At 48.8% G+C, this 576,716-nt stretch overlaps 2 protein-coding genes across 7 annotated transcripts; both read left to right on the forward strand.

Moving 5' to 3' along the window:
• The first annotated feature begins 14,430 nt into the window (after positions 1–14,430).
• On the forward strand, positions 14,431–25,663 carry LOC138657318 (RING finger protein 145-like). 6 transcript variants are annotated; one of them, XM_069745032.1, is made up of 11 exons: positions 14,431–14,551; positions 16,292–18,182; positions 18,263–18,371; positions 18,450–18,535; positions 21,963–22,198; positions 22,288–22,463; positions 22,627–22,767; positions 22,832–23,014; positions 23,093–23,240; positions 23,912–24,268; positions 24,390–25,663. In XM_069745032.1, the coding sequence occupies exons 2-11, from the start codon at positions 18,026–18,028 to the stop codon at positions 24,720–24,722; spliced, it is 1,926 nt and encodes a 641-aa protein (XP_069601133.1). In that variant the 5' UTR covers positions 14,431–14,551; positions 16,292–18,025; the 3' UTR covers positions 24,723–25,663. The 6 variants fall into 6 exon arrangements, with proteins under 6 accessions (XP_069601133.1, XP_069601135.1, XP_069601132.1 ...); XM_069745034.1 differs by having other exon boundaries at positions 22,627–22,731; XM_069745031.1 differs by having other exon boundaries at positions 14,442–14,586.
• A 147,063-nt stretch (positions 25,664–172,726) lies between these two features.
• Positions 172,727–439,158, forward strand: EBF4 (EBF family member 4). The gene is made up of 16 exons (XM_069745037.1): positions 172,727–172,980; positions 227,361–227,517; positions 227,728–227,791; positions 228,257–228,312; positions 242,675–242,748; positions 273,227–273,295; positions 343,370–343,451; positions 367,841–367,958; positions 368,176–368,309; positions 370,102–370,228; positions 398,608–398,696; positions 422,144–422,209; positions 425,607–425,784; positions 436,635–436,820; positions 437,023–437,226; positions 437,411–439,158. Exons 1-16 carry the CDS (start codon positions 172,847–172,849, stop codon positions 437,440–437,442), a joined length of 1,770 nt encoding a protein of 589 aa, XP_069601138.1. The 5' UTR covers positions 172,727–172,846; the 3' UTR covers positions 437,443–439,158.
• Positions 439,159–576,716: the final 137,558 nt, after the last annotated feature.

Genomic DNA, 576,716 nt, shown 5'->3' on the forward strand with positions numbered 1-576,716 from the left:
CGGATCCGCCGGAAATAAAGGGAACAGCTCACTACAGACAAAATACGGATCCGCCGGGAATAAAGGGAACAGCTCAATACAGGCAGAATACGGATCCGCCGGGAATAAAGAGAACAGCTCACTACAGGCAGAATACGGATCCGCCGGGAATAAAGGGAACAGCTCACTACAGACAGAATACGGATCCGCCGGGAATAAAGGGAACAGCTCACTACAGACAGAATACGGATCCGCCGGGAATAAAGGGGACAGCTCACTACAGACAGAATACGGATCCGCCGGGAATAAAGGGAACAGCTCACTACAGACAGAATACGGATCCGCCGGGAATAAAGGGAACAGCTCACTACAGGCAGAATACGGATCCGCCGGGAATAAAGGGAACAGCTCACTACAGACAGAATACGGATCCGCCTGGAATAAAGGGAACAGCTCACTACAGACAGAATACGGATCCGCCGGGAATAAAGGGAACAGCTCACTACAGACAGAATACGGATCCGCCGGGAATAAAGGGAACAGCTCACTACAGGCAGAATACCGATCCGCCGGGAATAAAGGGGACAGCTCACTACAGACAGAATACGGATCCGCCGGGAATAAAGGGAACAGCTCACTACAGACAAAATACGGATCCGCCGGGAATAAAGGGAACAGCTCACTACAGGCAGAATACGGATCTGTTTTCCCGGGAATAAAGGGAACAGCTCACTACAGGCAGAATACGGATCCGCCGGGAATAAAGGGAACAGCTCACTACAGACAGAATACGGATCCGCCGGGAATAAAGGGAACAGCTCACTACAGGCAGAATACGGATCCGCCGGGAATAAAGGGAACAGCTCACTACAGACAGAATACGGATCCGCCTGGAATAAAGGGAACAGCTCACTACAGACAGAATACGGATCCGCCGGGAATAAAGGGAACAGCTCACTACAGACAGAATACGGATCCGCCGGGAATAAAGGGAACAGCTCACTACAGGCAGAATACGGATCCGCCGGGAATAAAGGGGACAGCTCACTACAGACAGAATACGGATCCGCCGGGAATAAAGGGAACAGCTCACTACAGACAAAATACGGATCCGCCGGGAATAAAGGGAACAGCTCACTACAGGCAGAATACGGATCTGTTTTCCCGGGAATAAAGGGAACAGCTCACTACAGGCAGAATACGGATCCGCCGGGAATAAAGGGAACAGCTCACTACAGGCAGAATACGGATCCGCCGGGAATAAAGGGAACAGCTCACTACAGGCAGAATACGGATCCGCCGGGAATAAAGGGAACAGCTCACTACAGACAGAAAACGGATCCACCGGGAATAAAGGGAACAGCTCACTACAGGCAGAATACGGATCCGCCGGGAATAAAGGGAACAGCTCAGTACAGACAGAATACAGATCCGCCGGGAATAAAGGGAACAGCTCACTACAGGCAGAATACGGATCCGCCGGGAATAAAGGCAACAGCTCACTACAGGCAGAATACGGATCCGCCGGGAATAAAGGGAACAGCTCACTACAGGCAGAATACGGATCCGCCGGGAATAAAGGGAACAGCTCACTACAGGCAGAATACGGATCCGCCGGGAATAAAGGGAACAGCTCACTACAGGCAGAATACGGATCCGCCGGGAATAAAGGGAACAGCTCACTACAGACAAAATACGGATCCGCCGGGAATAAAGGGAACAGCTCACTACAGACAGAATACGGATCCGCAGGGAATAAAGGGAACAGCTCACTACAGGCAGAGTACGGATCCACCGGGAATAAAGGGAACAGCTCACTACAGACAGAATACGGATCCGCAGGGAATAAAGGGAGCAGCTCACTACAGGCAGAATACGGATCCGCCGGGAATAAAGGGAACAGCTCACTACAGGCAGAATACGGATCCGCCTGGAATAAAGGGAACAGCTCGCTACAGACAGAAAACGGATCTGCCGGGAATAAAGAGAACAGCTCACTACAGGCAGAATATGGATCCGCCGGGAATAAAGGGAACAGCTCACTACAGGCAGAATACGGATCCGCCGGGAATAAAGGGAACAGCTCACTACAGGCAGAATACGGATCCGCCTGGAATAAAGGGAACAGCTCGCTACAGACAGAAAACGGATCTGCCGGGAATAAAGAGAACAGCTCACTACAGGCAGAATATGGATCCGCCGGGAATAAAGGGAACAGCTCACTACAGACAGAATACGGATCCGCCGGGAATAAAGGGAACAGCTCACTACAGGCAGAATACGGATCCGCCTGGAATAAAGGGAACAGCTCACTACAGACAGAATATGGATCCGCCGGGAATAAAGGGAACAGCTCACTACAGACAGAATACGGATCCGCCGGGAATAAAGGGAACAGCTCACTACAGACAGAATACGGATCCACCGGGAATAAAGGGAACAGCTCACTACAGGCAGAATACGGATCCGCCGGGAATAAAGGGAACAGCTCACTACAGACAGAATACGGATCCGCCGGGAATGAAGGGAACAGCTCACTACAGGCAGAATACGGATCCGCCTGGAATAAAGGGAACAGCTCACTACAGACAGAATACGGATCCGCCTGGAATACAGGAAACAGCTCACTACAGGCAGAATACGGATCCGCCTGGAATAAAGGGAACAGCTCACTACAGACAAAATACGGATCCGCAGGGAATAAAGGGAACAGCTCACTACAGGCAGAATACGGATCCGCCGGGAATAAAGGGAACAGCTCACTACAGACAGAATACGGATCCGCCGGGAATAAAGGGAACAGCTCACTACAGGCAGAGTACGGATCCGCCAGGAATAAAGGCAACAGCTCACTACAGGCAGAATACGGATCCGCCGGGAATAAAGGGAACAGCTCGCTACAGGCAGAATACGGATCCGCCTGGAATAAAGGGAACAGCTCACTACAGGCAGAATACGGATCCGCCGGGAATAAAGGGAACAGCTCACTACAGGCAGAATACGGATCCGCCGGGAATAAAGGGAACAGCTCACTACAGACAGAATACGGATCCGCCGGGAATAAAGGGAACAGCTCACTACAGGCAGAATACGGATCCGCCGGGAATAAAGGGAACAGCTCACTACAGACAGAATACGGATCCGCCGTGAATAAAGGGAACAGCTCACTACAGACAGAATACGGATCCGCCGGGAATAAAGGGAACAGCTAACTACAGACAAAATACGGATCCGCCGGGAATAAAGGGAACAGCTCACTACAAGCAGAATACGGATCCGCCGGGAATAAAGGGGACAGCTCACTACAGACAGAATACGGATCCGCCGGGAATAAAGGGAACAGCTCACTACAGACAGAATACGGATCCGCCGGGAATAAAGGGAACAGCTCACTACAGGCAGAATACGGATCCGCCGGGAATAAAGGGAACAGCTCACTACAGACAGAATACGGATCCGCCGGGAATAAAGGGAACAGCTCACTACAGGCAGAATACGGATCCGCCGGGAATAAAGGGAACAGCTCACTACAGACAGAATACGGATCCGCCTGGAATAAAGGGAACAGCTCACTACAGACAGAATACGGATCCGCCGGGAATAAAGGGAACAGCTCACTACAGACAGAATACGGATCCGCCGGGAATAAAGGGAACAGGTCACTACAGGCAGAATACGGATCCGCCGGGAATAAAGGGGACAGCTCACTACAGACAGAATACGGATCCGCCGGGAATAAAGGGAACAGCTCACTACAGGCAGAATACGGATCCGCCGGGAATAAAGGGAACAGCTCACTACAGACAGAATACGGATCCGCCGGGAATAAAGGGGACAGCTCACTACAGACAGAATACGGATCCGCCGGGAATAAAGGGAACAGCTCACTACAGACAGAATACGGATCCGCCGGGAATAAAGGGAACAGCTCACTACAGGCAGAATACGGATCCGCCGGGAATAAAGGGAACAGCTCACTACAGACAGAATACGGATCCGCCGGGAATAAAGGGAACAGCTCACTACAGGCAGAATACGGATCCGCCGGGAATAAAGGGAACAGCTCACTACAGACAGAATACGGATCCGCCTGGAATAAAGGGAACAGCTCACTACAGACAGAATACGGATCCGCCGGGAATAAAGGGAACAGCTCACTACAGACAGAATACGGATCCACCGGGAATAAAGGGAACAGCTCACTACAGGCAGAATACGGATCCGCCGGGAATAAAGGGAACAGCTCAGTACAGACAGAATACGGATCCGCCGGGAATAAAGGGAACAGCTCACTACAGGCAGAATACGGATCCGCCGGGAATAAAGGGAACAGCTCACTACAGGCAGAATACGGATCCGCCGGGAATAAAGGGAACAGCTCACTACAGACAGAATACGGATCCGCCGGGAATAAAGGGAACAGCTCACTACAGGCAGAATACGGATCCGCCGGGAATAAAGGGAACAGCTCACTACAGGCAGAATACGGATCCGCCGGGAATAAAGGGAACAGCTCACTACAGACAAAATACGGATCCGCCGGGAATAAAGGGAACAGCTCACTACAGACAGAATACGGATCCGCAGGGAATAAAGGGAACAGCTCACTACAGGCAGAGTACGGATCCACCGGGAATAAAGGGAACAGCTCACTACAGACAGAATACGGATCCGCAGGGAATAAAGGGAACAGCTCACTACAGGCAGAATACGGATCCGCCGGGAATAAAGGGAACAGCTCACTACAGACAGAATACGGATCCGCCTGGAATAAAGGGAACAGCTCACTACAGACAGAATACGGATCCGCCGGGAATAAAGGGAACAGCTCACTACAGACAGAATACGGATCCGCCGGGAATAAAGGGAACAGCTCACTACAGGCAGAATACGGATCCGCCGGGAATAAAGGGGACAGCTCACTACAGACAGAATACAGATCCGCCGGGAATAAAGGGAACAGCTCACTACAGACAAAATACGGATCCGCCGGGAATAAAGGGAACAGCTCACTACAGGCAGAATACGGATCTGTTTTCCCGGGAATAAAGGGAACAGCTCACTACAGGCAGAATACGGATCCGCCGGGAATAAAGGGAACAGCTCACTACAGGCAGAATATGGATCCGCCGGTAATAAAGGGAACAGCTCACTACAGGCAGAATATGGATCCGCCGGGAATAAAGGGAACAGCTCACTACAGACAGAATACGGATCCACCGGGAATAAAGGGAACAGCTCACTACAGGCAGAATACGGATCCGCCGGGAATAAAGGGAAAAGCTCAGTACAGACAGAATACGGATCCGCCGGGAATAAAGGGAACAGCTCACTACAGGCAGAATACGGATCCGCCGGGAATAAAGGGAACAGCTCACTACAGGCAGAATACGGATCCGCCGGGAATAAAGGGAACAGCTCACTACAGACAGAATACGGATCCGCCGGGAATAAAGGGAACAGCTCACTACAGGCAGAATACGGATCCGCCGGGAATAAAGGGAACAGCTCACTACAGGCAGAATACGGATCCGCCGGGAATAAAGGGAACAGCTCACTACAGACAAAATACGGATCCGCCGGGAATAAAGGGAACAGCTCACTACAGACAGAATACGGATCCGCAGGGAATAAAGGGAACAGCTCACTACAGGCAGAGTACGGATCCACCGGGAATAAAGGGAACAGCTCACTACAGACAGAATACGGATCCGCAGGGAATAAAGGGAACAGCTCACTACAGGCAGAATACGGATCCGCCGGGAATAAAGGGAACAACTCACTATAGACAGAATACGGATCCGCCGGGAATAAAGGGAACAGCTCACTACAGACAGAATACGGATCCGCCGGGAATAAAGGGAACAACTCACTACAGACAGAATACGGATCCGCCGGGAATAAAGGGAACAGCTCACTACAGGCAGAATACGGATCCGCCAGGAATAAAGGGAACAGCTCACTACAGACAGAATACGGATCCGCCGGGAATAAAGGGAATAGCTCACTACAGGCAGAATACGGATCCGCCGGGAATAAAGGGAACAGCTCACTACAGACAGAATACGGATCCGCCGGGAATAAAGGGAACAGCTCACTACAGGCAGAATACGGATCCGCCGGGAATAAAGGGAACAGCTCACTACAGGCAGAATACGGATCTGCCGGGAATAAAGGGAACAGCTCACTACAGACAGAATATGGATCCGCCGGGAATAAAGGGAACAGCTCACTACAGACAAAATACGGATCCGCCGGGAATAAAGGGAACAGCTCACTACAGACAGAATACGGATCCGCCGGGAATAAAGGGAACAGCTCACTACAGACAGAATACGGATCCGCCGGGAATAAAGGGAACAGCTCACTACAGACAGAATACGGATCGCCGGGAATAAAGGGAACAGCTCACTACAGACAGAATACGGATCCGCCGGGAATAAAGGGAACAGCTCACTACAGGCAGAATACGGATCCGCCGGGAATAAAGGGAACAGCTCACTACAGGCAGAATACGGATCCACCGGGAATAAAGGGAACAGCTCGCTACAGACAGAATACGGATCGCCGGGAATAAAGGGAACAGCTCACTACAGACAGAATACGGATCCGCCGGGAATAAAGGGAACAGCTCGCTACAGGCAGAATACGGATCCACCGGGAATAAAGGGAACAGCTCGCTACAGACAGAATACGGATCCGCCGGGAATAAAGGGAACAGCTCACTACAGGCAGAATACGGATCCGCCGGGAATAAAGGGAACAGCTCACTACAGACAGAATACGGATCCGCCGGGAATAAAGGGAACAGCTCACTACAGGCAGAATACGGATCCGCCGGGAATAAAGGGAACAGCTCACTACAGACAGAATACGGATCCGCCGGGAATAAAGAGAACAGCTCACTACAGACAGAATACGGATCCGCCGGGAATAAAGGGAACAACTCACTACAGACAGAATACGGATCCGCCGGAAATAAAGGGAACAGCTCACTACAGACAGAATACGGATCCGCCGGGAATAAAGGGAACAGCTCACTACAGACAGAATACGGATCCGCCGGGAATAAAGGGAACAGCTCACTACAGGCAGAATACGGATCCGCCGGGAATAAAGGGAACAGCTCACTACAGACAGAATACGGATCCGCCGGGAATAAAGGGAACAGCTCACTACAGACAGAATACGGATCCGCCGGGAATAAAGGGAACAGCTCACTACAGACAGAATACGGATCCGCCGGGAATAAAGGGAACAGCTCACTACAGGCAGAATACGGATCCGCCGGGAATAAACGGAACAGCTCCCTACAGACAGAATACGGATCCGCCGGGAATAAAGGGAACAGGTCACTACAGACAGAATACGGATCCGCCGGGAATAAAGGGAACAGCTCACTACAGACAGAATACGGATCCGCCGGGAATAAAGGGAACAGCTCACTACAGACAGAATACGGATCCGCCTGGAATAAAGGGAACAGCTCACTACAGGCAGAATACGGATCCGCCGGGAATAAAGGGAACAGCTCACTACAGGCAGAATACGGATCCGCCGGGAATAAAGGGAACAGCTCACTACAGACAGAATACGGATCCGCCTGGAATAAAGGGAATAGCTCACTACAGGCAGAATACGGATCCGCCTGGAATAAAGGGAATAGCTCACTACAGGCAGAATACGGATCCGCCGGGAATAAAGGGAACAGCTCACTACAGGCAGAATACGGATCCGCCGGGAATAAAGGGAATAGCTCACTACAGGCAGAATACGGATCCGCCGGGAATAAAGGGAACAGCTCACTACAGGCAGAATACGGATCCGCCGGGAATAAAGGGAACAGCTCACTACAGGCAGAATACGGATCCGCCGGGAATAAAGGGAACAGCTCGCTACAGACAGAATACGGATCCGCCGGGAATAAAGGGAACAGCTCGCTACAGACAAAATACGGATCCGCCGGGAATAAAGGGAACAGCTCACTACAGACAGAATACGGATCCGCCTGGAATAAAGGGAACAGCTCACTACAGACAGAATACGGATCCGCCGGGAATAAAGGGAACAGCTCACTACAGACAGAATACGGATCCGCCTGGAATAAAGGGAACAGCTCACTACAGACAGAATACGGATCCGCCGGGAATAAAGGGAACAGCTCACTACAGACAGAATACGGATCCGCCGGGAATAAAGGGAACAGCTCACTACAGGCAGAATACGGATCCGCCTGGAATAAAGGGAACAGCTCACTACAGGCAGAATACGGATCCGCCGGGAATAAAGGGAACAGCTCACTACAGACAGAATACGGATCCGCCGGGAATAAAGGGAACAGCTCACTACAGACAGAATACGGATACGGCGGGAATAAAGGGAATAGCTCACTACAGGCAGAATACGGATCCGCCAGGAATAAAGGGAATAGCTCACTACAGGCAGAATACGGATCTGCCGGGAATAAAGGGAACAGCTCACTACAGGCAGAATACGGATCCGCCGGGAATAAAGGGAACAGCTCACTACAGACAGAATACGGATCCGCCGGGAATAAAGGGAATAGCTCACTACAGGCAGAATACGGATCCGCCAGGAATAAAGGGAACAGCTCACTACAGGCAGAATACGGATCCGCCGGGAATAAAGGGAACAGCTCACTACAGGCAGAATACGGATCCGCCGGGAATAAAGGGAACAGCTCACTACAGACAGAATACGGATCCGCCGGGAATAAAGGGAACAGCTCGCTACAGACAAAATACGGATCCGCCGGGAATAAAGGGAACAGCTCACTACAGACAGAATACGGATCCGCCTGGAATAAAGGGAACAGCTCACTACAGACAGAATACGGATCCGCCGGGAATAAAGGGAACAGCTCACTACAGACAGAATACGGATCCGCCGGGAATAAAGGGAACAGCTCACTACAGGCAGAATACGGATCCACCTGGAATAAAGGGAACAGCTCACTACAGGCAGAATACGGATCCGCCGGGAATAAAGGGAACAGCTCACTACAGACAGAATACGGATCCGCCGGGAATAAAGGGAACAGCTCACTACAGACAGAATACGGATCCGCCGGGAATAAAGGGAACAGCTCACTACAGGCAGAATACGGATCCGCCGGGAATAAAGGGAACAGCTCACAACAGACAGAATACGGATCCGCCGGGAATAAAGGGAACAGCTCACTACAGACAGAATACGGATCCGCCGGGAATAAAGGGAACAGCTCACTACAGACAGAATACGGATCCGCCGGGAATAAAGGGAACAGCTCACTACAGGCAGAATACGGATCCGCCTGGAATAAAGGGAACAGCTCACTACAGGCAGAATACGGATCCGCCGGGAATAAAGGGAACAGCTCACTACAGGCAGAATACGGATCCGCCGGGAATAAAGGGAACAGCTCACTACAGACAGAATACGGATCCGCCGGGAATAAAGGGAACAGCTCACTACAGGCACAATACGGATCCGCCGGGAATAAAGGGAACAGCTCAGTACAGACAGAATACGGATCCGCCGGGAATAAAGGGAACAGCTCACTACAGACAGAATACGGATCCGCCGGGAATAAAGGGAACAGCTCACTACAGACAGAATACGGATCCGCCGGGAATAAAGGGAACAGCTCACTACAGGCAGAATACGGATCCGCCTGGAATAAAGGGAACAGCTCACTACAGACAGAATACGGATCCGCCGGGAATAAAGGGAACAGCTCAGTACAGACAGAATACGGATCCGTCAGGAATAAAGGGAACAGCTCACTACAGACAGAATACGGATCCGCCGGGAATAAAGGGAACAGCTCACTACAGGCAGAATACGGATCCGCCGGGAATAAAGGGAACAGCTCACTACAGGCAGAATACGGATCCGCCGGGAATAAAGGGAACAGCTCACTACAGGCACAATACGGATCCACCGGGAATAAAGGGAACAGCTCACTACAGGCAGAATACGGATCCACCGGGAATAAAGGGAACAGCTCACTACAGGCAGAATACGGATCCGCCGGGAATAAAGGGAACAGCTCACTACAGGCACAATACGGATCCGCCGGGAATAAAGGGAACAGCTCAGTACAGACAGAATACGGATCCGCCGGGAATAAAGGGAACAGCTCACTACAGACAGAATACGGATCCGCCGGGAATAAAGGGAACAGCTCACTACAGGCAGAATACGGATCCGCCTGGAATAAAGGGAACAGCTCACTACAGACAGAATACGGATCCGCCGGGAATAAAGGGAACAGCTCACTACAGGCAGAATACGGATCCGCCAGGAATAAAGGGAACAGCTCACTACAGACAGAATACGGATCCGCCGGGAATAAAGGGAACAGCTCACTACAGGCAGAATACGGATCCGCCTGGAATAAAGGGAACAGCTCACTACAGACAGAATACGGATCCGCCAGGAATAAAGAGAACAGCTCACTACAGACAGAATACGGATCCGCCGGGAATAAAGGGAACAGCTCACTACAGACAGAATACGGATCCGCCGGGAATAAAGGGAACAGCTCACTACAGACAGAATACGGATCCGCCGGGAATAAAGGGAACAGCTCACTACAGGCAGAATACGGATCCGCCGGGAATAAAGGGAACAGCTCACTACAGGCAGAATACGGATCCGCCTGGAATAAAGGGAACAGCTCACTACAGGCAGAATACGGATCCGCCGGGAATAAAGGGAACAGCTCACTACAGGCAGAATACGGATCCGCCGGGAATAAAGGGAACAGCTCACTACAGGCAGAATACGGATCCGCCGGGAATAAAGGGAACAGCTCACTACAGGCACAATACGGATCCGCCGGGAATAAAGGGAACAGCTCACTACAGACAGAATACGGATCCGCCGGGAATAAAGGGAACAGCTCACTACAGACAGAATACGGATCCGCCGGGAATAAAGGGAACAGCTCACTACAGACAGAATACGGATCCGCCGGGAATAAAGGGAACAGCTCACTACAGACAGAATACGGATCCGCCGGGAATAAAGGGAACAGCTCACTACAGACAGAATACGGATCCGCCGGGAACAAAGGGAACAGCTCACTACAGACAGAATACGGATCCGCCGGGAATAAAGGGAACAGCTCACTACAGACAGAATACGGATCCGCCGGGAATAAAGGGAACAGCTCACTACAGGCAGAATACGGATCCGCAGGGAATAAAGGGAACAGCTCACTACAGACAGAATACGGATCCGCAGGGAATAAAGGGAACAGCTCACTACAGACAGAATACGGATCCGCCGGGAATAAAGGGAACAGCTCACTACAGACAGAATACGGATCCGCCTGGAATAAAGGGAACAGCTCACTACAGGCAGAATACGGATCTGCCGGGAATAAAGGGAACAGCTCACTACAGACAGAATACGGATCCGCCTGGAATAAAGGGAACAGCTCACTACAGGCAGAATACGGATCCGCAGTGAATAAAAGGAACAGCTCACTACAGGCAGAATACGGATCCGCCTGGAATAAAGGGAACAGCTCACTACAGGCAGAATACGGATCTGCCGGGAATAAAGGGAACAGCTCACTACAGGCAGAATACGGATCCGCCTGGAATAAAGGGAACAGCTCACTACAGGCAGAATACGGATCCGCCGGGAATAAAGGGAACAGCTCACTACAGACAGAATACGGATCCGCCGGGAATAAAGGGAACAGCTCACTACAGACAGAATACGGATCCGCCTGGAATAAAGGGAACAGCTCACTACAGACAGAATACGGATCCGCCTGGAATAAAGGGAACAGCTCACTACAGGCAAAATACGGATCCGCCGGGAATAAAGAGAACAGCTCACTACAGACAAAATACGGATCCACCGGGAATAAAGAGAACAGCTCACTACAGACAAAATACGGATCCACCGGGAATAAAGGGAACAGCTCACTACAGACAGAATACGGATCCGCCTGGAATAAAGGGAACAGCTCACTACAGACAGAATACGGATCCGCCTGGAATAAAGGGAACAGCTCACTACAGGCAGAATACGGATCCGCCGGGAATAAAGGGAACAGCTCACTACAGGCACAATATGGATCCGCCGGGAATAAAGAGAACAGCTCACTACAGGCACAATACGGATCCGCCGGGAATAAAGGGAACAGCTCACTACAGACAGAATACGGATCTGCCGGGAATAAAGGGAACAGCTCACTACAGACAGAATACGTATCCGCCGGGAATAAAGGGAACAGCTCACTACAGACAGAATACGGATCCGCCGGGAATAAAGGGTACAGCTCACTACAGGCAGAATATGGATCCGCCGGGAATAAAGGGAACAGGTCACTACAGGCAGAATACGGATCCGCCGGGAATAAAGGGAACAGCTCACTACAGGCAGAATACGGATCCGCCGGGAATAAAGGGAACAGCTCACTACAGACAGAATACGGATCCGCCTGGAATAAAGGGAACAGCTCACTACAGACAGAATACGGATCCGCCGGGAATAAAGGGAACAGCTCACTACAGGCAGAATACGGATCCGCCGGGAATAAAGGGAACAGGTCACTACAGGCAGAATACGGATCCGCCGGGAATAAAGGGAACAGCTCACTACAGGCAGAATACGGATCCGCCGGGAATAAAGGGAACAGCTCACTACAGACAGAATACGGATCCGCCTGGAATAAAGGGAACAGCTCACTACAGACAGAATACGGATCCGCCGGGAATAAAGGGAACAGCTCAATACAGGCAGAATACGGATCCGCCGGGAATAAAGAGAACAGCTCACTACAGGCACAATACGGATCCGCCGGGAATAAAGGGAACAGCTCACTACAGACAGAATACGGATCTGCCGGGAATAAAGGGAACAGCTCACTACAGACAGAATACGTATCCGCCGGGAATAAAGGGAACAGCTCACTACAGGCAGAATACGGATCCGCCGGGAATAAAGGGAACAGCTCACTACAGACAGAATACGGATCCGCCTGGAATAAAGGGAACAGCTCACTACAGACAGAATACGGATCCGCCGGGAATAAAGGGAACAGCTCACTACAGGCAGAATACGGATCCGCCGGGAATAAAGGGAACAGCTCACTACAGGCAGAATACGGATCCGCCGGGAATAAAGGGAACAGCTCACTACAGGCAGAATACGGATCCGCCGGGAATAAAGGGAACAGCTCACTACAGGCAGAATACGGATCCGCCGGGAATAAAGGGAACAGCTCACTACAGGCAGAATACGGATCCCCCGGGAATAAAGGGAACAGCTCACTACAGGCAGAATACGGATCCGCCGGGAATAAAGGGAACAGCTCACTACAGGCAGAATACGGATCCCCCGGGAATAAAGGGAACAGCTCACTACAGGCAGAATACGGATCCCCCGGGAATAAAGGGAACAGCTCACTACAGACAGAATACGGATCCGCCGGGAATAAAGGGAACAGCTCAATACAGGCAGAATACGGATCCGCCGGGAATAAAGAGAACAGCTCACTACAGGCACAATACGGATCCGCCGGGAATAAAGGGAACAGCTCACTACAGACAGAATACGGATCTGCCGGGAATAAAGGGAACAGCTCACTACAGACAGAATACGTATCCGCCGGGAATAAAGGGAACAGCTCACTACAGGCAGAATACGGATCCGCCGGGAATAAAGGGAACAGCTCACTACAGACAGAATACGGATCCGCCTGGAATAAAGGGAACAGCTCACTACAGACAGAATACGGATCCGCCGGGAATAAAGGGAACAGCTCACTACAGGCAGAATACGGATCCGCCGGGAATAAAGGGAACAGCTCACTACAGGCAGAATACGGATCCGCCGGGAATAAAGGGAACAGCTCACTACAGGCAGAATACGGATCCGCCGGGAATAAAGGGAACAGCTCACTACAGGCAGAATACGGATCCGCCGGGAATAAAGGGAACAGCTCACTACAGGCAGAATACGGATCCGCCGGGAATAAAGGGAACAGCTCACTACAGGCAGAATACGGATCCGCCGGGAATAAAGGGAACAGCTCACTACAGGCAGAATACGGATCCCCCGGGAATAAAGGGAACAGCTCACTACAGGCAGAATACGGATCCGCCGGGAATAAAGGGAACAGCTCACTACAGGCAGAATACGGATCCCCCGGGAATAAAGGGAACAGCTCACTACAGGCAGAATACGGATCCGCTTCATGAATACGCTCCTTCCATATTACAAGCCTGTTGCAGGAACAGAGCGCGCTCCTAAATGCTCCGCCTTCGATGCCCTGATGAACCAATCAGCGCTGCAGCTCACAATCACGGCCACTCCCCTGACCCTCCCACAACACATTGAACCTGCGAATTCAATCCTCGCGGCCGCGCGTCCACTGACTGCAGACTCACAGTGACGCTAGGGGCGCTGCAGCTGTTATCTGCGCATGCGCACGCACCTGCTTTACGGAATCTCGAAGTGTCTGTGGCTGTCGGGCATCTGCCCTCAGCTGTCATGGCGGATCCGGCGTCACCAGAGCAACCGTTACCGCACCTGTCCGGGCTGTAAAGTGAGGAGAAAAGTGACGCAGGGAAATACCGAGCGGTAAAGCATAGGGATGTGCGGGGGGGGATCTGTAGGGCCTGTACTGTAGAGCGGTGTACCGGGAGTGGGGGACTATAGAGCGGTGTAACCGGGGAGGAGGCGTCTGTAGAGCGGTGTATCGTGAAGGGGGGACAGTAAGAGCTGTACTGGAGGGGGGGCACTGTAGAGCGTTGTACTGTGGGGGACAGTAGGGCGGTACATCGGGGTGTGTGTCTCTAGAGCGTGTATCAGGGGGAAAGGAGGGTTCTGTGGAGCGGTGTACCGAGGGGCGGTGGTTCTGTGGCGCGGTGTACCGAGGGGCGGAGGGTTCTGTGGCGCGGTGTACCGAGGGGCGGAGGGTTCTGTGGTGCGGTGTACCGAGGGACGGTGGTTCTGTGGCGCGGTGTACCGAGGGGCGGTGGTTCTGTGGAGCGGTGTACCGAGGGGCGGTGGTTCTGTGGCGCGGTGTACCGAGGGGCGGTGGTTCTGTGGTGCGGTCTACCGAGGGGCGGTGGTTCTGTGGTGCGGTGTACCGAGGGGCGGTGGGTGCTGTGGCGCGGTGTACCGAGGGGCGGTGGTTCTGTGGCGCGGTGTACCGAGGGGCGGTGGTTCTGTGGCGCGGTGTACCGAGGGGCGGTGGTTCTGTGGCGCGGTGTACCGAGGGGCGGTGGTTCTGTGGCGCGGTGTACCGAGGGGCGGTGGTTCTGTGGTGCGGTGTACCGAGGGGCGGTGGGTGCTGTGGCGCGGTGTACCGAGGGGCGGTGGGTGCTGTGGCGCGGTGTACCGAGGGGCGGTGGTTCTGTGGCGCGGTGTACCGAGGGGCGGTGGTTCTGTGGCGCGGTGTACCGAGGGGCGGTGGTTCTGTGGCGCGGTGTACCGAGGGGCGGAGGGTGCTGTGGCGCGGTGTACCGAGGGGCGGTGGTTCTGTGGCGCTGTGTACCGAGGGGCGGAGGGTTCTGTGGTGCGGTGTACCGAGGGGCGGGGGGTTCTGTGGTGCGGTGTACCGAGGGGCGGTGGTTCTGTGGCGCTGTGTACCGAGGGGCGGAGGGTGCTGTGGCGCGGTGTACCGAGTGGCGGTGGTTCTGTGGCGCGGTGTACCGAGGGGCGGTGGTTCTGTGGCGCGGTGTACCGAGGGGCGGTGGTGCTGTGGCGCGGTGTACCGAGGGGCGGGGGGTTCTGTGGCGCTGTGTACCGAGGGGCAGTGGTTCTGTGGCGCGGTGTACCGAGTGGCGGTGGTTCTGTGGCGCGGTGTACCGAGGGGCGGGGGGTTCTGTGGCGCTGTGTACCGAGGGGCGGGGGGTTCTGTGGCGCGGTGTACCGAGTGGCGGTGGTTCTGTGGCGCGGTGTACCGATGGGAGGGGGGTTCTGTGGCGCGGTGTACCGAGGGGCCGGAGGTTCTGTGGCGCGGTGTACCGAGGGGCGGGGGGTTCTGTGGCGCTGTGTACCGAGGGGCAGTGGTTCTGTGGCGCGGTGTACCGAGTGGCGGTGGTTCTGTGGCGCGGTGTACCGAGGGGCGGGGGGTTCTGTGGCGCTGTGTACCGAGGGGCGGTGGTTCTGTGGCGCTGTGTACCGAGGGGCGGTGGTTCTGTGGCGCTGTTTACCGAGGGGCGGTGGTTCTGTGGCGCGGTGTACCGAGTGGCGGTGGTTCTGTGGCGCGGTGTACCGAGGGCTGTTTTCCGGAGTACTGTGACTGAGGTCTCCTCTCTCTCTCTTCTCCTTCCTGCAGGTCTCGGAGTGATCGGATGTACTGATATTTTGTCTCCGTTGGTCGCTCCAATGTCTGATATTTGTGGTTCCTGCCGTCATCTTCAACCCTCCTGGTGATGACGGTGTGGTGTCCACTGTGTGTTGTGGTGCAATGATCAGCTGTGTGTACAGCACGGGGCAGTGACTGGCTGTGTACGGCGCAGGGCAGTGACTGGCTTTGTGTGCTGTGTACAGCGCGGGGCAGTGACTGGCTGTGCGTGCGGTGTATGGCGCGGGGCAGTGACTGGCTGTGCGTTCGGTGTACGGTGCGGGGCAGTGACTGGCTGTGCGTGCGGTGTACGGCGCGGGGCAGTGACTGGCTGTGTACGGCGTGGGGCAGAGATCGGCTGTGTGTTCGGTGTACGCGCGGGGCAGTGACTGGCTGTGTGTACGGCGTGGGGCAGAGATCGGCTGTGTGTGGTGTTCTTCGCGGGGCAGTGACTGGCTGTGTGCGGTGTACGGTGCGGGGCAGTGACTGGCTGTGTGGTGTTCGCGGGGCAGTGACTGGCTGTGTGGTGTTCGCGGGGCAGTGACTGGCTGTGTGTGGTGTTCTTCGCGAGGCAGTGACTGGCTGTGTGTGGTGTTCGGCGCGGGGCAGTGACTGGCTGTGTGTGGTGTACGGTGTGGGGCAGTGACTGGCTGTGTACGGCGTGGGGCAGAGATCGGCTGTGTGTTTGGTGTACTGCGCGGGGCAGTGACTGGCTGTGTGTGGTGTTCTTCGCGAGGCAGTGACTGGCTGTGTGTGGTGTACGGCGTGGGGCAGTGACTGGCTGTGTGTGGTGTACGGTGTGGGGCAGTGACTGGCTGTGTGTACTGCGCGGGGCAGTGACTGGCTGTGTGGTGTTCTTCGCGGGGCAGTGACTGGCTGTGTGGTGTACGGCGCGGGGCAGTGACTGGCTGTTTGTGGTGTAGGGAGTGGGGCAGTGACTGGCTGTGTGTACGGCGTGGGACAGAGATTGGCTGTGTGTTTTGTGTACTGCGCGGGGCAGTGACTGGCTGTGTGTGGTGTTCTTCGCGAGGCAGTGACTGGCTGTGTGTGGTGTACGGCGTGGGGCAGTGACTGGCTGTGTGTGGTGTACGGTGTGGGGCAGTGACTGGCTGTGTGTACTGCGCGGGGCAGTGACTGGCTGTGTGGTGTTCTTCGCGGGGCAGTGACTGGCTGTGTGGTGTACGGCGCGGGGCAGTGACTGGCTGTGGGGTGTACGGCGCGGGGCAGTGACTGGCTGTGTGGTGTTCTTCGCGGGGCAGTGACTGGCTGTGTGTGGTGTTCTTCGCGGGGCAGTGACTGGCTGTGTGGTGTACGGTGTGGGGCAGTGACTGGCTGTGTGTACTGCGCGGGGCAGTGACTGGCTGTGTGGTGTTCTTCGCGGGGCAGTGACTGGCTGTGTGTGGTGTTCTTCGCGAGGCAGTGACTGGCTGTGTGTGGTGTACGGCGTTGGGCAGTGACTGGCTGTGTGTGGTGTACGGTGTGGGGCAGTGACTGGCTGTGTGTACTGCGCGGGGCAGTGACTGGCTGTGTGGTGTTCTTCGCGGGGCAGTGACTGGCTTTGTGTGGTGTACGGTGTGGGGCAGTGACTGGCTGTGTGTGGTGTACGGTGTAGGGCAGTGACTGGCTGTGTGTGCGGCGTGGGGCAGTGATCGGCCGTGTTTGGTGTAGTGCGCGGGGCAGTGATCGGCCGTGTGTGCAGTACAACACTCACTGTGAACCCTCGTCATGTCCCGGTTGGAGGACGCCACCAGTGTCCTCCTCCGCGTCCCCTTTGTGGTGGCTCTGGACCTCCTCTACCGCACGGACGTGCAGGACTTGATGCTTCTGACCTCTGAGCCCTCCGTTCTCGGAGTGCCCACCCTGCAGGATGTGTACTATTTTGGTGAGTGCGGCTCCGCCATGTTGTCCCCTCGTCACTCGCGGTTTGGACTTTGATGGGCACGTCCTTCTCCCGTGTCGTAGCTCAGGTGATCTCCGTTTTGCTGTTACTCCTCCCCCTTCGCTTTTTGCTCCGCCTCTATCTGTACCTCATGACCGTGCTGCTGCTGTACATGGCGCACCAGATCAGTAGGTGAGTACCTGCAGCACAGCATGGCCGCCGTGATGTCCGTAACTTCGTTTTTGAGGGTTTTCCTATTTCTACCATCAGGGATTTTATCCGGCAGGAGATGGCGGCCGAGAACTCGGTGTACGAGGACCACGTGTCAGTAACGCGCAGCTTCAGTTTGTTCACAGGTGATACAGACTCTGGGGGAAAAATCCATTACAGTGTGACATGGTTGGGAGGTGGGGTTTCCAACGCAGTGGGGGGAGGCGGGGATACACCAAGGTGGGGGGGGGCGGGATCGTTCCGGTGTGACGTGGGGGAAGAGTGATGGCGAGTGGAGACACGGGATCAGTGTGTGCTCTAACCCGAAACCGCATGGACCAGGGTAACACAGTGTGGCCATAATTTATTGTACCACAAAATAGTCAGATAACACGTAGAACAGTCCCAGCAAATATCCAAGATGGTGCACATTAGAGTCTCACCTTCCGCTAACTTGCCGGGATAAGAGCAGCTGTGACTTGAGAGCTTCCAGGGCCGACTACCCCACTTGTGACACAGAGAGGAGGTAACGACAAGCGTGGGAAGATGACAGTCCATTGAGGTACAAGGCCAGGTGACCGGTGAGTCCCAATCCTTGTTTCCCAAATGTATTCATGGGGCTCAGGTGACCGGTAGGTCCAAATCCTGACTACCCCAAACGTGTCCATGGGTTCAGTGATGGTCAATGGAGCAGATCTGAATTCTTTCAGCCGAGGCCGTGGTCCCCTAAGCTGGCATCTTGTAGAATGTCAAATCTGTGTCCCTCGTGATGGAACCATGATGCCCTGGCTGCTGTCCTGTAGAGTGTTCCTGGCTGTGCTGTGGTTTTGTAAAGTCTCTCTTGACTCTTCTTGCAGAACTATAGAAATTCCCTTTATATCCACATCTGTGGCTCAGGTCATCATCCACAGGTTAGAAGGGAGGGGGGATGAGATTGACTCTCATGGTTTGAGTATTTAATCAATCTGCAAACTAAGGGTATTAAAGGGACACTGTCACCTGAATTTGGAGGGAACAATCTTCAGCCGTGGAGGCGGGGTTTTGGGGTTTTTGATTCACCCTTTCCTTACCTGCTGGCTGCATTCTGGCTGCAATATTGGATTGAAGTTCATTCTCTGTCCTCCATAGTACACGCCTGCGCAAGGCAAGATTACCTTGTGCAGGCATGTACTACGGAGGACAGAGAATGAACTTCAATCCAATATTGCAGACAGCATGTAGCCAGTGGGTAAGGAAAGGGTGAATCAAACACCCCAAAACCCCGCCTCCATGGCTGAAGATTGTTCCCTCCAAATTCAGGTGACAGTGTCCCTTTAAACACATCAATTGTTCAATTACCCTATATCCCTGTCCTTCAACCATAGCAGTCTCCAGAATGAACAGTCACACTCAAAGTTCCTTTAAATTGCAAAAATAGTGGCTTTTTATTTTCAATACACCAAAAGTAAGTGGTTCACTGCAGTGGTATAAGGTGAACCACTTCATTTTCGAGACTACATTTTGGTGGTTTAACTCCACGTACAGTCAGCACCACCGAATGAGCAAGAGTGCGCGTCTTTCTCTTCTCTACTTCAACCATAGCAGACAATGAGCTGCAGCAAACAGCAATTCAAAAGTCAATAGCCAGACTCATATGAACAATAGTCTGTATTTCTTGACCGATTAAAGAAAAACACATAAATTCAAAAGTCAACATTCAGATAATAGTCTTGTGACGGAGTGTGTGACAGAGCAGGCAAGGACAGCCGGCCGAAGAACAATCCAACGACTTTTATTGAGATGGGGAAAATGTAGCACCAAACGTAGATTCCTTAGAGTCTGCAAGGTGGCCACACGGGACAAATCCAGGTGTGCCACCCGGTAATCCGACGCCAAGGAATCTGTAACAACAATCTCTAGATTCGGTGCTCAAATCCAGCTGGGTTGTAAGACAACACAATCCCACTTGACAAATGATCTTCCATCTCCATTCATGACACAGGACCTGGCCACAGCTGCAGATCCTTGTCCTTCCCGAGACACAACATCAACTAACTGAACATGTGGCTTATTGTCCTACCACTCTTGGGATCAGCCCTATGGTTGGGCAGAGATACTAATACCCACTTCCATACATAGCTTCAAGGATTCAGAAACCCAGGCTCAGCAGGTTTGTGTATTGGAGATGCCCCCTGCAGAGCGGAACACAGACACACATGACCCCACTCGATGCAGGAGAAGGAACGCTGTTGTAGTCCTGATTACAGTATGGTCCATGGGTGACTCTCTGTTACAAGTCTGTCTCTTGGCCTATTGAAAATAGACATCTGGACAATTCGGATTAAATGCTGTGTCCTCACATACTGCGTCCTGTACGGGGAGGTCAGCGGCACACAGCCTGCAGCCACCTCATTACTGACCTGTGCGTATCATGTATCAGCTGCCGAGATACCTGGAGGAGCTGTCGGCCTACACCTCCTCCCGGCAGCCTTGTTTGCTCCCTATTGTTATTATTATTATAGTTTATTATTATAGCGCTATTTATTCCATGGCGCATCACATGTGGGGAGGAGTATACATAATAAAAAAAACAAGTACAATAATATTAATCCATACAAGTCACGACTGGTACAGGAGGAGAGAGGACCCTGCCCGCGAGGGCTCACAATCGACAAGGGATGGGTGAGGATACAGTAGGTGAGGGTAGAGCTGGTCGTGTAGCGGTTTGGTCGATCGGTGGTTACTGCAGGTTGTAGGCTTGTCGGAAGAGGTGGGTCTTCAGGTTCTTTTTGAAGGTTTCGATGGTAGGCGAGAGTCTGATGTGTTGTGGTAGAGGGTTCCAGAGTAGGGGTGATGAGCGAGAGAAATCTTGTATATGATTGTGGGAAGAGGAGATAAGAGGGGAGTAGAGAAGGAGATCTTGTGAGGATCGGAGGTTGCGTGTAGGTAAGTACCGGGAGACGAGGTCACAGATGTATGGAGGAGACAGGTTGTGGATGGCTTTGTATGTCATGGTTAGGCTTTTGTACTGGAGTCTCTGGGTGATGGGGAGCCAGTGAAGGGATTGACAGAGGGGAGAGGCCGGGGAATAGCGGGGGGACAGGTGGATTAGTCGGGCAGCAGAGTGTAGGATGGATTGGAGGGGTGCAAGAGTGTTCGAGGGGAGGCCACAGAGCAGGAGTTTACAGTAGTGGAGGCAGGAGATGATGAGGGCATGGACTAGGGTTTTTGCAGATTCCTGGTTGAGGAATGTACGGATCCAGGAAATATTTTTGAGTTGAAGTCGGCAGGAGGTGGAAAAGGCTTGGATATGTGGTTTGAAGGAGAGATCAGAGTCAAGGATTACCCCGAGGCAGCGAGCTTGTGGGACTGGGGAGAGTGGGCAGCCATTTAATTTAATGGATAAGTTCGTTGGGGGGATCGCGTGAGATGGGGGAAAGATGATAAATTCTGGATTGTCCATATTAAGTTTTAAGAAATCTAGCGGAGAAGACTGATGAAATAGCGGACAGACGTTGTGGGATTCTGGTTAGTAGGGTGGTGACATTTGGGCCAGAGAGGTAGATCCCTATCTTGACAGTGTGTGATCTGCAGGTCTGGTGATGATGGCGATGCTCTGCTCCCTGCTGATGAGGACGCGCCATGTTTGGCTCTTCTCTGCCCCCCTGCTACCTCTGCTTTCGCAGTTGGCAGGGCTCCCGCTGCAGACTCTGCCACTGCTCGGCACCCTGTCCGTGACCCCTTCCCTGCTGGTGATGATGTACATCGCGCTGACCGGCATCAGCGGAGTCCGGAGCCTCCTGACAGCGGCCTACCAGGAGATGAGTCAGGTGTGGTGAGATAGCGGCATTACCCTCCCCCGGGTGTGTGTTGTGCTGCTAGCTGCGCTCATATCCAGGGGTCACGCTCTCTCCTGCAGGTGACCAACCTTTCCCGGCTGCTGACAGTCGCTGTGTCCCTGTGGTCACAGCTCGCCATCCCGCTGCTGTTCCTCGTCTTCTGGATAGTTATGTTTGTGCTGCACATATTCAGCACCCTGTCCTTTAAGCCGGGGGCCCTGGAGGAGCAAGGGCCCATCTTCATCGTCCTGAACAGGTAATCCTTCTCCTAAGTCTTGCCCTCACCCTCATGTTCCCGTCATTGTTCTTTGAGCAGGTTCCTGTGAGCCACCTGGTATCTTGTCCTGGGACGTCCCTCCCCCCCGTATCTTGTCCTGGGAGCCCCCCAATATTTATATCCCTCTGTACTGCCCCCACAGTGTGGCCGAGTGCTGTGGGACCCCGTACTGTCTGCTCGGCCTCACCTTTACCGTCTCGTACTTGGCGCTGGGAGCGATGAACCTCTGCAAGATGTACCTGCTAGGGTATGTGGCACTGCAGCACGGCAACGTCATGCACCGGTGAGTGTTACTATACCGTGTGCCCGGGGCCGTAACGGGGGTGTTAATCTGTGTCTCTGGACAGGGGAGTAACGGAGGGGGTATTGTTAATCCTCCTGGCACTGCAGACCGGCCTCCTGGATCTCCACGTCCTGCAGCGGACCTTCCTCCTCAGTATCATCCTCTTCATCGTGGTCACCTCCACGCTCCAGTCCATGGTGGAGATCTCTGATCCCATCGTCCTGGCGCTGGCTGCCACCGGTAACAGGTAGGAATACCTGATTGCTGATTTGCAGTGGCCTGTAGTCCTCCTGGTCCCGGCAGTAATGTGTTTTCTGCTCCCCAGGAGTCTATGGCGGCACCTCCGCGGGGTCAGCATGTGCCTCTTTCTCCTCCTCTTCCCCTCATTCATGGCCTACAAAATCTGTCTCTTCTTTGATATGGATTTCTGGCTCCTGATCATGGTGTCCAGCTGCCTCCTCACATCCCTGCAGGTGAGTGCCCACTCGTGCTCTGGGGAGGAGCCACTGAAAAGGTGGGAGTCCGCTGGGGGGTGCGGGGAGGAGTCCGCTGGGGGGGTGCGGGGAGGAGTCCGCTGGGGGGGTGCGGGGAGGAGTCCGCTGGGGGGGTGCGGGGAGGAGTCCGCTGGGGGGGTGCGGGGAGGAGTCCGCTGGGGGGGTGCGGGGAGGAGTCCGCTGGGGGGGTGCGGGGAGGAGTCCGCTGGGGGGGTGCGGGGAGGAGTCCGCTGGGGGGGTGCGGGGAGGAGTCCGCTGGGGGGTGCGGGGAGGAATCCACTGGGGGGGGGGGCGGGGAGGAGTCCGCTGGGGGGGTGCGGGGAGGAATCCGCTGGGGGGTGCGGGGAGGAGTCCGCTGGGGGGGTGCGGGGAGGAATCCGCTGGGGGGTGCGGGGAGGAATCCGCTGGGGGGTGCGGGGAGGAATCCACTGGGGGGGGGGTGCGGGGAGGAGTCCGCTGGGGAGTCGGTGAATGGGAAGACAGAAAGGAAGGCTTCCTTAGGGACAAGTGAAAGCCGCTGAGGTGCATGGTGGGTGGAGCAGGATCTCTGCAGCACTGAGCATTCCAAGAGGGGGTCTCCTATGGGGGTACATGGTGGGTGGAGCAGGATCCCCGCAGCACAGAGTATTTCATCTGTGGCTCACACACAGGTGCTGGGCACGCTCTTCATCTACGTCCTCTTCATGGTGGAGCTGCTGCAGGTCGGCGCGGTGCAGCGGATGGATGAGATCGTGTACGGTGTAAACGCGGTGAGCCGGACGCTGGAGTTCCTGGTGGCGCTGTGCGTGGTGGCATACGGCACGTGGGAGTCCGTGTTCGGTGAGTGGAGCTGGATCGGCGTCTCCGTCATCATCGTCCACTCCTACGTCAATGTCTGGCTGAGGGCACAGTCCGGGTGGAGCAGCTTCCTGCTGCGGAGAGAAGCCGCCAACAAGATCAGCTGTTTATCGCGGGCGTCGGAGGAGCAGCTGAGCGCGCATAACGACCTCTGCGCCATCTGCTTCCAGGTGAGATGCACCAGTCACTGCCAGAGCTAAAATCAGCCCGCAGCCCCCCGCTTTACATCTCCCCCAGGCCGTGCACAGAATAGGCTCAGTGCCCACCTTTGTGTGTCTCCTTCCCCCACAGGACATGTCCGTAGCCGTGCTGACCTCCTGCAACCATTTTTTCCACGCTGACTGTCTTCGGAAGTGGCTGTATGTCCAGGACACCTGCCCGATGTGCCATCACCCCGTGACTTCGCTCTCCAGTCTCCAGCCGCCATCTGTGGGGTCCAGAGACAATGACCTGAGTGTAACAGGAGAGGCTGGACCGGGGGAGGACCGGGGGGCTGGACCGGGGGAGGGGACGGGAGTGGAGGGACCGGTAGAGGAGAGGGCAGAAGGAAAAGGTTTGGGCCTGATTGTGGGAGATGAAGCAGGGTTAATGCCGGGGGCTCCTCATATACAGAGACTGCCGTGACGTCGCTCTCTAGTCTCCAGCCGCCATCTGTGGAGATCCAGAGACAATGATCGGAGTGTAACAGGAGAGGCTTGTGTTATGCCCTGGTCACCTTCAGAGCAGCGCTCAGCCATCTGCTGGTTTCCAGTGAGGTGCTCGACCGCGGTGCAGAGCTGGAGATGAACCTTTGTTGCTTTGTTCCAGGTGTGGACAGTTCACCCGTCCGATAATGGGAGTATGAGCCGTAATATTACGCGGCTGAGCGATGGCGCTACAGTTATCGGCTGCATGTTATTACAGCGCTGGAGCGTTATAGGAGGAGAGGGCGCCGTCCATCTCGTCTGCTGGAAATGTGTCGTCAGCTTCTCTACCTCATAAATGGCTGCCGTCATGTGCCGGCCCGGTGACGGGTCTGTACTGGGACTCTTGTCTTCTCTGAGCTCACCCGCCATTATTTGTACGCTGCCTTCTCCCTGCTGCACTACGGATCATACCGTCCTCGACAGTGCCTGGGACCGCCACCACTTGTCTGGGCTATGGACTGACACGAGAAGGACTCTACCATGATCCCAGGGCTCGTGTTCTACATTCAGCCCAGCGTCCACGGCCCTCGTCCAGTTATTTATACACTGATAAAAGATTTTATTTTACGTCTCTGCAGTCTATGCTGTACCACAAGAGGGCGCCGTGCCTCCACTGTAGGCGGAGGACACATTGCAGTATTATTACGCCGCTTCGCACCAGACGGTTTTGTGTGGCTGATGTTTGTGGTCACAACTTTCACTTGCTGCCGAGAGGTCGACGTGTCCGAGGCTGAAGTCCATTCACACTTTAAAGGTGGACGGCAGTAGATCCTGATATAAACCTTCAGAAACATAACAAGTTCGGATTCTGTCATTTTCTGAAAGTGTTGGCACCCTTGAAACTGTCCCAGAAAATGAAGTATTTCTCCCAGAAAATCACTACGATGCCCCGTGTTTTGTTATATATTCACTTTGTCCAGGATAGTGGTGGTGTGTGATGAGCGGGGGGTCGTGTTTGATGACGGGTGAGCGTGTGTGTAGGTCAGAAAAGCTGCGGAGTGTCATTTTTTTTATTTATTTTTTTCCATTCTGCAATAACTTATTAACATTCCGGGAACCAAGCGGTGCAGAAACCACGAGCAACATCATGATACAAGGTCTTTGATTGGCAGCTGAAGTCGCATGTCCCTGTCCATATAAAATGCGGATATCTTGTTTTTCTGTCGTCATTTTCTTAGTGTCACAGTGCAGAGAAACCGCTCCTACCGCTGCTGAAATTGAACTTAACACTCCACAAGAGTGGCGTGAAACACTTAATGGGAATTTCTTGAGAACGATAGAATACCACCACAAATTGAAATGCCCAAACACACAAATATGTGATACTAGATGGTGGCCCGATTCTAACGCATCGGGTATCCTAGAATATGCATGTCCACGTAGTATATTGCCCAGCCACGTAGTATATTGCCCAGCCACGTAGTATATTGCCCAGTCACGTAGTATATTGCCCAGTTACGTAGTATATTGGCTAGTTACGTAGTATATTGCACAGCCCACGTAGTATATTGCCCAGCCACGTATTATATAGCCCAGCCACGTAGTATATAGCCCAGCCACGTAGTACATTGCCCAGCCACGTAGTACATTGCCCAGCCACGTAGCACATTGCCCAGCCACGTAGCACATTGCCCAGCCACGTAGCATATTGCCCAGCCACGTAGTATATTGCACAGCCCATGTAGTATATTGCCCAGCGACGTAATATATTGCCCAGCCACGTAGTATATTGCCCAGCCACGTAGAATATTGCCCAGCCACGTAGTATATTGCACAGCCCATGTAGTATATTGCCCAGCCACGTAGTATATTGCCCAGTCACGTAGTATATTGCCCAGCCACGTAGAATATTGCCCAGCCACGTAGTATATTGCCCAGCCACGTAGTATATAGCCCAGCCACGTAGTATATTGCCCAGTTACGTAGTATATTGGCTAGTTACGTAGTATATTGCCCAGCCACGTATATTGCACAGCCCACGTAGTATATTACACAGCCCACGTAGTATATTGCCCAGCCACGTAGTATATTGCCCAGTCACGTAGTATATTGCCCAGTCACGTAGTAACATAGTAACATAGTTAGTAAGGCCGAAAAAAGACATTTGTCCATCCAGTTCAGCCTATATTCCATCATAATAAATCCCCAGATCTACGTCCTTCTACAGAACCTAATAATTGTATGATACAATATTGTTCTGCTCCAGGAAGACATCCAGGCCTCTCTTGAACCCCTCGACTGAGTTCGCCATCACCACCTCCTCAGGCAAGCAATTCCAGATTCTCACTGCCCTAACAGTAAAGAATCCTCTTCTATGTTGGTGGAAAAACCTTCTCTCCTCCAGACGCAAAGAATGCCCCCTTGTGCCCGTCACCTTCCTTGGTATAAACAGATCCTCAGCGAGATATTTGTATTTGTCCCCTTATATACTTATACATGGTTATTAGATCGCCCCTCAGTCGTCTTTTTTCTAGACTAAATAATCCTAATTTCGCTAATCTATCTGGGTATTGTAGTTCTCCCATCCCCTTTATTAATTTTGTTGCCCTCCTTTGTACTCTCTCTAGTTCCATTATATCCTTCCTGAGCACTGGTGCCCAAAACTGGACACAGTACTCCATGTGCGGTCTAACTAGGGATTTGTACAGAGGCAGTATAATGCTCTCATCATGTGTATCCAGACCTCTTTTAATGCACCCCATGATCCTGTTTGCCTTGGCAGCTGCTGCCTGGCACTGGCTGCTCCAGGTAAGTTTATCATTAACTAGGATCCCCAAGTCCTTCTCCCTGTCAGATTTACCCAGTGGTTTCCCGTTCAGTGTGTAATGGTGATATTGATTCCTTCTTCCCATGTGTATAACCTTACATTTATCATTGTTAAACCTCATCTGCCACCTTTCAGCCCAAGTTTCCAACTTATCCAGATCCATCTGTAGCAGAATACTATCTTCTCTTGTATTAACTGCTTTACATAGTTTTGTATCATCTGCAAATATCGATATTTTACTGTGTAAACCTTCTACCAGATCATTAATGAATATGTTGAAGAGAACAGGTCCCAATACTGACCCCTGCGGTACCCCACTGGTCACAGCGACCCAGTTAGAGACTATACCATTTATAACCACCCTCTGCTTTCTATCACTAAGCCAGTTACTAACCCATTTACACACATTTTCCCCCAGACCAAGCATTCTCATTTTGTGTAGCAACCTCTTGTGCGGCACGGTATCAAACGCTTTGGAAAAATCGAGATATACCACGTCCAATGACTCACCGTGGTCCAGCCTATAGCTTACCTCTTCATAAAAACTGATTAGATTGGTTTGACAGGAGCGATTTCTCATAAACCCATGCTGATATGGAGTTAAACAGTTATTCTCATTGAGATAATCCAGAATAACATCCCTCAGAAACCCTTCAAATATTTTACCAACAATAGAGGTTAGACTTACTGGCCTATAATTTCCAGGTTCACTTTTAGAGCCCTTTTTGAATATTGGCACCACATTTGCTATGCGCCAGTCCTGCGGAACAGACCCTGTCGCTATAGAGTCACTAAAAATAAGAAATAATGGTTTATCTATTACATTACTTAGTTCTCTTAGTACTCGTGGGTGTATGCCATCCGGACCCGGAGATTTATCTATTTTAATCTTATTTAGCCGGTTTCGCACCTCTTCTTGGGTTAGATTGGTGACCCTTAATATAGGGTTTTCATTGTTTCTTGGGATTTCACCTAGCATTTCATTTTCCACCGTGAATACCGTGGAGAAGAAGGTGTTTAATATGTTAGCTTTTTCCTCGTCATCTACAACCATTCTTTCCTCACTATTTTTTAAGGGGCCTACATTTTCAGTTTTTATTCTTTTACTATTGATATAGTTGAAGAACAGTTTGGGATTAGTTTTACTCTCCTTAGCAATGTGCTTCTCTGTTTCCTTTTTGGCAGCTTTAATTAGTTTTTTAGATAAAGTATTTTTCTCCCTATAGTTTTTTAGAGCTTCAATGGTGCCATCCTGCTTTAGTAGTGCAAATGCTTTCTTTTTACTGTTAATTGCCTGTCTTACTTCTTTGTTTAGCCACATTGGGTTTTTCCTATTTCTAGTCCTTTTATTCCCACAAGGTATAAACCGCTTACACTGCCTATTTAGGATGTTCTTAAACATTTCCCATTTATTATCTGTATTCTTATTTCTGAGGATATTGTCCCAGTCTACCAGATTAAAGGCATCTCTAAGCTGGTCAAACTTTGCCTTCCTAAAGTTCAGTGTTTTTGTGACTCCCTGACAAGTCCCCCTAGTGAAAGACAGGTGAAACTGCACAATATTGTGGTCGCTATTTCCTAAATGCCCGACCACCTGCAGATTTGTTATTCTGTCAGGTCTATTAGATAGTATTAGGTCTAAAAGTGCTGCTCCTCTGGTTGGATTCTGCACCAATTGTGAAAGATAATTTTTCTTGGTTATTAGCAGAAACCTGTTGCCTTTATGGGTTTCACAGGTTTCTGTTTCCCAGTTAATATCCGGGTAGTTAAAGTCCCCCATAACCAGGACCTCATTATGGGTTGCAGCTTCATCTATCTGCTTTAGAAGTAGACTTTCCATGCTTTCTGTTATATTTGGGGGTTTGTAACAGACCCCAATGAGAATTTTGTTACCATTTTTCCCTCCATGAATTTCAACCCATATGGACTCGACATCCTCATTCCCTTCGCTAATATCCTCCCTTAAAGTGGACTTTAGACAAGACTTTACATAGAGACAAACCCCTCCTCCTCTCCGATTTTTACGATCCTTTCTAAACAGACTGTAACCCTGTAAGTTAACTGCCCAGTCATAGCTTTCATCTAACCATGTCTCGGTTATTCCCACTATGTCAAAGTTACCTGTAGATATTTCTGCTTCTAGTTCTTCCATCTTGTTTGTCAGGCTTCTGGCGTTTGCGAGCATGCAGTTTAGAGGATTTTGTTTTGTTCCAATCTCCTCGCTGTGGATTGTTTTAGAAATGTTCTTACCTCCCTTCTGAGTATGTTTTCCTGGGTCGTCTTTGTTCGAGTCTAATGTTTTTCTTCCCGTCCCCTCTTCTTCTAGTTTAACGCCCTCCTGATGAGTGTAGCGAGCCCAGCCACGTAGTACATTACCCAGCCACGTAGTATATTTCCCAGCCACGTAGAATATTGCCCAGCCACGTAGTATATTGCCCAGCCACGTAGTATATTTCCCAGCCACGTAGTATATTGCCACGTCGTACATTGCCCAGCCACGTAGTACATTGCCCAGCCACGTAGTATATTGCCCAGCCCACGTAGTATATTGCCCAGTCACGTAGTATATTGCCCAGCTACGTAGTATATTGCCTAGTCACGTAGTATATTGCCCAGTCACATAGTATATTGCCCAGCCACGTAGTATATTGCCTAGTCACGTAGTATATTGCCCAGCCACGTAGTATATTGCCCAGCCACGTATTGCCCAGCCCACGTAGTATATTGCCCAGCCACGTAGTATATTGCCCAGCCCACGTAGTATATTGTCCAGTCACGTAGTATATTGCCCAGCTGCGTAGTATATTGCCCAGCTACGTAGTATATTGCCCAGCCAGGTTTGTCACAGGTGAAAAAATAAAAACTAAACATATACTCACCTTTCCGAAGGCCCGTTGTAGTCCACGGCAGCTTGCGGTCCCAGGGTTGCTATTAGCGCAGGACCTGTGATGACATTGCGGTCACATGACCGTAACGTCATGGCAGGTCCTTGTGCCATACCATCTTTGCCACCGAAAACTGCAGCGGAAGATGGCGGCCGGCGCGAGCGACTACGGAGGGTGAGTATAGCAGGTTTGTTTTTTTTTAAATTATTTTTAACATTACTTTTTTACTATTGAGGCAGCATAGGCAGCATCAATAGTAAAAGGTTGGGGACACACAGGGTTAATAGCGGCGGTAACGGAGTGCGTTAGCCGCGGCATAACGCGGTCCGTTACCGCCGGCATTAGCCCTGTGTTAGCGGTGACCGGAGGGGAGTATGCAGGCGACAGGCACTGACTGCGGGGAGTAAGGAGCTGCCATTTTCTTCCGGACTGTGGCCGTCGCTGATTGGTCTCCGCAGCCATGACAGGCAGCTGGCGAGACCAATCAGCGAACGAATAACCGTGACAGACAGAAGGACAGACGGAAGTGACCCTTAGACAATTATATAGTAGATAAAAGTAATTAAATCTTTATTATGCAAAGTATAAAAACATTAGATAAAAAAGCAGATACAGAAGAGGAAAATTTCAACAAAGACAAGTGTGGTAATCAAGCTGTTATACGGAAATATAAATAGATAGAATACATACCTTAATCAAACACCATGATATTAACAGCAGTTGCATATTTCATTGCATAATTCATTAAGTGCAAGTACTGTGGTTTCATCTAGTGGTTGTGTGCAAAAAAGCTTGAGGTAGGTATAGTAAGAACTGCTGTTCCCAAAAATAAATATATATAGAAATAACAGTGTGTGACATTTGCTGATTTGTGAAAAATGTATGCACAACATAATTATTAGTGTAATTTATGTCTCAAAATGCCTCAAGATGTTAGAGAAAGTCAGCCAATGTAGTACACCAGTTAAAAAGATGTGGGGACACAGAGCAAGTAACCTAAGAATCAAAGGAAAAGATAATCAGGCAAGAACAAGTGTATGCTAGTGCTATGCCATACCAAGCCAAGGTTTAGAATATCCAGCACAGATCATGGAAGTGATCCTGATGAGACTCGGGCGCACACGGACTGTACTGTGGTGTCAGGGAAGGAAGAGGAGAAGGGTGACTCTCAGGGTTAGGAGTCTGAGAACAGAGAGGATGATGAGGTTGTAGATTCCACTTGGTGTGAACCCAGAGGTACGAAGCTGAGTAGCTCAGATGAGGAGGAGCGATACAACCAAGACAAGCACTGCATTCTCCTCGAAATCTCTGGCTGTGGCCGCCACGAGTCAGGAGACTGCAGTTTGCGGTGGCAGAAAGGGTTTTCTAGCCTGGGCCTTTTTTGAGACTGCAAAGGATGATCTGCCAAATTTGCAAAAAAAAAACTCAGTAGAGGCAACTAACGGGCCTCACCAACCACCAGCCGTCCCATCAACCACATCTGCTTCCTCCGTTACTGTGCCAAATGCTCTCACACAGGTCTCGCTGCAGAAACTCCACTTTTTTATCCCTTACAGTCGGGGTGAGTGAGAGCCTATCAGCTGTGAAGGAAGTGAACAGAACTGCTGTTTTTGTGTCACTTAGCACAGCACATCTTTCTCAATCCATTATGTAATCTCCGCCTGCACCTTTCTCGCAGTCAAGCAGTTTGTCCTATTCACCCTACTCCACCCTCTCAGCACTGCAGCCAGCCCTCAGTCCCATAGTTGTGGTCATGTAAAAGATTGTTTCCTCCTACACGTCAAAGCTAAGAGCTTGAACGTTGAAAGTTGATGGTCGTGGCAGTCCCCAGTACTAGATGCCCAGTCACCATTACTTCTCTAAGAAAACTGCCTGCGCTACACCAGCATGGCAAAACACTGAAGATAGAGGGCACCATCGACAATAAGACTTTATGTGCTCAACCTGCAGCATGTCAAATATTGAGACAGTACAAAACAGCAAAGAAGACATGCACATACGCAGGGATCACCAAGAAAGATTAACAAGTTTTATTAATACCAAAGTCATTTAAACCACATACCGCAGTGACACTACTCTGCCCCTGATGAAGTCACTAATGTGACGATACGCGTTGGGTGGGTGATCTGGGAGCGGATTCCTGATCCTTCATCTTATTTCTCTTCAGCCAAATGCACGATGTGAGCATGACCATTAGGTGTATATTGTATAAATTCTATCCTTTTGAAAAATATCTGGCTCATTTACCATTTGGAAATTACTATTGCTAAGATGTTTTCTATTTTTGGAGCATTAATTATTCCATGTGCATTTAGGGCATTTATTTGTGTCTTCATAGGCTGCTATAGAGACTGCATTTTGCACTTTCTATATCTATATTGGGTACCAATCTGTTATAATAGGATTGCTATTTTTTCTTGTACAGTATAAACTGAATTTAACTGACAATATACTGCGTACAATATTGCCTGTGATGTAACTTGATGATGGACTGGACCCATGCTCCCTACTCTGTGTTCCCCTGACCCCTTTTTTTGGGTATATTCTGTGATTTCTGGTTTTAAATGTTTTTAAAATTTTGTGCGGTATGTGGTTTAAATGACTTTGGTGTTAATAAAATTTGTTAATCTTTCTTGGTGATCCCTGCGTATGTGCATGTCTTCTTTGCTTTTTTGTACCGCTACACCAGCATGGCGCAGACAACATCACCCGTTCTTTGACTAAATCTCTGCCAGGGTGCATTCACCACAGACACTTGGGCGAGTAAGCACGGCCAAGGGCGTTACATCTTGCTGACTGTGCACTTGGGTGGCTGTGGCGGCAGGCGGTCAAGGAGCTGCTCCACAAGTCTTGGAATCCCCAAGGCTTATGGGACAAACCTCTGTTTCTAACACTTCCTCTGCTGCTTCTGGCTCATCCAGCTCCTCTGAGGCCTCCATCTGTACCCTCAACTTCTCCCTTAATGAGATTTGTCCCAACAATGCAGATAGAATCCCCACCACCTCCGTACTGCACAGCCAGTGCTCACCGCAATCAGGCAGTGTCTGAATTAATATGCCTTGGAGATCGCAGTCACACAGTTGAAGAGCTGTGGACAGCTATTCAAGCTGAGCAATGGCTGTCTCCACTGAATATGGAGCCAGGGAAGGCCGCGTGCGATAATGGTGCGAACCTGGTGGCAGCTCTACGCCGGGGCCACCTCAAACATGTGCTTTGTGTGGCTGACTTCCTTAACCTGGTGGTACAGCAATTTCTCTGACACTATCCTGGCCCAGATACGCTGCTACAGAAAGTACAGTCCCTGTGTGCTCACTTATGACAATTGCACCCCACTGGTAATGGACTTGCATCGCTACAGTGGTCTTTCAGCCTACTGGTGAAACGTTTGATTTATGATGTAACGACATGGTGAAATTCCATTCACATGTTTCAACGGCTGTGGCAGCATCGACGCACCCTGGTGCTGTATGTCATAGTAACATAGTTAGTAATGCCGAAAAAAGACATTTGTCCATCCATTTCAGCCTATATTCCATCATAATAAATCCCCAGATCTACGTCCTTCTACAGAACCTAATAATTGTATGATACAATATTGTTGGAAAATGCGAATGAAAATTAGTCACAAACCGAACTATATCTTGGTCATTATTATCCCTTGTTCCATATAATAGATAACTTCTAGACGTATGCCTGGCTCTATTAAAGGCCTTCTTAATTTGCCGGTTGCTATAGCCTCATTCAATCAGCCAATGTTTGAGGTCTACGGCCTGTATCATAAAGTCATTATCTGTAGAGCATAGATTGGTGGGGACCGACTGGATCATATCGCCGGGATGGGAGGAAGTAGCGTGCAGGAGTGTTTTCATAGAGGTGGGCTTGCGGAAGATGTTTGTTTGTATTTCCCCCTGGCTGTCCCGTTTACCACATCAAGGAATTCTATATTTTCTTCATCACATTTATAGGTCAAAAGAATATTACGGTCATTGGTGTTTAAAGACAACATAAATTCTTGAAGTTGTTTCCTTGATCCCTGCCAGATCAGCAATATGTCGTCAATGTACCGCACCCATGAAAGGACGCGGCTACTTGATGACGGCTGATCCGGCAGGGTGAGGTCCCTCTCCCACAGCCCTAGGAACAGGTTAGCATAGGCAGGGGCAAAGGATGCCCCCATAGCTGTTCCCTGGAGCTGCAGGAAGAAGGACCCCTTGAAAACAAAGAAATTATGAGTTAAAGTAAACCTAAGTAACTCAAGCACCAAATCCCTAATTAGAAGTCTCCAAATAGAATTCCACTGCTCTCAAACCGTCGTCATGTCTTATGCTGGTGTAGAGTGATTCAATGTCTGCAGTAACAAACATTGTATCCACATCCAAGCAAAGGCCATCAACATATCGCCAGTATCTTTGAGGAACGACGGCAGTTCTTCCACGAGGGGCTGTAATTTTGAGTCTATCCAACGGTTTACATTTTCTAAAAAATAACCCCTACCAGATATAATGGGGTGACCAGAAGGCGTCTGCTCGTCCTTATGGATCTTGGGTAATAAAAGGTGGGGACTGTGGGTTCCACCACCAAAAGGGCAGCGGCCACTTCCTTGGTAATTGTCCCTACCTCCTTCGCATTATGGACAATAGTCCGTAGCTGTGTCAAGTAGGCGGACAAGGGGTTAAATGTTAATCTCTTGTAACAAGTGGAGTTATTCAATTGGCGGAAGGCCTCCTTCTCATAGAGAACCTTAGGCCATACCACAATGTTACCCCCCTTGTCCGCCGGCTTGAATACCACATCAGGTATCTCTTGAAGGACACGCAGACGCCTCCGCTCTTTTGATAGATTATCCAAATGTATATACCGTGGAATCTCCAAAAACTCTTTTGTCACAATTTGTACGAATAAATCAACATTTGGGCATGAGGACAAAGAAGGGAACTTCTTAGATTTAGGGCGGATACTAGGGGGTACCTTACCTCCCTCTGGGTTGTCATATTCAACCACCAGCTCTTCCAGGGCGCGTAGCGCTATCTGTTCTTCCTCTGTGGGAAATAATTCAGTTTCCCATCAAAGAAATGCTTTTTAAAGATTAATGAGCGTGCGAACAAATTAAGATCCTTTACGGCGGCAAAGGCGTCAAATGGCGCAGCTGGAGAAAACGATAAACTTATGCTAGTATGCTAGTTCTAACCTTTAGGGTTAGAAATCGCATAACTCCCAAATGTCCCAGATCCAGTGGGACAGTCCCGATTTTGAGATGCTGTTCCGGCCGAGATCTTACTTTCCCGCACTATAAGAGGGGACTCTCATTATCCACAGTCATACCCTCTATATCAGTGATGGCGAACCTTTGGCACGCGTACCAGAGAGGGCATGCAGAGCTCTCTCTGCCGGTATGCGGCATCGCCTCAGACCAAATGTACAGCCGCTTTAAACTGCTAGTGCGATCGCTAGCTGTGTCAGATCGGAGCAGATATTTCTCCTCACTCCAACACTGACTGGCACAGGAGACACGGAGAGGTCTTTATCAGTACTGTACCAGAGCTGCAGCGACGTGAGCAGTCAGCGGTGCGGCTGGATGACATCATTCAGGTCCGTGGGAGAGGAAGCTGCCAGCTGCTGTGAAGGAGCGCAGTGAGAGGTGTGTGTATGTGTGTGGTGATGGAGAAGGCATTGATGGGGGTGGGGGAGAAGGCAATGATGGGGGTGTGAGGGCAATGATGGGGGTGGGGTAACTGTGTAGCCATTATACTGTACGCAGCATCATGTGGGGCAATTATACTGTACGCAGCATCATGTGGGGCCATTATACTGACGCAGCATAATGTGGGGCCGTTATACTGACGCAGCATAATGTGGGGCCGTTATACTGTATGCAGCATCATGCGGGGCCATTATACTGACGCAGCATCATGTGGGGCCGTTATACTGTATGCAGCATCATGTGGGGTCATGATATAGTATGGAGCATCATGTGGAGCCATTATACTGTATGCAGCATCATGTAGGGCCATTATACTGTATGCAGCATCATGCGGGGCCATTATACTGACACAGCATCATGTGGGGCCGTTATACTGTATGCAGCATCATGCGGGGCCATTATGCTGACGCAGCATCATGTGGGGCTGTTATACTGTATGCAGCATCATGTGGAGTCATTATATAGTATGGAGCATCATGTGGAGCCATTATACAGTATGCAGCATCATGGGCCATTATACAGTATGGAGCATCATGTGAGGCCATTATGCTGTATGCATCATCATGTGGGGCAGTTATACAGTATGGAGCATCATGTGGAGCCATTATACAGTATGGAGCATCATGTGGAGCCATTATACTGTACGCAGCATCATGTGGGGCCATTATACAGTATGGAGCATCATGTGGAGCCATTATACTGTACGCAGCATCATGTGTGGCCATTATACAGCATGCAGCATCATGGGCCATTATACAGTATGGAGCATCATGTGAGGCCATTATAGTGTACGCAGCATCATGTGGGGCCATTATACATTATGTAGCACAATGTGGCCATTATACAGTATTTGAGAATCATGTGGGGCCATTATGCAGTATGGAGCACTGTGTGACCATATTGTTTTCTGTTTGTAATTATTGTTTATGAAAGAGTGTGATCAGCAGTGCTAAATGGGTGTAGTTAGGACGTTGATATGGGTGTGACTAATTGTGAAATGGGTGTGATCAGGGGCGTGGCCTAACATTTCTCCCTAAGCGCTAGGCGCGCAGCAAACTTTATCTCTCTTTGCCTTCTTTAAAAGTTGGGAGGTATGAAAATAGTGCTGACTACTGGGTTGCCACTCTGTTAGATACACAGTGCAAGAGTAAATTTTGCCAGGTGCTTCCCCCCCTGAAAAGGGATGTGCGCATGCTGAAGTATGAAAACACACTTCTAGACAATCTTGAGTGGTTTTCTCTAAGACAGCAGTAAGGTACACAGTGTGCACCCCAGTTCTAGATGTTCAACCCCAAGAACGTCAAGGTGTCATTGCAAAAACGTTAGCAGCAGCAGCGTAAGGGGCAAATGCAATTTCTGTGAGTCATTTTACACAGTTTTGAGACCAGCCCATACAGCAGCAGAACAGAGTACAAGTCTAACAAGTTGTGAACGACTGGAGAAGATGGTGCAGGAGTAGCTGGAGCTCAAAATTGATGCCATCAGGGGGGTTTAGACCCTTTTGCATTTTGTTCTTCAAAAATGAATGAGTGGCCTGAGCTCGCCTGTTACCCCTTGGAGGTATTGTCATGCCCGCCTGTCAGCGTTCTCTCAGGACGTTTTCAGCACTGCTGGTGTTGTCCTGTCGTATAAGTGCATCCGGCTATCCCCTGACAGTGTAGACCGCCTAACTTTCATCAAAATAAACAAGTCCTGGATCTCTGATTACTTTTGCACCCCAGTCGCAGATTGGGCAGACTAGGTGCCAGACTTAGTGTCATATATTGATCTCGCGTTATTGTAGTCTGTGCCATCTTTGTGGTGCCTGCTGTTGCTACTGCTGATATTACAAACATTTTTTTGAAATGTGGAGACTCCAGGTTGGGTCTCCATCTCGTGGGTTGCCTGTGTGAGTAGGGCTCCCAGACAGGAGGCCTGCATTCACTTTCACTCAACTATCTGTGTTACTTTGCTTACATTTTCTACCAATAGTACTGTATGAAACTGATGATTGCGCCATCTGAGTGTGAGCTTTCAGGGCTCCCAGATGAGAATGTTTACATCGGTCCATCACCCACCTCGTCCTAATTGAAACTTACGTTCCAAGCTGTAAATGCTGGCCCAGACCCTCATACCTCTTGCATGGCCCATGGCTGACTGCTGCCTTGCCATTTGCAAATTACTAAAATTTCTGCAATTTGTGGGTCAATTGATGCCACTTTTCATGGTGTCTGCCCATAATTTTATCTGTTTGTGAAGCTTTTTGTCACCCCTGAAGGTGTTGTACAATAGTTTGGTTTGGCTTCCCATTTAATTTAATGGTGTTCGGGTACATTTATCTAACTATTTAGCGTACATCGGGATATTCAGCGAACCGAACCTTGGAAGGTTCGCTTATCTTGACTTGTAACCTTGAGACTGTTTATTGTTCAACAGTTTTGGTTCTCGCGTCCTCAGACAGTTCTCTTCTCCTCTTTCTGTTCTCCATGCTTATTGGTGCACACACAGACACACAATGCAAAGACTGATGCCCCTTCTCCCCTTTTTATTTGGTTATAGGTGTGATTTTCACATTGCCCACACCTGTTACTTGCCACAGGTGAGTCTGAACGAGCATCACATGCTAGAAACAAAGTTGTTTACACACAGTTGCAGAAAGATGCCAACAATTTTGTCCAGTTCATTTTTTTTTTTTTTTTGTGAAATTGTGTAATTTCCCTTTTTTCCTCTTATTTTTTTTCTGTTTCAACACACACAAAGGAAATAAACGTGTATAATAAAACATGGGGAATTGTAATAATGTTCTGGAAGAAAAGCTTCATTTTCGGGAATAGCTTTAAGGGTGCCAACACTTTCAGTCATGACTGTGCGTAATGAGAACGGTCATCTGTACATAAAGCACAGGATGGCGGTGTAACATCATATATAGTTATTATTATTATTATACATTTTTATAGCGCCATTTATTCCATGGCGCTTTACATGTGAATACGGGGCAATATAGTTGTGTCAGTCCCTGTACCCTGTTCTTTTCTTGCTTTAAATTTGGATGAGACTTTACTTTCCTTCAAAATCAGATGTCCAGCCGTGCCACCAGCTCAGAACTGGCAGTAACCAGTGGGTCCAGCTCCATCATCTACTGTAAGTTTGACCAGGACTGGTCTAGGAAGAATTCAGGCCAAAAACTTTCTACGTGGAACAACCAAGAAAGTCAACTCTCCGTGAAAAGATATCAACTGGGGACAGAAAAATGGCAGCAGATCTCTATCCTGAGGACGACAATGGGAAAAATGTGGCTGTAACAGAAGATTGTTCCTGGATGGCCGTAGAGCGGCGCAATGATGAGGGTCCACACATAGTATCCATCACGTAATCCCATCAGGAGGCATCTGATTGGCTCAAAATTTATTCTTGCCGGATGTTGGGGGTTGTCAGGCTACAATGCCATTAATAATGAGGGGTCCTGGGAGTGATGATCCGGAGTCCTGATCTCACATCATCCTGTCTGGGATCACATGAAGAGACGGAAGGATCTGCACAAGGCTCATCCACAGCAGATCTGGGGGAAGTTCTCCAAGATGTTTGGCACAACCTCCTGCCGAGATCCTTCATAACCTGTGTACAAGGCGGTCACCAGATACGGATAATGGAGGCAATGGACGGTCTCCAGGTACTGACAACGTAGGCAATGGGCAGTTACCAGATACTGGTGATAGACAATTACCATGTACTGATGATGGAGGCAATGGACGGTCACCAGGTACTGATGATGGAGGCAATGGATAGAGTTGAGCGACCTTGACCTTTTTAGAGTCGAGCCGGGTTTTGCGAAACCCGACTATGTCCAAAGTCGGGTCGAGTGAAATCGGCCGATTATGACGTAAAGTCGGGATCGACCGAAACACGAAACCCAATGCAAGTCAATGGGGCAGCATAGTCGGCAGTGAGTGGGGGCCAGGAAAACACCTAGAGTGCCCATTTTAATGTCAAAACCATCCATTCTTCTTAATGAAGCTTGTCAAGCGTAATTTACCTTATAATAATTGGAAGGCATTTGAAATTGGGGGTCATTTGGCTAAAGTTGTGGGGGGTAGGGCTGGTTCAAGTAATTAGTGGGCCCAGGAAATCTGGACCACGTCACGGCAGTGGAGCAGGGAGAGGTAAGTATTTCAACTTTGCAAGTGCTGTGAACCTGAGCAAGCAGGGGGGGCCCACTCGTTGGCATTGGCACTGGCACAGGGCCCCTCAAAGTACAGCGGTGTGTTTGCACGGCGGGGGCGCCTCCCACCGGCAGCAACACTTTTGCGTACTATGAGAGGCCCTGTGCCAGTGACGTCGCCAACTAGTATTCCTCCCCCCACCTGATGAAGGAACCTGCACTTTCATCTGCACCTTCCTCTTTGTCCCCGTGTAAGGTGGTATGGTATGCGGGAAGAGCAACCTGACTTTCAGCAGGGTCACAATGTTGTTGTGTAGCGTGCACGGGGAATGTTGCGTTATGGGTCAATGTACCAGCAGACTCATCTATCACTGGCTGGGCAATGGGCACGATGAAGTGGAAACACAGATATAGGCCCAAATAATAAAGTGGGCTAAATGCAGTTCAAAATTGGTAACAGGACTAACCAGGGGGCATTGCAGTGGAGGACAACTGGAATGAGAGGCTGACACAGAGAGTAGGGCCAAATCAGTAAGTAGTCGAAATGCAGTTCAAAATTGGCAACCGTAGTAAACAGGCGGCACAGCTTTGTTCAGTGGAGGAGAACAGCAAGGAGTGGCAGACACCGATAGTAGGCCCCAACCCAACTAGTAGGCCAAATGCAGTCTAACATTAACAACTACTTAACGAGAGGCTGAAAATGGTATTTCAGGACAGGAAACCAGGAGAACAGCAAGGAGTGGCAGACACCGATAGTAGGCCCCAAACCAACTAGTACGCCAAATGCAGTTGTTCCATTTAACCACAATTTAATGAGAGCCTGAAGATCGAAGCTCAGGAAAGGCAACCTGGGGAACACCTTGGAGTGTAACACACCATCTCTCTCCACCCCATACCCATTTTGTAGGCCTAATGCTGTGTACTTTTCTACAACTACTAAACGAGAGTCGGAAGACCGAAGCAATGGCAAGGAAACCTGGGGAACACCTTGGAGTGTAACACACCATCTCTCTCCACCCCATACCCAATTTGTAGGCCTAATGCAGCCTACTTTCCGACACCTACTAAACGAGAGCATGAAGATCGAAGCTCAGGAAAGGCAACCTGGGGAACACCTTGGAGTGTAACACACCATCTCTCTCCACCCCATACCCATTTTGTAGGCCTAATGCTGTGTACTTTTCTACAACTACTAAACGAGAGTCGGAAGACCGAAGCAATGGCAAGGAAACCTGGGGAACACCTTGGAGTGTAACACACCATCTCTCTCCACCCCATACCCATTTTGTAGGCCTAATGCTGTGTACTTTTCCACCAACTACTAAACGAGAGCCGGAAGATCGAAGCTCATGAAAGGCAACCTGGGGAACACCTTGGAGTGTAACACAACCTCTCTCTACACCACGGAAGGGCTGATTCTTAGGAAGGAAGGCTGTTGTAAATAAGCATTGCGCGTCCGAGGGTGATTATATTCTTATTCGGTATCTACTCACCCTCGGACGCGCCATGCTTCTTGATTTGTAATTAATGTTTATTTGCAATGTGCTTTTGACTTACTCAATTATTTTTTTAATTATTGATTTTATTAAATTAATAGTTTAACATCTTATTGGAAATAATTTAAAGGAGACGCGACAGGACAACACTCGGTGGATGCCATATCTGTGTTAACAACTCCAAAAAACTTTCAGTTAACTTCTTGCAGGAGAAAGAAATTGTAGCTGTTGGACCTTTGTAGTACAGTTCCAGATATTTGTTGTGTGTTTGTTTTGATTGTTAAAATGTCTGCATTTGAGATCTCAACACGATCTTATTTTTTATAATCAAATTAATTTTTTTTATATTTAATGATGTTGGTTCAAGGGGTACACGGGCAGCAATAGACAGGTCAGTGGAGGCCTAGTGGAAGGAGTGACGGCAGACAGGCATCAAAGGCCTAACATTGGGCTGGCTGTAGGCAAGTTAAAATTGGTTCCAGGGGAACACGGCCATCAGTGGCCTGGTCAGTGTAGTTGTAGTTGAAAGAACGGGACGCAGACAGGCTTCGAAGGCCTAACATAACAAACTTGGGCTGGCTGTAGGCACTTTTAAATTTGTTCCAGGGGTACATGGGCAGCAGTGTATGGTCAGTGGAAGTCTAGTGGAAGGAGTGACCGCAGACAGGCTTCCAAGGCCTAACATAACAAACTTGGGCTGGCTGTAGGCACTTTTAAATTGGTTCCAGGGGTACACGGGCAGCAGTGGTCTGGTCAGTGGAAGTCTAGTGGAAGGAGTGACCGCAGACAGGCTTCCAAGGCCTAACATAACAAACTTGGGCTGGCTGTAGGCACTTTTAAATTGGTTCCAGGGGTACACGGGCAGCAGTGGTCTGGTCTGTGGAAGTCTAGTGGAAGGAGTGACCGCAGACAGGCTTCGAAGGCCTAACATAACAAACTTGGGCTGGCTGTAGGCACTTTTAAATTGGTTCCAGGGGTACACGGGCAGCAGTGGTCTGGTCAGTGGAAGTCTAGTGGAAGGAGTGACCGCAGACAGGCTTCCAAGGCCTAACATAACAAACTTGGGCTGGCTGTAGGCACTTTTAAATTGGTTCCAGGGGTACACGGGCAGCAGTGGTCTGGTCAGTGGAAGTCTAGTGGAAGGAGTGACCGCAGACAGGCTTCCAAGGCCTAACATAACAAACTTGGGCTGGCTGTAGGCACTTTTAAATTGGTTGCAGGGGTACACGGGCAGCAGTGGTCTGGTCAGTGGAAGTCTAGTGGAAGGAGTGACCGCAGACAGGCTTCGAAGGCCTAACATAACAAAATTGGGCTGGCTGTAGGCACTTTAAATTGGTTCCAGGGGTACATGGGCAGCAGTGTATGGTCAGTGGAAGTCTAGTGGAAGGAGTGACGGCAGACAGTCTTCGAAGGCCTAACATAACAAAATTGGGCTGACTGTAGGCACTTTTAAATTGGTTCCAGGGTAACACGGCCAGCAGTGGCCTGGTCAGTGTAGTAGTTGTAGAAAGAAGGGACCGCAGACAGGCTTCGAAGGCCTAACATAACAAAAATGTCAAAACAATGGTATTGTCAGTGCCAGGCATTGAAGGATGTCAGCGCCTAGACTACACATTGGTGAAGCTGTGAGAGATAATTTTGCTAGTGGTAGAGCACTGTTTGAGCTGGGGGGGGGAACTGTCTTGTGGCCGGCGGTACAGGCACAGGGCCCCTCATATTACAACGGTGTGTCTGACGCTGGGTGCGCACCACCACCGCCAGAGACACTTTATTGTACTATGAGGGACCCAGTGGCAGTGCCGTCGACCAAAAGCGGCCACACCCACCTCTTCAGACAAACAGCACTCTCAAGGGTCCAAGCGCAAAGTGGCGATAGCACGGCCCCGTGTGGGGAGTTTGGCCATTTCGTGAGGTGGAAACATGTCATATGCTGGACAATCAGGTGAAGAAAATTACGAGATTGGAAAAGTCATTCAGAATAGTCCACAGGCAAGACCTTTTCATAGGAAAGCTAGGTGTCAGCCGGGCAGGGTGGGGCAAAAGATTTTGAAATCCAGTTGTGGTTCATTTTAATGAAGGTTAGATCATCTACATTTTGGGTAGCCAGACGAGTCCTTTTTTCTGTTAGTATTGAACCTGCAGCACTGAATACTCTTTCTGATAGGACACTAGCTGCCGGGCAAGCAAGCTCCTGCAATGCATATTCTGCCAATTCTGGCCAGGTGTCTAATTTGGATGCCCAGTAATCAAATGGGAATGACGGTTGAGGGAGAACGTCGATAAGGGATGAAAAATAGTTTGTAACCATACTGGACAAATGTTGTCTCCTGTCACTTTGAATTGATGCTGCAGTACCTGTCCTGTCTGCGGTCATAGAAAAATCACTCCACAACCTGGTCAGAAAACCCCTCTGGCCAACGCCACTTCTGATTTCTGCCCCTCTAACACCTCTGGTCTGCTGGCCCCTGGAGCTCGTGTGAGAACGATCACGGGCGCTGTGTGCAGGGAATGCCAGAAGCAAACGGTCAACAAGAGTTGATTGTTTTGTTGCTAATATTAGTTCCAAGTTCTCATGTGGCATAATATTTTGCAATTTGCCTTTATAGCGAGGATCAAGGAGGCAGGCCAACCAGTAATCGTCATCGTTCATCATTTTTGTAATGCGTGTGTCCCTTTTGAGGATACGCAAGGCATAATCCGCCATGTGGGCCAAAGTTCCCGTTGTCAAATCTGCGGTTGTGCTTGGTTGAGGGGCAGTTGCAGGCAAATCTACGTCACTTGTGTCCCTCAAAAAACCAGAACCCGGCCTTGCCACGCCACCAATTTCCCGTGCCCCCGGGAAAGCTTCCTCATTAAAAATATACTCATCCCCATCATCCTCCTCATCCTCCACCTCCTCTTCGCCCGGTACCTCGTCATGTACACTGCCCTGACCAGACAATCGCTGACTGTCATCAAGGCTTTCCTCTTCCTCTGGTGCAGACGCCTGATCCTTTATGTGCGTCAAACTTTGCATCAGCAGACGCATTAGGGGGATGCTCATGCTTATTATGGCGTTGTCTGCACTAACCAGCCGTGTGCATTCCTCAAAACACTGAAGGACTTGACACATGTCTTGAATCTTCGACCACTGCACACCTGACAACTCCATGTCTGCCATCCTACTGCCTGCCCGTGTATGTGTATCCTCCCACAAAAACATAACAGCCCGCCTCTGTTCGCACAGTCTCTGAAGCATGTGCAGTGTTGAGTTCCACCTTGTTGCAACGTCTATGATTAGGCGATGCTGGGGAAGGTTCAAAGAACGCTGATAGGTCTGCATACGGCTGGAGTGTACAGGCGAACGGCGGATATGTGCGCAAAGTCCACGCACTTTGAGGAGCAGGTCGGATAACCCCGGATAACTTTTCAGGAAGCACTGCACCACCAGGTTTAAGGTGTGAGCCAGGCAAGGAATGTGTTTCAGTTGGGAAAGGGAGATGGCAGCCATGAAATTCCTTCCGTTATCACTCACTACCTTGCCTGCCTCAAGATCTACAGTGCCCAGCCACGACTGCGTTTCTTGCTGCAAGAACTCGGACAGAACTTCCGCCGTGTGTCTATTGTCGCCCAAACACTTCATAGCCAATACAGCCTGCTGACGTATGCCAGTAGCTGCCCCATAATGGGAGACCTGGTGTGCAACAGTGGCAGGTGCGGATGGAGTGTTTGTGCGACTGCGGTCTGTGGACGAGCTCTCGCTTCTGCAGGAGGACGAGGAGGAGGAGGAGGAGGAGGGGGTGCGAACGGCTACAGACAACTGTTTACTAGACCGTGGGCTAGGCAGAACTGTCCCAAACTTGCTGTCCCCTGTGGACCCTGAATCCACCACATTTACCCAGTGTGCCGTGATGGACACGTAACGTCCCTGGCCATGCCTACTGGTCCATGCATCTGTTGTCAGGTGCACCTTTGTGCTCACAGATTGCCTGAGTGCATGGACGATGCGCTCTTTAACATGCTGGTGGAGGGCTGGGATGGCTTTTCTGGAAAAAAAGTGTCGACTGGGTAGCTCGTAGCGTGGTACAGCGTAGTCCATCAGGTCTTTGAAAGCTTCGCTTTCAACTAACCGGTAGGGCATCATCTCTAACGAGATTAGTCTAGCTATGTGGGCGTTCAAACCCTGTGTACGCGGATGCGAGGCTAAGTATTTCCTTTTTCTAACCATAGTCTCATGTAGGGTGAGCTGGACTGGAGAGATGGAGATCGTGGAACTAGCGGGGGTGCCGGTGGACATGGCAGACTGAGAGACGGTGGGAGATGGTATTGTTGCCGCCGGTGCCCTAGATGCAGTGTTTCCTACTACGAAACTGGTGATTCCCTGACCCTGACTGCTTTGGCCTGGCAAAGATACCTGCACAGATACAGCAGGTGGTGCGCTAAATGGTGGTCCTACACTGCCGGAAGGGATGTTGCGTTGATGACTAGCTTCATTGGCCGAGGGTGCAACAACCTTAAGGGACGTTTGGTAGTTAGTCCAAGCTTTCAAATGCATGGTGGTTAAATGTCTATGCATGCAACTAGTATTGAGACTTTTCAGATTCTGACCTCTGCTTAAGGAAGTAGAACATTTTTGACAGATGACTTTGCGCTGATCAATTGGATGTTGTTTAAAAAAATGCCAGACTGCACTCTTTCTAGCATCGGATACCTTTTCAGGCATTGCAGACTGAGCTTTAACCGGATGGCCACGCTGTCCTCCACCAGGTTTTGGCTTTGCCACGCGTTTTGGGCAAGATACGGGCCCGGCAGATGGAACCTGTGGCGATGTTGATGCCTGCTGCGGCCCCTCCTCCTCCTCTGCTTCAGAACTGCTGCCGCCTGCACCCTGTTCCCCCAATGGCTGCCAATCGGGGTCAAGAACTGGGTCATCTAATAACTCTTCTTGTACCTCCTGCGCAACTTCGTCTGTGTCACCGTGTCGTTCGGTGGTATAGCGTTCGTGATGGGGCAACATAGTCTCATCAGGGTCTGATTCTTGATCAGCACCCTGCGAGGGCAATGTTGTGGTCTGAGTCAAAGGACCAGCATAGTAGTCTGGCTGTGGCTGTGCGTCAGTGCACTCCATGTCAGATTCAACTTGTAATGGGCATGGACTGTTAACTGCTTCACTTTCTAAGCCAGGGACGGTATGTGTAAAGAGCTCCATGGAGTAACCCATTGTGTCGCCTGCTGCATTCTTCTCTGTTGTTGTTTTTGCTGAAGAGGACAAGGAAGTGACTTGTCCCTGACCGTGAACATCCACTAACGACGCGCTGCTTTTACTTTTACCAGTTTCACGAGATGAGGCAAAAGAGCTAGAGGCTGAGTCAGCAAGATAAGCCAAAACTTGCTCTTGCTGCTCCGGCTTTAAAAGCGGTTTTCCTAATCCCAGAAAAGGGAGCGTTCGAGGCCTTGTGTAGCCGGACGACGAACCTGGCTCCACAGCTCCAGACTTAGGTGCAATATTTTTTTCCCCACGACCACCTGATGCTCCACCACTACCACTACCCTCATTACCAGCTGACAATGAACGCCCCCGGCCACGACCTCTTCCACTAGACTTCCTCATTGTTTTAAAAACGTAACCAAACTAACGTTATTTGTTGCAGTCACACAACTTACACGGTGAGCTATAACTTCAGTATGATTTAGCTACCCCTTTACAGGTTGGTGAGACCACAGCGAAAATCAGGCCCAATGTTACACACTCTTTTTTTGGTGGCTGCAAATTAGAGAGATGCCCCACACGCAGGACTGTCACTGAAGCACAAATGTTAATATTAATGTCACACTATTATTTTTTTTTTATTTTTATTTTTTTCAGGAACACTTTAGAAACCCCCCAAAAAAAAAAAAATAGATTTTTGCAGGGAGAATTTAGAAAACAAATGTAACAAACTATATGCTTTCTATGGGCCACTGAGTGAGAGATGACGCACACAGGAATCAGGAGTGGCACACAAGCCCAGAGGCCAATATTTTTCTACCAATGATTGATGGAGTTATTTTCTCTGGTAGATTTTGGAACCCAAATCAAGGAAAAAAAATGTAGGCTTTCTATGGACCACAATTGGAGAGAGAGAGAGATGGCACACCCAGGAGTCAAGACTGGCACACAAGCAGAAAGGCCAATATTAATCTCCCATTTTTTTGGGGGTTTTGTTTTTTTTTTTTGTTTTTTGTTTTTTTCAGGGAGACTTTAGAAAAAAAAATAATAAAAAAAATATGATTTTATCAGGAAGAATTTAGAAACCAAATAAAATAAAATGATTTTTTCAGGGAGAATTTAGAAAACAAATAAAACCAAAAATAGGCGTTCTATGGCCCACTGACTGAGAGATGACGCACCCAGGAGTCAAGACTGGCACACAAGCAGAAAGGCCAATATTAATCTCCCACTGTTTTTTTTTTTTTTTTTCAGGGAGACTTTAGAAAAAAAAATAATAAAAAAAATATGATTTTATCAGGAAGAATTTAGAAACCAAATAAAATAAAATGATTTTTTTCAGGGAGAATTTAGAAAACAAATAAAACCAAAAATAGGCGTTCTATGGCCCACTGACTGAGAGAGAGAGAGAGATGGAACGCTTAGTACTGGCACACAAGCCCAAAGGGCAATATTAATCTCCCTTTTTTTTTCCAGGGAGAATTTCTAAAACCCAAAAAAAAAAAAAAATAGGCTTTCTATGGCCCACTATTTGTGAGAGAGATGGGACGCTCAGGACTGGCACAGATGGCACGCTCAGGACTGGCACAGAAGCCCAGAGGCCAATATTAATCTCCCTTTTTTTCTGGGAGAATTTATAAAACCAAAAAAATATTTAAATAGGCTTTCTATGGCCCACTATTTGTGAGAGAGATGGCACGCTCAGGACTGGCACAGATGGCACGCTCACAACTGGCACACAAGCCCAGAGGCCAATATTAATCTCCCTTTTTTCAGGGAAAATTTATAAAACCAAAAAAAAAATTAAATAGGCTTTCTATGGCCCACTATTTGTGAGAGAGATGGCACGCTCAGGACTGGCACAGATGGCACGCTCACAACTGGCACACAAGCCCAGAGGCCAATATTAATCTCCCTTTTTTCAGGGAAAATTTATAAAACAAAAAAAAAAATTAAATAGGCTTTCTATGGCCCACTATTTGTGAGAGAGATGGCACGCTCAGGGCTGGCACAGATGGCACGCTCAGGACTGGCACACAAGCCCAGAGGCCAATATTAATCTCCCTTTTTTTCAGGGAGAATTTATAAAACCAAAAAAAAAAATAAATAGGCTTTCTATGGCCCACTATTTGTGAGAGAGATGGCACGCTCAGGGCTGGCACAGATGGCACGCTCAGGACTGGCACACAAGCCCAGAGGCCAATATTAATCTCCCTTTTTTTCAGGGAGAATTTATAAAACCCAAAAAAAAATAAAATAGGCTTTCTATGGCCCACTATTTGTGAGAGAGATGGCACACTCAGGACTGGCACAGATGGCACGCTCAGGACTGGCACACAAGCCCAAAGGCCAATATTAATCTCCCACTGTATTTTTATCAGGGAGAATTTATACACCCCACAAAAAAAAATACAGAAAAATGAAAAGGCTTTCTATGGCCCACTATGTGAGAGAGATGGCACACACAGGGATGGCACTCTAGCAGAAATGCCAAATTGCCAATCTTAATCTCCCACCAAAAAAAAAAAAAAAAAAAAACACAGGGACTGTCCTACAATTACTATCTCCCTGCCTGCAGTAATCTCAGCCAGGTATGGCAGGCAGCAATAAGGAGTGGACTGATGCACAAATTAAATAAAAAGTGTGGACAAACAAACAAGATAGCTGTGCAGAAAGGAAGGAACAAGAGGATTTGTGCTTTGAAAAAAGCAGTTGGTTTGCACAGCGGCGTACACACAGCAATGCAGCTATCAGGGAGCCTTCTAGGGCAGCCCAATGAGCTACAGCGCTGAGGGGAAAAAAAAAAAAAAAAAAACTTCCACTGTCCCTGCACACCGAGGGTGGTGTTGGACAGTGCAAATCGCTGCAGCACAAGCGGTTTTGTGGTTAATGGACCCTGCCTAACGCTATCCCTGCTTCTGACAAAGCGGCAGCAACCTCTCCCTAAGCTCAGATCAGCAGCAGTAAGATGGCGGTCGGCGGGAACGCCTCTTTATAGCCCCTGTGACGTCGCAGACAGCAAGCCAATCACTGCAATGCCCTTCTCTAAGATGGTGGGGACCAGGACCTATGTCATCACGCTGCCCACACTCTGCGTTTACCTTCATTGGCTGAGAAATGGCGCTTTTCGCGTCATTGAAACGCGACTTTGGCGCGAAAGTCGCGTACCGCATGGCCGACCCCGCACAGGGGTCGGATCGGGTTTCATGAAACCCCGACTTAGCCAAAAGTCGGCGACTTTTGAAAATGTTCGACCCGTTTCGCTCAACCCTAGCAATGGACGGTCACCAGGTACTGATGATGGAGGCAATGGACGGTCACCAGGTACTGATGATGGAGGCAATGGACGGTCACCAGGTACTGATGATGGAGGCAATGGATGGTCACCAGGTACTGATGACAGAGGTGATGGACGGTCACCAGGTACTGATGATGGAGGCAATGGACGGTTACCAGGTACTGATGACAGAGGTGATGGACGGTCACCAGGTACTGATGATGGAGGCAATGGACGGTTACCAGGTACTGATGTTGGAGGCAATGGACGGTCACCAGGTACTGATGATGGAGGCAATGGACGGTCACCATGTACTGACAACGGAGGTGATGGGTGGTCACCAGATGCTGACAACGTAGGCGATGGACGGTCACCGGGTACTGGCAACGGGCGGCCACCAGATACTGAGGGGAATTACATACACTGATACGTTGCCTGTGTTTCTCACATGCAGACCGTGTGATACTGATAACAGACATCTTTATATTCAGCACTAGAGGGCAGTGCAGCTCTATGTCATTTCTAAGCACCATTAATTCCCGGTTGCTGCACATGAGCGCGGATACTTACATATTAGGCCACTTTCACACATCAGTTTTTTGCAATCCGTCAAATTTAGAAATATATATAAATAAATATATATTGTTCCAATAAATACATTTCTTTATCTAAATAAAAAAAACAATAAAAGTACACATATTTAGTATCGCCGCGTCCGTAGCGACCCCACCTATAAAACTCTCCCACTATTTAACCCCTTCAGTGAACACCGTAAAAAAAAAACAAGGCAAAAAACAACGCTTTTTTATCATACCGCCAAACAAAAAGTGGAATAACACGTGATCAAAAAGACAGATATAAATAACCATGTTACCGCTGAAAACGTCATCTTATCCGGCAAAAAACGAGCTGCCATACAGCGTCATCAGCGAAAAAATAAAAAAGTTATAGTCCTGAGAATAAAGCGATGCAAAAATAATTATTTTTTATATAAAATAGTTTTTATTGTATAAAAGCACCAAAACATAAAAAAAAATATAAATGAGGTATCGCTGTAATCGTACTGACCCGAAGAATAAAACTGCTTTATCAATTTTACCAAACGCGGAATGGTATAAACGCCTCCCCCAAAAGAAATTCATGAATAGCTGGTTTTTGGTCATTCTGCCTCACAAAAATCGGAATAAAAAGCGATCAAAAATTGTCACGTGCCCGAAAATCTTACCAATAAAAACGTCACCTCGCCCCGCAAAAAACAAGACCTCACATGACTCTGTGGACCAAAATATGGAAAAATTATAGCTCTCAAAATGTGGTAATGCAAAAAATATTTTTTGCAATAAGAAGCGTCTTTCAGTGTGTGACGGCTGCCAATCATAAAAATCCGCTAAAAAACCCGCTATAAAAGTAAATCAAACCCCCCTTCATCACCCCCTTAGTTAGGGGAAAATTAGAAAATGTATTTATTTCCATTTTCCCATTAGGATTAGGGTTAGGGGTGTGTCAAGGTTAGGGGTGTGGTTAGGGTTACTGTTGGGATTAGGGTTAGGGGTGTGTTTGGATTCGGGTTTCAGTTATAATTGGGGGGTTTCCACTGTTTAGACACATCAGGGGGTCTCCAAACGCGACATGGCGTCCGATCTCAATTCCAGTCAATTTTGCAATGAAAAGTCAAACAGTGCTCCTTCCATTCCGAGCTCTCCCATGCGCCCAAACAGTAGTTTACCCCCACATATTGGGTATCAGCGTACTCAGGACAAACTGCACAACAACTTTTGGGGTCCTTTTTCTCCTGTTACCTTTGGTAAAATAAAACAAATTGGAGCTGAAGCTATTTTTTTGGGAAAAAAAAGTTAAATGTTCATGTTTTTTTTTAAATATTCCAAAAATTCCTGTGAAGCATCTGAAGGGTTAATAAACTTCTTGAATGTGATTTTGAGCACCTTGAGATGTGCAGATTTTAGAATGGTGTCACACTTGGGTATTTTCTATCATACAGACCCCTCAAAATGTGAGGTGGTCCCTAAAAAAAATGGTGTTCTAAAAATGAGAAATCGCTGGTCAACTTTTAACCCTTATAACTTCCTAACAAAAAATTTTTTTGGTTCCATAATTTTATCTGTTTGTGAAGCTTTTTGTCACTCCTGAAGCTGTTGTGCAATAGTTTGGTTTGGCTTCCCATGTAATTTAATGGTGTTCGGGTACATTTATCTAACTATTTAGCGTACATCGGGATATTCAGCGAACCGAACCTTGGAAGGTTCGCTTATCTTGACTTGTAACCTTGAGACTGTTTATTGTTCAACAGTTTTGGTTCTCGCGTCCTCAGACAGTTCTCTTCTCCTCTTTCTGTTCTCCATGCTTATTGGTGCACACACAGACACACAATGCAAAGACTGATGCCCCTTCTCCCCTTTTTATTTGGTTATAGGTGTGATTTTTACATTGCCCACACCTGTTACTTGCCACAGGTGAGTCTGAACGAGCATCACATGCTAGAAACAAAGTTGTTTACACACAGTTTCAGAAAGATGCCAACAATTTTGTCCAGTTCATTTTTGGGGGTTTGTGTGAAATTGTGTAATTTCCCTTTTTTTCCTCTTATTTTTTTCTGTTGTTTCAACACACACAAAGGAAATAAACGTGTATAATAAAACATGGGGAATTGTAATAATGTTCTGGAAGAAAAGCTACATTTTCAGGAATAGCTTTAAGGGTGCCAGCACTTTCAGTCATTATTGTGCGTAACGAGAGCAGTCATCTGTACATAAAGCACAGGATGGCGGTGTAACATCATATATATTTGTGTCAGTCCCTGTACCCTGTTCTTTTCCTGCTGTAAATTTGGATGAGACACATTACTTTCCTTCAAAATCAGATGTCCAGCCGTGCCACCAGCTCAGAACTGGCAGTAACCAGTGGGACCAGCTCCATCATCTACTGTAAGTTTGACCAGGACTGGTCTAGGAAGAATTCAGGCCAAAAACTTTCTACGTGGAACAACCAAGAAAGTCAACTCTGCGTGAAAAGATATCAACTGGGGACAGAAAAATGGCAGCAGATCTCTATCCTGAGTCCTGATCTCACATCATCCCGTCTGTCTGGGATCACAGGAAGAGACAGAAGGATCTGCACAAGCCTCATACACAGCAGATCTGGGGGAAGTTCTCCAAGATGTTTGGCACAACCTCCTGCCGAGATCCTTCATAACCTGTGTACAAGGCGGTCACCAGATACGGATAATGGAGGCAATGGATGGTCTCCAGGTACTGACGACGAAGGCAATGGACGGTCATCATGTACTGACAACGGAGGCGATGGTTCATCACCATGTACTGACAACGGAGGCGATAGGTGGTCACTAGGTACTGATGATGGAGGCAATGGACGGTCACTAGATACTCATGATGGAGGCAATGGGCGGTCACCAGGTACTGACAACAGAGGCAATGGATGGTCATCAGGTACTGACAACGGAGGCGATGGTTCATCACCATGGACTGACAACGGAGGCGATGGGTGGTCACTAGGTCACTAGGACTTTAACTACCCGGATATTAACTGGGAAACAGAAACCTGTGAAACCCATAAAGGCAACAGGTTTCTGCTAATAACCAAGAAAAATTATCTTTCACAATTGGTGCAGAATCCAACCAGAGGAGCAGCACTTTTAGACCTAATACTATCTAATAGACCTGACAGAATAACAAATCTGCAGGTGGTCGGGCATCTAGGAAATAGCGACCACAATATTGTACAGTTTCACCTGTCTTTCACTAGGGGGACTTGTCAGGGAGTCACAAAAACACTGAACTTTAGGAAGGCAAAGTTTGACCAGCTTAGAGATGCCCTTAATCTGGTAGACTGGGACAATATCCTCAGAAATGAGAATACAGATAATAAATGGGAAATGTTTAAGAACATCCTAAATAGGCAGTGTAAGCGGTTTATACCTTGTGGGAATAAAAGGACTAGAAATAGGAAAAACCCAATGTGGCTAAACAAAGAAGTAAGACAGGCAATTAACAGTAAAAAGAAAGCATTTGCACTACTAAAGCAGGATGGCACCATTGAAGCTCTAAGAAACTATAGGGAGAAAAATACTTTATCTAAAAAACTAATTAAAGCTGCCAAAAAGGAAACAGAGAAGCACATTGCTAAGGAGAGTAAAACTAATCCCAAACTGTTCTTCAACTATATCAATAGTAAAAGAATAAAAACTGAAAATGTAGGCTCCTTAAAAAATAGTGAGGAAAGAATGGTTGTAGATGATGAGGAAAAAGCTAACATATTAAACACCTTCTTCTCCACGGTATTCACGGTGGAAAATGAAATGCTAGGTGAAATCCCAAGAAACAATGAAAACCCTATATTAAGGGTCACCAATCTAACCCAAGAAGAGGTGCGAAACCGGCTAAATAAGATTAAAATAGATAAATCTCCGGGTCCGGATGGCATACACCCACGAGTACTAAGAGAACTAAGTAATGTAATAGATAAACCATTATTTCTTATTTTTAGTGACTCTATAGCGACAGGGTCTGTTCCGCAGGACTGGCGCATAGCAAATGTGGTGCCAATATTCAAAAAGGGCTCTAAAAGTGAACCTGGAAATTATAGGCCAGTAAGTCTAACCTCTATTGTTGGTAAAATATTTGAAGGGTTTCTGAGGGATGTTATTCTGGATTATCTCAATGAGAATAACTGTTTATCTCCATATCAGCATGGGTTTATGAGAAATCGCTCCTGTCAAACCAATCTAATCAGTTTTTATGAAGAGGTAAGCTATAGGCTGGACCACGGTGAGTCATTGGACGTGGTATATCTCGATTTTTCCAAAGCATTTGATACCGTGCCGCACAAGAGGTTGGTACACAAAATGAGAATGCTTGGTCTGGGGGAAAATGTGTGTAAATGGGTTAGTAACTGGCTTAGTGATAGAAAGCAGAGGGTGGTTATAAATGGTATAGTCTCTAACTGGGTCGCTGTGACCAGTGGGGACCGCAGGGGTCAGTATTGGGACCTGTTCTCTTCAACATATTCATTAATGATCTGGTAGAAGGTTTACACAGTAAAATATCGATATTTGCAGATGATACAAAACTATGTAAAGCAGTTAATACAAGAGAAGATAGTATTCTGCTACAGATGGATCTGGATAAGTTGGAAACTTGGGCTGAAAGGTGGCAGATGAGGTTTAACAATGATAAATGTAAGGTTATACACATGGGAAGAGGGAATCAATATCACCATTACACACTGAACGGGAAACCACTGGGTAAATCTGACAGGGAGAAGGACTTGGGGATCCTAGTTAATGATAAACTTACCTGGAGCAGCCAGTGCCAGGCAGCAGCTGCCAAGGCAAACAGGATCATGGGGTGCATTAAAAGAGGTCTGGATACACATGATGAGAGCATTATACTGCCTCTGTACAAATCCCTAGTTAGACCGCACATGGAGTACTGTGTCCAGTTTTGGGCACCGGTGCTCAGGAAGGATATAATGGAACTAGAGAGAGTACAAAGGAGGGCAACAAAATTAATAAAGGGGATGGGAGAACTACAATACCCAGATAGATTAGCGAAATTAGGATTATTTAGTCTAGAAAAAAGACGACTGAGGGGCGATCTAACAACCATGTATAAGTATATAAGGGGACAATACAAATATCTCGCTGAGGATCTGTTTATACCAAGGAAGGTGACGGGCACAAGGGGGCATTCTTTGCGTCTGGAGGAGAGAAGGTTTTTCCAGCAACATAGAAGAGGATTCTTTACTGTTAGGGCAGTGAGAATCTGGAATTGCTTGCCTGAGGAGGTGGTGATGGCGAACTCAGTCGAGGGGTTCAAGAGAGGCCTGGATGTCTTCCTGGAGCAGAACAATATTGTATCATACAATTATTAGGTTCTGTAGAAGGACGTAGATCTGGGGATTTATTATGATGGAATATAGGCTGAACTGGATGGACAAATGTCTTTTTTCGGCCTTACTATGTTACTATGTTACTATGATGGAGGCAATGGACGGTCACTAGATACTCATGATGGAGGCAATGGGCGGTCACCAGGTACTGACAACAGAGGCAATGAACGGTCACCAGGTACTGACAACAGGAGATGGAAGGTCACCAGGTACTGACAACGGAAGCAATGGGCGGTCACTGGGTACTGATGATGGAGGCAATGGACGGTTACCAGGTACTGATGTTGGAGGCAATGGATGGTCACCAGGTACTGATGTTGGAGGCAATGGACGGTCACCAGGTACTGATGATGGAGGCAATGGACGGTGACCAGGTACTGGTGATGGAGGCAATGGACGGTCAGCAGGTACTGATGTTGGAGGCAATGGACGGTCACCAGGTACTGATGTTGGAGGCAATGGACGGTCACCAGGTACTGATGATGGAGGCAATGGATGGTCACCAGGTACTGATGTTGGAGGCAATGGACGGTCACCAGGTACTGATGATGGAGGCAATGGATGGTCACCAGGTACTGATGATGGAGGCAATGGACGGTCACCAGGTACTGACAACGGAGGTGATGGGTGGTCACCAGATGCTGACAACGTAGGCGATGGACGGTCACCGGGTACTGGCAACGGGCGGCCACCAGATACTGAGGGGAATTACATACACTGATACGTTGCCTGTGTTTCTCACATGCAGACCGTGTGATACTGATAACAGACATCTTTATATTCAGCACTAGAGGGCAGTGCAGCTCTATGTCATTTCTAAGCACCATTAATTCCCGGTTGCTGCACATGAGCGCGGATACTTACATATTAGGCCCCTTTCACATATCAGTTTTTTGCAATCAGTCGCAATCCGTCGAATGTAGAAAAAAACGGATCTCTCGCAGATTGTGAAACACTGATGCGATGGATCATTTTTTCGCCGGATCCGACTACCTGATCCGGCTGATTGGATCCGAAAAAAATCAGAGCATGCTCAGTTTAACCCCTTAATCCCATATGACGTACTATCCAGTTGAGGTGACCTGGGACTTAATTCCCAAGGACGAGATAGTAGATCATGGGCGATCAGCCGCGCTCACGGGGGGAGGAGGGAGCGCGGCCGGGTGACATCTGGCACTATGTGCCAGGAGCGGTCACGGTTTGGGATTAGGGTTAGGGGTGTGTTTGGATTAGGGTTTCAGTTATAATTGGGGGTTTCCACTGTTTAGGCATATCAGGGGCTCTCCAAACGCGACATGGCGTCCGATCTCAATTCCAGCCAAATTCTGCGTTGAAAAAGTAAAACAGCGCTCCTTCCCTTCCGAGCTCTCCCATGCGCCCAAACAGGGGTTTACCCCAACATATTGGGGAAAAAAATGATTTTTTATTTTCACGGCTCTGCGTTATAAACTGTAGTGAAACACTTGAGGGCTCAAAGTTCTCACAACACATCTAGATAAGTTCCTTGGGGGGTCTAGTTTCCAATATGGGGTCACTTGTGGGGGTTTCTGCTGTTTGGGTACATCAGGGGCTCTCTAAATGAAACATGGCGTCCAATCTGAATTCCAGCCAATTTTGTATTGAAAAGTCAAACGGCGCTCCTTCCCTTCCGAGCTCTGTCATGCGCCCACACAGTGGTTTACCCCCACATATGGGGTATCAGTGTACTCAGGACAAATTGTACAACATTGTTTGGGGTCCAATTTCTCCTGTTACCTTTGGTAAAATAAAACAAATTGGGGCTGAATCAAATTTTTTGTGAAAAAATGTTAAATGTTCTTTTTTTTTTTAAATATTCCAAAAAATTCCTGTGAAGCACCAGAAGGGTTAATAAACTTCTTGAATGTGGTTTTGAGCACCTTGAGGGGTGCAGTTTTTAGAATGGTGTCACACTTGGGTATTTTCTATCATATAGACCCCTCAAAATGACTTCAAATGAGATGTGGTCCCTAAAAAAAAATGGTGTTGTAAAAATGAGAAATTGCTGGTCAACTTTTAACCCTTATAACTCCCTAACAAAAAAAAAATTGGTTCCAAAATTGTGCTGATGTAAAGTAGACATGTGGGAAATGTTATTTATTAAGTATTTTGTGTGACATATCTCTGTGATTTAAGGGCATGAAAATTAAAAGTTGGAAAACTGTGAAATTTTCAAATTTTCCGCAAACTTGCCATTTTTTTCACAAATAAACGCAGGTAATAGCAAATAAATTTTACCACTATCATGAAGTACAATATGTCACGAGAAAACAATGTCAGAATTATCAGGTTACGTTGAAGCGTTCCAGAGTTATAACCTCATAAAGGGACAGTGGTCAGAATGTAAAAATTGGCCCGGTCATTAACGTGCAAACCACCCTTGGGGGTAAAGGGGTTAAAAAAATGGAATCAATCCCCGGATTCCATCATTTGACAGATCTGGCGCCATAAGCTTCCATTCTAGCAAACGATGGATGGTTCCAGCGCTGTCCGTTTTTTCGACGGACACAAAAGGATCCGGCGAACGATGGATGAAACGTGAGGTGATCCCTCGCTAATACAAGTCTATGAGAAAAAAGGGATCCGGTGGCATCAGTCGCCGGATCCATTTTTTTCAAAATTCGACGGATTGCAACTGATGGCAAAAAACTGATGTGTGAAAGGGGCCTTACAGGCATATAGTAATCAGGCTCTTATACTCATGGGAGTAAAATCTGCAGGGTAATGGGGACACACATACACGTGCAGACACCCAGTGTATATATGATGTCTGGTACTGGTGTCGGGACTGATCCAGATCAGCATCCCTGTGCCAATCCTTCAGTGTTTGCATGTTATACATGAACCAGGAGGATCAGGATGAAAAGTTAATTGGAAGTTATAAAGCTTAATGGAGGAGGTCAGAAACCGCTCAAATTCCCGGAATAAGGAAGGGATTTAGTATTAAAATGGGAGAGCAATAAGCAGAAATCAATTGTTTGGAGAGTTTGGGTCACGAGTGCGATACAATAGCTTCCCACACAATAACCAGACTGCTCATGTATAATGCGGGAGCAGCATTCGCTAACATAATTCACGACTGCTTCCCTCAATGATGCACCAACTCGATCACGCACAGATTCAGCATTGATCCTGATAATGACCACCTCTGCTAAAGGTACCGTCACACTAGACGATATCGCTAGCGATCCGTGACGTTGCAGCGTCCTGGCTAGCGATATCGTCCAGTGTGACAGGCAGCAGCGATCAGGATCCCGCTGTGCTGTCGCTGGTTGGGGCTAGAGGGCCAGAACTTTATTTCGTCGCTGGATCTCCCGCTGACATCGCTGAATCGGCGTGTGTGACACCGATTCAGCGATGTCTTCACTGGTAACCAGGGTAAACATCGGGTTACTAAGCGCAGGGCCGCGCTTAGTAACCCGATGTTTACCCTGGTTACCATCGTTAAAGTAAAAAAAACAAACACTACATACTTACCTACCGCTGTCTGTACCCGGCGCTCTGCTTCTCTGCTCTGGCTGTGAGCGCCGGCCAGCCGGAAAGCACAGCGGTGACGTAGCCGCTCTGCTTTACGGCTGACCGGCGCTGACAGTGCATAGGAAAGCACAGCGCCGGGGACAGACAGCGGTAGGTAAGTATGTAGTGTTTGTTTTTTTTACTTTAACGATGGTAACCAGGGTAAACATCGGGTTACTAAGCGCGGCCCTACGCTTAGTAACCCGATGTTTACCCTGGTTACCGGCATCGTTGGTCGCTGGAGAGCTGTCTGTGTGACAGCTCTCCAGCGACCAAACAGCGACGCTGCAGCGATCCGGATCGTTGTCGGTATCGCTGCAGCGTCGCTTAGTGTGACGGTACCTTAACACAGTAATGAATGCTAAAATTACTGTTATGACCGACACAGAGGTAGACAAGACACTGTTCTGTTGTGGGATAAGTCTTCAGCTACAGCAAACCTAAAGTTTAATACTAAGCAGCCCCAAACTGTAACACTGAACTACAACTTACCTTTCTCAATGACGGCAACAGTCCTGAGGTGTAACACTGAACTACAACTTACCTTAGTGTCAGCAGCAGTCCTGAGGTGTAACACTGAGCTACAACTTACCTTAGTATCAGCAGCAGTCCTAAGGTGTAACACTGAGCTACAACTTACCTTTCTCAATGACGGCAGCAGTCCAAAGGTATAACACTGAGCTACAACTTACCTTAGTGTCAGCAGCAGTCCTGAGGTGTAACACTGAACTACAACTTACCTTAGTGTCAGCAGCAGTCCTGAGGTGTAACACTGAGCTACAACTTGCCTTAGTATCAGCAGCAGTCCTAAGGTGTAACACTGAGCTACAACTTACCTTAGTGTCAGCAGCAGTCCTGAGGTGTAACACTGAACTACAACTTACCTTAGTGTCAGCAGCAGTCCTGAGGTGTAACACTGAGCTACAACTTGCCTTAGTATCAGCAGCAGTCCTAAGGTGTAACACTGAGCTACAACTTACCTTAGTATCAGCAGCAGTCCTAAGGTGTAACACTGAGCTACAACTTACCTTAGTATCAGCAGCAGTCCTGAGGTGTAACACTGAGCTACAACTTGCCTTAGTATCAGCAGCAGTCCTAAGGTTTAACACTGAGCTACAACTTACCTTAGTATCAGCAGCAGTCCTAAGGTGTAACACTGAGCTACAACTTACCTTTCTCAATGACGGCAGCAGTCCAAAGGTATAACACTGAGCTACAACTTGCCTTAGTATCAGCAGCAGTCCAAAGGTGTAACACTGAACTACAACTTACCTTTCTCAATGACGGCAACAGTCCTGAGGTGTAACACTGAGCTACAACTTGCCTTAGTATCAGCAGCAGTCCTGAGGTATAACACTGAACTACAACTTACCTTAGTATCAGCAGCAGTCCTGAGGTGTAACACTGAGCTACAACTTGCCTTAGTATCAGCAGCAGTCCTAAGGTGTAACACTGAGCTACAACTTACCTTAGTGTCAGCAGCAGTCCAAAGGTGTAACCCTGAGCTACAACTTACCTTAGTGTCAGCAGCAGTCCTAAGGTGTAACACTGAGCTACAACTTACCTTTCTCATTGACGGCAACAGTCCAAAGGTATAACACTGAGCTACAACTTGCCTTAGTATCAGCAGCAGTCCAAAGGTGTAACACTGAGCTACAACTTACCTTAGTGTCAGCAGCAGTCCAAAGGTTTAACACTGAGCTACAACTTACCTTAGTATCAGCAGCAGTCCTAAGGTGTAACACTGAGCTACAACTTACCTTTCTCAATGACGGCAGCAGTCCAAAGGTATAACACTGCGATACAACTTGCCTTAGTATCAGCAGCAGTCCAAAGGTGTAACACTGAGCTACAACTTACCTTAGTGTCAGCAGCATTCGTAAGGTGTAACACTGAGCTACAACTTACCTTAGTGTCATCAGCAGTCCAAAGGTGTAACCCTGAGCTACAACTTACCTTAGTGTCATCAGCAGTCCAAAGGTGTAACCCTGAGCTACAACTTACCTTAGTGTCAGCAGCAGTCCAAAGGTGTAATACTGAGCTACAACTTACCTTGGTGTCAGCAGCAGTCCTAAGGTATAACACTGAGCTACAACTTACCTTAGTGTCATCAGCAGTCCTAAGGTGTAACACTGAGCTACAACTTACCTTAGTGTCAGCAGCAGTCCAAAGGTGTAACCCTGAGCTACAACTTACCTTAGTGTCAGCAGCAGTCCAAAGGTGTAACCCTGAGCTACAACTTACCTTAGTGTCAGCAGCAGTTCAAAGGTGTAATACTGAGCTACAACTTACCTTGGTGTCAGCAGCAGTCCTAAGGTGTAACCCTGAGCTACAACTTACCTTAGTGTCAGCAGCAGTCCAAAGGTGTAACCCTGAGCTACAACTTACCTTAGTGTCAGCAGCAGTCCAAAGGTGTAATACTGAGCTACAACTTACCTTGGTGTCAGCAGCAGTCCTAAGGTGTAACACTGAGCTACAACTTACCTTAGTGTCATCAGCAGTCCTAAGGTGTAACACTGAGCTACAACTTACCTTAGTGTCAGCAGCAGTCCAAAGGTGTAACACTGAGCTACAACTTACCTTAGTGTCAGCAGCAGTCCAAAGGTGTAACACTGAGCTACAACTTACCTTAGTGTCAGCAGCAGTCCAAAGGTGTAATACTGAGCTACAACTTACCTTGGTGTCAGCAGCAGTCCAAAGGTGTAACACTGAGCTACAACTTACCTTAGTATCAGCAGCAGTCCTAAGGTGTAACACTGAGCTACAACTTACCTTAGTGTCAGCAGCAGTCCTAAGGTGTAACACTGAGCTACAACTTACCTTAGTGTCAGCAGCAGTGCAAATGTGTAACACTGAGCTACAACTTACCTTAGTGTCAGCAGCAGTCCAAAGGTGTAACACTGAGCTACAACTTACCTTAGTGTCAGCAGCAGTGCAAATGTGTAACACTGAGCTACAACTTACCTTAGTGTCAGCAGCAGTCCAAAGGTGTAATACTGAGCTACAACTTACCTTAGTATCAGCAGCAGTCCTAAGGTGTAACACTGAGCTACAACTTACCTTAGTGTCAGCAGCAGTGCAAATGTGTAACACTGAGCTACAACTTACCTTAGTGTCAGCAGCAGTCCAAAGGTGTAACACTGAGCTACAACTTACCTTAGTGTCAGCAGCAGTCCAAAGGTGTAACACTGAGCTACAACTTACCTTAGTATCAGCAGCAGTCCTAAGGTATAACACTGAGCTACAACTTACCTTAGTATCACCAGCAGTCCTAAGGTGGTACACTGAGCTAAAACTTACCTTAGTATCAGCAGCAGTCCTAAGGTATAACACTGAGCTACAACTTACCTTAGTATCAGCAGCAGTCCTAAGGTGTAACACTGAGCTACAACTTACCTTAGTGTCAGCAGCAGTCCAAAGGTTTAACACTGAGCTACAACTTACCTTAGTATCAGCAGCAGTCCTAAGGTGTAACACTGAGCTACAACTTACCTTTCTCAATGACGGCAGCAGTCCAAAGGTATAACACTGAGCTACAACTTGCCTTAGTATCAGCAGCAGTCCAAAGGTGTAACACTGAGCTACAACTTACCTTAGTGTCAGCAGCATTCGTAAGGTGTAACACTGAGCTACAACTTACCTTAGTGTCATCAGCAGTCCAAAGGTGTAACCCTGAGCTACAACTTACCTTAGTGTCATCAGCAGTCCAAAGGTGTAACCCTGAGCTACAACTTACCTTAGTGTCAGCAGCAGTCCAAAGGTGTAACCCTGAGCGACAACTTACCTTAGTGTCAGCAGCAGTCCAAAGGTGTAATACTGAGCTACAACTTACCTTGGTGTCAGCAGCAGTCCTAAGGTATAACACTGAGCTACAACTTACCTTAGTGTCATCAGCAGTCCTAAGGTGTAACACTGAGCTACAACTTACCTTAGTGTCAGCAGCAGTCCAAAGGTGTAACCCTGAGCTACAACTTACCTTAGTGTCAGCAGCAGTCCAAAGGTGTAACCCTGAGCTACAACTTACCTTAGTGTCAGCAGCAGTTCAAAGGTGTAATACTGAGCTACAACTTACCTTGGTGTCAGCAGCAGTCCTAAGGTGTAACCCTGAGCTACAACTTACCTTAGTGTCAGCAGCAGTCCAAAGGTGTAACACTGAGCTACAACTTACCTTAGTGTCAGCAGCAGTCCAAAGGTGTAATACTGAGCTACAACTTACCTTGGTGTCAGCAGCAGTCCTAAGGTGTAACACTGAGCTACAACTTACCTTAGTGTCATCAGCAGTCCTAAGGTGTAACACTGAGCTACAACTTACCTTAGTGTCAGCAGCAGTCCAAAGGTGTAACACTGAGCTACAACTTACCTTAGTGTCAGCAGCAGTCCAAAGGTGTAATACTGAGCTACAACTTACCTTGGTGTCAGCAGCAGTCCAAAGGTGTAACACTGAGCTACAACTTACCTTAGTATCAGCAGCAGTCCTAAGGTGTAACACTGAGCTACAACTTACCTTAGTGTCAGCAGCAGTCCTAAGGTGTAACACTGAGCTACAACTTACCTTAGTGTCAGCAGCAGTGCAAATGTGTAACACTGAGCTACAACTTACCTTAGTGTCAGCAGCAGTCCAAAGGTGTAACACTGAGCTACAACTTACCTTAGTGTCAGCAGCAGTGCAAATGTGTAACACTGAGCTACAACTTACCTTAGTGTCAGCAGCAGTCCAAAGGTGTAATACTGAGCTACAACTTACCTTAGTATCAGCAGCAGTCCTAAGGTGTAACACTGAGCTACAACTTACCTTAGTGTCAGCAGCAGTGCAAATGTGTAACACTGAGCTACAACTTACCTTAGTGTCAGCAGCAGTCCAAAGGTGTAACACTGAGCTACAACTTACCTTAGTGTCAGCAGCAGTCCAAAGGTGTAACACTGAGCTACAACTTACCTTAGTATCAGCAGCAGTCCTAAGGTATAACACTGAGCTACAACTTACCTTAGTATCACCAGCAGTCCTAAGGTGGTACACTGAGCTAAAACTTACCTTAGTATCAGCAGCAGTCCTAAGGTATAACACTGAGCTACAACTTACCTTAGTATCAGCAGCAGTCCTAAGGTGTAACACTGAGCTACAACTTACCTTAGTATCAGCAGCAGTCCTAAGGTGTAACACTGAGCTACAACTTACCTTAGTATCAGCAGCAGTCCTAAGGTGTAACACTGAGCTACAACTTACCTTAGTATCAGCAGCAGTCCTAAGGTGTAACACTGAGCTACAACTTACCTTAGTATCAGCAGCAGTCCTAAGGTGTAACACTGAGCTACAACTTACCTTAGTATCAGCAGCAGTCCTAAGGTGTAACACTGAGCTACAACTTACCTTAGTATCAGCAGCAGTCCTAAGGTATAACACAGGGCTACAACTTACCTTAGTATCAGCAGCAGTCCTAAGGTATAAAACAGAGCTACAACTTACCTTAGTATCAGCAGCAGTCCTAAGGTGTAACACTGAGCTACAACTTACCTCTCTCAATGACGGCAACAGTCCTAAGGTGTAACACTGAGCTACAACTTACCTTAGTGTCAGCAGAAGTCCTAAGGTACCTTAAAACAGTAATGAATGCTAAAATTACTGTTAAGACTGACACAGAGGTAGACAAGACACTGTTCTGTTGTGGGATAAGTCTTCAGCTACAGCAGACCTAAAGTTTAATACTAAGCAGCCCCAAACTGTAACACTGAACTACAACTTACCTTTCTCAATGACGGCAACAGTCCTGAGGTGTAACACTGAGCTACAACTTGCCTTAGTATCAGCAGCAGTCCAAAGGTATAACACTGAGCTACAACTTACCTTAGTATCAGCAGCAGTCCAAAGGTATAACACTGAGCTACAACTTACCTTAGTGTCAGCAGCAGTCCTAAGGTGTAACACTGAGCTACAACTTGCCTTAGTATCAGCAGCAGTCCTAAGGTGTAACACTGAGCTACAACTTGCCTTAGTATCAGCAGCAGTCCAAAGGTATAACACTGAGCTACAACTTACCTTAGTATTAGCAGCAGTCCAAAGGTATAACACTGAGCTACAACTTACCTTAGTATCAGCAGCAGTTCTAAGGTGTAACACTGAGCTACAACTTGCCTTAGTATCAGCAGCAGTCCTAAGGTGTAACACTGAGCTACAACTTACCTTAGTGTCAGCAGCAGTCCAAAGGTGTAACACTGAGCTACAACTTACCTTGGTGTCAGCAGCAGTCCAAAGGTGTAACCCTGAGCTACAACTTACCTTAGTGTCATCTGAAGACACAAAAGAGAATAGTAAAACCAAAAACACTCAGTTTGAAAAAATGTTGCAGTAATCCGCAAGTGCTAGTAAAAGATGTAAAAAACAGGGTATTTGGTTGATACGTTTTTTGCAAAAAATGTATACTAAGCTGCTCTACCAATCTTCACGGTATACCCTTATCAGAGCAGTCCTAACTAATGTATGCAATCCCTATCTGATGTATTTAAAAACCTGATCATCTGTATATAACCTGTGTGAACAGGGTTCAGAGAGGAAAAATCCATGTGTGCATACAGGGTAGAACAGCTTTTGTGCAGATAGCCCAAGAGGAGTGGTGGAACTCCCCAGTCTTGTAGACACAAGAGAACAATTATGGAAACAGGAACACATGGGCTACTTGCACAGTGAACAAGTCTGTATGATCATGTTCACACACCACCAAGAAACCTGAAGACACAAAAGAGAATAGTAAAACCAAAAACACTCAGTTTGAAAAAATGTTGCAGTAATCCGCAAGTGCTAGTAAAAGATGTAAAAAACAGGGTATTTGGTTGATACGTTTTTTGCAAAAAATGTATACTAAGCTGCTCTACCAATCTTCACGGTATACCCTTATCAGAGCAGTCCTAACTAATGTATGCAATCCCTATCTGATGTATTTAAAAACCTGATCATCTGAGCTACAGCTTACCTTAGTATCAGCAGCAGTCCAAAGGTATAACACTGAGCTACAACTTACCTTAGTGTCAGCAGCAGTCCTAAGGTGTAACACTGAGCTACAACTTGCCTTAGTATCAGCAGCAGTCCTAAGGTGTAACACTGAGCTACAACTTGCCTTAGTATCAGCAGCAGTCCAAAGGTATAACACTGAGCTACAACTTACCTTAGTATCAGCAGCAGTCCAAAGGTATAACACTGAGCTACAACTTACCTTAGTATCAGCAGCAGTCCTAAGGTGTAACACTGAGCTACAACTTGCCTTAGTATCAGCAGCAGTCCTAAGGTGTAACACTGAGCTACAACTTACCTTAGTGTCAGCAGCAGTCCAAAGGTGTAACACTGAGCTACAACTTACCTTGGTGTCAGCAGCAGTCCAAAGGTGTAACCCTGAGCTACAACTTACCTTAGTGTCAGCAGCAGTCGAAAGGTGTAACACTGAGCTACAACTTACCTTAGTGTCAGCAGCAGTCCTAAGGTGTAACACTGAGCTACAACTTACCTTAGTATCAGCAGCAGTCCTAAGGTGTAACACTGAGCTACAACTTACCTTAGTGTCATCAGCAGTCCAAAGGTGTAACCCTGAGCTACAACTTACCTTAGTGTCAGCAGCAGTCCAAAGGTGTAACCCTGAGCTACAACTTACCTTAGTGTCAGCAGCAGTCCAAAGGTGTAATACTGAGCTACAACTTACCTTGGTGTCAGCAGCAGTCCAAAGGTGTAACACTGAGCTACAACTTACCTTAGTGTCATCAGCAGTTCAAAGGTGTAACCCTGAGCTACAACTTACCTTAGTGTCATCAGCAGTCCAAAGATGTAACCCTGAGCTACAACTTACCTTAGTGTCAGCAGCAGTCCAATGGTGTAATACTGAGCTACAACTTACCTTGGTGTCAGCAGCAGTCCTAAGGTATAACACTGAGCTACAACTTACCTTAGTGTCATCAGCAGTCCAAAGGTGTAACACTGAGCTACAACTTACCTTAGTATCAGCAGCAGTCCTAAGGTGTAACACTGAGCTACAACTTACCTTAGTGTCAGCAGCAGTCCAAAGGTGTAACACTGAGCTACAACTTACCTTAGTGTCAGCAGCAGTCCAAAGGTGTAACACTGAGCTACAACTTACCTTAGTGTCAGCAGCAGTCCAAAGGTGTAATACTGAGCTACAACTTACCTTGGTGTCAGCAGCAGTCCAAAGGTGTAACACTGAGCTACAACTTACCCTAGTATCAGCAGCAGTCCTAAGGTGTAACACTGAGCTACAACTTACCTTAGTATCAGCAGCAGTCCTAAGGTGGTACACTGAGCTACAACTTACCTTAGTATCAGCAGCAGTCTTAAGGTATAACACTGAGCTACAACTTACCTTAGTATCAGCAGCAGTCCTAAGGTGTAACACTGAACTACAACTTACCTTAGTATCAGCAGCAGTCCTAAGGTGTAACACTGAGCTACAACTTACCTTAGTATCAGCAGCAGTCCTAAGGTGTAACACTGAGCTACAACTTACCTTAGTATCAGCAGCAGTCCTAAGGTGTAACACTGAGCTACAACTTACCTTAGTATCAGCAGCAGTCCTAAGGTGTAACACTGAGCTACAACTTACCTTAGTATCAGCAGCAGTCCTAAGGTGTAACACTGAGCTACAACTTACCTTAGTATCAGCAGCAGTCCTAAGGTATAACACTGAGCTACAACTTACCTTAGTATCAGCAGCAGTCCTAAGGTGTAACACTGAGCTACAACTTACCTTAGTATCAGCAGCAGTCCTAAGGTATAACACAGGGCTACAACTTACCTTAGTATCAGCCGCAGTCCTAAGGTATAACACAGAGCTACAACTTACCTTAGTGTCAGCAGAAGTCCTAAGGTATAACACTGAGCTACACTTACATCTTAGTGCTGAAGCCGGCTCTCATCATTCTCCCCTGCTCTGCTTGTGATCGGCGCCAGCATAGGATAATGATAAGTTATAACATCTGGAAGATGACAGCAGGTGGGGGCTTTTGGGACTCTTACACCCGACACCTGCTGGCGCTAATAACAGTGACAGAAGGAGCGGATGATCGGGGTATACTACAGCCGCCTGCGAAGAATGAAAAACCCGACGTGGGTTCCCCCCTATGTTCTTGAACCCACCAGACAAGACTCACAGCTGGGGGTGGCAGCCCTCTGGTGTCAGCTTCAGCAAGGTTGGTTATCAAGAAGAGGGGTCCCCATGCTGTTTATTTATTTAAATAAATAATTTTAAAAACTGCGTGGGGTCCTCCCATTTTTGACAACCAGCCTTGCTAAAGCTCACAGCTGGGGGCTGGTATTCTCAGGCTGGTAAGGGGCCATGAATATTGCCCCCCCCCTAAAAACAGTAGCCCACAGCTGCCCAGAAAAGGCACATCTTTTAGATGTGCCAATTCTGGTGCTTTGCCAGGCTCTTCTCACTTGCCCTGTAGTGGTGGCAAGTGGGGTTCATATTTGTGGGGTTGATGTCACCTCTGTAATGTCAGGTGACATCAAGCCCATGGTGTAGTAATGGAGAGGTGTCAATAAGACACCAATCCATTACTAATCCTATAGTTACATGGTAAATAAAGACACAGCCAGAATAAAATCCTTTAATTGAAAAAAATTACACAGACTCATTTATTAATCTCAATAAAAACATACTGCATCACCTAATTCCTGCAAAGCCCTCGATGTCCTGTAATAAAAGTAAAATAAAAAAACAACAATATACCAAACCTGTCCGTTATTGCGTCCGTCCCACGCTGTAATCCAAGTCTGGAGGCTAAATAGTTTTCAACCTGGACGGTGCCAAGATGCGAACGCACTGGCTGATAACCACTGGTGAATGAGCTGCTGAGAGCGCAGCATCATTCACCAGTGGTGACATCACTGGCTTTTTCCCACGGTCCTAGGTCACCTCAGTACAGCCAGGCTGTGATGATGTCACCGCTGGTCACTGATGCTGTGCTTTCAGCAGCTCATTCACCAGTGGTTTTCAGCCGGGACGGTCGCATCTTGGCACCATCCAGGTTGAAAACTATTTCGCCCCCAGACATGGATTACAGCGTGGGACAGAATGACGGTCAGGTATAGTATATTGTTGTTTTTTGGCATTCATGCTGCCCTAGGCACTTTAAGTGATACGCCCCCTACTAGTCAGTTATACTAAGGATGCGTGTACACAGTGTTTTTTTCTGGCAGATCCGCTCTGTAACCCGCCTTGAAAAGTTCTAAATACATGCAAAAAAGAATGAGCTCATGACCCGCACTGTGGAGATGGCTCGTTCATATATTCCGTCTTTTGAGTTTTTATTAGCCACTTCAGGTTTCCCAAGACATGAAGCAGCTAAGGCTGTGTGCACACAGTGCATTTTTTATGCGTTTTCACTGCATTTTTTTTGAGTGGAAATGGGCTAAAAATGGTATGGAATCCTTATGCAAGCTAATTCAATGACAATCCTGAAGTGTTGTGCACATGATCAGTAAATTTCCTGGGAGATGTCATCGAAACCCCGCAGCTGTGAGTGTAACCTGCAGCGGTGACTGACCCGCAGGGCCGTATTTGCCACTAGGCACTTGAGGGCACGTGCCTAGGGCGGCGGGATGCGGGGGGGCGCCCTTGAGCTAGGTTTTTTCCTTTTTTTTTTTTTTTTTATTTTATAAAACTCCGGGGTCAAGTTTCCGCCCCTCCTCCTCCCTCCCCCCTTCCCGCCCCCCCTCCTCCCTCCTTCCCGCCCCCTTCCCTCCCTCCCTGAAGACGTAATACTCACCTTCCTCCAGCGGTGGCTGCAACTGCGTCTCAGCGCCGTCCTGTCTTCAGCGGTCACATGGTACCGATCATTAAGGGTGATGAATATGCGCATATTCATCACCCTTAATTAGCGCTACCATGTGACCGCTGAAGACAGGAAGGAAGACGCTGAGATGCCAGGAAGTTCTGTGCTGCGCGCCGGTGAGAGGTAAGTATGACAGGGAAAAAAGTGGGGTGCCGTGCACACAGGGGAGGAGGATGGGGAGCCATGCATACAGGGGAGAAGGATGGGGAGCCGTGCATACAGGGGAGAAGGATGGGGAGTCGTGCATACAGGGGAGAAGGATGGGGAGCCGTGCACACAGGGGAGAAGGATGGGGAGCCGTGCATACAGGGGAGAAGGATGGGGAGCCGTGCATACAGGGGAGAAGGATGGGGAGTCGTGCATACAGGGGAGAAGGATGGGGAGCCGTGCATACAGGGGAGAAGGATGGGGAGCCGTGCACACAGGGGAGAAGGATGGGGAGCCGTGCACACAGGGGAGAAGGATGGGGAGCCATGTACACAGGGGAGAAGGATGGGGAGCCGTGCACACAGGGGAGAAGGATGGGGAGCCGTGCACACAGGGGAGAAGGATGGGGAGCCGTGCATACAGGGGAGAAGGATGGGGAGCCGTGCATACAGGGGAGAAGGATGGGGAGTCGTGCATACAGGGGAGAAGGATGGGGAGCCGTGCACACAGGGGAGAAGGATGGGGAGCCGTGCACACAGGGGAGAAGGATGGGGAGCCGTGCACACAGGGGAGAAGGATGGGGAGCCATGTACACAGGGGAGAAGGATGGGGAGCCGTGCACACAGGGGAGAAGGATGGGGAGCCGTGCACACAGGGGAGAAGGATGGGGAGCCGTGCATACAGGGGAGAAGGATGGGGAGCCGTGCATACAGGGGAGAAGGATGGGGAGCCATGAACGCAGGGGAGAAGGATGGGGAGCCATGAACGCAGAGTGGGAGGATGGGGGAGCCATGAACGCAGAGTGGGAGGATGGGGGAGCCATGAACGCAGAGTGGGAGGATGGGGGAGCCATGAACGCAGGGGAGAAGGATGGGGGAGCCATGAACGCAGGGGAGAAGGATGGGGAGCCATGAACGCAGAGTGGGAGGATGGGGGAGCCATGCTTGCAGGGGAGAAGGATGGGGGAGCCATGAACGCAGGGTGGGAGGATGGGGGAGGCATGAACGCAGTGTGGGAGGATGGAGTATAAATATGGAGTATAAATACTGGGCCCTATAAGGGGGACACAGTGTGAGAGGACAGTGTGAAGAGGGGACTGGTATAGAAAGGAGAGGACAGTGTGAAGAGCATGTACCATAAGAGGGACAGTGTGGGGGTCATACTTTGTGCAGACAATATAGTGAGGGGCAATTTTTTATTTGGGAGCATTATAATGACACTTGTATCTTTAAGGGCGTCATGTGGAGACTTTCTGCAAAAGAGCGGCGAAGATGGAAGTCTGCAGAGACGGCTGTGGATGAGAAAACTCATCATGGGATCTGGACAAGATGAAGAAAAGGAGAACGGCTCCAGAGGCGACGTCATCTATCAGGTACCTGGATGTAAATGTTATTTGTGATGCTAACTCTCATGTTTTTATATATGTTAGGAGATTTAAAGGGACACTGTCACCTGAATTTGGAGGGAACAATTTTCAGCCATAGGGGTGGGGTTTTCGGGTGTTTGATTCACCCTTTCCATACCCGCTGGCTGCATGCTGGCTGCAATATTGGATTGAAGCTCATTCTCTGTCCTCCGTAGTACATACTGTACCTGCACAATCTGCAATCTTGCCTTGCGCAGGCGTGTACTATGGAGGACAGAGAATGAGCTTCAATCCAATATTGCAGCCAGCATGCAGCCAGCGGGTAAGGAAAGGGTGAATCAAACACCCGAAAACCCCACCCCTATGGCTGAAAATTGTTCCCTCCAAATTCAGGTGACAGAGTCCCTTTTAAAGGGGATGTCCAGGCTTGTGATGAGTCTGCAGTCATTCTTTGTGACTGCAGACTTCTGAATTCTCACAGTGCACACTGCACGCTGTCAGGATTCTCTCATGCTGGGGATTTACATTAATGCGATCACGTGCTGACTAGACATGCGTGACCTCCGTCAATGAAAATGAACTGAGCGAGGCCGGGCACATCTAGTCGGAATGTGGTCAGAAGTATACAAATCACATACTTGTGCTGACATGACTGTCCACCGGCAAGGGAGAATCCTAAAAGTGCAGTGCATGCGTTGTGAGAATTCAGAAGCTGCGATGTCAGGATTCAGCTCTGCAAGTTCCAGTAGTCGTCACATGGACACGTCACTCATATGCGATTTTTCAGACTTAGGGTGTGTGTCCACGTTCAGGATTGCATCAGGATTTGGTCAGTATTTTACATCAGTATTTGTAGCCAAAACCAGGAGTGGGTGATAAATACAGAAGTGGAGCATATGGTTCTATTATAGTTTTCCTCTAATTGTTCCACTCCTGGTTTTGGCTACAAATACTGATGAAAAATCCTGACCAAATCCTGATGCAATCCTGAACGTGGACACATACTCTTATGGTCCTGTGACATCGAGCTTCTCTTCTGCTTCTCTTAGTTTTTCACTGAACATTGAGAGCATTAGGGAGAGGAGCTCGTGGGCACATGACTGAGTGTGCAAATCACATATGTCCTTGGCGGAGGGGGGGGCACCAAAATGAATTCTTTCCCCGGGTGCCAGAAACCCTAGATACACCTCTGCTGGTATGCTACTGCGAGCGGTGATTACCGGGTGCGGTGGAGGGAGGTCTGTGCACAGGCAGTGAGGCAGGGACTGAGGGTGTGCACAGAGAGGATGGAGACCCGGAGACTGCCCGTCCCAGTCTACGCCGTAGCCTAGAGCCCTCATTATCATAGGAATATGTCAGTTAATAAATTGCTTTTCTGAAGCTTTATAGTGTAGTTATAGGTCAGGGAGGGTTGGATAGGGATGAGCTAGCAAGGTGCAGGGACAGGTAGTGATGGCTACTTGCGAACATGTGCGGCAATTGCGGTTTTGCACTTACGATGATACATAAAACACTGCTAGTAGTGTTTTTTCTCATTGCTGCAAGTACCGCATTTGCCGGATGGCGGCAAAACCGCAAGAGCCGCACATGTCTGTAAGTCCCATAGGGAATGAATGAGGCCGAACGCAGTGTTGCCCTAAGTGATCCATTACGCGGCAGATGCGGAAAAACTGTCGGATCTGCTGCAAAAGGCGACTTTCACATCAGCGATTTTTGCCAAAGTCACTGCCGATAGTGTCATACTCACCAAAGGGGGAGGCAGCACTAAAAGTGCCTAGGGCAGCAGAAACTCTAAATACGGCCCTGCTGACCCGAGTTAAAAAGCTTACTGCAGGTCAGCAGGCGTGGGCTGATGAGACTACTGCTCCCATCGGGCTGATAACAGTGATAGCAGGAGCCGCTGATGGGAAACATAGTCTCTCATCAGCCGGCGTGTGTGCTCACACTTAAAAAAAAAATAAAAAACACAAAAAAAACCCATGTAAAATAATTACATACACGTTCAAGTAAAAATAAAAAACTAATTTTACTCACCTAACACCAAATTCCAGATGCCTTTGGCTCTTGGAGAAAAATCAAAAATAATAAACCACCATGTACTCACCTGTCCTCTGTAGTCGACATAATCATTGGGAGATGTGACCGCTCTACCCGGCCGCCGGTGATACACTGACAGGAGGTGATCGCTCCCGCAGTGTATCACTGAGCTGTCGTGAGAGCTTACCAGAGTTCATCAGCTCCGGTGCTCTCACTTACAGCACTGCTGCCTAGAGAACTCTCTCACGGCAGCTCAGTGATACACTGTGGAAGCGATCACCTCCTGTCAGTGTATCGCCCGCTGTCTTTGAGCGCAGTCACATCAGTGTGATCAGGATCCTTGTGGGACATTACGGATTATCTTCTCGGCGGACAGGTGAGGAATATTGTGGTTTATTTTTGTTGCAGGAGACGTCTTCAGTGGATTAGTCGTTCGGTAAGTATGGTTTAAGTAAGATTCATTTAAGGAGTCTGTGTAATTATTTCAAATAAAGGACTTTATTATGGGTGTTTTTATAATATCACTATGGTGTTAGTGATGCAGCAGTCTTATAAACGCCTCTCCATTACTAACCTCGGGTCTTGATGTCACCTGACAATACAAAGGTGACTTCCACCCCACAAATATGAACCCCACTTGCCACCGCTACAGGGCAGGTGGGAAGAGCGAGGCTAAGAGCCAGATCTATAAGATGCGCCTTTTCTGGGGCGGCTGAGAGCTGATGTTTTTTAGCCTGGGGGGCCAGTATCCATGGTCCTTTCCTAGGCTATTAATATCAGCTGTCTGGCTAGCCTTTGCTGGTTAGATTTTATAGGGGACCCTATGTCAATTTTTTTGGGGGGTCCCCCTGTAAACTAGCCAGTAAAGGCTAGGCAAACAGCTGTCAGCTGATATTAATAGCATAGGAACCTTTATGGCTATTGGCTTCTTTCCAGAATATTAACATCAGCCCTCAGCCGTCAGCTTTTCCTCTGCTGGTTATGAAAATTATGCAGGAGCCCACGCAATTTTTTTCTTCTTTAAATTAACAGTTGCTGTTTAGTTATAGCCTATGTAGGTTTATTCTGTTAACTCTCCTACATAGGCTGGTGACAATGTGTGTTTGTGTTTACTTACCAACTTAGTAATGAGAGCGTCGGGTTGACACCTTTTCATTACTAAGCCTAGGGCTTCTTGTCAATGACAGCTGCTGACACCAAGCCCTAATCCCATTACTTTGATGCTAGCACATCAGAATGAAAAAGGTGGTGTTGAACCAAAAAAATTAAATCACACATTTTTTTTTTAAACATCTTTATTTAGCTCAAAAAAACCTTCATTGCTGTACAAACACACATGCAAAATCCCATGCAAAAAACGCATACAAAACCGCGGCAAAAACGCACCAAAATAGTTTTTGCCGCAGCATTTTTGCTGCCAAGAGATGCAAATACTCAACGTGTAAAGAGCAGATGTCGGCGCACTACAATATAATCATTCTATATACACAAGGGGTGCGGAGAAGTGGCAAACAACATGTACCAAAGAGAAGAAAAAGAGCCCCTCTACAAAGAACCGCACACCACAATAGGTAACAATATATAAAGGGTAAACTTTATTGATGCATAATATTAAAAACATCTAAAAACATCCCCACAAAAACCCAAAGATCCTGCCGGACATGCATGAAGCCAATGACTGTATGATAACAGTAAACATAGCGTAACTCCCAACCAGAGGTGACATATAAATCGTAATCTAATATGGTGACCTCAATCTTAGAACCTACCCCAGTGGTGAGCTGTAAATGAAGGTGAGTATAAGCCCATGTGTCAGAGCCTAATAACCTACCCTCTGTTTTCTAAGAGAAAACTACACCTGTATGCCAGCTGAAGATGTCTTACATTAGACTGTATGCCAGTCTTATGTCAATCTATATCTTAATCTATTTCCCAGAGTGATCATGGTCTATTGTAATATTTTTATACGTCCTGAACGCTGTGGCCCCACAATTGTTCGGTGGATACTTAACCTCTTGGACACTCATGCTTCGTCCATCGGCTACAGGCTGTCTGCTAAGATATATTTCTCATACAAATTTGTTAGGTTTGTATGTCGTGAACGTAGGGGCCTCATGACGCACTGGGTATGTATACCCCTGTGGATATACTTGCTTCATTTATTCGTTATAGGTTGCAAGTGAGAGCATAGCTTTTACTCTCTTACATCTGTATGCCAGTAGGCTCGTACTTATCGGGCTACTCTAAGCCCTTCCCTCTCTCTATATCTCATCGTTCTCTACACGACTTTTCTACATATATATATATATATATATATCTCTTTTGGCCACTTTGTGTGCCCTTTTCATACGTCCCCCTGTGGTCTTTGGTATAAAAATGCTTTGATAGATGTTTTCTAAATTCGTGTTATTTCCTATATCCATTACCTGATACAGGTTTTTCATCTTTTTCTGGATTCATCAATATCACCTTTTATGGATATTGTTATATTTCATAATAAATTCTTTTCATTATTTATTTTCCATTGTTTCTTTTTTTGGTTATTATTTTTGCATTTTTCATCTGTCACGTATTATTTTCATTTATCATTATTTTTATTTTAATTTATGTGATTATTATTATGTATATTTTTTCTTATTATTATTTTCTTTGCTATTATTCATTATTCATTTTTCATTTATTTATTATTTGTTAATTATTTTTTATTTTATATTTTTTCTCCTTTTTCTCACACATTATTTTTTATTATTTTTTATTTTTTTGTTTTTTTATTATTTATTTATTTTTTATTTTTCTTTCATTTTTCATTCATTTATTTTTTTGTTTTGTTTGTTTAATTCATATTTCCTTTCACAGGTCTCTATATTATATGCTTTCATCCCAGTAATCACTTGGTCCAAGACGATTCACACTATTTCCTTATTTATTCAATTTATTGAGGTCATTCCTGGCCCCTCTATTCGCGTTCATCTAACAGCGCTGTTCATTGTAATATGCGCCGCGCTGAATACTTTTTCGGCGTGTGCGCACTATGTACCGTTGGCAGGGACGCCTGCCTGTTCTCCAGCTCCTCCTCTCTCTTACACCACTTCCGGTTCCGGCCTCCGGATTTGATTACACGCTCACCCACGCACATTTTAAGGTATTTAACCCCTTTACCCCCAAGGGTGGTTTGCATGTTAATGACCGGGCCAATTTTTACAATTCTGACCACTGTCCCTTTATGAGGTTATAACTCTGGAACGCTTCAACGGATCCCAGTGATTCTGACATTGTTTTCTCGTGACATATTGTACTTCATGACAATGGTAAAATTTCTTTGATATTACCTGCGTTTATTTGTGAAAAAAACAGAAATATGGCGAAAATTTTGAAAATTTCGCAATTTTCCAACTTTGAATTTTTATGCAATTAAATCACAGAGATATGTCTCACAAAATACTTAATAAGTAACATTTCCCACATGTCTCCTTTACATCAGCACAATTTTGGAACCAAAATTTTTTTTTGTTAGGGAGTTATAAGGGTTAAAAGTTGACCAGCAATTTCTCATTTCTACAACACCATTTTATTTTAGGGACCACATCTCATTTGAAGTCATTTTGAGGGGTCTATATGATAGAAAATACCCAAGTGTGACACCATTCTAAAAACTACACCCCTCAAGGTGCTCAAAACCATATTCAAGAAGTTTATTAACCCTTCTGGTGCTTCACAGGAATTTTTTGAATGTTTAAATAAAAATGAACATTTAACTTTTTTTCACAAAAAATTTAATTCAGCTCCAATTTATTTAATTTTACCACGGGTAAGAGGAGAAAATAGACCCCAAACATTGTTGTACAATTTGTCCTGAGCACGACAATACCCCACATGTGGGGGTAAACCACTGTTTGGGCGCATGGCAGAGCTCGGAAGCGAAGGAGCGCCATTTGACTTTTCAATGCAAACTTGACTGGAATTGAGATGGGACGCCATGTTTCGTTTGGAGAGCCACTGATGTGCCTAAACATTGAAACCCCCCACAAGTGACACCATTTTGGAAAGTAGACCCCCTAAGGAACTTATCTAGAGGTGTGGTGAGCACTTTGACCCACCAAGTGCTTCACAGAAGTTTATAATGTAGAACCGTAAAAATAAAAAATCATATTTTTTCACAAAAATTAACTTTCCGCCCCCAATTTTTTATTTTCCCAAGGGTAAGAGAAGAAATTGGACCCAAAAAGTTGTTGTACAATTTGTCCTGAGTACGCTGATACCCCATATGTGGGGGTAAACCACTGTTTGGGCGGATGGGAGAGCTCGGAAGGGAAGGAGCGCCGTTTGACTTTTCAATGCAAAATTGACAGGAATTGAGATGGGACGCCATGTTGCGTTTGCAGAGCCACTGATGTGCCTAAACATTGAAACCCCCCACAAGTGACACCATTTTGGAGAGTAGACCCCCTAAGGAACTCATCTAGATGTGTGGTGAGCACTTTGACCCACCAAGTGCTTCACAGAAGTTTATAATGCAAAGCTGTAAAAATAAAACAAAAAAATTTTTCCCACAAAAATAATTTTTTTAGCCCCCAGTTTTGTATTTTCCCGAGGGTAACAGGAGAAAGTGGACCCCAAAATTTGTTGCCCAATTTGTCTTGAGTGCGATGATACACCATATGTGGGGGGAACCACTGTTTGGGCGCATGGGAGGGTTCGGAAGGGAAGGAGTGCCATTTGAATGCAGACTTAGATGGAATGGTCTGCAGGTGTCACATTGCGTTTGCAGAGCCCCTAATGTACCTAAACAGTAGAAACCCCCCACAAGTGACACCATTTTGGAAAGTAGACCCCCTAAGGAACTTATCTACATGTGTGGTGAGCTCTTTGACCCACCAAGGGCTTCACAGAAGTTTATAATGGAGAGCCGTAAAAATAAAACAAACATTTTTTCCCACAAAAATTATTTTTTAGCCCCCAGTTTTGTATTTTCCCGAGGGTAACAGGAGAAATTGGACCCCAAAATTTGTTGTCCAATTTGTTCTGAGTGCGCTGATACCCCATATGTGGGGGGGGAACCACTGTTTGGGCGCATGGGAGGGCTCGGAAGGGAAGGAGCTCCATTTGGAATGCAGGCTTAGATGGAATGGTCTGCAGGTGTCACATTGCGTTTGCAGAACCCCTAATGTACCGAAACAGTAGAAACCCCCCACAAGTGACACCATTTTGGAAACTAGACCCCCTAAGGAACTCATCTAGATGTGTTGTGAGAGCTTTGAACCCCCAAGTGTTTCACTACAGTTTGTAACGCAGAGCCGTGAAAATTGAAAAAAAAAATCTTTCCCCCAAAAATTATATTTTAGCCCCCAGTTTTGTATTTTCCCGAGGGTAAGAGGAGAAATTTGACCCCAAAAGTTGTTGTCCAATTTGTCCTGAGTACGCTGATACCCCATATGTTGGGGGGAACCACCGTTTGGGCGCATGGGAGGGCTCGGAAGGGAAGGAGTGCCATTTGGAATGCAGACTTAGATGGAATGGTCTGCAGGCGTCACATTGCGTTTGCAGAACCCCTAATGTACCTAAACAGTAGAAACCCCCCACAAGTGACCCCATATTGGAAACTAGACCCCCATGGAACTTATCTAGATGTGTTGTGAGAACTTTGAACCCCCAAGTGTTTCACTACAGTTTATAACGCAGAGCCGTGAAAATAAAAAATCTTTTTTTTTCCACAAAAATTATTTTTTAGCCCCTAGTTTTGTATTTTCCCAAGGGTAACAGGAGAAATTGGACCCCAAAAGTTGTTGTCCTATTTGTCCTGAGTACGCTGATACCCCATATGTTGGGGTAAACCCCTGTTTGGGCACTCGGAAGGGAAGGAGCACTGTTTTACTTTTTCAACGCAGAATTGGCTGGAATTGAGATCGGACGCCATGTCGCGTTTGGAGAGCCCCTGATGTGTCTAAACAGTGGAAACCCCCCAATTATAACTGAAACCCTAATCCAAACACACCCCTAACCCTAATCCCAACAGTAACCCTAACCACACCTCTAACCCTGACACACCCCTAACCCTAATCCCAACCCTATTCCCAACTGTAAATGTAATCCAAACCCTAACCGTAACTTTAGCCCCAACCCTAACCCTAGCCCTAACCCTAACTTTAGCCCGGATTTTTATTATTGCCAGCCGTCACACACTGAATTTTTCCATATTTTGGTTCACAGAGTCATGTGAGGTCTTGTTTTTTGCGGGACGAGTTGACGTTTTTATTGGTAACATTTTCGGGCACGTTACATTTTTTGATCGCTTTTTATTCCAATTTTTGCGAGGCAGAATGACCAAAAACCAGCTATTCATGAATTTCTTTTGGGGGAGGCGTTTATACCGTTCCGCATTTGGTAAAATTGATAAAGCAGTTTTATTCTTCGGGTCAGTACGATTACAGCGACACCTCATTTAAATCATTTTTTTATGTTTTGGCGCTTTTATACGATAAAAACTATTTTATAGAAAAAATAATTATTTTTGCATCGCTTTAGTCTCAGGACTATAACTTTTTTTTTTTTTTGCTGATGATGCTGTATGGCGGCTCGTTTTTTGCGGGACAAGATGACGCTTTCAGCTGTATCATGGTTATTTATATCTGTCTTTTTGATCGCGTGTTATTCCACTTTTTGTTCGGCGGTATGATAATAAAGCGTTTTTTGCCTCGTTTTTTTTTTTTTTTCTTACGGTGTTTACTGAAGGGGTTAACTAGTGGGCCAGTTTTATAGGTCGGGTCGTTATGGACGCGGCGATACTAAATATGTGTACTTTTATTGTTTTTTTTTTATTTAGATAAAGAAATGTATTTAGGGGAATAATATATATATTTTTTTTTCATTATTTAGGAATTTTTTTTTTATTTTTTTTTACACATTTTGAAAAAATTTTTTTTAACTTTTTTACATTGTCCCAGGGGGGGACATCACAGATCAGTGATCTGACAGTTTGCACAGCACTCTGTCAGATCACTGATCTGACATGCAGCGCTGCAGCCTTCACAGTGTCTGCTCTGAGCAGGCTCTGTGAAGCCACCTCCCTCCCTGCAGGACCCGGATCCGCGGCCATCTTGGATCCGGGGCTGGAGGAAGCAGGGAGGGAGGTGAGACCCTCGCAGCAACGCGATCACATCGCGTTGCTGCGGGGGGCTCAGGGAAGCCCGCAGGGAGCCCCCTCCCTGCGGGAAGCTTCCCTATACCGCCGGCACATCGCGATCATCTTTGATCGCGGTGTGCCAGGGGTTAATGTGCCGGGGGCGGTCCGTGACCGCTCCTGGCACATAGTGCCGGATGTCAGCTGCGATAAACAGCTGACACCCGGCCGCGATCGGCGGCGCTCCCCCCGTGAGCGCCGCCGATCGCGCTGGACGTACTATCCCGTCCGTGGTCATGGGGGCCCACCCCACCTCGACGGGATAGTACGTCCCATGTCAGAAAGGGGTTAAACTTTGATTGTTCGCTGTTTGATACACTTTCCCCTGATGAAGCCGTCCTTGTAACGGCGACACGCGTAGGGTCCTTCCCCACGCTGATCCTGGCCGCCCTCTCCCTGGAGACCTCCCCGATGCCTTTTTGGTCCCACGCTCGGCCCTGAAGACTGGTACCAGCGGCCATTTGTTTTCTTACTGAGACCTCTGTGGTTACCGTTACTTCCAGGCGACTTACCCTTTTTCTGCCTTCTGGATTCTTCACTATCATATATCCAGTTTGGCTGGTCTCCTGGTCCGCTCATCTTCAGCTGGCATACAGGTGTAGTTTTCTCTTAGAAAACAGAGGGTAGGTTATTAGGCTCTGACACATGGGCTTATACTCACCTTCATTTACAGCTCACCACTGGGGTAGGTTCTAAGATTGAGGTCACCATATTAGATTACGATTTATATGTCACCTCTGGTTGGGAGTTACGCTATGTTTACTGTTATCATACAGTCATTGGCTTCATGCATGTCCGGCAGGATCTTTGGGTTTTTGTGGGGATGTTTTTAGATGTTTTTAATATTATGCATCAATAAAGTTTACCCTTTATATATTGTTACCTATTGTGGTGTGCGGTTCTTTGTAGAGGGGCTCTTTTTCTTCTCTTTGGCAAATACTCAACGTGCGCACATAGCCTTAAGGAAGTGACTGGTCCATTAAAACAAAAAAAATGAACAAAAGATGGCTAAAAGATGTCGGAAAAGACAACCAAAAAGAAGCAAAACAAAATTGCTTCAGGACAAAATGACGATATTGTGCCTTGAAGCGTCTTCAATCTGCAAAACTCCACGGAATCACAGAAGTCTAACAGAAGTCATGTGCACAAACCCTGACAGCGCCCATACCCTTTCATAGAGTAGTGAAGACCCCCATAAACATTAGATTAAATTTGGCTAAACCTGCTCATATCAACAGTCCAATGTGTATGGGGGGCTCTGACTGATGATTGTCAGGTGAAATAAGAATTCAGCTTGCCCGATTCCAGACTGTAGATCCTTTTGTTCTCTAAGCAGAGGCGTAGCTAGAGCTTTTGCCGCCCGGGGCTGTTCCCGAGTTTGGCGCCCCCCCCCCCCCCCCCCCGGCTCAATACACACAAAGGTTACCAAAAACGGTTTTCCTGTTTTGTAGAACTTAAACTGGGCCTAATGGTGTCACCCCCACATGCCACACCTGTGACTTAATACCACCACACCATGACCAGGCCACATAGTGACCGAATAATACTACATACAAGGGACAAATACCACAACACCATTTCCAGACCACATATTACCACCACATAGTGACTGAATACTACAATACTGATCAGTAATAAAAAAAAAACCACAATACTATCACCATAAGTGCCAGTATTCACAGGAGATCTGTACTTAGTATGCAGTGTCTGTGTAGAGGTAATACAGAGATCACTGGTGACATTATACACAGGACCTCTATATAGTATACAGTGTATAGTGTCAGTGTATAGGTAACACTGACTCACCAGTGACGTCTCTAGGTGAAGTCCTTCATCTTTCATCCAGCACAGACCGCCATCATTCCTTCCAGCCAGGACTCGTTTCTGCAGGAAATAACACAGTTATCTCGAGCTCCGCTTGCAGAACACATTACTTAATTTTTCACAACTTCTACATTACATCACATGAAGAAAAAAAGGTGATATAGTGTCACTCTGCACAGTAACAGGACCGCCCCCCCATTTAAAACAGTATACTCAAAAAATAAAATAAATACATCACTGCAGTAATAATATCCCTTAATTAGCCCCTATGGTAATAATATTCCCCACCCTGGCTCCGTTTATCTCATTCCTGGCTCCAGCCATATGTTCTCGCATCCTGCCCTCATGAGTATCCATTCTACCCCATATGATCTCCACATCCTGCCCCACCAGCCTCCATCGTATCCGTCCTGCCCCATGATCCAATCCTGCCCCGTGTCTCCAATCATGCCCCGTATCTACATTCTGCCCATGCCTCAAGTCCTGCCCCCAGTGTGTCCAGCATATTACCCCCATGTTGTCCAGCAATCTGCCCCAGTGTGTCCAGCATATTACCCCCATGTTGTCCAGCAATCTGCCCCAGTGTGTCCAGCATATTACCCCCAGTGTGTCCAGCACTGCCCCCAGTGTGTCCAGCAATCTGCCCCAGTGTCCAGCCTTTCCCCAGTGTGTCCAGCAGTCTGCCCCAGTGTGTCCAGCATATTACCCCCAGTGTCCAGCATTGCCCCAGTGTGTCCAGCATATTACCCCCAGTGTGTCCAGTAATCTGCCCCAGTGTCCAGCATTGCCCCAGTGTGTCCAGAAGTCTGCCCCAGGGTCTCCAGCATTGCCTCAATGTGTCCAGAAATCTGCCCCAGGGTCTCCAGTATTGCCCCAGTGTGTCCAGCAATCTGCCCCATGGTCTCCTGTATTGCCCCAGTGTGTCCAGCATTCTGCCCCATGGTCTCCAGTATTGCCCCGGTGAATCCAGCAATCTGCCCCATGGTCTCCTGTATTGCCCCAGTGTGTCCAGCATTCTGCCCCATGGTCTCCAGTATTGCCCCGGTGTGTCCAGCAATCTGCCCCATGGTCTCCAGTATTGCCCTGGTGTGTCCAGCAATCTGCCCCATGGTCTCCAGTATTGCCCCAGTATGTCCAGAAGTCTGCCCAGGGTCTCCAGCATTGCCTCAATGTGTCCTGAAATCTGCCCCATGGTCTCCAGTATTCAGTGTGTCCAGCAATCTGCCCCATGGTCTCCAGTATTGCCCCAGTGTGTCCAGCATTCTGCCCCATGGTCTCCAGTATTTCCCCAGTGTGTCCAGCATTCTGCCCCATGGTCTCCAGTATTGCCCCAGTGTTTCCAGCAATCTGCCCCATGGTCTCCAGTATTGCCCCAGTGTGTCCAGCAATCTGCCCCATGGTCTCATGTATTGCCCCAGTGTGTCCAGCAATCTGCCCCATGGTCTCCAGTATTGCCCCAGTGTGTCCAGCAATCTGCCCCATAGTCTCCTGTATTGCCCCAGTGTGTCCAGCAATCTGCCCCATGGTCTCCTGTATTACCCCAGTGTGTCCAGCAATCTGCCCCATGGTCTCCTGTATTGCCCCAGTGTGTCCAGCATTCTGCCCCATGGTCTCCAGTACTGCCCCAGTGTGTCCAGCAATCTGCCCCATGGTCTCCAGTATTGCCCCAGTGTGTCCAGCATTGCCCCAGCCCCAGACAGTCAGACATAAAGAAAAAAAAAAAAGTAAAATCCTCACCTCTCCCGTTCCTAGCGCAGGTCCGGTGCAGTCAGCGTCTCTCCGGCTCTGCGACGCTCAGGACAGAGAGGCAGAGCGGCGCGCACAGTAGTGACGTCATCGCGCCCTCTGCTCTGAGACGTCGCAGAGTCAGAGGACGCTGTAGCTGCCGGCGCCGCAGGAACCAGGAGAGGTGAGTATAGAGCGGGGGGCGGGGTCCGGTGGTGGGGGGAGCTGGCCCTGGTCGTGGCGGCGGACGGCGCCGCCCGAAGATTTAAAGGGGCGTCTTTTTTTTTTTTTTTTTTTCTTCTCCTGCAGCGCCGGCCGCCCCCCGCATTGTGCCGCCCGGGGCGGACCGCCCCCCCCGCACCCCCCTTCCTACGCCACTGTCTCTAAGTGATAAGCTGTTGCCAGAGATGTCCAACACGGCTCTCATAGACCGCACAGGAACGCTTGGCAGAGAGAGCGATCCTGTATATGGGAGAGTCGGGAAGGATAGCTGCCGGCCGAATGATCAGACATCTGCCTATAGTCTATGGGTGGTTTAGTCAATTTGTTGTTCAGGTGACAGATATTCAGACAGCTGTATTTTTAGTCCAGCACACTGACATTATAATGTTATTATAACAAGTCTGATAAATTAAAGACTACAACATTTACATTACTACATCACCAGAACCACCATCAGTACAGTAAAACATCACCAGAACCATCATCAGTACAATAATACATAAACAGAACCATCGTCAGTACAGTAAATCACCAGAACCACCTTCAATACTGTAAAACATCACCAGACCGAATGTCAGCACAGTAAAATATCACTAAAACCACAGTCAGTACAGTAATACATCACCAGAACCTCCGTCAATATAGTAGTACATCACCAGAACATCCCTCAGTACAGTGAAACATCACCAGAACCACCATCAGTACATGAATACTGTCACGCCATAAGCGGCGATAAAGGGGCAGGACGGCATATCCCTGTCTCCTGTGCAGACCCTATCAGTGGCCTCTCTCCCCCCAAAGGCGGTGGACTGCACCAGTGTAATAATACAACAAATAACAGGGTATACAGACAAGGTAACTAAAAGTCTCATACTCACCAAATGCTCACACAACCACAGAGGAAACACAGAGAAGGGAAGAGAAGGAATAAACTAGGAAGGAAAACAGGTTAAACATGCAACCAAAACAGCAGATCTCTGTAAATAAACCAACACCAACACTACGCTCTTTCAACCTCCAAGCCAGGCAGTAGAACTGATCACTGACAATAGCTGAAGTCAGGACTGGGTCTATATGGAGGATCAGATTACAAAATCCACTTCAGCTGAGAGAGACGCAGCTCTCAGCAAATAAGGTTAACTCCTGCACTGCTGGCACAAAGCAGCCAGGTCAGAATACAGGTGAAGAGCTTCTGTTCACTGTGTGTGAACGAGGCCCAGAGCGCTGCGGTTCTCTGGAACCTCTCTGTCGCGGTAGCCCCGTGACAGATACATTGCCCAGCTTAGTACAGCAATCAACTGTATTTTCAGGTCATCTCCAAATACAATTGTATCGCATGACCCTACAATGCCCAGTATGTCCTTAACAATGGTAAGCTCCAAAAAATTGATACGTCACTCCTTAAGTAGATATGGTGCACAGACAAGGGTCGCCAGTCCCAATATATAAATAATTACAAAAATCCGGCACTCAAAAAGGAATTTCTTATTCAATATTTTATTAAATCATCCCAGTATATTTCACTGTAACGTTTCGGTCTTTATGACCTTCATCAGACAGATATGAGAACTGTGAATAACGCTGTGGCTGGAGTAGACCCACCTATCAGGTAAATGACTCCTATGGGAGTACGCTAGGAAGTCCGGTGGTATGTGACACAGCTAGCCGCATGCAGAGCACTGGGAAATCACCTGCATCAGAAATTCCTTTTTGAGTGCCGGATTTTTGTAATTACTTAACAATGGTAAGGAGATGCTGGGAGTTGTTGTTACCAGCCATCGTGAGACTATGGATCAAACAGGAACCACAGTACCTGGACAGGAGTTTTATTAAACATTTAAAGAGTAATCTAACTTTTGGAAGATATCTTTTATGCGTAAGATCCATTAATTCTCAGGACCTGAAACCCCCACCAATTGCTCAAAAGACCTCTTAGAAGTGCACAGCTCAGAAGACCACTCTGACTTTCTACTCCCTGGATCCCCTCTGTGCTGTGTCCATGCGCTCCTGTCTCCTGACCCGCGGTCTTCTGGCAGGTCTCTGTTTAGTGACTGGTGGGAGCCTCAGGACTGGGTGACACATCGATCTGTTCAGAATGGGCATAAAACATAAAAATGATCCCAAACGTGTAGATACCAATTAAAGCGGATATCTCACGCTTGAAAGTTATTCCCTATCCATGAGTTGGAAATAACTTTGCGATCACTGGGTGTCCGCACTGATCCTGACGACCGGGGATCTGAAGAGCCCCAGAAGAATGGAGCAGGGGTCGATCATCCGCACTACTCCTCCATTAAGAATGAAACACTGGGAGTACAGCCACCTGCGGAAAAGGGAGAACTTTCCAACCTGAAACAACCCCTTTAAGGAGTATTAAAGCAGTTGTCGGTCTAAAGCTACAAGACTACAGAGTTGTGAATCCTCCCAGTGCACGCACTTCTTGCTGTGAGGTTTTTCCGGTGTCAGCGCCGAGATTGGTGGTCATGTGACCACAAGAATGCAAAATGCATACTCCCCGCCACAACCCGACTAGATGGGGGCAGCCTCGCTCAATATACTGTATAGTCGGATTGTGGCCGGGAGTATGCAAATCACTTACTTACAGTCACATCCAGGCCGGCTCCAGGTTGTAGTGGGCCCGGGCGAAAGAGTCTCAGTGGGCCCCATTAAGACGTACCACGATTCATGATACACAGATACGGAAGAGAAACATAGGGATAGTACAAAGCAAAGATTTCACTTCTTACATTACATGACTGATATCTATTGTAAATTCTACAATAAGTCATAAATCAAGCAGTATAGTCCTCCATACAGTATAATGAGTCCCATATATTGCTCCATACAGTATGAGTCCCATATATTGCTCCATACAGTATAATGAGCCCCATATATTGCTCTATACAGAATAATGGGCCCCATATATTGCTCCATACAGTATAATGAGTCCCATATATTGCTCCATACAGAATAATGAGCCCCATATATTGCTCCATACAGTATAATGAGCCCCATATATTGCCCCATACAGTATAATGGCCCCATATAGTGCTCCATACAGTATAATGAGCCCCATATATTGCTCCATACACAATGAGCCCCATATACTGTTCCATACAGTATAATGAGCCCCATATATTGCTCCATACAGTATAATGAGTCCCATATATTGCTCCATACAGTATAATGAGTCCCATATATTGCTCCATACAGTATAATGAGCCCCATATATTGCCCCATACAGTATAATGGCCCCATATATTGCTCCATACACAATGAGCCCCATATACTGTTCCATACAGTATAATGAGCCCCATATATTGCTCCATACAGTATAATGAGTCCCATATATTGCTCCATACAGTATAATGAGTCCCATATATTGCTCCATACAGTATAATGAGCCCCATATATTGCCCCATACAGTATAATGGCCCCATATAGTGCTCCATACAGTATAATGAGCCCCATATATTGCTCCATACACAATGAGCCCCATATATTGTTCCATACAGTATAATGAGCCCCATATATTGCTCTATACAGAATAATAAGCCCCATATATTGCTCCATACAGAATAATGAGCCCCATATATTGCTCCATACAGTATAATGAGCCCCAAATACTGCTCTATACAGAATAATAAGCCCCATATATTGCTCCATACAGAATAATGAGCCTCATATATTGCTCCATACAGAATAATGAGCCCCATATATTGCTCCATACAGAATAATGAGCCCCATATATTGCCCCATACAGAATAATGAGCCCCATATATTGCTCTATACAGAATAATAAGCCCCATATATTGCTCCATACAGAATAATGAGCCCCATATATTGCTCCATACAGAATAATGAGCCCCATATATTGCTCCATACAGAATAATGAGCCCCATATATTGCTCCATACAGAATAATGAGCCCCATATATTGCTCTATACAGAATAATAAGCCCCATATATTGCTCCATACAGAATAATGAGCCCCATATATTGCTCCATACAGAATAATGAGCCCCATATATTGCCCCATACAGAATAATGAGCCCCATATATTGCTCTATACAGAATAATAAGCCCCATATATTGCTCCATACAGAATAATGAGCCTCATATATTGCTCCATACAGTATAATGAGCCCCATATATTGCTCCATACAGAATAATGAGCCTCATATATTGCTCCATACAGTATAATGAGCCTCATATATTGCTCCATACAGAATAATGAGCCCCATATATTGCTCCATACAGAATAATGAGCCCCATATATTGCTCCATACAGAATAATGAGCCCCATATATTGCTCCATACAGAATAATGAGCCCCATATATTACCCCATACAGAATAATGAGCCCCATATATTGCTCTATACAGAATAATAAGCCCCATATATTGCTCCATACAGAATAATGAGCCCCATATATTGCTCCATACAGTATAATGAGCCCCAAATACTGCTCTATACAGAATAATAAGCCCCATATATTGCTCCATACAGTATAATGGGCCCCATATATTGCTCTATACAGAATAATAAGCCCCATATATTGCTCCCTACAGAATAATGAGCCTCATATATTGCCCCATACAGAATAATGAGCCCCATATATTGCTCTATACAGAATAATAAGCCCCATATATTGCTCCATACAGAATAATGAGCCCCATATATTGCTCCATACAGTATAATGAGCCCCAAATACTGCTCTATACAGAATAATAAGCCCCATATATTGCTCCATACAGAATAATGAGCCTCATATATTGCTCCATACAGAATAATGAGCCCCATATATTGCTCCATACAGTATAATGAGCCCCAAATACTGCTCTATACAGAATAATAAGCCCCATATATTGCTCCATACAGAATAATGAGCCTCATATATTGCTCCATACAGAATAATGAGCCCCATATATTGCTCCATACAGAATAATGACCCCCATATATTGCTCCATACAGAATAATGAGCCCCATATATTGCTCTATACAAAATAATGAGCCCAATACATTGCTCCATACAGAATAATGAGCCTCATATATTGCTCCATACAGAATAATGAGCCCCATATATTGCTCTATACAGAATAATAAGCCCCATATAATGCTCCATTACGAATAATGAACCTCATATATTGCTCCACACAGTATAACGAGCCCCATATATTGTTCCATTCCAGACATCAGAACCCTATATAAGCTGTGCTTAATTATTAGGCAGCTTGCTTTCCTTTGGCAAAATGGGTCAGAAGAAAGATTTGACAGCTCTGTAAAGTCCACATTTGTGAGATGTCTTGCAGAGGGATGCAGCAGTCTTGAAATTGCCAAACTTTTGAAGCGTGATCACCGAACAATCAAGCGTTTCATGGCAAATAGCCAACAGGGTCGCAAGAAGCGTGTTGGGCAAAAAAGGTGCAAAATAACTGCCCATGAATTGAGGAAAATCAAGCGTGAAGCTGCCAAGATGCCATTTGCCACCAGTTTTGCCATATTTCAGAGCTGCAACGTTACTGGAGTAACAAAAAGCACAAGGTGTGCGATACTCAGGGACATGGCCAAGGTAAGGAAGGCTGAAAAACCACCTCCGAACAAGAAACATAAGATAAAACGTCAAGACTGGGCCAAGAAATATCTTAAGAATGACTTTTTTAAAGGTTTTATGGACTGATGAAATGAGTGACTCCTGATGGGCCGGATGGACGGGCCAGAGGCCGGGTCAGTAAAGGGCAGAGAGCTCCACTCCGACTCCGACACCAGCAAGGTGGAGGTGGGGACTGGTATGGGCTGGTATCATCAAAGATGAACTTGTGGGACCTTTTCGGGTTGAGGATGGAGTGAAGCGCAACTCCCAGACCTCCTGCCAGTTTCTGGAAGACAACTTCTTCAAGCAGTGGTACAGGAAGAAGTCGGTATCGCTCAAGAAAAACATGATTTTCATGCAGGACAATGTTCCATCACAGCCTCCAACTACTCCACAGCGTGGTTGGCCAGGAAAGGTCTCAAAGAAGAAAAAATAATGACATGACCCCCTTGTTCACCTGATCTGAACCCCATAGAGAACCTGTGGTCCCTCATAAAATGTGAGATCTACAGGGAGGAGAACAGTCCACCTCTCGGAGCAGTGTCTGGAGGTTGTGGTGGCCGCTGAACGCAATGTTGGTCGTAAACAGATCAAGCAACTGACAGAATCTATGGACGGAGGCTGCTGAGTGTCATCATAAAGAAAGGGGGCTATATCGGTCACTCATTTTGGGGGGTTTTGTTTTTGCATGTCAGAAATGTTTATTTCTAAATTTTGTGCAGTGATATTGGTTTACCTGGTGAAAATAAACAAGTGAGATGGGAATAGATTTGCTTTTTATTAAGTTGCCTAATAAGTCTGCACAGTAAGGCTGTGTGCACACGTTGCTGTTTATTCGCATTTTTTTCCCGATAGAAACGTTACAAAATCGCAAAAAAACAGCATACAATATGCATCCCATCATTTAGAATGAATTCCGCATGTTTTGTGCACATGATGCGTTTTTTTTCCGCGAAAAAAATGCATCGCGGTAAAAAACACGGCATGTTCATTAATTTTGCGGGTTTTTTTGCGGATTTCCCACTACAAAATGCATTGGGAAATGTCCAGAAAAAAAACGCAGCAAGAACGCATGCAGATTTCTTGCAGAAAATTTCAGGTTTTTCTCATGAATTTTCTGCGAGAAATCCCGAACGTGTGCACATAGCCTAATAGTTATCTGCACAAACAGATATCCTCCTAAGATAGCCAAATCTAAAAAACCCCACTCCAACTTCCAAAAATATTAATCTTTGATATTTATGAGTCTTTTGGGTTGATTGACAATATTGTTGTTGATCAATAATAAAAATAATCCTTTAAAATACAACTTGCCTAATCTGCACACAGTGCATAATGAGCCCCATATATTGCTCCATACAGTATAATGAGCCCCATATATTGCTCCATACAGTATAATGAGCCCCATACTTACAATCACTCTCTGAGTCCCTTCTCCCTCTCACAGACATAGCCTCCCTTCATGACACAGATGCTGCTGCCACTTTTTATAACACCACAATAACAACAACACTCGATTCGGCCACCCCACTCATGCATAGTAAAACTCGTACAATTAACAGGCAGCCCTGGCTGACCAGCCTGACCAAAGAATTGAGACGGGCTTCCAGGATTGCTGAGCGGAGATGGAAGCGATCCCACTCTGCCGACCACTTCACTGCATACAAGCAGTCCCTCGCCAGCTTCAAGTCTGCGCTCACTGCCGCAAAACAAACTTACTTCTCATCCCTCATATCCTCCCTGTCCCACAACCCTAAACAGCTTTTCAACACTTTCAATTCTCTACTCCGTCCCCCCGCACCTCCTCCCTCCCCCCTCATTTCTGCTGATGACTTCGCCTCTTTCTTTAAACAGAAGATCGATACGATCAGAGAAAGCTTTGGCCCACAGCGCCCACTGCCCCTCTTAGCTGCTCAACCCTGCTCCTCCAAAACCAGCTTCTCCACCATGACAGAAGATCAGCTCTCCACCCTCCTGTCAAGATCACACCTCACCACCTGCACGCTTGACCCGCTCCCATCCCACCTCATCCCTAACCTTTCCACGGTCTTCATCCCAACCCTAACACACCTCTTCAACCTCTCACTCACAACAGGTGTCTTTCCCTCATCCTTCAAGCATGCCAAGATCACACCCATCCTCAAAAAGCCCTCCCTCGACCCATCCTCTGTGTCTAGCTATCGCCCAATATCTCTTCTCCCTTATGCCTCCAAATTGCTGGAGCAACACGTCCATCTTGAACTTTCCTCCCACTTCTCCTCCTGCTCCCTCTTTGATCGGTTACAATCAGGCTTCCGTTCCCATCACTCAACTGAAACTGCCCTAACTAAAGTCACCAATGACCTACTAACTGCCAGGAGCAAGCGACACTACTCTGTCCTCCTTCTCCTGGACTTGTCTTCTGCCTTTGACACTGTAGACCACTCCCTTTTGCTACAAATCCTCTCATCCCTTGGCATCACAGACTTGGCCCTTTCCTGGATCTCGTCATATCTGACAGACCGAACATTCAGTGTCTCCCTCCCCCACACCACCTCCTCACTTCGCCCCTTGTCAGTCGGTGTTCCTCAAGGCTCTGTTCTAGGACCCCTACTCTTCTCCATCTACACTTTCGGCCTGGGACAGCTCATAGAATCCCACGGTATGCAGTACCATCTCTACGCTGACGACACGCAGATCTACCTCTCCGGACCTGACCTCTCCTCCTTGCTTACCAAAATCCCGCACTGTCTGTCTGCCATTTCAGCCTTCTTTTCTGCTCGCTTTCTACAACTGAACATGGACAAAACAGAATTCATCATCTTTCCCCCATCTCACTCTACCCCTCCACCAGACCTATCCATCAATGTCAATGGCTGCTCACTATCCCCAGTCCCACACGCCCGGTGCCTCGGGGTGATCCTCGACTCTGCCCTCTCTTTCAAGCCACATATCCAAGCCCTTGCCTCCTCCTGTCGTCTCAAACTCAAAAATATTTCCCGGATCCGTGCTTTCCTTGACCGCAACACTGCAAAAACGCTAGTGCATGGCCCTTATCATCTCCCGCCTCGACTACTGCAACCTCCTACTCTCTGGACTCCCCTCTAGCACTCTGGCACCACTCCAATCCATCCTACACTCTGCTGCCCGACTAATCCACCTGTCCCCCCGCTATTCCCCAGCCTCTCCCCTGTGTCAAGCCCTTCACTGGCTTCCTATCGCCCAGAGACTCCAGTTCAAAACCCTCACACTGACATACAAAGCCATCCACAACCTGTCTCCTCCATACATCTGTGACATGGTCTCCCGGTACCTACCTACACGCGACCTCCGATCCTCCCAAGACCTCCTTCTCTACTCCCCTCTCATCTCTTCTTCCCATAACCGCATCCAAGACTTCTCCCGTGCTTCCCCCATACTCTGGAACTCTCTACCACAACACATCAGACTTGCGCCTACCATAGAAACCTTCAAAAAGAACCTGAAGACTCATCTCTTCCGACAAGCCTACAGCCTGCAGTGATCCTCAACCTACTGAACAGCCGTACAGCCAGCTCTTCCCTCTCCTAGTGTATCCTCACCCACCCCCTGCAGACTGTGAGCCCTCGCGGGCAGGGTCCTCCCTCCTTATGTACTCGTGTGCCTTGTTATCTGCTCATGTTTAATGTATTTGTCTATATTTGCCCCGTATTCACATGTAAAGCGCCATGGAATAAATGGCGCTATAAAAATATATAATAATAATAATAATATATTGTTACACACACAATAATAAGCCCCATATATTGCTCCATACAGTATAATGAGCTCCATATATTGTTACACACACAATAATAAGCCCCATATATTGCTCCATACAGTATAATGAGCCCCATATATTGTTCCACACACAATAATAAGCCCCATATATTGCTCCATACAGTATAATGAGCCCCATATATTGCTCCATACAGAAAAATGAGCCCCATATATTGCTCCATACAGAAAAATGAGCCCCATATATTGCTCCATACAGAATAATGAGCCACATATATTGCTCCATACAGAATAATGAGCCCCATATATTGCTCTATACAGAATAATGAGCCCCATATATTGCTCCATACAGAATAATGAGCCCCATATATTGCTCCATACAGAATAATGAGCCCCATATATTGCTCCATACAGAATAATGAGCCCCATATATTCCTCCATACAGAAAAATGAGCCCATATATTGCTCCATACAGAATAATGAGCCTCATATATTGCTCCATACAGTATAATGAGCCCCATATATTGCTCCATACAGAATAATGAGCCCCATATATTGTTCCACACACAATAATGAGCCCTATATATTGCTCCATACAGAATAATGAGCCCCATATATTGCTCCATACAGAATAATGAGCCCCATATATTGCTCCATACAGAATAATGAGCCCCATATATTGCTCCATACAGAATAATGAGCCCCATATATTCCTCCATACAGAAAAATGAGCCCATATATTGCTCCATACAGAATAATGAGCCTCATATATTGCTCCATACAGAATAATGAGCCCCATATATTTGCTCCATACAGAATAATAAGCCCCATATATTGCTCCATACAGAATAATGAGCCCCATATATTGCTCTATACAGAATAATAAGCCCCATATATTGCTCCATACAGAATAATGAGCCCCATATATTGCTCCATACAGTATAATGGGCCCCATATATTGCTCCATGCAGAATAATGAGCCTCATATATTGCTCCATACAGTATAATGAGCCTCATATATTGCTCCATACAGAATAATGAGCCCCATATATTGCACCATACAGAATAATGAGCCCCATATATTGCTCCATACAGAATAATGAGCCCCATATATTGCTCCATACAGAATAATGAGCCCCATATATTCCTCCATACAGAAAAATGAGCCCATATATTGCTCCATACAGAATAATGAGCCTCATATATTGCTCCATACAGAATAATGAGCCCCATATATTGCTCCATACAGAATAATAAGCCCCATATATTGCTCCATACAGAATAATGAGCCCCATATATTGCTCTATACAGAATAATAAGCCCCATATATTGCTCCATACAGAATAATGAGCCCCATATATTGCTCCATACAGTATAATGGGCCCCATATATTGCTCCATGCAGAATAATGAGCCTCATATATTGCTCCATACAGAATAATAAGCCCCATATATTGCTCCATACAGAATAATAAGCCTCATATATTGCTCCATAAAGTATAATGAGCTTCATATATTGCTCCATACAGTATAATGAGCCCCATATATTGCTCCATACAGAATAATGAGCCCCATATATTGCCCCATACAGTATAATGGCCCCATATAGTGCTCCATACAGTATAATGAGCCCCATATATTGCTCCATACACAATGAGCCCCATATACTGTTCCATACAGTATAATGAGCCCCATATATTGCTCCATACAGTATAATGAGTCCCATATATTGCTCCATACAGTATAATGAGTCCCATATATTGCTCCATACAGTATAATGAGCCCCATATATTGCCCCATACAGTATAATGGCCCCATATAGTGCTCCATACAGTATAATGAGCCCCATATATTGCTCCATACACAATGAGCCCCATATACTGTTCCATACAGTATAATGAGCCCCATATATTGCTCCATACAGTATAATGAGTCCCATATATTGCTCCATACAGTATAATGAGTCCCATATATTGCTCCATACAGTATAATGAGCCCCATATATTGCCCCATACAGTATAATGGCCCCATATAGTGCTCCATACAGTATAATGAGCCCCATATATTGCTCCATACACAATGAGCCCCATATATTGTTCCATACAGTATAATGAGCCCCATATATTGCTCTATACAGAATAATAAGCCCCATATATTGCTCCATACAGAATAATGAGCCCCATATATTGCTCCATACAGTATAATGAGCCCCAAATACTGCTCTATACAGAATAATAAGCCCCATATATTGCTCCATACAGAATAATGAGCCTCATATATTGCTCCATACAGAATAATGAGCCCCATATATTGCTCCATACAGAATAATGAGCCCCATATATTGCCCCATACAGAATAATGAGCCCCATATATTGCTCTATACAGAATAATAAGCCCCATATATTGCTCCATACAGAATAATGAGCCCCATATATTGCTCCATACAGAATAATGAGCCCCATATATTGCTCCATACAGAATAATGAGCCCCATATATTGCTCCATACAGAATAATGAGCCCCATATATTGCTCTATACAGAATAATAAGCCCCATATATTGCTCCATACAGAATAATGAGCCCCATATATTGCTCCATACAGAATAATGAGCCCCATATATTGCCCCATACAGAATAATGAGCCCCATATATTGCTCTATACAGAATAATAAGCCCCATATATTGCTCCATACAGAATAATGAGCCTCATATATTGCTCCATACAGTATAATGAGCCCCATATATTGCTCCATACAGAATAATGAGCCTCATATATTGCTCCATACAGTATAATGAGCCTCATATATTGCTCCATACAGAATAATGAGCCCCATATATTGCTCCATACAGAATAATGAGCCCCATATATTGCTCCATACAGAATAATGAGCCCCATATATTGCTCCATACAGAATAATGAGCCCCATATATTACCCCATACAGAATAATGAGCCCCATATATTGCTCTATACAGAATAATAAGCCCCATATATTGCTCCATACAGAATAATGAGCCCCATATATTGCTCCATACAGTATAATGAGCCCCAAATACTGCTCTATACAGAATAATAAGCCCCATATATTGCTCCATACAGTATAATGAGCCCCATATATTGCTCTATACAGAATAATAAGCCACATATATTGCTCCCTACAGAATAATGAGCCTCATATATTGCCCCATACAGAATAATGAGCCCCATATATTGCTCTATACAGAATAATAAGCCCCATATATTGCTCCATACAGAATAATGAGCCCCATATATTGCTCCATACAGTATAATGAGCCCCAAATACTGCTCTATACAGAATAATAAGCCCCATATATTGCTCCATACAGAATAATGAGCCTCATATATTGCTCCATACAGAATAATGAGCCCCATATATTGCTCCATACAGTATAATGAGCCCCAAATACTGCTCTATACAGAATAATAAGCCCCATATATTGCTCCATACAGAATAATGAGCCTCATATATTGCTCCATACAGAATAATGAGCCCCATATATTGCTCCATACAGAATAATGACCCCCATATATTGCTCCATACAGAATAATGAGCCCCATATATTGCTCTATACAAAATAATGAGCCCAATACATTGCTCCATACAGAATAATGAGCCTCATATATTGCTCCATACAGAATAATGAGCCCCATATATTGCTCTATACAGAATAATAAGCCCCATATAATGCTCCATTACGAATAATGAACCTCATATATTGCTCCACACAGTATAACGAGCCCCATATATTGTTCCATTCCAGACATCAGAACCCTATATAAGCTGTGCTTAATTATTAGGCAGCTTGCTTTCCTTTGGCAAAATGGGTCAGAAGAAAGATTTGACAGCTCTGTAAAGTCCACATTTGTGAGATGTCTTGCAGAGGGATGCAGCAGTCTTGAAATTGCCAAACTTTTGAAGCGTGATCACCGAACAATCAAGCGTTTCATGGCAAATAGCCAACAGGGTCGCAAGAAGCGTGTTGGGCAAAAAAGGTGCAAAATAACTGCCCATGAATTGAGGAAAATCAAGCGTGAAGCTGCCAAGATGCCATTTGCCACCAGTTTTGCCATATTTCAGAGCTGCAACGTTACTGGAGTAACAAAAAGCACAAGGTGTGCGATACTCAGGGACATGGCCAAGGTAAGGAAGGCTGAAAAACCACCTCCGAACAAGAAACATAAGATAAAACGTCAAGACTGGGCCAAGAAATATCTTAAGAATGACTTTTTTAAAGGTTTTATGGACTGATGAAATGAGTGACTCCTGATGGGCCGGATGGATGGGCCAGAGGCCGGGTCAGTAAAGGGCAGAGAGCTCCACTCCGACTCCGACACCAGCAAGGTGGAGGTGGGGACTGGTATGGGCTGGTATCATCAAAGATGAACTTGTGGGACCTTTTCGGGTTGAGGATGGAGTGAAGCGCAACTCCCAGACCTCCTGCCAGTTTCTGGAAGACAACTTCTTCAAGCAGTGGTACAGGAAGAAGTCGGTATCGCTCAAGAAAAACATGATTTTCATGCAGGACAATGTTCCATCACAGCCTCCAACTACTCCACAGCGTGGTTGGCCAGGAAAGGTCTCAAAGAAGAAAAAATAATGACATGACCCCCTTGTTCACCTGATCTGAACCCCATAGAGAACCTGTGGTCCCTCATAAAATGTGAGATCTACAGGGAGGAGAACAGTCCACCTCTCGGAGCAGTGTCTGGAGGTTGTGGTGGCCGCTGAACGCAATGTTGGTCGTAAACAGATCAAGCAACTGACAGAATCTATGGACGGAGGCTGCTGAGTGTCATCATAAAGAAAGGGGGCTATATCGGTCACTCATTTTGGGGGGTTTTGTTTTTGCATGTCAGAAATGTTTATTTCTAAATTTTGTGCAGTGATATTGGTTTACCTGGTGAAAATAAACAAGTGAGATGGGAATAGATTTGCTTTTTATTAAGTTGCCTAATAAGTCTGCACAGTAAGGCTGTGTGCACACGTTGCTGTTTATTCGCATTTTTTTCCCGATAGAAACGTTACAAAATCGCAAAAAAACAGCATACAATATGCATCCCATCATTTAGAATGAATTCCGCATGTTTTGTGCACATGATGCGTTTTTTTTCCGCAAAAAAAATGCATCGCGGTAAAAAACACGGCATGTTCATTAATTTTGCGGGTTTTTTTGCGGATTTCCCACTACAAAATGCATTGGGAAATGTCCAGAAAAAAAACGCAGCAAGAACGCATGCAGATTTCTTGCAGAAAATTTCAGGTTTTTCTCATGAATTTTCTGCGAGAAATCCTGAACGTGTGCACATAGCCTAATAGTTATCTGCACAAACAGATATCCTCCTAAGATAGCCAAATCTAAAAAACCCCACTCCAACTTCCAAAAATATTAATCTTTGATATTTATGAGTCTTTTGGGTTGATTGACAATATTGTTGTTGATCAATAATAAAAATAATCCTTTAAAATACAACTTGCCTAATCTGCACACAGTGCATAATGAGCCCCATATATTGCTCCATACAGTATAATGAGCCCCATATATTGCTCCATACAGTATAATAAGCCCCATATATTGTTACACACACAATAATAAGCCCCATATATTGCTCCATACAGTATAATGAGCCCCATATATTGTTCCACACACAATAATAAGCCCCATATATTGCTCCATACAGTATAATGAGCCCCATATATTGCTCCATACAGAAAAATGAGCCCCATATATTGCTCCATACAGAAAAATGAGCCCCATATATTGCTCCATACAGAATAATGAGCCACATATATTGCTCCATACAGAATAATGAGCCCCATATATTGCTCTATACAGAATAATGAGCCCCATATATTGCTCCATACAGAATAATGAGCCCCATATATTGCTCCATTCAGAATAATGAGCCCCATATATTGCTCCATACAGAATAATGAGCCCCATATATTCCTCCATACAGAAAAATGAGCCCATATATTGCTCCATACAGAATAATGAGCCTCATATATTGCTCCATACAGTATAATGAGCCCCATATATTGCTCCATACAGAATAATGAGCCCCATATATTGTTCCACACACAATAATGAGCCCTATATATTGCTCCATACAGAATAATGAGCCCCATATATTGCTCCATACAGAATAATGAGCCCCATATATTGCTCCATACAGAATAATGAGCCCCATATATTGCTCCATACAGAATAATGAGCCCCATATATTCCTCCATACAGAAAAATAAGCCCATATATTGCTCCATACAGAATAATGAGCCTCATATATTTCTCCATACAGAATAATGAGCCCCATATATTTGCTCCATAAAGAATAATAAGCCCCATATATTGCTCCATACAGAATAATGAGCCCCATATATTGCTCTATACAGAATAATAAGCCCCATATATTGCTCCATACAGAATAATGAGCCCCATATATTGCTCCATACAGTATAATGGGCCCCATATATTGCTCCATGCAGAATAATGAGCCTCATATATTGCTCCATATAGTATAATGAGCCTCATATATTGCTCCATACAGAATAATGAGCCCCATATATTGCACCATACAGAATAATGAGCCCCATATATTGCTCCATACAGAATAATGAGCCCCATATATTGCTCCATACAGAATAATGAGCCCCATATATTCCTCCATACAGAAAAATGAGCCCATATATTGCTCCATACAGAATAATGAGCCTCATATATTGCTCCATACAGAATAATGAGCCCCATATATTGCTCCATACAGAATAATAAGCCCCATATATTGCTCCATACAGAATAATGAGCCCCATATATTGCTCTATACAGAATAATAAGCCCCATATATTGCTCCATACAGAATAATGAGCCCCATATATTGCTCCATACAGTATAATGGGCCCCATATATTGCTCCATGCAGAATAATGAGCCTCATATATTGCTCCATACAGAATAATAAGCCCCATATATTGCTCCATACAGAATAATAAGCCTCATATATTGCTCCATAAAGTATAATGAGCTTCATATATTGCTCCATACAGTATAATGAGCCCCATATATTGCTCCATACAGAATAATGAGCCCCATATATTGTTCCACACACAATAATGAGCCCTATATATTGCTCCATACAGAATAATGAGCCCCATATATTGCTCCATACAGTATAATGAGCCCCATATATTGCTCCATACAGTATAATGATCCCCATATATTGCTCCATAGAGAATAATAAGCCCCATATATTGCTCCATACAGAATGATGAGCCTCATATATTGCTCCATACAGTATAATGAGCCCCATATATTGCTCCATACAGAATAATAAGCCCCATATAATGCTCCATACAGTATAATGAGCCTCATATATTGCTCCATACAGTATAATGAGCCCCATATATTGCTCTATACAGAATAATAAACCCCATATATTGCTCCATACAGAATAATGAGCCCCATATATTGCTCCATACAGAATAATGAGCCCCATATATTGCTCAATACAGAATAATGAGCCCCATATATTGCTCCATACAGTATAATGGGCCCCATATATTGCTCTATACAGAAGAATAAGACCCATATATTGCTCCATACAGAATAATGAGCCCCATATATTGCTCCATACAGTATAATGAGCCCCATATATTGCTCTATACAGAATAGTAAGCCCCATATATTTCTCCATACAGAATAATGAGCCCCATATATTGCTCCATACAGAATAATGAGCCCCATATATTGCTCAATACAGAATAATGAGCCCCATATATTGCTCCATACAGAATAATAAGCCCCATATATTGCTCCATACAGAATAATGAGCCTCATATATTGCTCCATACAGTATAATGAGCCTCATATATTGCTCCATACAGTATAATGAGCCCCATATATTGCTCCATGCAGAATAATGAGCTCCATGGAGAATAATGAGCCTCATATATTGCTCCATACAGTATAATGAGCCCCATATATTGCTCCATACAGTATAATGAGCCCCATATATTGCTCCATAGAGAATAATAAGCCCCATATATTGCTCCATAGAGAATAATGAGCCCCATATATTGCTCCATACAGAATAATGAGCCCCATATATTGCTCAATACAGAATAATGAGCCCCATATATTGCTCCATACAGTATAATGAGCCCCATATATTGCTCCATACAGTATAATGAGCCCCATATATTGCTCCATACAGTATAATGAGCCCCATATATTGCTCCATACAGTATAATGAGCCCCATACATTGCTCCATAGAGAATAATAAGCCCCATATATTGCTCCATAGAGAATAATGAGCCCCATATATTGCTCCATACAGAATAATGAGCCCCATATATTGCTCAATACAGAATAATGAGCCCCATATATTGCTCCATACAGTATAATGAGCCCCATATATTGCTCCATACAGTATAATGGGCCCCATATATTGCTCCATACAGTATAATGGGCCCCATATATTGCTCCATGCAGAATAATGAGCCTCATATATTGCTCCATACAGTATAATGAGCCCCATATATTGCTGCATACAGTATAATGAGCCCCATATATTGCTCCATACAGTATAATGAGCCCCATATATTGCTCCATACAGTATAATGAGCCCCATATATTGCTCCATAAAGAATAATAAGCCCCATATATTGCTCCATAGAGAATAATAAGCCCCATATATTGCTCCATAGAGAATAATAAGCCCCATATATTGCTCCTTAGAGAATAATGAGCCCCATATATTGCTCCATACAGAATAATGAGCCCCATATATTGCTCAATACAGAATAATGAGCCCCATATATTGCTCCATACAGTATAATGGGCCCCATATATTGCTCTATACAGAATAATAAGCCCCATATATTGCTCCATACAGAATAATGAGCCCCATATATTGCTCCATACAGTATAATGAGCCCCATATATTGCTCTATACAGAATAGTAAGCCCCATATATTTCTCCATACAGAAAAATGAGCCCCATATATTGCTCCATACAAAATAATGAGCCCCATATATTGCTCAATACAGAATAATGAGCCCCATATATTGCTCCATACAGAATAATAAGCCCCATATATTGCTCCATACAGAATAATGAGCCTCATATATTGCTCCATAAAGTATAATGAGCCTCATATATTGCTCCATACAGTATAATGAGCCCCATATATTGCTCCATACAGTATAATGAGCCCCATATATTGCTCTATACAGAATAATAAGCCCCATATATTTCTCCATACAGAATAATAAGCCCCATATATTGCTCCATGCAGAATAATGAGCCCCATATATTGCTCCATACAGTATAATGAGCCCCATATATTGCTCTATACAGAATAGTAAGCCCCATATATTTCTCCATACAGAATAATAAGCCCCATATATTGCTCCATACAGAATAATGAGCCTCATATATTGCTCCATAAAGTATAATGAGCCTCATATATTGCTCCATACAGTATAATGAGCCCCATATATTGCTCCATAGAGAATAATAAGCCCCATATATTGCTCCATAGAGAATAATGAGCCCCATATATTGCTCCATACAGAATAATGAGCCCCATATATTGCTCAATACAGAATAATGAGCCCCATATATTGCTCCATACAGTATAATGGGCCCCATATATTGCTCCATACAGTATAATGAGCCCCATATATTGCTCCATACAGTATAATGGGCCCCATATATTGCTCCATGCAGAAAAATGAGCCTCATATATTGCTCCATACAGTATAATGAGCCCCATATATTGCTCCATACAGTATAATGAGCCCCATATATTGCTCCATACAGTATAATGAGCCCCATATATTGCTCCATACAGTATAATGAGCCCCATATATTGCTCCATAGAGAATAATAAGCCCCATATATTGCTCCATAGAGAATAATAAGCCCCATATATTGCTCCATAGAGAATAATAAGCCCCATATATTGCTCCATAGAGAATAATGAGCCCCATATATTGCTCCATACAGAATAATGAGCCCCATATATTGCTCAATACAGAATAATGAGCCCCATATATTGCTCCATACAGTATAATGGGCCCCATATATTGCTCTATACAGAATAATAAGCCCCATATACTGCTCCATACAGAATAATGAGCCCCATATATTGCTCCATACAGAATAATGAGCTCCATATATTGCTCCATACAGTATAATGAGCCCCATATATTGCTCCATACAGTATAATGAGCCCCATATATTGCTCAATACAGAATAATGAGCCCCATATATTGCTCCATACAGTATAATGAGCCCCATTTATTGCTCCATACAGTATAATGAGCCCCATATATTGCTCAATACAGAATAATGAGCCCCATATATTGCTTTATACAGTATAATGGGCCCCATATATTGCTCTATACAGAATAATAAGCCCCATACATTGCTCCATACAGAATAATGAGCCCCATATATTGCTCCATACAGAATAATGAGCCCCATATATTGCTTCCATACAGAATAATGAGCCCCATATATTGCTCCATATAGTATGAGCCCCATATATTGCTCTATACAGAATAGTAAGCCCCATATATTTCTCCATACAGAATAATGAGCCCCATATATTGCTCCATACAGAATAATGAGCCCAATATATTGCTCAATACAGAATAATGAGCCCCATATATTGCTCCATACAGATTAATAAGCCCCATATATTGCTCCATACAGAATAATGAGCCTCATATATTGCTCCATAAAGTATAATGAGCCCCATATATTGCTCCATACAGAATAATGAGCCCCATATATTGCTCAATACAGAATAATGAGCCCCATATATTGCTCCATACAGTATAATGGGCCCCATATATTGCTCTATACAGAATAATAAGCCCCATATATTCCTCCATACAGAAAAATGAGCCCATATATTGCTCCATACAGAATAATGAGCCTCATATATTGCTCCATACAGAATAATGAGCCCCATATATTGCTCCATACAGAATAATAAGCCCCATATATTGCTCCATACAGAATAATGAGCCCCATATATTGCTCTATACAGAATAATAAGCCCCATATATTGCTCCATACAGAATAATGAGCCCCATATATTGCTCCATACAGTATAATGGGCCCCATATATTGCTCCATGCAGAATAATGAGCCTCATATATTGCTCCATACAGAATAATAAGCCCCATATATTGCTCCATACAGAATAATAAGCCTCATATATTGCTCCATAAAGTATAATGAGCTTCATATATTGCTCCATACAGTATAATGAGCCCCATATATTGCTCCATACAGAATAATGAGCCCCATATATTGTTCCACACACAATAATGAGCCCTATATATTGCTCCATACAGAATAATGAGCCCCATATATTGCTCCATACAGTATAATGAGCCCCATATATTGCTCCATACAGTATAATGATCCCCATATATTGCTCCATAGAGAATAATAAGCCCCATATATTGCTCCATACAGAATGATGAGCCTCATATATTGCTCCATACAGTATAATGAGCCCCATATATTGCTCCATACAGAATAATAAGCCCCATATAATGCTCCATACAGTATAATGAGCCTCATATATTGCTCCATACAGTATAATGAGCCCCATATATTGCTCTATACAGAATAATAAGCCCCATATATTGCTCCATACAGAATAATGAGCCCCATATATTGCTCCATACAGAATAATGAGCCCCATATATTGCTCAATACAGAATAATGAGCCCCATATATTGCTCCATACAGTATAATGGGCCCCATATATTGCTCTATACAGAAGAATAAGACCCATATATTGCTCCATACAGAATAATGAGCCTCATATATTGCTCCATACAGTATAATGAGCCCCATATATTGCTCTATACAGAATAGTAAGCCCCATATATTTCTCCATACAGAATAATGAGCCCCATATATTGCTCCATACAGAATAATGAGCCCCATATATTGCTCAATACAGAATAATGAGCCCCATATATTGCTCCATACAGAATAATAAGCCCCATATATTGCTCCATACAGAATAATGAGCCTCATATATTGCTCCATACAGTATAATGAGCCTCATATATTGCTCCATACAGTATAATGAGCCCCATATATTGCTCCATGCAGAATAATGAGCTCCATGGAGAATAATGAGCCTCATATATTGCTCCATACAGTATAATGAGCCCCATATATTGCTCCATACAGTATAATGAGCCCCATATATTGCTCCATAGAGAATAATAAGCCCCATATATTGCTCCATAGAGAATAATGAGCCCCATATATTGCTCCATACAGAATAATGAGCCCCATATATTGCTCAATACAGAATAATGAGCCCCATATATTGCTCCATACAGTATAATGAGCCCCATATATTGCTCCATACAGTATAATGAGCCCCATATATTGCTCCATACAGTATAATGAGCCCCATATATTGCTCCATACAGTATAATGAGCCCCATACATTGCTCCATAGAGAATAATAAGCCCCATATATTGCTCCATAGAGAATAATGAGCCCCATATATTGCTCCATACAGAATAATGAGCCCCATATATTGCTCAATACAGAATAATGAGCCCCATATATTGCTCCATACAGTATAATGAGCCCCATATATTGCTCCATACAGTATAATGGGCCCCATATATTGCTCCATACAGTATAATGGGCCCCATATATTGCTCCATGCAGAATAATGAGCCTCATATATTGCTCCATACAGTATAATGAGCCCCATATATTGCTGCATACAGTATAATGAGCCCCATATATTGCTCCATACAGTATAATGAGCCCCATATATTGCTCCATACAGTATAATGAGCCCCATATATTGCTCCATAGAGAATAATAAGCCCCATATATTGCTCCATAGAGAATAATAAGCCCCATATATTGCTCCATAGAGAATAATAAGCCCCATATATTGCTCCTTAGAGAATAATGAGCCCCATATATTGCTCCATACAGAATAATGAGCCCCATATATTGCTCAATACAGAATAATGAGCCCCATATATTGCTCCATACAGTATAATGGGCCCCATATATTGCTCTATACAGAATAATAAGCCCCATATATTGCTCCATACAGAATAATGAGCCCCATATATTGCTCCATACAGTATAATGAGCCCCATATATTGCTCTATACAGAATAGTAAGCCCCATATATTTCTCCATACAGAATAATGAGCCCCATATATTGCTCCATACAAAATAATGAGCCCCATATATTGCTCAATACAGAATAATGAGCCCCATATATTGCTCCATACAGAATAATAAGCCCCATATATTGCTCCATACAGAATAATGAGCCTCATATATTGCTCCATAAAGTATATTGAGCCTCATATATTGCTCCATACAGTATAATGAGCCCCATATATTGCTCCATACAGTATAATGAGCCCCATATATTGCTCTATACAGAATAATAAGCCCCATATATTTCTCCATACAGAATAATAAGCCCCATATATTGCTCCATGCAGAATAATGAGCCCCATATATTGCTCCATACAGTATAATGAGCCCCATATATTGCTCTATACAGAATAGTAAGCCCCATATATTTCTCCATACAGAATAATAAGCCCCATATATTGCTCCATACAGAATAATGAGCCTCATATATTGCTCCATAAAGTATAATGAGCCTCATATATTGCTCCATACAGTATAATAAGCCCCATATATTGCTCCATAGAGAATAATAAGCCCCATATATTGCTCCATAGAGAATAATGAGCCCCATATATTGCTCCATACAGAATAATGAGCCCCATATATTGCTCAATACAGAATAATGAGCCCCATATATTGCTCCATACAGTATAATGGGCCCCATATATTGCTCCATACAGTATAATGAGCCCCATATATTGCTCCATACAGTATAATGGGCCCCATATATTGCTCCATGCAGAAAAATGAGCCTCATATATTGCTCCATACAGTATAATGAGCCCCATATATTGCTCCATACAGTATAATGAGCCCCATATATTGCTCCATACAGTATATTGAGCCCCATATATTGCTCCATAGAGAATAATAAGCCCCATATATTGCTCCATAGAGAATAATAAGCCCCATATATTGCTCCATAGAGAATAATAAGCCCCATATATTGCTCCATAGAGAATAATGAGCCCCATATATTGCTCCATACAGAATAATGAGCCCCATATATTGCTCAATACAGAATAATGAGCCCCATATATTGCTCCATACAGTATAATGGGCCCCATATATTGCTCTATACAGAATAATAAGCCCCATATATTGCTCCATACAGAATAATGAGCCCCATATATTGCTCCATACAGAATAATGAGCTCCATATATTGCTCCATACAGTATAATGAGCCCCATATATTGCTCCATACAGTATAATGAGCCCCATATATTGCTCAATACAGAATAATGAGCCCCATATATTGCTCCATACAGTATAATGAGCCCCATTTATTGCTCCATACAGTATAATGAGCCCCATATATTGCTCAATACAGAATAATGAGCCCCATATATTGCTTTATACAGTATAATGGGCCCCATATATTGCTCTATACAGAATAATAAGCCCCATACATTGCTCCATACAGAATAATGAGCCCCATATATTGCTCCATACAGAATAATGAGCCCCATATATTGCTTCCATACAGAATAATGAGCCCCATATATTGCTCCATATAGTATAATGAGCCCCATATATTGCTCTATACAGAATAGTAAGCCCCATATATTTCTCCATACAGAATAATGAGCCCCATATATTGCTCCATACAGAATAATGAGCCCAATATATTGCTCAATACAGAATAATGAGCCCCATATATTGCTCCATACAGATTAATAAGCCCCATATATTGCTCCATACAGAATAATGAGCCTCATATATTGCTCCATAAAGTATAATGAGCCTCATATATTGCTCCATACAGTATAATGAGCCCCATATATTGCTCCATACAGTATAATGAGCCCCATATATTGCTCTATACAGAATAATAAGCCCCATATATTTATCCATACAGAATAATAAGCCCCATATATTGCTCCATACAGAATAATGAGCCCCATATATTGCTCCATACAGTATAATGAGCCCCATATATTGCTCTATACAGAATAGTAAGCCCCATATATTTCTCCATACAGAATAATGAGCCCCATATATTGCTCCATACAGAATAATGAGCCCCATATATTGCTCAATACAGAATAATGAGCCCCATATATTGCTCCATACAGAATAATTAGCCCCATATATTGCTCCATACAGAATAATGAGCCTCATATATTGCTCCATAAAGTATAATGAGCCTCATATATTGCTCCATACAGTATAATGAGCCCCATATATTGCTGCATGCAGAATAATGAGCCCCATATATTGCTCCATGCAGAATAATGAGCCTCATATATTGCTCCATACAGTATAATGAGCCCCATATATTGCTACATACAGTATAATGAGCCCCATATATTGCTCCATAGAGAATAATAAGCCCCATATATTGCTCCATACAGAATAATGAGCCTCATATATTGCTCCATACAGTATAATGAGCCCCATATAATGATCTATACAGAATAATAAGCCCCATATATTGCTCCATACAGAATAATGAGCCCCATATATTGCTCCATACAGAATAATGAGCCCCATATATTGCTCAATACAGAATAATGAGCCCCATATATTGCTCCATACAGTATAATGGGCCCCATATATTGCTCTATACAGAATAATAAGACCCATATATTGCTCCATACAGAATAATGAGCCCCATATATTGCTCCATACAGTATAATGAGCCCCATATATTGCTCTATACAGAATAGTAAGCCCCATATATTTCTCCATACAGAATAATGAGCCCCATATATTGCTCCATACAGAATAATGAGCCCCATATATTGCTCAATACAGAATAATGAGCTCCATATATTGCTCCATACAGAATAATAAGCCCCATATATTGCTCCATACAGAATAATGAGCCTCATATATTGCTCCATACAGTATAATGAGCCTCATATATTGCTCCATACAGTATAATGAGCCCCATATATTGCTCCATGCAGAATAATGAGCCCCATATATTGCTCCATGGAGAATAATGAGCCTCATATATTGCTCCACACAGTATAATGAGCCCCATATATTGCTCCATACAGTATAATGAGCCCCATATATTGCTCCATAGAGAATAATAAGCCCCATATATTGCTCCATAGAGAATAATGAGCCCCATATATTGCACCATACAGAATAATGAGCCCCATATATTGCTCAATACAGAATAATGAGCCCCATATATTGCTCCATACAGTATAATGAGACCCATATATTGCTCCATACAGTATAATGAGCCCCATATATTGCTCCATACAGTATAATGAGCCCCATATATTGCTCCATACAGTATAATAAGCCCCATATATTGCTCCATAGAGAATAATAAGCCCCATATATTGCTCCATAGAGAATAATGAGCCCCATATATTGCTCCATACAGAATAATGAGCCCCATATATTGCTCAATACACAATAATGAGCCCCATATATTGCTCCATACAGAATAATGGGCCCCATATATTGCTCCATACAGTATAATGAGCCCCATATATTGCTCCATACAGTATAATGGGCCCCATATATTGCTCCATACAGTATAATGGGCCCCATATATTGCTCGATGCAGAATAATGAGCCTCATATATTGCTCCATACAGTATAATGAGCCCCATATATTGCTGCATACAGTATAATGAGCCCCATATATTGCTCCATACAGTATAATGAGCCCCATATATTGCTTCATACAGTATAATGAGCCCCATATATTGCTCCATAGAGAATAATAAGCCCCATATATTGCTCCATAGAGAATAATAAGCCCCATATATTGCTCCATAGAGAATAATAAGCCCCATATATTGCTCCATAGAGAATAATGAGCCCCATATATTGCTCCATACAGTATAATGGGCCCCATATATTGCTCCATACAGAATAATGAGCCTCATATATTGCTCCATACAGTTTAATGGGCCCCATATATTGTTCCATACAGAATAATGAGCCCCATATATTGCTCCATACAGTATAATGGGCCCCATATATTGCTCCATACAGAATAATGAGCCTCATATATTGCTCCATACAGTATAATGAGCCTCATATATTGCTCCATACAGTATAATGAGCCCCATATATTGCTCCATAGAGAATAATAAGCCCCATATATTGCTCCATAGAGAATAATGAGCCCCATATATTGCTCCATACAGAATAATGAGCCCCATATATTGCTCAATACAGAATAATGAGCCCCATATATTGCTCCATACAGTATAATGAGACCCATATATTGCTCCATACAGTATAATGAGCCCCATATATTGCTCCATACAGTATAATGAGCCCCATATATTGCTCCATACAGTATAATAAGCCCCATATATTGCTCCATAGAGAATAATAAGCCCCATATATTGCTCCATAGAGAATAATGAGCCCCATATATTGCTCCATACAGAATAATGAGCCCCATATATTGCTCAATACACAATAATGAGCCCCATATATTGCTCCATACAGAATAATGGGCCCCATATATTGCTCCATACAGTATAATGAGCCCCATATATTGCTCCATACAGTATAATGGGCCCCATATATTGCTCCATACAGTATAATGGGCCCCATATATTGCTCGATGCAGAATAATGAGCCTCATATATTGCTCCATACAGTATAATGAGCCCCATATATTGCTGCATACAGTATAATGAGCCCCATATATTGCTCCATACAGTATAATGAGCCCCATATATTGCTTCATACAGTATAATGAGCCCCATATATTGCTCCATAGAGAATAATAAGCCCCATATATTGCTCCATAGAGAATAATAAGCCCCATATATTGCTCCATAGAGAATAATAAGCCCCATATATTGCTCCATACAGAATAATGAGCCCCATATATTGCTCCATACAGTATAATGGGCCCCATATATTGCTCCATACAGAATAATGAGCCTCATATATTGCTCCATACAGTTTAATGGGCCCCATATATTGTTCCATACAGAATAATGAGCCTCATATATTGCTCCATACAGCATAATGAGCCCCATATATTATTCCATACAGAATAATGAGCCCCACATATTGCTGCATGCAGCATAATGAGCCCCATATAGTGCGCCATACAGAATAATGAGCCCCATATATTGCTCCATACAGTATAATGAGCCTCATATATTGCTCCATACAGTATAATGAGCCCCATGTATTTCTCCATACAGAATAATGAGTCCCATATAATGCTCAAAATATTATAATGAGCCCCATATATTGATCCATACAGTAAAATGAGCTCCATATATTGCTCCATTCAGAACAATGAGCTTTATATATTGCTTCATACAGTATACTGAGCCTCATATATTACTCCTTACAGAATTATGAGCCCTTATAATGCTCCTTACAGTGTAATGAGCCCCATATATTGTGCCATACAGAACAATGAGCTCCATATATTGTTCCATACAGTATAATGACCCCATATACTGCTCCATACAGAATGAGTCACATATATTGCTCCATATTTTGCTCCATGCAGAATGAGCCCCATATATTGTTCCATACAGTATAATGAGCCCCATATATTGCTCCATACAGAATAATGAGCCCCATTTAATGCTTCATAAAGTATAATGAGCCCCATATCATGCTCCATACAGTATGAGCCCCATATAATGCTCCATATTGTGACAATCTGACTGCACTCTGATGTAATCTGAGCGCAGTCCTATAGTGACCGTGAGGACGGAAGAACCGGACAGAGAGTGGACCCTCTGGGTCACGGTACTGATACACCCAGGGGCGAGCGAACCCGAGATGACAACCCCTATACAGGGATAGTTGGGGAGCAGGCCCGAGGGGAACAATACCGCAACAGCTGGCACCAAGAGGGACGGCTCTGGAAAGGACAGAAGGGAAGGACGGAAGTGGAGGAGAAATCCTGGGAATGAAAGTAAAAGGGAGAGGGGAGGAAGGGACGAACCAAGGGAGACAGGCTGGGAAAACGGAGGGAAGACAGGAGGAGAATGAGCCTGAGAAAACGGACCAGACCGGAGCAGAAAAGGATCTGAACCAGACAGGGCCAAACGAAGGTACAAACTGCACACAACAATCAGGCACCTCCATTATGGAGGCGAGGCCTGATATAGCCCAAAGAAGTACCTGATTGGAGGAGACAGGAGCAGGGAGGGTCCGAAATGGTTAACTGGAGGAAGAAGTGCACGCCCGCGTCCTAAGGCGCATGTGTGGAGCAGGTACAGGACGGGAGGGAAGAGGAGCGCGCACCCCACGCCGAAATCCCCGAGCAGCAGGAAGAGGACGCGGGGAACCGGCGCGACACTGAGAGCGGCGAGGAGAAATGGAGAGAGCGGGACTGATAGGAGAAGCGGCCGCAGTGTCAGAGGAGGCCGGTATGACAGTACCCCCCCTCCTAAGACTCCCTTCCCCCCGAGACTGGCTGTGAATCTTCTCAGAATCCGTGGAGCATTAACGTTCTCCCTAGGCTCCCACGACCTCTCCTCAGGACCAAACCCCTTCCAATCAATAAGATAGAAGACCCTTCCTCTAACCCTCTTCATGGCCAGAATATCCTTTACTTCAAAATCATTGTCAATGCTAAAGGGCTGAGGGGAGTCCATGGGTGCAGGAGAGAATCGATTAAGAATAAGAGGTTTCAAAAGCGAGACATGGAAGACGTTAGGGACCCGGAGAGAAGCCGGCAATCTCAATCTATAGGCCAGGTTGTTAATACGTCCCAAAATCTCGAAGGGACCGATGTATCGAGGACCCAACTTGTAGGAAGGAATCTTCAAGCGAATGTGTTTAGTCGAAAGCCAGACCTTGTCACCAGGATGATACGATGGAAGATCCCTCCTCCTTTTGTCGGCGTGTCTCTTCATCTGGGCTGCAGTCCGAACGAGAGCCTCCTTGGTCTCTCTCCAAATTTGGGAAAATTCAGAAGAAAAAGCGTCTGCTGCAGGCACTCCAGAAGGGGAAGACATAGGAAGAGGTATTCCCGGGTTCAGACCAGAAACCACAAAGAATGGAGATTTAGAAGTTGCCCCACTAGGATGATTATTATGGGCAAACTCAGCCCAAGGAAGAAGAGTTACCCAGTCATCATGATGAGCGTTGGTAAAATTGCGGAGGTAGGAGGTCAAGATTTGATTTATCCATTCCACTTGCCCGTTGGTCTGAGGATGATAGGCGGAGGAGAAATCCAGCGAAATGCCCAAGAGCTTACAGAGTGCTCTCCAGAACTTGGAGGTAAATTGGACCCCTCGATCCGACACAATTCGCTGAGGAAGTCCATGTAATCTGAAGATCTGATGGATGAAAATTCTTGCCAATTCTGGAGCCGAGGGTAATCCAGGCAATGGAACGAAATGGGCCATCTTGGAGAACCGATCCACCACCACCAGGATGGTTGTGCATCCAGAGGAACGAGGCAAATCTGTAACGAAATCCATAGCTATTTGTTGCCAAGGGGCCTCAGGAACGGGTAACGGATGCAGGAGACCAGAAGGTAGCTCTCTAGGTACTTTGTTTTTAGCCCAAGTTGTGCAGGAGGCCACAAAATCCGAAGTATCTTGTCGGAGAGACGGCCACCAATAGTACCGGGAGAGAAGAGCGAGAGTCTTCTTGGTGCCGACATGTCCAGCAACTTTGGAAGAATGTCCCCAATGCAATACCTCTGTTCTCTTGTCACACGGGACAAAAGTTCTGCCAGGGGGAACAGAGAGAAGGTTAGAGGGAGCCACCATGATGATTTTGGCAGGATCAATAATATGTGAAGGACCTTCTTCTGTCTCGGGAGATTGCAAGGATCGGGAAAGTGCATCCGCTTTAGAATTCTTATCTCCGGGTCGAAAATGAAGCTTAAAATCAAAACGAGAAAAGAACAAAGACCATCTGGCCTGTCTGGAATTAAGTCTTTGGGCGGATTGAATGTAAGCCAAGTTTTTGTGGTCTGTGAAAATTTTAAAGGGATGAATGGCCCCTTCCAAGAGATAACGCCACTCCTGTAGAGCCATCTTTATAGCTAGTAATTCTCGATCTCCAATAGAATAATTGCATTCCGCGGGCGAAAATGACTTCGAGAAGAACCCACAAGGAACCAGACGACCGGAGAGAGATCTTTGGGAGAGAGTTGCCCCAGCACCCGAAGAGGAGGCATCCACTTCAAGGATGAAAGGCCTGCTGGCCACAGGCCGATGAAGAACAGGAGCAGATGTGAAGGCCCTCTTTAGGGAGAGAAAGGCGTCTTCTGCCTCCGGAGGCCAAACATTGTGAGCCGCTCCTTTCCGGGTAAGAGCGGCGAGAAGCTTGGTCATAGAAGAGAAATGCGGAATGAATTGTCTATAGTAGTTAGCGAAGCCCAAAAATCGTTGGATGGCCTTCACTCCAATAGGACGAGGCCACTTAAGTACAGCAGATAGTTTCTCAGGATCCATCTCCAACCCCATGTCAGAAATAATATATCCCAAGAAAGGCAAAGAAGTCTGTTCAAACAAACACTTCTCGATCTTTGCGTAGAGGCGATTCTCCCGAAGACGCTGTAGAACCAGACGAACACTTCTTCTGTGAGAGGACAAGTCGGGTGAAAAAATAAGGATGTCGTCAAGATACACCACCACACAAGAATACAGTAGATCACGGAAGATCTCATTCACAAATTCCTGGAAGACCGCTGGAGCGTTACAGAGACCAAAGGGCATGACCAGGTATTCATAGTGGCCATCCCGGGTGTTGAAGGCAGTCTTCCACTCGTCTCCAGCGCGAATTCGGATCAAATTATAGGCTCCGCGTAAATCTAGTTTGGAGAAAATTCGGGCTCCTCTCAGTCGGTCGAAGAGTTCAGGAATCAGCGGTAGGGGATACCTATTCTTGACTGTGATGGCATTCAGACCTCGGTAGTCTATACATGGCCGAAGGGATCCATCTTTCTTCCGAACGAAGAAAAAACCGGCTCCAGCTGGAGAAGAGGACTTCCGGATGAAACCCTTGGCTAAATTCTCTCGGATGTATTCTGACATGGCTAAGGTCTCTGCCGGAGATAACGGATAGGTTCTTCCCTTGGGAAGGGTAGATCCAGGAATTAACTTGATAGGGCAGTCATAGGCTCGGTGTGGAGGAAGAGACTCCGCCTCCTTTTTATCAAAGACATCGGCAAACGAGAGATAGGCAGAGGGAAGACTAGGAAGATTGACGGATGCTTGGGGAAGACCTGGACGGGAGATGGACAGCAGACAACGTTCATGACAACCATGACCCCAGTGGAGTATCTCTCCAGAGCGCCAATCAAGAACTGGCTCGTGCGACCTGAGCCAGGGTAGACCCAAGAGCAGAGCGTGAGAAAGATTAGGCAGAACATAAAATGCTATCCTCTCCTGGTGTAGAGCTCCAATCTGCATGTCCAACTCGAGAGTGACCATCTTGATGGAAACAGGTAGGGGTCTGCCATCCACTGCAGAAATAAAACGCGGAGTCTCAAGAGTAACCACAGGTATCCGAAATTTGTTCACCTCCTCCTGCCGAATGAAATTACCAGCGGCACCCGAGTCCACATACGCCTCCACAGACCTACGCTCAAGACCTACAGAAATCAAAGCTGAAATAGTTAGGGGTAGAGAGGAATTTGAATCATCTAGGAAGGCCTCTCTTACCTGGCCTAGGTGGAGGAGTTTCCCGGCCTCTCTGGACAGGAACGCAGGAAATGATTTACCCCTCCGCAATAAAGACACAAGCCCTGCGCCAACCTCTCCCTGCGACGCTGCTCCGACAACCTAACTCGATCCACCTGCATAGGTTCAGGAGCGGAAGAAGCAGAGGACTTGACCGAGGAGGAACCAGGCACCCTATTAGTCCTAAAGGATCTCCTCTCCCTGACTAATTCTCGAGAGCGCTCCTGGAAACGTAAATCAATACATGTGGCCAGGGATATAAGGTCCTCCAGGATAGTAGGGGTATCCCGACCTGCGAGCTCAACCTTAATCTTGGACGAGAGCCCTCTCCAAAAAGCCTCTACCAGTGCCTCGTTATTCCACCCAAGCTCAGAAGAAAGTGTCCGGAAGCGGATGGCGTATTGTCCAACAGTAAGGTTCCCCTGTTGAAGATTAAAGAGGGATTCAGTGGTAGATGCCACCCGACCTGGCTCATCAAAGACCTTACGAAATGTGTCCAGAAAAATCTGTATGCTGGCAACTACCGGGTCATCCCGCTCCCATAAGGGGTTAACCCAGGACAGAGCTTCTCCCTCGAGATGGGACACAATAAAGGCCACCTTAGCACGATCAGAGGGATATTGCTGGGGTAGGAGCTCGAAGTGTAGACGGCACTGGTTCAAAAAACCCCGACACAATTTGGGATCGCCGCTGTATCGAGGGGGCTTTCCCAAACGAGGAGGAGGAAGGGGTACAGGATCTCGATGAGAGGCAGAAGCAGTGGCGGCAGACTGAAGAGAGTGAAGGCGGTCATCGACCGATGCCATGTAAGTAAGAATATGGGACTGCGTATCTCGCTGCTGTGCGAGCTCCTGCTGGAGTCGCACCAGCAGAGGGGCGCTACCAGGATCCGAAGTCTGTAGGGCGGTTAAACGAGAGTCCATAGACTTCATAACAGACATAATACGGGTCTGATTCTCCCGTAAGAACAACAACTCCTTCTGGGTTGCTGCGGAGGCACCAGCGGGGTCCATGGCCTGATTGTACTGTGACAATCTGACTGCACTCTGATGTAATCTGAGCGCAGTCCTATAGTGACCGTGAGGACGGAGGAACCGGACAGAGAGTGGACCCTCTGGGTCACGGTACTGATACACCCAGGGGCGAGCGAACCCGAGATGACAACCCCTATACAGGGATAGTTGGGGAGCAGGCCCGAGGGGAACAATACCGCAACAGCTGGCACCAAGAGGGACGGCTCTGGAAAGGACAGAAGGGAAGGACGGAAGTGGAGGAGAAATCCTGGGAATGAAAGTAAAAGGGAGAGGGGAGGAAGGGACGAACCAAGGGAGACAGGCTGGGAAAACGGAGGGAAGACAGGAGGAGAATGAGCCTGAGAAAACGGACCAGACCGGAGCAGAAAAGGATCTGAACCAAACAGGGCCAAACGAAGGTACAAACTGCACACAACAATCAGGCACCTCCATTATGGAGGCGAGGCCTGATATAGCCCAAAGAAGTACCTGATTGGAGGAGACAGGAGCAGGGAGGGTCCGAAATGGTTAACTGGAGGAAGAAGTGCACGCCCGCGTCCTAAGGCGCATGTGTGGAGCAGGTACAGGACGGGAGGGAAGAGGAGCGCGCACCCCACGCCGAAATCCCCGAGCAGCAGGAAGAGGACGCGGGGAACCGGCGCGACACTGAGAGCGGCGAGGAGAAATGGAGAGAGCGGGACTGATAGGAGAAGCGGCCGCAGTGTCAGAGGAGGCCGGTATGACACATATAGTATAATGAGCCCCATATAATGCTCCATATAGAATAATGAGCCCTATAGAATGTTCCATACAGAATAATGAGCCTCATATATTGCTCCATACAGTATAATGAGCCCCATATATTGCTCCATACAGTATAATGAGCCCCATATATTGCTTTATACAGTATAATGAACCTCATATATTGCTCCATACAGTATAATGAGCCCCATATATTGCTCCATACAGAACAATGAGCTCTATATATTGCTCCATACAGAATACTGAGTCCCATATAATGCTCAAAACAGTATAATGAGCCCCATATATTGCTCCATACAGTATAATGAGTCCCCTATATTGTTCCATACAGTATAATGAGTCCCCTATATTGTTCCATACAGTATAATGAGCCCAATATATTGCTCCCTACAGATTGAGTCACATATACTGTATAGCACCATACATTATGAGTCCATATATTGTTTCATACAGAATATTGAGCCCCATATATTGCTTTATATATAATGGGCCCCATATATTGCTCTATACAGTATAATGGGCCCCATATATGATGTTCCAAACATCAAAAAGAAGGAAAATGAAATACCCACCTCTCCTCGCAGGCTCTTCTCTGCTCTGCACTGTGTCTGCTTAGGCTGGGGTCGCCCTCTGACCTGAACATCACAGTCGGTAGACGCGCCCGTGTCCCAGACAGCTAGTGGATGCCCGCCTACACAGGGACCCATCACTTGCCCAGGTGCTGACAACGGCCCTAGTCACATGACAGTTCCTAACATTAACACCCGAGAATCCTCACAGGAACCAGTGCGTGGTGTGAGGACTCACAAGTCTGCAGTCACAGAAAATCACGGAGAGTCATATAGAGTCAGAGTCATATATAGAGTCACAGAAAGTCATATACAGTCACAAAGAGTCATAGAGAGTCACGGAGCATCACAGAGAGTGTCACAGACAGTCATATAGTGTCATAGATTGTCAAAAAGAGTCACAGAGAGTCAAAAAGTGTCATATAGAGTCACAGAGAGTCGTATAGAGTCACAGAGAGCCATATTGAGTAACAGAGTCACAGAGAGTCAAAGAGTCATATAGCCACAGAGAGTCAGAGTCACAGAGAGACATATAGAGTCATTGAAAGTCACAGAGAGTCACAGAGTCATATAGAATCACAGAGTGTCACAAAGCATCATATAGAGTCAAAGGGAGTCATACAGTTATAGAGAGTCATAAAGAGTCACAGAGTAATATAGAGTCATATATAGAGTCACGGAGCATCACAGAGTGTTACTGTCATTGAAAGTCACAGAGAGTCATGCAGAGTCACAGAGAGTCATATAGAGTAACAGTCACAGAGTCATACAGAGTCACAGAGAGTCAAAGAGAGTCAGAGAGTGTCAGAGTCACAGAAAATCAGAGTCCCAGAGAGTCATATAGAGTAACAGAGTCACAGAGAGTCATATAGAGTCAGAGAGAGTCAGAGTCACAGAAAGTCAGAGTCACAGTCATATAGAGTCACAGAGAGTCATATATAGAGTCATATAGAGTCACAGAGAGTAAAAAAGAGTCATTGAAAGTCACAGAGAGTCACAGTCATATAGAGTCACGGAGTGTCACAAAAAGTCAGAGAGCGTCACAGAGCATCACAGAGTCTCACAGAGCATCATATAGAGTCACAGAGAGTCATATAGTTATAGAGAGTCAGAGAGTCATATAGAGTCACAGAGAGTCATATAGAGTAATAGAGAGTCACAGAGCATCACAGAGTGTCACAGACAGTGATATAGAGTCACAGAGAGACAAAAGAGTCATTGAAAGTCCAGAGAGTCATAGAGAGTCTCAGAGCATCACAGAGTGTCACAGAGTCAGAGAGAGTTATAGAGTGTCACATAGAGTCACATAGTCATATAGAGTCACAGAGAGTCAGAGTCACAAAGAGACATAGAAAGTCAAAGAGAGTCACGGAGCGTCACAGAGAGTGTCACAGACAGTCATGTAGAGTCACAGAAAGTCAAAAAGAATCATTGAAAGTCACAGAGAGTCATATAGAGTCACAGAGCATCACGGAGTGTCACAGAGTCAGAGAGAGTTATAGAGAGTCATATAGAGTCACAGAGCATCACGGAGTGTCACAGAGTCAGAGAGAGTTACAGAGAGTCATATAGAGTCACAGAGCATCACGGAGTGTCACAGAGTCAGAGAGAGTTATAGAGAGTCATATAGAGTCACAGAGCATCACGGAGTGTCACAGAGTCAGAGAGAGTTATAGAGAGTCATATAGAGTCACAGAGCATCACGGAGTGTCACAGAGTCAGAGAGAGTTATAGAGAGTCATATAGAGTCACAGAGCATCACGGAGTGTCACAGAGTCAGAGAGAGTTATAGAGAGTCATATAGAGTCACAGAGCATCACGGAGTGTCACAGAGTCAGAGAGAGTTATAGAGAGTCATATAGAGTCACAGAGCATCACGGAGTGTCACAGAGTCAGAGAGATTTATAGAGAGTCATATAGAGTCACAGAGCATCACGGAGTGTCACAAAGTCAGAGAGAGTTACAGAGAGTCATACAGAGTCACAGAGCATCACGGAGTGTCACAGAGTCAGAGAGAGTTATAGAGAGTCATATAGAGTCACAGAGCATCACGGAGTGTCACAGAGTCAGAGAGAGTTACAGAGAGTCATACAGAGTCACAGAGCATCACGGAGTGTCACAGAGTCAGAGAGAGTTATAGAGAGTCATATAGAGTCACAGAGCATCACGGAGTGTCACAGAGTCAGAGAGAGTTACAGAGAGTCATACAGAGTCACAGAGCATCACGGAGTGTCACAGAGTCAGAGAGAGTTATAGAGAGTCATATAGAGTCACAGAGCATCACGGAGTGTCACAGAGTCAGAGAGAGTTACAGAGAGTCATATAGAGTCACAGAGCATCACGGAGTGTCACAGAGTCAGAGAGAGTTATAGAGAGTCATATAGAGTCACAGAGCATCACGGAGTGTCACAGAGTCAGAGAGAGTTATAGAGAGTCATATAGAGTCACAGAGCATCACGGAGTGTCACAGAGTCAGAGAGAGTTATAGAGAGTCATATAGAGTCACAGAGCATCACGGCGTGTCACAGAGTCAGAGAGAGTTATAGAGAGTCATATAGAGTCACAGAGCATCACGGAGTGTCACACAGTCATATACAGTCACGGACTGGCACAGAGAGTCAGAGAGATTTACAGAGTGTTTAAAGAGAGTCATATAGACTCATATAGGGCCCTCTTGAGTCTCCGCCCAGGCTCTACCTCAGCCCCGCCTCCACCCCTCGAACTGTCCACAGCCCCACCGCTCTCTCTTGGAAAATCTCCACTTCTCACCTATCACACATTGACAGTTCCCATCACCAAATCGCACATATAGCCGGCAGCTTTTGTTTTGGCCAAAAGATTTTTCTAATCTGTCACCACGACACGGCAGACTCTTTTGGCCGGGCCCTACTCTACTGTAACCTATTAAAAATTTGTTCAAATATGAAATACAATTTAGGTATATTTTTATTTATTTTTCAATTTTTAAAATGACCAATAATATCACATACAAGGGAGAAATACCACCACACTATAACCAGACACCATATTACCACCACAGTGACCGAATAATACTACATACAAGGAACAAATATCTCCGCATCATGTCCAAATCACATATTACCACCACATAGTGGTCAATAAAATCACATACAGGGAACAAATGCCACCACACCATGACCAGACCACATATTACAACCACAATGATTGAATAATAGCACACACAAGGGACAAATACCACCGCACCATGACCAGACCACATATTACCACCACATAGTGACTGAATACTGCAATACTGATCATTAATAAACAAAAACACAATACTAATATCACCATATGAGCCATTATACAAAGGAGATCTGTACTTAGTATGCAGGGTCTGTGTACAGGTAACACACTGACTCACCAGTGACATCTCTAGATGAAGTCCTTCAGCCTCGCTTTCCATCTTCATCCAGCACAGACCGCCATGATGTCTTCCAGCCAGGACTTGTCTCTGCAGGAAATAACACAGTTATCTAGAGCTCCTCTTGCAGAATACATTGCTTAATTTTTTCCACAACTTCTACACTACACCAGATGAAGAAAAAAAGGCGACATAGTATCATTCTACACAGTAACAGGACCGCCCCCCATTTAAAACAGTGTCCTCCAAAAATAAAATAAATACATCACTGCAGTAATAAAATCCCTTAATTAGCCCCTATGGTAATAATATCCCCCATTCTGGCCCCGTGTATCTCATTCCTGGCTCCTGCCAAATGTTCTTACATTCTGCCCCCATATCATCTCCCCATCTGTCCCATGATTCTGCCCTATCTGTCTCATGATTCTGACCCATCTGTTCCATGATTCTGACCCATCTGTCCAATGATCCTGCTGCCCCATCTGTCTCCATCGTATCCATCCTGCCCCATCTGTCTCCATCCTGCCCCATCTGTCTCCATCCTGCCCTATATTCCTGCCCCATTTGTCTCCATCCTGCCCCATATCCCTGCCCCATCTGTCTGCATCCTGCCCCATATTCCTGCCCTATTTATCTCCATCTGCCCTATATTCCTGCCCCATGTCTCCATCCTGCCCCATCTGTCTCCATCCGTCTCCATCCTGCCCCATATGTCTCCATCCTGCCCCATTTGTCTCCATCCTGCTCCATTTGTCTCCATCCTGCCCCGTGTCACCATCCTTCCCCATGTCTCCATCCTGCCCCATGTCTCCATCCTGCTCCATTTGTCTCCATCCTGCCCCGTGTCTCCATCCTTCCCCATTTCTCCATCCTGCCCCATGGCTCCATCCTGCTCCATTTGTCTCCATCCTGCCCCGTGTCTCCATCCTTCCCCATTTCTCCATCCTGCCCCATGTCTCCATCCTGCTCCATTTGTCTCCATCCTGCCCCGTGTCTCCATCCTTCCCCATGTCTCCATCCTGCCCCATGTCTCCATCCTGCCCCATTTGTCTCCATCCTGCTCCCCTGTTACACATTCTACCCCTGTCACACATTCTACCCCCTGTCACACATTCTGCCCCGTGTTTGCATTCCTGCCCCGTGTTTTAATTCCTGCCCCGTGTCTCACATTCCTGCCCCGTGTTTTAATTCCTGCCCCGTGTCCCACATGCCTGCCCCGTGTCTCACATTCCTGCCCCCGTGTCTCCATCACGCCCCTGTGTCTCCCATCCTTTATCATGCCCCGTGCTCGCCGCATTCAGTAGAAAAAAAACAAAAAAAACTTTCTCCTTACCTGGCCGGGCTCCAGCGCCGACGTCCATCGCAGACATTTCAGCGTGGAGTCGCCGGCGAATGACGTCCGTGCGCGCTGACATCGCTGCCAGCCTCCGATTAGCTGGCGGCTTTAATTGTTGCCTTGCGGGCCCGGGCCCCGGTCTCAGACGCAGGTTCAGTGTACTGTCTGAAGCCTGCCGCTGGGGCCAGGGCCCGATGGGCAGATGAGACGGGGCCCAATGCGGGCCCCCTCTGCCCACCGGGCCCCATACGCCAGTCATGGCTGTAATGCCGTGATGGCGGCCCTGTCGGCTTCATACAGCATCTCAGTGGTTGTTTAAAGGCTTCAACCGAGCAGTGTAAATGCACCGTGGATCTAAGTACCGGACTCCATGAAGAATTTGCGCATCCACAGCTCATCTCTGTAGGCCTTCCGGTATTCTGCAGCACATCCCGACACGGTGCCCTATACACAGTGACACTAATGTTCCAGAATAACCATCCATGCTGTGCCCTAAATAAGCTATATACTGTGCCCAAAATAAATAACTTCCCCTCACTGTGCTACCTATGCAAAAAAAGACCCCACACTGTCTCACTTATGGTACAAGGTCTCCACAGTATTCTCACAACACAGTCCTCTCCGTTCTCCATACCGAGCTCCCCCATGTTCTCCACACAGTTCCCCCCCATGTTCTCCACACAGAGCCCCCCATGTTCTCTGTTGTGAATTCTGTGGTCAAGCTCCCTCCTGTGGTCATGAGTGGTACTTCGGCTGGTTCTGTCTATGAGCTTCCTCTGGTGGATGTGAGTGGGGCTGCGGCTTCTGAGTTTCCTTCCTCAGGTGACGAGGTTAAGTCGTTAGGTGCTGCTCTATTTAACTCCACCTAGTGCTTTGATCCTGGCCTCCAGTCAATGTTCTAGTATTGGTCTTGCTTTCTCCTGGATCGTTCTTGTGGCCTGTCTGCCCTGCATAAGCTAAGTTTTGCTTGTGTTACTTTTGTTTGCTATATTTTCTGTCCAGCTTGCTATATTGGTTTTTCTTGCTTGCTGGAAGCTCTGAGACGCAGAGGGAGTACCTCCGTACCGTTAGTTGGTGCGGAGGGTCTTTTTGCCCCTCTGCGTGGTTGTTTGTAGGTTTTTGTGCTGACCGCAAAGCTATCTTTCCTATCCTCGGTCTATTCAGTAAGTCGGGCCTCACTTTGCTAAAATCTATTTCATCTCTGTGTTTGTATTTTCTGTTGTGAATTCTGTGGCAGAGTTCACTCCTGTGGTCACAAGTGGTACTTCGGCTGATTCTCTCTGGGAGCTTCCGTTTGTGGAGGAAAGTGGTACTGCAGCTTCTGAGTTTCCTATCTCAGGTGATCTGGTGAGGTCGTTAGCTGCTTCTCTACTTAACTCCACCTGATGCTTTGATCCATGCTTCCTGTCAATGTTCCAGTGTTGGACTTGTGTTTCTCTGGATCATTCCTGTGGCCTGCTGCTCTGCATAGCTAAGTGCTTCTTTGCTATTTGTTGCTATTTTTTCTGTCCAGCTTGTCTATTTGTTTTGCTGGAAGCTCTGGGACGCAAAGGGTGTACCTCCGTGCCGTTAGTTCGGTACGGAGGGTCTTTTTGCCCCTTTGCGTGGTTTTCTTTAGGGTTTTGTGTAGACCGCAAAGTTATCTTTCCTATCCTCGTTCTGTTTAGAATATCGGGCCTCACTTTGCTGAATCTATTTCATCCCTACGTTTGTCTTTTCATCTTACTCACAGTCATTATATGTGGGGGGCTGCATTTTCCTTTGGGGTATTTCTCTGAGGCAAGGTAGGCTTATTTTTCTATCTTCAGGCTAGTTAGTTTCTCAGGCTGTGCCGAGTTGCATAGGGAGCGTTAGGCGCAATCCACAGCTGCCTCTAGTTGTGTTTGGAGAGGATCAGGAATTGCGGTCTACAGAGTTTCCACGTCTCACAGCTCGTTCTATTATTTTGGGTTATTGTCAGATCACTGTATGTGCTCTGATCGCTATGTACATTGTGTTACTGAATTGCCTATCATAACAGTACAGGAAGCCAAAGTACTAATGATTCTCAATAGAGGGAAAAAAGAAGTTCTGAGACCATTTTTTTTCTCTGCACTGTGTTTTGTCTTTTTTTTCCCCTAGACATTTGGGTGGTTCAGTACACAGGTGTTACAATGGACATTAAAGGTCTGTCTTCATGTGTAGATCAGCTCACGGCAAGAGTTCAAGATATTCAAAATTTTGTGGTTCAGAATTCTTTGTTAGAACCGAGAATTCCTATTCCAGATTTGTTTTTTGGAGATAGAACTAAATTTCTGAGTTTCAAGAATAATTGTAAACTGTTTCTGGCTTTGAAACCTCGCTCCTCTGGTGACCCAGTTCAACAAGTTAGGATCGTCATTTCTTTTTTGCGTGGCGACCCTCAGGACTGGGCATTTTCTCTTGCGTCAGGAGATCCTGCATTGAGTGATATCGATGCGTTTTTCCTGGCGCTTGGATTGCTGTACGATGAGCCTAATTCAGTAGATTAGGCAGAAAAAAATTTGCTGGCTCTTTGTCAGGCTCAGGATGAGATAGAGCTATATTGCCAGAAATTTAGAAAATGGTCCGTGCTCACTCAATGGAATGAATCTGCGCTTGCAGCCATTTTCAGAAAGGGTCTCTCTGAAGCCATTAAGGATGTCATGGTGGGATTTCCTATGCCTGCTGGTCTGAATGAGTCTATGTCTTTGGCCATTCAGATCGGTCGACGCTTGCGTGAGCGTAAATCTGTGCACCATTTGGCGGTATTACCTGAGATTAAACCTGAGCCTATTCAGTGCGATAGGACTATGACCAGAGTTGAACGGCAGGAACACAGACGTCTGAATGGGCTGTGTTTCTACTGTGGTGATTCCACTCATGCTATCTCTGATTGTCCTAAGCGCACTAAGCGGTTCGCTAGGTCTGCCACCATTGGTACTGTACAGTCAAAATTTCTTCTGTCCGTTACCTTGATATGCTCCTTGTCATCGTATTCTGTCATGGCGTTTGTGGATTCGGGCGCTGCCCTGAATCTGATGGATTTGGATTATGCTAAACGTTGTGGGTTTTTATTGGAGCCCTTGCAGTGTCCTATTCCATTGAGAGGAATTGATGCTACACCTTTGGCCAAGAATAAACCTCAATACTGGACCCAGCTGACCATGTGCATGGCTCCTGCACATCAGGAGGTTATTCGCTTTCTGGTGTTGCATAATCTGCATGATGTGGTCGTGTTGGGGTTGCCATGGCTACAAGCCCATAATCCAGTATTGGATTGGAATTCCATGTTGGTGTCCAGCTGGGGTTGTCAGGGGGTACATGGTGATGTTCCATTTCTGTCAATTTCGTCATCCACCCCTTCTGAGGTTCCAGAGTTCTTGTCTGATTACCGGGATGTATTTGATGAGCCCAAGTCCGATGCCCTGCCTCCGCATAGGGATTGTGATTGTGCTATCAATTTGATTCCTGGTAGTAAATTCCCAAAAGGTCGACTGTTTAATTTATCCGTGCCTGAGCACACCGCTATGCGCAGTTATGTGAAGGAATCCCTGGAGAAGGGGCATATTCGCCCGTCGTCGTCGCCATTGGGAGCAGGTTTCTTTTTTGTGGCCAAGAAGGATGGTTCGCTGAGACCGTGTATAGATTACCGCCTTCTTAATAAGATCACTGTTAAATTTCAGTACCCCTTGCCATTGTTATCTGATTTGTTTGCTCGGATTAAGGGGGCTAGTTGGTTCACTAAGATAGATCTTCGTGGTGCGTATAATCTGGTGAGAATCAGGCAAGGCGATGAATGGAAAACTGCATTTAATACGCCCGAGGGTCATTTTGAGTATCTAGTGATGCCGTTCGGACTGGCCAATGCTCCATCAGTGTTTCAATCATTTATGCATGACATCTTCCGTGAGTACCTGGATAAATTCCTGATTGTGTACTTGGATGACATTTTGATCTTCTCGGATGATTGGGAGTCTCATGTGAAGCAGGTCAGAACGGTTTTTCAGGTCCTGCGTGCTAATTCTTTGTTTGTGAAGGGATCAAAGTGTCTCTTTGGTGTGCAGAAGGTTTCATTTTTGGGGTTCATCTTTTCCCCTTCTACTATCGAGATGGATCCGGTTAAGGTCCAAGCCATCCATGATTGGACTCAGCCGACATCTCTGAAAAGTCTGCAAAAGTTCCTGGGCTTTGCTAATTTTTATCGTCGCTTCATCTGCAATTTTTCTAGTGTTGCCAAACCATTGACCGATTTGACCAAGAAGGGTGCTGATTTGGTCAATTGGTCTTCTGCTGCTGTGGAAGCTTTTCAAGAGTTGAAGCGTCGTTTTTCTTCTGCCCCTGTGTTGTGTCAACCAGATGTTTCTCTTCCGTTCCAGGTCAAGGTTGATGCTTCTGAGATTGGAGCAGGGGCTGTTTTGTCACAGAGAGGTTCTGGTTGCTCAGTGATGAAACCATGCGCTTTCTTTTCCAGGAAGTTTTCGCCTGCTGAGCGAAATTATGATGTGGGCAACCGAGAGTTGCTGGCCATGAAGTGGGCATTCGAGGAGTGGCGTCATTGGCTTGAAGGAGCTAAGCATCGCGTGGTGGTATTGACTGATCATAAGAACTTGACTTATCTCGAGTCTGCCAAACGCTTGAATCCTAGACAAGCTCGTTGGTCGTTGTTTTTTGCCCGTTTTGACTTTGTGATTTCGTACCTTCCGGGCTCTAAAAATGTGAAGGCGGATGCTCTGTCTAGGAGTTTTGTGCCCGACTCTCCGGGTTTATCTGAGCCGGCGGGTATCCTCAAGGAAGGAGTAATTGTGTCTGCCATCTCCCCTGATTTGCGGCGGGTGCTGCAAAAATTTCAGGCTAATAAACCTGATCGTTGCCCAGCAGAGAAACTGTTTGTCCCTGATAGGTGGACGAATAGAGTTATCTCTGAACTTCATTGTTCGGTGTTGGCTGGTCATCCTGGAATCTTTGGTACCAGAGAGTTAGTGGCTAGATCCTTTTGGTGGCCGTCTCTGTCGCGGGATGTGCGTACTTTTGTGCAGTCCTGTGGGATTTGTGCTCGGGCTAAGCCCTGCTGTTCTCGTGCCAGTGGGTTGCTTTTTCCCTTGCCGGTCCCGAAGAGGCCTTGGACACATATCTCTATGGATTTTATTTCTGACCTTCCCGTTTCTCAAAAGATGTCAGTCATTTGGGTGGTCTGTGATCGCTTTTCTAAGATGGTCCATCTGGTACCCTTGTCTAAATTGCCTTCCTCTTCTGATTTGGTGCCTTTGTTCTTCCAGCATGTGGTTCGTTTGCATGGCATTCCAGAGAATATTGTTTCTGACAGAGGTTCCCAGTTTGTTTCGAGGTTTTGGCGAGCCTTTTGTGGTAGGATGGGCATTGACTTGTCTTTTTCCTCGGCTTTCCATCCTCAGACTAATGGCCAGACCGAACGAACCAATCAGACCTTGGAAACATATCTGAGATGCTTTGTTTCTGCTGATCAGGATGACTGGGTGTCCTTTTTGCCTTTGGCTGAGTTCGCCCTTAATAATCGGGCCAGCTCGGCTACCTTGGTTTCGCTGTTTTTCTGCAATTCTGGGTTCCATCCTCGTTTCTCTTCAGGACAGGTTGAGTCTTCGGACTGTCCTGGTGTGGATACTGTGGTGGACAGGTTGCAGCAGATTTGGACTCAGGTAGTGGACAATTTGACCTTGTCCCAGGAGAAGGCTCAACTTTTCGCTAATCGCAGACGCCGTGTGGGTCCCCGACTTCGTGTTGGGGATCTGGTTTGGTTATCTTCTCGTCATATTCCTATGAAGGTTTCCTCTCCTAAGTTTAAACCTCGTTTTATTGGTCCGTATAGGATTTCTGAGGTTCTTAATCCTGTGTCTTTTCGTCTGACCCTTCCAGATTCTTTTTCCATACATAACGTATTCCATAGGTCATTGTTGCGGAGATACGTGGCACCTATGGTCCCATCTGTTGAGCCTCCTGCCCCGGTTTTGGTGGAGGGGGAATTGGAGTATATTGTGGAGAAGATTTTGGATTCTCGTGTTTCAAGACGGAAACTCCAGTACCTGGTTAAATGGAAAGGTTATGCTCAGGAAGATAATTCCTGGGTTTTTGCCTCTGATGTCCATGCTCCCGATCTTGTTCGTGCCTTTCATGTGGCTCATCCTGGTCGGCCTGGGGGCTCTGGTGAGGGTTCGGTGACCCCTCCTCAAGGGGGGGGGGGTACTGTTGTGAATTCTGTGGCAGAGTTCACTCCTGTGGTCACAAGTGGTACTTCGGCTGATTCTCTCTGGGAGCTTCCGTTTGTGGAGGAAAGTGGTACTGCAGCTTCTGAGTTTCCTCCCTCAGGTGATCTGGTGAGGTCGTTAGCTGCTTCTCTACTTAACTCCACCTGATGCTTTGATCCATGCTTCCTGTCAATGTTCCAGTGTTGGACTTGTGTTTCTCTGGATCATTCCTGTGGCCTGCTGCTCTGCATAGCTAAGTGCTTCTTTGCTATTTGTTGCTATTTTTTCTGTCCAGCTTGTCTATTTGTTTTGCTGGAAGCTCTGGGACTCAAAGGGTGTACCTCCGTGCCGTTAGTTCGGTACGGAGGGTCTTTTTGCCCCTTTGCGTGGTTTTCTTTAGGGTTTTGTGTAGACCGCAAAGTTATCTTTCCTATCCTCGTTCTGTCTAGAATATCGGGCCTCACTTTGCTGAATCTATTTCATCCCTACGTTTGTCTTTTCATCTTACTCACAGTCATTATATGTGGGGGGCTGCCTTTTCCTTTGGGGTATTTCTCTGAGGCAAGGTAGGCTTATTTTTCTATCTTCAGGCTAGTTAGTTTCTCAGGCTGTGCCGAGTTGCATAGGGAGCGTTAGGCGCAATCCACAGCTGCCTCTAGTTGTGTTTGGAGAGGATCAGGAATTGCGGTCTACAGAGTTTCCACGTCTCAGAGCTCGTTCTATTATTTTGGGTTATTGTCAGATCACTGTATGTGCTCTGATCGCTATGTACATTGTGTTACTGAATTGCCTATCATAACAATTTTCACCTTACTCACAGTCATTATATGTGGGGGGCTGCCTTTTCCTTTGGGAAATTTCTCTGAGGCAAGGTAGGCTTATTTTTCTATCTTCAGGGCTAGCTAGTTTCTCAGGCTGTGCCGAGTTGCATGGGGAGCGTTAGGCGCAATCCACGGCTACCTCTAGTGTGGTGTGTTAGGATTAGGGATTGCGGTCAGCAGAGTTTCCACGTCTCAGAGCTCGTCGTATGTTAGTAACTATCAGGTCACTTTGTGTGCTCTTAACCACTAGGTCCATTGTGGTTCTGAATCACCTGTTCATAACAGTAGCAGAGTTCCCACGTCTCAGAGCTCGTCCTATGTTAGTAACTATCAGGTCACTTTGTGTGCTCTTAACCACTAGGTCCATTGTGGTTCTGAATCACCTGTTCATAACAGTTCTCCACAAAGAGTTCCTTCCCATGTTCTCCACATAGAGCCCCTCACTCATGTTCTCCATACAGAGCTCCCCTCATGTTCTCCACACAGAGCCACCCGCCCATTTTCTCCGCACAGAGCCCCTGCTCATATCCTTCATACAGAGCTCCCTGCCCATATTCTCCACACAGAGCCCCCTGCCCATATTTTCCCCCCAGAGTCCGCCACCCATGTTCTCCACACAGATTCCCCTGTCCATGTTCTCCACACAGAGCCCCCTGTCCGTGTTCTCCACACAGAGCTCCTGCCCGTTTTCTCCAGTTTCCCCCTCATGTTCTCCAGTTTATTCCCCACCTCATGTTCTCCAGTTTCCCCCCTTAAGTTCTTCAGTTTCCTCTCCCCTCATGTTCTCCAGAGCTAGTTTCCTCTGCCATGTTCTCCAGAGTCCCCCCATGTTCATCAGTTTCCCCCCATGTTCTACAGCATTCTCTCCATGTTCTTCAGAGTCCACCCTAATGTTCTCCAGAGTTGTTTTCTTCATGTTCTCCAGAACTCCCCCATGCTCTCCACAGCTCTCCCCCATGTTCTCCACAGTTTTCCCCTATGTTCTCCAGAGTTTTCACCTTATGTTCTGCAGAGGTTCCCCCATGTTCTCCAGAGTTTCTCTTTCCATGTTATCCAGAATAACCCCCTCCCCCCCCACGTACACCAGTATTCCGCCCATGTTCTACATAGAGCGTCCCACCCTTTCCCTGTATCTTCGTCTCTGTGAACGCTTACCTGCTACAGGTTCCAGCTTACCCTCCTCCGCGGCACTCTGCATTGATGTTGCCAGCGTGTTGAAGTCCCCTCATCGCACGGCCGTGACATCAGCACTGTACGTGGGGTGAAGGAAATGGTGCGCACGGAGTTTCATTTGTATTGGTGTCTTAAAGACTCAAATATAAATGAATGTGCCGCTCATCCTCAATCCACCAGAAAGATGCCGGTTTGCTTAAACATGGAAACAGGAACACATGGGCTACTTGCACAGTGAACAAGTCTGTAAGAACATGTTCACACACCACCAAGAAACCTGAAGACACAAAAGAGAATGGTAAAACCAAAAACACTCAGTTTGAAAAAATGTTTGCAGTAATCCGCAAGTGCTAGTAAAAGATGTAAATAACATCACACAGGTAATATACAGATGATCAGGTTTTTAAATACATCAGATAGGGATTGCATACATTAGTTAGGACTGCTCTGATATGGGTATACCGTGAAGATTGGTAGAGCAGCTTAGTATACATTTTTTGCAAAAAACGTATCAACCAAATACCCTGTTATTTACATCTTTTACTAGCACTTGCGGATTACTGCAAACATTTTTTCAAACTGAGTGTTTTTGGTTTTACCATTCTCTTTTGTGTCTTCAGGTTTCTCGGTTTGCTTAAACAGCCTGGAGGAGGTAGAGTGATTTAATTTTTAAAAATTTATTTTTACCCGGGCGACAACCTCTGCAACCCGCTGCCGTAGGCACTGGACCTCTGGTGCCTAGTGACAAATATGAGCTTGTCCCTAGTTGTGTATGCTTGATGGTCACACCAATAATTGGCAGAGGCTCGGTGTGGATATTGGGATGCTCATGGTAAGGTTGGTAGCATCAAAGATTGGCAGAGGCTCAGTGGGGATCTTGAGATGTTCATAGGATGGAGTGTTGGGGTGATCATGGTAAGGAAGGTCACATCGATGATTGGCAGAAGCTCGGTGGAGATTTTGAAGTGCTCTTGGAAAGACACTGATGATTGGCAGAGGCTTGGTAGGATCTTGGGGTACTCATGGAAAGGATGACACACCAGTAATTGGTAGAGGCTTGGTATGATCTCGGGCTGCTCATGGTAAAGAAGGTCACATCAATTATTGGCAGATACTCGGTGTGGATCTTGGGGTGCTCATGATAAGGACGGTTACCGATGATTGGCAGAGGCTCGGTGTGGCTTTTAGGGTGCTTATCGAAATGGTATGGTTATACTGGTGATTTTCTGTCATGCACAGTGTAGGACAGGCTAAGTGCAATACAATGGGATTAGGGGAAGAGGGGCCCAACACTAGGGAAGCAGGGAGTGGAGACCCCTAGGCAAAGATAACGTTAACCTGTATGCCCTAAGAGAACCTAAATAGGTTCCGCACCTATCGCCGAGCAGGATACCTAGTCCCTGCCATGCCTTAGCTTTAAGCCCTGCTTAGGGAAGGAAGGGGTATTGCTGGTCAAACCCCACTAACACTAAAGACAGCTAGGATAAACGAAACAAGGGAGGCACTAAGCTTGAGAAGACTCAGGGAGAAACACCGTCGCCCTCCAAACTCCAAAGAGGACGCTAGCCGACTGCTGCAGCTCCAAGCCTCAAAGAAGTGCAAATAGAAAATATCACCTGCAACTCCCAACAGCAAGGTGGGAGTTATAAACACCAAGATCCAGGTGTGACCATTAGAGCTGGGGGAGGTGGACACTGGGTCCTAGCATCAGAAGGACCAGGCAGAAGTCTGCAACGCAAACTGCTGAGACCTTCTGCAGACAGACGCAGTGCAACGGTCTGCAGCCTCTGACACATCTGTGACAGTATCCCCCTTTTCTACGAGTTGCCTCTGGACACTCAAGACCAGGTTTCTCAGGATAAGAGGTGTGCAATGAACGAACCAGCCTGGGGCATTCACCTCTGATGCAGAAACCCACATCCTTTCCTCTGGACCATAGCCCCACCAATGCATCAAGTATTGTAAGGAATCTACAATTCTTGAACTTTGAAGCTCGAGGTTACCATCAACCTTTATTGGGCGCGGCGGTAGGGGTGAGGGCTCAGGGGTTCCACATATCTCTTGAGCAAAGAGCTGTGAAAAAACGTTGTAGATCTTAAGAGTCTGAAGTTGCTCAATATGAAATGATGCTGGACCAATGACAGCGCTTATCCTATAGGGACCAATAAATCTAGGTCCCAACTTCCAGGAAGGAACCCTCAACCTGAAATTCCTGGTAGACAACCACACAGAATTATTCACATTCAGGTCCAGACATGCATTTACTGACAGTCATACGTTTATACCTGTCTCCCCTGACCCTGTAAGGAATTGGTAGTGGCGAAACAGGACTAGATGGACGGGTATGCCGTAAACTACAACGTGCACAAAAACTGCAGGAAGCCATTTGTTCAACCACATCCCGATGCAACCCCCGCCACCAAAAACGACGAGGAAGGAGGTCTGAGTCTTGAAATTCTCTAGTTACCTTGCGGCCCAATTTAGGCTACTTTCACACTAGCGTCGGTACGGGCTCATCGCAGTGCGTCCGGCCGACGTACCGACACATACTGTGAAATAAAATCACAACGGGGGCAGCGGATGCAGTTTTTCAACGCATCCGCTGCCCCATTGTAAGGTCCAGGGAGGAGGGGGCGGAACCGACGGACAAAAAAAGTTGCATGGAACGTTTTTTTGTCCCGACAGACTGCAAAAACAGGATGCATCCGTCGCACGACGGATGCGACGTGTGGCAATCCGTTGCAAATGAAAGTCTATGGAGAAAAAACGCATCCTGCAGGCAACTTTGCAGGATGCGTTTTTTCTTCACAATGACGCATTGCGACGGACGTTGCCCGACGCTAGTGTGAAAGTGGCCTTAGATGGCACAAACAAGCTCCCCAAAGGGCAAGAGGCATGGGCACCCCCTGAGCTTCCAACATCTCACACTCTAGGTCAGTGTGCAAGGCTGAGATGCCTACTACTTCTGCAAAATTGGGGTAGGGTCCTACAAAGTCAGACAAAAATGCCGATAAGGTCCCTGTAGATACAGCAGAAGAGGAAATGTTTAGGCAGTTACCATGACAGTATTCTCCCCACTCCACAATTGGATTATGCTTCACCAACCAGGGCAAACCCAGAACCATTGGAGTGTGGAGACCCTCCAGGACATAACAAGGAATCTATAATATAACGCTGGGAGCGTCACTCTGTCCAAAGCCTTTATAGACTGCGCAAGCGCCGGCGCAGTCTGGACCCCACAGAGTGATGCAGCCCAGGAAATCTCGGTATGCGTAAGCACTGAACGCACACCGTGATCTCCAACGGAGAAGCAGGGACGTGCCAGGAGGGTGAGTATGCTATATTCACCTGTCCCGTTCCAGTGCTGCGTGCCGCTCCGTCTTCCGGGTCCTCTGCCTGTGCCTGTGACGTTCAGTTCAGAGTACAGTATAGTAAATGACAAGCACAGCCCGAGGGTGGAGGTGCCGAAGAAATAGGAGCCCAGACCTTGTGATAGCTATATAGTATATACTTGGCACACTCTCGTGAGTCTGATGCAAAAGTGTTTATTACTAGGGTTGAGCGAAACGGGTTGAACATTTTCAAAAGTCGCCGACTTTTGGCAAAGTCGAGTTTCATGAAACCCGATCCGACCCCTGTGCGTTGTCGGCCATGCGGTACGCGACTTTCGCGCCAAAGTCGCGTTTCAATTACGCGAAAAGCGCCATTTCTCAGCCAATGAAGGTGGACGCAGAGTGTGGTCAGCGTGATGACATAGGTCCTGGTCCCCACCATCTTAGAGAAGGGCATTGCAGTGATTGGCTTGCTGTCTGCGGCGTCACAGGGGCTATAAAGGGGCGTTCCCGCCGACCGCCATCTTACTGCTGCTGATCTGAGCTTAGGGAGAGGTTGCTGCCGCTTCGTCAGAAGCAGGGATAGCGTTAGGCAGGGTCCATTAACCACCAAACCGCTTGTGCTGTAGCGATTTCCACTGCCCAACACCACCTTCGGTGTGCAGGGACAGTGGAAGCTACATTTTTTTTTTTCCTCAGCGCTGTAGCTCATTGGGCTGCCCTAGAAGGCTCCCTGATAGCTGCATTGCTGTGTGTACGCCGCTGTGCAAACCAACTGCTTTTTTCAAAGCACAAATCCTCTTGTTCCTTCCTTTCTGCACAGCTATCTTTTTGGTTTGTACACACTTTTTATTTAATTTGTGCATCAGTCCACTCCTTATTGCTGCCTGCCATACCTGGCTGAGATTACTGCAGGGAGATAGTAATTGCAGGACACTCCCTGTTTTTTTTTTTTTTTGTGGGAGATTAAGATTGGCATTTCTGCTAGAGTGCCATCCCTGTCTGTGTCATCTCTCACTCAGTGGGCCATAGAAAGCCTATTTATTTTTTTGCTTGATTTTGGTTGTAAAATCTACCTGAAAAAATCACTACATCAATCAGTGGGAGAAAAATATTGGCCTCTGGGCTTGTGTGCCACTCCTGACTCCTGTGTGCATCATCACTCACTCAGTGGGCCATAGAAAGCCTTTTTTTTTTTTTTTTTTTGGTTTCTAAATTGTCATTGAAAAAATCATTTTATTTTATTTGGTTTCTAAATTATTCCTGAAAAAATCATTTTATTTTATTTTGTTTATAAAGTCTCCCTGAAAAAAAAAAAAAAATAGGTGGGAGATTAATATTGCCCTTTCTGCTTGTGTGCCAGTCTTGACTCCTGGGTGTGCCATCTCTCTCTCTCTCTCCAATTGTGGGCCATAGAAAGCCTATTAATTTTTTGGCTTGATTTGGGTTCTAAAATCTACCTGAAAAAATCACTACATCAATCAGTGGGAGAAAAATATTGGCCTCTGGGCTTGTGTGCCACTCCTGACTCCTGTGTGCGCCATCTCTCACTCAGTGGGCCATAGAAAGCCTATTTTTTTTTTTTATTTGGTTTCTAAATTGTCCCTGAAAAAATCATTTTATTTTATTTTGTTTATAAAGTCTCCCTGAAAAAAAAAAAAAAAATCAGTGGGAGATTAATATTTACATTTGTGCTTGAGTGACAGTCCTGCGTGTGTGGCATCTCTGTGATTTGGTGCCACAGAAAACAGAGTGTGTAACATTGTGCCTGATTTTCCTTGCAGTCTCACCCACCTGTAAAGGGATATTGAAATCAAACTGAAGTTATAGCTCACCGTGTAAGTTGTTTGACAGCAACAAATAAAGTTACTTTGGTTAAGTTTTTAAAACAATGAGGAAGTCTGGTGCAAGAGGTCGTGGCCGTGGGCGTTCATTGTCAGCTGGTAATGATGGTAGTGGTAGTGGTGGAGCATCAGCTGGTCGTGGGAAAAAAAATATTCCACCTAAGTCTGGAGCTGTGGAGCCAGGTTCGTCGTCTGGCTACACAAGGCCTCGAACGCTCTCTTTTCTGGGAGTAGGAAAACCGCTTTTAAAGCCGGAGCAGCAACAGCAAGTTTTGGCTTATCTTGCTGACTCAGCCTCTAGCTCTTTTGCCTCCTCTTCTGAAACTGGTAAATGTCAAAGCAGCGCGTCGTTAGTGGATGTTCACGGTCAGGGACAAGTCGCTTCCTTGTCCTCTTCAGCAAAAACAACAACAAGAGAGAAGGATGCAGCAGGCGACACAACGGGTTACTCCATGGAGCTCTTTACACATACCGTCCCTGGCTTAGAAAGTGAAGCAGTTAACAGGCCATGCCCATTACAAGTTGAATCTGACATGGAGTGCACTGATGCACAGCCACAGCCAGACTACTATGCTGGTCCTTTGACTCAGACCACAACATTGCCCTCTCAGGGTACTGATCCACAATCAGACCCTGATGAGACTATGTTGCCCCGTCACAAACGCTATACCACCGACCGACACGGTGACACAGACGAAGTTGCACACGAGGTAGAAGAGGAGGTAATAGATGACCCTGTTGTTGACCCCGATTGGCAGCCATTGGGGGAACAGGGTGCAGGCGGCAGTAGTTCTGAAGCGGAGGAGGAGGGGCCACAGCAGGCATCAACATCGCAACAGGTACCATCTGCCGGGCCCGTAGATGGGACAAAACGCGTGGCAAAGCCAAAACATGTTGGAGGACAGCGTGGCCATCCGGTTAAAGCTCAGTCTGCAATGCCTGAAAAGGTATCCGATGCTAGAAAGAGTGCAGTCTGGCATTTTTTTAAACAACATCCAATTGATCAGCGCAAAGTCATCTGTCAAAAATGTTCAACTAGCTTAAGCAGAGGTCAGAATCTGAAAAGTCTCAATACAAGTTGCATGCATAGACATTTAACCACCATGCATTTGCAAGCCTGGACTAACTACCAAACATCCCTTAAGGTTGTAGCACCCTCGGCCAATGAAGCTAGTCAGCAACGCAACATCCCTTCCGTCACTGTAAGGCCACCATTTTCCGCACCACCGGCATCTGTGCAGGTTTCTTTGCCAGCCCAAAGCAGTCAGGGTCAGGGAATCACCAGTTTTGTAGGAGGAAATACTGCATCTAGGGCACCGGCGGAAACAATACCGTCTCCAACCCTCTCTCAGTCTGCCATGGCCACCGGCACACCCGCTAGTTCCACGATCTCCAGCTCTCCAGTCCAGCTCACCCTACATGAGACTCTGGTTAGAAAAAGGAAGTACTTATCCTCGCATCCGCGTACACAGGGTTTGAACGTCCACATAGCTAGACTAATCTCGTTAGACATGATGCCCTACCGGTTAGTTGAAAGCGAAGCTTTCAAAGCCCTGATGGACTACGCTGTACCACGCTACGAGCTACCCAGTCGACACTTTTTTTCCAGAAAAGCCATCCCAGCCCTCCACCAGCATGTTAAACAGCGCATCATCCATGCACTCAGGCAATCTGTGAGTACAAAGGTGCACCTGACTACAGATGCATGGACCAGTAGGCATGGCCAGGGACGTTACGTGTCCATCACGGCACACTGGGTGAATGTGGTGGATGCAGGGTCCACAGGGGACATCAATTTCGGGATAGTTGTGCCTAGCCCACGGTCTAGGAAACAGTTGGCTGTAGGCGTTCGCACCCCCTCCTCCTCCTCGTCCTCCTGCAGAAGCGAGAGCTCTTCCACAGACCGCAGTCGCCAAACCACTACATCGTCAGCTGTCACTGTTGCACACCAGTTGTCCCATTATGGGGCAGCTACTGGCAAGCGTCAGCAGGCTGTATTGGCTATGAAGTGTTTGGGCGACAACAGACACACCGCGGAAGTTCTTTCCGAGTTCTTGCAGAAAGAAACGCAGTCGTGGCTGGGCACAGTAGATCTTGAGGCAGGCAAGGTAGTGAGTGATAATGGAAGGAATTTCATGGCTGCCATCTCCCTTTCCCAACTGAAACACATTCCTTGCCTGGCTCACACCTTAAGCCTGGTGGTGCAGTGCTTATTGAAAACTTATCCTGGTTTCTCCGACCTGCTCCTCAAAGTGCGTGGACTTTGCTCACATATCCGCCGTTCGCCCGTACACTCCAGCCGTATGCAGACCTATCAGCGGTCTTTGAACCTTCCCGAGCATCGCCTAATCATAGACGTTGCAACAAGGTGGAACTCAACACTGCACATGCTTCAGAGACTGTGCGAACAGAGGCGGGCTGTTATGTTTTTGTGGGAGGATACACATACACGGGCAGGCAGTAGGATGGCAGACATGGAGTTGTCGGGTGTGCAGTGGTCGAAGATACAAGACATGTGTCAAGTCCTTCAGTGTTTTGAGGAATGCACACGGCTGGTTAGTGCAGACAACGCCATAATAAGCATGAGCATCCCCCTAATGTGTCTGCTGATGCAAAGTTTGACGCACATAAAGGATCAGGCGTCTGCACCAGAGGAACAGGAAAGCCTTGATGACAGTCAGCCATTGTCTGGTCTGGGCAGTGTACAGGACGAGGTAGCGGGCGAAGAGGAGGTGGAGGACGAGGAGGATGATGGGGATGAGTATATTTTTAATGATGAAGCTTTCCCGGGGGCACTGGAAATTGGTGGCGTGGCAAGGCCGGGTTCTGGTTTTTTGAGGGACACAAGTGACGTAGATTTGCCTGCAACTGCACCTCAACCAAGCACAACTGCAGATTTGACAACTGGAACTTTGGCCCACATGGCGGATTATGCCTTGTGTATCCTCAAAAGGGACACACGCATTACTAAAATGATGAACGATGACGATTACTGGTTGGCCTGACTCCTTGATCCTCGCTATAAAGGCAAATTGCAAAATATTATGCCACATGAGAACTTGGAACTAATATTAGCAACCAAACAATCAACTCTTGTTGACCGTTTGCTTCAGGCATTCCCAGCACACAGCGCCCGTGATCGTTCTCACACGAGCTGCAGGGGCCAGCAGACCAGAGGAGTTAGAGGGGCAGAAATCAGAAGTGGCGTTGGACAGAGGGGTTTTCTGACCAGGTTGTGGAGTGATTTTGCTATGACCGCAGACAGGACAGGTACTGCAGCATCAATTCAAAGTGACAGGAGACAACATTTGTCCAGTATGGTTACAAACTATTTTTCATCCCTTATCGATGTTCTCCCTCAACCGTCATTCCCATTTGATTACTGGGCATCAAAATTAGACACCTGGCCAGAATTGGCAGAATATGCATTGCAGGAGCTTGCTTGCCCGGCAGCTAGTGTCCTATCAGAAAGAGTATTCAGTGCTGCAGGTTCAATACTAACAGAAAAAAGGACTCGTCTGGCTACCCAAAATGTAGATGATCTAACCTTCATTAAAATGAACCACAACTGGATTTCGAAATCTTTTGCCCCACCTTGCCCGGCTAACACCTAGCTTTCCTATGAAAAGGTCTTGCTTGTGGACTGGTCTTACTGACTGTTCCAATCTCGTAATTTTCTGCACCTGATTGTCCAGCATACGACATGTTTACACCTCACTAAATGGCCTAACTCCCCACACGGGGCCGTGGTATCGACACTTGGCGCCAGCACCCGTGAGAGTGCTGTTTGTCTAAAGAGGTGGGTGTGCACGCTTTTGGTCGATGGCACTGCCACTGGGTCCCTCATAGTACAATAAAGTGTCTCTGGCGGTGGTGGTGCGCACCCGTCAGACACACTGTTGTAACATGAGGAACCCTGGGCCTGTACCGCCGGCCACAAGAGAGTTCACCCACCCCCAGGTCAAACATTGCTCTGCCACTTCCACAATTATCTCTCACACTTCCACCAATGTTTAGACTATGCGCTGACATCCTTCCATTCCTGCCACTGACAATACCATTGTGTTGACATGTATGATGGTACTTAACATAGTCAGGGGCAGTGTCCTCTATTTACCAAAGTAAAAACTTTGCGCCAAATTAGTAGGTCAGAAACAACGCAGAGGATCCCACCCCTGTACCTAAAGATTGCACCCTTTAGTGTTTTCGCTGGATTTTAATGTGAGACATTCACATTTATGTATTGTTTTGGACTACTAACTGGCAGACACTCATTACAATCATCCTCCGCTGACCAGGCCACTGCTGGCCGTGTTCACCTGGAACCAATTTAAAATTGCCTACAGCCATGTGTTATTATTTTAGGCCTTTGATGCCTGTCTGCGGTCCCTCCTTCCACTAGGCCTCCACTGACCACACCACTGCTGCCCGTGTACCCCTGGAACCAATTTAAAATTGCCTACAGCCATCCCAATTTTTTTATGTTAAGCCTTCGAAGCCTGTCTGCGGTCCGTTCTTTCTACTACTACTACACTGACCAGGCCACTGCTGCCCGTGTTCCCCTGGAACCAATTTAAAATTGCCTACAGCCATCTGTTATTATGTTAGGCCTTCGATGCCTGTCTGCGGTCACTCCTTCCACTAGGCCTCCACTGACCAGACCACTGCTGCCCGTGTTCCCCTGGAACCAATTTAAAATTGCCTACAGCCATCTGTTATTATGTTAGGCCTTCGATGCCTGTCTGCGGTCACTCCTTCCACTAGGCCTCCACTGACCAGACCACTGCTGCCCGTGTTCCCCTGGAACCAATTTAAAATTGCCTACAGCCAGCCCAATTTTTTTATGTTAGGCCTTCGAAGCCTGTCTGCGGTCCGTTCTTTCAACTACTACTACACTGACCAGGCCACTGCTGCCCGTGTTCCCCTGGAACCAATTTAAAATTGCCTACACCCATCTGTTATTATGTTAGGCCTTCGAAGCCTGTCTGCGGTCCGTTCTTTCTATTACTACTACACTGACCAGGCCACTGCTGCCCGTGTTCCCCTGGAACCAATTATAAAGTGCCTACAGCCCAATTTTTTTATGTTAGGCCTTCGAAGCCTGTCTGCGGTCCTTCCTTCCAATAGTTCTCCACTGACCAGACCAATGCTGGCCGTGTACCCCTGGAACCCAGCTGAAAGTGCATGGAGCCTCCTTTTTTTCCTTGTTTTATATTTAGAAAGCCCAGATGAACTACGCTGTACCACGGTTCAAGCTACCCAGTCGACATTTCTTTTGCGAGAAAAGCCATCCCAGCCCTCCAGCGGCATGAAAAAGTCTGCATTGTCATAGCACTCAGGCAATCAAACAGTAGAAAGGTGCACCTGACAAGAGACGCATGGACCAGTAGGCATGTCCACAAAAAGTTACGTGTCCATTACGGCGCACTGGGTTAATGTGTTGGATGCATGGTCCACAGAGGACAGCCTACAAAGTCTGTCTGCAGTCCCTAATTCAAATTTTCCTCCACTGACCACACCACTGTTGCCCGTGTACCCCTGGAACCAATTTTAAAGTGTCTACAGCCTAATTTTGTTATGTTAGGCCTACTACGCCTGTCTGCGGTCCCTCCTTCCAATACTCGTCCACTGACCAGACCACTGCTGCCCGTGGACCCCTGGAACCTATTTTTAATTGCATAGAGCATCCTTATTTTAATAGTAGGCGTACAAAGTCTGTCTGCGGTCCACTATTGAAATTGTCCTCCACTGCCCAGAGCAATGCTGCCTGTGTACCCCTGTAACTTTTTTAAGCTGCAGTGAGCCACATTTTTGGTTTAAGTCCTACTACCTGTGTCTGTCTGCGCCACTCAATTCAGCTGTGTTCCTTTGAAAAAAGCTGAGCGTCAATAGTCTTGTTTTCAGCCTCTAGGAATTTTAAAACTGCATTGGGGGTACAACTTTGGTAGGGCCTACTAACGGTGTCTGCCGCCCCAAGGTGTGCCCCAGGTTTCGTCCACATTGCTTCGGTCTTCCGACTCTCGTTTAGTAGTTGTAGAAAACTACGCTGCATTAGGCCTACAAATTGGGTATGGGGTGTAGAGAGATGGTGTGTTCCACTCCAAGGTGTTCCCCAGGTTTCCTCTCCATTGCTTCGATCTTCATGCTCTCGTTTAGTAGTTGTTGGAAACTACGCTGCATTAGGCCTACGAATTGGGTATGGGGTGTAGAGAGATGGTGTGTTGCATTCCAAGGTGTTCCCCAGGTTTCCTCTCCATTGCTTCGATCTTCATGCTCTCGTTTAGTAGTTGTTGGAAACTACGCTGCATTAGGCCTACAAATTGGGTATGGGGTGTAGAGAGATGGTGTGTTGCACTCCAAGGTGTTCCCCAGGTTTCCTCTCCATTGCTTCGATCTTCATGCTCTCGTTTAGTAGTTGTTGGAAACTACGCTGCATTAGGCCTACAAATTGGGTATGGGGTGTAGAGAGATGGTGTGTTCCACTCCAAGGTGTTCCCCAGGTTTCCTCTCCATTGCTTCGATCTTCATGCTCTCGTTTAGTAGTTGTTGGAAACTACACTGCATTAGGCCTACAAAATGGGTATGGGGTGTAGAGAGATGGTGTGTTCCACTCCAAGGTGTTCCCCAGGTTTCCTCTCCAATGCTTCGATCTTCATGCTCTCGTTTAGTAGTTGTTGGAAACTACGCTGCATTAGGCCTACAAATTGGGTATGGGGTGTAGAGAGATGGTGTGTTGCACTCCAAGGTGTTCCCCAGGTTTCCTCTCCATTGCTTCGATCTTCATGCTCTCGTTTAGTAGTTGTTGGAAACTACACTGCATTAGGCCTACAAAATGGGTATGGGGTGTAGAGAGATACATAGTAACATAGTAACATAGTTAGTAAGGCCGAAAAAAGACATTTGTCCATCCAGTTCAGCCTATATTCCATCATAATAAATACCCAGATCTACGTCCTTCTACAGAACCTAATAATTGTATGATACAATATTGTTCTGCTCCAGGAAGACATCCAGGCCTCTCTTGAACCCCTCGACTGAGTTCGCCATCACCACCTCCTCAGGCAAGCAATTCCAGATTCTCACTGCCCTAACAGTAAAGAATCCTCTTCTATGTTGGTGGAAAAACCTTCTCTCCTCCAGACGCAAAGAATGCCCCCTTGTGCCCGTCACCTTCCTTGGTATAAACAGATCCTCAGCGAGATATTTGTATTGTCCCCTTATATACTTATACATGGTTATTAGATCGCCCCTCAGTCGTCTTTTTTCTAGACTAAATAATCCTAATTTCGCTAATCTATCTGGGTATTGTAGTTCTCCCATCCCCTTTATTAATTTTGTTGCCCTCCTTTGTACTCTCTCTAGTTCCATTATATCCTTCCTGAGCACCGGTGCCCAAAACTGGACACAGTACTCCATGTGCGGTCTAACTAGGGATTTGTACAGAGGCAGTATAATGCTCTCATCATGTGTATCCAGACCTCTTTTAATGCACCCCATGATCCTGTTTGCCTTGGCAGCTGCTGCCTGGCACTGGCTGCTCCAGGTAAGTTTATCATTAACTAGGATCCCCAAGTCCTTCTCCCTGTCAGATTTACCCAGTGGTTTCCCGTTCAGTGTGTAATGGTGATATTGATTCCCTCTTCCCATGTGTATAACCTTACATTTATCATTGTTAAACCTCATCTGCCACCTTTCAGCCCAAGTTTCCAACTTATCCAGATCCATCTGTAGCAGAATACTATCTTCTCTTGTATTAACTGCTTTACATAGTTTTGTATCATCTGCAAATATCGATATTTTACTGTGTAAACCTTCTACCAGATCATTAATGAATATGTTGAAGAGAACAGGTCCCAATACTGACCCCTGCGGTACCCCACTGGTCACAGCGACCCAGTTAGAGACTATACCATTTATAACCACCCTCTGCTTTCTATCACTAAGCCAGTTACTAACCCATTTACACACATTTTCCTCCAGACCAAGCATTCTCATTTTGTGTACCAACCTCTTGTGCGGCACGGTATCAAACGCTTTGGAAAAATCGAGATATACCACGTCCAATGACTCACCGTGGTCCAGTCTATAGCTTACCTCTTCATAAAAACTGATTAGATTGGTTTGACAGGAGCGATTTCTCATAAACCCATGCTGATATGGAGTTAAACAGTTATTCTCATTGAGATAATCCAGAATAACATCCCTCAGAAACCCTTCAAATATTTTACCAACAATAGAGGTTAGACTTACTGGCCTATAATTTCCAGGTTCACTTTTAGAGCCCTTTTTGAATATTGGCACCACATTTGCTATGCGCCAGTCCTGCGGAACAGACCCTGTCGCTATAGAGTCACTAAAAATAAGAAATAATGGTTTATCTATTACATTACTTAGTTCTCTTAGTACTCGTGGGTGTATGCCATCCGGACCCGGAGATTTATCTATTTTAATCTTATTTAGCCGGTTTCGCACCTCTTCTTGGGTTAGATTGGTGACCCTTAATATAGGGTTTTCATTGTTTCTTGGGATTTCACCTAGCATTTCATTTTCCACCGTGAATACCGTGGAGAAGAAGGTGTTTAATATGTTAGCTTTTTCCTCGTCATCTACAACCATTCTTTCCTCACTATTTTTTAAGGGGCCTACATTTTCAGTTTTTATTCTTTTACTATTGATATAGTTGAAGAACAGTTTGGGATTAGTTTTACTCTCCTTAGCAATGTGCTTCTCTGTTTCCTTTTTGGCAGCTTTAATTAGTTTTTTAGATAAAGTATTTTTCTCCCTATAGTTTTTTAGAGCTTCAATGGTGCCATCCTGCTTTAGTAGTGCAAATGCTTTCTTTTTACTGTTAATTGCCTGTCTTACTTCTTTGTTTAGCCACATTGGGTTTTTCCTATTTCTAGTCCTTTTATTCCCACAAGGTATAAACCGCTTACACTGCCTATTTAGGATGTTCTTAAACATTTCCCATTTATTATCTGTATTCTCATTTCTGAGGATATTGTCCCAGTCTACCAGATTAAGGGCATCTCTAAGCTGGTCAAACTTTGCCTTCCTAAAGTTCAATGTTTTTGTGACTCCCTGACAAGTCCCCCTAGTGAAAGACAGGTGAAACTGCACAATATTGTGGTCGCTATTTCCTAAATGCCCAACCACCTGCAGATTTGTTATTCTGTCAGGTCTATTAGATAGTATTAGGTCTAAAAGTGCTGCTCCTCTGGTTGGATTCTGCACCAATTGTGAAAGATAATTTTTCTTGGTTATTAGTAGAAACCTGTTGCCTTTATGGGTTTTACAGGTTCCTGTTTCCCAGTTAATATCCGGGTAGTTAAAGTCCCCCATAACCAGGACCTCATTATGGGTTGCAGCTTCATCTATCTGCTTTAGAAGTAGACTTTCCATGCTTTCTGTTATATTTGGGGGTTTGTAACAGACCCCAATGAGAATTTTGTTACCATTTTTCCCTCCATGAATTTCAACCCATATGGACTCGACATCCTCATTCCCTTCGCTAATATCCTCCCTTAAAGTGGACTTTAGACAAGACTTTACATAGAGACAAACCCCTCCTCCTCTCCGATTTTTACGATCCTTTCTAAACAGACTGTAACCCTGTAAGTTAACTGCCCAGTCATAGCTTTCATCTAACCATGTCTCGGTTATTCCCACTATGTCAAAGTTACCTGTAGATATTTCTGCTTCTAGTTCTTCCATCTTGTTTGTCAGGCTTCTGGCGTTTGCGAGCATGCAGTTTAGAGGATTTTGTTTTGTTCCAATCTCCTCACTGTGGATTGTTTTAGAAATGTTCTTACCTCCCTTCTGAGTATGTTTTCCTGGGTCGTCTTTGTTCGAGTCTAATGTTTTTCTTCCCGTCCCCTCTTCTTCTAGTTTAACGCCCTCCTGATGAGTGTAGCGAGATGGTGTGTTGCACTCCAAGGTGTTCCCCAGGTTTCCTCTGCATTGCTTCGATCTTCATGCTCTCGTTTAGTAGTTGTTGGAAACTACACTGCATTAGGCCTACAAAATGGGTATGGGGTGTAGAGAGATGGGGTGTTCCACTCCAAGGTGTTCCCAAGGTTTCCTCTCCATTGCTTCGATCTTCATGCTCTCGTTTAGTAGTTGTTGGAAACTACGCTGCATTAGGCCTACAAATTGGGTATGGGGTGTAGAGAGATGGTGTGTTGCACTCCAAGGTGTTCCTCAGGTTTCCTCTCCATTGCTTCGATCTTCATGCTCTCGTTTAGTAGTTGTTGGAAACTACACTGCATTAGGCCTACAAATTGGGTATGGGGTGTAGAGAGATGGTGTGTTACACTCCAAGGTGTTCCCCAGGTTTCGTCCACATTGCTTTGGTCTTCCGACTCTCGTTTAGTAGTTGTAGAAAACTACACTGCATTAGGCCTACAAATTGGGTATGGGGTGTAGAGAGATGGTGTGTTCCACTCCAAGGTGTTCCCCAGGTTTCGTCCACATTGCTTCGATCTTCCGACTCTCGTTTAGTAGTTGTTGAAAACTACACTGCATTAGGCCTACAAATTGGGTATGGGGTGTAGAGAGATGGTGTGTTCCACTCCAAGGTGTTCTCCAGGTTGCCTTTCCTGAACTTCTATCTTCAGGCTCTCATTAAATTGTAGTTAAATGGAACAACTGCATTTGGCGTACTAGTTGGTTTGGGGCCTACTATCGGTGTCTGCCACTCCTTGCTGTTCTCCTGGTTTCCTGTCCTGAAATTCCATTTTCAGGCTCTCGTTAAGTAGTTGTTAATGTTAGACTGCATTTGGCCTACTAGTTGGGTTGGGGCCTACTATCGGTGTCTGCCACTCCTTGCTGTTCTCCTCCACTGAACAAAGCTGTGCCGCCTGTTTACTACGGTTGCCAATTTTGAACTGCATTTCGACTACTTACTGATTTGGGCCTACTCTCTGTGTCAGCCTCTCATTCCAGTTGTCCTCCACTGCAATGCCCCCTGGTTAGTCCTGTGTTACCAATTTTGAACTGCATTTAGCCCACTTTATTCTTTGGGCCTATATCTTTGTTTCCTCCTCATCCTGCCCATTGCCCAGCCAGTGATAGATGAGTCTGCTGGTACATTGACCCATAACGCAAAATTCCCCGTCCACGCTACACAGCAAGATTGTGACCCTGCTGAAAGTCAGGTCCCCCTTCCCGCATACCATACCACCTTACACGGGGACAAAGAGGAAGGTGCAGATGAAAGTGCAGGTTCCTTCATCAGGTGGGGGGAGGAATACTAGTTGGCGACGTCACTGGCACAGGGCCTCTCATAGTACGCAAAAGTGTTGCTGCCGGTGGGAGGCGCCCCCGCCGTGCAAACACACCGCTGTACTTTGAGGGGCCCTGTGCCAGTGCCAATGCCAACTAGTGGGCCCCCCCTGCTTGCTCAGGATCACAGCACTTGCAAAGTTTAAATACTTACCTCTCCCTGCTCCACTGCCATGACGTGGTCCAGATTTCCTGGGCCCACTAATTACTTGAACCAGCCCTACCCCCCACAACTTTAGCCAAATGACCCCCAATTTCAAATGCCTTCCAATTATTATAAGGTAAATTACGATTGACAAGCTTCTGTAACAAGAATGGATGTTTTTGCCATTAAAATGGGCAGTGTAGATGTTTTCCTGGCCTCCACTCACTGCCGACTATGCTCCCCCATTGACTTGCATTGGGTTTCGTGTTTCGGGCGATACCCGACTTTTCGCGATAATCGGCCGATTCCACTCGACTCGACTTCTAAGATAGTCGGGTTTCGCGAAACACGGCTCGACTCCAAAAAGGTCAAGGTCGCTCAACCCTATTTATTACAATACATACAGTATCACAATGTTCAAATGTTTCGGTCACGAGTGGACCTTCAAAAGCGAAAGCAGGGGAACGGTGGGGTTTTTTATATATATGTATGACCCGGACCCTAATACAAGAGAAAATTGCATCAAAGTGGCGGATACCGCGTCTGACTCCTATCCTCTGGCCTGACTTACGGCTTGATCGGCTGGTCATAGCCCTCTAATTACAGGATCCCCTGTTCAGGGTACAAATTTGATGCAATTTTCTCTGGTATTAGGGTCCGGGTCATACATATATATAAAAAAAAACACCATTCCCCTGCTTTCGCTTTTATAGAGCACACTGATGAAGGTCCACTCGTGACCGAAACGTTTGAACATTGTGATACTGTATGTATTGTAATAAACACTTTTGCATCAGACCCACGAGAGTGTGCCAAGTATATACTATATAGTTCAGTTCAGAGGACGCGATGACGCGCTTAATGCGCGCCGCCCTCTGACTGAACATTCACAGCCAGATGACCCGGAAGATGGAGCGGCGCGCAGCACTGGATCAGGGCCAGGTGACTATAGCAAGTGTCGGGGGCCTGAGCTAGCGGCGACTCCGGCACCTGACCCCCACAGCGCGCCGGTGTCCCCGCCTGCTCAGGCCCCCAGCACTCGGTGCCCAGCGACGATAGGTGAGTATGTTATTTTTTTTTATATATCGCAGCAGCATACGGGGCATACAGTGGGGCAAAAAAGTATTTAGTCAGTCAGCAATGGTGCAAGTTCCACCACTTAAAAAGATGAGAGGCGTCTGTAATTTACATCATAGGTAGACCTCAACTATGGGAGACAAACTGAGAAAAAAAAATCCAGAAAATCACATTGTCTGTTTTTTTATCATTTTTTTTGCATTTTATGGTGGAAAATAAGTATTTGGTCAGAAACAAACAATCAAGATTTCTGGCTCTCACAGACCTGTAACTTCTTCTTTAAGAGTCTCCTCTTTCCTACACTCATTACCTGTAGTAATGGCACCTGTTTAAACTTGTTATCAGTATAAAAAGACACCTGTGCACACCCTCAAACAGTCTGACTCCAAACTCCACTATGGTGAAGACCAAAGAGCTGTCAAAGGACACCAGAAACAAAATTGTAGCCCTGCACCAGGCTGGGAAGACTGAATCTGCAATAGCCAACCAGCTTGGAGTGAAGAAATCAACAGTGGGAGCAATAATTAGAAAATGGAAGACATACAAGACCACTGATAATCTCCCTCGATCTGGGGCTCCACGCAAAATCCCACCCTGTGGGGTCAGAATGATCACAAGAACGGTGAGAAAAAATCCCAGAACCACGCGGGGGGACCTAGTGAATGAACTGCAGAGAGCTGGGACCAATGTAACAAGGCCTACCATAAGTAACACACTACGCCACCATGGACTCAGATCTTGCAGTGCCAGACATGTCCCACTGCTTAAGCCAGTACATGTCCGGGCCCGTCTGAAGTTTGCTAGAGAGCATTTGGATGATCCAGAGGCGTTTTGGGAGAATGTCCTATGGTCTGATGAAACCAAACTGGAACTGTTTGGTAGAAACACAACTTGTCGTGTTTGGAGGAAAAAGAATACTGAGTTGCATCCATCAAACACCATACCTACTGTAAAGCATGGTGGTGGAAACATCATGCTTTGGGGCTGTTTCTCTGCAAAGGGGCCAGGACGACTGATCCGGGTACATGAAAGAATGAATGGGGCCATGTATCGTGAGATTTTGAGTTCAAATCTCCTTCCATCAGCAAGGGCATTGAAGATGAAACGTGGCTGGGTCTTTCAACATGACAATGATCCAAAGCACACCGCCAGGGCAACAAAGGAGTGGCTTCGTAAGAAGCATTTCAAGGTTCTGGAGTGGCCTAGCCAGTCTCCAGATCTCAACCCTATAGAAAACCTTTGGAGGGAGTTGAAAGTCCGTGTTGCCAAGTGAAAAGCCAAAAACATCACTGCTCTAGAGGAGATCTGCATGGAGGAATGGGCCAACATACCAACAACAGTGTGTGGCAACCTTGTGAAGACTTACAGAAAACGTTTGACCTCTGTCATTGCCAACAAAGGATATATTACAAAGTATTGAGATGAAATTTTGTTTCTGACCAAATACTTATTTTCCACCATATTATGCAAATAAAATGTTAAAAAAACAGACAATGTGATTTTCTGGATTTTTTTTTCTCAGTTTGTCTCCCATAGTTGAGGTCTACCTATGATGTAAATTACAGACGCCTCTCATCTTTTTAAGTGGTGGAACTTGCACTATTGCTGACTGACTAAATACTTTTTTGCCCCACTGTATAATACTATGGAGCATCTTATGGGGGCCATCAACATTTATGGAGCAGTATACGGGGCATATACTATGGAGCATCTTATGGGGGCCATAAACCATTATGGAGCAGCATACGGGGCATATACTATGGAGCATCTTATGGTGGCCATCAACCATAATGCAGCAGCATATGAGGCATATACTATGGAGCATCTTATGGGGGCCATCAACCATAATGGAGCAGCATATGAGGCATATACTATGGAGCATCTTGTGGGGGCCATCAACCTTTATGGAGCAGCGTATGGGGCATATGGATGGGAGCAGCAAATTACAGACTGGTGGCGCAGGATGGGAGCAGCACATTACAGAACTGTGGCGCAGGATGGGAGCAGCACATGACAGAAAAGGGCAGCACATGACAGAATAGGGCAGCACATGACAGAACGGGGGTGCAGGATGGCAGCAGCACATGGCAGAACGGGGGTGCAGGATGGCAGCAGCACATGACAAAACGGGGGCGCAGGATGGGAGCAGCACATGACAGAACGGGGCGCAAGATGGGAGCAGCACATGACAGGATGGGGGCGCACAATGGGAGCTGCAAATGACAGAATGGAGGCGCAGGATGGGTGCAGCAGATGTCAGAATGGGGGCGCAGGATGGGAGCAGCACATGACAGAATGGGGGCGCAAGATGGGAGCAGCACATGACAGGATGGGGGTGCAGGATGGGTGCAGCACATGTCAGAACTGGGGCGAAGGATGGGAGCAGTACATGACAGAATGGGGGCTCAAGATGGGAGCAGCACATGACAGAATTGGGGGGGTAGGATGGGAGCAGCACATGACAGAATGGGGGCGCAGGATGGCAGCAGACCATGACAGGATGGGAGCAGCACATGACAGGATGGGGGCACAAGATAGAAGCAGCACATGGCAGGATAAGGGAGCAGGATGGGAGCAGCACGTGACAGGATGGGGGCGCAGGATGAGAGCAGCACATGAAAGGATGGGGCGAGGCGCAGGATGGGAGCAGCACATGACAGCATGTGGGTGCAGGATGCAAGCACTACATGACAGGATGAGGGCGCAGGATGGGAGCAGCACATGACAGCATGGGGGTGCAGGATGGGAGCACCACATGACAGCATGGGGGCGCAGGATGGGAGCACATGACAGAATTAGGGCTCAGGAAGAGAGTAGCACATGACAGGATGGGGGTGCATGATGGTAGCAGCACATGACAGGATTGGGGTGGAGTATGGGAGCACCACATGACAGGATTGGGGTACAGGATGGGACCACCACATGACAGGATTGGGGTACAGGATGGGAGCACATGACAGGATGAGTGCTCAGGAAGACAGTAGCACATCACAAGACGGAGGCACACAAAACAGGATGGGGGCTGCACATGACAGGATGGGGCGCAAGATGGTAGCAGCACATGACAAGATTAGGGCGCAGGATGGAAGCAACACATACCAGGATGGAGACCATATACCAATATAAATGCTCGCCACCCGGGCATAGAACGGGTTCAATAGCTAGTTAATTTATAATGCGAAGACCCCACCTTCAGTCTTATGAACAATTTGTGTCAGTGTTCTCTGTGCAAGTGGTGCTGAGTCGATGGAGCAAATAGAAATAGGTTCAGCCAAGGTAGAGCAGACAAAATCATGAGTTCTAGCAAAGTCCGCATCCACCATACTGACTCCAGCTCCACTGTCCACAAACACAGAAATGTTTCAGATCTGCTCTCTAGCACCACCTCTGCTGTCAGGACAAAACGAGAATTGCAGATTGAAGACAAATACAACCCTTGATTACACTATACCCGCCAGTCCTCCTCTGACCAGTTACCGTGGGTGACCGCACAGTTCATAGAAACCCCTTTATCTGGAGTTACCTTTCTGGAGCTCCAGCTCCACACGCTGACTCCTTGTCAGTCCACACTCCTGGGAACAGGGCCGGCTCCAGGTTTTCATGGTCCCTCGGCGAAAGAGTCCTGGTGGGCCCCTTTAACACATACCACAATTCATAGTGCACGGATACGGCAGAGAAATTTAGGTATAGTACAATGCCAAAGATTTCACTTACTTCTTACATTACGAGTGATATCTATTGTGCATTCTACATTAGCTCAGAAACCGGACAGTATAGTCCTCTATACAGAATAATGAGCTCCATATATTGCTCCAAACAGATTAATGAGTCCCATATATTGCCCCATACAGTATAATGGCCCCATATAGTGCTCCATACAGTATAATTGGCACCACATAGTCCTCTATACAGAATAATGAGCCCCATATATTGTTCCAACCAGAATAATGAGCCCAATATTATGCTCCATACAGAATAATGAGCATCACATAATGCTCCATACAGTATAATGGGCACCACAGAGTGCTCCATACAGAATGAGCCGCATATATTGCTCCATACGGAACTGACCCCATATAATGCTTCATACAGTATAGTGAGCCACATATAATTCTACATACAGTATATGATGGGCCCCATCTATTGCTCCATATACAGTGGGGCAAAAAAGTATTTAGTCAGTCAGCAATAGTGCAAGTTCCACCACTTAAAAAGATGAGAGGCGTCTGTAATTTACATCATAGGTAGACCTCAACTATGGGAGACAAACTGAGAAAAAAAAATCCAGAAAATCACATTGTCTGTTTTTTTATCATTTTTTTTGTATTTTATGGTGGAAAATAAGTATTTGGTCAGAAACAAAATTTCATCTCAATACTTTGTAATATATCCTTTGTTGGCAATGACAGAGGTCAAACGTTTTCTGTAAGTCTTCACAAGGTTGCCACACACTGTTGTTGGTATGTTGGCCCATTCCTCCATGCAGATCTCCTCTAGAGCAGTGATGTTTTTGGCTTTTCGCTTGGCAACACGGACTTTCAACTCCCTCCAAAGGTTTTCTATAGGGTTGAGATCTGGAGACTGGCTAGGCCACTCCAGGACCTTGAAATGCTTCTTACGAAGCCACTCCTTCGTTGCCCTCGCGGTGTGCTTTGGATCATTGTCATGTTGAAAGACCCAGCCACGTTTCATCTTCAATGCCCTTGCTGATGGAAGGAGGTTTGCACTCAAAATCTCACGATACATGGCCCCATTCATTCTTTCATGTACCCAGATCAGTCGTCCTGGCCCCTTTGCAGAGAAACAGCCCCAAAGCATGATGTTTCCACCACCATGCTTTACAGTAGGTATGGTGTTTGATGGATGCAACTCAGTATTCTTTTTCCTCCAAACACGACAAGTTGTGTTTCTACCAAACAGTTCCAGTTTGGTTTCATCAGACCATAGGACATTCTCCCAAAACTCCTCTGGATCATCCAAATGCTCTCTATCAAACTTCAGACGGGCCCGGACATGTACTGGCTTAATCAGTGGGACACGTCTGGCACTGCAGGATCTGAGTCCATGGTGGCGTAGTGTGTTACTTATGGTAGGCCTTGTTACATTGGTCCCAGCTCTCTGCAGTTCATTCACTAGGTCCCCCCGCATGGTTCTGGGATTTTTGCTCACCGTTCTTGTGATCATTCTGATCCCACGGGGTGGGATTTTGCGTGGAGCCCCAGATCGAGGGAAATTATCAGTGGTCTTGTATGTCTTCCATTTTCTAATTATTGTTCCCACTGTTGATTTCTTCACTCCAAGCTGGTTGGCTATTGCAGATTCAGTCTTCCCAGCCTGGTGCAGGGCTACAATTTTGTTTCTGGTGTCCTTTGACAGCTCTTTGGTCTTCACCATAGTGGAGTTTGGAGTCAGACTGTTTGAGGGTGTGCACAGGTGTCTTTTTATGCTGATAACAAGTTTAAACAGGTGCCATTACTACAGGTAATGAGTGGAGGAAAGAGGAGACTCTTAAAGAAGAAGTTACAGGTCTGTGAGAGCCAGAAATCTTGATTGTTTGTTTCTGACCAAATACTTATTTTCCACCATAATATGCAAATAAAATGTTAAAAAAACAGACAATGTGATTTTCTGGATTTTTTTTTCTCAATTTGTCTCCCATAGTTGAGGTCTACCTATGATGTAAATTACAGACGCCTCTCATCTTTTTAAGTGGTGGAACTTGCACTATTGCTGACTGACTAAATACTTTTTTGCCCCACTGTATAATGGGCCTCATATAATGCTCCATACAGTGGCGTAGGAAGGAGGGGGGGGGGGGGGGGGGCGGTCCGCCCCGGGCGGCACAATGCGGCCGGCGCTGCAGGAGGAGAAAGAAACAACAACAAAAAAAAGACGCCCCTTTAAATCTTCGGGCGGCGCCGTCCGCCGCCACGACCAGGCTCCACCCCCCGCTCTCCGCTCTAATACTCACCTCTCCTGGTTCCTGCGGCTTCAGCGTCCTCTGACTCTGCGACGTCTCAGGGCAGAGGGCGCGATGACGTCACTACTGTGCGCGCCGCTCTGCCTCTCTGTCCTGAGCGTCGCAGAGCCGGAGAGACGCTGACTGGCTGCATCGGACCTGTGCTAGGAACGGGAGAGGTGAGGATTTTACTTTTTTTTTTTTTTCTTGATGTCTGACTGTCTGGGGGCAATGCTGGACACACTGGGGCCGGGGGCAGAATGCTGGAGACACTGGGGCAATACTGGAGACCATGGGGCAGATTGCTGGAAACACCGGGGCAATACTGGAGACCATGGGGCAGATTGCTGGACACACCGGGGCAATACTGGAGACCATGGGGCAGATTGCTGGACACACTGGGGCAATACTGGAGACCATGGGGCAGATTGCTGGACACACTGGGGCAATACTGGAGACCATGGGGCAGATTGCTGGACACACCGGGGCAATACTGGAGACCATGGGGCAGATTGCTGGAAACACCGGGGCAATACTGGAGACCATGGGGCAGATTGCTGGACACACCGGGGCAATACTGGAGACCATGGGGCAGATTGCTGGACACACTGGGGCAATACTGGAGACCATGGGGCAGATTGCTGGACACACTGGGGCAATACTCGAGACCATGGGGCAGATTGCTGGACACACCGGGGCAATACTGGAGACCCTGGGGCAGATTTCTGGACACATTGAGGCAATGCTGGAGACCATGGGGCAGAATGCTGGACACACTGGGGCAATACTGGAGACCCTGGGGCAGATTTCTGGACACATTGAGGCAATGCTGGAGACCCTGGGGCAGATTTCTGGACACACTGGGGCAATGCTGGACACTGGGGTAATATGCTGGACACACTGGGGGTAATATGCTGGACACACTGGGGGAAATATGCTGGACACACTGGGGCAATGCTGGACACTGGGGGAAATATGCTGGACACACTGGGGCAATGCTGGACACTGGGGCAGATTGCTGGACACACTGGGGGCAGTGCTGGACATACTGGGGCAGATTTCTGGACACACTGGGGGTAATATGCTGGACACACTGGGGCAGATTGCTAGACACACTGGGGGCAGGACTTGAGGCATGGGCAGAATGTAGATACGGGCCATGATTGGAGACACGGGGCAGGATTGGATCATGGGGCAGGATGGATACGATGGAGGCTGGTGGGGCAGGATGGGGAGATCATATGGGGTAGAATGGATACTCATGAGGGCAGGATGTGAGAACATATGGCTGGAGCCAGGAATGAGATAAACGGGGCCAGGGTGGGGAATATTATTACCATAGGGGCTAATTAAGGGATATTATTACTGCAGTGATGTATTTATTTTATTTTTTGAGTATACTGTTTTAAATGAGGGGGCGGTCCTGTTACTGTGCAGAGTGACACTATATCACCTTTTTTTCTTCATGTGATGTAATGTAGAAGTTGTGAAAAATTAAGTAATGTGTTCTGCAAGCGGAGCTCGAGATAACTGTGTTATTTCCTGCAGAAACGAGTCCTGGCTGGAAGGAATGATGGCGGTCTGTGCTGGATGAAAGATGAAGGACTTCACCTAGAGACGTGTTATGTTTGCTAATGACAGGTGTTATGAAGGCAATCCAGAAACACAGTGTGCTTAGCGATCAGAGCGCACACAGTGATCTGACAAATACCCAAAAATACAAGAACGAGCTCTGAGACGTGGAAACTCTGTAGACTGCACACCTGATCCTATCCTAAACACAACTAAAAGCGGCTGTGGATTGCGCCTAACAACTACCTAGGCAACTCGGCACAGCCTAAGAAACTAGCTAGCCTGAAGATAGAAAAATAGGCCTGACTTGCCCCAGAGAAATTCCCCAAAGGAAAAGGCAGCCCCCCACATATAATGACTGTGAGTAAGATGAAAAGACAAAACGTAGGGATGAAATAGATTCAGCAAAGTGGGGCCCGATATTCTAGGACAGAGCGAGGACAGTAAAGCGAACTTTGCAGTCTACAAAAAACCCTAAAGCAAAACCACGGCACGGCGGTACACCCTTTGCGTCTCAGAGCTTCCAGCAAAACAAAAAACAAGCTGGACAGAAAAAAAGCAACAAAAAAAAGCAAAAAGCACTTAGCTATACAGAGCAGCAGGTCACAGGAACAATCAGGAGAAGCTCAGATCCAACACTGAAACATTGACAAGGAGCAAGGATAGCAGCATCAGGCGGAGTTAAGTAATGAAGCAGTTAACGAGCTCACCAGAACACCTGAGGGAGGAAGCTCAGAAGCTGCAGTACAACTTGTGACCACAGGAGTGAATTCAGCCACAGAATTCACAACAGTACCCCCCCCTTGAGGAGGGGTCACCGAACCCTCACCAGAGCCCCCAGGCCGACCAGGATGAGCCGCATGAAAGGCACGAACAAGATCGGAAGCATGAACATCAGAGGCAAAAACCCAGGAATTATCTTCCTGAGCATAACCCTTCCATTTAACCAGATACTGGAGTTTCCGTCTAGAAACACGAGAATCCAAAATCTTCTCCACAATATACTCCAATACCCCCTCCACCAAAGCCGGGGCAGGAGGCTCAACAGATGGAACCATAGGTGCCACGTATCTCCGCAACAACGACCTATGGAATACATTATGTATGGAAAAGGAGTCTGGGAGGGTCAAACGAAAAGACACAGGATTGAGAACCTCAGAAATCCTATACGGACCAATAAAACGAGGTTTAAATTTAGGAGAGGAAACCTTCATAGGAATATGACGAGAAGATAACCAAACCAGATCCCCAACACGAAGTCGGGGACCCACACGGCGTCTGCGATTAGCGAAAAGTTGAGCTTTCTCCTGGGACAAGATCAAATTGTCCACTACCTGAGTCCAGATCTGCTGCAACCTATCCACCACAGAATCCACACCAGGACAGTCCGAAGACTCAACCTGTCCTGAAGAGAAACGAGGATGGAACCCAGAATTGCAAAAAAATGGAGAAACCAAGGTAGCCGAGCTGGCCCGATTATTAAGGGCGAACTCAGCCAACGGCAAAAAGGACACCCAATCATCCTGGTCTGCAGAAACAAAACATCTCAGATATGTTTCCAAGGTCTGATTGGTTCGTTCGGTCTGGCCATTAGTCTGAGGATGGAAAGCCGAGGAAAAGGATAGGTCAATGCCCATCCTACCACAAAAGGCTCGCCAAAACCTTGAAACAAACTGGGAACCTCTGTCAGAAACAATATTCTCAGGAATGCCATGCAACCGAACCACATGCTGAAAGAACAAAGGTACCAAATCAGAGGAGGAAGGCAATTTAGCCAAGGGCACCAGATGGACCATTTTAGAAAAGCGATCACAGACCACCCAAATGACTGACATCTTTTGAGAAACGGGAAGGTCAGAAATGAAATCCATCGAAATATGTGTCCAAGGCCTCTTTGGGACCGGCAAGGGCAAAAGCAACCCACTGGCACGAGAACAGCAGGGCTTAGCCCTAGCACAAATCCCACAGGACTGCACAAAAGTACGTACATCCCGTGACAGAGATGGCCACCAGAAGGATCTAGCCACTAACTCTCTGGTACCAAAGATTCCAGGATGACCAGACAACACCGAACAATGAAGTTCAGAGATAAGTTTATTAGTCCACCTATCAGGGACGAACAGTTTCTCTGCTGGACAACGATCAGGTTTATTCGCCTGAAATTTTTGCAGCACCCGCCGCAAATCAGGGGAGATGGCAGACACAATGACTCCTTCCTTGAGGATACCCGCTGGCTCAGATAAACCCGGAGAGTCGGGCACAAAACTCCTAGACAGAGCATCCGCCTTCACATTTTTAGAGCCCGGAAGGTACGAAATCACAAAGTCGAAGCGGGCAAAAAATAACGACCAACGGGCCTGTCTAGGATTCAAGCGCTTGGCAGACTCGAGATAAGTCAAGTTCTTATGATCAGTCAATACCACCACGCGATGCTTAGCTCCTTCAAGCCAATGACGCCACTCCTCGAATGCCCACTTCATGGCCAGCAACTCTCGATTGCCCACATCATAATTACGCTCAGCGGGCGAAAACTTCCTGGAAAAGAAAGCACATGGTTTCATCACTGAGCAATCAGAACCTCTCTGTGACAAAACCGCCCCTGCTCCAATCTCAGAAGCATCAACCTCGACCTGGAACGGAAGAGAAACATCTGGCTGACACAACACAGGGGCAGAACAAAAACGACGCTTCAACTCCTGAAAAGCTTCCACAGCAGCAGAAGACCAATTAACCAAATCAGCACCCTTCTTGGTCAAATCGGTCAATGGTTTGGCAATGCTAGAAAAATTACAGATGAAACGACGATAAAAATTAGCAAAGCCCAGGAACTTTTGCAGACTTTTCAGAGATGTCGGCTGAATCCAATCCTGGATGGCTTGGACCTTAACTGGATCCATCTCGATAGTAGAAGGGGTAAAGATGAACCCCAAAAATGAAACTTTCTGCACACCGAAGAGACACTTTGATCCCTTCACAAACAAAGAGTTAGCACGCAGGACCTGAAAAACCATTCTGACCTGCTTCACATGAGACTCCCAATCATCTGAGAAGATCAAAATGTCATCCAAGTAAACAATCAGGAATTTATCCAGATACTCACGGAAGATGTCATGCATAAAAGACTGAAACACAGATGGAGCATTGGCAAGTCCGAACGGCATCACTAGATACTCAAAATGACCCTCGGGCGTATTGAATGCAGTTTTCCATTCATCTCCTTGCCTGATTCTCACCAGATTATACGCACCACGAAGATCTATCTTAGTGAACCAACTAGCCCCCTTAATCCGAGCAAACAAGTCAGATAACAATGGCAAGGGATACTGAAATTTAACAGTGATCTTATTAAGAAGGCGGTAATCAATAACCGGTCTCAGCGAACCATCCTTCTTGGCTACAAAGAAGAACCCTGCTCCCAGTGGTGATGACGATGGGCGAATATGTCCCTTCTCCAGGGATTCCTTCACATAACTGCGCATAGCGGCGTGTTCGGGCACGGATAAATTAAATAATCGACCTTTAGGGAATTTACTACCAGGAATCAAATTGATAGCACAATCACAATCCCTATGCGGAGGTAGAGCATCGGACTTGGGCTCTTCAAATACATCCTGATAATCAGACAAGAACTCTGGGACCTCAGAAGGGGTGGATGACGAAATCGACAAAAATGGAACATCACCATGTACCCCCTGACAACCCCAGCTGGATACCGACATGGAATTCCAATCCAATACTGGATTATGGGTTTGTAGCCATGGCAACCCCAACACGACCACATCATGCAGATTATGCAACACCAGAAAGCGAATAACTTCCTGATGTGCAGGAGCCATGCACATGGTCAGCTGGGCCCAGTATTGAGGTTTATTCTTGGCCAAAGGTGTAGCATCAATTCCTCTCAATGGAATAGGACACCGCAAAGGCTCCAAGAAAAACCCACAACGTTTAGCATAATCCAAATCCATCAGATTCAGGGCAGCGCCCGAATCCACAAACGCCATGACAGAAAACGACGACAAAGAGCATATCAAGGTAATGGACAGAAGGAATTTGGACTGTACAGTACCAATGACGGCAGACCTAGCGGACCGCTTAGTGCGCTTAGGACAATCAGAAATAGCATGAGTGGAATCACCACAGTAGAAACACAGACCATTCAGACGTCTGTATTCCTGCCGTTCAACTCTAGTCATAGTCCTATCGCACTGCATAGGCTCAGGTTTAACCTCAGGCAGTACCGCCAAATGGTGCACAGATTTACGCTCGCGCAAGCGTCGACCGATCTGAATGGCCAAAGACAAAGACTCATTCAAACCAGCAGGCATAGGAAATCCCACCATGACATCCTTAAGAGCCTCAGAGAGACCCTTTCTGAACAAAGCTGCCAGCGCAGATTCATTCCACTGAGTGAGTACTGACCATTTCCTAAATTTCTGACAATATACTTCTATATCATCCTGACCCCGGCACAAAGCCAGCAAATTTTTCTCAGCCTGATCCACTGAATCAGGCTCATCGTACAGCAATCCGAGCGCCAGGAAAAACGCATCGACACTACTCAATGCAGGGTCTCCTGGCGCAAGAGAAAATGCCCAGTCTTGAGGGTCGCCGCGCAAAAAAGAAATAATAATCAAAATATGTTGAATAGGATTACCAGAAGAATGAGGTTTCAAGGCCAGAAATAGCTTACAATTATTTTTGAAACTTAGAAACTTAGTTCTATCTCCAAAAAACAAATCAGGAATAGGAATTCTTGGTTCTAACATAGATTTCTGATCAATAGTATCTTGAATTTTTTGTACATTTATAACGAGATTATCCATTGAAGAGCACAGACCCTGAATATCCATGTCCACACCTGTGTCCAGAATCACCCAAATGTCTAGGGGGGGAAAAAAAAGTGAACACAGAGCAGAAAAAAAAAAAAAAAAATGATGTCAGAACTTTTTCTTTCCCTCTATTGAGAATCATTAGTTTTGCTCCTTGTACTGTTATGTTTGCTAATGACAGGTGTTATGAAGGCAATCCAGAAACACAGTGTGCTTAGCGATCAGAGCGCACACAGTGATCTGACAAATACCCAAAAATACAAGAACGAGCTCTGAGACGTGGAAACTCTGTAGACTGCACACCTGATCCTATCCTAAACACAACTAAAAGCGGCTGTGGATTGCGCCTAACAACTACCTAGGCAACTCGGCACAGCCTAAGAAACTAGCTAGCCTGAAGATAGAAAAATAGGCCTGACTTGCCCCAGAGAAATTCCCCAAAGTAAAAGGCAGCCCCCCACATATAATGACTGTGAGTAAGATGAAAAGACAAAACGTAGGGATGAAATAGATTCAGCAAAGTGGGGCCCGATATTCTAGGACAGAGCGAGGACAGTAAAGCAAACTTTGCAGTCTACAAAAAACCCTAAAGCAAAACCACGCAAAGGGGGCAAAAAAAACCCACCGTGCCGAACTAACGGCACGGCGGTACACCCTTTGCGTCTCAGAGCTTCCAGCAAAACAAAAAACAAGCTGGACAGAAAAAAAGCAACAAAAAACAAACAAAAAGCACTTAGCTATACAGAGCAGCAGGTCACAGGAACAATCAGGAGAAGCTCAGATCCAACACTGAAACATTGACAAGGAGCAAGGATAGCAGCATCAGGCGGAGTTAAGTAATGAAGCAGTTAACGAGCTCACCAGAACACCTGAGGGAGGAAGCTCAGAAGCTGCAGTACCACTTGTGACCACAGGAGTGAATTCAGCCACAGAATTCACAACAGAGACGTCACTGGTGAGTCAGTGTTACCTATACACTGACACTATACACTGTATACTATATACAGCGGTCCTGTGTACAATGTCACCAGTGATCTCTGTATTATCTATACATTATATACAGAGTTCCTGTGTATAATACCACCAGTGATCTCTGTATTACCTCTACACAGACACTGCATACTAAGTACAGATCTCCTGTGAATACTGGCACTTCTGTGAATACTGGCACTTATGGTGATAGTATTGTGTTTTTGTTTTTTTTATTACTGATCAGTATTGTAGTATTCAGTCACTATGTGGTGGTAATATGTGGTCTGGAAATGGTGTTGTGGTATTTGTCCCTTGTATGTAGTATTATTCGGTCACTATGTGGTCTGGTCATGGTGTGGTGGTATTGAGTCACAGGTTTGGCATGTGGGGGTGACACCATTAGGCCCAGTTTAAGTTCTACAAAACAGGAAAACCATTTTTGGTAACCTTTGTGTGTATTGAGCCGGGGGAGGGGGGGGGGGGGCGCCAAACTCGGGAACAGCCCCGGGCGGCAAAAGCTCTAGCTACGCCTCTGGCTCCATACAGTATAGGATCGGCCCCATACAGTATACTGAGTCCCATATATTGCTCCATACAGAATGGGCCCCATATGATGCTCCATACAGAATGGGCCCGATATAATACTCCTTACAGAATGGGTCCCATATAATGCTCCAAAAATAATTGTCCCCATAAGATGCTCCATGTATAATGGGCCCTATATAATGCACCATATATAACTGGCCATTTAAAATGCTCCATATATAATTAGTCCCATAAGATGCTTCATATATGTTTGGCCCCATATACTGCTCCATATATAATTGACCCCATATACTGCTCCATATTAAATTGGCCCCATATAATGCTCCCTATAGAATTGGCTTCATAAGATGCTCCCTATATTTTTGGCCTCATAAGATACTCCATATAGAATTAGCCCCATATAATGCTCCATATATGGGCCCCTTCTAATGGTCCCCATATATTGCTCCAAATATAAAAAAAAATGTGAAATACTCACCTCTCGTTGCTTGACGCTGCTCTGCTTTGGACTCCTCAGCGTCGGCGTCTTCCTGCTCTCTGTGCTGCGACTGCTCAGGCAGAGGGCGCGCACTGGTGATGTCATCGCGCCCTCTGACCTGAACGTCACAGTCACAGGATGGAAAATGCTGCAGCGCCGGGACCGGGACAGGTATCGCAAGTGTCGGGGCCTGGAGCAGGCGGGGGGTCCACTCGCGGGTGCCGGCACTATAGCGCGCCAGTGTCCCCGACGGCAAGTGGGCCCCCTGCCTGCTCAGGGCCCTGGCACTTGCCCGGGTGTTGACGCCGGCCCTGCCTAGGAAGCAGCCTAATGGGGATCACTGTCCTTGAGACCAGGGCACTCACGATAATCCAGACCCTTCGAAGGGCGGTAGCTCCCCAAGCAGTGCTGTCACTGACTCTGCACATTCGGCCTTTCCATGCACTTTTCAGGATGTCCGTCCCCACCTGGGACCTTCCAACGCACAGACATCTCTGTGTGCTGTTCAGTACGTCTGTCCCCACTTGGGACTGTCCAACACACAGACCTCTCCGTGTGCAATTCAGGACGTCCCCGCCTGAGACCGTCCAACACACAGGCCACCAGGTCCCAAAGCCTCACCACGTGCTCTTCAGGGAGATAGCACTCCCAACACATAGGCTTTTCCAGGACCCTGCCCATAGACCAAACAGATCCAAACACTATCCACCATGTGACCACACCATGGTCACATTGTGCACCTGTAACCCCCCCATGGGTGGGAGGTGTGTGGTTAATTAGACCCGCCAGCTCCCCAACTAACCCTGTAAGCCTCCCTTTACAACTATACAAATGCTTGTGGGACTACAAGTCCCAGAACAACAACATTACTAGCTTACATCGCAGACTCCCTATGCGACACATACCGGCCATTTACAATAATGCCAGCCACGATCTCATTATCACCATTACAGTTACGCCTCCATGCATATCCTGAGGAGCACACACAGCGCCCCCTAGCTGCAGCATGGGTCACAGCATCACACCAAGGACATGGCTGCCTCCAGTGACAGGAATCTCATACACTGCTAATGCATCCTTTAACCTTTCAGTGAGGCCCTGAAGGAATTATCTTCTGAGAGCCGGGTCATTCCATTTGGTATTGGTTGCCCACCTGCAGAATTCAGAGCTATACATTTCTACTGAATAATTTCCTTGCTTAACGACGGAGCCTGGATACAGCCAAGGAAACATGGTCAGGATCATCATAGATAAGGGCTAGGGTCCTGAAAAACTCCTCCGCAGACTGGAGACATATAGAATCCTGTGGTAGAGAAAAAGCCCAGGACTGAGGTTCCCCTGCAACAGTGAAATAACAATTCCTACTCATTGCTCCTCATTTCCAGAGGAGTAAGGATGCAGTCTAAAGTACAATTTGCATGCCTCCTTAAACACAAAAAACTGTGCCTACCCCCAGAAGACATGTCCGGGAGGGCAATTTTGGGTTCAAGCTGGTGTGAGCAGGCTGCAGATGCAGAGACGGACAGGAGGCAGATCAGGGGTTAACCGGTTTTAATAAACAAGGTCTTACTTCAAGCATGGAGATAGGGAAAACGTAAGGTAAAATGCACCCAGAATAGGGAAAACGTGAGGTAAAATGCACCCAGAATAGGGAAAACGTGAGGTAAAATGCACCCAGAATAGGGAAAACGTGAGGTAAAATGCACCCAGAATAGGGAAAACGTGAGGTAAAATGCACCCAGAATAGGGAAAACGTGAGGTAAAATGCACCCAGAATAGGGAAAACGTGAGGTAAAATGCAACCAGAATAGGGAAAACGTGGGGTAAAATGCACCCAGAATAGGGAAAACGTGAGGTAAAATGCACCCAGAATAGGGGAAACGTGAAGTAAAATGCACCCAGAATAGGGAAAACGTGAGGTAAAATGCACCCAGAATAGGGAAAAAGTGAGGTAAAATGCACCCAGAATAGGGAAAACGTGAGGTAAAATGCACCCAGAATAGGGAAAACGTGAGGTAAAATGCACCCAGAATAGGGAAAACGTGAGGTAAAATGCACCCAGAATAGGGAAAACGTGAGGTAAAATGCACCCAGAATAGGGAAAACGCGAGGTAAAATGCACCCAGAATAGGGAAAACGTGAGGTAAAATGCACCCAGAATAGGAAAAACGTGAGGTAAGATGCACCCAGAATAGGGAAAACGTGAGGTAAAATGCAGGCAGAATAGGGAAAACGTGAGGTAAAATACACCCAAAATAGGGAAAACGTGAGGTAAAATGCACCCAGAATAGGGAAAACGTGAGGTAAAATGCACCCAGAATGGGGAAAACGTGAGGTAAAATGCACCCAGAATAGGAAAAACGTGAGGTAAAATGCACCCAGAATAGGGAAAACGTGAGGTAAAATGCACCCAGAATAGGGAAAAAGTGAGGTAAAATGCACCCAGAATAGGGAAAACGTGAGGTAAAATGCACCCAGAATAGGGAAAACGTGAGGTAAAATGCACCCAGAATAGGGAAAACGTGAGGTAAAATGCACCCAGAATAGGGAAAACGTGAGGTAAAATGCACCCAGAATAGGGAAAACGCGAGGTAAAATGCACCCAGAATAGGGAAAACGTGAGGTAAAATGCACCCAGTATAGGAAAAACGTGAGGTAAGATGCACCCAGAATAGGGAAAACGTGAGGTAAAATGCAGGCAGAATAGGGAAAACGTGAGGTAAAATACACCCAAAATAGGGAAAACGTGAGGTAAAATGCACCCAGAATAGGGAAAACGTGAGGTAAAATGCACCCAGAATGGGGAAAACGTGAGGTAAAATGCACCCAGAATAGGAAAAACGTGAGGTAAAATGCACCCAGAATAGGGAAAACGTGAGGTAATATGCACCCAGAATTGGGAAAATGTGAGGTAAAATGCACCCAGAATAGGGAAAACGTGAGGTAAAATGCAGGCAGAATAGGGAAAACGTGAGGTAAAATGCACCCAAAATAGGGAAAACGTGAGGTAAAATGCACCCAGAATAGGGAAAACGTGAGGTAAAATGCAGGTAGAATAGGGAAAACGTGAGGTAAAATGCACCCAGAATAGGGAAAACGTGAGGTAAAATGCACCCAGAATAGGGAAAACGTGAGGTAAAATGCAGGCAGAATATGGAATACAGGGGTTTGGTTGTGGAAAATCAACGCAGGTAAAACAAAGAAATTTGTTCTTCATGAAGTCACTTATCCATCAGGCGTCTTCCTGACAGGAGGGGTTCCGGAGTAGATAATGGCGCCAACAGCCGTCGACACAACGTGGATCCAGTGTGGTCCTGAAGGAGGAGATGATACGTTCCCAGCTGGCAAAGTTAAGTCTTTGAACCGTCCTGTGGAGTCCGCAGTGAGGCTACGTTCACATTAGCGTTTTGTGGGGCTGCGTCGGGCGCAGCCGCGGCAACGCATGCATCATGCGCCCCTATATTTAACATGGGGGCGCATGGACATGCGTTGTCTTGCGTTTTGTGACGCATGCGTTTTTTTGGACGCAAGCGTCAGGGCGCGGAGGAAGCAGCAAGTTGCATTTTTTTTGGCGTCCAAAATCATGCCAAAAGAGGACGCATGCGTCACAAAACAATGCGTTTTGCATGCGTTTTTGTTTGCGTTGCGTCGCAACGCAAATGTGAACGTAGCCTAAGGAGACTCCAGTGACCGGCAATGTATATGTCGCAGTCCTGTCAAAGTTAAGCGAAGCTCGACGAATATGCATTGGGGAGTCAGGACGCCGAAGTACCCGGTCACAGTCTCTGTCAGGTGGCACACCCGCAGCACTGACCGTTACCGAGCGTTTGGCACCTCGCTATCCGGGTGCCGTCCTGCACACGACAGGCTTCTCGTCAGAGTCTCTGAGGTCCGTCTCTCTCACGGCCAGGCGCGCATCTCTGCTGCTAACGGTCCCTGAAGCAGGAGCTCTCACTCTCCTCAGCCGCGTGCTCTGCCTTCCCGCCAACTCTCCCTGTAACTGCGTGCTGCACTCACCCTGGTAACCCTTAGCCACACCCCCTGTCAGCCCGCGCAAAGATTGATCCAGTTCCCTAAACTTTCCCCCAGACAGCAGAGGAGACAGTCTCGACAGTTCCGGACCCGGCACAAGAAAGGCGCCCCCAGCCTGGTTTCTCTTCATACACTGGACCCGCATACTTGCAACATCCCCCACAATAGGAGCCTGCTGCTGAACCTCAGAACAAAGGTCAGTCACCTCCAGGGACAACATCTGCAGCTGCTCATCCAGAACAGCAACGAGATCAATGAACTCAGCAAAAGAGAAAAACAAAATACAAAAAACCCACACAAAAAAACCACGTCAGTCCTTTTTTTTCTTTTACAGACATGAACAACGTGTAATGTCATGCACAGTGTAGGAAAGACTAAGTGCAACACCAGGTACGGACTGGGACTGAAATTCAGCCCTGGCATTTGAAATCACACAGGCCCATGGTGTCCCTGGGGATGGTCACATTGATGATTGGCAGATGCTCGGTGTGGCTCTTGGGGTGCTCATGGTAGGGATGGTCACATCGATGATTGGCAGATGATCGGTGTGGCTCTTGGGATGCTCGTGGTAGGGATGGTCACATCGATGATTGGCAGATGCTCGGTGTGGCTCTTGGGGTGCTCGTGGTAGGGATGGTCACATCGATGATTGGCAGATGATCGGTGTGGCTCTTGGGATGCTCGTGGTAGGGATGGTCACATCGATGGTTGGCAGATGCTCGGTGTGGCTCTTGGGGTGCTCGTGGTAGGGATGGTCACATCGATGATTGGCAGATGCTCGGTGTGGATCTTGGAATGCTCGTGGTAGGGATGGTCACATCGATGGTTGGCAGATGCTTGGAGTGGCTCTTGGGGTGCTCGTGGTAGGGATGGTCACATCGATGGTTGGCAGATGCTCGGTGTGGCTCTTGGGGTGCTCGTGGTAGGGATGGTCACATCGATGATTGGCAGATGCTCGGTGTGGATCTTGGGGTGCTCATGGTAGGGATGGTCACACCGGTGATTGGCAGATGCTCGGTGTGGATCTTGGGGTGCTCATGGTAGGGATGGTCACATCGATGATTGGCAGATGCTCGGAGTGGCTCTTGGGGTGCTCGTGGTAGGGATGGTCACACCGGTGATTGGCAGATGCTCGGTGTGGCTCTTGGGATGCTCATGGTAGGGATGGTCACATTGATGGTTGGCAGATGCTCGGTGTGGCTCTTGGGATGCTCGTGGTAGGGATGGTCACACCGGTGATTGGCAGATGCTCGGTGTGGCTCTTGGGATGCTCATGGTAGGGATGGTCACATTGATGGTTGGCAGATGCTCGGTGTGGCTCTTGGGGTGCTCGTGGTAGGGATGGTCACACCGGTGATTGGCAGATGCTCGGTGTGGCTCTTGGGATGCTCATGGTAGGGATGGTCACATTGATGGTTGGCAGATGCTCGGTGTGGCTCCTGGGATGCTCGTGGTAGGGATGGTCACACCGGTGATTGGCAGATGCTCGGTGTGGCTCTTGGGATGCTCATGGTAGGGATGGTCACATTGATGGTTGGCAGATGCTCGGTGTGGCTCTTGGGGTGCTCGTGGTAGGGATGGTCACACCGGTGATTGGCAGATGCTCGGTGTGGCTCTTGGGATGCTCATGGTAGGGATGGTCACATTGATGGTTGGCAGATGCTCGGTGTGGCTCCTGGGATGCTCGTGGTAGGGATGGTCACACCGGTGATTGGCAGATGCTCGGTGTGGCTCTTGGGATGCTCATGGTAGGGATGGTCACATTGATGGTTGGCAGATGCTCGGTGTGGCTCTTGGGATGCTCATGGTAGGGATGGTCACATCGATGGTTGGCAGATGCTCGGTGTGGATCTTGGAATGATCATGGTAGGGATGGTCACATCGATGGTTGGCAGATGCTCGGTGTGGCTCTTGGGATGCTCGTGGTAGGGATGGTCACATCGATGGTTGGCAGATGCTCGGTGTGGCTCTTGGGGTGCTCGTGGTAGGGATGGTCACACCGGTGATTGGCAGATGCTCGGTGTGGCTCTTGGGATGCTCATGGTAGGGATGGTCACATTGATGGTTGGCAGATGTTCGGTGTGGCTCCTGGGATGCTCGTGGTAGGGATGGTCACATCGATGGTTGGCAGATGCTCGGTGTGGCTCTTGGGGTGCTCGTGGTAGGGATGGTCACACCGGTGATTGGCAGATGCTCGGTGTGGCTCTTGGGATGCTCATGGTAGGGATGGTCACATTGATGGTTGGCAGATGCTCGGTGTGGCTCTTGGGATGCTCATGGTAGGGATGGTCACATCGATGGTTGGCAGATGCTCGGTGTGGCTCCTGGGATGCTCGTGGTAGGGATGGTCACACCGGTGATTGGCAGATGCTCGGTGTGGCTCTTGGGATGCTCATGGTAGGGATGGTCACATTGATGGTTGGCAGATGCTCGGTGTGGCTCTTGGGATGCTCATGGTAGGGATGGTCACATCGATGGTTGGCAGATGCTCGGTGTGGATCTTGGAATGATCATGGTAGGGATGGTCACATCGATGGTTGGCAGATGCTCGGTGTGGCTCTTGGGATGCTCGTGGTAGGGATGGTCACATCGATGGTTGGCAGATGCTCGGTGTGGCTCTTGGGGTGCTCGTGGTAGGGATGGTCACACCGGTGATTGGCAGATGCTCGGTGTGGCTCTTGGGATGCTCATGGTAGGGATGGTCACATTGATGGTTGGCAGATGTTCGGTGTGGCTCCTGGGATGCTCGTGGTAGGGATGGTCACATCGATGGTTGGCAGATGCTCGGTGTGGCTCTTGGGGTGCTCGTGGTAGGGATGGTCACACCGGTGATTGGCAGATGCTCGGTGTGGCTCTTGGGATGCTCATGGTAGGGATGGTCACATTGATGGTTGGCAGATGCTCGGTGTGGCTCTTGGGATGCTCATGGTAGGGATGGTCACATCGATGGTTGGCAGATGCTCGGTGTGGATCTTGGAATGATCATGGTAGGGATGGTCACATCGATGGTTGGCAGATGCTCGGTGTGGCTCTTGGGATGCTCGTGGTAGGGATGGTCACATCGATGGTTGGCATATGCTCGGTGTGGCTCTTGGGGTGCTCGTGGTAGGGATGGTCACATCGATGATTGGCAGATGCTCGGAGTGGCTCTTGGGATGCTCGTGGTAGGGATGGTCACATCGATGATTGGCAGATGCTCGGAGTGGCTCTTGGGATGCTCGTGGTAGGGATGGTCACATCGATGGTTGGCAGATGCTCGGTGTGGCTCTTGGGGTGCTCGTGGTAGGGATGGTCACACCGGTGATTGGCAGATGCTCGGTGTGGCTCTTGGGATGCTCATGGTAGGGATGGTCACATTGATGGTTGGCAGATGCTCGGTGTGGCTCTTGGGATGCTCATGGTAGGGATGGTCACATCGATGGTTGGCAGATGCTCGGTGTGGATCTTGGAATGATCATGGTAGGGATGGTCACATCGATGGTTGGCAGATGCTCGGTGTGGCTCTTGGGATGCTCGTGGTAGGGATGGTCACATCGATGATTGGCAGATGCTCGGAGTGGCTCTTGGGATGCTCGTGGTAGGGATGGTCACATCGATGGTTGGCAGATGCTCGGTGTGGCTCTTGGGGTGATCGTGGTAGGGATGGTCACATCGATGATTGGCAGATGCTCGGAGTGGCTCTTGGGATGCTCGTGGTAGGGATGGTCACATCGATGGTTGGCAGATGCTCGGTGTGGCTCTTGGGGTGATCGTGGTAGGGATGGTCACATCGATGTTTGGCAGATGCTCGGTGTGGCTCTTGGGGTGATCGTGGTAGGGATGGTCACATCGATGGTTGGCAGATGCTCGGAGTGGCTCGTGGTAGGGATGGTCACATCGATGGTTGGCAGATGCTCGGTGTGGCTCGTGGTAGGGATGGAGTTACTGTTGCTTGGTAGGAGTTTGGTGCCTATGATAGTGTATGGGGTGAGAAGGGTCTGACCGTTGATCTCAGACTTCTGGGGGGCGCATAGTAAGGAGGGTCAGGTGTGAGGGGCGGACTGTGGGATGATGAGGGCACCGGGCAGGGATGCGGGAGGAGGCAGTGCGGTACAGGAGGAGGGAGGCTGCTCCTCTCCCCACTCCCAGGCAGCCTCCCCCGGGACATCCTCCGCCCGGCAGCCTCCAGCCGGGGAGCACGATGCAGCCTCAGTGTTGTGTGCGCCGCGCTGCTGAGCGGAGGATCCCGGACACCGGCGCCCGGCGGGGACTGCACAGGATCGGGCGGGGACTGCACGGCGCGGGGATCGGGCGGAGCGCAGCGCCTCATGTTCTCCCTCCAGGAGCCGCTGTCCCGGGCGGCGCTCAGCATGAAGGAGGAACCGCTGCCGGCTGCTCTGTCCACCGTGCGAGCCTGGATGCAGAGCCCGGGGATCCTGGACTCCGGCACCGCGGCGCAGAGGTAAGAGGACCGGGGACGGGGCTGCACTCACAGCCAAAGCGGTGCTCCGGGGAGAGGGCTGCACTCACAGCCAAAGCGGTGCCCCGGGGAGAGGGCTGCACTCACAGCCAAAGCGGTGCTCCGGGGAGAGGGCTGCACTCACAGCCAAAGCGGTGCCCCGGGGAGAGGGCTGCACTCACAGCCAAAGCGGTGCTCTGGGGAGAGGGCTGCACTCACAGCCAAAGCGGTGCCCCGGGGAGAGGGCTGCACTCACAGCCAAAGCGGTGCTCCGGGGAGAGGGCTGCACTCACAGCCAAAGCGGTGCCCCGGGGAGAGGGCTGCACTCACAGCCAAAGCGGTGCTCCGGGGAGAGGGCTGCACTCACAGCCAAAGCGGTGCTCCGGGGAGAGGGCTGCACTCACAGCCAAAGCGGTGCCCCGGGGAGAGGGCTGCACTCACAGCCAAAGCTGTACCCCGGGAAGAGGGCTGCAGTCACAGCCAAAGCGGTGCCCCGGGGAGAGGGCTGCAGTCACAGTCAAAGCGGTGCTCCGGGGAGAGGGCTGCACTCACAGCCAAAGCGGTGCTCCGGGGAGAGGGCTGCACTCACAGCCAAAGCTGTACCCCGGGGAGAGGGCTGCACTCACAGCCAAAGCGGTGCTCCGGGGAGAGGGCTGCACTCACAGCCAAAGCTGTACCCCGGGGAGAGGGCTGCACTCACAGCCAAAGCTGTGCTCCGGGGAGAGAGCTGCAGTCACAGCCAAAGCTGTGCTCCGGGGAGAGAGCTGCAGTCACAGCCAAAGCTGTGCCCCGGGGAGAGGGCTGCACTCACAGCCAAAGCGGTGCCCCGGGGAGAGAGCTGCAGTCACAGCCAAAGCTGTACCCCGGGGAGAGGGCTGCACTCACAGCCAAAGCTGTACCCCGGGGAGAGGGCTGCACTCACAGCTAAAGCTGTGCCCCGGGGAGAGGGCTGCACTCACAGCCAAAGCGGTGCTCCGGGGAGAGGGCTGCAGTCACAGCTAAAGCTGTGCTCCGGGGAGAGGGCTGCACTCACAGCCAAAGCTGTACCCCGGGGAGAGGGCTGCACTCACCGCCAAAACTGCACACTGGTGTCAAAAACACTGACTGTACTGTGCACATGGGACTCTACTCACAGCCAAAGTTTCTTCCTAAACATCAAATTTACTGCATTGTGCTCCCCAAACATTCCAGACTATATTCTACTCTACTCACCCCTAAACCTGTCCTCTACAAAACCACACTGACTGCACTCTGACTGTACTCAGCAGCCCTGCGGGCACCGTGCCCCAACACAGGGACCGTCCTCTACTGGCATCCAACCATGGTGACTGCGTGTCACCCGGACTGTGCTGACCTCCACTCACACCTCATGCTGCGCTGACCTCCACTCACACCTCATGCTGCGCTGACCTCCACTCACACCTCACGCTGCACTGACCTCCACTCACACCTCACGCTGCACTGACCTCCACTCACACCTCATGCTGCGCTGACCTCCACTCACACCTCACGCTGCGCTGACCTCCACTCACACCTCACGCTGCGCTGACCTCCACTCACACCTCACGCTGCGCTGACCTCCACTCACACCTCATGCTGCGCTGACCTCCACTCACACCTCACGCTGCACTGACCTCCACTCACACCTCACGCTGCACTGACCTCCACTCACACCTCACGCTGCACTGACCTCCACTCACACCTCACGCTGCGCTGACCTCCACTCACACCTCACGCTGCGCTGACCTCCACTCACACCTCACGCTGCGCTGACCTCCACTCACACCTCACGCTGCGCTGACCTCCACTCACACCTCACGCTGCGCTGACCTCCACTCACACCTCACGCTGCGCTGACCTCCACTCACACCTCACGCTGCGCTGACCTCCACTCACACCTCACGCTGCGCTGACCTCCACTCACACCTCACGCTGCGCTGACCTCCACTCACACCTCACGCTGCGCTGACCTCCACTCACACCTCACGCTGCGCTGACCTCCACTCACACCTCACGCTGCGCTGACCTCCACTCACACCTCACGCTGCGCTGACCTCCACTCACACCTCACGCTGCGCTGACCTCCACTCACACCTCACGCTGCGCTGACCTCCACTCACACCTCACGCTGCGCTGACCTCCACTCACACCTCACGCTGCGCTGACCTCCACTCACACCTCACGCTGCGCTGACCTCCACTCACACCTCATGCTGCACTGACGATCCATCTCCCTGGATTGTTCTCTACTTCAACACCCAGGACTGAAACATACTCTGGTCACAGCCAAAGCTGTACCCTTCTACAGTTTCTTCATCAACACTGCAGCAATCCGCACCCGATGCTCTGCGCTCCTCTAGTCACACTCAGGACAACCACAATGATTACTCTGGATCACAGGACACAACCACAGACCCAAAACCATCTCATCTCGGTCCTGGACTCCTACAAACAATTGACTCTCGGGAAAACTCCTCACTGATCCTGATCTCCGGACATGAACCAGTGATCCTGACCGAGGACGATCTCCGGACATGAACCAGTGATCCTGACCGAGGACGATCTCCGGACATGAACCAGTGATCCTGACCGAGGACGATCTCCGGACATGAACCAGTGATCCTGACCGAGGACGATCTCCGGACATGAACCAGTGATCCTGACCGAGGACGATCTCCGGACATGAACCAGTGATCCTGACCGAGGACGATCTCCGGACATGAACCAGTGATCCTGACCGAGGACGATCTCCGGACATGAACCAGTGATCCTGACCGAGGACGATCTCCGGACATGAACCAGTGATCCTGACCGAGGACGATCTCCGGACATGAACCAGTGATCCTGACCGAGGACGATCTCCGGACATGAACCAGTGATCCTGACCGAGGACGATCTCCGGACATGAACCAGTGATCCTGACCGAGGACGATCTCCGGACATGAACCAGTGATCCTGACCGAGGACGATCTCCGGACATGAACCAGTGATCCTGACCGAGGACGATCTCCGGACATGAACCAGTGATCCTGACCGAGGACGATCTCCGGACATGAACCAGTGATCCTGACCGAGGACGATCTCTGGACATGAACCAGTGATCCTGACCGAGGACGATCTCTGGACATGAACCAGTGATCCTGACCGAGGACGATCTCTGGACATGAACCAGTGATCCTGACCGAGGACGATCTCTGGACATGAACCAGTGATCCTGACCGAGGACGATCTCTGGACATGAACCAGTGATCCTGACCGAGGACGATCTCTGGACATGAACCAGTGATCCTGACCGAGGACGATCTCTGGACATGAACCAGTGATCCTGACCGAGGACGATCTCTGGACATGAACCAGTGATCCTGACCGAGGACGATCTCTGGACATGAACCAGTGATCCTGACCGAGGACGATCTCTGGACATGAACCAGTGATCCTGACCGAGGACGATCTCTGGACATGAACCAGTGATCCTGACCGAGGACGATCTCTGGACATGAACCAGTGATCCTGACCGAGGACGATCTCTGGACATGAACCAGTGATCCTGACCGAGGACGATCTCTGGACATGAACCAGTGATCCTGACCGAGGACGATCTCTGGACATGAACCAGTGATCCTGACCGAGGACGATCTCTGGACATGAACCAGTGATCCTGACCGAGGACGATCTCTGGACATGAACCAGTGATCCTGACCGAGGACGATCTCTGGACATGAACCAGTGATCCTGACCGAGGACGATCTCTGGACATGAACCAGTGATCCTGACCGAGGACGATCTCTGGACATGAACCAGTGATCCTGACCGAGGACGATCTCTGGACATGAACCAGTGATCCTGACCGAGGACGATCTCTGGACATGAACCAGTGATCCTGACCGAGGACGATCTCTGGACATGAACCAGTGATCCTGACCGAGGACGATCTCTGGACATGAACCAGTGATCCTGACCGAGGACGATCTCTGGACATGAACCAGTGATCCTGACCGAGGACGATCTCTGGACATGAACCAGTGATCCTGACCGAGGACGATCTCTGGACATGAACCAGTGATCCTGACCGAGGACGATCTCTGGACATGAACCAGTGATCCTGACCGAGGACGATCTCTGGACATGAACCAGTGATCCTGACCGAGGACGATCTCTGGACATGAACCAGTGATCCTGACCGAGGACGATCTCTGGACATGAACCAGTGATCCTGACCGAGGACGATCTCTGGACATGAACCAGTGATCCTGACCGAGGACGATCTCTGGACATGAACCAGTGATCCTGACCGAGGACGATCTCTGGACATGAACCAGTGATCCTGACCGAGGACGATCTCTGGACATGAACCAGTGATCCTGACCGAGGACGATCTCCGGACATGAACCAGTGATCCTGACCGAGGACGATCTCTGGACATGAACCAGTGATCCTGACCGAGGACGATCTCCGGACATGAACCAGTGATCCTGACCGAGGACGATCTCTGGACATGAACCAGTGATCCTGACCGAGGACGATCTCCGGACATGAACCAGTGATCCTGACCGAGGACGATCTCTGGACATGAACCAGTGATCCTGACCGAGGACGATCTCCGGACATGAACCTGTGATCGTCCAAAATGAACTCCACAAACTTCCTACTAACACGGATCCAAGACTTTTGAAGAAACATCCTACTCATACTGAACTGATATTTTGTCATTACATGACTCTCTGACACTGAGGTTTTGTACTACTGACATTCTCCCAGGACCATTACAAGAAATTCCTATTAGTCCTCAGGACTTTCTTTGGATATAAATCACGTACTCTTATCCAGGACCAGCACACTGCATGTCCTACTGATGCAGATTAAAAATAATTTCACCAAGTATTATATTGATCCAGGAATAGGATCTGTCCTATTGACCCTGATTTAGGACTATCTCAGGAATCTTCCTACCTAAAGTGATCCAGGGCAACCTCAAAACATGAATCACTAACATTCAGGGCATATAGCCTAGTGACCCACACTCAGCCATGATCTATAGACATTGACCAGGGCCCATACAGTCCACTGAAACTGATTGAGGACCAACTGTGATCCATTGTTATTGACAGAGGACCAACCATGATCCACTGACCCAGGGCCAACAATGATCCACAGACACTGACCAGGGCCAACATCCACTGACCAACTATGATCAACTGACCCAGGGCCAACCATATTCCACAGACACTAAACAAGGGTCCAGCTATGATCCACTGACGCTATGCAAACTAGAATCCACTGACTTGCCAGGGTCAACGATGACCCACAGACACGGATCCATAGCCAGCTAGGACTGTTTGACAATGACCAACCATAATCAACTGACCTAGGGCCAACTATGACCCTGACCCTGACCCAGGGCGAATCATGATCCACTGTCTCAGGGCCAACTATGATCCACTGATATTGACCCAGGGCCATCCATGATCAACTGACACTGACCGCAGACCAACCATGATCCACTGCTTTAGGGCCAAACATGATCCACTGACCGAGGTACAAACTTGATTCACTTACTCGGGGCCTAACATGATCCACAGACACTGACCGGGGGCAAACATAATCCTCAGACGCTGACCCGGGGCCAAACGTGATCCACAGACACTGACCCGGGGCCAAATGTGATCCATTGACTCTGACCCAGGGCCAATCATGACCCACTGACCTTGGGCCAACTGTGATCCGCTGACATTGACCCAGGGCCAACCATGATTAATTGACAGTGACCACAGGTCAAGCATGATCCACTGACCAAGGTCCAAACTTGATTCACTGACCCATGTTCACTGACCCAGGGCCAAACATGATCCACTTATGCAAGGCCAACCATGATCCTCAGACACTGACCCAGGACCAACCATGAACCAGTGACCCAGGGCCAACCGTTATCCACTGACATTGACCCCGGGGTCAACCATGATCCATAGATACTGACTGAGGACCAACCATGCTCCACTGACCCAGAGACCATCATGATCCACAGATGATGACCCCAGGCACAAACATGATCCACTTACACAAGGCCAAACATGATCCACAGACACTGACCCGGGGCCAAACATGATCCACTGACCAAGGACTATCACAGGATATGTCCTACTAGCTTTGACTCAAGTCTGTAATATCGGTAGGTTTATATTGATGACCCTGACCCAGTGCTGAGTCTTGCGGGTTCATTATCTATATGACCTATTCAGAACCTTTCGTGCCATTATTAACATAATCTCAAACAGTCCCAATAACTCGGGATTATTGCAGAATTTGGTTTCCTGACCCAGAACTATCACTTAGTGTCCCAGTAGTCAAGGGCTATCACAAGAAATGTCTTACTGGTGCAGGACAGTCCCGGACATAGTCTGCTGAATCAGGACTATCGGAGGTCAGGTCCTTCTAATCCAGAATGTTACACTGATTGGGAACTACTCTAGGAAATGCCACAGTGTGATTTTCTGCTACGGCTCTCACTCACCATGGATCTATGGAGTATATCCTACTGATACTGATCCTCCACTGTCAGGCGTGATCTGCTAAGGTTGGAATCGCTAAGAATCACTGACACGATCCAGGACTTTCACAGGAGGCTTATTGTGAACATATATTCCGGGCTATCGCTGGCTTTGTCATATTGTAACCAAAGATTGTAACAGAACCTGTCCTCATGCTATAAATCGGGACTATCACAGAACCTGTCCTCATGCTATAACCCGGGACTATCACAGAACCTGTCCTCATGCTATAACCCGGGACTATCACAGAAACTGTCCTTCTGAAGCTATAACCCAGGACGATCACAGAACCTGTTCTTCTGAAACTACAACCCGGGACGGTCACAGAACCTGTTCTTCTGAAACTACAACCCGGGACGATCACAGAACCTGTCCTTCTGAATCTATAACCCAGGACTATCACAGAACCTGTCCTTCTGATACTATAACCCAGGACTATCACAGAACCTGTCCTTCTGATACTATAACCCAGGACTATCACAGAACCTGTCCTTCTGATACTATAACCCAGGACGATCACAGGACCTGTCCTTCTGAAGCTATAACCCAGGACTATCATGGAACCTGTCCTTCTGATGCTATAACCCAGGACTATCACAGGACCTGTCCTTCTGAATCTATAACCCAGGACTATCACAGAACCTGTCCTTCTGATACTATAACCCAGGACGATCACAGAACCTGTTCTTCTGAAACTACAACCCGGGACGGTCACAGAACCTGTTCTTCTGAAACTACAACCCGGGACGATCACAGAACCTGTTCTTCTGAAACTACATCCCGGGACGATCACAGAACCTGTCCTTCTGAATCTATAACCCAGGACTATCACAGAACCTGTCCTTCTGATACTATAACCCAGGACTATCACAGAACCTGTCCTTCTGATACTATAACCCAGGACTATCACAGAACCTGTCCTTCTGATACTATAACCCAGGACGATCACAGGACCTGTCCTTCTGATACTATAACCCAGGACTATCACAGAACCTGTCCTTCTGATACTATAACCCAGGACGATCACAGGACCTGTCCTTCTGATACTATAACCCAGGACTATCACGGAACCTGTCCTTCTGAAACTATAACCCAGGACTATCACAGGACCTGTCCTTCTGAAGCTATAACCCAGGACTATCATGGAACCTGTCCTTCTGATGCTATAACCCAGGACTATCATGGAACCTGTCCTTCTGAAACTATAACCCAGGACTATCACAGAACCTGTCCTTCTGAATCTATAACCCAGGACTATCACAGGACCTGTCCTTCTGAAGCTATAACCCAGGACTATCACGGGACCTGTCCTTCTGAAGCTATAACCCAGGACTATCATGGAACCTGTCCTTCTGAAACTATAATCCAGGACTATCATGGAACTTGTCCTTTTGAAACTATAACCCAGGACTATCACAGGACCTGTCCTTCTGATATTCTAACCCAGGACTATCATGGATCTGTTCTTCTGAAACTAACCCAGGACTATTACAATAGTAATAGTAAACAGTAAATGATTCCCTGACAATGACCCAGGACTATTACAATACATAGGCGACGGTCAAAGTCAGTGGATCATGTTCTGTGATTGTCCTGGGTCAGTGTCAGTGGATCATGTACTGTGATTGTCCTGGGTCAGTGGATCATGTACTGTGATTGTCCTGGGTCAGTGTTAGAGGATCATGTACTGTGATTGTCCTGGGTCAGAGGATCATGTACTGTGATTGTCCTGGGTCAGAGGATCATGTACTGTGATTGTCCTGGGTCAGAGGATCATGTACTGTGATTGTCCTGGGTCAGTGTCAGAGGATCATGTACTGTGATTGTCCTGGGTCAGAGGATCATGTACTGTGATTGTCCTGGGTCAGTGTCAGTGGATCATGTTCTGTGATTGTCCTGGGTCAGTGTCAGAGGATCATGTACTCTGATTGTCCTGGGTCAGTGTCAGAGGATCATGTTCTGTGATTGTCCTGGGTCAGTGTCAGTGGATCATGTACTGTGATTGTCCTGGGTCAGTGGATCATGTACTGTGATTGTCCTGGGTCAGTGTCAGTGGATCATGTACTGTGATTGTCCTGGGTCAGTGGATCATGTACTGTGATTGTCCTGGGTCAGTGTCAGTGGATCATGTACTGTGATTGTCCTGGGTCAGAGGATCATGTACTGTGATTGTCCTGGGTCAGAGGATCATGTACTGTGATTGTCCTGGGTCAGTGTCAGTGGATCATGTACTGTGATTGTCCTGAGTCAGTGTTAGAGGATCATGTACTGTGATTGTCCTGGGTCAGAGGATCATGTACTGTGATTGTCCTGAGTCAGTGTCAGTGGATCATGTTCTGTGATTGTCCTGGGTCAGTGTGAGTGGATCATGTACTGTGATTGTCCTAGGTCAGTGGATCATGTACTGTGATTGTCCTGGGTCAGTGTCGGAGGATCATGTAATGTGATTGTCCTGAGTCAGAGGATCATGTACTGTGATTGTCCTGAGTCAGTGTCAGTGGATCATGTTCTGTGATTGTCCTGGGTCAGTGTGAGTGGATCATGTTCTGTGATTGTCCTGGGTCAGTGTCGGAGGATCATGTACTGTGATTGTCCTGGGTCAGTGTCAGTGGATCATGTTCTGTGATTGTCCTGGGTCAGTGTGAGTGGATCATGTTCTGTGATTGTCCTGAGTCAGTGTCGGAGGATCATGTACTGTGATTGTCCTGGGTCAGTGTCAGTGGATCATGTTCTGTGATTGTCCTGAGTCAGTGTGAGTGGATCATGTACTGTGATTGTCCTGGGTCAGTGTCAGTGGATCATGTTCTGTGATTGTCCTGGGTCAGTGTCAGAGGATCATGTACTGTGATTGTCCTGGGTCAGTGTCAGTGGATCATGTTCTATGATTGTCCTGGGTCAGTATCAGAGGATCATGTACTGTGATTGTCCTGGGTCAGTGTCAGAGGATCATGTACTGTGATTGTCCTGGGTCAGTGTCAGTGGATCATGTACTGTGATTGTCCTGGGTCAGAGGATCATGTACTGTGATTGTCCTGGGTCAGTGTCAGAGGATCATGTACTGTGATTGTCCTGGGTCAGTGTCAGTGGATCATGTTCTGTGATTGTCTTGGGTCAGAGGATCATGTACTGTGACTGTCCTGGGTCAGAGGATCATGTACTGTGATTGTCCTGGGTCAGTGTCAGTGGATCATGTACTGTGATTGTCCTGGGTCAGAGGATCATGTACTGTGATTGTCCTGGGTCAGTGTCAGTGGATCATGTACTGTGATTGTCCTGTGTCAGTGTCAGTGGATCATGTACTGTGATTGTTTTGGGTCTGAGGATCATGTACTGTGATTGTCCTGGGTCAGTGGATCATGTACTGTGATTGTCCTGGGTCAGTGTCAGAGGATCATGTACTGTGATTGTCCTGGGTCAGTGTCAGTGGATCATGTTCTGTGACTGTCCTGGGTCAGAGGATCATGTACTGTGACTGTCCTGGGTCAGTGTCAGTGGATCATGTACTGTGATTGTCCTGGGTCAGTGGATCATGTACTGTGATTGTCCTGGGTCAGTGTCAGAGGATCATGTACTGTGATTGTCCTGGGTCAGTGGATCATGTACTGTGATTGTCCTGGGTCAGTGTCAGTGGATCATGTACTGTGATTGTCCTGGGTCAGTGGATCATGTACTGTGATTGTCCTGGGTCAGTGTCAGTGGATCATGTACTGTGATTGTCCTGGGTCAGTGGATCATGTACTGTGATTGTCCTGGGTCAGTGTCAGTGGATCATGTACTGTGATTGTCCTGGGTCAGAGGATCATGTACTGTGACTGTCCTGGGTCAGTGTCAGTGGATCATGTACTGTGATTGTCCTGGGTCAGTGGATCATGTACTGTGATTGTCCTGGGTCAGTGTCAGAGGATCATGTACTGTGATTGTCCTGGGTCAGTGGATCATGTACTGTGATTGTCCTGGGTCAGTGTCAGTGGATCATGTACTGTGATTGTCCTGGGTCAGTGGATCATGTACTGTGATTGTCCTGGGTCAGTGTCAGAGGATCATGTACTGTGATTGTCCTGGGTCAGTGGATCATGTACTGTGATTGTCCTGGGTCAGTGTCAGTGGATCATGTACTGTGATTGTCCTGGGTCAGTGGATCATGTACTGTGATTGTCCTGGGTCAGTGTCAGTGGATCATGTACTGTGATTGTCCTGGGTCAGTGGATCATGTACTGTGATTGTCCTGGGTCAGTGTCAGTGGATCATGTACTGTGGTTGTCCTGGGTCAGTGGATCATGTACTGTGATTGTCCTGGGTCAGAGGATCATGTACTGTGATTGTCCTGGGTCAGAGGATCATGTACTGTGATTGTCCTGGGTCAGAGGATCATGTACTGTGATTGTCCTGGGTCAGTGTCAGAGGATCATGTACTGTGATTGTCCTGGGTCAGAGTCAGTGGATCATGTACTGTGATTGTCCTGGGTCAGTGTCAGAGGATCATGTACTGTGATTGTCCTGGGTCAGTGTCAGTGGATCATGTACTGTGATTGTCCTGAGTCAGTGTTAGAGGATCATGTACTGTGATTGTCCTGGGTCAGAGGATCATGTACTGTGATTGTCCTGAGTCAGTGTCAGTGGATCATGTTCTGTGATTGTCCTGGGTCAGTGTGAGTGGATCATGTACTGTGATTGTCCTAGGTCAGTGGATCATGTACTGTGATTGTCCTGGGTCAGTGTCGGAGGATCATGTAATGTGATTGTCCTGAGTCAGAGGATCATGTACTGTGATTGTCCTGGGTCAGAGGATCATGTACTGTGATTGTCCTGAGTCAGTGTCAGTGGATCATGTTCTGTGATTGTCCTGGGTCAGTGTGAGTGGATCATGTTCTGTGATTGTCCTGAGTCAGTGTCGGAGGATCATGTTCTGTGATTGTCCTGAGTCAGTGTGAGTGGATCATGTACTGTGATTGTCCTGGGTCAGTGTCAGAGGATCATGTACTGTGATTGTCCTGGGTCAGTGTGAGTGAATCATGTTCTATGATTGTCCTGGGTCAGTATCAGAGGATCATGTACTGTGATTGTCCTGGGTCAGTGTCAGAGGATCATGTACTGTGATTGTCCTGGGTCAGTGTCAGTGGATCATGTACTGTGATTGTCCTGGGTCAGTGTGAGTGGATCATGTTCTGTGATTGTCCTGGGTCAGTGTCAGAGGATCATGTACTGTGATTGTCCTGGGTCAGTGTCAGTGGATCATGTACTGTGATTGTCCTGGGTCAGTGTCGGAGGATCATGTACTGTGATTGTCCTGGGTCAGTGTCAGTGGATCATGTACTGTGATTGTCCTGGGTCAGTGTCAGTGGATCATGTACTGTGATTGTCCTGGGTCAGTGTGAGTGGATCATGTTCTATGATTGTCCTGGGTCAGTATCAGAGGATCATGTACTGTGATTGTCCTGGGTCAGTGTCAGAGGATCATGTACTGTGATTGTCCTGGGTCAGTGTCAGTGGATCATGTACTGTGATTGTCCTGGGTCAGTGTGAGTGGATCATGTTCTGTGATTGTCCTGGGTCAGTGTCAGAGGATCATGTACTGTGATTGTCCTGGGTCAGTGTCAGTGGATCATGTACTGTGATTGTCCTGGGTCAGTGTCAGAGGATCATGTACTGTGATTGTCCTGGGTCAGTGTCAGTGGATCATGTACTGTGATTGTCCTGGGTCAGTGTCGGAGGATCATGTTCTGTGATTGTCCTGGGTCAGTGTCGGAGGATCATGTACTGTGATTGTCCTGGGTCAGTGTCAGTGGATCATGTTCTGTGATTGTCCTGGGTCAGTGTGAGTGGATCATGTTCTGTGATTGTCCTGAGTCAGTGTCGGAGGATCATGTTCTGTGATTGTCCTGAGTCAGTGTGAGTGGATCATGTACTGTGATTGTCCTGGGTCAGTGTCAGAGGATCATGTACTGTGATTGTCCTGGGTCAGTGTGAGTGGATCATGTTCTATGATTGTCCTGGGTCAGTATCAGAGGATCATGTACTGTGATTGTCCTGGGTCAGTGTCAGAGGATCATGTACTGTGATTGTCCTGGGTCAGTGTCAGTGGATCATGTACTGTGATTGTCCTGGGTCAGTGTGAGTGGATCATGTTCTGTGATTGTCCTGGGTCAGTGTCAGAGGATCATGTACTGTGATTGTCCTGGGTCAGTGTCAGTGGATCATGTACTGTGATTGTCCTGGGTCAGAGGATCATGTACTGTGATTGTCCTGGGTCAGTGTCAGAGGATCATGTTCTATGATTGTCCTGGGTCAGTATCAGAGGATCATGTACTGTGATTGTCCTGGGTCAGTGTCAGAGGATCATGTACTGTGATTGTCCTGGGTCAGTGTGAGTGGATCATGTTCTGTGATTGTCCTGGGTCAGTGTCAGAGGATCATGTACTGTGATTGTCCTGGGTCAGTGTCAGTGGATCATGTACTGTGATTGTCCTGGGTCAGAGGATCATGTACTGTGATTGTCCTGGGTCAGTGTCAGAGGATCATGTACTGTGATTGTCCTGGGTCAGTGTCAGTGGATCATGTTCTGTGATTGTCCTGGGTCAGTGTGAGTGGATCATGTTCTGTGATTGTCCTGGGTCAGTGTCAGTGGATCATGTTCTGTGATTGTCCTGAGTCAGTGTGAGTGGATCATGTACTGTGATTGTCCTGGGTCAGTGTCAGAGGATCATGTACTGTGATTGTCCTGGGTCAGTGTCAGTGGATCATGTTCTATGATTGTCCTGGGTCAGTATCAGAGGATCATGTACTGTGATTGTCCTGGGTCAGTGTCAGAGGATCATGTACTGTGATTGTCCTGGGTCAGTGTCAGTGGATCATGTACTGTGATTGTCCTGGGTCAGAGGATCATGTACTGTGATTGTCCTGGGTCAGTGTCAGAGGATCATGTACTGTGATTGTCCTGGGTCAGTGTCAGTGGATCATGTTCTGTGATTGTCTTGGGTCAGAGGATCATGTACTGTGACTGTCCTGGGTCAGAGGATCATGTACTGTGATTGTCCTGGGTCAGTGGATCATGTACTGTGATTGTCCTGGGTCAGTGTCGGAGGATCATGTTCTGTGATTGTCCTGGGTCAGTGTCAGTGGATCATGTTCTGTGACTGTCCTGGGTCAGAGGATCATGTACTGTGATTGTCCTGGGTCAGTGTCAGTGGATCATGTTCTGTGATTGTCTTGGGTCAGAGGATCATGTACTGTGACTGTCCTGGGTCAGAGGATCATGTACTGTGATTGTCCTGGGTCAGTGTCAGTGGATCATGTAATGTGATTGTCCTGGGTCAGAGGATCATGTACTGTGATTGTCCTGGGTCAGTGTCAGTGGATCATGTACTGTGATTGTTTTGGGTCTGAGGATCATGTACTGTGATTGTCCTGGGTCAGTGGATCATGTACTGTGATTGTCCTGGGTCAGTGTCAGTGGATCATGTAATGTGATTGTCCTGGGTCAGTGGATCATGTACTGTGATTGTCCTGGGTCAGTGTCGGAGGATCATGTACTGTGATTGTCTTGGGTCAGAGGATCATGTACTGTGACTGTCCTGGGTCAGAGGATCATGTACTGTGATTGTCCTGGGTCAGAGGATCATGTACTGTGATTGTCCTGGGTCAGAGGATCATGTACTGTGATTGTCCTGGGTCAGAGGATCATGTACTGTGATTGTCCTGGGTCAGAGGATCATGTACTGTGATTGTCCTGGGTCAGAGGATCATGTACTGTGATTGTCCTGGGTCAGTGTCAGAGGATCATGTACTGTGATTGTCCTGGGTCAGTGTCAGTGGATCATGTAATGTGATTGTCCTGGGTCAGAGGATCATGTACTGTGATTGTCCTGGGTCAGTGTCAGTGGATCATGTAATGTGATTGTCCTGGGTCAGAGGATCATGTACTGTGATTGTCCTGGGTCAGTGTCAGAGGATCATGTACTGTGATTGTCCTGGGTCAGTGTCAGAGGATCATGTACTGTGATTGTCCTGGGTCAGTGTCAGTGGATCATGTACTGTGGTTGTCCTGGGTCAGTGGATCATGTACTGTGATTGTCCTGGGTCAGAGGATCATGTACTGTGATTGTCCTGGGTCAGAGGATCATGTACTGTGATTGTCCTGGGTCAGAGGATCATGTACTGTGATTGTCCTGGGTCAGTGTCAGAGGATCATGTACTGTGATTGTCCTGGGTCAGTGTCAGAGGATCATGTACTGTGATTGTCCTGGGTCAGTGTCAGTGGATCATGTAATGTGATTGTCCTGGGTCAGAGGATCATGTACTGTGATTGTCCTGGGTCAGTGTCAGTGGATCATGTACTGTGATTGTTTTGGGTCTGAGGATCATGTACTGTGATTGTCCTGGGTCAGTGGATCATGTACTGTGATTGTCCTGGGTCAGTGTCGGAGGATCATGTACTGTGATTGTCTTGGGTCAGAGGATCATGTACTGTGACTGTCCTGGGTCAGAGGATCATGTACTGTGATTGTCCTGGGTCAGAGGATCATGTACTGTGATTGTCCTGGGTCTGAGGATCATGTACTGTGATTGTCCTGGGTCAGTGTCAGAGGATCATGTACTGTGATTGTCCTGGATCAGTGTCAGTGGATCATGTTCTGTGATTGTCCTGGGTCAGTGTCAGTGGATCATGTTCTGTGACTGTCCTGGGTCAGAGGATCATGTACTGTGATTGTCCTGGGTCAGTGTCAGTGGATCATGTAATGTGATTGTCCTGGGTCAGAGGATCATGTACTGTGATTGTCCTGGGTCAGTGTCAGTGGATCATGTACTGTGATTGTCCTGTGTCAGTGTCAGTGGATCATGTACTGTGATTGTTTTGGGTCTGAGGATCATGTACTGTGATTGTCCTGGGTCAGTGGATCATGTACTGTGATTGTCCTGGGTCAGTGTCAGAGGATCATGTACTGTGATTGTCCTGGGTCAGAGGATCATGTACTGTGATTGTCCTGGGTCAGTGTCAGAGGATCATGTACTGTGATTGTTTTGGGTCTGAGGATCATGTACTGTGATTGTCCTGGGTCAGTGGATCATGTACTGTGATTGTCCTGGGTCAGTGTCGGAGGATCATGTTCTGTGATTGTCCTGGGTCAGTGTCAGTGGATCATGTTCTGTGACTGTCCTGGGTCAGAGGATCATGTACTGTGATTGTCCTGGGTCAGTGTCAGTGGATCATGTTCTGTGATTGTCTTGGGTCAGAGGATCATGTACTGTGACTGTCCTGGGTCAGAGGATCATGTACTGTGATTGTCCTGGGTCAGTGTCAGTGGATCATGTAATGTGATTGTCCTGGGTCAGAGGATCATGTACTGTGATTGTCCTGGGTCAGTGTCAGTGGATCATGTACTGTGATTGTTTTGGGTCTGAGGATCATGTACTGTGATTGTCCTGGGTCAGTGGATCATGTACTGTGATTGTCCTGGGTCAGTGTCAGTGGATCATGTAATGTGATTGTCCTGGGTCAGTGGATCATGTACTGTGATTGTCCTGGGTCAGTGTCGGAGGATCATGTACTGTGATTGTCTTGGGTCAGAGGATCATGTACTGTGACTGTCCTGGGTCAGAGGATCATGTACTGTGATTGTCCTGGGTCAGAGGATCATGTACTGTGATTGTCCTGGGTCAGAGGATCATGTACTGTGATTGTCCTGGGTCAGAGGATCATGTACTGTGATTGTCCTGGGTCTGAGGATCATGTACTGTGATTGTCCTGGGTCAGTGTCAGAGGATCATGTACTGTGATTGTCCTGGATCAGTGTCAGTGGATCATGTTCTGTGATTGTCCTGGGTCAGTGTCAGTGGATCATGTTCTGTGACTGTCCTGGGTCAGAGGATCATGTACTGTGATTGTCCTGGGTCAGTGTCAGTGGATCATGTTCTGTGATTGTCTTGGGTCAGAGGATCATGTACTGTGACTGTCCTGGGTCAGAGGATCATGTACTGTGATTGTCCTGGGTCAGTGTCAGTGGATCATGTAATGTGATTGTCCTGGGTCAGAGGATCATGTACTGTGATTGTCCTGGGTCAGTGTCAGTGGATCATGTACTGTGATTGTCCTGTGTCAGTGTCAGTGGATCATGTACTGTGATTGTTTTGGGTCTGAGGATCATGTACTGTGATTGTCCTGGGTCAGTGGATCATGTACTGTGATTGTCCTGGGTCAGTGTCAGAGGATCATGTACTGTGATTGTCCTGGGTCAGAGGATCATGTACTGTGATTGTCCTGGGTCAGAGGATCATGTACTGTGATTGTCCTGGGTCAGTGTCAGAGGATCATGTACTGTGATTGTTTTGGGTCTGAGGATCATGTACTGTGATTGTCCTGGGTCAGTGGATCATGTACTGTGATTGTCCTGGGTCAGTGTCGGAGGATCATGTTCTGTGATTGTCCTGGGTCAGTGTCAGTGGATCATGTTCTGTGACTGTCCTGGGTCAGAGGATCATGTACTGTGATTGTCCTGGGTCAGTGTCAGTGGATCATGTTCTGTGATTGTCTTGGGTCAGAGGATCATGTACTGTGACTGTCCTGGGTCAGAGGATCATGTACTGTGATTGTCCTGGGTCAGTGTCAGTGGATCATGTAATGTGATTGTCCTGGGTCAGAGGATCATGTACTGTGATTGTCCTGGGTCAGTGTCAGTGGATCATGTACTGTGATTGTTTTGGGTCTGAGGATCATGTACTGTGATTGTCCTGGGTCAGTGGATCATGTACTGTGATTGTCCTGGGTCAGTGTCGGAGGATCATGTACTGTGATTGTCTTGGGTCTGAGGGTCATGTTATCATAGTACTTGTACCTCTGACACCGACTGTGGACTATCATAGTACTTGTAGTTAACATTTAGTACTTTACATGTTATTGAAATCACCCAGGATAAATGTCAGGATATGTGGGGAAATGTTTTATGAGCAGTAGTCGCTGCGGATACGTAGACGACGTTCTGCCCGCGGTGTCTCTACAGTGTAGTAAATAGATGAATAGGAGCCGTCATTCACCGGAGGACACAATGACACAAGGCGACTCTCGGGCTGCGCGGCTCCCTCGCCACATCTACAGGACTCGGTCCCATTGACTCCCCGACCAGATCCAATCCCGGAGTAGCGGTGTCCTGATTTGCCCGTGATCTGCTCCGGTTGTGAGTAGTGCGCTGGCTGCGTCTTCTCTTCAGAATTACAGATGTGTCTTTATTAAGTTTTACAGATCGATCGTCTTGTTTCTGTTGCTGAATAGAGGCTCGTAGCTAAAGGGATAAAGTAACCAAAGAAAGGAAAAGCGAACAATACAAAGTGATAACAATGGCAACAAGTAAAGAACCAGCAACAGCTTAGAATAATAATAATAATTTGTATTATTGCCATTCCGAATAATTACATCTTTGCTGTTTATTATTATTGTTGTTGGTTACTAATATTTACTATTCAGTGACTGTGATATTTGTATTTATTCGCAGTAAAGCCGTGTTTTATGTTGTTGCTGTAGTTATAGTCGTTTTTTACCAGGTTTCCATATAAAATGTTTCCGTTAGTTATTATTAGTGTCGTTGGTTTTCGTTGTCGTCCGTCGTGGCTTCTTCCTCTGTGGATTCTCTGTTGGCATCTTCCGCCGATCCGATGACTTCTCCACCATCTGGCTCGTGTCATTTTCTGGGTAATTGTGGTGTAATTGTCTGGGCTCCGGCACGTCACATCCAGCCGCCGACTCTGCTCTCTCCTTTCTGACACATTTTACAATAAACAGACTTTAATAATTAGCCCCAAATAAATAAACACAAGTTAACGAGGGCGGTAACGAGGGCGGTAATGAGGGCAGTTGTGCGTCCAGTTCTCCCCGTCATAAGGACATTCGGGCTCAGGAAGCCGAGCGGCGCGGATGTTGTGTGCACGGCGACTAATGGCCGCAGCATCTGCCGCAACCAAGAACGGGAACTCGTCACATCGTTTACTCTTCATTCTGACATCTAGTAACATTGTTACACGTCCGCCGTATTACGGTGTTAGAGAGCAGACGGCAAAGTGGAGAAATGTCACCAAAACGGAGGAACAATAAAAAGTGCGAGAAAAAATACAGCGATAAAACAGAGACAAACTGTAACCACATAGCTCACACCAAATACACATCAATATTGTACCTTATTTTTTTTTATTTTATACATATATTAGTGTGTGTATATTGGTGTATCGTGTGTGTGAGTGTATGTATATATATATATATATATCTCTATCATATATTAGTGCGTGTATATACTTGTATATAATATAGCAGAAACACTACTAATTGTATAAGTTGGATAGAATATTTCCTATTAAACACAATAACCATGGAGGGGATGGATCCCGGGTTTTGTTTCTCGTTGTCCCGGGGGGACGGCGGCCGAGCGTCTGTGATCTTCTCCCTTATTCTCGGTCACACATGATGACGGCTCGCGGCTGTTTGCTGCTTAGATTATCGTCGTCCCATCCTTTCCAGTAACTGATGGTTTTTACTGGTTTTGCTGATGGACTGTGTGGAACTGTCTCTTTCATGTCCCCCATAAGAGCAGTGTTGGCCCCTGCTGGGCTGAGGGTCTGTATCTATTGGGGGCTTCCACAGAACTTCTCCCCAGAAATTGTTGGTCTTCATGGTACAACATTCCTCTGCCTTTCCTTTATTATAGTGGGGCCCCCCCACTCTGTGTCCATGAGGCCCCCTCTGCTCCATATCCGTGGGCCCCCCGCCACACCATGTCCGAGGGCCCACAGCCGCCCCGTGTCCATGAGGCCCCCTCTGCGCCATGTCTGTGGGTCCCCCGCCACACCGTGTCCGAGGGCCCACCGCCGCCCCGTGTCCATGGGGCCTTCTCTGCTTCATGTCCGTGGGCCCCCGCCACACCGTGTCCGAGGGCCCACCGCCGCCCCGTGTCCATGGGGCCTTCTCTGCTCCATGTCCGAGGGGCCACCGCCGCCCCGGGTCCGAGGGCTCACCGCTGCCCCGTGTCCATGGGGCCCCCTCTGCTCCATGTCCTTGGGGCCCCCTCTGCTCCATGTCCGTGGGGCCCCCTCTGCTCCATGTCTGTGGGGCTCCATGTCCGAGGGGCCAGCGCCACCCCGTGTCCGAGGGGCCAGCGCCGCCCCGTGTCCGAGGGGCCAGCGCCGCCCCGTGTCCGAGGGGCCAGCGCCGCCCCGTGTCCGAGGGGCCAGCGCCGCCCCGTGTCCGAGGGGCCAGCGCCGCCCCGTGTCCGAGGGGCCACCGCCGCCCCTTGTCCGTGGGGCCCCCTCTGCTCTGTGTCCATAGGGCCCCGCCATTGTCCGAGGCCATAATAACCGGAATATTTGGGATTTTGCTGTTTTTATTATTTATTTATTGAATCTCTTATGACGAGAAAGAAGCGTCGGCGTTAATGATGGCGTCACAGGAGCGATCTGATGTTCCCATGCTACGATGAGGTGACTGTGACTTTAAAGCCACGTGCACACGTTCAGGTTTTTTTGCGTTTTTTCGCGCAAAAAAAGCTATAAAAACTCATTAAAAACGCATAGATTATTCATTCTATCATTTAGAATGCATTCTGCATGTTTTGTGCACATGGATGCGTTTTTTTCCGCAAAAAAAACGCATCGCGGTAAAAAAATGAGCATGTTCATTATTTTTGCGGATTTTCTACGTTTTTCCAGCAATTCTAAGCATTTGGGAAAAAACGCACAAAAAACGCGTCAAACGCGTAAAAAACGCATGCGGATTTCTGGCAGAAATGTCCGGTTTTTGTCAGGAAAATTTCTGCAAAAAATCCTGACGTGTGCACATACCCTGAGGGTTTTCCAGCAATCTGATTGGCTCCTGCTGATTGTAAATCACAGTGATACATTGTTACTTTCCTCCCTGGATGGGCTATAGGGGGTCCGGAGGAGTGTGACGGCGCCCCCCGGTGGCCGCACTCATGTCCTGATGGACGAGGCTCATTGGTTCAGTGACGTTTCCCCATAGGACGGAGACTGCGTTCCCGCTGATGTCCTGCAGGGGGAGCTCCAGACCCTGGGAATTCTGAGCTTTGTGTTCCTGCCACCCACTAAATGCAGCAGAGCCGCGAGCGCCGGCCCCCAACTCCCCCATTAGGGGGCTTCACCTTCATCCGCTCCCTTTATTATTCTGTTTTCTCAGTTTTTGGCACAAACCAGAAAATTATGTAAAAAGTAAAAACTGTGAGCCGAGTCCAGAAGCGGAGCCGTGAAATTCAGCGCGGCGCCTCTCCAGTGACATGAGGGGCTACACAGACCGATATATACACGTGACGGGTGGACGGCATCATTAAAGGGGCTGTATCGTCAGGTCTCTTAAAGGCACAGTCACTGTATTTTACCGCACAAAACTGTGTACTAGAATAAGTAGATCTTTGACTGATGGGTCTGATGTACTTACTATAATAATCCAGATCAGAGTGGCCGTGAATCCTTTCGGAAAGCTTTTCTGCCTGAGGATGAAATGCTCCTCTTGGTTATCAGCATTATTCTGCTATGCATTTTCATAGTTAGTACACTGGCCTCATCAGGTCTAAGGCATGTATGTAATAATATATGAAGTTATGTTGTAAAGTCTGCTGTCAGGTGAAGTGATAGCAGGTCACTAACACTGCATGCCATCAGCCATGATGGGGCCCTGAACATGGCGGGGCCACATCGATGGTGCATGGCAGCTGTCCTGGGACTAAACCAATGCCTCTGATGATGCTGAGCTCTCAGGGTCGGGGGCTCCACAGGTGAGACCCCCAGCAGTGAGGAGGCGACGCCATAGAATGGGGACTCGCTGTCCTATCAGACCCCACATGTAGAACCAAGTTCACAACATGTCCTTCTACTGACTGCCGCCATCTCCGGAATCTTCCCCTCCGTAATCCCATCTGGCTGTTATAACCTGCTGCAGACATGGCCAGACAGCAGCTCCGGGCAGCGCTTCTTTAGGAACCTTCGCCCAGTCCTCAGGGGTGATGACGTCCAGGTCACGAATAACATTGGGTTTGGGTGCTGCAGCCCCTTCACATCCCACCAAATACTGTCGGCTGCTCCAGAATCTACCTGGACTTCACCGGAAACCAATGCCAGTTGGACATTGACGCTGGGATCATTGTCCTGTTGCTCCTCACAGGAGGCAGGACGTTTTCTCCAAGGGCATCACCGAGCTTCACTGCTAGAATCACCGAGCCCCCGCTGTGCTGCACTGTAGATATCACCGAGCCTCTGCCATGCTTCACCGTAGACGTCACCGAGCCTCCACCATGCTCCACTGTAGACATCACCGATCCTCCACCATGCTCCACTGTATACATCACCGATCCTCCACCATGCTTCACTGTATACATCACCGAGCTTCCACCGTGCTTCACTGTATACATCACCGAGCCTCCAACGTGCTTCACTGGATACATCACCGAGTCTCCACCGTGCTTCACTGTAGACATCACCGATCCTCCACCATGCTTCACTGTAGACATCACCGATCCCCCACCGTGCTTCACTGTATACATCACCAAGCCTCCACAGTGCTTCACTGTATACATCACCGAGCTTCCACCATGCTTCACTGTATACATCACCGAGCCTCCAACGTGCTTCACTGTATACATCACCGAGCTTCCACCGTGCTTCACTGTAGACATCACCGAGCCTCCACCATGCTCCACTCTAGTCATCACTGAGCCTCCACCATGCTCCACTGTATACATCACCGAGCCTCCACTGTGCTTCACTGTATACATCACCGAGCTTCCACCATGCTTCACTGTATACATCACCAAGCCTCCACCGTGCTTCGCTGTGTACATCACCGAGCCTCCAACGTGCTTCACTGTATACATCACCGAGCCTCCAACGTGCTTCACAGCAAGAATCCCCGAGCCCCCGCTGTGCTGCACTGTAGATATCACCGAGCCTCTGCCATGCTCCACTGTAGACATCACCGATCCCCCACCGTGCTTCACTGTATACATCACCAAGCCTCCACCGTGCTTCACTGTATACATCACCGAGCTTCCACCATGCTTCAATGTAGACATCACCGATCCTCCACCACGCTTCACTGTAGACATCACCGATCCCCCACCGTGCTTCACTGTATACATCACCAAGCCTCCACCATGCTCCACTGTAGACATCACCAAGCCTCCACTGTGCTTCACTGTATACATCACTGATCCTCCACTGTGCTTCACTGTATACATCACTGATCCTCCACCGTGCTTTACTGTATACATCACCGAGCCTCCACCGTGCTTCACTGTAGACATCACTGATCCTCCACCGTGCTTCACTGTATACATCACCGAGCCTCCACCAGGCTCCACTGTAGACGTCACTGATCCTCCACCGTGCTTCACTGTATACATCACCAAGCCTCCACCATGCTCCACTGGAGACATCACCAAGCCTCCACTGTGCTTCACTGTATACATCACTGATCCTCCACCGTGCTTCACTGTATGCATCACTGATCCTCCACCGTGCTTCACTGTATACATCACCGAGCCTCCACCGTGCTTCACTGTAGACATCACTGATCCTCCACCGTGCTTCACTGTATACATCACCGAGCCTCCATCAGGCTCCACTGTAGACGTCACTGATCCTCCACCGTGCTTCACTGTATACATCACCGATCTTCCACCGTGCTCCACTGTAGACATCACTGATCCTCCACCATGCTCCACTGTAGACATCACTGATCCTCCACCATGCTCCACTGTAGACATCACTGATCTTCCACCATGCTCCTTTGTAGACATCACCGATCCTCCACCATGCTCCAATGTAGACATCACCGATCCTCCACCATGCTCCACTGTAGACATGACTAATCCTCCACCGTTCTTCACTGTAGACATCACTGAGGCTCCACCGTTCTTCACTGTAGACATCACCGAGCCTCTGCCTTGGTTCACCGTAATGTCACCGAGCCTCCATTGTGCTTCACTGTATACATCACCGAGCCTCCACTGTGCTTCACTGTATACATCACCGTGCTTCACTGTAGACATCACTGAGCCTCCACTGTGCTTTACTGTAGACCTCATCAAACCTCCACAGTACATCACCGAGCTCCGCCTTGCTTCACTGTAAGAATCACCGAGCCCCCGCAGTGCTGCACTGTAGACATCACCGAGTCTCTGCCATGCTTCACCGTAGACATCACCGAGCCTCCACCGTGCTTCACTGTTTATATCACAGAGCCTCCAACGTGCTCCACTCTAGACATCACGGATCATCCACCATGCTCCACTGTAGAATCACCGATCCTCCACCTTGCTTCACTGTACATGTCACAGAGCCTCCACCATGCTCCATTGTAGACATCACAAAACCTCCCCGTGCTCCACTGTAGAAATTACCGATCCTCCACTGTGCTTCACTGTAATAATCACCGAGCCCCCGCTGTGCTGCACTGTAGACATCACCGAGCCTCTGCCATGCTTCACTGTATACATCAGCACTCCTCCTGTATATATACACTGCACAGTACCACTCCTATCCTGTATATATACACTGCACAGTACCACTCCTATCCTGTATATACACTGCACAGTACCATTCCTCCTGCATATATACATTGCACAGTACCACTCCTCCTGTGAATATACACTGCACAGTACCACTCCTCCTGTCCTGTATATATACACTGCACAGTACCACTCCTCCTGTGTATATATACACTGCACAGTACCACTCCTCCTGTATATATACACTGCACAGTACCGCTCCTCCTGTCCTGTATATATACACTGCACAGTACCGCTCCTCCTGTATATATACACTACACAGTAGCACTCCTCCTGTATATATACACTGCACAGTACCGCTCCTCCTGTGTATATATACACTGCACAGTACCACTCCTCCTGTCCTGTATATATACACTACACAGTAGCACTCCTCCTGTATATATACACTGCACAGTACCGCTCCTCCTGTGTATATATACACTGCACAGTACCACTCCTCCTGTCCTGTATATATACACTGCACAGTACCGCTCCTCCTGTATATATACACTACACAGTAGCACTCCTCCTGTATATATACACTGCACAGTACCGCTCCTCCTGTGTATATATACACTGCACAGTACCACTCCTCCTGTCCTTTATATACACACTGCACAGTACCACTCCTCCTGTCCTGTATATATACACTGCACAGTACCACTCCTCCTGTCTTGTATATATACACTGCACAGTACCACTCCTCCTGTCCTGTATATATATATACTGCACAGTACCGCTCCTCCTGTATATATACACTGCACAGTACCACTCCTCCTGTCCTGTATATATACACTGCACAATACCACTCCTCCTGTATATATACACTGCACAGTACCACTCCTCCTGTATATATACACTGCACAGTACCACTCCTCCTGTCCTGTATATATACACTGCACAGTACCACTCCTCCTGTATATATACACTGCACAGTACCGCTCCTCCTGTCCTGTATATATACACTGCACAGTACCGCTCCTCCTGTCTTGTATATATACTGCACAGTACCGCTCCTCCTGTCTTGTATATATACACTGCACAGTACCGCTCCTCCTGTCCTGTATATATACACTGCACAGTACCGCTCCTCCTGTCTTGTATATATACTGCACAGTGCCATTCCTCCTGTCCTGTATATATACACTGCACAGTACCACTCCTCCTGTATATATACACTGCACAGTACCACTCCTCCTGTCCTGTATATATACACTGCACAGTACCACTCCTCCTGTATATATACACTGCACAGTACCACTCCTCCTGTATATATACACTGCACAGTACCACTCCTCCTGTCTTGTATATATACTGCACAGTACCACTCCTCCTGTATATATACACTGCACAGTACCGCTCCTCCTGTCCTGTATATATACACTGCACAGTACCGCTCCTCCTGTCCTGTATATATACACTGCACAGTAGCACTCCTCCTGTATATATACACTGCACAGCACCACTCCTCCTGTATATATACACTGCACAGCACCACTCCTCCTGTATATATACACTGCACAGTACCACTCCTCCTGTATATATACACTGCACAGCACCACTCCTCCTGTATATATACACTGCACAGTACCACTCCTCCTGTATATATACACTGCACAGCACCACTCCTCCTGTATATATACACTGCACAGTACCACCCCTCCTGTATATATACACTGCACAGCACCACTCCTCCTGTATATATACACTGCACAGTACCACCCCTCCTGTATATATACACTGCACAGCACCACTCCTCCTGTATATATACACTGCACAGTACCACTCCTCCTGTATATATACACTGCACAGTACCACTCCTCCTGTATATATACACTGCACAGTACCACTCCTCCTGTATATATATACTGCACAGTGCCACTCCTCCTGTATATATACACTGCACAGTACCACTCCTCCTGTCCTGTATATATACACTGCACAGTACCACTCCTCCTGTATATATACACTGCACAGTACCACTCCTCCTGTATATATACACTGCACAGTACCACTCCTCCTGTATATATACACTGCACAGTACCACTCCTCCTGTATATATACACTGCACAGTACCGCTCCTCCTGTCTTGTATATATACTGCACAGTACCACTCCTCCTGTATATATACACTGCACAGTACCACTCCTCCTGTATATATACACTGCACAGTACCACTCCTCCTGTATATATACACTGCACAGTACCACTCCTCCTGTATATATACACTGCACAGTACCGCTCCTCCTGTATATATACACTGCACAGTACCGCTCCTCCTGTATATATACACTGCACAGTACCGCTCCTCCTGTATATATACACTGCACAGTACCGCTCCTCCTGTATATATACACTGCACAGTACCGCTCCTGTATATATACACTGCACAGTACCACTCCTCCTGTCCTGTATATATACACTGTACAGTACCGCTCCTCCTGTATATATACACCGCACAGTACCACTCCTCCTGTATATATACACTGCACAGTACCACTCCTCCTGTATATATACACTGCACAGTACCACTCCTCCTGTATATATACACTGCACAGTACCACTCCTCCTGTATATATACACCGCACAGTACCACTCCTCCTGCCCTGTATATATACACTGCACAGTACCACTCCTCCTGTATATATACACTGCACAGTACCGCTCCTCCTGTATATATACACTGCACAGTACCACTCCTCCTGTATATATACACTGCACAGTACCACTCCTCCTGTATATATACACTGCACAGTACCGCTCCTCCTGTATATATACACTGCACAGCACCGCTCCTCCTGTATATATACACTGCACAGTACCACTCCTCCTGTATATATACACTGCACAGTACCACTCCTCCTGCCCTGTATATATACACTGCACAGTACCACTCCTCCTGTATATATACACTGCACAGCACCGCTCCTCCTGTATATATACACTGCACAGTACCACTCCTCCTGTATATATACACTGCACAGTACCACTCCTCCTGCCCTGTATATATACACTGCACAGTACCGCTCCTCCTGTATATATACACTGCACAGTACCACTCCTCCTGCCCTGTATATATACACTGCACAGCACCACTCCTCCTGTATATATACACTGCACAGTACCACTCCTCCTGTATATATACACTGCACAGTACCACTCCTCCTGCCCTGTATATATACACTGCACAGTACCGCTCCTCCTGTATATATACACTGCACAGTACCACTCCTCCTGTATATATACACTGCACAGTACCACTCCTCCTGTGTATATACACTGCACAGTACCACTCCTCCTGTATATATACACTGCACAGTACCACTCCTCCTGTCTTGTATATACACTGCACAGTACCGCTCCTCCTGTATATATACACTGCACAGTACCGCTCCTCCTGTATATATACACTGCACAGTACCGCTCCTCCTGTATATATACACTGCACAGCACCGCTCCTCCTGTATATATACACTGCACAGTACCACTCCTCCTGTATATATACACTGCACAGTACCACTCCTCCTGCCCTGTATATATACACTGCACAGTACCACTCCTCCTGTATATATACACTGCACAGTACCGCTCCTCCTGTATATATACACTGCACAGTACCACTCCTAATGTATATATACACTGCACAGTACCACTCCTCCTGCCCTGTATATATACACTGCACAGTACCACTCCTCCTGTATATATACACTGCACAGCACCGCTCCTCCTGTATATATACACTGCACAGTACCACTCCTCCTGTATATATACACTGCACAGTACCACTCCTCCTGCCCTGTATATATACACTGCACAGTACCGCTCCTCCTGTATATATACACTGCACAGTACCACTCCTCCTGCCCTGTATATATACACTGCACAGTACCACTCCTCCTGTATATATACACTGCACAGCACCGCTCCTCCTGTATATATACACTGCACAGTACCACTCCTCCTGTATATATACACTGCACAGTACCACTCCTCCTGCCCTGTATATATACACTGCACAGTACCGCTCCTCCTGTATATATACACTGCACAGCACCACTCCTCCTGTATATATACACTGCACAGTACCACTCCTCCTGTATATATACACTGCACAGTACCACTCCTCCTGCCCTGTATATATACACTGCACAGTACCGCTCCTCCTGTATATATACACTGCACAGTACCACTCCTCCTGTATATATACACTGCACAGTACCACTCCTCCTGTGTATATACACTGCACAGTACCACTCCTCCTGTATATATACACTGCACAGTACCACTCCTCCTGTCCTGTATATATACACTGCACAGTACCACTCCTCCTGTCTTGTATATACACTGCACAGTACCACTCCTCCTGTATATATACACTGCACAGTACCACTCCTCCTGTATATATACACTGCACAGTACCACTCCTCCTGTATATATACACTGCACAGTACCACTCCTCCTGTCCTGTACATATACACTGCACAGCACCACTCCTCCTGTATATATACACTGCACAGTACCACTCCTCCTGTATATATACACTGCACAGTACCACTCCTCCTGTATATATACACTGCACAGTACCACTCCTCCTGTATATATACACTGCACAGTACCACTCCTCCTGTCTTGTATATACACTGCACAGTACCACTCCTCCTGTCTTGTATATACACTGCACAGTACCACTCCTCCTGTCTTGTATATACACTGCACAGTACCACTCCTCCTGTATATATACACTGCACAGTACCACTCCTCCTGTATATATACACTGCACAGTACCACTCCTCCTGTATATATACACTGCACAGTACCGCTCCTCCTGTATATATACACTACACAGTACCACTCCTCCTGTATATATACACTGCACAGTACCGCTCCTCCTGTATATATACACTGCACAGTACCACTCCTCCTGTATATATACACTGCACAGTACCGCTCCTCCTGTATATATATATACACTGCACAGTACCACTCCTCCTGTATATATATATACACTGCACAGTACCACTCCTCCTGTCCTGTATATATACACTGCACAGTACCACTCCTCCTGTCCTGTATATATACACTGCACAGTACCACTCCTCCTGTCCTGTATATATACACTGCACAGTACCACTCCTCCTGTCCTGTATATATACACTGCACAGTACCACTCCTCCTGTATATATACACTGCACAGTACCACTCCTCCTGTATATATACACTGCACAGTACCACTCCTCCTGTCTTGTATATACACTGCACAGTACCACTCCTCCTGTATATATACACTGCACAGTACCACTCCTCCTGTATATATACACTGCACAGTACCACTCCTCCTGTCCTGTACATATACACTGCACAGCACCACTCCTCCTGTATATATACACTGCACAGTACCACTCCTCCTGTATATATACACTGCACAGTACCACTCCTCCTGTATATATACACTGCACAGTACCACTCCTCCTGTATATATACACTGCACAGTACCACTCCTCCTGTCTTGTATATACACTGCACAGTACCACTCCTCCTGTCTTGTATATACACTGCACAGTACCACTCCTCCTGTATATATACACTGCACAGTACCACTCCTCCTGTATATATACACTGCACAGTACCACTCCTCCTGTATATATACACTGCACAGTACCGCTCCTCCTGTATATATACACTACACAGTACCACTCCTCCTGTATATATACACTGCACAGTACCGCTCCTCCTGTATATATACACTGCACAGTACCACTCCTCCTGTATATATACACTGCACAGTACCGCTCCTCCTGTATATATATATACACTGCACAGTACCACTCCTCCTGTATATATATATACACTGCACAGTACCACTCCTCCTGTCCTGTATATATACACTGCACAGTACCACTCCTCCTGTCCTGTATATATACACTGCACAGTACCACTCCTCCTGTCCTGTATATATACACTGCACAGTACCACTCCTCCTGTATATATACACTGCACAGTACCACTCCTCCTGTATATATACACTGTACAGTACCGCTCCTCCTGTATATATACACTGCACAGTACCACTCCTCCTGTATATATACACTGCACAGTACCACTCCTCCTGTCCTGTATATATACACTGCACAGTACCACTCCTCCTGTCCTGTATATATACACTGCACAGTACCACTCCTCCTGTCCTGTATATATACACTGCACAGTACCACTCCTCCTGTCCTGTATATATACACTGCACAGTACCACTCCTCCTGTATATATACACTGCACAGTACCACTCCTCCTGTATATATACACTGTACAGTACCGCTCCTCCTGTATATATACACTGCACAGTACCACTCCTCCTGTATATATACACTGCACAGTACCACTCCTCCTGTATATATACACTGCACAGTACCGCTCCTCCTGTATATATACACTGCACAGTACCACTCCTCCTGTATATATACACTGCACAGTACCACTCCTCCTGTCCTGTATATACACTGCACAGTACCACTCCTCCTGTGTATATACACTGCACAGTGTCACTTATAGTATGTGGACCTTGTACACCCTGGAACTTTTTGGTGCTTTTTTGGTGCCGCCGTTGATGATGTACCCAGCTGTTTTTCCGGATCAGATGGCGCCTGTTTTCGGCGGCGATGCCCTGGAGAGCGCTGGCATGGTTACATTAATTAGAGGGACCTGGTCTTTAGGTTCCCAGCAGAGTTTTCCACCTGCAGTAATTGACATCTGAGCTCCTTTATCACCATTGTCAGCAGTTGCTCCATTAAGCCCCGAGGTTGCCTCTGCAGACTATATCACATAAAATCCTCTGTGCTGCTGTTGATCCTGCTCCGTTTTCCCTGTCACGAGCTGACCCGGGCCCCGTCCCTCGCTCTGACCCGGGCCCCGTCCCTCGCTCTGACCCGGGCCCCGTCCCTCGCTCTGACCCGAGCCCCGTCCCTCGCTCTGACCCGAGCCCCGTCCCTCGCTCTGACCCGAGCCCCGTCCCTCGCTCTGACCCGCTGTGTGTGTAGCTGTGTGTGTATGTATGTATGTGTGTGTGTGTATATATATATATATATATATATATATATATATATATATATATATATATATACATATATACAGTGCCTACAAGTAGTATTCAACCCCCTGCAGATTTAGCAGGTTTACACATTTGGAATTAACTTGGCATTGTGACATTTGGACTGTAGATCAGCCTGGAAGTGTGAAATGCACTGCAGCAAAAAAGAATGTTATTTCTTTGTTTATTTTTTTTTTTTAATTGTGAAAAGTCTTTTCAGAGGGTCATTTATTATTCAACCCCTCAACCCACCAGAATTCTGTTTGGTTCCCCTAAAGTATTAAGAAGTAGTTCAGGCACAAAGAACAATGAGCTTCACATGTTTGGATTAATTATCTCTTTTTCCAGCCTGTTCTGACTATTTAAGACCCTCCCCAAACTTGTGAACAGCACTCATACATGGTCAACATGGGAAAGACAAAGGAGCATTCCAAGGCCATCAGAGACAAGATCGTGGAGGGTCACAAGGCTGGCAAGGGGTACAAAACCCTTTCCAAGGAGTTGGGCCTACCTGTCTCCACTGTTGGGAGCATCATCCGGAAGTGGAAGGCTTGTGGAACTACTGTTAGCCTTCCACGGCCTGGACAGCCTTTGAAAGTTTCCTCCCGTGCCGAGGCCAGGCTTGTCCGAAGAGTCAAGGCTAACCCAAGGACAACAAGGAAGGAGCTCCGGGAAGATCTCATGGCAGTGGGGACATTGGTTCCAGTCAATACCATAAGTAACGTACTCGACCGCAATGGTCTCCGTTCCAGACGAGCCCGTAAGGTACCTTTACTTTCAAAGCGTCATGTCAAGGCTCGTCTACAGTTTGCTCATGATCACTTGGAGGACTCTGAGACTGACTAGTTCAAGGTTCTCTGGTCTGATGAGACCAAGATCGAGATCTTTGGTGCCAACCACACACGTGACGTTTGGAGACTGGATAGCACTGCATACGACCCCAAGAATACCATCCCTACAGTCAAGCATTGTGGTGGCAGCATCATGCTGTGGCGCTGTTTCTCAGCCAAGGGGCCTGGCTATCTGGTCCGCATCCATGGGAAGATGGATAGCACGGCCTTGTTAGGAATCCCCTGACCGCTGGCCCTAATTGTCACGATTCGGGGTAACTTTAGGCCAACAGACAACTATCACATGTGCAGGGGGGCTGTTAGGTGTCGAGTTCCCGCTTCTGCACAAGGGGAATCTCGAGCCATCTCCGCTGCGGTCTCCCATTCTTATCCAGCCGCAGTGGAGTCTGCTCAGCAGAGACGTCGGTCCCAGCGTCTTGCTCAGTCTCACTCTGTACAAAGAGTTACTGCTGCTTTTCCTGCTTCTGCCATTGAAGTCAGTGTTGGGCAGTGGCGAGCAGATGCTTTTGGGGCTAAGTCCTGCTTTTCTCTTTCTGAGCATGCCCAGGGCAAGATCTCTCATTGGAGATCGAGGGTCACATGCTCAGGTACTGCAGCACATCCCATTGGTCCTCCAGGAAGGTCCTGAAAGGGCAAAACTTTGGTAGCAGCTTCCCATTGGTCCTTTATTGGAAGGTCCTGAACGTGCTGCAACTATATAAGCTGCGCATGACCGCACGGCCATGCGCTAGTGTACATTTGTAAATGTGTGTGTGTTGTGAGTGAAAGTCGCTCTTTAAATAACCCTCCCTATTGGATGACTGTTCGCGGAAGGTGTATGTTTGCTATCTAGCGCCCGACTTAGCCATCAGCACGTAAACACACAATACAGCGTCTTATTGCTGTGACTGCCAGTGCGGTGCCTATTGCTTTCACAGCGCTTTCCTGACCCAAGCCTGGGTGGTTAGTGGCGTTCGCCAGTGCGGCACTGCATGCACTCTCGTGCTTCTATTGCTGTCACTCTGACACCTCAGTAGCGGTGTCGAGCGCATGAGGTCTATGTACTCAAATCCTGTGTCTTGGGATTGAGTCCTGAGACTCGTTGCTTGCGCTCTTGGTGCGGTACCACGGCCCTGTGACGTAACAGGGTTCGCTTCCTTCACACAGGGTGAAGTTAACCCATGTGTGTATTCACTTTGTACCGCCATATAGTCCGTCATTACTTGGCAGCAGGTTCCATCTCTGCACGGTGGACCCCGGGCTGCGAACGCACCATACTCTATCTGTCTTATTATTTGGTGCGTTCCGCTAGCCCTAACAGGGGCTTATCTTAGTTATCCCTCCACTGCTAACAATGTGATGAGAAAACACACACAAGGCTATTGACCTCTTAGTTTACAGCAGGGGCTTATGCTAGGTATCCCACTGCTTTCAATATACCACAAACTGCAGGGATTTATGTATATCCTGCTTACAGTTCCACTTAACACTTGCAGCTCTCTGGCGCCCCCTTACTCTCAGGTCAGATTAGGTACTGCACCCTGGGTAATTAGTCGCCAGAAAGGCTGCCTGCTATGTACTGGCTATTGGGCACACTGCAGCGACGCGATAACTACTCCCACTCAGGCAGGAACAATAATTATCAATGCCGCAGTCGCTACAGCATCACTCAACAGTCTGCACACGGTATCGCCGCCACCAGCTTCGATTAAACGGGTCCGAAGCTAACCCAACACAACAGTAACAGTAGCGTATTTCCCTTCAGAAGACTTAGGGTATGGTTTAGAACAGGAGAACGAACTAATATTAAATATTATATCCCATAAAAAATTAGGCAGTGCTTTATCAAAAATATTTTATAAAGATATTACAAATGAGACAATTGCAAATATGTACACGGGTAATTATAACATAAAGGGAATAAAGGAGAAAAGTTAACACTCACATGTTCAACGCATGGCAGGCCCCCAGGCTAGGGCAGTTTTCCATACGTCCCAACTCATGGGATGTACTCAGCTCTTCCAGGAAAAAAAAGACAAGAAGAAGAGCTGGGGATCTGGGAAGACAGTTAGGGTATGTGTCCACGTTCAGGATTGCATCAGGATTTGGTCAGGATTTTATGTCAGTATTTGTAAGCCAAAACCAGGAGTGGAACAATTAGAGGAAAAGTATAACAGAAAGATATACATCACTTCTGCATTTATCACCCACTCCTGGTTTTGGCTTACAAATACTGACATAAAATCCTGACCAAATCCTGATGCAATCCTGAACGTGGACACATACCCTTATAGCTTAAGCCGGTAACATCCCAGAAAGGGGTTGGATCACCTCGTCCCTCCTACCTCTTCAGTTAACTCATTTTTTCTAATCTATATCTAATTTCGATAACTCCGCTACAAAACATGTTATAGTCCTAACAAATCCATCATTCATTTCGGATTAATGTGAGCATTCTAATGAGATCAAATATGTCCTATCTGGGATACATATTTACAGAGAAATCCCTACTTCTTTACCAGATGGAGTTAGAAGCCCGTGTTTCGCGGGATGGGTAGATACACCGAGTGAGAATAAGAATATATATTTTCGTATTTCTAGCTTAAATCGTTTGCCTAATATCTAACAAAAACTAAACAAAGAATCTTTCATGGATCCTCGAAGTTTCTACTTCACTTATAGCTGAACAAGAGCTTACACAGGAAATGCCGGTCGTAAATACTTTTGGCTCTCCTAACCCCCACACTCTGAGAAGGAAAGCCAGGAATTTGCAGCTACAAACTGTTGCAGTATCACTCCAAGAAGGGGGGGCTTAGCCCACGCAGGCTAGCAAGAGAACTACTTATGATATTTCATACCATATCGTGACAGGCCTACCTGGAGATTTTGGCCAAGAACCTCTGCTCCTCCATCAAGGATCTTAAGATGGATCGTCAATTCATCTTCCAACAAGACAACGACCCAAAGCACACAGCCAAGGAAACCAAGGCCTGGTTCAAGAGGCAAAAAATCAAGGTGTTGCAGTGGCCTAGTCAGTCCCCTGACCTTAACTTAATTGAAAACTTGTGGAAGGAGCTCAAGATTAAAGTCCACATGAGACACCCAAAGAACCTAGATAACTTGGAGAAGATCTGCATGGAGGAGTGGGCCAAGATAACTCCAGAGACCTGTGCCGGCCTGATCAGGTCTTATAAAAGACGATTATTAGCTGTAATTGCAAACAAAGGTTATTCCACAAAATATTAAACCTAGGGGTTGAATAATAATTGACCCACACTTTTATGTTTAAAATTTATAAAAATTTAACTGAGCAACAAAACTTTTTGGTTTGTAAGATTTATGCATCTGTTAATAAATCCTGCTCTTGTTTGAAGGCTCTAACTTATTTGCATCTTATTAAACCTGCTAAATCTGCAGGGGGTTGAATACTACTTGTAGGCATTGTACAGTACAGACCATAAGTTTGGATACATCTTCTCATTTAAAGATTTTTCTGTATTTTCATGACTATGAAAATTGTAAATTCACACTGAAGGCATCAAAACTATGAATTAACACGTGGAATTATATACAAACATAAAACAAAAAAGTGTGAAACAACTGAATATATATCTTATTTTCTAGGTTCTTCAAAGTAGCCACCTTTTGCTTTGATGACTGCTTTGCACACTCTTGGCATTCTCTTGATGGGCTTCAAGAGGTAGTCACCGGGAATGGTCTTCCAACAATCTTGAAGGAGTTTCCAGAGATGCTTAGCACTTGTTGGCCCTTTTGCCTTCACTCTGCGGTCCAGCTCACCCCAAACCATCCCGATTGGGTTCAGGTCTGGTGACTGTGGAGGCCAGGTCATCTGGCGTAGCACCCCATCACTCTCCTTCTTGGTCAAATAGCCCTTACACAGCCTGGAGGTGTGTTTGGGGTCATTGTCCTGTTGGAAAAATAAATGATGGTCTAACTAAACGCAAACCGGATGGAATAGCATGCCGCTGCAAGATGCTGTGGTAGCCATGCTGGTTCAGTATGCCTTCAATTTGAATAAATCCCCAATAGTGTCACCAGAAAAGCCCCCCCACACCATCACACCTCCTCCTCCATGCTTCACGGTGGGAACCAGGCATGTAGAGTCCATCCGTTCACCTTTTCTGCGTCACACAAAGACAGTGGTTGGAACCAAAGATCTCAAATTTGGACTCATCAGACCAAAGCACAGATTTCCACTGGTCTAATGTCCATTCCTTGTGTTCTTTAGCCCAAACAAGTCTCTTCTGCTTGTTGCCTGTCCTTAGCAGTGGTTTCCTAGCAGCTATTTTACCATGAAGGCCTGCTGCACAAAGTCTCCTCTTAACAGTTGTTGCAGAGATGTGTCTGCTGCTAGAACTCTGTGTGGCCTCTAATCTGAGTTGCTGTTAACCTGCGATTTCTGAGGCTGGTGACTGGGATAAACTTATCCTCAGAAGCAGAGGTGACTCTTGTTCTTCCTTTCCTGGGGCGGTCCTCATGTGAGCCAGTTTCTTTGTAGCGCTTGATGGTTTTTGCAACTGCACTTGAGGACACTTTCAAAGTTTTCCTAATTGTTCAGACTGACTGACCTTCATTTCTTAAAGTAATGATGGCCACTCGTTTTTCTTTACTTAGCTGCTTTTCTCTTGCCATAATGCAAATTCTAACAGTCTATTCAGTAGGACTATCAGCTGTGTATCCACCAGACTTCTGCACAACACAACTGATGGTCCCAACACCATTTATAAGGCAAGAAATCCCAGGGCACACCTGTGAAGTGAAAACCATTTCCGGTGACCACCTCTTGAAGCTCATCAAGAGAATGCCAAGAGTGTGCAAAGCAGTCATCGAAGCAAAAAGGTAGCTACTTTGAAGAACCTAGAATATAAGACTTATTTTCAGTTGTTTCACACTTTTTTGTTAAGTATATAATTCCACATGTGTTAATTCATAGTTTTGATGCCTTCAGTGTGAATTTACAATTTTCATAGTCATGAAAATACAGAAATATCTTTAAATGAGAAGGTGTGTCCAAATTTTTGGTCTGTACTATATATATATATATAGTATTACAGTCAGGTGCTATGCGCTGTGTATATGTGAGCAGGTCGCGGGATACAGTGACACAGGAGGCAGATCAAGGGTTAACAGGTTTTAATAAAACAGTTACTCCACGCAGGGAGAGAGGTAAACGTGAAGTTAAATAACAGACAGTACAGGGAATACAGGCCTTTGGTTGAGGGGAAAACAATATAGGAGAAGGGGTCCCAGAGCAGATGATGGCACTTACAGCCGTCGATGTAGATCCGGTGGGGTCCTGAAGAAGGTGACGATAATTGCCCAGCTGGCAACGTTGAGTCATTGAAACGTCCCGTGGAGTCCTGAGTAAAGGCCCCGTCACACATAGCGAGATCGCTAGCGAGATCGCTGCTGAGTCACAAGTTTTGTGACGCAACAGCGATCTCAGTAGCGATCTCGCTATGTGTGACACGTACCAGCGATCAGGCCCCTGCTGTGAGATCGCTGGTCGTGTCGGAATGGCCTGGGCCATTTTTTGATCGTTGAGGTCCCGCTGACATCGCTGAATCGGCGTGTGTGACGCCGATTCAGCGATGTCTTCACTGGTAACCAGGGTAAACATCGGGTAACTAAGCGCAGGGCCGCGCTTAGTAACCCGATGTTTACCCTGGTTACCATCGTTAAAGTAAAAAAAACAAACAGTACATACTTACCTACCGCTGTCTGTCCCCGGCGCTGCGCTCTGCTTCTCTGCTCTGGCTGTGAGCGTCGGTCAGCCGGAAAGCAGAGCGGTGACGTCACCGCTCTGCTTTCCGGCCGCTGTGCTCACACAGACAGTACAGGAGGAGTGCAGAGCACAGCGCTGGAGGACAGACGGCTGTAGGTAAGTATGTACTGTTTGTTTTTTTTACTTTAACGATGGTAACCAGGGTAAACATCGGGTTACTAAGCGCGGCCCTGCGCTTAGTTACCCGATGTTTACCCTGGCTACCGGCATCGTTTGTCGCTGGAGAGCTGTCTGTGTGACAGCTCTCCAGCGACCAAACAGCGACGCTGCAGCGATCCGGATCGTTGTCGGTATCGCTGCAGCGTCGCTATGTGTGACGGGGCCTTAAGGAGATTCCGGTGGCCAGTAAGGTATAGGCCACAGTCCTGTCAGAATTAGGCAAGGCTCGACGAATATGCATCAGAGATTTAGGAAGCAGCAGTACCCGGTTACAGTCTGTCAGGTGGCACACGCGCAACACTGACTGTTACAGAGCCATTGGCATCTTGATGTCCGGGTGCCGACCTGCACACGATGGGCTTCTCGTCAGAGTCTCTGCAGTCCATCTGTCTAGGCCGGGCACTCTCCTCTGCTGCTAACTGCCCTGAAGCAAGAGCTCTCTCTCTCCTCAGCGGTGCAGCACCTTCCCGCCCACTCTGTTCCCGCACCCAGCGCTGCCCCTGGTAATGCTTAGCCATGCCCCCTCAGACAGGAGGACCGTCCTGCCGGCTTAAGCTTCGCTTCGGGATCAGCGGGCGCAGCCTCATCAATTCCGGCTCTAGCACGCAGATACCCACGGTGCGGTTGTCCCCTTTACACTCCCCCTCTCCTTTAGCTCGCCATTTCACAGGCGATGACTCTTTTTGTTCTTCTATGTCCTCCGGTGCTGGGACAGATGCCAACAGTTTTCGCATCCAGTTCTGCCTCCCTTGCACCACACTCTGCCAAAGGGAATTGTTCTGTGCATACCGCAGGGGCGAATCACTAGCATGGTCACACTGAATATTTTGAAGCTCCTCTTTGATTTGCTAGTTAGGGGTACTCAGAACTTCAGATTGAGTGAGTGGTAGAGTCAGGTTGGGTCGTAGAGGGCAGGAGTATGTCCGTGTTCAATGAAGCAGCCATCTCTGGAGCCTGTTACGCTTCTGGGTCAACATCTGGCGACTCAAGAGATTCTTCCTCTTTATAATCAACAGCTGCAAGAGGAAATGTCTCAGGTACATTCTGCATCTCTTTCATTTGGTCTGGATTCCTTGGGCTGGGGGGCAGCAAACTATCCAGTCCAGGGAACGTTGTAAGTGGCTATTCCTCCTCACAATCGGGAACCGTGGGAGTGGGCGTTTCAGGAACACCTGGCACTTGTTTCCCACCTTCGGGATCTTGTAACAGGCAAGGACGTGACATACTTCAATGGACTATTCGGGTAAACACCTCTTCTTCTCCTTCGGGTTGAGTCTCACAGACGGGACCATTTGGGTCCAATATGGCATTTCACCAGATTCACCTCCGCACACCTGAGTACCGCAGACATCTTACTGTAGGCAGACAACGCCTTCTCCCTCACTTCTCGGCGTCCAATGTCATGGCTCTGCATGCGACTCCTCTCTTCTCGCCATACCATTTCTTCCAGGGGCGGTGTTCTCTTCAATTAGCAGGATCTTCACCGTCGGCTGTCTTGGGTAGGGCAACTTCTGGACAGGTGTCCCAGTCTTCCACACGTCCAACACCCACTTCTGCGCCTGTCTGGTGGGCGCTTTGGTCGGGATTGCTGTCCTCTATGGGAAGCATACCCCCTCTGCATTCGCTCTCCACCCCACGTTATGGGGTTAAATTCTGGAGCTGCTGCTGAAGTTTTCTTCACGTCTCTTCTACCTTCTTTCATCTTTTGCCGTGAGTTACCTCGGGGTATTGCATTGGACTCCAAGAATGTAGCAAGGGCCTCCTTCAGGCTCCCGATTTCTGCCCATGTTTTCCGCATTCCATTCCCTGCCGTAACTCGTGGGACCACTTTGGCTCTTCTTTGTTCAGGATAGATACTTCGCAGTTCCGGACGATCCCTGCCAAGGCTATGGTCCCCTGCTCCTGCTCCCTTTTGCATGCTTCTTCCCCATCTCTGGAAAAGTCATGTGTGGATTAACTTGCAGGCACTCATGCAAGGCTTGCTTTAGCAACGCATCTCTACAGCCTGTCACTAGCTGGTCTCGCAGCACTATGTCAGGGGGTCCTACGCCTATGGCATCTCGCTTAGCAATCGCAGCGTGCATATCCTGCAGCGCATCATGTAGTGAGTCACAGTCTCCACCTCTTTGGACACGCCTAAACAAGCGCATGTGCAACTCTCCAATGTCTGTGGGGTCTCAGTGCATTTTTTCTAGAATCTGTAGCACTATGTTAAAGGTATTGCGCTCTTGGGGAAGCCGTAACATAATGGAGATCCTTGCCTCTCCATCCAAAGCCATCAGGGCAACCTCTGTCTCCATTATGGGGCCATGGGGTATATCCTCAATATTCCTCTGACTCGCTCAGTCAAGCAGAATGTTGCTTCCTGTAAACTTAGCAGTTTAGCATGAACTGGGGGTGTTTGGTTGCCCCCAGTTCTTTATCAGGGGATTTGTTATATCCCATTTCCCAGTTCCGGTTTGTAACTTGCAGCTCTCTGGCGCCCCCTTAACCTCAGGTCAGTCATGTAAAGGCACCTAGGATAAGTAACATAGTAACATAGTTAGTAAGGCCGAAAAAAGACATTTGTCCATCCAGTTCAGCCTATATTCCATCATAATAAATACCCAGATCTACGTCCTTCTACAGAACCTAATAATTGTATGATACAATATTGTTCTGCTCCAGGAAGACATCCAGGCCTCTCTTCACCAGAAAGGCTGCCTGTTCGTGTACTGGCTATTGGGCACACTGCAGTGAGGGCGATATAATTATTCCCCGTCTCAAACTGGAGATACAATTATCAAACGCCGTCTATCGCTGCTAGTTTCATCAAAAGCTCAGGACACTTCGCCGCCACCAGCTCCTATTACTTATAATTAATAATGGGTCAGGAGCCAACCCAATCAGTAGCGATCACTTATTTTGAAGGACTTAGGGATACGTTTTGGAGCAAGGAAAGCAAAACTAGTAAATATTATAACTTTTACTCCAAAAAGAAATAGGCAGTGTATGCAAAAGTATAAAAAGATATTAAAAATGAGACAATTACAATATGTACAGACAATTACAAATGAAAAGGGAATAAAGATGAAAAACGCTTAGTCATCTCAGACAATAGTAAGCCATGTGGTGGAGTGGGAGGGGTTCCTTCCCAAACTGACACTGGTACATCAGCACAGCCTCTTAGCTGACACCCCGGGCAGAAGACACCCTCATAACTCAGCTGGTTAATGATATACCCTCTGCTTCATGACCTCACTGAGTGGGCGGAGCTATGGCATGCACTCCCCTTTTGGAAGTTGTGAAAAACCTTCTATTGGCCATAACTCGGGTGGGAACCTCGTATAGCGACGACGGAAGTATCATCATTCCGAGCATGGCATTAATTGGAATACAAACACAACTTGGCTATGTTCCTCGGGTAAGCAGTAATACATTTATCAGATTCTACTGGTGCTGGAGCTTCAAAAACACACGAGAGGGTAGCTCTACCGATGCAAATGCTAAAAATGTAAGTTTCACACCTATATCACTAATCGGTGCCATTATATGTAAGTTTGCAAGGACTAAGAAAACGTGCTTTTAAGGAACTGCCCTTGACCAGTTTTCTCAAGCTGCTCTGTGGCACACTGGGGTCTCAGGTTACAAAGCTGTATAGCATGGGACAAGGAGACGTGGACTCTCACATACAGTCCCGAGGGAGGGGCGAATAGGGACTACAGGGAATACAGGGCTTTTGTTGGGGGGAATCAACATAGGAGTAATGAGTGAAGTTGTTCTCAAAGGAGTCACTTATCAATCAGATGTTTTACTGTCAGAAAAGGTCCCGGAGCAGATGATGGCCCTATCAGCTGTCGGCACAACGTAGATCCGGTGGGGTCCTGAAGAAGATGACTATATGTTCCTGGCTGGCAACGTTAAGTCTTTGAAGCGTCTCGTGGAGTCCTCAGTAAGGAGAGTCCGATGGCCGGCAAGGTGTAGGCCACAGTCCTGTCAGAATTAGGCAAGGCTCGATGAATATTTATCGGGGAGTCAGGAAGCAGCAGTACCCGGTCACAGTCTGTCAGGTGGCACAAGCGCAGCACTGACTGTTACAGAGGAGCGATTGGCACCTCGATGTCCAGGTGCCGACCTGCACACGACGGGCTTCTTGTCAGAGTCTGTGGTCCCATCTCTCACGGCCGAGCGTGCGCCTCTGCTGCTAACTGCCCTGAAGGCGCACACTGCACCTTCCCGCACACTCTGTCTGTTCCCGCGCCCAGCGCTGCCCCTGGTAACGCTTAGCCATGCTCCCTCGGATAGGAGAAAAGTCCTGCCGGCTAAAGCTTCCCCCGGTAATGGGATGCAGCCTCATCCGTACCGGCCCCGGCACACAGGTACCCGCGGTGCGGTCATCCCCCTTACAATTATATAGTATTACAGTCAGGTGCGATGCGCTATGAATATCCCCCCTTCTAACTGGCCCGGTGGCAGCCGCGTGGCCTGCACCATTGGTGGTACGCCGTTGACGACACCCCCAGCCATCACTATTCATAATTTCTTTCCACCCTGGCAGGAGGAGATGTCAGAGGGGCAGTGATAATTGCATTTTTGTTGCTTTTTATGTCTTTTTCTCTTTTATTTGATGCTTTTTTTAGCAGATGTGATTTTTTTTTATATGTATACAGAAAACCTATGATTCTGCGCTTAATAAAGTATTTGCAGTTTTTTACCTGCACCTTTTTTTTAGGCTCCACATAGAAAACGAGAGAAAAAACATCACCAAAACAGCAGCTTCTCCAGACCATCGGGAGCATCTTTTTCATGAAACTGCATCTACTTTGCTTGGACCGTTAAACGCTGCCTGATTTCTGTGCAAAGAAAGCAGCAGAAAAAATGCAGTGTTAGAAAATATTAAAATCTCAAAACCACACTAGAGAGGGGGCATTTATCTCCCCCTTCCTTCTCCTGTGTCACAAAATTGCAGAACGAGAAAAGAGCTGGCAATCTAGATGACACTCTTAGAAATAGGCTTAAAATGGACACGGGGGAGTAGGAATTACATCTAATTAACATGCAGGCTTCCCCTGTGTGAAATGAGAGACCCCCCTGCAGCCCCCAGGTGCCTGAACGAGGATGTCTATTGTGCATGGAAAAAAGTTACAGATTGGACAAATGGTGAAGACAAGAAAATCGAGAGGATTGAAGCAAATCTCTTGCCCCATTAAGGCTGTGTTCACACGTTCCATTTTTTTCGCGGTTTTTCCCGATAAAAACGCTATAAAACCGCAAAAAAACCGCATACAATAAGCATCCCATCATTTAGAATGAATTCCGCATGTTTTGTGCACATGATGCATTTTTTTCCGAAAAAAAAACGCATCAGGCACAAAATCCGGACATGCTCTATCTTTTTGCGGTTTTTCTGCGGATTTCCCACTCCAAAATGCATTGGGAAGTGTCCGGAAAAAACCGCGGCAAAAACGCGTCAAAACCGCGGCAAAAACGCGTCAAAACCGCGGCAAAAAAACGCATGCGGTTTTCTTGCGGATTTCATGCAGAAAATGTCCGGTTTTTCACAGGAATTTTCTGCATGAATTCCTGAACGTGTGCACATAGCCTTAGAGATAGCTATTGCTCTTCACAGGTGCACATTCTTCCAAACATCTTTTCTAGATGCCTGGAACATCCTGGCTACTGATAGATTATTAGGGACTGTATAAATCCAGTAGTTATGACTCATACATTTTCAGCTTCAGGGCTAATAGGGGAAGAATATGCATATATTTCCATAACTGTAACCCCTGCCTGTAAGCCACAAATCGCTGGTGTCTGGCTAATGGTGAAATCACGATTAAAAAACATGGCAAAGATCTCGAAGTTCTGCGATCATCTGGAGAGTAGTGATTTCATAAGATGAGAATTTCGTTAAATTCTGAGAGGCTTGGAACAACCCACAAACCGACCCACGAGAGATCATCAAGAGGGGTGTGTGGGTGTAACTCAGGGACTGATATAATGTCAAGACCCATTATCTTGGTTCCTGCAGAGGGATATACCGTAAATGGTGTATGCGTGAATCCCGTCCCCTGGTTCTTTTTTCAAACGAAGTGCTATCCTTTGCTATGCCGAATTATGTGTTCGGTGTAGTTTTATCTGTTTTATTTTATGTAATTTTAAATGCTGCTTTTGTTATCCCCTTTGTAAAATCTTTTGAAATTTTTTTTATAAACACTGCCTACTTCCTCATATTCTCCTTGGAATCGGATGTGTATATACACGATGCCTGTTAGTTTCACAATAATCGGCCTAATAGTACAAACAGCCTGCTGCAAACGGGGGTAAGTCAACAATCACCCCCAGTGCCCCTGCCAGCCGGCCCTCGGGGTCCGGCCCCATCTTCTAGCACTAATGATGAGCGAATATACTCGTTACTCGAGATTTCCTGAGCACGCTCGGGGGTCCTCTGAGTATTTTTTAGTGCTTGGAGATTTTGTTTTTCTTGCCGCAGGTGAATGATTTACATCTGTCAGCCAGCATAAGTACATGTGGGGGTTGCCTGGTTGCTAGGGAATCCCCACCTGTTCTTGTGCTGGCTAACAGATGTAAACCATTCAGCTACGGCAAGTAAAACAAAATCTCCGAGCACTAAAAAATACTCAGAGGACACTTGAGTGTGCTTGAGAAATCTCGAGTAACGAGTATATTCGCTCATCGCTATCCAGCGCCCTTCCTGCACATGACTCCCGACTCTGCTATACCTATGACTGGATCAGTCACATCAGCCTTGTCTGTCCAGAGAGGCAGAAGATGAACCCGACTCCTGAGGCCCCAGGGCCTAGTGCAGCCATTCTTTCTGTGGGTGGGGCGGTTGGGAGAGCCCCTGAGAATTTGCAACCAGATATTGTGGGCAACACCATTACTGTTGGGCTTAAGGACACTGGCGCAGAACGAACTCTCGTGCACCCTGCGTTTGTGTTACCCGAGGAACTGATTCCTGGGAAGACCCTGACTGGGTTTGGGGGCGTTCGGCGTCTGTTACCGATAACCCAGGTTTTCCTGGATTGGGGTGCGGGGAGGGGGATAAGGCAAGTGGTGTTGTCGGAGAATCTCCCCACAAATTTGCTATTGGGAATTGACCTGGGACGTTTGGTTTCCCAATTCATCCCTGACAACCTTCCCAGATCTGAGATGTCATGTGATGCCTAATGAAAATGTACAAAAAAAGGTTGCACTCTATCGTGCCAAAGCATGTCGAATATGAAATACATGAAATATGAATAGCAAAATGGCTTTTTGAACATTAGGAAAATATTTGAGACGCTTTGCACAGAATTTGGCCGAATAGTGTGAGCCCATCAACCATCGTCAAGGTGGTCTCATTAATCTGATGGGTCCCTGACCTCCCTGTTCAAATGTGAACACTTACCGAAGGCTAATGTCTGTATGCTTGGGTGAATGTGGACACCTCTGTCAGCAAAGCCTACATATATGGGTTGGCCGGAACCAAGTGTGAATAGATGTAATTAAAAACCACATGGTGAAGGGAGGAGTGCTCAGTCAATAAGCTAACATAGAAATGACAGAAAAACGACTGGCACATCCAAACTAGTGGGAACAGGTGCATACCAGGAGCAGCTACCTCCATATACAATATACAAAGAAAGGTTGCACTCTATCGTGCCAAAGCACCTTTTTTTGTATATTGTATATGGAGGTAGTTGCTCCTGGTATGCACCTATTCACACTAGTTTGGATGTGCCAGTCGTTTTTCTGTCATGCCTAATGAAAATGTGTTCTGTGGTAAGAGAGAACTCCGTCAAATCACGCTGCGGGGTGATGTTACTGAGGATCCCGTAAAAGGAGCCAGCATAAGTGCTAAGGGCAATGGAAGCAGGCCCGAGATCATGAAGCAGGTGGTCCCGTGCAGCTGACCAGTGTCACGACGGCCAGTGGCATGGCCGGTGGTAGCTGCTCCATGATTGGCACAGCTTCTGAGTTAATGGGAAAGGACGGGGAGAAGCCCAGAGATCATGAAGCAGGTGATCCCGTGCAGCTGACCATTGTTGCAGCGTACTGTGACGTGGCCAGTGGTAGCTGCCCCATGATTATCACGGCTCCGAAGATAACACGAGAGGCAGGGGAAGGTCTTACCGTCCCACCTCCTGGGCAAGCTGGAGATATGTCCCACAGCCAGTCAGGGCGAGGGGAATGTGTGTCCCACCGTCTGTCAGGATGATGGGAAAGTGGTACATATAGCCAGTCAGAGGGGTGGCAAAATTGTACCCCAAGTCTGGCAGGATGGTGGGAAGTTGTGTCCCCCAATGGGTCAGAGTGATCAGAAGGCAGGATCCCCAGTCGGTCAGGATGGGCAGGTGCGTCCCACAGCCTGTTAGACAAATAGGCAAATTTTGTTATCCCCCAGGATGACAGCCTATCTAGCCACTGTCACCCGAAAGCCCAGAACGCAAGCTGCACCCTGCCTTAAGGACCAGTGACTGAGCCAGAACAGGTCACAGAGGGTTCCTGTGAGGTTGGGGCCTTTGCGTCACTTATGGCTATCTCTAGCCAAGAGTCTGAGACCCGTGCGGTGGCACTGAGCAACCCCCTTGGAGAAGCCAACCTCCGAATCCTCGAAGTTGAGGGTACTGTGGATTCCAGGGGGGGTGTTGTAAGGTAGACTCTAAGGGTGATCTGTGAATCAGCCCTGACGCTACCTCAAAAGGACGTGGTGTCATAAAAAAAAGTATGAAAATCTCTAAGCCACACTAGAGAGGTCGCATTTACCCCCCACTCCTCTCTTACACAGAAATTGTGGCACGAAAAAGAGCTGGCTATCTAGATGACACTCTTAGAGATAGACATGCAATGGGCATAGAGAAGTAGGAAATTACATCTAGTTATGAAGTGAACCATCCTAATTAACATGCAGGGTTCCCGGGAACTGTGTGAAGTGAGAGACCCCCACACATCCCAGGTGACTGAACGAGGATGTCTATGTTACAGATTGGACAAATTAAGATCGGAAAAGTCTGAGAGGATTGAAGTGAATATCTCACACTTTATTGATGGCTATTGCTCTTCACAGGCGCACATTGCATTCAAGCAAACATCTTTGTTAGACGCCTGGGCATCAGTAGAAAATGATGAATATTGGTGCTTGTATAAATTCATTAGTGACGAGACATACATTTTCAGCTTCAGGGCTAATAGGGGAAGAATATGCATCTGTTTTCATAACTGTACCCCCTGCCTGTAAGCCACAAATCAATAGTGGCCAGTCCGCTGACAACAGCCATGTCCTGTTTCGTGTCTGGGTAATGGTAAAATCCCGATTAAAAAATATGGCGGCGATCTCAAATTTCTGTGATCATCTGGAGAGAAGTGATTTCATAAGTTGATAATTTCCTCAAATCTTTAGGGGCTTAGAACAACCCACAAATCGACCCATGTGAGGTAATCAAGGGTGTGTGGGTGTAGCTGAAGTACTGATAAAATGTCAAGACACATTATTATCTTGGTTCCTGTAGAGAGATACACATAGTGTATGCTTGAATCCAGTCCGCTGGTCACTTTTCAAATGAAGCGCTCTCCTTCGCTATGCCGAATCATATCTGTGATCGGTGTAGTAAGTTTCTTTAGTTTTATCTGTTTTATTTTAAGAACCTTTTTATATGCTGTATTGTTTTGTCCTCTTTGTAAAATCTTTTGTATATTTTTTTTATAAACACTGCCGAACTAATTTAATAGTTCTACTCCTTTTGTTCTGTAAACCGCGCCTCAAACCCATACGTTACCAACAGGCATCCAGTCGGCCTGAATATATATATATATATATATATATATATATATATATATATATATATATATATATATATATATATAAAGACTTGTAGTGGCAGCGGGTAGTCTGGGGTTATCGTGGAGTTTGCAGTGACTGTATCAGGGGTGTATATACACATTTCCATGCTTTGGAATCGGACGCGTATATACCATACGCTCACTGTTAGCTTCCTGATAACCAGCCCAGTGGTGAGAACAGCCTGCATCCTCCTCCGCTGATTTTTGATCAATTGTGTAATTGTCCAGACAATAAGGGGCAGCAGAGAGCTGTTCAACGCAAAGATCACAGCGGGTGTTTCTCCATGACCTTTCCAGGCTCTGATCCTTGCCATGCAGCATTTACACTACATGTGAACATGGCCTAAATGTCCAAGCAAAAAGTGGCTGTGATTAATTGAAACTGCGCCCCCAGTGCATCTAAAGATGCTGCAGAACTCTGTGCTGTTTTGATGCATTTTTTTCTCTGTAGGTTTCTCTTTGTGGAGCCTAACAAAAAACACAATTAAAAAAATGACATTGCATTTTTAAGAGCCGAACAAAAACTTTTCTGTACTAATTAAAAAGTATTAAAACTGCATCATTACATCTTCCCCACAAGCAAATCAAATATGGGGAAAAACACAGCAAACATGCGATAATTAGAAGATTGTTATTACATTGTGTGGTGCAGACACGTGAAGAAAAGCAGTAGAAAAAAAAACGCAGCATTTATGCTATGTGTGAACACAGCTTCAGCATTACTTTTTTTTTATAATATTTTTTTATGGGTTTAATGGAGAAAACACAACTTTTTTTTTTTTTGCCATTTGCTGATAACCATAAATAATCTGATTTCTCTGTTGTGCGCATCATTATGATTACAGGGATACAAATAAGTCTGTTCTTTGCTGATATGTGATGTTTATTATTTTACTAAAAAAGTGCGTTACATTTGACATTAATGTAATTGTTTTCATTATTTTTTAGTAATTTTATAGGAAGGAAAGAATCTAGACTACAGGGACATAGAAGTACATCTGTACGTAGCAGCGTTTTTCTATGTGTCAGTACAGTCTGCAATGCAGCTTCAAAGATTCAAAAGTCTATGATTCCTATGTGTAGCTGCTGCCTGCAATGATGGAGGTTGTGGGTTCGAATCCTGGGGGTGAACAGATCTCAACAGGAGAAGAGAATTGTTTGTTTAATTAATGTAAGCAGAGCTGAGATGTCTAACAAGGAGGAGAAGCTATGGAGCGATGAAGATGCTAGAAAGAATAAAGGTCACGGCGCGGGCCTTAGGGTACCGTCACACAGTGGCACTTTGGTCGCTAGGACGGCACGATCCGTGACGTTCCAGCGATATCCTTACGATCTCGCTGTGTCTGACACGCTACTGCGATCAGGGACCCTGCTGAGAATCGTACGTCGTAGCAGATCGTTTGAAACTTTATTTCGTCGCTGGATCTCCCGCTGACATCGCTGAATCAGCGTGTGTGACGCCGATTCAGCGATGTCTTCACTGGTAACCAGGGTAAACATCGGGTTACTAAGCGCAGGGCCGCGCTTAGTAACCCGATATTTACCCTGGTTACCAGTGTAAATGTAAAAAAAACCAAACACTACATACTTACATTCCGGTGTCTGGTCACGTCCCTCGCCTTCAGCTTCCCGCACTGACTGGTGAGCGCCAGCCAGCCGTAAAGTACAGCGGTGACGTCACCGCTCTGCTTTCCTGCTGTCCGGCGCTCACTGTCAGTGCAGAGAAGCACAGCGCCGAGGGACGCGACAGGAATGTCAGTATGTAGTGTTTTTTTTTTTAACGTTTACACTGGTAACCAGGGTAAATATCAGCTTACTAAGTGCGGCCCGGCGCTTAGTAACCCGATGTTTACCCTGGTTACCGGGGACTTCGGGATCGTTGGTCGCTGGAGAGCTGTCTGTGTGACAGCTCTCAAGCGACCAAACAGCGACGCTGCAGCAATCGACATCGTTGTCGTATCGCTGCAGCATCGTTTTAGTGTGACGGTACCTTTAGAGTTCCCCAAATACCTATGAATTGCCTGGATTTGCATAAAAAACCGGGAGAAAATGGCCTTCTACCTATATAACCCATCTGCTAATTTACCAGCCCAGTGTGAGGCATGCATGACGTTGCATTAGGGCCTACTAATCAGATGACTCTTGTCAAGTGGCACATGGCCTACTGAGATGTCCTCTAGTCCTGGTTCTGCAAATCAATTTATTAATTTCTACGACTTTCTCAAAGATGTCGTCTCATAAATGAACTAAAGCAGAAGGGGCTTGTCTGCGGGACTCTGGCATGGACACGGTGGGCTCAGATGCTGAACGTGGCACATTTCTGAACCCGATGTTAAGTATACAACATCTGCAGGCTTGTGCTAGGCTCTGATGATCAGACAGTAGATGGTCCTGGGCTAACTGCTACAGCATAGCTCCCAACCATCCCAGGTCCAGCGGGGCTGCCCCAAGTTGAAGGCACTGTCCCTGGAGTTCAGGGTTGTATGCCGACATCCACTCACTTTGTGTCTTCTCTCTGCTGTCTTCATGACTCGGTGGCAGTTCCAGTATCTGTCTACCCTGTTCATATCTACCTTCAATAACTCATTCTTCACTTTTCTTGTGATCTAGTCTCACTAGGATTCCATCCCACAACCTGTATCATTGTAGGCAGTAGCAAAAGGAATAAATTACAGGTTGCACTAAAACTTGTGGAGGTATCTTCTATATTTGAATGTGACCTGTAGACTCTGGCACCATAAGCAGAAGATACAGGTACACAGAGATTCATCTGTACATAGCAGTGTATCTCTATGTCCTTGTATTTTAGAGGGAAAATAAGTCAGATTTTTTTTCTCTATAAAATTACTATCAAATAACGAAAAATCCTACTGGTTCATTGATTTGACAATGTATTGTTTGACACTGTTTTCTATAACAGAAAGTAGATATTCATTTTATATGTTAATCACTTTGGAAATGTTGTATTTTCAATAAAAATTTACAGTTATAAAAATAAATAATGAAACAAAATTAAAAGAATGTCATTTTTAATGCAATTTTGTGGCAAAAAAATAAACATCACAAAATCTTCTTTGTTTAATTGTCCAAGTAAATTGGATTTGATTTCTTAAAAACTGCGCCCCCGGTAGTCTAAAGACGCTGCTGAACTGTGTGTTTTTTTTTTTTTGTTTTTTTTTTCAAATATAGGCTTTTATGTGGAGGCTTAAAAAATGATTATGCACTTAAAAAAGTTAACTGATTTTTTTTTTTTTTTTTTTTTTTTACAAAGATTTTCTGTATTCTATAAAAAAAAGTGTTAATTACCCTGCTTCACACCAAAAATGCATAAAAAAAATGCAGCAGAAATGCAATAGCCAGAGGAAATTGTTATTGCGTAATTTGGTCTGGTCACCTGCAGAAAACGAAAACGCAGTGTTTATGAGAACACGGCCTTACGGACACCAAAAAGTCAGATGTCAAATAGTGAAGGTACAAAAAGATGGGTAGCTCCCAACCTTCCCCGATTCAGCGGGACTGTCCCGGCACGTCAGAGCTTTGTCCCGGCTGCGAAGTGCTCCCCTCTCCAACGTCCTCATTGTTCCATAGCTCCTCCTCAGGGTCTCTGCTCAGTTCATGCTTCCTCTCTTGTGATCGGGACCCCCCAGAACTCCAACTCTCATCTCAATGTTCATAGGCAGCAGCGTTATCTGTGTAATGGAAGAATTTAGTTATGTTCACCTCTATTTCAGGCAATAAACCCAAAAGCAGAGTATGTATGTATTGTACATAGCGATATTTTGTATATTTCAAAGGTTTTTTTTATGTCCCCTGTATGCTGTTGTGAAGAAAAATATATTTTTGTTGCTATAAAACTGGTAAAAAAAAAAAAAAAACTATTCCAAAAATTCCAGAACCCTCAACATCACAGGCAGGAGCTGAAGCAGTTGAGCCACAGGCTGCGGGGAGGTAGTGTGCAGAATTCTGTGCACTCGATCTGTATCGCAGGCTCTGACTCCACAGGCAGATTGCGCTGATACATTGGACTCAGCAGAGTATTTCTATGTATGTGGATTCTAGAAGGAGAATAAGAGATTTTTTTTTATCCTATATAATTACTAGAAAATAATTGAAACCCCTTAAAATATTGTCATTATTAATGCTTTTTTTTTAAAAAAAATTAATGAACATCACAAGTCAGCAAATGACATGGATATATTCGTTGCCCCTGGAATCATAACGACCTGCACATCACAGCGATCAAATTATTTGCAGGGATTGATAAATGGAGCAAAAAAAAAAAAATGCCGTGATAGAGAGGAAAAAAAATCAATTAAACCCATAAAAATAAAATAAAACTGCACTGCTGAGGCCGTGTTCACACGTAGCGTTCCTTCTGATGATTTTTTTCCTGCAGGATCTTGCACCAGGCGCAGTAACAATCTCCTCTGATTATGACGCGTTTGCTGCATTCATTTTATGCGTTTCCCCCCTTATTTGATGCGTTTTGGGGGCAGATATGAAGCAGAGTTTTTAACCCTTTTTAATAGTACAGAAATGCTTTGATTCTGTGCTTAAAAATGCAACCGCTTTTTTTTTTTCCTCATACTTTTTTCAGTAGAAGCCAATAGAGAAAAAAATCACCAGAACCGCAGAGTTCAGCAGCGTCTTCAGACCACGGAGAGCGGAAAACTTTTCTGTATATAGAAAGCGCATTAATGACGCGGCTTCACATCTGCACCAGAATCGCATCAAATATTGTGGAGAAGATTGTTTGGTGCGGATCCTGCACCGTGTGCACACGGCCGTACGGACTCCGGATGTCGTATAGTGACGCTACGTAAAGATGAGCGCGTTCTGGCTGTTCCAACTATCAGTGAGCAAAACATTAATCCACAGATCTCCACCATCCCAGTTACTGTGACTCCGTCCCAGATTTGGGTGTACGCCCTGCACTCTCGGGTGTTTGCTGATTGTCCCTCACTGCCAGTGCCCCTCTGACAAGCCCTCCTGTTGGTATATTGGTGTGTGGTGTGGCTAGGCCTGTGGCTAGGTGCTGCATAGTTTGTTCCGCTTTCTGATCCGGAACAGTTACAGTTTGTTATTGCTGTTCTGTGCGACCTCTCTGTTCTGTGTCAGTTCTGCATCAGTCTCTTCTGTGTCTTCCAGGCTGTGAAGATGCAGATAATGGTCGCTGTACGCCCCAATATACACAGTCTACTCTCCCACAATAACAGAGCGCTGAGGATTCTGCTGAAAGCCAAAATGTACAACGGGTTATTGGCCCAGACACACAGAGCACAGCAGAGCATAGCACAACACAGAGCACAGTACAGCTGAGCAGAGCACAGTACAGCAGAGCACAGTACAACACAGCAGAGCAGAGTACAGTACAACAGCACAGTACAGCAGAGCGTAGCACAACAAAGCAGAGTACAGCACAACAGCACAGTACAGCAGAGCGTAGCACAACACAGCACAGTACAGCAGAGCGTAGCACAACACAGCACAGTACAGCAGAGCGTAGCACAACACAGCACAGTACAGCAGAGCGTAGCACAACACAGCACAGTACAGCAGAGTGTAGCACAACACAGAAGAGCACAGCAGAGCACAGTACAGCAGAGCACAACACAGCACCACACAACATAGTAGAGCACAGTACAGCAGAGTAGGCTTGAGCAAAACGGATCGGACAAATTCAAAAGTCGCCGACTTTTGGCAAAGTCGGGTTTCATGAAACCCGACCCGATCCTAGTGTGGGATCGGCCATGCAGTCGGCGATCTTCGCGCCAAAGTCGCGTTTCGTATGACGCGTTTGGCACCATTTTTTCAGCCAATGAAGGAGCGTGGGCAGAGTGATGACATAGGTCTTAGGGGCGTGGACGCCTATCGCCATCTTGTCGCTTGTGCGCTGTAGCGATTTGTAATGTGTAACACCAGCTTTTCTGTGAGAGAGAGAGAGAAAAAAAAAAATTCCCATTGACTTTGCATTGGGTTTCGTGTTTCGGTCGATCCCCGACTTTTCGCCATAATCGGCCGATTTCACTCGACTCAACTTTTGAGATAGTCGGGTTTCGCGAAACCCGACTCGACCCTAAAAAAGTAAAAGTCGCTCAACCCTACAGCAGAGTAATAATTATATGGTCTTTCCGCGAGAAAGCCATAATGGACGGCCCCTCCTCTAACTGTGAGGAAATAATTTTCTTGTGCTTAGAAGGAGCATCGTGGAGACGGAGACATCGATCAGAGCAAGCAACAAACACATAGATGGATACAGCTGCGAATTACAACATATCTCATGCCATTCCTCACTCTGATTTATTGTATTCAACGGGGTCTTAGAGGTGCAGGATGTCCAGGAAGACTTGTGATGGACCTTTCCCCTTAGTAAAGTGTAGGGGGCACTTCTTCAGATAAGGGGCACTCGTCCAGTGTTGTGGACACTCCTCCTATATTGGGGATCTTCTCCAGTGTCTCCTCATTACCCCCTATAGTGTGGGGTGCACTCCTCCACTTCTGGAGGTGCCGGCTCCGATGTTGTTTGACATGTATGTGTTAGCCCATTCTGCTTGTATTTTTACACGATGACAGACCGGCCATGTGTCCCTCTTGTGTCTCCTCACAGTGGAATTGGTCTTGCCAGAGCTCACTTCGAGAAGCAACCACCCTCAAACCTAAGAAAATCCAACTTCTTCCATTTTGTCTTGGCACTTTATGACCGTCAGGGGCAGCCGGTGGAAATCGAGAGGACGTCGTTCATTGACTTTGTAGAAAAAGACAAAGTAAGATGTGTAGTATGACTGGGGTGCAATGCATGGGCTGGGGCTCAAACTAAAGACTGATGTGACTACCAGCTGCTACAAGTTCTCCAGTAATTGGGGATCTTGATCTGACAACCTCAGTCCCTTCCTGTTGTCAAGATAGTAGCTACCGGGAGCCTGAGGCATTATTATATAGAGCTGCACTTTACTCACATCTTCTCTACTCCACAGGAACAAAGTGGCGAGAAAACCAACAATGGCATCCATTACCGACTGCAGCTCCTCTACAGTAATGGTAAGAAGCCGACTCCCTGCTCCCAGACATGTGCAGTCCATACTGGCCCACTCTGATTTGCCTAATCTCAGACTTGTCCAGTCAATAGTGACCACCTCCGATTTGTTCAATCCAAGACTTGTCCAGTCCATAGTGGCCACAGCCGACTTGTCTGTTCCCAGACATGTTTAGTCCATAATGGCCACCTCTGATTTGCACGCACTCAGGCACTTCCAGTGCATAGTGACCACTGCTGATTTTTCCAATTCCAGGCATGTCCAGTCCATAGTGACCACCTCCGATTTGTCCGATCTCGGGCGTTGTTAGTCAGTACTGGCCATGGTTTCCAGGCATTGGTAATTAGTACTTCCTGATGTGTAGGTAAAATAATACTGTTATACTGTGGCTCTGGCAGTTATGTCAGGACTATGTATTCGGCCCTGGTATAATGATATAAGGAATGATGCAATGATTTATATCCCCCAGGTCTCAGGACAGAGCAAGATCTCTACGTACGACTCATCGACTCAATGTCCAAGCAGGTAGGTTGTAGGTTGCCCACCTTCTGTCCCAGACTTTGGGAAGGTTTTGCCCAAGTAGTTCTCCAGATGTTATAGAATGTTCAATATATCATCTGCATCAAACTTTATATCAACTGTATCAAACTTTATATTCTGGCTCCCAGAAATGTAGTCATGGACTCGCCCCCTGTATCATGGCCTTGCCCCTGAGTGCTCCAACACTGGTTCCTTCTCTGTTCTAAAAAAATGATCTCTTTATGATGCAAATTCTCCAATTTGGCTTTTCTTGCCTTGTTTTATCATTAAAGTGTCAGACGGAGGTAATCAAAGCATTAGATAAGGTCATCAGAGTGTCAGGCAGAGGTCATCAAGATGTCAGGCGGAAGCCATCTGAGCTTCAGATGGAGGTCATCAGAGTGTCAGGAGGATGTAATCAGAGAGTTAAGCGGAGGTCGTCAGTCAGGTGGAGGTCATCAGAGTGTCGGGAAGACCGTTAGAGTTTTAGGCAGAGGTGATCAGTGGGTCTGGCCGAAGCCATCAGAGCATCAGGAACTTCCACTTGCAGCTCTCTGGTGCCCCCTTACCTTCAGGTCAGTCAGGCATCTGCACCTAGGATTAGTAGTCGCCGGAGGGGCTGCCCTGTCACGTGCTAGTTATCGAGGCACTCTGCAGTGAGGGCGGTATATATATATCCCAAATCCCAGGCCAAGGATACATATATAAACCTATGGTCCATCACTGCCAGTATCCCCCAATAATACCAGAACGCTATGCTGCCACCAGTTCCTCATTAGATATAAGCCCGGTCCGTTACCAAGCCTATATCGGGTCAGAAACCAACTCTAGGTAGCATGAATTTGCACGGAGTACACTTCATTTCGATCGTAAAGCCAAGAGACCAAAGCTAGCACATTTATAAGTTTACTCCAGAAAAAATCGGCAGTGTTTACAAAAGATATAAATGATATTACAAAAGAGACAAAATACAATATGCACAAACAGTTAAAAAATATAAAGGATAAAGGTACGAAACGTACAAAATCTCAGTCACAGGTATGACGTCTCGATAAAGGGGAGGAGAGTTCCCAAAGGAATGTTTCAGCACCCCAGCATGGTGTTTAGCTGCTGCCTCTCCGGCTCTAAATGCTTCACAAAATGGACTTTCCTGTTTTATGGTCCAGCCATAAACTTCTGGACTCCCACTTTGGCTGACCTCACATGTGGGCTGTTTCTTGGGAGATACACCTATTTTGGAAAGTTATCAAAAACTCCTTTTTCATATGTTTGGCCTGAAAGCTCACAGGCCAATGATATTGGCATTAGTTTTCCCCTGCGATTTTACCGTTCTTTAGAGTCCAAACACGGTATGTCTGTGATTTACTGGTGAGCAGAAATTCATTTCCCAGGTTTCCTACGGCCCTAAATGCCGTAAAACGCTGCCATGCGTACTGGCACTTTCAAAAAGGTAGTGTGGTCAAGATATACACATATGCATTGATTTCAAATCTATCTGTTAGTTTGCCCTAAATAGTGCTCATACATACATCAAATGACATGATAGATCAAAAAAGAGGTATTTGACAAAAGAGGCAATGAACACTAAGCTGTCTACTTTACCCTAACCGGATTGGGAGACACAGCTCTCCAGCGCGCAAGCGCCTATGAACACAGCGCATTGGTAATGGAAGGCGCAAGCGCACAGAATGTAAGACTAATGCGCAAGCGCAGTGATGTAAGATGTGTTGTGAATTCTATTGTCAAGCTCCCTCCTGTGGTCATGAATGGTACTTCGGCTGGTTCTGTCCATGGGCTTCCTCTGGTGGTGGTGAGTGGGGCTGCGGCTTCTGAGGTTCCTTCCACAGGTGACGAGGTTAATTCGTTAGCTGGCTGCTCTATTTAACTCCACCTAGATCATTGCTCCATGCCACCTGTCAATGTTCCAGTATTGGTCTAGTTCACTCCTGGATCGTTCTTGTGACCTGTTTTCCCAGCAGAAGCTAAGTTCCTGCTTGTTTTTCTCTGGTTTGCTATTTTTCTGTCCAGCTTGCTATTTTGATTGTTGTCTTGCTTGCTGGAAGCTCTGGGACGCAGAGGGAGCGCCTCCGCACCGTGAGTCGGTGCGGAGGGTCTTTTTGAGCCCTCTGCGTGGTCTTTTTGTAGTTTTTTGTGCTGACCGCAAAGCTACCTTTCCTATCCTCTGTCTGTTCAGTAAGTCGGGCCTCACTTTGCTAAATCTATTTCATCTCTGTGTTTGTAATTTTCATCTTTACTCACAGTCATTATATGTGGGGGGCTGCCTTTTCCTTTGGGGAATTTCTCTGAGGCAAGGTAGGCTTTATTTTTCTATCTTTAGGGCTAGCTAGTTCCTTAGGCTGTGTCGAGTTGCATAGGGAGCGTTAGGAGCAATCCACGGCTATTTCTAGTGTGTGTGATAGGATTAGGGATTGTGGTCAGCAGAGTTCCCACGTCTCAGAGCTCGTCCTATATTATCAGTAACTAGTAGGTCATTCCGTGTGCTCTTAACCACCAGGTCCATTATTGTCCTGACCACCAGGTCATAACAGTACAGGTGGCCCAAAGTACTAATGCATCTCAATAGAGTGATAAGAGAAGTTCTGAGACCATTTTTTTTTCTTTGCAGTGTGTTTTGTCTCTCTTTTCCCCTTTACCTCTGGGTGGTTCAGGATACAGGTGTAGATATGGACATTCAAGGTCTGTCCTCTTGTATGGATAATCTCACTGCAAGGGTACAAAACATTCAAGATTTTGTGGTTCAGAATCCAATGTTAGAGCCTAGGATTCCAATTCCTGATTTGTTTTTTGGGGATAGATCTAAGGTTCTGAATTTCAAAAATAATTGTAAATTGTTTCTTGCTTTGAAACCTCGCTCCTCACGTGACCCTGTTCAACAAGTGAAAATCATTATTTCTTTGTTGCGTGGTGACCCTCAAGACTGGGCATTTTCCCTTGCGCCAGGAGATCCTGCATTGCGTGATGTTGATGCGTTTTTTCTGGCGCTCGGATTGCTTTATGATGAACCTAATTCAGTGGATCAGGCAGAGAAAATCTTGCTGGCTCTGTGTCAGGGTCAGGATGAGGTAGAGATATATTGTCAGAAGTTTGTACTCACTCAGTGGAATGAATGTGCCCTGGCAGCAATCTTCAGAAAGGGTCTCTCTGAAGCCCTTAAGGATGTCATGGTTGGATTTCCCATGCCTGCTGGTCTGAATGAGTCTATGTCTTTGGCCATTCAGATCGATCGACGCTTACGTGAGCGTAAAGATGTGCACCATTTGGCGGTATTACCTGAGCATAGACCAGAGCCTATGCAATGTGATAGGACTTTGACCAGAGCTGAACGGCAAGAACACAGACGTCGGAATGGGCTATGTTTTTACTGTGGTGATTCCACTCATGCTATCTCCGATTGTCCTAAACGCACTAAGCGGTTCGCTAGGTCTGCCACCATTGGTACGGTACAGTCGAAATTTCTTTTGTCCGTTACTCTGATCTGCTCTTTGTCATCCTATTCTGTTATGGCATTTGTGGATTCAGGCGCTGCCCTGAATTTGATGGACTTGGAGTATGCTAGGCGTTGTGGGTTTTTCTTTGAGCCCTTGCAATATCCTATTCCATTGAGAGGAATTGATGCTACGCCTTTGGCCAAGAATAAGCCTCAGTACTGGACCCAATTGACCATGTGCATGGCTCCTGCACATCAGGAGGATATTCGCTTTTTGGTGTTGCATAATCTGCATGATGTGGTCGTTTTGGGGTTGCCATGGCTACAGGTCCATAATCCAGTATTGGATTGGAAATCTATGTCTGTGTCCAGCTGGGGTTGCCAGGGGGTACATGGTGATGTTCCATTTTTGTCTATTTCGTCATCCACCCCTTCTGAAGTCCCGGAGTTTTTGTCGGATTACCGAGATGTATTTGATGAGCCCAAATCCAGTGCCCTACCTCCTCATAGGGATTGCGATTGTGCTATCAATTTGATTCCTGGTAGTAAGTTTCCTAAGGGCCGACTGTTCAGCTTATCTGTGCCAGAGCACGCCGCTATGCGGAGTTATGTAAATGAATCCTTGGAGAAGGGTCATATTCGCCCGTCGTCGTCACCATTGGGAGCAGGGGTTTTTTTTGTGGCCAAGAAGGATGGTTCTTTGAGACCTTGTATTGATTACCGCCTTCTTAATAAGATCACAGTCAAATTTCAGTACCCTTTGCCGCTGCTGTCTGATTTATTTGCTCGGATTAAGGGGGCTAGTTGGTTCACCAAGATAGATCTTCGTGGTGCGTATAATCTTGTGCGTATTAAACAGGGCGATGAATGGAAAACAGCATTTAATACGCCCGAGGGCCATTTTGAGTACCTGGTTATGCCATTCGGGCTTTCCAATGCTCCATCAGTATTTCAGTCCTTTATGCATGACATCTTCCGAGAGTACCTGGATAAATTCCTGATTGTATATTTGGATGATATTTTGGTCTTCTCGGATGATTGGGAGTCTCACGTGAAGCAGGTCAGAATGGTGTTCCTGGTCCTTCGTGCAAATTCTTTGTTTGTGAAGGGGTCAAAGTGTCTTTTTGGAGTTCAGAAGGTTTCATTTTTGGGTTTCATTTTTTCCCCTTCTACTATCGAGATGGACCCTGTTAAAGTCCAGGCCATTTATGATTGGACTCAGCCGACATCTGTGAAGAGTCTGCAAAAGTTCCTGGGCGTTGCTAATTTTTATCGTCGCTTCATCAGTAATTTTTCTAGTGTTGCTAAACCGTTGACTGATTTGACCAAGAAGGGTGCTGATGTGGTCAATTGGTCTTCTGCGGCTGTGGAAGCTTTTTAGGAGTTGAAGCGTCGTTTTTCTTCTGCCCCTGTGTTGTGCCAGCCAGATGTTTCGCTTCCGTTTCAGGTCGAGGTTGATGCTTCTGAGATTGGAGCAGGGGCTGTTTTGTCGCAAAGAAGTTCTGATGGCTCGGTGATGAAACCATGTGCCTTCTTTTCTAGAAAGTTTTCGCCTGCTGAGCGCAATTATGATGTTGGCAATCGAGAGTTGTTGGCCATGAAGTGGGCATTCGAGGAGTGGCGTCATTGGCTTGAAGGAGCCAAGCATCGCATGGTGGTCTTGACGGATCACAAGAATTTGACTTATCTCGAGTCTGCCAAACGGTTGAATCCTAGACAGGCTCGTTGGTCGCTATTTTTCTCCCGTTTTGGTTTTGTGGTTTCGTACCTTCCAGGCTCTAAGAATGTGAAGGCTGATGCCCTGTCAAGGAGTTTTGTGCCCGACTCTCCGGGTGTTCCTGAGCCGGCGGGTATTCTCAAAGAGGGGGTAATTTTGTCTGCCATCTCCCTTGATTTGCGGCGGGTGCTGCAAAAATTTCAGGCTGATAGACCTGACCGTTGCCCAGCAGAGAAACTGTTTGTCCCTGATAAATGGACTAGTAGAGTTATCTCTGAGGTTCATTGTTCGGTGTTGGCTGGTCATCCGGGAATCTTTGGTACCAGAGATTTGGTGGCTAGATCCTTTTGGTGGCCGTCTTTGTCGCGGGATGTGCGTTCTTTTGTGCAGTCCTGTGGGACTTGTGCTCGGGCTAAGCCCTGCTGTTCTCGTGCCAGTGGGTTGCTTTTGCCCTTGCCGGTCCCGAAGAGGCCCTGGACGCATATCTCTATGGATTTTGTTTCTGATCTCCCTGTCCCTCAAAAGATGTCGGTCATTTGGGTGGTTTGTGATCGATTCTCTAAGATGGTCCATTTGGTACCCTTGTCTAAATTGCCTTCCTCCTCTGATTTGGTGCCATTGTTTTTCCAGCATGTGGTTCGTTTACATGGCATTCCGGAGAACATCGTTTCGGACAGAGGTTCCCAGTTTGTTTCGAGGTTTTGGCGAGCCTTTTGTGCTAGGATGAGCATTGATTTGTCTTTTTCCTCGGCTTTCCATCCTCAGACAAATGGCCAAACCGAACGAACTAATCAGACTTTGGAAACATATCTGAGATGCTTTGTTTCTTCTGATCAGGATGATTGGGTGTCCTTTTTGCCTTTGGCTGAGTTCGCCCTTAATAATCGGGCCAGCTCGGCTACTTTGGTTTCGCCGTTTTTCTGCAATTCTGGTTTCCATCCTCGTTTCTCTTCAGGGCAGGTTGAGTCTTCGGACTGTCCTGGTGTAGATACTGTGGTGGATAGGTTGCAGCAGATTTGGACTCATGTGGTGGACAATTTGACATTGTCCCCGGAGAAGGCTCAACGTTTCGCTAACCGCCGGCGCTGTGTGGGTCCCCGACTTCGTGTTGGGGATTTGGTTTGGTTGTCGTCTCGTAATGTTCCTATGAAGGTTTCCTCTCCTAAGTTTAAGCCTCGTTTCATTGGTCCGTATAAGATTTCTGAGGTTCTCAATTTTGTGTCGTTTCGTTTGACCCTTCCAGCTTCTTTTGCCATCCATAATGTATTCCATAGGTCATTGTTGCGGAGATACGTGGCGCCTGTGGTTCCATCCGTTGATCCTCCTGCTCCGGTGTTGGTTGAGGGGGAGTTGGAGTATGTGGTGGAGAAGATTTTGGATTCTCGTATTTCGAGACGGAAACTCCAGTACCTGGTCAAATGGAAGGGTTATGGTCAGGAAGATAATTCCTGGGTCTTTGCCTCCGATGTTCATGCTGCCGATCTGGTTCGTGCCTTTCATTTGGCTCGTTCTGGTCGGCCTGGGGGCTCTGGTGAGGGTTCGGTGACCCCTCCTCAAGGGGGGGGGGGGGTACTGTTGTGAATTCTGTTGTCAAGCTCCCTCCTGTGGTCATGAATGGTACTTCGGCTGGTTCTGTCCATGGGCTTCCTCTGGTGGTGGTGAGTGGGGCTGCGGCTTCTGAGTTTCCTTCCACAGGTGACGAGGTTAGTTCGTTAGCTGGCTGCTCTATTTAACTCCACTTAGATCATTGCTCCATGCCACCTGTCAATGTTCCAGTATTGGTCTAGTTCACTCCTGGATCGTTCTTGTGACCTGTCTTCCCAGCAGAAGCTAAGTTCCTGCTTGTTTTTCTCTGGTTTGCTATTTTTCTGTCCAGCTTGCTATTTTGATTGTTGTCTTGCTTGCTGGAAGCTCTGGGACGCAGAGGGAGTGCCTCCGCACCGTGAGTCGGTGCGGAGGGTCTTTTTGCACCCTCTGCGTGGTCTTTTTGTAGTTTTTTGTGCTGACCGCAAAGCTACCTTTCCTATCCTCTGTCTGTTCAGTAAGTCGGGCCTCACTTTGCTAAATCTATTTCATCTCTGTGTTTGTAATTTTCATCTTTACTCACAGTCATTATATGTGGGGGGCTGCCTTTTCCTTTGGGGAATTTCTCTGAGGCAAGGTAGGCTTTATTTTTCTATCTTTAGGGCTAGCTAGTTCCTTAGGCTGTGTCGAGTTGCATAGGGAGCGTTAGGAGCAATCCACGGCTATTTCTAGTGTGTGTGATGGGATTAGGGATTGCGGTCAGCAGAGTTCCCACGTCTCAGAGCTCGTCCTATATTATCAGTAACTATCAGGTCATTCCGTGTGCTCTTAACCACCAGGTCCATTATTGTCCTGACTACCAGGTCATAACAAAGATGACCCTTGTATTGTACTTCCGGGTCAGTGTGATGAGCACGGACGCAACCACCATGAGGTGCTTCTCTCACACCTGCCGGCAGGTAAACTTAATCTTTAAAGCTTAAATAGCTAGTATTGCACGTAACAAGTACACTCGCTTTGAAAAAGACACAGTGCATGTGTCGGAACGCGTGGGTCCTTTATTTTTCCACTTTCTGGCTGCACCGCTGCTTTAGGGACCAGGGGGCGTAGACGTAGGTTAGGGTAAAGTAGACAGCTTAGTGTTCATTGCCTCTTTTGTCAAATACCTCTTTTTTGCTCTATCATGTCATTTGATGTATGTATGAGCACTATTTAGGGCAAACTAACAGATAGATTTGAAATCAATGCATATGTGTATATCTTGACCACACTACCTTTTTGAAAGTGCCAGAATATGCAAACTAGCTGTATCATAGGAACGTTGTGTTATCAAGCAAGCGTCCTTTGCCCAACACCCATACATGGGGTGGTCAAACAATAGATCTAACAAGAGCCCCCACGAGGATTCCGTTAATCTGCAATAGAATTTCTCTTGCTTAAGATATATGCAGCATCTATACTATGTAATCATCTTGGTGCAAATGAATATTTATGGCCAGATAAACTGTATCTAAATATGGAAGTTTGGATATGTCTACTTGTTGGAGTAGTGTTTTAGATGTTTTTAACTGTGTAGTACTTTTCGTGTACAAATAAAATTTGATATTTTTTGACATTATCGATTTGTGGAGTTCCAACCGTTTTTTGCATGTACTCTTCTTTCTTCTTTATGGTGCATATATTACATGCTTGGTAGTGAACCCACAATATCTATAGCTGTGATTTTTTTTTTGGATGGTGCCCACTTTAAAAAGTTTTTCTCATCCTCCCACCCGTGTGTTATCCCCGCGCCCGTGTGTTATCCCCGCGCCCTTTGTGTTATCCCCACTCCCGTGTGTTATCCCCGCACCCGTGTGTTATCCCCGCGCCCGTGTGTTATCCCCACTCCCGTGTGTTATCCCCGCTCCCGTGTGTTATCCCCGCTCCCGTGTGTTATCCCAGCTCCCGTGTGTTATCCCCGCTCCCGTGTGTTATCCCCGCTCCCGTGTGTTATCCCCGCTCCCGTGTGTTATCCCCGCTCCCGTGTGTTATCCCCGCGCCCTTTGTGTTATCCCCGCGCCCTTTGTGTTATCCCCGCGCCCGTGTGTTATCCCCGCTCCCGTGTGTTATCCCCGCGCCCTTTGTGTTATCCCCGCGCCCTTTGTGTTATCCCCGCTCCCGTGTTATCCCCGCGCCCTTTGTGTTATCCCCGCGCCCTTTGTGTTATCCCCGCGCCCTTTGTGTTATCCCCGCGCCCTTTGTGTTATCCCCGTGCCCGTGTGTAATCCCCGCTCCCGTGTGTTATCCCCGCTCTGTGTGTTATCCCCGCGCCCTTTGTGTTATCCCCGCGCCCTTTGTGTTATTCCCGCGCCCGTGTGTTATCCCCGCGCCCGTGTGTTATCCCCGCGCCCGTGTGTTATTCCCGCTCCCGTGTGTTATCCCCGCGCCCGTGTGTTATTCCCACTCCCTTTGTGTTATCCATGCACCCGTGTGTTATCCCTGCGCCCTTTGTGTTATCCTCGCGCCCGTGTGTTATCCCTGCGCCCTTTGTGTTATCCCCGCGCCCTTTGTGTTATCCCCGCGCCCTTTGTGTTATCCCCGCGCCATTTGTGTCATCCCCGCGCCCTTTGTGTTATCCCCGCGCCCGTGTGTTATCCCCGCTCCCGTGTGTTATCCCCGCGCCCTTTGTTATTCCCGCGCCCGTGTGTTATTCCCGCGCCCGTGTGTTATCCCTGCGCCCTTTGTGTTATCCCCGCTCCCGTGTGTTATCCCCGCGCCCTTTTGTTATTCCCGCGCCTGTGTGTTATCCCCGCGCCCGTGTGTTATTCCCGCTCCCATGTGTTATCCCCGCACCCGTGTGTTATCCCCACGCCCTTTGTGTTATCCCCGCGCCCTTTGTGTTATCCCCGCTCCCGTGTGTTATCCCCGCGCCCTTTGTGTTATCCCCGCTCCCGTGTGTTATCCCCGCGCCCTTTGTGTTATCCCCACGCCCTTTGTGTTATCCCCGCTCCCATGTTATCCCCGCGCCCTTTGTGTTATCCCCGCGCCCTTTGTGTTATCCCCGCGCCCGTGTGTTATCCCCGCTCCCGTGTGTTATCCCCGCGCCCTTTGTGTTATCCCCGCTCCCGTGTGTTATCCCCGCGCCCTTTGTGTTATCCCCACGCCCTTTGTGTTATCCCCGCTCCCATGTTATCCCCACGCCCTTTGTGTTATCCCCGCGCCCTTTGTGTTATCCCCGCGCCCGTGTGTTATCCCCGCTCCCGTGTGTTATCCCCGCGCCCTTTGTGTTATCCCCGCGCCCTTTGTGTTATCCCCGCGCCCTTTGTGTTATCCCCGCGCCCTTTGTGTTATCCCCGCGCCCTTTGTGTTATCCCCGCGCCCTTTGTGTTATCCCCGCGCCCTTTGTGTTATCCCCGCGCCCTTTGTGTTATCCACGCGCCCTTTGTGTTATCCACGCGCCCTTTGTGTTATCCACGTGCCCTTTGTGTTATCCCCCCGCCCTTTGTGTTATCCCCGCTCCCATGTTATCCCCGCGCCCTTTGTGTTATCCCCGCGCCCTTTGTGTTATCCCCGCGCCCTTTGTGTTATCCCCGCGCCCTTTGTGTTATCCCCGCGCCCTTTGTGTTATCCCCGCGCCCGTGTGTTATCCCCGCTCCCGTGTGTTATCCCCGCGCCCTTTGTGTTATCCCCGCGCCCTTTGTGTTATCCCCGCGCCCTTTGTGTTATCCCCGCGCCCTTTTTGTTATCCCCGCGCCCTTTGTGTTATCCACGCGCCCTTTGTGTTATCCCCGCGCCCGTGTGTTATCCCCGCGCCCGTGTGTTATCCCCGCGCCCTTTGTGTTATCCCCGCTCCCGTGTGTTATCCCCGCTCCCGTGTGTTATCCCCGCGCCCGTGTGTTATCCCCGCGCCCTTTGTGTTATCCCCGCGCCCTTTGTGTTATCCCCGCTCCCGTGTGTTATCCCCGCGCCCGTGTGTTATCCCCGCGCCCTTTGTGTTATCCCCGCGCCCTTTGTGTTATCCCCGCGTCCTTTGTGTTATCCCCGCGTCCTTTGTGTTATCCCCGCTCCCGTGTGTTGTCCCCGCGCCCTTTGTGTTATCCCCAAGCCCTTTGTGTCATCCCCGCGCCCTTTGTGTTATCCCCGCGCCCTTTGTGTTATCCCCGCGCCCTTTGTGTTATCCCCGCGCCCTTTGTGTTATCCCCGCTCCCGTGTGTTATCCCCGCGCCCTTTGTGTTATCCCCGCGCCCTTTGTGTTATCCCCGCTCCCGTGTGTTATCCCCGCGCCCTTTGTGTTATCCCCGCTCCCGTGTGTTATCCCCGCGCCCGTGTGTTATCCCCGCTCCCGTGTGTTATCCCCGCGCCCTTTGTGTTATCCCCGCGCCCTTTGTGTTATCCCCGCGCCCTTTGTGTTATCCCCGCGCCCTTTGTGTTATCCCCGCGCCCTTTGTGTTATCCCCGCGCCCTTTGTGTTATCCCCGCGCCCTTTGTGTTATCCCCGCGCCCTTTGTGTTATCCACGCGCCCTTTGTGTTATCCACGCGCCCTTTGTGTTATCCACGTGCCCTTTGTGTTATCCCCCCGCCCTTTGTGTTATCCCCGCTCCCATGTTATCCCCGCGCCCTTTGTGTTATCCCCGCGCCCTTTGTGTTATCCCCGCGCCCTTTGTGTTATCCCCGCGCCCTTTGTGTTATCCCCGCGCCCTTTGTGTTATCCCCGCGCCCGTGTGTTATCCCCGCTCCCGTGTGTTATCCCCGCGCCCTTTGTGTTATCCCCGCGCCCTTTGTGTTATCCCCGCGCCCTTTGTGTTATCCCCGCGCCCTTTTTGTTATCCCCGCGCCCTTTGTGTTATCCACGCGCCCTTTGTGTTATCCCCGCGCCCTTTGTGTTATCCCCGCGCCCGTGTGTTATCCCCGCGCCCTTTGTGTTATCCCCGCTCCCGTGTGTTATCCCCGCTCCCGTGTGTTATCCCCGCGCCCGTGTGTTATCCCCGCGCCCTTTGTGTTATCCCCGCGCCCTTTGTGTTATCCCCGCTCCCGTGTGTTATCCCCGCGCCCGTGTGTTATCCCCGCGCCCTTTGTGTTATCCCCGCGCCCTTTGTGTTATCCCCGCGTCCTTTGTGTTATCCCCGCGTCCTTTGTGTTATCCCCGCTCCCGTGTGTTGTCCCCGCGCCCTTTGTGTTATCCCCAAGCCCTTTGTGTCATCCCCGCGCCCTTTGTGTTATCCCCGCGCCCTTTGTGTTATCCCCGCGCCCTTTGTGTTATCCCCGCGCCCTTTGTGTTATCCCCGCTCCCGTGTGTTATCCCCGCGCCCTTTGTGTTATCCCCGCGCCCTTTGTGTTATCCCCGCTCCCGTGTGTTATCCCCGCGCCCTTTGTGTTATCCCCGCTCCCGTGTGTTATCCCCGCGCCCTTTGTGTTATCCCCACGCCCTTTGTGTTATCCCCGCTCCCATGTTATCCCCGCGCCCTTTGTGTTATCCCCGCGCCCTTTGTGTTATCCCCGCGCCCGTGTGTTATCCCCGCTCCCGTGTGTTATCCCCGCGCCCTTTGTGTTATCCCCGCTCCCGTGTGTTATCCCCGCGCCCTTTGTGTTATCCCCACGCCCTTTGTGTTATCCCCGCTCCCATGTTATCCCCACGCCCTTTGTGTTATCCCCGCGCCCTTTGTGTTATCCCCGCGCCCGTGTGTTATCCCCGCTCCCGTGTGTTATCCCCGCGCCCTTTGTGTTATCCCCGCGCCCTTTGTGTTATCCCCGCGCCCTTTGTGTTATCCCCGCGCCCTTTGTGTTATCCCCGCGCCCTTTGTGTTATCCCCGCGCCCTTTGTGTTATCCCCGCGCCCTTTGTGTTATCCCCGCGCCCTTTGTGTTATCCACGCGCCCTTTGTGTTATCCACGCGCCCTTTGTGTTATCCACGTGCCCTTTGTGTTATCCCCCCGCCCTTTGTGTTATCCCCGCTCCCATGTTATCCCCGCGCCCTTTGTGTTATCCCCGCGCCCTTTGTGTTATCCCCGCGCCCTTTGTGTTATCCCCGCGCCCTTTGTGTTATCCCCGCGCCCTTTGTGTTATCCCCGCGCCCGTGTGTTATCCCCGCTCCCGTGTGTTATCCCCGCGCCCTTTGTGTTATCCCCGCGCCCGCGCCCTTTTTGTTATCCCCGCGCCCTTTGTGTTATCCACGCGCCCTTTGTGTTATCCCCGCGCCCGTGTGTTATCCCCGCACCCTTTGTGTTATCCCCGCTCCCGTGTGTTATCCCCGCGCCCCGTGTGTTATCCCCGCGCCCGTGTGTTATCCCCGCGCCCGTGTGTTATCCCCGCGCCCTTTGTGTTATCCCCGCTCCCGTGTGTTATCCACGCGCCCTTTGTGTTATCCCCGCGCCCGTGTGTTATCCCCGCTCCCGTGTGTTATCCCCGCGCCCTTTGTGTTATCCCCGCGCCCTTTGTGTTATCCCCGCGCCCGTGTGTTATCCCCGCGCCCTTTGTGTTATCCCCGCTCCCGTGTGTTATCCCCGCTCCCGTGTGTTATCCCCGCGCCCGTGTGTTATCCCCGCGCCCTTTGTGTTATCCCCGCGCCCTTTGTGTTATCCCCGCTCCCGTGTGTTATCCCCGCTCCCGTGTGTTATCCCCGCGCCCTTTGTGTTATCCCCGCGCCCTTTGTGTTATCCCCGCGTCCTTTGTGTTATCCCCGCGTCCTTTGTGTTATCCCCGCTCCCGTGTGTTGTCCCCGCGCCCTTTGTGTTATCCCCAAGCCCTTTGTGTCATCCCCGCGCCCTTTGTGTTATCCCCGCGCCCTTTGTGTTATCCCCGCGCCCTTTGTGTTATCCCCGCGCCCTTTGTGTTATCCCCGCTCCCGTGTGTTATCCCCGCGCCCTTTGTGTTATCCCCGCGCCCTTTGTGTTATCCCCGCTCCCGTGTGTTATCCCCGCGCCCTTTGTGTTATCCCCGCTCCCGTGTGTTATCCCCGCTCCCGTGTGTTATCCCCGCGCCCGTGTGTTATCCCCGCGCCCTTTGTGTTATCCCCGCGCCCTTTGTGTTATCCCCGCTCCCGTGTGTTATCCCCGCGCCCGTGTGTTATCCCCGCGCCCTTTGTGTTATCCCCGCGCCCTTTGTGTTATCCCCGCGTCCTTTGTGTTATCCCCGCGTCCTTTGTGTTATCCCCGCTCCCGTGTGTTGTCCCCGCGCCCTTTGTGTTATCCCCAAGCCCTTTGTGTTATCCCCGCGCCCGTATGTTATCCCCGCGCCCGTGTGTTAACCCCGTGTCTTATCCGCGCACCCGTGTGTTTTCCCACCTGTAACAACCACACTATGAAACTACCATAACCCAGATGATGAAAACCATTTACAATAAAGAACAGCAAATAATATCCAAAGAAAAAACAACGTGGTGTCACTAACAATGTCACCTCGTCCTGCAGAGAACGTGGCCCCTTAAATTCACATTTTTGCTATGTGTGGCCCATATACCCAGCCGTGTCCTGCCGGATGTCCGCTGAGAGAAGGCTTATTTCATCATTATATGAGGTCATGGTAGAGGTCGATGATGTCACTGGAGCAGTAGATGACATCATTGCAGTGATCCGGTCATCCTTTCCCTGTGATCTAGTTTTTCTGATTCATAAACCTTTAGTAACTATGAGAAGATCTGGGGATCTGGACGGATCCCGGAAGGTTCTGGCTGTTGTGTATCATTCGTATCTCTCGGTTTCAGGCGATCCTCTACGAGGGACAGGACAAGAACCCGGAGATGTGCCGCGTCCTCCTGACTCATGAGATCATGTGCAGGTGGGTGTCCTTCATGTCCTCAAAGTCCCAGATCAGGAGTGTCGATGAAACGATGAGGATAACAGGGCATCTGGTTGCAGCTTTATCTGTGACTGGAGTAGAAGCTCTGGCATGTATCTGGTCACATGGCGTCTGGATGCAGCTTTATCTGTGACTGGAGTAGAAGCTCTGGCATGTATCTGGTCACATGGCGTCTGGATGCAGCTTTAGCTGTGACTGGAGTAGAGGATCTCATGTATCTGGTCACATGGCGTCTGGATGCAGCTTTAGCTGTGACTGGAGTAGAGGCTCTGACATGTATCTGGTCACACGGCGTCTGGATGGATGCAGCTTTAGCTGTGACTGGAGTAGAGGCTCTGACATGTATCTGGTCACATGGCGTCTTGTTGCAGCTTTAGCTGTGACTGGAGCAGAGGCTCTGACATGTATCTGGTCACACGGCTTCTGGATGCAGCTTTAGCTGTGACTGGAGTAGAGGCTCTGACATGTATCTGGTCACATGGCGTCTTGATGCAGCTTTAGCTGTGACTGGAGTTGAGGCTCTGACATGTATCTGGTCACACGGCTTCTGGATGCAGCTTTAGCTGTGACTGGAGTAGAGGCTCTGACATGTATCTGGTCACACGGCGTCTGGATGGATGCAGCTTTAGCTGTGACTGGAGTAGAGGCTCTGACATGTATCTGGTCACATGGCGTCTTGATGCAGCTTTAGCTGTGACTGGAGCAGAGGCTCTGACTTCTTGAGCTGTGTTGGACTTTCTGGGGTCGGGCTGTAGACTGGATTCCCGCACATGGGGGGTTAATAGATGCCGTCCGTTTTGTGGTCCTCTGTAATGTTGGGTGGGGTCTCCTCCAGCTCTGTGACCAATGCACCAGGAATTCATGTTCTCCGGGGTCCAGCATTCAGAGGACGTTCCCCAGATATCGGGGGGCCGCGGTGTTCAGACACTGACATCTGACGGGGAAGAGGAGCACGAGGCTCCTCCTGACTAATCGTGGCCTAAATATGGCGGAACCTTCTCATGATGGTGGGGGCAAAAGTCACGGGATGCAGAGGGGCAGAATATGACGAGTTAGAGAGCGTGTGTATGAAGGGTGGGGACAATCCATGGAGAAAACAAGTCCTGTGTCCTCATCACCCCCCAGTGTATAACCCTCTGCCCGCTGGCATATAACCTCTGGCCTCCTCGCTGTATAACATCCGGCCCTCTGACCCCCCGTGTATAAACTCCAGCCCCCTGCACCCTGGTGTATAACAACTGACCCTCTGCCCCCTTGCATATAACCTCCAGCCCTCTGCCTGCCCCCGGCGTATAACCTCTGACCCTCTGCTATCCGGCGTATAACCTCCAGCCCCAACCCCGGTGTATAACCTCCACCCCCCCCCCCCTGCGTATAACCTCCGGCCCTTCGGCGTATTACCTCCGACCCTCTGTCTTCTTGCGTATAACCTCCGACCCTCTGCCCCCCTCCTAGTTTATAACCTCCGGCCCCCAGAGTGATGAGATTAACTCACATTGTTTGATTATTTAGTTTATCCTTCAATGTTTGCAAGTCAACAAACTGAATGGCCTGGTATAAAGTGTAATCAACATATCAGCAAGTATCATTGTTCAGTGACCCTGCATCCCAGTTTTGGAAAGATAACGGTGCAATAAACCGTGGGAGTAGTCATCAGCCGGCGCCCGCTCTGAATATAAATAAAGTAAAAGACGGCGTGGGTTCCATTGTATTTTCTATAACCAGCCAGGCTGCAACCCTCTGCTGTCAGCTTCAGAAAGGCTGGTTATCAAGAATAGAGGGGTCCCCATACTGTTTTTTTAAATTATTTAAATAATAAAATAAGTGTGGGGTCCCCCCATTTTTGACAACCAGCCTTGCTAAAGCAGACAGCTGCGGGCTGGTATTCTCAGGCTGGTAAGAGGCCATGGATATTCAGCCTAAAAATAGCAGCCTGCTGCTGCCCGGAAAAGGCACATGTATTAGATGCACCAATCTTGCCACTTGCCCTGTAGCGGTGGCAAGTGGGGTAATACTTGTGGGGTTCATATTTGTGGGGTTGATGTCACCTTTGTATTGTCCGGTGACATCAAGCTCGGCTTAGTATTGGAGAGGCGTCTATAAGACACCCATCCATTACTAGTCGTATAGTTGTATGGTAAATAAAGACACGGCCAGAATAAAGCCCTTTATTAGAAATAAAACAAAACACTTTTACTTTTTTATTTAACCCCTTTCTGACATTTCTCGTAATAATCCACCCCCGGGCCTATCTGACCAGTGACGTATTACTACTGCATGGTGATTGCCCGCGCACACAGGCTGTATGCGGGCGATCACCGCCGTTGATCAGCTGATTCTGATAGCTGACATCCGGCACTAAGTGTCTGGAGTGGTCACGCACCGCTCTCGGCACTTTAACACCCAAAATGCTGCTATCGTAAACGATCGTAGCATTCCAGGAGCCGGCAGACGGATGACAGCCCATCTGCCCCTGGATTGGGGTCCCCATAGTTGCCATGGTCACCAGAGCTAGGAAAGATGCAGATCATGCGCAGTGCATGATCATCAAGTCTCTCTGTCAGTGCAGAGCTGACAGTTCCTACAGTATGGGAACGCTGCTGCATCCCCATACTATAGAGATCAGCCTGCAAAAAATGATAGTCACATAGTGGGTGTAACAACTCTGCTGGCATCTCAGCATGGCCTCACATCTCTCACACAATCTTACCCACTGCTCCAGGCCATGATGTGGTTTCTGTTTCATCCCAGCTCCATGTTCTGTGTCTCTGCTCTCTGCATGCTTCATGGCTATGTGTATAGGGGGCCGGCGCCTGAACTCTCTGGTTCTTATAGGAATCAGGTGCACCTGTCCAATCAGTTCCTGACCAATTATCAAGAGGCCTCCTGTATATAGTGCAGCTCCACCCTGTGGTCTGGGCCTGTGCAATGTGTTAGCTCAGTTAGTGTTTAGCTGCTGAGTTTGCCAGGCCTTGCTCTGAGTTACTCCCTCTCTGGAGGCTTTTCTCTGTGCTATTGCCTTGATCTTGTAGTCCGCCCTCCAGGAGGCAGAATATCCTGGTCCCTGTGTCTTTGTCCCTGTGTCTTGTTCTATTGCCTTGTCTGTACTTTGTCTTTTCTCGGTCTCCTTGTCTGTGGCTTTCTTCCCTGCTTTCTTTCCTTGTGTTTTCTGTCTGCTTACACTCCGCACTCTTGAGGCTCTGTACTCAGACCTTGCTTCGCACTCTCTGGTTTTGCTCTGTGGCTCCGCTCTTTGCGGTTCTATCTGGCTCCGCTCTTTGCGGTATTATCTGGCTCCGCCTCCTGTGTTTCTGCACTTGGCTCCGTCTCTGCTCTTGGCTCCGCCTCCAGCGTCTCTGCTCTTGGCTCCGCCTCCAGCGTCTCCGCTCTTGGCTCCGCCTCCAGCGTCTCCGCTCTTGGCTCCGCCTCCAGTGTCTCCGCTCTTGGCTCCGCCTCCAGCGTCTCCGCTCTTGGCTCCGCCTCCAGCATCTCCGCTCTTGGCTCCGCCTCCAGCATCTCCGCTCTTGGCTCCGCCTCCAGTGTCTCCAGAAGGTTTTTCCACCAACATAGAAGAGGATTCTTTACTGTTAGGGCAGTGAGAATCTGGAATTGCTTGCCTGAGGAGGTGGTGATGGCGAACTCAGTCGAGGGGTTCAAGAGAGGCCTGGATGTCTTCCTGGAGCAGAACAATATTGTATCATACAATTATTAGGTTCTGTAGAAGGACGTAGATCTGGGGATTTATTATGATGGAATATAGGCTGAACTGGATGGACAAATGTCTTTTTTCGGCCTTACTAACTATGTTACTATGTTACTATGTTACTATGTTACTATGTCTCCGCCCTTGGCTCCGCCTCTTACGGCTCCGCCCTTGGCTCTGCCTTCTCCTTCTCTTCTCTTAGTTCCACCTTCTACTTGTTACTTAGTCCTCCTGTCTGAACAGGTTCCAACCTGTTTCTCATACCTGCCTGCAGACCGGTCCCTACCGGTTCTTCCTATGTTCCAGCCGTACCCGCCTGCCTACCAGAGAGCCAGCCGTGTCCGCCTGCCCACCAGTGTCTCTGTTATACCCGTCTGCCTGCCTGTGTCCCAGCCGTGTCAGCCAGAGTGCCAGCCGTGCCCGCTCCGTTCCTTAGTGGGATCAGCAGCCACAGCCAGACATCACCCTGGAGTGGCACCTGGTAGCTTCCTATTGCACAAGTCTGTCCTCACCATCAGAGGCTCCAGCGAACACCTAGGAAGCTACTTAGTTACGCCCCTTCCAGGGAAGTTTGGTCTGTGGTCCAGTGGGGCCACACCCCCGTATGCCCGCGCCAACCAGTCTGGGCGCGTACGTGACAGTTTGCACAGGCCATGGTCCCCGCTGAGTCCCATGTGCCTTCGCTCTCGGAGCAAGTTGAACTCTCTTCTTGCCAGTATTGGCCTCCGAGGAAAATGTTTACCCAGTCTGAAAGCCAGTCCTTCACTGCTCCATCCCCTATTGTCATCTCTAATGAGCTGTTTGATCGACTTCAAGCCTGCGCTCCTAATGACGAATCCAAGCCAGCAGATCCTCCATGCTACTATGGGGATCCAAAGCAATGTCGTGTGTTCCTGGAGCGATGCTTGCGCTATTTCAAGTGGCATGCTACCCAATTCCCCACTGACTGGTTGAAAGTAGGTTTCTTAATGGCCTACCTTAGAGGAGATGCTTTGATGTGGTGCGACCCCCTTTGGGAAGCAGGGGACCCCATCATCTCGAATCTGCCGGCCTTCCTGGTGGCCTTCTGTAAAGCCTTCGATGAGCCAAGTACTGCATCTCCTGAAAAGTCTTCCCCTTCAAGCTCACAGAGACGATCCAGACGAAAGAAACCTGTAGGTAAACCGTCACTTCCATCCATGACCGTCCAAGACTCATCTGTTCCACAACCCGCCAAAACGGCCACCCGAGCAAGATCCAAGAGGTCTAATAAAAGGGGTCTGGCAAATCTGCAGTCTGAATCTGGTGCTGAGATTGAAATACGGTATCCCTGTGGTTGTAAAGAACATTCAGATGGTCTTTGCCCTGTGAAGCCTGTACTCCAAAACCCTGGGCCAGTAGGAGAGGCTGCCCCTGGCGAGAGTACTTCCTCTCCATCTAAGTTAATGACTGTTTCTCTGCCTTCTGGGAGCTTTGGTGTGTTTAAGCCGCCTGTCATACGGAGTCGGTGTATGGTCTCCGTTCTACAGCTCCAGAACCCGGTGTGGGCGTTGCCTCATAATGGCCGAGCCCTGCTAAAGAGCAGTCTAGTCCTGCAAGGACAACTACAGCTCAAAGTTGGAGCCTTATACACGAAGAAGTTTGTTTTCCGTATGCTGTCTGTTATGCCCATGGGTCATTCTGAGCCAAGGACTCTACCACCCGCTCTGGTCAAGAGTTCCAGTAAAGTGCTTCGTTTGAACTTACCCAGTCTTGAGAAGTGTCTGGTTCCAATGCGTGAAAGACACTCAGCAGTGTCATCTTCTTCAGCTGGTCTGCTAGTCGTCGAGTCAAGATGTGCTGACGTCACCGAAGATGGGGAAACGGTGACGATGTCTCCACACATCTCCAGCGACTATACCAGTAAACAGTTAGTCGTCGAGTCAAGGTGTGCTAACGTCACTGAAGATGGGGAGGCGGTGACTATCTCTCCACACATCTCCCACGACTATTCCTGTAATCCTTTCCTAGGAACATCCCCGCCGTTTGGACGATTTCTTCTGGATAACGGGCAGAAGATGGTTCCTATGTGGATACCTTCAGCGTCCTTGTGGCCGGCTGGTGAAGATTTCAAAACAGAAGTTTGTTCACCTCAATTTTTCTCTGACCCGGTGGAGCTGTTCTCCACTCTCATCTCTAATGACTTTTCTTGTGTTCCGTACCTAAGAACATCTCTGCTACCTGTCGGGCAAAAGTTGAATCCTATGAGAAGGCTTCCAGTTTCCATGTGTCCGGCTGGTGAAGATGTTAAGACAGCAGCATTCAATTCCCTGTTACCTGTCTACCTGAAGGAGGTGGTCCAGCTCATTGTGGAAGCTAACCCTGTTGAGCACCAAGAGACTTTGTTTTATGAGATTCCTGGTGACCCGCCTGCCTTATTCTACCCTGAAGATGTCATGTTTGCCTGGACTATGTGTGCTCCTATCCTTCTTCTACAAGTTATTCTGGCGGGCTTGAAGAAGAGGGGCCGTAAAGGGGGGGTACTGTAACAACTCTGCTGGCATCTCAGCATGGCCTCACATCTCTCACACAATCTTACCCACTGCTCCAGGCCATGATGTGGTTTCTGTTTCATGCCAGCTCCATGTTCTGTGTCTCTGCTCTCTGCATGCTTCATGGCTATGTGTATAGGGGGTCGGTGCCTGAACTCTCTGGTTCTTATAGGAATCAGGTGCATCTGTCCAATCAGTTCCTGACCAATTACCAAGAGGCCTCCTGTATATAGTGCAGCTCCACCCTGTGCTCTGTGCCTGTGCAATGTGTTAGCTCAGTTAGTGTTTAGCTGCTGAGTTTGCCTGGCCTTGCTCTGAGTTTCTCCCTCTCTGGAGGCTTTTCTCTGTGCTTTTGCCTTGTTCTTGTAGTCCGCCCTCCAGGAGGCAGAATATCCTGGTCCCTGTGTCTTTGTCCCTGTGTCTTGTTCTATTGCCTTGTCTGTACTTTGTCTTTTCTCGGTCTCCTTGTCTGTGGCTTTCTTCCCTGCTTTCTTTCCTTGTGTTTTCTGTCTGCTTTCACTCCGCACTCTTGCGGCTCTGCACTCAGACTTTGCTTCGCACTCTCTGGCTTTGCTCTGTGGCTCCGCTCTTTGCGGTTCTATCTGGCTCCGCCTCCTGTGTTTCTGCACTTGGCTCCGTCTCTGCTCTTGGCTCCGCCTCCAGCATCTCCGCTCTTGGCTCCGCCTCCAGCGTCTCCGCTCTTGGCTCCGCCTCCAGCGTCTCCGCTCTTGGCTCCGCCTCCAGCGTCTCCGCTCTTGGCTCCGCCTCCAGCGTCTCCGCCCTTGGCTCCACCTCTTACGGCTCCGCCCTTGGCTCTGCCTTCTCCTTCTCTTCTCTTAGTTCCACCTTCTACTTGTTACTTAGTCCTCCTGTCTGAACAGGTTCCAACCTGTTTCTCATACCTGCCTGCAGACCGGTCCCTACCGGTTCTTCCTATGTTCCAGCCGTACCCGCCTGCCTACCAGAGAGCCAGCCGTGTCCGCCTGCCCACCAGTGTCTCTGATGTAGCCGTCTGCCTGCCTGTGTCCCAGCCGTGCCCACCTGTCAGCCAGAGTGCCAGCCGTGCCCGCTCCGTTCTTTAGTGGGATCAGCAGCCACAGCCAGACACCACCCTGGAGTGGCACCTGGTAGCTTCCTATTGCACAAGTCTGTCCTCACCATCAGAGGCTCCAGCGAACACCTAGGAAGCTACTTAGTTACGCCCCTTCCAGGGAAGTTCGGTCTGTGGTCCAGTGGGGCCACACCCCCGTATGCACGCGCCAACCAGTCTGGGCGCGTGCGTGACAGTGGGACAAAGAAAAAAAGTTTTAAAAAAAAGTTTTTAAATAATTGTAAAAATATTTTTTTTTAAATGTCAAAAATATAAAAAAAAACTCTTAAGCTATTGTATCTATAACTAAATATTTGTATGAAAAGTATATGAACAATAAAAGTTCACATATTTGGTATCGCCGCGTCCGCAATGACGAGACCTATAAAACTGTCCAGCTAGTTATCCCCTTTAGTGAAGACCATAAAAAATAAAAAAAGGCAAAAAGCAATGCTTTATCATCATACTGCCGAACAAAAAGTGGAATAATATGCTATCAAAAAGACAGATATAAATACAAATGGTAGAGCTGAAAATGTCATCTCGTCCGTCCAAAAACGAGCCGCCATATATCTCCATCAGCGAAAAAATTAAAAAGTTATAGCGCTAACAATAAGGTGATGCAAAAATAATTATTTTTTCTATAAAATAGTTTTTATTGCATAAAAACGCAAAACATAAAAATATATAATTGAGGTAACGCTGTAATCGTACTGACCCGAAGAATAAAACTGCCTTATTAATTTTACCAAATGAGGAATGACATAAACCTCCCACTCCCCCAAAAACAATTCCTAAATTGCTTTCTTTTGTTCATTCTGCCTCCCAAAAATCAGAATAAAAAGCGATCAAAAAATGTCACATGCCCAAAAACGGTACAAAAAAAAACGTCAACTCGTCCCGCAAAAAACGAGATCTCACATGACTCTAAATACAACAAGAGCCGGAGAAACAACACGCCGAGCGGCACTATCCTCGATGGCTTAAAACATCTGACAGGCTGTGTCAACAGATCCGACAAATAGAAGCACAATAGAACACTGATCTCACATGACTCTGCCGAAATCTGGAAAAATTATAGCTCTCAAAATGTGGTGACGCCAAAACTATTTTTCACAATGAAAAGTGTCTTTTAGTGTGTGACAGCTGCCAAACATAAAAACTTGATATAAATCTGGTATCGCTGTAATCGCACCGACCCAAAGAATAAAGTCGCCTAATCACTTACACCGCGCAAGGAATGGCGTAAAAATAAATAAAACCAATTCTTCACCTGCTGTTGAGTGGTTCATTCTGCCTCTCAAAGATCGCAGTAAGGCTTGGCGCACAGTTATCCTGCACTCTGCGCTGAGCGCTTACACCAGGGTTTCCGTGTAAATCTCTGAAAATACGTGATTCAGATGTAATCTCTGGCGGAAGATTCCCTATAATGAGGCAGACGGACACCTTGTGGACACCGCCCAACCTGTGATCCGGCGGTTTCCGGCTTTTTTTTTTTTTTTTAGAATTACATGAAAGTTTTGTGCACTTTTGAAAAGGACACCACTGAACAAAGGCCAGACGGAGTCCAGAGTTACTCTGCTGCCTCATTATAGTGAATGGGTCCCTCGGGGATTTCATCTGAATCACTCAGAGATTTAAAGGGAAACCACAAACTAAGTGCTCAGGGTAGAGCGCAGAACAAATGTGATCCAAACGTTATGTAAAATGTTCCCAATAAAAGCTTCAACTCAATCCACAAAAAAAACTCAGGACCATCACCTGTCAATGGAAATATAGAGCGCTTACATGTTACTGGCAAGACAAAGGCTGTGGAAAAGTGAAATGGCTCCTCGACCCCCAAAAGAAATTCAGCAAATGCCGCGCTCCCAAATCCAAATGCCCTCCCTCCCCCACCCTTCTGAGCCCCAGTGTACCTAATCCACATATAGCGTTTATGGCGTTTCTATAGTGATGAGAGCCCACCTAACTCATGGGTTCATGTCTTCAGAAGCATGAGATGGGGACTACAACGTACTGGTGACTACAACGTACTGGGGACTAGAACGCACTGGGCACTACAACGTACTGGGGACTACAACGTACTGGGGACTATAACGTACTGGGGACTACAACGTACTGGGGACTAGAACGCACTGGGCACTACAAAGTACTGGGGACTACAACGTACTGGGCACTACAACGTACTGGGGACTACAACGTACTGGGGACTAGAACGCACTGGGCACTACAACGTACTGGGCACTACGACGTACTGGGCACTACGACGTACTGGGCACTACGACGTACTGGGCACTACGACGTACTGGGCACTACGACGTACTGGGCACTACGACGTACTGGGCACTACGACGTACTGGGCACTACGACGTACTGGGCACTACGACGTACTGGGGACTAGAACGTACTGGGCACTACGACGTACTGGGCACTACGACGTACTGGGCACTACGACGTACTGGGGACTACGACGTACTGGGCACTACAAAGTACTGGGGACTACGACGTACTGGGGACTACGACGTACTGGGCACTACGACGTACTGGGCACTACGACGTACTGGGCACTACGACGTACTGGGGACTACAACGTACTGGGCACTACAAAGTACTGGGGACTACAAAGTACTGGGCACTACAACGTACTGGGGACTACAACGTACTGGGGACTAGAACGCACTGGGCACTACAACGTACTGGGGACTAGAACGTACTGGGGACTAGAACGTACTGGGCACTAGAACGTACTGGTGACTAGAACGTACTGGTGACTAGAACGTACTGGTGACTAGAACGTACTGGTGACTAGAACGTACTGGTGACTAGAACGTACTGGTGACTAGAACGTACTGGTGACTAGAACGTACTGGTGACTAGAACGTACTGGTGACTAGAACGTACTGGTGACTAGAACGTACTGGTGACTAGAACGTACTGGTGACTAGAACGTACTGGTGACTAGAACGTACTGGGCACTAGAACGTACTGGGCACTAGAACGTACTGGGCACTAGAACGTACTGGGCACTAGAACGTACTGGGCACTAGAACGTACTGGGCACTAGAACGTACTGGGCACTAGAACGTACTGGGCACTAGAACGTACTGGGCACTAGAACGTACTGGGCACTAGAACGTACTGGGCACTAGAACGTACTGGGCACTAGAACGTACTGGGCACTAGAACGTACTGGGGACTAGGACGTACTGGGCACTACGACGTACTGGGCACTACGACGTACTGGGCACTACGACGTACTGGGGACTACGACGTACTGGGGACTACGACGTACTGGGCACTACGACGTACTGGGCACTACGACGTACTGGGGACTACGACGTACTGGTGACGAGAACGGCAGTTTGCAATCTTCACTCGGCAACATCCATTGCTGCTTGTTTCTGGAAAACACCCATGGAGTCAAAATCATCACTACACCTGTAGATACATTCCCCAAGAGGTTTAGTTTCCAAAATGGGGTCACTTAAGGGAGTGTTCTTCTCCTCTGGGAATTATGGGATCTGGAGGCAAATAGCGCTCCGTCTCTTCGTGTCGCTAAGCAGTACTGTACTGCCACATATGGGAGATTTCTACATTCAGAGGAAATTATGGGACACATTTGGTGCCATTCTTACCCACTTCTTGGGTGAAAATGTAAAAATGTAATTTATTCTTTCTTCACGGCTCAGTGGTATACAATCCTGTGAGGCACGTATGTGTTAATATGATCACTGCACCCCTAGATGAATTCATTGGGGAGTGTAGTTTGTAAAATGAGTTCACATATAGGGGTTTCTGTTGTTCTGGCCCCTCAGGGGCTCGGCCAGTGTGACATGGCACCTCAAACCATTCCAGCAAAATCTGACCTCCAATATGGCGCCTCTTCCCTTCTGAGCTTTCCCTCAAAAGCAGCATTCCCCTACATATGGGGTATTGGCGTACTCAAGGAATTGAACAACAAATTGTATGGTGCAATTTCTCCTATTACCCTTATAAAAATGGGGGTTCAAGGTGCTCACCACACATCTTAATACATTCCTTGAGGGGTCTAGTTTCCAAAATGGGGTCACTTGTGTGGGGTTTCCATTGTTTAGGCACATCAGAGGCTCTCCAAATGGAACATGAAGTCCACTAATGCCTTGGTTCAAAGGTACGGTGCTTACAATAAAAGGTATAAAAATATGGAAATAAAAAGTGACATAGAAATATGCAAAACAGTTATAAATGCAAAGGGAGAAAACTTCCAAAAATATCTAAACTTTGCTGTCCGGCATTCTGCTCCCTGAGGGGGATGGATATGGAATGGCTCACAGCAGCTTGGCTGCCCCTCAATCTGTCAGCAGCTTTCTATGTGTAAAGGCCTAATTTACAGAGTTAACCTGGGAGTCAGATTTGTAGAGCAGCCTCTCGGGTTAACACTCTAATCCTTGGTTTGTGACTGGATCCTCGCTATTTTACCAATGAATACATTATTTTTCTTTGAACCTATTTGTGTGACCGTTCTCATAGTAAATAGTATCATGCTAAAATTGGTGTCTGTTCAAAAGACTCAAAAGGTGTGAAATGTTTCCACTTGTGTGTTCAGGAGATCCCCCCTGGGGTGAGACTAGGAAGACTGTCTTTTTCTCAGGATAACATAGGTCATGACCTTTTTGAAGAGCTGCAGCCTAGAACAGATGTTAAGTTACTGCTGGTCATACATCCATACATATTTCACTACAACTACCCATCTCCTCCATCATCAGTATCTGGGGACCGTCCATAGTCTCCATCATCAGAATCTGGTGCTCTAGTCCGCTTGCCCGAGACTGCAGGGATCAGGGATCATCCCACCGAACGCCCGTTCTCCTTTTACTTTTACGCCCGTTCTCCTTTTAACTCAGTGTGGCAATAATTTATTGAACCACAAAACAGGGAAATAAAACATAGAACAGTCCCAGCAAAATTCCCAAGATGGCACAAATTAGTCTCACCCATCCGCTGACTCTCCAAGATTATAGCAGCTGCAACTCCTGGGCTTCCAGGGCCGACTACCCCACCTGTGACACCCACAGAGAGAAGGTAACAACAAGCTTAGGAAGCTGACGGTCACCTTCATCACATGCTTAGGTGATCGGATGGTCACAACCTTGCTGTTCCACACATCTCCATGGAGCCCGGTGACTTGAGTCCAAATCATGGCTTCCCCGTTCTTAACCATGGTGCTCTGGTGACCGGTGGGTCCAAAACCTGGCTTCCCCAAACGAATCCATGGTTCAGCGATGGTCAATGGAGCAGACCTAAGCGGTCATCCTGTAGAATGTCAAATCTGTGTCCTTCATGATGGAGCCATGATGTCCTGGCTGCTGTCCTGTAGAGTGTTCCAGGCTGTGGTTTTGTAAAGTCTCTGGTTGTTTCAGCTGGACAGAAAATCCAAAATTATACCCACTTCTGTGGCTCAGGTCATCATCCACAGGTTAGGGAGGAGGTGGGATGAGTTTAACTCTGTTGGTTTGAGTATTTAATCAATTTGCATAATTTTTCCTCCCCTGTTTTGCAATTCAACAAACCCATGGGGTCCCACGCAACGATCAATCAACATATTATCGAACATCGATTGTTCGATGACCCTGCATCCCTGTCTTGCAAAGATAGCAGATAATAAGCTGCAGGAGCTGATATTAGAGACAAACTGCAGCAATTTAGAAATATCAAGAATCAAAGTTAAAACTCATATAACAACAATCTATAGTTCTTGACTAACTGAAAATAGATGTGTGGATAATTAAGATTAAATGCTGCGTCGTCACAGGCAGCATTATCAGTATGAGTTTGACTGCCTTTCGCCTCCATCATCCGCATCTGGCGACCTCTAGATCCTTCTCCTGGTCCTTGGCTTGACCTGGGTAACTCCTCACATAATTGACGAAAACCGACTCTTATCCATTGCATCCCAACATGGCGTCATCTGCATCTCGTGGTTCCTGGATTAAATCTGATGGAGTGTCTGTGGCCTGGTATTCTATCCATCAACGTTGGCACAGCTCCTGTAGTTGCCATTTCTTGTTACGGCTATACATCCACTCTGGTCCTTTTCCCAAGGCAGAGCTGGTGGGGTTGGACATAGTGACATCCGAAACCTGCCGCACATGCCGCATCTATCGTTTACTGGGTCTGTCTTTATGGCTCCCTGGTTGTGGAGCCCTTGGACAGAGTCTCCGAACACCTTTTCCCTGCAGCTCCTGTGGATCGGCTGGGCTTAGTATCCCACCGCTGCCGCCAATTGTGGATACTGCATGGACCCCGAACGCCCGCTTTTCTTATACCATGGGTATAATACTACTCAGACAACACAGGATGAGGGTAACACAGTGTGGCAATATTTTATTAAACCACAAAACAAGCAAATAACACATTGAACAGTCCGAGCAAATGCCCAAGATGGTGCAGAATTTCAGGGTCTCACCCTTCCGCAGACTCGCTGAGATTATAGCAGCTGCGACTCCGGGGCTTCCAGGGTTGACTATCCCCACCTGTGACACCCATAGAGAGGAAGTAATGGCAAGATTAGGAAGCTGATGTTCCTTTGATGTATATGACTAGGTAACCGGAGAGTCACAACCTGCCTCCTCTGAATGCTTCCGTGTAGCCAGGTGATCTGTTGGCCCCAATCTTGGCTTCCCCAAACATTTCCATGGGCCTCAGGTGACCGGTGGGTCAAAATCCTGGCTTCCCTAAATGTAAATGTGCAGCAGATCTGTATTCTTTCAGCCGGAGCCGTGGTCCTCTAAGCTGGAATCTTGTAGAATGTGAAATCTGTGTCCCTCATGATGGAACCATGATGTCCTGTAGACTCTACAGTGTAGAGTGTTCCAGGCTGTGGTTTTGTAAAGAGTCTCTGGTTCTTTCAGGACATAAAATCCATTTTATACCCACTTCTGTGGCTCAGGTCATCATCCACAGGTCAGGGGGAGGTCGGATGAGTTTACCTTTCATTGTTTGAAAATGTAATCAATTTGCATAGTTTTTCCTCCTCTGTTTTGCAAGTCAACAAGCCACAGGGTCCCACAAAATGGGCAATCAACATATTATCAAACATCGATTGTTCAATGACCCTGCATCCCTGTTTTGCAAAGATAGCAGACAATAAGCTGAAGGATCTGATATAAGAGGCAAACAGCAGACATTCAAAAATATCAAGAATCAATGTTTGAGACTCATATGACACCAGTGTAGGGTTCTTGACCAACTGAAAATAGACGTCTGGATATTTAAGATTAAATGCTGTGTCGTCACAGCCTCCATCATCATTATCTGGTGACTTCCCTCCTCCTCCATTATCAGTATCTGGTGACCATCCGTTGCCTCCATCATTAGTATCTAGCGACTGCACGTTGCCTCCATCATCAGTATCTGGCGACTGCACGTTGCCTCAATCATCAGTATCTAGTGACCTCTCATCGCCTCCATCATCAGTATCTGGTGACCGCCCATCACTTTAATCATCAGTATCTGGTGACCGCCCGTCTCCTCCATCATCAGTATCTAGTGACCGCCCGTCGCCTCCATCATCAGTATCTAGTGACCTCTCATCGCCTCCATCATCAGTATCTGGTGACCTCTCATCGCCTCCATCATCAGTATCTGGTGACCGCCCCTCGCCTCCATCATCAGTATCTGGTGACCGCCCGTCTCCTCCATCATTAGTATCTGGTGACCGCCCCTCGCCTCCATCATCAGTATCTGGTGACCGCCCGTCGCCTCCATCATCAGTATCTGGTGATCGCCCGTCTCCTCCATCGTCAGTATCTGGTGACCGCCCGTCTCCTCCATCGTCAGTATCTAGTGACCTCTCGTCGCCTCCATCGTCAGTATCTGGTGACCTTTCATCGCCTCCATCATCAGTATCTGGTGACCTCTCATCGCCTCCATCGTCAGTATCTGGTGACCGCCCGTCTCCTCCATCATCAGTATCTGGTGACCTCTCATCGCCTCCATCGTCAGTATCTGGTGACCGCCCGTCGCCTCCATCGTCAGTATCTGGTGACCTCTCATCGCCTCCATCATCAGTATCTGGTGACCGCCCGTCTCCTCCATCATCAGTATCTGGTGACCTCTCATCGCCTCCATCATCAGTATCTGGTGACCGCCCGTCTCCTCCATCGTCAGTATCTGGTGACCTCTCATCGCCTCCATCATCAGTATCTGGTGACCGCCCGTCTCCTCCATCATCAGTATCTGGTGACCGCCCGTCTCCTCCATCATCAGTATCTGGTGACCTCCCGTCTCCTCCATCGTCAGTATCTGGTGACCTCTCATCGCCTCCATCGTCAGTATCTGGTGACTGCCCGTCTCCTCCATCAGTATCTGGTGACCTCCCGTCTCCTCCATCATCAGTATCTGGTGACCTCCCGTCTCCTCCATCATCAGTATCTGGTGACCTCCCGTCTCCTCCATCGTCAGTATCTGGTGACCGCCCGTCTCCTCCATCATCAGTATCTGGTGACCGCCCGTCTCCTCCATCGTCAGTATCTGGTGACCTCTCATCGCCTCCATCGTCAGTATCTGGTGACCTCTCATCGCCTCCATCATCAGTATCTGGTGACCGCCCGTCATCTCCATCATCAGTATCTGGTGACCTCTCATCTCCTCCATCGTCAGTATCTGGTGACCTCTCATCGCCTCCATCATCAGTATCTGGTGACCTCTCATCGCCTCCATCGTCAGTATCTGGTGACCGCCCGTCATCTCCATCATCAGTAGCTGGTGACCGCCCCTCGCCTCCATCGTCAGTATCTGGTGACCTCTCATCGCCTCCATCATCAGTATCTGGTGACCGCCCGTCACCTCCATCATCAGTATCTGGTGACCTCTCATCTCCTCCATCATCAGTATCTGGTGACCGCCCCTCGCCTCCATCGTCAGTATCTGGTGACCTCTCATCGCCTCCATCGTCAGTATCTGGTGACCTCTCATCACCTCCATCATCAGTATCTGGTGACCTCTCATCGCCTCCATCGTCAGTATCTGGTGACCGCCCGTCTCCTCCATCGTCTCTTTGCGTCACGTGTACACAGGTTATGGAGGATTCGGCAGGAGGTTGTGCCAAACATCTTGGAAGACTGAGCCCAGATCTCCTGTGTATGAAGCTTGTGCGGATCCTTCTGTCTCTTCCTGTGATCCCAGAAATCTCGGCAGAAACGTTGTCATCATGTAATACCATGAGGAGCAGTCTGATCGTCCCCAGTTATAATCTGCAGCCAGACAGCAACCCCCAACATCTTGCCAATGTCATTAAGAACGAGGATTCTTGGGGGTGATGATCCGACCCCACAGAGCCGTAATCTCATATCATCTTGTCTGTCTGGGATCACATGAAGAGTTATAAGGATCCGCACAAGCCTCATAAAAAGAAGATCTGGGATCAGGTCTCCAAGATGTTTGAAACAATCTCCTGTCGAGTTTCTTTGGCACCGACGGTATGTATGTGTGAAGGGTTGACGGTAGTGTGCGTGGAGGGTGCATGGACTGACGGTATGTATGAAGGATGCATGTACTGACGGTATGTATGGAGGGTGCATGTACTGACGGTATGTATGGAGGGTGCATGTACTGACGGTATGTACGGAGGGTGCATGTACTGACGGTAGTGTGCGTGGAGGGTGCATGTACGGATGGTATGTATGGAGGGTGCATGGACTGACGGTATGTATGGAGGGTGCATGGACTGACGGTATGTATGGAGGGTGCATGTACTGACGGTATGTATGGAGGGTGCATGTACGGACGGTATGTATGGAGGGTGCATGTACTGACGGTATGTATGGAGGGTGCATGTACTGACGGTATGTATGGAGGGTGCATGTACTGACGGTATGTATGAAGGGTGCATGTACGGACGGTATGTATGGAGGGTGCATGTACGGACGGTATGTATGAAGGATGCATGTACTGACGGTATGTATGGAGGGTGCATGTACGGACGGTATGTATGAAGGATGCATGTACTGACGGTATGTATGGAGGGTGCATGTACTGACGGTATGTATGGAGGGTGCATGTACTGACGGTATGTATGGAGGGTGCATGTACGGACGGTATGTATGGAGGGTGCATGTACGGACGGTATGTATGAAGGATGCATGTACGGACGGTATGTATGGAGGGTGCATGTACTGACGGTATGTATGGAGGGTGCATGTACTGACGGTATGTATGAAGGGTGCATGTACTGACGGTATGTATGGAGGGTGCATGGACTGACGGTATGTATGAAGGATGCATGTACTGACGGTATGTATGGAGGGTGCATGTACGGACGGTATGTATGGAGGGTGCATGTACTGACGGTATGTATGGAGGGTGCATGTACTGACGGTATGTATGGAGGGTGCATGTACTGACGGTATGTATGGAGGGTGCATGTACTGACGGTATGTATGGAGGGTGCATGTACGGACGGTATGTATGGAGGGTGCATGTACTGACGGTATGTATGAAGGGTGCATGTACTGACGGTATGTATGGAGGGTGCATGGACTGACGGTATGTATGAAGGATGCATGTACTGACGGTATGTATGGAGGGTGCATGTACGGACGGTATGTATGAAGGATGCATGTACTGACGGTATGTATGAAGGGTGCATGTACTGACGGTATGTATGGAGGGTGCATGTACTGACGGTATGTATGGAGGGTGCATGTACTGACGGTAGTGTGCGTGGAGGGTGCATGTACTGACGGTATGTATGGAGGGTGCATGTACGGACGGTATGTATGAAGGATGCATGTACGGACGGTATGTATGGAGGATGCATGTACGGACGGTATGTATGGAGGGTGCATGTACTGACGGTATGTATGGAGGGTGCATGTACTGACGGTATGTATGGAGGGTGCATGTACTGACGGTAGTGTGCGTGGAGGGTGCATGTACGGATGGTATGTATGGAGGGTGCATGTACTGACGGTATGTATGAAGGATGCATGTACTGACGGTATGTATGGAGGGTGCATGTACGGACGGTATGTATGGAGGGTGCATGTACTGACGGTATGTATGAAGGATGCATGTACGGACGGTATGTAAGGAGGGTGCATGTACTGACGGTATGTATGGAGGGTGCATGTACTGACGGTATGTATGGAGGGTGCATGTACGGACGGTATGTATGGAGGGTGCATGTACTGACGGTATGTATGAAGGATGCATGTACTGACGGTATGTATGGAGGGTGCATGTACTGACGGTTTGTATGAAGGATGCATGTACTGACGGTATGTATGGAGGGTGCATGTACGGACGGTATGTATGAAGGGTGCATGTACTGACGGTATGTATGGAGGGTGCATGTACTGACGGTATGTATGGAGGGTGCATGTACTGACGGTATGTATGGAGGGTGCATGTACTGACGGTATGTATGGAGGGTGCATGTACGGACGGTATGTATGAAGGGTGCATGTACTGACGGTATGTATGGAGGGTGCATGTACTGACGGTATGTATGGAGGGTGCATGTACTGACGGTATGTATGGAGGGTGCATGTACGGACGGTATGTATGGAGGGTGCATGTACGGACGGTATGTATGAAGGATGCATGTACGGACGGTATGTATGGAGGGTGCATGTACTGACGGTATGTATGGAGGGTGCATGTACTGACGGTATGTATGAAGGGTGCATGTACTGACGGTATGTATGGAGGGTGCATGGACTGACGGTATGTATGAAGGATGCATGTACTGACGGTATGTATGGAGGGTGCATGTACGGACGGTATGTATGAAGGATGCATGTACGGACGGTATGTATGGAGGGTGCATGTACTGACGGTATGTATGGAGGGTGCATGTACTGACGGTATGTATGGAGGGTGCATGTACTGACGGTAGTGTGCGTGGAGGGTGCATGTACGGATGGTATGTATGGAGGGTGCATGTACGGACGGTATGTATGGAGGGTGCATGTACGGACGGTATGTATGGAGGGTGCATGTACTGACGGTATGTATGAAGGATGCATGTACTGACGGTATGTATGAAGGATGCATGTACGGACGGTATGTAAGGAGGGTGCATGTACTGACGGTATGTATGGAGGGTGCATGTACTGACGGTATGTATGGAGGGTGCATGTACGGACGGTATGTATGGAGGGTGCATGTACTGACGGTATGTATGAAGGATGCATGTACTGACGGTATGTATGGAGGGTGCATGTACTGACGGTTTGTATGAAGGATGCATGTACTGACGGTATGTATGGAGGGTGCATGTACGGACGGTATGTATGAAGGGTGCATGTACTGACGGTATGTATGGAGGGTGCATGTACTGACGGTATGTATGGAGGGTGCATGTACTGACGGTATGTATGGAGGGTGCATGTACTGACGGTATGTATGGAGGGTGCATGTACTGACGGTATGTATGGAGGGTGCATGTACGGACGGTTTGTATGGAGGGTGCATGTACGGACGGTATGTATGGAGGGTGCATGTACGGACGGTATGTATGGAGGGTGCGTGTACGGACGGTATGTATGGAGGGTGCGTGTACGGACGGTATGTATGGAGGGTGCGTGTACGGACGGTATGTATGGAGGGTGCGTGTACGGACGGTATGTATGGAGGGTGCGTGTACGGACGGTATGTATGGAGGGTGCGTGTACGGACGGTATGTATGGAGGGTGCGTGTACTGACGGTTTGTATGAAGGGTGCGTGTACTGACGGTATGTATGGAGGGTGCGTGTACGGACGGTATGTATGGAGGGTGCGTGTACTGACGGTATGTATGAAGGATGCATGTACGGACGGTATGTATGGAGGGTGCATGTACGGACGGTTTGTATGAAGGATGCATGTACGGACGGTATGTATGGAGGGTGCATGTACTGACGGTATGTATGAAGGATGCATGTACGGACGGTATGTATGGAGGGTGCATGTACTGACGGTATGTATGGAGGGTGCATGTACGGACGGTTTGTATGAAGGATGCATGTACTGACGGTATGTATGGAGGGTGCATGTACTGACGGTATGTATGGAGGGTGCATGTACTGACGGTTTGTATGAAGGATGCATGTACTGACGGTATGTATGGAGGGTGCATGTACGGACGGTATGTATGGAGGGTGCATGTACTGACGGTTTGTATGAAGGATGCATGTACTGACGGTATGTATGGAGGGTGCATGTACTGACGGTATGTATGGAGGGTGCATGTACTGACTGTTTGTATGAAGGGTGCATGTACTGACGGTATGTATGGAGGGTGCATGTACTGACGGTATGTATGAAGGGTGCATGTACTGACTGTTTGTATGAAGGGTGCATGTACTGACGGTATGTATGGAGGGTGCATGTACTGACGGTTTGTATGAAGGGTGCATGTACTGACTGTTTGTATGAAGGGTGCATGTACGGACGGTATGTATGGAGGGTGCATGTACTGACGGTTTGTATGAAGGATGCATGTACGGACGGTATGTATGGAGGGTGCATGTACTGACGGTTTGTATGAAGGATGCATGTACTGACGGTATGTATGGAGGGTGCATGTACTGACTGTTTGTATGAAGGATGCATGTACTGACGGTATGTATGGAGGGTGCATGTACTGACGGTATGTATGGAGGGTGCATGTACTGACGGTTTGTATGAAGGGTGCATGTACTGACTGTTTGTATGAAGGGTGCATGTACGGACGGTATGTATGGAGGGTGCATGTACTGACGGTTTGTATGAAGGATGCATGTACGGACGGTATGTATGGAGGGTGCATGTACTGACGGTTTGTATGAAGGATGCATGTACTGACGGTATGTATGGAGGGTGCATGTACTGACGGTTTGTATGAAGGATGCATGTACTGACGGTATGTATGGAGGGTGCATGTACTGACTGTTTGTATGAAGGGTGCATGTACTGACGGTATGTATGGAGGGTGCATGTACTGACGGTTTGTATGAAGGATGCATGTACTGACGGTATGTATGGAGGGTGCATGTACTGACTGTTTGTATGGAGGGTGCATGTACTGACGGTATGTATGGAGGGTGCATGTACTGATGGTTTGTATGAAGGATACATGTACTGACTGTATGTATGGAGGGTGCATGTACTGACGGTTTGTATGAAGGATGCATGTACTGACGGTATGTATGGAGGGTGCATGTACGGACGGTTTGTATGAAGGGTGCATGTACTGACGGTATGTATGGAGGGTGCATGTACTGACGGTATGTATGGAGGGTGCATGTACTGACGGTATGTATGGAGGGTGCATGTACTGACGGTATGTATGGAGGGTGCATGTACTGATGGTTTGTATGAAGGATACATGTACTGATGGTTTGTTTGTATGAAGGATACATGTATTGATGGAATGAAACCAGAACACATGAGCTGCGCGCACAGTGAACAAGCCTATAGAGACATGTTCACACCATCAAGAGACTTGAAAACACAAAAAAGCACAGTAAAACCAAAAACACTGTTGCAAAAAAATCACAGTGGACAGCAAGTGCTAGTAAAAAGTGCGCACAGGAGCCGTTCTGTCCAGCGTGTCCACATGGACATTCCTTTTCTGAATCCTGCTCACACAGGTTATATACAGATGATCAGGTTTTTAAATACATCAGATAGGGATTACATACATTAGTTAGGACTGCTCTGACATGGGTATACCTTGACGTTTGGTAGAGCAGCTTAATATACATTTTTTGCAAAAAACGTATCAACCAAATACCCTGTGTTTTCCATCTTTTTACTAGCACTTGCTGTCCACTGTGATTTTTTTGCAACAGTGTTTTTGGTTGTACTGTGCTTTTTTTGTGTTTTCATGTATTGATGGTATGTACAGTACAGACCAAAAGTTTGGACACACCTTCTCATGTAAAGATTTTTCTGTATTTTCATGACTATGAAAATTGTAAATTCACACTGAAGGCATCAAAACTATGAATTAACACATGTGGAATTATATACTTAACCCTGCTGTTCTGTTGGTCAAAAATGACCGACTTTGAACTTCAATATTCTTTAAAATATTCAAGATGCGGCTCTGAAACCCGTGGCCGACCGACCCATCCTCATTTAAGTCAATCAACCACAAGTTTCAGAACCGCATCTTGAACACCCCAAAAAATACCAAAGTTCAAAATAGGTCTCCCCAGACCGAACAGAACAGCAGGGTTTTAACAAAAAAGTGTGAAACAACGGAAATTATGTCTTATATTCTAGGTTCTTCACAGTAGCCACCTTTTGCTTTGAAGACTGCTTTGCACACTCTTGGCATTCTCTTGATGAGCTTCAGGAGGTAGTCACCGGGAATGGTTTTCACTTCACAGGTGTGCCCTGTCAGGTTTAATAAGTGGGATTTCTTGCCTTATAAATGGGGTTGGGACCATCAGTTGTGTTGTGCAGAAGTCTGGTGGATCCACAGCTGATAGTCCTACTGAATAGACTGTTAGCTGCTTTTTTCTTGCCATAATACAAATTCTAAGTAAAGAAAAACCAGTGGCCATCATTACTTTAAGAAATGAAGGTCAGTCAGTCCGAAAAATTGGGCAAAATTTGAAAGTGTCCCCAAATGCAGTGGCAAAAACCACCAAGCGCTACAAAGAACTTGGCTCACATGAGGACCGCCCCAGGAAAGGAAGAACAAGAGTCACCTCTGCTTCTGAGGATAAGTTTATCCGAGTCACCAGCCTCAGAAATCGCAGGTTAACAGCAGCTCAGATTAGAGACCAGGTCAATGCCACACAGAGTTCTAGCAGCAGACACATCTCTACAACAACTGTTAAGAGGAGACTTTGTGCAGCAGCCTTCATGGTAAAATAGCTGCTAGGAAACCACTGCTAAGGACAGGCAACAAGCAGAAGAGACTTGTTTGGGCTAAAGAACACAAGGAATGGACATTAGACCAGTGGAAATATGTGCTTTGGTCTGATGAGTCCAAATTTGAGATCATTGGCTCCAACCACCGTGTCTTTGTGCGACGCAGAAAAGGTGAACGGATGGACTCTACATGCCTGGTTCCCACCGTGAAGCATGGAGGAGGAGTGTGATGGTGTGGGGGGGCTTTGCTGGTGACACTGTTGGGGATTTATTCAAAATTGAAGGCTTACTGAACCAGCATGGCTACCACAGCATCTTGCAGCGGCATGCTATTCCATCCGGTTTGCGTTTAGTTGGACCATCATTTATTTTTCAACAGGACAATGACCCCAAACACCTCCAGGCTGTGTAAGGGCTATTTGACCAAGAAGGAGAGTGATGGGGGGCTACGCCAGATGACCTGGCCTCCACAGTCACCAGACCTGAACCCAATCGAGATGGTCTGGGGTGAGCTGGACCGCAGAGTGAAGGCAAAAGGCCCAACAAGGGCTAAGCATCTCTGGGAACTCCTTCAAGATTGTTGGAAGACCATTCCCGGTGACTACCTCTTGAAGCTCATCAAGAGAATGCCAAGAGTGTGCAAAGCAGTCATCAAAGCAAAAGGTGGCTACTCTGAAGAACCTAGAACATAAGACATAATTTCAGTTGTTTCACACTTTTTGTTAAGTCTATAATTCCACATGTGTTAATTCATAGTTTTGATGCCTTCAGTGCGAATGTACAATTTCCATAGTCAAGAAAATAGAGAAAAATCTTTAAATGAGGTGTGTCCAAACTTTCGGTCTGTACTGTATGTGTGTAGGATACATGTACTGACGGTTTGTATGAAGGATACATGTACTGACGGTATGTATGTTTGAGGGGTGTGACGAGACAGCGTTACCCTGGCCTGGTGCACGTGTGAACCATTCTTAATTATGCCAGACGTATTGTTCCTATGTTCAGTAGACCGTTACCCATGAGCCATTATGTTGACTCTTATTGTATGTTAATTTGTGTAATGCCTGCCTATTACCTACTGCATCAGCCCCTGCGGTGTGCTAGTCTGCACACTTTGAGACTCTAAAGGATCAGCCCAAGGAACCATCGCTCCCACTGGTGAAATACAGACCTGCTCCTCTGCCCACCACTGAACCCACAGAGACATTTGGAGGACCCAGGTTGGAACCATCGGGTCACCTGGCCACATTCTGTACTGTACCTCAGTGTGCTTGGTCCGCCTCCTGAGCTTGTGTGGGTGTCTGCAGGGTGCTACTGGTTGGGGTAGTTGGCCTTGGATGCACTGGAGTGGCCCATTGAGACAGCGACATCTGCCCCATCTTCTCGTGCACCAGTTAGGACGGCACTACGTGTTGTTGGAGGCTGGAGCTGGATGCCCGCGCTACGGTCGTCTGGAGGAGCATGAACTGTGATTACAGACGGCACCAGCAGGAGATACAAAAGTTGGGTATCGCCTGGTACGGGGCAGTGGAATTATCTGACCCAGGGGGGATCTTGTGGACTGGGGGCAATAGATTTTGGCCATATGTTGTAAGACCATTGACATAAGGAAAAAAAATCGTTGCGTCATTAACCTGCCCAGGCGATTATTAGCACCCACAGCCTCAGATCCTCACAGAGGGCGCGTGCACTGACGAGATCTACAGCGGGGAAATAAGTATTTGGTACTCTGCCGATTCTGCACATTTCCCCCCTACCCAGCATGGGGAGACTGTAATTGTCATCGTCGGTTCACTTCACCTGTGAGAGACGGAATGTAAAGATGAAATCCAGAGAATCTCATTGGAGGATGGTTACATCATTAATTTACATTTTATTACATGAAATAAGTATTTGATACAATAGAAAAACAAAACATAATGTTGGTGCAGAAACCTTTGTGTGGAGGGTGCGTGTACTGACGGGGTGTGTGTGTGGAGGGTGCGTGTACTGACGGGGTGTGTGTGTGGAGGGTGCGTGTACAGACTGTGTGTGTACTGACGGTGTGTGTGGAGGGTGCGTGTACAGACTGTGTGTGTACTGACGGTGTGTGTGGATTGTGCATGTACAGACTGTGTGCGTGGAGGGTGCGTGTACAGACTGTGTGTGTACTGACGGTGTGTGTGGATTGTGCGTGTACAGACTGTGTGCGTGGAGGGTGCGTGTACAGACTGTGCGTGGAGGGTGCGTGTACAGACTGTGTGGAGGGTGCGTGTACAGACTGTGTGTGTACTGACGGTGTGTGTGGATTGTGCATGTACAGACTGTGTGCGTGGAGGGTGCGTGTACAGACTGTGTGTGTGTGGAGGGTGCAGGTATGATGAATATCTTATACCCAGATGACCCCCCACCAGGTTACTTTAATTATGGTTTTGCTCATCCCTTTAAGCAGGCGTTCATTACTGGACCTGACCTTGATTACCCTGTAGCGCCCCCCCCACCCCACCTCCACTGTGATTGGCTGCTGACTGAGTGCAGAGCCATGAGTGCGGTCCCTATGAGGACACAGAATGATCTGCTATTGATTGCCCTGGTCCTGGGGGGCCGCCGGGACCTCCTCTCTGGTTACGGTCGTCACCATCTCCACTTGTTTATCCCAGAGGCAGAGCGTCAGGGGAGGCGTAGACTGTCAGGTAATGAGACCTTGTAGAGCGGCTGCCCCCCGCCCTGATGACAGCCGCTCCCCTGGGACCACCCCCGCCCTGATGACAGCCGCTCCCCTGGGACCACCCACGCCCTGATGACAGCTGCTCCCCTGGGACCAACCCTGCCCTGATGACAGCCGCTCCTCTGGGACCACACCCGCCCTGATGACAGCCGCTCCCCTGGGACCACCCACGCCCTGATGACAGCTGCTCCCCTGGGACCACCCCCGCCCTGATGACAGCCGCTCCCCTGGGACCACCCACGCCCTGATGACAGCTGCTCCCCTGGGACCACCCCCGCCCTGATGACAGCCGCTCCTCTGGGACCACACCCGCCCTGATGACAGCCGCTCCCCTGGGACCACCCCCGCCCTGATGACAGTCGCTCCCCTGGGACCACCCCCGCCCTGATGACAGCCGCTCCCCTGGGACCACCCCCGCCCTGATGACAGCCGCTCCCCTGGGACCACCCCCGCCCTGACAGCCGCTCCCCTGGGACCACCCCCGCCCTGATGACAGCCGCTCCCCTGGGACCACCCCCACCCTGATGACAGCCGCTCCCCTGGGACCACCCCCGCCCTGATGACAGCCGCTCCCCTGGGACCACCCCCGCCCTGACAGCCGCTCCCCTGGGACCACCCCCGCCCTGATGACAGCCGCTCCCCTGGGACCACCCATGAACAGAGAGTCTCTCACAGAGGCCTGAGAAAAGTCAGGCCGCGTGAAAGGCCTAGTTGTGTCCTATTCTGTAACTGTGCGGAGACTCCACCATGGACCGGACTAATATCAGGACTAATATCAGTACTGTTATCAGGACTAATATTGGGACTAATATCAGGACTGTTATCAGGACTAATATTGGGACTAATATCAGGACTGTTATCAGGACTAATATTGGGACTAATATCAGGACTGTTATCAGGACTAATATTGGGACTAATATCAGGACTATTATCAGGACTAATATCAGTACTGTTATCAGGACTAATATCAGTACTGTTATCAGGACTAATATTGGGACTAATATCAGGACTGTTATCAGGACTAATATTGGGACTAATATCAGGACTATTATCAGGACTAATATCAGTACTGTTATCAGGACTATTATCAGGACTAATATCAGTACTGTTACCAGGACTAATATCAGGACTAATATCCGTACTGTTACCAGGACTAATATCAGGACTAATATCAGTACTGTTATCAGGACTAAAATCGGGAATAATATCGGGACTAATATCAGTATTGTTATCAGGACTAATATCAGGACTGTTATCAGGACTAATATCAGGACTGTTATCGGGACTGTTAGTGGGACTGTTAATAGTCCTGATATTAGTGATAAGAGTCCTGATAACAGTCCTGATAAGAGTCCTGTTATCAGGACTAATATTGTGAAGATGTGAGGTTGTTGGTTGTAATGAGCACCTGGGAAGTTTAATGATGCCGCTCCCTTTATTCCTTAAATCCATGGTCCTACAGCAACTCCAGGTAAATGAGCAGAATCCATTGCCCCCAGTCCACAAGGTCCCAACCCAGGATCTATAGTCCCACTGACCGTCTTTTGGTATCTCCCACAGATTGTAGTCTGTAGTCACAGCCTATTCTCCTACACTACGTATATCCCGACCATAGCATGTGTATGTCCCTACAGCCAGCAACAACAGTCCTAAAGATGGCTCCTCACATCCAACGGTAGCACGTGTGTCCACTATTGACCGTCCATACCGGGGCACCAGGGTCTCACAGACAGATCCTCGCCCCCCAGTGTCACTGCACCTGCCCCCTCACTAACCGTGGCTGATTGATCTCCCTCCTGGGATCAGCCCCTGAATGTGCAGAAGTGTTCACACCCTCCCCACCATTGGTGGAGGTATATTCTCCAGGCCGACCCATCACCGGGGGCTGATGTGAGACCTCCTGTGGTGAGGGCTCTCCTGGGTCCAGGCTGGTAGAACAATGGGATGATGGAGGTCCTTGATGACTAATCTTGGGTCTGGCCCTCTATCCTGCTCACCTTCCTCTGCTTCCTGTCACTGAATGTAACATCGATTCCTGAGGAGCGAGAAGATGTAGTAGATCACAACAATGAGTTTGACGTAACCGGATCTCCGTGCTGGACAAAGCCGCGGACTCCGCTCTACGTCCATTTGTCCTATAGTCTTTAGTAAGCGTCCAGATCCTCACAGACCCGATGAGAACCCAACTTGTATCCTTTGCGTCCAACCCCAGAGCGCTGACCCCCAGCTATGGAGATGGTCACTTGGTGGCCTGGTAAATAGTGTTCTGGGGGGACAGCATTTGGGCTGACCAGGGTGATGGTAGACCAGTGTCCCGGCGTTTCGGTAATGTAATTTACTCCCCCCGGGTCACATTCCCTCATGGTAACAGTCATTACATTTTGTGCATTGCTCACCACTGGCGGGGACTAGTCGGCATGTTGAGATTGCTCTGTTTCCTCTCCGATCCTTGGCTTTGGGTGACGACATTGGCCCAGTGGCCACCAACCCTGCTCCTAGGTTGTTTCCCAGCAACACATCTACTGGTAGGTGCCGCACCAGTCCTACATCCACCATTCCACCACTGTGACCCCAGTCTAAAGGTGGTCGGGCCCCCGAATGTTCACAGATTCCCCTCCGACTAACATTCGGCTGCTGGGAGCAACACATTGGTCCGGTACTAGATGTTCTTTGATCAATGTAACAGAAGCCCGGAGTCACGGACCCCCGCAGCCTCCGCACCCTGTGCTCAGACCGGCTGCAGATGCTGGGTCACGGTCCCTGAGGTGTCCCACCTAGTCCTCGTACCACATATGCCTCTGCCTCTTCCAGTCGGGGTAGTGGGATCCTCTCTCTCAGGACTTTTATTATTACTATTATCAAGGCTATTACCAAGACTGTTGGGACTACTATTAGGACTATTATAAGGACCATTATTAGGACTACAATCAGGACGATTATAAGGACCATTATTAGGACTACAATCAGGACTATTATAAGGACCATTATTAGGACTACAATCAGGACGATTATAAGGACCATTATTAGGACTACAATCAGGACTATTATAAGGACCATTATTAGGACTACAATCAGGACGATTATAAGGACCATTATTAGGACTACAATCAGGACTATTATAAGGACCATTATTAGGACTACTATCAGGACTACTGTAAGGACCATCATTAGGACTACAATCAGGACTATTATAAGGACCATTATTAGGACTACTATCAGGACTACTATCACGACAATTGTAAGGACCATTATTAGGACTACAATCAGGACTATTATAAGGACCATTATTAGGACTACTATCAGGACTACTATCAGGACAATTGTAAGGACCATCATTAGGACTACTATCAGACCTATTATAAGGACCATTATTAGGACTACAATCAGGACTACTGTAAGGACCATCATTAGGACTACAATCAGGACTATTATAAGGACCATTATTAGGACTACTATCAGGACTACTATCACGACAATTGTAAGGACCATTATTAGGACTACTATCAGGACTACTGTAAGGACCATCATTAGGACTACAATCAGGACTATTATAAGGACCATTATTAGGACTACTATCAGGACTACTATCACGACAATTGTAAGGACCATTATTAGGACTACAATCAGGACTATTATAAGGACTACTATCAGGACTACTATCAGGACAATTGTAAGGACCATCATTAGGACTACTATCAGACCTATTATAAGGACCATTATTAGGACTACAATCAGGACTATTATAAGGACCATTATTAGGACTACTATCAGGACTATTATAAGGACCAATATTAGGACTACTATCAGGACAATTGTAAGGACCATCATTAGGACTACTATCAGGACTATTGTAAGGACCATTATTAGGACTACAATCAGGACTATTATAAGGACCACTAGATTGTGGCCCGATTCTAACGCATCGGGTATTCTAGAATATGCATGTCCCCGTAGTATATGGACAATGATGATTCCAGAATTCGCGGCAGACTGTGTCCGTCGCTGATTGATCGAGGCAACCTTTATGACATAATCGTCGCCATGGCAACCATTATGACATCATCGTCGCTGTGCCCGTCGCTGATTGGTCGAGGCCTGGCGGCCTCAACCAATCAGAGACGCGGGATTTCTACGTCGATACTGTGCCCGTCGCTGATTGGTCGAGGCCTGGCGGCATCGACCAATCAGGGACGCGGGATTTCCAGGACAGACAGACAGACAGACGAAAAAACCCTTTGACAATTAGATATATAGATTATTAGGACTACTATCCGGACTATTGTGAGGATCATTATTAGGACTACAATCAGGACTATTGTGAGGACCATTATTAGGACTACAATCAGGACTATCAGGACTATTGTAAGTACCATCATTAGACCATTATTATCATTAGTACCATTATTAGACTACTATTAGGACTATTGTAAGGACCATTATTCGGACTACAATCAGGACTACTATCAGGACATTGTAAGGACCATCATTAGGACTACTATCAGGATTATTATTACCCTTTGGATTACTACTAATGTATCGTTTCAATCATGTTTCATTCATACATTGCAAAAGATCTAATTTTTACAATCCTGTTTTCCTTTATTTTTTTTATATATAGCCGATGCTGCGACAAGAAAAGCTGTGGAAATCGTAACGAGACGCCGTCCGATCCAGTTATCATAGACAGGTATGATACCGATCCTAGAATGACAGATAAAATCCATGGGACAGGTGAGGACTGATGGAGCAGACTTTACTGAGCACGTCACCTGAAGCCAGCCCATCAAATCCACAGAGAGTAGTGACATCACAGGGAGCCAGCCTATCAAATCCACAGAGAGCAGTGACATCACAGGGAGCCGGCCTATCAAATCCACAGAGAGTAGTGACATCACAGGGAGCCGGCCTATCAAATCCACAGAGAGTAGTGACATCACAAGGAGCCGGCCTATCAAATCCACAGAGAGTAGTGACATCACAGGGAGCCAGCCCATCAAATCCACAGAGAGCAGTGACATCACAGGGAGCCAGCCTATCAAATCCACAGAGAGCAGTGACATCACAGGGAGCCAGCCTATCAAATCCACAGAGAGCAGTGACATCACAGGGAGCCGGCCTATCAAATCCACAGAGAGTAGTGACATCACAGGGAGCCGGCCTATCAAATCCACAGAGAGTAGTGACATCACAAGGAGCCGGCCTATCAAATCCACAGAGAGTAGTGACATCACAGGGAGCCAGCCTATCAAATCCACAGAGAGCAGTGACATCACAGGGAGCCGGCCTATCAAATCCACAGAGAGTAGTGACATCACAGGGAGCCGGCCTATCAAATCCACAGAGAGTAGTGACATCACAAGGAGCCGGCCTATCAAATCCACAGAGAGTAGTGACATCACAGGGAGCCAGCCCATCAAATCCACAGAGAGCAGTGACATCACAGGGAGCCAGCCTATCAAATCCACAGAGAGCAGTGACATCACAGGGAGCCAGCCTATCAAATCCACAGAGAGCAGTGACATCACAGGGAGCCGGCCTATCAAATCCACAGAGAGTAGTGACATCACAGGGAGCCGGCCTATCAAATCCACAGAGAGTAGTGACATCACAAGGAGCCGGCCTATCAAATCCACAGAGAGTAGTGACATCACAGGGAGCCAGCCCATCAAATCCACAGAGAGCAGTGACATCACAGGGAGCCAGCCTATCAAATCCACAGAGAGCAGTGACATCACAGGGAGCCAGCCTATCAAATCCACAGAGAGCAGTGACATCACAGGGAGCCAGCCTATCAAATCTACAGAGAGCAGTGACATCACAGGGAGCCAGCCTATCAAATCCACAGAGAGTAGTGACATCACAGGGAGCCAGCCTATCAAATCTACAGAGAGTAGTGACATCACATGGAACCAGCCTATCAAATCCACAGAGAGTAGTGACATCACAGGGAGCCAGCCTATCAAATCCACAGAGAGTAGTGACATCACATGGAGCCAGCCTATCAAATCCACAGAGAGCAGTGACATCACAGGGAGCCAGCCTATCAAATCCACAGAGAGTAGTGACATCACAGGGAGCCAGCCTATCAAATCCACAGAGAGCAGTGACATCACAGGGAGCCAGCCTATCAAATCCACAGAGAGTAGTGACATCACAGGGAGCCAGCCTATCAAATCCACAAAGAGCAGTGACATCACATGGAGCCAGCCTATCAAATCCACAGAGAGTAGTGACATCACAGGGAGCCAGCCTATCAAATCCACAGAGAGTAGTGACATCACATGGAGCCAGCCTATCAAATCCACAGAGAGCAGTGACATCACAGGGAGCCAGCCTATCAAATCCACAGAGAGTAGTGACATCACAGGGAGCCAGCCTATCAAATCCACAGAGAGTAGTGACATCACAGGGAGCCAGCCTATCAAATCCACAGAGAGTAGTGACATCACAGGGAGCCAGCCTATCAAATCCACAAAGAGCAGTGACATCACATGGAGCCAGCCTATCAAATCCACAGAGAGTAGTGACATCACAGGGAGCCAGCCTATCAAATCCACAGAGAGCAGTGACATCACAGGGAGCCATCCTATCAAATCCACAGAGTAGTGACATCACAGGGAGCCAGCCTATCAAATCTACAGAGAGTAGTGACATCACATGGAACCAGCCTATCAAATCCACAGAGAGTAGTGACATCACAGGGAGCCAGCCTATCAAATCCAGAGAGAGCAGTGACATCACATGGAGCCAGCCTATCAAATCCACAGAGAGAAGTGACATCACAGGGAGCCAGCCTATCAAATCCACAGAGTAGTGACATCACAGGGAGCCGTCCTATCAAATCCACAGAGAGTAGTGACATCACATGGAGCCAGCCTATCAAATCCACAGAGAGTAGTGACATCACATGGAACCAGCTTATCAAATCCACAGAGAGTAGTGACATCACAGGGAGCCGGCCTGTCAAATCCACAGAGAGCAGTGACATCACAGGGAGCCGGCCTATCAAATCCACAGAGAGTAGTGACATCACAGGGAGCCAGCCTATCAAATTCACAGAGAGTAGTGACATCACATGGAGCCAGCCTATCAAATCTACAGAGAGTAGTGACATCACATGGAACCAGCCTATCAAATCCACAGAGAGTAGTGACATCACAGGGAGCCAGCCTATCAAATCCACAGAGAGTAGTGACATCACATGGAGCCAGCCTATCAAATCCACAGAGTAGTGACATCACAGGGAGCCAGCCTATCAAATCTACAGAGAGTAGTGACATCACATGGAACCAGCCTATCAAATCCACAGAGAGTAGTGACATCACAGGGAGCCAGCCTATCAAATCCACAGAGAGTAGTGACATCACATGGAGCCAGCCTATCAAATCCACAGAGAGTAGTGACATCACAGGGAGCCAGCCTATCAAATCCACAGAGTAGTGACATAACAGGGAGCCAGCCTATCAAATCCACAGAGAGTAGTGACATCACAGGGAACCAGCCTATCAAATCTACAGAGAGCAGTGATGTCACGATTCCCCTGACCGCTGTCACCAATTGGTCAGGATTCACAGCGTGACCGTCACCCCTACGTCACGGGTTGGGGTGACTTTAGGCCAACAGACGGCTATCACATGTGCAGGGGGGCTTATCTTAGTTATCCCTCCACTGCTAACAATGTGATGAGAAAACACACACAAGGCTATTGACCTCTTAGTTTACAGCAGGGGCTTATTCTAGGTATCCCACTGCTTTTCAATATACCACGAACTGCAGGGATTTATGTATATCCCGCTTACAGTTCCACTTAAGACTTGCAGCTCTCTGGCGCCCCCTTTACTCTCAGGTCAGATTAGGTACTGCACCCTGGGTAATTAGTCGCCAGAAAGGCTGCCTGCTATGTACAGTCATGGCCAGAAGTTTTGAGAATGACACCAAAATTCTATTTTCACATGATCTGCTGCCCTCTGGTTTTTATTAGTGTTTGTCTGATGTTTATATCACATACAGAAATATAATTGCAATCATATTATGAGTACCAATAGGTTATATTGACAGTTAGAATGAGTTAATGCATCAAGTCAATATTTGCAGTGTTGACCCTTCTTCTTCAAGACCTCTGCGATTCTCCCTGGCATGCTCTCAATCAACTTCTGGACCAAATCCTGACTGATAGCAGTCCATTCTTGCATAATCAATGCTTGCATTTTGCCAGATTTTGTTGGTTTTTGTTTGTCCACCCGTCTCTTGATGATTGACCACAAGTTCTCAATGGGATTAAGATCTGGGGAGTTTCCAGGCCATGGACCCAAAATCTCTATGTTTTGTTCCATGAGCCATTTAGTTATCACCTTTGCTTTATGGCAAGGTGCTCCATCATGCTGGAAAAGGCATTGTTGGGCGCCAAACTGCTCTTGGACGGTTGGGAGAAGTTGCTCTTGGAGGACATTCTGGCACCATTCTTTATTCATGGCTGTGTTTTTAGGCTGATTCCCTTGGCTGAGAAGCAACCCCACACATGAATGGTTTCAGGATGCTTTACAGTTGGCATGAGACAAGACTGGTGGGAGCGCTCACCTCTTCTTCTCCGAATAAGCTGTTTTCCAGATGTCCCAAACAATCGAAAAGGGGATTTATCAGAGAAAATGACTTTGCCCCAGTCCTCAGCAGTCCACTCCCTGTACCTTTTGCAGAATATCAGTCGGTCCCTGATGTTTTTTCTGGAGAGAAGTGGCTTCTTTGCTGCCCTCCTTGAAACCAGGCCTTGCTCAAAGAGTCTCCGCAGTCTCACGGTGCGTGCAGAAGCCCTCACACCAGCCTGCTGCCATCCCAGAGCAAGCTCGGCACTGCTGGTAGTCCGATCCCGCAGCTGAAACAGTTTTAAGATACGGTCCTGGCGCTTGCTGGTCTTTCTTGGGCGCCCTGGAGCCTTTTTGACAACAATGGAAGCTCTCTCCTTGAAGTTCTTGATGATGCGATAGATTGTTGACTGAGGTGCAATCTTTGTAGCTGCGATACTCTTCCCTGTTAGGCCATTTTTGTGCAGTGCAATGATGGCTGCACGTGTTTCTTTAGAGATAACCATGGTTAACTGAAGAGAAACAATGATACCAAGCACCAGCCTCCTTTTAAAGTGTCCAGTGATGTCATTCTTACTTAATCATGACTGATTGATCGCTAGCCCTGTCCTCATCAACACCCACACCTGTGTTAATGGATCAATCACTAAAACGATGTTAGCTGCTCCTTTTAAGGCAGGACTGCAATGACGTTGAAATGTGTTTTGGGGGTTAAAGTTCATCTTCTGGGCAAATATTGACTTTGCAAGTACAGTAATTGCTGTTAAGCTGATCACTCTGACATTCAGGAGTATATGCAAATTGCCATTAGAAAAAATGAAGCAGTAGACTTTGGAAAAATTAATATTTGTCTCATTCTCAAAACTTTTGGCCATGACTGTACTGGCTATTGGGCACGCTGCAACTACGCGATAACTACTCCCACTTAGGCAGGATCAATAATTATCAATGCCGCAGTCGCTATAACGCCACCCAACTACCCGGTACAAAACGTATGCTGCCACCAGCTTCGATTAAACGGGTCCGAAGCTAACCCAACACAGTAGCGTAATTCTCTTCAATAGACTTAGGGTACGGTTTAGAACAGGAGAATGAACTAACGTATAATAGTATATCCCATTGAAAAATTAGGCAGTGCTTTATCAAAAATATTTTATAAAGATGTTACAAATGAGACAATTGCAAATATGTACAAGGGTAATTATAACATAAAGGGAATAAATGAGAAAAAGCAACACTTACATGTTCAAAGCATGACAGGCAACCAGGCTAGTGGAGTTTTTCCCTTACGTCCCAGCTCATTTGGACGTGAGCAGGGCTCTTCCAGGACAAGACAAGAAATCAAGCAGAAAGTGACTCCTCAGAGCCTGCCAGACACTTAAAACATTAAGGCTGTGACATCACAGAAAGGCTGGCTTATCCAGACCCTCCTCTCTCTACATTCTGCCTAAACTTTAAACTATTCTCTCTAATTTCTATAACTTCACTACTAAACACGCCAGAGTCCTAAAAAACTCATCATTCATCTCAGATTAACGTGAGCATTCTAATGAGATCAAATATGTCCTATCTGGGATACATATTTACAGAGAAATCCCTACTTCTTTACCAGATGGAGTTAGGAGCCCGAGTTTCAAGGGATGGGCAGATACACCGAGTGAGACTAAGAATATATATTTTCGTATTTCTAGCTTAAATCGTTTGCCTAATATCTAACAAAAACTAAACAAAGAATCTTTCATGAATTTTTGGAGCCACTTTTCAGTTCTAGCTAGTGGAAGATTCTAACCTGGTCGTAAATACCGTTCGGCCATAAAACTCCCCCACACTCTCTGAGAAGGAAAGCCAGGAATTGGCAGCTACAAACTGTTACTCCAAGAAGGGGGCTTAGCCCACGCAGGCTAGCAAGAGAACTACATATGATATTTCATACCATATCGTGACAAGTGACATCACTTGGAACCAGCCTATCAAATACACAGAGAGTAGTGACATCACATGGAGCCAGCCTATCAAATCTACAGAGAGCAGTGACATCACAGGGAGCCATCCTATCAAATCAACAGAGAGCAGTGACATCACAGGGAGCCAGCCCATCAAATCCACAGAGAGCAGTGACATCACATGGAGCCAGCCCATCAAATCCACAGAGAGCAGTGACATCACAGGAAGCCAACCTATCAAATCCACAGATAGCAGTGACATCACATGGAGCCAGCCTATCAAATCCACAGAGAGCAGTGACATGACATGGAGCCAGCCTATCAAATCCACAGAGAGCAGTGACATCACAGGGAGCCAGCCTATCAAATCCACAGAGAGCAGTGACATCACAGGGAGCCAGCCTATCAAATCTACAGAGAGCAGTGACATCACAAGAAGCCAGCCTATCAAATCCACAGAGAGCAGTGACATCACAGGGAGCCAGCCTATCAAATCCTCAGAGAGCAGTGACATCACATGGAGCCAGCCTATCAAATCCACAGAGAACAGTGACATCACAGGGAGCAGGCCTATCAAATCTACAAAGAGCAGTGACATCACAGGGAGCCAGCCTATCAAATCCACAGAGAGCAGTGACATCACAGGGAGCCATCCTATCAAATCCACAGAGAGCAGTGACATCACATGGAGCCAGCCTATCAAATCCACAGAGAGTAAGTGACATCACATGGAGCCAGCCTATCAAATCCACAGAGAGTAGTGATATCACAGGGAGCCAGCCTATCAAATCCACAGAGAGAAGTGACATCACAGGGAGCCAGCCTATCAAATCCACAGAGAGCAGTGACATCACATGGAGCCAACCTATCAAATCCACAGGGAACCAGCCTATCAAATCCACAGAGAGTAGTGCCATCACAGGGAGCCAGCCTATCAAATCCACAGAGAGCAGTGACATCACATGGAGCCAACCTATCAAATCCACAGAGAGCAGTGACATCACATGGAGCCAACCTATCAAATCCACAGGGAGCCAGCCTATCAAATCCACAGAGAGAAGTGACATCACAGGGAGCCAGCCTATCAAATCCACAGAGAGCAGTGACATCACATGGAGCCAACCTATCAAATCCACAGGGAACCAGCCTATCAAATCCACAGAGAGTAGTGCCATCACAGGGAACCATCCTATCAAATCCACAGAGAGTAGTGACATCACAGGGAGCCAGCCTATCAAATCCACATAGAGTAGTGACATCACATTGAACCAGGTTATCAAATCCACAGAGAGTAGTGACATCACATGGAGCCAGCCTATCAAATCCATAGAGAGCAGTGACATCACAGGGAGCCAGCCTATCAAATCCACAGAGAGTAGTGACATCACAGGGAGCCAGCCTCTCAAATCTACAGAGAGTAGTGACATCACATTGAACCAGGTTATCAAATCCACAGAGAGTAGTGACATCACATGGAGCCAGCCTATCAAATCCATAGAGAGCAGTGACATCACAGGGAGCCAGCCTATCAAATCCACAGAGAGTAGTGACATCACAGGGAGCCAGCCTATCAAATCCATAGGGAGCAGTGACATCACAGGGAGCCAGCCTATCAAATCTACAGAGAGTAGTGACATCACATGGAACCAGCCTATCAAATCCACAGAGAGCAGTGACATCACATGGAGCCATCCTATCAAATCCACAGAGAGCAGTGACATCACAGGGAGCCATCCTATCAAATCCACAGAGAGCAGTGACATCACAGGGAGCCAGCCTATCAAATCCACAGAGAGCAGTGACATCACAGGGAGCCATCCTATCAAATCTACAGAGAGCAGTGACATCACAGGGAGCCAGCCTATCAAATCCACAGAGAACGTGACATCACAGGGAGCCATCCTATCAAATCTACAGATAGCAGTGACATCACATGGAGCCAGCCTATCAAATTCACAGAGAGCAGTGACATCACAGGGAGCCATCCTATCAAATTCACAGAGAGCAGTGACATCACAGGGAGCCATCCTATCAAATCCACAGAGAGCAGTGACATCACAGGGAGCCAGCCTATCAAATCCACAGAGAGCAGTGACATCACAGGGAGCCATCCTATCAAATCTACAGAGAGCAGTGACATCACAGGGAGCCAGCCTATCAAATCCACAGAGAACGTGACATCACAGGGAGCCAGCCTATCAAATTCACAGAGAGCAGTGACATCACAGGGAGCCATCCTATCAAATCCACAGAGAGCAGTGACATCACAGGGAGCCAGCCTATCAAATCTACAGAGAGCGGTGACATCACAGGGAGCCATCCTATCAAATCCACAGAGAGCAGTGACATCACAGGGAGCCAGCCTATCAAATCTACAGAGAGCAGTGACATCACAGGGAGCCAGCCTATCAAATCCACAGAGAACGTGACATCACAGGGAGCCAGCCTATCAAATTCACAGAGAGCAGTGACATCACAGGGAGCCATCCTATCAAATCCACAGAGAGCAGTGACATCACAGGGAGCCAGCCTATCAAATCCACAGAGAGCAGTGACATCACAGGGAGCCAGCCTATCAAATCTACAGAGAGCAGTGACATCACAAGAAGCCAGCCTATCAAATCCACAGAGAGCAGTGACATCACAGGGAGCCAGCCTATCAAATCTACAGAGAGCAGTGACATCACAGGAAGCCAACCTATCAAATCCACAGAGAGCAGTGACATCACAGGGAGCCAACCTATCAAATCCACAGAGAGCAGTGACATCACAGGGAGCCAGCCTATCAAATCCACAGATAGCAGTGACATCACATGGAGCCAGCCTATCAAATCCACAGAGAGCAGTGACATCACAGGGAGCCAGCCTATCAAACCCACAGAGAGCAGTGACATCATATGGAGCCAGCCTATCAAATCCACAGAGAGTAGTGACATCACAGGGAGCCAGCCTATCAAATCTACAGAGAGCAGTGACATAACATGGAGCCAGCCTATCAAATCCACAGAGAGCAGTGACATCACAGGGAGCCAGCCTATCAAATCCACAGAGAGCAGTGACATCACATGGAGCCGGCCTATCAAATCCACAGAGAGCAGTGACATCACAGGGAGCCAGCCTATCAAATCCACAGAGAGCAGTGACATCACAGAGAGCCGGCTTATCAAATCCACAGAGAGCAGTGACATCACAGGGAGCCGGCCTATCAAATCCACAGAGAGCAGTGACATCATAGGGAGCCGGCCTATCAAATCCACAGAGAGCAGTGACATCACAGGGAGTCGGCCTGTCAAATCCACAGAGAGCAGTGACATCACATGGAGCCAGCCTATCAAATCCACAGAGAGCAGTGACATCACAGGGAGCCGGCCCATCAAATCCACAGAGAGCAGTGACATCACAGGGAGCCAGCCTATCAAATCCACAGAGAGCAGTGACATCACATGGAGCCGGCCTGTCAAATCCACAGAGAGCAGTGACATCACAGGGAGCCGGCCAGTCAAATCCACAGAGAGCAGTGACATCACAGGGAGCCGGCCTGTCAAATCCACAGAGAGCAGTGACATCACATGGAGCCAGCCTATTAAATCCAGAGAGAGCAGTGACATCACAGGGAGCCGGCCTGTCAAATCCACAGAGAGCAATGACATCACATGGAGCCGGCCTATCAAATCCACAGAGAGCAGTGACCTCACAGGGAGCCGGCCTATCAAATCCTCAGAGAGCAGTGACATCACATGGAGCCGGCCTATCAAATCCACAGAGAGCAGTGACATCACATGGAGCCGGCCTGTTAAATCCACAGAGAGCAGTGACATCACAGGGAGCCGGCCTATCAAATCCACGGAGAGCAGTGACATCACAGGGAGCCGGCCTATCAAATCCACAGAGAGCAGTGACATCACAGGGAGCCGGCCTAACAAATCCACAGAGAGCAGTGACATCACAGGAAGCCAGCCTATCAAATCCACAGAGAGCAGTGACATCACATGGAGCCAACCTATCAAATCCACCGAGAGCAGTGACATCACAGGGAGCCGGCCCATCAAATCCACAGAGAGCAGTGACATCACATGGAGCCGGCCCATCAATTCCACAGAGAGCAGTGACATCACAGGGAGCCAGCCTATCAAATCCACAGAGAGTAGTGACATCACAGGGAGCCAGCCTATCAAATCCATAGAGAACGTGACATCACAGGGAGCCAGCCTATCAAATCCAGAGAGAGCAGTGACATCACAGGGAGCCATCCTATCAAATCCACAGAGAGCAGTGACATCACAGGGAGCCAGCCTATCAAATCCACAGAGAGCAGTGACATCACAGGGAGCCATCCTATCAAATCCACAGAGAGCAGTGACATCACAGGGAGCCGGCCTATCAAATCCACAGAGAGCAGTGACATCACAGGGAGTCGGCCTATCAAATCCTCAGAGAGCAGTGACATCACAGGGAGCCGGCCTATCAAATCCACAGAGAGCAGTGACATCACATGGAGCCGGCCCATCAATTCCACAGAGAGCAGTGACATCACATGGAGCCGGCCTATCAAATCCACAGAGAGTAGTGACATCACAGGGAGCCAGCCTATCAAATCCACAGAGAACGTGACATCACAGGGAGCCAGCCTATCAAATCCAGAGAGAGCAGTGACATCACAGGGAGCCATCCTATCAAATCCACAGAGAGCAGTGACATCACAGGGAGCCAGCCTATCAAATCCACAGAGAGCAGTGACATCAGATGGAGCCAGCCTATCAAATCCACAGAGAGCAGTGACATCACAGGGAACCATCCTATCAAATCCACATTGAACGTGACATCACAAGGAGCCAGCCTATCAAATCCACAGAGAGCAGTGACATCACATGGAGCCGCCCCATCAATTCCACAGAGAGCAGTGACATCACAGGGAGCCGGCCCATCAAATCCACAGAGAGCAGTGACATCACAGGGAGCCAGCCTATCAAATCCAGAGAGAGCAGTGACATCACAGGGAGCCATCCTAATAAATCCACAGAGAGCAGTGACATCACAGGGAGCCAGCCTATCAAATCCACAGAGAGCAGTGACATCAGATGGAGTCAGCCTATCAAATCCACAGAGAGCAGTGACATCACAGGGAGCCATCCTATCAAATCCACAGAGAGCAGTGACATCACAGGGAGCCGGCCTATCAAATCCACAGAGAGCAGTGACATCACAGGGAGTCGGCCTATCAAATCCACAGTGAACATTGACATCACATGAAGCCGGCCTATCAAATCCACAGAGAGCAGTGACATCACAAGGAGCCGGCCTATCAAATCCACAGAGAGCAGTGACATCACAGGGAGCCGGCCTATCAAATCCACAGAGAGCAGTGACATCACAGGGAGCCAGCCTATCAAATCCACAGAGAGTAGTGACATCACAGGGAGCCAGCCTATCAAATCCAGAGAGAGCAGTGACATCACATGGAGCCGGCCTATCAAATCCACAGAGAGCAGTGACATCACAGGGAGCCGGCTAATCAAATCCACAGAGAGCAGTGACATCACATGGAGCCGGCCCATCAATTCCACAGAGAGCAGTGACATCACAGGGAGCCGGCCTATCAAATACACAGAGAGCAGTGACATCACAGGGAGCCGGCCTATCAAATACATAGAGAGCAGTGACATCACAGGAAGCCAGCCTATCAAATCCACAGAGAGCAGTGACATCACAGGGAGCCAGCCTATCAAATCCACAGAGAGCAGTGACATCAGATGGAGCCAGCCTATCAAATCCACAGAGAGCAGTGACATCACAGGAATCCGGCCTATCAAATCCACAGAGAACATTGACATCACATGAAGCCGGCCTATCAAATCCACAGAGAGCAGTGACATAACAGGAAGCCGGCCTATCAAATCCACAGAGAACATTGACATCACATGAAGCCGGCCTATCAAATCCACAGAGAGCAGTGACATCACAGGGAGCCGGCCTATCAAATCCACAGAGAGCAGTGACATCACAGGGAGCCAGCCTATCAAATCCACAGAGAGTAGTGACATCACAGGGAGCCATCCTATCAAATACACAGAGAGCAGTGACATCAGATGGAGCCAGCCTATCAAATCCACAGAGAGCAGTGACATCACATGGAGCCAGCCTATCAAATCCACAGAGAGTAGTGACATCACAGGGAGCCAGCCTATCAAATCCAGAGAGAGCAGTGACATCACATGGAGCAGGCCTATCAAATCCACAGAGAACAATGACATCACAGGGAGCCAGCCTATCAAATCCATAGAGAGCAGTGACATCACAAGGAGCCATTCTATCAAATCCGCAGAGAGAAGTGACATCAGAGGGAACCAGCCTATCAAATCCACAGAGAGCAGTGACATCACAGGGAGCCAGACTATCAAATCCACAGAGAGTAGTGACATCACAGAGATCCAGACTATCAAATCCACAGATTATTGACATCACAGAGAACCAGCCTATCAAATCCACAGAGAGCAGTGACATCACATGGAGCCAGCCTATCAAATTCACAGAGTAGTTACATCATATGGAGCCAGCCTATCAAATCCACAGAGAGTAGTGACTTCACAGTGAGCCAGCCTATCATATCCACAGAGAGTAGTGACATCACAGAGAGCCAGCCTATCAAACCAACAGAACGTATTGAGCTCTTGGCCAAAGTCCTTTATTCCCGATGTGCTCATGCAGAGACTTATGCTTTTACGATAGTCTCCTCATTCTGGTGGCTCTTACCAGAGTTTTATCATTCTCATGGGCTCTTATGAAAGTCTCCTCATTCTGTTGGGCACTTACCAGAGTCTCCTCATTCTGGTTTGCTTTTATCAGATTCTCCTCATTCTGGTGGGCACTTGCGATAGTCTCCTCATTCTGGTGGGCTCTTACCAGAGTCTCCTTGTTCTGGTGGGCTCTTACCAGAGTTTCTCATTCTGGTGGGCGCTTACCAGAGTTTCCTCATTCTGGTGAGCTCTTACGAGAGTTTCCTCATTCTGGTGGGCTCTTACAAGAGTCTCCTCATTCTAATGGGCACTTACCAGAGTCTCTTCATTCTGGTGGGCTCTTATCAGAGTCTCCTCATTCTAGTGGGCTCATCCCAGAGTTTCCTCATTCTGGTGGGCTCTTACCAGAGTCTCCTCATTCTGGTGGGCTCATCCCAGAGTTTCCTCATTCTGGTGGGCTCTTGCCAGAGTCTCCTCATTCTGGTGGGCTCTTACCAGAGTCTCCTCATTCTGCTGGGCTCTTACCAGAGTCTCCTCATTCTGGTGGGCTCTTCCCAGAGTTTCCTCATTCTGGTGGGCTCTTACCAGAGTCTCCTCATTCTGGTGGGCTCTTACCAGAGTCTCATTGTTCTTGTGGGCATTTTTCGTGCATTTGGCCAGTGTCCTGTAATCCTCGGTTGTCTGGTTCTACTGTGATGTTTTGGTTCTCGTGGCCTGTTGACCATAGTCAGATAATGGGGAGCACTTGGACATAGTAGATGGGGATGGGGCTCTTGATGGACTCATGAAGGCATATACTTGGAGGTAGATACTGTAGGTCACATGGAGACAGATACTGGGAGACAGTCGGAGGCAGATATAGGGTGGTAGCTAGGGTTGAGCGAAACGGATCGTTCATTTTCAAAAGTCGCCGACTTTTGGCAAAGTCGGGTTTCATGAAACCCGACCCGATCCCTGTGTGGGGTCGGCCATGCGGTACGCGACTTTCGCGCCAAAGTCGCGTTTCGTATGGAGAGAGAGAGAGAGAGAGAGAGAGAGTGAGTGAGTGTCGGACGATTTCACTCGACTCGACTTTTGAGATAGTCGGGTTTCGCGAAACCCGGCTCGACCCTAAAAAAGTCAAGGTCGCTCAACCCTAGTGGTAGCCTCACGCCGTTAGAGATCTTCTTAGCACAAGTTTTTCACAACTACACCTTTCTATTGCTACTTCTGAGTCCACCATAAACCATCTAATGTCATGGTATAATGTATCAATGTATCAGTGCTGAGAAATGTTTTAGTCTTAAGAGCACATGTTTGAACCAGCGGTGGACACCGACTTCTTAGCTGACCCAGGGGGGTTAAATGCAATCCGATATGTTTTTCAAATAGCTCACTGAGGAAGGTCTTATGGTGACCAAAATGTTTGTGAACCTTATTGCTGGAATTCTTATTAAATCATTTATTTCATTTCATCTACTTTGAGTGCCAAGTTTTCGTACATATCTTAGGCTAAAGACCAGGTTGAGTATCTCACAAAGGATTGTTCTCAGCTGTGCCACATCTACAGTCAGAATGTTTCTATTCACTGATCGCAAGCAGAGCAATCATACACAATGATCAGTGATACTAAGATGGTCCGAGCGCTACTAGAACATGGCAGGAAGTCATATCATAGACGTGCTGACCATCGTATGGTCTATGATGGCGCACTAGCATAGCCAGATGTTACTCTTTATCCCGGTTCCCGGCTTTCTCAAGATCAGTCTTCAGATGTTACTAAGACTTGCCCCGTTCCACAGCAGCATATGTAAAGCTTTCTTGTATCCTGAACGTGTAGACGCTCACATGCATGTAGGGTGGTTGATCATTGCTGGGATCCAGAGTGGTTGATCATTTCATTTGGTGGTTGATCATTTTGGGGATGTAGGGTGGTTTATCATTCCTGGGATCTAGAGTGGTTGATCATTTCAGGGATGTAGGGTGGTTGATCATTCCTGGGATGTAGGGTGGTTGATCATTCCAGGGAGGTAGGGTGGTTGATCATTCCTGGGATCTAGAGTGGTTGATCATTTTGGGGATGTAGGGTGGTTGATCATTCTGGGGATGTAGGGTGGTTGATCATTCCAGGGAGGTAGGGTGGTCGATCATTCCAGGGAGGTAGGGTGGTCGATCATTCCGGAGAGGTAGGGTGGTTGATCATTCCGTGGAGGTAGGGTGGTTGATCATTCCGGGGAGGTAGGGTGGTTGATCATACCGGGGAATTAGAGTGGTTGATCATTCCGGGGATGTAGGGTGGTTGATGATTCCTGGGACGTAGGGTGGTTGATCATTCCTGGGATGTAGGGTGGTTGATCATTCCTGGGATGTTGGGTGGTTGATCATTCCTGGGATCTAGAGTGGTTGATCATTTCGGGGATGTTGGGTGGTTGATCATTCTGGGGATGTAGGGTGTTTGATCATTCCAGGGAAGTAGGATGGTTCATAATTACAAGGATATAGGATGGTTCATCATTATGGGGATGTAGGGTGGTTACATAGTAACATAGTAGCATAGTTAGTAAGGCCGAAAAAAGACGTTTGTCCATCCAGTTCAGCCTATATTCCATCATAATAAATCCCCAGATCTACGTCCTTCTACAGAACCTAATAATTGTATGATACAATATTGTTCTGCTCCAGGAAGACATCCAGGCCTCTCTTGAACCCCTCGACTGAGTTCGCCATCACCACCTCCTCAGGCAAGCAATTCCAGATTCTCACTGCCCTAACAGTAAAGAATCCTCTTCTATGTTGGTGGAAAAACCTTCTCTCCTCCAGACGCAAAGAATGCCCCCTTGTGCCCGTCACCTTCCTTGGTATAAACAGATCCTCAGCGAGATATTTGTATTGTCCCCTTATATACTTATACATGGTTATTAGATCGCCCATCAGTCGTCTTTTTTCTAGACTAAATAATCCTAATTACGCTAATCTATCTGGGTATTGTAGTTCTCCCATCCCCTTTATTAATTTTGTTGCCCTCCTTTGTACTCTCTCTAGTTCCATTATATCCTTCCTGAGCACCGGTGCCCAAAACTGGACACAGTACTCCATGTGCGGTCTAACTAGGGATTTGTACAGAGGCAGTATAATGCTCTCATCATGTGTATCCAGACCTCTTTTAATGCACCCCATGATCCTGTTTGCCTTGGCAGCTGCTGCCTGGCACTGGCTGCTCCAGGTAAGTTTATCATTAACTAGGTTCCCCAAGTCCTTCTCCCTGTCAGATTTACCCAGTGGTTTCCCGTTCAGTGTGTAATGGTGACATTGATTCCTTCTTCCCATGTGTATAACCTTACATTTATCATTGTTAAAACTCATCTGCCACCTTTCAGCTCAAGTTTCCAACTTATCCAGATCCATTTGTAGCAGAATACTATCTTCTCTTGTATTAACTGCTTTACATAGTTTTGTATCATCTGCAAATATCGATATTTTACTGTGTAAACCTTCTACCAGATCATTAATGAATATGTTGAAGAGAACAGGTCCCAATACTGACCCCTGCGGTACCCCACTGGTCACAGCGACCCAGTTAGAGACTATACCATTTATAACCACCCTCTGCTTTCTATCACTAAGCCAGTTACTAACCCATTTACACACATTTTCCCCCAGACCAAGCATTCTCATTTTGTGTACCAACCTCTTGTGCGGCACGGTATCAAACGCTTTGGAAAAATCGAGATATACCACGTCCAATGACTCACCGTGGTCCAGCCTATAGCTTACCTCTTCATAAAACTGATTAGATTGGTTTGACAGGAGCGATTTCTCATAAACCCATGCTGATATGGAGTTAAACAGTTATTCTCATTGAGATAATCCAGAATAACATCCCTCAGAAACCCTTCAAATATTTTACCAACAATAGAGGTTAGACTTACTGGCCTATAATTTCCAGGTTCACTTTTAGAGCCCTTTTTGAATATTGGCACCACATTTGCTATGCGCCAATCCTGCGGAACAGACCCTGTCGCTATAGAGTCTCTAAAAATAAGAAATAATGGTTTATCTATTACATTACTTAGTTCTCTTAGTACTCGTGGGTGTATGCCATCCGGACCCGGAGATTTATCTATTTTAATCTTATTTAGCCGGTTTCGCACCTCTTCTTGGGTTAGATTGGTGACCCTTAATATAGGGTTTTCATTGTTTCTTGGGATTTCACCTAGCATTTCATTTTCCACCGTGAATACCGTGGAGAAGAAGGTGTTTAATATGTTAGCTTTTTCCTCGTCATCTACAACCATTCTTTCCTCACTATTTTTTAAGGGGCCTACATTTTCAGTTTTTATTCTTTTACTATTGATATAGTTGAAGAACAGTTTGGGATTAGTTTTACTCTCCTTAGCAATGTGCTTCTCTGTTTCCTTTTTGGCAGCTTTAATTAGTTTTTTAGATAAAGTATTTTTCTCCCTATAGTTTTTTAGAGCTTCAATGGTGCCATCCTGCTTTAGTAGTGCAAATGCTTTCTTTTTACTGTTAATTGCCTGTCTTACTTCTTTGTTTAGCCACATTGGGTTTTTCCTATTTCTAGTCCTTTTATTCCCACAAGGTATAAACCGCTTACACTGCCTATTTAGGATGTTCTTAAACATTTCCCAATTATTATCTGTATTCTCATTTCTGAGGATATTGTCCCAGTCTACCAGATTAAGGGCATCTCTAAGCTGGTCAAACTTTGCCTTCCTAAAGTTCAGTGTTTTTGTGACTCCCTGACAAGTCCCCCTAGTGAAAGACAGGTGAAACTGTACAATATTGTGGTCGCTATTTCCTAGATGCCCGACCACCTGCAGATTTGTTATTCTGTCAGGTCTATTAGATAGTATTATCTTTCTGTCGATGTAGGGTGGCTCATTATTCCGGGGATTTAAGGTGGTTCATCATTCGGGGATGTAGGGTGGTTGATCATTCCTGGGATGTAGGGTGGTTGATCATTCTTGGGATGTAGGGTGGTTGATCATTCCTGGGATGTTGGGTGGTTGATCATTCCAGGGAGGTAGGGTGGTTGATCATTCCTGGGATCTAGAGTGGTTGATCATTTCGGGGATGTAGGGTGGTTGATCATTCTGGGGATGTAGGGTGGTTGATCATTCCAGGGAGGTAGGGTGGTCAATCATTCCAGGGAGGTAGGGTGGTCGATCATTCCGGAGAGGTAGGGTGGTTGATCATTCCGGGGAGGTAGGGTGGTTGATCATTCCGGGGAGGTAGGGTGGTTGATCATTCCGGGGAGGTAGGGTGGTTGATCATTCCGGGGAGGTAGGGTGGTTGATCATTCCGGGGAATTAGAGTGGTTGATCATTTTGGGGATGTAGGGTGGTTGATGATTCCAGGGACGTAGGGTGGTTGATCATTCCTGGGATGTAGGGTGGTTGATCATTCCTGGGATGTTGGGTGGTTGATCATTCCTGGGATCTAGAGTGGTTGATCATTTCGGGGATGTTGGGTGGTTGATCATTCTGGGGATGTAGGGTGGTTAATCATTCCAGGGAAGTAGGATGGTTCATCATTACAAGGATATAGGATGGTTCATCATTATGGGGATGTAAGGTGGTTCATCTTTCTGTCGATGTAGGGTGGCTCATCATTCCGGGGATTTAAGGTGGTTCATCATTCTGGGGATGTAGGGTGGTTGATCATTTCTGGGATATAGGGTGGTTGATCATTCCTGGGATGTAGGGTGGTTGATCATTCCTGGGATGTTGGGTGGTTGATCATTCCTGAGATCTAGAGTGGTTGATCATTTCGGGGATGTTGGGTGGTTGATCATTCTGTGGATGTAGGGTGGTTGATCATTCCAGGGAAGTAGGATGGTTCATCATTACAAGGATATAGGATGGTTCATCATTATGGGGATGTAGGCTGTTTCATCTTTCTGTCGATATAGGGTGGCTCATCTTTCTGTCGATGTAGGGTGGCTCATCATTCCGGGGATTTAAGGTGGTTGATCATTCCTGGGATGTAGGGTGGTTGATCATTCCTGGGATGTAGGGTGGTTGATCATTCCTGGGATGTTGGGTCGTTGATCATTCCTGGGATCTAGAGTGGTTGATCATTTCGGGGATGTTGGGTGGTTGATCATTCTGGGGATGTAGGGTGGTTGATCATTCCAGGGAAGTAGGATGGTTCATCATTACAAGGATATAGGATGGTTCATCATTATGGGGATGTAGGGTGGTTCATCTTTCTGTCGATGTAGGGTGGCTCATCATTCCGGGGATTTAAGGTGGTTCATCATTCTGGGGATGTAGGATGGTTGATCATTTCTGGGATGTAGGGTGGTTGATCATTCCTGGGATGTAGGGTGGTTGATCATTCCTGGGATGTTGGGTGGTTGATCATTCCTGAGATCTAGAGTGGTTGATCATTTCGGGGATGTTGGGTGGTTGATCATTCTGTGGATGTAGGGTGGTTGATCATTCCAGGGAAGTAGGATGGTTCATCATTACAAGGATATAGGATGGTTCATCTTTATGGGGATGTAGGCTGTTTCATCTTTCTGTCGATGTAGGGTGGCTCATCTTTCTGTCGATGTAGGGTGGTTCATCATTCCGGGGATTTAAGGTGGTTGATCATTCCTGGGATGTAGGGTGGTTGATCATTCCTGGGATGTAGGGTGGTTGATCATTCCTGGGATGTTGGGTGGTTGATCATTCCTGGGATCTAGAGTGGTTGATCATTTCGGGGATGTTGGATGGTTGATCATTCTGGGGATGTAGGGTGGTTGATCATTCCAGGGAAGTAGGATGGTTCATCATTACAAGGATATAGGATGGTTCATCATTATGGGGATGTAGGGTGGTTCATCTTTCTGTTGATGTAGGGTGGCTCATCATTCCGGGGATTTAAGGTGGTTCATCATTCTGGGGATGTAGGATGGTTGATCATTCCTGGGATGTAGGGTGGTTGATCATTCCTGGGATGTAGGGTGGTTGATCATTCAGGGGAGGTAGGGTGGTTGATCATTCCTGGGATGTAGGGTGGTTGATCATTCAGGGGATGTAGGGTGGTTGATCATTCCTGGGATGTAGGGTGGTTGATCATTCTGGGGAGGTAGGGTGGTTGATCATTATAGGGATGTAGGATGGTTCATCATTATGGGGATGTAGGGTGGCTCATCATTCCAGAGATGTAGGGTGGCTCATCATTCCAGAGATGTAGGATGGCTCATTATTCCGGGGATGTATGGTGGTTCATCATTACAGGGATGTAGGGTGGCTCATCATTCTGAGGTTGTAGGGTGGTGGATCATTCCTGGGATGTAGGATGGTTCATCAGTCTGGGGATGTAGGGTGATTAATGGGTGATGCCTGTGGGCCGGTTTGCTTCCATGTCCCGTTAGACTTGGGTGGTCTTTAGGCCTGCTCTGTCTGTCTCCTCCGAGCCCCTCTTGTCACAGCCCAGCCCCAGTGGTTTAGAAAGCGCGATAAGTGCCCTATCAACATGTTAATCAAATTACTTATGAGCCAAAATTGAGGCTTTTCATTAATTATACAAGATTATTCTAATTGGAAATTCAAATTTATTCGCTCTGAACAGAAGGTGTTCTGCAATGTTTCAGGGAATTTGCATATTAAATGGGGAGAGTGGCACATTATGTATGCTAATTTATGCGTATTGTCTTTATTTTTAACTGGCAGACCATATGCATGGCTGCTGCTTAAGTAGGTGAAAGTGTCAGGGAGTTTCATTCCCTCTCGCTGGAGTCTTGGCTCTGGCAGCAGCAGGGGGAACGGCATCACCTGGTGCCAGGAGCGCAGGGTTCACTACAGTCTCCACGGTACATGACTATGAAAATGATGAGGAGACGTCGAATAATGGAACCGCGTATAAATATATTCCTCATTGCGGCTTTCACCCATTCCGTGTTTGTAGAGGGTGTGGATGAAGACGCCATGAGTTCTGCCAGGGTTGTGTCTGTGGAAGCCACCAATGACCCAGTACCATTGAGGACGAGGCATATGGTGACCTCAGATGAGTAGAAACACCTGTCACTGCATCCGCTGACTATGACCTCCCACCTATAGTCTTCTGGCAAAGGGGTCTGTGTGCTCCTTCAGTATGCAGAGGCCTCCCCCACCTCTCCACCGTCACCCGCCTTCACCTCTCTACCGTCACCTGCCTCCACCTCTCCACTGTCACCCGCCTCCACCTCTCCACCGTCACCCACCACCACCTCTACACCGTCATCCACCACCACCTCTCCACCGTCACCCACCACCACCTCTCCACCGTCATCCACCACTACCTCTCCACCGTCATCCACCACCACCTCTCCACTGTCACCCGCCACCTCCTCTCCACCGTCACCCACCTCCTCCTCTCCACCGTCACCCACCTCCACCTCTCCACCGTCACCCACCTCCACCTCTCTACCGTCACCCGCCTCCACCTCTCCACCGCCATCCACCACCACCTCTCCACCGTCATCCACTACTACCTCTCCATCATCACCCACCACCTCCTCTCCACCGTCACCCACCACCTCCTCTCCACCGTCACCCACCACCTCCTCTCCACCGTCACCCACCTCCACCTCTCAACCATCACCCACCACCACCTCTCCACCGTCACCCACCACCACCTCTCCACCGTCACCCACCTCCACCGTCATCCACCACCTCTCCACCATCACCCACCTCCACTGTCATCCACCACCACCTCTCAACCGTCATCCACCACTACCTCTCCACCGTCATCCACCACTACCTCTCGACCGTCACCCACCACCTCCTCTCCACCGTCACCCACCTCCACCTCTCCACCGTCACCCACCTCTCCACCGTCACCCACCTCCACCTCTCTACCGTCACCTGCCTCCACCTCTCCACTGTCTCCCGCCTCCACCTCTCCACCATCACCCACGACCAACTCTCCACCTCCATCCAGCACCACCTCTCCACCGTCATCCACCACTACCTCTCCACCATCACCCACCACCTTCTCTCCACCGTCACCCACCACCTCCTCTCCACCGTCACCCACCTCCACCTCTCCACCATCACCCACCACCACATCTCCACCGTCACCCACCACCACCTCTCCACCGTCACCCACTTCCACCTCTCCACCGTCACCCACCTCCACCGTCATCCACCACCACCTCTCCACCGTCATCCACCACTACCTCTCCACTGTCATCCACCACTACCTCTCCACCGTCACCCACCACCTCCTCTCCACCGTCACCCACCTCCACCTCTCCACCGTCACCCACCACCACCTCTCCACCGACATCCACCACTACCTCTCCACCGTCACCCACCTCCACCGTCATCCACCACCACCTCTCCACCGTCACTCACCTCCACCTCTCCACTGTCACCCGCCTCCACCTCTCCACCGTCACCCACCACCACCTCTCCACCGTCATCCACCACCACCTCTCCACCGATATCCACCACTACCTCTCCACCGTCACCCACCTCCACTTCTCCACCGTCATCCACCACCACCTCTCCACCGTCACCCACCACCTCCTCTCCACCGTCACCCACCACCTCCTCTCCACCGTCACCCACCACCTCCTCTCCACCGTCACCCACCTCCACCTCTCCACCATCACCCACAACCTCCTCTCCACCATCACCCACCACCTCCTCTCCACCATCACCCACCTCCACCGTCATTCACCACCACCTCTCCACCGTCACTCACCACCTCCTCTCCACCGTCACTCACCACCTCCTCTCCACCGTCACCCAGCATCTCCTCTCCAACGTAACCCACCACCTCCTCTCCACCGTCACCCACCACCTCCTCTCCACCATCACCCACCTCCACCTCTCCACCATCACCCACCACCTCCTCTCCACCATCACCCACCACCACCTCTCCACCATCACCCACCTCCACCGTCATTCACCACCACCTTTCCACCGTCACTCACCACCTCCTCTCCACCGTCACCCAGCTCCTCCTCTCCACCGTCACCCACCACCTCCTCTCCACCGTCACCCACCACTTCCTCTCCATCACCCACCACCAGTTCTCCACCGTCACGAACCACCACTTCTCCACCGTCACCCACCACCACTCCTCCACCGTCACCAACCACTTCTCCACCGTCACCAACCACCACCTCTCCACCGTCACCTACCACCACCTCTCCACTGTCACCCACCACCACCTCTCCACCATTACCAACCACTACCTATTCATCGTTCTCACTTTTCCACTGTAACCCACCACTACCTCTCCGTCATCAGCCACCACTACTTCTTCACCGTCACCACTTATCCACTGTCACCCTCCAATACTTCTTCACCGTCACCACTTCTTCACTGTCACCCTCCACTACTTCTCCACCGTCACCCACCTCCACCTCTCCACCGTCACCCACCACCACCTCTCCACCGACATCCACCACTACCTCTCCACCGTCACCCACCTCCACCGTCATCCACCACCACCTCTCCACCGTCACTCACCTCCACCTCTCCACTGTCACCCGCCTCCACCTCTCCACCGTCACCCACCACCACCTCTCCACCGTCATCCACCACCACCTCTCCACCGACATCCACCACTACCTCTCCACCGTCACCCACCTCCACTTCTCCACCGTCATCCACCACCACCTCTCCACCGTCACCCACCACCTCCTCTCCACCGTCACCCACCACCTCCTCTCCACCGTCACCCACCACCTCCTCTCCACCGTCACCCACCTCCACCTCTCCACCATCACCCACAACCTCCTCTCCACCATCACCCACCACCTCCTCTCCACCATCACCCACCTCCACCGTCATTCACCACCACCTCTCCACCGTCACTCACCACCTCCTCTCCACCGTCACTCACCACCTCCTCTCCACCGTCACCCAGCATCTCCTCTCCAACGTAACCCACCACCTCCTCTCCACCGTCACCCACCACCTCCTCTCCACCATCACCCACCTCCACCTCTCCACCATCACCCACCACCTCCTCTCCACCATCACCCACCACCACCTCTCCACCATCACCCACCTCCACCGTCATTCACCACCACCTTTCCACCGTCACTCACCACCTCCTCTCCACCGTCACCCAGCACCTCCTCTCCACCGTCACCCACCACCTCCTCTCCACCGTCACCCACCACTTCCTCTCCATCACCCACCACCAGTTCTCCACCGTCACGAACCACCACTTCTCCACCGTCACCCACCACCACTCCTCCACCGTCACCAACCACTTCTCCACCGTCACCAACCACCACCTCTCCACCGTCACCTACCACCACCTCTCCACTGTCACCCACCACCACCTCTCCACCATTACCAACCACTACCTATTCATCGTTCTCACTTTTCCACTGTAACCCACCACTACCTCTCCGTCATCAGCCACCACTACTTCTTCACCGTCACCACTTATCCACTGTCACCCTCCAATACTTCTTCACCGTCACCACTTCTTCACTGTCACCCTCCACTACTTCTCCACCGTCATCCATCACCACCTCTCCACCGTCACCCACTACCACCTCGCCAGTTTCCCACCACCACCTTTCCACCGTCATCCACAACCACCTCTCTACCGTCACTCACCACTACCTGTCACCCACCACCACCTCTCTACCATCACCAACCACTACCTATCCACTGTTATCCCCTACCTGTACAGCAGATAATACAAGGCTGTGCAGCTGGAGAGGCAGTGTCCTGTACAGTAGATAATATAAGACTGTGCAGCTAGAGAAGCAGTGTTTTGTATAGCAGATGTTGCAAATCTGTGTAGTCGGATAGGCAGTGTGCTGTACAGCAGATAATACAAGGCTGTGCAGTCGGATAGGCAGTGTGCTGTGCAGCAGATAATACAAGGTTGTGCAGTCGGATAGGCAGTGTGCTGTACAGCAAATACAAGGCTGTGTAACTGGAGAGGCAGTTTACTGTACATCAGATAAAATAAGGCTGTGAAGCTGGAGAGGCAGTGTCCTGTATAGCAGATAATACAAGGGTGTCCAGCCAGATAGACAGTGTGCTCTACAGCAGACTACAAGGCTGTGCAGCTGGAGAGGCAGTTTACTGTACAGCAGATAATACAATGTTGTGCAGCCGGAGAGGCAGTGTGCTGTACAGCAGATAATACAAGGCTGTGCAGCCGGAGAGGCAATGTCCTGTGCAGCAGATAATATGAGGATGTGCAGCTGGAGAGGCAGTGTGCTGTATAGCATATAATACAAGGCTGTGCAGCCGGAGAGGCAGTGTCCTGTATAGCAGATAACACAAGGCTGTGCAGCTGGAGATGCAGCGTCCTGTATAGCAAATACTACAAGGTTGTCCAGCCAGTTAGGGAGTGTGCTATACCGCAGATAATACAAGGTTGTGCAGCTGGAGAGGCAGTGTCCTGTATAGCAGATAATGAGGTTGTGCAGCTGGAGAGGCAGTATCCTGTATAGCAGATAATGAGGATGTCCAGTTGGAGAGGCAGTGTCCTGTATAGCAGATAATACAAGGCTGTGCAGCTGGAGAGGCAGTGTCCTGTTTAGCAGATAATACAAGGCTGCGCAGCTGGAGAGGCAGTGTCCTGTATAGCAGATAATACAAGGTTGTGCAGCTGGAGAGGCAGTGTCCTGTATAGCAGATGATACAAGGCTGTGCAGCTGGAGAGGCAGTGTCCTGTTTAGCAGATAATACAAGGCTGTGCAGCTGGAGAGGCAGTGTCCTGTATAGCAGATAATACAAGGCTGTGCAGCTGGAGAGGCAGTGTCCTGTATAACAAATAATGAGGATGCGCAGCGAGAGGCAGTGTCCTGTATAGCAAATAATGAGGATGCCCAGCTGGAGAGGCAGTGTCCTGTATAGCAGATAATACAAGGCTGTGCAGCTGGAGAGGCAGTGTCCTGTATAGCAGATAATGAGGCTGTGCAGCTGGAGAGGCAGTGTCCTGTATAGCAGATAATGAGGATGTGCAGCTGGAGAGGCAATGTCCTGTATAGCAAATAATGAGGATGCGCAGCTGGAGAGGCAATGTCCTGTATAGCAGATAATACAAGGCTGTGCAGCTGGAGAGGCAGTGTCCTGTTTAGCAGATAATACAAGGCTGTGCAGCTGGAGAGGCAGTGTCCTGTATAGCAGATAATACAAGGTTGTGCAGCTGGAGAGGCAGTGTCCTGTATAGCAGATAATACAAGGCTGTGCAGCTGGAGAGGCAGTGTCCTGTATAGCAGATAATGAGGATGTGCAGCTGGAGAGGCAGTGTCCTGTATAGCAGATAATGAGGATGTGCAGCTGGAGAGGCAGTGTCCTATATAGCAGATAATACAAGGCTGTGCAGCTGGAGAGGCAGTATCCTATATAGCAGATAATACAAGGCTGTGCAGCTGGAGAGGCAGTGTCCTGTATAGCAGATAGTGAGGATGTGCAGCTGGAGAGGCAGTGTCCTGTATAGCAGATAATGAGGATGTGCAGCTGGAGAGGCAGTGTCCTGTATAGCAGATAATACAAGGCTGTGCAGCTGGAGAGGCAGTATCCTGTATAGCAGATAATACAAGGCTGTGCAGCTGGAGAGGCAGTGTCCTATATAGCAGATAGTGAGGATGTGCAGCTGGAGAGGCAGTGTCCTGTATAGCAGATAATGAGGATGTGCAGCTGGAGAGGCAGTGTCCTGTATAGCAGATAATACAAGGCTGTGCAGCTGGAGAGGCAGTGTCCTGTATAGCAGATAATGAGGATGTGCAGCTGGAGAGGCAGTGTCCTGTATAGCAGATAATACAAGGCTGTGCAGCTGGAGAGGCAGTGTCCTGTAAAGCAGATAATCCAAGGCTGTGCAGACGGAGAGGCAGTGTCCTGTATAGCAGATAATACAAGGCTGTGCAGCTGGAGAGGCAGTGTCCTGTATAGCAGATAATGAGGATGGTGCAGCTGGAGAGGCAGTGTCCTGTATAGCAGATGATACAAGGCTGTGCAGCTGGAGAGGCAGTGTCCTGTATAACAGATGAAACAAGGATGTGCAGCTGGAGAGGCAGTGTCCTGTATAGCAGATGATACAAGGCTGTGCAGCTGGAGAGGCAGTGTCCTGTATAGCAGATGATACAAGGCTGTGCAGCTGGAGAGGCAGTGTCCTGTATAGCAGATAATGAGGATGTGCAGCTGGAAAGGCAGTGTCCTGTATAGCAGATAATACAAGGCTGTGCAGCTGGAGAGGCAGTGTCCTGTATAGCAGATAATACAAGACTGTGCAGCTGGAGAGGCAGTGTCCTGTATAGCAGATAATACAAGGTTGTGCAGCTGGAGAGGCAGTGTCCTGTATAGCAGATAATGAGGATGTGCAGCTGGAGAGGCATTGTCCTGTATAGCAGATAATGAGGATGTGCAGCTGGAGAGGCAGTGTCCTGTATAGCAGATAATGAGGATGTGCAGCTGGAGAGGCGCAGATAATACAAGACTGTGCAGCTGGAGAGGCAGTGTCCTGTAAAGCAGATAATCCAAGGCTGTGCAGCTGGAGAGGCAGTGTCCTGTATAGCAGATGATACAAGGCTGTGCAGCTGGAGACACAGTGTCCTGTATAGCAGATAATGAGGATGGTACAGCTGGAGAGGCAGTGTCCTGTATAGCAGATGATACAAGGCTGTGCAGCTGGAGAGGCAGTGTCCTGTATAGCAGATAATGAGGATGTGCAGCTGGAAAGGCAGTGTCCTGTATAGCAGATAATACAAGGCTGTGCAGCTGGAGAGGCAGTGTCCTGTATAGCAGATAATACAAGACTGTGCAGCTGGAGAGGCAGTGTCCTGTATAGCAGAAAATACAAGGTTGTGCAGCTGGAGAGGCAGTGTCCTGTATAGCAGATAATACAAGGCTGTGCAGCTGGAGAGGCAGTGTCCTGTATAGCAGAAAATACAAGACTGTGCAGCTGGAGAGGCAGTGTCCTGTATAGCAGATAATACAAGACTGTGCAGCTGGAGAGGCAGTGTCCTGTATAGCAGAAAATACAAGGCTGTGCAGCTGGAGAGGCAATGTCCTGTATAGCAGAAAATACAAGGCTGTGCAGCTGGAGAGGCAATGTCCTGTATAGCAGAAAATACAAGACTGTGCAGCTGGAGAGGCAGTGTCCTGTATAGCAGAAAATACAAGGCTGTGCAGCTGGAGAGGCAGTGTCCTGTATAGCAGAAAATACAAGGCTGTGCAGCTGGAGAGGCAATGTCCTGATAAATGGTGACAAACCCTCAGGTGTGCTGGCTATGTCCAGATTCTCAGCCTCATAAATGGAAACATGAACATTTCCACTAACTGACATCAAGCAGAGATCTTGAGAGTAATGAAGCTGCCGCCGGCATCATGTGGGTGATGTGCTCCCAGCCGGTGATGCTCCATGATGGCGGCGCCTCCAGCTGGCCGGCGGGTGCGGAACATATGGTGCCAGGTGGGAATATAGGTTGTATTGTTTATCAACATTGGCTATAAACGTGTGCCGCCATATGCCGGTGTGCAGTAATTTGCCGGTGTGCAGCAATATGCTGGTGTGCCCGCGCCGCGGCTCCGCCGGTGTGCAGCCATCTGCCGGTGTGCCCGCGCCGCGGCTCCGCCGGTGCCCAGCAGCCCATGTATAATTCACCGCGCTCGGCGGCTGCGTCCCACACACATCAATATTTCATGACTCGTCTGACTGCTGCTCACCGAGTCTCTCCCCGTCTTCCTACATCTGCACCATCCTGTGATCCTCCGAGCACCGCGCCGATGTTCTTCTCCTCCCGGCACACCGCCTTATTTCTACAGACCCCTCCATTGATTGGGAATGGGCAGAAGGTCACGGCCCCAAGGGGCCCCAAACACAAGAAACGCAGCCGGAGCTTCCTGGAGAGCGAGGAGGCACTGACAGCGGTATAGAACCGGCGCTGCAGTGGACGTCCTCGCACCCCCATGTCCCAGGAGCCGCCCCCGAGGAGGCAGTGACAGAGCAGTATAGAAGCGGCGCTGCAGTGGACGTCCTTGCACCCCCATGTCCCAGGAGCCGCCCCCGAGGAGGCAGTGACAGAGCAGTATAGAAGCGGTGCTGCAGTGGACGTCTGTTGTGAATTCTGTTGTCGGGCTCCCTCCTGTGGTCATGAATGGTACTTCGACTGGTTCTGTCCATGGACTTCCTCTGGTGGGTGTTTCTGAGTTTCCTTCCACAGGTGACGAGGTTAATTCGTTAGCTGGCTGCTCTATTTAACTCCACTTAGATCTTTGCTCCATGCCACCTGTCAATGTTCCAGTATTGGTCTAGTTCACTCCTGGATCGTTCTTGTGACCTGTCTTCCCAGCAGAAGCTAAGTTCCAGCTTGTATTTCTTTGGTTTGCTATTTTTCTGTCCAGCTTGCTATTTTTATTGTTGTCTTGCTTGCTGGAAGCTCTGGGACGCAGAGGGAGCGCCTCCGCACCGTGAGTCGGTGCGGAGGGTCTTTTGCGCCCTCTGCGTGGTCTTTTTGTAGGTTTTTGTGCTGACCGCAAAGTAACCTTTCCTATCCTCGGTCTGTTCAGTAAGTCGGGCCTCACTTTGCTAAATCTGTTTCATCTCTATGTTTGTGTTTTCATCTTACTCACAGTCATTATATGTGGGGGGCTGCCTTTTCCTTTGGGGAATTTCTCTGAGGCAAGGTAGGCTTTATTTTTCTATCTTCAGGGCTAGCTAGTTCCTTAGGCTGTGCCGAGTTGCATAGGGAGCGTTAGGAGGAATCCATGGCTATTTCTAGTGTGTGTGATAGGATTAGGGATTGCGGTCAGCAGAGTTCCCACGTCCCAGAGCTCGTCCTTTATTATCAGTAACTATCAGGTCATTCCGTGTGCTCTTAACCACCAGGTCCATTATTGTCCTGACCACCAGGTCATAACAGACGTCCTCGCACCCCCATGTCCCAGGAGCCGCCCCCGAGGAGGCAGTGACAGAGCAGTATAGAAGCGGTGCTGCAGTGGACGTGCCCGCACCCCCATGTCCCAGGAGCCGCCCCCGAGGAGGCAGTGACAGAGCAGTATAGAAGCGGTGCTGCATTGGACGTCCTCGCACCCCCATGTCCCAGGAGCCGCCCCCGAGGAGGCAGTGACAAAGCAGTATAGAAGCGGTGCTGCAGTGGACGTGCCCACACCCCGATGTCTCAGGAGCCGCCCCCGAGGAGGCAGTGACAGAGCAGTATAGAAGCGGTGCTGCAGTGGACGTCCTCGCACCCCCATGTCCCAGGAGCCGCCCCCGAGGAGGCAGTGACAGCAGTATAGAAGCGGTGCTGCAGTGGACGTCCTCGCACCCCCATGTCCCAGGAGCCGCCCCCGAGGAGGCAGTGACAGAGCAGTATAGAATCGGCGCTGCAGTGGACGTCCTCGCACCCCCATGTCCCAGGAGCCGCCCCCGAAGAGGCAGTGACAGAGCAGTATAGAAGCGGCGCTGCAGTGGACGTCCTCGCACTCCCATGTCCCAGGAGCCGCCCCCGAGGAGGCAGTGACAGAGCAGTATAGAAGCGGCGCTGCAGTGGACGTCCTCGCACCCCCATGTCCCAGGAGCTGCCCCCGAAGAGGCAGTGACAGAGCAGTATAGAAGCGGCGCTGCAGTGGACGTCCTCGCACCCCCATGTCCCAGGAGCCGCCCCCGAGGAGGCAGTGACAGAGCAGTATAGAAGCGGTGCTGCAGTGGACGTCCTCGCACCCCCATGTCCCAGGAGCCGCCCCCGAGGAGGCAGTGACAGAGCAGTATAGAAGCGGCGCTGCAGTGGACGTCCTCGCACTCCCATGTCCCAGGAGCCGCCCCCGAGGAGGCAGTGACAGAGCAGTATAGAAGCGGCGCTGCAGTGGACGTCCTCGCACTCCCATGTCCCAGGAGCCGCCCCCGAGGAGGCAGTGACAGAGCAGTATAGAAGCGGTGCTGCAGTGGACGTCCTCGCACCCCCATGTCTCAGGAGCCGCCCCCGAGGAGGCAGTGACAGAGCAGTATAGAAGCGGCGCTGCAGTGGACGTCCTCGCACCCCCATGTCCCAGGAGCCGCCCCCGAGGAGGCAGTGACAGAGCAGTATAGAAGCGGCGCTGCAGTGGACGTCCTCGCACCCCCATGTCCCAGGAGCCGCCCCCGAGGAGGCAGTGACAGAGCAGTATAGAAGCGGTGCTGCAGTGGACGTCCTCGCACCCCCATGTCCCAGGAGCCGCCCCCGAGGAGGCAGTGACAGCAGTATAGAACCGGCGCTGCAGTGGACGTCCTCGCACTCCCATGTCCCAGGAGGCGCAGGCCCCACTGACAGGGCAGCTCCCGCTGAAGTCCAGGTAGATGTTCCTCCTAGCTCAGGCCCTATTCACCATCCGGGCGGTGAGGATCTGATGTTGTGGGTGGTGATAATCACCGAGGCCCCCAGACCACAAGATCCCCTCCCCGGGGCCAGTAGTCCCAGGCAGTAGTCACGGTCTCCCAGCTTTTGGTTGGTCGACATCTTCTGTAGCCCCCCCCCCCCCCCCCGGTTTAGTCACAGTCCACGCTCCTCCAGATGACACGACCGCAGCACATGTATCCAGCTCCAGCCTCCATACAGGGGCACCAGGAGACCCTCGCCCCTTGTTGTCACTCACTAAACATGTCCCTCTCCTGGGATCAGCTCCCTGCGTGGGCAGAAGTGCGCACAAGACCCCCCAAAGCTAACTGCATTGGTGGAGGGATCTTCCTCAGACCAAACCCATCACCTGGGACTGTATGTGAGACCCCCTGTGGTGACCGCTCCGGGGTCTACAATCCACACAATGTCTGGAGAACAATGGAATGATTGCCTTACCCGATCACCCATCTCCTGTCTGGCCTTCCTCTGCTTACTGTCACTGAATGGAAACATCGATTCCTGAGGATGAACTGACGAGCAAGAAGATCTCTAATAGATCACAACAATAATAATAATAATAATAATAATAATAATATCAATGTAACCGGATCTCCGTGCTGGAAAAGTCTGTGTCCCAAAGAGCCGTGGACATACATGGGTACAATAGTCTTTAGAACAAGGCCGGCTCCTCACACAGGCCCTATTCTGCAGAACTCTACCCCTCACATCCGGGCCCTATTCTGCAGAACTCTACCCCTCACATCCGGGCCCTATTCTGCAGAACCCTACCCCTCACATCCGGGCACTATTCTGCAGAACCCTACCCCTCACATCCGGGCACTATTCTGCAGAACTCTACCCCTCACATCCGGGCCCTATTGTCCAGAACCCTACCCCTCACATCCGGGCCCTATTGTCCAGAACCCTACCCCTCATATCCGGGCCCTATTGTCCATAATCCTACCCCTCATATCCGGGCCCTATTGTCCAGAACCCTACCCCTCATATCCAGGCCCTATTGTCCAGAACCTTATCCTTCATATCTGGGCTCTATTGTCCAGAACCCTACCCCTCACATCCGGGCCCTATTGTCCAGAACCCTACCCCTCACATCCGGGCCCTATTGTCCAGAACCCTACCCCTCATATCCGGGCCCTATTGTCCAGAACCCTACCCCTCATATCCGGGCCCTATTGTCCAGAATCCTACCTCTCATATCCGGGCCCTATTGTCCAGAACCCTACCCCTCATATCCAGGCCCTATTGTCCAGAACCTTATCCTTCATATCTGGGCTCTATTGTCCAGAACCCTACCCCTCACATCCGGGCCCTATTGTCCAGAACCCTACCCCTCACATCCGGGCCCTATTATCCAGAACCCTACCCCTCATATCCGGGCCCTATTGTCCAGAATCCTACCCCTCATATCCGGGCCCTATTGTCCAGAACCCTACCCCTCATATCCAGGCCCTATTGTCCAGAACCTTATCCTTCATATCTGGGCTCTATTGTCCAGAACCCTACCCCTCACATCCGGGCCCTATTGTCCAGAACCCTACCCCTCACATCCGGGCCCTATTGTCCAGAACCCTACCCCTCATATCCGGGCCCTATTGTCCAGAACCCTACCCCTCATATCCGGGCCCTATTATCCAGAATCCTACCTCTCATATCCGGGCCCTATTGTCCAGAACCCTACCCCTCATATCCGGGCCCTATTGTCCAGAACCCTACCCCTCATATCCGGGCCCTATTGTCCAGAACCCTACCCCTCATATCCGGGCCCTATTGTCCAGAATCCTACCTCTCATATCCGGGCCCTATTGTCCAGAACCCTGCCCCTCATATCCGGGCCCTATTGTCCAGAACCCTACCCCTCATATCCGGGCCCTATTGTCCAGAACCCTACCCCTCATATCCGGGCCCTATTGTCCAGATCCCTACCCCTCATATCCGGGCCCTATTGTCCAGAATCCTACCCCTCATATCCGGGCCCTATTGTCCAGAACCTTATCTTTCACATCTGGGCCCTATTGTCCAGAGCCCTACCTCTCACATCCGGGCACCATCTCAGTCTACCCCTCTGTTGTCTGTACCTCCTCGCACTGTCTGTACCTCCCCCGCTGCTGCCTGTACCTCCCCCGCTGCTATTTCTTCCTCCCCCGCCCTGTCTCTAACTCCCCCGCACTGCCCGTACCTCCCCCGCTGCTGCCTGTACCTCCCCCGCTGCTGCCTGTACCTCCCCGCTGCTATTTCTTCCTCCCCCGCCATGTCTCTACCTCCCCCGCACTGCCCGTATCTCCCCCGCTGCTGCCTGTACCTCCCCCGCTGCTGCCTGTACCTCCCCGCTGCTATTTCTTCCTCCCCCGCCCTGTCTCTACCTCCCCCGCACTGCCCGTATCTCCCCCGCTGCTGCCTGTACCTCCCCCGCTGCTGCCTGTACCTCCCCCGCTGCTGCCTGTACCTCCCCCGCTGCTGCCTGTACCTCCCCCGCTGCTGTCTGTACCTCCCCCGCTGCTGCCTGTACCTCCCCCGCTGCTGCTTGTACCTCCCCCGCTGCTGTCTGTACCTCCCCTGCTGCCATTTCTTCCTCCCCCACCCTGTCTCTATTTCCCCCACACTGTATTTCCCCTGCTGCTGCCGGTAACTCCCCCTGCACTGTCTGTACCTCCCCCTGCACTGTGTACCTCCCCCTGCACTGTCTGTGCCTCCCCCTGCACTGTCTGTACCTCCCCCTGCACTGTCATCCCTCCCCCGCTGCTGCCTGTACCTCCCCCGCACTGCCTGTACCTCCCCGCACTGCCTGTACCCCCTCCGCTCTTGCCTGTACGTCCCCCACACTGTTTGTACCTCCCCTGCACTGCCCGTACCTCCCCCACTGCTGCCTGTACCTCCCCTGCACTGCCCGTACCTCCCCCACTGCTGCCTGTACCTCCCCCGCACTGTCTACCTCCCCCGCACTGTCTGTACCTCCCCCGCTGTTGCCTGTACGTCCCCCACACTGTTTGTACCTCCCCTGCACTGCCCGTACCTCCCCACTGCTGCCTGTACCTCCCCTGCACTGCCCGTACCTCCCCCACTGCTGCCTGTACCTCCCCCGCACTGTCTACCTCCCCCGCACTGTCTGTACCTCCCCCGCTGTTGCCTGTACGTCCCCCACACTGTTTGTACCTCCCCTGCACTGCCCGTACCTCCCCCACTGCTGCCTGTACCTCCCCTGCACTGCCCGTACCTCCCCCACTGCTGCCTGTACCTCCCCTGCACTGTCTACCTCCCCCGCACTGTCTGTACCTCCCCCGCTGCTGCCTGTACCTCCCCCGCACTGCCTGTACCTCCCCCGCTGCTGCCTGTACCTCCCCCGCTGCTGCCTGTACCTCCCCCGGACTGCCTGTACCTCCCCCGCACTGCCTGTACCTCCCCCGCACTGCCTGTACCTCCCCCGCACTGCCTGTACCTCCCCCGCACTGCCTGTACCTCTCCCGCTGCTGCCTGTACCGCCCCCGCACTGCCTGTACCTCCCCCGCACTGCCTGTACCTCCCCTGCTGCTGTCTGTACCTCCCCCGCACTGCCTGTACCTCCCCCGCACTGCCTGTACCTCCCCCGCTGCTGCCTGTACCTCCCCCGCTGCTGCCTGTACCTCCCCCGCACTGCCTGTACCTCCCCCGCTGATGCCTGTACCTCCCCCGCTGATGCCTGTACTTCCCCCGCACTGCCTGTACCTCCCCTGCACTGCCTGTACCTCCCCCGCACTGCCTGTACCTCCCCTGCACTGCCTGTACCTCCCCCGCACTGCCTGTACCTCCCCTGCTGCTGTCTGTACCTCCCCCGCACTGCCTGTACCTCCCCCGCACTGCCTGTACCTCCCCCGCACTGCCTGTACCTCCCCTGCTGCTGTCTGTACCTCCACCGCACTGCCTGTACCTCCCCCGCACTGCCTGTACCTCCCCCGCACTGCCTGTACCTCCCCCGCTGCTGTCTGTACCTCCCCCGCACTGCCTGTACCTCCCCTGCACTGCCTGTACCTCCCCCGCATTGCCTGTACCTCCCCTGCTGCTGTCTGTACCTCCCCCGCACTGCCTGTACCTCCCCCGCACTGCCTGTACCTCCCCCGCACTGCCTGTACCTCCCCTGCACTGCCTGTACCTCCCCCGCACTGCCTGTACCTCCCCCGCACTGCCTGTACCTCCCCTGCTGCTGTCTGTACCTCCCCCGCACTGCCTGTACCTCCCCTGCTGCTGTCTGTACCTCCCCCGCACTGCCTGTACCTCCCCCGCACTGCCTGTACCTCCCCCGCACTGCCTGTACCTCCCCCGCTGCTGTCTGTACCTCCCCCGCACTGCCTGTACCTCCCCCGCACTGCCTGTACCTCCCCCGCACTGCCTGTACCTCCCCCGCACTGCCTGTACCTCCCCTGCTGCTGTCTGTACCTCCCCCGCACTGCCTGTACCTCCCCCGCACTGCCTGTACCTCCCCCGCACTGCCTGTACCTCCCCTGCTGCTGTCTGTACCTCCCCCGCACTGCCTGTACCTCCCCCGCACTGCCTGTACCTCCCCCGCACTGCCTGTACCTCCCCCACTGCTGTCTGTATCTCCCCATGGCCAGCTCCTACATCTTTACCTGGCACTGATGGGGAGCATCACCACAGTATACAGTATATACAGGCAGGAAGGGACAGGATGCATTGAGTGCACAGTCCCGGCCTCTGTACAGCGTGCAATAAAGCGAAAGACACAGGTCATTTGTAGACCATAAAATAATGTGCAGATTGTGGTGTGAGTGGAGTGAGTGAGGCTGGCTCTGGACAGCGGTGATGGCAGATTGTGGTGTGAGTGGAGTGAGTGAGGCCATGTCTTGGCAGCGTTAAGTGCAGATTGCGGAGTGAGTGCAGACTGCAGTGTGAGCGGAGATTGTGGTGTGAGGGGAGGCTCCTAATAATGATGGGGGAGTGGAGGCTCCTAATAATGATGGGGGAGTGGAGGCTCCTAATAATAATGGGGGAGGGGAGGCTCCTAATAATAATGGGGGAGGGGAGGCTCCTAATAATGATGGGGGAGTGGAGGCTCCTAATAATGATGGGGGAGTGGAGGCTCCTAATAATGATGGGGGAGTGGAGGCTCCTAATAATGATGGGGGAGGGAGGCTCCTAATAATGATGGGGGAGTGGAGGCTCCTAATAATGATGGGGGAGGGGAGGCTCCTAATAATGATGGGGGAGGGGAGGCTCCTAATAATGATGGGGGAGTGGAGGCTCCTAATAATGATGGGGGAGGGGAGGCTCCTAATAATAATGGGGGAGGGGAGGCTCCTAATAATGATGGGGGAGTGGAGGCTCCTAATAATAATGGGGGAGGGGAGGCTCCTAATAATAATGGGGGAGGGGAGGCTCCTAATAATAATGGGGGAGGGGAGGCTCCTAATAATGATGGGGGAGTGGAGGCTCCTAATAATGATGGGGGAGGAGAGGCTCCTAATAATGATGGGGGAGGGAGGCTCCTAATAATGATGGGGGAGGAGAGGCTCCTAATAATGATGGGGAGGGGAGGCTCCTAATAATGATGGGGGAGTGGAGGCTCCTAATAATGATGGGGGAGGGAGGCTCCTAATAATGATGGGGGAGGGGAGGCTCCTAATAATGATGGGGGAGGGGAGGCTCCTAATAATGATGGGGGAGGGGAGGCTCCTAATAATAATGGGGGAGGGGAGGCTCCTAATAATGATGGGGAGGGGAGGCTCCTAATAATGATGGGGGAGGGGAGGCTCCTAATAATGATGGGGGAGGGGAGGCTCCTAATAATGATGGGGGAGTGGAGGCTCCTAATAATAATGGGGGAGGGGAGGCTCCTAATAATAATGGGGGAGGGGAGGCTCCTAATAATAATGGGGGAGGGGAGGCTCCTAATAATGATGGGGGAGTGGAGGCTCCTAATAATGATGGGGGAGGAGAGGCTCCTAATAATGATGGGGGAGGGGAGGCTCCTAATAATGATGAGGGAGGGAGGCTCCTAATAATGATGGGGGAGGAGAGGCTCCTAATAATGATGGGGAGGGGAGGCTCCTAATAATGATGGGGGAGTGGAGGCTCCTAATAATGATGGGGGAGGGGAGGCTCCTAATAATGATGGGGGAGGGGAGGCTCCTAATAATGATGGGGGAGTGGAGGCTCCTAATAATGATGGGGAGGGAGGCTCCTAATAATGATGGGGGAGGGGAGGCTCCTAATAATGATGGGGGAGGGGAGGCTCCTAATAATGATGGGGGAGGGGAGGCTCCTAATAATGATGGGGGAGGGGAGGCTCCTAATAATGATGGGGGAGGGGAGGCTCCTAATAATGATGGGGGAGGGGAGGCTCCTAATAATGATGGGGGAGTGGAGGCTCCTAATAATGATGGGGGAGGGGAGGCTCCTAATAATAATGGGGGAGGGGAGGCTCCTAATAATAATGGGGGAGGGGAGGCTCCTAATAATGATGGGGGAGTGGAGGCTCCTAATAATAATGGGGGAGGGGAGGCTCCTAATAATAATGGGGGAGGGGAGGCTCCTAATAATAATGGGGGAGGGGAGGCTCCTAATAATGATGGGGGAGTGGAGGCTCCTAATAATGATGGGGAGGGAGGCTCCTAATAATGATGGGGGAGGGGAGGCTCCTAATAATGATGGGGGAGGGGAGGCTCCTAATAATGATGGGGGAGGGGAGGCTCCTAATAATGATGGGGGAGGGAGGCTCCTAATAATGATGGGGGAGGGGAGGCTCCTAATAATGATGGGAGAGGGAGGCTCCTAATAATGATGGGGGAGGGGAGGCTCCTAATAATGATGGGGAGGGGAGGCTCCTAATAATAATGGGGGAGGGGAGGCTCCTAATAATGATGGGGGAGGTGAGGCTCCTAATAATGATGGGGGAGTGGAGGCTCCTAATAATGATGGGGGAGGGGAGGCTCCTAATAATGATGGGGGAGTGGAGGCTCCTAATAATGATGGGGGAGTGGAGGCTCCTAATAATGATGGGGAGGGGAGGCTCCTAATAATAATGGGGGAGGTGAGGCTCCTAATAATGATGGGGGAGTGGAGGCTCCTAATAATGATGGGGGAGGGGAGGCTCCTAATAATGATGGGGGAGGTGAGGCTCCTAATAATGATGGGGGAGGGAGGCTCCTAATAATGATGGGGGAGGGGAGGCTCCTAATAATGATGGGGGAGTGGAGGCTCCTAATAATGATGGGGGAGGGGAGGCTCCTAATAATGATGGGGGAGGGAGGCTCCTAATAATGATGGGGAGGGGAGGCTCCTAATAATGATGGGGGAGTGGAGGCTCCTAATAATGATGGGGAGGGAGGCTCCTAATAATGATGGGGGAGGGGAGGCTCCTAATAATGATGGGGGAGTGGAGGCTCCTAATAATGATGGGGGAGGGGAGGCTCCTAATAATGATGGGGGAGGGAGGCTCCTAATAATGATGGGGGAGGGAGGCTCCTAATAATGATGGGGGAGGGGAGGCTCCTAATAATGATGGGGGAGGGGAGGCTCCTAATAATGATGGGGGAGGGAGGCTCCTAATAATGTTGAGGGAGGGAGGCTCCTAATAATGATGGGGGAGGGGAGGCTCCTAATAATGATGGGGGAGGGGAGGCTCCTAATAATGATGGGGGAGGGAGGCTCCTAATAATGATGGGGGAGGGGAGGCTCCTAATAATGATGGGGGAGGGGAGGCTCCTAATAATGATGGGGGAGGGAGGCTCCTAATAATGATGGGGGAGGGGAGGCTCCTAATAATGATGGGGGGAGGGGAGGCTCCTAATAATGATGGGGGAGGGGAGGCTCCTAATAATGATGGGGGAGGGGAAGCTTCTAATAATGATGGGGGAGGGGAGGCTCCTAATAATGATGGGGAGGGAAGGCCCCTAATAATGATGGGAGAGGGAGGCTCCTAATAATGATGAGGGAGGGGAGGCTCCTAATAATGATGGGGGAGGGGAGGCTCCTAATAATGATGGGAGAGGGAGGCCCCTAGTAATGATGGGGGAGGGGAGGCTCCTAATAATGATGGGGGAGGGGAGGCCCCTAATAATGATGGGAGAGGGGAGGCTCCTAATAATGATGGGGGAGGGGAGGCTCCTAATAATGATGGGGGAGGGAGTCTCCTAATAATGATGGGAGAGGGAGGCTCCTAATAATGATGGGGGAGGGGAGGCCCCTAATAATGATGGGGGAGGGGAGGCCCCTAATAATGATGGGGGAGGGGAGGCTCCTAATAATGATGGGGGAGGGGAGGCTCCTAATAATGATGGGGGAGGGGAGGCTCCTAATAATGATGGGGGAGGGGAGGCTCCTAATAATGATGGGGGAGGGGAGGCCCCTAATAATGATGGGGGAGGGGAGGCTCCTAATAATGATGGGGGAGGGAGGCTCCTAATAATGATGGGGGAGGGGAGGCTCCTAATAATGATGGGGGAGGGGAGGCTCCTATTAATGATGGGGGAGGGGAGGCCCCTAATAATGATGGGGGAGGGGAGGCTCCTAATAATGATGGGGAGGGAAGGCCCCTAATAATGATGGGAGAGGGAGGCTCCTAATAATAATGGGGGAGGGGAGGCTCCTAATAATGATGGGAGAGGGAGGCTCCTAATAATAATGGGGTAGGGGAGGCTCCTAATAATGATGGGGGAGGGGAGGCCCCTAATAATGATGGGGGAGGGGAGGCTCCTAATAATGATGGGGAGGGGAGGCTCCTAATAATGATGGGAAGGGGAGGCCCCTAATAATGATGGGAGAGGGAGGCTCCTAATAATAATGGGGTAGGGGAGGCTCCTAATAATGATGGGGGAGGGGAGGCCCCTAATAATGATGGGGAGGGGAGGCTCCTAATAATGATGGAGAGGGAAGGCCCCTAATAATGATGGGGGAGGGGAGGCTCCTAATAATGATGGGGGAGGGGAGGCCCCTAATAATGATGGGAGAGGGGAGGCTCCTAATAATGATGGGGGAGGGGAGGCTCCTAATAATGATGGGGGAGGGAGGCTCCTAATAATGATGGGGGAGGGAGGCTCCTAATAATGATGGGGAAGGGGAGGCCCCTAATAATGATGGGGGAGGAGAGGCTCCTAATAATGATGGGGGAGGGGAGGCTCCTAATAATGATGGCGGAGGGGAGGCTCCTAATAATGATGGGGGAGGGGAGGCTCCTAATAATAATGGGGGAGGGGAGGCTCCTAATAATGATGGGGGAGGGGAGGCTCCTAATAATGATGGGGGAGGTGAGGCCCCTAATAATGATGGGGGAGGGGAGGCTCCTAATAATGATGGGGGAGGGGAGGCTCCTAATAATGATGGGGGAGGTGAGGCCCCTAATAATGATGGGAGAGGGGAGGCTCCTAATAATGATGGGGGAGGGGAGGCTCCTAATAATGATGGGGGAGGGAGGCTCCTAATAATGATGGGGGAGGGGAGGCTCCTAATAATGATGGGGGAGGGAGGCTCCTAATAATGATGGGGGAGGGGAGGCTCCTAATAATGATGGGGGAGGAGAGGCTCCTAACAATGATGGGGAGGGAAGGCCCCTAATAATGATGGGGGAGGGGAGGCTCCTAATAATGATGGGGGAGGGAGGCTCCTAATAATGATGGGGGAGGGGAGGCTCCTAATAATGATGGGGGAGGGAGGCTCCTAATAATGATGGGGGAGGGGAGGCTCCTAATAATGATGGGGGAGGGAGGCTCCTAATAATGATGGGAGAGGGAGGCTCCTAATAATGATGGGGGAGGGGAGGCTCCTAATAATGATGGGGGAGGGAGGCTCCTAATAATGATGGGGAGGGAAGGCCCCTAATAATGATGGGGGAGGGGAGGCTCCTAATAATGATGGGGGAGGGGAGGCCCCTAATAATGATGGGATGGGGGAGGGGAGGCTCCTAATAATGATGGGGGAGGGAGGCTCCTAATAATGATGGGGGAGGGGAGGCTCCTAATAATGATGGGGGGAGGGGAGGCTCCTAATAATGATGGGAGAGGGGAGGCTCCTAATAATGATGGGGAGGGGAGGCTCCTAATAATGATGGGGGAGGGGAGGCTCCTAATAATGATGGGGGAGGGGAGGCTCCTAATAATGATGGGGAGGGGAGGCTCCTAATAATGATGGGGGAGGGGAAGCTCCTAATAATGATGGGAGAGGGGAGGCTCCTAATAATGATGGGGGAGGGGAGGCTCCTAATAATGATGGGGGAGGGGAGGCTCCTAATAATGATGGGGGGAGGGGAGGCTCCTAATAATGATGGGGGAGGGGAAGCTCCTAATAATGATGGGAGAGGGGAGGCTCCTAATAATGATGGGGGAGGGGAGGCCCCTAATAATGATGGGGAGGGAAGGCCCCTAATAATGATGGGGGAGGGGAGGCCCCTAATAATGATGGGGGAGGGGAGGCCCCTAATAATGATGGGGGAGGGAAGGCTCCTAATAATGATGGGGGAGGGGAGGCTCCTAATAATGATGGGGGAGGGAGGCTCCTAATAATGATGGGGGAGGGGAGGCTCCTAATAATGATGGGGGAGGGAGGCTCCTAATAATGATGGGGGAGGGGAGGCTCCTAATAATGATGGGGAGGGAAGGCCCCTAATAATGATGAGGGAGGGGAGGCTCCTAATAATGATGGGGGAGGGAGGCTCCTAATAATGATGGGGGAGGGGAGGCTCCTAATAATGATGGGGGAGGGAGGCTCCTAATAATGATGGGGGAGGGGAGGCTCCTAATAATGATGGGAGAGGAGAGGCTCCTAATAATGATGGGGAGGGAAGGCCCCTAATAATGATGGGGGAGGGGAGGCTCCTAATAATGATGGGGGAGGGAGGCTCCTAATAATGATGGTGGAGGGGAGGCTCCTAATAATGATGGGAGAGGGAGGCTCCTAATAATGATGGGAGAGGGAGGCTCCTAATAATGATGGGGGAGGGGAAGCTCCTAATAATGATGGGGGAGGGGAGGCTCCTAATAATGATGGGGGAGGGGAGGCCCCTAATAATGATGGGGGAGGGGAGGCCCCTAATAATGATGGGGGAGGGGAGGCTCCTAATAATGATGGGGGAGGTGAGGCCCCTAATAATGATGGGAGAGGGGAGGCTCCTAATAATGATGGGGGAGGGAAGCCCCCTAATAATGATGGGGGAGGGGAGGCTCCTAATAATGATGGGAGAGGGAGGCTCCTAATAATGTTGGGGAGGGAAGGCCCCTAATAATGATGGGGGAGGGGAGGCCCCTAATAATGATGGGGGAGGGGAGGCCCCTAATAATGATGGGAGAGGGAAGGCTCCTAATAATGATGGGGGAGGGGAGGCTCCTAATAATGATGGGGGAGGGGAGGCTCCTAATAATGATGGGGGAGGGAGGCTCCTAATAATGATGGGGGAGGGGAGGCTCCTAATATTGATGGGGGAGGAGAGGCTCCTAATAATGATGGGGAGGGAAGGCCCCTAATAATGATGGGGGAGGGGAGGCTCCTAATAATGATGGGGGAGGGAGGCTCCTAATAATGATGGGGGAGGGGAGGCTCCTAATAATGATGGGGGAGGGAGGCTCCTAATAATGATGGGGGAGGGGAGGCTCCTAATAATGATGGGAGAGGAGAGGCTCCTAATAATGATGGGGAGGGAAGGCCCCTAATAATGATGGGGGAGGGGAGGCTCCTAATAATGATGGGGGAGGGAGGCTCCTAATAATGATGGGGGAGGGGAGGCTCCTAATAATGATGGGGGAGGGAGGCTCCTAATAATGATGGGAGAGGGAGGCTCCTAATAATGATGGGGGAGGGGAGGCTCCTAATAATGATGGGGGAGGGAGGCTCCTAATAATGATGGGGAGGGAAGGCCCCTAATAATGATGGGGGAGGGGAGGCTCCTAATAATGATGGGGGAGGGGAGGCCCCTAATAATGATGGGATGGGGGAGGGGAGGCTCCTAATAATGATGGGGGAGGGAGGCTCCTAATAATGATGGGGGAGGGGAGGCTCCTAATAATGATGGGGGGAGGGGAGGCTCCTAATAATGATGGGAGAGGGGAGGCTCCTAATAATGATGGGGAGGGGAGGCTCCTAATAATGATGGGGGAGGGGAGGCTCCTAATAATGATGGGGGAGGGGAGGCTCCTAATAATGATGGGGAGGGGAGGCTCCTAATAATGATGGGGGAGGGGAAGCTCCTAATAATGATGGGGGAGGGGAGGCTCCTAATAATGATGGGGGAGGGGAGGCTCCTAATAATGATGGGGGAGGGAGGCTCCTAATAATGATGGGGGAGGGGAGGCTCCTAATAATGATGGGGGGAGGGGAGGCTCCTAATAATGATGGGGGAGGGAGGCTCCTAATAATGATGGGGGAGGGGAGGCTCCTAATAATGATGGGGGAGTGGAGGCTCCTAATAATGATGGGGGAGGGGAGGCTCCTAATAATAATGGGGGAGGGGAGGCTCCTAATAATAATGGGGGAGGGGAGGCTCCTAATAATGATGGGGGAGTGGAGGCTCCTAATAATAATGGGGGAGGGGAGGCTCCTAATAATGATGGGGGAGGGGAGGCTCCTAATAATGATGGGGGAGGGGAGGCTCCTAATAATGATGGGGGAGGGAGGCTCCTAATAATGATGGGGGAGGGGAGGCTCCTAATAATGATGGGAGAGGGAGGCTCCTAATAATGATGGGGGAGGGGAGGCTCCTAATAATGATGGGAAGGGGAGGCTCCTAATAATAATGGGGGAGGGAGGCTCCTAATAATGATGGGGAGGGGAGGCTCCTAATAATGATGGGGGAGGGGAGGCTCCTAATAATGATGGGGGAGGGAGGCTCCTAATAATGATGGGGAGGGAAGGCCCCTAATAATGATGGGGGAGGGGAGGCTCCTAATAATGATGGGGGAGGGGAGGCCCCTAATAATGATGGGATGGGGGAGGGGAGGCCCCTAATAATGATGGGGGAGGGAGGCTCCTAATAATGATGGGGGAGGGGAGGCTCCTAATAATGATGGGGAGGGGAGGCTCCTAATAATGATGGGGGAGGGGAGGCTCCTAATAATGATGGGGGAGGGGAAGCTCCTAATAATGATGGGGGAGGGGAGGCTCCTAATAATGATGGGGGAGGGGAGGCTCCTAATAATGATGGGGGAGGGAGGCTCCTAATAATGATGGGGGAGGGGAGGCTCCTAATAATGATGGGGGGAGGGGAGGCTCCTAATAATGATGGGGGAGGGAGGCTCCTAATAATGATGGGGGAGGGGAGGCTCCTAATAATGATGGGGGAGTGGAGGCTCCTAATAATGATGGGGGAGGGGAGGCTCCTAATAATAATGGGGGAGGGGAGGCTCCTAATAATAATGGGGGAGGGGAGGCTCCTAATAATGATGGGGGAGTGGAGGCTCCTAATAATAATGGGGGAGGGGAGGCTCCTAATAATGATGGGGGAGGGGAGGCTCCTAATAATGATGGGGGAGGGGAGGCTCCTAATAATGATGGGGGAGGGAGGCTCCTAATAATGATGGGGGAGGGGAGGCTCCTAATAATGATGGGAGAGGGAGGCTCCTAATAATGATGGGGGAGGGGAGGCTCCTAATAATGATGGGAAGGGGAGGCTCCTAATAATAATGGGGGAGGGAGGCTCCTAATAATGATGGGGAGGGGAGGCTCCTAATAATGATGGGGGAGGGGAGGCTCCTAATAATGATGGGGGAGGGAGGCTCCTAATAATGATGGGGAGGGAAGGCCCCTAATAATGATGGGGGAGGGGAGGCTCCTAATAATGATGGGGGAGTGGAGGCCCCTAATAATGATGGGATGGGGGAGGGGAGGCCCCTAATAATGATGGGGGAGGGAGGCTCCTAATAATGATGGGGGAGGGGAGGCTCCTAATAATGATGGGGAGGGGAGGCTCCTAATAATGATGGGGGAGGGGAGGCTCCTAATAATGATGGGGGAGGGGAGGCTCCTAATAATGATGGGGAGGGGAGGCTCCTAATAATGATGGGGGAGGGGAAGCTCCTAATAATGATGGGGGAGGGGAGGCTCCTAATAATGATGGGGGAGGGGAGGCTCCTAATAATGATGGGGGAGGGAGGCTCCTAATAATGATGGGGGAGGGGAGGCTCCTAATAATGATGGGGGGAGGGGAGGCTCCTAATAATGATGGGGGAGGGAGGCTCCTAATAATGATGGGGGAGGGGAGGCTCCTAATAATGATGGGGGAGTGGAGGCTCCTAATAATGATGGGGGAGGGGAGGCTCCTAATAATAATGGGGGAGGGGAGGCTCCTAATAATAATGGGGGAGGGGAGGCTCCTAATAATGATGGGGGAGTGGAGGCTCCTAATAATAATGGGGGAGGGGAGGCTCCTAATAATGATGGGGGAGGGGAGGCTCCTAATAATGATGGGGGAGGGGAGGCTCCTAATAATGATGGGGGAGGGAGGCTCCTAATAATGATGGGGGAGGGGAGGCTCCTAATAATGATGGGAGAGGGAGGCTCCTAATAATGATGGGGGAGGGGAGGCTCCTAATAATGATGGGAAGGGGAGGCTCCTAATAATAATGGGGGAGGGAGGCTCCTAATAATGATGGGGAGGGGAGGCTCCTAATAATGATGGGGGAGGGGAGGCTCCTAATAATGATGGGGGAGGGAGGCTCCTAATAATGATGGGGAGGGAAGGCCCCTAATAATGATGGGGGAGGGGAGGCTCCTAATAATGATGGGGGAGGGGAGGCCCCTAATAATGATGGGATGGGGGAGGGGAGGCCCCTAATAATGATGGGGGAGGGAGGCTCCTAATAATGATGGGGGAGGGGAGGCTCCTAATAATGATGGGGGGAGGGGAGGCTCCTAATAATGATGGGAGAGGGGAGGCTCCTAATAATGATGGGGAGGGGAGGCTCCTAATAATGATGGGGGAGGGGAGGCTCCTAATAATGATGGGGAGGGGAGGCTCCTAATAATGATGGGGAGGGAAGGCCCCTAATAATGATGGGGGAGGGGAGGCTCCTAATAATGATGGGGGAGGGGAGGCCCCTAATAATGATGGGATGGGGGAGGGGAGGCCCCTAATAATGATGGGGGAGGGAGGCTCCTAATAATGATGGGGGAGGGGAGGCTCCTAATAATGATGGGGGGAGGGGAGGCTCCTAATAATGATGGGGGAGGGGAGGCTCCTAATAATGATGGGGGAGGGAGGCTCCTAATAATGATGGGGGAGGGGAGTCTCCTAATAATGATGGGGAGGGGAGGCTCCTAATAATGATGGGGGAGAGGAAGCTCCTAATAATGATGGGAGAGGGGAGGCTCCTAATAATGGGGGAGGGGAGGCTCCTAATAATGATGGGGGAGGGAGGCTCCTAATAATGATGGGGGAGGGGAGGCTCCTAATAATGATGGGGGGAGGGGAGGCTCCTAATAATGATGGGGGAGGGGAAGCTCCTAATAATGATGGGAGAGGGGAGGCTCCTAATAAAGATGGGAGAGGGGAGGCTCCTAATAATGATGGGGGAGGGGAGGCTCCTAATAATGATGGGGGAGGGAGGCTCCTAATAATGATGGGGGAGGGGAGGCTCCTAATAATGATGGGGGGAGGGGAGGCTCCTAATAATGATGGGGGAGGGGAGGCTCCTAATAATGATGGGGGAGGGGAAGCTTCTAATAATGATGGGGGAGGGGAGGCTCCTAATAATGATGGGGAGGGAAGGCCCCTAATAATGATGGGAGAGGGAGGCTCCTAATAATGATGGGGGAGGGGAGGCCCCTAATAATGATGGGGGAGGGGAGGCTCCTAATAATGATGGGGAGGGAAGGCCCCTAATAATGATGGGAGAGGGAGGCTCCTAATAATAATGGGGGAGGGGAGGCTCCTAATAATGATGGGAGAGGGAGGCTCCTAATAATAATGGGGTAGGGGAGGCTCCTAATAATGATGGGGGAGGGGAGGCCCCTAATAATGATGGGGAGGGGAGGCTCCTAATAATGATGGGGGAGGGGAGGCCCCTAATAATGATGGGAGAGGGGAGGCTCCTAATAATGATGGGGGAGGGGAGGCTCCTAATAATGATGGGGGAGGGAGGCTCCTAATAATGATGGGAGAGGGAGGCTCCTAATAATGATGGGGGAGGGGAGGCCCCTAATAATGATGGGGGAGGGGAGGCCCCTAATAATGATGGGGGAGGGGAGGCTCCTAATAATGATGGGGGAGGGGAGGCTCCTAATAATGATGGGGGAGGGGAGGCTCCTAATAATGATGGGGGAGGGGAGGCTCCTAATAATGATGGGGGAGGGGAGGCTCCTAATAATGATGGGGGAGGGGAGGCCCCTAATAATGATGGGGGAGGGGAGGCTCCTAATAATGATGGGGGAGGGAGGCTCCTAATAATGATGGGGGAGGGGAGGCTCCTAATAATGATGGGGGAGGGGAGGCTCCTAATAATGATGAGGGAGGGGAGGCCCCTAATAATGATGGGGGAGGGGAGGCTCCTAATAATGATGGGGAGGGAAGGCCCCTAATAATGATGGGAGAGGGAGGCTCCTAATAATAATGGGGGAGGGGAGGCTCCTAATAATGATGGGAGAGGGAGGCTCCTAATAATAATGGGGTAGGGGAGGCTCCTAATAATGATGGGGGAGGGGAGGCCCCTAATAATGATGGGGGAGGGGAGGCTCCTAATAATGATGGGGAGGGGAGGCTCCTAATAATGATGGGAAGGGGAGGCCCCTAATAATGATGGGAGAGGGAGGCTCCTAATAATGATGGGGAGGGAAGGCCCCTAATAATGATGGGGGAGGGGAGGCTCCTAATAATGATGGGGGAGGGGAGGCCCCTAATAATGATGGGAGAGGGGAGGCTCCTAATAATGATGGGGGAGGGGAGGCTCCTAATAATGATGGGGGAGGGAGGCTCCTAATAATGATGGGGAGGGAAGGCCCCTAATAATGATGGGGGAGGGGAGGCTCCTAATAATGATGGGGGAGGGGAGGCCCCTAATAATGATGGGAGAGGGGAGGCTCCTAATAATGATGGGGGAGGGGAGGCTCCTAATAATGATGGGGGAGGGAGGCTCCTAATAATGATGGGGGAGGGAGGCTCCTAATAATGATGGGGGAGGGGAGGCCCCTAATAATGATGGGGGAGGAGAGGCTCCTAATAATGATGGGGGAGGGGAGGCTCCTAATAATGATGGGGAGGGGAGGCTCCTAATAATAATGGGGGAGGTGAGGCTCCTAATAATGATGGGGGAGGGGAGGCTCCTAATAATGATGGGGGAGGGGAGGCTCCTAATAATGATGGGGGAGGGGAGGCTCCTAATAATGATGGGGGAGGGGAGGCTCCTAATAATAATGGGGGAGGGGAGGCCTCCTAATAATGATGGGGGAGGGGAGGCTCCTAATAATGATGGGGGAGGTGAGGCCCCTAATAATGATGGGGGAGGGGAGGCTCCTAATAATGATGGGGGAGGGGAGGCTCCTAATAATAATGGGGGAGGGGAGGCTCCTAATAATGATGGGGGAGGGGAGGCTCCTAATAATGATGGGGGAGGGGAGGCTCCTAATAATGATGGGGGAGGTGAGGCCCCTAATAATGATGGGAGAGAGGGGAGGCTCCTAATAATGATGGGGGAGGGAAGCCCCCTAATAATGATGGGGGAGGGGAGGCTCCTAATAATGATGGGAGAGGGAGGCTCCTAATAATGATGGGGAGGGAAGGCCCCTAATAATGATGGGGGAGGGGAGGCCCCTAATAATGATGGGGGAGGGGAGGCCCCTAATAATGATGGGAGAGGGAAGGCTCCTAATAATGATGGGGAGGGGAGGCTCCTAATAATGATGGGGGGAGGGAGGCTCCTTATAATGATGGGGGAGGGGAGGCTCCTAATAATGATGGGGGAGGGAGGCTCCTTATAATGATGGGGGAGGGGAGGCTCCTAATAATGATGGGGGAGGAGAGGCTCCTAATAATGATGGGGAGGGAAGGCCCCTAATAATGATGGGGGAGGGGAGGCTCCTAATAATGATGGGGGAGGGAGGCTCCTAATAATGATGGGGAGGGGAGGCTCCTAATAATGATGGGGGAGGGAGGCTCCTAATAATGATGGGGGAGGGGAGGCTCCTAATAATGATGGGAGAGGAGAGGCTCCTAATAATGATGGGGAGGGAAGGCCCCTAATAATGATGGGGGAGGGGAGGCTCCTAATAATGATGGGGGAGGGAGGCTCCTAATAATGATGGGGGAGGGGAGGCTCCTAATAATGATGGGGGAGGGAGGCTCCTAATAATGATGGGAGAGGGAGGCTCCTAATAATGATGGGGGAGGGGAGGCTCCTAATAATGATGGGGGAGGGAGGCTCCTAATAATGATGGGGAGGGAAGGCCCCTAATAATGATGGGGGAGGGGAGGCTCCTAATAATGATGGGGGAGGGGAGGCCCCTAATAATGATGGGATGGGGGAGGGGAGGCTCCTAATAATGATGGGGGAGGGAGGCTCCTAATAATGATGGGGGGAGGGGAGGCTCCTAATAATGATGGGAGAGGGGAGGCTCCTAATAATGATGGGGAGGGGAGGCTCCTAATAATGATGGGGGAGGGGAGGCTCCTAATAATGATGGGGGGAGGGGAGGCTCCTAATAATGATGGGGAGGGGAGGCTCCTAATAATGATGGGGGAGGGGAAGCTCCTAATAATGATGGGAGAGGGGAGGCTCCTAATAATGATGGGGGAGGGGAGGCTCCTAATAATGATGGGGGAGGGAGGCTCCTAATAATGATGGGGGAGGGGAGGCTCCTAATAATGATGGGGGGAGGGGAGGCTCCTAATAATGATGGGGGAGGGGAAGCTCCTAATAATGATGGGAGAGGGGAGGCTCCTAATAATGATGGGGGAGGGGAGGCCCCTAATAATGATGGGGAGGGAAGGCCCCTAATAATGATGGGGGAGGGGAGGCCCCTAATAATGATGGGGGAGGGGAGGCCCCTAATAATGATGGGGGAGGGAAGGCTCCTAATAATGATGGGGGAGGGGAGGCTCCTAATAATGATGGGGGAGGGAGGCTCCTAATAATGATGGGGGAGGGGAGGCTCCTAATAATGATGGGGGAGGGAGGTCCTAATAATGATGGGGGAGGGGAGGCTCCTAATAATGATGGGGGAGGAGAGGCTCCTAATAATGATGGGGAGGGAAGGCCCCTAATAATGATGGGGGAGGGGAGGCTCCTAATAATGATGGGGGAGGGAGGCTCCTAATAATGATGGGGGAGGGGAGGCTCCTAATAATGATGGGGGAGGGAGGCTCCTAATAATGATGGGGGAGGGGAGGCTCCTAATAATGATGGGAGAGGAGAGGCTCCTAATAATGATGGGGGAGGGAAGGCCCCTAATAATGATGGGGGAGGGGAGGCTCCTAATAATGATGGGGGAGGGAGGCTCCTAATAATGATGGGGGAGGGGAGGCTCCTAATAATGATGGGAGAGGGAGGCTCCTAATAATGATGGGAGAGGGAGGCTCCTAATAATGATGGGGGAGGGGAGGCTCCTAATAATGATGGGGGAGGGGAGGCCCCTAATAATGATGGGGGAGGGGAGGCCCCTAATAATGATGGGGGAGGGGAGGCTCCTAATAATGATGGGGGAGGTGAGGCCCCTAATAATGATGGGAGAGGGGAGGCTCCTAATAATGATGGGGGAGGGAAGCCCCCTAATAATGATGGGGGAGGGGAGGCTCCTAATAATGATGGGAGAGGGAGGCTCCTAATAATGTTGGGGAGGGAAGGCCCCTAATAATGATGGGGGAGGGGAGGCCCCTAATAATGATGGGGGAGGGGAGGCCCCTAATAATGATGGGAGAGGGAAGGCTCCTAATAATGATGGGGGAGGGGAGGCTCCTAATAATGATGGGGGAGGGAGGCTCCTAATAATGATGGGGGAGGGGAGGCTCCTAATAATGATGGGGGAAGGAGGCTCCTAATAATGATGGGGGAGGGGAGGCTCCTAATATTGATGGGGGAGGAGAGGCTCCTAATAATGATGGGGAGGGAAGGCCCCTAATAATGATGGGGGAGGGGAGGCTCCTAATAATGATGGGGGAGGGAGGCTCCTAATAATGATGGGGGAGGGGAGGCTCCTAATAATGATGGGGGAGGGAGGCTCCTAATAATGATGGGGGAGGGGAGGCTCCTAATAATGATGGGAGAGGAGAGGCTCCTAATAATGATGGGGAGGGAAGGCCCCTAATAATGATGGGGGAGGGGAGGCTCCTAATAATGATGGGGGAGGGAGGCTCCTAATAATGATGGGGGAGGGGAGGCTCCTAATAATGATGGGGGAGGGAGGCTCCTAATAATGATGGGAGAGGGAGGCTCCTAATAATGATGGGGGAGGGGAGGCTCCTAATAATGATGGGGGAGGGAGGCTCCTAATAATGATGGGGAGGGAAGGCCCCTAATAATGATGGGGGAGGGGAGGCTCCTAATAATGATGGGGGAGGGGAGGCCCCTAATAATGATGGGATGGGGGAGGGGAGGCTCCTAATAATGATGGGGGAGGGAGGCTCCTAATAATGATGGGGGAGGGGAGGCTCCTAATAATGATGGGGGGAGGGGAGGCTCCTAATAATGATGGGAGAGGGGAGGCTCCTAATAATGATGGGGAGGGGAGGCTCCTAATAATGATGGGGGAGGGGAGGCTCCTAATAATGATGGGGGAGGGGAGGCTCCTAATAATGATGGGGAGGGGAGGCTCCTAATAATGATGGGGGAGGGGAAGCTCCTAATAATGATGGGAGAGGGGAGGCTCCTAATAATGATGGGGGAGGGGAGGCTCCTAATAATGATGGGGGAGGGAGGCTCCTAATAATGATGGGGGAGGGGAGGCTCCTAATAATGATGGGGGGAGGGGAGGCTCCTAATAATGATGGGGGAGGGGAAGCTCCTAATAATGATGGGAGAGGGGAGGCTCCTAATAATGATGGGAGAGGGGAGGCTCCTAATAATGATGGGGAGGGAAGGCCCCTAATAATGATGGGGGAGGGGAGGCTCCTAATAATGATGGGGGAGGGGAGGCCCCTAATAATGATGGGAGAGGGAAGGCTCCTAATAATGATGGGGGAGGGGAGGCTCCTAATAATGATGGGGGAGGGAGGCTCCTAATAATGATGGGGGAGGGGAGGCTCCTAATAATGATGGGGGAGGGAGGCTCCTAATAATGATGGGGGAGGGGAGGCTCCTAATAATGATGGGGGAGGAGAGGCTCCTAATAATGATGGGGAGGGAAGGCCCCTAATAATAATGGGGGAGGGGAGGCTCCTAATAATGATGGGGGAGGGAGGCTCCTAATAATGATGGGGGAGGGGAGGCTCCTAATAATGATGGGGGAGGGAGGCTCCTAATAATGATGGGGGAGGGGAGGCTCCTAATAATGATGGGAGAGGAGAGGCTCCTAATAATGATGGGGGAGGGAAGGCCCCTAATAATGATGGGGGAGGGGAGGCTCCTTAATAATGATGGGGGAGGGGAGGCTCCTAATAATGATGGGAGAGGGAGGCTCCTAATAATGATGGGAGAGGGAGGCTCCTAATAATGATGGGGGAGGGGAGGCTCCTAATAATGATGGGGGAGGGAGGCTCCTAATAATGATGGGGAGGGGAAGGCCCCTAATAATGATGGGGGAGGGGAGGCTCCTAATAATGATGGGGGAGGGAGGCTCCTAATAATGATGGGGAGGGAAGGCCCCTAATAATGATGGGGAGGGAGGCTCCTAATAATGATGGGAGAGGGAGGCTCCTAATAATGATGGGGGAGGGGAGGCTCCTAATAATGATGGGGGAGGGAGGCTCCTAATAATGATGGGGAGGGGAAGGCCCCTAATAATGATGGGGGAGGGGAGGCTCCTAATAATGATGGGGGAGGGGAGGCCCCTAATAATGATGGGATGGGGGAGGGGAGGCTCCTAATAATGATGGGGGAGGGAGGCTCCTAATAATGATGGGGGGAGGGGGAGGCTCCTAATAATGATGGGGGGAGGGGAGGCTCCTAATAATGATGGGAGAGGGGAGGCTCCTAATAATGATGGGGAGGGGAGGCTCCCTAATAATGATGGGGGAGGGGAGGCTCCTAATAATGATGGGGGAGGGGAGGCTCCTAATAATGATGGGGAGGGGAGGCTCCTAATAATGATGGGGGAGGGGAAGCTCCTAATAATGATGGGAGAGGGGGAGGCTCCTAATAATGATGGGGGAGGGGAGGCTCCTAATAATGATGGGGGAGGGAGGCTCCTAATAATGATGGGGGAGGGGAGGCTCCTAATAATGATGGGGGGGAGGGGAGGCTCCTAATAATGATGGGGGAGGGAGGCTCCTAATAATGATGGGGGAGGGGAGGCTCCTAATAATGATGGGGGAGTGGAGGCTCCTAATAATGATGGGGGAGTGGAGGCTCCTAATAATGATGGGGGAGGGGAGGCTCCTAATAATGATGGGGGAGGGGAGGCTCCTAATAATAATGGGGGAGGGGAGGCTCCTAATAATGATGGGGGAGTGGAGGCTCCTAATAATAATGGGGGAGGGGAGGCTCCTAATAATAATGGGGGAGGGGAGGCTCCTAATAATAATGGGGGAGGGGAGGCTCCTAATAATGATGGGGGAGTGGAGGCTCCTAATAATGATGGGGGAGGAGAGGCTCCTAATTATAATGGGGGAGGGGAGGCTCCTAATAATGATGGGGGAGTGGAGGCTCCTAATAATGATGGGGAGGGAGGCTCCTAATAATGATGGGGGAGGGGAGGCTCCTAATAATGATGGGGGAGGGGAGGCTCCTAATAATGATGGGGGAGGGGAGGCTCCTAATAATGATGGGGGAGGGAGGCTCCTAATAATGATGGGGGAGGGGAGGCTCCTAATAATGATGGGAGAGGGAGGCTCCTAATAATGATGGGGGAGGGGAGGCTCCTAATAATGATGGGGAGGGGAGGCTCCTAATAATAATGGGGGAGGGGAGGCTCCTAATAATGATGGGGGAGGTGAGGCTCCTAATAATGATGGGGGAGTGGAGGCTCCTAATAATGATGGGGGAGGGGAGGCTCCTAATAATGATGGGGGAGTGGAGGCTCCTAATAATGATGGGGGAGTGGAGGCTCCTAATAATGATGGGGGAGTGGAGGCTCCTAATAATGATGGGGGAGGTGAGGCTCCTAATAATAATGGGGGAGGGGAGGCTCCTAATAATAATGGGGGAGGTGAGGCTCCTAATAATGATGGGGGAGTGGAGGCTCCTAATAATGATGGGGGAGGGGAGGCTCCTAATAATGATGGGAGAGGGAGGCTCCTAATAATGATGGGGGAGGGGAGACTCCTAATAATGATGGGAGAGGGGAGGCTCCTAATAATGATGGGGGAGGGGAGGCTCCTAATAATGATGGGGGAGGGAGGCTCCTAATAATGATGGGGGAGGGGGGCTCCTAATAATGATGGGGGAGGGGAGGCTCCTAATAATGATGGGGGAGGGAGGCTCCTAATAATGATGGGGGAGGGGAGGCTCCTAATAATGATGGGGGAGTGGAGGCTCCTAATAATGATGGGGGAGGGGAGGCTCCTAATAATGATGGGGGAGGGGGGCTCCTAATAATGATGGGGGAGGGGAGGCTCCTAATAATGATGGGGGAGGGAGGCTCCTAATAATGATGGGGGAGGGGAGGCTCCTAATAATGATGGGGGAGTGGAGGCTCCTAATAATGATGGGGGAGGGGAGGCTCCTAATAATGATGGGGGAGGTGAGGCTCCTAATAATAATGGGGGAGGGGAGGCTCCTAATAATAATGGGGGAGGTGAGGCTCCTAATAATGATGGGGGAGTGGAGGCTCCTAATAATGATGGGGGAGGGGAGGCTCCTAATAATGATGGGAGAGGGAGGCTCCTAATAATGATGGGGGAGGGGAGACTCCTAATAATGATGGGAGAGGGGAGGCTCCTAATAATGATGGGGGAGGGGAGGCTCCTAATAATGATGGGGGAGGGAGGCTCCTAATAATGATGGGGGAGGGGGGCTCCTAATAATGATGGGGGAGGGGAGGCTCCTAATAATGATGGGGGAGGGAGGCTCCTAATAATGATGGGGGAGGGGAGGCTCCTAATAATGATGGGGGAGTGGAGGCTCCTAATAATGATGGGGGAGGGGAGGCTCCTAATAATGATGGGGGAGGGAGGCTCCTAATAATGTTGGGGGAGGGGAGGCTCCTAATAATGATGGGGGAGGGGAGGCTCCTAATAATGATGGGGGAGGGGAGGCTCCTAATAATGATGGGGGAGGGGAGGCTCCTAATAATGATGGGGGAGGGGAGGCTCCTAATAATGATGGGGGAGGGGAGGCTCCTAATAATGATGGGGGAGGGGAGGCTCCTAATAATGATGGGGGAGGGGAGGCTCCTAATAATGATGGGGGAGGGGAGGCTCCTAATAATGTTGGGGGAGGGGAGGCTCCTAATAATGATGGGGGAGGGGAGGCTCCTAATAATGATGGGGGAGGGGAGGCTCCTAATAATGATGGGGGAGGGGAGGCTCCTAATAATGATGGGGGAGGGGAGGCTCCTAATAATGATGGGGGAGGGGAGGCTCCTAATAATGATGGGGGAGGGGAGGCTCCTAATAATGATGGGGGAGGGGAGGCTCCTAATAATGATAGGGGAGGGGAGGCTCCTAATAATGATGGGGGAGGGAGGCTCCTAATAATGATGGGGGAGGGAGGCTCCTAATAATGATGGGGGAGGGGAGGCTCCTAATAATGATGGGGGAGGGGAGGCTCCTAATAATGATGGGGGAGGGGAGGCTCCTAATAATGATGGGGAGGGGAGGCTCCTAATAATAATGGGGGAGGGGAGGCTCCTAATAATGATGGGGGAGGGAAGGCCCCTAATAATGATGGGGGAGGGGAGGCTCCTAATAATGATGGGGGAGGGGAGGCTCCTAATAATGATGGGAGAGGGGAGGCCCCTAATAATGATGGGAGAGGGGAGGCTCCTAATAATGATGGGGGAGGGGAGGCTCCTAATAATGATGGGGAGGGGAGGCTCCTAATAATAATGGGGGAGGGGAGGCTCCTAATAATGATGGGGGAGGTGAGGCCCCTAATAATGATGGGGGAGGGAAGGCTCCTAATAATGATGGGGTAGGTGAGGCTCCTCATAATGATGGGGGAGGTGAGGCTCCTAATAATGATGGGAGAGGGGAGGCTCCTAATAATGATGGGGGAGGTGAGGCTCCTTATAATGATGGGGGAGGGGAGGCTCCTAATAATGATGGGGAGGGGAGGCTCCTAATAATGATGGGGGAGAGGAGGCTCCTAATAATGATGGGGAGGGGAGGCTCCTAATAATGATGGGAGAGGGAGGCTCCTAATAATGATGGGAGAGGGAAGGCTCCTAATAATGATGGGGGAGGGGAGGCTCCTAATAATGATGGGGAGGGAAGGCTCCTAATAATGATGGGAGAGGGAAGGCTCCTAATAATGATGGGGGAGGGGAGGCTCCTAATAATGATGGGGGAGGGGAGGCCCCTAATAATGATGGGGGAGGGGAGGCTCCTAATAATGATGGGGGAGGGGAGGCTCCTAATAATGATGGGGAGGGGAGGCTCCTAATAATGATGGGGGAGGAGAGGCTCCTAATAATGATGGGGAGGGAAGGCCCCTAATAATGATGGGGGAGGGGAGGCTCCTAATAATGATGGGGGAGGGAGGCTCCTAATAATGATGGGGGAGGGGAGGCTCCTAATAATGATGGGGGAGGGAGGCTCCTAATAATGATGGGGGAGGGGAGGCTCCTAATAATGATGGGAGAGGAGAGGCTCCTAATAATGATGGGGAGGGAAGGCCCCTAATAATGATGGGGGAGGGGAGGCTCCTAATAATGATGGGGGAGGGAGGCTCCTAATAATGATGGGGGAGGGGAGGCTCCTAATAATGATGGGGGAGGGAGGCTCCTAATAATGATGGGGAGGGAAGGCCCCTAATAATGATGGGGGAGGGGAGGCTCCTAATAATGATGGGGGAGGGGAGGCCCCTAATAATGATGGGAGAGGGGAGGCTCCTAATAATGATGGGGGAGGGGAGGCTCCTAATAATGATGGGGGAGGGAGGCTCCTAATAATGATGGGGAGGGAAGGCCCCTAATAATGATGGGGGAGGGGAGGCTCCTAATAATGATGGGGGAGGGGAGGCCCCTAATAATGATGGGAGAGGGGAGGCTCCTAATAATGATGGGGGAGGGGAGGCTCCTAATAATGATGGGGGAGGGAGGCTCCTAATAATGATGGGGGAGGGAGGCTCCTAATAATGATGGGGGAGGGGAGGCCCCTAATAATGATGGGGGAGGAGAGGCTCCTAATAATGATGGGGGAGGGGAGGCTCCTAATAATGATGGGGAGGGAAGGCCCCTAATAATGATGGGAGAGGGAGGCTCCTAATAATGATGGGGGAGGGGAGGCCCCTAATAATGATGGGAGAGGGGAGGCTCCTAATAATGATGGGGGAGGGGAGGCTCCTAATAATGATGGGGGAGGGAGGCTCCTAATAATGATGGGGAGGGAAGGCCCCTAATAATGATGGGGGAGGGGAGGCCCCTAATAATGATGGGGGAGGGGAGGCCCCTAATAATGATGGGAGAGGGGAGGCTCCTAATAATGATGGGGGAGGGGAGGCTCCTAATAATGATGGGGGAGGGAGGCTCCTAATAATGATGGGGGAGGGAGGCTCCTAATAATGATGGGGGAGGGGAGGCCCCTAATAATGATGGGGGAGGAGAGGCTCCTAATAATGATGGGGGAGGGGAGGCTCCTAATAATGATGGGGAGGGAAGGCCCCTAATAATGATGGGGGAGGGGAGGCTCCTAATAATGATGGGGGAGGGGAGGCCCCTAATAATGATGGGAGAGGGGAGGCTCCTAATAATGATGGGGGAGGGGAGGCTCCTAATAATGATGGGGGAGGGAGGCTCCTAATAATGATGGGGAGGGAAGGCCCCTAATAATGATGGGGGAGGGGAGGCTCCTAATAATGATGGGGGAGGGGAGGCCCCTAATAATGATGGGGGAGGGGAGGCCCCTAATAATGATGGGAGAGGGGAGGCTCCTAATAATGATGGGGGAGGGGAGGCTCCTAATAATGATGGGGGAGGGAGGCTCCTAATAATGATGGGGGAGGGAGGCTCCTAATAATGATGGGGGAGGGGAGGCTCCTAATAACGATGGGGGAGGGGAGGCTCCTAATAATGATGGGGGAGGGGAGGCCCCTAATAATGATGGGGGAGGGGAGGCTCCTAATAATGATGGGGGAGGGAGGCTCCTAATAATGATGGGGGAGGGGAGGCTCCTAATAATGATGGGGGAGGGGAGGCTCCTAATAATGATGGGGGAGGGGAGGCCCCTAATAATGATGGGGGAGGGGAGGCTCCTAATAATGATGGGGAGGGAAGGCCCCTAATAATGATGGGAGAGGGAGGCTCCTAATAATAATTGGGGAGGGGAGGCTCCTAATAATGATGGGGAGGGAAGGCCCCTAATAATGATGGGGGAGGGGAGGCTCCTAATAATGATGGGGAGGGGAGGCTCCTAATAATGATGGGGAGGGAAGGCCCCTAATAATGATGGGAGAGGGAGGCTCCTAATAATGATGGGGAGGGAAGGCCCCTAATAATGATGGGGGAGGGGAGGCTCCTAATAATGATGGGGGAGGGGAGACCCCTAATAATGATGGGAGAGGGGAGGCTCCTAATAATGATGGGGGAGGGGAGGCTCCTAATAATGATGGGGGAGGGAGGCTCCTAATAATGATGGGGAGGGAAGGCCCCTAATAATGATGGGGGAGGGGAGGCTCCTAATAATGATGGGGGAGGGGAGGCCCCTAATAATGATGGGAGAGGGGAGGCTCCTAATAATGATGGGGGAGGGGAGGCTCCTAATAATGATGGGGGAGGGAGGCTCCTAATAATGATGGGGGAGGGAGGCTCCTAATAATGTTGGGGGAGGGGAGGCCCCTAATAATGATGGGGGAGGAGAGGCTCCTAATAATGATGGGGGAGGGGAGGCTCCTAATAATGATGGGGGAGGGGAGGCTCCTAATAATAATGGGGGAGGTGAGGCTCCTAATAATGATGGGGGAGGGGAGGCTCCTAATAATGATGGGGGAGGGGAGGCTCCTAATAATGATGGGGGAGGGAGGCTCCTAATAATGATGGGGGAGGGGAGGCTCCTAATAATGATGGGGGAGGGAGGCCCCTAATAATGATGGGGGAGGGGAGGCTCCTAATAATGATGGGGGAGGGGAGGCCCCTAATAATGATGGGGGAGGGGAGGCCCCTAATAATGATGGGAGAGGGGAGGCTCCTAATAATGATGGGGGAGGGGAGGCTCCTAATAATGATGGGGGAGGGAGGCTCCTAATAATGATGGGGGAGGGGAGGCTCCTAATAATGATGGGGGAGGGAGGCCCCTAATAATGATGGGGGAGGGGAGGCTCCTAATAATGATGGGGGAGGGGAGGCCCCTAATAATGATGGGGGAGGGGAGGCCCCTAATAATGATGGGGGAGGTGAGGCTCCTAATAATGATGGGGGAGGGGAGGCCCCTAATAATGATGCGAGAGGGAGGCTCCTAATAATGATGGGGGAGGGGAGGCTCCTAATAATAATGTTTGGGAGGGGAGGCTCCTAATAATGATGGGGGGGGGAGGCTCCCAATAATAATGATGGGGAGGGGAGGCTCCTAATAATGATGGGGGGGGGGGGGGGAGGCTCCTAATAATGATGGGGAGGGAAGGCTCCTAATAATGATGGGAGAGGGAGGCTCCTAATAATAATGGGGGAGGGGAGGCTCCTAATAATGATGGGGGAGGGGAGGCTCCTAATAATAATGATGGGGGAGGGGAGGCTCCTAATAATGATGGGAGAGGGGAGGCTCCTAATAATAATGATGGGGGAGGGGAGGCTCCTAATAATGATGGGGGAGGGGAGGCTCCTAATAATGATGGGGAGTGGAGGCTCCTAATAATAATGGGGTAGGGGAGGCTCCTAATAATGATGGGGGAGGGGAGGCTCCTAATAATGATGGGGGAGGGGAGGCTCCTAATAATGATGGGAGAGGGAGGCTCCTAATAATGATGGGGGAGGGGAGGCCCCTAATAATGTTGGGGGAGGGGAGGCTCCTAATAATGATGGGAGAGGGAGGCTCCTAATAATGATGGGGGAGGGGAGGCTCCTAATAATGATGGGGGAGGGGAGGCTCCTAATAATGATGGGGAGTGGAGGCTCCTAATAATAATGGGGTAGGGGAGGCTCCTAATAATGATGGGGGAGGGAGGCTCCTAATAATGATGGGGAGGGAAGGCTCCTAATAATGATGGGAGAGGGAGGCTCCTAATAATAATGGGGGAGGGAGGCTCCTAATAATGATGGGGAGGGGAGGGGAGGCTCCTAATAATAATGATGGGGAGGGGAGGCTCCTAATAATGATGGGGGAGGGGAGGCTCCTAATAATGATGGGGGAGGGGAGGCTCCTAATAATAATGATGGGGAGGGGAGGCTCCTAATAATGATGGGAGAGGGAGGCTCCTAATAATGATGGGGGAGGGGAGGCTCCTAATAATAATGATGCGGAGGGGAGGCTCCTAATTATGATGGGAGAGGGAGGCTCCTAATAATGATGGGAGAGGGGAGGCTCCTAATAATGATGGGGAGGGGAGGCTCCTAATAATGATGGGAGAGGGGAGGCTCCTAATAATGATGGGGGAGGGGAGGCTCCTAATAATAATGGGGGAGGGAAGCTCCTAATAATGATGGGGGAGGGGAGGCTCCTAATAATGATGGGAGAGGGGAGGCTCCTAATAATGATGGGGGAGGAGAGGCTCCTAATAATGATGGAGAGGGGAGGCTCCTAATAATGATGGGAGAGGTGAGGCTCCTAATAATGATGGGAGAGGGGAGGCTCCTAATAATGATGGGGGAGGGGAGGCTCCTAATAATGATGGGGGAGGGGAGGCTCCTAATAATGATGGGGGAGGGGAGGCTCCTAATAATGATGGGGGAGGGGAGGCTCCTAATAATGATGGGAGAGGGAGGCTCCTAATTATGATGGGAGAGGGAGGCTCCTAATAATGATGGGGGAGGGGAGGCTCCTAATAATGATGGGGGAGGGGAGGCTCCTAATAATGATGGGGAGGGGAGGCTCCTAATAATAATGGGGGAGGGGAGGCTCCTAATAATGATGGGGGAGGGGAGGCTCCTAATAATGATGGGGAGGGGAGGCTCCTAATAATAATGGGGGAGGGGAGGCCCCTAATAATGATGTGGGAGGGGAGGCCCCTAATAATGATGGGAGAGGGAGGCTCCTAATAATGATGGGGAGAGGAGGCTCCTAATAATGTTGGGGGAGGGGAGGCTCCTAATAATGATGGGGGAGGGGAGGCTCCTAATAATGATGGGGGAGGAGAGTCTCCTAATAATGATGGGGGAGGGAAGGCTCCTAATAATGATGGGGGAGGGAGGCTCCTAATAATGATGGGGGAAGGGAGGCTTCTAATAATGATGGGGGAGGGGAGGCTCCTAATAATGATGGGGGAGGGGAGGCTCCTAATAATGATGGGGGAGGGGAGGCTCCTAATAATAATGGGGGAGGGAGGCTCCTAATAATGATGGGGGAGGGGAGGCTCCTAATAATGATGGGAGAGGGAGGCTCCTAATAATGATGGGAGAGGGAGGCTCCTAATAATGATGGGGGAGGGGAGGCTCCTAATAATGATGGGAGAGGGGAGGCTCCTAATAATGATGGGAGAGGGAGGCTCCTAATAATGATGGGGGAGGGGAGGCTCCTAATAATGATGGGAGAGGGAGGCTCCTAATAATGATGGGGGAGGGGAGGCTCCTAATAATGATGGGGGAGGGAAGGCTCCTAATAATGATGGGGGAGGGGAGGCTCCTAATAATAATGGGGGAGGGAAGGCTCCTAATAATGATGGGAGAGGGGAGGCTCCTAATAATGATGGGGGAGGTGAGGCTCCTAATAATGATGGGGGAGGGGAGGCTCCTAATAATGATGGGGGAGGGGAGGCTCCTAATAATGATGGGGGAGGGGAGGCTCCTAATAATGATGGGGAGGGGAGGCTCCTAATAATGATGGGGGAGGGGAGGCTCCTAATAATGATGGGGGAGGGGAGGCTCCTTATAATGATGGGGGAGGGGAGGCTCCTTATAATGATGGGGGAGGGAGGCTCCTAATAATGATGGGGGAGGGGAGGCTCCTAATAATGATGGGAGAGGGGAGGCTCCTAATAATGATGGGGGAGGGGAGGCTCCTAATAATGATGGGGGAGGGGAGGCTCCTAATAATGATGGGGGAGGGGAGGCTCCTAATAATGATGGGGGAGGGGAGGCTCCTAATAATGATGGGGGAGGGGAGGCTCCTAATAATGATGGGGGAGGGGAGGCTCCTAATAATGATGGGGGGAGGGGAGGCTCCTAATAATGATGGGGGAGGGGAGGCTCCTAATAATGATGGGGAGGGGAGTCTCCTAATAATGATGGGGGAGGGAGGCTCCTAATAATAATGGGAGAGGGGAGGCTCCTAATAATGGGTGGGGGAGGGGAGGCTCCTAATGATGATGGGGGGAGAGTAGGCTCCTAATGTTGATGGGGAAGGGGAGGTTACGAATTGTGGGGGGGTGCAGGGGAGGCTACTATTAATGGATCTTTGCGTCCGCTTCCTATACAGAAGGGCTCCTCCTTAAAGGGATTGGGGTTGTCAGGTATATTCTGTTTATATATTGATTCATACCCAGCATTGAGGGAGGTCTGAGAGCCGCCTGTACCTAGGGAGCCTGTGGGCCACCAGTGGGCCCTTCACCCTGCCCGGCTCATATTGCCTCCCTCATATGAAGGCATACAACAAGTACCTGATAGATGAGCCTCGGTATAACTGATGGTCACGATTGTAGATCACTGATGCATATAGACTAGTACCAGAATAGAGTATCTGGTGAGATGTAAAGCTGCACAACGGAGCCACAGCCCTCACATGATCCCCCCTCATCGCTATCACGTGATTCCCCCCTCATCGCTCTCACATGATCCCCCCATCGCTCTCACATGATCCCCCCTCATCACTCTCACATGATCCCCACTCCTCTCATGTGATCCCCGTTCATCACTCACGTGATCCCCCCCATCGCTCTCACATGATCCCCCTTCATCGCTCTCAAATGATCCCCCCATCGCTCTCACATGATCCCCCCTCATCGCTCTCACATGATCCCCGCACCTCTCATGTGATCCCCGTTCATCACTCGTGACCCCCCATTATCGAGCTCTCATGATCCCCCTCATTGCTCTCATGTGATGCCCTCCGTCATCGCTCTTATGTGATCCCCCCTGTAATGGGGTCTACCAAGCTGGGGTACCTCTTTCAGTACCACCCCGTGTTTCAGGAGGTCCACTCTGCTTTGGCTGGAGTCTGAGTGAAGGACGTTGGCTGGAATTGCTTGGTTACATGGGCGCATATAAAAGATCACTGCTTCTCCACGTATTTCCAGTCTGACAACACTTTACTCACAGGACACAGAATATATCACACAGATACAGAGGGCAGGCCAATATAAAGGCGGCAGGCCAGACCTATTTACTGTGGTAATTACAAAGGTGGGGGGAGGACAGAAGGGGAATATCGTGTCCCCTCTGCCCAGGGGTGCAGCCTGTGGGCTGATGCATTAGGGACATGCATCTCACATGGAACCTATTATACATACATATAACTGCACAACATATTCTGGGTGCTGAGTGGTTCCGTAACACGGCTCCCCTTTTCAGCGACGCGATCGGCATACACAGTCTGATCCTTAACGAATCGGTTTGGGGATGACCGAAGTTTATGGGGTTGGTACAAGTTCCGTTTGTCGACTTAGTCCATCGGCGTTACCGTTTTGTTTGCCGGGTCTGTAGTGGATGGTGAAGTCCAGAGGTTGTAGGGTTAAACTCCACCGCAGTAATCTGGCGTTGTCTCTGGAGACCCGATTAAGCCAGACTAGGGGATTATGGTCCGTTAGGAGGGAAAACTGTCGTCCATACAAATATGGATGCAACTTTTTGAGTTCCCATACTACCGCCAGGCACTCCTTCTCGATGGCCGCATAGCTTACTTCACGGGGCAGTAGTTTCCGACTCAGGTAAGCTACCGGGTGTTCTTGTCGGTCCGGCCCGACTTGGCTTAGTACTGCCCCGAATCGAAACATAGAAGCGTCTGTGTGAACAAGGAAACGTTTAGTTGGATCGGGTGCGGCCAATACAGGGGTATTAATGAGGGCGTCCTTTAGCTGGCGGAAGGCTTCTTCACACTCTGGGGTCCAGGTTACCTGGCGGGGTTGGTTCTTACGGGTCAGATCAGTGAGGGGCTTGGCCACGCTGCTATAATTGGGAATGAATTTCCTGTAATACCCCGCTGTCCCTAGATACGCCATGACCTGGGTTTTAGTGCGTGGGGTGGGCCATTTGGCTATGGCCTCAATCTTGGCTGGTTCTGGTCTCTGTTTCCCACTTCCCACCCAATGCCCTAAATACTGAACCTCTGCTTTGCCCACGTGACACTTGTTTGGGTTCAGGGTGATTTCGGCCTTGTAGATCCTGTCTAATACTGTCTCTAGGTGATTTAGATGCTCTTCCCATGTCGCGCTGTAGATGGCGATGTCATCCAGGTAGGCACACGCATAGTCCTGGAGACCATCCAGAAGCCGGTCAGCCAGCCTCTGGAAGGTCGCCGGGGCATTCTTCATCCCGAATGGCATAACTCGAAACTGGAATAAGCCAAACGGGAAGACAAATGCCGACTTGGGAATAGCATCACGACTAAGGGGAATCTGCCAGTAGCCTTTGCATAGATCGATGGTGGTCAAATACTTTGCCCCCGCCAGCCGGTCTAACAACTCATCCACACGCGGCATGGGATACGCATCCGTCACTGTTTTCTCATTGAGCTTACGATAGTCTACACAAAACTGTGTAGTCCCATCCTTCTTGGGCACTGACACTACGGGGGATGCCCAGGGACTATTTGACTCTTCAATGACTCCTAAACGCAACATCTCTTGTATCTCTTGTCGCATCCCTTCTCGTACAGACTCAGGGACGCGGAAGGGGTTTTGTCGCAGGGGGTCTGATCCTGGGTCTCAACCTTGTGTTGTGCCAGGCGAGTGTACCCTGGTCTCCCCAAAAACATCCTCTGTCGCTGCCTCAACAACTCCTCCGCCTGCTGTCTCTCCCGGGGACCTAAGTCTTCACCCAAGTGTACCTGGTCCCATGTTTTAGACTGAGTCCTTTTCCCTAAGACATCAGGCAAGGGAAGTCCGGCTAAATCCTCTGCTTCAGGTGCACAGATGGCCACTACCTCTTCAGGGCGCTCCCGATAGGGCTTCAGCATATTCACGTGGAACATGTGGATAACCCTGGGGTCGTCACAATCGGCGACATTATAGGTGGTGTCGGCTATTTTCCCCACTACCTGGTAGGGCCCCTGCCATGCAGCTTGGAACTTGTTCTGCCTAGTGGGCTCTAACACCAGGACCTTCTGCCCTATTTCCAAGGTGCGCTCTCTGGCCCTCCGATCGTACCATACGCGCTGGCACCGCTGGGCCACCTGCATTTTCCCACGTACAGCCTGGGTCAGCTCCTGTAGGCGGTCCCGGAATTCCAGCACATAGGGTACAATAGGTACCCCTTCTATGGTGCCCTCCCCTTCCCAGTGTTCTAGCACTAAGTCTAGGGGTCCCCTTACCTGTCTCCCGTATACCAGTTCAAACTGGGAGAACCCCGTGTATTCTTGGGGCATCTCTCGATAGGCAAACAGGATGTGAGGCAAGAATTTCTCCCAGTCCCTGTAGGTCCTGGTAAAAGTCCCAATGAGCTGTTTTAATGTCCCGTTAAAGCGTTCACACAACCCATTGGTTTGCGGGTGGTACGGGGCGCTTCTAATGGACTTTACGCCGCACAGCTTCCACAGTTGGTTAGTCACCTCTGCTGTAAACTGAGTACCCTGGTCTGAGATAATCTCCCGGGGAAATCCAACCCGTGAGAAAACCTGGAGCAGGGCAGCCGCCACGGTCTCTGCCAGTATGTTAGGTAACGCAACCGCCTCTGGATACCGTGTGGCATAATCTACCACTGTCAATATATACCTTTTCCCTGACGGACTGTTTGGCTAACGGCCCTATCAGATCGACCGCTACTCGGCTAAATGGTTCCTCCACAATGGGGAGGGGGCGTAATTTGGCCGTGCATCGATCCCCCCTCTTGCCAATGCGCTGGCAACTGTCACAGGTCTGGCAGTACTGACGAACATCATAGGTTACCCCCGGCCAAAAGAAGTTTTGTGTCAGACGATGCCTGGTGCGACTGACGCCAAAGTGCCCGGCCAAGGGTATGTCATGAGAGATTCGCAGTAACTCCTGCCTATACTTCTTGGGAACTACCAGCTGTCGTTTTATAGTGGGGCTCGTCCCTGTGTGATGCTGCTCTGTGATCTGGTAGAGGAGTCCCTGCTTCCATATAAACTGTTCCCCTTCCAGTACCCCTCTCCCCTCCTGTGTCTTCCCACGATATCCCTCCAATGACGGAGCCTCAAGTAACTCTTAAATTCATCTGGGGTGGCCCAAGAAATGTGTCTGGCTATGGGAATACGTGTAGGGCTGGGATGTCTTACCTGGGCCTCCTCTGAGTGTGATTCCGCCTCCGCAGCTCGAGCTTGTCTCCGGGTGGTCACAGGATATGTCTCAGCCAGAGGGGCAACCGAGAAGGCAGACAACATGGGCCCCAAGTCATTTCCCAGAAAGACGTCTGCAGGCAAATCCTCCATCTCTTCCACCCCTTGGTTAGTCATAGCCCCCAATGCCGGGTCAGCTTCGCCTTGGTAGCAGTGTACAGCGGCCCGGCTGAAGGTAGCTGTTCCCGCCTTTGGCCACTGGGTATGCTGAGTCTGGTTGGGACATTGTCTTTGCAGGTGGCTCAGCTGATGGCAGATGTGGCATCGCGCCCCAGGGGGACTGTGGTAGGCCGAATTTCTAGCTGGTCCCCCTACAATTTTCGGTGGTTTGGGGCCCTCCAAGTCCATGGGCGGGCCCCTAGTGACCATATTTGATCCGGACAACTGCGGCCTCCTGGCATCATGATGTTCATCGGCCAGACGAGTGGCTTCCTCAAGAGTCGTTGGCCGCCTGTCCCGAAGCCATTCCTGTGTCTCGGGGTTTAGTCCATTAAAGAATCGTTCTAACAAGAAGAGCTGGAGGACGTCCTCCTTAGTGGTTGCTTGGCTCTCTTGTACCCACTGTAGCAGTGACCGCCGTAATTTACAGGCCCATTCAGTGTGGTTATCGGTTACGCATTTTATAAGTCCGCTGAACTTTTGGCGGTATGCCTCTGGTGTCAGCGCATACCGGGCCAAGATCACTTCTTTGATCCGCTCATAGTCCATACAGTCCTCATCAGGTACCATGCGACAGGCATCCGCTGCCCGACCTGTCAGCTTGCTGGCCAGAATCTGAACCCGTTCCTCCGGCTTCACTTGATGAAGGGCACACTGCCGCTCAAAGTCCTGCAGAAAGCCATCAATGTCTTCCTCTGCCTCCCCAACTGTCGGAAGGCATTATACTGGATCTTTTTGTGGCTTACGGTTGAAGGTACCTGGGCGGAGGCCAGAGCTCCCCTTGCTCGCTGACTCTCCTCTCTCCGCTCTGCCATCTCCATCTTGGCCAGTTCCACTTCGGTCCGCTCTGCCATCTCCATCTTGGTTAGCTCTATCCTGGTCCGCTCGGCCATCTTTTCCTTCAGATCAGTACACACATCAACCATCACCTCTCGTATGATCTCTACTGCAGGGTTTGGGCCATAGAACGCCAGTCTGTTCTTTACCTCCCTCTGGAATTCAGTCTCCTCCACGTTCACATTGGGGGGCGCTGCACTGTCATGTTCCATGATGGCTGCTATCAAATCCGCTTTTGTTTTGTTGCTGGCGATCAACCCTCGGGCTTCCACCAGATCTTTTAATGTAGTCCTCTTTAACTTCTGGTAGTTGTCTTCCATTCATTCCTTTCCTCCTGTAGAAGGGGTATCACATCCCGCTGTCTGCCACCAGTGTAACGGGGTCTACCAAGCTGGGGTACCTCTTTCAGTACCACCCCGTTTTTCAGGAGGTCCACTCTGCGTTGGCTGGAGTCTGAATGAAGGACGCTGGCTGGAATTCATGGGTTACATGGGCGCATATAAAAGATCACTGCTTCTCCACGTATTTCCAGTCTGACAACACTTTACTTACAGGACACAGAATATATCACACAGATACAGAGGGCAGGCCAATAGAAAAGCGGCAGGCCAGACATACATTACAATAGCCGCAGGTGGCCGGAGCCTGCCGATATTTACTGTGGGAATTAAAAAGGTGGGGGGGGCGGACATAAGGGGAATATCGTGTCTCCTCTGCCCAGGGCGTAGCCTGTGGGCTGATGCATTAGGGACATGCATCTCACATGGAACCTATTATACATACATATAACTGCACAACATATTCTGGGTGCGGAGTCGTTCCGTAACACCCCATTGCCCTCATGTGATCCCCCTGTTTGCCCTCATGTGATCCACCCATTGCCCTCATGTGATTCCCTTCATCGCCTTCATGTGATTCCCCACATCGCCTTCATGTGATTCCCCCCATCGCCCTCATGTGATTCCCCCCATCACCGTCATGTGATTACCCTTCATCGTGCTCACATGATCCCCCTCATTACTCTCATGTGATCCCCTCCGTCATCGCTCTTATGTGATCCCGACATTGCTCTCATGTGATCCCCCTGTTTGCCCTCATGTGATCCCCCATCGCCCCCATGTGATTCCCTCCATCGCCCTCATGTGATTCCCCCCATCGCCCTCATGTGATTCCCCTATCGCCCTCATGTGATTCCCCCCATCGCCCTCATGTGATTCCCCCCATCACCCTTATGTGATTCCCCCCATCACCCTTATGTGATTTCCCCCTCATCGCTCTTTTGTGATCTCCCCTCATTGCTCTCATGTGATCCCCCTCATCACTCTCACGTGATCTCTCCTCTTCTCTCTCACGTGATCTCCCCTGTTCTCTCTCACGTGATCTCCTGTCTTCTCTCTCACGTGATCTCCCCTCTTCGCACTCGTGATCCCCCTCATCGCCCTCATGTGATTCCCCCCATCGCCCTCATGTGATTCCCCCCATCGCCCTCATGTGATTCCCCCCATCGCCCTCATGTGATTCCCCCATCGCCCTCATGTGATTCCCCCCATTGCCCTCATGTGATTCCCCCATCGACCTCATGTGATCTCCCTTCATTGCTCTCACGTGATCCCCCTCATCGCTCTCATGTTATCCCCCCTCATCGCTCTCATGTGATCTCCACTCATCACTTTCATGTGATCTCCCCTCATGTGATCTCCCCTCATCGCTCTCACGTGATCCCCTTAATCGCTGTCATGTGATCTTCCCTCATCGCCCTCATGTGATCTCCCCTCATCGCTCTCATGTGATCTCCTCTCATCGCTTTCACCTTAAACCGCCTCTTCACTCTCACATGATTAGTCTTCGCTCTCATGTGATCCCCCTCTTCGCTCTCATATGTTCCCCCTCATCACTCTCATGTGATCTCCCCTCATCGCTCTCATGTGATCTCCCCTCATTTCTCTCATGTGATCTCCCCTCATCGCTCTCATGTGATCTCCCCTCATCGCTCTCATGTGATCTCCCCTCATGTCTCTCATGTGATCTCCCCTCATCGCTCTCATGTGATCTCCCCTCATCGCTCTCATGTGATCCCCCCTCATCGCTCTCGCGTGATCTCCCCTCATCGCTCTCGCGTGATCTCCCCTCATCGCTCTCATGTGATCTCCCCCTCATCGCTCTCATGTGATCTCCCCTCATCGCTCTCATGTGATCTCCCCTCATCGCTCTCATGTGATCTCCTCTCATCGCTCTCACGTGATCTCCCCTCATCGCTCTCATGTGATCCCCCCTCATCGCTCTCACGTGATCCCCCCTCATCGCTCTCATGTGATCCCCCTCATCGCTCTCATGTGATCTCCTCTCATCGCTCTCATGTGATCCCCCCTCATCGCTCTCATGTGATCCCCCTCATCGCTCTCATGTGATCCCCCTCATCGCTCTCATGTGATCCCCTTTCATCGCTCCTTTTTTTTCTGTCTTAGGTTTTTCTTGAAGTTTTTCCTAAAATGCAACCAGAACTGTCTGAAGAACGCCGGGAACCCACGGGACATGAGGAGATTTCAGGTGAGACCCCCGCGATACTCGCACGCTCAAGTTTTCATGTTATCGTAAGCCTTCGCCAGCGCTGCTGACTACAACTCCCATCATCCCTACGTGTCCTCGTGTCGTCTCCTGTCTCCACACGTCAATGGTTCATCACTGTAACTAACATAGGAGAATAAATTATTGGGGGCTCGTCCTGGAGGGGTCTGTGCAGATACCAGGAAGGGGACATCACGCTGCAGTACCAGATGTGGCCACTAGGGTGTAATCCACCATTCTTTACACTGAGATGAGGGAATATGACAGATCACTTTGTATTTACGCTGCCAACTCCGGATTACTGCTGTCTGAGTCGCCAATCTCCCTGTGCGGTGCTGGAAGGGTTAAGGTGCTAGATGTGAGCAGAAACTTCAGCTATTTTCTCACAGCGGGGGGCTCGTCTGCTCATTAGGGGGCTTCTGAAAGATCTGATAATTATCACATCCGAACCTGATTAGCTGCCACTTCATTTACATTCCTGCATGGAGGAGAAGCTGCATGTCTGATCCTGCCAGGCCTAGTACCAGGGTCACCTGTGTGTGAGGAGGACCCTCCACTGTGCTCCTGCCAGGCCTGGGACCAGGGTCACCTGTGTGTGAGGAGGACCCTCCACTGTGCCCCTGCCAGGCCTGGGACCAGGTCACCTGTGTGTGAGGAGGACCCTCCGCTGTGCCCCTGCCAGACCTGATACCGGGGTCACCTGTGTGTGAGAAGGACCCTCCGCTGTGCCCCTGCCAGGCCTGGTACCGGGGTCACCTGTGTGTGAGGAGGACCCTCCACTGTGCTCCTGCCAGGCCTGGGACCAGGGTCACCTGTGTGTGAGGAGGACCCTCCGCTGTGCCCCTGCCAGGCCTGGGACCGGGGTCACCTGTGTGTGAGGAGGACCCTCCACTGTGCCCCTGCCAGGCCTGGGACCAGGTCACCTGTGTGTGAGGAGGACCCTCCACTGTGCCCCTGCCAGGCCTGGGACCGGGGTCACCTGTGTGTGAGGAGGACCCTCCACTGTGCCCCTGTCAGGCCTGATACCGGGGTCACCTGTGTGTGAGGAGGACCCTCCACTGTGCCCCTGCCAGGCCTGGTACCAGGGTCACCTGTGTGTGAGGAGGACCCTCCACTGTGCCCCTGCCAGGCCTGGTACCAGGGTCACCTGTGTGTGAGGAGGACCCTCCACTGTGCCCCTGCCAGGCCTAGTACCAGGGTCACCTGTGTGTGAGGACCCTCCACTGTGCCCCTGCCAGGCCTGGGACCGGGGTCACCTGTGTGTGAGGAGGACCCTCCACTGTGCCCCTGTCAGGCCTGATACCTGGGTCACCTGTGTGTGAGGAGGACCCTCCACTGTGCCCCTGCCAGGCCTGGTACCGGGGTCACCTGTGTGTGAGGAGGACCCTCCACTGTGCCCCTGTCAGGCCTGGTACCGGGGTCACCTGTGTGTGAGGAGGACCCTCCACTGTGCCCCTGTCAGGCCTGGGACCAGGTCACCTGTGTGTGAGGAGGACCCTCCGCTGTGCCCCTGCCAGGCCTGATACCGGGGTCACCTGTGTGTGAGGAGGACCCTCCACTGTGCCCCTGCCAGGCCTGGTACCGGGGTCACCTGTGTGTGAGGAGGACCCTCCACTGTGCCCCTGCCAGGCCTGGTACCAGGGTCACCTGTGTGTGTGTGTGAGGAGGACCCTCCGCTGTGCCCCTGCCAGACCTGGTACCGGGGTCACCTGTGTGTGAGGAGGACCCTCCACTGTGCCCCTGCCAGACCTGGTACCGGGGTCACCTGTGTGTGTGTGAGGACCCTCCGCTGTGCCCCTGCCAGGCCTGGTACCGGGGTCACCTGTGTGTGAGGAGGACCCTCCACTGTGCCCCTGCCAGGCCTGGTACCAGGGTCACCTGTGTGTGTGTGTGAGGACCCTCCGCTGTGCCCCTGCCAGGCCTGGTACCGGGGTCACCTGTGTGTGAGGAGGACCCTCCACTGTGCCCCTGCCAGACCTGGTACCGGGGTCACCTGTGTGTGTGTGTGAGGACCCTCCGCTGTGCCCCTGCCAGGCCTGGTACCGGGGTCACCTGTGTGTGAGGAGGACCCTCCACTGTGCCCCTGCCAGACCTGGTACCGGGGTCACCTGTGTATGAGGAGGACCCTCCGCTGTGCCCCTGCCAGACCTGATACCGGGGTCACCTGTGTGTGAGGAGGACCCTCCGCTGTGCCCCTGCCAGACCTGATACCGGGGTCACCTGTGTGTGTGTGTGTGAGGACCCTCCGCTGTGCCCCTGCCAGGCCTGATACCGGGGTCACCTGTGTGTGTGTGTGAGGACCCTGCGCTGTGCCCCTGCCAGGCCTGATACCGGGGTCACCTGTGTGTGAGGAGGACCCTCCACTGTGCCCCTGCCAGGCCTGATACCGGGGTCACCTGTGTGTGAGGAGGACCCTCCACTGTGCCCCTGCCAGGCCTGATACCGGGGTCACCTGTGTGTGAGGAGGACCCTCCGCTGTGCCCCTGCCAGGCCTGATACCGGGGTCACCTGTGTGTGAGGAGGACCCTCCGCTGTGCCCCTGCCAGGCCTGATACCGGGGTCACCTGTGTGTGAGGAGGACCCTCCGCTGTGCCCCTGCCAGGCCTGATACCGGGGACACCTGTGTGTGAGGAGGACCCTCCGCTGTGCCCCTGCCAGGCCTGATACCGGGGTCACCTGTGTGTGTGTGTGAGGACCCTCCACTGTGCCCCTGCCAGGCCTGATACCGGGGTCACCTCTGTGTGTGAGGACCCTCCACTGTGCCCCTGCCAGGCCTGATACCGGGGTCACCTCTGTGTGTGAGGAGGACCCTCCGCTGTGCCCCTGCCAGGCCTGATACCGGGGTCACCTGTGTGTGAGGAGGACCCTCCACTGTGCCCCTGCCAGGCCTGATACCGGGGTCACCTGTGTGTGAGGAGGACCCTCCGCTGTGTCCCTGCCAGACCTGATACCGGGGTCACCTGTGTGTGTGTGTGAGGACCCTCCACTGTGCCCCTGCCAGGCCTGATACCGGGGTCACCTGTGTGTGTGTGTGAGGACCCTCCACTGTGCCCCTGCCAGACCTGATACCGGGGTCACCTGTGTGTGAGGACCCTCCACTGTGCCCCTGCCAGGCCTGGTACCGGGGTCACCTGTGTGTGTGTGTGAGGACCCTCCACTGTGCCCCTGCCAGGCCTAGTACCAGGGTCACCTGTGTGTGAGGAGGACCCTCCGCTGTGCCCCTGCCAGGCCTGATACCGGGGTCACCTGTGTGTGAGGAGGACCCTCCGCTGTGCCCCTGCCAGGCCTGGTACCGGGGTCACCTGTGTGTTAGGAGGACCCTCCGCTGTGCCCCTGCCAGGCCTGGTACCGGGGTCACCTGTGTGTGTGTGAGGACCCTCCACTGTGCCCCTGCCAGACCTGATACCGGGGTCACCTGTGTGTGAGGAGGACCCTCCGCTGTGCCCCTGCCAGGCCTGGTACCAGGGTCACCTGTGTGTGTGTGAGGAGGACCCTCCGCTGTGCCCCTGCCAGGCCTGGTATCGGGGTCACCTGTGTGTGAGGAGGACCCTCCGCTGTGCCCCTGCCAGGCCTGGTACCAGGGTCACCTGTGTGTGTGTGAGGAGGACCCTCCGCTGTGCCCCTGCCAGACCTGATACCGGGGTCACCTGTGTGTGTGAGGAGGACCCTCCGCTGTGCCCCTGCCAGGCCTGATACCGGGGTCACCTGTGTGTGTGAGGAGGACCCTCCGCTGTGCCCCTGCCAGGCCTGATACCGGGGTCACCTGTGTGTGAGGAGGACCCTCCGCTGTGCCCCTGCCAGGCCTGATACCGGGGTCACCTGTGTGCCAGGAGGACCCGCTGCTGTGCCCCTGCCAGGCCTGATACCGGGGTCACCTGTGTGTGAGGAGGACCCTCCGCTGTGCTCCTGCCAGGCCTGATACCGGGGTCACCTGTGTGCCAGGAGGACCCGCTGCTGTGCCCCTGCCAGGCCTGATACCGGGGTCACCTGTGTGTGAGGAGGACCCTCCGCTGTGCCCCTGCCAGACCTGATACCGGGGTCACCTGTGTGCCAGCAGGACCCGCTGCTGTGCCCCTGCCAGGCCTGATACCGGGGTCACCTGTGTGTGAGGAGGACCCTCCGCTGTGCCCCTGCCAGGCCTAGTACCAGGGTCACCTGTGTGTGAGGAGGACCCTCCGCTGTGCCCCTGCCAGGCCTGATACCGGGGTCACCTGTGTGTCAGGAGGACCCTCCGCTGTGCCCCTGCCAGGCCTGATACCGGGGTCACCTGTGTGTGTGTGTGAGGACCCTCCGCTGTGCCCCTGCCAGGCCTGATACCGGGGTCACCTGTGTGTGAGGAGGACCCTCCGCTGTGCCCCTGCCAGGCCTGATACCGGGGTCACCTGTGTGCCAGGAGGACCCGCTGCTGTGCCCCTGCCAGGCCTGATACCGGGGTCACCTGTGTGTGAGGAGGACCCTCCGCTGTGCCCCTGCCAGGCCTAGTACCAGGGTCACCTGTGTGTGAGGAGGACCCTCCGCTGTGCCCCTGCCAGGCCTAGTACCAGGGTAACCTGTGTGTGAGGAGGACCCTCCACTGTGCCCCTGCCAGGCCTGATACCGGGGTCACCTGTGTGTCAGGAGGACCCTCCGCTGTGCCCCTGCCAGGCCTGATACCGGGGTCACCTGTGTGTGTGTGTGAGGACCCTCCGCTGTGCCCCTGCCAGGCCTGATACCGGGGTCACCTGTGTGTGTGTGTGAGGACCCTCCGCTGTGCCCCTGCCAGGCCTGGTACCAGGGTCACCTGTGTGTGAGGAGGACCCTCCACTGTGCCCCTGCCAGGCCTAGTACCAGGGTCATCTGTGTGTGAGGAGGACCCTCCGCTGTGCCCCTGCCAGGCCTGATACCGGGGTCACCTGTGTGTGTGTGAGGACCCTCCGCTGTGCCCCTGCCAGGCCTGATACCGGGGTCACCTGTGTGTGAGGAGGACCCTCTGCTGTGCCCCTGCCAGGCCTGATACCGGGGTCACCTGTGTGCCAGTAGGACCCTCCGCTGTGCCCCTGCCAGACCTGGTACCGGGGTCACCTGTGTGTGAGGAGGACCCACCGCTGTACCCCTGCCAGGCCTGATACCGGGGTCACCTGTGTGTGAGGAGGACCCTCTGCTGTGCCCCTGCCAGGCCTGATACCGGGGTCACCTGTGTGCCAGTAGGACCCTCCGCTGTGCCCCTGCCAGACCTGGTACCGGGGTCACCTGTGTGTGAGGAGGACCCTCCACTGTGCCCCTGCCAGGCCTGGGACCGGGGTCACCTGTGTGTGAGGAGGACCCTCTGCTGTGCCCCTGCCAGGCCTGATACCGGGGTCACCTGTGTGCCAGTAGGACCCTCCGCTGTGCCCCTGCCAGACCTGGTACCGGGGTCACCTGTGTGTGAGGAGGACCCACCGCTGTACCCCTGCCAGGCCTGATACCGGGGTCACCTGTGTGTGTGCCAGTAGGACCCTCCGCTGTGCCCCTGCCAGACCTGGTACCGGGGTCACCTGTGTATGAGGAGGACCCTCCGCTGTACCCCTGCCAGGCCTGATACCGGGGTCACCTGTGTGTGAGGAGGACCCTCCGCTGTACCCCTGCCAGGCCTGATACCGGGGTCACCTGTGTGCCAGTAGGACCCTCCGCTGTGCCCCTGCCAGACCTGGTACCGGGGTCACCTGTGTGTGAGGAGGACCCACCGCTGTGCCCCTGCCAGGCCTGGTACCGGGGTCACCTGTGTATGAGGAGGACCCTCCGCTGTGCCCCTGCCAGGCCTGATACCGGGGTCACCTGTGTGTGTGCCAGTAGGACCCTCCGCTGTGCCCCTGCCAGGCCTGGTACCGGGGTCACCTGTGTATGAGGAGGACCCTCCGCTGTGCCCCTGCCAGGCCTGGTACCGGGGTCACCTGTGTGTGAGGAGGACCCTTCGCTGTGCCCCTGCCAGGCCTGGTACCAGGGTCACCTGTGTATGAGGAGGACCCTCCGCTGTGCCCCTGCCAGGCCTGGTACCGGGGTCACCTGTGTGTGAGGAGGACCCTCCGCTGTGCCCCTGCCAGGCCTGATACCGGGGTCACCTGTGTGTGAGGAGGACCCTCTGCTGTGCCCCTGCCAGGCCTGGTACCGGGGTCACCTGTGTGTGAGGAGGACCCTCCGCTGTGCTCCTGCCAGACCTGGTACCGGGGTCACCTGTGTGTGAGGAGGACCCTCCGCTGTGCTCCTGCCAGGCCTGGTACCGGGGTCACCTGTGTGTGTGCCAGTAGGACCCTCCGCTGTGCCCCTGCCAGACCTGGTACCGGGGTCACCTGTGTGTGAGGAGGACCCTCCACTGTGCCCCTGCCAGACCTGATACCGGGGTCACCTGTGTGTGTGTGTGAGGACCCTCCACTGTGCCCCTGCCAGGCCTGATACCGGGGTCACCTGTGTGTGAGGAGGACCCTCCACTGTGCCCCTGCCAGGCCTGGTACCGGGGTCACCTGTGTATGAGGAGGACCCTCCGCTGTGCCCCTGCCAGGCCTGGTACCGGGGTCACCTGTGTATGAGGAGGACCCTCCGCTGTGCCCCTGCCATACCTGATACCGGGGTCACCTGTGTGTGCCAGGAGGACCCTCCGCTGTGCTCCTGCCAGGCCTGGTACCGGGGTCACCTGTGTATGAGGAGGACCCTCCGCTGTGCCCCTGCCAGGCCTGGTACCGGGGTCACCTGTGTATGAGGAGGACCCTCCGCTGTGCCCCTGCCATACCTGATACCGGGGTCACCTGTGTGTGAGGAGGACCCTCCGCTGTGCCCCTGCCAGGCCTGATACCGGGGTCACCTGTGTGTGAGGAGGACCCTCCGCTGTGCCCCTGCCAGGCCTGGTACCGGGGTCACCTGTGTATGAGGAGGACCCTCTGCTGTGCCCCTGCCAGGCCTGGTACCGGGGTCACCTGTGTATGAGGAGGACCCTTCGCTGTGCCCCTGCCAGGCCTGGTACCGGGGTCACCTGTGTGTGAGGAGGACCCTCCACTGTGCCCCTGCCAGGCCTGATACCGGGGTCACCTGTGTGTGAGGAGGACCCTCCGCTGTGCCCCTGCCAGGCCTGATACCGGGGTCACCTGTGTGTGAGGAGGACCCTCCGCTGTGCCCCTGCCAGGCCTAGTACCGGGGTCACCTGTGTGTGAGGAGGACCCTCCGCTGTGCCCCTGCCAGGCCTGATACCGGGGTCACCTGTGTGTGAGGAGGACCCTCCAATGTGCCCCTGCCAGGCCTGGTACCGGGGTCACCTGTGTGTGAGGAGGACCCTCCAATGTGCCCCTGCCAGGCCTGGTACCGGGGTCACCTGTGTGTGAGGAGGACCCTCCAATGTGCCCCTGCCAGGTCTGGTACCAGGGTCACCTGTGTGTGAGGAGGACCCTCCACTGTGCCCCTGCCAGGCCTGATACCAGGGTCACCTGTGTGCCAGGAGGACCCTCCAATGTGCCCCTGCCAGGCCTGGTACCGGGGTCACCTGTGTGTGTGTGAGGACCCTGCGCTGTGCCCCTGCCAGGCCTGATACCGGGGTCACCTGTGTATGAGGAGGACCATCTGCTGTGCCCCTGCCAGGCCTGGTACCGGGGTCACCTGTGTGTGAGGAGGACCATCTGCTGTGCCCCTGCCAGGCCTGGTACCGGGGTCACCTGTGTGTGTGTGTGAGGACCCTCCGCTGTGCCCCTGCCAGGCCTGATACCGGGGTCACCTGTGTGTGAGGAGGACCCTCCGCTGTGCCCCTGCCAGACCTGATACCGGGGTCACCTGTGTGTGAGGAGGACCCTCCACTGTGCCCCTGCCAGGCCTGATACCGGGGTCACCTGTGTGTGAGGAGGACCCTCCGCTGTGCCCCTGCCAGACCTGATACCGGGGTCACCTGTGTGTGTGTGTGAGGACCCTCCACTGTGCCCCTGCCAGGCCTGATACCGGGGTCACCTCTGTGTGTGAGGAGGACCCTCCGCTGTGCCCCTGCCAGGCCTGATACCGGGGTCACCTCTGTGTGTGAGGACCCTCCACTGTGCCCCTGCCAGGCCTGATACCGGGGTCACCTCTGTGTGTGAGGACCCTCCACTGTGCCCCTGCCAGGCCTGATACCGGGGTCACCTCTGTGTGTGAGGACCCTCCGCTGTGCCCCTGCCAGGCCTAGTACCAGGGTCACCTGTGTGTGAGGAGGACCCTCCGCTGTGCCCCTGCCAGACCTGATACCGGGGTCACCTGTGTGTGTGTGTGAGGACCCTCCGCTGTGCCCCTGCCAGGCCTGATACCGGGGTCACCTCTGTGTGTGTGTGAGGACCCTCCACTGTGCCCCTGCCAGGCCTGATACCGGGGTCACCTGTGTGTGTGTGTGAGGACCCTCCACTGTGCCCCTGCCAGGCCTGATACCGGGGTCACCTCTGTGTGTGTGTGAGGACCCTCCACTGTGCCCCTGCCAGACCTGATACCGGGGTCACCTGTGTGTGTGTGTGAGGACCCTCCACTGTGCCCCTGCCAGGCCTGGTACCGGGGTCACCTGTGTGCCAGTAGGACCCTCCGCTGTGCCCCTGCCAGACCTGATACCGGGGTCACCTGTGTGTGTGTGTGAGGACCCTCCACTGTGCCCCTGCCAGGCCTAGTACCAGGGTCACCTGTGTGTGAGGAGGACCCTCCGCTGTGCCCCTGCCAGGCCTAGTACCAGGGTCACCTGTGTGTGAGGAGGACCCTCCGCTGTGCCCCTGCCAGACCTGATACCGGGGTCACCTGTGTGTGTGTGTGAGGACCCTCCACTGTGCCCCTGCCAGGCCTGATACCGGGGTCACCTGTGTGTTAGGAGGACCCTCTGCTGTGCCCCTGCCAGGCCTGGTAGTGGGGTCACCTGTGTGTGCCAGGAGGACCCTCCACTGTGCCCCTGCCATGCCTGATACCGGGGTCACCTGTGTGTGCCAGGAGGACCCGCTGCTGTGCCCCTGCCAGGCCTGGTACCGGGGTCACCTGTGTGGGAGGAGGACCCTCCGCTGTGCCCCTGCCATACCTGATACCGGGGTCACCTGTGTGTGCCAGGAGGACCCTCCACTGTGCCCCTGCCAGGCCTGATATTGGGGTAACCTGTGAGTGATGAGGACCCTCCGCTGTGCCCCTGCCAGGCCTGTTACCGGGGTCACCTGTGTGTGCCAGGAGGACCCTCCACTGTGCCCCTGCCAGGCCTGGTACCAGGGCCACCTGTGTGTGCCAGGAGGACCCTCCGCTGTGCTCCTGCCAGACCTGATACCAGGGTCACCTGTGTGTGCCAGGAGGACCCTCCGCTGTGCCCCTGCCAGGCCTGATACCGGGGTCACCTGTGTGTCAGGAGGACCCTCTGCTGTGCCCCTGCCAGACCTGATACCGGGGTCACCTGTATGTGCCAGGAGGACCCTTCGCTTTGCCCCTGCCAGGCCTGATACTGGGGTCACCTGTGTGTGCCAGGAGGACCTGCCGCTCTGCCCCTTCTAGGCCTGGTACCGGGGTCACCCGCGTGTGCCAGGAGGACCTGCCGCTGTGCCCCGGCCAGGCCTGATACCGGGGTCACCTGCGTGTGCCAGGAGGACACTCCGCTGTGCCCCTGCCAGGCCTGGTATCGGGGTCACCTGTGTGTGTGATGAGGACCCGCCGCTGTGCCTCTGCCATACATGATACCTGGGTCTATTGTGTGTGCCTGGAGGACCCGCCACTGTGCCCCCTGCCATACCTCATATCGAGGTCACCTGTGTGTGCCAGGAGGACCCGCTGCTGTGCCCCTTCTAAGCCTGGTACCAGGGTCACCTGTATGTGCCAGGAGGACCTGCCGCTATGCCCCTTCTAGGCCTGGTACCAGGGGTCACCTGTGTGTGTGAGGAGGACCCGCCACAGGCCTGGCACCGTGGTCACTCTATAGGCCATCCATACATGGGAACCAGGATCCAAATAGATCCTCGCCCCTCGATGTCACTCCACCAACTCCCCCCTAAGTACGTGGCTTATTGTCTTCCCTCACTGGGATCAGCTCCCTGAATGAGCCGAAGTGTTCACGTCCTCCCCCAAAGCTAACTGTGCATTGGTGGAGGTATTTTCCTCAGGCCAAACCCATCACCTGGGACTGCATGTGAGACCCCCTGTGGTGACGGTTCCGCTGGATCTACTATCCCCATCCACACAATGGGAATAATGACTGGGAGAACAATGGTTTGAGTCGCCTGATTGTCACGGGTGTGTCAGATGCTACAGACAGTCGCTCTGCATCTGGCTGCAGAAGGTTTCTGTGTTTGGCATTACACGCCATCTTAATCCTGTTTGACCTAGTAGCAGCATCCCTCCAGCTCTAATTGACACACCTGGACCTGGGTGTTTATAGACTCTCAGTCTGCTTCAGGAAGTTGCTGGTGATATTCACATTTTCCCCTTGTGAAGGCTTGGAGCTATAGCAGTTGGCTAACTTCCTCTCTGATGCTGTTGTGTGAAGTTTGGTGTTAACTCTCTTGAGTATGCTCAAGCTAAGTTGCTTCCCCCTTGTTTGCCTCCCTCTTTGTCCTTCGTGTAGAATGGGGACTGACCAGAGCTCATCCCCCCCCCCTCTTGCCTAATCAGGGCCTGGCTCTAGGGATATACAGGGCTTATGTTCCTGCTTGGCGATTGGTGTGGAACCTATATAGGGTCATTTAGGGCAGTCAGGGTGCTATTAGATCTGCCTAGGGGTCTAAATTCCCCCTTTCCCTAGCGTTTGGGCTTCCTTCATCTCATCATCTTGTGTTGCGCTTAGTCTTCCCACACTGTGTGTGACATTATCAGACGCCGTGCATATTTTAAAATTAACAAAATTAAGCAAAAAGAAACACGTGTTTTTTTTGTGTGTGTGTGTTTTTTCGGGTGTGTTTTTTTTTCCTTTTCTCCCTTGGTTATGGATCCAGTTGCAGGACTAGCAGAGCATCTGCGCTGTCTGTCTCTGGAGGTGAAGGACCTCACCTATGAGGTTCAGCTGCAGCCACAGCTGATGTTGGGGTCTCTGCAGGTAGGCCGGTGCAGCCTGAACCCAGAGTTGCCCTCACAGACAGGTTTTCCAGAGGAAGAGATACGTTTTTTGTGTTTAAGGAAGCTTGCAAACTTTATTTTAAACTTTATTCTCACTCCTCCGGATATAAGGATCAACGAGTCGGTACTGTGATCTCTCTACTACAGGGAGATCGTGGGATGACCCGGCTCTCAGAAGCCAATTCCTTCTGGGCCTCACTGAGAGGTTGAAGGATGCTTTGGCAGTGTATGAGACCCCTAAGTCCTTGGATGCCGCTATGTCATTGGCTATACGTGTTGATAGACGCTTTTGAGATAGGTGGGTAAGACCACCCTGTCACGATTCCCCTGACCGCTGTCACCAAGTGGTCAGGATTCACACCGTGACCGTCACCCCTACGTCACGGATCAGGGTGACTTTAGGCCAACAGACAACTATCACCTGTGCAGGGGGGCTTATCTTAGTTATCCCTCCACTGCTAACAATGTAATGAAAAACCACACACAAGGCTATTGACCTCTTAGTTTACTGCAGGGGCTTATTTTAGGTATCCCACTGCTTTTCTATATACCACAAACTGCAGGGATTTATGTATATCCCGCTTACAGTTCCACTTAACACTTGCAGCTCTCTGGCGCCCCCCTTACTCTCAGGTCAGATTAGGTACTGCACCTGGGGTAATTAGTCGCCAGAAAGGCTGCCTGCTATGTACTGGCTATTGGGCACGCTGCAGCGACGCGATAACTACTCCCACTCAGGCAGGAACAATAATTATCAATCCCGCAGTTGCTTCAGCATAATCCAAAAGTCAGCGCACTTTCGCCACCAGCTTCGATTAAACGGGTCCGAAGCTAACCCAACACAACAGTAACAGTAGCGTATTTCCCTTCAGAAGACTTAGGGTACGGTTTAGAACAGGAGAACGAACTAATATATAATAGTATATCCCATTAAAAATAATTAGGCAGTGCTTTATCAAAAATATTTTATAAAGAGGTTATAAATGAGACAATTGCAAATATGTACATGGGTAATTATAACATAAAGGGAATAAATGAGAAAAGATAACACTCACATGTTAAAAGCATTGCAGGCAAACAGGCTAGGGCAGTTTCCATATATCCCAGTCCATGGGATGCTGCTGGCTTCAGGAGAGGACAAGAAGTCAGGAAGAAATCTAGCAGAAGAAAGCTGGGGAGCCTGCCACAACCTTAATACCTTAAGGCTGTGACATCACAGAAAGGCTGGCTTATCCAGACCCTCCTCTCTCTACATTCTGCCTAAACTTTAAACTATTCTCTCTAATTTCTATAACTTCACTACAAAACACGTCATAGTTCTAACAAACCCATCAATCATCTCGGGTTAACGTGAGCATTCTAATGAGATCAAATATGTCCTATCTGGGATACATATTTACAGAGAAAACCCTACTTCTTTACCAGACGGAGTTAGAAGCCCGAGTTTAAAGGGATGGGTACCTACACCGAGTGGGAATACGAATATATCTTTTCGTGTTCTTACCGTAAACATGGTGCATAATATCGTACCAAAACCAAACAAAGGATCTTTCATGAATTTTGGAGCCACTTTACCAGTTCTGACTAGTGAAGGTGGGAGGGGTGAGGGACTTTCCTCTGAGCCTGGAATTTACGACCCCAGGGCAATAAAACCCCCTTCTAGCATACAGTCCGTAGCCCAGAGAGAAACAAGTAGAGTCAGCTAGTGAAGGGGGGGTTTAGCCCACCTCATGAGCTGACGAGCAACTAAACTTATGATATTTCATACCATATCGTGACACACCCTCTGACCGCAGCCTCTTTTTTGGGGTATTGCACCTTTGCCAGGAGAGCGGTCTAGCGTTGAACCAGTTCTGGGGGAGGTGGAGGAACCCTTGCAGATAGGGGGGCGCCTCTGCATCGTACATTTCACAGGAGGTTTGCAAAAAGAAGGGATTCTGGGTTTTTTGGCCGGAAAAAGGGATATTTTATTGGGGTCTGTCCTTTGCTGCCTAAACAAAAGGAGACTCGTTCAACCCTTGGTAGTCTGTAGTGCAGTGTTCCTCAACTCCGATCCTCAAGAGCCACCAACAGGTCTTGTTTTCAGGATTTCCTTAGTATTGCACAGGTGATAATTGCATCACCTGGACAGGCAAGAATTCAGTCACCTGTGCAATACTAAGGAAATTCTGAAAACATGACCTGTTGGCGGCTCTTGAGGACCGGAGTTGAGGAACACTGCTGTAGTGGAATAAGTAAGGGGTGCATCTATCGTCAACCTGCAGTTCCCGGTTTGTCCTGCCAGGAGAGGTGGTGATGTCCGAGGAGATGTCTGTATTTGTGGAGCTGGAGTCAGCATGGTTGATGCGGAGTTTTCTAGAACTCATGTGCTCGCTGTACTTTAGTTAAGCCCAGTTCCATCTTCGCCATCGTCACTTGCACAGAAAGCTCTGACTCAGATTGTACATAATGTAAGACTGAGGGTCGGTCCATTGTAAGATAATTCCTCGTTGTGTTGTGGACGGTCTTCCCACCTCAATTGTATTGGGTCTTCCCTGGACTGGTGGATTGGCAGCCAGGGAGATCGTGGAGTGGGGGGATTACTGCCAGGAGAACTGTCTAAATATTTCCTTCTTCAGTCTCTACAGAAACCTTACCTGCATTTTATCTGGTTCTGAGGACGTTTTCTCTGAGAGGAGCCAGGATTTTCCTCCTCATCGTGAATATGACTGTCCTATTAACCTGACTCCCGGACCTAAATCGCCAAAGTCCAGACTGTTTTGAACAGCTGACATGTGCCCGGAACAGCCGCGGGTGGAATCGCGATCTACCCGCTGATATTAACCAGTTAAATGTCGCTGTCAAACACTGACAGCTGCATTTAGCATGCACTTCCGGCAGTTGTGAGGGAAATCCGCCCACCGGTGACCCCCGTCACGTGATCGCAGGTCACCGATGGGCTGGCATGACAATTAGGGCTTGTTTCCATTTGCGAGAAACACGTTCGTGTCTCACATGTGAAATCCAAGCTCTGGCGCCGGCACTTGGGAGCGGAGCGTGTAGCTCCATGTGTTGCTATGCGGCCGCACGCTCTGCTCCCAAGTGCCGGCGCCAGAGCTTGGTTCTCACATGCGAGACACGGACATGTTTCTCGCAAATGGAAACAAGCCCTTAGAGTTCTCCTGGAGACCTCTATGGTTGTCACTGCCTACTTGCTGTGAGCGCCACCTGGTGGTCGGTGATCATAGCAAGTGAGTAATTCAGCTACATACAGGCGAACAGATCATTGCCTGCGTGTAGCAGAGCCGACTGGGTTATCGCAGCTTCTATTGAAGCATGCCAGACTATATGGCAGACTATTGAAGCATGCCGAAAGTTAAAAAAAAAAAGTTTAAATATAAAAAAAACAAAAGTTCAATCACCCCCCTTTCACCCCATTCAAAATAAAATAATAATAAAAAAAATCAAACCTACACATATTTGGTATCGCCGCGTTTAGAATCACCCGATCTATCAATAAAAAAAGGATTAACCTGATCGCTAAACGGCCTAGTGAGAAAAATAGTCAAAATGCCAGAATTACGTTTTTTTTTGCATTAAAATACAATAACGGGCGATCAAAAGAAAGTATCTGCACCAAAATGGTATCATTAAAAACGTCAGCTCGGCACACAAAAAATAAGCCCTCATCCAACCTGAGATCACAAAAAATGGAGACGCTATGGGTATCGGAAAATGGCGCAATTTTTATTTTTTTTTTACAAAGTGTGGCTTTTTTTTAACCGTTTAGATAAGAACCTAGACATGTTTGGTGTCTGTGAACTCGTGATGACCAGGAGAATCATAATGGCAGCTCAGTTTTAGCATTTAGTGAACCTAGCAAAAAAGCCAATCAAAAAACATGTGTGGGATTGCAATTTTTTTGCAATTTCACCGCACTTGGAATTTTGTTCCCGTTTTCTAGTACACGACATGGTAAAACCAATTGAGTCATTCAAAAGTGCAACTCGTGCCACAAAAAATAAACCCTCACATGGCCATATTGATGGAAAAATAAAAAAAGTTACAGCTCTGGGAAGAAGGGGAGAAGAAAATGAAAACATGAAACCAAAAAATACCTCTGGTCATAAGGGAATAAGGGATGACAAACTATTCGCCAAACTAGAAAAATGTGTTTTTGCCGTCGAGGTGCAGTTTTTGGGGTGCCGTACCTTCAGGTTTGCGGATGGATCCAGATAAGGTCCGTCCTGTCCTTGGTTGCGACGTCCCGAGAACCTGAAGTCTCTACAACAGTTTCTGGGCTTTACTCATTTTTACCGGAATTCATCCGGAATTCATCAGTAATTGTGAATTGTGAAACCCCTTACTGACATGACAAGGAAGGGGTCTGATTTTTCGACATGGTCGGATGCTGCCCAGCAGGCTTTTTCCTCCCTAAAGAGCGGTTTTGCCACGACCCCAATACTCAGTCAACCCAACGTTTCCCAACCCTCTGTTGTGGAGGTTGATGCGTCGGAGGTGGGAGTTGGGGCTGTGTTATCTCCGGGTCTGCCCTCGGGTAAATGGCATCCATGCACTTTCTTTTCTAAGAAATTGTCTTCGCATTAGAGAAATTATGATGTGGGTAATGTGGAACTTTTGGCGATTATATTGGCATTTGAAGAATGGTGACATGGGATGGACAGCCCCCTCCAACCAATTACTGTTCTTACTGACCATAAGAGCCTCTCATATTTTCAATCGGCTAAACGTCTCAACCTTAGGCAAGCTAGATGGTCCCTGTTTTTTACTAGGTTGAATTTTGTGGTCACTTTCTATCCAGGGGTCAAAACTGTCAAGGCTGATGCTTTGTCCCGGATCTTCCCTGGTGGTGGTGACCATGAGTACCCTGCCCCGATTTTGCAGAAGGTTGTATTCATTTCGGTATTGTACCCTGAGCTGGAGGGTGATGCCCCAGCCTCCTGCCCTTCAGGAAGGTTATTTGTACCATCTAATCTAATTAGGGAACATCACAACTCTGTGCTTGCTGGCCATCCAGGTGGTAAGGCAACTGTGGACCTCATTTCTCGATGGTTTTAGCGACCGGGGTTGCATTGGGATGTGGTTGAACAGGTATATGCTTGCAGTGTTTGTGTGCGTTCTAAAGTATCGCATACCCGTGCATCTGGTCCTTTTCTTCCACTGCCAATTGCTAGTAGGTCCATGGTTTTTATTACTGAGTCACTGACCTCCCAGTATCGGCAGGCAAGACTGTGATTTTGGTGGTTGTAGATAGGTTCAGTAAGATTGTTCATTTAGTCGCTTTACTGACACTTCCGAATGCAAAACTCTTGCTCCAGTGTTTACAAATGAGATTGTGAAGCTTCACGGGGCTCCCACCGATGTGATGTCAGATCAGGGGGCCCAGTTTGTTTCCAAGTTCTGGAGGGAGTTCTGTTATTGACTGGGTGTGCAGCTGTCCTTTTCCTCTACCTCCCATCCCATGTCGAATGGACAGACCGAGCGTATTGATCAGAATTTGAAGACTTACCTCAGGTGTTTTGTCTCCGAGAATCAGTAGGATTGGGCATCCTACTTACCGCTGGCAGAATTTGCTATTAATAATCATGAGTCTACCGGCAGGTCACCGTTCTTTGATGCATACGGTTACCATCCATAATTTAGTACTGTTAGCGAGAGAGGGGCTTTGGGAGTTCCCTTCATGTGGCACTTTGTCTTCCCATACTGTGTGTGACACTGAGACACTAATAATGGGGGGATCACTTGAGGGCGCTGAAGGTGGGGATCACGTGAGGGCAATGAGGGAGAAATCACGTGATGTCGATGAGGAGGGGATCACATGAGGGTGATGATGGGAGGTCATGTGAGGGGGAGGGATCACATGATATCAATGAGGGGATCACGTGAGGGTGATGACCGAGATCACGTGAGGGCAATGAGGGGAGATTAGGTGAAGGTGATGAGAGGGATATCATCTGAGGGGGGATCATGTAACGGTGGTGATGAAAGATCACATGTAGACCATGAATAGGGTTTTCAAATGAGGGTAATGGGGGGTCACATGATAGTGATAACACGTGAGAAGGTTATGACGTGAAGGCAATATCTTGTGAGGGCGATGGATCATGTGATGTCAATGAGGGGGGATCACGTGAGGGCGATTTCACATAAGGGCGATGAGAGGGATCATATGAGGGTGATGGGGTGATCATTTGAAGGCGATGGGGGGATCACTTTAGGGTGATATCATGTGAGGGCGATGAGGGGAGATCACTTGAGGGCGCCAACTTTTGCTGGGTGATGTCCTTTCTGACTCTTGATTCACTTTGCTCATTTCCTTGAGCCACACCTTACAGGGTGGATTTTCATATATATCTATTTATCTCACTCTACAGCTCTGACACTGCCCTCTGTAGGCGTACCTCTTGAAGGGCTGGACACCGCTTTGTGCTCTTTTTCTCCTTTTATGCCCACGGTGGGAGGGTCAATCTTGCCATTTCACTCCATTCCCTACCCTCGCCATCTTTCCTGTAACTCGAGTCTTCCCTGCACTGCATTGTTCCTTCAAGGGAACCTGTCACACCCCCCCCCCCCCTCCAGGCATTTGTAACTAAAAAAGCCATCTTGTGCAGCACTAATGCTGCATTCTGGCAAGGTGGCTCTTTTAGTTCGGGTCCCTGGCACTGCTGAAATAATAGGTTTTGAAATTTGTCCCTCATACTGTGAAATCGTCCCGGGGCAGGTCTTTCCCCCCCCGAATCCAGACGCCTCCCAGCCGTCAATCATGGCCTCTGCGCTGGGCACCGCCGCCTCTTTCTTCTTCATTGTCCCGGCGTCTGCCCTGTAAGTTCAAAGGGCAGCGCAACTGCACATGCCCGAAAAAAAAATAACAGTGCCAGTGAGGCTGAAGAAGAAAGAGGAGGTGGCGCCCGGCGCGCAGAGGACATGATTGACGTCTGGGGGGCATCTGGATTCCGGGGGAAAGACCTGCCCCCGGGACCATTTCACTTTATGAGGGACAAACTTCAAAACCTATTATTTCAGCAGTGCCAGGGACCCGAACTAAAAGAGCCACCTTGCCAGAATGCAGCATTAGTGCTGCACAAGGTGGCTCTTTTAGTTACAAATGCCTTGGGGGGGATGACAGGTTCCCTTTCAGCTGCAAGACTCTTTCCTGCCGACTACGCCAAGTGCAGTGAATGTGTGGGTCCTGGCAAGGTGTGTGGACTTGTGCTGTGAGGTCCTTACTCCCATTTAGGCCGCATGTAACCGATAGTTTAGGTTTGCCAGGACTAGATGTTCTACAGTTCAATGCAATGCCGGCACTATATCCGGACACATGAGATACTGGCACCGCACACATGAGATACTGACCCTGTACCTAGACACATGAGTTGCCGACCCTATACCTGGATACATGCGATACCAGTGCTGTGCCCACATATACCCACAGCTCTTTACCCGGATACACGTGACACCAGCACTGTACCCTGTGGAGACACAAGGGGTCGATGGGTGCCCCGATCCACTAGCTGAAACTGCATGGACCTGGAGTCATCCCACCACATGCCCCTCTCCCTTTAACATGGGCATTTTGCTACTCAGACAACACAGGGTGAGGGTAACAGTGTGACAATACTTTATTGAACCTCAAAACAGGCAGATAACACATAGAACTGTCCCAGCAAAATACCCAGGGTGGTGTAAAATTACAGAGTCTCACCGTTCCGCTGACTTGCCGCAATTAGAGCAGCTGTTACTTCAGAACTTTCAGGGCCAACTACGTCACCTGTGGCACGCACAGAGAGAGGAGGTTAACGACAAGTGTAGGAAGATGACAGTCCATTGTGGTACAAGGCAAGTTGACCGGAGGGTCACAAACTGGCTTCTCCGAGTATCTCCATGGAGCCAAGCGACCGGCGGGTCTCAATCCTGGCTTTCTCCAAATGTATCCATAGGTTCCTGGTGACCGGCAGGTCCCAACCTAGTTTTCACAATCCTATCCATGGGTCATCAATGGTCAATGGGGCAGATCTGTATTCCTCCAGCCGGGGCCGAGGTCCCCTAAGCTGGCATCTTGTAGAATGTCAAATCTGTATCCCTCGTGATGGAGCCATGATGTTTTGGCTGCAGTCCTGTAGAGTCTCTGGATGGTTTGAATGTTTGGATGTCTTGGCTGAATCTCTGGCTTTATCTTTCTCTGGTCCTTTGGATGTCTGGATGTCTTGGTTGAATCTCCTCCTCTCTATATTGAGGCATATAACCTCTTTTTTCATTAACAAGTGTCCTTCATTCAGTATTTACAGGTAATGCTGATAAGATCAACTCGCATTGTTAATGTAATCTATTTCCATAGATGTTGCTCCTCTGTTTTGAATGCCAACAAACTGCCTGGCATGGACAATGTGTAATTAGCACATTAGCAAACATCACTAGTCATTAAGGATAAGAGCTATATCTAATGTCAACTTACAAGTCAATATTCCAGGCTTACACAAGCAAAAGTCTGTTTTCTTGAGCAACCAGGAACACATAAATTCAAAAGCCAACATATAGACAACAGTCTATTCTTCCTGGCTTGCTAAAAATAGATGTCTGGTTAATTAAGATACAGTTCTGTATCTTCACATACCTGGATACATGCGATACCGGCACTGTACCTGCATACATGTGAGACCAGCACTGTGCCCGGATATAAACCCATCTCTTTACCTGCATACATGCGATACCTGCACTGTGCCCGGATATACACCCAGCTCTGCATCTGAGAAATGTATGTGCCACTAATAGACATTAACATGGAGTCGCACCTTTGCAGATGTAACTGTAAGGTCCGCGGCCGCCCCCCGATAACAGCACATAGCATTATCCTCCTCCACCATCTGTACAGGGGGCACAATGCAGTCAGAGGGTAACGTCCTCCTGGAATCACCAATCCCAGACTCCTCCATCAGAATTAGATAGGGAAGTGTCATCCGTCACTGCACAGAACACGTCTCCTCCAGAGTCCAGCGGTGGCGGACTTACACCACTCCATCCGACGCTCGGCCTTGTGCTTGGTGATGTCGCCTTCATGGCTGAGTCGCTGCTGTTCCTTTCACTTCTCCATAATATCACTCACAAGTGATGGGGGAAGTTCCATGAGGGAGGAATCTCATGGACTGACTGGTTACTCCGATGGTCCTATTAGAGGACCGCACTGATATCAGGGAGGTTTTCCCCCCCCCCCCCCCCCCGGCCGATCTGTCACATGGTAGTGATGGCAGACAGGATGGCTGGGACCCCTGGGGTTATACACCAAGGGGCAGCAAGCCGGAGATCATACACCGGGGAAGAAGGGCTCGTTATACACTGGGGGCTCTGGGACCAGACGTTATACACTGAGGGGGAACTGGGACCAGACGTTATACACTGAGGGGGAACTGGGACCAGACGTTATACACTGGGGGGCTCTGGGACCAGACGTTATACACTGGGGGGCTCTGGGACCAGACGTTATACACTGGGGGGCTCTGGGACCAGACGTTATACACTGAGGGGGAACTGGGACCAGACGTTATACACTGAGGGGGAACTGGGACCAGACGTTATACACTGGGGGGCTCTGGGACCAGACGTTATACACTGGGGGGCTCTGGGACCAGACGTTATACACTGAGGGGGAACTGGGACCAGACGTTATACACTAGGGGGAACTGGGACCAGACGTTATACACTGAGGGGGAGCTGGGACCAGACGTTATACACTGAGGGGGAACTGGGACCAGACGTTATACACTGAGGGGGAACTGGGACCAGACATTATACACTGGGGGGCTCTGGGACCAGACGTTATACACTGGGGGGCTCTGGGACCAGACATTATACACTGAGGGGGAACTGGGCCCAGATGTTATACACTGGGGGGCTCTGGGACCAGACGTTATACACTGGGGGGCTCTGGGACCAGACGTTATACACCGAGGGGGAACTGGGACCAGACGTTATACACTGGGGGGGAACTGGGACCAGACGTTATACACTGAGGGGAAACTGGGACCAGACGTTATACACTGGGGGGCTCTGGGACCAGACATTATACACTAAGGGGGAACTGGGACCAGATGTTATACACTGGGGGGCTCTGGGACCAGACGTTATACACTGGGGGGCTCTGGGACCAGACGTTATACACCGAGGGGGAACTGGGACCAGACGTTATACACTGGGGGGGAACTGGGACCAGACGTTATACACTGGGGGGGAACTGGGACCAGACGTTATACACTGGGGGGGAACTGGGACCAGATGTTATACACTGAGGGGGAACTGGGACCAGACGTTATACACTGGGGGGCTCTGGGACCAGACGTTATACACTGAGGGGGAACTGGGACCAGACGTTATACACTGAGGGGGAACTGGGACCAGACGTTATACACTGAGAGGGAACTGGGACCAGACGTTATACACTGAGGGGGAACTGGGACCAGACGTTATACACTGGGGGGAGCTGGGACCAGACGTTATACACTGAGGGGGAACTGGGACCAGACGTTATACACTGGGGGGCTCTGGGACCAGACGTTATACACTGGGGGGCTCTGGGACCAGAAGTTATACACTGGGGGGCTCTGGGACCAGACGTTATACACTGGGGGGCTCTGGGACCAGACGTTATACACTGGGGGGCTCTGGGACCAGAAGTTAAACACTGTGGGGGAACTGGGACCAGACGTTATACACTGAGGGGGAACTGGGACTAGACGTTATACACTGGGGGGCTCTGGGACCAGACGTTATACACTGGGGGGCTCTGGGACCAGACGTTATACACTGGGGGGGAACTGGGACCAGACATTATACACTGGGGGGCTCTGGGACCAGACATACACTGGGGGGCTCTGGGACCAGACATACACTGGGGGGCTCTGGGACCTGATATTTTACACTGGGGGGCTCTGGGACCAGATGTTATACATTGGGGGGCTCTGGGACCAGACATTATACACTGTGGGGCTCTGGGACCAGACGTTATACACTGGGGGGGAACTGGGACCAGACATTATACACTGGGGGGCTCTGGGACCAGACGTTATACACTGGGGGGGCTCTGGGACCAGTCATACACTGGGGGGCTCTGGGACCAGACATACACTGGGGGGCTCTGGGACCTGATATTTTACACTGGGGGGCTCTGGGACCAGATGTTATACATTGGGGGGCTCTGGGACCAGACATTATACACTGTGGGGCTCTGGGACCAGACATACACTGGGGGACTTTGGGACCGATGTTATACATTGGGGGGCTCTGGGACCAGATGTTTTACACTGGGGGGCTCTTGGACCAGATGTTATACATTGGGGGGCTCTGGGACCAGATGTTTTACACTGGGGGGCTCTTGGACCAGATGTTATACATTGGGGGGCTCTGGGACCAGATGTTTTACACTGGGGGGCTCTGGGACCAGATGTTATACATTGGGGGGCTCTGGGACCAGACGTTTTACACTGGGGGGCTCTGGGACCAGATGTTATACATTGGGGGGCTCTGGGACCAGATGTTTTACACTGGGGGACTCTGGGACCAGATATTATACATTGGGGGGCTCTGGGACCAGATGTTATACATTGGGGGGCTCTAGGACCAGATGCTAACTGGGTCTAGATGTTATACACTGGGGGCTCTGGGACCAGATGTTTTACACTGGGGGGCTCTGAGACCAGATGTTTTACACTGGGGGGCTCTGGGACCAGATGTTTTACACTGGAGGGCTCTTGGACCTGATATTTTACACTGGGGGGCTCTGGGACCAGATGTTATACACTGGGGGGCTCTGGGACCTGATATTTTACACTGGGGGGCTCTTGGACCTGATATTTTACACTGGGGGGCTCTGGGACCAGATGTTATACATTGGGGGGCTCTGGGACCAGACATTATACACTGTGGGGCTCTGGGACCAGACATTATACACTGGGGGGCTCTGGGACCAGATGTTATACATTGGGGGGCTCTGGGACCAGACATTATACACTGTGGGGCTCTGGGACCAGACATACACTGGGGGACTCTGGGACCAGATGTTGTACATTGGGGGGCTCTGGGACTAGATGCTAAATGGGTCTAGATGTTATACACTGGGGGCTCTTGGACCTGATATTTTACACTGGGGGACTCTGGGACCAGATGTTATACACTGGGGGGCTCTGGGACCTGATATTTTACACTGGGGGGCTCTTGGACCTGATATTTTACACTGGGGGGCTCTGGGACCAGATCTTACGCATTGCGGGAGTCTCTGGGACCAGATGTTATACACTGGGGGCTCTGGGACCAGAGTTTATATTATGTGGGGGGGCTCTGGGACAAAATGTTATACATCGGGGGGGCTTTGGGACCAGAAGGTATGCACTGGGGGGTTCTAGAACCAGACCCTACACACTGGGGGGGTCTGGGACCAGATGTTTTACGCGCGGGGGTGTAGTGCAGCGTTGTCCACACCGTGCAGTAATCAGGCAGTGACCCAGGAAAGTTCAAAGCACACATGTTTAATGTCCAAAAACTCACACAAAACTAAAAGCACACTGTGTCTTCCGGATCGTCAAAACAGTCCATATCTGAGACCGGTTGCCGTGGGTGACTGCACCACTGTCATGCTGAGGGGTGCCAGGCGCTCGCTTCTCTTGGCTGTGTTGACTGCACGCATAAGCCGGATGTTGCAGAGCCACCTGCTCTGCCGCTTGCAAACGAACACTGACACACCCAAACCCTTTACTGCAGGGTTTTTAAATGGAATCTGTGGCCATGGGCCACTTCTAAGACCTGGCTGGAGGGAGTGAACTGCCCCACCTACCATCCTGTAGTTCGCTCGAAAAATAAAAGCCCATGCCAGTTTTTCTTTAATCTGCCTTGGGCAAATAGCTTGGACAAGACCACACTCACTTTTATTCTGCATTGCAACCACAGCTATACCTGTGACTGCAATTCACTCCCGCGGCCACAATACGCTTCTGTGCAGATCCTGGGGGACGCATAGCGACCCTCGCATGTAACACCGGTCACTGCCTCACAGGGGGCTTTGGGACCTGATGCTTTACACTGGGAGGCTTTTTTTGACAGATGTTTTACGCTGGGGCCTTTGGGACCAGATGTTATACATGGGGGGCTTTGGGTCCAGATTTTTCACACTGGGGGGCTTTGGGACCAGATGTTATACACGGGGGGGGGGGGTTGGGACCAGATATTTTACACCGGGGGGGGGGGGGGGGGGCTGTGGGACCAGATGTTATACACTGGGGGGGGGGGGGGTTGAGTATATAGCAGTATACAGTATATATTTCCTTCCTTGTGGCGACTCTGTACGCTCTCCTGGCTTTGTATCGCAGGTCGTGGTCTCCACTACGGTGAACGTGGACGGACATGTCCTCGCTGTGTCAGACAACATGTTTGTACATAATAACTCAAAGCATGGACGCCGCGCCAGGAGACTTGACCCGTCAGAAGGTGCGTCCGTGTATTCTGTGGATCATTACTGTTACTGGGGTCGTAATTAAAGGGGTGGCCTCCTGGAAGCCCTCTGTCTGACCAGCTGCCTGTTGTCCCAGGTTATGGCGGCACACTGAACATTGTTGGGTTGTCTCATAATCAAGATCACAATGGTGGGAATTACTGGACGATGGGTGTAGCCTCTTACGTCTCATATTTCCACATCTGTCTGCAGCAGCCACTCCCTGCATCAAGGCCGTCAGTCCTAGCGAGGGCTGGACCACCGGCGGGGCCACCGTCATCCTCATCGGAGATCACTTCTTTGATGGTCTGCAGGTGGTGTTTGGTACCATGCTGGTGTGGAGTGAGGTAAGAAATGACGCCAGTGTGTAACAGAGGTCTCTCATCACACATACACTGGGGTCTCTCATCACACATACTCGAGAGTCAGGGCAGGGGTCTCTCATCACACATACTCTGGGGCCAGGGCGGGCGTCCTCATCACACATACTCCTGGGTCAGGGCAGGGGTCTCTCATCACACATACTCGAGAGTCAGGGCAGGAGTCCTCATCGCACATACTCTGGGGCCAGGGCAGGGGTCTCTCATCACACATACTCTGGGGCCAGGGCGGGCGTCCTCATCACACATACTCTGGGGCCAGGGCGGGTGTCCTCATCACACATACTCCTGGGTCAGGGCAGGGGTCTCTCATCACACATACTCCTGGGTCAGGGCAGGGGTCTCTCATCACACATACTCGAGAGTCAGGACAGGAGTCCTCATCGCACATACTCTGGGGCCAGGGCAGGGGTCTCTCATCACACATACTCTGGGGCCAGGGCGGGCGTCCTCATCACACATACTCTGGGGCCAGGGCTGGTGTCCTCATCACACATACTCCTGGGTCAGGGCAGGGGTCTCTCATCACACATACTCCTGGGTCAGGGCAGGGGTCTCTCATCACACATACTCGAGAGTCAGGGCAGGAGTCCTCATCGCACATACTCCTGGGTCAGGATGGGAGTCTCTCATCACACATACTCAGGAGTCAGGGAGGGAGTCTCTCATCACACATACTCTGGGGCCAGGATAGGGGTCTCTCATCATACATAGTCAGAACAGGGGTCTCTCATCACACATACTCGAGAGTCAGGGCAGGAGTCTCTCATCACACATACTCTGGGGCCAGGGAGGGCGTCCTCATCGCACATACTCCTGGGTCAGGATGGGGGTCTCTCATCACACATACTCAGGAGTCTCAGGGTGGGGGTCTCTCATCACATGTACTCGGGGGCAAGGGTGGGGGTCTCATCACACATAGTCGGGGGTCAGGTTTTGGGGTCTCTCATCACACATACTCGGGGGACAGGATGGGGGTCTCTCGTTACACGTACTCGGGGGGTCAGGTTTGGGGGTCTCTCATCACACATACTCAGGGGACAGGGTGAGGGTCTCTCGTTACATGTACTTGGGGGGGGCCAGGGTGGGGGGTCTCTCGTCACACATACTCGGGTTCAGTGTGGGGATCTTATCACACATATTGGGGTCACAGCGGGGGTCTCTCATCACACATACTCAGGGATCAGGGTGGGGGGTTTCTCATCACACATACTCAGGGGTCAGGGTGGGGGGTTTCTCATCACACATACTCAGGGGTCAGGGTGGGGGGTTTCTCATCACACATACTCAGGGGTCAGGATGAGGATCTCTCATCACACACTCAGGAGTCAGGGTGGAGGTCCTCATCACACATACTCGGGGGTCTCTCATCACACTAGTACTCGGGTCAGGGTGGGGGTCTCATCACACATACTCAGGGGTCAGGGTGGGAGATTTCTAATCAGACATACTCAAGGGTCAGGATGGGTCTCTCTCATCACACACTCGGGAGTCAGGGTGCGGGTCCTCATCACACATACTCGGGGGGTCTCTCATCACACTAGTACTCGGGTCATGGTGGGGGTCTCTCATCACACATATTCGGGGGGGTCAGGGCATGGGTCTTTGCTTGTAGCCCATCTACCAACTTGGCTTGGGGATATTTCCTTGTGAATGGCTCCTCATGTAATCTTCCACGTCATATAATGTCACATTAATAACTCAATTATTTGGGGTCTCTGCTCTCCTCCTACTTAATGTTCTTCCGTCCTCTCCACAGCTAATCACCCCGCATGCTATCAGAGTACAGACGCCCCCCAGACACATTCCCGGGGTGGTGGAGGTCACCCTGTCCTACAAATCCAAGCACTTCTGTAAAGGCGCCCCAGGACGATTTGTCTACACAGGTGAGAAATGGTTAATATTCTATATATCCGATATATAGAGCTGTCAGAAGTCTGAAGATGGAAACAAGGTTCTCACATTGTGAGACAACACAATAGTCATAACTCTGAGCTCTAGTGAGACAACAACAGGCGGCCATCAGTCAGAATCTGCTCAGGAGCCGATATCCAGCTGCCGGGGCAAGGGCAGAAGTCTGGAGAATAAGGGTCAGGAGTGTGGAGTATAAGGGGCAGGAGTGTGGAGAATAAGGGTCAGGAGTGTGGAGTATAAGGGGCAGGAGTGTGGAGACTAAGGGTCAGGAGTGTGGAGACTAAGGGTCAGGAGTGTGGAGAATAAGGGTCAGGAGTGTGGAGAATAAGGGTCAGGAGTGTGGAGAATAAGGGTCAGGAGTGTGGAGAATAAGGGTCAGGAGTGTGGAGAATAAGGGGCAGAAGTGTGGAGAATAAGGGTCAGGAGTGTGGAGAATAAGGGTCAGGAGTGTGGAGAATAAGGGTCAGGAGTGTGGAGAATAAGGGTCAGGAGTGTGGAGAATAAGGGTCAGGAGTGTGGAGAATGAGGGGCAGAAGTGTGGAGAATGAGGGGCAGAAGTGTGGAGAATAAGGGTCAGGAGTGTGGAGAATAAGGGTCAGGAGTGTGGAGAATAAGGGTCAGGAGTGTGGCGAATGAGGGGCAGAAGTGTGGAGAATGAGGGTCAGGAGTCTGGAGAATAATGGCCAGGAGTCTGGAGAATAAGGGTCAGGAGTCTGGAGAATAAGGGGCAGGAGTGTGGAGAATAGGGGGCAGGAGTCTGGAGAATAAGGGGCAGGAGTGTGGAGAATAAGGAGCAGGAGTCTGGAGAATAATGGTCAGGAGTGTGGAGAATAATGGTCAGGAGTCTGGAGAATAAGGGTCAGGGGTGTGGAGAATAAGGGGCAGGAGTCTGGAGAATAAGGGGCAGGAGTGTGGAGAATAAGGGGCAGGAGTCTGGAGAATAAGAGGCAGGAGTCTGGAGAATAAGGGGCAGAAGTGTGGAGAATAAGGGTCAGGGGTGTGGAGAATAAGGGGCAGGAGTCTGGAGAATAAGGGGCAGGAGTGTGGAGAATAAGGGGCAGGAGTCTGGAGAATAAGGGGCAGGAGTGTGGAGAATAAGGGTCAGGAGTGTGGAGAATAAGGGGCAGGAGTGTGGAGAATAAGGGGCAGGAGTGTGGAGAATAAGGGTCAGGAGTGTGGAGTATAAGGGGCAGGAGTGTGGAGAATAAGGGGCAGGAGTGTGGAGAATAAGGGGCAGGAGTGTGGAGAATAAGGGGCAGGAGTGTGGAGAATAAGGGGCAGGAGTGTGGAGAATAAGGGGCAGGAGTGTGGAGTATAAGGGTCAGGAGTGTGGAGAATAAGGGGCAGGAGTGTGGAGAATAAGGGTCATGAGTGTGGAGTATAAGGGTCAGGAGTCTGAAGAATAAGGGTCAGGAGTCTGGAGAATAATGGTCAGGAGCGTGGAGAATAAGGGCAGGAGCATGGAGAATAAGGGGCAGGAGCGTGGAGAATAAGGGTCAGGAGTCTGGAGAATAAGGGGCAGGAGTGTGGAGAATAAGGGGCAGGAGTGTGGAGAATAAGGGTCAGGAGTGTGGAGAATAAGGGGCCGGAGTGTGGAGAATAAGGGTCAGGAGTGTGGAGAATAAGGGGCCGGAGTGTGGAGAATAAGGGTCAGGAGTGTGGAGAATAAGGGTCAGGAGTGTGGAGAATAAGGGTCCGGAGTGTGGAGAATAAGGGGCAGGAGTGTGGAGAATAAGGGGCAGGAGTGTGGAGAATAAGGGGCCGGAGTGTGGAGAATAAGGGTCAGGAGTGTGGAGAATAAGGGTCAGGAGTGTGGAGAATAAGGGGCAGGAGTGTGGAGAATAAGGGGCAGGAGTGTGGAGAATAAGGGTCAGGAGTCTGGAGAATAAGGGTCAGGAGTCTGGAGAATAAGGGTCAGGAGTCTGGAGAATAAGGGTCAGGAGTCTGGAGAATAAGGGTCAGGAGTCTGGAGAATAAGGGTCAGTAGTCTGGAGAATAAGGGTCAGGAGCGTGGAGAATAAGGGTCAGGAGTCTGGAGAATAAGGGTCAGGAGTCTGGAGAATAAGGGTCAGGAGTCTGGAGAATAAGGGGCGGGAGCGTGGAGAATAAGGGGCAGGAGTGTGGAGAATAAGGGTCAGGAGCGTGGAGAATAAGGGTCAGGAGTGTGGAGAATAAGGGGCAGGAGTGTGGAGAATAAGGGTCAGGAGTGTGGAGAATAAGGGTCAGGAGTGTGGAGAATAAGGGTCAGGAGTGTGGAGAATAAGGGGCGGGAGCGTGGAGAATAAGGGTCAGGAGTGTGGAGAATAAGGGTCAGGAGTGTGGAGCATAAGGGTCAGGAGTCTGGAGAATAAGGGGCAGGAGTGTGGAGAATAAGGGTCAGGAGTGTGGAGCATAAGGGTCAGGAGTGTGGAGCATAAGGGTCAGGAGTGTGGAGCATAAGGGTCAGGAGTCTGGAGAATAAGGGGCAGGAGTGTGGAGAATAAGGGTCAGGAGTGTGGAGCATAAGGGTGTACTTCCTCCTATGTACAAGAATATAACTACTATAATACTGCCCCTATGTACAAGAATGTAACTACTATAATACTTCCCCTAAGTGCAAGAATATAACTACTATAATACTGCTCCTATGTACAAGAATATAACTACTATAATACTGCCCCTATGTACAAGAATGTAACTACTATAATACTTCCCCTAAGTGCAAGAATATAACTACTATAATACTGCCCCTATGTACAAGAATATAACTACTATAATACTGCCCCTATGTACAAGAATGTAACTACTATAATACTTCCCCTAAGTGCAAGAATATAACTACTATAATACTGCTTCCTATTGTTACGTGTTACGGAACCACTCAGCACCCAGAATATGTTGTGCAGTTATATGTATGTATAATAGGTTCTATGTGAGATGCATGTCCCTAATGCATCAGCCCACTGGCTGCGCCCCTGGGCAGAGGGGACACAATATTCCCCTTTTCTCTGCCCCCACCCTTATAATTCCCACAGTAAATATTGGCAGGCTCCGGCCACCTGCGGCTATGGTAATGTATGTCTGGCCTGCCGCTTTTCTATTGGCCTGCCCTCTGTATCTGTGTGATATATTCTGTGTCCTGTGAGTAAAGTGTTGTCAGACTGGGAATACGTGGAGAAGCAGTGATCTTTTATATGCGCCCAAGTAACCAAGCAATTCCAGCCAGCGTCCTTCATTCAGACTCCAGCCAAAGCAGAGTGGACCTCCTGAAACACGGGGGGTACTGAAAGAGGTCCCCCTGCTTGGTAGACCCCGTTACACCTATGTACAAGAATATAACTGCTATAATACTGCGTATACAACAAAGGAAAACACCAGCGCTACCTACCAATAGAAAAGATACCCTTTGCTGCTGGTATCAAAACAGCCAGATGCCAGGGCTGTCAATGAAAGTAAACAATATTAGTAAAACAGGATGATACCGCGCTAAAGAGAAATGTCTGTGCTGAGGAATCTATATACCAATAGGTGGAGTATACAAAAGTTGCCCCTGTTAATAAACTCCCCGCTGAGTCCCTGCTACATGTGATGGGAAAAAAGTGGAAGGATAAGTGCACTGTGATAAATACTATGCTGAGCACAACGTGGTACCAGAGGTGTTGGCACGAACCAATACGAGTCTGACTCACCGAGGTCTGATGATAGACGTAGTGCCAGAGGTACCAAGGATCCGAGCGCCTGGAACGTGAGTCCAGCACATGAGACGCTGCTCCTGAGGAACAGGTACCGGGCGAGGAAGCCAGCGCCAGGTGGCAGCAGCCAAACAGGAAGGCGGTGAGTCAGCGTGGAAACCAGGAACGCCCCGGCCAGTGGTGTCCCTGGAGACAGTGAAGCAAAACAGAAAAAAAAATGGCCGACGGGAGCGCTCACTGTGTGACGTCACAAAAAGTGTGGAGCAACACTGGGACCAAGCAGACAACCAACGCGTTTCGAAGGAACGCAGTCCCTGTAAGCTCTCACGAGCAGGGGCGGCTTATTGTGCTTTAATTATTGTATTATTAACGTTGTTACTTATGACTGTTGTGTTTGAAGCTGTTAAACTGTAAGGGTATGTGCACACGTCAGGATTTCTTGCAGAAATTTTCCTGACAAAGACCGGACATTTCTGCCAGAAATCCGCATGCGTTTTTACCACGATTTTGCCGCAATTTTACCACATTTTCACGCGTTTTTTTGCGTTTTTTGTGCGTTTTTTCCCCCCAAATGCATAGAATAGCGGGAAAAATGCAGAAAATCCGCAAAATTAATGAACATGCTGCTTTTTTTTACCCCAATGCGTTTTTTTCACGGAAAAAAACGCATCATGTGCACAAAACATGCAGAATGCATTCTAAATGATAGGATGCATAATGTATGCTTTATTAATGAGTTTTTATAGCGTTTTTACCTGAACGTGTGCACATAGCGTCAAGCGCTGCGGAATATGTTGGCGCTATATAACTAAAGATTATTATTATTATTACTGCCCCTATGGATAACAATATATCTAATATACTGTAATACTGTCCCCTGTGGATATGAAGTGCTGCAATGTTCCTGTCCTCCATGTTTGCTGCTCGTATGGATCTCCTGAGAGCCTTGGTGGATAATGATGGATCTGAGACTTATGGCCAAACCCCAGGAACGTGAAATATCCAGAACCGTCTTGTAGGCGTGTGATGAAATGTGTGAAAAGCAGCTGCTAACAGGAAATTAATTGTCCTGCCTGGAGAACTTCCGACATGGCCTTTTCTCCCAGCAATGCTTGGTTATTGGATCCCACCCAGTGCCGCCCCGCAGCAGATGCTTACATGAAGTCAATCTTCTCTGGCCGGTATCATTTTTTCTTTCCGGGCGGATTGGTCTGCAAGTCCTGAGTTTCTCCATTTCTCGTTGAGACCTTCTTTCTTTTGTTACAACATGTGGTTCCAATTATTGGGAGATATTTTTCTTGCTGCAGAATGTTTTACAGAACGGTCGATAGAACATGAAGAATGAACAAGATCATTAATTCCTGACACGAGAGGAAGAGCGTAATCCGGGGAGAATTTCCACAATGGTGGCTCCCCCCATCTGTGTAGTCACACCATAGATCCAAGGGTTCAAGAAAAAGTGCTCGAACCAAACATGTCGTAAAAATTGATGGTACCCGTATGCGGTGTTGGACCCATCCGGAAGGTTTGGAATCCGTGCAGTCGTATCTTGTGATGTGACTGTTAGGACTGTGATGCCACCAACCTCAGGACGCTCTCCGTCTTATGTGTCGAGCCCAACACAAGTCTCTACCACTCATTGGGCTGCCACCTTGCTTTGTGGGACAACATCTATTTCAGGATAGGGGCGTTCTCGTTATCTCAGTACCTGGGTATCGTGTTGGTTCCTGGCGCGGTGCAACTGGATCCTCTGGAATGTGGGTTCTTGTTAACATCACAAATGCCCAAGTTTTTATTACAGTTTTGGAGGGTAAAGATTATGGTTTTGGGGTCAGGGAAGAGCAGAGTGAAGAGACAGGAGGATACCATTGTGTATGGAGGTTCTCAGCAGATGCCCATTGAAGTCCATCCAGGTGAAAGCAAGTATTTTTCGGACTATAAGACGCACCAGACTATAAGACGCACCCAGGGTTTAAAGGTGGAAAATAGGGAAAAAAATATTTGAAGCAAAAAAATGTGGTAAAATTGAATAACATACTATTATGTGGTGTTATTTTATATAATAGTATGTTATTATGTTGGAAGCTGCTGGTAGAAGATGGTGCTGGGGGACCAGTGTGGTACTTGTACAGTACTATATGAAGACGCTGGAGGGTGAGTATAAGAATGGGGGCACAGGGCTTATATGTAAAGCACCACTCCAGCACTGCAAAATAACACTGGAGTGCTGCTTTAAAATCCCATGGGAGAACTATAACTGCCAGCATGTCCTATGGCATGCTGGGAGTTACCACAGGAGTGGCAGAGTGCTTTATTGTGTGTTGTAAAGACTAACCTTTTAACTGTGCCAGCCAGCCACTGTGGTGAGGTAAAAGCTGGAGCATCCCATGACTGCACACACAGAGCCCTCCCTGCCTCTCCATAGCACAGGCCATAAGAGGAAGCCAGTAGATTCTAGTGCCATGTCTGAAGGACCTGTTATGACATCAGAAGAGGGAGGGCTCTGTGCTGCCATGTGATGTTCCAGACCGCCCTCTTCATGACATCACACAGGTCCTTATGCAGTCAGCATCCAGCACAGCCCGGGCAGGTATGCAGCGATCTTGTCTCCTCTGGCCCCTGCTGCTGCCCCTTCACCACCTGACACACAGATCTCCCTGCAGGAATCCAGAGCTGGGGAAGCCATGTGTGTTTCAGTGAAGGAGTATTCAATGGCTGCTCCTCACTGCTCAGCTGAGAGGTGGGCGGGGAAACGGCTAATGAATATTCACTGCACTTTAATCATCTGCCTCCTGCAAGTGAGATCACAGTGGATCCCTCTTGCCGCTGCCCCCTCCCCACATGCTACATTCCGACCATAAGACGCACCCACACTTTCCTCCAAAATTTGGAGGGAAAAAAGTGCGTCTTATGGTCGGAAAAATACGGTAACTCGTACAGTGTGTACAACTTCCTGGCTCAGTGGGGCAGTAATCTGTTGTGGATTCTGTTTTTGGGCTCCCACTGGTGGTTGCAGATGGTACTGGGTGACTTGTGTTCTCTGCGGTCTCTGGTGTCCACCTGTTCTATCAGGATATGGGAGTTTCCTATTTAACCTGGCTTTCTTGTCATTTCCTCGCCGGCGATCAATGTAATCAGTGTGTCTTGTTACCTCTGCTTTCCGCTTCTGTAATCATCAGGACAAGCTAAGTTTTTGATTTTCCTGTTCCACGTTTTGCTTTATTTTTGTTTTAGTCCAGCTTGCAGTTATGTGATTCCTTGTTGCTGGTTGCTCTAGTGAGCTGATATTACTCCTCATGTTCCATGAGTTGGCACATGAGTTCAGGTAATTTCAGGATGGTTTTTTTTGTAGGGTTTTTCGCTGACCGCGCAGTTCACTTTTGTATCCTCTGCTATCTAGTTTTAGCGGGCCTCATTTTGCTGAATCTGTTTTCATTACTACGTATGTGCTTTCCTCTCATTTCACCGTCATTACATGTGGGGGGCTGCTATTTCTGTGGGGTGTTTCTCTGGAGGCAAGAGAGGTCTTTGTTTCTTCTAATAGGGGAAGCTAGTCCTTCGGCTGGCGCGAGACGTCTAGAATCATCGTAGGCACGTTCCCCGGCTACTGCTAGTGTTGTGAATTAGGTTCAGGATCGCGGTCAGCTCAGTTTCCATCACCCTAGAGCTTGTTCTGTTTTTTGTGTGCTTGTCCTTTTGTGATCCCCTGCCATTGGGATCATGACAGTATCGCCGGCCCAAAAGTGGTAATCGTATTGGCTGAAGTAGGAGGAAAAGTAGTCTGAGGAAGTTTTTTTTTTTTTTTTTTTTTTTTTCCTTCCCTCAGAGTTTGCTGCCTAGCCTTAATTGCAGCCTGGCTGCGTCTTACCTCCTCTTAATCCTTGAATGGCTCTGACCTCAGCTGTTTATCATGGACGTCCAGAGTTTGGCTTCCAACCTGAATAATCTTGCTGCTAAGGTTCAAAATATACAAGATTTTGTTGTACATGCTCCTATGTCTGAACCTAGAATTCCTATCCCAGAGTTTTTTTCTGGAGATAGATCTAGTTTTCTGAATTTTAGGAACAATTGCAAGTTGTTTCTTTCTTCGAAATTTCGCTCCTCTGGAGACCCTGCTCAGCAAGTTAAACTTGTAATATCTTTCCTGCGGGGTGACCCTCAGAATTGGGCATTTGCATTGGCACCAGGGGATCCTGCGTTGCTCAATGTGGATGCGTTTTTTCTGGCATTGGGTTTGCTCTATGAGGAACCTAACCTAGAGATTCAGGCTGAAAAAGCTTTATTGGCTCTCTCTCAGGGGCAAGATGAAGCAGAAATATATTGTCAGAAATTTCGGAAATGAGTGCGCTCTGGCTGCAAGATTCAGAGATGGCCTTTCTGAGGCCATTAAAGATGTTATGGTGGGGTTCCCGGCGCCTGCAGGTCTGAATGAGTCTATGACTATGGCTATTCAGATTGATCGGCGTTTACGGGAGCGCAAACCTGTGCACCATTTGGCGGTGTCTTCTGAACAGGCACCTGAGACAATGCAATGTGATAGAATTCAGTCCAGAAGTGAACGGCAAAACTATAGGCGGAAAAATGGGTTGTGTTTTTATTGTGGTGATTCAGCTCATGTTATATCAGCATGCTCTAAACGCACAAAAAAGGTTGATAAGTCTGTTGCCATTAGTACTTTACAGTCTAAGTTCATTCTGTCTGTGACTCTGATTTGTTCATTATCAGCCATTTCCGTCGATGCCTATGTGGATTCAGGCGCTGCCCTGAGTCTTATGGATTGGTCATTTGCCAACCGCTGTGGGTTTAGTCTGGAGCCTCTGGAAGTCCCTATTCCTTTGAAAGGAATTGACTCTACACCTTTGGCTATGAATAAACCTCAGTACTGGACACACGTGACCATGCGTATGACTCCCGTTCATCAGGAGGTGATTCGCTTCCTGGTACTGTATAATTTACATGATGTCTTAGTGCTTGGTCTGCCATGGTTACAAACTCATAACCCAGTCCTGGACTGGAAAACAATGTCTGTGTTAAGCTGGGGATGTCAGGGGGTTCATGATGATGCACCTCCGATTTCTATCGCTTCATCTACTCCTTCTGAGGTTCCTGTATTTTTGTCTGATTATCGGGATGTTTTTGAGGAGCCTAAGCTCAATTCGCTTCCTCCTCACAGGGATTGCGATTGTGCTATAGATTTGATTCCTGGCAGTAAATTTCCTAAAGGTCGTTTGTTCAATCTGTCAGTGCCAGAGCATACTGCTATGCGGGATTATGTTAAGGAGTCCTTGGAAAAGGGACATATCCGTCCATCTTCATCTCCTTTGGGAGCAGGTTTTTTTTTTCGTGGCCAAAAAAGATGGTTCCTTGAGGCCTTGTATAGATTACCGTCTTTTGAATAAGATTACGGTCAAATATCAGTATCCTTTGCCATTGTTGACTGATTTGTTCGCTCGCATTAAGGGGGCTAAATGGTTCACTAAGATTGATCTTCGGGGTGCGTATAATCTTGTGCGGATAAAGCAGGGTGATGAGTGGAAAACCGCATTTAATACGCCTGAGGGCCATTTTGAGTATTTGGTGATGCCTTTTGGACTTTCTAATGCTCCTTCTGTCTTCCAGTCCTTTATGCACGATATTTTCCGTGAATATCTGGATAAATTTATGATTGTGTATTTGGATGATGTTTTGGTTTTTTCTGATGACTGGGAGTCCCATGTTCAGCAGGTCAGGAAGGTGTTTCAGGTCCTGCGGGCCAATTCTTTGTTTGTAAAAGGTTCAAAGTGTCTCTTTGGAGTCCAGAAGATTTCTTTTTTGGGGTATATTTTTTCCCCTTCTACTATTGAGATGGATCCCGTCAAGGTTCAAGCTATTTGTGACTGGACGCAGCCTATATCTCTTAAGAGTCTACAGAAGTTCTTGGGCTTTGCTAATTTTTATCGTCGTTTCATAACTAATTTTTCTAGTGTTGTTAAGCCTTTGACGGATTTGACTAAGAAGGGTGCTGATGTTACTGATTGGTCTCCTGCGGCTGTGGAGGCCTTTCAGGAACTTAAGCGCCGGTTTTCTTCTGCTCCTGTGTTGCGTCAGCCAGATGTTTCGCTTCCTTTTCAGGTTGAGGTTGATGCTTCTGAGATTGGAGCGGGGGCGGTTTTGTCACAGAGAAGCTCCGATTGCTCGGTGATGAAGCCATGTGCGTTCTTTTCTAGAAAGTTTTCGCCCACTGAGCGGAATTATGATGTTGGTAATCGGGAACTTTTGGCCATGAAGTGGGCATTTGAGGAGTGGCGTCATTGGCTAGAGGGTGCTAGACATCGTGTGGTGGTCTTGACTGATCACAAAAATCTGATTTACCTTGAGTCTGCCAAGCGTCTGAATCCTAGACAGGCTCGTTGGTCACTGTTTTTCTCCCGTTTCGATTTTGTGGTTTCATACCTGCCAGGTTCAAAGAATGTGAAGGTGGATGCTCTTTCTAGGAGTTTTGTGCCTGATTCCCCTGGAAATTCTGAGCCCACTGGTATCCTTAGGGATGGGGTGATTTTGTCGGCTGTCTTCCCAGACTTGCGACGTGCTTTGCAGGAGTTTCAGGCGGATAAACCTGATCGTTGTCCGCCTGAAAGACTGTTTGTTCCGGATAATTGGACCAGTAGAGTCATCTCCGAGGTCCATTCTTCTGCGTTGGCAGGTCATCCTGGAATATTTGGTACTAGAGACTTGGTGGCCAGGTCTTTTTGGTGGCCTTCCTTGTCGAGGGATGTGCGTTCTTTTGTGCAGTCTTGTGAAGTTTGCGCTCGGGCTAAGCCTTGCTGTTCTCGGGCCAGTGGATTGTTGTCACCTTTGCCTATCCCGAAGAGGCCTTGGACGCACATTTCCATGGACTTTATTTCGAATCTCCCTGTCTCTCAAAAAATGTCCGTCATATGGGTTGTGTGTGACCGCTTTTCTAAGATGGTTCATCTTGTACCCTTGCCTAAGTTACCTTCCTCCTCTGAGTTGGTCCCTCTGTTTTTTCAGAACGTGGTTCGTTTGCATGGGATTCCGGAGAACATCGTTTCTGACAGGGGATCCCAGTTTGTGTCTAGATTTTGGCGGACGTTCTGTGCTAAGATGGGCATTGATTTGTCCTTTTCGTCTGCATTCCATCCTCAGACGAATGGCCAGACGGAACGAACTAATCAGACCTTGGAAACTTATTTAAGGTGTTTTGTTTCTGCTGATCAAGATGACTGGGTTACCTTTTTGCCGCTTGCCGAATTTGCCCTTAATAATCGGGCTAGTTCTGCTACCTTGGTTTCTCCTTTCTTTTGTAATTCGGGGTTTCATCCTCGTTTTTCCTCTGGTCAGGTGGAGCCTTCTGATTGTCCTGGAGTGGACATGGTGGTGGATAGGTTGCATCAGATTTGGAGTCATGTGGTGGACAATTTGAAGTTGTCCCAGGAGAGGGCTCAGCAGTTTGCTAATCGCCGTCGCCGCGTGGGTCCTCGACTTCGTGTTGGGGACTTGGTGTGGTTGTCTTCTCGTTTTGTTCCTACGAAGGTCTCTTCTCCTAAGTTCAAGCCTCGGTTTATCGGTCCCTATAGGATCTTTGAAATTCTTAACCCTGTGTCGTTTCGTTTGGATCTCCCGGCATCGTTTGCTATTCATAATGTGTTCCATCGGTCGTTGTTGCGGAAGTATGAGGTACCTGTTGTTCCTTCGCTTGAGCCTCCTGCTCCGGTGCTGGTGGAGGGAGAATTGGAGTATGTTGTGGAGAAGATCCTGGATTCTCGTGTTTCCAGACGGAAACTTCAGTATTTGGTCAAGTGGAAGGGTTATGGTCAGGAGGATAATTCTTGGGTGGTTGCCTCTGATGTTCATGCTGCTGATTTGGTCTGTGCATTTCATAGGGCTCATCCTGGTCGCCCTGGTGGTTCTCGTGAGGGTTCGGTGACCCCTCCTCAAGGGGGGGGTACTGTTGTGGATTCTGTTTTTGGGCTCCCTCTGGTGGTTGCAGATGGTACTGGGTGACTTGTGTTCTCTGCGGTCTCTGGTGTCCACCTGTTCTATCAGGATATGGGAGTTTCCTATTTAACCTGGCTTTCTTGTCATTTCCTCGCCGGCGATCAATGTAATCAGTGTGTCTTGTTACCTCTGCTTTCCGCTTCTGTAATCATCAGGACAAGCTAAGTTTTTGATTTTCCTGTTCCACGTTTTGCTTTATTTTTGTTTTAGTCCAGCTTGCAGTTATGTGATTCCTTGTTGCTGGTTGCTCTAGTGAGCTGATATTACTCCTCATGTTCCATGAGTTGGCACATGAGTTCAGGTAATTTCAGGATGGTTTTTTTTGTAGGATTTTTCGCTGACCGCGCAGTTCACTTTTGTATCCTCTGCTATCTAGTTTTAGCGGGCCTCATTTTGCTGAATCTGTTTTCATTACTACGTATGTGCTTTCCTCTCATTTCACCGTCATTACATGTGGGGGGCTGCTATTTCTGTGGGGTGTTTCTCTGGAGGCAAGAGAGGTCTTTGTTTCTTCTAATAGGGGAAGCTAGTCCTTCGGCTGGCGCGAGACGTCTAGAATCATCGTAGGCACGTTCCCCGGCTACTGCTAGTGTTGTGAATTAGGTTCAGGATCGCGGTCAGCTCAGTTTCCATCACCCTAGAGCTTGTTCTGTTTTTTGTGTGCTTGTCCTTTTGTGATCCCCTGCCATTGGGATCATGACAGTAATCTAACTCTCACTTTCCACTCAGATTGCAAATTGGGAACAAATCACACCCTGATGTGGGCAACATGGCCCAGACACAACTCACTGCCACCACCCACCAAGTCATGGTCCAACAGTTACCCTGCACACAACACTGCTCTCCAGCAGGCAAAGGGTTAAAGGGATTCTGCAGGCCGGGTCGTGCAGATCACCTGTCATGGGAGTCGTGCAGGGCTCCCCTGGGCAAGGTCCTGCAGAGTACTTGTAGGCAGAGTCATTCAGGGCACCTGTGGGCAGAGTCATGCAGGGCACCTGTGGGCATGGTCATACTGCAGCAGCCTTTTTCACAGAGCACAGAGTTTTAAATTCTAAACCAGAGAGACCTGTCAGTCATGAGGAGCGGGGCGGAGAGAAGCCGTTCGGGGACCGGATGACTATGACCAGTCATTCAGACACATGGTGGCCTGTGGCTTCTAACAGTATCTACTTCCTCATCCTACAGGGGCCAGTCTTTGGTCCAGGCTGCCATCCTACAGGAGCTGGTCTGTGGTCCAGGCTGCCGTCCTATAAGGGCCGGTTTGTGGTGCAGGCTGCCATCCTACAGGGGCTGGTGTGTAGTCCAGGCTGCCATCCTACAGGGGCCGGTTTGTGGTCCAGGCTGCTGTCCTACAAGGGCCAGTTTGTGGTCCAGGCTGCCGTCCTATAAGGGCCAGTCTGTGGTCCAGGCTGCCATCCTACAGGGGCTGGTGTGTAGTCCAGGCTGCCATCCTACAGGGGCCGGGTTGTAGTCCAGGCTGCTGTCCTACAAGGGCTAGTTTGTGGTCCAGGCTGCCCCAGATCTGGCACCATGATTCCTCCAAGTTCCCTATGACGCTCTACAGATTGTTCTCAGCTACGACTACAATAAAGTTTCTATACAAGCAGAGAAACAGCTCAAGGGAAGAGGGTCAGGCGGGAGGTGGTGGAGTAAGGTCCTGGTCCGAGTGGGCACCCCACCGTCCTCAAGGAGCAGGAGACCCCATAGCGTTATTTGGGTCAGACTGGGTACTGCACCTAGGACAATTAGTCGCCAGAAAGGCTGCCCCACTTTGTACTGGCTAAGGAGCACACTGCAGCGAGGGCGATATAGCTACTCCCATTCAGGCGGGAACAATAATTATCAACGCCGCCGGTCACTACAAAGTCTCCCAATCGCACAGGACAAATCCCGCTGCCACCAGCTCCAATTTCTTAATTATTAACGAGTCTGAACCTAATGCAGATTAGTAGCGTTATTCACTTCAGTGAACGTGACCATACGTTATAGAGCATAGTAACATAGTAACATAGTTAGTCAGGCCGAAAAAAGACATTTGTCCATCCAGTTCAGCCTATATTCCATCATAATAAATCCCCAGATCTACGTCCTTCTACAGAACCTAATAATTGTATGATACAATATTGTTCTGCTCCAGGAAGACATCCAGGTCTCTCTTGAACCCCTCGACTGAGTTCGACATCACCACCTCCTCAGGCAAGCAATTCCAGAGCAAGGAGAGACAAAGCTAGTAATTTTATATTTTACTCCAAAAACGGTAGGCAGTGTTTACAGAGGTATAAAAAGATATTATAAAGAAGACAAGTCTCGCATGTACAGTGCAATTACAGATAAAAAATGATTAACCCCTTAGTGACAGAGCCAATTTGGTACTTAAAGGGAACCTGTCACCCCGTTTTTTGAGATTGAGCTATAAATACTGTTAAATAGGGCCTGCGCTGTGTGTTCCTATAGTGTATGTAGTGTACCCCGATTCCCCATGTATGCTGAGAAATAACTTACCAAAGTCGCCGTTTTCGCCTGTCAATCAGGCTGGTCAGGTCGGGAGGGCGTGGTGACATCGGTGGTTCTTCCGCAGCTTTACGTTGGTGGCGTAGTGGTGAAGACACAGCGCGCGATCTGCGCTGTAATCCCTTGCATCGGTGGGGGCGGCCATCTTCCTGGGGCCGCGCGTGCGCAGATCGAGTGCTCTGCTGCACGGGGCTTCAGGAAAATGGCCGCGGGATGCCGCGCGTGCGCATTAGAGATCGCGGCGGCCATTTTCCCAAAGCCGAGTTTGCATCTCGGCTTTGGGAAAATGGCCGCCGCGATCTCTAATGCGCACGCGCGGCATCCCGCGGCCATTTTCCTGAAGCCCCGTGCAGCAGAGCACTCGATCTGCGCACGCGCGGCCCCAGGAAGATGGCCGCCCCCACCGATGCAAGGGATTACAGCGCAGATCGCGCGCTGTGTCTTCACCACTACGCCACTACGCCACCAACGTAAAGCTGAGGAAGAACCACCGATGTCACCACGCCCTCCCGACCTGACCAGCCTGATTGACAGGCGAAAACGGCGACTTTGGTAAGTTATTTCTCAGCATACATGGGGAATCGGGGTACACTACATACACTATAGGAACACACAGCGCAGGCCCTATTTAACAGTATTTATAGCTCAATCTCAAAAAACGGGGTGACAGGTTCCCTTTAATGACCAGGCCAATTTTTGCAATTCTGACCACTGTCACTTTATGAGGTTATAACTCTGGAACGCTTCAACGGATCCTGCTGATTCTGAGATTGTTTTTTCATGACATATTGTACTTCATGTTAGTGGTAACATTTCTTCGATATTACTTGCGATTATTTATGAAAAAAACGGAAATATGGCGAAAATTTTTAAAATTTTGCAATTTTCAAACTTTGTATTTTTATGCCCTTAAATCAGAGAGATATGTCACAAAAAATAGTTAATAAATAACATTTCCCACATGTCTACTTTACATCAGCACAATTTTGGAAACAAAATTTTTTTTTGTTAGGGAGTTATAAGGGTTAAAAGTTGACCAGCAATTTCTCATTTTTACAACACCATTTTTTTTTAGGGACCACATCACATTTGAAGTCATTTTGAGGGGTCTATATGATAGAAAATAATGAAGTGTGACACCATTCTAAAAACTACACCCCTCAAGGTTCTCAAAACCACATTCAAGAAGTTTATTAACCCTTTACGTGCTTCACAGGAACTGAAACAATGTGGAAGGAAAAAATGAACATTTAACTTTTTTTTGCAAACCTCTTAATTCAGAACCATTTTTTTTATTTTCACAAGTGTAAAAACAGAAATGTAACCATAAATTTTGTTACGCAATTTCTCCTGAATACGCCAATACCCCATATGTGGGGGTAAACCACTTTTTGGGCGCACCGCAGAACTTAGAAGTGAAGGAGCGCCGTTTGACTTTTTCAATGCAGAATTGGCTGGAATTGAGATCGGACGCCATGTCACGTTTAGAGAGCCCCTGATGTGCCTAAACAGTGTGACACCATTTTGGAAACTAGACCCCTTAAGGAACTTATCTAGATGTGTGGTGAGCACTTTGAACCCCCAAGTGCTTCACAGAAGTTTATAACGTAGAGCCGTGAAAATAAAAAATCGCTTTTGTTTACACAAAAATGATCTTTTCGCCCACAAATTCTTATTTTCACAAGGGTAACAGGAGAAATTAGACCACAAAAGTTGTTGTGCGATTTCTCCTGAATACGTCGATACCCCATATGTGAGGGTAAACCACTGTTTGGGTGCACTGCAGAGCTTGGAAGTGAAGGAGCGCCGTTTTACTTTTTCAATGTAGAATTGGCTGGAATTGAGATTGGACGCCATGTCGCGTTTGGAGAGCCCCTGATGTGCCTAAACAGTGGAAACCCCCCACAAGTGACACCATTTTGGAAACTAGACCCCTTAAGGAACTTATCTAGATGTGTGGCGAGCACTTTGATCCCCCATGTGCTTCACAGAAGTTTATAACGTAGAGCCGTGAAAAAAAAAAATTGCATTTTTTTCTACAAAAATGATTTTTTGCCCACAAATTTTTATTTTCACAAGGGTAACAGGAGAAATTAGACCACTAAAGTTGTTGTGCAATTTCTCCTGAGTACGTCGATACCCAATATGTGGGGGTAAACCACTGTTTGGGTGCACCGCAGAGCTTGGAAGAGAAAGAGTGCCGTTTTACTTTTTCAATGTAGAATTGGCTGGAATTGAGATCGGACGCCATGTCGCGTTTGGAGAGCCCCTGATGTGCCTAAACAGTAGAAATCCCCCACAAGTGACCCCATTTTGGAAACTAGACACCCCATGGAACTTATCTAGATGTGTGGTGAGGACCTTGAATGCCCAAGTGCTTCACAGAAGTTTATAATGCAGAGCCGTGAAAATAAAAAATATTTTTTTTTTCCACAAAAAAGATATTGTAGCCCCAAAGTTTTTATTTTCACAAGGGTAACAGGAGAAATTGGACCCCAAAAGTTGTTGTCCAATTTGTCCCGAGTATGCTGGTACCCCATATGTGGGGGTAAACCACTGTTTGGGCGCACGGCAGAGCTCGGAAGGGAAGGAGCGCCTTTTTGGAATGCAGACTTTGATAGAATGGTCTGTGGGCATTATGTTGCGATTGCAGAGCCCCTGATGTACCTAAACTGTAGTAACCCCCCACAAGTGACCCCATTTTGGAAACTAGACTCCCCAAGGAACTTATCTAGATGTGTGGTGAGAACTTTGAATGCCCAAGTGCTTCACAGAAGTTTAGAATGCAGAGTCGTGAAAATAAAAAATATTTTTTTTTCCACAAAAAAGATATTGTAGCCCCCAAGTTTTTATTTTCACAAGGGTAACAGGAGAAATTGGACTGCAATAGTTGTTGTCCAATTTATCCTGAGTACGCTGATGCGCCATATGTGGGGGTAAACCACTGTTTGGGCGCACGGCAGAGCTCGGAAGGGAAGGAGCGCCTTTTTGGAATGCAGACTTTGAAGAAGGGAGGGAGCACCATTTGATTTTTTGAGCACAAAATTGGCTGTCGTGTTTGGAGACCCCCTGATGTACCTAAACAGTGGAAACCCCCCAATTCTAGCTCCAACCCTAACCCCAACACACCCCTAACCCTAATCCCAACCTGATCCATAATCCTAATCACTAACCCTAACCATAATCACAACCCTTACCCCAAAACAACCCTAATGTCAACCCTAACCATAACCCTAATCAAAACCCTAAATCCAACACACCCCTAATCCTAATCTCAACCCTAACCTCAAACCTAACCCTAATCCCAATACACCCCTAATCACAACCCTAACCTTAACCCTAATCCCAAACCTAACCCTAATCCCAAGCGTAACCCTAATGCCAACCCTAACCCTAATACCAACCCTAATCCAAACCCTAACCCTAATCCCAGCTCTAACCCTAACTTTAGCCCCAACCCTAGCCCTAACTTTAGCCCCAACCCTAACCCTAGCCCTAAGGCTACTTTCACACTTGCGTCGTTTGGCATTCCGTCGCAATCCGTCGTTTTGGACAAGAAACGGATCCTGCAAATGTGCCCGCAGGATGCGTTTTTTGCCCATAGACTTGTATTGCCGACGGATCGTGACGGATGGCCACACGTCGCGTCCGTCGTGCACTGGATCAGTTGTGTTTTGGCGGAGCGTCGGCACAAAAAAATGTTCAATGAAACTTTTTTTGTACGTCGCATCTGCCATTTCTGACCGCGCATGCGTGGCCGTAACTCCGCCCCCTCCTCCCCAGGACATAGATTGGGCAGCGGATGCGTTGAAAAACTACAGCTGCTGCCCACGTGCACAATTTTCACAACGTGCGTCGGTATGTCGGGCCGACGCATTGCGACGGCCCCGTACCGACGTAAGTGTGAAAGAAGCCTAACCCTAAATTTAGCCCCAACCCTAACCCTAAATTTAGCCCCAACCCAAACCCTATATTTAGCCCCAACCCTAGCCCTAACCCTACCCCTAACCCTACCCCTAACCTAACCCTATCCCTAACCCTACCCCTAACCCTACCCCTAACTCTACCCCTAACCTAACCCTACCCCTAACCCTAACCTAACCCTACCCCTAACCCTAATTTTAGCCCCAACTGCTGTTCTCCTGCCGGCCGGCAGATGGAGACAGATGGCGGGCGCACTGGGCATGCGTCCGCCATGTTCTTCTGCCGGCGGTCAGGAGGAGCAGCAAGAGGATCCAGGGACACAGGTGAGTATTGTAGGGTTCCCGAATCCCCCTATTTCTCTGTCCTCTGATGTGCGATCACATCAGAGGACAGAGAATTACACTTTACTTTTTTTTTTTTTTGCGGTCGCCGGTAAACAGTTAATTACCGGCGATCGCAAAACAGAGGTCGGTAAAACCGACCCCGATCATGCTCTTTGGGGTCTCGGCTACCCCCGGCAGCCGAGACCCCAAAGATTCTCCCGGTGCCGGCCGGCGGGCGCACTGCGCATGCGCCCGCCATTTTAAAGATGGCGGCGCCCACCGGGAGACACGAGGAGCATCGGGGGAGCTAGGTGAGTATTGGGGGGCCACCTGGGACCCCTTTTCTCTGTCCTCCGATGTGCGATCACATCGGAGGACAGAAATTAAAAAGAGATCGCTTTTTTTTTTTTTGCGATCGCCGGTAAACGGTTAATTACCGGCGATCGCAAATGCGGGGTGGGTTAAAAAAACCCCGAATCATGTTCTCTGGGGTCTCGGCTACCCCCGGCAGCCGAGACCCCGGAGAAAATCGGCCTGTGGGGGGCGCTATTGACTTTTTCCACAGCGCCGTTAATCAACGGCGCTGTGGTTTAAGTACCCTTAGCGGCCGCCGTTAAAAGGCGTATCGGCGGTCGCTAAGGGGTTAAAGTTGAAAAATGGGCAGCACGGTGGCGCAGTACGGGCAGCACTGCAGCCTTGCAGCGCTGGGGTCCTGGGTTCTAATCCCACCCAGGACAACATTTGCAAAGAGTTTGTATGTTCTCTCCGTGTTTGCGTGGGTTTCCTCTGGGTTCTCCGGTTTCCTCCCACATTCCAAAGACCTACTGATAGGGATACTAGATTGTGAGCCCCATCGGGGACAGCAATGATAATGTGTGCAAAACTGTAAAGCGCTGCGGAATATGTTAGCGCTATATAAAAATAAAGATTATTATTATTATTATAAAAAAACATTTGCATTTCGTTATATCATCTCATGGCTGACCGTGTGCTGTGGGGGAGGTGACACATCAAGATGCATCACACATCTGTATAGCAGCTAGACCCTGGACAAAGACACGTGAAGACTGCGGCTTCACTCACTTATTTCCTAGCCCAAAATCAAGGCACTCCCCCTGTGGTCACCTCACTTAGAGGCTGAATCCTACCCTTTTCTTAGAGTTATGGCAACCATTTTTATGCCTAGCTAGCTGTATGAATCTCGTATATAAAAGATACAATGATCAGGTGCTGCACCACGTCGGGCGCAATTCTTTTGTGCAAACACGGCGTAGTTACACGACCCGCTTACGGAGAAACCCGCTCCTTGCACTCGTTTGGTTTAGCTTCTAGTGATTTCAGGGGTTTATAGATCTCTCGATGGACATCCGTAATATATAATCCTTATATCTCTAGCCTTGATCGGTGCCAAAATACATATCCTTGAAAGCATGGGCGGACATACCGCATGTGCAGCCTGTGCGGCTGCATCGGGGCCCAGAGGCTCCGGGGGGCACCTGCAGGGTGGCCATTAATGAGGGCAATATGGCCTGTTTATCCAGCCCTGAGACTCCAGGGGGGCCCTGGCCCGATTCCCCTCTGCGGGCAGGGAGTGATCCCTGCAGCTCCGCTGCCTACAAGAGAGAATAGCAGCAGAGCGGAGTTGCAGGGACCCTTCCTGCTTCCTCTCACACAGACAGCAGCAGCACTGGATTATGTAATCATTCAGCGGCCGGCTGTGCCAGAGAGAGGAAGCTGCCAATGGTGCTGCTTCAGCTGTGGGAAAGCATGCGGACAGGTGAGAGGTACTGTGTGTGTGTTTTGTTGTATGTATATGTGTGTGTGTAGAGATGAGTGGTAGTGGTGTGTGTGTGTGCATGCTTATGTAGCGTTGCAAGGGAAAGTGCACAAAGGTGAATGGTGCTGTGTGTATAGATAGAGGAGAGGGCAGTGATGAAGTAATGGGGAGAAGGCAATGATGGGGTGATGGAGAGGGCAATGATGAGGATGGTGGGAAAGGAGGAAATGATGGAAGTGGTGGAATGGGCAAGGATGGAGATTGTGGGGAGGACGCAATGATGGAGGTGGTGGAAAGTACAATGATGGGGTGGTGGTGGAAAAAGCAATGATGGAGGTGGTGGAAAGAACAATGATGGGGGTGGTGGGGGAGAATGCAATGATGGTGGTGGTGGAAAGGACAATGATGGGGCGGGGGAGAATGCAATGGTGGTGGTGGAGGAGAATGCAATGATGATGGTAGTGGAAAGGACAAAGATGGTGGTGGTGGAGAGGGCAATGATAGGGGTAATGGGGAGAAGGCAATTGTATGATACAATATTGTTCTGCTCCAGGAAGACATCCAGGCCTCTCTTGAACCCCTCGACTGAGTTCGCCATCACCACCTCCTCAGGCAAGCAATTCCAGATTCTCACTGCCCTAACAGTAAAGAATCCTCTTCTATGTTGGTGCAAAAACCTTCTCTCCTCCAGACGCAAAGAATGCCCCCTTGTGCCCGTCACCTTCCTTGGTATAAACAGATCCTCAGCGAGATATTTGTATTGTCCCCTTATATACTTATACATGGTTATTAGATCGCCCCTCAGTCGTCTTTTTTCTAGACTAAATAATCCTAATTTCGCTAATCTATCTGGGTATTGTAGTTCTCCCATCCCCTTTATTAATTTTGTTGCCCTCCTTTGTACTCTCTCTAGTTCCATTATATCCTTCCTGAGAACCGGTGCCCAAAACTGGACACAGTACTCCATGTGCGGTCTAACTAGGGATTTGTACAGAGGCAGTATAATGCTCTCATCATGTGTATCCAGACCTCTTTTAATGCACCCCATGATCCTGTTTGCCTTGGCAGCTGCTGCCTGGCACTGGCTGCTCCAGGTAAGTTTATCATTAACTAGGATCCCCAAGTCCTTCTCCCTGTCAGATTTACCCAGTGGTTTCCCGTTCAGTGTGTAATGGTGATATTGATTCCCTCTTCCCATGTGTATAACCTTACATTTATCATTGTTAAACCTCATCTGCCACCTTTCAGCCCAAGTTTCCAACTTATCCAGATCCATCTGTAGCAGAATACTATCTTCTCTTGTATTAACTGCTTTACATAGTTTTGTATCATCTGCAAATATCGATATTTTACTGTGTAAACCTTCTACCAGATCATTAATGAATATGTTGAAGAGAACAGGTCCCAATACTGACCCCTGCGGTACCCCACTGGTCACAGCGACCCAGTTAGAGACTATACCATTTATAACCACCCTCTGCTTTCTATCACTAAGCCAGTTACTAACCCATTTACACACATTTTCCCCCAGACCAAGCATTCTCATTTTGTGTACCAACCTCTTGTGCGGCACGGTATCAAACGCTTTGGAAAAATCGAGATATACCACGTCCAATGACTCACCGTGGTCCAGTCTATAGCTTACCTCTTCATAAAAACTGATTAGATTGGTTTGACAGGAGCGATTTCTCATAAACCCATGCTGATATGGAGTTAAACAGTTATTCTCATTGAGATAATCCAGAATAACATCCCTCAGAAACCCTTCAAATATTTTACCAACAATAGAGGTTAGACTTACTGGCCTATAATTTCCAGGTTCACTTTTAGAGCCCTTTTTGAATATTGGCACCACATTTGCTATGCGCCAGTCCTGCGGAACAGACCCTGTCGCTATAGAGTCACTAAAAATAAGAAATAATGGTTTATCTATTACATTACTTAGTTCTCTTAGTACTCGTGGGTGTATGCCATCCGGACCCGGAGATTTATCTATTTTAATCTTATTTAGCCGGTTTCGCACCTCTTCTTGGGTTAGATTGGTGACCCTTAATATAGGGTTTTCATTGTTTCTTGGGATTTCACCTAGCATTTCATTTTCCACCGTGAATACCGTGGAGAAGAAGGTGTTTAATATGTTAGCTTTTTCCTCGTCATCTACAACCATTCTTTCCTCACTATTTTGATGAGGATGGTGGGAGAGGAGGAACTGATGGAAGTGGTGGAATTGGAAAGGGAGGAGGCAATGATGGAGGTGGTGGAAAAGGCAATAACGGGGTGGTTGGGGGAGGAAATGATGGAGGTGGTGGAAAGGGCAATGATGGGAGTGATGGGGAGGGCAATGATGGGGTGGTAGGGGAGAAAGCAATGATGGTGGTGGTGGAAAGGACAATGATGGGGCGGGGGAGAATGCAATGGTGGTGGTGGAGGAGAATGCAATGATGATGGTAGTGGAAAGGACAAAGATGGTGGTGGTGGAGAGGGCAATGATAGGGGTAATGGGGAGAAGGCAATGATGAGGATGGTGGGAGAGGAGGAACTGATGGAAGTGGTGGAATTGGAAAGGGAGGAGGCAATGATGGAGGTGGTGGAAAAGGCAATAACGGGGTGGTTGGGGTAGGAAATGATGGAGGTGGTGGAAAGGGCAATGATGGGAGTGATGGGGAGGGCAATGATGGGGTGGTAGGGGAGAAAGCAATGATGGAGGTGGTGGAAAGAACAATAATGGGGTGGTGGGGAGAATGCAATGATGGTGGGTGGTGGTGGAAAGGACAATGATGGGGTGGTGGGTGAGAATGCAGTGATGGTGGTATTGGAAAGGACAATGGTGGTGGTGGAAAGGGCAATAATGGGTGTGGTGGGGGAGGTCGAAATGATGGAGGTTGTGGAAAGGGCAATAATGGGGGTGGTGGGGGAGGAGGAAATGATGGAGGTTGTGGAAAGGGCAATGATGGGGATAGTGGGGGAGGAGAAAATTAGGGGGGTGGGGGAGAAGGCAATGATGAGGGAGAGGACAATGATGTGGTAGTAGAAAAGACAATGATGGTAGTGGTGGGGAAGAAGGCAATGATGGGGTGGGGGAGAAGGCAATGATGGTCGTGGTAGAAAAGACAATGATGGGAGTGGTGGGGAAGAAGGCAATGTTGAAGGTGGAGGAGAAGGCAATGATGGAGGTGGTGGAAAGGGCAATGATGGTAGTGACGGAGAGGGAAATGATGGGGTGGTAGGAGAGAAAGCGATGATGGAGGTGGAGGAAAGGGCAATGATGGTGGTGGTGGAATGGGCAATGATGGGGTGGGGAGAGGACAATAATTGGATGCGGAGGGAGGAGGACAATGAGGGGTGTGGGGATTGTAATGGGAGGAAGGGGGACTTATAATAGACGTAGGAACAGGGGGAGGTAGAGGAAGACATTATTATGAAGAAACAAACAAGTACAAAATTTGTCAGCTCACCCATAGAATCTGTATCCCATCCTCCGGATCCAGCACGGACAAGGGTGAGTAACCAGAGCAATTAGAAACCAGGTGTAGTCCAGCGATATCCAGTGGGAACAATGTTAACTAAAAAATAGCTTTTATTCAGTCATATAAAAATTGGACATTAAATAAACAATCCACCAGTAAAAGTTATGCATCACAGCAAAATACACACTGTATTACCGCCATCAGTGCAACATCAGGGGTAATGGTAGAGCCTCGCCATCAGTACAACATCAGGGGTAATGGTAGAGCCCCACCATCAGTACAACATCAGGGGTAATGGTAGAGTCCCACCATCAGTACAACACCAGGGGTAATGGTAGAGCCCCACCATCAGTACAACATCAGGGGTAATGGTAGAGCCCCACCATCAGTGTTACACCAGGGGTAATCGTAGAGCCCCGTCATCAGTGCAACTTCAGGGGTAATGGTAGAACCCCACCATCAGTGCAGCATCAGGGGTCACATCCTGGCTTCTCCGAACATGTCCATGGAGCCAGGCAACCGACAGGTCCCAATCCTACCTTTCTCCAAACTTATCCACAGTTCAGTGATGTTCAGTGGAGCAGATCTGTATCCTTCCAACCGGGACCGAAAATTGCTAGGTTGTTTCCTGTAGAATGATAGATTTCTGTCCCTCGTGATGGAGCCATGATCTGGCAGCTGTCTTGTAGAGTCCCCTGGATGTTTGGATGTCTTGGCAGAATCTCTGGCCGTCTCTCATTCTCAGTCTCTCTGTCTCTGTACAGAGGCATGTAACCTATTTTTATATTTAACAAGTGTCCCTCAGTCCAGCATCACAGATAAGGAGAAGAATGGTGACGACCAAGTCTAAATGTTTGATTATGTAATCTATTTCAGGGGTGTCAAACTGCATTCCTCGAGGGCTGCAAACCGTGCGTGTTTTCAAGATTTCCTTAGCATTGCACAAGGTGCTGTAATCATGATGTGTGTAGGTGATTAAATTATCACCTGTGCAGTACAAGGAAATCCTGAAAACATGACCTGTTTGCAGCCCTTGAGGAATGCAGTTTGACACCCCTGATCTATTTGCATAAATTTTTCTCCTCTGTTTTAAAAAATTAACATACTATCTGGGCTAGACAATGTATAATTAGCATATCAGTAACCTCACTGTACATCAAGGATAATAGCACACTGTTATATCAAATATCAGCTTGCAAGTCAATATTCCAGGCTCACACAAACAAAAGTCTATTTTCTTGACAAACCAGAAACACATAAATTCAAAAGTCGACATATAGATCAGTCTATTCTTTTTGGTTTGCTAAAAATATATTGTCATGAAAATGTAAAAAATGCCATGTTCGGAGTAATTTTTCAGAAGGTGCCATGGTTCCAGACACGCTGCAGATTCGACCCCCCTTCTTTTCTCCTCCCACTGCATTCGCTGGTACAAAACACAAAGCCCTATGACATACACGCTGTGGGCTCTCTGACCCCCCCTCTTCAGCAACATAGGAAACTGTCTTCTTACTACACACTCTGTGCAACTTGATACCAGCGTGCAGCAGCCCCTCACTGAGTAGTTTATGGCTTTAAGCTGGGAAAGGCGGCCATAGTACCATGTGCTCTTCTGTTCCTGTAGAAACTTAATAGTAAGGCATAACTGGACCCCAATTAGTGACAGAGATATGAAAGTTATATATTTGGTATGTGCGACAATAGGGCTACACGCCGGTGCGTTTTTTTAGCGCAGCGCCTCGCAGGGACCGAGAGATGGATTGCAGTTTAAGCTGGTCATATGTCTACATCATGTTTACACTTAAAGGAACCCCCATGACGTGGGGAACATCATGATCATTGTATCTTCTACGAGGTTCATACACCGAGATAGGTGTAAATATGGCATTTCATAATGATAATAAAGGGGAGTATTCAGCCTCTGATTGAGGTCACCACAGAGGGAGTGCCTTGGTTTTGGGCACGGAGATAAGTGATTGAGACATCAGTCTTCACTAGTCTTTTGATAAATCAACGTGTGCACAACCTACGAAGGTGCATGGGTAGGTTCCCAAACAGTAATACCAAGTAAGTAAGAAGCCCAGCACTCAACTTTGTGGTGAGAAGAAAATGGGTAGTTTATTGTATCGCAAGCAAAAAACGTTTCGGTCACACAAGGGACCTTCGTCAGTAACAGGTACTGGGATAGAGGATGAATACTTATGGCTACATGCGCTGCCTCGATAGAGTACTGGGTACAGCGCTAGTTCCAAAGGAAGGGGAATGTATCCTGGTGCAGCCTCTACAGATGGCCGGTTCCGCGGTATCCACCGCTGTGTAAGTGGATACCGCGGAACCGGCCATCTGTAGAGGCTGCACCAGGATACATTCCCCTTCCTTTGGAACTAGCGCTGTACCCAGTACTCTATGGAGGCAGCGCATATAGCCATAAGTATTCATCCTCTTCACTAGTCTTTTGTCACGGGTCTAGCTGAGAGTCACATCTGTCATACACTGGGATATATGCCCTTCCCCTGAGCCATATGGTCAGCCATGATATGAAAGAACCATAAGTTAATTTTTCTTCTGTTTATCCCTTTTTATTTGTAATTGTTCTGTACATACGATACTTGTCTACTTTTATAATATCTTTTTATACTTTTGTAAACACTGCCTACCTTTTTGGAGTAAAATATATAAAATGACTAGCTTTGCTTCTCCTTGCTCTATAACGTACTATCACTTCCTCTGATGTGAATTACGCTACTAATTCAGGTTGGCTCCAGACCCGTTATTAATTAAGAAATTGGAGCTGTTGGCTACTGATTTGTCCTGCGCGTTTGGGAAACCTGGTAGCGATGGACAGCGTTGATAATTATTGTTCCCAGCTGAGTGGGAACAATAGCAGCAGTTACCCTGTCTGACATGAGGGTAAGAGGGGTGCCAGAGAGCTGCAAGTTCCAAACCGGACCTGGGAAGTGGGAGATAGATAAATCCCCTTCAGAAAAGAACTGGGCAACCAAACCACCCCAGTTCTTGACATATTAATGTGAGTGGTGGGGATGATAAAGATATCCTCCCTGTGAGTCGTGACATATATGTCTGGTTAAGATACAATGCTGTGCCTCCACAATGGTAGAGCCCCACCATCATTGCAGCATCTGGGATGTAATGGTAGAGCCCTGAAATTGTTGCAGCATCTGAGGGGTAATGATAGAGCCCCACCATCAGTGCAGCATCTGGGGGTAATGATAGAGCCCCGCCATCAGTGCAGCATCTGGGGGTAATGATAGAGCCCCGCCATCGGTGCAGCATCAGGAGTTTAACTGTAGAGCTCCAACATCAGTGCAGTTCTGATGATGTCTCTCACCTCAGCCCGATGGGAGTGATGTTCCTGTCTGAAACGTAAAGATGATAACTGCGTCTGATGATCCCCGAGATCCGACAACTACTGGGACTATTGAGGATGGAGAACCCAGGAGTAGTCAGAGTACAGAGCAGAAAATAATTTTTCAGTGGAGCATGGCAGCATAAGTTCTGCACTATATCATGCGGGCTGCACGTGGCGGTATTATGTCGGCTGTGCGCGGCGGTATTATGACAGCTGTATGTGCCAGTGGTATTATGGCACTGTATGGCGGTATTATGTGTGCAGTATGGTGGTATTTATGGTATATTGTATAAATAGCGGGGTGGGCTTATCTTGTAAGATGTTCATTAGTAGGGGAGATGATCTTGCGAGTGTTGACGATGTACCATTCTGTAGGCCCATCGGACCCCATGTATGACTCATCGGATCCCATGTGTGACTCATCGGACCCCTTGTATGACTCATCGGACCCCATGTGTGACTCATCGGACCCCATGTGTGACTCATCGGATCCCATGTGTGACTCATCGGATCCCATGTGTGACTCATCGGACCCCATGTGTGACTCATCGGACCCCATGTGTGACTCATCGGATCCCATGTGTGACTCATCGGACCCCATGTGTGACTCATCAAATACCATGTGTGACTCATCGGATCCCATGTGTGACTCATCGGACCCCATGTGTGACTCATCAAATACCATGTGTGACTCATCGGACCCCATGTGTGACTCATCGGATCCCATGTGTGACTCATCGGACCCCATGTGTGACTCATCAAATACCATGTGTGACTCATCGGACCCCATGTGTGACTCATCGGATCCCATGTGTGACTCATCGGATCCCATGTGTGACTCATCGGACCCCATGTGTGACTCATCGGACCCCATGTGTGACTCATCGGATCCCATGTGTGACTCATCGGACCCCATGTGTGACTCATCGGACCCCATGTGTGACTCATCGGATCCCATGTGTGACTCATCGGACCCCATGTGTGACTCATCAAATACCATGTGTGACTCATCGGATCCCATGTGTGACTCATCGGATCCCATGTGTGACTCATCGGACCCCATGTGTGACTCATCGGACCCCATGTGTGACTCATCGGACCCCATGTGTGACTCATCGGACCCCATGTGTGACTCATCGGATCCCATGTGTGACTCATCGGACCCCATGTGTGACTCATCGGATCCCATGTGTGACTCATCGGATCCCATGTGTGACTCATCGAACCCCCATGTGTGACTCATCGAACCCCATGTATGACTCATCGGACCCCCATGTGTGACCTCTCTTGACCATCTCCTTTCTTTCCAGCTCTGAATGAACCCACGATAGACTACGGCTTCCAGAGATTACAGAAGGTGGTGCCCCGGCATCCAGGAGACCCCGAGAGATTACCCAAGGTACGGACCCCCGCCCCCTCATGTGAGTGAGGTAAGATCAGATCCAGCACTCAGGCCATGGAGAACACTGCGACGTGACCCAATGTGGAGCCGCAGAAGTGTCTGAAGGCTGTAGAATCCCCTCATTACCAAGACAGGCCTGGTGTTAGAGGGTGACATGTGCGGTCATAAGTCATGGCCTCCTGCTAGCTGGCCGCTGCCAGCACCAATATTTGGGCACTCTGTGGCTATTAGTTGGGCACAATATGGGGCACTATATAGGAAGAAGCCATAGTGGGGCGCACCGCGCTGAACACAAATGTGGCCCAACAAGCACTCGTGTCCATGGACCCGTCCTCACCTCACTGGTCTCATCCATCTGTTCGTCTGCACAAGATTATGTAGTGGTTCGAACCTCCTGCATTGTAGTATATATGTAAACAGTACGTAGCTGCCCAGACTCGTGTGGTCATCGGCCGTCCCTGCTCCTGATCACTTCCTCCAGCTCTAATCATATGCCGTCCCTGCTCCCGATCACTTCCTTCAGCTCTAATCGTATGCCGTCCCTGCTCCCGATCACTTCCTCCAGCTCTAATCATATGCCGTCCCTGCTTCCGATCACTTCCTCCAGCTCTCATCATATGCCGTCCCTGCTCCCGATCACTTCCTCCAGCTCTAATCATATGCCGTCCCTGCTCCCGATCACTTCCTCCAGCTCTAATCGTATGCCGTCCCTGCTCCCGATCACTTCCTCCAGCTCTGATCATATTCCGTCCCTGCTCCTGATCACTTCCTCCAGCTCTAATCATATGCCGTCCCTGCTCCCGATCACTTCCTCCAGCTCTAATCGTATGCCGTCCCTGCTCCCGATCACTTCCTCCAGCTCTCATGTCGTCCCTGCAGCCGATCACTTCCTCCAGCTCTAATCGTATGCCGTCCCTGCTCCCGATCACTTCCTCCAGCTCTCATGTCGTCCCTGCAGCCGATCACTTCCTCCAGCTCTAATCATATGCCGTCCATGCTCCCAATCACTTGCTCCAGCTCTGATCATATTCCGTCCCTGCTCCCGATCACTTGCTCCAGCTCTCATGTCATCCCTGCAGCCGATCACTTCCTCCAGCTCTGATCATATTCCGTCCCTGCTCCCGATCACTTGCTCTGGCTCTGATCATATTCCGTCCCTGCTCCTGATCACTTGCTCCAGCTCTCATGTCGTCCCTGCAGCCGATCACTTCCTCCAGCTCTGATCATATTCCGTCCCTGCTCCCGATCACTTCCTCCAGCTCTGATCATATTCCGTCCCTGCTCCCGATCACTTCCTCCAGCTCTGATCATATTCCGTCCCTGCTCCCGATCCCTTGCTCTGGCTCTGATCATATGTCGTCCCTGCTGTCGATCACTTGCTCCAGCTCTGATCATATGCCGTCCCTGCTTCCAATCCCTTGCTCCAGCTCTGATCATATGCCGTCCCTGCACCCGATCCCTTGCTCTGGCTCTGATCATATGCCGTCCCTGCTCCCGATCACTTGCTCCAGCTCTGATCATATTCCGTCCCTGCTCCCGATCACTTGCTCCAGCTCTCATCATATGCCGTCCCTGCTCCCGATTCCTTGCTCTTGCTCTGGTCATATGCCGTCCCTGCTCCCGATCCCTTGCTCTGGCTCTGATCATATTCCGTCCCTGCTCCTGATCACTTGCTCCGCTCCAGCTCTCATCATATGCCGTCCCTGCACCCTATCACTTGCTCCAGCTCTCATCATATGCCGTCCCTGCTCCCGATCCCTTGCTCTGGCTCTGATCATATTCCGTCCCTGTTCCCGATCACTTCCTCCAGCTCTGATCATATGTCGTCCCTGCAGCCGATCACTTGCTCCAGCTCTGATCATATGCCGTCCCTGCTCCCGATCCCTTGCTCTGGCTCTGATCATATGCCGTCCCTGCTCCCGATCCCTTGCTCTGGCTCTGATCATATTCCGTCCCTGCTCCCGATCACTTCCTCCAGCTCTGATCATATTCCGTCCCTGCTCCCGATCACTTCCTCCAGCTCTGATCATATTCCGTCCCTGCTCCCGATCCCTTGCTCTGGCTCTGATCATATGTCGTCCCTGCTGTCGATCACTTGCTCCAGCTCTGATCATATGCCGTCCCTGCTTCCAATCCCTTGCTCTGGCTCTGATCATATGCCGTCCCTGCTCCCGATCACTTGCTCCAGCTCTGATCATATGCCGTCCCTGCACCCGATCCCTTGCTCTGGCTCTGATCATATGCCGTCCCTGCTCCCGATCACTTGCTCCAGCTCTGATCATATGCCGTCCCTGCTCCCGATCACTTGCTCCAGCTCTGATCATATGCCGTCCCTGCTCCCGATCCCTTGCTCTTGCTCTGGTCATATGCCGTCCCTGCTCCCGATCCCTTGCTCTGGCTCTGATCATATTCCGTCCCTGCTCCTGATCACTTGCTCCGCTCCAGCTCTCATCATATGCCGTCCCTGCACCCTATCACTTGCTCCAGCTCTCATCATATGCCGTCCCTGCTCCCGATCCCTTGCTCTGGCTCTGATCATATTCCGTCCCTGCTCCCGATCACTTCCTCCAGCTCTGATCATATGTCGTCCCTGCAGCCGATCACTTGCTCCAGCTCTGATCATATGCCGTCCCTGCTCCCGATCCCTTGCTCTGGCTCTGATCATATGCCGTCCCTGCTCCCGATCCCTTGCTCTGGCTCTGATCATATTCCGTCCCTGCTCCTGATCACTTGCTCCGCACCAGCTCTCATCATATGCCGTCCCTGCACCCTATCACTTCCTCCAGCTCTCATCATATGCCGTCCCTGCTCCCGATCCCTTGCTCTTGCTCTGATCATATGCCGTTCCTGCTCCCGATCCCTTGCTCTGGCTCTGATCATATTCCGTCCCTGCTCCTGATCACTTGCTCCGCTCCAGCTCTGATCATATGCCGTCCCTGCTTCCAATCCCTTGCTCTGGCTCTGATCATATGCCGTCCCTGCACCCTATCACTTGCTCCAGCTCTGATCATATGCCATCCCTGCACCCTATCCCTTGCTCTTGCTCTGGTCATATGCCGTCCCTGCTCCCGATCCCTTGCTCTTGCTCTGGTCATATGCCGTCCCTGCTCCCGATCCCTTGCTCTTGCTCTGGTCATATGCCGTCCCTGCACCCTATCCCTTTCTCCAGCTCTGATCATATGCCGTCCCTGCTCCCGATCCCTTGCTCTTGCTCTGGTCATATGCCGTCCCTGCTCCCGATCCCTTGCTCTTGCTCTGGTCATATGCCGTCCCTGCTCCCGATCCCTTGCTCTGGCTCTGATCATATTCCGTCCCTGCTCCTGATCACTTGCTCCAGCTCTCATCATATGCCGTCCCTGCACCCTATCACTTGCTCCAGCTCTCATCATATGCCGTCCCTGCTCCCGATCCCTTTCTCCAGCTCTGATCATATGCCGTCCCTGCAGCCGATCACTTGCTCCAGCTCTGATCATATGCCATCCCTGCTCCCGATCCCTTGCTCTTGCTCTGATCATATGCCATCCCTGCTCCCGATCCCTTGCTGCTCCCGATCCCTTGCTCTTGCTCTGATCATATGCCGTCCCTGCAGCCGATCACTTGCTCCAGCTCTGATCATATGCCGTCCCTGCTCCCGATCCCTTGCTCTTGCTCTGATCATATGCCGTCCCTGCTCCCGATCCCTTGCTCTGGCTCTGATCATATTCCGTCCCTGCTCCCGATCCCTTGCTCTTGCTCTGATCATATGCCGTCCCTGCTCCCGATCCCTTGCTCTGGCTCTGATCATATTCCGTCCCTGCTCCTGATCACTTGCTCCGCTCCAGCTCTGATCATATGCCGTCCCTCCTTCCAATCCCTTGCTCTGGCTCTGATCATATGCCGTCCCTGCACCCTATCACTTGCTCCAGCTCTGATCATATGCCGTCCCTGCACCCTATCCCTTTCTCCAGCTCTGATCATATGCCGTCCCTGCTCCCGATCCCTTGCTCTTGCTCTGGTCATATGCCGTCCCAGCTCCCGATCCCTTGCTCTTGCTCTGGTCATATTCCGTCCCTGCTCCTGATCACTTGCTCCGCTCCAGCTCTGATCATATGCCGTCCCTGCTTCCAATCCCTTGCTCTGGCTCTGATCATATGCCGTCCCTGCACCCTATCACTTGCTCCAGCTCTGATCATATGCCGTCCCTGCACCCTATCCCTTTCTCCAGCTCTGATCATATGCCGTCCCTGCTCCCGATCCCTTGCTCTTGCTCTGGTCATATGCCGTCCCTGCTCCCGATCCCTTGCTCTGGCGCTGATCATATTCCGTCCCTCCTCCTGATCACTTTCTCCGCTCCAGCTCTCATCATATGCCGTCCCTGCACCCTATCACTTGCTCCAGCTCTCATCATATGCCGTCCCTGCTCCCGATCCCTTTCTCCAGCTCTGATCATATGCCGTCCCTGCAGCCGATCACTTGCTCCAGCTCTGATCATATGCCGTCCCTGCTCCCGATCCCTTGCTCTTGCTCTGATCATATGCCGTCCCTGCTCCCGATCCCTTGCTCTGGCTCTGATCATATTCCGTCCCTGCTCCTGATCACTTGCTCCGCTCCAGCTCTCATCATATGCCGTCCCTGCACCCTATCACTTCCTCCAGCTCTCATCATATGCCGTCCCTGCTCCCGATCCCTTTCTCCAGCTCTGATCATATGCCGTCCCTGCAGCCGATCCCGTGCTCCGGCTCTGATCATCAGCTGTTCCAACTTTTGCCGTTGATCTCTCACTCTGTTTCTGATTATCAGCCATTCCTGCTCGCGCTGTTGACCTCTCACTCCAGATGTGATCATTGGTTATTCCCGCTCTCGTTGTTGATCTTTCCCTCCTATTTTGATCATTGGCTGTTGCAAGTTTTGCTGTTGATCTCTCGCTCTGGCTTTGATTAGCGGCCGATCCCGCTCACACTGTTGATCTCTCTCTCTCTCTCTCTGAATCTGATCATCTGTTATTACCGCTTTCGCTGTTGATGTTGATCTCTGGCTCCAGTTCTGATCATCGGCCATTCCTGCTCTCTCTATTGGTCTCTCGCTCTGGTTCTGATCATGAGCCGGTCCTGCTCTCATTATTGATGTTGATTTCTTGCTTCAGTTCTGATCATTGGCCGTTTCTGCTCTCCCTATTGGTGCTGTCGATGTTGATTTGCTGCTCTGGTTCTGATCATCGGCCGTTCCTGCTCTCGCTGTCGATGTTGATTTGCTGCTCCAGTTCTGATCATTGCTGTTCTCGCCATCGCTGTTGATGTCGGTTTTCTGCTCCAGTTCTGATCATCGCCTGTTCTCGCTCTCGCTGTTGATGTTGGTTTGTTGCTCCAGTTCTGATCATTGGCTGTTCTCGTCATCGCTGTTGATGTTGGTTTTCTGCTCCAGTTCTGATCATCTGCTGTTCTCACACTTGCTGTTGGTGTTGATTTGCTGCTCCGGTTCTGATCATCGGCTGTTCTTGCCATCGCTGTTGATGTTGGTTTTGTGCTCCAGTTCTGATCATCGGCTGTTCTCGCTCTCGCTGTTGATGTTGGTTTGCTGCTCCAGTTCTGATCATTGGCTGTTCTCGTCATCGCTGTTGATGTTGGTTTGCTGCTCCAGTTCTGATCATTGGCTGTTCTCGTCATCGCTGTTGATGTTGGTTTGCTGCTCCAGTTCTGATCATCTGCTGTTCTCACACTTGCTGTTGGTGTTGATTTGCTGCTTCGGTTCTGATCGTTGGTCGTTTTTTCTCTTGCTGTTGATGTTAATTTGCTGCTCTGGTTCTGATCATTGGCTGTTCTCGCTCTCGCTGTTGGCGTTGATTTGCTGCGCTGATTCTTATCATTGGAAGTTATCGCTCTTGCTGTTGATGTTGATTTGCTGCTTCGGTTCTGATCATCGGCCCTTCTTGCTCTCGCTGTTGATGTTGATCTTGTGCTCTGGTTCTGATCATCGGCCGTTCTTGCTCTCGCTGTTGATGTTTATTTGCTGCTCCGGTTCTGATCATCAGCGGTTCTCGCTCTTGCTGTTGGTGTTTGTGAAGAAACCAGAGTATATCTTAATTACCCAGACAACTATGTTTTTGCAAACCAAGAAGAACTGACTTTTTATCTGTATAATGGCTTGTGGATTTAAGTGCTTATGTCTGGTGGGTCAAGAAGACAGACTGGAAAACTGATATACTATAATATACTGTGTAAGTCTGTAATAGCGACTTGTACATAGTGTGTTTATCTTTGTTTACTGTGTGCTGATATGCTGATTGTTTATTGTATTCTATAACCAGTTTGTTAACTTTGAAGGTAAATATGGAAAGGCTGTGAGGGGGACTGAAGGACACTGGGTAATTCTAAAAATAGCCTACAGGCTTCGGTATAAAAAGACTCAGAGAGCAGATCACATTAAGACAGAGCTTTCAGCCGGATATTCTGCAAAACGCCCAACGGACGAGAAACAGGACTGCAGCCAATTCATCATGGCACCATCACGAGGGACACGGATCTATGATTCTATATGAAACAACCTAGGGGTTTTCGGCTCCGGTTGGAAGGACACAGATCTGATCCAGTGACCATCTCTGAACCATGGATATGTTTGGAGAAAGCCAGGTTTTGGGACCCACTGGTCTCCTGGTTCCATGGAGATGGTTGGATAAGCCAAGTGGTGACTTTTGTGTCAACTGGCTTTGGACCTTGCACGGACTCTATGGAATGATATCTGTCATCTCCCTATGCTTATCGTTACCTCTTCTCTGTGTGTGTATCACCGATGGAATAGCGACCCTGGGAGCTCTGACGTGTTAACTGGCTTTGGACCTTGTACGGACTCTATGGACAGTTCTCGGTCATCTCCCTATGCTTGTCGATATCTCTTCTCTGTGTGTGTATCACGGGTGGAATAGCGACCCTGGGAGCTCTGACGTAACATCTACCATTATCCCGGCGAGTCAGCGGAAGGGTGAGACCTTGTAATGTGTACCATCTTGGGGGTAATTTCTGGGATTGTTCTGTTTTCTATTGGGTGTCTTGGTTCAATAAAGTATTGCCACACTTTTACCCTAACCCTGTGTTGTCTGAGTAGCATTATGCCCATGTTTAATAGGAGAGCGGGGGTTAGGCGGGACGATCCCTGGTCTATGCGAGTTTGGCTAGCAGTCTTGGGCACCTGTCAACACCCCTTTTCCCCACAGTGTTGTGGCTCTGGTTCTGATCATCTTGCTCTTGCTGTCGATGGTGATTTGCTGCTCCGTTTCTGATCGGCGACAGTTCCTGCTCTCGCTGTTGGTGTTGATCTTGTGCTCTGGTTCTGATCATCAGCCATTCTTGCTCTCGCTGTTGGTGTTGATCTTGTGCTCTGGTTCTGATAGTCGACCGTTCCTGCTCTCGCTGTTGGTGTTGATCTTGTGCTCTGGTCCTGATCATCAACCGTTCTTGCTCTAGCTGTTAATGTTGATTTGCTGCTCCGGCTAGTCATCAACCGTTCCTGCTCTCGCTGTTGGTGTTGATCTTGTGCTCTGGTTCTGATCATCAGCCATTCTTGCTCTAGCTGTTGATGTTAATTTGCTGCTCCGGTTCTAATCATTAGCCGTTCTTGCTCTCGCTGTTGGTGTTGATCTTGTGCTCCGGTTCTGATCATTGGCTGTTCTCGCTGTTGCTGTTGGTGTTGATCTTGTGCTCCGGTTCTGATCATCGGCTGTTCTTGTTCTCGCTGTTGGTGTTGATCTTGTGCTCCAGTTCTGATCATCGGCTGTTTTGCTCTCTCTGTAGATGTTGATTTGCTGCTTCGGTTCTGATCATTGCTGCTCTCGCTCCAGCTGTAGATGTTGATTTACTGCTCCAGTTCTGATCATCGGCTGTTCTTGCTGTTGGTGTTGATCTTGTGCTCCGGTTCTGATCATCGGCTGTTCTCGCTGTTGCTGTTGGTGTTGATTTCTTGCTCCGGTTTTGATCATTGGCCATTTCTGCTCTCGCTGTTGATGTCTCGCTCCTGCTCTGATTGACTGATCCCGATTTCACTGTTGATGTCTCTTCAGCTCTATCATTGTTTCTGCCCTTGCCGGTAATGTCTTGCTCTTCTCCAATGTGGTCTTCTGTTCTTCGCACACATCACACTGTCATGTCTTGTCACCCTCCTTTGTCGTGTCGTCTGTGCTCACCATGATCAGTGATGTCTCCAGCCTGGTGCAGCTTCCTGTGGGATATGAGGTCGTCTGATCAGGAATGACAGCTTAAAGCAGCTTCCTAATTGGAGCTATTCATCAAACGGTGACAAGACCAAGCCAGAAAAACATTGATTTGTGTCTCTCCACTGGTCACAGCAGAATGGTCTGGGGCTCTGGTGATACCTCGGACCGACCCTAGTGCACCCCATACAGCCAGCCTCCACACCATGTGCATCAGGACCATGTGCAAGTGTCACAATAGGGTTATACTACTATACACTGCACGCTTCATTGGGCCTACAACAAACTTCTAAAAGGGAAGTCAAATAGAACATTCTAGAAGTATCCTGCCAGATTCTCCATGTCTGATCCCATGGTGCCATTGAAGTGGAGATTTCCTTTTAAGAGTTACAGTGGGGGAAATAAGTATTTGATCCCCTACAAACCATTAAGAGTTCTGGCTCCTACAGACCAGTTAGACTCCTAATCAACTCGTTACCTGCATTATAGACCGCTGTCTTACATAGTCACCTTTATAGAAGACTCCTGTCCACAGACTCCATTAATGAGTCACACTAATCTCTACAACACGGGCAAAACCAAATCTACTATATAATTGTCTAAGGGTCACTTCTGTTTTTCTGTCTTTCCTTCTTTCTGTCACGGATATTCATTGGTCGCGGCCTCTGTCTGTCATGGAAATCCAAGTCGCTGATTGGTCGCGGCAAAACAGCCACTGTTATACTACGTGGCTGCTTTATACTGCGTGGGCTGTGCTATATACTACGTGGCTGCTCTATACTGCGTGGGCTGTGCTATATATTACGTGGCCTGTGTTATATACTACGTCGCCTGTGTTATATACTGTGTGGCTGCTATATTCTGCGTGGGCTGTGTTTGCTGTCTGACAGCAAAATGTAACGGTGACCTCTCTCTGCTCATTCTTCTCGATCTTTCTGCAGCTTTCGACACTGTTGACCACCCTCTCCCTCTCTTACTAGGCTCCAGTCACTAGGCATTAATGACACTGCTCTCTCCTGGTTCTCCTCCTATCTTTCTGACCGCTCCTTCAGTGTTCTGTTCTCTGGCTCCACTTCATCTCCTCTTCCTCTCGCTGTCGGGGTACCTCAGGGCTCAGTCCTTGGCCCCCTTCTCTTCTCCCTCTACACGGCCCCAATTGGACAGACCATCAGCAGATTTGGCTTTCAGTACCATCTTTACGCTGATGACACACAACTATACACGTCATCCCCTGACCTTACCCCCGCTGTACTACAGAACGTCACTGACTGTCTGTCCGCAGTCTCTAACATCATGTCCGCTCTCTATCTGAAACTCAACCTCTCCAAAACTGAACTTCTTCTGCTCCCGCCGTCTACCAACCTCCCTAAATCTGACATTTCCCTCTCCGTGGGTGGCACCATAATAACACCCCGGCAGCAGGCGCGCTGTCTGGGTGTTATGTTTGACTCCGATCTCTCCTTCACCTCCCATATACAATCTCGTGCCGCTTACACCTAAAGAACATCTCTAGAATCCGCCCTTTTCTCACCATGGAAACAACAAAAACCCTCACCGTCGCCCTGATCTACTCCCGCCTGGACTACTGCAACGCTCTATTAATTGTCCTCCCCCTCACGCGACTTTCCCCTCTCCAGTCCATCCTTAATGCAGCAGCCAGGGTCGTCCATCTGGCTAATCGTTACTCGGACGTGTCCGCTCTTCGCCAGTCGTTACACTGGCTGCTCATTCATTACAGGATAAAATTCAAAGTACTTGTTCTCACCCACAAAGCTCTCCACAGTGCGGCCCCCTTACATCTCCTCCCTCATTTCTGTCTATCGACCTAACCGGCCGCTGCGCTCTGCAAATGACATCCGACTAACCTCTGCACTAATCCGTACCTCCCACTCCCGACTCCAAGACTTCTCCCGTGCTGCGCCAATCCTCTGGAATGCTCTACCCCAAGATATTAGGACCATCCACAACTTGCATAGTTTTAGGCGCTCGCTCAAAACTCATTTGTTCAGAGCGGCCTATCACGTTCCCTAATCAAAGTTATGTTATGTTTGTGTGTGTGTGTAGCCCATTCACTATCCCCATCTATTCCCCACCCCCTGAAGATGGCCGGACCCTCATTGTAAATACATCATTGTAAATACACACCTGTACTTTGTATCTCCCCCTCCTCATTGTAGATTGTAAGCTCTCACCAGCAGGGGCGGCTTATTGTGCTTTAATTATTGTATTGTTAATGTTGTTACTTATGACTGTTGTGTTTGAAACTGTTAAACTGTAAAGCGCTGCGGAATATGTTGGCGCTATATAAATAAAGATTATTATTATTATATTATACCTGGGCTCTGTGGTCATACACCGATGTCTGGGCTCTGTGGTCATACACCGATGCCTGGCTCTGTGGTCATACACCGATGTCTGGGCTCTGTGGTCATACACCGATGCCTGGGCTCTGTGGTCATACACCGATGCCTGGGTCTGTGGTCATACACCGATGTCTGGCTCTGTGGTCATACACCGATGTCTGGCTCTGTGGTCATACACTGATGTCTGGGCTCTGTGGTCATACACTGATGTCTGGGCTCTGTGGTCATACACCGATGTCTGGGCTCTGTGGTCATACACCGATGTCTGGGCTCTGTGGTCATACACCGATGTCTGGCTCTGTGGTCATACACCGATGTCTGGCTCTGTGGTCATACACTGATGTCTGGGCTCTGTGGTCATACACTGATGTCTGGGTCTGTGATCATACACTGATGTCTGGGTCTGTGGTCATACACCAATGCCTGGGTCTGTGGTCATACACTGATGTCTGGGCTCTGTGGTCATACAATGATGCCTGGGTCTGTGGTCATACACCGATTTCTGGCTCTGTGGTCATACACCGATGTCTGGGCTCTGTGGTCATACACCGATGTCTGGGCTCTGTGGTCATACACCGATGTCTGGCTCTGTGGTCATACACCGATGTCTGGCTCTGTGGTCATACACCGATGTCTGGCTCTGTGGTCATACACCGATGTCTGGCTCTGTGGTCATACACCGATGTCTGGGCTCTGTGGTCATACACCGATGCCTGGCTCTGTGGTCATACACCGATGTCTGGGCTCTGTGGTCATACACCGATGCCTGGGCTCTGTGGTCATACACCGATGCCTGGGTCTGTGGTCATACACTGATGTCTGGGTCTGTGATCATACACTGATGTCTGGGTCTGTGGTCATACACCAATGCCTGGGTCTGTGGTCATACACTGATGTCTGGGCTCTGTGGTCATACAATGATGCCTGGGTCTGTGGTCATACACCGATTTCTGGCTCTGTGGTCATACACCGATGTCTGGCTCTGTGGTCATACACCGATGTCTGGCTCTGTGGTCATACACCGATGTCTGGCTCTGTGGTCATACACCGATGTCTGGCTCTGTGGTCATACACCGATGTCTGGCTCTGTGGTCATACACCGATGTCTGGGCTCTGTGGTCATACACCGATGTCTGGCTCTGTGGTCATACACCGATGTCTGGCTCTGTGGTCATACACCGATGTCTGGGCTCTGTGGTCATACACCGATGTCTGGGCTCTGTGGTCATACACCGATGTCTGGGCTCTGTGGTCATACACCGATGTCTGGGTCTGTGGTCATACACCGATGTCTGGCTCTGTGGTCATACACCGATGTCTGGCTCTGTGGTCATACACCGATGTCTGGCTCTGTGGTCATACACCGATGTCTGGCTCTGTGGTCATACACCGATGTCTGGCTCTGTGGTCATACACCGATGTCTGGCTCTGTGGTCATACACCGATGTCTGGGCTCTGTGGTCATACACCGATGTCTGGCTCTGTGGTCATACACCGATGTCTGGGCTCTGTGGTCATACACCGATGTCTGGGTCTGTGGTCATACACCGATGTCTGGGCTCTGTGGTCATACACCGATGTCTGGGCTCTGTGGTCATACACTGATGTCTGGGTCTGTGGTCATACACCGATGTCTGGGCTCTGTGGTCATACACCGATGTCTGGCTCTGTGGTCATACCCTGATGTCTGGCTCTGTGGTCATACACTGATGTCTGGGCTCTGTGGTCATACACCGATGTCTGGGCTCTGTGGTCATACACTGATGTCTGGGTCTGTGGTCATACACTGATGTCTGGGCTCTGTGGTCATACACTGATGTCTGGGCTCTGTGGTCATACACTGATGTCTGGGTCTGTGGTCATACACCGATGTCTGGCTCTGTGGTCATACACCGATGTCTGGCTCTGTGGTCATACACCGATGTCTGGGCTCTGTGGTCATACACCGATGTCTGGGCTCTGTGGTCATACACCGATGTCTGGGCTCTGTGGTCATACACCGATGTCTGGGCTCTGTGGTCATACACCGATGTCTGGGCTCTGTGGTCATACACCGATGTCTGGGTCTGTGGTCATACACCGATGTCTGGGTCTGTGGTTATACACCGATGTCTGGGCTCTGTGGTCATACACCGATGTCTGGCTCTGTGGTCATACACCGATGTCTGGGTCTGTGGTCATACACCGATGTCTGGCTCTGTGGTCATACACCGATGTCTGGGTCTGTGGTCATACACCGATGTCTGGGCTCTGTGGTCATACACCGATGTCTGGGTCTGTGTGGTCATACACCGATGTCTGGCTCTGTGGTCATACACCGATGTCTGGGTCTGTGGTCATACACCGATGTCTGGGCTCTGTGGTCATACACCGATGTCTGGCTCTGTGGTCATACACCGATTTCTGGCTCTGTGGTCATACACCGATGTCTGGGCTCTGTGGTCATACACCGATGTCTGGGCTCTGTGGTCATACACCGATGTCTGGGTCTGTGGTCATACACCGATGTCTGGGCTCTGTGGTCATACACCGATGTCTGGGTCTGTGGTCATACCCTGATGTCTGGCTCTGTGGTCATACACCGATGTCTGGGCTCTGTGGTCATACACCGATGTCTGGCTCTGTGGTCATACACCGATGTCTGGGCTCTGTGGTCATACACCGATGTCTGGCTCTGTGGTCATACACCGATGTCTGGCTCTGTGGTCATACACCGATGTCTGGCTCTGTGGTCATACACCGATGTCTGGGTCTGTGGTCATACACCGATGTCTGGCTCTGTGGTCATACACCGATGTCTGGGTCTGTGGTCATACACCGATGTCTGGGCTCTGTGGTCATACACCGATGTCTGGGTCTGTGTGGTCATACACCGATGTCTGGCTCTGTGGTCATACACCGATGTCTGGGTCTGTGGTCATACACCGATGTCTGGGCTCTGTGGTCATACACCGATGTCTGGCTCTGTGGTCATACACCGATTTCTGGCTCTGTGGTCATACACCGATGTCTGGGCTCTGTGGTCATACACCGATGTCTGGCTCTGTGGTCATACACCGATGTCTGGCTCTGTGGTCATACACCGATGTCTGGGCTCTGTGGTCATACACCGATGTCTGGGCTCTGTGGTCATACACCGATGTCTGGGCTCTGTGGTCATACACCGATGTCTGGGTCTGTGGTCATACACCGATGTCTGGGCTCTGTGGTCATACACCGATGTCTGGCTCTGTGGTCATACACCGATGTCTGGCTCTGTGGTCATACACCGATGTCTGGCTCTGTGGTCATACACCGATGTCTGGCTCTGTGGTCATACACCGATGTCTGGGCTCTGTGGTCATACACTGATGTCTGGGCTCTGTGGTCATACACCGATGTCTGGCTCTGTGGTCATACACCGATGTCTGGGCTCTGTGGTCATACACCGATGTCTGGGCTCTGTGGTCATACACCGATGTCTGGCTCTGTGGTCATACACCGATGTCTGGCTCTGTGGTCATACACCGATGTCTGGGCTCTGTGGTCATACACCGATGTCTGGGCTCTGTGGTCATACACCGATGTCTGGCTCTGTGGTCATACACTGATGTCTGGGCTCTGTGGTCATACACCGATGTCTGGGCTCTGTGGTCATACACCGATGTCTGGCTCTGTGGTCATACACCGATGTCTGGCTCTGTGGTCATACACCGATGTCTGGCTCTGTGGTCATACACCGATGTCTGGCTCTGTGGTCATACACTGATGTCTGGGCTCTGTGGTCATACACCGATGTCTGGGTCTGTGGTCATACACCGATGTCTGGCTCTGTGGTCATACACCGATGTCTGGCTCTGTGGTCATACACTGATGCCTGGGCTCTGTGGTCATACACTGATGCCTGGGCTCTGTGGTCATATTCTGGCGCCACTGCCTGGACCTGCGGCCATGTCTTTCTCTGCAGCACAGCAGGGGTTAAAGCTGTGAGATTTCTGCTTTGTGATGAGAAGTGACTGGAGAGAGGAGTCCCAGGGAATGAAGTGGGACAGGTCCCTAACAATGATAAATGCTGGGAGCACGGAGATGGCAACAAAACCCCCCTCGTCCTCCAGCATTTAACACCCGGTGTGCTGGACAAGACCATTAAATTGTGCTATTTACTAAGGATACAGAGAGCCTGAAGCAAGAAGCCATAAGGGGCCCCAGTAATGTCTCCAGAGCAGCAGCACTATATAGCATTTGTGAGGATTGTCGGGCCCCGAGGCTGCGTCTGAGACCCCCTAACCTCCCTGTACGCTCCATGTGTTGCATTCTGAATAACATCCATGTATCGTCCTCGGTGGAGTCATTATTGGTAGTCACTATAATGAGTGATTCCTGGGCCGTGGATATTACCTGTAAGGTTGTCAGGGCCGTGCCAGGTCCCAGAGGGCCCAATACTGAAGTACCTCTGCCATCCATCATCCATCATCCCTCTGCTGATCCAACAAGTATACAGTCATTGCTATCATGTTACAACTCCTGCCCCGGACATCAGTATTCTGTCACTACACTGACCGCACGGGATCCACCATTCACAATAGGTGATGTCACAGCTCACCTCCTCCTCCTGTACAATGACAGATAACACCTCTATATACAGTAGATAACACAGGATCCACCATTCACAATAGGTGATGTCACAGCTCACCTCCTCCTCCTGTACAATGACAGATAACACCTCTATATACAGTAGATAACACAGGATCCACCATTCACAATAGGTGATGTCACAGCTCACCTCCTCCTCCTGTACAATGACAGATAACACCTCTATATACAGTAGATAACACAGGATCCACCATTCACAATAGGTGATGTCACAGCTCACCTCCTCCTCCTGTACAATGACAGATAACACCTCTATATACAGTACATAACACAGGATCCACCATTCACAATAGGTGATGTCACAGCTCACCTCCTCCTCCTGTACAATGACAGATAACACCTCTATATACAGTAGATAACACAGGATCCACCATTCATAAAAGGTGATGTCACAGCTCACCTCCTCCTCCTGTACAATGACTGATAACACCCCTATACACAGTAGATAACACAGGATCCACCATTCATAATAGGTGATGTCACAGCTCACCTCCTCCTCCTGTACGATGACTGATAACACCTCTATATACAGTAGGTAACACAGGATCCACCATTCACAATAGGTGATATCACAGCTCACCTCCTCCTCCTGTACAATGACTGATAACACCTCTATATACAGCGGATAACACAGGATCCACCATTCACAATAGGTGATGTCACAGCTCACCTCCTCCTCCTGTACAGTGACTGATAACACCTCTATATACAGTAGATAACACAGAATCCACCATTCACAATAGGTGATGTCACAGCTCACCTCCTCCTGTACAATGACTGATAACACCTCTATATACAGTAGATGACACAGAATCCACCATTCACAATAGGTGATGTCACAGCTCACCTCCTCCTCCTCCTGTACAATGACTGATAACACCTCTATATACAGTAGATAACACAGGATCCACCATCCACAATAGGTGATGTCACAGCTCACCTCCTCCTCCTGTACAATGACTGATAACACCTCTATATACAGTAGATAACACAGGATCCACCATTCACAATTGGTGATATCACAGCTCACCTCCTCCTCCTGTACAATGACTGATAACATCTCTATATACATTAGATAACACAGGATCCACCATTCACAATAAGTGATGTCACAGCTCACCTCCTCCTTCTGTACAATGACTGATAATACCTCTATATACAGTAGATAACACTGGATCCACCATTCACAAAAGGTGATGTCACAGCTCACCTCCTCATCCTGTACAATGACTGATAACACCTCTATATACATTAGATAACACAGGATCCACCATTCACAATAGGTGATGTCACAGCTCACCTCCTTCTGTACAATGACTGATAACTCCTCTATATACAGGAGATAACACAAGATCCACCATTCACAATAGGTGATGTCACAGCTCACCTCCTCCTCCTGTACAATGACTGATAACACCTCTATATACAGTAGATGACACAGCATCCATTATTCATAATAGGTGATGTCACAGCTCACCTCCTCCTCCTGTACAATGACTGATAACACGTCTATATACAGTAGCTGACACAGCATCCACCATTCATAATAGGTGATATCACATGTCAGGAAATAGGAAGTTCTGATTACTGCAGTTACGCATACAGAACTCTCAGCTGCAGTTTCCTGTGTCTGCCCACACAAGGCTGGAATCCTAACCCCTCATTTCCCCCCTCCCTCAATAATTATTTTGGCTTTGAGCTGCGAAAGCAAGTCTCCCTACACTTCTCATTCCCCCCTCCCACCTGATACTGGCTAAAACTGGTACAGAAAGTATGGGATTCTTTTGTAAAACTAGGCATAATGGCACCGATCAGGGCTAGAGATATAAGGATTACATATTCCGGATGTCCATCGAGAGATCCATAACCCCCTGAAATCGCTAGAAGCTAAACCCAACGAGTGCAAGAATCGGGTTTCTCTGTAAGCGGGTAGTGTAAATACGCTGTGTTTACACTTAAATGAATCCCCCCGACTTGGTGCACCTCCTGATCATTGTGTCGTCTGTATACGAGGTTCATACAGCAAGCTATGTAAAAAAAATGGTTTGTCATAACTATGAGAAACGAGGAGTGCATTTCATAACTCAGCCCACTCAGTGATGTCACGACGAGAGGGCATATCTCAACCCTGCTGAGTTGTGAGTGTGTCTTTTGTCTGGGGTCTAGCTGCTATACAGATGTGTGATATGTATGTAGATGTGTCGCCCATCCCCCACAGCACACGGTCAGCCATGAGATGATCTGATGAAATGCAAGTGTTCTTTTCAACTTTTATCCCATTTTATTTGTAATTGTACTGTGCATACGACTTGTCTACTTTCATAATACCTTTTTATACTTCTGTAAACACTGCCTACCGGTTTTTGGAGTAAAAAATAAAAATACTAGCTTGTCTCTCCTTGCTCTATAACGAACTGTCATGTCCTCTGAAGTGAATTACGCTACTAATCTGGGTTGGGGCATGACCCATTAATAATTAAGAAATCGGAGCTGATGGCAGCGGAATTTGTCCTGTGCATTTGGGAGGCTTTGTAGCGACCGGTGGCATTGATAATTATTGTTCCCGCCTGAGTGGGAGTAGTTATAGTGCCCTCGCTGCAGTGTGCCCATTAGCCAGTACAAAGTAAGGCAGCCTTTCTGGCAACTAATTATCCTAGGTGCAGTACCCGGTCTGACCTTAGGGTAAGGGGGGCGCCAGAGAGCTACAATTTCCAAACTAGATTTGGGAAGTGGGACATAGATAAATCCCCTTCAGAAAGAACCAGAGGCAACGAAACACCCCCGGTTCATGACAAACTGGTGTGAGTGGTGGGGATAAAAAAGGTATCCTCCCCGTGAACCGTGACATAAATAGGTGATGTCACAGCTCACCTCCTCCTCCTGTACAATGACTAATAACACCTCTATATACAGTAGATAACACAGAATCCACCATTCACAATAGGTGATGTCACAGCTCACCTCCTCCTCCTGTACAATGACTAATAACACCTCAATATACAGTAGATAACACAGGACCCACCATTCACAATAGGTGATGTCAAAGCTCACCTCCTCCTCCTGCTCTGAGTGATAAGAGTGGTTCCCGGAGGACAACCGGGCAACCCTAATACAATGACTGGGACCATGAACACCCACAGGAGGCGCTCAGTTCAGAAATGGAGGTCAGTTCTGACGTGGAGTGACCACAGCCCAGGGCTGTCATCCAGATGGCAGACGATTGACCGACTCAGTTAAGACCGATGCTCGACACGTTAAGAGACCGGGCCACGGAGATAGAGCGGGCAGCAGTGGTTAGGAACAATTTGGGCGTGCATGTAACAGTACCCCCACCAGCCCCATACAGACAACTGTGGATAACAGGAGAGATGGTCCCCCATCTTTAAGGTACCAGGATATACCACAGTTCAATGAGGACACCTCGGATATTGAGGAACATCACTGGTTATTTGAGAACCTCTGCGTGCTGCATGAGGTATCAGTCAGTGAATGGCCCAGATATTTTAGCGTTGGCCTGACCGGAAAAGCAAGAGAAGCTTTTAATAACTTGTCTTCTGGGGATCAGAGATGTTACTCTACCGTTCACAACGCATTACTACAGAGGTATGCCATCACGCCTGAAACCTACCTCAGGAGGTTTCGGGAGACTGACAAGCCCGGGACACATCAGGAGTTTTCCAACACAACATACGGCATGCACTCGGTGGATAAAAGGACTGGGGGCTCAGGAAGCAAAACCTGTCTTTGATATATTCATGCTGGAACAATTTATGTCCAAGCTCCCAGGTGACCTAAAAGAATGGGTGGCGGATAGAAAACAACTCAGCCTGGATGAGGCTGCAAGATTGGCTGATGATTGGTTTGCTAATCGACTAAGGCTATGGGAAAGGACATCCCCAGCGAGTCAGGAACAGGTGCTTACATGGAGGCCAGGGAAACCCATGGACTGGCGAGAGGAGAATCTGCAGGGATTTCGAACTGCACAAAAAGGTGGATGTTTCCCATGCCCCTAGTACAGCCCACATCAGGATGAGGGGGGATAAGCTGCCATAACTGTGGACACATGGGACACTTTGCCAGGGAATGCCACGTCCACTAGCCCACATCATCCACGTCCCCAACCGGTGAAAACTGTGCTACAATGAGGCTGGAAAGGTGGGAGAGAGAGGATCCCACTGTGCTGACCGGAAGAGGAATATTTGGTACAAGGACAAGTGTCCCAGACTAGGTGGGACACCTCAGCGACCATGAACCAGCATCTGCAGCCGGTCTGAGTACAGGGTGTGGAGGCTACGAGGCTCCATGACTCCCGGGCCTCTGTTACATTGATCAAAGAACATCTAGTACCAGACCAGTGTATTGTTCCCGGCTGCCAGAAGTTAGTCAGGGTAGCCGGAGGAGAATTTCTGAACATTCGGAGGGCCCGACTTCATTTAGACTGGGGTCACAGTGGTGGAATGGTGGATGTAGGAGTTGTGCGGCACCTAACAGTAGCTGTGTTGCTGGGAAACAACCTAGGAGGGTTGATGTGCCACTGGGCCAATGTCATTACTCGAAGCCAAGGATCGGAGAGGGAACAGAGCAATCTCAACATGCCGACTACTCCCCCGTCAGTGGTGAGTATTACACAAAATGTAATGTTACCATGAAGGAATGTGACCTGGGGGAAGTAAATTACATCAGTGAGGAGGCCAAGATACTTCAGGACACTGTGGGATGACTAGGGTGATGGTAGATTCATACTGTCCCCCCCAGAACATTATTTACTAGGCCACCAAGTGATTATTCCCCTAGCTGTGGGGCATAATGGATACAAGTTCGGTTTTCATCGGGTATGTGTGGAGTGTCCCAGGTCCAACTGCGGATCAGGGGGAGGATATGGAGGAAACAGACCCCTGTCCCAGCTAAATACAGAGTCCTTGTCTCAGGGCTTCCCCCATCAGGGAGTTTGCAGGATCTGAAAGATCATATGAGACAATCTGGAGATGTCTACTATGCCGATGTACACCAGGGTGGAATAGGGACTGTGGAGTTTATTCGCAAGAACGACTTGGAATAGACATTACAGCGGTGCTTTACATCTCCTGTTCCAGGATAATCACTCTGGGGGTCAATAATTTCACGTTACACATAATCCACTTTTTACATTATGACCATCAAAGAAGTGGTTACTAAGTAGATTGGGCCCTAAGTGAAGGCGCCGCACCCTGGTCCCTGCGGACATTGATGAATACAATTAGCGGCTGATTGAGGCTTCGAGCTCATCCTTGGTGTGATCTTCGATTGATAGGACTGAGACGGAAGAAGTAATGGAAGACTAATGTATCGTCTTATGCGCAAGTGGAGAAGACAATGAGTGAGGGCCGGGGGGTGGGAAGGAAAACTGAAGTACTTAAAGAAGGGTAATGAAATAAACACGGCAGGATGTAGATGGATCTGAGGAAGCAGCAGTTGGCTTCAAACTTGTGATCAGAGATCGAAAGTACAAATGAAGACACCCAGGAAAGTAGAAGTTTTTGGGCCACCAGCCGATGGGTGGAATTCAGGGGGATTCACCTGAACAGAATCACAACTTCCAACATGTGGATTTTTTTGATTGAATGACTCATTAATGGAAAACTCTGCCTTATTGTATCTTCGGAGTTGGACATGAATGACAAATGGTCTTTATGACTTGTCGAGTGGAGGATGAATTTCCCTTTAGAACAGTAAATGAAATCCGAGTCATTGCCATTGTCATGATTGTAGATCTTTGAAGGGTCCTTCCGGGGCTCATGATTAATTTAGGAACCAACAAACATTAGTGAACCTAGAAATATGACATGATTATGGGGAGGGTGATAGATCCAACACAACTTTCCTTATGGCCTTTGTTGAGGTCACATCACACACATGCTCATCGCCTCCTGGTATCGGCACACTCAACCACAAACCGGTTATTAGATGGTTCCCCCCATTCCTGTAAATAAGCCAGGAGAATAGCCCGGTGACCCAACTAGGTAAGTTTGAGATTCACCAGTCCAACTCTGTGGTCAGTCTATATATCAAACATTAAAGCTCACCTGTCGTTCCAGGTGATGGTTCAGAATAAACTGCCATAGTCATGTAGATGAGGAATACCATTGTCCCTGCTATCATACAGCATTCATACAGTTTTCACCTCTGCAAGCTCTCTCTTTTTCCCTTGTTTGTGAGCTAGTGGGTGGAAGCTACCTTGTATGATGTCCAATATACATTATCCCTTGACATGAGGGATTTCTGCTCTCCTGTCTTTATGCAGCACATGTTCAGAAGCAGCAGCAGAGGACATTCTAAAGAAGTACTGGACAGTGTAGCTGAGAATTCAGCACTAGAGTGAGATAAGCATTTACCAGGTACAGCAACTTGGAAGACATTATACAGCGATACTAAGCAGTGTAGCTGAGAATTCAGTACTAGAGTGAGATAAACATCAGGTGCATCAGCATGGAGAATATTTTACAGCAGTACTGAGCAGTGTAGCCTGAGAATTCAGCACTAGAGTGAGATAAATACCAGGTGCAGCAGTATGGAGAGCATTTTACAGCAGTACTTAGCAGTGTAGCTGAGAATTCAGCACTAGAGTGAGATAAACATTTACCAGGTACAGCAACTTGGAAGACATTATACAGCAATACTAAGCAGTGTAGCTGAGAATTCAGTACTAGAGTGAGATAAACATCAGGTGCATCAGCATGGAGAATATTTTACAACAGTACTGAGCAGTGTAGCCTGAGAATTCAGCAGTAGAATGACATAAATATTTACCAGGTGCAACAGCATGGCAGAACATTCTACAGCAGTATTGAGCAGTGTACCAGAGAAATCAGCACTAGAGTGAGATAAACACTTACAAGGTTCAGCAGCATGCAGGACATTATGCAGCAGTACGGAGCAGTGTAGGTGTGAATCCAGCATTGGGTTAAAATAAAACGCTTACTAGAAAGTCAGTTCTAATCCGATACCTCAGTAAGCTGTCAGTCCATGTTGTCTTAAGAAGGGCAGATTTTAGCATTTTGTTTTTAGAATAGATGACGAGTCTGAGAGAAAGAGAAGAGGTGTGTAAGAGGAGAAAGCAGCATATTTCTATTTTAAAATATATTACGAAGACTGAATTTTTGATTTATTCAAGGTTTTTTGAAACAGTGATCATTTAATCTGTAGATGAAGTTCTACTGGTCTTCACCCTGAGGTCTATAAGTGGGTTGAGATAAACTGGGTCCCCACTCTGCGGTCGCCCCAGAAGATTAAAATCTGCTGGTTCCCAGTCTGAGGTCTACAAGCAGGTTGAGATAAAATTGGTCCCTACTCTGAGGTCATTGTGTAGATAATGGTCTGTGGGTGCCCATGTGAGGTCACCATACTAACATCTGCTGGTCCCACTCTGAGGTCTACAAGCAGGTTGAGATACAATGGGTCCCTCTCTGAGGTCACTCTGTAGATCAAGGTCTATTGGTCCCCATGTGAGGTCAACATACTAAGATCTGCCTGTCCCACTCTGAGGTCTACAAGCAGGTTGAGATACAATGGGTCCCCACTCTGAGGTCACTCTGTAGATCAAGGTCTATTGGTGCCCACCTGAGGTGAGGTCACCATACAGATCTTAAGATCTACTGGTCCCACTTTGAGGTCTACAAGCAGATTGAGATACAATGGGTCCCTGCTCTGAGGTCACTCTGTAGATCAAGGTCTATTGGTCCCCATGTGAGGTCAACATACTAAGATCTGCCTCTCCCACTCTGAGGTCTACAAGCGGTTGAGATACAATGGGTCCCCACTCTGAGGTCACTCTGTAGATCAAGGTCTATTGGTGCCCACTTGAGGTGAGGTCACCATACAGATCTTAAGATCTGCTGGTCCCACTCTGAGGTCTGCAAGCAGGTTGAGATGCAATGGGTCTCTCTCTGAGGTCACTCTGTAGATCAAGGTCTATTGGTGCCCACTTGAGGTGAGGTCACCATACAGATCGTAAGATCTGCTGGTCCCACTTTGAGGTCTACAAGCAGGTTGAGATACAATGGGTCCCCGCTCTGAGGTCACTCTGTAGATCAAGGTCTATTGGTGCCCACTTGAGGTGAGGTCACCATACAGATCGTAAGATCTGCTGGTCCCACTTTGAGGTCTACAAGCAGGTTGAGATACAATGGGTCCCTCTCTGAGGTCACTCTGTAGATCAAGGTCTATTGCTTTTTAACTTTCCAGTTGTTTTTTAACTAAAGCCATGTTAATCACCATCACTTTACTGTCTTCAGGAGGTCTTGTTGAAGAGAGCAGCCGACCTGGTGGAAGCATTATACGGAATGCCGCACAATAACCAGGTAAATCTGTGTATCTGTGATTGAGTGAAAGCATTATGGGTCTTTTTTACTCAAGGGCACAGTTTGTTCCCCATCAGTGGTCACAATCATCTGGTTCAAGCTAAGAAGAAATTAAATTGCTGCCAATTATCACTTGTCCAGAAAGAAAAAAAAAATTGGAGTTCATACACAATTTATAAAAAGCACACAATGTTTTATTGAATGACATAACATTTACAATAAAATACCAATATTTGTAAAAAAAAGAACATATGACCCTAGTTGTAGCACTTAGGATCCAAGGCATATAAAAAGTAAATAACTACCACCGTGGTAATGTAAAGAGGCATTATACAGCTAAATATAATCACATAAAAAACCCTTAGAGCTTCATATAGTGTAATGATCATGCTTGTATATTAGTGCACAATCAAATCTAATATATAAAGCTGAATGTGTGTGTGTGTGTGTGTGTGTGTGTCCGGGATTGGCATCTGCACCGTCGCAGCTGCAGCCACAAAATTTTGCACAGTCACACGTCTGGACCCCGAGAGCCTCATAGGCTATGTTATGAGGTGAAATTTTAACCCCGCGCGTTCCAATTCACCAAACAATTTTGCCCCTATCTACATAATGGGGAAAAAAGTGAAAGGAAAAGTGTTGGAGGCAAATTGACAGCTGCCAGATGTGAACAAGGGGGACTTAAAGAATGAGAGCGATGGCGCCAAAGAGTATATACCGTACAGTTGCTAAGGTGGGGCCCCGACATGGGATACTTACCACACACAAAATGCGCCACACACTACCACGTGCTTGAACACATATACCACCATCAGCACACATTTCACCACACATACACCAACCTCGCCACATAAAAGTCGAAAGACAAAAGTCGCCGCTCAAAACTCGCCACGCGCAAAACTCGCCACATGCAAAAACTAGGCTCACGCAAAACTCGCCACACGTGCAAAACTCACCTCATGGAAAACTCGCCACACGCAAAACTTGCACACGCGGAAAAATTGCCACATGCACAAAAGTTGCAACACATGCAAAAGTTGCCTCACACAAAACTTGCACATACTCAAAAGGCACCACACATAAAACGCGCCATGCGCAAAACTCGCCATGTACAAAACTTGCTGCACACAACTTGCTATACTAACCTGTCACATGCAACTCGACACACAAAAAGTTGCTACACGCATGTTGCCATACAAAACTCATCTCACAAAAGTCGCTACATGCATGTCGCCACACGCAACTCAACACACACAACTTGACAAACGAAACTCGCCCTAAAACACACACAAGTCTGGTATTATCCTTCAAAAATAAAAATCTGATTAATAAGCAGACAAACTACAAGAGCAACAAATGTACCATATAGGAAATACGGCAGCTGTCAGTCACATGACCTGTCTATTATGTGTATGTGTGAGCTAATATATACTGCCAAGGGGAGGGCTTCCTGTTGGCTGGGGATTTATCAGGCTGCCAATTTATCTTACAAATACTGAGGTAAAATAACTGAGCAAATAAAGTGTGAACGAGGTCTAATACAGGAGGAGATGACACAGGTATATACTATATACAGGGGAGATGACACACAGATATATACTATATACAGGAGGAGATGACACACAGGTATATACTATATACAGGAGATGACACACAGATATATACTATATACAGGAGAGATGACACACAGGTATATACTATATAGAGGAGGAGATGACATACAGGTATATAGTATATACAGGGGAGATGACACACAGGTATATACTATATACAGGAGGAGATGACACAGATATATACTATATACAGGAGAGATGACACACAGGTATATACTATATAGAGGAGGAGATGACATACAGGTACATACTATATACAGGAGGAGATGACATACAGGTATATACTATATACAGGAGGAGATGACACACAGGTATATACTATATACAGGAGCAGATGACCTACAGGTATATACTATATACAGTAGGAGATGACATACAGGTATATGCTATATATAGAAGATTACATACAGGTATATATATACAGGAGGAGATGACACAGATATATACTATATACAGGAGGAGATGACACAGATATATACTATATACAGGAGGAGATGACATACAGGTATATACTATATATAGAAGGAGATGACATACAGGTATATACTATATATAGAAGATGACATACAGGTATATACTATATACAGGGGAGATGACACAGCAGGTATATAATATATACAGGGGAGATGACATACAAGCATATACTATATACAGGAGATGACATACAGGTGTATACTATATATAAGGGAGATGACAAACATGTATATACTGAGGGGAAAATGAGGGGTGTGAGGTGAAAATGAAAAGGTGTGAGTGCAAAATGAGAGGAGCGAGGGAAAATAGTGGAGTGATCGGAAAATGACAGATGTGAGGTCGAAAAGACAAGTGTTAGGGGGGAATGAGAGGAGTGAGGGGGAAAATAAGAGAAGTGAGGTGCTATAACTAACCACAGTTATTTACTATGCCCAGGCAACGCCGGGCTCTTCAGCTAGTAAACCAATATAAAAGGTCCTTTTGTGACAAAGCAAACGCGAAACGCGCGTCACAGGGTGCTGGGCTCCAGGGCATTCTTCACTTGCACCATGGGTAAGCATTAAGCTTTTATACAGTACCTTGTCACTATGGCACCTTAGGGAGATTTTCTCCCAGATAAATTGGTTTATTTGATTATGCACTAATATACAAGCATGATCATTACACTGTATTAAGCTGTAATGGGTTTTTTATGTGATTATATTTTGCTGTATTATGCCTCTTTACATTACCACGGTGGCAGTTATTTACTTTTTATATGCCTTGGATCCTAAGTGCTACAACTATGTTCTTTTTTACAAATATTGGTATTTTATTGTAAATGTTATGTCATTCAATAAAACATTTTGTATCTTTAATAAATTGTGCATGAACTCCAATTTTTTTTGCTTCTGGATGGTATTCAGGATTACACATTTACTATATCCATTTACATTTTTTCATGGGGGAATATAAGGACTTATTTACATTTTTAGGTTTTGTTCCACATGGCACCCATGTTTTTTCTATGAGTTTAATTGTATTTCCAATTATCACTTGTGCAACTTACTCCTTGGGGAAGACTTTAGATGTTGATTGACAGTCAGTTGGACCTATAGACATTATTTATCAGTCGGTTCCATCCAGATTTTTAGGATCTATGCACATCCACCTAATATGGCCAGATGTATCCTGAAGTCCAATGAGTACCCTGATTTTCTTCTTCTTTAGGCGTCCATTTTTGACCATCATTGAGCAGTTGTAATCTATCTAGGTGTAAACCTCTGACCTAATGATACACAATTAACATCGGACCTTTTTTATTCCCCTAGGATATTATTCTAAAAAGAGCAGCAGACATTGCTGAAGCCCTGTATAGCGTACCCCGAAACTCCAACCAGCTCTCCTCACTAACAGCCAACCACCCCCATACTGGCATGATGGGCATCAACTCGTTTGGAAGTCAACTGGCCATCAATATTACCGAATCTTCCCAGACTTCTGATCAAGGTAAAGAAAACCGTGGAGCTAAATCCTATATCGACACATTGATGACGATACATTGAAATTGCAGTATGTGACGACACCTCATTTAATTTTACTTATGCCAGACATGTAATTTCAGTAGACCAGGAGACATAGACCATTGCCTGAATGTTCACTATAGAATTTGTGTTTTTCTTTAGTGGGTCAAGAAACCATAGACTGTTGTCATATAAATCTAAATGTTGACCCAGGAAATGGACTGATGTTTGTGAATTTTTGAATGGCTGTTGTTTACCTCTTATATCAGCATTTACAGTTATTGTGTTACTGTCTTTGGAGGACAGGGACGCAGGATCATTGAACAATCGATATTTGCTAATATGTGTAACCATTGTATAAGTCCATGTAGCTTGTTGACCTGTAAAACAGTGGAGGACAAACTATGCAGATTGATTATATACTTAAACAATGAGAGTTAATCTCATCCCACCTCCCCCCTGACCTGTGGATGATGACCTGAACCTCAGATGGGGGTGTAAAAAAGGATTGCAATCATTATGCAAAAACAAAAGGGAAAAGACTCTACAAAATTACAGCCAGGACATCATGGCTCCATACAGAGAGACTCTACAGAACTTCAACCAAGGCACCATCAACGGGAATAAAGATTTGACATTCTATAGGATGTCAGCTTAAGGGACATTGGAGGAATACAGATTTGCTCCATTGACCATCACTGAACCCATGGAAAAATATTTAGAATTGAGAGTCCTCAGTGGTTGATACCTTTTAATGGCTAACTGAAAAGATGGTAACAAATTGCAGCTTTCGAGACTACACAGGTCTCTTCATCAGGCAAAGACTAAAACAAATTCTGAAGAATCACATATTTATGCACAACATAGTATAGAAAAAAAAAAGGGGGGGAAACCATGGATGAGACAGGTGACATGAAGCAGAATTACCATGAGTGATAAACAGTTATGTCCATAAATATTGGGCCAGATAAGGATTGTTTTATTGTCTTCTGATTAGGGTCTCTGTTGTGATGACCCCTCATAGTCTGAGGGGCAAGTTCCTTAGTTGATGTAAAAAGACATAAATCCGTGAGACACATTCATTCCTGCATTAAGTCTGTCAAAGGTCGTCATCAGTTTATATTCCCAGACTCTTCTGTCTCTCTAAGATTTGAAGCTACTTTTTAACACAAGTAATTTCATGTCCATAATGTTATGATTTGGGAGACATTGTCTTTTTTCTTCTCTGTGCTATGTTGTGCATAAATATGTGATTCTTCAGAATTTGTTTTCGTCTTTGCCTGATGAAGAGACCTCTGTAGTCTAGAAAGCTTGCAATTTGTTACCATTTTTTCAGTTAGCCATTAAAAGGTATCAACCACTGAGGACTCTCAATTCTACATATTTTTCTATCTACTGGCTAACACGATATCAAGATATATGAACCCATGGATACATTTGGGGAAGCCAGGATTGGAACCCACCGTACACTTGGCACCATGGAGAAGTTCAGAGAAGCCAGGTTGTACCCTCCGGTCACCTGACCCATGGATGCATTTGGGAAAGCTAGGATTGGGACACACCGGTCACCTGACCCCATGGAGACATTCGAGAAGCCAGGTTGTGATCCTCTGGCCACAGGCCTCAATGGTCTGTCAGTTCAGCTTCCTAAGCTTGTCATTACCTCCTCTCTGTGGTTGCCTGCCACAGCGGTGTGCCACTGGTGGGGATAGTTGGCCCCCGAAGTCGCAGATGCTCTACTACAGGCGACTCAGTGGAATAATTTGACTCTGTACCACATTGGGTAGTTGCTGGGATTGTTCTATATGTTACTGTCTATTGGTTCAATAAAGTATTGCAACTGTTTTACCCTCACCCTGTGTTGTCTGAGTAGTATTCTGCCCACGGGAAAGGTGTGCTGGCATTCCAGTGGGATGAGCCCTGGTCCATGCGGTTTCAAACCAGTCAACAAGAGCAGCCACTGACCCTCTTGTCTCCACATTTAGTGGCAGCGGTGGGATACTACTTAGCCCAGCAGATCCGAGAGAGCAGCAGGGGACTGGTGTTCGTAGACACTTTCCAAGGGCTCCACAACTAAGGAGACATATAGACAGACCGAGAAGACCATAGGTGAGGCATACACAGCAGGTTTCAGACGCCACCATGTCCAACACCATCAACTCGGCCTTGCGAACAAGACCAGAGTGGATGTATACCTGCAATAAAAAATGGCAATTATAGGAGCTGTGCCAGCTTCTACGGATTGAATACCGGGTCACCGACACTCAATCAGATTTGATTCAGAAACCATATGTAGTTGCAATGGATGCGAGTCTGTTCTCGTCCATTACGTGAGGAGTTACCCAGGAGAGACCGAGCACTAGGGGAAGGATGATTGGAATTCTATAACGTCTGGTTAATTAAGATGCGGGAGCAATGTGATGACACAGCATTCGATCTTAATTATGCCCAATATATAATTTCAATAGGCCAGGAGATTTAGGCTATTGTCTGAACGTTAACTGCTGAATTTATGTATTTTTCTTCTGTGGGTCAAGAACCATAGACTGCGGTCATATGAGTCTGGATGTTGTCTCTGGAAATTGATGCTTGTGTATTGTTGAATGACTGCTGTTTACCTCTTATATCAGCTCCTACAGTTACAGTTTTAATATCTTTGGAGGACTGGAAGCAGGGTCATTGAACAATCGATGTTTGATAATATGTTGATTGACCATTGTATGGGACCCTGTAGTTTGTGGAGTTGAAAAACAGAGGAGTAAAATCTGTACAAATTGATTATACTCAAATATTAAGAGTTAATCTCATCCCACCTCCCCCGACTGGTGAATGATGACCTGAACCACAGATGTGGGTGTAAAAGTGGATTGCAATCCTTCTTCAAAAACAAAATGAAAAGACTCTACAAAATTAAAGCCAGGACACCATGGCTCCATAAAAAGAGACTCTATGGAACTACAGGCAAGGCACCATAAAAGGGAACACAGATTTGACATTTACCATCACTAAACTGTCATGAATGGCAATTCAGAATCACAATGGACATAGCGGTCAGAACACATACAGTGATCTGACAAACACCCAAAATAATAGAACAAGCTCTGAGACGTGGGAACTCTGCAGACCGCAATTCCTGATCCTATCGAACCACACTAAAGGTAGCCGCGGAGCGCTCCTGACCAGAACCTAGGCGCCTCGTCACAGCCTGAGAAACTAGCTATTCCTGAAGACAGAAAAATAAGCCTACCTTGCCTCAGAGAAATTCCCCAAAGGAAAAGGCAGCCCCCCACATATAATGACTGTGAGTAAGATGAAAACACAAACATAGAGATGAAACAGATTTAGCAAAGTGAGGCCCGACTAGCTGAATAGAATGAGGATAGGAAAGATAACTTTGCGGTCTGCACAAAAACCTATAAATAACCACGCAGAGGGGACAAAAAGACCCTCCGCACCGACTAACGGTACGGAGGTCGTCCCTCTGCGTCTCAGAGCTTCCAGCAAGCGAGAAAAACCAATTAAGCAAGCTGGACAGAAAAATAGCAACAAAATAACATAAGCAAAACTTAGCTTTGCAGAGCAGCAGGCCACAGGAATGATCCAGGGAAAAAACCAGTCCCACACTGAAACATTGACAGGAAGCATAGATCAAAGCATCAGGTGGAGTTAAGTAGAGAAGAAGCTAACGAGCTCACCAGATCACCTGAGGGAGGAAACTCAGAAGCTGCAGTACCACTTTCCTCCACAAACGGAAGATCCCAGAGAGAATCAGCTGCAGTACCACTCTCCTCCACAAACGGAAGATCGCAGAGAGAATCAGCTGCAGTACCACTTGTGGCCACAGGAGTGAACTCTGCCACAGAATTCACAACAGTACCCCCCCCTTGAGGAGGGGTCACCGAACCCTCACCAGAGCCCCCAGGCCGACCAGGATGAGCCACATGAAAGGCACGAACAAGATCGGGAGCATGGACATCAGAGGCAAAAACCCAGGAATTATCTTCCTGAGCATAACCCTTCCATTTAACCAGATACTGGAGTTTCCGTCTTGAAACACGAGAATCCAAAATCTTCTCCACAATATACTCCAACTCCCCCTCCACCAAAACCGGGGCAGGAGGCTCAACAGATGGAACCATAGGTGCCACGTATCTCCGCAACAATGACCTATGAAATACGTTATGTATGGAAAAAGAATCTGGAAGGGTCAGACGAAAAGACACAGGATTAAGAACCTCAGAAATCCTATACGGACCAATAAAACGAGGTTTAAACTTAGGAGAGGAAACCTTCATAGGAATATGACGAGAAGATAACCAAACCAGATCCCCAACACGAAGTCAGGGACCCACACGGCGTCTGCGGTTAGCGAAAAGTTGAGCCTTCTCCTGGGACAAGGTCAAATTGTCCACTACCTGAGTCCAAATCTGCTGCAACCTGTCCACCACTGTATCTACACCAGGACAGTCCGAAGACTCAACCTGTCCTGAAGAGAAACGAGGATGGAACCCAGAATTGCAGAAAAACGGCGAAACCAACGTAGCCGAGCTGGCCCGATTATTAAGGGCGAACTCAGCCAAAGGCAAAAAGGACACCCAGTCATCCTGATCAGCAGAAACAAAGCACCTCAGATATGTTTCCAAGGTCTGATTGGTTCGTTCGGTCTGGCCATTAGTCTGAGGATGGAAAGCCGAGGAAAAAGACAAGTCAATGCCCATCCTACCACAAAAGGCTCGCCAAAACCTCGAGACAAACTGGGAACCTCTGTCAGAAACAATATTCTCTGGAATGCCATGCAAACGAACCACATGCTGGAAGAACAAAGGCACCAAATCAGAGGAGGAAGGCAATTTAGACAAGGGTACCAGATGGACCATCTTAGAAAAGCGATCACAGACCACCCAAATGACTGACATCTTTTGAGAAACGGGAAGGTCAGAAATAAAATCCATAGAGATATGTGTCCAAGGCCTCTTCGGGACCGGCAAGGGCAAAAGCAACCCACTGGCACGAGAACAGCAGGGCTTAGCCCGAGCACAAATCCCACAGGACTGCACAAAAGTACGCACATCCCGCGACAGAGAGGGCCACCAAAAGGATCTAGCCACTAACTCTCTGGTACCAAAGATTCCAGGATGACCAGCCAACACCGAACAATGAAGTTCAGAGATAACTCTATTTGTCCACCTATCAGGGACAAACAGTCTCTCCGCTGGGCAACGATCAGGTTTATTAGCCTGAAATTTTTGCAGCACCCGCCGCAAATCAGGGGAGATGGCAGACACAATTACTCCTTCCTTGAGGATACCCGCCGGCTCAGATAAACCCGGAGAGTCGGGTACAAAACTCCTAGACAGAGCATCCGCCTTCACATTTTTAGTGCACGGAAGGTACGAAATCACAAAGTCAAAACGGGCAAAAAACAATGACCAACGAGCTTGTCTAGGATTCAAGCGCTTGGCAGACTCGAGATAAGTCAAGTTCTTATGATCAGTCAATACCACCACGCGATGCTTAGCTCCTTCAAGCCAATGACGCCACTCCTCGAATGCCCACTTCATGGCCAGCAACTCTCGGTTGCCCACATCATAATTTCGCTCAGCAGGCGAAAACTTCCTGGAAAAGAAAGCACATGGTTTCATCACCGAGCAATCAGAACTTCTCTGTGACAAAACAGCCCCTGCTCCAATCTCAGAAGCATCAACCTCGACCTGGAACGGAAGAGAAACATCTGGTTGACACAACACAGGGGCAGAAGAAAAACGACGCTTCAACTCTTGAAAAGCCTCCACAGCAGCAGAAGACCAATTGACCACATCAGCACCCTTCTTGGTCAAATCGGTCAATGGTTTAGCAATACTAGAAAAATTGCAGATGAAGCGACGATAAAAATTAGCAAAGCCCAGGAACTTTTGCAGACTTTTCAGAGATGTCGGCTGAGTCCAATCATGGATGGCTTGGACCTTAACAGGATCCATCTCGATAGTAGAAGGGGAAAAGATGAACCCCAAAAATGAAACCTTCTGCACACCAAAGATACACTTTGATCCCTTCACAAACAAAGAATTTGCACGCAGGACCTGAAAAACCGTTCTGACCTGCTTCACATGAGACTCCCAATCATCCGAGAAGATCAAAATGTCATCCAAGTTCACAATCAGGAATTTATCCAGGTACTCTCGGAAGATGTCATGCATAAAGGACTGAAACACTGATGGAGCATTGGCAAGTCCGAACGGCATCACGAGATACTCAAAATGACCCTCGGGCGTATTAAATGCAGTTTTCCATTCATCGCCCTGCTTAATTCGCACCAGATTATACGCACCACGAAGATCTATCTTTGTGAACCAACTAGCCCCCCTAATCCGAGCAAACAGATCAGATAACAATGGCAAGGGGTACTGAAATTTAACAGTGATCTTATTTAGAAGGCGGTAATCTATACAAGGTCTCAGTGAACCATCCTTCTTGGCTACAAAAAAGAACCCTGCTCCTAATGGCGACGATGACGGGCGAATATGCCCCTTCTCCAGGGATTCCTTCACATAACTGCGCATAGCAGCGTGCTCAGGCACGGACAAATTAAACAATCGGCCTTTTAGGAATTTACTACCAGGAATCAAATTGATAGCACAATCACAATCCCTATGTGGAGGTAGGGTATCGGACTTGGGCTCATCAAATACATCCCGGTAATCAGACAAGAACTCTGGGACCTCAGAAGGGATGGATGACGAAATTGACAAAAATGGAACATCACCATGTACCCCCTGACAACCCCAGCTGGAAACCGACATGGATTTCCAATCTAATACTGGATTATGGACTTGTAGCCATGGCAACCCCAAAACGACCACATCATGCAGATTATGCAACACCAGAAAGCGAATATCCTCCTGATGTGCAGGAGCCATGCACATGGTCAGCTGGGTCCAGTACTGAGGCTTATTCTTGGCCAACGGTGTAGCATCAATTCCTCTCAATGGAATAGGACACTGCAAGGGCTCCAAGAAAAACCCACAACGCTTAGCATTCTCCAAGTCCATCAAATTCAGGGCAGTGCCTGAATCCACAAATGCCATGACAGAATACGATGACAAAGAGCAGATCAAGGTAACGGACAGAAGAAATTTCGACTGTACAGTACCAATGATGGCAGACCTAGCGAATCGCCTAGAGCGCCTAGGACAATCAGAGATGGCATGAGTGGAATCACCACAGTAGAAACACAGACCATTCAGACGTCTGTGTTCATGCCGTTCAACTCTGGACAAAGTCCTATCGCACTGCATAGGCTCAGGTTTAAGCTCAGGTAATACCGCCAAATGGTGCACAGATTTACGCTCACGCAAGCATCGACCGATCTGAATGGCCAAAGACATAGATTCATTCAGACCATCAGGCATAGGAAATCCCACCATGACATCTTTCAGGGCTTCAGAGAGACCCTTTCTGAAAATCGCTGCGAGCGCAGCTTCATTCCATTGAGTGAGTACAGACCACTTTCTAAATTTCTGACAGTATACCTCTATCTCATCCTGACCCTGACACAAAGCCAGCAAATTTTTCTCTGCCTGATCCACTGAATTAGGCTCATCGTACAGCAATCCGAGCGCCAGGAAAAACGCATCAATATTACTTAATGCAGGATCTCCTGGCGCAAGAGAAAATGCCCAATCCTGAGGGTCGCCACGCAAAAAAGAAATAATAATTCTCCCTTGTTGAGCTGGGTCACCAGAGGAATGAGGTTTCAAGGCAAAAAACAGTTTGCAGTTATTTTTGAAATTCACAAACTTGACTCTATCACCATAATACAAATCAGGAATAGGAATTTTTGGTTCTAACATAGGCTTCTGAACCACCAAATCTTGAATCTTTTGCACATTTATAACGAGATTATCCATTGAAGAGCACAGACCCTGAATGTCCATGTCCACACCTGTGTCCTGAACCACCCAAATGTCTAGGGGAAAAAACAGACAAAACACAGTGCAAAGAAAAAAAAAATGGTCTCAGAACTTCCTTTTTCCCTCTATTGAGAATCATTAGCACTTTGGCTTCCTGTACTGTCATGAATGGCAATTCAGAATCACAATGGACATAGCGGTCAGAACACATACAGTGATCTGACAAACACCCAAAATAATAGAACAAGCTCTGAGACGTGGGAACTCTGCAGACCGCAATTCCTGATCCTATCGAACCACACTAAAGGTAGCCGTGGAGCGCTCCTGACCAGAACCTAGGCGCCTCGTCACAGCCTGAGAAACTAGCTATTCCTGAAGACAGAAAAATAAGCCTACCTTGCCTCAGAGAAATTCCCCAAAGGAAAAGGCAGCCCCCCACATATAAATGACTGTGAGTAAGATGAAAACACAAACATAGAGATGAAACAGATTTAGCAAAGTGAGGCCCGACTAGCTGAATAGAACGAGGATAGGAAAGATAACTTTGCGGTCTGCAAAAAAACCTATAAATAACCACGCAGAGGGGACAAAAAGACCCTCCGCACCGACTAACGGTACGGAGGTCCTCCCTCTGCGTCTCAGAGCTTCCAGCAAGCGAGAAAAACCAATTAAGCAAGCTGGACAGAAAAATAGCAACAAAATAACATAAGCAAAACTTAGCTTTGCAGAGCAGCAGGCCACAGGAATGATCCAGGGAAAAAACCAGTCCCACACTGAAACATTGACAGGAAGCATAGATCAAAGCATCAGGTGGAGTTAAGTAGAGAAAAAGCTAACGAGCTCACCAGATCACCTGAGGGAGGAAACTCAGAAGCTGCAGTACCACTTTCCTCCACAAACGGAAGATCCCAGAGAGAATCAGCTGCAGTACCACTTGTGGCCACAGGAGTGAACTCTGCCACAGAATTCACAACACTAAACCTATGGATTCATTCGGGAAAGCTAGGATTGGGACCCACCTGCCCCCATGGAGATGTTTGGAGAAGATAGGTTGTGACCCTCTGATCACCTGGCCCATGTGCCTCAATGGCTGTCAGCTTTCTATGCTTGTCGTTACATCCTCTCTGTGGGTGCCTGCCAAAAACTTGACTACCCTCACCAGGGTCACCTTGTCCTTGAAGCCCCGAAACCTGAGCTGCTCTACTCCCAGCGACTCAGCAGCAGGGTGAGACTCTGAAATGTGCACCATCTTGGGTATTTGCTAGAGACAAAAAACCTGAGGGCACTACTATGGGATCACCAACCACACGTTAAAAAAATATATGTGAGACCAAAGAGAAGAAAGTGGTGTGTAAAGGTAAGGATTACCACAAACAATATAACAAATAACAATATTAATTTTATTAAGACAATTAAAGTTAGACAAGCCACAAACCCCCTGTTTATTTTTCAGAGGGTCATTTATCTTTTTTGTCCATCTCTCAGGATTACTGATTGCTCTTAATTTACTTAATCATTATTATTATTTTACTATATTTTGTGAGTCTGCAGACCTTATCCTGTTGAGTTATTTTTGTCTTTGGTACCACGATTAGATTTTGTCATCACATTTGCTGCTATCTGTTGATTTGCAGGATTTATCCTGGTGAGCCTCATTAGCTCTGGTTACCATCCTGAGTAGCCTAGTGTGTTTTATCATGACACACTCCCGTGGTGGAGGAAGGTCTCTTTGTGTGTGTGGGGCACTTACAAGTCCCTCCACACTGTTGTTCATTTGTTAACCTTGTGGGTTTTTTAATTGTTTTTAACTTGTTTGTGGCTTGTCTTAATAAAATTAATATTGTTATATTGTTTGTGGTGATCCTTACCTTTACACGCTACTTTCTTCTCTTTGGTCTCACATCTTGGGTATTTGCTGGGACTGTTCAATATGTTATTGTCTGTTGGTCGTTCAGGAAAGTATTGCCACACTGTTTTACCCTCACGCTGTGTTGTCTGAGTAGTATTCTGCCCTGGTCCATGCGGTCTCACATCAACAGACGAGAGCACCCACTGACCCTTGTGTCTCCACACAGTACCAAGAAGGAAAAGTGGTGGAATTGCGGAACTAACAGAATGGAGATGTTACTGATCAGAAAATGATGGAAAAATGGAAACATTTTCAAAATTTCTTGAATTTTTGAGTATGGCGTATGAGCCACACACAGAAATCTCGGCACTTCCCGCCTCGGCTGCTATCACTGAGGCTATTAATGGTCGTTTGAGAATGGTTCTGCCACAGAATGTACATCAGGATCGACTGTTGGCAACTCCGGTGTAGTCACCGAGCAATAATGTTCTTGACGTGCTCGATGGGAGACAAGTCCGGAGATGTTACCAGCAGCTTCTGTGTGATCACCTACCAATGACGTCCCCGATGTGCTCAGTGGAGACAAGTCTGGAGATGCTGCAGCCACAGGAGCAGGTTTAAGCCACACAGGCGGCTCACAGTAGTGCGAGGAACATGCAGGCTGGGGGTGTCATGTGGAAAAATATCACCTGGGACTATGGATAAATGGTGACAATCAGCAGCCTAACCTTGCTCAGACGACCATTAATAACTTCAGTGGTAACAGCTGAGGTCGGAGGTCTCGGGATTTCTGCATGAGGCTCTGGAGGCCAATGCTGGATGGGCTTTAATTTCTGCACAAGGGTCAAGCTCCGGACTGAAGAAATCCAGAGTTTCTGATCATGTTGTTTCCATTTTTTCATTATTCGAGTATCAGTAGCCTCTCCATTCTGTGATTTCCAGAATTCCACAAGTTTTCCTCCTTGGTGATGCAATTTCATTTCTGCAGAATGTCTGCGTGGAGCTTTGGGTCTTTGCTAGTTCTGTCCAGTTTTGATTTTTCTTCCCCTAGGTTAATTTATATTCCTTTTCTTTCAGGTTACGCTAGGAGCACAAGTAGTGTCTCTCCACGAGGCTACGTACCCAGTTCAACCCCTCAGCAGTCCAATTATAACACCATCACGTCAACCATGAACGGCTATACAGGAAGTGGGATGACCAGTCTGGGAGTGCCGGCCTCTCCAAACTTTCTTAATGGCTCCACTGCCAATTCTCCATATGCAAGTGAGTGCAGACTCCTTTCAAGAGCTATCTGATTATCACGGGTCACGGATGGTGACCAACCACTTTGCCATTTATGTACGTTTATATAACCTAATTATTCATGTTGGTAGACCCAAATGTAGACCACTGGGCAAGGATTCCACAAGGACATGAAACATTATGGCTGCCCTTTTTTCACTACGTTTTCCCTGTTTTCCCTCAGTTATGCCTGCAAGTCCCCCTTTGGGAGCCTCATCCATAACGCTTCCATCCAGTGCAAACTCAGCCACTTCTGCCGGAGTCTTCTCTTTCTCTCCCGTCAATATGATTTCCGCTGTCAAGCAGAAGAGCGCTTTTGCACCCGTGGTGAGACCTCAGAACTCCCCTCCACCTACCTGTACCAGCACCAGTGCAAACAGTCTTCAAGGTAAGTGGCTTCAACTGCTGGGTTTCGTTACTGGAGCCATGTATTGGAGAGTGGGACAGTGAATGTGGCATTATGCTGCGGACATGATATTTCTTCTGGAACTTTGACTTGCTGATGTGACATGTAGGAGTTATGAGATTCCATTACTGTAAATCTCAATTCCCTTGTCTTTGTTTCCTTCCAGCCATGACCGGCCTCATTGTGCCACCAATGTAGAATGCTTCCCTTGTGATCATTGACTGATTATATCCAGGATTCTCCGTAAGTTCAGGAGACCATGGACGTGGATCTTTGTATTTGGTCATTGGATTTACAGTGAAACCTTGATGGTGATCAAAGAAGTTTACTATGTTACCATGAAGAATCCAAGAGAGATTACGTTCCTCCATCAACCCCTTTTTCATGTGAAGGGTGAACATTACACGGAAGATGACACGAGGTGCCTTCCCAGCTCTTCTTTTGATAGAGGACTATTCTACATATTGGACCAAACAATTTCTTCCTACGTAGCTGGTGATGGACCATTTGCTACTAAAGTTAGCCTGAACTCATCTCTTAAGGACTACTTTTCCCAAATGCACTGCCAAGTTTACCCTTCGAAATGTGGTGACATTGAGTTCAGCTGGAGATCCTGATTAAATGTGCGGAATATCAAGATGGTGTTGATTGCTGGATGACACATCTCCTCTTCAAAACCTCTTAGCATAGGAATGATCTTTTCACCTCCTCGTCCCATCTAACAAACCTTTTTAATGTGCGATTGATATGGTGTTGACCTCCATGGTGAAGGGTGGAGGAGCAATGTTTTATACTGCACTTTCTATACATTGTGGACATGACAGACATTCTCCAAGTTGCTTTTTTTAAATTATGTGAATACTTTTCCCATCTCTTATGTAATCCTGTCTGATAGAGCGATGTCCACCATGTCCGAGTGGAAGTACAGAGAAGACTGACCGTTCATCATATGTTGTGTCCTTCACCTGATGGCATTGAGGTTCAATGTCCAGAACATGAGTTGTGATGATTCTGACTCAGTGGCCTTAGGTACAAGATTTAGGTTAGAGCCATAAAGTGGTGATCTTAGAACCAGAGGAAGGTGATAGACTCTTCATTATTTATACCCCACTATTTATTCATGAGCCCGAGATAGACCATGAAGTCCTACAAACCCCTGTATGTTCTAGATAGCCCATAAGGTGTTTTAGATAACTCCTTGCCACCTGGCCGATGTTATGCACTTTTCTTTCTCCGCTTTCCTTGTAATCTGAGGAGCGGACTCTCATGTACTGGAAACAATGCACATATGTTATATAATTTTTTTTTCTTTGGCCGCTGTTAATAACCCTGTTGGACAAAGATGGGTCCAGCTCTGACGGGTAGAACAAGTTCAGCTATTTCATCTTTTCTATTTTATTAATTTATTTTAGTTTCAGTTGAATTCAGATTTCAGATCCCTTCTCCGATTGGATCCCAAACAATCAGATGATTCCCATGGGTCCGGCTTCTCTGGATCTCAATGATGAGCAGATATTACGGCATGTGACCAAAGATCTGCTCTTGGCAAGTCCCTTTGAGATCTCTGTGCCACAATAGCACTTTTGGATAGAGTTTAAATGGGTCTAGAATCCATCGTCCATAACTTTGTGAGAAGATACGACTTCACGGGCAGGAGCCATCAGGAGGTGGTCACATGATGGAAGCTGGCAAAACAAAGTCAATGTCTCCCAGTTTGTCCCGAAATCTGGACAGTAAACTTGCTCATTTCTACCCAATGTTACAGTAAAATGTTTCATATTTTCAATACTTTCTGGGGAAGATTTGCTGTTTTTTTTCTCAGTTACTGTTTTAACACAACAAATGAGATCCAGACGTGGAATGTGGACTGTAAAATAGAACAATATTGGTAACGTAATAAACCCATTCATCATAGTCTTATTACAAATTGGTCTTATAATGTTTAATAGCGTCTCTATTATTTGTAATATATGTTTGATGGAGGAGCAGAGGCGCAAGATCCCATAGGGCAGAGCGAGAGGGAAAACGCTCCGGGTGATACCTGTGATGACACCATCAGGTAGAAAGGTCCACCGTGAGGTCAATGATGAAGTATTGATGTTGGGTTGAAGGAGTGTGCGGATACAGCATAATATGTTAACACGTAGGATACGGGGAGTGTACGGATAAAGCACAGGGAGTATACACGTAGGATGCGGGGATTGTCCGGATGCAGCACAGGAAGTATACACGTAGGATATGGAGTGTGCGGATACAGCACAGTGAGTATACACGTAGGAAACAGGGAGTGTACGGATACAGCACAGGGAGTATACACGTAGGATACGGGGAGTGTACGGATACAGCACAGTGAGAATACACGTAGGATACGGGGAGTGTACGGATACAGCACAGGGAGTATACACGTAGGATACGGGGAGTGTACGGATAAAGCACAGGGAGTATACACGTAGGATACGGGGAGTGTACAGATACAGCACAGGGAGTATACACGTAGGAAACGGGGAGTGTACGGATACAGCACAGGGAGTATACACGTAGGATACGGGGAGTGTACGGATACAGCACAGTGAGTATACACGTAGGATACGGGGAGTGTACGGATAAAGCACAGGGAGTATACACGTAGGATACGGGGAGTGTACGAATACAGCACAGGGAGTATACACGTAGGATACGGGGAGTGTACGGATACAGCACAGGGAGTATACACGTAGGATACGGGGAGTGTACGGATAAAGCACAGGGAGTATACACGTAGGATACGGGGAGTGTACGGATACAGCACAGGGAGTATACATGTAGGATGCGGGGATTGTCCGGATACAGCACAGGAAGTATACACGTAGGATACGGGGAGTGTACAGATACAGCACAGGGAGTATACACGTAGGATATGGAGTGTACGGATACAGCACTGAGTGTACACGTAGGATATGGAGTGTGCGGATACAGCACAGGGAGTATACACGTAGGAAACAGGGAGTGTACGGATACAGCACTGAGTATACACGTAGGATACGGGGAGTGTACGGATACAGCACAGGGAGTATACACGTAGGATACGGGAAGTGTACAAATACAGCACAGGGAGTATACACGTAGGATATGGAGAGTGTGCGGATACAGCATAATATGTATACACGTAGGATACGGGGAGTGTACGAATACAGCACTGAGTATACACGTAGGATACAGGGAGTGTACGGATACAGCACTGAGTATACACGTAGGATACGGGGAGTGTACGGATACAGCACAGTGAGTATACACGTAGGATACGGGGAGTGTACGGATACAGCACAGGGAGTATACACGTAGGATACGGGGAGTGTACGGATAAAGCACAGGGAGTATACACGTAGGATGCGGGGATTGTCCAGATACAGCACAGGAAGTATACACGTAGGAAACAGGGAGTGTACGGATACAGCACTGAGTATACACGTAGGATACGGGGAGTGTACGGATACAGCACAGTGAGTATACACGTAGGATACGGGGAGTGTACGGATACAGCACAGGGAGTATACACGTAGGATACGGGGAGTGTGCGGATACAGCACAGGGAGTATACACGTAGGATACGGGAAGTGTACAGATACAGCACAGGGAGTATACACGTAGGATATGGAGAGTGTGCGGATACAGCATAATATGTATACACGTAGGATACGGGGAGTGTACGGATACAGCACTGAGTATACACGTAGGATACAGGGAGTGTACGGATACAGCACTGAGTATACACGTAGGATACGGGGATTGTGCGGATACAGCACAGGGAGTATACACGTAGGATACGGGGAGTGTACGGATACAGCACAGGGAGTATACACGTAGGATACGGGGAGTGTGCAGATACAGCACAGGGAGTATACACGTAGGATACGGGGAGTGTACGTATACAGCACAGTGAGTATACACGTAGGATATGGGGAGTGTACGGATACAGCACAGGGAGTATACACGTAGGATACGGGGAGTGTACGGATACAGCACAGGGAGTATACACGTAGGATACGGGGAGTGTGCGGATACAGCACAGGGAATATACACGTAGGATACGGGGAGTGTACGTATACAGCACAGTGAGTATACACGTAGGATACGGGGAGTGTACGGATACAGCACAGGGAGTATACACGTAGGATATGGGGAGTGTACGGATACAGCACAGGGAGTATACACGTAGGATACGGGGAGTGTACAGATACAGCACAGGGAGTATACACGTAGGATATGGAGAGTGTACGGATAAAGCACAGGGAGTATACACGTAGGATATGGGGAGTGTGCAGAAACAGCATAATGTGTATACACGTAGGATACAGGGAGTGTGCGGATACAGCACAGGGAGTATACACGTAGGATATGGAGAGTGTACGGATACAGCACAGGGAGTATACACCTAGGATATGGGGAGTGTACAGATACAGCACAGGGAGTATACACGTAGGATATGGAGAGTGTACGGATACAGCACAGGGAGTATACACCTAGGATATGGGGAGTGTACAGATACAGCACAGGGAGTATACACGTAGGATATGGAGAGTGTACGGATAAAGCACAGGGAGTATACACGTAGGATATGGGGAGTGTGCAGAAACAGCATAATGTGTATACACGTAGGATACAGGGAGTGTGCGGATACAGCACAGGGAGTATACACGTAGGATATGGAGAGTGTACGGATACAGCACAGGGAGTATACACCTAGGATATGGGGAGTGTACAGATACAGCACAGGGAGTATACACGTAGGATATGGAGAGTGTACGGATACAGCACAGGGAGTATACACCTAGGATATGGGGAGTGTACAGATACAGCACAGGGAGTATACACGTAGGATATGGAGAGTGTACGGATACAGCACAGGGAGTATACACCTAGGATATGGGGAGTGTACGGATACAGCACAGGGAGAATACACGTAGGATATGGAGAGTGTACGGATAAAGCACAGGGAGTATACACGTAGGATACGGGGAGTGTGCAGAAACAGCATAATGTGTATACACGTAGGATACAGGGAGTGTGCGGATACAGCACAGGGAGTATACACGTAGGATATGGAGAGTGTACGGATACAGCACAGGGAGAATACACGTAGGATATGGAGAGTGTACGGATAAAGCACAGGGAGTATACACGTAGGATATGGGGAGTGTGCAGAAACAGCATAATGTGTATACACGTAGGATACAGGGAGTGTGCGGATACAGCACAGGGAGTATACACGTAGGATATGGAGAGTGTACGGATACAGCACAGGGAGTATACACGTAGGATATGGGGAGTGTACAGATACAGCACAGGGAGTATACACGTAGGATATGGAGAGTGTACGGATACAGCACAGGGAGTATACACCTAGGATATGGGGAGTGTACAGATACAGCACAGGGAGTATACACGTAGGATATGGAGAGTGTACGGATACAGCACAGGGAGTATACACCTAGGATATGGGGAGTGTACAGATACAGCACAGGGAGTATACACGTAGGATATGGAGAGTGTACAGATACAGCACAGGGAGTATACACCTAGGATATGGGGAGTGTACGGATACAGCACAGGGAGAATACACGTAGGATATGGAGAGTGTACGGATAAAGCACAGGGAGTATACACGTAGGATATGGGGAGTGTGCAGAAACAGCATAATGTGTATACACGTAGGATACGGGGAGTGTGCGGATACAGCACAGGGAGTATACACGTAGGAAACGGGGAGTGTACGGATACAGCACTGAGTATACACGTAGGATACAGGGAGTGTACGGATACAGCACTGAGTATACACGTAGGATACGGGGATTGTGCGGATACAGCACAGGGAGTATACACGTAGGATACGGGGAGTGTACAGATACAGCACAGGGAGTATACACGTAGGATATGGGGAGTGTGCAGATACAGCACAGGGAGTATACACGTAGGATACGGGGAGTGTACAGATACAGCACAGGGAGTATACACCTAGGATACAGGGAGTGTGCAGATACAGCACAGGGAGTATACACGTAGGATATGGAGAGTGTACGGATACAGCACAGGGAGAATACACGTAGGATATGGAGAGTGTACGGATAAAGCACAGGGAGTATACACGTAGGATATGGGGAGTGTGCAGAAACAGCATAATGTGTATACACGCAGGATACAGGGAGTGTGCGGATACAGCACAGGGAGTATACACCTAGGATATGGGGAGTGTACAGATACAGCACAGGGAGTATACACGTAGGATATGGAGAGTGTACGGATACAGCACAGGGAGTATACACCTAGGATATGGGGAGTGTACAGATACAGCACAGGGAGTATACACGTAGGATATGGAGAGTGTACGGATACAGCACAAGGAGTATACACCTAGGATATGGGGAGTGTACGGATACAGCACAGGGAGAATACACGTAGGATATGGAGAGTGTACGGATAAAGCACAGGGAGTATACACGTAGGATATGGGGAGTGTGCAGAAACAGCATAATGTGTATACACGTAGGATACGGGGAGTGTGCGGATACAGCACAGGGAGTATACACGTAGGAAACGGGGAGTGTACGGATACAGCACTGAGTATACACGTAGGATACAGGGAGTGTACGGATACAGCACTGAGTATACACGTAGGATACGGGGATTGTGCGGATACAGCACAGGGAGTATACACGTAGGATACGGGGAGTGTACAGATACAGCACAGGGAGCATACACGTAGGATATGGGGAGTGTGCAGATACAGCACAGGGAGTATACACGTAGGATACGGGGAGTGTACAGATACAGCACAGGGAGTATACACGTAGGATACGGGGAGTGTGCAGATACAGCACAGGGAGTATACACGTAGGATACGGGGAGTGTACGGATACAGCATAATATGTATACACGTAGGATACGGGGAGTGTACGGATACAGCACTGAGTATACACGTAGGATACAGGGAGTGTACGGATACAGCACAGGGAGTATACACGTAGGATACGGGGAGTGTGCAGATACAGCACAGGGAGTATACACGTAGGATATGGGGAGTGTACGGATACAGCACAGGGAGTATACACGTAGGATATGGGGAGTGTACGGATACAGCACAGGGAGTATACACGTAGGATACGGACAGTGTACGTATACAGCACAGTGAGTATACACGTAGGATATGGGGAGTGTACGGATACAGCACAGGGAGTATACACGTAGGATACGGGGAGTGTACGGATACAGCACAGGGAGTATACACGTAGGATATGGAGAGTGTGCAGAAACAGCATAATGTGTATACACGTAGGATACGGGGAGTGTGCGGATACAGCACAGGGAGTATACACGTAGGATATGGAGAGTGTACGGATACAGCACAGGGAGTATACATGTAGGATACGGGGAGTGTGCGGTTACAGCACAGGGAGTATACACCTAGGATATGGGGAGTGTACAGATACAGCACAGGGAGTATACACGTAGGATATGGGGAGTGTACAGATACAGCACAGGGAGTATACACGTAGGATACGGGGAGTGTACAGATACAGCACAGGGAGTATACACGTAGGATATGGGGAGTGTGCAGATACAGCACAGGGAGTATACACGTAGGATACGGGGAGTGTACAGATACAGCACAGGGAGTATACACCTAGGATACGGGGAGTATACAGATACAGCACAGGGAGTATACACGTAGGATACGGGGAGTGTACGGACACAGCACAGGGAGTATACACGTAGGATACGGGGAGTGTACGGATACAGCACAGGGAGTATACACGTAGGATACGGGGAGTGTGCGGATACAGCACAGGGAGTATACACGTAGGATATGGGGAGTGTGCAGATACAGCACAGGGAGTATACACGTAGGATACGGGGAGTGTGCAGATACAGCACAGGGAGTATACACGTAGGATATGGAGAGTGTGCAGAAACAGCATAATGTGTATACACGTAGGATACGGGGAGTGTGCGGATACAGCACAGGGAGTATACACGTAGGATATGGAGAGTGTGCAGAAACAGCATAATGTGTATGCACGTAGGATACGGGGAGTGTGCGGATACAGCACAGGGAGTATACACGTAGGATATGGAGAGTGTACGGATACAGCACAGGGAGTAAACATGTAGGATACGGGGAGTGTGCGGATACAGCACAGGGAGTATACACCTAGGATATGGGGAGTGTACAGATACAGCACAGGGAGTATACACGTAGGATACGGGGAGTGTACAGATACAGCACAGGGAGTATACACGTAGGATACGGGGAGTGTGCGGATACAGCACAGGGAGTATACACGTAGGATATGGGGAGTGTGCAGATACAGCACAGGGAGTATACACGTAGGATACGGGGAGTGTACAGATACAGCACAGGGAGTATACACGTAGGATACGGGGAGTGTGCGGATACAGCACAGGGAGTATACACGTAGGATATGGGGAGTGTACGGATACAGCACAGGGAGTATACACGTAGGATATGGGGAGTGTGCAGATACAGCACAGGGAGTATACACGTAGGATACGGGGAGTGTGCAGATACAGCACAGGGAGTATACACGTAGGATATGGGGAGTGTACGGATACAGCACAGGGAGTATACACGTAGGATACGGGGAGTGTACGGATACAGCACAGGGAGTATACACGTAGGATACGGGGAGTGTGCAGATACAGCACAGGGAGTATACACGTAGGATATGGAGAGTGTGCAGAAACAGCATAATGTGTATACACGTAGGATACGGGGAGTGTACAGATACAGCACAGGGAGTATACACGTAGGATATGGGGAGTGTGCAGATACAGCACAGGGAGTATACACGTAGGATATGGGGAGTGTACGGATACAGCACAGGGAGTATACACGTAGGATACGGGGAGTGTGCAGATACAGCACAGGGAGTATACACGTAGGATATGGAGAGTGTACGGATACAGCACAGGGAGTATACATGTAGGATACGGGGAGTGTGCAGATACAGCACAGGGAGTATACACGTAGGATATGGAGAGTGTACGGATACAGCACAGGGAGTGTACATGTAGGATACGGGGAGTGTGCGGATACAGCACAGGGAGTATACACGTAGGATATGGAGAGTGTACGGACACAGCACAGGGAGTATACACCTAGGATATGGGGAGTGTACAGATACAGCACAGGGAGTATACACGTAGGATATGGGGAGTGTACAGATACAGCACAGGGAGTATACACGTAGGATATGGGGAGTGTGCAGATACAGCACAGGGAGTATACACGTAGGATACGGGGAGTGTACAGATACAGCACAGGGAGTATACACCTAGGATACGGGGAGTGTACAGATACAGCACAGGGAGTAAAGCACCGCTATAAAACTGTCAGAAATCCAGTTTGTCCCACACAGCCATACTCATTACAAGGTATATACACACAAACCACACAGAAGAATGTCTTCACTTACAATCAGCAGCTGGAATATCCAGGGTCTCAACGCCTCAACCTTTGGATCTAAAACAAAGGACCCTGATTTTATACAAAGTATGAAAAATATAGACATTCAGATCCTCCTGGAAACATGGACCAGAGCCGAAAACGAATCCCTGGTGCCTATTGGATACAAGGAATTCTTGGTCCATGCCCAGAAAAATAAAAACATCAAACAGGGCCGGGGCTCAGGAGGAGTAGCGATCTGGTATAAAGAGGAGCTCCACCAGTACATCAAACCGGTGAAGAAAGGAGGCAGCCACATATGGATCAGAATCAGCAGCTCCATCCTCACCTGTCAGTCTGATGTCCACCTCTGTGCCACCTATATACCACCGCCAGAGTCCCCCTACTTCAATCCAGACTGCTTCGAGATCTTACAAAGAGAAGCTGCCCATTATCAGGCCCTGGGCAAAGTTCTCATCTTTGGAGACCTCAATGCAAGAACAGGGAGAGAGAGAGACTTCCTGACCACGGATGGAAACATCTACATACTTGGAGCAGAGAATGACGGCCAAGACCCTGTACACTGAGAGAAACAGCTATGACAGTACAGTCAACAAAAGTGGCAGAAAGCTCCTGAACGTATGTAAAAGTTTAGGACTTCATATCCTTAATGGACGAAGCAAGGGTGACTCCTTAGGAAGGTATACACTAAACTCCCATGTAGGGAGGAGTGTAGTTGATTACGCCATTACAGACCTGAACCTGGCAGATGTCAGCGCCTTCATAGTCACCCCACAAACACACCTGTCAGGCCACAGCCAACTTCTTCTGTACATGAAATCTACAGAGAAACCATCCACTCAGAAGCCACAGCAGAGCGGCCTCTTCACCCGGCCTCCATCCTATAAATGGTCCAAAATGTCGGCACTAAGATATAAAGAAGCTTCCAGCAGACCTGAAATACAGCGGATGCTCCACCACTTCTACAACCTTGAGTACATGCCAAACCCCGAGGGAGTGAACCAAGCAGCAAAGGACCTCAACAATATATTCTACGCAATGGCCAGACTGTCCGACCTTAAAAAAGTCGACTACAAGAGACCAAAAGAAACACAGGTCAATGGCTGGTTTGACAGAGAATGTAAAGCTGTACGGAAGACCCTGAGAACAGCCTCCAACAAGAAACACAGAGACCACAACCACCTGGGTCTGAGGGAAGCCTATGACTCCATACAAAAGCAGTACAAAACCATCCTCAGGAGGAAGAAGCAGAGTTACATCTCTACCAAGCTCAATCAACTCCAAGACGCCCTCCAAGACAACTCCTTCTGGGAACTATGGAACCACATGGGCACCAAAGACAAGAAAAACAACAACCATATCCAAAATGGCAACCTCTGGCTCCAATACTTCAGAGACCTCTATAAAGACATTCCAAAGGAAGGACTAAGCCAAGAACAGGAAAACATAATGGCGAAACTAAAAGCAATGGAGGAAAAAATCAAAAACTTCCAAAACCCGGTGGATACACCTATAACACTACAGGAAGTAACCGAGAGACTCTCCTCCATAAGATGTAGAAAAGCCGGTGGCCTGGATGGAATCCTACCAGAAATGCTGAAGTACAGCCCACCAGAAATACAGGCTGCAATGGTTAAACTCTTCAATATTGTACTGAGTGCCGGCTACTTCCCTCGTACCTGGAACCAAGGCCTCATCACACCCATCCACAAGAGTGGGGACAGGTATGACCGAGCCAACTACAGAGGCATATGCGTCAGCAGCAACCTGGGAAAACTGTTCAACAGTATCCTGAACAAGAGGATCCTCACCTTCCTCACCGAGCACAACGTCCTCAACAAGAGCCAAGCAGGGTTCATGCCGAACCACTGCACCACTGATCTATACTCTTCACAGCCTCATTCAGAGACACATCTACAATACAAAGAATGGGAAGATATACGCCTGCTTTGTGGACTTTAAAAAGGCCTTTGATTCATTGTGGCACCCGGGCTTATTCCTGAAACTGCTGGAGAGTGGAATAGGAGGAAAGACCTACGATGTCATCAAAAGCTCCTACACCGAGAACAGCTGCAGCGTGAGTGTGAGCGGCAAAAGAACGGCTTTTTTCCAGCAGAGCCGCGGAGTAAGACAAGGCTGCAGCCTAAGCCCAACGCTCTTCAACATCTACATCAACGAGCTGGCTACCGCCCTGGAATCCTCCTCAGCACCAGGTCTCACCCTCCACGACGCCCAGGTGAAATTCCTGCTGTATGCAGATGACCTGCTGTGTTGTGAATTCTGTGGCTGAATTCACTCCTGTGGTCACAAGTGGTATTGCAGCTTCTGAGCTTCCTCCCTCAGGTGTTCTGGTGAGCTCGTTAACTGCTTCATTACTTAACTCCGCCTGATGCTGCTATCCTTGCTCCTTGTCTATGTTTCAGTGTTGGATCTGAGCTTCTCCTGATTGTTCCTGTGACCTGCTGCTCTGTATAGCTAAGTGCTTTTTGCTTTTTTGTTGCTTTTTTTCTGTCCAGCTTGTCTTTTGTTTTGCTGGAAGCTCTGAGACGCAAAGGGTGTACCGCCGTGCCGTTAGTTCGGCACGGTGGGTTTTTTTTGCCCCCTTTGCATGGTTTTGCTTTAGGGTTTTTTGTAGACTGCAAAGTTCGCTTTACTGTCCTCGCTCTGTCCTAGAATATCGGGCCCCACTTTGCTGAATCTATTTCATCCCTACGTTTTGTCTTTTCATCTTACTCACAGTCATTATATGTGGGGGGCTGCCTTTTCCTTTGGGGAATTTCTCTGGGGCAAGTCAGGCCTATTTTTCTATTTTCAGGCTAGCTAGTTTCTTAGGCTGTGCCGAGTTGCCTAGGTAGTTGTTAGGCGCAATCCACAGCCGCTTTTAGTTGTGTTTAGGATAGGATCAGGTGTGCAGTTTACAGAGTTTCCACGTCTCAGAGCTCGTTCTTGTATTTTTGGGTATTTGTCAGATCACTGTGTGCGCTCTGATCGCTAAGCACACTGTGTTTCTGGATTGCCTTCATAACACCTGTCATTAGCAAACATAACAGTACAAGGAGCCAAACTAATGATTCTCAATAGAGGGAAAGAAAAAGTTCTGACATCATTTTTTTTTTTTTGTTTTTTGTTTTCTGCTCTGTGTTCACTTTTTTTTTTTTCCCCTAGACATTTGGGTGATTCTGGACACAGGTGTGGACATGGATATTCAGGGTCTGTGCTCTTCAATGGATAATCTCGTTATAAATGTACAAAAAATTCAAGATACTATTGATCAGAAATCTATGTTAGAACCAAGAATTCCTATTCCTGATTTGTTTTTTGGAGATAGAACTAAGTTTCTAAGTTTCAAAAATAATTGTAAGCTATTTCTGGCCTTGAAACCTCATTCTTCTGGTAATCCTATTCAACAGGTTTTGATTATTATTTCTTTTTTGCGCGGCGACCCTCAAGACTGGGCATTTTCTCTTGCGCCAGGAGACCCTGCATTGAGTAGTGTCGATGCGTTTTTCCTGGCGCTCGGATTGCTGTACGATGAGCCTAATTCAGTGGATCAGGCTGAGAAAAATTTGCTGGCTTTGTGCCAGGGTCAGGATGATATAGAAGTATATTGTCAGAAATTTAGGAAATGGTCAGTACTCACTCAGTGGAATGAATCTGCGCTGGCAGCTTTGTTCAGAAAGGGTCTCTCTGAGGCTCTTAAGGATGTCATGGTGGGATTTCCTATGCCTGCTGGTTTGAATGAGTCTTTGTCTTTGGCCATTCAGATCGGTCGACGCTTGCGCGAGCGTAAATCTGTGCACCATTTGGCGGTACTGCCTGAGGTTAAACCTGAGCCTATGCAGTGCGATAGGACTATGACTAGAGTTGAACGGCAGGAATACAGACGTCTGAATGGTCTGTGTTTCTACTGTGGTGATTCCACTCATGCTATTTCTGATTGTCCTAAACGCACTAGGCGGTTCGATAGCTCTGCCGTTATTGGTACTGTACAGTCCAAATTCCTTTTGTCCATTACCTTAATGTGCTCTTTGTCATCGTATTCTGTCATGGCGTTTGTGGATTCGGGCGCTGCCCTGAATCTGATGGATTTGGATTATGCTAAACGTTGTGGGTTTTTCTTGGAGCCTTTGCGGTGTCCTATTCCATTGAGAGGAATTGATGCTACACCTTTGGCCAAGAATAAACCTCAATACTGGGCCCAGCTGACCATGTGCATGGCTCCTGCACATCAGGAAGTTATTCGCTTTCTGGTGTTGCATAATCTGCATGATGTGGTCGTGTTGGGGTTGCCATGGCTACAAACCCATAATCCAGTATTGGATTGGAATTCCATGTCGGTATCCAGCTGGGGTTGTCAGGGGGTACATGGTGATGTTCCATTTTTGTCGATTTCGTCATCCACCCCTTCTGAGGTCCCAGAGTTCTTGTCTGATTATCAGGATGTATTTGAAGAGCCCAAGTCCGATGCTCTACCTCCGCATAGGGATTGTGATTGTGCTATCAATTTGATTCCTGGTAGTAAATTCCCTAAAGGTCGATTATTTAATTTATCCGTGCCCGAACACGCCGCTATGCGCAGTTATGTGAAGGAATCCCTGGAGAAGGGACATATTCGCCCATCGTCATCACCACTGGGAGCAGGGTTCTTCTTTGTAGCCAAGAAGGATGGTTCGCTGAGACCGTGTATTGATTACCGCCTTCTTAATAAGATCACTGTTAAATTTCAGTATCCCTTGCCATTGTTATCTGACTTGTTTGCTCGGATTAAGGGGGCTAGTTGGTTCACTAAGATAGATCTTCGTGGTGCGTATAATCTGGTGAGAATCAGGCAAGGAGATGAATGGAAAACTGCATTCAATACGCCCGAGGGTCATTTTGAGTATCTAGTGATGCCGTTCGGACTTGCCAATGCTCCATCTGTGTTTCAGTCTTTTATGCATGACATCTTCCGTGAGTATCTGGATAAATTCCTGATTGTTTACTTGGATGACATTTTGATCTTCTCAGATGATTGGGAGTCTCATGTGAAGCAGGTCAGAATGGTTTTTCAGGTCCTGCGTGCTAACTCTTTGTTTGTGAAGGGATCAAAGTGTCTCTTCGGTGTGCAGAAAGTTTCATTTTTGGGGTTCATCTTTACCCCTTCTACTATCGAGATGGATCCAGTTAAGGTCCAAGCCATCCAGGATTGGATTCAGCCGACATCTCTGAAAAGTCTGCAAAAGTTCCTGGGCTTTGCTAATTTTTATCGTCGCTTCATCTGTAATTTTTCTAGCATTGCCAAACCATTGACCGATTTGACCAAGAAGGGTGCTGATTTGGTTAATTGGTCTTCTGCTGCTGTGGAAGCTTTTCAGGAGTTGAAGCGTCGTTTTTGTTCTGCCCCTGTGTTGTGTCAGCCAGATGTTTCTCTTCCGTTCCAGGTCGAGGTTGATGCTTCTGAGATTGGAGCAGGGGCGGTTTTGTCACAGAGAGGTTCTGATTGCTCAGTGATGAAACCATGTGCTTTCTTTTCCAGGAAGTTTTCGCCCGCTGAGCGTAATTATGATGTGGGCAATCGAGAGTTGCTGGCCATGAAGTGGGCATTCGAGGAGTGGCGTCATTGGCTTGAAGGAGCTAAGCATCGCGTGGTGGTATTGACTGATCATAAGAACTTGACTTATCTCGAGTCTGCCAAGCGCTTGAATCCTAGACAGGCCCGTTGGTCGTTATTTATTGCCCGCTTCGACTTTGTGATTTCGTACCTTCCGGGCTCTAAAAATGTGAAGGCGGATGCTCTGTCTAGGAGTTTTGTGCCCGACTCTCCGGGTTTATCTGAGCCAGCGGGTATCCTCAAGGAAGGAGTCATTGTGTCTGCCATCTCCCCTGATTTGCGGCGGGTGCTGCAAAAATTTCAGGCGAATAAACCTGATCGTTGTCCAGCAGAGAAACTGTTCGTCCCTGATAGGTGGACTAATAAACTTATCTCTGAACTTCATTGTTCGGTGTTGGCTGGTCATCCTGGAATCTTTGGTACCAGAGAGTTAGTGGCTAGATCCTTCTGGTGGCCATCTCTGTCACGGGATGTACGTACTTTTGTGCAGTCCTGTGGGATTTGTGCTAGGGCTAAGCCCTGCTGTTCTCGTGCCAGTGGGTTGCTTTTGCCCTTGCCGGTCCCAAAGAGGCCTTGGACACATATTTCGATGGATTTCATTTCTGACCTTCCCGTTTCTCAAAAGATGTCAGTCATTTGGGTGGTCTGTGATCGCTTTTCTAAAATGGTCCATCTGGTGCCCTTGGCTAAATTGCCTTCCTCCTCTGATTTGGTACCTTTGTTCTTTCAGCATGTGGTTCGGTTGCATGGCATTCCTGAGAATATTGTTTCTGACAGAGGTTCCCAGTTTGTTTCAAGGTTTTGGCGAGCCTTTTGTGGTAGGATGGGCATTGACCTATCCTTTTCCTCGGCTTTCCATCCTCAGACTAATGGCCAGACCGAACGAACCAATCAGACCTTGGAAACATATCTGAGATGTTTTGTTTCTGCAGACCAGGATGATTGGGTGTCCTTTTTGCCGTTGGCTGAGTTCGCCCTTAATAATCGGGCCAGCTCGGCTACCTTGGTTTCTCCATTTTTTTGCAATTCTGGGTTCCATCCTCGTTTCTCTTCAGGACAGCTTGAGTCTTCGGACTGTCCTGGTGTGGATTCTGTGGTGGATAGGTTGCAGCAGATCTGGACTCAGGTAGTGGACAATTTGATCTTGTCCCAGGAGAAAGCTCAACTTTTCGCTAATCGCAGACGCCGTGTGGGTCCCCGACTTCGTGTTGGGGATCTGGTTTGGTTATCTTCTCGTCATATTCCTATGAAGGTTTCCTCTCCTAAATTTAAACCTCGTTTTATTGGTCCGTATAGGATTTCTGAGGTTCTCAATCCTGTGTCTTTTCGTTTGACCCTCCCAGACTCCTTTTCCATACATAATGTATTCCATAGGTCGTTGTTGCGGAGATACGTGGCACCTATGGTTCCATCTGTTGAGCCTCCTGCCCCGGTTTTGGTGGAGGGGGAATTGGAGTATATTGTGGAGAAGATTTTGGATTCTCGTGTTTCTAGACGGAAACTCCAGTATCTGGTTAAATGGAAGGGTTATGCTCAGGAAGATAATTCCTGGGTTTTTGCCTCTGATGTTCATGCTTCCGATCTTGTTCGTGCCTTTCATGCGGCTCATCCTGGTCGGCCTGGGGGCTCTGGTGAGGGTTCGGTGACCCCTCCTCAAGGGGGGGGTACTGTTGTGAATTCTGTGGCTGAATTCACTCCTGTGGTCACAAGTGGTACTGCAGCTTCTGAGCTTCCTCCCTCAGGTGTTCTGGTGAGCTCGTTAACTGCTTCATTACTTAACTCCGCCTGATGCTGCTATCCTTGCTCCTTGTCTATGTTTCAGTGTTGGATCTGAGCTTCTCCTGATTGTTCCTGTGACCTGCTGCTCTGTATAGCTAAGTGCTTTTTGCTTTTTTGTTGCTTTTTTTCTGTCCAGCTTGTCTTTTGTTTTGCTGGAAGCTCTGAGACGCAAAGGGTGTACCGCCGTGCCGTTAGTTCGGCACGGTGGGTTTTTTTTGCCCCCTTTGCGTGGTTTTGCTTTAGGGTTTTTTGTAGACTGCAAAGTTCGCTTTACTGTCCTCGCTCTGTCCTAGAATATCGGGCCCCACTTTGCTGAATCTATTTCATCCCTACGTTTTGTCTTTTCATCTTACTCACAGTCATTATATGTGGGGGGCTGCCTTTTCCTTTGGGGAATTTCTCTGGGGCAAGTCAGGCCTATTTTTCTATCTTCAGGCTAGCTAGTTTCTTAGGCTGTGCCGAGTTGCCTAGGTAGTTGTTAGGCGCAATCCACAGCCGCTTTTAGTTGTGTTTAGGATAGGATCAGGTGTGCAGTCTACAGAGTTTCCACGTCTCAGAGCTCGTTCTTGTATTTTTGGGTATTTGTCAGATCACTGTGTGCGCTCTGATCGCTAAGCACACTGTGTTTCTGGATTGCCTTCATAACACCTGTCATTAGCAAACATAACACTGCTGCTGCTGTCACCAACCGAGAAAGGCCTCCAGGACAACCTGAAAATCCTAGAGAAATTCAGCTCCACCTGGGCCCTACCGGTCAACCTAAAGAAAACCAACACCATGGTGTTCCAGAGGAGAAAGAGAAGATCAGACCAACACCCATCATTTATCCTCAACAACTGCGACCTCACAGGAACGGACAAATATACCTACCTGGGCCTAGAGATTCACCGGTCAGGGAACTTCAAACAAGCCATAGAGACCCTGAAAGACAAGGCCTGCAAAACCTGCTATGCCATCCGAAGGACACTCTACCATCTGAAGCCACCAGTGAGGGTCTGGCTAAAAATCTTCGACTCCATCATCGCCCCAATCCTCCTGTATGGCAGCGAAGTCTGGGGTCCTCACACCTACCCAGACTGGTCAAAGTGGGACTCCAGTCCAACAGATATATTCCACCTGGAATTCTGCAAGCACCTTCTCCAGGTCCATCGGAGCACCTCCAACAGTGCTTGTCGGGCCGAGCTGGGCAGATTCCCTATACACCTAACAGTTCTAAAGAGGGCGCTGTCATTCCGGGCTCACCTGCATAGGAGCAATCCAAGCTCCCATCACCATAAAGCCCTGATACATGAAGGTGAAACAGAAAAACCAGAACCCCCGGAACAGCCCAGCCAAACCCAACCGGAGCAGAACACCAATCACAACAACCTGACAAAAGCCGGGATCAGGAAGATGGCAGATGAAGGCCAGGAGAGGTATGTCAGTGACTGGAAGAATGATATCATCAGCTCACAGAAACTGACCATGTACCGGAGCCTACAGAGAGATTACAGACTGGCCCCATGTCACGATTCCCCTGACCGCTGTCACCAAGTGGTCAGGATTCACACCGTGACCGTCACCCCTACGTCACGGATCAGGGTGACTTTAGGCCAACAGACAACTATCACCTGTGCAGGGGGGCTTATCTTAGTTATCCCTCCACTGCTAACAATGTGATGAAAAACCACACACAAGGCTATTGACCTCTTAGTTTACTGCAGGGGCTTATTTTAGGTATCCCACTGCTTTTCTATATACCACAAACTGCAGGGATTTATGTATATCCCGCTTACAGTTCCACTTAACACTTGCAGCTCTCTGGCGCCCCCTTACTTTCAGGTCAGATTAGGTACTGCACCCTGGGTAATTAGTCGCCAGGAAGGCTGCCTGCTATGTACTGGCTATTGGGCACGCTGCAGCGACGCGGTAAACTACTCCCACTCAGGCAGGAACAATAATTATCAAACCCGCAGTTGCTTCAGCATAATCCAACAGTCAGCGCACTTTCGCTGCCACCAGCTTCGATTAAACGGGTCCGAAGCTAACCCAACTCAACAGTAACAGTAGCGTTTTCCCTTCAGAAGACTTAGGGTACGGTTTTTAGAGCAGGGAGAAGAACTAACATATAATAGTATATCCCATTAAAAATTAGGCAGTGCTTTATCAAAAATATTTTATAAGGAAGTTACAAATGAGACAATTGCAAATATGTACATGGGTAATTATAACATAAAGGGAATAAATGAGAAAAGCAACACTCACATGTTTAAAGCATGACAGGCATCCAGGCTAGTGGAGTTTTTCCATATGTCCCAGCTCATTTGGACGTGCTGCTGGCTTCAGAAGACAAGCAGTCCAGAAGGAGACATCAGCAGAAGCGAGTGACCTGGGGAGCCTGCTACAACTTAATATCTTGAGGCTGTGACATCACAGAAAGGCTGGCTTATCCAGACCCTCCTCTCTCTACCTTCTGCCTAAACTTTGAACTATTCTTTCTAAGTTCTATAACTTCACTACAAAACACGCCATAGTTCTACCAAACTCATCATTCATCTCAGATTAACGTGGGCATTCTAATGAGATCAAATATGTCCTATCTGGGATACATATTTACAGAGAAATCCCTACTTCTTTACCAGATGGAGTTAGAAGCCCGAGTTTCATGGGATGTGTAGATACACCGAGTGAAAATAAAAATATATATTTTCGTATTTCTAGCTTAAATCGTTTGCCTAATATCTAACAAAAACTAAACAAAGAATCTTTCCTGAATTATTGGAGCCATTTTTCCAGTTCTGACTGGTGAAGGTGGGAGGGGTGAGGGACTTTCCTCTGAGCCTGGAATTTACGACCCCAGGGCAATAAAAACCCCTTCTAGCATACAGTCTGTAGCCCAGAGAGAAACAAGTAGAGTCAGCTAGTGAAAGGGGGGTTTAGCCCACCTCATGAGCTGAAGAGCAACTAAACTTATATGATATTTCATACCATATCGTGACACCTCCCCCTTTTGGTGTGCGCTAGGGAGGCAGTACCCCACGGTATACCTCCATGGGCACCTCAGTAGGTTCACCCTGGCGGGAGAGTCCATCTGCATTCCCATGCTCTTTGCCCGTTTTATGTTCAATGGTGAAGTCAAACTGCTGAAGGGCAAGGCTCCAGCGTAGCAACCTGCCGTTGGTTCCACACATGGCGTTTAGCCAGCGCAGAGGGTTGTGGTCGGTCACCACAGTGAAAGTGTGACCATACAAGTAGGGCTGCAAGCGCTGCAGGGCCCAGACTAGGGCCAGGCACTCCTTCTCAATTGTGGAGTAGGCCACTTCCCTCGGCAAAAGTTTCCGGCTCAGGTATAACACGGGGTGCTCTTTGTCCTCCGAGTCAACCTGGCTGGTCACAGCACCAAGGCCAAACTCGCTGGCGTCGGTCTGCACCAAGAACGGTCGACTGCTGTCGACTGCTTTCAACACAGGGGCGTTGCACAGTGCGGTTTTCAACGCCTGGAAGGCCCCCTCACAGCCATCTGTCCAGTTGACAATGTGAGGTAGCTTCTTCCTGGTGAGGTCCGTCAAAGGTTTTGCCAGGCTACTATAGTGCTTTACGAAGCGCCTATAGTACCCTGCAGTGCCCAAGAAGGACATCACCTGTTTCTTGGTCACGGGAGTGGGCCAGTTCACGATCACTCCCACTTTGTCAGGCTCTGGCTTCAGGGTGTTCCCGCCTACCCGGTGCCCGAGGTAGTGAACCTCCCTCATGCCCATCTGACACTTTCCCGGCTTGATAGTCAGTCCTGCTTGGTGAATTCGCCTGAGCACCTCCTCGAGATGCTGCAGGTGTTCCTTCCAGGAGGGACTGAAGATGGCAATGTCATCCAAGTACGCCACGGCGTACGTCTCCAGTCCCTGAAGCAGGAGGTTGACCATCCGCTGGAAAGTGGCAGGGGCATTCTTCATGCCGAAGGGCATGACCGTGGACTTGTACAGTCCAAAGGGTGTGATAAAGGCGGACTTTTCCTCGGGGCTCAGGGGAATCTGCCAGTATCCTCGACTCAGATCCATTATTGTTAGGTAATCTGCGCCAGCTAACTTCTCAAGCAGCTCCTCCATGCGCGGCATTGGGTGCGCATCCGAGGCTGTGATGGCGTAGTCCACGCAGAACCGGGTGGTCCGGTCCTTCTTTGGCACGAGAACTACAGGTGATGCCCATGCGCTCTTTGACCGTCGAATCACCCCCAGCTGTAACATCTCATCGATCTCTTGGCGCATAGTCTGCTGCACCTGGTCAGAGATTCGATAGGGTGTTCGCCGTAGTGGGGCGTGATTCCCGGTGTCCACCTCGTGGACTGCTAACTCAGTCCTCCCAGGTCGGTTGGAGAATACGACCCGGAAGGGTTCCAGTGTGGTTTGCAACTGCACCCGCTGGGGTTCAGTTAACAAGGCGCTTACCTCCACATCCTCGATGGACCCATTGGCCTTGGCTTGGGCCAGCAAGTCCAGGAGGGTGTCTTCCTCCCCGTCTTCGGGTAAGCTGCAGACCGGTAGGACGAAAGGTTCACGTTCGTGATGAGCCTTCATCATGTTGACGTGAAAGGCCTTTCGCCTACCCCGAGCGTGGTCAAGCGTGACCACGTACGTGACCGGGTTGAGCTGTTGGTGGATGACGTACGGGCCCTCCCAGGCTGCCTGAAGCTTATCCGTTGGTACAGGGACCAGCACCCACACCTTTTGATCCACGTGGTAGGTCCGCTCCCGGGCGTTCTGGTCGTACCAGTGCTTCTGATCAGCCTGAGCCTGCGTCATGTTGTCATGCACCAACTGCGTCAAGGTCTGCATCTTGTCACGGAAGCGCATGACATACTCCACTAGGGACACTTCAGAAGGGTTCGGCTCCTCTTCCCAGGATTCTCTTACCAACCCAAGGGGTCCCTGGACTCGCCTGCCGTACAGGAGCTCGAAGGGGGAGAACCCCGTCGAGGCCTGCGGAACCTCTCGGTAAGCGAACAGCAGGTGTGGGAGGTACCGCTCCCAGTCGCGCCCTTGAGTCTCAACCAGCATGCATAGCATCTGTTTGAGGGTACCATTGAAGCGTTCACACAAGCCATTGGTCTGTGGGTGATACGCACTCGATACCAACGCACTCGATACCAGGTGCTTCACCTGCATTCTCTTACAGAGAGCCTCCATTAGGCGAGACATAAATTGGGTCCCTTGATCAGTAAGCATTTCCCTGGGAAATTCTACACGTGAAAAGATGGCCAACAGGGCATCTGCCACCTTATCTGCCCTAGTTGAGGACAGAGCTACTGCCTCTGGGTACCGGGTAGCGTAGTCTACCACAGTAAGGATGTATTGCTTTCCAGAGCTGCTGGGGACGGCCAGCGGGCCCACAATGTCCACCGCGATCCTCTGGAAAGGCTCCTCTATCACTGGCAAAGGGATCAGGGGAGCCTTAAGGGCAGGCCCCGCCTTCCCCACTCTTTGACAAGTGATACAGGAGCGGCAGTAGTTTGACACATCTGTCCCCATCTTAGGCCAATAGAAGTGTTGAGACAGCCGGGCCTTAGTTTTGCTGATCCCCAAGTGTCCAGCTAGCGGGATCTCATGGGCAATCCGCAACAGCTCACCCCGGAATTGCTGCGGGACGACCAGCTGTCTTTCCCTCAACCACTCCTTTTGTGATTCTCCGGGTACTGTCTCCGGGTACAACCTTCCTCGTTCCCAGAACACCTTCTCCTTATCAGTCTCGGAGAAGGGCGTCCCGGCAAGTTGTCTCAAACTCTCTAGGCTCGCATCTGTGTGCAGAGCGGCCTGAAACTCCTGGCTAGGGGAAGCCAGAAGCGACGTCAGGGTCCCTTCCCCACGGGAACCCTCTTGGACCTGCTCTGGGTCCACCTCTGGTTCAGTCACAGTGGTGACTGAGGAGGGTCCGGAAGGCTGACAGTTATCTGCGTTCCGGGCACTCTGACTGCGCGTGACAGCAGCTACGTAGGCTGTCTCCCCGAGGGTTTCTACAGTCCCATCAGCCGGCGCTGCTCTGGGCTCTACCTCCCCATCCACCCCCAACACTTCAGGGGCAGTGCTACTTATGGGCCAGTTACCTTCCTCGGTGTCACTGGTCACTTTCATGGCATCACCTTCCTCACGGTTCCCATGCATCTCCCCATTTCCGGTAGCACCGACACTTGCCCCTGTTAGGGGTTCCTCAGCCGTCTCACTCCGCAGAGCGACGTGGCTGGGCACGCCTGTACCTATGGACACATTAACCTTCACAGAAAAATCATTATCAGGTTCAGCTGGCACAGGTACAACATTTTCACCATCAATCCTAGGAAATAAATGGTTAATAGATACATCATTACAAGATAAAGCATGGTCAGGTAACACATGCGATCTCCCATTATCATCATCATCAGGGTTAACTTTACCCTCATTAGTAGATTGGGGAGGGGTGTCAGGGACGTAGTATGCAAACATCCTCCCCAAATCAGTCCCCAACAAAACATCAGTGGGCAAATTATCCGACAGCCCCACTTCCTTCACCCCGCTCCCAGCACCCCAATCAATAAAAACCCGGGCCATCGGTAAGGGACAGCTGATGCCCCCAATCCCAGTGACAGTTAGGGTTTTCCCCGGAATGATTTCTTCTGGGGCCGCCAGTTCGGGTCGGATGAGGGTTCGTTCAGCCCCGGTGTCCTTGAGGCCTGTAGCAACATGGCCTCCCACAGTGACGTGCTGTACGTTGTCACACACCCTCCCAACCACACCACCCACCAAAAGAACTGCTGCCTTAGGCCCTGGGGCCTTGGCTTGGGTGTTCTTCTGCTTGGTTGGGCAGGAGAGACTGATATGACCAGTCTGACGGCAGGTGTAACACGTGCGAGGTTCGGTGGTCGGTCTGGTGCTGTTGGCCACGGGGCCAGGACCTCTGGTGTGTTGGCTGGCAGGGGTACTGGCGTTGGTTGCATGCTTACCCCCTCTCCAGCTGGTGGTGACTGGCTTCCGCCCTTCCGATCTACGGTTGGCCTCATAGGCATCGGCAATCTGTGCTGCTTTCGTCACGTCTTTGGGTTCTCTGTCCATCACGAACTGTCGCACCTCAGCTGGGCAAAGATGAAAGAACTGGTCTTTGATCATCAGGTCTCGCAGCTGTGCAAAGGTGGTCACTGACAGTCCTTGGGTCCACTGGTCAAAGTGGGTCCCCAGTCCATGCACCACATCACTGTAACTGTCGTGTGGGCCACGTTGGAGGGTCCGGAACTTTCTACGGTACACCTCGGGTGTAAGCTGGTACTTGGCTATCAGAGCCTTTTTGATGGCCTCATAGTCACCATCTTGTTCTTGAGGGAAGGCAGCAAACGCCTCCAGAGCTTTACCTCTCAGCCCTGGTGTCAGGTATCGGGCCCATTCATCTGTAGGCAACTGGTACTGCCTGCAGGCTTTCTCAAAGGCCCGCAGAAAAGTGTCCAAGTCCCCGTCCTTCTCCATAACAGGAAAGTGATCGGGCCGGGGCTTAGGTATCTGAGCGCTGCTGGGCTCACGTCTCTGGGCGGTGGAGGGCATCCCCCCCTGCCGGAGCATCTCCAGTTCATGTGCTCGCTGGGCTTGGCGCTCGGCTCTCTCAGCCTCCCGCTCGGCCTCTCGCTCGGCTCGCTCCTGGTATTGCTGGATCAGCTGCAGACGCCTCTCTAGGTCATCTGCGGAGCATTGTTGCAGAGCCAGCTGCAGGAGGAGGTCTGCACCCCCCTGGTTGCCAGTAGGGCCCGTATTCAGTGGTTGGACCTCTGCTGCAGCACCATGTTCGCTTGTGCTGGCTTCTGCGGCCTCTGGGCTCTGTGGCCTGGCTTGGTCTGCTTCAAATTGCACCAGTTCAGCGACCATTTGAGCCTTGGTCTTGCCCTGGGGGTTCAGGCCATGGCACGTGCATATCCCAGCAAGAAAGTCCTTCTTCTGCTGGTTGTACCAGGCTTCCCCTTTCGCAGCCATGGTTGCCAAATAAAAGATAGGATAGAAAAACGAAGAGAAAGGGAAGGGATAATTACCAGTACGCAATTGTCTCACAACTAAAAAGCACTGAGTTCGTTCTCCAAACTTATTTGCGCAGAGTCCTCGCAAGAACTTTCTGCAAGTTTTTAGTGAGAGGAATGATTACTCAAACCAAATCACTAATGCTCTAAGATATCCCACCGCCTTGCCACCAATTGTCACGATTCCCCTGACCGCTGTCACCAAGTGGTCAGGATTCACACCGTGACCGTCACCCCTACGTCACGGATCAGGGTGACTTTAGGCCAACAGACAACTATCACCTGTGCAGGGGGGCTTATCTTAGTTATCCCTCCACTGCTAACAATGTGATGAAAAACCACACACAAGGCTATTGACCTCTTAGTTTACTGCAGGGGCTTATTTTAGGTATCCCACTGCTTTTCTATATACCACAAACTGCAGGGATTTATGTATATCCCGCTTACAGTTCCACTTAACACTTGCAGCTCTCTGGCGCCCCCTTACTTTCAGGTCAGATTAGGTACTGCACCCTGGGTAATTAGTCGCCAGGAAGGCTGCCTGCTATGTACTGGCTATTGGGCACGCTGCAGCGACGCGGTAAACTACTCCCACTCAGGCAGGAACAATAATTATCAAACCCGCAGTTGCTTCAGCATAATCCAACAGTCAGCGCACTTTCGCTGCCACCAGCTTCGATTAAACGGGTCCGAAGCTAACCCAACTCAACAGTAACAGTAACGTTTTCCCTTCAGAAGACTTAGGGTACGGTTTTTAGAGCAGGGATAAGAACTAACATATAATAGTATATCCCATTAAAAATTAGGCAGTGCTTTATCAAAAATATTTTATAAGGAAGTTACAAATGAGACAATTGCAAATATGTACATGGGTAATTATAACATAAAGGGAATAAATGAGAAAAGCAACACTCACATGTTTAAAGCATGACAGGCATCCAGGCTAGTGGAGTTTTTCCATATGTCCCAGCTCATTTGGACGTGCTGCTGGCTTCAGAAGACAAGCAGTCCAGAAGGAGACATCAGCAGAAGCGAGTGACCTGGGGAGCCTGCTACAACTTAATACCTTGAGGCTGTGACATCACAGAAAGGCTGGCTTATCCAGACCCTCCTCTCTCTACCTTCTGCCTAAACTTTGAACTATTCTTTCTAAGTTCTATAACTTCACTACAAAACATGACAGAGTCAGACCAAACCTATCATTCATCTCGGATTAACGTGAGTATTCTAATGAGATCAAATATGTCCTATCTGGGATACATATTTACAGAGAAATCCCTACTTCTTTACCAAATGGAGTTAGAAGCCCGAGTTTCATGGGATGTGTAGATACACCGAGTGAAAATAAAAATATATATTTTCGTATTTCTAGCTTAAATCGTTTGCCTAATATCTAACAAAAACTAAACAAAGAATCTTTCCTGAATTATTGGAGCCATTTTTCCAGTTCTGACTGGCGAAGGTGGGAGGGGTGAGGGACTTTCCTCTGAGCCTGGAATTTACGACCCCAGGGCAATAAAAACCCCTTCTAGCATACAGTCTGTAGCCCAGAGAGAAACAAGTAGAGTCAGCTAGTGAAAGGGGGGGTTTAGCCCACTTCATGAGCTGAAGAGCAACTAAACTTATATGATATTTCATACCATATCGTGACACCCCATATCTGGAGAAACTCCCGGACCCCAGAGACCGCCAGATCCTGAGCCGATATAGACTCAGTACCCACAGTCTGGCCATCGAATGTGGCCGACACAGGCAGAGCTACAAGCCCAGGGAGGAAAGACTGTGCCAACACTGTGATCAGGAGGCCATAGAGGACGAAACCCACTTCCTGCTACACTGCTCCAAATACTCAGCAGTGAGGGACACTCACTTCAGGAGACTCTCACATCTCTTCCCAGACTTCATCACCATGAAGGAGGAAGATAAAACATATATCTTGCTGGGAGAAGAAGAGAGAGCGGTGGAGATAGCAGCGCGGTATGTGAGCGAATGTCATAGACTGCGAGAAAGAGAACTATGATGCCATGAACTATATCCCCCAACCTGGACCTGCCCCATCCACCTCCCCTATGCCATGGACTATAGCCCCCACAATGGACCTGCCCCATCCACCTCCCCTATGCCATGGACTATAGCCCCCAACCTGAACCTGCCCCATCCACTTCCCCTATGCCATGGACTATAGCCCCCAACCTGGATCTGCCCCATCCACCTCCCCTATGCCATGGACTATAGCCCCCAACCTGGATCTGCCCCATCCACCTCCCCCACAGCTCCTACCCAACATCCCCTCAGTCCCTATCCCTATTGCCTCTATACACTTGCTTTGGCAAAACTGATGTGTATTTGGTCCTGCCAATAAAGCTTCTTTGAATCTTGAATCTTGAAGTATACATGTAGGATACGGGGAGTGTGCGGATACAGCACAGGGAGTATACACGTAGGATACGGGGAGTGTACGGATACAGCACAGGGAGTATACACGTAGGATACGGGGAGTGTACAGATACAGCACAGGGAGTATACACGTAGGATACGGGGAGTGTACGGATACAGCACAGGGAGTATACACGTAGGATATGGGGAGTACAGATACAGCACAGGGAGTATACACGTAGGATATGGAGAGTGTGCAGATACAGCATAATATGTATACACGTAGGATACGGGGAGTGTACGGATATAGCACAGGGAGTATACACGTAGGATACGGGGAGTGTGCAGATACAGCAATGGATCTGCCCCATCCACCTCCCCTATGCCATGGACTATAGCCCCCAACCTGGATCTGCCCCCATCCACCTCCCCTATGCCATGGTCTATAGCCCCCACCTTGGATCTGCTCCATCCACCTCCCCTATGCCATGGACTATAGCCCCCAACCTGGATCTGCCCCCATCCACCTCCCCTATGCCATGGACTATAGCCCCCACCCTGAATCTGCCCCATCCACCTCCCATATGCCATGGACTATAGCCCCCACAATGGATCTGCCCCATCCACCTCCCCTATGCCATGGACTATAGCCCCCACAATGGATCTGCCCCCATCCACCTCCCCTATGCCATGGACTAAAGCCCCCACCCTGGATCTGCCCCATCCATATGCCATGGACTATAGCCCCCACCCTGGATCTGCCCCCATCCACCTCCCCTAGGCCATAGTCTATAGCCCCCACCTTGGATCTGCCCCATCCACCTCCCCTATGCCATGGACTATAGCCCCCAACCTGGATCTGCCCCCATCCACCTCCCCTATGCCATGGACTATAGCCCCCACCCTGGATCTGCCCCATCCACCTCCCATATGCCATGGACTATAGCCCCCACAATGGATCTGCCCCATCCACCTCCCCTATGCCATGGACTATAGCCCCCACAATGGATCTGCCCCATCCACCTCCCCTATGCCATGGACTATAGCCCCCACCCTGAATCTGCCCCATCCACCTCCCATATGCCATGGACTATAGCCCCCACAATGGATCTGCCCCATCCACCTCCCCTACAGCTCCTACCCAACATCCCCACAGTCCCTATCCCTATTGCCTTTATACACTTGCTTTGGCAAAACTGATGTGTATTTGGTCCTGACAATAAAGCTTCTTTGAATCTTGAATCTACAGCACAGGGAGTATACACGTAGGATACGGGGAGTGTGCAGATACAGCACAGGGAGTATACACGTAGGATACGGGGAGTGTGCTGATACAGCACAGGGAGTATACACGTAGGATACGGGGAGTGTGCAGATACAGCACAGGGAATATACACGTAGTATACGGGGAGTGTACAGATACAGCACAGGGAGTATACATGTAGGATACGGGGAGTGTGCGGATACAGCACAGGGAGTATACACATAGTATACGGGGAGTGTACAGATACAGCACAGGGAGTATACATGTAGGATACGGGGAGTGTGCGGATACAGCACAGGGAGTATACACCTAGGATATGGGGAGTGTACAGATACAGCACAGGGAGTATACATGTAGGATACGGGGAGTGTGCAGATACAGCACAGGGAGTATACACATAGTATACGGGGAGTGTACAGATACAGCACAGGGAGTATACATGTAGGATACGGGGAGTGTGCGGATACAGCACAGGGAGTATACACCTAGGATATGGGGAGTGTACAGATACAGCACAGGGAGTATACACGTAGGATACGGGGAGTGTACAGATACAGCACAGGGAGTATACACGTAGGATATGGGGAGTGTGCAGATACAGCACAGGGAGTATACACGTAGGATACGGGGAGTGTGCAGATACAGCAATGGATCTGCCCCCATCCACCTCCCCTATGCCATGGACTATAGCCCCCACCCTGGATCTGCCCCCATCCACCTCCCCTATGCCATGGTCTATAGCCCCCACCTTGGATCTGCCCCATCCACCTCCCCTATGCCATGGTCTATAGCCCCCACCTTGGATCTGCCCCATCCACCTCCCCTATTCCATGGACTATAGCCCCCAACCTGGATCTGCCCCCATCCACCTCCCCTATGCCATGGACTATAGCCCCCACCCTGGATCTGCCCCATCCACCTCCCATATGCCATGGACTATAGCCCCCACAATGGATCTGCCCCATCCACCCCCCCTATGCCATGGACTATAGCCCCCACAATGGATCTGCCCCATCCACCTACCCTATGCCATGGACTATAGCCCCCACCCTGGATCTGCCCCCATCCACCTCCCCTATGCCATGGTCTATAGCCCCCACCTTGGATCTGCCCCATCCACCTCCCCTATTCCATGGACTATAGCCCCCAACCTGGATCTGCCCCCATCCACCTCCCCTATGCCATGGACTATAGCCCCCACCCTGGATCTGCCCCATCCACCTCCCATATGCCATGGACTATAGCCCCCACAATGGATCTGCCCCATCCACCTCCCCTATGCCATGGACTATAGCCCCCACAATGGATCTGCCCCCATCCACCTCCCCTATGCCATGGACTATTGCCCCCACCCTGGATCTGCCCCATCCATATGCCATGGACTATAGCCCCCACCCTGGATCTGCCCCCATCCACCTCCCCTATGCCATGGTCTATAGCCCCCACCTTGGATCTGCCCCATCCACCTCCCCTATGCCATGGACTATAGCCTCCAACCTGGATCTGCCCCCATCCACCTCCCCTATGCCATGGACTATAGCCCCCACCCTGGATCTGCCCCATCCACCTCCCATATGCCATGGACTATAGCCCCCACAATGGATCTGCCCCATCCACCCCCCTATGCCATGGACTATAGCCCCCACAATGGATCTGCCCCCATCCACCTCCCCTATGCCATGGTCTATAGCCCCCACCTTGGATCTGCCCCATCCACCTCCCCTATTCCATGGACTATAGCCCCCAACCTGGATCTGCCCCCATCCACCTCCCCTATGCCATGGACTATAGCCCCCACCCTGGATCTGCCCCATCCACCTCCCATATGCCATGGACTATAGCCCCCACAATGGATCTGCCCCATCCACCTCCCCTATGCCATGGACTATAGCCCCCACAATGGATCTGCCCCCATCCACCTCCCCTATGCCATGGACTATTGCCCCCACCCTGGATCTGCCCCATCCATATGCCATGGACTATAGCCCCCACCCTGGATCTGCCCCCATCCACCTCCCCTATGCCATGGTCTATAGCCCCCACCTTGGATCTGCCCCATCCACCTCCCCTATGCCATGGACTATAGCCTCCAACCTGGATCTGCCCCCATCCACCTCCCCTATGCCATGGACTATAGCCCCCACCCTGGATCTGCCCCATCCACCTCCCATATGCCATGGACTATAGCCCCCACAATGGATCTGCCCCATCCACCCCCCTATGCCATGGACTATAGCCCCCACAATGGATCTGCCCCATCCACCTCCCCTATGCCATGGACTATAGCCCCCACCCTGAATCTGCCCCATCCACCTCCCATATGCCATGGACTATAGCCCCCACAATGGATCTGCCCCATCCACCTCCCCTACAGCTCCTACCCAACATCCCCACAGTCCCTATCCCAATTGCCTTTATACACTTGCTTTGGCAAAACTGATGTGTATTTGGTCCTGACAATAAAGCTTCTTTGAATCTTTAATCTACAGCACAGGGAGTATACACGTAGGATACGGGGAGTGTGCAGATACAGCACAGGGAGTATACACGTAGGATACGGGGAGTGTGCGGATACAGCACAGGGAGTATACACGTAGGATACGGGGAGTGTGCGGATACAGCACAGGGAATATACACGTAGGATACGGGGAGTGTGCAGATACAGCACAGGGAGTATACACGTAGGATACGGGGAGTGTGCAGATACAGCACAAGGAGTATACACGTAGGATACAAGGAGTGTGCGGATACAGCACGGAGTATACACGTAGGATACGGGGAGTGTGCGGATACAGCACAGGGAGTATACACGTATGATACGGAGAGTGTGCGGATACAGCACAGGGAGTATACACGTAGGATACAAGGAGTGTGCGGATACAGCACAGGGAGTATACACATAAGATACAAGGAGTGTGCGGATACAGCACAGGGAGTGTACACGTAGGATACGGGGAGTGTGCAGATACAGCACAGGGAGCATACACGTAGGATACGGGGAGTGTGCGGATACAGCACAGGGAGCGTACACGTAGGATACGGGGAGTGTGCGGATACAGCACAGGGAGTGTACACGTAGGATACGGGGAGTGTGCGGATACAGCACAGGGAGTATACACGTAGGATACGGGGAGTGTGCGGATACAGCACAGGGAGTATACACGTAGGATACGGGGAGTGTGCGGATACAGCACAAGGAGTATACACGTAGGATACGGGGAGTGTGCGAATACAGCACAGGGCGTATACACGTAGGATACGGGGAGTGTGCGGATAAAGCACAGGGAGTATACACTTAGGATACGGGGAATGTACCGATACAGCACAGGGAGTATACACGTAGGATACGGAGAGCGTGCGGATACAGCACAGGGAGTATACACGTAGGATACGGGGAGTGTGCGGATACAGCACAGGGAGTATACACGTAGGATACAAGGAGTGTGCGGATACAGCACAGGGAGTATACACGTAGGATACAAGGAGTGTGCGGATACAGCACAGGGAGTGTACACGCAGGAAACGGGGAGTGTGCAGATACAGCACAGGGAGCATACACGTAGGATATGGGGAGTGTGCAGATACAGCACAGGGAGTATACACGTAGGATACGGGGAGTGTGCAGATACAGCACAGGGAGCATACACGTAGGATACGGGGAGTGTGCGGATACAGCACAGGGAGTGTACACGTAGGATACGGGGAGTGTGCGGATACAGCACAGGGAGTATACACGTAGGATACGGGGAGTGTGCGGATACAGCACAGGAAGTATACACGTAGGATACGGGGAGTGTGCGGATACAGAACAGGGAGTATACACGTAGGATACGGGGAGTGTGCGGATACAGCACAGGGCGTATACACGTAGGATACGGGGAGTGTGCGGATAAAGCACAGGGAGTATACACTTAGGATACGGGGAGTGTACGGATACAGCACAGGGAGTATACACGTAGGATACGGAGAGCGTGCGGATACAGCACAGGGAGTATACACGTAGGATACGGGGAGTGTGCGGATACAGCACAGGGAGTATACACGTAGGATACGGGGAGTGTGCGGATACAGCACAGGGAGTATACACGTAGGATACGGGGAGTGTGCGGATACAGCACAGGGAGTATACACGTAGGATACAAGGAGTGTGCGGATACAGCACAGGGAGTATACACGTAGGATACGGGGAGTGTGCGGATACAGCACAGGGAGTATACACGTAGGATACGGGGAGTGTGCGGATACAGCACAGGTCGTATACACGTAGGATACGGGAAGTGTGCGGATAAAGCACAGGGAGTATACACGTAGGATACGGGGAATGTACGGATACAGCACAGGGAGTATACACGTAGGATATGGAGAGTGCGGATACAGCACAGAGTATACACGTAGGATACGGGGAGTGTGCGGATACAGCACAGGGAGTATACACGTAGGATACGGGGAGTGTGCGGATACAGCACAGGGAGTATACACGTAGGATACGGGGAGTGTACAGATACAGCACAGGGAGTATACACGTAGGATATGGAGAGTGTGCAGAAACAGCATAATGTGTATACACGTAGGATATGGGGAGTGTGCAGATACAGCACAGGGAGTATACACGTAGGATACAGGGAGTGTACAGATACAGCACAGGGAGTATACACCTAGGATACGGGGAGTGTACAGATACAGCACAGGGAGTATACACGTAGGATATGGAGAGTGTGCGGTTACAGCACAGGGAGTTTACACGTAGGATACAGGGAGTGTACGGACACAGCACAGTGAGTATACATGTAGGATACGGGGAGTGTGCGGTTACAGCACAGGGAGTATACACGTAGGATACGGGGAGTGTACGGACACAGCACAGGGAGTATACACGTAGGATATAGAGAGTGTGCGGTTACAGCACAGGGAGTATACACGTAGGATATGGAGAGTGTACGGATACAGCACAGGGAGTATACATGTAGGATACGGGGAGTGTGCGGATACAGCACAGGGAGTATACACCTAGGATATGGGGAGTGTACAGATACAGCACAGGGAGTATACACGTAGGATATGGGGAGTGTACGGATACAGCACAGGGAGTATACATGTAGGATACGGGGAGTGTGCGGATACAGCACAGGGAGTATACACGTAGGATATGGGGAGTGTACAGATACAGCACAGGGAGTTTACACGTAGGATATGGAGAGTGTACGGATACAGCACAGGGAGTATACATGTAGGATACGGGGAGTGTGCGGATACAGCACAGGGAGTATACACCAAGGATTTGGGGAGTGTACAGATACAGCACAGGGAGTATACACGTAGGATACGGGGAGTGTACAGATACAGCACAGGGAGTATACACGTAGGATATGGGGAGTGTGCAGATACAGCACAGGGAGTATACACGTAGGATACGGGGAGTGTACAGATACAGCACAGGGAGTATACACCTAGGATACGGGGAGTGTACAGATACAGCACAGGGAGTATACACGTAGGATATGGAGAGTGTGCGGATACAGCACAGGTAGTATACACGTAGGATACGGGGAGTGTGTGGATACAGCACAGGGAGTATACACGTAGGCTATGGAGAGTGTGCGGATACAGCACACGTAGTATACACGTAGGATACGGGGAGTGTGCGGATACAGCATAATATGTATACACGTAGGATATGGAGAGTGTGCAGATACAGCTCAGGGAGTATACACGTAGGATACGGGGAGTGTACAGATACAGCACAGGGAGTATACACGTAGGATACGGGGAGTGTACAGATACAGCACAGGGAGTATACACGTAGGATACGGGGAGTGTGCAGATACAGCACAGGGAGTATACACATAGGATACGGGGAGTGTACAAATACAGCACAGGGAGTATACACGTAGGATACGGGGAGTGTACAGATACAGCACAGGGAGTATACACATAGGATACGGGGAGTGTGCGGATACAGCATAATATGTATACACGTAGGATATGGAGAGTGTGCAGATACAGCTCAGGGAGTATACACGTAGGATACGGGGAGTGTACAGATACAGCACAGGGAGTATACACGTAGGATACGGGGAGTGTACAGATACAGCACAGGGAGTATACACGTAGGATACGGGGAGTGTGCAGATACAGCACAGGGAGTATACACATAGGATACGGGGAGTGTACAAATACAGCACAGGGAGTATACACGTAGGATACGGGGAGTGTACAGATACAGCACAGTGAGTATACACGTAGGATACGGGGAGTGTGCAGATACAGCACAGGGAGTATACACATAAGATACGGGGAGTGTACAAATACAGCACAGGGAGTATACACGTAGGATACGGGGAGTGTACAGATACAGCACAGGGAGTATACACGTAGGATACGGGGAGTGTGCAGATACAGCACAGGGAGTATACACGTAGGATACGGGGAGTTTACGGATACAGCACAGGGAGTATACACGTAGGATACGGGGAGTGTACAGATACAGCACAGGGAGTATACACGTAGGATATGGGGAGTACAGATACAGCACAGGGAGTATACACGTAGGATATGGAGAGTGTGCGGATACAGCATAATATGTATACACGTAGGATACGGGGAGTGTACGGATACAGCACAGGGAGTATACACGTAGGATATGGAGAGTGTGCGGATACAGCATAATATGTATACACGTAGAATACGGGGAGTGTGCAGATACAGCAATGGATCTGCCCCATCCACCTCCCATATGCCATGGACTATAGCCCCCACCCTGGATCTGCCCCATCCATAAGCCATGGACTATAGCCCCCACCCTAGATCTGCCCCCATCCACCTCCCCTATGCCATGGTCTATAGCCCCCACCTTGGATCTGCCCCATCCACCTCCCCTATGCCATGGACTATAGCCCCCAACCTGGATCTGCCCCCATCCACCTCCCCTATGCCATGTACTATAGCCCCCACCCTGGATCTGCCCCATCCACCTCCCCTATGCCATGGACTATAGCCCCCACAATGGATCTGCCCCATCCACCTCCCCTATGCCATGGACTATAGCCCCCACCCTGGATCTGCCCCATCCATATGCCATGGACTATAGCCCACACCCTGGATCTGCCCCCATCCACCTCCCCTATGCCATGGACTATAGCCCCCACAATGGATCTGCCCCATCCACCTCCCCTATGCCATGGACTATAGCCCCCACAATGGATCTGCCCCCATCCACCTCCCCTATGCCATGGACTATAGCCCCCACCCTGGATCTGCCCCATCCATATGCCATGGACTATAGCCCCCACCCTGGATCTGCCCCCATCCACCTCCCCTATGCCATGGTCTATAGCCCCCACCTTGGATCTGCCCCATCCACCTCCCCTATGCCATGGACTATAGCCCCCAACCTGGATCTGCCCCCATCCACCTCCCCTATGCCATGGACTATAGCCCCCACCCTGGATCTGCCCCATCCACCTCCCATATGCCATGGACTATAGCCCCCACAATTGATCTGCCCCATCCACCTCCCCTATGCCATGGACTATAGCCCCCACAATGGATCTGCCCCATCCACCTCCCCTATGCCATGGACTATAGCCCCCACCCTGAATCTGCCCCATCCACCTCCCATATGCCATGGACTATAGCCCCCACAATGGATCTGCCCCATCCACCTTCCCTACAGCTCCTACCCAACATCCCCACAGTCCCTATCCCTATTGCCTTTATACACTTGCTTTGGCAAAACTGATGTGTATTTGGTCCTGACAATAAAGCTTCTTTGAATCTTGAATCTACAGCACAGGGAGTATACACGTAGGATACGGGGAGTGTGCAGATACAGCACAGGGAGTATACACGTAGGATACGGGGAGTGTGCGGATACAGCACAGGGAGTATACACGTAGGATACGGGGAGTGTGCAGATACAGCACAGGGAGTATACACGTAGGATACAAGGAGTGTGCGGATACAGCACAGGGAGTATACACGTAGGATACGGGGAGTGTGCGGATACAGCACAGGGAGTATACACGTAGGATACGGAGAGTGTGCGGATACAGTACAGGGAGTATACACGTAGGATACAAGGAGTGTGCAGATACAGCACAGGGAGTATACACGTAGAATACAAGGAGTGTGCGGATACAGCACAGGGAGTATACACGTAGGATACAAGGAGTGTGCGGATACAGCACAGGGAGTATACACGTAGAATACAAGGAGTGTGCGGATACAGCACAGGGAGTGTACACGTAGGATACGGGGAGTGTGCAGATACAGCACAGGGAGCATACACGTAGGATACGGGGAGTGTGCAGATACAGCACAGGGAGCATACACGTAGGATACGGGGACTGTGCGGATACAGCACAGGGAGTGTACACGTAGGATACGGGGAGTGTGCGGATACAGCACATGGAGTATACACGTAGGATACGGGGAGTGTGCGGATACAGCACAGGGAGCATACACGTAGGATACGGGGAGTGTGCAGATACAGCACAGGGAGCATACACGTAGGATACGGGGAGTGTGCGGATACAGCACAGGGAGTGTACACGTAGGATACGGGGAGTGTGCGGATACAGCACAGGGAGTATACACGTAGGATACGGGGAGTGTGCGGATACAGCACAGGGAGTATACACGTAGGATACGGGGAGTGTGCGGATACAGCACAGGGAGTATACACGTAGGATACGGGGAGTGTGCGGATACAGCACAGGGAATATACACGTAGGATACGGGGAGTGTGCAGATACAGCACAGGGAGTATACACGTAGGATACGGGGAGTGTGCGGATACAGCACAGGGAGTATACACGTAGGATACGGGGAGTGTGCGGATACAGCACAGGGAGTATACACGTAGGATACAAGGAGTGTGCGGATACAGCACAGGGAGTATACACGTAGGATACGGGGAGTGTGCGGATACAGCACAGGGAGTATACACGTAGGATACGGAGAGTGTGCGGATACAGCACAGGGAGTATACACGTAGGATACAAGGAGTGTGCGGATACAGCACAGGGAGTATACACGTAGAATACAAGGAGTGTGCGGATACAGCACAGGGAGTGTACACGTAGGATACGGGGAGTGTGCAGATACAGCACAGGGAGCATACACGTAGGATACGGGGAGTGTGCAGATACAGCACAGGGAGCATACACGTAGGATACGGGGACTGTGCGGATACAGCACAGGGAGTGTACACGTAGGATACGGGGAGTGTGCGGATACAGCACATGGAGTATACACGTAGGATACGGGGAGTGTGCGGATACAGCACAGGGAGTATACACGTAGGATACGGGGAGTGTGCGAATACAGCACAGGGCGTATACACGTAGGATACGGGGAGTGTGCGGATAAAGCACAGGGAGTATACACTTAGGATATGGGGAGTGTACGGATACAGCACAGGGAGTATACACGTAGGATACGGAGAGCGTGCGGATACAGCACAGGGAGTATACACGTAGGATACGGGGAGTGTGCGGATACAGCACAGGGAGTATACACGTAGGATACAAGGAGTGTGCGGATACAGCACAGGGAGTATACACGTAGGATACAAGGAGTGTGCGGATACAGCACAGGGAGTGTACACGTAGGATACGGGGAGTGTGCGGATACAGCACAGGGAGCATACACGTAGGATACGGGGAGTGTGCGGATACAGCACAGGGAGTGTACACGTAGGATACGGGGAGTGTGCGGATACAGCACAGGGAGTATACACGTAGGATACGAGGAGTGTGCGGATACAGCACAGGGAGTATACACGTAGGATACGGGGAGTGTGCGGATACAGCACAGGGAGTGTACACGTAGGATACGGGGAGTGTGCGGATACAGCACAGGGCGTATACACGTAGGATACGGGGAGTGTGCGGATAAAGCAAAGGGAGTATACACTTAGGATACGGGGAGTGTATGGATACAGCACAGGGAGTATACACGTAGGATACGGAGAGCGTGCGGATACAGCACAGGGAGTATTCACGTAGGATACGGGGAGTGTGTGGATACAGCACAGGGAGTATACACGTAGGATACGGGGAGTGTGCGGATACAGCACAGGGAGTATACACGTAGCATACGGGGAGTGTGCGGATACAGCACAGGGAGTATACACGTAGGATACAAGGAGTGTGCGGATACAGCACAGGGAGTATACACGTAGGATATGGGGAGTGTGCGGATACAGCACAGGGAGTATACACGTAGGATACGGGGAGTGTGCGGATACAGCACAGGGCGTATACACGTAGGATACGGGGAGTGTGCGGATAAAGCACAGGGAGTATACACGTAGGATACGGGGAATGTACGGATACAGCACAGGGAGTATACACGTAGGATATGGAGAGTGCGGATACAGCACAGGAGTATACACGTTGGATACGGGGAGTGTGCGGATACAGCACAGGGAGTATACACGTAGGATACGGGGAGTGTGCGGATACAGCACAGGGACTATACACGTAGGATACGGGGAGTGTACAGATACAGCACAGGGAGTATACACGTAGGATATGGAGAGTGTGCGGATACAGCACAGGGAGTATACACGTAGGATACAGGGAGTGTACAGATACAGGACAGGGAGTATACACCTAGGATACGGGGAGTGTACAGATACAGCACAGGGAGTATACATGTAGGATACGGGGAGTGTGCGGATACAGCACAGGGAGTATACACGTAGGATATGGAGAGTGTGCGGTTACAGCACAGGGAGTATACACGTAGGATACGAGGAGTGTACGGACACAGCACAGTGAGTATACATGTAGGATACGGGGAGTGTGCGGATACAGCACAGGGAGTATACACGTAGGATACGGGGAGTGTACGGACACAGCACAGGGAGTATACACGTAGGATATGGAGAGTGTGCGGTTACAGCACATGGAGTATACACGTAGGATATGGAGAGTGTACGGATACAGCACAGGGAGTATACATGTAGGATACGGGGAGTGTGCGGATACAGCACAGGGAGTATACACCTAGGATATGGGGAGTGTACAGATACAGTACAGGGAGTATACACGTAGGATATGGGGAGTGTACGGATACAGCACAGGGAGTATACATGTAGGATACGGGGAGTGTGCGGATACAGCACAGGGAGTATACACGTAGGATATGGGGAGTGTACAGATACAGCACAGGGAGTTTACACGTAGGATATGGAGAGTGTACGGATACAGCACAGGGAGTATACATGTAGGATACGGGGAGTGTGCGGATACAGCACAGTGAGTATACACCTAGGATATGGGGAGTGTACAGATACAGCACAGGGAGTATACACGTAGGATACGGGGAGTGTACAGATACAGCACAGGGAGTATACACGTAGGATACGGGGAGTGTGCAGATACAGCACAGGGAGTATACACGTAGGATACGGGGAGTGTACAGATACAGCACAGGGAGTATACACGTAGGATATGGGGAGTGTGCAGATACAGCACAGGGAGTATACACGTAGGATACAGGGAGTGTACAGATACAGGACAGGGAGTATACACCTAGGATACGGGGAGTGTACAGATACAGCACAGGGAGTATACATGTAGGATACGGGGAGTGTGCGGATACAGCACAGGGAGTATACACGTAGGATATGGAGAGTGTGCGGTTACAGCACAGGGAGTATACACGTAGGATACGAGGAGTGTACGGACACAGCACAGTGAGTATACATGTAGGATACGGGGAGTGTGCGGATACAGCACAGGGAGTATACACGTAGGATACGGGGAGTGTACGGACACAGCACAGGGAGTATACACGTAGGATATGGAGAGTGTGCGGTTACAGCACATGGAGTATACACGTAGGATATGGAGAGTGTACGGATACAGCACAGGGAGTATACATGTAGGATACGGGGAGTGTGCGGATACAGCACAGGGAGTATACACCTAGGATATGGGGAGTGTACAGATACAGTACAGGGAGTATACACGTAGGATATGGGGAGTGTACGGATACAGCACAGGGAGTATACATGTAGGATACGGGGAGTGTGCGGATACAGCACAGGGAGTATACACGTAGGATATGGGGAGTGTACAGATACAGCACAGGGAGTTTACACGTAGGATATGGAGAGTGTACGGATACAGCACAGGGAGTATACATGTAGGATACGGGGAGTGTGCGGATACAGCACAGTGAGTATACACCTAGGATATGGGGAGTGTACAGATACAGCACAGGGAGTATACACGTAGGATACGGGGAGTGTACAGATACAGCACAGGGAGTATACACGTAGGATACGGGGAGTGTGCAGATACAGCACAGGGAGTATACACGTAGGATACGGGGAGTGTACAGATACAGCACAGGGAGTATACACGTAGGATATGGGGAGTGTGCAGATACAGCACAGGGAGTATACACGTAGGATACGGGGAGTGTACAGATACAGCACAGGGAGTATACACCTAGGATACGGGGAGTGTACAGATACAGCACAGGGAGTATACACGTAGGATATGGAGAGTGTGCGGATACAGCACAGGTAGTATACACGTAGGATACGGGGAGTGTGTGGATACAGCACAGGGAGTATACACGTAGGATATGGAGAGTGTGCGGATACAGCACAGGTAGTATACACGTAGGATACGGGGAGTGTGCGGATACAGCATAATATGTATACACGTAGGATATGGAGAGTGTGCAGATACAGCTCAGGGAGTATACACGTAGGATACGGGGAGTGTACAGATACAGCACAGGGAGTATACACGTAGGATACGGGGAGTTTACAGATACAGCACAGGGAGTATACACGTAGGATACGGGGAGTGTGCAGATACAGCACAGGGAGTATACACATAGGATACGGGGATTGTACAAATACAGCACAGTGAGTATACACGTAGGATACGGGGAGTGTACGGATACAGCACAGGGAGTATACACGTAGGATACGGGGAGTGTACAGATACAGCACAGGGTGTATACACGTAGGATATGGGGAGTACAGATACAGCACAGGGAGTATACACGTAGGATATGGAGAGTGTGCGGATACAGCATAATATGTATACACGTAGGATACGGGGAGTGTACGGATACAGCACAGGGAGTATACACGTAGGATATGGAGAGTGTGCGGATACAGCATAATATGTATACACGTAGAATACGGGGAGTGTGCAGATACAGCAATGGATCTGCCCCATCCACCTCCCCTATGCCATGGACTATAGCCCCCACCCTAGATCTGCCCCCATCCACCTCCCCTATGCCATGGTCTATAGCCCCCACCTTGGATCTGCCCCATCCACCTCCCCTATGCCATGGACTATAGCCCCCAACCTGGATCTGCCCCCATCCACCTCCCCTATGCCATGGACTATAGCCCCCACCCTGGATCTGCCCCATCCACCTCCCCTATGCCATGGACTATAGCCCCCACAATGGATATGCCCCCATCCACCTCCCCTATGCCATGGACTATAGCCCCCACCCTGGATCTGCCCCATCCATATGCCATGGACTATAGCCCCCACCCTGGATCTGCCCCCATCCACCTCCCCTATGCCATGGTCTATAGCCCCCACCTTGGATCTGCCCCATCCACCTCCCCTATGCCATGGACTATAGCCCCCAACCTGGATCTGCCCCCATCCACCTCCCCTATGCCATGGACTATAGCCCCCACCCTGGATCTGCCCCATCCACCTCCCATATGCCATGGACTATAGCCCCCACAATGGATCTGTCCCATCCACCTCCCCTATGCCATGGACTATAGCCCCCACAATGGATCTGCCCCCATCCACCTCCCCTATGCCATGGACTATAGCCCCCACCCTGATTCTGCCCCCATCCACCTCCCCTATGCCATGGTCTATAGCCCCCACCTTGGATCTGCCCCATCCACCTCCCCTATGCCATGGACTATAGCCCCCACCCTGGATCTGCCCCATCCACCTCCCCTATGCCATGGACTATAGCCCCCAACCTGGATCTGCCCCCATCCACCTCCCCTATGCCATGGACTATAGCCCCCACCCTGGATCTGCCCCATCCACCTCCCCTATGCCATGGACTATAGCCCCCACCTAGGATCTGCCCCATCCACCAACCCTATGCCATGGACTATAGCCCCCAACCTGGATCTGCCCCCATCCAACTCCCCTATGCCATGGACTATAGCCCCCACCCTGGATCTGCCCCATCCACCTCCCATATGCCATGGACTATAGCCCCCACAATGGATCTGCCCCATCCACCTCCCCTATGCCATGGACTATAGCCCCCACAATGGATCTGCCCCCATCCACCTCCCCTATGCCATGGACTATAGCCCCCACCCTGAATCTGCCCCATCCACCTCCCATATGCCATGGACTATAGCCCCCACAATGGATCTGCCCCATCCACCTCCCCTACAGCTCCTACCCAACATCCCCACAGTCCCTATCCCTATTGCCTTTATACACTTGCTTTGGCAAAACTGATGTGTATTTGTTCCTGCCAATAAAGCTTCTTTGAATCTTGAATCTACAGCACAGGGAGTGTACACGTAGGATACGGGGAGTGTGCAGAAACAGCACAGGGAGTATACACGTAGGATACGGGGAGTGTGCGGATACAGCACAGGGAGTATACACGTAGGATACGGGGAGTGTGCAGATACAGCACAGGGAGTATACACGTAGGATACGGGGAGTGTGCGGATACAGCACAGGGAGTATACACGTAGGATACGGGGAGTGTGCGGATACAGCACAGGGAATATACACGTAGGATACAGGTAGTGTGCAGATACAGCACAGGGAGTATACACGTAGGATACGGGGAGTGTGCGGATACAGCACAGGGAGTATACACGTAGGATACGGGGAGTGTGCGGATACAGCACAGGGAGTATACACGTAGGATACGGGGAGTGTGCGGATACAGCACAGGGAGTATACACGTAGGATACGGGGAGTGTGCGGATACAGCACAGGGAGTATACACGTAGGATACAAGGAGTGTACGGATACAGCACAGGGAGTATACACGTAGGATACAAGGAGTGTGCGGATACAGCACAGGGAGTGTACACGTAGGATACGGGGAGTGTGCAGATACAGCGCAGGGAGCATACACGTAGGATACGGGGAGTGTGCAGATACAGCACAGGGAGTATACACGTAGGATACGGGGAGTGTGCGGATACAGCACAGGGAGTATACACGTAGGATACGGGGAGTGTGCGGATACAGCACAGGGAGTATGCACGTAGGATACGGGGAGTGTGCGGATACAGCACAGGGAGTATACACGTAGGATACGGGGAGTGTGTGGATACAGCACAGGGCGTATACACGTAGGATACGGGGAGTGTGCGGATAAAGCACAGGGAGTATACACGTAGAATACGGGGAGTGTACGGATACTTTTCCTGCAATGTGTGTTTATGTGAACTGCATATAATTCCCACCTGGTATGCTGCTGTCCATCTACTCTGCCTTTCCTGCAATGTGTGTTTATGTGAACTGCATATAATTCCCACCTGGTATGCTGCTGTCCATCTACTCTGCCTTTCCTGCAATGTGTGTTTATGTGAACTGCATATAATTCCCACCTGGTATGCTGCTGTCCATCTACTCTGCCTTTCCTGCAATGTGTGTTTATGTGAACTGCATATAATTCCCACCTGGTATGCTGCTGTCCATCTACTCTGCCTTTCCTGCAATGGGTGTTTATGTGAACTGCATATAATTCCCACCTGGTATGCTGCTGTCCATCTACTCTGCCTTTCCTGCAATGTGTGTTTATGTGAACTGCATATAATTCCCACCTGGCATGCTTTGCTTACCCATTGTTTTCTATCCATTCGTACTTCACTTCCCTTGCTTCTTGCTTGCATACCTGAGTGGCCATCTACCCCACCCCCTCTTTATGACCTGGCTTAACTGTGAACATGTGCTCTAGACACACACGCCCACATCCTCCCTCTCAGCTGTGAGCCCTTAGGTGCCCATAAATTCATAGCCATGAGTCTGACCAGACGTGTCTGACCATCTTAGAAATTGCATTTTTAAATTGCAGTTTTTTAATTGCTATGAATTAGACTAGAATTGGACTGGAATTGACTGGAAGGTAAAGGAATAGAAAACCACTATAATGTTTCGGTTTCTTTTCACATTCACCCCCATACTACTCTATTTCTTCCTATCTCCTGTAGTCCCTCCACCCAGTAAAGAACTAGTCATTTCTCCCTCCATCCTCCCCAGTCATCTCACCTCCTCCACAGAACTATTCCTCCACATACAATCCTTTCTCGCCAGGCACACACGGCCACATCATGACCTATCCAGCTCACACCTTCTAACGCTCTGTCTGCTGCTCCTCATTGCTGGCGACATATCCCCAAATCCTGGCCCTCCTCATCACATCCCCACACTCATTTCTAATCCCCTGCCACGATCCTCTACACGTCCTCGCAACCACAGTAACCTCATACCCATTCATCCTGCCCCCTCTCCCCCAATTTCCCTATCTGGAGCACTATGGAACGCACGCTCTGTCTGCAATAAACTTCCATTTATCCATGACCTCTTTATCAATAACAAACTCTCCTTCCTCGGCATCACTGAAACCTGGCTCACCCCTTCTGACACAGCCTCCCCTGCGGCACTCTCTTACGGTGGCTTCCACCTTTCTCACACACCCCGCCCCAGCAGCAAGCATGGCGGAGGAGTTGGTTTTCTCCTGTCAGATAACTGCTCCTTCACCCCAATCCCACTGCCACCCTCTGTTATCCTCCCTTCCTTTGAGGTGCACTCTGTGCGCATCTACTCCCCCTCCAACCTCCAACTGGCTGTCATCTACCGTCCCCCAGGGCCAGCCACCACCTTCTTCGACCACTTCACCACCTGGCTACTCCACTTCCTCGCCGCTGACATCCCCACTATCATCATGGGCGACTTCAACATCCCCATTGACACTTCCCTCTCAGCTGCCACTAAACTTCTATCTCTCACTTCCTCCTTTGGCCTCACTCAATGGTCTTCTACAGCCACCCACAAAGATGGTCACACACTGGACCTCATTCTCACCCGCCTCTGCTCCCTATCTAACCTCTCAAACTCACCTCTTCCTCTTTCTGACCACAACCTACTTACATTCTCTTCCCTTTCCACTCCTTGTCTACAATCCCCACCCCACAAACTCTCACACCCTCGCAGAAATCTTAAACACCTTGATCTTCACTCACTCTCTGAATCCCTCCTCCCTCTCACAGACATAAGCTCCCTACACAATGCGGATGATGCTGCCACTCTATATAACACCACAATAGCTGCAGCTTTGGAATCTCTTGCCCCTCTCACACATACCAAAGCTCGCAAAATCAACAGACAACCCTGGCACACCAGCATGACAAAAGAACTGAGGCGAGCTTCCAGAGCTGCTGAGCGCAGATGGAAAAGATCCCACTCCATCGAGCACTTCATCGCATTCAAACAGTCCCTCACTGCTTTCAAAACCATGCTCGCCACAGCAAAACAAACCTACTTCTCATCTCTCATATCCTCCCTGTCTCACAACCCCAAACAGTTATTCAACACCTTCAACTCTCTCCTCCGTCCCCCAGCACCTCCTCCCTCCCCACTCATCTCAGCTGAAGACTTCGCCTCATTTTTCAAGCAGAAAATTGAGAACATCAGAGACAATTTTAGTAAACAACCCCCAGAACCCTTCCTCCCAACTACCCAGCCCTCCACCTCCAAAACCAACTTCTCCACCATTACAGAAGACGGACTCTCCACTCTACTCTCAAGATCGCATCTCACCACCTGTGCACTTGACCCACTCCCATCCCACTTCATCCCAAACCTCACCACAGTCTTCATCCCAACCCTAACCCATCTCTTTAACCTATCACTAACAACTGGCATTTTCCCCTCAAGCTTTAAACATGCCACAATCACACCTATCCTCAAAAAGCCCTCTCTTGACCCATCCTCTGTATCTAGCTATCGCCCTATATCACTTCTCCCCTTTGCCTCAAAACTACTGGAACAACATGTCCATACTGAACTGTCCTCCCATCTATCTTCCTGCTCCTTCTTCGACCGCTTTCAATCAGGCTTCCGGTCACACCACTCCACTGAAACTGCCCTAACTAAGGTCACCAATGACCTATTAACCGCCAAGAGCAAGCGACACTACTCTGTCCTCCTCCTCCTGGACCTGTCCTCTGCCTTTGACACAGTGGACCATTCCCTATTATTACAGACCCTCTCATCCCTTGGCATCACAGAATTGGCCCTATCCTGGATCTCATCATACCTAACTGACCGTACATTCAGCGTCTCCCACTCACACACCACCTCCTCACCTCGCCCCCTATCTGTCGGAGTCCCGCAAGGTTCAGTTCTAGGACCCCTGCTCTTCTCCATTTACACCTTTGGCCTGGGACAGCTCATAGAATCTCACGGCTTTCAGTATCATCTCTATGCTGACGACACACAGATCTACATCTCTGGACCAGATATCACCTCCCTACTAACCAGAATCCCTCAATGTCTGTCTGCTATTTCATCCTTCTTCTCCACTAGATTTCTAAAACTTAACATGGACAAAACAGAATTCATCATCTTTCCCCCATCTCACGCGATCTCCCCAACGAACCTATCCATTACAGTAAACGGCTGCCCACTCTCCCCAGTCCCACAAGCCCGCTGTCTTGGGGTAATCCTTGACACTGATCTCTCCTTTAAACCACATATCCAAACCCTTTCCACTTCCTGCCGCCTCCAACTCAAAAATATTTCACGGATCCGCACATTCCTAAACCAAGAATCTGCAAAAACCCTAGTCCATGCCCTCATCATCTCCCGCCTTGACTACTGTAACCTCCTGCTCTGTGGCCTCCCCTCTAACACTCTTGCACCCCTCCAATCTATTCTAAACTCTGCTGCCCGACTAATCCACCTGTCCCCCCGCTATTCCCCGGCCTCTCCCCTCTGTCAATCCCTGCACTGGCTCCCCATCACCCAGAGACTCCAGTACAAAAGCCTAACCATGACATATAAAGCCATCCACAACCTGTCTCCTCCATACATCTGTGACCTCGTCTCCCGGTACTTTCCTGCACGCAACCTCCGATCCTCACAAGATCTCCTTCTCTACTCCCCTATTATCTCCTCTTCCCACAATCGCATACAAGATTTCTCTCGTGCATCCCCCCTACTCTGGAATGCTCTACCACAACATATCAGACTCTCGCCTACCATCGAAACCTTCAAAAAGAACCTGAAGACCCACCTCTTCCGACAAGCCTACAACCTGCAGTAACCACCGATTGACCAAACCGCTGCACGGCCAGCTCTACCCTCACCTACTGTATCCTCACCCATCCCTTGTAGATTGTGAGCCCTCGCAGGCAGGGTCCTCTCTCCTCCTGTACCAGTTGTGACTTGTATTTTTCAAGATTATTGTACTTGTTTTATTATGTATACCCCTCCTCACATGTAAAGCGCCATGGAATAAATGGCGCTATAATAATAAATAATAATAATAATAATAATACAGCACAGGGAGTATACACGTAGGATACGGAGAGCGTGCGGATACAGCACAGGGAGTATACACGTAGGATACGGGGAGTGTGCGGATACAGCACAGGGAGTATACACGTAGGATACGGGGAGTGTGCGGATACAGCACAGGGAGTATACACGTAGGATACGGGGAGTGTGCGGATACAGCACTGGGAGTATACACGTAGGATACAAGGAGTGTGCGGATACAGCACAGGGAGTATACACGTAGGATACGGGGAGTGTGTGGATACAGCACAGGGAGTATACACGTAGGATACGGGGAGTGTGCGGATACAGCACAGGGAGTATACACGTAGGATACGGGGAGTGTGCAGATACAGCACAGGGAGTATACACGTAGGATACGGGGAGTGTGCGGATACAGCACAGGGAGTATACACGTAGGATACGGGGAGTGTGCGGATACAGCACAGGGAATATACACGTAGGATACGGGGAGTGTGCAGATACAGCACAGGGAGTATACACGTAGGATACGGGGAGTGTGCGGATACAGCACAGGGAGTATACACGTAGGATACGGGGAGTGTGCGGATACAGCACAGGGAGTATACACGTAGGATACAAGGAGTGTACGGATACAGCACAGGGAGTATACACGTAGGATACAAGGAGTGTGCGGATACAGCACAGGGAGTGTACACGTAGGATACGGGGAGTGTGCAGATACAGCGCAGGGAGCATACACGTAGGATACGGGGAGTGTGCAGATACAGCACAAGGAGTATACACGTAGGATACGGGGAGTGTGCGGATACAGCACAGGGAGTATACACGTAGGATACGGGGAGTGTGCGGATACAGCACAGGGAGTATACACGTAGGATACGGGGAGTGTGCGGATACAGCACAGGGAGTATACACGTAGGATACAAGGAGTGTACGGATACAGCACAGGGAGTATACACGTAGGATACAAGGAGTGTGCGGATACAGCACAGGGAGTGTACACGTAGGATACGGGGAGTGTGCAGATACAGCGCAGGGAGCATACACGTAGGATACGGGGAGTGTGCGGATAAAGCACAGGGAGTATACACGTAGAATACGGGGAGTGTACGGATACAGCACAGGGAGTATACACGTAGGATACGGAGAGCGTGCGGATACAGCACAGGGAGTATACACGTAGGATACGGGGAGTGTGCGGATACAGCACAGTGAGTATACACGTAGGATACGGGGAGTGTGCGGATACAGCACAGGGAGTATACACGTAGGATACGGGGAGTGTACGGATACAGCACTGGGAGTATACACGTAGGATACAAGGAGTGTGCGGATACAGCACAGGGAGTATACACGTAGGATACGGGGAGTGTGCGGATACAGCACAGGGAGTATACACGTAGGATACAGGGAGTGTGCGGATACTGCACAGGGCGTATACACGCAGGATACGGGGAGTGTGCGGATAAAGCACAGGGAGTATACACGTACGATACGGGGAGTGTACGGATACAGCACAGGGAGTATACACGTAGGATACGGGGAGTGTGCGGATACAGCACACGGAGTATACACGTAGGATACGGGGATAGTACGGATACAGCACAGGGAGTATACACTAGGATATGGAGAGTGTGCAGATACAGCACAGGGAGTATACACGTAGGATACGGGGAGTGTGCGGATACAGCACAGGGAGTATACACGTAGGATACGGGGAGTGTGCGGATATAGCACAGGGAGTATACACGTAGGATACGGGGAGTGTGCAGATACAGCACAGGGAGTATACATGTAGGATACGGGGAGTGTGTGGATAAAGCACAGGGAGTATACACGTAGGATATGGGGAGTGTACGGATACAGCAGCGGGAGTATACACGTAGGATACGTGGAGTGTACGGATACAGCACAGGGAGTATACACGTAGGATACGGGGAGTGTGCAGATACAGCACAGGGAGTATACACGTAGGATATGGAGAGTGTGCGGATACAGCACAGGGAGTATACACGTAGGATATGGGGAGTGTACGGATACAGCATGATATGTATACACGTAGGATATGGAGTGTGCAGCTACAGCACAGGGAGTATACACGTAGGATACGGGGAGTGTAGGAGTGTACGGATACAGCATAATATGTATACACGTAGGATATGGAGAGTGTGCGGATACAGCATAATATGTATACACGTAGGATACGGGGAGTGTACGCATAGAGCACAGGGAGTATACACGTAGAATACGGGAAGTGTACGGATACAGCACAGGGAGTATACACGTAGGATACGGGGAGTGTGCGGATACAGCACAGGGAATATACACGTAGGATATGTGGAGTGTACGGATACAGCATAATATGTATACACGTAGGATACGGGGAGTGTGCGGATACAGCACAGGGAGTGCACACGTAGGATATGGGGAGTGTGCAGATACAGCACAGGGAGTATACACGTAGGATACGGGGAGTGTGCGGATACAGCACAGGGCATATACACGTAGGATACGGGGAGTGTGCGGATACAGCACAGGGAGTATACACATAGTATACGGGGAGTGTACAGATACAGCACAGGGAGTATACACGTAGGATACGGGGAGTGTGCAGATACAGCACAGGGAGTATACACATAGGATACGGGGAGTGTACAGATACAGCACAGGGAGTATACACGTAGGATACGGGGAGTGTGCGGATACAGCACAGGGCATATACACGTAGGATACGGGGAGTGTGCGGATACAGCACAGGGAGTATACACGTAGGATACGGGGAGTGTACAGATACAGCACAGGGAGTATACACATAGGATACGGGGAGTGTGCGGATACAGCACAGGGCATATACACGTAGGATACGGGGAGTGTGCGGATACAGCACAGGGAGTATACACGTAGGATACGGGGAGTGTACGGATACAGGACAGGTAGTATACACGTAGGATATGGAGAGTGTGCGGATACAGCACAGGGAGTATACACGTAGGATACGGGGAGTGTGTGGATACAGCACAGGGAGTATACACGTAGGATACGGGGAGTGTGCAGATACAGCACAGGGAGTATACATGTAGGATACGGGGAGTGTGCGGATAAAGCACAGTGAGTATACACGTAGGATATGGGGAGTGTACGGATACAGCACAGGGAGTATACACGTAGGATATGGAGAGTGTGCGGATACAGCACGGAGTATGCACATAGGATACGGGGAGTGTACGGATACAGCACAGGGAGTATACACGTAGGATACGGGGAGTGTGCAGATACAGCACAGTGAGTATACACGTAGGATACGGAGAGTACGGATACAGCACAGGGAGTATACACGTAGGATACAAGGAGTGTGCGGATACAGCACAGGGAGTGTACACGTAGGATACGGGGAGTGTGCAGATACAGCGCAGGGAGCATACACGTAGGATACGGGGAGTGTGCAGATACAGCACAGGGAGTATACACGTAGGATACGGGGAGTGTGCGGATACAGCACAGGGAGTATACACGTAGGATACGGGGAGTGTGCGGATACAGCACAGGGAGTATGCACGTAGGATACGGGGAGTGTGCGGATACAGCACAGGGAGTATACACGTAGGATACGGGGAGTGTGCGGATAAAGCACAGGGAGTATACACGTAGAATACGGGGAGTGTACGGATACAGCACAGGGAGTATACACGTAGGATACGGAGAGCGTGCGGATACAGCACAGGGAGTATACACGAAGGATACGGGGAGTGTGCGGATACAGCACAGGGAGTATACACGTAGGATACGGGGAGTGTGCGGATACAGCACAGGGAGTATACACGTAGGATACGGGGAGTGTGCGGATACAGCACTGGGAGTATACACGTAGGATACAAGGAGTGTGCGGATACAGCACAGGGAGTATACACGTAGGATACGGGGAGTGTGCGGATACAGCACAGGGAGTATACACGTAGGATACGGGGAGTGTGCAGATACAGCACAGGGAGTATACACGTAGGATACGGGGAGTGTGCGGATACAGCACAGGGAGTATACACGTAGGATACGGGGAGTGTGCGGATACAGCACAGGGAATATACACGTAGGATACGGGGAGTGTGCAGATACAGCACAGGGAGTATACACGTAGGATACGGGGAGTGTGCGGATACAGCACAGGGAGTATACACGTAGGATACGGGGAGTGTGCGGATACAGCACAGGGAGTATACACGTAGGATACGGGGAGTGTGCGGATACAGCACAGGGAGTATACACGTAGGATACAAGGAGTGTACGGATACAGCACAGGGAGTATACACGTAGGATACAAGGAGTGTGCGGATACAGCACAGGGAGTGTACACGTAGGATACGGGGAGTGTGCAGATAAAGCGCAGGGAGCATACACGTAGGATACGGGGAGTGTGCAGATACAGCACAGGGAGTATACACGTAGGATACGGGGAGTGTGCGGATACAGCACAGGGAGTATACACGTAGGATACGGGGAGTGTGCGGATACAGCACAGGGAGTATGCATGTAGGATACGGGGAGTGTGCGGATACAGCACAGGGAGTATACACGTAGGATACGGGGACTGTGTGGATACAGCACAGGGCTTATACACGTAGGATACGGGGAGTGTGCGGATAAAGCACAGGGAGTATACACGTAGAATACGGGGAGTGTACGGATACAGCACAGGGAGTATACACGTAGGATACGGAGAGCGTGCGGATACAGCACAGGGAGTATACACGTAGGATACGGGGAGTGTGCGGATACAGCACAGGGAGTATACACGTAGGATACGGGGAGTGTACGGATACAGCACTGGGAGTATACACGTAGGATACAAGGAGTGTGCGGATACAGCACAGGGAGTATACACGTAGGATACGGGGAGTGTGCGGATACAGCACAGGGAGTATACACGTAGGATACAGGGAGTGTGCGGATACTGCACAGGGCGTATACACGCAGGATACGGGGAGTGTGCGGATAAAGCACAGGGAGTATACACGTACGATACGGGGAGTGTACGGATACAGCACAGGGAGTATACACGTAGGATACGGGGAGTGTGCGGATACAGCACACGGAGTATACACGTATGATACGGGGATAGTACGGATACAGCACAGGGAGTATACACTAGGATATGGAGAGTGTGCAGATACAGCACAGGGAGTATACACGTAGGATACGGGGAGTGTGTGGATAAAGCACAGGGAGTATACACGTAGGATATGGGGAGTGTACGGATACAGCATCAGGAGTATACACGTAGGATACGGGGAGTGTACGGATACAGCACAGGGAGTATACATGTAGGATACGGGGAGTGTGCAGATACAGCACAGGGAGTATACACGTAGGATATGGAGAGTGTGCGGATACAGCACAGGGAGTATACACGTAGGATATGGGGAGTGTACGGATACAGCATGATATGTATACACGTAGGATATGGAGTGTGCAGCTACAGCACAGGGAGTAACATAGTAACATAGTAACATAGTAACATAGTTAGTAAGGCCGAAAAAAGACATTTGTCCATCCAGTTCAGCCTATATTCCATCATAATAAATCCCCAGATCTACGTCCTTCTACAGAACCTAATAATTGTATGATACAATATTGTTCTGCTCCAGGAAGACATCCAGGCCTCTCTTGAACCCCTCGACTGAGTTCGCCATCACCACCTCCTCAGGCAAGCAATTCCAGATTCTCACTGCCCTAACAGTAAAGAATCCTCTTCTATGTTGGTGGAAAAACCTTCTCTCCTCCAGACGCAAAGAATGCCCCCTTGTGCCCGTCACCTTCCTTGGTATAAACAGATCCTCAGCGAGATATTTGTATTGTCCCCTTATATACTTATACATGGTTATTAGATCGCCCCTCAGTCGTCTTTTTTCTAGACTAAATAATCCTAATTTCGCTAATCTATCTGGGTATTGTAGTTCTCCCATCCCCTTTATTAATTTTGTTGCCCTCCTTTGTACTCTCTCTAGTTCCATTATATCCTTCCTGAGCACCGGTGCCCAAAACTGGACACAGTACTCCATGTGCGGTCTAACTAGGGATTTGTACAGAGGCAGTATAATGCTCTCATCATGTGTATCCAGACCTCTTTTAATGCACCCCATGATCCTGTTTGCCTTGGCAGCTGCTGCCTGGCACTGGCTGCTCCAGGTAAGTTTATCATTAACTAGGATCCCCAAGTCCTTCTCCCTGTCAGATTTACCTAGTGGTTTCCCGTTCAGTGTGTAATGGTGATATTGATTCCCTCTTCCCATGTGTATAACCTTACATTTATCATTGTTAAACCTCATCTGCCACCTTTCAGCCCAAGTTTCCAACTTATCCAGATCCATCTGTAGCAGAATACTATCTTCTCTTGTATTAACTGCTTTACATAGTTTTGTATCATCTGCAAATATCGATATTTTACTGTGTAAACCTTCTACCAGATCATTAATGAATATGTTGAAGAGAACAGGTCCCAATACTGACCCCTGCGGTACCCCACTGGTCACAGCGACCCAGTTAGAGACTATACCATTTATAACCACCCTCTGCTTTCTATCACTAAGCCAGTTACTAACCCATTTACACACATTTTCCCCCAGACCAAGCATTCTCATTTTGTGTACCAACCTCTTGTGCGGCACGGTATCAAACGCTTTGGAAAAATCGAGATATACCACGTCCAATGACTCACCGTGGTCCAGCCTATAGCTTACCTCTTCATAAAAACTGATTAGATTGGTTTGACAGGAGCGATTTCTCATAAACCCATGCTGATATGGAGTTAAACAGTTATTCTCATTGAGATAATCCAGAATAACATCCCTCAGAAACCCTTCAAATATTTTACCAACAATAGAGGTTAGACTTACTGGCCTATAATTTCCAGGTTCACTTTTAGAGCCCTTTTTGAATATTGGCACCACATTTGCTATGCGCCAGTCCTGCGGAACAGACCCTGTCGCTATAGAGTCCCTAAAAATAAGAAATAATGGTTTATCTATTACATTACTTAGTTCTCTTAGTACTCGTGGGTGTATGCCATCCGGACCCGGAGATTTATCTATTTTAATCTTATTTAGCCGGTTTCGCACCTCTTCTTGGGTTAGATTGGTGACCCTTAATATAGGGTTTTCATTGTTTCTTGGGATTTCACCTAGCATTTCATTTTCCACCGTGAATACCGTGGAGAAGAAGGTGTTTAATATGTTAGCTTTTTCCTCGTCATCTACAACCATTCTTTCCTCACTATTTTTTAAGGGGCCTACATTTTCAGTTTTTATTCTTTTACTATTGATATAGTTGAAGAACAGTTTGGGATTAGTTTTACTCTCCTTAGCAATGTGCTTCTCTGTTTCCTTTTTGGCAGCTTTAATTATTTTTTTAGATAAAGTATTTTTCTCCCTATAGTTTTTTAGAGCTTCAATGGTGCCATCCTGCTTTAGTAGTGCAAATGCTTTCTTTTTACTGTTAATTGCCTGTCTTACCTTTTTGTTTAGCCACATTGGGTTTTTCCTATTTCTAGTCCTTTTATTCCCACAAGGTATAAACCGCTTACACTGCCTATTTAGGATGTTCTTAAACATTTCCCATTTATTATCTGTATTCTCATTTCTGAGGATATTGTCCCAGTCTACCAGATTAAGGGCATCTCTAAGCTGTTCAAACTTTGCCTTCCTAAAGTTCAGTGTTTTTGTGACTCCCTGACAAGTCCCCCTAGTGAAAGACAGGTGAAACTGCACAATATTGTGGTCGCTATTTCCTAAATGCCCAACCACCTGCAGATTTGTTATCCTGTCAGGTCTATTAGATAGTATTAGTATTAGATGAGAGTATACACGTAGGATACGGGGAGTGTAGGAGTGTACGGATACAGCATAATATGTATACACGTAGGATATGGAGAGTGTGCGGATACAGCATAATATGTATACACGTAGGATACGGGGAGTGTACGGATACAGCACAGGGAGTATACACGTAGAATACGGGAAGTGTACGGATACAGCACAGGGAGTATACACGTAGGATACGGGGAGTGTGCGGATACAGCACAGGGAATATACACGTAGGATATGGAGAGTGTGCAGATACAGCACAGGGAGTATACACGTAGGATATGTGGAGTGTACGGATACAGCATAATATGTATACACGTAGGATACGGGGAGTGTGCGGATACAGCACAGGGAGTGTACACGTAGGATATGGGGAGTGTGCAGATACAGCACAGGGAGTATACACGTAGGATACGGGGAGTGTGCGGATACAGCACAGGGCATATACACGTAGGATACGGGGAGTGTGCGGATACAGCACAGGGAGTATACACGTAGGATACGGGGAGTGTACAGATACAGCACAGGGAGTATACACGTAGGATACGGGGAGTGTGCAGATACAGCACAGGGAGTATACACATAGGATACGTGGAGTGTACAGATACAGCACAGGGAGTATACACGTAGGATACGGGGAGTGTGCGGATACAGCACAGGGCATATACACGTAGGATACGGGGAGTGTGCGGATACAGCACAGGGAGTATACACGTAGGATACGGGGAGTGTACAGATACAGCACAGGGAGTATACACGTAGGATACGGGGAGTGTGCGGATACAGCACAGGGCATATTCACGTAGGATACGGGGAGTGTGCGGATACAGCACAGGGAGTATACACGTAGGATATGGGGAGTGTACGGATACAGGACAGGTAGTATACACGTAGGATATGGAGAGTGTGCGGATACAGCACAGGGAGTATACACGTAGGATACGGGGAGTGTGCGGATACAGCACAGGGAGTATACACGTAGGATACGGGGAGTGTGCAGATACAGCACAGGGAGTATACATGTAGGATACGGGGAGTGTGCGGATAAAGCACAGTGAGTATACACGTAGGATATGGGGAGTGTACGGATACAGCACAGGGAGTATACACGTAGGATATGGAGAGTGTGCGGATACAGCATGGAGTATGCACGTAGGATACGGGGAGTGTACGGATATAGCACAGGGAGTATACACGTAGGATACGGGGAGTGTGCAGATACAGCACAGTGAGTATACACGTAGGATACGGAGAGTACGGATACAGCACAGTGAGTATACATGTAGGATATGGAGAGTGTGCAGATACAGCACAGGGAGTATACACATAGGATACGGGAGTGTATGGATACAGCACAGGGATTATGCACGTAGGATACGGCGAGTGTGCAGATACAGCACAGGGAGTATACACGTAGGATACGGGGAGTGTGCGGATAAAGCACAGGGAGTATACACGTAGGATACGGGGAGTGTACGGATAGAGCACAGGGAGTATACACGTAGAATACGGGGAGTGTACGGATACAGCACAGGGAGTATACACGTAGGATACGGGGAGTGTGTAGATACAGCACAGGGAGTATACACGTAGGATACTGGAGTGTGCAGATACAGCACAGGGAGTATACACGTAGGATACGGGGAGTGTACAGATACAGCACAGGGAGTATACACGTAGGATACGGGGAGTGTACAGATACAGCACAGGGAGTATACACGTAGAATACGGACAGTGTGCAGATACAGCGCAGGGAGTGTACACGTAGGATACGGGGAGTGTGCAGATACAGCACAGGGAGTATACACGTAGAATACGGACAGTGTGCAGATACAGCGCAGGGAGTGTACACGTAGGATACGGGGAGTGTGCAGATACAGCACAGGGGGTATACACGTAGGATACGGGGAGTGTACGGATACAGCACAGGGAGTATACACGTAGGATACGGGGAGTGTACAGATACAGTACAGGGAGTATACACGTAGGATACGGGGAGTGTACGGATACAGCACAGGGAGTGTACACGTTGGATACGGGGAGTGTGCAGATACAGCACAGGGGGTATACACGTAGGATACAGGGAGTGTACGGATACAGCACAGGGAGTATACACGTAGGATACGGGGAGTGTACAGATACAGCACAGGGAGTATACACGTAGGATACGGGGAGTGTACGGATACAGCACAGGGAGTATACACATAGGATACGGGGAGTGTACAGATACAGCACAGGGAGTATACACGTAGAATACGGACAGTGTGCAGATACAGCGCAGGGAGTGTACACGTAGGATACGGGGAGTGTGCAGATACAGCACAGGGGGTATACACGTAGGATACGGGGAGTGTACGGATACAGCACAGGGAGTATACACGTAGGATACGGGGAGTGTACAGATACAGTACAGGGAGTATACACGTAGGATACGGGGAGTGTACGGATACAGCACAGGGAGTGTACACGTTGGATACGGGGAGTGTGCAGATACAGCACAGGGGGTATACACGTAGGATACAGGGAGTGTACGGATACAGCACAGGGAGTATACACGTAGGATACGGGGAGTGTACAGATACAGCACAGGGAGTATACACGTAGGATACGGGGAGTGTACGGATACAGCACAGGGAGTATACACATATGATACGGACAGTGTACGTATACAGCACAGTGAGTATACACGTAGGATACGGGGAGTGTACGGACACAGCATAATATGTATACACGTAGGATACGGGGAGTGTACGGACACCGCACAGTAAGTATACACGTAGGATACGGAGAGTGTACTGTGACAAAACACTCTGGGATCGCCTTTGCTGGGGTCAAAGGACACGTGGTTTGTGCATTGAATCTGAGGCGTACAGCAGGTTTCTGAGCAGGCTGACCTCAGGCCAGATTTATTAACGTGAAAGCAACACAAAAAACAAAACATAAAAATAAACCCTAGCCTGTCCGGCACTAACTAAACAAATACGTTGCTATCTCAACAACTGGGGGGCTTCTCCCACCCAGCTAACATCACACAGATCTTGAGCAGAGCTCTTCACTCACGTTTGTCTCACACAGGCAGGCAATCTGTGTGCCCCAGGCAGACACTGGAAACACCCAGCTGGTCATCTTTTATTCCTGCAATCATTAACCCATTAGCAGCCTGAAGATACTGAGTGGCCTAATTCACATAGGACAAACACCTGGGCGAGATATACCTGCCTCCATCTACCACACCAGCATGAGTCTTACATATCCCCCCCCCCTTGCTCAGACCACTCCGGTCGAGCAAGAACACTTTTGAAACAGTGCACTCGGGATAGGGCATCGGCGTTCCCCATCTGCACCCCAGGTCGGTGCTCCACCGTAAAAGAGTAAGCCTGCAGGGCAAGGAACCACCGGGTTACCCGACTATTACGGTCCTTGTGGAGGTGCATCCACTTGAGAGGGGCATGGTCTGTGACCAGCCTAAACTTCCTACCAGCCAGGTAATACTTGAGAGAGTCGAGAGCCCATTTAATGGCTAGGCACTCTTTTTCAACCACCGCATACCTCTGCTCATGTACATTCAGTTTCAGACTGAGATAGAGGACCGGATGTTTTATCTCCGTCCCTCACCTGGGAAAGTACAGCTCCGACACCAGTATCAGAGGCATCAGTTTGTACCACAAACTCGCTGCTGAAATCAGGAGTCACTAGTACGGGCTGAGAGCACAAAAGCCCGTTTCAGGCTGTGGAAGGCCTCTTCAGCAGCTGAGGTCCATTTTACCATGACGGAACCCTTCCCCTTGGTAAGATCCGTCAAGGGAGTAGCCATGGCTGCAAAATTGGGTATGAACCAGCGATAATAGCCGGCAATCCCCAGGAAAGCCTGCACTTGTTTCTTGTTCACTGGTTGTGGCCAGCCCTGAATTGCCTGTATTTTGTCGATCTGGGGTTTAACCACTCCTCGGCCAATCACGTAGCCCAAGTATCGGGCTTCTTCAAGCCCGATGTGGCATTTCTTGGGGTTTGCCGTTAAACCTGCATCTCGCAGGTCATCAATCACCGCTTGTACCTTCTGGAGATGAGTTTCCCAGTCCATGCTGTAAATTACGATGTCATCCAGGTAGGCAGAAGCGTACTGTCTGTGAGGCCTCAAGACTCGATCCATCAATCTCTGGAACGTTGCGGGAGCTCCGTGAAGTCCAAACGGCATATAGACATACTGGAACAGACCTTCCGGTGTAGCAAATGCCGTCTTCTCTCTGGCCGCCTCGGCCAGAGGAATCTGCCAGTACCCCTTTGTTAAATCCAGGGTCGTAATGTATCGGGCTTTACCAAGCCGGTCGATCAACTCATCGACCCGGGGCATAGGGTACGCATCAAATTTAGAAATTGCATTCAGTTTCCTAAAGTCATTACAAAACCGGATGGAGCCATCTGGTTTAGGTATCAACACAATTGGACTGGACCAGGCGCTGTGTGACTCCTCAATGACTCCTAAGTCCAACATTGCCATCACTTCCCGGGAGATGGCTTCACGGCGGGCTTCCGGAATCCGGTAGGGCTTCACATGAACAGTGACGCCAGGCTCTGTGACAATCTCATGTTTCACCAACTTAGTCCGGCCAGGTTTTTCGGAGAAAAACTGTCGGTTCTGTAACAAAAATTGCTTAACCTCAGATTTTTGTCGTTCTGAGAGAGTCTCAGCAACCTGCACCTCTGGTACAGTAGGTGAACAAACCGGACGGGGCAGATCCGCCGTTAGGGCAGAGCGGTCTTTCCAGGATTTTATCAGATTCACATGATAAATCTGTTCCGGTTTTCTCTTACCCGGCTGGAACACTTTATAGTTCACTTCACCAACTCTTTCTCGGACCTCAAATGGGCCCTGCCATTTCGCCAGGAATTTACTATCCACCGTAGGGATTAGGACCAACACCCTATCGCCGGGTGCAAATGTACGGACCTTAGCGCCTCTATCATAACTTTGCCTCTGGGCTCCCTGGGCCTGTAACATATGGTCCCTAACAATGGGCATGACAGCGGCAATACGATCCTGCATTTGTGTTACATGGTCGATCACCGTTTTAAAGGGAGTGACTTGACCTTCCCAAGTTTCTTTTGCGACGTCCAGCAGTCCCCGGGGACGACGGGCGTACAACAGTTCGAAAGGCGAAAACCCTGTGGAAGACTGGGGAACTTCCCTAATGGCAAACAGCAAATAGGGTAACAAGTAATCCCAGTTCTTCCCATCTTTGTCTATCACCTTCCGAGCATCTGTTTTAAGGTTTTGTTGAAGCGCTCAACCAGGCCATCTGTTTGAGGGTGATAGACAGACGTACGCAACGGGTCTATTTGTAAGAGCCTGCAGAGCTCCTTCATTACCCTCGACATAAAGGGAGTCCCCTGGTCGGTGAGTATCTGTTTTGGAATTCCCACCCGACTAAACACTTGTACCAATTCCTTGGCGATCGTCTTGGTAGCTGTGTTACGCAAAGGGACGGCTTCCGGGTATCGAGTGGCATAGTCCATGATCACGAGGATATGTTGGTGCCCACGTGCGGATCGGGGAAGGGGCCCAACCAAATCCATCCCAATTCTCTCAAAAGGGACCCCGATGATAGGAAGGGGTACCAAAGGGCTACGGAACTGAGATTTAGGGGCCGCGATTTGGCACTCTGGACAGGACTCACAATAGTTACGCACATCACAATGTATTCCAGGCCACACAAAACAATGCAATATCCTTTCTGTGGTTTTCTGTACCCCCAGATGTCCCCCCATTATATGTCCGTGGGCCAAATCCAGTACCTTCCGCCGATAAGGTTTGGGTACCACTAACCGTTGCACTGTGTCTTCCCCTTTTTTCTCTACCTGGTAGAGCAAATCATTTTCAAGAACCATATACGGGTACGCTAGCCTAGTGTCAGGTTCTACGGGTACCCCATCTATCATTTTTACATTTTTCTTAGCCGGAGTCAGGGTAGGATCTTTCATTTGCTCGCTGTGGAAGTCATCCACCTGGACTCCCAAATCTGGCAGGCAGGGTGCCGGATGGCTGTCTGCCTCCGCCTCTCGCTGAGGTTCCTCAGTTTCCTCTGTTTCCCCCGCCATGACGGAGAAGGGGTACTGAAGGTTAGATTCACCAACCTCCCCAGCAACATCTTCCTGTGGGGTCTCCTCTAGGGACTCGGGACCTCCAGATGGCATGGGAGAAGATTCACGGGTACAGCTACCGTGAAGGAGCAACTGATTCTCCCACAACTGCCAGAAATAGGGAAAATCCCTGCCCAGGATTACATCCTGTAACAATGCGGGGACGAGTCCCACTTTGTGCTGCACTGACCCATAGGGAGTAGAAATCCATATGACCGCTGTTAAGTACGAGCGGGTGTCACCATGCACACACGTCACAGAAAACTTGTCAGACGGACCAGATGGAAGTGCCACCAGACTAGCTTTCACCAGAGTCACCACACTTCCAGAGTCTAGTAATGCCACAACATTTTTCCCATCAACAGATAATTCACACAGGTGTTTCACTGTATCATTTTGACCCGCATTCACACTCACTAGCTGTGTAACCAAAGACATGCGTTTTCTAGAGTCTATAACGTCGCACTGCATGGGTTCAGCGGTAACAGGACAGTTCGCAGAAACATGACCCTTCTCATGGCAGCGGAAACACCTAACAGGTCCCCTACTGAGACCACCGTCCAATACTCTTGGTCTCGGAGTGCGAGCAGTCCCGGACTCCTCCCCCACAGTTTTAAGCGATTTTCCTTCACCCGTGGTCCCTGGAACAGTCTTACCGGTTCCACGAGGAGGAGGCACAGACCGGGGGCTGGCGGTGTCGTCGGGAAGTCCTTCTGCCACGGAATAACGCTCGACCAACTCCACAAGTTGATCCGCTGTCGTGGGATTTCCTTGGCTTACCCACCTTTTCAGCGCTGGTGGTAGTACTCTCAGGTACTTGTCCAGGACAACCCGCTGGATTATTTCGGGTATTGTCAGTACCTCGGGTTGCAGCCATTTCTTTGTCAAGTAGATCAGGTCGAACATCTGAGACCGCGCCGGTTTATCTTGCTGGTATGTCCACTGATGTACCCTCTGTGCATCAGTGGACATACCAGCAAGATACACGTGGGATATGGGGAGTGTACGGATACAGCACAGGAAGTATACACGTAGGATACGGGGAGTGTACGGATACAGCACAGGGAGAATATACTGTCACAATTCACACCGTGACTGTCACCACCTCGTCACGGATCGGGGTGACTTTAGGCCAACAGACGGCTATCACATGTGCAGGGGGGCTTATCTTAGCTATCCCTCCACTGCTACAATGTGATGAAAAAAACCACACAAGGCTATTGACCTCTTAGTTTACAGCAGGGGCTTATTTTAGGTATGCCACTGCTCTTCAATATACCAATAACTGCAGGGATTTATGTATATCCTACTTTACAGTTCTGCTTGAACTTGCAGCTCTCTGGCGCCCCCTTACTCTCAGGTCAGATTAGGTACTGCACATGGGGTAATTAGTCGCCAGTAAGGCTGCCTGCTATGTACTGGCTATTGGGCACGCTGCAGTGAGGCGATATACAGTAACTACTCCCATGCAGGCAGGATCAATAATTATCAATGCTGCAGTCGCTACAACAACTCCCAAAGGCACAGCACACGGTAAACTGCCACCAGCTTCGATTAAACAGGTCCGAAGCTAACTCAAAACAGTAGCATAATTCCCTTCAGAAGACTTAGGGTACGTTTTAGAGCAGGAAGAACGAAAACTAGTAATTTATATATTTTACTCCAAAAGAAGGCAGTGTTTGTAAAAAGGCATATAAAGATGTTACAAAAGAGAACATTGAAATATGTACAAAGTAATTATAAAATAAAGCGATTAAATGAGAAAAGGTAAAACTCACATGTTCTCAGGTCATTTCAGGCAAAACCATGCTGGTAGGCAGTGCTCCCAAATATGCCAATGCATAGTACAGCTTCTCAGGCAAAAAACTCAGACTCCCGGCTGGGTTAAGTGTGGGGGCTGATGTACTCCAGCCTTGGGACATCCCTAAAGGGCTGGTTAATGATATTCACTGAGGTCAGAGATCTTTACGTTTTCAGACCCTGGAGACAAAGAAATTCCTGACTGAGAAGGGAGGGACCACAGGTGGCTTTGCAGGATTGGTCACCTGCAGTTTAAAGCCACACCCCGCTCACACACTAGCATCAAATTACCCAGTGTCTGCCATAGTTTTGGTTTGTTGTATTCGGGGGGGGGGGGGGGAAGAGAGGGGAGTTTTACAGCTGCCATGCTTTTGGGACCATGGTCAGAAGTGCAAAAATCCCTCAGCTATGGTTTTTACATTATCGTGACATACATTTTCCTCACATACACATAGGATACGGGGAGTGTACGGATATAGCACAGTGAGTATACACGTAGGATACGGGGAGTGTATGGATACAGCACAGTGAGTATACACGTAGGATACGGGGAGTGTACGGATACAGCACAGGGAGTATACACGTAGGATACGGGGAGTGTATGGATACAGCACAGTGAGTATACACGTAGAATACGGGGAGTGTGCGGATACAGCACAGTGAGTATACACGTAGGATACGGGGAGTGTGCGGATACATTACAGTGAGTATACACGTAGGATGCGGGGAGTGTGCGGATACAGCACAGTGAGTATACACGTAGGATATGGGGAGTATACGGATACAGCACAGGGAGTATACATGTAGGATACGGGGAGTGTGCGGACACAGCACAGGGAGTATACACGTGGGATACGGGGAGTGTGCGGATACAGCACAGTGAGTATACACGTAGGATACGGGGAGTGTGCGGATACAGCACAGTAAGTATACATGTAGGATACGGGGAGTGTATGGATATAGCACAGTGAGTATACACATAGGATACGGGGAGTGTACGGATACAGCACAGGGAGTATACACGTAGGATACGGAGAGTGTATGGATTCAGCACAGTAAGTATACACGTAGGATACAGGGAGTGTACGGATACAGCACAGTGAGTGTTACGGAACCACTCAGCACCCAGAATATGTTGTGCAGTTTTATGCATGTGAGATGCATGTCCCTAATGCATCAGCCCACAGACTGCGCCCTAGGCAGAGGGGACATGATATTCCCCTTTTGTCCGCACCCCACCTTTGTAATTCTCACAGTAAATATCAGCAGGCTCCGGCCACCTGCGGCTATTGTAATATATGTCTGGTCTGCCACTTTTCTATTGGCCTGCCCTCTGTATCTGTGTGATATATTCTGTGTCCTGTGAGTAAAGTGTTGTCAGTCTGGAAATACGTGGAGAAGCAGTGATCTTTTATACGATGTGAGGATAATGTATAATATAAGTTTTAGTCTCTCATTGCCAGCACCTATAGGGTGGGCGTTGACCCCCCCTTTACTTCAGGGTTTAGCTTTTCTTTTCAATGGGTGTAGAAGAGCTTTTATTGCTTCTTGCTGCAAATTCCTGACTTTGAGCAACTTACTCATGCCCCTCCCAAAAGAATTCCTTCAAGCATAGGAAGCCCAGGCGAGGGTCTACAACGGATGTGAGGCTGAGCCCTGGAGACCGGGTGTTGGTATTGATTCCCACCATGGAAAGTAAATTCCTGGCCAAGTGGCAAGGGACATACGAGGTGGTCAAGAAGTTGCGTGACGTCAACTAAGGTCCACCAACCAGGGAGAAGGAAGTTATACCAAGTGTACCACGTTAACCTGCTGAAACCATGGTGAGACAGGGATCCGGTAGAAGCACCATGCCTTGGGGCTAGTCCTGAAGCAAGTGTCGAGTATGTCACAGTGGCAGAGACACTGTCACTGGCCTAGCAACAACAGTGCTGTGAGCTGCTTCAGGGGAACAGGGATCTGTTTACAGAGCTACCAGGTTGTACGCAGATTGCGAAGCACGAAATCCTGACTGAACCACATGTCAGGGTGAATCAGAAGCCATATCGGATTACTGAAGCCCACCGCGAGGTGATCTATAAGGAGGTGAGGAGAATGTTGAGCCTGGGTGCTTTTGAGGAGTCCAAGAGTGGTTGGTCCAGCCCTATTGTCCTTGTGCCAAAGCCCAATGGAAAGTGGTGCTTTTGTAACGTTTACAGGAAGCTGAATGAGGTGTCTAAGTTTGACGCATATCCAATGCCCCGGGTGGATGAGCTCATTGAGAGGTTAGAGTCAGCCAGATACATCACTACCCTGGAGGTAACGAAGGGGTACTGGCAGATTTTCCTGTCTCTAAGTTCCAAGGAGAAGAAGGCCTTCTCTACACCTGATGGATGTTTTCATTATACCAGAATGCCATTCGGACTACAAGGAGTTCCAGCTACCTTCCAGAAGCCTACGGACCAGATCCTAGCCCCTCACAAGAAGTACGCCGCCGCTTATTTGAACTACATTGTGATTTTCAGCCCGGAGTGGGGAAGTCAGCTGCAGAAGGTCCAGGCGGTACTGGATGCACTGAGAAAGGCAGGGTTTACCATAAACCCAAAGAAGGGCGCCATCGGGAAAGAAGAGGCAAAATACTCAGGCTACATTGGGGCGAAATAAAGCCGCAAATGGACAAAGTGGAGGCAATCCAAAAGTGGCCACAGCTGGTCTCCAAAAATCAGGTCAAAGCATTCCTGGACATTGTAGGATATTACCACTGGTTTATCCCGAACTTTGCCACAGTAGCCACATCTCTGACAGACCTCATTAAAGGACAAAATCGATGATGGTCAAATGGTCGTCTGAAGTTGAGATGGCATTCCAGGAGTTGAAGCTCGTCCTGTGCCGACAGCCAGTCTTGGTCGCACCATATTTCACGAAGGAGTTTGTGCTTCAAACGGATGCCTCTGAAGTCTGTTTAGGAGCTGTATTCTCCCAGGTAATAGATGGCGACGAACACCCAGTCCTATACCTGAGTAGGAAACTCTCCTCCTGTGAGGAAAACTATGCCATCATGGAGAAAGAGTGCTTGGCCATCAAATGAGGAACTACCTGCTAGGCCGTAAGTTCAGGCTTGTATCAGACATGCGCTCCTGAGATGGATGAGGGAAAGAAGGGGAAGAATGCTTGAGTGACAAGATGGTTTTTAGCACTGCAGGATTTAAATTTTCATGTGGAGCACAAGCCAGGGAAGCTGCATGGGAAAGCAGATGGCATGTCCAGACTCCCCTGCTTAGCCAGTGAAGGTGCCAAACCCCCCAGCTTTGGGCAGAGGGGGGAATAGGTGACAGAATCACTGGTAATGTAATGGAAGAAAGATATGTTTCACTACACCTAATGGCGTCAGTGATGTAAAATCCAGTTTTATTTCCTCCAGCACAGTAAGTGTTGTAAGGGTTAAGTTACGTTATGGGCTGTTTTTTAGGGGGACATTCATAGAGCAGGTGGAAGAGTGTCCCCCCATATCTCCCCCTACAGAGCTAGCACCACTGTGTGCTGACAGGACCTTGGTGAGATCACAGTCATGTGATCAGTCATGTGGAAGAGGAGCCAAATGGTCTGGGCTTAAATGGCTGAAAGAAAGAACTTTCAGTGTTCAGTTTGTTCGCCTAGAGAAGGAGCACTGCAGGAAAGTCTTCTGTCAACCGTGAGTGGGAGGAACCCCACTCACAGAAGAACTGTGTTTGTTCTGCCACCATTTTGTTTTGTTGTCCTTTTTTGCCCAGAGGACTGTATTTTCTTTACTACACCTTGGTGTATGCCGCCTACAATAAACCAAAGGAAGTTCTTAAAGCTGCAGTGTACCCGTGTCTACCTCCAAGTGCAGCCGAGTGAGCAGCTCTACCACACCTTCTATAGGTGTATATACACGATATATACTGTAGATGCAGGATACGTGGAGTATACGGATACAGCACACGGTGTATAGATGTAGGATACATGGAGTATATGGATACAGCACATGGTATATAGATGTAGGATACGTGGAGTATACAGATACAGCACAAGGCATATAGATGTAGGATACAGGGAGTATATAGAGGGCACTGTTAAGCACAAGGCGTATAGATAGATGTGGGATATAGGGAGCATACGGATACAGCACACAGCACATGGATGTAGGATGCGTGGAGTATACGGATACAGCACATGGATGTAGGATACGTGGAGTATATGGATACAGCACATGGATGTAGGATACGTGGAGTATACGGATACAGCACATAGCATAAAGATGTAGGATACGTGGAGTATACGGATACAGCATAAAGATGTAGGATACGTGGAGTATACGGATACAGCACACGGATGTAGGATACGTGGAGTATACGGATACAGCACACAGCACATGGATGTAGGATGCGTGGAGTATATGGATACAGCACATGGATGTAGGATATGTGGAGTATATGGATACAGCACATGGATGTAGGATACGTGGAGTATACGGATACAGCACACAGCACATGGATGTAGGATACATGGAGTATACAGATACAGCACAAGGCGTGTAGATTAGATGTAGGATGCAGGGAGCATATGGAGGGCACTGTTATAGCACACACCTTATAAATATAATATAAAGCCTAAAAAGAGTCACTGATGCAACAATGACTGGGGCTCATTGAGTGTCGGGAGATGCTCAGTAGATCACCACATGTCCCGGATGATGGGAGTAGCATTTTACATCCATGAGTCACTACTTGGGAAACGATCCTCGTGATTTTGGAGATGAGCAGTGCGGACGCTTCTCGCTCACACAGAACATTCTTTCTGCTTTTTCCCACATTTCAAGAGAAATCAGAAATTAAAATTACAGGCAATAAAACTGGTAGGAAATCTGGATCCCATGGGAAGGAGACCTTGTGCTGCGGCTCTGCGCAGCATCTTCTGGACAGGCCGGGGCTCATGTCATTCAGGCAGGAAATGCTTCCCGGCTCCGGCCCGCAGGAGGCGCCACCACATGTGCAGCTTCTTCTGTGGGAATTCAGGAATTGTGCAAGTAATTATAATAATAACAATAATAATAATTTTTATTTATATAGCGCCAACATATTCCGCAGCGCTTTACAAATTATAGAGGGGACTTGTACAGACAATAGACATTACAGCATAACAGAAATACAGTTCAAAACAGATACCAGGAGGAGTGAGGGCCCTGCTGCTCGCAAGCTACAAACTATGAGGAAAAGGGGAGACACGAGAGGTGGATGGTAACAATTGCTTTAGTTATTCGGACCGGCCATAGTGTAAGGCTCGGGTGTTCATGTAAAGCTGCATGAACCAGTTACCTGCCTAAGTATGTAGCAGTACAGACACAGAGGGCTATTAACTGCATAAAGTGAATGAGAACATAGTGCGAGGAATCTGTTTTTTTTTTTTTTTAAATAGGCCACACAGGGATCGTTAGGTTAATGCATTGAGGCGGTAGGCCAGTCTGAACAAATGAGTTTTTAGGGCACGCTTGAAACTGTGGGGATTGGGGATTAATCGCATTAACCTAGGTAGTGCATTCCAAAGAATCGGCGCAGCACGTGTAAAGTCTTGGAGACGGGAGTGGGAGGTTCTGATTATTGAGGATGCTAACCTGAGGTCATTAGCGGAGCGGAGGGCACGGGAAGGGTGGTAGACTGAGACCAGAGAGGAGATGTAGGGTGGTGCTGAGCCATGGAGTGCTTTGTGGATGAGGGTAGTAGTTTTGTACTGGATTCTGGAGTGGATGGGTAGCCAGTGTAATGAGTGGCACAAGGTAGAGGCATCGGTGTAACGGTTGGTGAGGAATATGATCCTGGCAGCAGCATTCAGGACAGATTGGAGCGGGGAAAGTTTGGTAAGAGGGAGGCCGATTAGTAGAGAGTTACAATAGTCCAGACGAGAATGAATGAATAATTAGCAATGAATGAGCAAGGATAAGGCCCAGGTCATGTCTACTGCCTGCTGTGATCCTGGGAGTGTAGCTGTACCAAGGCTCCTGGAATGGGGGTCTTAGGGGCCCATAGCTGTCTCCTTCACATAATGAAGATCAGAGCACTGTCATAGCCAGATATAGTATGGCCTTAGATCGGGGTCAGAAGAAGCACCATGCTGGCTAGGCACAAACTGGCTCTACAGCAGCACAGCCGGTTATGTACAAAGAAGATAATGGCAGTACAGCAGCACAGCCGTTTATGTACAAAGTAGATACTAGCTCTAAAGCAGCACAGCCGGTTATATACAAAGAAGATACTGGCTCTACAGCAGCACAGCCGGTTATGTACAAAGAAGATAATGGCTCTACAGCAGCACAGCCGGTTATGTACAAAGAAGATAATGGCTCTACAGCAGCACAGCCGGTTATGTACAAAGTAGATACTAGCTCTAAAGCAGCACAGCCGGTTATGTACAAAGAAGATACTGGCTCTACAGCAGCACAGCCGGTTATGTACAAAGAAGATACTGGCTCTACAGCAGCACAGCCGGTTATGTACAAAGAAGATAATGGCTCTACAGCAGCACAGCCGGTTATGTACAAAGTAGATAATGGCAGTACAGCAGCACAGCCGGTTATGTACAAAGAAGATACTGGCTCTACAGCAGCACAGCCGGTTATGTACAAAGTAGATAATGGCTCTACAGCAGCACAGCCGGTTATGTACAAAGAAGATAATGGCAGTTGTCACGATATGGTATGAAATATCATAAGTAGTTCTCTTGCTAGCCTGCGTGGGCTAAGCCCCCCTTCTTGGAGTGATACTGCAACAGTTGTAGCTGCAAATTCCTGGCTTTCCTTCTCAAAGAGTGTGGGGGTTAGGAGAGCCAAAGTTATTTACGACCGGCATTTCCTGTGTAAGCTCTTGTTCAGCTATAAGTGAAGTAGAAACTTCGAGGATCCATGAAAGATTCTTTGTTTAGTTTTTGTTAGATATTAGGCAAGCGATTTAAGCTAGACATACGAAAATATATATTCTTATTCTCACTCGGTGTACCTACCCATTCCCCGAAACACGGGCTTCTAACTCCGTCTGGTAAAGAAGTAGGGTTTTCTCTGTAAATATGTATCCCAGATAGGACATATTTGATCTCATTAGAATGCTCACGTTAATCAGAGATGAATGAGGAGTATGTTAGGACTCTGACATGTTTTGTAGTGAAGTTATAGAAATCAGAGAAAATAGTTTAAAGTTTAGGCAGAATGTAGAGAGAGGAGGGTCTGGATAAGCCAGCCTTTCTGTGATGTCACAGCCTTAATATTTTAAGTGTCTGGCAGGCTCTGATGAGTCATCTTTTCTGCTTGATTTCTTGTCTTCTCCTGGAAGAGCCCTGCACACGTCCAAATGAGCTGGGACGTATGGTTGCCTGTCATGCTTTGAACATGTGAGTGTTGCTTTTTCTCATTTATTCCCTTTATGTTATAATTACCCTTGTACATATTTGCAATTGTCTCATTTGTAACATCTTTATAAAATATTTTTGATAAAGCACTGCCTAATTTTTTATGGGATATAATATTATGTTAGTTCATTCTCCATGCTCTAAACCAGGGGTCCCCAACTCCAGTCCTCAAGGCCCACCAACAGGTCATGTTTTCAGGATTTCCTTTGCATTGCACAGGTGATGCAATTATTACCTGGGCAAGACTAAGGAAATCCTGAAAACATGACATGTTGGTGGGCCTTGAGGACTGGAGTTGGGGACCCCTGCTCTAAACGTACCTTGTCTCTTGAAGAGAATTACGCTACTACTGTGTTGGGTTAGCTTCGGACCCGTTTAATCGAAGCTGGTGGCAGCATACATTTTGTACTGGGTAGTTGGGTGGCGTTATAGCAAAAACAAAGCCCAACTGGTCGCAGTTCTGGTGCAATGGGAAGCCGACCAAGCCAGGTCACAGAGCCCAGAGGCCGCAGAAGCCAGCACCAGCGAACGTGGTGCTGCAGCAGAGGTCCAACCACTGAATGCTGGCCCTGTTAGCAATCCGGGCGAATTGGACCCCCACCTGCAGGCGGCCTTGAAAGAATTCCCCACTGACGACCATGAGGGACGTCGGCAGCTGATTCAGCAATACCGGCAGGAGGCCCAGGCCGAGCAAGCCGAGAGAGAGGCCCGAGCTGAGAGAGAGGCCCGAGCCGAGCGGGAGGCTGAGCGAGCCGAGCGGGAGGCTGAGAGAGCCGAGCGGGAGGCTGAGAGAGCCGAGTGCCAAGCTCAGCGAGAACATGAACTGGAGATGTTCCAGCAGGGGGGGATGCCCTCCACCGCCCAGAGACGTGAGCCCAGCAGCGCTCAGATACCTAAGCCCCGGCCCGATCACTTCCCTGTTATGGAGAAGGACGGGGACTTGGACACTTTTCTGCGGGCCTTTGAGAAAGCCTGCAGACAGTACCGGCTGCCTACAGATGAATGGGCACGATACCTGACACCAGGGCTGAGAGGTAAAGCTCTGGAGGTGTTTGCTGCCCTCCCTCAATAACAAGATGGTGACTATGAGGCCATCAAGCAGGCTCTGATAGCCAAGTACCAGCTTACACCCGAGGTGTACTGTAGAAAGTTCCGGGCCCTCCAACGTGGCCCACACGACAGTTACAGTGATGTGGTGCATGGACTGGGGACCCACTTTGACCAGTGGACCCAAGGACTGTCAGTGACCACCTTTGCACAGCTGCGAGACCTGATGATCAAAGACCAGTTCTTTCATCTTTGCCCAGCTGAGGTGCGACAGTTCGTGATGGACAGAGAACCCAAAGACGTGACGAAAGCAGCGCAGATTGCCGATTCCTATGAGGCCAACCGTAGATCGGAAGTGCGGAAGCCAGTCACCACCAGCTGGAGAGGGGGTAAGCCTGCATCCAACGCCAGTACCCCTGCCAGCCAACACACCAGAGGTCCTGGCCCTGTGGCCAACAACACCAGACCTACCACCGAACCTCGCCAGTGTTACTACTGCAAGCGGCCTGGGCATATCAGTACCTTCTGTCCAGACAGGCCGAAGAACCCCCCAGCCAAGGCCCCAGGGCCTAATGCAGCGGTTCTTTTGGTGGGTGGTGTGGTTGGGAGGGTGTGTGTTGTGAATTCTGTGGCAGAGCTCCCTCCTGTGGTCACAAGTGGTACTTCGGCTGATTCTGTCTATGAGCTTCCGTTGGTGGATGTGAGTGGTACTGCAGCTTCTGAGTTTCCTTCCTCAGGTGATGTGGTGAAGTCGTTAGGTGCTGCTCTATTTAACTCCACCTAGTGCTTTGCTCCTGGCCTCCAGTCAATGTTCTAGTATTGGTCTTGCTTCCTCCTGGATCGTTCCTGTGGCCTGTCTTCCTGCATAAGCTAAGTTTTGCTTGTGTTATTTTTGTTTGCTATTTTTTCTGTCCAGCTTGCTTAATTGTTTTTTCTTGCTTGCTAGAAGCTCTGGGACGCAGAGGGAGCACCTCCGTACCGTTAGTCGGTGCGGAGGGTCTTTTTGCCCCTTTGCGTGGTTGTTTGTAGGGTTTTGTGTTAACCGCAAAGCAATCTTTTCTATCCTCGGTCTGTTCAGTAAGTTGGGCCTCACTTTGCTAAATCTATTTCATCTCTGCGTTTGTATTTGCATCTCAACTCACGGTCATTATATGTGGGGGGCTGCCTTTTCCTTTGGGGTATTTCTCTTAAGCAAGGTAGGCTTATTTTTCCTTCTTAGGCCTAGCTAGTTTCTCAGGCTGTGCCGAGTTGCATAGGGAGCGTTAGGCGCAATCCACGGCTGCCTCTAGTGTGGTTGGATAGGATTAGGGATTGCGGTCAGCAGAGTTACCACGTCTCAGAGCTCGTCCTATGTCTTTTGGTTATTGTCAGGTCACTTTGTGTGCTCTGAACTTCAAGGTCCATTGTGGTTCTGAATTACCTATTCAGAACAGTTCCAAGTAAAAGAGAAAAATGTTCCAGCTTCTTGATAAAATGTAAAACTTTAATCCATCATATAAAATAGTAGAAGACACACTCCTGGGACAATGCCATGTCACAAGTGAAGAAAGCTACGCGTTTCGACCATACGGTCTTTGTCACAGCTGTGATTAAAGTTTTACATTTTATCAAGAAGCTGGAACATTTTTCTCTTTTACTTGGATCTGCACTACGTCGAGTCAGGACGAAGTTCCATGCTCCTTGCACATATCGGTGAGCTGGCTTTTTTCTTTCTTTGTACTTTATTCATAACAGTACTGGAGGCCCAAAGTACTAATGCTTCTCAATAGAGGGAAAAGAGAAGTTCTGAGACCATTTTTTTTTCTTTGCACTGTGTTTTGCCTTTTTTTCCCCTAGACATTTGGGTGGTTCAGGACACAGGTGTAGTGATGGACATTAAGGGTCTGTCTTCTTGTGTGGATCATCTCACTGCAAGAGTACAAAAAATTCAAGACATTATGGTTCAGAAATCTATGTTAGAACCTAGAATTCCTATTCCTGATTTGTTTTCTGGAGATAGAACAAAGTTTCTCAATTTCAAAAATAATTGCAAACTGTTTCTGGCTTTGAAACCTCGCTCCTCTGGTGACCCAGTTCAACAAGTTAGGATTATTATTTCTTTATTACGTGGCGACCCTCAAGACTGGGCATTTTCTCTTGCGCCAGGAGATCCTGCATTATGTAATATTGATGCGTTTTTCCTGGCGCTCGGATTGCTGTACGATGAGCCTAATTCAGTGGATCAGGCAGAAAAAAATTTGCTGGCTCTGTGTCAGGGTCAGGATGAGATAGAGATTTATTGTCAGAAGTTTAGAAAGTGGTCCGTGCTCACTCAATGGAATGAATGTGCTTTGGCAGCAATCTTCAGAAAGGGTCTCTCTGAAGCCCTTAAGGATGTCATGGTGGGATTTCCTATGCCTGCTGGTCTGAATGAGTCTATGTCTTTGGCCATTCAGATCGGTCGACGCTTGCGTGAGCGTAAATCTGTGCACCATTTGGCGGCATTATCCGAGCATAAACCTGAGCCTATGCAGTGCGATAGGACTTTGACCAGAGTTGAACGGCAAGAACACAGACGTCAGAATGGGCTGTGTTTCTACTGTGGTGATTCCACTCATGCTATCTCCGATTGTCCTAAGCGCACTAAGCGGTTCGCTAGTTCTGCCACCATTGGTACGGTACAGTCAAAATTTCTTTTGTCCGTTACTTTGATATGCTCTTTGTCATCTTATTCTGTCATGGCATTTGTGGACTCAGGCGCTGCTCTGAATTTGATGGACTTGGAGTTTGCTAGGCGTTGTGGGTTTTTCTTGGAGCCCTTGCAGTGTCCTATTCCATTGAGAGGAATTGATGCTACGCCTTTGGCCAAGAATAAGCCTCAGTATTGGACCCAGCTGACCATGTGCATGACTCCTGCACATCAGGAGGATATTCGCTTTCTGGTGTTGCATAATCTGCATGATGTGGTCGTGTTGGGGTTGCCATGGCTGCAAGTCCATAACCCAGTATTAGATTGGAAATCAATGTCTGTGTCCAGCTGGGGTTGTCAGGGGGTACATGGTGATGTTCCATTTCTGTCTATTTCGTCATCCACCCCTTCTGAGGTCCCAGAGTTCTTGTCTGATTACCGGGATGTATTTGATGAGCCCAAGTCCAATGCCCTACCTCCGCATAGGGATTGTGATTGTGCTATCGATTTGATTCCTGGTAGTAAGTTTCCTAAGGGTCGACTGTTTAATTTATCTGTACCTGAGCACGCCGCTATGCGGAGTTACGTGAAGGAGTCCTTGGAGAAGGGTCATATTCGCCCGTCATCGTCGCCATTGGGAGCGGGGTTCTTTTTTGTGGCCAAAAAGGATGGTTCGCTGAGACCTTGTATAGATTACCGCCTTCTAAATAAAATCACAGTCAAATTTCAGTACCCCTTGCCGCCGTTATCTGATTTGTTTGCTCGGATCAAGGGGGCTAGTTGGTTCACCAAGATAGATCTTCGTGGTGCGTTTAATCTTGTGCGTATTAAAGGGAACCTGTCACCCCGTTCCCTTTAATACACACTATTCCCTGTGCGATACTATAGTGTATGTAGTGTACCCTGATTCCCCATGTATGCTGAGAAATACATTACCAAAGTCGCCGTTTTCGCCTGTTAATCAGGCTGGTCAGGTCGGGTGGGCGTGTTCACAGCGCTCTTTTCTTCCCCAGCTTTCCGTTGGTGGCGTAGTGGTGTGCGCATGTCCAAGGTCCGAATTCCCTGCGCCCACGTGAAGACACAGCGCGGGATCTGCGCTGTCATCCCTTTCATCGGTGGGGGCGGCCATCTTCCTGGGGCCGCGGCCATTTTCCTGAAGCCCCGTGCAGCAGAGCACTCCATCTGCGCACGCGCGGCCCCAGGAAGATGGCCGCCCCCACCGATGAAAGGGATGACAGCGCAGATCGCGCGCTGTGTCTTCACGTGGGCGCAGGGAATTCGGACCTTGGACTTGCGCACACCACTACGCCACCAATGGAAAGCTGGGGAAGAAAAGAGCGCTGTGACCACGCCCACCCGACCTGACCAGCCTGATTGACAGGAGAAAACGGCGACTTTGGTAATGTATTTCTCAGCATACATGGGGAATCAGGGTACACTACATACACTATAGTAACACACAGCGCAGGCCCTATTTAACAGTATTTATATCTCAATCTGAAAAAACGGGGTGACAGGTTCCCTTTAAGCGGGGCGATGAATGGAAAACTGCATTTAATACACCCGAGGGCCATTTTTAGTACCTAGTTATGCCATTCGGACTTGCCAATGCTCCATCGGTGTTTCAGTCCTTTATGCATGACATCTTCCGAGAGTACCTGGATAAATTCCTGATTGTATACTTGGATGATATTTTGGTCTTCTCGGATGATTGGGAGTCTCATGTGAAGCAGGTCAGAATGGTGTTCCAGGTCCTGCGTGCTAATTCTTTGTTTGTGAAGGGATCAAAGTGTCTCTTTGGTGTTCAGAAGGTTTCATTTTTGGGGTTCATTTTTTCTCCTTCTACTATCGAGATGGACCCTGTTAAAGTTCAGGCCATTTATGATTGGACTCAGCCAACATCTCTGAAGAGTCTGCAAAATTTCCTGGGCTTTGCTAATTTTTATCGTCGCTTCATCTGTAATTTTTCTAGTATTGCTAAACCATTGACCGATTTGACCTAGAAGGGTGCTGATGTGGTCAATTGGTCTTCTGCTGCTGTGGAAGCTTTTCAAGAGTAACATAGTAACATAGTAACATAGTTAGTAAGGCCGAAAAAAGACATTTGTCCATCCAGTTCAGCCTATATTCCATCATAATAAATCCCCAGATCTACGTCCTTCTACAGAACTTAATAATTGTATGATACAATATTGTTCTGCTCCAGGAAGACATCCAGGCCTCTCTTGAACCCCTCGACTGAGTTCGCCATCACCACCTCCTCAGGCAAGCAATTCCAGATTCTCACTGCCCTAACAGTAAAGAATCCTTTTCTATGTTGGTGGAAAAACCTTCTCTCCTCCAGACGCAAAGAATGCCCCCTTGTGCCCGTCACCTTCCTTGGTATAAACAGATCCTCAGCGAGATATTTGTATTGTCCCCTTATATACTTATACATGGTTATTAGATCGCCCCTCAGTCGTCTTTTTTCTAGACTAAATAATCCTAATTTCGCTAATCTATCTGGGTATTGTAGTTCTCCCATCCCCTTTATTAATTTTGTTGCCCTCCTTTGTACTCTCTCTAGTTCCATTATATACTTCCTGAGCACCGGTGCCCAAAACTGGACACAGTACTCCATGTGCGGTCTAACTAGGGATTTGTACAGAGGCAGTATAATGCTCTCATCATGTGTATCTAGACCTCTTTTAATGCACCCCATGATCCTGTTTGCCTTGGCAGCTGCTGCCTGGCACTGGCTGCTCCAGGTAAGTTTATCATTAACTAGGATCCCCAAGTCCTTCTCCCTGTCAGATTTACCCAGTGGTTTCCCATTCAGTGTGTAATGGTGACATTGATTCCTTCTTCCCATGTGTATAACCTTACATTTATCATTGTTAAACCTCATCTGCCACCTTTCAGCCCAAGTTTCCAACTTATCCAGATCCATCTGTAGCAGAATACTATCTTCTCTTGTATTAACTGCTTTACATAGTTTTGTATCATCTGCAAATATCGATATTTTACTGTGTAAACCTTCTACCAGATCATTAATAAATATGTTGAAGAGAACAGGTCCCAATACTGACCCCTGCGGTACCCCACTGGTCACAGTGACCCAGTTAGAGACTATGCCATGTATAACCACCCTCTGCTTTCTATCACTAAGCCAGTTACTAACCCATTTACACACATTTTCCCCCAGACCAAGCATTCTCATTTTGTGTACCAACCTCTTGTGCGGCACGGTATCAAACGCTTTGGAAAAATCGAGATATACCACGTCCAATGACTCACCGTGGTCCAGCCTATAGCTTACCTCTTCATAAAAACTGATTAGATTGGTTTGACAGGAGCGATTTCTCATAAACCCATGCTGATATGGAGTTAAACAGTTATTCTCATTGAGATAATCCAGAATAACATCCCTCAGAAACCCTTCAAATATTTTACCAACAATAGAGGTTAGACTTACTGGCCTATAATTTCCAGGTTCACTTTTAGAGTCCTTTTTGAATATTGGCACCACATTTGCTATGCGCCAGTCCTGCGGAACAGACCCTGTCGCTATAGAGTCCCTAAAAATAAGAAATAATGGTTTATCTATTACATTACTTAGTTCTCTTAGTACTCGTGGGTGTATGCCATCCGGACCCGGAGATTTATCTATTTTAATCTTATTTAGCCGGTTTCGCACCTCTTCTTGGGTTAGATTGGTGACCCTTAATATAGGGTTTTCATTGTTTCTTGGGATTTCACCTAGCATTTCATTTTCCACCGTGAATACCGTGGAGAAGAAGGTGTTTAATATGTTAGCTTTTTCCTCGTCATCTACAACCATTCTTTCCTCACTATTTTTTAAGGGGCCTACATTTTCAGTTTTTATTCTTTTACTATTGATATAGTTGAAGAACAGTTTGGGATTAGTTTTACTCTCCTTAGCAATGTGCTTCTCTGTTTCCTTTTTGGCAGCTTTAATTAGTTTTTTAGATAAAGTATTTTTCTCCCTATAGTTTTTTAGAGCTGCAATGGTGCCATCCTGCTTTAGTAGTGCAAATGCTTTCTTTTTACTGTTAATTGCCTGTCTTACTTCTTTGTTTAGCCACATTGGGTTTTTCCTATTTCTAGTCCTTTTATTCCCACAAGGTATAAACCGCTTACACTGCCTATTTAGGATGTTCTTAAACATTTCCCATTTATTATCTGTATTCTTATTTCTGAGGATATTGTCCCAGTCTACCAGATTAAGGGCATCTCTAAGCTGTTCAAACTTTGCCTTCCTAAAGTTCAGTGTTTTTGTGACTCCCTGACAAGTCCCCCTAGTGAAAGACAGGTGAAACTGCACAATATTGTGGTCGCTATTTCCTAGATGCCCGACCACCTGCAGATTTGTTATTCTGTCAGGTCTATTAGATAGTATTAGGTCTAAAAGTGCTGCTCCTCTGGTTGGATTCTGCACCAATTGTGAAAGATAATTTTTCTTGGTTATTAGCAGAAACCTGTTGCCTTTATGGGTTTCACAGGTTTCTGTTTCCCAGTTAATATCCGGGTAGTTAAAGTCCCCCATAACCAGGACCTCATTATGGGTTGCAGCTTCATCTATCTGCTTTAGAAGTAGACTTTCCATGCTTTCTGTTATATTTGGGGGTTTGTAACAGACCCCAATGAGAATTTTGTTACCATTTTTCCCTCCATGAATTTCAACCCATATGGACTCGACATCCTCATTTCCTTCGCTAATATCCTCCCTTAAAGTGGACTTTAGACAAGACTTTACATAGAGACAAACCCCTCCTCCTCTCCGATTTTTACGATCCTTTCTAAACAGACTGTAACCCTGTAAGTTAACTGCCCAGTCATAGCTTTCATCTAACCATGTCTCGGTTATTCCCACTATGTCAAAGTTACCTGTAGATATTTCTGCTTCTAGTTCTTCCATCTTGTTTGTCAGGCTTCTGGCGTTTGCGAGCATGCAGTTTAGAGGATTTTGTTTTGTTCCAATCTCCTCGCTGTGGATTGTTTTAGAAATGTTCTTACCTCCCTTCTGAGTATGTTTTCCTGGTTCTTCTTTGTTCAAGTCTAATGTTTTTCTTCCCGTCCCCTCTTCTTCTAGTTTAACGCCCTCCTGATGAGTGCAGCGAGTCTTCTGGTGAATGTGTGTTTCCCAGGTTTGTTGAGGTGTAGTCCGTCTCTGGCGAGGAGTCCATCGTACAAGTAATTCACACCGTGGTCCAGGAATCCGAATCCTTGTTGTCTGCACCATCGTCTTAGCCAGTTGTTTGCATCAAGGATCCTGTTCCATCTCCTGGTGCCATGCCCGTCTACTGGAAGGATAGAAGAAAAAACTACCTGTGCATCCAGTTCCTTTACTTTCTTCCCCAACTCTTCAAAGTCCTTGCAGATTGTCGGTAGGTCCTTCCTTGCCGTGTCATTGGTGCCAACATGTATCAGAAGAAATGGGTGGACGTCCTTGGAGCTGAAGAGCTTTGGTATAGGGTTGAGCGAAACGGGTCGAAATTGTTCAAAAGTCGCCGACTTTTGGCAAGGTCGGGTTTCATGAAACCCGACCCGACCCCAGTGGGGGGTCGGCCATGAAGTCGGCGATCTTTTGAATCTGGAATCGGAATTCCGATCCCGATTCCCGATATGTTTAAGATATCGGGAATTGGTATCGGAATTCAGATTAAAGTGTAAAATATAGAATTAAAATAAAAAATATTGCAATACTTACCCTCTGACGCGCCCTGGTACTAACCGGCAGCCTTCCTCCTTCGAATCCGCGCTTCTAGGACCTTGCCGTGACGTCGCGGTGACGTCGCGGCTTATGATTGGCCGCGCGGCCGCCCATGTGACCGCTCGCGCGGCCAATCACAAGCCGCGACGTCACCCGCGACGTCACCGAAGGTCCTGGAAGGGCTGATTCTTAGGAAGGAAGGCTGTCGGAAGGAAGCAGGGCGCTTCCGAGGGTGAGTATATACCTAATAGGAATATACTCACCCTCGGAAGCGCCCTGCTTCCTTCCGATAGCCTTCCTTCCTAAGAATCAGCCCTTCCAGGACCTTCGGTGACGTCGCGGGTGACGTCGCGGCTTGTGATTGGCCGCGCGAGCGGTCACATGGGCGGCCGCGCGGCCAATCACAAGCCGCGACGTCACCCGCGACGTCACCGAAGGTCCTGGAAGGCTGATTCTAAGGAAGGAAGGTTCCCGGTTAGTACCAGGGCGCGTCAGAGGGTAAGTATAAGGATATTTTTTATTTTAATTCTATATTTTACACTTAAATATGGATCCCAGGGCCTGAAGGAGAGTTTCCGCTCCTTCAGACCCTGGGAACCATGGAAACCCAATGCACTGCATTGGGTTTCGAGTTTCGGCCGACCCCGACCCCGACTTTTTTATAGGATCGGCCTATTTCACTCGACCCGACTTTTCCAAAAGTCGGGTTTCGTGAAACCCGACCCGATCCTATAAAAGTGAAGGTCGCTCAACCCTACTTTGGTATCCTATCGGTCACATCCTTGATCATCGCACCTGGAAGGCAGCATACTTCTCTTGCACTTATGTCCGGTCTGCAGATGGCTGCTTCTGTGCCTCTCAGTAGTGAGTCTCCCACCACCACCACTCTTCGTTGCTTCTTGGCTGTACTTTTTGCTGTCACTTGTTGCTGTGTGCCCTTTTCTTTTTTGCTTGCTGGTATTGCTTCATCCTTAGGTGTGCCATCTTCATCCTCTACAAAGATTTGATATCGGTTCTTCAGTTGTGTGGTTGGTGATTTCTCCATGGTCTTCTTGCTTCTTTAAAGTTAAAGCGTCGTTTTTCTTCTGCCCCTGTGTTGTGTCAACCAGATGTTTCGCTTCCGTTCCAGGTCGAGGTTGATGCTTCTGAAATTGGAGCGGGGGCTGTTTTGTCGCAAAGAGGTTCTGATTGCTCGGTGATGAAACCATGCGCCTTCTTTTCCAGGAAGTTTTTGCCTGCTGAGCGTAATTATGATGTTGGCAATCGAGAGTTGCTGGCCATGAAGTGGGCATTCGAGGAGTGGCATCATTGGCTTGAAGGAGCAAAGCATCGCGTGGTGGTCTTGACTGATCACAAGAATTTAACTTATCTCGAGTCTGCCAAACGGTTGAATCCTAGACAGGCTCGTTGGTCGCTGTTTTTCTCCCATTTTGACTTTGTGGTTTCGTACCTTCCGGGCTCTAAAAATGTGAAGGTGGATGCCCTGTCTAGGAGTTTTGTGCCCGACTCTCCGGGTTTGTCTGAGCCGGCGGGTATTCTCAAAGAGGGAGTAATTTTGTCTGCCATCTCCCCTGATTTGCGGCGGGTGCTGCAAAAATTTCAGGCTAATAAACCTGATCGTTGCCCAGCGGAGAAACTGTTTGTCCCTGATAGGTGGACGAATAAAGTTATCTCTGAGGTTCATTGTTCGGTGTTGGCTGGTCATCCTGGAATCTTTGGTACCAGAGAGTTAGTGGCTAGATCCTTTTGGTGGCCATCTCTGTCGCGGGATGTGCGTTCTTTTGTGCAGTCCTGTGGGACTTGTGCTCGGGCTAAGCCCTGCTGTTCTCGTGCCAGTGGGTTGCTTTTGCCCTTGCCAGTCCCGAAGAGGCCTTGGACACATATCTCTATGGATTTTATTTCGGATCTCCCCGTTTCTCAAAAAATGTCGGTCATTTGGGTGGTTTGTGATCGCTTCTCTAAGATGGTCCATTTGGTACCCTTGTCTAAATTACCTTCCTCCTCTGATTTGGTGCCACTGTTCTTCCAGCATGTGGTTCGTTTACATGGCATTCCAGAGAACATCGTTTCTGACAGAGGTTCCCAGTTTGTTTCGAGGTTTTGGCGAGCCTTTTGTGCTAGGATGGGCATTGATTTGTCTTTTTCCTCGGCTTTCCATCCTCAGACAAATGGCCAGACCGAACGAACCAATCAGATCTTGGAAACATATCTGAGATGCTTTGTTTCTGCTGATCAGGATGATTGGGTGTCTTTCTTGCCTTTGGCGGAGTTCGCCCTTAATAATCGGGCCAGCTCGGCTACCTTGGTTTCGCCATTTTTCTGCAACTCTGGGTTCTATCCTCGTTTCTCTTCAGAGCAGGTTGAGTCTTCGGACTGTCCTGGTGTGGATACTGTGGTGGACAGGTTACAGCAGATTTGGACTCATGTAGTGGACAATTTGACCTTGTCCCAGGAGAAGGCTCAACGTTTCGCTAATCGCAGACGCTGTGTGGGTCCCCGACTTCGTGTTGGGGATTTGGTTTGGTTGTCATCTCGTCATATTCCTATGAAGGTTTCCTTTCCTAAGTTTAAGCCTCGTTTCATTGGTCCGTATAGGATTTCTGAGGTTCTTAATCCTGTGTCTTTTCGTTTGACCCTTCCAGATTCTTTTTCCATCCATAACGTATTCCATAGGTCATTGTTGCGGAGATACGTGGCACCTATGGTTCCATCTGTTGATCCTCCTGCCCCGGTTTTGGTGGAGGGGGAGTTGGAGTATATTGTAGAGAAGATTTTGGATTCTCGTGTTTCGAGACGGAAACTCCAGTATCTGGTTAAGTGGAAGGGTTATGGTCAGGAGGATAATTCCTGGGTCTTTGCCTCTGATGTTCATGCTGCCGATCTTGTTCGTGCCTTTCATATGGCTCATCCTGGTTGGCCTGGGGGCTCTGGTGAGGGTTCGGTGACCCCTCCTCAAGGGGGGGTACTGTTGTGAATTCTGTGGCAGAGCTCCCTCCTGTGGTCACAAGTGGTACTTCGGCTGATTCTGTCTATGAGCTTCCGTTGGTGGATGTGAGTGGTACTGCGGCTTCTGAGTTTCCTTCCTCAGGTGATGTGGTGAAGTCGTTAGGTGCTGCTCTATTTAACTCCACCTAGTGCTTTGCTCCTGGCCTCCAGTCAATGTTCTAGTATTGGTCTTGCTTCCTCCTGGATCGTTCCTGTGGCCTGTCTTCCTGCATAAGCTAAGTTTTGCTTGTGTTATTTTTGTTTGCTATTTTTTCTGTCCAGCTTGCTTAATTGGTTTTTCTTGCTTGCTGGAAGCTCTGGGACGCAGAGGGAGCACCTCCGTACCGTTAGTCGGTGCGGAGGGTCTTTTTGCCCCCTTTGCGTGGTTGTTTGTAGGGTTTTGTGTTGACCGCAAAGCAATCTTTTCTATCCTCGGTCTGTTCAGTAAGTTGGGCCTCACTTTGCTAAATCTATTTCATCTCTGCGTTTGTATTTGCATCTCAACTCATGGTCATTATATGTGGGGGGCTGCCTTTTCCTTTGGGGTATTTCTCTGAGGCAAGGTAGGCTTATTTTTCCTTCTTAGGCCTAGCTAGTTTCTCAGGCTGTGCCGAGTTGCATAGGGAGCGTTAGGCGCAATCCACGGCTGCCTCTAGTGTGGTTGGATAGGATTAGGGATTGCGGTCAGCAGAGTTAACACGTCTCAGAGCTCGTCCTATGTCTTTTGGTTATTGTCAGGTCACTTTGTGTGCTCTGAACTTCAAGGTCCATTGTGGTTCTGAATTACCTATTCATAACAGGTGTGTGACAACGTACAGCCCGTCACTCTGGGAGGCCATGTTGCTATAGGCCTCAAGGACACCGGGGCTGAACGAACCCTCATCCGACCCGAACTGGCGGCCCCTGAAGAAATCATTCCGGGGAAAACCCTAACTGTCACTGGGATTGGGGGCATCAGCTGTCCCTTACCGATGGCCCGGGTTTTTATTGATTGGGGTGCCGGGAGCGGGGTGAAGGAAGTGGGGCTGTCTGATAATTTGCCCACTGATGTTTTGTTGGGGACTGATTTGGGGAGGTTGGTTGCCCACTACGTCACTGATACCCCTCCCCAATCTACTAATAAGGGTAAAGTTAACCCTGATGATGATGATGATGATGGGAAATCGCATGTGTTACCTGACCATGCTTTATCTTGTAATGATGCATCTATTAACCATTTTTTTTCCTAGGATTGATGGTGAAAATGTTGTACCTGTGCCAGCTGAACCTGATAATGATTTTTCTGTGAAGGTTAATGTGTCCATAGGTACAGGCGTGCCCAGCCACGTCGCTCTGCGGAGTGAGACGGCTGAGGAACCCCTAACAGGGGCAAGTGTCGGTGCTACAGGAAATGGGGAGATGCATGGGAACCGTGAGGAAGGTGATGCCATGAAAGTGACCAGTGCCACCGAGGAAGGTAACTGGCCCATAAGTAGCACTGCCCCTGGAGTGTTGGGGGTGGATGGGGAGGTAGAGCCCATAGCAGCGCCGGCTGATGGGTCTTTAGAAATCCCCGGGGAGACAGCCTACTTAGCTGCTGTCACCTGCAGTCAGAGTGCCCGGAACGCAGATAACTGTCGGCCTTCCGGACCCTCCTCAGTCATTACTGTGACTGAACCAGAGGTGGACCCAGAGCAGGTCCAAGAGGGTTCCCGTGGGGAAGAGACCCTGACGTCGCTTCTGGCTTCCCCTAGCCAGGAGTTTCAGGCCGCTCTGCACACAGATGCGAGCCTAGAGAGTTTGAGACAACTTGCCGGGACGCACTTCTCCGAGGCTGATAAGGAGAAGGTGTTCTGGGAACGAGGAAGGTTGTACCGGGAGACAGTACCCGGAGAATCACAAAAGGAGTGGTTGAGGGAAAGACAGCTGGTCGTCTCGCAGCAATTCCGGGGTGAGTTGTTGCGGATTGCCCATGAGATCCCGCTAGCTGGACACTTGGGGATCAGCAAAACTAAGGCCCGGCTGTCTCAACACTTCTATTGGCCTAAGATGGGGACAGATGTGTCAAACTACTGCCGCTCCTGTATCACTTGTCAAAGAGTGGGGAAGGCGTGGCCTGCTCTGAAGGCTCCCCTGATCCCGTTGCCAGTGATAGAGGAGCCTTTCCAGAGGATCGCGGTGGACATTGTGGGCCCGCTGGCCGTCCCCAGCAGCTCTGGAAAGCAATACATCCTTACTGTGGTAGACTATGCTACCCGGTACCCAGAGGCAGTAGCTCTGTCGTCAACTAGGGCAGATAAGGTGGCGGATGCCCTGTTGGCCATCTTTTCACGTGTAGGATTTCCCAGCGAAATGCTTACTGATCAAGGGACCCAATTTATGTCTCGCCTAATGGAGGCTCTCTGTAAGAGAATGCAGGTGAAGCATCTGGTATCGAGTGCGTATCACCCACAGACCAATGGCCTGTGTGAACGCTTCAATGGTACTCTCAAACAGATGCTATGCATGCTGGTTGAGACTCAAGGGCGCGACTGGGAGCGGTACCTCCCACACCTGCTGTTCGCTTTCCGTGAGGTTCCGCAGGCCTCGACGGGGTTCTCCCCCTTCGAGCTCCTGTACGGCAGGCGAGTTCGGGGACCCCTTGGGTTGGTAAGAGAATCCTGGGAAGAGGAGCCGAACCCTTCTGAAGTGTCCCTAGTGGAGTATGTCATGCGCTTCCGTGACAAGATGCAGACCTTGACGCAGTTGGTGCATGACAACATGACGCAGGCTCAGGCTGATCAGAAGCACTGGTACGACCAGAACGCCCGGGAGCGGACCTACCACGTGGGTCAAAAGGTGTGGGTGCTGGTCCCCGTACCAACGGATAAGCTTCAGGCAGCCTGGGAGGGCCCGTACGTTGTCCACCAACAGCTCAACCCGGTCACGTACGTGGTCACGCTTGACCACGCTCTGGGTAGGCGAAAGGCCTTTCACGTCAACATGATGAAGGCTCATCACGAACGTGAACCTTTCGTCCTACCGGTCTGCAGCTTGCCCGAAGACGGGGAGGAAGAGACCCTCCTGGACATGCTGGCCCAAGCCAAGGCCAATGGGTCCATCGAGGACGTGGAGGTAAGCGCCTCGTTAACTGAATCCCAGCGGTTGCAGTTGCAAACCACACTGGAACTCTTCCGGGTCGTGTTCTCCAACCGACCTGGGAGGACTCAGCTAGCAGTCCACGAGGTGGACACCGGGAATCACGCCCCACTACGGCGAACACCCTATCGAATCTCTGACCAGGTGCAGCAGACTATGCGCCAAGAGATCGATGAGATGTTACAGCTGGGGGTGATTCGACGGTCAAAGAGCGCGTGGGCATCACCTGTAGTTCTCGTGCCAAAGAAGGACCGGACCACCCGGTTCTGCGTGGACTACAGGGGGCTCAACGCCATCACAGCCTCGGATGCGCACCCAATGCCGCACATCGAGGAGCTGCTTGAGAAGTTAGCTGGCGCAGATTACCTAACAATAATGGATCTGAGTCGAGGATACTGGCAGATTCCCCTGAGCCCTGAGGCGCAGGAAAAGTCCGCCTTTATCACACCCTTTGGACTGTACGAGTCCACGGTCATGTCCTTCGGCATGAAGAATGCCCCTGCCACTTTCCAGCGGATGGTCAACCTCCTGCTTCAGGGACTGGAGAAGTACGCCGTGGCGTACTTGGATGATATTGCCATCTTCAGTTCCTCCTGGGAGGAACACCTGCAGCATCTCGAGGAGGTGCTCAGGCGAATTCACAAAGCAGGACTGACTATCAAGCCGGGAAAGTGCCAGATGGGCATGAGGGAGGTTCACTACCTGGGGCACCGGGTAGGCGGGAACACCCTGAAGCCAGAGCCTGACAAAGTGGGAGTGATCGTGAACTGGCCCACTCCCGTGACCAAGAAACAGGTGATGTCCTTCTTGGGCACTGCAGGGTACTATAGGCGCTTCGTACAGCACTATAGTAGCCTGGCAAAACCTTTGACGGACCTCACCAGGAAGAAGCTACCCCACATCGTCAACTGGACAGATGGCTGTGAGGGGGCCTTCCAGGCGTTGAAAACCGCACTGTGCAACGCCCCTGTGTTGAAAGCAGTCGACAGCAGTCGACCGTACTTGGTGCAGACCGACGCCAGCGAGTTTGGCCTTGGTGCTGTGCTCAGCCAGGTTGACTCAGAGGACCAAGAGCACCCCGTGTTATACCTGAGCCGGAAACTTTTGCCGAGGGAAGTGGCCTACTCCACAATCGAGAAGGAGTGCCTGGCCATAGTATGGGCCCTGCAGCGCTTGCAGCACTACTTGTACGGTCGCCCCTTCACTGTGGTGACCGACCACGACCCTCTGCACTGGCTAAACGCCATGTGTGGAACCAACGGCAGGTTGCTACGCTGGAGCCTTGCCCTTCAGCAGTTTGACTTCACCATTGAACACAAAATGGGCAAAGAGCATGGGAATGCAGATGGACTCTCCCGCTAGGGTGAACCTACTGAGGTGCCCATAGAGGCATACCGTGGGGTACTGCCTCCCTAGCGCACACCAAAAGGGGGAGGTGTCACGATATGGTATGAAATATCATAAGTAGTTCTCTTGCTAGCCTGCGTGGGCTAAGCCCCCCTTCTTGGAGTGATACTGCAACAGTTGTAGCTGCAAATTCCTGGCTTTCCTTCTCAGAGAGTGTGGGGGTTAGGAGAGCCAAAGTTATTTACGACCGGCATTTCCTGTGTAAGCTCTTGTTCAGCTATAAGTGAAGTAGAAACTTCGAGGATCCATGAAAGATTCTTTGTTTAGTTTTTGTTAGATATTAGGCAAGCGATTTAAGCTAGACATACGAAAATATATATTCTTATTCTCACTCGGTGTACCTACCCATTCCCCGAAACACGGGCTTCTAACTCCGTCTGGTAAAGAAGTAGGGTTTTCTCTGTAAATACGTATCCCAGATAGGACATATTTGATCTCATTAGAATGCTCACGTTAATCAGAGATGAATGAGGAGTATGTTAGGACTCTGACATGTTTTGTAGTGAAGTTATAGAAATCAGAGAAAATAGTTTAAAGTTTAGGCAGAATGTAGAGAGAGGAGGGTCTGGATAAGCCAGCCTTTCTGTGATGTCACAGCCTTAATGTTTTAAGTGTCTGGTAGGCTCTGAGGAGTCATCTTTTCTGCTTGATTTCTTGTCTTCTCCTGGAAGAGCCCTGCACACGTCCAAATGAGCTGGGACGTATGGTTGCCTGTCATGCTTTGAACATGTGAGTGTTGCTTTTTCTCATTTATTCCCTTTATGTTATAATTACCCTTGTACATATTTGCAATTGTCTCATTTGTAACATCTTTATAAAATATTTTTGATAAAGCACTGCCTAATTTTTTTGGGATATAATATTATATGTTAGTTCATTCTCCATGCTCTAAACGTACCCTGTCTATTGAAGAGAATTACGCTACTACTGTGTTGGGTTAGCTTCGGACCCGTTTAATCGAAGCTGGTGGCAGCATACATTTTGTACTGGGTAGTTGGGTGGCGTTATAGCGGCTGCGGCGTTAATAATTATTGTTCCTGCCTGAGTGGGAGTAGTTATCGCGTCGCTGCAGCGTGCCCAATAGCCAGTACCTAGCAGGCAGCCTTTCTGGCGACTAATTACCCAGGGTGCAGTACCTAATCTGACCTGAGAGTAAGGGGGCGCCAGAGAGCTGCAAGTGTTAAGTGGAACTGTAAGCGGGATATACATAAATCCCTGCAGTTCGTGGTATATAGAAAAGCAGTGGGATACCTAGAATAAGCCCCTGCTGGAAACTAAGAGGTCAATAGCCTTGTGTGTGGTCTTTCATCACATCGTGGAGTGGAGGGATAACTAAGATAAGCCCCCCTGCACATGTGATAGCCGTCTGTTGGCCTAAAGTCACCTCAATCCGTGACGTAGGGGTGACGGTCACGGTGTGAATCCTGACAATTGGTGGCAGCGGTCACGGGGATTCGTGACAGTAGTACAGCAGCACAGCCGGTTATGTACAAAGAAGATAATGGCAGTACAGCAGCAAAGCCGGTTATGTACAAAGTAGATAATGGCAGTACAGCAGCACAGCCGGTTATGTACAAAGTAGATACTGGCTCTACAGCAGCACAGTCGGTTATGTACAAAGAAGATAATGGCACTACAGCAGCACAGCCGGTTATGTACAAAGTAGATAATGGCAGTACAGCAGCACAGCCGTTTATGTACAACGAAGATAATGGCAGTACAACAGCACAGCCGGTTATGTACAAAGTAGATAATGGCTCTACAGCAGCACAGCCGGTTATGTACAAAGAAGATAATGGCTCTACAGCAGCACAGCCAGTTATGTACAAAGAAGATAATGGCAGTACAGCAGCACAGCCGGTTATGTACAAAGAAGATAATGGCTCTACAGCAGCACAGCCAGTTATGTACAAAGAAGATAATGGCAGTACAGCAGCACAGCCGGTTATGTACAAAGAAGATAATGGCAGTACAGCAGCACAGCCGGTTATGTACAAAGAAGATAATGGTAGTACAGCAGCACAGTCGGTTATGTACAAAGTAGATACTGGCTCTACAGCAGCACAGCCGGTTATGTACAAAGAAGATAATGGCTCTACAGCAGCACAGCCGGTTATGTACAAAGTAGATACTGGCTCTACAGCAGCACAGCCGGTTATGTACAAAGAAGATAATGGCTCTACAGCAGCACAGCCGGTTATGTACAAAGTAGATACTGGCTCTACAGCAGCACAGCCGGTTATGTACAAAGAAGATAATGGCTCTACAGCAGCACAGCCGGTTATGTACAAAGAAGATAATGGCTCTACAGCAGCACAGCTGGTTATTTACAAAGAAGATAATGGCAGTACAGCAGCACAGCCGCTTATGTACAAAGAAGATAATGGCAGTACAGCAGCACAGCCGGTTATGTACAAAGAAGATACTGGCTCTACAGCAGCACAGCTGGTTATGTACAAAGAAGATAATGGCTCTACAGCAGCACAGCTGGTTATGTACAAAGAAGATAATGGCTCTACAGCAGCACAGCCGGTTATGTACAAAGAAGATAATGGCTCTACAGCAGCACAGCTGGTTATGTACAAAGAAGATAATGGCAGTACAGCAGCACAGCCGGTTATGTACAAAGAAGATAATGGCAGTACAGCAGCACAGCCGGTTATGTACAAAGAAGATAATTGTAGTACAGCAGCACAGCCGGTTATGTACAAAGAAGATAATGGCAGTACAGCAGCACAGCCGGTTATGTACAAAGAAGATAATGGTAGTACAGCAGCACAGCCGGTTATGTACAAAGTAGATACTGGCTCTACTGTTGTGAATTCTGTTGTCGGGCTCCCTCCTGTGGTCATGAATGGTACTTCGGCTGGTTCTGTCCATGGACTTCCTCTGGTGGGTGTTTCTGAGTTTCACAGGTGACGAGGTTAATTCGTTAGCTGCTGCTCTATTTAACTCCACTTAGATCTTTGCTCCATGCCACCTGTCAATGTTCCAGTATTGGTCTGTTCACTCCTGGATCGTTCTTGTGACCTGTCTTCCCATCAGAGGCTAAGTTCAAGCTTGTATTTCTTTGGTTTGCTATTTTTTTGTCCAGCTTGCTATTTAATTTGTTGTCTTGCTTGCTGGAAGATCTGGGACGCAGAGCGAGCGCCTCCGCACCGTGAGTCGGTGCGGAGGGTCTTTTTGCGCCCTCTGCGTGGTTTTTTTGTAGGTTTTTGTGCTGACCGCAAAGTAACCTTTCCTATCCTCGGTCTGTTCAGTAAGTCGGGCCTCACTTTGCTAAATCTATTTCATCTCTGTGTTTTGTATTTTCATCTTTACTCACAGTCATTATATGTGGGGGGCTGCCTTTTCCTTTGGGGAATTTCTCTGAGGCAAGGTAGGCTTTATTTTTCTATCTTCAGGGCTAGCTAGTTTCTTAGGCTGTGCCGAGTTGCATAGGGAGCGTTAGGCGCAATCCACGGCTATTTCTAGTGTGTTTGATAGGTTTAGGGATTGCGGTCAGCAGAGTTCCCACGTCCCAGAGCTCGTCCTTATTATCAGTAACTATCAGGTCATTCCGTGTGCTCTTAACCACCAGGTCCATTATTGTCCTGACCACCAGGTCATAACAGTACAGGTGGCACAAAGTACTAATGCATCTCAATAGAGGGATAAGAGAAGTTCTGAGACCATTTTTTTTTCTCTGCAGTGTGTTTTGTCTCTATTTTCCCCTTTACCTCTGGGTGGTTCAGGACACTGGTGTAAACATGGACATTCAAGGTCTGTCCTCTTGGATGGATAATCTCACTACAAGGATACAAAACATTCAAGATTTTGTGGTTCAGAATCTGATGTCAGAGCCTAGGATTCCAATTCCTGATTTGTTTTTTGGTGATAGATCTAAGTTCTTGAATTTCAAAAATAATTGTAAATTGTTTCTTGCCTTGAAACCTCGCTCCTCAGGTGACCCTGTTCAACAAGTAAAGATCATTATTTCTTTGTTACGTGGTGACCCTCAAGACTGGGCATTTTCCCTTGCGCCAGGAGATCCGGCATTGTGTGATGTTGATGCGTTTTTCCTGGCGCTTGGATTGCTTTATGACGAACCTAATTCAGTGGATCAGGCAGAGAAAATCTTGCTGGCTCTGTGTCAGGGTCAGGATGAAGCGGAGGTATATTGTCAGAAGTTTAGAAAGTGGTCTGTGCTCACTCAGTGGAATGAATGTGCCCTGGCAGCAATCTTCAGAAAGGGTCTCTCTGAAGCCCTTAAGGATGTCATGGTGGGGTTTCCCATGCCTGCTGGTCTGAATGAGTCTATGTCCTTGGCCATTCAGATCGATCGACGCTTGCGTGAGCGTAAAGCTGTGCACCATTTGGCGGTACTATCTGAGCATGGGCCTGAGCCTATGCAATGTGATAGGACTTTGACCAGAGCTGAACGGCAAGAATACAGACGTCGGAATGGGCTATGTTTTTACTGTGGTGATTCCACTCATGCTATCTCCGATTGTCCTAAGCGCACTAAGCGGTTCGCTAGGTCTGCCACCATTGGTACGGTACAGTCTAAATTTCTATTGTCTGTTACTCTGATTTGCTCTTTGTCATCCTATTCTGTTATGGCATTTGTGGATTCAGGCGCTGCCCTGAATCTGATGGACTTGGAGTTTGCTAGGCGCTGTGGTTTTTTCTTGGAGCCTTTGCAGTATCCTATTCCATTGAGAGGAATTGATGCTACGCCTTTGGCCAAGAATAAGCCTCAGTATTGGACCCAATTGACCATGTGCATGGCTCCTGCACATCAGGAGGATATCCGCTTTCTGGTGTTGCATAATCTGCATGATGTGGTCGTTTTGGGGTTGCCATGGCTACAGGTTCATAATCCAGTATTGGACTGGAAATCTATGTCTGTGTCCAGCTGGGGTTGCCAGGGGGTACATGGTGATGTTCCATTTTTGTCTATTTCGTCTTCCACTCCTTCTGAAGTTCCAGAGTTTTTGTCGGATTATCGGGATGTATTTGATGAGCCCAAAGCCAGTGCCCTACCTCCTCATATGGATTGCGATTGTGCAATTAATTTGATTCCTGGTAGTAAGTTTCCTAAGGGCCGATTGTTCAATTAATCTGTGCCAGAACACGGCGCTATGCGAAGTTATATAAAGGAATCCTTGGAGAAAGGCCATATTCGCCCGTCGTCATTACCGTTAGGAGCAGGGTTCTTTTTTGTGGCCAAGAAGGATGGTTCTTTGAGACCTTGTATTGATTACCGCCTTCTTAATAAAATTACAGTCAAATTTCAGTATCCTTTGCCGTTGCTGTCTGATTTGTTTGCTTGTATTAAAGGGGCTAGTTGGTTCACCAAGATAGATCTTCGAGGGGCGTATAATCTTGTGCGTATTAAACAAGGTGATGAATGGAAAACAGCATTTAATACGCCCGAGGGCCATTTTGAGTACCTGGTTATGCCATTCGGGCTTTCCAATGCTCCATCAGTATTTCAGTCCTTTATGCATGACATCTTCCGAGAGTACCTGGATAAATTCCTGATTGTGTATTTGGATGATATTTTGGTCTTTTCGGATGATTGGGAGTCTCATGTGAAGCAGGTCAGAATGGTGTTCCAGGTCCTTCGTGCGAATTCCTTGTTTGTGAAAAGGTCAAAGTGTCTCTTTGGAGTTCAGAAGGTTTCATTTTTGGGGTTCATTTTTTCCCCTTCAACTATCGAGATGGACCCTGTTAAAGTCCATGCCATTTACGATTGGACTCAGCCGACATCTGTGAAGAGCCTGCAAAAGTTCCTGGGCTTTGCTAATTTTTATCGGCGCTTCATCGCTAATTTTTCTACTGTTGCTAAACCGTTGACTGATTTGACCAAGAAGGGTGCTGATGTGGTCAATTGGTCTTCTGCGGCTGTAGAGGCTTTTCAGGAGTTGAAGCGTCGATTTTCTTCTGCTCCTGTGTTGTGCCAGCCAGATGTTTCGCTTCCGTTTCAGGTTCAGGTTGATGCTTCTGAGATTGGAGCAGGGGCTGTTTTGTCGCAAAGAAGTTCTGAGGGCTCGGTGATGAAGCCATGTGCTTTCTTTTCTAGAAAGTTTTCGCCTGCTGAGCGTAACTATGATGTTGGTAATCATGAATTGTTGGCCATGAAGTGGGCATTCGAGGAGTGGCGTCATTGGCTGGAAGGAGCCAAGCATCGCGTGGTGGTCTTGACAGATCACAAGAATTTGACTTATCTTGAGTCTGCCAAACGGTTGAATCCGAGACAGGCTCGATGGTCATTATTTTTCTCCCGTTTTGATTTTGTGGTTTCGTACCTTCCGGGCTCTAAGAATGTGAAGGCTGACGCCCTGTCAAGGAGTTTTGTGCCTGACTCTCCGGGTGTTCCTGAGCCGGCGGGTATTCTCAAAGAGGGGGTAATTTTGTCTGCCATCTCCCCTGATTTGCGGCGGGTGCTGCAAAAATTTCAGGCTGATAGACCTGACCGTTGCCCAGCGGAGAAACTGTTTGTCCCTGATAGATGGACTAGTAGAGTTATCTCTGAGATTCATTGTTCAGTGTTGGCTGGGCATCCTGGAATCTTTGGTACCAGAGATTTGGTGGCTAGATCCTTCTGGTGGCCGTCTTTGTCGCGGGATGTGAGTTCTTTTGTGCAGTCCTGTGGGACTTGTGCTTGGGCTAAGCCCTGCTGTTCTCGTGCCAGTGGGTTGCTTTTGCCCTTGCCGGTCCCAAAGAGGCCCTGGACGCATATTTCTAAGGATTTTATTTCGGATCTCCCCGTCTCTCAAAAGATGCCGGTCATTTGGGTGGTTTGTGATCGCTTTTCTAAGATGGTCCATTTGGTACCCTTGTCTAAATTGCCTTCTTCCTCTGATTTGGTGCCATTATTTTTCCAGCATGTGGTTCGTTTACATGGTATCCCGGAGAACATCGTTTCTGACAGAGGTTCCCAGTTTGTTTCAATGTTTTGGCTTTCCTTTTGTGCTAGGATGGGCATTGATTTGTCTTTTTCCTCGGCTTTCCATCCTAAGACAAATGGTCAAACCGAACGAACTAATCAAACTTTGGAAACATATCTGAGATGCTTTGTTTCTGCTGATCAGGATGATTGGGTGTCCTTTTTGCCGTTGGCTGAGTTCGCCCTTAATAATCGGGCCAGCTCGGCTACTTTGGTTTCGCCGTTTTTCTGCAATTCTGGTTTCCATCCTCGTTTCTCTGCAGGGCAGGTTGAGTCTTCAGACTGTCCTGGTGTAGATGCTGTGGTGGATAGGTTGCAGCAGATTTGGACTCATGTGGTGGACAATTTGACATTGTCCCAGGAGAAGGCTCAACGTTTCGCTAACCGCCGGCGCTGTGTGGGTCCCCGACTTCGTGTTGGGGATTTGGTTTGGTTGTCGTCTCGTTATGTTCCTATGAAGGTTTCCTCTCCTAAGTTTAAGCCTCGTTTCATTGGTCCGTATAAGATTTCTGAGGTTATCAATCCTGTGTCATTTCGTTTGGCCCTTCCTGCTTCTTTTGCCATCCATAATGTGATCCATAGGTCGTTATTGCGGAGATACGTGGCGCCTGTGGTTCCATCCGTTGATCCTCCTGCCCCGGTGTTAGTTGAGGGGGAGTTGGAGTATATAGTGGAGAAGATTTTGGATTCTCGTGTTTCGAGATGGAAACTCCAGTACCTGGTCAAGTGGAAGGGTTATGGTCAGGAAGATAATTCCTGGGTTTTTGCCTTTGATGTTCATGCTGCCGATCTGGTTCGTGCCTTTCATTTGGCTCATCCTGGTCGGCCTGGGGGCTCTGGTGAGGGTTCGGTGACCCCTCCTCAAGGGGGGGGTACTGTTGTGAATTCTGTTGTCGGGCTCCCTCCTGTTGTCATGAATGGTACTTCGGCTGGTTCTGTCCATGGACTTCCTCTGGTGGGTGTTTCTGAGTTTCACAGGTGATGAGGTTAATTCGTTAGCTGCTGCTCTATTTAACTCCACTTAGATCTTTGCTCCATGCCACCTGTCAATGTTCCAGTATTGGTCTGTTCACTCCTGGATCGTTCTTGTGACCTGTCTTCCCATCAGAAGCTAAGTTCCAGCTTGTATTTCTTTGGTTTGCTATTTTTCTGTCCAGCTTGCTATTTAATTTGTTGTCTTGCTTGCTGGAAGCTCTGGGACGCAGAGGGAGCGCCTCCGCACCGTGAGTCGGTGCGGAGGGTCTTTTTGCGCCCTCTGCGTGGTTTTTTTGTAGGTTTTTGTGCTGACCGCAAAGTAACCTTTCCTATCCTCGGTCTGTTCAGTAAGTCGGGCCTCACTTTGCTAAATCTATTTCATCTCTGTGTTTGTATTTTCATCTTTACTCACAGTCATTATATGTGGGGGGCTGCCTTTTCCTTTGGGGAATTTCTCTGAGGCAAGGTAGGCTTTATTTTTCTATCTTCAGGGCTAGCTAGTTTCTTAGGCTGTGCCGAGTTGCATAGGGAGCGTTAGGCGCAATCCACGGCTATTTCTAGTGTGTTTGATAGGTTTAGGGATTGCGGTCAGCAGAGTTCCCACGTCCCAGAGCTCGTCCTTATTATCAGTAACTATCAGGTCATTCCGTGTGCTCTTAACCACCAGGTCCATTATTGTCCTGACCACCAGGTCATAACACTCTACAGCAGCACAGCTGGTTATGTATAAGTAATAACACTATAGCAGCACAGCCGGTTATGCACAAAGTAGATGCTGGCACTACAGCAGCACAACTGGTTATGCACAAAGTAGATACTTGCACTACAACAGCACAGTTGGTTATTTATAAAGTAGATACTGACACTACAGCAGCACAACTGGTTATGTATAAAGTAGATACTAGCACTACAACAGCACAGCCAGTTATGTACAAAGAAGATACTGGCTCTACAGCAGCACAGTTGGTTATGCACAAAGTAGATACTAGCACTACAGCAGCACAACTGGTTATGTATAAGTAGGTAATGACACTACAGCAGCACAGCCAGTTATGCACAAAGTAGATACTTGCACTACAGCAGCACAGTTGGTTATCTACATAGTAGTTACTAGCTCTACAGTGCACAGCTGGTTATGTATAAGTAGGTAATGACACTACAGCAGCACAGCCGGTTATGTATAAGTAATAACACTATAGCAGCACAGTCGGTTATGCACAAAGTAGTTACTAGCTCTACAGCAGCACAGCCGGTTATGTACAAAGAAGATACTGGCACTACAGCAGCACAGCCGGTTATGCACAAAGTAGATACTTGCACTACAGCAGCACAGCTGGTTATGTACATATTAGTTACTAGCTCTACAGTGCACAGCTGGTTATGTATAAGTAGGTAATGACACTACAGCAGCACAGCCGGCTAAGTACATTGTTGATAAGGATTGTGGTAGTCTAACTCACATGGAGGTAGAAAATAAGAACACAGTCTCTGAAATCATCAGTTGGTTTATTGTATTGCGGCATAAACCAACAGGAAGGGAAAATAAACTCAGCCTTTCTGGCTAAAACAAAAAAAATACACTGCAACGCAGTCCATACACATGCGGGTGGCTCCACGCTCTGGAGCAATACAGGTTCAGCCTTTCTTCAGATCACAAAAAACACTGGAGACTCCTCTCTCCAGCATAGCTTTACCCAGACTGCCTGTAGAGCTCAGTTATTGAAACCCAAGACCAGATGCAGCAAGTCAAACATTTGGGAACGAGGGGGCTTATCACTGCAATGTGCACAGTAGTGGATCCTTTACCCTCGGACAGACCTACTCACCCCTGAGCATGCCAGTATCTCACTTTTAAGTTTGGCATATTCCTGGGCATCTTGTAAGGCCAGTTCATAATAAGCCTTCTGGGGCTCGCCGGTTAGATAGGGGACCGGCACCTCTGGTCTGGCCGCAGTCTCTCTCGCTCCGCCACCCGGTCAAAACCCAGGGTCATTTTCTGCATCATTCGTCTGACCGCCTTCCGGACGTGCGTGTCGTCACCTCGACTTGTGTTGTGGAATGGGCTTCCGGTCTACCACGAACCACCTCGGCAAGCAACTTGATCTGCAGCTGCTGTTGTCTGAACTGGTCCTGATGCTGCTGCTGTTGCATCCGCTGGAGGAGCAGCTTACACGTCTCCTGATGTGCCAGCTGTTGTTGCTGCTACGCGTTCACCAAATGCTTAATCAGGTCCTCCATCTTGTCTGTTGTCTCCCGGCTTATGGCCGCCTTTACCCAGGACATGACATGCGGTTTGTCCACCACTGCTACTCGTGTTCCCGGAGTGTTGCCCGCATTCTCCACCACTTGTGGCAGTCCAACACACGTGGCAGTAAACAGACGTAGAAAATAGGAACACCATCTATTTAAATCCTCAGTTGGTTTATTGTATTGCAGCATAAACCAACGGGAAGGGAAAACTTAGCCTTTCTGGTTAAAACAGAAAACAACAACAAAACAAAACATTGCAACACAGTCCAAACGCATGCAGATGGCAACCCGCTCTGGAGCAACACAGGCTCAGTCTTTCTTCAGATCACAAAAACCACTGGAGACTCCTCTCTACAGTTTTGCTGAACCCAGACTGCCTGTAGAGCCCACTTACTTAAACCCCAGACCATGTGACTCTTTCCATCATGTGACTGACCACATGATCATGACATCACACATGTCCAGGCCGCTCTGCAGATGGAGATGAAGTGGACCTCCTCCCACCCACTCTATGAATGTCCACATGAAACCAGTCCGTTATGCAACTTTAACTTAACCCTCCCAACACATAGCGTGCTGGAGGAACACACTCTGGTTTCATATCACTGATGCCATTAAGCGCAGTGACACAAATCTCTCCTCTATTTCCTTTCCAGTGACTTTGTCACAGGATTCTACAATAGCTTATTCATCTATGTGTAGAGTTGATACCGACTCTACATCAGTACAGCTAACTATGTACAGAGTAAAACACTCTATAAGAGAATCATAGAAAGAACATATTTAACATATTGTATGCAAATGTATAATATATTCATGGATAATTACATGATATAATATGGTAAACGACTTGTATCAGGGAAGAATCGCTATAGAAATTGCAAAACAGAAAAGAAAAAACGATCAAAATCCCAATAAAAATTACTTTTATTTATTGAGATAATTACATAGGGTGCAAGGGAGCAAGGAGACAGAGAAATGCATACAGACATTGGAGCCTATATCCATAGGCATATATGAGCAGCTCATACGGTAATTTCATCAAAATCGATACCACATGATTATAATCAAAGCAAGTGCAGATTAGATAACTTGTGTAGCCAGGGACAGATAACAGATCATATGTGATGTAATTAGCAATGGAGGTATCAAAAAAGTGTCATGTACCATGTGCGTAATACCATTATATACCAATCAAGTCCTCCTATTGCACAAACACATAAGGCCTAAGGTGCTTCATGCAGTGTCTGCCAGGAACACACACAGCTAGCTATGTACAGGAGTGATACAGACTGCAGCAGCACAGCTAGCTATGTACAAGAGTGATACAGACTCTGCAGCAGCACAGCTAGCTATGTACAAGGGTGATACAGACTCTGCAGCAGCACAGCTAGCTATGTACAGGAGTGATACAGACCCTGCAGCAGCACAACTAGCTATGTACAAGAGTGATACAGACTCTGCAGCAGCACAGCTAGCTATGTACAAGGGTGATACAGACTCTGCAGCAGCACAGCTAGCTATGTACAGGAGTGATATAGACTCTGCAGCAGCACAGCTAGCTATGTACAGGAGTGATGCAGACCCTGCAGCAGCACAGCTAGCTATGTACAGGAGTGATTCAGACCCTGCAGCAGCACAGCTAGCTATGTACAGGAGTGATACAGACTCTGCAGCAGCACAGCTAGCTATGTACAGGAGTGATACAGACTCTGCAGCAGCACAGCTAGCTATGTACAGGAGTGATACAGACTCTGCAGCAGCACAGCTAGCTATGTACAGGAGTGATACAGACCCTGCAGCAGCACAGCTAGCTATGTACAGGAGTGATACAGACCCTGCAGCAGCACAGCTAGCTATGTACAGGAGTGATACAGACTCTGCAGCAGCACAGCTAGCTATGTACAGGAGTGATACAGACTCTGCAGCAGCACAGCTAGCTATGAACAGGAGTGATACAGACTCTGCAGCAGCACAGCTAGCTATGTACAGGAGTGATACAGACTCTGCAGCAGCACAGCTAGCAATGTACAAGAGTGATACAGACTCTGCAGCAGCACAGCTAGCTATGTACAGGAGTGATACAGACTCTGCAGCAGCACAGCTAGCTATGTACAAGAGTGATACAGACTCTGCAGCAGCACAGCTAGCTATGTACAAGAGTGATACAGACTCTACAGCAGCACAGCTAGCTATGTACAGGAGTGATACAGACTCTACAGCAGCACAGCTAGCTATGTACAGGAGTGATACAGACTCTGCAGCAGCACAGCTAGCTATGTACAAGAGTGATACAGACTCTGCAGCAGCACAGCTAGCTATGTACAGGAGTGATACAGACTCTGCAGCAGCACAGCTAGCTATGTACAAGAGTGATACAGACTCTGCAGCAGCACAGCTAGCTATGTACAGGAGTGATACAGACTCTGCAGCAGCACAGCTAGCTATGTACAGGAGTGATACAGACCCTGCAGCAGCACAGCTAGCTATGTACAGGAGTGATACAGACCCTGCAGCAGCACAGCTAGCTATGTACAGGAGTGATACAGACTCTGCAGCAGCACAGCTAGCTATGTACAGGAGTGATACAGACTCTGCAGCAGCACAGCTAGCTATGTACAGGAGTGATACAGACTCTGCAGCAGCACAGCTAGCTATGTACAGGAGTGATACAGACCCTGCAGCAGCACAGCTAGCTATGTACAGGAGTGATACAGACCCTGCAGCAGCACAGCTATCTATGTACAGGAGTGATACAGACTCTGCAGCAGCACAGCTAGCTATGTACAGGAGTGATACAGACCCTGCAGCAGCACAGCTAGCTATGTACAGGAGTGATACAGACCCTGCAGCAGCACAGCTAGCTATGTACAGGAGTGATACAGACCCTGCAGCAGCACAGCTAGCTATGTACAAGAGTGATACAGACTCTCCAGCAGCACAGCTAGCTATGTACAGGAGTGATACAGACTCTGCAGCAGCACAGCTAGCTATGTACAGGAGTGATACAGACCCTGCAGCAGCACAGCTAGCTATGTACAGGAGTGATACAGACCCTGCAGCAGCACAGCTAGCTATGTACAGGAGTGATACAGACCCTGCAGCAGCACAGCTAGCTATCTACAGGAGTGATACAGACTCTGCAGCAGCACAGCTAGCTATGTACAGGAGTGATACAGACTCTGCAGCAGCACAGCTAGCTATGTACAGGAGTGATACAGACTCTGCAGCAGCACAGCTAGCTATGTACAGGAGTGATACAGACCCTGCAGCAGCACAGCTAGCTATGTACAGGAGTGATACAGACCCTGCAGCAGCACAGCTATCTATGTACAGGAGTGATACAGACTCTGCAGCAGCACAGCTAGCTATGTACAGGAGTGATACAGACCCTGCAGCAGCACAGCTAGCTATGTACAGGAGTGATACAGACCCTGCAGCAGCACAGCTAGCTATGTACAAGAGTGATACAGACTCTCCAGCAGCACAGCTAGCTATGTACAGGAGTGATACAGAGTCTGCAGCAGCACAGCTAGCTATGTACAGGAGTGACACAGACTCTGCAGCAGCACAGCTAGCTATGTACAGGAGTGATACAGACTCTGCAGCAGCACAGCTAGCTATGTACAGGAGTGATACAGACTCTGCAGCAGCACAGCTAGCTATGTACAGGAGTGATACAGACTCTGCAGCAGCACAGCTAGCTATGTACAGGAGTGATACAGACTCTGCAGCAGCACAGCTAGCTATGTACAGGAGTGATACAGACTGCAGCAGCACAGCTAGCTATGTACAGTAGTGATACAGACTATGCAGCAGCTCAGCTTACTATGTACAGGAGTGATACAGACTCTGCAGCAGCACAGCTAGCTATGTACAGTAGTGATACAGACTATGCAGCAGCACAGCTAACTATGTACAGGAGTGGTAAACACTCTGCAGCAGCACAGCTAGCTATGTACAGAAGTGATACAGACTGCAGCAGCACAGCTTGCTATGTACAGGAGTGATAAACACTCTGCAGCAGCACAGCTAGCTATGTACAGGAGTGATACAGACTGCAGCAGCATAGCTAGCTATGTACAGGAGTGATAAACACTCTGCAGCAGCACAGCTAGCTATGTACAGGAGTGATACAGACTCTGCAGCAGCACAGCTAGCTATGTACAGGACTGATACAGACTCTGCAGCAGCACAGCTAGCTATGTACAGGAGTGATAAACACTCTGCAGCAGCACAGCTAGCTATGTACAGGAGTGATACAGACTCTGCAGCAGCACAGCTAGCTATGTACAGGAGTGATAAACACTCTGCAGCAGCACAGCTAGCTATGTACAGGAGTGATACAGACTCTGCAGCAGCACAGCTAGCTATGTACAGGAGTGATACAGACTCTGCAGCAGCACAGCTAGCTATGTACAGGAGTGATACAGACTCTGCAGCAGCACAGCTAGCTATGTACAAGAGTGATACAGACTCTGCAGCAGCACAGCTAGCTATGTACAGGAGTGATACAGACTCTGCAGCAGCACAGCTAGCTATGTACAAGAGTGATACAGACTCTGCAGCAGCACAGCTAGCTATGTACAGGAGTGATACAGACTCTGCAGCAGCACAGCTAGCTATGTACAGGAGTGATACAGACCCTGCAGCAGCACAGCTAGCTATGTACAGGAGTGATACAGACCCTGCAGCAGCACAGCTAGCTATGTACAAGAGTGATACAGACTCTCCAGCAGCACAGCTAGCTATGTACAGGAGTGACACAGACTCTGCAGCAGCACAGCTAGCTATGTACAGGAGTGATACAGACTCTGCAGCAGCACAGCTAGCTATGTACAGGAGTGATACAGACTCTGCAGCAGCACAGCTAGCTATGTACAGGAGTGATACAGACTCTGCAGCAGCACAGCTAGCTATGTACAGGAGTGATACAGACTCTGCAGCAGCACAGCTAGCTATGTACAGGAGTGATACAGACTGCAGCAGCACAGCTAGCTATGTACAGTAGTGATACAGACTATGCAGCAGCTCAGCTTACTATGTACAGGAGTGATACAGACTCTGCAGCAGCACAGCTAGCTATGTACAGTAGTGATACAGACTATGCAGCAGCACAGCTAACTATGTACAGGAGTGATAAACACTCTGCAGCAGCACAGCTAGCTATGTACAGAAGTGATATAGACTGCAGCAGCACAGCTTGCTATGTACAGGAGTGATAAACACTCTGCAGCAGCACAGCTAGCTATGTACAGGAGTGATACAGACTGCAGCAGCATAGCTAGCTATGTACAGGAGTGATAAACACTCTGCAGAAGCACAGTTAGCTATGTACAGGAGTGATACAGACTCTGCAGCAGCACAGCTAGCTATGTACAGGACTGATACAGACTCTGCAGCAGCACAGCTAGCTATGTACAGGAGTGATAAACACTCTGCAGCAGCACAGCTAGCTATGTACAGGAGTGATACAGACTCTGCAGCAGCACAGCTAGCTATGTACAGGAGTGATAAACACTCTGCAGCAGCACAGCTAGCTATGTACAGGAGTGATACAGACTCTGCAGCAGCACAGCTAGCTATGTACAGGAGTGATACAGACTGCAGCAGCACAGCTAGCTATGTACAGGAGTGATACAGACTCTGCAGCAGCACAGCTAGCTATGTACAGGAGTGATACAGACTCTGCTCAGCACAGCTAGCTGTGTACAGGAGTGATACAGACTCTGCAGCAGCACAGCTAGCTATGTACAGGAGTGATACAGACCCTGCAACAGCACAGCTAGCTATGTACAGGAGTGATACAGACTCTGCAGCAGCATATCTAGCTATGTATAGGAGTGATACAGACTATGCAGCAACACAGCTAGCTATGTACAGGAGTGATACAGACCCTGCAGCAGCACAGCTAGCTATGTACAGGAGTGATACAGACTCTGCAGCAGCACAGCTAGCTATGTACAGGAGTGATACAGACCCTGCAGCAGCACAGCTAGCTATGTACAGGAGTGATACAGACTCTTCAGCAGCACAGCTAGCTATGTACAGGAGTAATACAGAATCTACAGCAGCACAGCTAGCTATGTACAGGAGTGATACAGACTCTGCAGCAGCACAGCTAGCTATGTACAGGAGTGATACAGACTAAGCAGCAGCACACCTAGCTATGTACAGGAGTGATACACACTCTGCAGCAGCACAACTAGCTATGTACAGGAGTGATACAGACTCTGTAGCAGCACAGCTAGCTATGTACAGGAGTGATACAGACTCTGCAGCAGCACAGCTAGCTATGTACAGGAGTGATACAGACCCTGCAGCAGCACAGCTAGCTATGTACAGGAGTGACACAGACTCTGCAGCAGCACAGCTAGCTATGTGCAGGAGTGATACAGACTCTGCAGCAGCACAGCTAGCTATGTACAGGAGTGATACAGACTCTGCAGCAGCACAGCTAGCTATGTACAGGAGTGATACAGACCCTGCAGCAGCACAGCTAGCTATGTACAGGAGTGATACAGACTCTGCAGCAGCACAGCTAGCTATGTACAGGAGTGATACAGATTCTGCAGCAGCACAGCTAGCTATGTACAGGAGTGATACAGACCCTGCAGCAGCACAGCTAGCTATGTACAGGAGTGATACAGACTCTGCAGCAGCACAGCTAGCTATGTACAGGAGTGATACAGACTCTCCAGCAGCACAGCTAGCTATGTACAGGAGTGATACAGACCCTGCAGCAGCACAGCTATCTACTTACAGGAGTGATACAGACTCTGCAGCAGCACAGCTAACTATGTACAGGAGTGATACAGACTCTACAGCAGCACAGCTAGCTATGTACAGGAGTGATACAGACCCTGCAGCAGCACAGCTAGCTATGTACAGGAGTGATACAGACTCTGCAGCAGTACAGCTAGCTATGTACAGGAGTGATACAGATTCTGCAGCAGCACAGCTAGCTATGTACAGGAGTGATACAGACCCTGCAGCAGCACAGCTAGCTATGTACAGGAGTGATACAGACTCTGCAGCAGCACAGCTAGCTATGTACAGGAGTGATACAGACTCTCCAGCAGCACAGCTAGCTATGTACAGGAGTGATACAGACCCTGCAGCAGCACAGCTATCTACTTACAGGAGTGATACAGACTCTGCAGCAGCACAGCTAACTATGTACAGGAGTGATACAGACTCTACAGCAGCACAGCTAGCTATGTACAGGAGTGATACAGAATCTACAGCAGCACAGCTAGCTATGTACAGGAGTGATACAGACCCTGCAGCAGCACAGCTAGCTATGTACAGGAGTAATACAGACTCTGCAGCAGCACAGCTAGCTATGTACAGGAGTGATACAGAATCTACAGCAGCACAGCTAGCTATGTACAGGAGTGATACAGACCCTGCAGCAGCACAGCTAGCTATGTAAAGGAGTAATACAGACTCTGCAGCAGCACAGCTAGCTATGTACAGGAGTGATACAGACCCTGCAGCAGCACAGCTAGCTATGTACAGGAGTGATACAGACCCTGCAGCAGCACAGCTAGCTATGTAAAGGAGTAATACAGACTCTGCAGCAGCACAGCTAGCTATGTACAGGAGTGATACAGACCCTGCAGCAGCACAGCTAGCTATGTACAGGAGTGATACAGAATCTACAGCAGCACAGCTAGCTATGTACAGGAGTGATACAGACCCTGCAGCAGCACAGCTAGCTATGTACAGGAGTAATACAGACTCTGCAGCAGTACAGCTAGCTATGTACAGGAGTGATTCAGACCCTGCAGCAGCACAGCTAGCTATGTACAGGAGTGATACAGACTCTACAGCAGCACAGCTAGCAATGTACAGGAGTGATACAGAATCTACAGCAGCACAGCTAGCTATGTACAGGAGTGATACAGACCCTGCAGCAGCACAGCTAGCTATGTACAGGAGTAATACAGACTCTGCAGCAGCACAGCTAGCTATGTAAAGGAGTGATACAGACTCTTCAGCAGCACAGCTAGCTATGTACAGGAGTGATAAATACTCTGCAGCAGCACAGCTAGCTATGTACAGGAGTGATACAGAATCTACAGCTGCACAGCTAGCTATGTACAGGAGTGATACAGAATCTACAGCAGCACAGCTAGCTATGCACAGGAGTGACACAGACCCTGCAGCAGCACAGCTAGCTATGCACAGGATTACACACTCTGCAGCAGCACAGCAAGCTGTGTACAGGAGTGATACAGAATATACAGCACAGGTAGCTATGTACAGGAGTGATACAGACTATGCAGCAGCACAGCTAGCTATGTACAGGAGTGATACAGACTCAGCAGCAGCACAGCTAGCTATGTACAGGAGTGATATAGACTCTGCAGCAGCACAGCTAGCTATGTACAGGAGTGATACTGACTGCAGCAGCACAGCTAGCTATGTACAGGAGAGATGCAGACTGCAGCAGCACAGCTAGCTCTGTACAGGAGTGATACAGACTCTGCAGCAGCACAACTCGCTATGTACAGGAGTGATACTGACTGCAGCAGCACAGCTAGCTATGTACAGGAGAGATACAGACTATGCAGCAGCACAGCTAGCTATGTACAGGAGTGATACAGACTCTGCAGCAGCACAGCTAGCTATGTACAGGAGTGATACAGATTCTGCAGCAGCACAGCTAGCTATGTACAGGAGTGATACAGACCCTGCAGCAGCACAGCTAGCTATGTACAGGAGTGATACAGACTCTGCAGCAGCACAGCTAGCTATGTACAGGAGTGATACAGACTCTCCAGCAGCACAGCTAGCTATGTACAGGAGTGATACAGACCCTGCAGCAGCACAGCTATCTATGTACAGGAGTGATACAGACTCTGCAGCAGCACAGCTAACTATGTACAGGAGTGATACAGACTCTACAGCAGCACAGCTAGCTATGTACAGGAGTGATACAGAATCTACAGCAGCACAGCTAGCTATGTACAGGAGTGATACAGACCCTGCAGCAGCACAGCTAGCTATGTACAGGAGTAATACAGACTCTGCAGCAGCACAGCTAGCTATGTACAGGAGTGATACAGAATCTACAGCAGCACAGCTAGCTATGTACAGGAGTGATACAGACCCTGCAGCAGCACAGCTAGCTATGTAAAGGAGTAATACAGACTCTGCAGCAGCACAGCTAGCTATGTACAGGAGTGATACAGACCCTGCAGCAGCACAGCTAGCTATGTACAGGAGTGATACAGACTCTACAGCAGCACAGCTAGCTATGTACAGGAGTGATACAGAATCTACAGCAGCACAGCTAGCTATGTACAGGAGTGATACAGACTCTGCAGCAGCACAGCTAGCTATGTACAGGAGTAATACAGACTCTGCAGCAGTACAGCTAGCTATGTACAGGAGTGATTCAGACCCTGCAGCAGCACAGCTAGCTATGTACAGGAGTGATACAGACTCTACAGCAGCACAGCTAGCAATGTACAGGAGTGATACAGACTCTCCAGCAGCACAGCTAGCTATGTACAGGAGTGATACAGACTCTCCAGCAGCACAGCTAGCTATGTACAGGAGTGATACAGACCCTGCAGCAGCACAGCTATCTACTTACAGGAGTGATACAGACTCTGCAGCAGCACAGCTAACTATGTACAGGAGTGATACAGACTTTACAGCAGCACAGCTAGCTATGTACAGGAGTGATACAGAATCTACAGCAGCACAGCTAGCTATGTACAGGAGTGATACAGACCCTGCAGCAGCACAGCTAGCTATGTACAGGAGTAATACAGACTCTGCAGTAGCACAGCTAGCTATGTACAGGAGTGATACAGAATCTACAGCAGCACAGCTAGCTATGTACAGGAGTGATACAGACCCTGCAGCAGCACAGCTAGCTATGTAAAGGAGTAATACAGACTCTGCAGCAGCACAGCTAGCTATGTACAGGAGTGATACAGACCCTGCAGCAGCACAGCTAGCTATGTACAGGAGTGATACAGACCCTGCAGCAGCACAGCTAGCTATGTAAAGGAGTAATACAGACTCTGCAGCAGCACAGCTAGCTATGTACATGAGTGATACAGACCCTGCAGCAGCACAGCTAGCTATGTACAGGAGTGATACAGAATCTACAGCAGCACAGCTAGCTATGTACAGGAATGATACAGACCCTGCAGCAGCACAGCTAGCTATGTACAGGAGTAATACAGACTCTGCAGCAGTACAGCTAGCTATGTACAGGAGTGATTCAGACCCTGCAGCAGCACAGCTAGCTATGTACAGGAGTGATACAGACTCTACAGCAGCACAGCTAGCAATGTACAGGAGTGATACAGAATCTACAGCAGCACAGCTAGCTATGTACAGGAGTGATACAGACCCTGCAGCAGCACAGCTAGCTATGTACAGGAGTAATACAGACTCTGCAGCAGCACAGCTAGCTATGTAAAGGAGTGATACAGACTCTTCAGCAGCACAGCTAGCTATGTACAGGAGTGATAAATACTCTGCAGCAGCACAGCTAGCTATGTACAGGAGTGATACAGAATCTACAGCTGCACAGCTAGCTATGTACAGGAGTGATACAGAATCTACAGCAGCACAGCTAGCTATGCACAGGAGTGACACAGACCCTGCAGCAGCACAGCTAGCTATGCACAGGATTACACACTCTGCAGCAGCACAGCAAGCTGTGTACAGGAGTGATACAGAATATACAGCACAGGTAGCTATGTACAGGAGTGATACTGACTGCAGCAGCACAGCTAGCTATGTACAGGAGAGATGCACACTGCAGCAGCACAGCTAGCTATGTACAGGAGTGATACAGACTCTGCAGCAGCACAACTCGCTATGTACAGGAGTGATACTGACTGCAGCAGCACAGCTAGCTATGTACAGGAGAGATACAGACTATGCAGCAGCACAGCTAGCTATGTACAGGAGTGATACAGACTCTGCAGCAGCACAGCTAGCTATGTACAGGAGTGATACAGATTCTGCAGCAGCACAGCTAGCTATGTACAGGAGTGATACAGACCCTGCAGCAGCACAGCTAGCTATGTACAGGAGTGATACAGACTCTGCAGCAGCACAGCTAGCTATGTGCAGGAGTGATACAGACTCTCCAGCAGCACAGCTAGCTATGTACAGGAGTGATACAGACCCTGCAGCAGCACAGCTATCTATGTACAGGAGTGATACAGACTCTGCAGCAGCACAGCTAACTATGTACAGGAGTGATACAGACTCTACAGCAGCACAGCTAGCTATGTACAGGAGTGATACAGAATCTACAGCAGCACAGCTAGCTATGTACAGGAGTGATACAGACCCTGCAGCAGCACAGCTAGCTATGTACAGGAGTAATACAGACTCTGCAGCAGCACAGCTAGCTATGTACAGGAGTGATACAGAATCTACAGCAGCACAGCTAGCTATGTACAGGAGTGATACAGACCCTGCAGCAGCACAGCTAGCTATGTAAAGGAGTAATACAGACTCTGCAGCAGCACAGCTAGCTATGTACAGGAGTGATACAGACCCTGCAGCAGCACAGCTAGCTATGTACAGGAGTGATACAGACTCTACAGCAGCACAGCTAGCTATGTACAGGAGTGATACAGAATCTACAGCAGCACAGCTAGCTATGTACAGGAGTGATACAGACCCTGCAGCAGCACAGCTAGCTATGTACAGGAGTAATACAGACTCTGCAGCAGTACAGCTAGCTATGTACAGGAGTGATTCAGACCCTGCAGCAGCACAGCTAGCTATGTACAGGAGTAATACAGACTCTGCAGCAGCACAGCTAGCTATGTAAAGGAGTGATACAGACTCTTCAGCAGCACAGCTAGCTATGTACAGGAGTGATAAATACTCTGCAGCAGCACAGCTAGCTATGTACAGGAGTGATACAGACCCTGCAGCAGCACAGCTAGCTATGTACAGGAGTGATACAGAATCTACAGCTGCACAGCTAGCTATGTACAGGAGTGATACAGAATCTACAGCCTCACAGCTAGCTATGCACAGGAGTGACACAGACCCTGCAGCAGCACAGCTAGCTATGCACAGGATTACACACTCTGCAGCAGCACAGCAAGCTGTGTACAGGAGTGATACAGAATATACAGCACAGGTAGCTATGTACAGGAGTGATACAGACTATGCAGCAGCACAGCTAGCTATGTACAGGAGTGATACAGACTCAGCAGCAGCACAGCTAGCTATGTACAGGAGTGATATAGACTCTGCAGCAGCACAGCTAGCTATGTACAGGAGTGATACTGACTGCAGCAGCACAGCTAGCTATGTACAGGAGAGATGCAGACTGCAGCAGCACAGCTAGCTATGTACAGGAGTGATACAGACTCTGCAGCAGCACAACTCGCTATGTACAGGAGTGATACTGACTGCAGCAGCACAGCTAGCTATGTACAGGAGAGATGCAGACTGCAGCAGCACAGCTAGCTATGTACAGGATTACACACTCTGCAGCAGCACAGCTAGCTATGTACGAGATTTACCCAGACTCCACAACAGCACAGTCAGCTATGCACAGGTGTGATATAGACTCCACAACAGCACAGCTAACTATGTCCAGTAGTTACACAGATTCCGAAGCAGAACAGTTAGCAATGTACAGAAGTGACATGCACTCTACATCACAGCCAGCTATGTACAGGATGACACACTGCAGCACAGCTAGCTATGTACAGGAGTGATACAGACTCTGCAGCAGCACAGCTAGCTATGTACAGGAGTGATAAACACTCTGCAGCAGCACAGCTAGCTATGTACAGGAGTGATACAGAATCTACAGCAGCACAGCTAGCTATGTACAGGAGTGATACCGACTCTGCATCAGCACAGCTAGCTATGTACAGGAGTGATACAGACTCTGCAGCAGCACAGCTAGCTATGTACAGGAGTGATACAGACTCTGCATCAGCACAGCTAGCTATGTACAGGAGTGATACAGACTCTGCAGCAGCACAGCTAGCTATGTACAGGAGTGATACAGACCCTGCAGCAGCACAGCTAGCTATGTACAGGAGTGATACAGACTCTGCAGCAGCACAGCTAGCTATGTACAGGAGTGATACAGACTCTGCATCAGCACAGCTAGCTATGTACAGGAGTGATACAGACTCTGCAGCAGCACAGCTAGCTATGTACAGGAGTGATACAGACCCTGCAGCAGCACAGCTAGCTATGTACAGGAGTGATACAGACTCTGCAGCAGCACAGCTAGCTATGTACAGGAGTGATACAGACCCTGCAGCAGCACAGCTAGCTATGTACAGGAGTGATAAACACTCTGCAGCAGCACAGCTAGCTATGTACAGGAGTGATACAGAAGCTACAGCAGCATAGCTAGCTGTGTACAGGAGTGATACAGACTCTTCAGCAGCACAACTAGCTATGTACAGGAGTGATAAACACTCTGCAGCAGCACAGCTAGCTATGTACAGGAGTGATACAGAATCTACAGCAGCACAGCTAGCTATGTACAGGAGTGATTCAGACCCTGCAGCAGCACAGCTAGCTATGTACAGGAGTGATACAGACTCTACAGCAGCACAGCTAGCTATGTACAGGAGTGATACAGAATCTACAGCAGCACAGCTAGCTATGTACAGGAGTGATACAGACCCTGCAGCAGCACAGCTAGCTATGCACAGGATTACACACTCTGCAGCAGCACAGCTAGCTGTGTACAGGAGTGATACAGAATATACAGCACAGCTAGCTATGTACAGGAGTGATACAGACTATGCAGCAGCACAGCTAGCTATGTACAGGAGTGATACAGACCCTGCAGCAGCACAGCTAGCTATGTACAGGAGTGATACAGACTCTACAGCAGCACAGCTAGCTATGTACAGGAGTGATACAGACCCTGCAGCAGCACAGCTAGCTATGTAAAGGAGTGATACAGACTCTGCAGCAGCACAGCTAGCTGTGTATAGGAGTGATACAGAATATACAGCACAGCTAGCTATGTACAGGAGTGATACAGACTCTGCAGCAGCACAGCTAGCTATGTACAGGAGTGATACAGACTATGCAGCAGCACAGCTAGCTATGTACAGGAGTGATACAGACCCTGCAGCAGCACAGCTAGCTATGTACAGGAGTGATACAGACTCTACAGCAGCACAGCTAGCTATGTACAGGAGTGATACAGACCCTGCAGCAGCACAACTAGCTATGTACAGGAGTGATACAGACTCTACAGCAGTACAGCTAGCTATGTACAGGAGTGATACAGAATCTACAGCAGCACAGCTAGCTATGTACAGGAGTGATACAGACTATTCAGCAGCACAGCTAGCTATGTACAGGAGTGATACAGTCTCTGCAGCAGCACAGGTAGCTATGTACAGGAGTGATACAGACTCTGCAGCAGCACAGCTAGCTATGTACAGGAGTGATACAGACCCTGCAGCAGCACAGCTAGCTATGTACATGAGTGATACAGACTCTGCAGCAGCACAGCTAGCTATGTACAGGAGTGATACAGACTCTGCAGCAGCACAGCTAGCTATGTACAGGAGTGATACAGACCCTGCAGCAGCACAGCTAGCTATGTACAGGAGTGATACAGACCCTGCAGCAGCACAGCTAGCTATGTACATGAGTGATACAGACTCTGCAGCAGCACAGCTCGATATCTAAGAGATTTACCCAGACTTCACAACAGCACAGCTAACTATGTCCAGTAGTTACACAGATTCCACAGCAGAACAGTCAGCAATGTGCAGAAGTGACGTGCACTCCACAGCACAGCTAGCTATGTACAGGAGTAATACAGACTCTGAGGCAGCACAGCTAGCTATGTACAGGAGTGATACAGACTCTGCAGCAGCACAGCTAGCTATGTACAGGAGTGATATAGACTCTGCAGCAGCACAGCTAGCTATGTGCAGGAGTGATACAGACTCTGCATCAGCACAGCTAGCTATGTACAGGAGTGATGCAGACTCTGCAGCAGCACAGCTAGCTATGTACAGGAGTGATACAGACTCTGCAGCAGCACAGCTAGCTATGTACAGTTGTGATACAGACCCTGCAGCAGCACAGCTAGCTATGTACAGGAGTAATACAGACTCTGCAGCAGCACAGCTAGCTATGTACAGGAGTGATACAGACTCTGCAGCAGCACAGCTAGCTATGTACAGGAGTGATACAGACCCTGCAGCAGCACAGCTAGCTATGTACAGGAGTGATACAGACTGCAGCAGCACAGCTAGCTATGTACAGGAGTGATACAGACTCTGCAGCAGCACAGCTAGCTATGTACAGGAGTGATACAGACCCTGCAGCAGCACAGCTAGCTATGTACAGGAGTGATACAGACTGCAGCAGCACAGCTAGCTATGTACAGGAGTGATACAGACTCTGCAGCAGCACCGTTAGCTATGTACAGGAGTGATACAGACCCTGCAGCAGCACAGCTAGCTATGTACAGGAGTGATACAGACTCTGCAGCAGCACAGCTAGCTATGTACAGGAGTGATACAGACCCTGCAGCAGCACAGCTAGCTATGTACAGGAGTGATACAGACTGCAGCAGCACAGCTAGCTATGTACAGGAGTGATACAGACTCTGCAGCAGCACAGCTAGCTATGTACAGGAGTGATACAGACCCTGCAGCAGCACAGCTAGCTATGTACAGGAGTGATAAACACTCTGCAGCAGCACAGCTATCTATGTACAGGAGTGATACAGACTCTGCAGCAGCACAGCTAGCTATGTACAGGAGTGATACAGACCCTGCAGCAGCACAGCTATCTATGTACAGGAGTGATACAGACTCTGCAGCAGCACAGCTAGCTATGTACAGGAGTGATACAGTCTCTGCAGCAGCACAGCTAGCTATGTAAAGGTGTGATATAGACTCCACAACAGCACAGCTAGCTATGTACAGGAGTGATATAGATTCCACAACAAAACAGCTAATTATGTCCAGTAGTTACACAGATTCCACGGCAGGACAGTCAGCAATGTGCAGAAGTGACGTGCACTCTACAGCACAGCCAGCTATGTACAGGAGTGATACAGATTATGCAGCAACACAGCTAGCTATGTACAGGAGTGATACAGATTATGCAGCAGCACAGCTAGCTATGTACAGGAGTGACACAGACTGCAGCAGCACAGCTAGCTATGTACAGGAGTGATACAGACTCTGCAGCAGCACAGCTAGCTATGTACAGGAGTGACACAGACTGCAGCAGCACAGCTATCTATGTACAGGAGTGATACAGACTCTGCAGCAGCACAGCTAGCTATGTACAGGAGTGATACAGACCCTGCAGCAGCACAGCTAGCTATGTACAGGAGTGATACAGACTGCAGCAGCACAGCTAGCTATGTACAGGAGTGATACAGACTCTGCAGCAGCACAGCTAGCTATGTACAGGAGTGATACAGACCCTGCAGCAGCACAGCTAGCTATGTACAGGAGTGATACAGACCCTGCAGCAGCACAGCTAGCTATGTACAGGAGTGATAAACACTCTGCAGCAGCACAGCTATCTATGTACAGGAGTGATACAGACTCTGCAGCAGCACAGCTAGCTATGTACAGGAGTGATACAGACCCTGCAGCAGCACAGCTATCTATGTACAGGAGTGATACAGACTCTGCAGCAGCACAGCTAGCTATGTACAGGAGTGATACAGTCTCTGCAGCAGCACAGCTAGCTATGTAAAGGTGTGATATAGACTCCACAACAGCACAGCTAGCTATGTACAGGAGTGATATAGATTCCACAACAAAACAGCTAATTATGTCCAGTAGTTACACAGATTCCACGGCAGGACAGTCAGCAATGTGCAGAAGTGACGTGCACTCTACAGCACAGCCAGCTATGTACAGGAGTGATACAGATTATGCAGCAACACAGCTAGCTATGTACAGGAGTGATACAGATTATGCAGCAGCACAGCTAGCTATGTACAGGAGTGACACAGACTGCAGCAGCACAGCTAGCTATGTACAGGAGTGATACAGACTCTGCAGCAGCACAGCTAGCTATGTACAGGAGTGACACAGACTGCAGCAGCACAGCTATCTATGTACAGGAGTGATACAGACTCTGCAGCAGCACAGCTAGCTATGTACAGGAGTGATACAGACCCTGCAGCAGCACAGCTAGCTATGTACAGGAGTGATACAGACTGCAGCAGCACAGCTAGCTATGTACAGGAGTGATACAGACTCTGCAGCAGCACAGCTAGCTATGTACAGGAGTGATACAGACCCTGCAGCAGCACAGCTAGCTATGTACAGGAGTGATACAGACTCTGCAGCAGCACAGATAGCTATGTACAGGAGTGATACAGACTCTGCAGCAGCACAGCTAGCTATGTACAGGAGTGATACAGACCCTGCAGCAGCACAGCTAGCTATGTACAGGAGTGATACAGACTCTGCAGCAGCACAGCTAGCTATGTACAGGAGTGATACAGACTCTGCAGCAGCACAGCTAGCTATGTACAGGAGTGATACAGACCCTGCAGCAGCACAGCTAGCTATGTACAGGAGTGATACAGACTCTGCAGCAGCACAGCTAGCTATGTACAGGAGTGATACAGACCCTGCAGCAGCACAGCTAGCTATGTACAGGAGTGATAAACACTCTGCAGCAGCACAGCTATCTATGTACAGGAGTGATACAGACTCTGCAGCAGCACAGCTAGCTATGTACAGGAGTGATACAGACCCTGCAGCAGCACAGCTATCTATGTACAGGAGTGAAACAGACTCTGCAGCAGCACAGCTAGCTATGTACAGGAGTGATACAGTCTCTGCAGCAGCACAGCTAGCTATGTAAAGGTGTGATATAGACTCCACAACAGCACAGCTAGCTATGTACAGGAGTGATATAGATTCCACAACAAAACAGCTAATTATGTCCAGTAGTTACACAGATTCCACGGCAGGACAGTCAGCAATGTGCAGAAGTGACGTGCACTCTACAGCACAGCCAGCTATGTACAGGAGTGATACAGATTATGCAGCAACACAGCTAGCTATGTACAGGAGTGATACAGATTATGCAGCAGCACAGCTAGCTATGTACAGGAGTGACACAGACTGCAGCAGCACAGCTAGCTATGTACAGGAGTGACACAGACTGCAGCAGCACAGCTATCTATGTACAGGAGTGATACAGACTCTGCAGCAGCACAGCTAGCTATGTACAGGAGTGATACAGACCCTGCAGCAGCACAGCTAGCTATGTACAGGAGTGATACAGACTGCAGCAGCACAGCTAGCTATGTACAGGAGTGATACAGACTCTGCAGCAGCACAGCTAGCTATGTACAGGAGTGATACAGACCCTGCAGCAGCACAGCTAGCTATGTACAGGAGTGATACAGACTCTGCAGCAGCACAGATAGCTATGTACAGGAGTGATTCAGACCCTGCAGCAGCACAGCTAGCTATGTACAGGAGTGATACAGACTCTGCAGCAGCACAGCTAGCTATGTACAGGAGTGATACAGACTCTGCAGCAGCACAGCTAGCTATGTACAGGAGTGATACAGACCCTGCAGCAGCACAGCTAGCTATGTACAGGAGTGATACAGACTGCAGCAGCACAGCTAGCTATGTACAGGAGTGATACAGACTCTGCAGCAGCACAGCTAGCTATGTACAGGAGTGATACAGACCCTGCAGCAGCACAGCTAGCTATGTACAGGAGTGATACAGACTCTGCAGCAGCACAGCTAGCTATGTAGTGGAGTGATACAGACCCTGCAGCAGCACAGCTATCTATGTACAGGAGTGATACAGACTCTGCAGCAGCACAGCTAACTATGTAAAGGTGTGATATAGATTCCACAACAATACAGCTAATTATGTCCAGTAGTTACACAGATTCCACGGCAGGACAGTCAGCAATGTACAGAAGTGACGTGCACTCTACAGCACAGCCAGCTATGTACAGGAGTGATACAGATTATGCAGCAACACAGCTAGCTATGTACAGGAGTGATACAGATTATGCAGCAGCACAGCTAGCTATGTACAGGAGTGACACAGACTGCAGCAGCACAGCTATCTATGTACAGGAGTGATACAGACTCTGCAGCAGCACAGCTAGCTATGTACAGGAGTGATACAGACCCTGCAGCAGCACAGCTAGCTATGTACAGGAGTAATACAGACTGCAGCAGCACAGCTAGCTATGTACAGGAGTGATACAGACTGCAGCAGCACAGCTAGCTATGTACAGGAGTGATACAGACTCTGCAGCAGCACAGCTAGCTATGTACAGGAGTGATACAGACTCTGCAGCAGCACAGCTAGCCATGTACAGGAGTGATACAGACTCTACAGCAGCACAGCTAGCTATGTACAGGAGTGATACAGACTCTGCAGCAGCACAGCTAGCTATGTACAGGAGTGATACAGACTCTGCAGCAGCACAGCTAACTATGTACAGGAGTGACACAGACTGCAGCAGCACAGCTAGCTATGTACAGGAGTGACACAGACTGCAGCAGCACAGCTAGCTATGTACAGGAGTGATACAGACTCTGCAGCAGGACAGCTAGCTATGTACAGGAGTGATACAGACTCTGCAGCAGCACAGCTAGCTATGTACAGGAGTGATACAGACTCTGCAGCAGCACAGCTAGCCATGTACAGGAGTGATACAGACTCTGCAGCAGCACAGCTAGCTATGTACAGGAGTGACACAGACTGCAGCAGCACAGCTAGCTATGTACAGGAGTGATACAGACTCTGCAGCAGCACAGCTAGCTATGTACAGGAGTGATACAGACTCTGCAGCAGCACAACTAGCTATGTACAGGAGTGATACAGACTCTGCAGCAGCACAGCTAGCCATGTACAGGAGTGATACAGACTCTACAGCAGCACAGCTAGCTATGTACAGGAGTGATACAGACTGCAGCAGCACAGCTAGCTATGTACAGGAGTGATACAGACTCTGCAGCAGCACAGCTAGCTATGTACAGGAGTGATACAGACTCTGCAGCAGCACAGCTAGCTATGTACAGGAGTGACACAGTCTGCAGCAGCACAGCTAGCTATGTACAGGAGTGATACAGACTCTGCAGCAGCACAGCTAGCTATGTACAGGAGTGATACAGACTCTACAGCAGCACAGCTAGCTATGTACAGGAGTGATAAACACTCTGCTCAGCACAGCTAGCTATGTACAGGAGTGATACAGACTCTGCAGCAGCACAGCTAGCTATGTACAGGAGTGATACAGACTCTGCAGCAGCACAGCTAGCTATGTACAGGAGTGACACAGACTGCAGCAGCACAGCTAGCTATGTACAGGAGTGATACAGACTCTGCAGCAGCACAGCTAGCTATGTACAGGAGTGATACAGACTCTGCAGCAGCACAGCTAGCCATGTACAGGAGTGATACAGACTCTACAGCAGCACAGCTAGCTATGTACAGGAGTGATACAGACTCTGCAGCAGCACAGCTAGCTATGTACAGGAGTGATACAGACAATGCAGCAGCACAGCTAGCTATGTACAGGAGTGACACAGACTGCAGCAGCACAGCTAGCTATGTACAGGAGTGATACAGACTCTGCAGCAGCACAGCTAGCTATGTACAGGAGTGATACAGACTCTGCAGCAGCACAGCTAGCCATGTACAGGAGTGATACAGACTCTACAGCAGCACAGCTAGCTATGTACAGGAGTGATACAGACTGCAGCAGCACAGCTAGCTATGTACAGGAGTGATACAGACTCTGCAGCAGCACAGCTAGCTATGTACAGGAGTGATACAGACTCTGCAGCAGCACAGCTAGCTATGTACAGGAGTGACACAGTCTGTAGCAGCACAGCTAGCTATGTACAGGAGTGATACAGACTCTGCAGCAGCACAGCTATCTATGTACAGGAGTGATACAGACTCTGCAGCAGCACAGCTAGCTATGTACAGGAGTGATACAGACCCTGCAGCAGCACAGCTATCTATGTACAGGAGTGATACAGACTCTGCAGCAGCACAGCTAACTATGTAAAGGTGTGATATAGATTCCACAACAATACAGCTAATTATGTCCAGTAGTTACACAGATTCCACGGCAGGACAGTCAGCAATGTACAGAAGTGACGTGCACTCTACAGCACAGCCAGCTATGTACAGGAGTGATACAGATTATGCAGCAACACAGCTAGCTATGTACAGGAGTGATACAGATTATGCAGCAGCACAGCTAGCTATGTACAGGAGTGACACAGACTGCAGCAGCACAGCTATCTATGTACAGGAGTGATACAGACTCTGCAGCAGCACAGCTAGCTATGTACAGGAGTGATACAGACCCTGCAGCAGCACAGCTAGCTATGTACAGGAGTAATACAGACTGCAGCAGCACAGCTAGCTATGTACAGGAGTGATACAGACTGCAGCAGCACAGCTAGCTATGTACAGGAGTGATACAGACTCTGCAGCAGCACAGCTAGCTATGTACAGGAGTGATACAGACTCTGCAGCAGCACAGCTAGCCATGTACAGGAGTGATACAGACTCTACAGCAGCACAGCTAGCTATGTACAGGAGTGATACAGACTCTGCAGCAGCACAGCTAGCTATGTACAGGAGTGATACAGACTCTGCAGCAGCACAGCTAACTATGTACAGGAGTGACACAGACTGCAGCAGCACAGCTAGCTATGTACAGGAGTGACACAGACTGCAGCAGCACAGCTAGCTATGTACAGGAGTGATACAGACTCTGCAGCAGGACAGCTAGCTATGTACAGGAGTGATACAGACTCTGCAGCAGCACAGCTAGCTATGTACAGGAGTGATACAGACTCTGCAGCAGCACAGCTAGCCATGTACAGGAGTGATACAGACTCTGCAGCAGCACAGCTAGCTATGTACAGGAGTGACACAGACTGCAGCAGCACAGCTAGCTATGTACAGGAGTGATACAGACTCTGCAGCAGCACAGCTAGCTATGTACAGGAGTGATACAGACTCTGCAGCAGCACAACTAGCTATGTACAGGAGTGATACAGACTCTGCAGCAGCACAGCTAGCCATGTACAGGAGTGATACAGACTCTACAGCAGCACAGCTAGCTATGTACAGGAGTGATACAGACTGCAGCAGCACAGCTAGCTATGTACAGGAGTGATACAGACTCTGCAGCAGCACAGCTAGCTATGTACAGGAGTGATACAGACTCTGCAGCAGCACAGCTAGCTATGTACAGGAGTGACACAGTCTGCAGCAGCACAGCTAGCTATGTACAGGAGTGATACAGACTCTGCAGCAGCACAGCTAGCTATGTACAGGAGTGATACAGACTCTACAGCAGCACAGCTAGCTATGTACAGGAGTGATAAACACTCTGCTCAGCACAGCTAGCTATGTACAGGAGTGATACAGACTCTGCAGCAGCACAGCTAGCTATGTACAGGAGTGATACAGACTCTGCAGCAGCACAGCTAGCTATGTACAGGAGTGACACAGACTGCAGCAGCACAGCTAGCTATGTACAGGAGTGATACAGACTCTGCAGCAGCACAGCTAGCTATGTACAGGAGTGATACAGACTCTGCAGCAGCACAGCTAGCCATGTACAGGAGTGATACAGACTCTACAGCAGCACAGCTAGCTATGTACAGGAGTGATACAGACTCTGCAGCAGCACAGCTAGCTATGTACAGGAGTGATACAGACAATGCAGCAGCACAGCTAGCTATGTACAGGAGTGACACAGACTGCAGCAGCACAGCTAGCTATGTACAGGAGTGATACAGACTCTGCAGCAGCACAGCTAGCTATGTACAGGAGTGATACAGACTCTGCAGCAGCACAACTAGCTATGTACAGGAGTGATACAGACTCTGCAGCAGCACAGCTAGCCATGTACAGGAGTGATACAGACTCTACAGCAGCACAGCTAGCTATGTACAGGAGTGATACAGACTGCAGCAGCACAGCTAGCTATGTACAGGAGTGATACAGACTCTGCAGCAGCACAGCTAGCTATGTACAGGAGTGATACAGACTCTGCAGCAGCACAGCTAGCTATGTACAGGAGTGACACAGTCTGTAGCAGCACAGCTAGCTATGTACAGGAGTGATACAGACTCTGCAGCAGCACAGCTAGCTATGTACAGGAGTGATAGAGACTCTGCAGCAGCACAGCTAGCTATGTACAGGAGTGATACAGACTCTGCAGCAGCACAACTAGCTATGTACAGGAGTGATACAGACTGCAGCAGCACAGCTAGCTATGTACAGGAGTGATACAGACCCTGCAGCAGCACAGCTAACTATGTACAGGAGTGACACAGACTGCAGCAGCACAGCTAGCTATGTACAGGAGTGATACAGACTCTGCAGCAGCACAGCTAACTATGTACAGGAGTGACACAGACTGCAGCAGCACAGCTAGCTATGTACAGGAGTGATACAGACTCTGCAGCAGCACAGCTAGCTATGTACAGGAGTGATACAGACTCTACAGCAGCACAGCTAGCTATGTACAGGAGTGATAAACACTTTGCTCAGCACAGCTAGCTATGTACAGGAGTGATACAGACTCTGCAGCAGCACAGCTAGCTATGTACAGGAGTGATACAGACTCTGCAGCAGCACAGCTAGCTATGTACAGGAGTGACACAGACTGCAGCAGCACAGCTAGCTATGTACAGGAGTGATACAGACTCTGCAGCAGCACAGCTAGCTATGTACAGGAGTGATACAGACTCTGCAGCAGCACAGCTAGCCATGTACAGGAGTGATACAGACTCTACAGCAGCACAGCTAGCTATGTACAGGAGTGATACAGACTCTGCAGCAGCACAGCTAGCTATGTACAGGAGTGATACAGACAATGCAGCAGCACAGCTAGCTATGTACAGGAGTGACACAGACTGCAGCAGCACAGCTAGCTATGTACAGGAGTGATACAGACTCTGCAGCAGCACAACTAGCTATGTACAGGAGTGATACAGACTCTGCAGCAGCACAGCTAGCTATGTACAGGAGTGATACAGACTCTGCAGCAGCACAGCTAGCCATGTACAGGAGTGATACAGACTCTACAGCAGCACAGCTAGCTATGTACAGGAGTGATACAGACTGCAGCAGCACAGCTAGCTATGTACAGGAGTGATACAGACTCTGCAGCAGCACAGCTAGCTATGTACAGGAGTGATACAGACTCTGCAGCAGCACAGCTAGCTATGTACAGGAGTGACACAGTCTGTAGCAGCACAGCTAGCTATGTACAGGAGTGATACAGACTCTGCAGCAGCACAGCTAGCTATGTACAGGAGTGATAGAGACTCTGCAGCAGCACAGCTAGCTATGTACAGGAGTGATACAGACTCTGCAGCAGCACAACTAGCTATGTACAGGAGTGATACAGACTGCAGCAGCACAGCTAGCTATGTACAGGAGTGATACAGACTCTGCAGCAGCACAACTAGCTATGTACAGGAGTGATACAGACTGCAGCAGCACAGCTAGCTATGTACAGGAGTGATACAGACCCTGCAGCAGCACAGCTAACTATGTACAGGAGTGACACAGACTGCAGCAGCACAGCTAGCTATGTACAGGAGTGATACAGACTCTGCAGCAGCACAGCTAGCTATGTACAGGAGTGATACAGACTCTGCAGCAGCACAGCTATGTACAAGAGTGCATAGTCTGAACTGGATGGACAAATGTCTTTTTTCAGCCTTACTAACTATGTTACTATGTTACTATGTATGTACAGGAGTGACACAGACTGCAGCAGCACAGCTAGCTATGTACAGGAGTGATACAGACTCTGCAGCAGCACAGCTAGCTATGTACAGTAGTGACACAGACTGCAGCAGCAAAGATTTCTACAGTATAATAATAAGTTTTTAGAAGATTATTAATAAAGTTGCTTATTTTGCATTCAGAAAAGTAATTCCTGCTATACTGTACATTGGCTTTAAATTGATTTCTGGAACTGTAATATTAATGAACTTATCAATATCTCTCTGGGGCCACCTGTAACTTCAGGTAGCCTTCTGTGTCTGTCAGAGGGCATCAAAGGAAGCCCCCAGAGATCTCTGACTGAAAACTTAGCCTGGGCAACGTCGCTAAGCAGGTTGGAGTGAGTGGAGTGGGCTAGAGAGCAGCATTTGTATCTAACAGCAATAGTTGAAGCTGAGCTGCTGGATTTAGCAATATAGATGATGCTGTCAGTTTCTGACAAAGGCATTTAAAAAGTGCGGTTGCTAGTGCAAGAATGCACTCAACAGCTACAGTAAGCCCTCTGAGACGTGATCCTCAGGTATCAATAGGTTGCCATGGCAGGTGAAGAGAGGCGCAGGACCTGCAGAGTCAGCGTGATATATAGGGAGGTTCATGACATTTATAGTTAGAGTGATATACTCCAGGACCTTCACATGCTTCTTACGAAGCCACTCCTTCGTTGCCCTGGCGGTGTTCTTGGGATCATTATCATGCTGAAAGACCCATCCACGTTTCATCTTCAATGCCCTTGCTTATGGAAGGAGGTTTGCATTCAAAATCTCACAAAACATGGCCCCATTCATTCTTTCATGTACACAGATCAGTCATCCTGGTCCCTTTGCAGAGAAACAGCCCCAAAGCATGATGTTGCCACCCCCATGCTTGACAGTAGGTATGGTGTTCTTTGGATGCAGCTCAGCATTCTGTCTCCTCCAAACATAAGTTTTGTTTCTACCAAACAGTTCTACGTTGGTTTCATCAGACCATATGACATTCTCCCAGTGCTCTTCTGGATAATCCAAATGCTCTCTAGCAAACTTCAGATGGGCCCGGACATGTACTGGCTTAAGCGGGGGGACACATCTGGCACTGCAGGATCGGAGTCCCTGGCTGCATAGTGTGTTACTGACGGTAGCCTTTGTTACGGTGGCCCCAGCTCTATGCAGGTAATTCACTAGGTCCCCCCGTGTGGTTCTGGGATTTTTGCTCACCGTTCTTGTGATCATTTTGATCACACAGGGTGAGATCTTGCGTGGAGCCCCGGATCGAGGGAGATTATCAGTTGTCTTGTATGTCTTCCATTTTCTTATTATTGCTCCCACAATTGATTTCATCACACCAAGCTTCTTACCTATTGCAGATTCAGTCTTCCCAGCCTGGTGCAGGGCTACAATTTTGTTTCTAGTGTCCTTCGACAGCTCTTTGGTCTCTTCACCATAGTGGAGTTTGGAGTCAGACTGTTTGATCTTGTGGACAGGTGTCTTTTATACCGATAACAAGGTCAAACAGGCGCCATTACTACAGGGAATGAGTGGAGGACAGAAGAGCCTCTTTAAGAAGAAGTTTCAGGTCTGTGAGAGCCAGAAATATTGCATGTTTTTAGGTGAACAAATACTTATTTTCCACCATAATTTGAAAAATAAATCTTGCCAAATCAGACAAGGTGATTTTCTGGATTTGTTTTCTCATTTTGATATTTTGGTAATGTACAGAGTGTCAGAATGTAAAGCGTTAATGTACAATGTGAGTGCATAGTGCAGGGTAAGTCCAGGATTAGTCTAGAGATAAGATAAGGACACCAGGCTCAGTCTATAGCATAGGATAGAGTTAATGGAGAGAATTAGCACCGTGGGTGGGGACTAGTGTTAATATAAGGTGGGCAGTTCCTGATAGTGTGGGACATAGAGAAGTACAGTGATAAGGCCAAGTCCAGTGGGCTGCTAGGGTCAGCATGTGTTTAACATTCGAGGCAGTGGAATGCCACACTAGAATCCAGAGCGTACACTCCCAAGGTCTAGCATAGGGGCTGCCGGGCACATTGTGTGCTTTGGCATACAAAGGAAGATGGACATGGGCCCACTAAGACAGAAGGTAATGGGTCCTGGGTGCACTGCCAAACAGGAAAGTGAGTTCCCTGGGGTTAACAGAGCCAGTGGGCGAATGGATGTTCAAGGAGGAACGAATGTAGGACTGAAGATGTATTGTGCCCTAGCCCACGTGTTGCCACTTGATAAACTTGGACTGACCAGTAAACTTTTGCTCGTTGCAATGAACTTGGGGTCCGTGGAGTTATGGCCTGTGGTCCCGGAAGATGGAGGCCTGGAGAGAGCAGAGGCCTGCAGCCTACAAGGGAGTGTGAGGCACCCCTCACCCGACAGCACACTGGGACTGGGAGACTGTTCTCCTGTAAAGTGCCAGCTCGTAACCAGAGAGCAGCTCGGTCAGGACTACCGCTCTGAAGCACTTCGCAGGTGAAGGAGGCTCGACAGCTTCTCAAAAACCTAATCGTGGAGGTGGTGAGTCTTATGTGGCGGCATCTCGGATACGTGAGTTCTTTTGCCTATTGCCACCAGATGATTCTTTGACAATTTGTAGGCTCTGAAAATAGAAAAAAAGCGACATTACCTTCTTATTTGGCAAAAACAGAGAAAGCCCCCAAAAAGTGATTTTACAGCTGGAGTACAAAAACCAAAGAGCAGGTGAGGTGTTACGTCCATCAAGTGGCAAATCTCAAGTCGGCTGGCTCCTCATGAACTGCAGATGGGAGTTGTTGCAAGCAACAATGCAATTCAACAATGCCCAACACATTCTGGCTGACTGAATTTAAGTTTGCAACAATTTTTTCAGAAATCTACCCACTTCTGCAGAGAGGTGGCTATGGTCAGGAAAGTGTAGTCTCAGGTCAGCCACTCTGATGTGGCTGCGTACACTCTTTTAGGTTTCCAAAAGCAGTATGGTGTGTGAGAGCGCTACCTGGGGTGTTACATTGTATCCTGCTGTAATTTAATGCTGCATATGTTGGAGCATCTGTACATGCAGCGTAAAGTGGCAACAGACAACATCATTCAGCAGTTGAACTGGAGCATAGGTTACTTAGAGATCCACTATTACTAGTGCCTGTGGCATCAATTATGTCATCTCCCTCAAAACATTCACCAGAATGCAAGAGCAATTAGTAGGAAGAACAGCAAATTCTACATGTTCACTGCTGTCCTGTGTCTGTTGGGGACCCTCAAGGTCCATGTTACATGCAGCAGAATGTGGAGAAGGAAAAAAAGAAGTAGGAGAAGCAGCAACAGCCACAGGTGGATGTGGAGGCAGACATTGTGTTGGCACAGGCCGTGGTTGAGGCTGACAGAGTAAATATGATGACAATGAATCCTCGCATAAAGAGAAAGTGAGCCAGCAGTGCCCTTGGTCATGTTGGTGAGACTGGCGAGCTGTGTGCTGGAATGTTTGTGGAGTGCCAGATGTATTGTTACAATCACGTACAGTGAGGACTATCGGATGGCCATGCTTTTAGACCTTCGCTATAAAATCAAAATGGGGAAAATGTGTTACCTTCTCTGCAAAGATTTCCCAGAGAGGAAACGTGATGACTGCACGGCTGACTAGGATGCCGCTCTCCACTCACCGCAGAACCAACGCTCCCCTACCTCTGCCAGCTCAATAGGGCTAGAGCAAATAGCCGAGGTTTCAACAACAACCATTGTGTGTTTGACATGACGGACCGGATGTTTCACCTTCTATTGCACCAATCAGACATACTTTAGGAAACAAAGGTCCAATCACCTCAACATGAAGGCTCAGATCCGCCTTCACTTTCTCCAGCAGATACCCTGAGCCCTGATCCCATGGTCTCTTGACTCGGCCAATTGGACCAATGGCAGGAACTGGCCCAGTTTGCTATGGCATACTGTCATGTCCAGCCTCCGGTGTAGTGGTGGAGACGGTACTCAGTGCGAAAGCAGTGTGATAGCAGACCAGGCTATCCTCGAGAAGCATGGAAAGGCTGACACTTGTGAAAATGAACCAGGCATGTATCAGTGTCAAGTTGTATTCACCTACGGCTGAAGCCATTCGTTAGATTGTCCGTACCATCTGGTCCGCTGTCTTTTACTCAGTTCTGCTGCCATCAGTGCCAAGTCCCTCATTTAGCCGGGACTCTACTCTCTGTCCATCGTGTCATCCATACTGGAGAGCTGCTGCTGAAAGGACTGCCAGTGCTTGGCCTTCATTGCCAGACATCTCTTGCCTGCCCCATCCTATTCTTGTCCAGTGCAGTTTCTGCCTCTGCACAGCCACGTGTCTCCAGGCTGACGGCTGTGTCTTGTAGTGGAACTATATTCTGCCAGGACTGCCACTTCTTGCCTTACAGTGTCAGAAATCTCTTTGCCTGGCCTGTTATATTCCTCTACCTTGCGGCTTCTGCTGCGACCACGGACGCTCGACACCCCCACGCATCTCCTGCTTATCCAGTGTGTTGTATGGCTGTACTCTTATATTGCTGTGTCCACTCTTCAGGGAACAAACAAGAAACAACTCCCAAAATAATCATGTTTTAACAGGTTGTTGACAATAAGCCATTGCTTCAGTTTGAAAATAGCATGTTCCTGCTCCCTAAATAAAGAGATAATTTTTGGACGGCTTAAAAAAAGCCTTTGTAATTGTTTAGTCATTTTAAGAATAGCAAGCCTACTGTGGATTCGAAAAAAATAAATCATTTTGTATCCATTGCTGAGAAATCATTGGTTTTTCATTTTCTAAACGGTACAAATATTTTGCTCCCTAAAGGGATAATTTTTAGACACTTTGTAAAAATGCTTTGGTTTCTTCATTTAGCAAAAAAGCAAACATCTTGTTGTTCTCCAAACAGGGATACTTTTTGCACTCCCCTTGTGAAAAAAAAAAACACAGCTTTTACCATGTGCATTGCCTGTGTGTAAGGCCAGTCTCACACATCCAGATAATTACGGTACCCGAAAAATCGGTACCGGAATTATCCGTGTCCGTGTGCTCACGTGGCACATCAGTGTGGCACACTGTATTCATCACTGTAATGTGCGGCACCACGTGACTGCTCATACTTGACAAGCAGCGACGCTGAGAGGATGCAAGCGCCGAGGGAGCTGGGTAAGTATTTTAATGCCAGCGGGCGGGCGCACAGGGGGTGGGAGGGGGCAGATTACCGTCAACTTTATTTTAAAAACAAAAATAAATAAAAAAAAAAGATTATTCATTCCTTCTTTCCAGCGAACGCTGCTGGAGAGAAGAAATGAATGGGGCTTCAGCACCACACGCGGGGGGGAAAGCGCTTACAGTAGCGTTGTCTCCTGCACGGCACACGGACTGCACATGGACAACATCCGTGTGCGGTATGTGTTTTACACGTACCCATTGACTTTAATGGGTCCGTGTGATCCATGCGTTCCCACAAACACTGACATGTCTCCGTGTTTTCCAAACGGACACACGGTCCTTGAAAACACGCTGACATGTGCAGAGACACATTGATTTTAATGTGTCTACGTGAGTCAGTGTCTCCGGTACGTGAGGAAACTGTCACTTCACGTACCGGAGCCACTGACGTGTGAAACTGGCCTAAAAAGCAGGTAGGCAGGCTTCTGCTCAACAAAAGGGATCATTTTTGGACCATTCTTACAATTTAAGTAGCTTAATATATCTGATGTAGGCTTTGATTTACCAGTGGTTATCTGACGTTTTTTCCTAGCCAGGAAGCTGAGGTCACGTGGACAGTATTAAGGCTGTATTCAACTACAGCGCTCAAAAGGGGCACAGTGCAGTCTGAGGAGACCCCAGGGTGTTACACGTCTGTTCTGGGCAATTATAGGCTTAGCCGTACTGAAGATTGAAAGCAAATTTACTGACAGCAAATCAAGATTTAGGGAAAAATTATTTGAATTTTAAAATATTTGATCATCTCTCTAGTAAAAGACTTTGTAGCAGAATTATGACAGCACATGTGTACAGCTCTGGAGGTGACTGGAGTATAACACACAGGCTGACGGCAGAATGGTGAGTGCAGCTCTGGATGTGACTGGAGTATAAGACACGATGTAACAGCAGAATAGGGACTGCAGCTCTGGAGGTGACTGAAGGATAAGACATGATGTAACAGCAGAATAGTGACTGCAGCTCTGGAGGTGACTAGAGGATAAGACACAGGCTGACAGCAGAATAGTGACTGCAGCTTTGGAAGTGACTGGAGGATAAAACACGATGAAATAGGAGAATAGTGACTGTAGCTCTGGAGGTGACTGGAGTATAAGACACGGGCTGACGGCAGAATAGTGAATGCAGCTCTGGAGGTGACTGGAGGATAAGATATGATGCAACAGCAGAATAGTGACTGCAGCTCTGGAGGTGACTGAAGGATAAGAGGATAATGGTCCATCTTCTGGCGGCAGCGGTTGGTCTCCAGTAACTTCCGCTGAGCCCCCAGTCCATTAGATCGGGCGGCCGAATATGTAAATGGGAGGGAAGCCAGTGGCAGGTGAGGCTGCACAAGTCTGTCGGGTCCTCGTCCTTCTCTCCTCACAGTCACTGAGCGCACGGCACTTCTCTCTGCAGTGGTCCCGCAGGAGCGGCGGGGACCAAACACGCCCTTCGCGGCGCCGGTGCCCGGAGGACGGAGCACGCTGCTCACCAGGCTGCGCGCGGCTTCTGATTTGCGCCATACTGCCCGTGGCTGTGCGCGCTTTTCCTTTTAGGCTGCCCCTCCTACCCTGGTCATGAGGACGGTCCAGCTCCTCATTCCTTCCCCCAGCCAACAAGGGAGGCATCCAGTTCCGGACCCGGTTCGGTGCAGGCACCCGCGGCCCGGTCTTCCTCCTTACAGCTATACGCCTCTTCCGTTGTTCTTCCTTGTGTCCCTTCTTGCCTCAGTGTGAGGAGAAACTTTCCGGGAGAAGCCCTACAAGAGATGTCCAATGGAAGACATGGCCCTCATAAGTGGTCAGATCCTGGTCAGCTTTCTTCATCTTCGTATGGCCAGTAGATATAGTGAGACTAACACTCCCATCATTGTGCTGTGCGAGGAGTTTTCATCGGAGCAGTTGTAGATCCAGAGGTTGGAAACCATTGGCGTCGAGTCTGACAGGACATTCATTTCTGCCATTTCTTAGCTCCGGCTCATCCATCTCCGGAGCTTCCCACTCCCACATGAAACATTGATAGGATCCGGGATGCCGCGAGCTGCTGGGATTTCAGCTTTGGCAGAGGCCGTGATCGTGGACTTCTTCCAGCAGGATAATTGAAAACAGCTTCCTCGTCACTCCGATGTGCCAGAGACTTTTGGCTTCTGCTGTGAGAGAATGAAATATCCTCCTGGGAAGGTGCTGGAAGATGGAAGATTCACTTTCGGAAACTGGAAAGTCGGAAGATGCGTGCAGCAGGAGAGGTTTTATAAAGGGAAAAAATCCTCACAGCTTTCCCAAAAATGTCAGCTCTGCGAGTGCCAGCGACGGCACAGTCCGCGCACCTGGTGACCAACGCTGCCAAATGAGGACCAGACTGCGAGGAAATGGATGATTATCTCCTCGCCCCCCATTGTTAGCATGTAAAGTAGGCGAGAAGGCGGATGTGGGACGTGGGACGGCAAATCTGTACAACAGCCAGAACACAAGGTGCATCGCCATGCCCTGATACCAACCTGCCCAGACACTCAACATGTGGTTGTGACCCAGACAGCAAGCCAAGGCGCAAGGTCCAGCTCCAGTGTAATGTCTACATCACCAGGAGGGAAGGGCGTACAAGGGTCCTTCCCAGAAGGGACAGTGTCATCAGCCTTCAGATTGGGTCCTATAATGCCAACGTAAGGTGGGAACACCCTATCTATCGCATCCAGAGGAGGCGTCTCTATGGCAGCAGTCCCCAACCTTTTGTAGACTCCATGCTGCTTTCAACTATGGCAGGTGGTACGGAGCCATATGGTGGCTCAGTGGTTAGAACTGTGAGATACTTCAGGGGGGTTCATATTCCACCAAGGATGACATCTGCCAGTGAGTCCCCCACTAGGGCAGTGGGGTACTCGGTACCGGTTCCGGTCGCTCATAAAGGGGATGTCACAGTGGTTGCGACCCGGTTCGTGGCTCTGGGACTCAATTAAAGGGGAACGGTCTTTTAAGGGGTATTGTGAAAGTCTATTTTCATGACGCCACCTGTTGTTCTCGTTCGGTAAGGACCGACGCCACTTAAAGGGGTCCTCTGGGGTGATGGTATGGTGGCTGGATGGTGACGCTTCCCACAGGTGAAGCGGGGTCGCCAGGGCTCCCATGATATATAGCAGGGATGATGTGTTGACGGTAAATAAAAGAGGACTCAGCGTTGCAGTCTTTATCTGGTTTACTCGGCTCTGCTGTGGACCTTACAGTTATCCAGAACGTCGGGCTCCCGGTGCCTGGTTTCTGCGCTCTGGCTCTTAGGGGCCTAATCGTCACCTCCTTTAGCCCTCAATCTCTCCTCTGCTCCTTTCCTGTCTGCTCCAGACTGAACTAAACTCTCTGGTCTCTCTGGACCAACTGTCCCACTCCTCCTCCAGACCAGGATCTTTATTCAGCGAAGCTGCCCTAAAACCAGGGTTTTGAGCTCTCCCTCCTGGCCTGGATTCAGAAGGTGTTGTGTGTGAGATTACCTGCCAAAGGGATTCCTCTTGTCTCCAGGCATAGCACTACCATCCCAGAGAAGAAGGCAGCTCTACTGTGGTACCCGAACTCCTGGAGTGCAACACCAGCAGTTTGTGTTGTATGATGGCAGTCTATAAGCACAGAGCATAAATGGCGATATCTCACCCCAGTGGTAACTGCCAGGGAAGGTTTCTTGCAATTCTGGGATGTATTAACAGAAGCATAGAGTCTAGATCATGTGAAGTCATTATTGCCTTCTACTCTTCTCTGGTCAGACCTCATCTGAAATACTGGGTCCAGTTCTGGGCTCCACATTATATAAAAGACATCAACAAACTGGAGCAAGTTCAGAGAAGAGTGACCAGAATGGTGACCTGTCTGCAAACCATGTCCTGTGAGGAACTGTTACAGGATTTGGGAATGTTTAGCTGCAAAAAAGAAGACTGAGAGGAGACTTAATAGCCGTCTACAAATATCTCAGGGGCTGTCACATTGTAGAAGGATCATTTTTATTCTCATTTGCACAAGAAAAGACTAGAAACAATGGGATGAGACTGAATGGGAGGAGACACAGATTAGATATTAGAAAAAACTTTTTGACAGTGAGGGTGATCAATGAGTGGAACAGGCGGCCACGAGAGGTGGTGAGTTCTCCTTCAATGGAAGACTTCACACAGAGGCTGTATACTATAGGAAGTGTGGATTAAATCCGCACTGCCGCAATAATGATGAGGTTCCAGTTGATAGTAGAATTAACCCCTTAATCCCATTTGACGTACTATCCCGTCAAGGTGACCTGAGACTTATTTCCCAGGGACGAGATAGTACGTCATAGCGATTGGCCACGCTCACGGAGGGAGCGCAGCCGATCGCGGCCGGGTGTCAGCTGACTATCGCAGCTGACATCCACGACTATGTGCCAGGAGCGGTCACGGACCGCCCCCGGCACATTAACCCCCGGCAAACTGCGATCAAACATAATCGCACGCAGTGTTCCGGTGGTATAAGGAAGCATCGTGCAGGGAGGGGGCTCCCTGATGTGATCGCATTGCTCCGAGGGTCTCTTACCTTCTTCTCCCTTCAGGCCCCAGATCCGAAATGGCCACGGGGCTGCATCCAGGTCCTGCAGGGAGGTGGCTTACCTAGCGCCTACTCAGAGCAGGCGCTGGTGAGCCAGGAGCCCTGCATGTCAGATCACTGATCTGACACAGTTCTCTGCAAAGTGTCAGATCAGCGATCGGTCACTATAACATGATGCCCCCCAGGGGCAATGTTATAAAGTAAAAAAAAAAAATATTTAGTTGTGTTAAAAAAAAAATTACTAAATAAAGAAAAAAATATATATATATTATTCCCATAAACACATTTCTTTATCTAAATAGAAAAAACAAAACAATAAAAGTACACATATTTACAGTAGTATCGCCGTCTCCGTAACGAGCCGACCTATAAAACTGTCCCACTAGTTAAACCCTTCAGTGAACACGGTAAAAAAAACAACGCTTTATTATCATACCGCCGAACAAAAATTGGAATAACACGCAATCAAAAAGACGGATATAAATAACCACGGTACCGCTGAAAATGTCATCTTGTCCCGCAAAAAACGAGCTGCCATACAGCATCATCAGTGAAAAAATAAAAACTTTATAGTCCTGAGAATAAAGCGATGCAAAAATAATTATTTTTTCTATAAAATAGTTTTTATCGTATAAAAGCGCCAAAACATAAAAAAATGATATAAATGAGGTGTCGCTGTAATTGTACTGACCCGAAGAATAAAACTGCTTTATCAATTTTACCAAACGTGGAACGGTATAAACGCCTCCCCCAAAAGAAATTCATGAATAGCTGGTTTTTGGTCATTCTGCCTCACAAAAATCGGAATAAAAAGCGATCAAAAAATGTCACATGCCCGAAAATGTTACCAATAAAAACGTCACCTCGCCCCGCAAAAAACAAGACCTCACATGACTCTGTGGACTCAAATATGCAAAAATTATAGCTCTCAAAATGTGGTAAGGCAAAAAATATTTTCTTTTAGTGTGTGACGGCTGCCAGTGATAAAAATCCGCTAAAAAACCCGCTATAAAAGTAAATCAAACCCCCCTTCATCACCCCCTTAGTTGGGGAAAAATAAAAAATTAAAAATAGTATATATTTCCTTTTTCTCATTAGGGTTAGGGTTTGGATTACATTTATGGTTGGAATTAGGGTTAGGGGTGCGTTTGGATTAGGGTTTCAGTTATAATTGGGGGGTTTCCACTGTTTAGGCACATCAGGGGCTCTCCAAACGCGACATGGCGTCCGATCTCAATTCCAGCCAATTCTGCGTTGAAAAAGTAAAACAGTGCTCCTTCACTTCCGAGCTCTCCCGTGTGCCCAAACAGGGGTTTACCCCAACATATGGGGTATCAGCATACTCAGGACAAATTGAACAACAACTTTTGGGGTCCAATTTCTCTTGTTACCCTTGAGAAAAAAAATTGGAGGGCTAAAAAAAACATTTTATAGGAAAAAAATGATTTTTTATTTTCATGGCTCTGCGTTATAAACTGTAGTGAAATACTCAGGGGTTCAAAGTTCTCACAACACATCTAGATAAGTTCCTTGGGGGTCTAGTTTCCAATATGGTGTCACTTGTGGGGTTTCTACTGTTTAGGTACATCAGGGGCTCTGCAAACGCAACATGACACCTGCAGACCATTCCATCTAAGTCTGCATTCCAATTGGCGCTCCTTCCCTTCTGAGCCCTGCCATGCGTCCAAATGGTGGCTACTCCCCACATATGGGGTATCAACGTACTCAGGACAAATTGGTCACAAACTTCTGGTGTCCAATTTCTCTTGTTACCCTTGGAAAAATAAAAAATTGGGGGCGAAAATATAATTTTTGTGAAAAAATATGATTTTTTATTTTTACGGCTCTGCGTTATAAACTTCTGTGAAGCACTTGGTGGGTCAAAGTGCTCACCACACATCTAGATAAATTCCTTAGGGGTCCCCTTTCCAAAATGGTGTCACTTGTGGGGGGTTTCAATGTTTAGGCACATCAGGGGCTCTCCAAACACAACATGGCGTCCCATCTCAATTCCAATCAATTTTGCATTGAAAAGTCAAACGCGCTCCTTCCTTTCCGAGCTCTCCCATGCGCCCAAACAGTGGTTTACCCCCACATATGGGGTATCAGCGTACTCAGGACAAATTGTACAACAACTTTTGGGTCAAATTTCTTCTCTCACTCTTGGGAAAATAAAAAATTGGGGGCGAAAATATCATTTTTGTGACAAAAATATGATTTTTATTTTTACGGCCCTGCATTATAAACTTCTGTGAAGCACTTGGTGGGTCAAAGTGCTCACCACACATCTAGATAAGTTCCTTAGGGGGTCTACTTTCCAAAATGGTATCACCTGTGGGGGGTTTCAATGTTTATGCACATCAGGGGCTCGCCAAACGCAACATGGCGTCCGATCTCAATTCCTGTCAATTTTACATTGAAAAAATAAAACGGCATTCCTTCTCTTCCAAGCTCTGCGGTGCGCCCAAACAGTGGTTTACCCCCACATATGGGGTATCGGTGTACTCAGGACAAATTGTACAACAACTTTTGGGGTCCATTTTCTCCTGTTACCCTTGGTAGAATAAAACAAAATGGAGCTGAAATAAATTTTTTGTGAAAAAAAGTTAAATGTTCATTTTTTTTAAACATTCCAAAAATTCCTGTGAAGCACCTGAATGGTTAATAAACTTCTTGAATGTGGTTTTGAGCACCTTGAGGGGTGCAGTTTTTAGAATGTTGTCACACTTGGGTATTTTCTATCATATAGACCCCTCAAAATGACTTCAAATGAGATGTGGTCCCTAAAAAAATGATGTTGTTAAAATGAGAAATTGCTGGTCAATTGCTGGTTTTAACCCTTATAACTCCCTAACAAAAAAAAATTTTGGTTCCAATATTGTGCTGATGTAAAGTAGACATGTGGGAAATGTTACTTATTAAGTATTTTGTGTGACGTATCTCTTTGATTTAAGGGCATAAAAATTCAAAGTTGGAAAATTGCGAAATTTTCAAAATTTTTGCCAAATTTCCATTTTTTTCACAAATAAATGCAGGTAATATCAAAGAAATTTTACCACTATCATGAAGTACAATATGTCACGAGAAAACATTGTCAGAATCACCGGGATCCGTTGAAGCGTTCCAGAGTTATAACCTCATAAAGGGACAGTGGTCAGAATTGTAAAAATTGGCCCGGTCATTAACGTGCAAACCACCCTTGGGGCTTAAAGGGAATCTGTCACCCCGAAAATCGCGGGTGAGCTAAGCCCACCGGCATCGGGGGCTTATCTGCAGCATTCTGTAATGCATTCTGTAATGCTGTAGATAAGCCCCCGATGTTACCTGAAAGAGGAGAAAAAGACGTTAGATTATACTCACCCAGGGGCGGTCCCGCTGCGGTCCGCTCCGATGGGTGTCTCTGGTCCGCTCCGGCGCCTCCCATCTTCATTCCATGACGTCCTCTTCTGATCTTCAGCCACGGCTCCGGCGCAGGCGTACTTTGTTTGCCCTGTTGAGGGCAGAGCAAAGTACTGCAGTGCGCAAGCGCCGGGCATCTGACCTATCCGTGGCTGAAGATCAGAAGAGGACGTCTTGTAATGAAGATGGGAGGCGCCGGAGCGGACCGGAGACACCCGTTTGACCTGACCAGCAGCGGGACCACCCCTGGGTGAGTATAATCTAATGTCTTTTTCTCCTCTTTCAGGTAACATCAGGGGCTTATCTGCAGCATTACAGAATGCATTACAGAATGCTGCAGATAAGCCCCTGATGCCGGTGGGCTTAGCTCACCCGCGATTTTCGGGGTGACAGGTTCCCTTTAAGCGGTTAAAACAGTGGTTTATTCAACGCGTTTCAGGGCTTTTATGACCCCTTCTTCAGGTTTTACCACATGCAATGTAGTATGTAGAAATTCCTGAAGAAGGGGCCATAAGAGCCCTGAAACGCGTTGAATAAACCACTGTTTTAATTCTACTATCAACTGTTACCTCATCATTTTTGCGGCAGCGCGGATTTAATCCACACTTCCTATAGTACACTGCTTCATATGGTCGGTGACCGGCTTGTGGATTTGCGGCAGCCGAAATCTTCACATGCCTGCTTCAGCTTCACCAGGTGAGCGATTTTCTTGGTACTTCCTCCATTCTTTTTGTGAGATAAGACCCTATTCGCACTTTGTGTCTCCCTTTTCCCTTCAACTATTAGTTGGTAGTGTATTGCCCACTGGGAGATAGAGCGGGCGTTCAGTGGTATGAGCCGTGGTCCATGCAGTCACAGCCGGGCCAGCGGACGAGAGCACCCACTGACCCCGTTTCTCCGTTACAGGGTGTTGTTGTGAATTCTGTTGTCAAGCTCCCTCCTGTGGTCATGAATGGTACTTCGGCTGGTTCTGTCCATGGGCTTCCTCTGTTGGTTGTGAGTGGGGCTGTGGCTTCTGAGTTTCCTTCCACAGGTGACGAGGTTAATTCGTTAGCTGGCTGCTCTATTTAACTCCACTTAGATCATTGCTCCATGCCACCTGTCAATCTTCCAGTATTGGTCTAGTTCACTCCTGGATCGTTCTTGTGACCTGTCTTCCCAGCAGAAGCTAAGTTCCTGCTTGTTTTTCTTTGTTTGCTATTTTTCTGTCCAGCTTGCTGTTTTGATTTTTGTCTTGCTTCCTGGAAGCTCTGGGACACAGAGGGAGCGCCTCCGCACCGTGAGTCGGTGCGGAGGGTCTTTTGCACCCTATGCGTGGTCTTTTTGTAGTTTTTGTGCTGACTGCAAAGTTACCTTTCCTATCCTCAGTCTGTTCAGTAAGTCGGGCCTCACTTTGCTAAATCTATTTCATCTCTGTGTTTGTATTTTCATCTTTACTCACAGTCATTATATGTGGGGGGCTGCCTTTTCCTTTGGGGAATTTCTCTGAGGCAAGGTAGGCTTTATTTTTCTATCTTCAGGGCTAGCTAGTTCCTTAGGCTGTGTCGAGTTGCATAGGGAGCGTTAGGCGCAATCCACGGCTATTTCTAGTGTGCGTGATAGGATTAGGGATTGCGGTCAGCAGAGTTCCCACGTCTCAGAGCTCGTCCTATATTATCAGTAACTAGTAGGTCATTCCGTGTGCTCTTAACCACCAGGTCCATTATTGTCCTTACCACCAGGTCATAACAGGGTGTGTCCTAATTTTGGGCAGCCCTGCCACTGACTGCATACGCAATAACAGTATAGGAGATCCACTGTATAATAATGGGAACAACAAAGCATAGCCGGCTGATGGCCCTCTAAGAATAGTAAAGGCCGCCTGATGGCCCTATAAAAATAGGCTCTGTGACTTTAAGAGTCCCTCCTTCATAAATGAAACAAGATGGGTCTCTTATGTGTCACACACCACATGGCCAGCTAGGGGGGTTACATGTTACAATGACATTTCCCAGTGAATGCATTTGTCTTGGTTGAAAGCAATGTTAAAGTTGAAAAACACATCAAAAGCGCTACGTGTGAACATAGCCCAAGGTGTGGAGGAACATTTTGGTCTGGAGTTATTTATTTCACCTTACATACAAGTTATTACCCTGGAAAGGATGTACCTTAACATATCTCCCAGGAAGATCCATTTTGGTTTTGTTTTTGTCTGTTTTTTTGGTGCACCTGTAAAAGTGGCGTAAGACTCTGACAACATTGTTCACAGCAGTGACCTTGGAGTCAGAAATGCTTCCAGGGGTCTTCCCCATTCTGTTCCCATGTCATTGGAGCGCGGTTCCCACTGAGTTCCACAATTTCTAGTCCCTCTGCAGACCGCCAGGGGGAGGAGGGGCACCGGAAAAATGCTCGAGTTTCCCATAGACTTACATTGTTCTTGTTGCTTGGGTCCAGTACCCGAGTATTCCAATATGCTCAACCCGAGCAGTGAGCACCCGGGCATTTTAGTGCTCGCCCATCACTACTAGAGAGGCAAGAAAAGTACATCTCGCCAATCATTAATAATGGGGGATCAATCAGCTTTGGGGTTGTGTTGCAGCCAATGGCATGGGGTACAATTCATGGGTAGAAGGTAGAACGGATTCAATGAAATGTCAACAAATTATTGATGCAAACATAACACCAACTGTAAAAAAGCTGGAGGTGAAGAGAGGAAGTGGCTGGCTGCTCCAAATGGAGAATGATCCTAAACACACGTCACAATCCACAATAGACGACATCAAAAGGCGCAAGATGAAGGTTTTACAATGGCCCTCACAGTCCCCTGATCTGATGATCATTGAAAATCTGTCGCTAGTAGTGATGAGCGAGCACGAAAATGCTCAGGTGCTCGTTACTCAAGTCAAGAAAATCGTAATGCATAGGTGCTCAACCCAAGGAATGAGAATAATAGAAGATAATGAGAGCCTAAAGCAATTTTCCGGCGCCATTCTCCCATCCCCCCCAAAAGGATTGGAGGGGGTCCAAAAATTAAAAAATTGCTGTAATTGATTGAAACTGTACTGAAATGGCATGAGAACAACTTGGGGAAGACCCCTGGAGGCATCTCTGACTCCCAGGTCACTGCTGGGAACAATGGTGTCAGAGTATAATGCCACTTTTACCGACTGACAATAAAACATACAAAACCGAAGATAAAATGGATTAAGAAACATTCTGCATAATGACTTATATATAAGGCAAAATAAATAAGGAAAAAAAAACTCCTCCACACCTTTGGTTATGTTCACACG

The sequence above is a fragment of the Ranitomeya imitator genome, chromosome 1 (genome assembly GCF_032444005.1).
Source record: "Ranitomeya imitator isolate aRanImi1 chromosome 1, aRanImi1.pri, whole genome shotgun sequence".
Taxonomy (NCBI): Eukaryota; Metazoa; Chordata; class Amphibia; order Anura; family Dendrobatidae; genus Ranitomeya; species Ranitomeya imitator.

Excerpts from the sequence above, each read along its gene's own strand:
- LOC138657318 (XM_069745032.1), top strand. The coding sequence starts at position 18,026 with ATGTCCCGGTTGGAGGACGCCACCAGTGTCCTCCTCCGCGTCCCCTTT. Across the intron at positions 18,183-18,262 it reads GCAGGATGTGTACTATTTTG|CTCAGGTGATCTCCGTTTTG; the intron begins GTGAGTGCGGCT and ends CCCGTGTCGTAG. Across the intron at positions 22,199-22,287 it reads CCTACCAGGAGATGAGTCAG|GTGACCAACCTTTCCCGGCT; the intron begins GTGTGGTGAGAT and ends TCTCTCCTGCAG.
- EBF4 (XM_069745037.1), top strand. The coding sequence starts at position 172,847 with ATGTTCTCCCTCCAGGAGCCGCTGTCCCGGGCGGCGCTCAGCATGAAG. Across the intron at positions 343,452-367,840 it reads GGGACATGAGGAGATTTCAG|GTCGTGGTCTCCACTACGGT; the intron begins GTGAGACCCCCG and ends TTTGTATCGCAG. Across the intron at positions 422,210-425,606 it reads GAATGCCGCACAATAACCAG|GATATTATTCTAAAAAGAGC; the intron begins GTAAATCTGTGT and ends TTATTCCCCTAG.